At 32.6% G+C, this 492,672-nt stretch overlaps 3 protein-coding genes across 4 annotated transcripts; 1 reads left to right on the plus strand and 2 right to left on the minus strand.

Annotated features, from left to right (window-relative positions):
• Positions 1-44,984: 44,984 nt before the first annotated feature.
• Positions 44,985-89,496, minus strand: LOC118195579 (glyoxylate reductase/hydroxypyruvate reductase-like). Of its 2 annotated transcripts, none has more exons than XM_035366910.2 (10): positions 89,218-89,496; positions 87,291-87,389; positions 85,165-85,295; positions 83,944-84,016; positions 79,321-79,437; positions 69,107-69,201; positions 63,200-63,277; positions 58,736-58,898; positions 51,492-51,622; positions 44,985-49,109 (listed from the first exon to the last, which is right to left on the minus strand). In XM_035366910.2, the coding sequence occupies exons 1-10, from the start codon at positions 89,259-89,261 to the stop codon at positions 48,994-48,996; spliced, it is 1,047 nt and encodes a 348-aa protein (XP_035222801.1). In that variant the 5' UTR covers positions 89,262-89,496; the 3' UTR covers positions 44,985-48,993. The 2 variants fall into 2 exon arrangements, with proteins under 2 accessions (XP_035222801.1, XP_035222803.1); XM_035366912.2 differs by lacking the exon at positions 89,218-89,496 and adding an exon at positions 89,015-89,142.
• Positions 89,497-89,604: 108 nt separating this feature from the next.
• LOC118202627 (uncharacterized) lies at positions 89,605-482,853 on the plus strand. Its single transcript, XM_085818671.1, has 15 exons — positions 89,605-89,735; positions 131,404-131,513; positions 184,786-184,969; positions 266,898-267,035; positions 404,777-406,470; positions 414,526-414,719; positions 416,738-416,796; positions 436,440-436,573; positions 444,693-444,786; positions 459,338-459,419; positions 460,708-460,778; positions 460,870-461,027; positions 463,039-463,183; positions 470,466-470,609; positions 481,025-482,853. The coding sequence occupies exons 5-15, from the start codon at positions 404,957-404,959 to the stop codon at positions 481,262-481,264; spliced, it is 2,835 nt and encodes a 944-aa protein (XP_085674797.1). The 5' UTR covers positions 89,605-89,735; positions 131,404-131,513; positions 184,786-184,969; positions 266,898-267,035; positions 404,777-404,956; the 3' UTR covers positions 481,265-482,853.
• Positions 162,655-173,927, minus strand: LOC146996800 (uncharacterized). Its single transcript, XM_085819672.1, has 3 exons — positions 173,614-173,927; positions 172,715-172,913; positions 162,655-162,746 (listed from the first exon to the last, which is right to left on the minus strand). The coding sequence occupies exons 1-3, from the start codon at positions 173,767-173,769 to the stop codon at positions 162,655-162,657; spliced, it is 447 nt and encodes a 148-aa protein (XP_085675798.1). The 5' UTR covers positions 173,770-173,927.
• Positions 482,854-492,672: the final 9,819 nt, after the last annotated feature.

The following is a 492,672-nucleotide window of genomic DNA, read 5'->3' on the forward strand; positions in this document are numbered from 1 at the left end:
AAGTTCTATGTTTTTCAAGCGAACCGAGCATGGAAATCTCTTTTTCAGCGACCAAAAGTTTCTACTTTTATGCCAAAAATAATTGTTTAAATATAAAATACAAATATACAAAAACGGAAGACTTACAAACGAATCACCATGTATCAAACAAAATGGAAGAAAACACCAGGAAAAGAACAAAACATTAAAATGTGTAAATTTTAATTATTTTGAGAAGAATAAAACTGAAATCAAAATAATTGACTAAACGGAGCAGGTTATGATAAATATGGAACTCTTATCCAAATTTAATTAATTCTTTCTGAAGACCAAAACAACCCAGACGGCCTTCCATTCAAACGACCACAACCGCCCGAAAGGGGCGAAACTGCAATGTTCTTTTCTTCCCTCTCCCTAAAGTATCGAGTAGCATGTGCAGTTTCCCCAAATGCATTGTATCGTTTTACTGCAGCCGACTTGTCCTAAGAGGATTTATTTGTGGTTTCTTATCTTTATTTGTTAGTGATTAGAAATTATGTCCACACCTCTTTGGGCGTTAATGGATAGGGAGAGGAGGAAACTGCTGTGGATCTGGAAAGGCATTTTGGGCGTTTCGATATTTCAAGCACACAGGTTCACGAAGACTTCGAGTTTCAAAGAATTAATTCAAGAAGTTTTGGGATTATTTGAGTAGAACAGAACATAAAGAAATAATAAAGAAAGAAAGTTACAAGCGAAAACATCGCGGATGTAAGCGTCACAGAGAAAACAATGCAAGGTGATAGCATCGTCGTGTAAAATGTCATGGGAGAAAAGAAAGCAAAGAGAAACAATCGCAGTTCTAAAACATCGTCGTCGAAAATAAAGCCGTTTAAAAAGGTCTCGGTTTAGTAACATAGTCGTCAAAAATATTGAGGTAAGAAATAAAGCACCGATAAATCATCAGACTTCGGTAACTTTGCAGATATGCATTTTTCAGACTTTGAAAGTTGGAAATGCATATTCGCATGATGATCTGTGAGTGCAAGAAGGAATGAGGAATATTTTATTTTTAGATTTCATATTTCGGAATTAACTATTAGTTAATTTTTGCTGAAAAAGTAAGAAGGAAACTTAAAGATTCAAAAACTGAAAGTATGAAGAATATTAATTCTACATTTAATACAATTATGTAATACAATTTAAATCCCATACTGAAATATTATGTAGCTGACATGTTTCGTCATAACTAACACACTGACATTCAAACAATTAAATACATGCTGCACATAAAAATGTAAATGACACTTTATAAAGCCAATTAAAATGAAAAATATCAAGATTTAATTTTCAATAAAATAAAATCAGATTAACAAAGGTGAAAAAAATAATTTTGCAATTTGATAATTAAATAAAGAATAATAGAGATAACCTCGTGTAGTTACTTATCTTTCTTTTTCTAATCTTGCATTTGAAATGAATAACATTTCTGAAATTCGTTTATTTATGAGAGGAGACTATGCAACTCAGCATGATTGGGGTAAACCTATAAGATATATCTCCCGCCTTCTTAACATGCCTTTGTAGTGTAGTGGTCTGCACGCTGGGCGCGTATTCCAGAGGTCCATGGTTCGATTCCCGGCGAGGGCGTTGCTCATTTTTCATCGCTTCTACTTCCAATTAACCTAATGTCCCTACAGTGGCGCCCGAACTAAAAGGGTGGTGGATGATGATTCTCCACACCCAAGATTTGGCCATTGGGTCCCCTAAAACCCCAGTCGCTCTTTAAAAGGGGTAGTATATAAGGTATTTCTCCTGCCTTCTTAGCATGCCTTCGTAATGTAGTGGCCTGCACGCTGGGCGCGTATTCCAGAGGTCCGTGGTTCGATTCCCGGCGAGGGCGTTGGTCATTTTCAGAGTCTCCTGCTTCCAAAAAAGTACCTAATGTCTCTACAAACCTTTCAATATAAAAGACAGCAATCGGGTCCAGCCTTGCTCGATTATCTGTCTTGTATCAGATTTCTCAATTTCTTAGGAGATTTTTCTTGCATAGGTAAGCATGAAAACCCCTCTGATCTGCATACAGTAGCAACGAGACCAATTTCGTAACTTTCATCCTCCCGTGTGTATAGTACAAAGCTCTGCTCTATAGTCATAAAAATTGGGTCGATTTGGTCTCTTCTTAACGGAATCGAACAAATGCCTTACGGCGGCACCATTGCTTTTCTTTATAAAGCCATTCATTTGGAGGGAATACAGATAGATACAAAAACAGTTGAGATTTTGAGATTTATATAATGAAAAAAAGTTTTGTTGACACTGAAGCTGATATGAGATTTTGAAATCCTCTGTAATTCTTTGTTCACGTAACTAAGAAAACAAATACCATTGGCTATCAAAGACCATGAGGGAAAAAAATTGCTACCTGCAAAACTGATATCTAATATTAGTAACTTCTAAAAGGTTATCTGCGATATATTAATCTCGTATGTTTTCTGCTGTTTAAAACCTTTATTATTATTAAGTTCCATTCTTTCAGAATGTAAGGAATTTTTCTATAAAATATATGGACATTCCAAACTTTGACGTATATAAAAAAGTTTTGTTCACTTCTTCCATTTCAAGAGTGTAAACAATTTCTTCTCTTATACATAACATTTCCTTTGAAAAAAAAAATTAAAGGTTTCTCTTTTAGTATATAGTTCAATAAATAGACAAAAATCTCTTCACCGCGAATAAAATACAAAAAACAAACTACTTTTTTTTCAAGATAAATAAAATTATGAAAGACAAGTAAAATAGCGTTTTAAGAAACATTCGTCGTATTTTTACGTTTCATTTTGTTACCTGTGTAAGCAAATGCTAGATTTATTTCTAAACTAGATAAATGAGTTGTCAGTAGTTGAATTTTTTTATGTTTTAATGCCTGTAAGTGGTATACATTTGCAAACTACTTATCCATGAGTAACCTAACTAAAAACAAAAATTTAATAAACCTATAAATAGTTCTTCAGGTATGTTTCTGAGATATTTGTTCGATTTTAGCACTAGTTTCATATTTCAGAGGAAATTATTTTATATTTTTACTACAAAATCATGTGCTTAAAACATGTGACTTGCTTTCGTGAAACAATTTACATTACATTACCCGAATTTAGAACATAATATAATGAACAGAAAGTTAACTGAGTATTTTATGATGAACTGGCATAAATAATAGATTACATTTGCCTAAAATTACGATATATTTGAATTGAAATTGAAAAATAATTAACTATCATAAAGCGGAATTTATTTTGTCAATTTTCAGTGCATTAATTTTCATTTCTATAAGCAGCATTTATTATAGACAGTAAAAAAATAAACTCTTAATCGATATTAGCTTTTATACGGGTAACGTAATCAACTATAAACCTGACATGCTCAAGGGAAATCAACTGCAAAATACATATACGTGCGAAAGTGTTAACCTGCAAAGCAAAACTACTGTATTAATGATAGAAAAACAGACAGCATTTTATAATAACAGTGGAAAGACAAATACTACTATAGCGTTCTACTAAATTAAAGTTACTTGACTGCTAGAACCTACTGAAACTGCAAAGCCACTCCTCGCTAAGTTCTACAGTGTCAGTAACAACAACAAAAGAAGGGTTAAAATATCCTTTTATTTTAACTGAAATGGAATTACAGATAGCCCCACGTGGGCATACAAATATCCAGCACTTATGGCTTTAACTTCAAGGTAGAAAAACTTAAAACTAAAGCTAATTTTAAATTGAATAATCAGCCGAAGCTGCACAGATATATTTCATGCGTATTTGGCTCTCTGGCTAATATCACCGATGTAGTAGATTAGCAGGCAATTAATATACACGGACGTAAAATAATAAGCTTTAACTGGTAGCAACAATGGGAGCGACAGGCAGATCACATTCCGTATTTAGTTGCTGAGACTTCAGCTCAAATAGTAGCTTTCTACTCTATTATTTTTAATCATCATGTTTCAGATAATAAATACGTTCTGAGGTATGAGAAGTAAGGTTATCTTAGGGAAGTTTTATATCTACTGATACAGTTAGTGTCTCGTTCCTTAAACCCCAGAATGCATTTTAAAAGCAAATGCACTGAAAAAAATGTTTGAGACACATTAATATGATTTTAGATTATTTGCATTTTATTATTAATTTATATAAATAAGTAATTTCACATTATTGCAAATGTCTGAAATAAATTTTGCAAACTTATAATTCTCTGTTTTACACCATGTAATTTAGTGTAAATTTTAAAATATATATTACAGGATTAAAAAACTTGTGAATTGCAACCATAAACCAAGCTTTTAAACTTTCGCTGCTAAAAGAATTTGTCTTGAACGTAATATCTTTTCGCAACTGCATAATTTTGTCTTTACTTGTACCAGACAGTTCTTTGAAGTAGCATTTCTGTAAGCACCGAACTTAGGTTTCAGATATTCTTGAGGTTAATGAGTGTTGCGTTTTTTATTTGCTCCGCGTTTTGAAAACCAATGAAGTACGATGCTCCACCGCAGAAAGTCAAGAAAAATTTCACGGCCTCAAGGCCAACAAATCTGATGGATGTGAAAGTACTATTCGTGCAAAAAATTCAGAAACAAAGTGTGAACTATCAGCAAATGTATTTGTTTGTAAGAGAATTTTCACAATTTGTTGCTCCGTTGTTCAGGTTCAAGATTAACAACACCATTGGGGTTGAAATTATACCTGCAAAAGATGTTGTTTTCTTGATAATCTTGATAATTTGTTGTCTGTTGCCTAGCATCACATTTCAGAAACTAGAGAAATTTGTTTATTATTAAGTAACTCTGGTTCTGTTGTTCATCATCTTCGATGTATTTTCTGGAAAGCTGAAAGCAATACGAAGATCTTTCAAGCTGTGTTATTCCTATAATAAACATTATTTATTTAAACTTGTTTCAACCATTTTTATATTGATAGTTTATATATGTTGGACATTTACCTTAACATTCACGTATAATAATAATTATATATGTTGGACATTTACCTTAACATTCACGTATAATAATTCACGTATAATGTTCACAAGCTGAGCAAACAATTATTTTTCACACGTCACCAACCGCAATATATAAGAAGGTTATAAAATAACTTTTTTTATGTAAACTAATGTCACTTGCCTTATGTAAACCGCTGGCTGGCTGCGGGCAGCCGTTTAGTTTACTGAAGCGCCACGAAACTCAAAATGCAAAGACTGTAAAAGATGACAAAGTCATGAAAAAGATAACCGACTCTCACGGTTACAGCTTGTGGCAAAGAAATTTCTAAAATGATAATATTATGATGTGAAATTTCCATTTTCACATCATAATATAATCATCGCATTGAAAAAAATAGCTTTCGAGTGGTTCCTATAGCAAGTCAAATGCCAGCACATGGGCACTCACTGGCAACGTAAAGTATAGGGACTGATGAATCAGGGAAGAAGGGTCAAGAGTAATCCGCGCGTTAATACAGCTAGAATGCGAGTAAGGTACAGGAAATCGCAGGCGCAAGTCACGCTAAATGGGTACCATCTTTCGTCAGCCGTCTTGATGTTTGCGCATTTCCTTGGCTGTATATCGCTTTTCTTACACGGTTTGTCTTTCAAACTCGTCTTTTCTGCCCGTGTCTTTGCACTGGTATTTCTTTAGTTACAGGGACCTTTTCAAAACCATGCATGGTTTCTTATTACACTAATGATTTTCATAGCCCGACGTTTTTTATTACATCGTTCTCGAAAGCGTACCTTTCAGTTCTTACATTATGATTCTCATACTGATTCCATTAATAATGCAACTGCTGGGTGCTCCTATGCAGATAAAGTTAATTTTTGATTTCTCTGTATATTACTTAGAATAAAAAAATCTACTAAAAGAACAATTTGCATAACTGGAAAACACAGCATCCGATACTCAGACCAGGAATTACAATCGATCACCTACACAAAAATTTCCTTTTATGCATACAGTTCTCTACTGTTTGAATCATAACACATAATTTTACAGTCTTAGGAAATAAGATCCTTCTTTCAAATTTTTTATTAAAATTCTTTTTCGTCATTCTATAAAATAAAATTTGTATCCAATCATTTACTTTTATTATAATTGCTAACATTTTGCATCCTAGTTTTATTAATTTTATACATATACCTAAAACTATTTCACAAAATTTTGACATTTTTTTTTTCTTTACTACCTATAAATACAACTAAATTTTTACTCATTTATTTTTTAAATACTTTTGTAAATGATGATCAAAACAGGTGATTTTAAAATTATTTTACTTGCAAAAGTAGGTTGAAAGCCTTCTTTTTTAATTTTTAATAATTGTTTTAACTATTTCTATAATCAGGAACGAGGATTAAAAGAACACTTCCTCAAACATATTTTCGCTCAAAGAAAATAATTCATTCTTATTTTGAAATCATGATTCGTGACAAGCCCTCTGGTGAGAAAGATTCCTTTCTTTCACTGTGTGTCCACTTTGATTTAGTCAATTGTGAAAAAGTGAGATTCGTGATCGAATCAAACGAACTGGAGCTTTCAAGAAATATCTTCTTTTCAAGCTGCATGTCATGGCCAGTAAAACACGTTCCATAAGGCTCTTAAGTGGTCGGAAATAAATGTTTGTGAACGAGAAAAAATCCATTTCAGAGAGAAGAAATGCTTTCCTTCGCAATAAGAAGTACGGCAATATTTGATAATGCTCCCATACAAGTGTGGATTTATTTTGATTTATTTTAAGTATCCATTGTTGTGAGCTTTTGTATGTATTTTATTGCATACTAGGTATTATTTATTTCGCATCATTGCATATCTATTTTTATTTATTTATTATTATTTGTTATGTACTTTGTTTTGCAATTTTGTACTTAAAACTAAATTTCGTTTTTTAGTAATGCCGATATAAGAAATTTTTAGATTTAACGAACTTACATTTTTTCCTCAACAAAACTTAAGTAGAAACCACTTAAGTAGAAAGATGTACTGTGTCAACTTAGGTAGAAAGATTAAGTGTAGTCAACTTAAGTAGAAAGATGTGGTGGATATTTTATTTCGCTTTGATGAATTGTAAAAAAAGTCTCATTTTTTCCAATCCTGAAGTCCAATTCCAAAGAACTTTTTCTCAAAGAAGAACCCAATTTATTAATTATAGATGAGCTATATATCATTCATTTTTGCGTTCAATCCCGCAAACGAGGAATTGTTCCTCGAGGTTTGAAACGAGGAATTATCCTCGTTTCCAACACTGAGATAGACCTTTTTTCCCCCCGCGAGACAGTGTATGAATAAATTATAGCCTTTGGGTATGGAAATAATTCAATAATATAAAAAATAGATAAAAAGAAATTCAATTGAATGAATAATGAGAGATTTGGAATCGAAATCTCAAAACTATATTTAAAGACAATGCTCTTGTTGTGACAAATCTTGGACCGATATTCACGGAAGAAAACCATAGTCTGATATTTATTACTAAGTGCTATCGAATACAATCTACCTGTTCACAATTCTGAAGAAGATCTTGCTTAACAGAAAAATAAAATTTAAAGATATATACTAGTTTTCTTTTTATCACACACTTAATTTTCGAGAGCAGTGTACTAACAATAACAGAAGCAATTGAGCTCGTATTAGTAATAATGGCCGACCACAAAAATCATGCATTTTTTCTTGTTTATGACGACCTTAAAAAGAAGTCTGTAGATACGGCAAAACTTTGCAGTATTGAAAAGAATGCTTGCGACTAGAGAAGCACTTTTAAAGATTTTTTTTTAAAGAAAATTTCAATAATTTTCATTCCATCTAGCCCCCATTGCAAAATGTATAAAAATACTCATGTAGTTCGAAAGATAGTCGCTTAAAATCCAGCATAATGTTGATAGCCGCTTAAATCCAGCATAATGTTTAGTTGAAGCATGTAGTATTTTCAGCTTTCAGAGAGCGAATTTGCAGACTTCATATATTTTTTAAGCTTTCGTCGCGTCGCGAGGCTTCAGCTCCCGTTGAACATGGGACCAAAAAAAATAAAAATAAAAATAAAAATAAAAATAAAAAATAAAAACAAAAAAAATAAAAACAAAATCTGAAATGTTTCAGATTTTAAATTACGTCCAAAGGGGCGTTTTTTAACATTTTGTGTGTTACCTTTCTTTACTAAATATCATGTTCCTCGCACTTAAACCATAAGATCCAGTGCAACAGCAATATCGCAAAATAGTTTTAAAACGAGCATATCTTTAGAATTTCCGATACAGAGACTCACGCGCTGGAGATAAAAATGTTTTTTCTGCACAACGTTGCCATTGCTCGCTTTGAAATCCTTGAGTTTGTTAATCAAAAATTCGTCAAAGTTTTAAAAAATAGGAAATCGATCATAAAACAAATTTCAAATTTCAAATTTGGTCTTCCACATGCTCATATTCGTTGGAGGATTACGTTATTCAAAATTCGATGACTCTATGTACCGTTGTTTTATCACAATACGAGAAATATACATACATTTATGCAGATTTTTCATTATTTAATTTCTTCAAATATAATGCAGGACTCTAACATTTTGTGGCAACAGTTTGAAAAGTGAACCGACATTTATGAGACCGACGCAAAATGCCAAAACGAAACTAATAGTCCTTCGGGATTCAAATCCCTTTGGACTAAAAAGTCTGTACCATTTGTTTCTTGCGTTAGGAAGGATTTAATACGAATCCTTTATTGCTGATCGAATTTCTTTATTTGCTTTCCTTTTATTAATTTTTTATTTCTTGAAACTGAAATAGAGGATTTAATTTTACCCATCCATTCGAAGTGTTTATGCAAAAGATAAAAAATATGCAATAAAACATTTAATTTGTTCTTATTGCATGATATCTCACAAGCAATACATAGTTTTTTTTTCAGTTCATGAGCACGATACTTATATATATGAGTATATATATATTTCAGTTCATAAACATTAGTGTTATTTTAAGTTTATGTGCCCTTCACTTGGGCGTTAAAGTTTAAATTTCACACCGAAAAAGAATAACATTATTATCATTTTTACCAATATATTACCGTAGTATTTTTAATTAAAAACGTTGTTTAGTGAAGACAAGAAAGATACCCTTCAGTGTCCTTTTATTAAAATTCTGAAATTATTATTATAATATTAAATATTGCTTTAAACTTTTTAGGATACACTAGAGACTGTATTTTTGTGCATAGGAAGCCTCATTTGGTGTGGGAAAAAAATTCCGTCAAGACAGATATGTTGTGCTTGGAAGTACAGAAAACATTCTTAATTGTCTAGAATACTTGAAGAAGAATTTGAATGCAATAACACCATAACATTTAAAATGCTCTTAGTGATGTGAATATTTTTTAAACATAAAAAAAAAAAAAAAAAAAAATTAAGTAACACAGGAAACTATTTCATCAAAAATGATAAACTATATATTATTATGAAAACAATAGTAATAAAAACCACATACGCAGTTTCACAAATAAAGAGTTTTTGCCTTTCTATATTTAAATGATTATTTTTCTCTCTTTTTTGTGTGTATTTTATCTTGTAAACGTGCTTCATTCATATTGGAAGATTGTTGCAATTTAGCATAATCTAATAAAGACATAGATAAAACCGTACAGACACTAGTACGAACTATTTTCTAACGTTTAATTCTAAACCAAGGAGCGTCTGTAAAAACTATATTTTAAGGCAGTCTCAGAATAGGAATTAGGTCACTCACTTATCACAAAATTTACTTACATGTGTAAGAAATTTTTTTAAATTTTATAACCCGTTATATTAAGTTTATTCCCTTTCCTATCAAGCCTCATTTCTTTTCCATGCCAGAATGCAAATTTCCAGCGCATGAGATTCAATTTAGGTAGAAAGAAGGAAGTACTTAAAGGAAGGTTTTGCAAGGCGAAATCCAAGCGTGTTCTGTCTGCTTGAAGGTCACATTGCTAAATCGGTTTCTTTAGCGATTAGAATTTTAGGAGTTGAGTTATTCTTGCCATTACTTCGGTCAGAACCAGCTTGAGCGCTAATTAAACCATGAAGCCGTTAGGCTATGCCTAATCTTCGTTAATTTTAAGTTTATCAACTGTCTTTGATTTAAGCCAAAAGTGTTGGATTCTGTAAGCACGATTTGGTGCTGACTGTTCAACTTGAGTTTATAAAAGGATCCTTTCCATCGTTCTCCTGTCTCTGTGGTACATACATTATATTACGATAATTCGCATATCGTCTTTTAGAGTTTTGGATCTAGTTTATGTTACCAAAAAAACATCAAATGCTATACATTTACTAATTTAATTGTCAATTATATCTATTGATTAATTCAAATACAGCCCATGCGAGAGAATGTTAAAAAAATTCGCATAGCTGGGTTTTCATTTTTCGTAAGCCAAATACATTTGTAGAGAAATGTAAATAATTGACCTTTATTTTTCGTGTATCACAGTTTATCTCACCAAGCACAATTACACTTTAAGAGTATTTGTATTTCCCTAACATAAAAGGCAACGGCAAATCACGCTTGTTTCGACAAAATTAATTAAAGGAATTTGATCGGAAGATGTAAAACAGGGCTATGTGACAAATGTCAAATTTTATAGGAGCAACAACAAATTCTTCCATTCCTCACAAAAATGTCAAGGGACATATCAAAACCGCTGAGTTACATGGAACCTAGTTACATGGATCTCATATTTTTTATTGTTGACTTCTAACAATAATAATATAATTTGTACAAAGCAAAATACAGAGCCCATTTTTAATCAACGTATCATAGTCCTATCATAAGCTTTTTACAAGACTCGGGCTCAAAAATACGAGTGAGCAAGGCTAGCAAAAGGCTAAAGCCAATTTAAGTAGCTCTAAAAATGGGGTGAAAATAGCATGAAAATCAGCTTTTGATACCAAAAGCTCTTTCTTAATTTTAAGAATTATTTTCTTATATATGCTAACTAATTCAGAAGTCAAACAACAAAAATCAGCGTTAATTCACAAAATTTTCACAGGACTAGTTTCGATGGTTTTACCGAACCATCATCTTCAGCTGCAAAACCGCAAATTTGCAAACCATTCGCGGTTTTGCAGCTGAAGATGATGGTTCGGTAAAACCATCGAAACTAGTCCTGTGAAAATTTTGTGAATTAACGCTGATTTTTGTTGTTTGACTTCTGAATCAGTATTTATTCGGCGTGTTATTGTGTCTTAATTATATGCTAACTAATTTGCAGTCTGGTATTAGCCGATGGAAGTAGAAATAAAAGTAAAGGTAAAAATAATAAGGTTACGGATTAATAAACACAAACCTTTGCAATTCAATTTTGTAATAAATTTATTATTTTAATGAGACGAGTCAAAAATAATCATGTTTTCCTGAAGAAGCGGATTTTTAAGTGGTTCAGTCACGCAATAATTCATTTTGAGGAGATGAATTGCTTCCCATTCTTCATGTCGTTCGATTCAAATTAGAGCTATATCTAGCTTTAATGATTTTTTATTCAAAGATCGGCACCCATTTGAAGATTTCATTATCATCAAGAATGATATTTCTGTCTTATGTTAAACTGTTAACGGTGTTTCCTGTTTTGTCACGGGAAGACATTTTCAACTTCTCCACAAACTCCGATACACCTGATTTCTGAATCGAAGGACAAACAGCGCAACATCACCCAGTTTTTTCAGTCTATTTTTAGAAAAAGGATTATTATTAAAATATAACTCACGAAGTGAACAAAGAACACCAAAATAAAAAATAATAATCTGTTATTTATTTCCCGTTACTGCTTAAAAGTCCTTTTCCAAACATTGCATTTGAATTTATACACCGTATATATTCATCTAAATTTAATAGCTTTTTTTAAAAAAATATGTATATTGCATTGGACTCTTTACCATATGGGCCAATTAAAAATTCAGAACAACTAAGTAAGTTCAGCAATTTTATTTTATTTTATTTGGCGCTGTAAGATGACAAAGAGATCCATTTATCAGAGTCCCGGAACGCTGTTACGAAATACTGCAGTAGCTTCCAAAAGTCAAGTTTCCTTTACTTTCTTGACCTTTTTGCTTAGAGGTATGAATGTTTAATAATCTCTCACATTTTTCTTGTATCTCTTACAGCAGCATAGATGTGTGATATTTTATGAGAACCGTTGTATGACATAAGCCAGATTAATTCAGTCTGCAGCCAGTTTTTATACCACAAGATATTTCTGAGTCATTCGCTTTCTCTCTTGATTATAGTTAAAGAACAGACGTTGTCATTTCGAAATAGAGAAATTCTTTTAGCTAAACCTTCCAGTATCATCATATTTTTACCAAAACAAAAATAAGCAATATGTCATTGCGCAGTATTTCATTCCAATTACGCAATAAAATATGTTATAAATTTCGTGATTAATAACTTGATTTCATCTCTACCGAACACTTAACCGAAATGCCAGAAACGGTTGTTCATTTTTACTTATACCATCGGTCGGTGAGTGGTCTGAGACTCAAACTGCATGGCAGTCGAATGCACGATTTGAAAGTAGTTAATGAGTCAGCAATTTTTTTAATAAAATGTGTATTTTTCGAAAAAACACTTTTCAATAAAAATTCTGAACTGAGGGTATTTTTTGGGGGGGGGAAGTGCGATTGAAAGTTTATGTTATTTATTTTAATCTGTTCTTCAAACCTTCAATAGCTGCCCTTCACATAAATTCCGTCCAGCTCACTAAGACTCTAAACTATGTGTAAGCATCATATTTACAATAAATGCATAATTCAAATATATTCGCTCAAGAGAATACACACTTACATATATTTATGTAAGATATAACAAAATACGTTTAGCGACCTCAAAATTAACAATTCTAGATTTGATGATCTCCCCTAAATTCATCTGTTCTCCCGAATTCGAGATCTTTCTACGTTATGTAACACTACTGAAAAAAGGCCAACTAAAATTAATATTAACTAACCATTGCTTGTCTCTAGATTCGCACCTACTTTGGTATAAATACCTCTGGCGAGCTAATTACGTTATTATTCTGCTAGCTTCTACATTGCTAATATTTTTCCTCTTCGCTTCTTTACTAAATCCTTACGTTATTCTTTTTAAAAAACCAATGTGTATAAGAAATTATCGTAATTGTAGGATTAAAGAGTATGTTGTCTACGAGGAATTTTTCTAGTGTGCCTGAAATCTGGAAATAGATATGATAATTGGCTGAACTTAGGTTTAGTATCAACTTCTTCCTCTCGCCCTACAACTCAGCCATCGCGACTGTGCTTCGAAATCGTTACATATATACTATCTACAACTAGCTTACCTAGACCTAATACTTGGATATCATCACTTTATAACTTGGTGTTAGGCATGGGAAGCGCGAGTGTAGGTTGTTGCGTACAAATTTATAAATATGTTTGGAAATTTTACTTTTAAAATTTAATTTGCCTCAAACATAGCTTAATTGAAAATTTATTTCAGTAATGTTCAACTGTACTTTTTACAAAGTTTTTCTCTGTACTAACTTTTATTTTCTCAAACTTATGTTTCTCTCCTTCACTCCCTAGCTAAAATTACGGGGCTCTTTCTTTCTGTTAAATTTTCTGTTCTGTTTTCTTTAGATGCCACTCACTTACTAAAAATCTATTAAAGCATGCATAAACAATACTAATAATAATAAAGCAAAAGAAAGATTGAAATTTTAATTAATTTTTGATCTAAAATCTGAAGGTTCTTACTTACAAAAATTTTATATTGATTTCATTCAAACGCACTGACAGATAAATATTAAATTTTTAGACTGAGATTTATTTCAAAAAATTTTAATTTATTGAATTAACCAATCAATAATTTATTTGAAATATTTAAATCTTTAATTTACTTAATTAATTAAAAATAAATTAATTATGAAAACTATTCAAATGGCACAAAACTTGAGAATAAATAATGACAACTCTCTCTTATTTAAGAACTTTTCGCCGACACTTACAGACAACAAAATTTGGTTATTTGATTATTCCAAAGCATGCAAAAGTTATCTACCTAAAGATAGGAATGCCTTTGTGAAGGGCTTTCTAAGGGGAACTAGCTCATATACACATTATACATTGAAAAACCACGAAAACCAACCATGCAGCCAGCCTGTTCATGTGGGTCGAAGTACCACATTCAGTAATCTTTTTATCTCTTGCAGCTTGGTGGCGCCGCCATACGGAATTCTATGTGGGCACCACATGACTTCATTTTACGGGTTGTTAAATTGCACATAATTTTTTCTGCACTTAATTTAAACTTATTTTCTTGAATTATTCTAACTTAATTAACCGATCCTTCAAGGCAAGTTGAAAGTGACGTCAAAAATTGCAAATTTTAGAAGTAAATATCCTGGGCAATTTTCGTCGTGCAAGAGTTAAACTTCCCATAATTTTATTTTTGAATAATGAGTATAAAACGTTTTCAAATATAGGTGTAGGATCGCATTAAAAGTTATAGATATATATACGCTTGGTACTGCCGATTACAATAAGAACAGAAGTTGCACAACTAGATGTTAAAGCAGTTCTATATACAAAATTTCAACGTTCTGCAGCTAATCTTTTCTAAGTTATGCCAGGTACAACTGCCTTGAGCACGCACCATGCAGGTAACAATACGACTTCACTCAGTTCCGCGCCCAATTTTGTGGGGACAGGTCCGAGGTTCTCCCACCCCTCTTCCCCTATAACCAACATCTCGAAAGGACCTTCGGCTTGCCCCGCCACAAAGACACTATACATTTACAAACATCTATGCTTTCTCCAGGATTCTAACCCGGAACCTTCGGCACCGCAGTAAGGTACTAAGAGAATTCTCCTCCTCCTTTGAGAATTGTATCTTCGCAGCATAATTTTAATAGCAAATCAAAGTGTTCGGGAGAAGCCTTACAAAAGCGGAGTACATTGAGCTGACAACTCGCAGTTACCGAGCAACATATTAGTGTAGTTGACTCTTGCAGTAATACCCAAGTAATCGAACAGTAACAAAAATACTCCCTTGATTGGTACTACAACTTTAATAGCAGTTGTAACTTTTCCAAGCAATTCAGCAAAGTACCAGAAAACTGAGTCACTTAACTCCCCACTTAATTTAAGCCACATGATATAATACTACAACAACTGAAAATCAACACTGGAAAAATAGCTCACCCCGTAAAATAGTAACAGGACTGTAAGAGCAAAAACTATTGTAATGTAAGCATATTACTATCCATTTTGTATGTACTTGTTAAAAATAATATTGTAAAGCAGTTAAAAATGACATTGAAAATCCAGTCAATGTGAAAATGAATTACAAGTTTACTTTGATTGTCTCAGTAAAAGTATTGTAAATATGAGTTCAGATAAAGTTTAAATGTGCACATAACTGTCATGATTTTATGTAACTTGTACAAGACAATGTTTGTAATTAGCATATCTATGCTTATACACAGACTTTGTATGCCCATGTAATATTTTTATTAATATTTTTATACAGAAGTAGTAATCCCTTCTGCAAGGATGACTCTTAACACTGTAAGACTTTTACAACAAAGTCAGGTCAGTGGTTATCTCAGGGTATACCTGAATCGTGGAAACAGTGATATACCTATAAACAATTCTCTAACGCCATATTAGCATTCCAGAAGAACTTCTACAATTCGTCAATGGGATAAGATATATAACATCTTGTGGTGCTGTCTCATTTTTTTATCTATTGTTTCAATGTCGGAATTTCGACTTATCTCTTCAATTCATTTCTTCTACACTTGTAACACTGTAATGACTTACATCCCATTAAGAGCAATAATGCCACTAACCGAAAATCGTTCATGTAGGCTGATAATTCATGTTTTGTTTTAACCGGTGTAGTTTGCTTATACAATTTGATCGGAAAGGTGTGTTTGCTTGCACCGTTTGGCGTTGGCGATGTATGGTGACTTTATGAGAATGTTCCCGGCTTACTAACGATAAATACAGTATTTGTCTGGCTTCAAATAACCCTGTATTTTGTCACCTCAGAAAACACTACTATGCATTTCTAATAATTTGATACAGGATTACTTTCACAAGTTTCATTCTGCTGGTTTACTCACCCACAGCTTCACTTTTTGAAGCATGAATGTAGATATTATAGCTTCGCAGTTATGACAGTTATTAGTACAGAAAATTGAAGTAGATTAGCTAAAATATACCTGTTCATAAATATTATGAATAGGATATGGATTGGTAGTACTTTGCATTTATATAAAGCAAGAGTTTGGAGATATTAATTTCTTGTCTAATTTTTAATTTAAATGAAATTAATAATGCTAATCGTAACGTGTTGAAAATTGTTACAGAGAAAAATGTTACGAATTTTGTTTAGCTAATGTTAGTAGAATTATGATTAAAATTGTTTTTTCCCCGTGCAGTGCAGCGCGAGACGAGATTTAAGAAATACAGGAGCACGTGCATTAAGCATTGAATAAAAATTTGCATTGGTAATTTAATTTGAATAAATGTAACTACTATATTAGCTGTAAACACAGTTCTACTCGTTTGCTTTTCAGAAATCTTGAGAAGCAGAAATTTACTAGAAATTTCTCGCGACCAATTAAAAGCTATATGAAGCCAGAGAGAGAACATCTCAGCTCAACATAATTTCGGACGGAATGGGGCGGGGACACATTTTGAAATGACTGCCTAGAAGTAGATGAAATTGCACTAAACTAAGATGACACGAAGTTCTGCCCAACGAAATGCAAACTACATTAAAAACTAAAATTTAGTTTTCGACATGTAACTTTATGATTATAAAAATTGACTCATATTATAGTTTCAGAATTTAATATCTTAACGTGGTCATTAAAAATCTTCGTTGTAATTACTTAAATTCTGGTGGGAAAAAAGGAAGGAATCTTATGTTAATTAACTAGTTACTTATAATTTTAGTCTTCACTAGAAATTCTCCTTTCCGTATTCGTCATCAGAATGTAAAGTGGGAGTAAATATTTAAAATGAGATTTTCGGATTTGAGACAGACAGTGCTTCTGGTATCGCGTGCCAGCTACGTTTTTAGTTTCTTACCAACTGTAATAGTTGTAATTATTCGGCTCTGCTATTTCTAGCTGCCAACATTTTAAACTTGAAGCTCCACTAGAATTAGTGAACCAGCTTCTAGTAGCATTTAATGATGTTTTCTTTGACTACCGTTAAACGTTTGAATTAAATGGAACTGTTCTACTTATTTTCCACCAACACGAGTCGTAGTCGTTGCAGCACAAGAGCGTATAGTAATGTTTCTAATTCTGTTTGAACAAAAAGGTTATTTTAACAAGACTAAATCAACATTACCAGATCAAGTGTACCGCTATTAAGTTATCAGTATTAGAGTATTATGTGAAAATCATATAGCATGGATTGATTTGGAAATAACGCAGCTTATAAAGGTTTATTATAAGCTGTTACTGTTTTTAGGACAGAATAGGAAAACAGCCAAATTTAAATGGAGAGTTAATGGTTTATTGCAAATTAAAATTAGAATTTTGATTTATATGCTTTTTTATCTTATATATTCAACCCCTTCACAAAGAAAAAGGCTTAGCGACAGAAAAGTCATTTCAAAGATACGCCGTTTAAGCTTTAGCAAATGAAAAGGAAATATAGGTCATGAAATTTTGAGCCAAAAAAATTTTTTAAATAATTTACAACGGGTCAACTACAAATTTAAAACATTGCTGGGCGGGATATAAGAAACGTTATATCCACCCACACAAAATATTACAATATCAATGACACAACGTATTTGAATAACAATATTAGAATTCAAACGTATTAGAATATCAACACTAGATAATAAACACAAATTATAACAAAACGAACAAAATAACAATCTTAAATAAAATAAATAGGAAATAAAATAATCAATAAAAATGATATAAAAAACAGCAAAAGATAATTATTATATTATAAGAAGTATCTCAAAGAAATTTCAGTGAGAAATCTATTGTTTCTTTGCAATCAATTGATTTATATTAGTAGATATAGACGACATAGCAATTTGAACGCAGCTTTTCCATCGTATATCATTTAGCCTAAATCGATTGTCGCTTTTGATTGTTTTCATTATGGAAAATAATTTGCTCGCAAACATAAGTACTTTCAAAAGTTGTCATAGTTTGCGTTTCATTCGTGATTAACCATGAAAATTTTTCGAAGATCACGCAATTTTGATATAACTTTTGGAAGTCTACATTTTGAAATTTATTTTTCAAATCAGTGCTGTTTTGTAAATCTATCAATTAAATCTGTAACTCATTCGGAACTATTTTCATGCGTATATTAAATAGCAAAAACTAAGAACTGTTTTTTCGGATCTAAATATTTAAATCGCAATTTAAATTCGTTTGTAAGTTTTTGTATTTAATGAGCATATTTTCTTATTCCTAAAGGAGTCCATTTTTCAGTTAGGGAAGATGTGACGTGTTGTTTTTGACAACAGATGCTTGGTCCAGATTTTGGGTTTGCTTTCAAAAGAAAATTTTATTAAACATATTATGTGTAATCTGTGTTGTCCCTTGAAGTTTCATACCTAGGTTATTCAAATTTTTCGATGAGAAAGGTAAAATCACTCATCAGTTCTCTGTCCTTGAATTGGTTAATTGGATATTCTTTCATTTCTATAAACATTTAAATTTTATCTTTTCAGATATACATTTTTAGCATAGCACCTCTACTCAACCATCGTACTTCTATGGTATAAATTACATAACCATATTCATTTTCCAGATCTTTTAAAATTTTCTTCAAATTGGCTCTGATTTAGTGTTCGAGGATTTGAGAAAATTAATAAGTTTTATTATAGGCATGGTAATATTTGGCATGAAAATTAATATGTTTTATTACAAGCATGATGACACTTGTCATATTCAAAGGTTTTGCGCAAAGATTCTGTTGATGAATTATGCAATGATTAACAAATATTTATCTTCTTGCCAAGTTTTTAATATCATTAAATAACATGACCGCGACTTCTACATGCGTGACTGCCGTTGCTTGTGCTCCATCGGTTGATATACCGATATTCCATTGATCTTTCCTAATTTGGCTTTGGATGTTTTAATATTTATGGCGTGTTTCGTCTTATAATGCCCTTTTAATATTACGATATTCTCGTATATTCGTTTAACACGGATACTGAATCCAAGCAAATATGGCAAACAGCTGTGTCTTTTCCTGGAGTGAAAAAATAATCGCATTTCCACTTTTCATTCAAACTTCTAGTTTCATGGATATTTTTTTTTTATTTTCGAGGACAATTTCCAGCTGTAATAACAGAGTTATTGTTTATAAAAATAACTTCAGAAAATTAATTTTAAATCGACGCAGTTACAATGATGAGTTAATCAGCTACAAAAACAATCTACACAAAAATGCTTTACGATTGCGAAAAAGTTTAAATTGAACTTAAAGAATTATCCCAAATAAGCAGTTCTTATGTGTTAATTTATGCATTTATTCAGTCTACGTGCACCGATAATATAACCCTAAATTCTCATTATCATCTGGTGGAGAAAGAACTCACAGCAATTTTTGTAGAAGACTTCTCTTTTCGATGTTATAGAAGATTGTATATTGCAGCGCTTCGACAAATACCTATAAAAGAATTGTGCCATTTTCTTTAATTAGAACTGCAGATAGTTCGAACTTGATAAAGCTAAATCTGATAAACTGATAAATTGATACTGGGTAGTTAAGTTATATCTGTGTAATTTTTTAGATTCAGAAGTTAAAATAATAATAATAAAATATTCACATTCTTATTTTAATTTTTAATAACATATGAAATGATCTATGAACGCATCTGAAAATATATTACGAGTTCCGTGAAAATAGTTTGTACGTAATGTTTAAATAAAGCATAATATCATTAAATTCTTATCATTCCTTAGCATCTTAAAAAAGCTAGTTTTTTACGTTAATAAAGAAGAAATAATACAGAAGAATCTAGTTAATCATATTTAATTGGTTTCGAATTCTTTGGCGGGAAGAAGTATAAATTAATTCCACTTCGATGAAATATGCACAGTTTTGCTTTTTGCATATCTCAGACGCATGACCATGATTAACTAGTAAATTAATTGTGATGCTGTATTTCGTTCTATTTAAATTTTTTTTATTGCCTAGGAAATTACTTGTGCTTGAAGTTTTGTTGCAGGCATATTTCTTTACTATCTTTAATTCCTTCTGATGACTTTTCGTTCGGAATATTTTGTAAGAAATCAACTTGGTGATTTTGAATTGGAAATAATATATCCTATTATCTTCTGAGTGAAAATATTAATTTGATTAAAACAAAACGGAAAAAATTCCGTCTATGGAATATTTGAATAGATATTAGAAATGTATAGTATTTTATTATTATGAAACGAAGGAAATTCTTAGATAATTGTTTTGAATATTTAAAAAGAATTTTAAATTATCAGTAATGCACATGAAATATTTAAAGAGAAAACTATTTTAAAATTAATAGAAATAGCTTTAATGCATAGTTTTACGTTCGACAATAATTATAACGTACTTTCTTTTCTTCTAATTTTCTTATCTATATTATAATTAAATTAAAGGTAATAAAATTGCAACTTCAACTGTGCACTGCTAATATAATGAAAACATGAATTCCATCAACGAATATTGCAGATTTTCTCCTTTGATCATGATTTAGCATTTTTGATTTCTTTTATGTGAGTTGATAACATTATAATTTAATTAAATATCTTTTATATGAGTTTTGTTGACATCTTACATTTATTCACTCGGTATCTTTTATATCGTGCTTTTGTAAAGTTTTAAAATTATTTCTTATAGCTATACTTATTACAAAGTATCATTAGAAAAAAAATAAGTTATCGGTTGGCAAGAATGTAATTTCGGTTTTTTAGTTGGAAGTAGAACGCAGTTTTTCTTATAAAATGTTGTTCAATGACTTTTTGTCTTCTTTCTGGCAAATTAATGTTTCTGCGCTTATAGAACTTCTGATCATCATTAGCAAAAGACTCAACCAAGTGGGACTGGAGGTCATCGTCATTATTGAAATTCGTACCATTTAAGAATTTTGTAAACTTCTAAATAAATGTTGATCCGATGGTGCAAATTCAGGCTATATGCGGAGTACGACATTACTTCCCAACCAAGCTCGGCGGTTCCTTTGCGGTTTGACAATTCTGGCATTTTCTCTTTGATTGCTTCCTCGAATTTTATAAGATGCTGGCAGTAAAAAATCTAAGTTGATCACTTTGTTGCATAGCAGTTCAAATTATACACTGTAATCTCGCCAAATTGAGAGAATCTATTTCTGATGCATTTTAGCTTTCGATATGATTTGCGCTGATTCATCATTCGTAGCTTACGATCTTCTTCTATTAATGTTGTAGAAGATCCATTATTTTATCGCAGTGATAATCCGTTTAAAAAAAAACTGATGTGTACACCACATGACTTCCTTGTACGGAATAGTAAATTATACGCATTTTTTCTTGTATTTCATTTAAACTTATTGGATTGAATTAAATCCACTTCGTCGATAGCGCATAAACCACAATAGAATAAATGCATTCTTTAAAATTCACTATATTTGTTTACCATAGCGACACTCTGGCGCTAGGTTCCCTTAACAGCGTTATATTTAGTTCATATTATAACTCAGAATGCACAAAATTTATATCATTTGAAGAATTCTCTAATCGTTGCCACACGTTCTGTTCAAATACTATAATAAATCTAGAACGATTTATAAAAGAAATTAAGCAAACAAAATAAAAAAGAACCAGTTTTTCACAGACTATTCAGCATTTCTCATTCAATTAATTCAGTTCTCACTTCGCGACAAAACAAAAACACATAAAAACTCAAAATATCTATATTAAAAATTACGAAGTAAATCTTAAACACTTATTTCCTCGAAAAAATTCCAGAAAGGATTAAGCATGATTTAATTCGGAATAATAAATGAAAGCGTTATCTTTGTTGTTGCGAAGCTTGTGTCTCTAGATTGGCAACAAATCTACTATTCTGCTGTTTCAAATGTAAACAAACATGTCCGCCATGTTATTTAAAAATTAGGCTTAACCGCACTTAAACAGCTTTTAAATTGTTGTTAATTTTACAAATATTGCTTGCAGTTTTGAGCCGGGTAACAAAGTGGATATATATATATAAATGTATTTATAGGCGTTTGGTGCGGCCGATTGCAACCAAAATACGAGGTGCACATCTACATGTTATAGCAGTCCTATATACAAATTTTCAACGTTCTGAGGCTACTCGTTTTTGAGTTATGCGAGATGCGGACGTACGCACGTACGTACATACGTACGTACAGGCACCACGAAAATTTCTCTTCAAAATTCATTTTAAAGCAGTTTTATAATTTTTTTGGTAGGAAAAGAGTCTTTTATTCTGTCCTTACGTACAGATATCACTCAAAAACATCGTTAAATTGCATTCGATAGCGGTTAAAATGGATATTTTCGTTGAAATATGCTGACTGAAATTTTTCGCGATTACAATACTTCCTTTTTACTTTATACCAGGAAATAAAAAAGGGTCGATTACGTTATTGCGCTTGAAGTTGTGATGTTGGGAGGCCCCAACTTGTCAGCAACAGTAGTGGTGACTGCTTTGAACTGGAAATTACACAGACTCTTAAGAAGGGTTTAACTCCCTTTTTCTTTCACTTTAGAAATTACAGTTGCGTTCACTTGACGCTCACAAACTACGCCGACCCGGCGGTTAAACAAAAATAGAAAAGTACATCTAAAAATAAATGACAGAATGCATAACTAACGAAGTCACTATCTACGAGGCTCTATAATTGTAACTATCTTAACTGCGTTCTAAGATACAGCTGAGATTCAGCAAACTTTCTGATTAAGAATTTGAAAGATTCAACGAACTGTCGAAATAGGCACACAGGCCGAAACGCGCGGTTCTTAAACTTTCTACCAAGCAACCTTCACGCTCGTGATTCAAGAAGCACACCTACAATCTCGCTTCCCTTCTATTTAAACTCAATTACTTCTGCTACAAATTTGAATACTCTGCGCGTTCTACTATGATTTACATACTCTGGCATTGGCAATTCTAGGGAAAAGTAAAGGCTTGACAGGAAAGATAGCTTAAAATAAATGTTAGTTAAATTAAATATAAACACTACAAAGTTAATATCGCAATATTGATTTAATGTGTTAAGTGAATTTCGTTCAGTTCATAAGGAACACAAATATCGAGCTTTCTTAACGAGTCCGAAACATCTTATGCGATTTTCAATTATTTTTTGTGATATATTTAGCCTTTTTGCAATCTATTGTGCATTTATATGACGATTAGATTCAACTATTGCTTTAATTTTGTCACCATCAACTTCAGAAGGATAGCCAGAATAATGGTCATCTCTAAGAGAAAAATCTTCAAAATGAAATTTTTTAAACCAATTGTAACACATGCCTTCTGTTAAGCAATCAATACCATAAACTTCACGTATATTTTTGCGAGTGTTAGCCGCTTCTGACATTGTAAAAATAAAAAAGTAAAATATTTCTAAGATGCTTATTTTCGCATCCCATGTGAAAACTTACCGTTAACTAACAGATGTGCACAAAAATACATAAAATTTTTTTCTGTAGCAAACTAAAAGTTTGAGCTGCCAAATTGCAAAAGAGAAACTTTTTAAGATTCAGAGAAGCGTAACAAAACGAACATAACGCTGTCTATTTGTGCAAGCGGAAATCACTTTTTTTAACCCAATAACTATGGTTATAATATACAGGAAATAGCAATTAATATCGTCTTAGTTTAAAACAATATTATTTTTCTGTGCATACTAGTTCGTAATAGATTGAATGCACAAGTCCGATGAAAGGTTAATAAAATCAAAAGAAATATACCAAATAATAAATATAAGAAAATAATTATAATATATAAAAATATAAGAAATAATAATAATTTTATCAAAAGCATGCTGGAAATATAACAGAATGCTAGAAATTTCCTCAGAGATATTCGTGCAAGCGTTCCAAATATCAATATAATAAGTAATATAATAAATTGTTATACTTTAAACTACTAAAAAAGTTGGAATACAACGCTATGCAAAGAGAAATCTAATCGGATGTCACGCTGAACTCGCACAAAATAACATCAGCAGCTAACTAAACAACTCAGCTCAGATGTTCTCTCTCTGGCTTTTTATAACTTTTAATCGGTCGTGAGAAATTTCTGGAAAGCAAAAGAGTAGAATTACGGTTACAGCTAACATAGTAGTCAGTTACATGTATTCAAATTAAATATAAATTACCGATATAAACTTTTATTTAATATTAAATGCACGTGCTCCTGTATTTTTGCTTTTCCGACATAGCTTTCTCTTAAAATTCGTCTCGCACTACATTGCACGAGGAAAAAAAACAATTTTAATTATAATTCTACTAACATCAGCTATACAAAATTCGTAACACTGCCTCCATCCCAAGGACTACACGTCTCGCGCAGTACAATCCCTGGACAGGAAGCCATAATTACAACTAAAGCATCAATGGAATAATACACAATTCAATAACAGTGAACATAAACAATAATTTCAATAGGTAATATAAAACAAATCAAATGAGCATCTGGAATGGGGAATATTCTGTAGTCTCGTGGACAACACTGCGGTAAACCGGTAAAAACAGTGGTAACTTCTTGTCTCAGTCCTGTTGGTTTCTGGAAACCACCAACGTGAGGTTATTAAGGATGGTTTGATTAAACCTTTCTATCATGCAGTCTGATTGAGGATGTACAGGTGTCGTTTGGGTTTTGTCAATGACGAGTAGCTTGCAAATTTCTTTAATTACAGCCTAGGTAAAATTCCTTCCTTGATCGGAATGTAACTGACGAGGCACTCCGAACCTGGAAATCCAGTGCTGTATCATCATCTTTTGCTACTGTGACAACCTCTTGATCAGGAATAGGATATGTTTCAGGACACTTAATGAAGTAATGATTACTAGGATGTATTTGTTGCCATCAGCAGTTCGTGGCAGAGGTCCTACGTTGTCAAAGGCGACGCGTTCAAAAGGTGCTTCTATATTGTAACGCTGCAGCTTGGATCGGCTGCGTTTCTTCGGACCTTTCCCACCCGCACAGGTATCGCAAGATCGGCAACACTTTGCACGTCATCCTTTGCGATACTCCAGTAGAAGTGCTCTCGAATTCTCTGTAAGGTGTTCATTATTCCGAAGTGGCCTTTTTTAGAGCTACTATGTAGTTCTTTAAGGAGACCGGAATCCAGGATATTGGAAGTATAAGTTGCCGTAGGAAGTATAAGTCGTGACGTATCAAGTATTTCCATCATCCGATTCGAATTTCCGGTACAAGATGCCGTTGCGATTATAGAATAAGTACCAGAGATCACAATATTGTTTTAATGTAGGACTATACATTGAAATGTCCTGCTAGGTAGGTTTTATTATTTGAAGATTCCGCTAAGTCAATTATGGGTTTAATGTCGCAGTCTTCCACCTGGCCTTTCCTGACTTCTTTGTCACTCCATGGGTCTCGATCAGTCGATGTTGATGTTATAATTTGTTAGAGCACAACGCAATGCGAAAAGAAAGTTATTCCGATCTCACACTGAACTCGCAAAAAAATAAAAACAGCAGGTAACTAAACAACTGAGCTGAGATGACATGACTTGACTTTATTATGCCTCGAGTAGCTAGTGTAATTAGCTAGATCTGTTCTGGCTCAGTCCAAATAAAATTAACATGCAAGTATAAGAAATACATAATTTAAAAATACAAAGTCATAAATATGAGAGAAAGGGACAAAAACATAACTGGCTTAGGATAAAAATCCTTAAAAATGAAAAAAGCTGTGCATTAAAGGTGGCGCCATCAGAGATCTGGTGCAGTTGTTCACAGTCATCCTTCGACATAAGCAGAAGAGAATTAAATATTCAGTTCTTCAATAAGTCCAAGAAACTGCAGGGCAAGCTGTAGGTTTTCATCGTGCGAGTACAAATCTTTACTAATCTTGGAAAATTCTAAAATTTTGCCGAAGAACCCAGCAAATTTACTTAATAAATTAGTCACTTGCGAATCAGTCTTTAAAGTAATGTCTGAAGTCATTAATTTATCATCTGCAGTTTTTGAAGCAGTAGTAACGTCAGGAGTCGATTTTCGAGACTTTTCAGCTTTTTTTTTTTTTTTTTTTTTTTTTTTTAAATTCATTGGGCGGCTCGGGAGCAGTCTTATCATCTTTTCTAGAATTACGAACATTTGGAAAAGATTCACAACCATTATAAGTCGCAAAGCGCGTTTTTTTCCGCCTGACACTGGTGGGTTTTTCTTCTTTTGTCAGCAGAAGAGTAGTTTAGGTGATCAGAACCACACTTCAGATACCTCGGTATGTTGTTGGAGAAAAGTTGTCCGTGGCCAAATCTTTGGCATCAGAAGCAATATCATTGTATTTCTATTCGACCTGAATCGCCGAAAATTAACATGGAGACCCGAGATATTTTTTGTTTTGTAGGATTTCTGCCGGTATCATTTCTTCTGAGAGACGCAAAAAAATACAGGCAGCTTCATTTCCGTTTCATTAGTCTGACAACCGGGAAACCATCATTTATTAGTTCCGTGAGGATATTTTCAATATCTTTGTCTTCAGGTAGTTCGCGAATAACGATCTTAAGAGGTGAATCTTTTTGTGGGGAAAAGTTCTAAATTGAAACGCATTCTTGAGAAAAATTTCGAGAGAGAGATCACGACAGAGTTATCGAAAAGAATGGAAATTCTGTCTTTAGTCAAAGATTCCTGTGTATCCATTTACACCGTGCTTGGTAAATAGGTTTATAATTTCCTTCCAGGAAACCTCCGGTGGAGGACAGACGATTGTGAGTAGGAGTTCTTTGTATTTCTTAGGTGAAGCGGCGACAACATCTGAAATGGCGGCGACGCTAACATCTGGCTGATTTATCTCTGCAGCAGAGGGTAATTTGTTTATATCTATAGAGTTTTCAGGAACAAGACCTATTTCTAAGACCTCGAAACTGTTCTTAGTCGAAATATTTGATGTTATATCCGAGGAAATAACAGTCCTTTCAGCAGTGTTATCCGGCACAGGTATAGCAGGACGGGACGTGTCATTTTGGCAACATTAGGCGGAGTAATCCATTCATTATCATCAGTCTTGGAGCTAGTAATACTATCAGTTTCACTTTCAGCATTCTAGGGCGTAGATTTCCTATTTTTCCTAGGCTTGGAAAAACAGGCTTCATTAGGTGAAGACGCAGTATGAACCAGTCTCTCAGGATCTCTGAAGGGACGGATATTAATTTCAAAAATTTTTAAATAGTCAGTAAAAATTTCTTCCTCACGGTGGAAGCGAATATCAAGTGGGTGACGAGATTCAACTTTACGTTGTAGTCTAGCAATGTTCTTCAATCTTCCGAGAAGATACTCTATAAGGTATTTCTCCGCCTTCTTAACATAGTGTAGTGGTCTGCACGCTGGGCGCGTATTCCAGAGGTCCGTAGTTCGATTCCAGGGAAAGGCGTTGCTCATTTTTCATCACTCCTGCTTCCAAAATATAACCTAATGTCTCAACAGTGGCGCCCGAACTAAAAGGGTGGTGGATGATGATACTCCACATCCAGGATTTGGTCCTCTGAGGTCCCATAAACCTCAGTCGCTTTTCAAAAGGAGGAATATATAAGGTATTTCTCCCGCCTTCTTAGTATTCCTTCGCAGTGTAGTAGTTTGCGCGCTGGGCGCGTATTCTAGAGGTCTGTGGTTCGATTCCTGGCGAGGGCGTTGCTCAATTTTCCCTTTTTCCTGTTTCAAAAATATCCTAATGTCTCTACAATTTTTTCTTAGCATCAGCTAATTGTTGAACAACAGTCCTAGCATGAGGTACATTTATAAGAAAACGTCATGGCATAGCGTATGATAGAGACGTATAAACACCTCTCATCAACTCAAAACAATTCTCAAGTTCAGCCTCAAGTGAACTGAGATTCCAAGTTATGCCGCGATTAGGATGCATATTTGCGTGCTGCGTTCCGTCTATCTTGGATTACATGTTTCATTGAGCGCTTGAAGTAATAAAATACTTGAACTGGGCGGAGCAGGATGGCTGTAATGGAGAAGGGATGTGACCAAGTCACATGAGCAACGAGATGATATCTGATTGCTTGCTGAGTAGAGTAATCTGCTGCTAGATAGCTCGATAGTTTGATACTCAGGGTACCTATGCGTTGTACGGACCGTATTTCCTCGTCTGGGAGACATACAATGTATTAACCTCTTAACAAACATATAATGTTAAGTTTTAATAAGATGATATTTTTTGTAATTGCTTCCGGTAGCAAAAATCGTAGTTTTTATAAATGGTGTCATACATACAGCATCTGTTTTGTTATCTTTCGTTTAATAAATGGCTTTATTTTTAAGTTACGTTTTGTTTCTGAGCCTTTATTTATCCTTAATTTATGTACACTGCCCCCCCCCAAAAAAGACAATTCTATATCTAAATTTTTTTATTTAATACTTCTAAAGATATACGTGAATTTAAATATTGGCGCGTTTTGAAATTTGGCATATTTGGTGAAAGCGATAATAACATCAAATGTGGTTTAGGTACTTTGTTAAAATTATTTGAAAGGAGAACAATGTGACTTTTTTCCGCTCATGCACAGTGTAAAAAGGTAGGAACGAAGTAGCTTTTTTTCCGGTCCTTCACAACGGAAGGGAAAGGAAAATGGGTTGCCATATATTATGAAGTTCGCCAAGCGAATTATTCTTGGCGCAATTTGAAATAAAAATGGCAAGATAAATTTGTGAATTTCGCACCAAATTTTACAAAATTTAATATTTAGGCATAATTTGAATCGTAGAACCGAAATATGGAAAAAAAATAATATGTTATTTCAGAAAAATCCGATTTTGTGTCAAAATACCTATGTTAGAAAAATGCTATATATAAATCTAATACATATCCTAAGTCGCGCTTTCGACACGTGAAAAACACAATTTGAATTTCGTCAATCGGCCCAGTAGAACGGGAGATATAAAGCTGTCCTATTTTTTTCTTTTTTTCGCAGTGTACATGAGTGTATTTGAGTTAATGAACATTGCAATTTATAATAGAATTTTAGAATACCACAATTCCCTCTCTATAAAACTGAATGCAGAGAAAGGTTTGATCGACCCTCACATTTCTCCACAGATCGGAAATGAAAGACTCTTCTTTTCCTCTAGCATCCCTATTTTTCTCCTATCGTGAGTTAGGACTTAACTGTAACTAAGCAATATTCGCTGACATGTGTTTCGAGCAGAAGTCATCACATTTTACATTAAGAGAGTTCTTCTAAACTAATTTGCCCTCCAAAATCCTTCGCGTTTATAATTTTTTTTTGTTTATTTCTTGACATTTATTCGGGTTGGCGTCTTTCGCTATGTCCCAGGATCTGCGAAAGTTTAATTTAATTGAACAAACAGTTATTTATTCGCTTTTTTCTCTTTGTTGCTTAGCTTTTGAACATAAGTAAATATGAAAGTGTAAATTTAAATTCCTAATTTTACAGTCCAGTTGTGATGTTTAGCTTTTATTTTATATTTTTGTAGAAAACGAGCTGCGTTTTCTTTCAACGGTGAGCAAATGTTTTATGTGATATTTGCTTCGAAAATGTTGAAGTAACCTTAGTAAGCTCAAAAGTTATTTATCGTTTTTTGGTGACAATGCAACAGCTTACAAGTCCAAATTACAAAGCAGCCTACGGCACGAATTAAATCAAATCACATCCAGCAAAAGCAAAGAATTTAAGAGACGACGAAAATCAAATTATATAAACATTCGTCTCTTCTTTCTTTTTATTAGAATCAATTTTGGGTTGTGCGAAATAACTGAACATCTTGAAAACTGAAACTCTCTAGAAAGAAAACTGAAAGCGTTCACTCTTATGAAAGTAAATAAATTTTTTTAAATTAGTTAAGCAAATTTAAAAAAACATTGACTCAAATGGAATAATAATGGACAGCAGTGTTTCCTAAAACTTTCTACATCCAGAGGCATCCGACAGGGGGAAAAAAGTTATCGAGGGCAATGATTTATTCAAATTCCTTTTAATTTAACAATTTTAAGTAGCAACACATTTGCAGTTTCTAAAATTCTAAAAGTTTCTAAAATTCCTAAAGCATTCTATTTTAAGGATATATTTTTACTTCCTTGTACGAAGTAAAGAAATTATTGCAATCACAGAAAGTTTTAGGTATCGTGTTTCAACAAAAATATCATCCATTTCGACCGCTGTCAAATACAATTTAACGAAGTGTTTGAGTGACATCAGTAAGAGCAGAATTAAGGACTCTTTTCCCAAAACGTATTATAAAATGGATGCAGAAGAGATTTTTTGAGTGACATCTGTGCATACATATGTATGTATCTCGCATAACTCAAAAACGGAGTAGCCTCAGAACTTTGAAATTTTGTATATAGGACATCTATAACATGTAGCTGTGCACCTTTCGTTTTGGTTCAAATCGGCCGCACCAAAAGTGCATATATATATATATATATGTACTTGTACACACTTTTACTCGGCTCGGTGAGCTCAGTTTCATTGAATTAGGTTGTTCTTATGTTCCGGTTAAGGTTTATATGCCTTTAGTTATTCTGCATGCAAAAGTTGAGAATTATCATTAATTTAAATGTTGTTTAAGTGCGACTAAGCTTAACAGAGGAGTCATATCTGTTATTACATTTGAAACTTAGCAGAACAGTGAGTTAAGTATCTTTCTGCACCTTCAGTATCGTTTTTCCGAGTAGACCAAAAGTAAACTTTCAGTTTTGTGCACCGAAAAATCTCCCTTCCTGCATGTTGGCCAAATTGCTTGTTTTTTTAGCAGAATTTCTTATTTTAATTGCAAAAATTTTTTAACTTTTAAAATTTTATTTGCTATTTTATGTTTTCTATTAAAAATTTAAATTGCAAAATTTTGTTTACTTTTTAAATTTTATTTGGTATTTTATGTTTTCTATTAAAAATTTAAATTTTTAGACCTTCTTTTAAAAATTTTAATTTTTATATTTAACCTTGTTTCAAAAATCTGCCGGCCGAATTGCTTGTTTTTGCGCAGAAACTCTTAATTTTAATTGTAAAAAATTTGTTTAACTTTTTAAATTTTATTTGGTGTTTTACGTTTTCTACTAAAAAATTTAAATTTTTAGATCTCCTAGAGCGAAATTTTTAATGAAGATTTTTGAATTTTTATGTATTTTTCGCGAAGTGAGAACTGAATTAATTGAATGAAAAATATATCTCTAATGAAATTCAGGGGAATAAGTTTAAATGAAATGCAGCAGAAAACGTGTATAATGGGCTGTACGATAGGCTTATTCAGAATTTGATTTTCCATTGGACTATTTTATGATTATTTTGTCTGCAAATTAATACTGATTATAGATTCTTAGGGATTTTTTAATTTTATTTACATTATCGTTATACAGGTTTTTAAAACTAACAATTACAAAAAAAAAAAAAAAAAAAAAAAAAAAAAGAGAGAAGGTTTTTTTAAAACAATCGTCTAATCTGTTTCATAAGCATAGAAAGAAAAGAAATATCTTTCTAAGCTTCTTAAAGTTACTGAATTTGTTTTTTTTTCATGAAATGAAAGAAAAAAAGGAAAAAAAAAAAATCTGAAATGTTTCAGATTTTAAATTACGTCCACAGGGGCGTTTTTTAACATTTTGTGTGTTACCTTTCTTTATTAAATATCATGTTCCTCGCACTTAAACCATAAGATCCAGTGCAACAGCAATATCGCAAAATAGTTTTAAAACGAGCATATCTTTTCCGATACAGAGACTCACGCGCTGGAGATAAAAATGTTTTTTCTGCACAACGTTGCCATTGCTTGCTTTGAAATCCTTGAGTTTGTTAATCAAAAATTCGTCAAAGTTTTAAAAAATAGGAAATCGATCATAAAACAAATTTCAAATTTCAAATTTGATCTTCCACATGCTCATATTCGTTGGAGGATTACGTTATTCAAAATTCGATGACTCTATGTACCGTTGTTTTATCACAATACGAGAAATATACATACATTTATGCAGATTTTTCATTATTTAATTTCTTTAAATATAATGCAGGACTCTAACATTTTGTGGCAACAGTTTGAAAAGTGAACCGACATTTATGAGTCCGACGCAAAATGCCAAAACGAAACTAATAGTCCTTCGGGATTCAAATCCCTTTGGACTTTAAAAAAAAAAAAAAAAAAAAAAAAAAAAAAAAAAAAAAACTTTTAAATGGTATAGCTTTTATGAAATGGAGGGGGGGTGAATCCCTTGCTGTAAACAGTGTAACAAGGGCAAGAACATATCTATAAAAACGATAACATAGGTATAAATAAGCCGGGCTTATGCAATTTAATTTTCTTAGTTTGACCACATCTACTGTTAATGAACTATTACTGTTTTCACTATTATAGGTTAAAGTGAAAAATATGTATATTTTTTAAAAAGCACTTCTAGAACGAATTGGTTAATTTTTCACTTCTCTTTTTTTTTTTTTTTTTTTTTTTTTTAAACTCTTTGTAAATGATCCATAAGCGTTCCTCCCATCACAATTTTTCGCAGGCTACATACTTATGAAATCCTTGCCATATATCACATATGGCATATATGCCTTGATTTAATTACTAAAAGTCGTTGATATATAATATACAATCATTGCTTTCATCAGTTAAAAACTAATAAAAGATTTCTTGTGCGAAGATTTATGTAAATATGAAAAAAATAAAAAAAACATAAAACTTATTTCTGTTTCTTTAACGAATTTAGTAGAATAATTCTTTTATCTAAAGCTTAAATTTTGCTCTTTTGAAAAAATATGTTTGAAACTTGAACTATGTATGAAAGAACTGTTTGAAAATTTAAGAAAAAGAATGAATATCAATATTTTTGTAAGAATTTCAGAAGTATAATGTGGTCTTCCCTATCTGAGTATATGTTTCGTTTTCTAAATTCTTGTATTAATTAGTTTACCACATATACTAAGCTCATTTAATTCCTTAAATTTTGTTTTGAATTTTTAAATATGTTGCAGGGAGGTGGAAACAGCTACGATCTGGAGAGAAGGAAAGGAGAAGAAAATATTCATGATGTTCAATGTATGTAATGGGATATAGTAATCGGGTTTACTGCTTGAGATGGCTGATCCGTTCATGAATTGATTCAAAGGCTCGATTCTCTTTACTTTACTGAGTCAGTGTACGATAGCTTCTTTACAGTTTGTCTTTTAAATTCCTGGTTTTAATTTGGCTACGTCCTCTTCCTGAAATCTAAACTGCGTCACTTGAAAACTAACCCGCATTTTATCATCCGTTACGCCGTATCTTCTCCAATCGCAGTTCAAAGTTTAAACAAAGAATTCCAACTCCTATAAATACTCTTTGCTGAAATGAATCTTTCCTACTCTCTCTTTCCCTGCTACAGGGTGTCTCATTGCTTCACTGTATTGACTATTGTCTCGAAATGTTATAAGTTGTATATAAAATTTCTGGGTTTTAGTCGCACCAGTAGTGATGTGTAAATGAAGAATATATGTCCTAAGAGGTTATTCTTCAACAAATAAAATAATGTGGTGAATATTCAGACTTTTAATCTCCAAATTCCATCCATCTATTCCGCATCCTATCTCCATGCCAGCAACATCTATAACCATATCGGCCATGACTAAAACATAATTGGTTTATTTTATTTATTTAAAATTTTTCACCATATATATACTTGTATTGCACTTTTAGTCCAGCATAAACAAGCTGAATCTATTCAAAAATATATTTGTTAATTATTTTTATACAAACATATGATAACGGTATGCACATCTTTGTATTTACATAAATGTGTATAAATAAAAGTTTTCAGCTACACCAAAATCTTAACATACGAATAGTCGAAAATGTACTTTATTCAGTATATCGTATTCTTGCTATAAACTCTGATACGCAAAAGCTTTTGTATAAGTTTCCTCTTTTACGAAATACTCCATACAGAGTTTCAAAAAACTTTCACAAAATAACGCTATTAGTTGAATTGCGATTTCTTTCTTTCCTCATTCAACTTCAAATGAACTACATTCTAACGTGAAACGTAGAAGTTACTGGCAAAAGAGAAACTGAATTCCTGATAAAGTGAATTGTCATTTTATGTGCTGAACGTTGTTAAACGTGGAGCTGCGACGGAAAGAAAGAAAAATCTGTCCACTTAGATTACCAATTTTATTTGGCAGGAAACCGATCAATATATAAAAAAATAAACCGGAAGGACCTGTTGAATACAGAAGACGAACAGACATAAGTGCTTTCAAACAAATCTTTATATAACGCTGTCCGGACTATTCATTCTTTCATCTGGTAACTTGACCTTGAGTAGAGAGACCCCCGAGTGCAAATGACAAAGAAATCTTTGTCTTTATTTCTGATAAAAGTCTATAAAGTGTCTCCAAATAATAACTGACTATTTGGAATATTATCAGAAAAAACATCTCTCGTTTCAGCATTTAGTTAGATGATAACAAAACTAGACGTTTAGTAAATAAACAGAAAAAAAAAAAAAAAATGCAAGAACGAGAAGAAAGGCAAAACTGTCTATAAATATCGAAAAGTAAAAAGAAGTTACTCGTCTTTTTTTATCGTTTATTGGAAATCTCCAACTTGCTTACATAAACCCGGAATAGAACTTGTTTTTCAGAATAGTTCTAATACAAGTTGATAGAATATTTATCTTTCTCTTACATATAGAGGTGGTAAAATGACCATTTTCAAAGTGTTAGTGAAAAATACTCTAAATCTAATAATCTAATAACAAAAAGGAAGTGCAGTGAATTACAATAAGTGTTAAGAGAAAAGTTATGTTAGTTAATATGTTTCTGCTAATAAATCAATTTATTTTTCAACTAAGTATGTTTTCTGTATTTCCAACTAAGTAATTTTTTCTGTTTTTTCAGCTAAGTAATTTTTTCTGTGTTTTTAAGCCCGTAAAAATTACTAAATATGTAACTGATGGCCACTGAAAATCGATAATTAGTTCAGTTTCCATAGCTTTAACGTAACGACTGAGCGTAATTTTTAGATTATATTCATGTACAAAATAGTCACTTTTTCAGTTTTCATTTATGAAAGAAATATTTTATATAGCGGGTACGGGAGCTGTATATTTTGTAGAATTACTGTATGAATTAAAGTTCTGAAAACTTTCTGAGACAGGAGAGTTATTGTTTTGTCTGTGAGATTAACTAAATTAACTACTTAAATAGAAGACGGTCAAAACAACACTTTTATTAAAAGCTTTAAACTGAACAATTACATGACTTGCGTGTATACCTTAAATCTTGGCAAATTGCGAAATGTAGCTAGCAGAAAGGCGAAATAAAAATTTTAAGTAATTCATTGCTGGAAAACATAAAGCATCCAGCTTAACAAGAGATGGCTCAGATTACTGAGTGTGCAATTAGTCGTATATCGGTACCAAAAGGGCTGGCAGATGTGGGCAAAAGAAAAGTACTATGGCGAAGCTCTTTATCCCAAAACACTCTCAAAAACAGTGAATTAAATACTAATTTTTATTTATATCTTATCCATTGAACGAGAGCGCGTATCTCTTGAAAGCAGCACGGCGACTTGCACAAACATTACACCTGTTGCGACGTTCATTATTGGGCGTCTTACCTGATGATTTGAAATTTCCTCCATTGCAGGTGTTTCAAGAGTGGTTGAGAGACATTGATAGGCAAAATGGATTCGCCAACATTCTTGCAATGATTAAACCAAAACCACTTTTCTTCCAATAACTGCTGATGTTCGATGCACCTAACGTTGACAGGATATGTCAGTTAGCAAAACTTCCGTTATTAATCTAAGGAAGATCCATAACTTTTACATGAAACGCCCCAGACGCGTCCAAAAGCTGTAGAATTGTGTGAAGTTGACATATATGGAATTATTAGTACCTATTTCTTTCAGGATGACGCTGAGCGTGCAGCAACTCTGAATACCAACCGTTACTACAAAATGTTACAGAATTTCCTCATTTCAGAATTGCGTGCAAAAGAATTGCTGAATATTATTTGGTTTCATCAGGACTGTGCAACGGCACACACAGAGAGCCAAAGTTTGACTATAATCCAACAAACGTTTTCAAACCGTCTGATATCCTGCTTTGGGGATGTTACGTGACTATCCTCTTCCTCAGATTTAACATTTCTGGATTACTCACCCTGGGGTTATATGGAAGGAAAAACCTTTGTCAATCGTTCGCAGACATTTAATGAACTTAAGACTGCTATTCGCCGTGAAATAAGCTTCATTAAGGGATGACGTGTTATGGAAGCCTGTTATTTGGAGGAAGTTGTTTTTAAAGTGTAGTGTGGTCTGTCGATGTGTGTTACATACTGTAGTTATTGCTAATTTATATGGTTCTATTTCATAACTGTATTAAAATGCTACTCGCATGCACCATGTTTCTGTCATCATTTGAAGTTGGTAGAAACAATATGCGCTACCCTGTATTTCTGTATTTAGGATTATAGCGTAAATTCTTAGTTTTTTTTTTTTTTTTTTTTTTTTTTTTTTTTTTTTGTGAAACGTCGGCACTGTCTGCTTCAATAACCTTGTGATAAGATTACGTTAGATTTTAGATATTATATTATTATTTAGATTCAGTTATATTAAATACTGAGTGGTATCTTAAAAGCTTATACTTTTTAAGATACCACTCGATGACTGAGAAAAGGAAGCAGTTAGTCAGTACAAATTAGACTAAGTAAAATTTTCCAGTCTACTTTCGGTAGCTTTTGATATGTCATTTCAGCCTATGTGGTCTTGTTTTGTCCTGCTGGTTAGTTTAACTTATTTAATTAGGGCAAAGCACTCAATGGATGTCTGCCTAAGAGGAGGGATGCCTTCGTGGAAGGCTTTTTAAAAGAAACTGACACGTTACACATGGGAAAAACCACGAAAATGGTTATGCAACTAGTTCATTCGCCGGGATTCGAACCCGGACCGATTTACCAGTGTTCAGCAACTTTACCCCTCACTCGCTGGTGGGTTTGTACTACAGTTATCAAATAGCAGAATGGCATCTGACTTTCTTAATGAATTTATATGAAGATTATTAGATGGTGATACTAGTGTTCGGCGGAGTAATTCTTGAAGGATTGCGCAACGTGAATCCTCCAAACACACTACGTTATTTTGTTTTGGTTGAAGTTCTTTCATTCGCTTCGTCAAAGCTCACGTGGATTTCTTAATGATATAAAGGCCCAAATTTTGACTTTTTTTCTCACGATAAAATCGAACCAGGGGTGATAGGTCCAGTATAACAGAGGTAAATGGAACGAAAAGCTTTAGTATGCCATTGGCAGGAAACTAATCATTGATTACTGAAGCCAGCTGATCAGTCAAGTGTGTGGGGGTGAAGCGCGCATTAGCTAACCATATTTTAATCGAATATAATTATTAACACGACCAGAACTAACGTCAACGAAAGGTGATAATGGCAGCTTAGGTGTTTCTCATAAATAGTAACAAAAAAAATTATGATTAGTTTTGAATTATAAATATGCTTTATTTCTATGGAAAGCCAATTATGTTTATCAGACAGGACACCGAAAAATACTGGATCCGGCTGACTACAATAACTCGATTGCAATAAACCTGGATTTGATGCCATACAGGAGAGAGACAGGATTAAAAAACTTGCTTAAAAATCTATCATAATTGCATAATGTAAAGCATATCGTTAAGCTTAAAATGCTTAACTCAGTTTAAAGGTTTAACTTGAATGCACTTTTCCTTACATCACAGCAGAAATTTCAAGAGCATTCTAGAAAAGAAGCATTAGACACAATCCTTAATCTGCCAGAAATTTCTCAGGAATCCACTGGTCATAAGTCAGTAGCATTATTACAGTTAAGTGCTAAAGAATCTGGCTTCGTTCACTTGAATCAAACTTGAAATTAAATTGCTAGTATTCGGTGACTTCCAGGCTGCAGTTCAGCATTATTAATAAATCGTATTATGCAACAGAAAATAAAGATGTTTCAGAGAAAGGATATATTTTATAACAGAGCTGAAGTTACAATATAAAATGCCTTGGAGTTAATATTCGCATATCCCAGAAAAATTTTGCAATTCAAGGGCTTAAATAAGTTTTCATTGAGTTTGCTTTGGATTAGTTTCATCTGACGAATACCCCAAATAGTGACAGATAACGTAAGAGCCTCAACGCAGATGGGGAAGCTGATAACTTTATTATTCTGACTTTTGCCGGGTTTTTATCCAAATAGAGAGCTTATTAATCGACGACAGAGTACATCTTATCTACCCTCTCAGAAATCTAATTCACTTAACATGTTGGCGCTCCCGGTTTCATCAAATAAAACGTTATTCATATTTATATAAGCCAAATGTGGCTGTTTAAGTTGAATTCTTGAATAATGTAAAGATAATCAAAGAATTGCATCGCGAATTTTTAAACAGTGGAGATACATGTTTATGTATTGTACGTGGAAAATAATAAAACAATTTAGCTCTCTTAATGCTGAGGGAAAAAGCGTACCAAAAATAGAAAAATATCTATTGAAATGAGAGATAGTAATACTAATTTTCTTTCTTCTTCGCGATGCTTGCACTTTGTACAATTCATGCAAGATTAGTTATAGCTAAGCCTTTTTTACGTGTTAAGAATTTATGAGTAAGGAAATATGGCAGTTATACAAACATGATTTTGAATTTAACCCTTTGATAGTAGCTCCTATTTTTGTTACGTCCTAAACTTCCTAATTCACAGGGTATTGACCGCATTTCAGTTTTAATACATTTTACTTATCTGAAAATAAGTCCTATGTTTTATTAATTTATGCGTATCACAGTAATAGTTTTCCATGCTGAATTTAATAAATTTAAACATGAAAGTAAGAAACATATAATTGTACATTGCATTAAAGAAATTACGGAAAATAATAATTAAAAATAAACCTTGCATGAAATTTTGGAATTCAAATTATTGCCCGTGTATTAGATTATGTATTTTACGGTGTAAAAGATGCACCCCCTTTTTTATACAAATTTCTGAAGGATAAAACTTTATTACTGATTATTAATGAATTTACAGTATTTTAAATAAAAGTAATACAAATACAAAGTTAAAATCCATTTACATTCAAAAGACTACTCAATTTGCATTTTACATCACAATGCAGACAAGTTTCTAATATCTATCTATTCTGCAGTTGTGCCAAAATTTTCTCAATAGATTCTTTTGGAGAAAGATCATAGTATCACGTTTATACTAAAAATAAAATGTCCTTTAAGTTAAAATTAAATTGAAAAATTTCTTGTTGATTAAAATTTAGCACGTCCTCATTTGAGGCAAAATTCAATATGCATAGCAAATGTTGCACTAAGACATAAAATCAAGTGAATATTTAAAGAAAATAAATTCAATTCTCACTTTTCTCTATTTCTTTTGGAACTAACCCCTCCTTCTTCGCATAAATTCACGCCACGACGTGAAAGTATTCTTTTGATGGATACGTAATTTCCTTTTCGGCCATTGATTTTCTCTCCCGTCAGCTGGTACTCAGTGTTTCTGGATCCTGTCCTTAATTATCCCGGTTTGCTTTCTATGCCGACCGCTTTCTTGTTACTTAATGTATCCTCAAAAACCTCCGCTGGTTTCCCATTCACTCCTGGTCCAACAGATGGATGATGAGCCATTGGCCATTCCCGCTGGTTCGACCATGGAGGTAGGAAGTAAGAAGCAGAAGCCCTAACCGGTTTTCCCCATACATTGCTTTGAAGCACTGAAGATCTCTAACATTCAGTGTCTTACCATTAAGATCAATGGGTTTTGGCACGATCGTATGTAAATATTTTGTAATTACGTCGTAAATATACATATAAATGTATATATTTTCTTTTCTATAATATTTCAGAGTCCTAAGTATGCGAAAAGAGTACATTTTTAAACATCTTTTCACTCTGAACAGAATTAAATACTATACTTTTCACAGAACAGTTTAATTTGAATTAAATATTTTCACAAGTTTTCGGTAATTACATTAGAAAAAAAATTAACGTAATTCAATTATATTCGGTTAAGGATTACAAAAATTAAAATCAAAGTTCATTGCATTATTAATATTAAAATTTACCTCCTCCTTTCTTACCTCCATGAGTCCGACAGATGGATGATGAGCCATTGGTCTGGCTTGATTGACCTTGACTTTTTCCCGTCGTTATAAACCTTTTTCATGGCTGACCTCCCAATAGTAATTGTTAATCACTCGGTTAGTTGCCCTATCTGAGTGGTCTTAGTAGTCTTCTTTGCATTTTGGATAATTTTCTATACTGTCTTCTTGACCCTCCGTTCTCTGTAGCTTTGGTTTTGCAGACTCATCGAACTTGTATTTTTCTTCTCTTTTTCACCATTGCTGGCTTCCTTGCTTTCTCTTTGCTAACCTTTTATTCTAGATGTTAATGGCCGTATTTCTAAATGGCATTCTGCTGTTCACGCTTGGTGATTCCTGCAAAACATCTCTTACCACTGGCATATCAGCGCGCTCATAATAGCGCTTGGTTTGATCTGCGCTAGCTCTGACACTTTCATTTTTTGACCTTTCAGAAATAGTGCAGTTTCCCTTTTTCGCTCAGTATTTCCTTCTGGGGGCGACGAAAGAATGTGTTTAACTTTCAAGACATTAGCTCCCACTTAAAATCAACTTTCCGTCTTTTCTTGTCATAATAAAACTTTTTCGCCCCGACATATCAGAATTTTTGATTGCCTCCTACACTGATTTCTGAATGTCAGCCATATTAAATCCTGCAGACCTCTTTTGAACAGAAAAATTTTATCTAGGCGCCTAATCAACTTTCTGCCAAGAGTAATCCAGCCAGTATCTTCCCGGTAGTATCATGTTTGGTCGTCCTCAAAACAAATGAGATTTCGTTGACAATCCGTTGTTCCGTTGTCTGATATTATTTTAATCCCACTGTTCAATGACAAAGTAAATCCCCCAAATTTTACATAGCTGTGTATAATTTTAACCTTGTTGCTATTTACTAGCTATGCAATGTTCGACGGTGGTCGATAAAGAATCTTCTTAAAATGCTGTATGCCAAGACCTGTACCTATATCCTCAAAACTTTTATTATAGAATGGCTTTCCGTTGTCTGATATTATTTTAAGTGGAGATCCACAATTTAGGATAAATTTATTTAAGAATGAATCTGAAACATCTTAAGTGAATTTTTTATGAATAAAATTATTGCTACCCACTTTGAAAAATGATCAGCATTTACGAGCAAATATCTAGTTTTATTTTTTCACTATGTTGGTAGGGTCCTAATGGGTCAATTCTTATTCATTAATTAAGGAAAGTAGCTTTTATGCTATTATTAATATCGTTAATTGACTGACAAATGTTACAGGACTTGACATTCAGTTGCAAATTTTTGTAGCTATGAAAAATATAGAGCTTCCCTTACTCTCTGGACTGTTTTTCTTATCCTGAGATAGTCTTAAATTAGGCGCATCATGAAATTCTTACAATAGATTTATAACCTTAAACTTCCTTGAACAACAGACTTAATTCATTATTATTATTTGTTAGTTTGGAGTAAAACAAAATATTGTCAATTATTTCATAATGTGCAGCTTTCTTTCCAATACCCATCATACCATGGTGTTCAGAGTGATTGGGATCTTTCAAGTACGCATAAATATTTTTAAGTTCTGTGTCTGTTTATACAGTTCTCCGACAACTGTTTCTCAAGAATCTAAAATTTTATAAATTAACACTGCACATTTCACTTCATTCCCTTTATCATATAATTTAATTCCTGATAGAGCATACGCTACACTTTTTCCGGGAGTTCGTTGAAATATTACGGGTGATAAATTCTCATCGGGATAAAAATGAACGTACAGTCTCTATACACAATACTGCAAGGGCTCATTCCCAGCCAGTACTCCTCCTTAGCAGTGTAAAAAAAAATCTCGATACACATTAGGTGGGACTTCTTAAAGTACACCCGAAATTTCTGTGCCGCCAAAAAGGGCTGTTAAGTTTCTCTCTGGTTAACGGTATAATTTCTTTGTGTTTGGTTAAGTGTCTTTCTGAAATATGTTACTGGCTGTCTGGCTTTTATAAGCAGGACTCCCACCGCAAAATCCTACACATATGCGGATATTCTTAATTTGCCGTCCACTTGAGAAAATTTCAAGACGGGAGCTTGCTACATGAATTCTTTCAAACGCCGTATTTGCTTCTGCCTACCAGAAGAACCTGTTTTTCTTTTCCTTCAAGTTTTATAGCGGTTTTGCTATATCAGGAAAATCTTTGGCGAAAGCCATTTAATAGGAGCACGCCCCCCCCAAAAGGTGGTAGATAAATTTTTATCGCTACAATATCGCTACATTTAAATTTTTATCGCTACATTATCTTCCATTTTAATTCCTCTTTGAAATATCTTATAACCTAGTAAATAAACGCATATTTACAAGTCAGGTCTTAGAATAATACCCATAGCCTTTTAAGCAGTGGCGGGTGCTCCGCATAAGCCAAGAGTCGAGTCATTCTAAGAAAGCGTAAACCTCTGATCTGGTAATGAATTCTGTTTTTGGCACATCCTTTAGTTTTACATTCATATGAAAGTATCAAGATGTAAGGTCTAAAGTCGTCATGTATTTTGTGCATTTAATTTTTCGAATGATTTCCTCAATTATTGGTAATTGGTAAACCGGATATTTTGTTATGCTTTTTGTTTTATACAGTCAATAGCAAAAGGCTATACTTTAAAATCGGGAGGTGCAGATAATTTTCTTTCTAAAATCGGGAGGTGCAGATTATTTTTCTTTCAGTACAGTACTACAGAGTTAGTGCATGGACTACTTATAGGGATTCATTTTATTGTTTAGCGTTTCTGCAATATGGTGTTCTGTTGTTTCCTCTTTTGACCTAATCACAACGGTAGGGTTTTGCAAGGCAAAGGGTTGATTTTCGGTTTTTATTATGTGATTTACCAATTAAGTCAACCCTGAGGCTTCATCTGAAAATTTTCTTAGCAGCAAGTGTTCCACATTTGCTCTGTCGTCCGTATTCAATTCCAAAGCTAGAGGCTGGACTTCCTTTTCTACCAGCTTATTGATATCCGACAACACAAATGCTTCCCGAAAATTAATTTTCGCTTCCGCAGCCTTTAAGAAATCTCTCCACGATATTATATTGGCTTGTAGAATTTTCAGAACAAAGAAAACAACCTTCTGAGGTTCATCTTTTACTTGCATATTTAAGGTTACTTTAAATACGCATTCACACTATTTGTCTTCGACGGCGATCCTGAGACACCAAACACTCTATACTATTTAAAGTTTTTTCCAAGAAACATTTTTCCCCGAAAACTATTTTGCGCCCGATGTTGAATAATTGCATCTGCTGCTAAATTATTTCAAAGATTAAATCATTGGAAGCGACACATTTTTTTTATCAACACCGTATTTAATTGAATTTGAGAGGGATTTCTTTCTCTCCAGGGTGACTGTTTCCCCTGTATTTCAGCACCCATGGCTAGTTTATATTCTTATTATTTTCCTAGTTTGTTCTTTTAGCGATGGCCGTTAGAGGATGAAAATTTTTTCCAGTTTTCAAAACGTCTATTTCCGTCAAATCTTGGGCTTCCTTTCCCGACAGATCTACGAAAATATCCGCTTGACCTCTCTCATAACCCGCTGTGCGTATATTTATTGATACTTGCCTACTTTTGAACTTGACCGCTAGCTCAATTAATTGTTGTAGCGTACTCGAGGTTTGTAATTCAACAACATTCTGAATTTGAGGAAATAACTTAGACAATATTATTTGGATAACCTCTGCATCTTGCCTTTTTCTCATGCTATAAGTTTATTACTTGTATCTCATGCTATAAGTCTATTACTTGTATTTATTACTTGTATACTTGCTATAAGTTTATTATCATGCTATAAGTTTATTACTTGTATTATTGTATTTGTTTATTACTTGTATACTCTTTTCTCAATATAATTTCAGTGAACTCTTCAGTCTTAATTTGATATCTACCAAACACGTCCGCTTCTAATTTGGCAGTCTTTTACCACTGGGATTACTTTCACAGGCACCCAGGTGGTATAGCGGTTAGGAGAGCCTACTGCGGTAACAAAGGGCCCGGGTTCCAATTCCGGAAAAGGCACAGATGTTTGTAAATGTATACTGCCTTTGTGGAATGGAGCACTCTAAATATACGGCGATCCGAAAGTCCTCTCGTGTGGTTTGCTGATAGGGAAGAGGGGTGGGACACCATTGGACCACTCCCTCGGAGTGCTCTTCCTCAAAACTCTGAAGTAAAAGTCCAACTTCCTTGAGCTCTGGCAACCATTTTTCCATGAAATACATGGGCAAGACAAAAACAACAATAACATTACTTTCACAAGGACGGTTTTACATACTTCGAACTTAAAATTCTTACTGCTGGTTCACCAACAAAAATTTACCGATGCCTTTTGTACCAGCTCAGAGCCTGTCCTCGAAGCGCGGCGGTTGCTATCGTGACTTTCTATAATAATCCAGCCGGGAAAAACTGCGTCTCTAAGTTGTTGCAAAAATGTCACTGCTGAATTTCTACCATCCAATATAACAGCAGGTTTGATTGAAGCTTGCATAGTGTCTAGGATGAACCCGAAGCCTTTCACTGGACTTCCTAATACCGCTGAAGCCTATAATCTTGGGTGGAGGAGAGCAAACTAAATATTGCTTTGTGACACTATCAGTAATTTGTTCTTTCCCCACTTATAGGGTTAAACTTGATCTAGTAATGCTATTTCAGTTTAATAACTCTAACAGACATGAAGCGTATTATCTCTATGTCTGAGAACAACAACAAATTCTGACAAGGTTAAAATTTCTTTTTTATTTAAACAGAATGCAGAACATAAGTGCCCTCAATCTCTTGTACTACAATTTTCAAAATTCTTAGTGATGCAAAATAAAACAGAATAGTCTAGATTAAATCAAACGTTTACCACAATTAACTACTACTAGAAGCTGGCTCACTAACTCTATCGGAGAGTTGAATTAAATTGCCAGCAGCAATAGTATGTAAAGCGGAATAATTACAACAAACTATCATTGCATTCTGGTAAGGAATACAGAAAGGAAAAGTAATAGTAAAGACTGAAATTATAAATAACTGGCTAATTAAGATAAGGTTTCCTAGACAGATCTGTGAAATGTCATACATAGCACTTAAGTAGAAAAAAAGCGTTCTGAAGCATTTTTTCTTCCTGATCAAGATTATATTTTTTCGAAAATTTTCACAGATTTGTGGAAAGCTGTGAAAACTATGGCTCCAAGTTAGCTTTAAAAAAAGTCTGAATTATCTTCCAGGGTCCTCTGCTTTCAGATTATTTAAATTTTGGATACTTGTAGGTTTTTTATGTTTTAATTTACCCAACTGTATTATTACTATGTATGTATTATTTTGTCTTTATTTTTATTTATATATTTTCCTCAACTGCCACCAGGATGCAAATTAGTTATTGAATGCATATCAGCACAGAAAGCTTGAGTTTGAGAGTTAGTGAGCACATGCTACCTGTATTTAACACTTTGACTTAAACATTAGTTCCGAATTTCCCACAAGCTACGGAACTTAAGCTCAGATATATTTTTAAATTCTGAATTTTGAAGCTGGTTCACAAAATTAAAACCAGTTTCAATTTGGGGAGAAGCTCTTTTGCTGTTTTTGTTGATTTCCAGAGAGCCTACGACAAAATGTGGAGAAGATTTCTAAACAAACTTCACTTTTGGCAGAAAAATGTACAACTGGTACAAAAATTTTTTATCCCATTGATGGCGAAGGCCAGACAGAACGAGCAGGAATCAAATTATAAAAGAAGTAAATTAGGTATACCTCAAGGAGCAGTTAGCAGCTGCACCCTCTTTAACATTTATATAAATGATTTGATAACCAAGTTAAAAACATTAAAGGTATTAATGTCTGTATGTTTGCAGACGATGTTGTTATTTGGACAGAAGCAGAAAATTCTAGAAAATACGAAGACCAAAGGGAAAAACTTTAAATTATAATAAATAAAGCACTTGAAGTCCTGAAGACCTGGTCCAAAGAGAACAATATGATTATAAATAAAAAACAAAACATTTTACCAATTCTTCTCTCTGAGACAAGTGAATACAGACTTTGAGTTAAAAATAGACAATGGTACTTTTCAAAAAAGCACTCATATCAAGGTGTAAAACTGGACAACAAACTAAGCTATTTTCAAATATGGAAGTGAGGTGTTAATCCCTAAGAGAAAATTGACTCTTTGGAAAGAGCTCAAAGCAAAGCTCTTCGAATTATCACAGGAGCGGTTACAGCTCCTGTGATAATTCGAAATGTGTGATAATTCGAGATGTGAATAATTGTGATGTGAATTCGAGATGTGAATAATTGTGATGTGAATTCGAGATAAATGAATGATAATTCGAGATGTGAAATTCGATGTAAAACTACCCCGATTACAGCTATGCAAAGCTATACTTCCAACCCACCAAGTGCTACTGAAATCAAGAAACAAGCAGTTGGTACATATGTTAAAATGAAAGCATCGCATAGAGCGCAATGGATGAATTTTAGAGGTGAATGAAACCAGTTAATATGAAGTACTATAAAGACCCAATTGTCTCCCTTAGAGGATTGTCATAAATAACTAAAAGAAATAGATGAAAACAAACCAATGAATTGTAACAAGTTCATGGTTAATCCCCTTGAATATAATGATATCAAATACCAGCTAGATATATACGACTTGGGAAAGAAAAACATTCCTGATGCAGTATTAAAATCAAATACATTATGTACATGATATGAGCAATACTCTGAACCTGAATGGACTAGAGTATACACTGATGATTCTAAAATACAAGACAACACTGGGGCTGGTGTATACAATGAACCTTTTTCCCAATGTACTCGTGTGGAACACTTCATGTCGAATTTTGATGCAGAGATCCTTGCAATCTCACTGGCTCTGGAAAACCTAAGATAAAGATTGTTTCTCTAAAGCAGTTATTCTAGTCGATTCAAAAGCAGCCATCCAGGCTGTAGTTATAAATGATGACACCAATATCCAGATTATCTCAGATATAAGATAAACCTTAAACTTTCTTTATAAACACACACACACACAAAAAAAAAAAAAAAAAAAATCGTTTTTCAATGGATCCATTCACATGTAAGTATTGGTGGTAACAAACAGGCAGACTCACCAGCCAAGAGAGAAACACTTGCACCACAAGACAGCAAACCACTTCCTAGTCACTTAAAAAACGTATTTTTGAGAAATTAATGGATACTCTTAAATCTGATCAGGCAGTAAAATCAATCGGCAAACCGTGGGCTAACATTCAAAATACATAGAAAAAGTTTTGTCAAAAACCTCGTAAAAAGGCTGTGGCAAACTTCAGACTGCAAACAGGTCACAATTGCATGGCACATCATCTTAGTAAAATTGGCATCCTTCCATCTAGTATATGTCAAATTTGTAATTCGGGCATCATGAATGCAGAGTATCTTCTTATATGCCCAGAACTAGATTAAGAGTCTCAGAAATGTGGTGAGATAAGTAAACTAATATTGGAATGCCAGAGCTTTCATAAACTCCTTCTAGAGACTACATCTCTTATGTTCCTATCCTTATTGTTTAAATTTTTAAGTTTTTACTTTTGCTCCCGTGTTCATTTATTCTGATTCTTACTTTATAAATGTTTTTTTTTTTTCTTTTTTATTATTGTTCTTGTGTGATACCTGAGCTGTTTTATATGCTTGGATTGCAAAGCCATATAAAACAACAACATATCAGCCTCAATATTTTACTAGACATATTTTTTTTAATTTATAATTTTAAGAAATTTGAAAGTACAATAAACTGTTACTCATGACCAAGGAATACAGTGCAGAAATAAGCTTGAGAACTAGTTAATATGAAATACTAAGTCCTTTTATAATTTCCTTTTTAATACTAAATCCTTTTATGTATGATATTTAATACTAAATCCTTTTATGTGTGATTAAATTTGCTACCATGTACATAACATATTAAAAAAAATGACCATGCAACTGGCCAGATTACCAAGACTAACTCTAACGGAATTACCAGTATTGAGCATCTTATTCAGTTAGCCACCAGTGGATCATTTAAAAGATTTTACTCTAAAAAAAAAAATAATAAAAATAACATTAAAAGAGTCAAGTTTATATGTTGCACGGGGTGAAATATTAGAACTGCTGGAATTTATAACAAACATGCAATGATCAATTTACTACACTATACACTTCAAGCATAAGCTACATTATATGCTATCAGCAGGTATGACTACACTTAGCAGTGTTAATATTATGTGCATATGGGATTTAAAGGATAATATTTATGGTGAGAATGCACTTAAATAGCACTGAAAATACATTTTACCATCATAAAATATTTTGACACATTCTTATTAGCATATATAAAAATGTTTATATTAGGATATGGAATTATTTATTTAAAATTACATTTAATAAGGAAAATGTTTCTGGATAATTTTATTTATAAATTACACCAGGAATGTATAACAATAACATATTTTTTATAATTATATAATGATTTTCAAAATAAAGCGTAAACTGGATCTAATATTTAGTATCTAAGGTATATATTCATATGAAAATATATAGAATTTAACATAAAACATAAGAAAAATATATAGAATTTAACATAAAACATTATTGAACAATAAATTAACTATTAAAATGCAGTTAAAGATAATGCAGTCATTGCTTGTTGTTCAAGGATGTTTCGAATGAATTTAAGTTAACAATATAAATACAGATTTCTGTTATTTACATAATATTTATAGAGGGCATGGCAAAGGTTTTCCTTCAAGTCCAGCAAGAATATTTTTAGCTGTTAAAACTGCCATTGTTGTTCTAGTTTCTACAGTAGCACTTCCAATATGAGGCAGCAAAACTGAGGAAAGAAAATTAATATAAACTATTTTTATATTTATGTTTCAAAAAATAATTATGGAATGGAAATTAGACAATATATGTTTTAAAATTATTTTCTAAATGCAAAAATAGCAGTTAAATGAAGTAAATTTCAGAACTGACTTATAATTTGTTTAAAGTGAATGTTAAGTAACATTTGAAGAAAAACTCAATGAACATATTCACAAGAAATTAAATTTTAAATACTTCAGCTATTGCAATGGCTGGAAAAATAAAGTAAATACAGAACACTGACATGTTGAAATGATAGTGATGCGAATTAATATATTTCATTGTTTACACGTTCATTTAAATACTGTACCTGAATTACAATTGAATATAATTTCTTTCGATTTAATTGCATAACAGCAATTTCAAAGAGTTTTCGAATTTAACTTGGACTGTCTATTAATGGAAAAAAATTTTATTTTCACAAATGCATATAATAATGAATTTAGTATTTACTTGTTCCATAGTTTACACCATTATTCTATTTTCTGAAACCAAACCTTGCAATAACTTCACCATCTGAATTTGCAGATAGTTGCATGCAATACAACTCTCATTTCCCCTTCAGTGAACAGAACAATATACAGATGGAGGACAAAATAATACGAACACCTGAGAAATAATGGAAAATCTTTATTAGTAGGGGGTTGGACCACCCTTTTACTGAAGTACAGATTGAATGTGACGTGGGATAGATGCATAAAGGTCATGAACAATTTTTAAAGGTATTTTAAGACATTCCTCCTGCAGAGCGATCTCTAATTCCGAAAGTCTGGATGGAGGTAGAAATCGGGAACAAAGTTTGGACTCCAATTATGCCCATAAATGTTCAATAATATTCAAGTCCGGGGACTGAGGGGGGCGAAGCGAGATGTTCAATTGCATCGTTGTGCTCTTCGAACCATTCTTGAATACACCTAGCAGTGTGGATAGGGGTGTTGTTGTCTTGAAAAAGCGGTCGCTTCCCAGGAAATACAGTCTGGACATGATCCCCTTGAAAGCTTAGATCAGCTTTCTATTCAACCAAGTTGGATGTGATCCTCCCATGCAGAATAACAAGTGGCCCAAGACCGTGCTAAGATATCGCACCCCAGACTATAATGGCGCCACCCCCTTGCTTCATAGACAGCAAGAGGTAGTCAGGATGAAACGCTTCTTTGGGTCTTCTCCAGACATAAACGCATCCGGTCGTCTGAAATAGGGTGAATGACGATTCATCTGACCATATTACCTGCTGCCACTGCTGTGGGGATCAGCCTTTGTGATCTCTGCACTATTGGCATCGCTTGAAAGCATTAGTTGCTGTCACCAAGGGTTTACAAATTGCCACTCTGTCATTAATGTTTGCAGCATGAAGTTCCCTTTTGACAGGTTTTGTTGAAACAGGGTCCTGGAGATGACTGTTCATTTTGGATGTTATCTGGGATAACGATTGCTTGAGCTTTCAGGCTACTATGCGCTTCAAAACCCGTCTATCCCTAACAACCAGCTTTGACTTTCGGCCGCTGTTGTGCTCTGAAGATGTCGTCTTACCCTCTTTCAGGTATGCTGGCATAACGGCTGATACTGTACTCCTTGCACACCCCACAAGGTTTGCTGTTTCCGTAACTGATGCTCTACTTGAATGCGCTCCAACTATCATTCCTCAATGGAACTCTGACAGGTCTGACATTTCAACTTCTCACAGACAGTTCGATCGAAGCATGCAATGCAGGTGACTGCTGTTGAGAGTCTGATACCTTTCTCTACATACTCAACTAGGTGGCAGATTTCTGTTGCAGGTGGCACGAATGTACTGCAGGTGTGAAATACGTCATACTTTTTCACAGGTGTTCGCATGATTTTGTCCTCCATCTGTATTTTCACCATTTCATCTGTAACAATATTTTTTTTTATAGTCACTAGTTTAAACTAGTCACCATGAGAGTAGCAAGCAAGAAACACATTTATTTTTTTCAGTTTAAATTGTGTTTAAATGTCTGCAAAAGTCTATGTTAATAAAATTTTGTTCTAAACTACAAGAATGAGATAAAAGAATTCACTCAGAGGAATTTCTTAAATAGCTTAAATACCTGAATCTTCAAACAGAATATAATTTGGACCAAAATTAAGTATTTCGTGATTATTTTAAACCAGAAGAACAGTTTTAAAAGCCAGATATAACATTACAAATCATATTACCTTCACATTATTATAACAACATTGAAATCTGTATAACTTAGAATGATCAACATATGTTTATAATTTCAGAGATAAAATATTTCAAAAAGAAATAATAGATACTTTTTTTAAATTTATTTTTAACAAAAATGCAAATAAAAAGACAAACATACAGAAACTTAAATTTACATACCACAGTTATTTAATTTTGTAAGTTTATGATCTGTGGGAAGTGGTTCAGGATCCATAACATCTAAGCCAGCTGCCTTTATTATGCCAGTGGTTAAAGCTTCATACAAATCTTCCTGATTAACTAGTGCACCACTAAATAAGGAAAAAAGAGAAAACTAAATGTGGGAGGAAGGAAAAAAAAAAAAAAAAAAAAAACATCTACATATACTTTACTCCGCCCCTCGGGGGTCGAAGTAGAGAATTCTGTGAAGCTACTGGCTAGGATCTGTATCTAGGCAATCTCGGCCATGGTGGTATACAATTTATGAACTTGGTAGTTCTGAAGGCCCTGGGGAAAGGTCACTCATTGGCCGCCCTCGAGGTCTGGCATGTCCTGAGCAGCATGGCTCTAGTAGGGGGTGAAGCTTTGCTGGGTAATGACCCACCATGACAGGCTCGACCGAGTGACTGGCAGGTAGCAATTGACAACCAGTGCTGCCTGGTGAATTCCAGGTGGCGCGGCAGCTCCTCTGCAGAACCAGAGTGGAGGTTGATCCTGTGTGCCTGGTCCCGAGGGGAAGTTGGATCTTACAGATCACGGAGTCACGTGGAGCAGAGAAGCCATGATTTATCTTATCTTACATATACTTCAGTATTTTGTAACAGTGACTAAAATATTCAACTACAAATTATTAAAATTTCATAATTATTGAAACTGCAATGAATGATGTCATTACGACAGAATTAATTAGATGTTAGAAACCTCTTTTAAAACAGAATACCTTGCAAGAATTCTGAAATATTTAATAAATAATGGTATGCTGCTAAATGTCTGCAGTAAGAATCAAAGGTACTTCTAGAAATATGTTTTGACATTTTTTGAAATTAATACCTTCATGTTACTGTTTTTCATTCAGGGTCAAAAGACTTAAAAACTTTAAAGCAGTTTTAATTTTTTTTAATTAACAAATTTATAGCAATTTATTTTATTCAGTTTATCAAAAGCTAAAAACTAAACTCAGTGGTGCAACAGCCCTAGTGGACCACGGCCTGCAGTGCCCGAAATCCGCTTTCTTGAACCTTAGGCCCCAGAGTGCATCAGCATATGCCCTGAGCAAGGGTGTCCGGCGAAAACATCGCGGAGAAAGCAACGCAAGGTGAAAAACATCGTGATACAAAACATCATGGGAGAACAGGAAGCAAGGAGAAAACATTGCAGTTCTAAAGCATCGTAGAACAAAATATTGTGGTTAAAAATAAAGCGGTTAAAAAACTTCAGTTTAAAAACACCATTGTCGAAAATATCTTGGTAAAAAATAAAGTTCCTACATATCATCGCATGATGATAACATTGCACACATGCGTTTTCAGGTTTTAAAATTTGTGAATGCATGTTCATATTTATGATTTTGGAGCGCAAGAAGGAAAGAGCACAATTGGTGCTCCTTACGTCTGTATTTTCATATTTTTGAATGAACTAAAAATAAGAAAGAAACTTCAGCATTTAAAAATTGAAAATGAGTAGAAAATTAATGCAACTTATAGAATTTAATAAAATTTTAAATTTACATAGTAAATTAACAAAGGTTATTAGTAAATTTACTTTTTTTATAAAGTTTTACAGATAATATTTTTGAGAAATACAGTCTAAAATGCTTAGAATTTCACATTTGTCCATCTGATATTGTTTTAGTGAAAATTATTCAGTGTTTTCTTTCCATTTATTCTTAAAGTATCGTTAACATTTTCATGTATAATGAGCAATCAGTTTTTTGGATGTCAATTTGTTAGTTATGATGAAAGTCAGTTACATAATATGTCAGCATGGGATTTCAAAAACGCATGTGTGTGATGTTATTGTCATGCGATGATTTGTAGGTACTTTATTTTTTATCACGAAGTTTTCGATGACGATTTTTTTAAACTGCAAAGTTTTTTAGCCGCTTTATTTTCGACCACAATATTTTAGAACTGCAATGTTTTCTCTTTGCGATGTTTCCTATCGCGACGTTTTCGCTTTGCTTTGTTTTCTCCGTGACATTTTTGTCACGTTTTCGGTTGTAACACTGGGCAAGAGGGCAGCTTGTCGCAGGACCACTGGTATTTAATCCCCAAGTAAACTTGGTACTCATTTTATTGACCAACTCAAGGGATGAAAGGCTGATCCCAGGACAAACTATCAGTGTTCAACAACTTTAACACTCAGCCACTGGTAGGCCCATTTTATATTTTAAATTTCATTGTGCAAAAATAAGAATACTGATAGAATTTATTAAAATGCAAAAATAATTTAAAATGGAATTATTTCAAGACAATATATCTGCTTTCTCTTCTTCTAGAATACTTTTCACGGACAGATTTTTTTTTTTAGTTAATTTTCTGGCGATTTAAGATATAACAATTGTCCATTAAATTCAATTTGGCTCAATGATACTTAAAATTAATAATATTATAAAATGTACACTGAAAATAATTAAAAAAATTCTTTTAAATACATTCACATACTCAAAATGATTTACAGGATTTTCAGTTAACAGGTAACATTTGGTACATCAGTAACATCTGGTACTAAATGTAAAAGTTGACACAAAATCTAACTTAAGTTAATGGCAATCCTAATATATACAGCCTCATGAAAAAATTGGCTATTTTATTAAATCACACATAAATCCAATGGGCAAAAAAACAAATACATAAATTCAAAAATAAGAATGCGCCTAATTATTCCAACTGACAATGATTACAATTAGTGACTGCAATACTGATACACTGGTATACCAAATACGGATATTTCGTTCTATTTTCGAAATTTACTGAAGCTGGTACTTGTGAAGGTAAAATTCTGGCTAAAATACTTTTTCAGTATTAGCTATAAATAATAATTGTTTGCTGTCTCACTTCCATTTCAATCTTTCTTCGTCTGTGTAATGTCAAGGTTAAGTATTAGGCATGTATAAACCTAACCTCACATCACATGACTCAATTCTGCTACCAATCTTTCAACAGAATGCCCAGACTTCAATTTCCTCGCCAGCACTTCACAGTAACCTTGTAGTTATTGCTGCACAATGATCTTTAAGCTTAGTGCTTTTCCTGAATAATGCTATGCTAAAAGTGACTCCTGCATTTGCTAGGGATAGGACAATACTACCCAAGAGCCCTTTAGAACTGCTTAGTTCAACAACGATCATGTTGAAATTGCGCATAGTGTTTTAAATGTTTACACATTTAGATATTTTTTAAATTGGTGAGTTCCTTTTCCCAGAAACAATACACATTTTATATTATACTTTATTGTTCAAAATATTTATATTTGTAACATATGTGTTTTGAGTTTTATTTATTTATAATGAATAATAATGGGCTAGCAAGATGCAAAACATATTCAAAGACTCTTAAAATTTTTGAATGAAGTGGACTATATACAAATTTAAAAACACAACATTAATTTATTGAAAAGAAAACAATGAGAGATAAATTCTAAATCACCTAAAAATAATTTTGCTAAACCAAAGACATCACAAATTACGGATTTAAAAAAAAAAAAAAAAAAAAAAAAAAAAAAAAGACTATTTCAATGAAGTATTTAGAATGATAGTATTAGATGGTTTGCAGTTCAGAAAGTTTTCTAGTTCAGTTGAGTTGAGAAAGTCATTAATTGTAAGGGTTTCCAGTATATACTATAATATATTAATATTATAGGAGTGCACTAATAAAAGCATTTTCAGTTCTTCAGAAAAAGAATTAATTGAATTAAAATTAAATTATGCAAAATTCAGTCTCACATTCGATAAATGGATAAGCATATGAAATAGATGTTACTTAAATATAAATACTCATTCGGAATATAGACTCACACATCTCAGGAAATATGTCAGCAACAAAATGTGTAGAAGTTGTTAACTACAGATTGGAGGAATGTAGATTATCTCTGAAAGAAGATATTGCCCGAATAACTACTGATGGAGGAACAGTGATGAAAAAAGCTGGGAAGCTGCTTGATGCAAATAAGCAATAATTATGCTATGCTCAAGGAATTCAACTTGGAGTTATCAGTGTGCTATATAAGCCAAATCAAGAGCAGATGACACAAAATAGAAATTTAGACTTCTGATTCTGATTTCGAAGACAGTGATTTGGTTTGATATTGATTACAGCAAAGCACTCGAAGTCTATCTGCTTGAGGGAGGGAGTGATGTCTTTGTGGAGGAACTTCTAATGGAAACTGGCTGATATACATGTTACACACGGAGAAACCATGAAAATTCCCATGTAGCCAGTCTGTTCACCAGGATTCAAACTTCAGACTGAACTAACAGTGTTCAGCAACTTGAATGTTCGGCCACTAGTTATCCCTTCAAAGTGAGGGAAAATGAAGGAAATAATAATATCATTGTTGAAAATGCCTTATTTGGATATTAACATAACTAGGACTGTTTCATATAATTAAGAAAATTCGAAAAGTTTGTAATACATTTAAGCATTTCCTACTAAAAATGCTGTTTTACAAAAATATATACTTACTGAAATGAAAAAAAGAACTTATGCTAATATTAGATTCTAAAGCATGCTGTTACAATTAACTCTTAATGCTGAAATTACTTTTGAGACTAAAAAATCTAATTCAGAAATTAATTTTTCTAATAACGAATTTGATTGATAGTGTGATAGTGAATTAATACCTAAAACTCTTTCAGCTCGCCTTCCAATAAAGCTGGCTGTTAAGGCATTATGTCGAAAGAATTTCAACTTATTGACAGCCAATGCAGCAATAAATTTCATGTTGTAATCGCTTAAGGATCAGAATATGCCACTATCTGAGGAATTACATAACTTCAAAATTAAATTCACATAGAGGAAAGGCATGGTGAACTAGAAAATATTTTAAGGTATTTACATACTTATAATGACTCAATCAAATTAAATTAAGTTCACCATAAATTTCCACAAAAACATTTATGAAAAGCAAACAAACCTATCCAGATGCACTAGCTAAGTTGATATTGATATTGAAAAATAATTGATTATGTTGGAAAACAGTTGAAAAAAATTGCTTTAAACATTAATACAAAGACTAGATCTATCTAAAATCATCAGATGAAACACCGAGTTGTTAGAAGATGAAGGGCTTCAATGCAAATATTTAGAGGAAGTAAAACACTCATTATTAGCAACAACCAACATGGACACAGAAAGAGCATTTTCAACTGCCCATAATTTGTGCACAAAAATACATTTCAGGCTTAATGACAATTCAACACATATTATGTTCTTTAGATCACATTTAAAAATATGCTGTTAAAAAATTATATTTTTTTACTAATAGATATTATATAATAGATTACACAAGATTTTTTAGGTGACATTTATTCTTCTTTATAATAATACTATATGCTTTGCTCCTTTATTGTATAGTAATGCTGTAATGGTTTGCTTTTTATATTTTTTTTAATGTTATAAATTATTATTTTATTGCTCTTATTAGTAATTAATATTTATTTATAACATTTGCTTCTTTTTTTATATTTGTACATAACAAATTGTTTATATTTTTATAGTTTATGCATTTTTTTACATAAAACTAATAAATATGGCAAAGGAAAAACTGTGTTTTTGTATCTTTTTTGAAAAATTTCTTCAAACAACATTTAAAAAAATACCAAATACAAGTAATGAATTTTTTATCTGGTATTGCAATCACTAATTACAATGCTTCACTTCTAGCTGCAGTCAGCAGAATTTTGTCATCAGAAGCTAATAACATCAGAAATTAGCAAATCCATGAAAAGGATTGTGCAAACTTTCAAATCAGCATTCACTTTAAACTTTTAATTTCACAAGATGATTTTTTAAAACTCTGGCATTTCACTGTTCCAGCTAAACAGAATTTTATCTTGTGGTTTTCGAAAAAGTCTTTCAGTACGGCGATAGCTTTTTCTTAAAAGAACAGAATCATTAGCTTTCATCAAATGGAAATGCCAAAAGAAAAGAAAGGAAAGAAAAGAAAAGAAAATCTGTATTTCTGTAAAAAAAGCAATAAAAAATGTCAGCTGGATTGATGCTCATATTTTCTGTTTTTATTACTGATGTCACTACATATTCTTATGAAATAAATAAAACACTACATTTGGCACCTTGGTACATAATCGTGAGTAACGTCATTAACCAAAAAGTACTTAAAATAGGTTTCCATTCAGCTTTCATTTAACTGTGAAATTTTTCTACATTCTTATTTTTTCTATACTTTCTTAAATTCATGATAATTCATTCATTCATTCATTAAAAATATGCAATATTCCAAAATACAGATACCACTTGCAGAATATTCTTTTTATTCATGGTAGCTTTTCTAAAAAAATTGTCTAAAAGGTTGGAATCCCTCCCTCCCCCCAGAATTCACCAACTGCAATCTGACAAAAGAGGAGAATAACTTGTACATTTAATACTGAAGTTATATTCTTGTTCACAACTTATGATCCACTTTCACAAAACTTTTTTTTTCATTTCATATAGAACAATATGCAATATTCATTGTTGCACACTACCAGTTCATGGAGGTCTTCTTATGTAACTAAGCCAACACTTTCCTAATTTCATTCATTCAAAAAAAAAAAAAAAAAAAAAAGAAAAAAAAAAAAGAAAGAAAAAAGAAAAGAAAAGAAAAATACTAAAGTGAAATTCGAAGATTAAAAAATCTTTCGGACTATAAACTACTAAGAGAGGCTTGTGATCACAAAATCATCAAAAATCAAATGTCCCCAAAAGTAGTCATGCAATACCTTTCCATCTATTATTGATATTCTTAAATTTTAGATTGATTTAATCAAAAAATGAGGGAGTACACGCAGTTTTTCTTTTCCTTTGCTAATGAGCCTTAATGATGTGAAACAATCACCAAGCAACGTGAACTAATTACAAGCTCCCATATGAATCGACGTCTCAAGAGTAAAGAGAACACAGTTCCAATTAATATGTTCTTCCACTAAGTATCTGAAGAAGATAAGAGGATGGCTGAAATGTATACAGCAGATAATTCTAGGAGCTTTATTTATTAAAATGTTTTCTGTTTAATTTGCTAACATTTCTGTCAGCAGGGTATGGTGGTAAAACTTCTAAATGCTTTTACGGATTGTTATAATATATGGTTCTAATCTTAATATGCTTTATTAAATATATTATTATACAAAATATGCTTTCATACTGCTTGTTTAAAATAACCACAGAAACAAGAATGAAAAATAATGATTTTAAACATAAATAAATTACCGGCTTGTATTGATAAAAATAGCAGTCCTTTTCATCTTTTTAAAAGCTTCAATATCTAATAAACCTCTTGTCTTTGGTGTGAGAGCACAGCATGCAATGACAAAATCTGATTGCTTCAATAGTTCATCCACAGGAACAAATTTAGCATTCAGCTTTTCCATGGCTGAAAAGAGATTTAAGAATTTTTACACTGATATCTGAATTTATATAAAGCTTACATGATAGTATGTTAATAAGTTATGTTTACAGTTTAATTTAAAAATTTAAGAGCCACAAAATAGCTGCTCTAATGTTTCTACTGTATTTACTTAAATAAAAGAAACTAGTAGCAAAATTGAAAAGTAGTCTAGATTATTGGAAGTGCTAAGGCAACAAGAATCAGTATAATATTCATAAATTTACAGGATTAGTTTGAAAGATTTTCTTCTTCAGTTGCAAAAATTCTAAATTTAAATAAATAAATTTTTAAAAAAATTCTGCAAAATGCCTAAAATGAAGGCATTTCACATTCATAAAAAATCTTTCAGTTGTACTTAAAAACTCCAATTTCAATTCGTCTTTACCCTCAGCATTCAAGGAAATTATTTCACAATTATTTTCTTTTTTCTTCAATAGATGCCATCAGTAGTTTTACTTCCTTTACCTCATTGTTATCACTTGAGCACATTTGCACTTTTGCAGTTGAAGGAGATTCTACATTTAAACCTTCGAAACTAATCTTGCAAATTTATGAATATTATGCTGTTTTTGCCATCTTAGCATCATTAATAATCATTATTTTAACACAAAATTATGTAGCTATATGTACTCGTACAATACATTTAATTCAATATTTTTTATTCATCATATGTACATGTAAAATACTATTAGGTATTCAGGAATTTACATGTTTCATGTATTTCTGCATGAAGTTTTACAATATTTATTACTTGTAAATAATTTAATTTGTATTTAATTATGTTACCTCAAAGTATTTAGTCTTTCATACTTCCTTATAAAATTGTCAATAATATAAGAAATTTAATAAACTAAAGTACATTTGTATAAAGAAAAATTTTAAATGTACATATTTTATTGCTATAATATAATACAGCAGAACCCTACAAACCTGATGTAATTAGTATGGATCAAGAAGATGGCAAATTACTAAAAATGATGAGTTTTATGGATCTGAGGTATGTATCATAGTGTAAAAAATTATAATAAATATATTTAATTGACCTACAATATTTTGCTACAAATTCATTTTTTAAACACTTTTAACCTCTAAAAAGAAAAAGAAAAATAAAAAAATAAAATAAAATACTGAGCTACAAAAGAAAGACATACATACATAATTACATCTTTCATGGTAAAATAACCGGACTCTTTTGAGGAGGGGAAAAAAATGGTTAAAACCTAATTTCCTTTCATGTTCAATCTTTCATGCTGCTTAATTATGTAACCAGCAGAGGAATAATATCCATAGCTTAAATACATTGTTCCTCAAAATAATGCAGAGTTTCTTAATTACCTTCATTGCTTCACTATGCGGCATCATTTTGCATTTACGTTTTCATCAATATTTATTTCATCATACTCTGGAGCTTGAACTTTTTTTTTAATTAATATAATTTTATGACCTTCTTCAATGGCTCGACAGCCCTAGGTGGGACGTGGCCTTCTCCAGAAGTCTTCTCCAGGCATCTCTGCTTTTGAGAACTATTTTCCAGTTTTTAACCTTTAAAATATTAAGATCTTTTCTGACACAATCAGTCCATCTTAGCTGGGGTATGCCCTGGGGTCTATTTCCTATAGGCTTTGACAGAAAGATTTTTCTTGCAGCAACGATCTTCATTCATTCTAGCCAGATAGCCAGCCCATTGAAGTCTCTGTAATTTGACGAATTTTACATTATCAAGTTGTTTGTAAATTTTATAGAGTTCTAAATTAGATCTTCTCCATGATCCAATCACTTCGACCCCAACAAGAATGCGACATAAGATCTTTCGCTTAAAAATTCCCAGATCTTCCTCATCACGTAAAGTCAATGCCCAAGTCTCTGATGCATAAGTCAAGACAGATCTTATCTTTTGTGAAGAAGCAATTTAGTTCTCAATTTAAGAAAGCTGAATTTCAAATAACTCTTCAGAGCACAAAAACATCTATTTGTAGCAAAGATTCTTTTATATATTCTTGGCACTAATGCATATTTATTATTTATCTCCCTTACCAAATAAGTAAAACTGTTAACTTTTTCAAATTTATAATTGCCAATTATAAACTAAGTTGTAAGTCAGACTTTAAGCATGGTAAATATTTAGTTTTATTTTTGTTTCCAAATAAATTAATTCTTTTAGCACTTTGTTTCAATGCCATAAATGGCTGTTTGAGAGCCAGTGCGGTTCAGGCAATAATGCCAATGTCATTAGCATATGCCCGCATTTAGAAAAAAAAAAAAAAAAAAAAAATGAAGTGTGTAAAAATATTTCTCCTAATATTCATCTTTGAGTCTCTAATAACTTTTTCGAGTGCTATATTAAACAGGAGGCATGCTAATGCATCCCCATGTCACACTCCATTTTTTACCTCAAGCTGTTCTGTGTAATCACCCTGTATGCATACTTGAATTACGGTTTCTTTGAGAGTCAAGGCTACAAGTGGAACAAGTTTTCCTGGAATCTTCAATTCATGCATGGCTTTTGTGAGAAGTTCTCTGTTAGTAAAATCGTATACCGTTCTAAAATCGATTACAAACATTTGCGAGTCTCAATTCCAATCATAGATCTGCTTTAAGTTGAAAATTTGCTCAGTTGTGGATCTTCCTTTCCTAAATCTACACTCATAGCTGCCTATCAAGTTATCAATAAACGGCAAAAGTCTGTCGAAAAGAATAGTAGACAGAATTTTATAGGATGTGCAAAGACGACTGATTCCTCTATAATTACTACAGTCTAGCATGTCACCTTTTCTGTGCATCATGCAAATGGTACTACCGTATATGCCCGCATATAAGTCGAGATATTTTGGACAAAAAAAAAAGACTTCAAAGTGGGGGGTCAACTTATACATGGAGCCATAAAAAATTAAAAGAATCGGAAGTTCAAAAATTTCTTTATATAAAGCAGTTGTTTTCTTCCTGCACTCAAATTGGATGACTTATCAAATAAGTCACTTACTTGAAGTACTTTCATGACTTAAATTGTGTGACGAACTAGTCACAGAGTCTCTCTGAAATGATTATAAAATCATTTAAAAAATGTTGTATTAGCAACGAACTAGACGGCATGGAAGATGATGCTGTTTTTGAAAGTGAAAATGACGAGGAAGGCTCTAGTAGTGATTGTAACAATACAGAGTTCAAGACTGAAAATATGTATGACGACGAGCCAATGACGACAGAAGAGTTCTATGAAATGTTTGGCGAATCTGACTATGAATCGGACGTTGAAGGATTTTGATTTTGTTTATTTACCAAGGTATTTTTCATCGTATATTTACTTTTTGTTCTCAGACGATTTTGAATAAATGTAGTACTTAAAAAAATTTTTTCGAAGTTTCTCAATTGATTTTGGAAGTGGGGGGTCGACTTATATGCGGGTTTCTTATTTTCTACGAATTTTTTATGTCAAAGTGGGGGGGGGGGTTGACTTATACGCGAGTATATACGGTATATTTACATTCTGTTGGGGGTGTCTCACTCTCCCAAATATGTTGAATTAATTCCTTTCTAAGCTGTACACAGTAGGTCCCACAGCCTTTAAAAATTCTAATAGTATATTGTCAACTCGGGTATATTTATTGTTTTTTAGTTTTTTAGAGCATTATTCAGTTCTATCAACGAAGATGGATCATATTATATATATATATATATATAAATTTCTGATTGCTGATTCACTAACAATTTCATGATCTTTCCTAGATTATTTTCAACTTGCCTCATGCACCAAACAACTTTATCATCAGTAGTTTCCTTGCTGCTTAAAATCCCCTTTATTAAGTCCATTAGCCTAGAGCTTCCTAAATTTTCTAGGTTCTATTAGGATACATTTCTTAATGGTTTCAAAAATCCAAGTGAAGTGTGATTAGGCAGGGGGGTCAATTATCTAAACCAAAGAAAAAAAAACAATACCATCCTTTCCAAGAACTGAATCATCTTCAAACCAAACAACTCAAACAAGATATTATTCTTAATAAATTAACTAGAGTATCATATTTTTTTATGTTTAGATGTTGAATTTTACATACTGTTGACTTATCAAAAGTCAAATCTGAGAGGTTAGATTGCACTATGAAGAATAAATATGTATGATGGGGTAAAAAAATTAGAATTTAATTAGAAAATATTCTTACAGAACGTATTTTCTAATTGCATTCCATTCTACAGATTTCCTCACATAAAAATAAAGTTATGTTGTTATAATCAAAAAGAAAAAAATATAAAATAAATTACGTATTTTATCAAAGTATACTATTACCACTTACCTTCAATTTTTGCTCTGTTTCCTGTATACAGAATATTTTTTACTTTAAATGCTTTCAATCGTTCAGCTACTCCAAATCCTAAAATTCAAAATTTAATTTACAAGCAAGTCTAGTAGTGTGTGAGCACATATTATACATATATATATAATTTATTTACTAGAGAAATATTAATTATATTATCTCCTAATATAAATTTAGTAGAATGTATCTAAGTATCTAAATGAAGTAATCCAGATGTATGAAAATTTAATCCCAAAAATATTTTTTAAGGAACTTGAACTTAAATCATGAAAAATAAAAATTCAAACTTTTAATATGAAAATTAATAAACCAAGTAATTATCGTCATTGATCGGAAATTGTTGACTTTTTAACAAACCAACCCCATTCAATTAACAATAATTAATAAAAGCGAAGGTGTTTCACCTTTTACTCAAGTAATAATGATGATGCCAAAGTGGCAATTTTAGTTAAGGCCAAAATTGTAGTTGAGTTTTAATTCAAATAGTGAGATTAAAAAGATGAATTAAAATGAAGTAGTTCTGTTAAGTTCATGTTTTTTTAGAAATCTTGAGACATATTAGCCAAATTAAGTACAGTACTATAAAGAATTTATTTTGAATGTAGCATTTCTGTTAATTTAATGGATTTTTTAGAAATCTTGAGTTAATAAATCTAAATTAAGTAGTATGCACTTCAGCATAGTGTTCCCTGACACCCCCACCCCCATGCGCGTCAATTCAAAACCATTTTCACAAATACAATAAACAGTAGTGAATCCCTGCCATATCCACAAAACAAAACTCAAAGTAATCGTAATAAACATAACAAACACAATAAAGAATGCAATCTTTGCAAAATTAATGAAATATGAGTTGAAAAACTGAAATTTATATAAAAAAGGTACAAGGAAATGTACAAAGTTAAATGTACATAACATACAATAAGGCCAGAATATGAATTAATTAACTTATGTTCTTTCTAGCGGGATGACTGTGATGTGTGTGCGTCTGTTTTCTTACTCAGAATAAGAGTGGTATGCTATGCTATCGGATATGCAGGGAGCGGCAGTAGGGATCCTTTGAATTATAACCGTTGGTGAACCTTTGAGAAGCTATGTTTGGTATGTGGAAGGGAAGTGGCTGCAGAGCTATTTTGCGAGTGTAAAGGCGTCTGTTAAAATTTTGATCTGACTAGTGAATGGAAATGAATTAATTTCTGGCTAATTGTCGTGGCATAACGAGAAAGAAAAAAAGAAAGAGTACTTTTCATTACTAACCAGCTATTTAGCAGACTAAAAGTATGAAATAGACTCATTTTTTTTTTTTAGTAACAGCAAAAGGGATAAGAAAAAACCCAGAAAACTATCTTATCCCATAAACATTTTTTAGATTATAACATATCAATTGTAAGCTTATCCCTTAAACATTTTTTAGATTATAACATATCAATTGTAAGCTTATCCCTTAAACATTAAACATTATTTCTTAACAAAACTACTTCATCTCTTTAAGCTCACTATTTGAATTAAAACTCAACTACAATTTTGGCCTTAGCTAAAATTGTCAGTTTGGCATCATCATTATTACCTGAGTAACAGTGGCATAGATAGGGTGGGGCAAGGGGGGACATCTGTCCCCGGGCGCAGCATTCAGAGGGTGCCAAATTGATGTTACGAAATTTTAGAATGAAATGCTTTTCGTTCTTGGCACAGAGAAAGGGGTGCAAAATCTTCAGTTGTCCCCGGGCGCTGAAAACCCTAGCTACGCCTCTGCCGAGTAAAAGACGAAACACTTTCGCATTTATTAATTATTGTTAATTGAATGGGTGTTGGTTTGTCCCCCTTGAAAAATCAACCAATTTTAGAATCAATGATGATAATTATTTGATCAATGATGATAATTATTATATTAAGTATTCATATTAAAAGTTTGAATTTCTATTTTCAAGATTTAAATTCAAGTTTCTTTTGAAATATTTTGGGGATTGAATTTTCATACACCTGGGTTACTTCATTTAGATACATTCTACTGAATTTATATTAGGAGATAATATAATCAATATTTCTTCAGTAAATAAATTATTACTTCACAGCTATTGTGCAAGTATTAGGAAATTTATTTTGATTTCAATGCATTTCAGTTCATTAATTAAATACTATATATATATACACAAATACACACACACATATCTTTATCTTATCTATCTATATATACACACATACATGGATGATGTTAGGATTCAAATGTTCACATTTAGTGCATAATTTCTTACAATGGACAATTTCATGTGTAAAATAATTATCATCTGCTATATCTCTATCAGTTCAGTATTTATATATTAGCTGATACCTGCCAATATGTTATCAATTATGCTGCACTTGATTCTGATTCTTGCCAGCGTTCAGCAGCCCTATAAACTTACCTTAAACCCTTAACCTAATCTGGAGCAGCCCTTAAACCTAATCTGAAATCTTTGAGAGAGCCATCACATTTTAATTTACTTTCATTTCTTTTTATTTATTCAGGGTGATTAATGCCTTTTTCATTTAGAAATGCATTTATTTCATTCAAGCACAAAGCAAAACGTTTCAACAGCTTACCCTTGAAAAGCCATTGCACATTATTGTGAAGAAGGAGGTCGAAATACTGAGTCTCCATTCATTTAAGAATTCTTTAAACTCACGATGGTAGAGTGCTTTTGACAAGATACTGTTAACAATCTTGATTACCAAATTCATGACCTCAACTATTTCGGTCGGAAACGTTTGGGCACAAAGAGCTTCTTGGTGTATTATGCAGTGAAACGCAAGAATTTCGTGGTTTATTGTGCTCTAAAGAATCGTTGTTGCCCCTTTATTTTTTCCTCTCATACTTCTGGCTCCATCAGTTGCTACTGAAACGATTTTATTTTAATCGATCTTATTGTCTTCAAGGCAATTTTGCACGGCATTCGCTATATCTTAACCTCTAGCTTATCCCGAGAGGGGTAGCAATCCTAGAAGTTCTTCTTTTGGAACTTGGGAAAACATACATTTGACAAAAAGGGCAATTTGTGCCGTGCCTTTTATGTCTCAAGACTCATCTATAGCAAGTAATAAGGCAGAAGAAAGTTGAATACCTTCCACCTGCAAATATGTTACATTTGAAGACATTTTAGCTATTCTGTCTTGTACTGTTTTAGTGAATAGCGGCAAATCTTTGATTTTTTTCACAATTTCTGGTTTGTTTTTGAAATCCCAAAATAGTTCTTCAGATGCACGTATGAAGCAATGTTTGACATACTCACCATCTGTGAATGGTTTGCCTGCTTTTGCAATTTCTAGTGATATCGGGAAGCTTGCCAGATTAACATTACTTGTAGATTGCGTCCAGTTACTTAACATGGAACTTGATTGTTGTTTTCGTTTTTGGAGCTCGTCAACAGCTTTTTTTCATTCTTCACCAGCTGTATATTTACTAACAAATCGAGTATGTTTTTTAGTGAAGTGTTTCTCTAAATTTGATTTCTTATTGTGTGTGAGTTTTTTGTGGCAAATGAGACAAGTCGGAAGACCATCCGAGTTGCATATGAAAGCAAACGATTCCGTCCAATCCCGATTGAATTCTCGATGCTCTTCTTCACGTCTTCTCCTTTTTTTTTTTTTTTTTTTTTTTTTTTTTTTTTTTTTTTAGATGCCATGCTTGCGGTGAAGCTGTTATAAAGATAATGCGCTTCTAACTTTTTTACTTGAAACAACAAACTATACGTCACAGCCAAAAGCACTGGTGATAACGGCAAAATGTCTTGCATCGAAAGCGAATTAAAACCTATATAGAAAAATTCGACGATGGCGTCATTCGAGAGCTTCTGACGGATTGACAACAGTGACGATGCATGTCACAGGGGAGGGGTGCGGTGAAGGCTAACTACACTAGCGAGAGCAGTTTGGGTAAGAGCCAAGATGGGTCAGTTTAACTGAAGGGGTTTGGGTGAAAAGCTTGGGTATTTTTCCGTTTCAGAGGTCGAAGAGGTGTGGGTGAAAAGCGTGGATATTTTTTTCCCTCTCGGAGGTCGGAGGTTGTTCAGGGCTTTTTCTTACAATACTGCACTCACCCCTACATCACTGATAGATATGTACACTTCCCCAAACCGGATGTTTACATAAATCTGAAATACATGGTCAGATAGTAAAAGTGGCTGAGAGACAGAATTGGAGCCTAATAATCATTAATCGATTCAAAATGATTAAAATTTTTTTTGATAAAATAAATAATATTTGCGTATAAAACTAAAGAGCCACAGGTTGCCGACCCCTGGCTTAGGATATTTTTCTATGATGAATCACACTCACATATCCATTCAGTATTCAATGACATTTCATATTACAGAGTTATATTTTCATTCTTTCAGAAAAAATACGAAATATTTTTCAAGTTTCAAATTACTGCAATTTATTCAAAAATATAAATTTGCATTATCAACACATAAATGAACCACTTGAATTAAAAAATATTTGAATGGTGCTGCCATCTAGTAGCAGCAATTCCTACATGTGAGGTGGGACATATTTGTATCACCTTTTAATTTCAACCATTCTTAATTAATATATATGAATTCAAATAATAACTTTTATTACACACTTTTTTTAACTTTTACATAAAAATATTCATTCTAGCACCAAAAGTTGTTGTTCAGACGATTTAAACTGCATTAGAAATTAAGAAACAAAAAAAACTGCTTCAAAATTAGACATGCAAAGAATTTTTATTTTACATTATTTTCATGAATGAATACTGGTTATTCATTTAGAGATCTAAAAGGCATAATTGTATGTATTTTAAATGGAATTTTGCAACTTTCATCTGGTAGACAAAAACTGATAAAAAATGGTGGGATGCCCGTCAAAGGGTTAAACCATAAAATTCAGTTCAACAGCAATATCTCAAAATAATTTTAAAATGAGCATATTTTAAGAATTTCCAACACACAGTCTCCTGCACTGGAGATAAATTCACCCCCTAGTCCCGATAGAATCAGTTTTTACCACTTTTCAGATATTGAATGACCAAGTTTTCTTCTTGCTTATTCAGAAAAAAATTATAAGTTAATGAAAAAATATGAAATAAAGTGGTAAAAATATTAATTCTTGTGCTCACAAATCATTCTGCGAAAATTCATTTCAAATTGTTTCAATCAGAAAACATGTATCTATGAAATTATCATCACATTACGATTTGCAAGTGCTTTTTTTAGCCACGATATTTTGTAGGATGATTTGTAGGAAACTACAAAGTTCTGTAACATTTTTGTTTTCGACTACAATGTTTTATAACTGTGATGTTTGTTTTGTTTCCTCTGCAACGTTTTCATCTGTGACGTTTCATATCAACATTTTCATCTGTTTCACCTGTAATCAATTTTTATAGACCTCTTTTCATTTCAGTGATCTCTCAAGAGGTCTTTAGATCAATGAAACTTAAATGACCCTATTTTGCAAAGGCACCACAGTTACAAATAATTATGATTCAAACCGAAGTTCTTCAACATGATAACTTGATTTTTCACAAATCATCATATAGATCATAGTAATCTATATTAAATGACAGGTATGCTTATAAATGAATGATTATTATGATACCAGTTGATCATTGGTCTATGAGTATATAATCATGTGTACTTATTAATGATTATTCTGCAAATAATTATAAATAAAAATTAAATAGGCAAAATATATTATTTAGTTTGAAAACTGCTTTATTTCATTTAAATAATTTTGGGTACCTAGACAAAGTGCACCAGCATTACAGTATAAATTACATTTTTATAACCAAAGCCATTTTCAGAAAATTATTAAATGCATTTTTTTATATTTGATATTATGTACATTATTAAAAAATATAACATGCAAAACATTAAGGCATATTACCAATTCGTCCAAGACCTATAATTCCTACAGTACTTCCAGCAAGTGATGTACCACACATCCATAATGGACCCCAGGCACAATTTGCCCATCCTCCACTAAAATGTATAAAGCATAGCATAAATATAATGATATACTACTATAAATAGTAATTCATTCAAACATATCAACTCCAGGTATAATAAATTATAGAAAATGATGTTTCAGAATTCACAATTATAGAAAAACAAACCTACATACTTGAAAATTATTTACAGCATGGCTTTTCTATTTTAACAGCAAAATAAATTTTGATTTGAGGAAGAGTGTTAGGGGAAGAGATATCAAGCTTCTTTTGCTTTCCTTGCAACTGATATTAATATTCCTACTGATTAAATTTTATACTGTAGCGCTTCCAAGATACTGATCATAAAAGATATTTCGATGTAAAAAGGTTTGGTTAGGTTGAGTATAGGAAAGCACACAAAGGCAACCTGATTAAAGGGAAGGATGCTTTGCGAAGGATTTCCTAAGGGAAAATGGCCTATATTCCTGATATTTGATATTAAGTGAATGGATAAAGAAGGTTGTCAAAAAATTAAGAATATAATTTTAATAATACCTTTTGTACAGCTAAAAGAGATTCTAATCATTATAATAAATAGGATCAGCTTCTGTTCTCATATGATACATGGCTTGTTATTGCAAAATCTGCACACCAAAATTAATATTAAAAATCTAATGTGGCCAGCACATGGCTTCTTGCTGATTCTATGTTTTAAATACCAACAAAAGTAAGTAAAGACAGCTCACTGCTATTTGAAACTTGGAATTGACTGATTGTTTGTAAATCTAATATGTTTAAAAACTTTGTGGCTCAATGTTAGTTAAAACACTATTCATTTTTATTATTCTGTAATCCCACACAGTAGGCAATGATAACTATACATACAAGTATATGCATCTGGTCTCATGCTTTCATTTGAAAACATCATATTGATTATAGTATTTCCTCTACCCATACAGTGTTTGGGATTTACAAATCAATGTCTTGACAATCACAAAAATTTTTAAGCATTTCTTTAGAATTCCTAATAGAGTATTAAGTATTGCCATATACTTTTTTTTTTAGTATTTTTTCAGTTTATGATGCCAATGTTCAGTTTTCTTAATAAGACGGCAACTTTTTTTATTTTTCCTTTAGCTTAATTTATAAACATAACTTTCTTTTTACTTACATTACATAAAATTTAAAAACAAAATTTCATAATCTCTAAAACAAGCATACTTTTATAATTTTAAATACAGTGTTAAGTGTAGTCATAAATTTTTTTCCCAAGATTCACTATACTCTTCATATTTGCTGTTTTATTTCTGTAAAAATAATATATGGTAACAATATTTGGAGGCAACATCCTTTTATTTAAAAAGCGATTTGGCACAGGAGTGAAATGAACACGAATTGAGGATTAAAACTATTACATTATATCATTTCATAACCAAAGCTTATCTTCATAATAAAGTTTTCTCTTTGCATTTGGCAAAATTCCAAAAATACATTTAATGTTTGTAAATGAAGTAGTATGTTGTTCTCAATGGCCTACAGGTTCTAAATGCCAAATCTGCAAAGTTTTCGATAATCCCATATATTTATATAAAGGGTTAATTAGATATAGTATTACATTATTTCATGAAAATCTGTTCACAGCTTCAAGTAAGGTATCAATTTGGTTTATCAATTTTAGCCAAAATCTAATAAGTTGTTTCCATCAATATAAATACTAAAACTAGAAAGTTTTGAATTATACTTTTTATACAGTTTTTCATTAAAAACTGTTATGGGGTTCAAGCAAAATACTACTTCCAGTTGGCCAGGCCATTAAAAATTGTTATGGGCTTCATATAAAGTACCAGTTCTGGTTGTCTAACTATACTCCAAATCTAATCAACTCTTTTTATGAATGCAGAAAGCTTTAAGTAAAGAAAGTGGGCAGTTTTGGAAGTTTCATACAAGGGCAGCTGTGGATGAAAAACTCCTCTTGCACACCATACAGACGGTAGGGTACGAACTGCACCAAATTTGATCAAAAATCCCCGTTCCCCTCTTTTCTAATCCATGAACTGCACAATGTTTTCTGTCCCCCATTTCTTTCCAAGAAGATTGGGTGCTACAAAAAGTCGTTTATCGCCATTAATGGGATACTCTATTGACACTGCAGGCCTTTATTTTCGTTTATCAATATTTTAAAAATTGTGCATGCAAAACAAATATTAATTTAAAGTCTGGCATGTGCTAAAAAATAAATTTCTTTTACACTCATTTTAAAGTTTTATGATACTTAAAGGAATGATGAGCCAGATCTTTTTTATTCTCTGTAAGAATTAAAAACTTTCCAATTTGTAGATTTTAGTCACACGTATCAAATATCAGATTTGTAGCTCACCTTAAATAAGATTCTTGTCTAGATAAATATTAACAAATCTTCTTAGACAGCAGAATGGTTTTATCTAAAATTTACCATTTTAGATAAACAGTTCTAATTTAATTACAAAAATTATCCTTATTAAATCTAAAAATAGGACTTCTTAAGTCGTTCTAAATTCACACTAATATTATTGCAATATATTCCCGTATTAAGCTTTCCATTTTTAATTATTGAAGTTATTTTAAGGTTATTTAACTTTGTTACAAATTCCATATGTTAATACTAGAAACGTTTAAATATTTATTCTGTTTTCCACCTGATGTACTTTGGCATACATTTAATTTATAATACACATTTAATTAATAAATTAATAATTATGAGCGTCAGCAGAATTTTCATAATTAACAAAAATAAATAAATAAAAAAATAAACTCCTTTATATTCATATCCTTGGATTTTCAGTTCCCTTTTAATCCATTGCTTTTTCAGATATTGTTGCACTGTACTCAAGTTTTCATATATGTAAAATTTATATACTTTGTATTGTATTTATGCCAATTTATATTTAAATGATAATTTTTACAAATTCTTGCATCACAACTCTATTTAACAGAAGATGTTTCTAACACCTAGGCACAGCTTAATCTTCAGCATATAGCTTATTTTCCAACCTAGTTTCATGCTGAATTACTTGTAAAATTAATTACTTGAAATTATTTGTTAACAAAGATGGTCGCTAAATCACGCTAATAATATTTCTAACTGTTGTAATTTATAATGCAACGAGTTCATGTGATTTATAATGTAATTCATTTATAATTTTTTCAGCAGTATTGAAATTAATAGCAGATACTCATAATGATATACATTTAGATTACAATGATTTAGATTGCCATTGTCTTCTTCACTCATGCTTTTATGCTATATTCCTAATATTTCATAATGGCATACAGGTAAGTTTAACTCATTCATCAAACATGTAAATCTCTAATTCAGCCCACTTTTGTTCTTACGTGTGCTGCATCTTCTATTTCCTTTAATATATTGTTCAGCCTAATTTCAAAAGGTCTTGTGGAAAAGTCACTAAACATTGGTAGTTCGACCCGAGTTTCTAGTCCCGGTGATCCCCCAGCTCTTTCTTCTTTTGTACTTATTTACTGTATAAAAATGTAGCTTAAAAATTTCAGTTCATGAAGTAAAAATACTCTTTAAATTTATTCTTTAAAAATATTGCAAAAATTTTTACCTTAGCATATCTTTTTACAAATAACTCTAATAAAAAAAATAAGGAAAGAAATTAATTCAGTTTCGGTGATTGATACCGCGGTGCAAATTATATGTAACATTTTTCCAAAAGCATAGAGTTTATATGGATATCAATAAATTAAGGATTATTTCTCCATCTAATTTTCTTAACATGTTTATTCCAGAATTTTCTTTTCACACTGTAGCGCTTAACTTTATGAGTTTTCTATAATCATTCAATGTCTCTAGCCATGGCAACTTTGCATACCTTCTGACAAGTAGTTATATTCTTAACCACTGTATTTTAATTCCTGTTGGCTATCAGTGCTTTATTCCCTTGTTTCACAAGTGCAACTTTTATTTTATATGCAAATCTACGTAAAATAGCATTAAAACTTCACTTATGCGGAGCTCCTGATCGATTGCTTGTTTTAGATTGAATGAAATTAAGCTTAATGTTACTGTTAATTAGGTTGTTATTAATTTAATTATATGTTTCTAACTAATTATATGTTCAGATATTTCCAAGTATATTACACAAACTTTTGCATCCTAATTTTTAGTTTTTGGTTAAAAAAATAAGCTTTTATTTATTGAGAGGCCTGATTGATTATATTAATTTGCAGTACTGTTTATCTAATTCTTTTCTTCTGGATAAATTTCAGAAAAACTTCTTAGCATAATAATTTGAATTTATTTACAATTTATACGTCAGTGATCCAAGCGCATAGTAATGTTGTTATACAGTCAAAAGTCGTTAATCCGGACTCGTCGGGACTTCGGTGATTCCGGATTATCGATTTTTCCGGATTATAAATCATCAGTTTAAATCTCATAAGATGGCATGCAGAAATTCTAAAATTAAAAATATGAAAAAGTAATTTATGAAATAAAGAACAATTATGGTATCAAAATTTACAAAGGGTATCAAAATTTACAAAAAAAAAAAAAGCTTAATATTTATTTGTTTACTTTATTAAACATTTCTTTCAATGCAAGTTGTTTAAGTTGCTTCGTTTTATGTGAAAATACTTTCTCTTTAATTCGATAAACAGACATAATTTTTTGTTCAGTTACAAAGTTCCGCTGTTCAAGTCCCGTAATTGCTGTGCCGAGAATACCGACTAACTTGTCAATCGAAATTTTTTCGTTTTCATTAACCTCTCTGTCACCTTCTTCATGTCTTTATCCATTTTTTGCAGCAATTAAACTTTTTGTTTGATGGACCTTGAAACATACTTTCGCTTTGTAGATCCTTTGGGAGCTCCAGCATCGGAAATTCTATTCTACATAATCGAAAGTTCAATTTTACTTTTATAAAATTGCTCTTACAGTCTGCAAAAAATAATAAGACGGATCCAATTTGAAGATTAAGGAACAACGCAATCATCAACATTAACTGAAATAGATAATTAGATAATTTTAGCTTATACCGTCCGTTATACATAAAACGCGCACGCAAAAACATATTCTGCGCTTGTGCACACGCATATGCGCAGTCGTAAAGGTCTTACGCGCACGCATAAATGCCTAAGCGCATGTGTCAACGTGGTGCATGCGCAGAAAGTTTTTAGCTTTGGGGTCCAGATTATAGATCATTCCGGATTATGGGTGTCCGAATTAACGACTTTTGACTGTAATAGATTACATGCTAAGCTTTTTTTTTAATTTAACTATTAATTTCTGCAAACATTTACACGATTGCTTTAATTAACGAAAAATATTTCTAGCACACTTTGATATGGAATAATTTTTTGCACTCTACTAAATTTTCCAGTCTAGTTCAGACATCTTGACTATTATTGATGTAATTTATTAAAAATATAATTTGTATGCTTTATAATTATTTAATTTATGATATTATTATCATAAATGAAAGATGTTTATAATGCTAATATGTATGTTTACAAATACCTTTTATTTTCTTTGTTAGCTCTCGCATTTATTACTGTTATTCAAGTAATTAGCCTGCTTGTTAGATATTTTTTACTTGTTCTTGTGATATATAACTCTATTTATTTATTTTTATTTTCCTCTTGGCTACAATTGGCTTCGAAAAGTTAAATTGTAACCCTGTAGGCAGCAGGGAGGGGGGAAGAAAATTTTGATTGGCGCAGTTGGACTATAGCTCGACCTGGGGGGGGGATTTTCATTAGCGCAGTTGGAGTACACCCATACAGGCATTATTCTATATACATATATATATATATATATATAATACAAAAATACAAAAAGAAAAAAAAAAAAAATCTAAAAACTTTCAGATTTTGTATTACACCTAAAGGGGCATTTTTTTTTAATGCTTTGTGTGTTACCTTTATTTATTAAATATCATGTTCTTTGCACTTAAACCATAAAATTCAATTCAACAGCAATATCACAAACTATTTAAAAGAATATATCTTTAGAATTTCTGATACATGGTCTCCCACACTGAAGATAAACTTTTCCGTATAGTGTTATGATTACTTGCATGGAAATCGTTGAGTTTTAAATCAAAAACTCATAAATGCTTTAGAAAATATGAAATAGATAATAAAACAAATTATAAAATTGGGCTTCCAGATGCTATATCTATTCGGGCGGAGATGGACGTTATTCAAAATTTTATGGCTCTAGGTTGTTTCATCACAATGCGAGAAACATACATACATTTATGCAGATTCTTCATTATTTAATTTCTTTCAATATAATATTAATATTTGGTAGCAACAATTTAAAAAGTGACTCACCATTTATAGTGAATCAACACAAAATGCCAAAACGAAATTAATAGCTCTTCTGGGCTAACGGCCTTCGGGCTAATAATAAAAAAGTGCTGTGGGCACCCTAATACATGCTTATTCACTTTAAACTCACTATCAATTTTTTTCAGCAGAAAACATTACCTCACTTAAAGGTATTATTATAAATAATACCTTTAAATGAGGTATTATTATAAATACTTTCATTTAATATAATATTTGGTAAAATGCATTCTTTGATAATGACATAAGTTGAAAGAGATGGAGAGGCAAAACCTTGGTCTCACCCACTAGTAGCGGAATTCATAAGATGCATATATATTGCTAGTTATTCTAATTTTCAGTTGCAGATTACTAAATGAGATAGCTACAGTGGGTTTATGCAAACTTCCTTACACGCCTTGTAAATATGAGCCATTTCCTTTAAGAATGTCCTTTACAAAGGTATCTCTTTTAACACCTGAAGTAAGGCCTTCAGTCATGGTGTTATAATAAATGCCTTATTCATATCATCTAACACAAAATTAATAGGAATAAGGGCATCAACTCTTTAATCATCAGTATAACCTTTAACACAGAGGTGAAGGTCTATATGACCGCACCAATATTTTAGAACTACGAAATTGCTTATAAGTTATATAGTTTTTCTTGTCTTTTTCAGTACTTTCAAGTTCACATAAAATATAACTATTCTTAAATTTTTATTAAACTCTAGATATAAGTTTTTTTTAAAAAAATAATTTTATTAATTGGGCCATGGTCATATAGACCTCACCTCAGTGTTTACGTTAATTTTTTTCGGCATGAAGGGGAGATGACTTTACTACTACTTGAGTGTCAAACTTGTACAAGAACATAATTCTAGACGTTTGACATATGTTGGCACTATAAATAAACTATGACAGAAATACCAGGTGAATTTTTTCCAAATAAAATTAAAAGTGAAGGATCTTCTTGTTATGCATTCACCGATAGAATGACTCTCGTTTCATATATATCTCAAAAATTAAAAAGTATTATTCTCATTTCTTCAATGCTTCACTCAAAATCATAAGACCTTGAAGCTAAGAAACCAGAAATAATAACATATCACAATGTGACTAAAGGAGGTGTAGATACACTGGATGAAAAACGTTCTAAAAGTTCTACAAGGCGATGGCCAATGGCCATATTCTTTAGGTTACTTGATGTAAGTGGAATTAATGCACATGTAATACATCAATCGTTAAGACATAGTGCAAAATTGAAAAAAAAAGAAAAAAAAAACTGATTTTTGATGCATTTATCATCAGAATTAGTGAAACCACATATGGAACGGAGGCTTCAAAAGCCAACTGTGAACCGAGAAATAAAAATGTGCATTCAGAGAGTGCTAGGAGTTTCCAGTGGAATCTATTCTAGCCCAGATGTAACTGGTACCCCTGAAAAGCATAAAACATGCTTTTTCCCTCTCCTATACTGTAAAGAAAAACTACATATTTATGTTTCAGCTTCAAGAATCTGATATGTAATGAATGTGCTAAGAGGATTTGCAAAAATTGTGTTGAAAATGCTTAAAATAATGTGCTGCAGTTTTTTTAATATTCTTTACATATTATATTTTTTGTATTATTTTATATAATCCAGACTCTGTAGATGGAACTTATTAAATAGTTTAATTTCTATGCATTTGCAAGTAAGTAGTGCTTATTTTATTTATTTGATTAAGTGTTCCGTGCCTTTCTGTATGTAATTTAAAAATTAATTTTTAATGCGTTAATTACAGAATTTAAAAAAGAATTAATTACTTCATTATAACAAGTAAAGTGTACTAATGCTTATCTATAGTAACAATAATACATTATTTAAAAATTTTTATATTTTTAAAATACAGCACGGTCTGAGAGATCCCTCCTCTGTGTTTACGTAACAGTAAATGAACATCTATACTTAAGGGTTAATAATGGGCATACATCACTCTAAAGTTAATGACACAGTAGCAAGATGACAAAAATGGAACATGAAAATAAAATAAAATGAAAGTTTACATTTTGAATTGAAAACTGCTTTTAGTTTAATAAACAAAAGCTCGTGCAAATTTGCATCTTTATAGTATGAAACAGGTAAAATTGCTGAAAAAATTATTCTTCTCATAATAAGAAATGTAAATTTATTATTCACATGTATGATATGTAATGTGAACTAAAATCCTGAAATGCATTAATTCATAATATAAAATATTTAATTGTATGTAAACTGAAAAACTCAAATTTCTAAGGAGTGAAACTAGTCAAGATATAAACCATTTAACTTGTTAAGAGAACTAAGTTACTAATAATCATGCAATTATTTTGCCTTTCTTAAGAATAACACCCATTGTTACCACTTTAAAAAACCAAATCAATATCTTTAAAGAAATTCAACTTGAAAAACACTCATATCTTAAAAAATGAGTATTGATTAAGGCAAAATAGTATAAATAAAAGATCATAAAATTATTATAGATAAGTGCAATCTGCATAAAACTTGAAAAAAATTAAATATATAGCATTTTACATATATGCTATAGTTAGATTTTATTTTTAATGCAAATAACAGCATACACAAAAAGTATAGTTAAAAATTTTGTAACTGAGATGCATATCATATGTTATCAGAAATTTCTTTTATTAATTATACTAATGGCATAGAAATCAGAGAAACTCATTCTAAAATGCAAGCCAGATGACCTTTTACACTATGAAGGCATACAATGAAGAAGGAGAAAATTCCTTATACATTAGCTTAAAATATTGAAGATTATTTTTTCATTATAAAACTAATTTAAATGTAAAACATACTGCTAATAAAATAAGAAGCAATTAACAGAAATGTCCATAGCACAGGATGTAAAATGATTGCAACATTTATAGTTCTTCACTTCCTTTCTTTAGTTAATTACAACAATGCATTAAATTTTCATAAGTTTACCTCCAAAATTATTTTCTTTCTATTATTAAATTTTCAGTTTTACTCTTAAACATTCTACTTCAGATAATAATTTGCTCAGAATTTAAAGCATTGTTTATAGCAATCACTGATCCTCAAAAATGAATCTAACCATTTCATATTAAGGAATACAACACCTAAACTAATAATTAATTTCTCTTTAAGAATTATTTGTCTCTGCAGCATGCATTTATCTTTTTTTAATTATACAATAGTTGCATTAGCCAGCAAACTGGATAATTTTGAAGTTTTTCACACTCACAAAGCTTTTACATTTTAATGTTTTCAAATACTTAAAATTTTCATAATTAAATAGCCTTTTCCCCATATTTTCTCAATAGGTGATACTGCTTTTTCTACAAGAGATAGTGCTAACACACCAAAGTTTTTATATTTTGATTTCTTGCATCCTCTATTAAATTCTAAAGAAGCTAGAACAGTTTTTCTCTTTCAAGACATAACTTGTTTAACAACCTTTTCTTGGGAATGAACCCCAATATCCACCGTGGGGCCAATGAAAGTGATTAAGAAAGACTCGTTAAAGACAAACCACCTTTGGGAGTGTTCCCATCTTGTTAAAGTAAAAGAAAAGGTGCTTTTGTCTATGAAATGACGAGAGAGTAAGATGTGTTCAACCATCGGGGAAGCTGTTATCTTCACATTCTGTAACAATGTTATAATGTTACTTTTTTAACTAACCACAAAAGCCTATGTTAAGTTTAAATAAATCTAAAAGACAACCCATCTAGTTATTTCTATCCCGGAAGCCCAGCAACATTACACCAGCAACATTTAATTGTATATTACATTAATTTGTTCAAATTTATATTGCAGTTTTTCTCTCTGGGATACATACTTAGTTATTTCTTTTGTAGCTTCCATTAATCTTCTAGATGTGGCAAGTAAAAGAGCAATTGTTAGCTCAGCTGTAGCATCTGTTAACACATCTGGAGTATTTCCTACATGAACACCCCTACATAAAATAAATAAATATTAAAAACATTACACAAATAAGAAAACACAAAATTCATACAAATTTGCAAGCTTAAGCAAAATGTAACATTAATAATATTGTTACGAATTTAGTATTTAAAAAGCTAATGTTAGTTTAATTATAAATTAAATGGTTTTATTTCTCGCGCAGTGCAGCGCGAATTTGAATATTAAAAGAAAGCTAAGCCGGAAAATTGAAAATACAAGAGCGCGTGCATTAAATAAATAAATATCTCTTTTTGATTTCGAAAAAGTGCTGGAAAATTCTAGCGCGTGATTTTAAAATCTTATAAAAGGAGGAAAACATCTCAGTTTGTAGTAGTTGCTTAGTTTGTTGTTGTTTAGAAAACTGCTCTTGTTGATTGTAGCGAATTCGCGGATTAGCGTTCTTTAGCTGTTTTTAATTGCGTTCTATTGGACATTTGAGTAGTTAAAAGATAACTACTGTGAGATATTGTAATACTGCATGATAATTTGAGAAAATTTAAGCATTTTTGTTGTGATAATAATAAATTTTTTTTGTTCATTTTTCATTGGACTTGTGCATTCATTTCATAACGAACCCGTACGCACGCAACAATTTTTGGTGTCAGGAGTGGGGTTTGAATGCCAATAACAAGAGCGATGGAAGAGCAATTAAGGCAGTTAATATCAGCCTTTGCCTCATTTAAAGAAGAAATTAAAGAGGAAATGAAATTGGGCCAGGAATCCGTTAAGGAAGAAATGAAATTGGGCCAGGAATCCGTTAAGGAAGAAATGAAATTGGGCCAGGAATCCGTTAAGGACGAAATGAAAGCCGTTCAAGCTGGTCAAGAAGAAATGAAAAGAGAAATTACTTGCATAATAGAAAATAAATTTGAAGCTATGGAAGGCAGAATTGACGCAGTTGAAAATAAAGTTGGACATATTGAAGAAAAAGTTTCTTCAGTAAAAGATCATATTGAAGAAAGAGTTTCTTCGGTGAAAGAAGAAATAGAAGAAAGAGTTTCTTCTGTAAAAGAACATATAGAAGGGAGAGTTTCTGCTGTGGAGGAACGAATTGAAGGAAGAGTTTGTGCCGTCCAACACCAAATCGAACAACAAATTGATGAGAGAGTTTCTGCAGTTGCCAAAGAAATGGATACTTTAAAGAAATTCGTAACGTCGGCAGGGAGCAGGAGTGATGATTTTAAATTCTTACCAATGCCTGCTCGTCCACCTCTGAAGCTATCCATGTATGATGGGAAGACCTCCTGGCAGGTGTATAAGACACAATTTTCTATCGTGGCGGATGCGAATGGATGGGATTCCCAAGCTAAGGCCTGTCATCTCGCCGCTTCTCTAAGAGCCGACGCAGCGGATATCCTTCAGACTCTTCCCGAAAACAAAAGGTTAGATTTCGAAGCTCTGTCCGGCGCCTTGGAGTTGCGCTTTGGGGAGAAGTGTTTAAAAGACTACAGCAGGCTCCAATTAAAATCTCGCCAACAGAAGCCTACCAAAACACTTCAGGAGCTCGCCGCGGATGTTGAAAGGCTGTCCCATCTCGCCTTTTCGGAATGCCCGACAGAAACAAGGGAAATCCTGTCCTTGCAATACTTTATCGACGGCATCCGAGATACTGAAATACAGAAAGCTCTACGAATGGCGGATGTAAAAGATTTAAAAAGTGCTCTAGTGTACGCCATGAAATTTGAGGCAGCCCAGCAAGCAACTAGTAGAGATCGCTACCCAGTTAGAGCTGTGCGAGTCCATGAGCCAGTGGATCAACTGATGGCTCGTTTAGATGATTTAGCCAGACAAGTCGAAGATTTGATACGGAGTAGCAGTGAGAACAAAGTGGCTGTAAGATGTTGGAGATGTGGTTCTGAAGGTCACCTACCACGGCATTGCAGAACACCCCAGGGCACGGATAATGAAACGGATGAGTTGACAAGACCAGTGAATGCTTTAAGACGGAATAGTGGTGAAACAAAACCGACCCTAAAGTGCTGGAATTGCGGTGTTGAAGGCCACCTACGAAGGAACTGCAGAACTCCCCAGAGCACGGAAAGTAAGGCATACGATTTAAACAGACAATTAAATGCCACGGGAAGGAAAAGGACTGACAAGAAACCAAAGTGCTGGAACTGTGGAGCTGAAGGCTACGTACGAAAGAATTGCAGAACACCCCAGGGTACGAAAATTGAGAAAATTTCTGAGCAACGACGCAGGAAACAAATTAATGACCATATCAAGGAACGGAGGTTGCCAGATAATGAAAAACCCTGTTTTAAAGCGCTTAAGATCTCTATAGTGAGTGGCAACAATAACGGACTGTCCATCAATGGGAATATCGATGGAGTTCCTTGCAATATGATCATTGACACAGGAGCTAATGTTACCATCATTAGGAAAGATTTAGCTGAACAGTTTAAAGATAAACTTATTTGGACGCCATCCTGTGTTACCCTTCAGACTGCATCTGGTGAAAAGATCGACATAGCTGGGAAGTTAAACGTGAAAATCACATTTGGAAGTGCCGCCTACCATCACACGGCATATGTGGCGGATATTACAGATCCATGCATACTCGGATTGGACTTTTTAAGGAAATACAATTTTTCCTTAGACTTGAAAAACAACAAACTGCTTTCAGGATCTGAAGACATGACTATCCATCCTAAGAAGGGATCCTCACCTGGAAATGCCGACGCTTTGTCCGAAAGAACCAGCTCGAGAAACAGCCGAAATCATGCTAGGGTCGAAAAGAAACACCAGACTACCAGCTATTCTCCATTTCAAAAGCTCTTCGGTTGAGACCTTCGTCTGCCTTGTGACCGCCTGTTTAGTCGCCCTACAGATGCGCCTTCATCGCCTGAGGAACACATCCAAGATGCCCAGGCCCGGTTTGAGGGGATGCACCGTTCTGCACGAAAGCGAGTCAACTTGGCGACGGAGAAAATGAAGACCAGATGCGACACAAGAGCTACTAGACAGAGATCCAACAAAGGAGACAAGGTGTGGTTGTGGAACCCAATTCAACGAAAAGGACTGAGTCCTAAATTACAGTCACCTTCGGATGGTCCATATACAGTGCTGAACACGAATGACGTCGTGGTTCGGATCCGTGAGTCTTCGAATACTTACGAAAGGTTAGCTTATTACTATGGCCATAGTACATAATGTAAATAATTGTAAATAGTATAAGATCATGGTCCATTTTGTATTTAGTATTTGATTTGCATTTAGTATTTGATTTGTATTTAGTATTTGTTTTGTATTAAGTATTTGATAGCATTTGATTTGTTTAAGTTAGTTATTGTATTTATTGTTCATGTTGTTTGATATTGTAATGTAATGTTTATGCCACAGTTGTAAGTTTAGCTTCCTGTCCAGGGATTGTACTACCCGGGACGTGCAGTCCTTGGGAAGGGGGCAGTGTTACGAATTTAGTATTTAAAAAGCTAATGTTAGTTTAATTATAAATTAAATGGTTTTATTTCTCGCGCAGTGCAGCGCGAATTTGAATATTAAAAGAAAGCTAAGCCGGAAAATTGAAAATACAAGAGCGCGTGCATTAAATAAATAAATATCTCGAAAAAGTGCTGGAAAATTCTAGCGCGTGATTTTAAAATCTTATAAAAGGAGGAAAACATCTCAGTTTGTAGTAGTTGCTTAGTTTGTTGTTGTTTAGAAAACTGCTCTTGTTGATTGTAGCGAATTCGCGGATTAGCGTTCTTTAGCTGTTTTTAATTGCGTTCTATTGGACATTTGAGTAGTTAAAAGATAACTACTGTGAGATATTGTAATACTGCATGATAATTTGAGAAAATTTAAGCATTTTTGTTGTGATAATAATAAATTTTTTTTGTTCATTTTTCATCGGACTTGTGCATTCATTTCATAACGAACCCGTACGCACGCAACAATATTCATTCAGATAATAATAATTCAGGTACAAATATTATTAATGTAAGAAAAAAAGGAAGGGGGGGAGGGAAAGTAGACATTTAGAATATTTTCAATTATTTTTAATATATACTGAAAATTAACAAGTCAAAAAACTTGACACATCTATGTTTTTTACATTTATTGTTTGGACTGCATCATCAAATATTGAATTTATTTTCTTTCGCTGCTATTATTTATCAATTTTAAATACCTTTTAATAAATGTAACATTTATTATCAACTATTTCCTACAGTTTCCTATTATAAATATAAGAAATTTTATTAATTCCATTCTAATAATTAGTAAAATCTCATTTGAGAGATTAATTAAAAGAAAGGACTTTATATGTCAAAAAAAGATCAGTAATTATTTCTGAAGAATGAAGACCAAGTTATTTGTCATTAAAGACATAAATTCTACTTAAAACTAAGATAAAAGATTAATTTTACCAATCACTTATACATAAAAATAATTAATGCAAATAAAAATAATTCACGTATAAATGTCACATTATAAAAATCTGTTTTTATTGATCATCTTTACCTACTTGCTTTTGGATACAAATGGATACTGTTACCTTCGTTTACATTCTTCCAAGTCAATATGATCATATCCCACAGACATTGTACCAATCGCTTTCAAAGTTGGGCCTAAACCATAAATATGCAAAATATTACTTGAAACAGAATAAGAAATATGATGCAAGGATTAAAATCAAAGTACCAATACTATTAGATGGAATAAACGAGAGTGAGTGTATTTTATCACTCTAGCCACTTTAACAATTATTTATAGACAGACTCATTTTTCAATAATCTACATTTTGTATTTTTTACATCCAAGAAACAAATAATAAATCTGATGCTTAACCATACTTTCATTACTACCATTTACAAATTTAAAAGTAAGCTTTTGTTCATTTTATCATACTTTCATATTTACAAAGTCTATAACTTGACAGATAAAATATAACACTTTGCAGATTCTGCTACAGTAAATCTGTCAAGTTGAAAGGGAAAAAATGCCACAGAAGAGCATATATTTATCATTTTCTCCCACTCAGGAAACCCATTTTTTTTAGTGGTGTATGCGTGGATCAAAAAGCCTAATACAACAGACAGATGTACTTATATGCATTTAGATTATTAGAGAGAGATTAATACTTATAAACACTCATAGAATGATGTAATTATTATTAATTATAAACTATTATAAACTACATATAATCTTTAATGTCTAAAACATGGTTTGAATAAAACATTATTATCAGAAAAAAGTCAGTATTGTTAAACATGTAAGAACAATACTTATATATTATCTTAAAATGTTATGACTTTACTTTTGTTTGCTTTCAAAAACTTATTTTAACTCCCATTCATATATTATAAATGAAAAGTTCTGAAACTATTCATATAATCTTTTTACTTGGAATTTTATTTCAGTTCTAAAAACCTTTACGTAACATGCAAAATCTATTAAATATCGCTACTCAATTACCCACATGAGTTGACTACAGACAAAAAGTAAGGATATCTTAATGGCCAATCATAAAATCAGATAATAAAAAAAAATATTAAACTGAATTTATCACAAAACAAGCATAAATGATCTGCCTCTCTATATGTGAAATAAAATAATAATGAAATCTAAACTGATATTAATAAAATATAAAAGAATTTTTACTGACCTATGAAGGTACAACAAAGGGAGGAAATTTATTAACTTATTCATATTACAAATGTGTTACTATTATTTTATATAGCTAGCACTAATGAACAGAATGTGACTCTAAATTTACCAGCTGCATCCAAAACTTCTGTGTTTATTTTTTCAGTTAACAAACAGTAGATTCCATTCTTCCCTTTGATTCTTTTTAGCAATTCATCTCGAGGAATAGGACTTGGTTTCTGCCATATTTCAACTTCACACCTATAACCAAGTAAGAAAAATAAGTAAGCTGTTGGAAACATCCAGCTTTCAAGAAATACAATATTACAATAATAAACTACAGTTTAAGTTATCATACATTGTACTGCATTTTTTACCACCAACAGCTAATGATATTCTTCTGAATTACAGAACTTGCAGAAATACACATTTTGAGATAACAGCAGAATAGTCTTAGTTAATAGTTTAGTCATTAGAAAGGAATATAATTGAAGGTTTGGATAAATAACCAGCAAAAAAAAAAAAAAAAAAAAAAAAAAAAGTATGTAAATATGACAGCAATATAAAATATATCTACTTTCTACAACAAGCAGGGAGAAATATGTTATTTTCAAACTCTGGAAAGTAAAAAGCTATTCTTTACATACATGATCACATCTTTACTTAAAATACATGGGGGAAAAAAAAAAAAAACTTTGGTAAGTGAAAAAAAATACTTAACATCATATATTTAAAACTATCACATAACATATTTTTAAGAGCATGTTTTTCCTAAATTTGGAATTCGCTAGATTTTCTACAAATAACACAAATATATTATTATAAATAAAAATTAATGAATTTAAATCAAGTGTTACTAAGCATTTTCATAAGTAACACAGTTACAGGAAATAAAGCTAATTTATTTTTTTATATTATGGAAGAACTGTTTTTAAACATTACCCAAGCAAAAAGTTCTTCATTACATTTACAGGCATAGCTTTAATTTAGTTATGGGGCAACAATAAATAAATAAATAAATAAATAATAGCTAATGAATAAATATATTAGACTATTTTATTATGGCAACTAGTAAGTTCCCCATGAAAGCATCACATATTTTTAAGAGCATGTTGTTTCTAAATTTGGAATTTGCTAGATTTTCTACAAATAACACAAATATACTATTATTAATAAAAATTAATGAATTTAAATTAAGTGTTACTAAGCATATTCATAAGTAACACAGTTACAAGAAATTTAAAAGAAGAAATTATTTTGGGTTTATATCACTCATGGATAAGTAACTGAAAAAAAATTCAGCTAATTAATTCATTTACTATAACTATAATTCAGGATAAACTACATCATTCCATAGATTGGCTTTTGAGCTGGTAAAAAGAAAAAGCTACAGTTCAGATTTTTCGCACCTTATGAACAAGTTTCATTCCTGTTCATAATGATGTTCATACGATGAATGTGTAAAATGTAACTAATTGATAAATATAAATTTGTAAAACATAACTAATGATCTGCTATGCATATCTCCTAAAGATGCTCATGAGATAAGAGCTATACTATCAAATAATCAATTAAAATACTAGCAAATTAATCATGCATTTTAATTTTAAATATAGTACATTATTAATAAAATATTATTAAATAAATCAAGAACTACTTTGGATTCAAGGCATGTATGGATGGGGTGAGATTAAGAATAGTAATTCTTCACATGCGTGGAGATGAATCATATCTGTCTTGCCCACTGAATACCCATTAGCAAGCAAAGAGAATATTTCTAATGAGGAAGCTATATGAGAGGCAGAAGGAACTGCCATGTTAAATGGGCCAGTAACAACAATTTCTGGAGTATCGTTTTTAAGAAAATAAAAATCTAAACTTGTATGATTTTCTTTTTAAATTCAATGAATTGATTGCAAGTGAATATAGTTACCTAAAGAACTGTTATGCATATGATTGGCAGAGTTTGGCAACTTCTACTAAGATAGTTGCGATTATACAATAATCATCCAAATATCATTCTTTGAAACAAAAAGTTCGTATCTATGAGGTTTACACAGTGGGGAGCTTCTATATATAATATTTCAAGAGCAGAACTAAAGACCAGTGCTACTTAGAGAGTTAATATGATCTATAATTTAAAATAAACAGACAATACCCAAAGAAGCTTAAATTACCTTTAGTTTTAAATGTAGATGAAATTTTTTATTAAAAATTCAGTAACTTAACATACAGAGCTGAATAATTAATACTAACTTGCTTTGAAGAAGTGTAATAGCATCCTCAGGGATATCTGATCGGGTAATAAAGACTTTAGGCATTGAAGACATTTTCAAAATATTTAGCTTACTTTGGCTGCATAAGAAGAAATATATTTTTAATACACAGACAACATAATATCCTACAATACGACATACATCATATGCATTCAATAATAATACACATACATATATTAATTTCATATTCTGCAGTATAAGTGGGAAAAGAAAATAAAGTATAGGAAGAAAATTACTCCCAGAGCTGAAATGAAAAGCAAAAGAAACTAAATGGAATGAAAAGCACATGAAAATGAAATGAAAAGCATTCACCTTTATTTAAAAGTGATTTTCAGGCTAAGTTTTAAAAAACAAAATATGAAAATTATTTTTAATAAAAGTGAAAATAATGATAGTAGATAGTAAATACTGAATAATAATGTATGACACAGTACAACTAGAATGAAATTCATATTATCATTAGTAAAATGCATAAATAATCACATACCTGTTTAGATTAATAGCATAGAGAAATTTTTATTACATAAATTTAAAATAAAGAAAGGTCCATTTAGAACTTACGTGAGAGATTTCATAAATAAATTTAGCTTATAGCAAAGATATAAATTTTAAACAACTTTACTTGGAAGAGAAAATCTGGTATCTAAATGATGTTTATTGTGCAGTATTTATGAATATTGACAGTGCTAATAAAATGAATTAGTTCTCATTTACCACACAAATCTTCCAATAATATGAGCTATTCTTATTCAATCAGTCATAATGAAGCTAGATCTAATTTTAGAAAGTTTCAAGCTCAGTCCCCAAATCCTAACAAACAAATTCGAAATTATTAAAAAAAAATAATACGAATGAAAAATAATGTAAAAATGAAATCAGCAATAACTGTTAAGAAATAGTGTACAGTATATTTTATTCAACTAGGTTAGTGAGAAATCAAATATCTATATGCCACATATATGCTTAAAAACAGAAGTTTAATGCATAAATATTTAGGAAAGCTTGCATATTGGGATAAATAAAATAATTATTCCATTGTGAAAGACATAAACATATATTTCAAGGACTTAAAGGCAATAAATCTGCCAAAGCATATATACACTAGAGTGATGTTCTTTGAGACTATTTTATAGTGGAATTACCATATAGATAACTTATGATTGCTTTCATGTATCTATCCTATCTCAGTAAGAATTAAATTGCAAATAAATTATTAATGTTCAATAATTTTATTCAAGAAGAGAGGGAGTTTTACATGAAATACATGAGAGTGGAATTTTTACTACACTAATTTTCAATGATATAAATCAAAAGTGTTTCTTACACATATGAGAAAAAAAAATGCACATGCATATTTGGTGGTTGTGTGTGCTTAATATATGAGACACAAAAGCCGACGTCTGAATCGTGTAATTTTATGGATTTGAAATAAACGGATTAATCAATTTCTTACATCAGAAGCACATATTTTTAAAATTAAATTATTACTTAAATCATAATTATAATAATATAGTGTTATGTATTCCACTAAGATTTTAAAACTGAAATTAATTTAATAATCATTTAGCGAAGCAACCAAAAAAACAAACTAATTAATAATTCTGTTATAACGATGACAGACAAATTTGTGTCCTCTTTCCGAAACAAGGAAACGAAAAAAAAGAAAATAATGATTTGAAAGCATTACACAATTTCACCTCTTACCCGTAAACTAATGGATGATTCACGACTCTCAGTAGTTAAGAGTTACGTTTTAATACCTACCATGTGAGTTTTAATTAAATAATTAAACTGAACAACTCTAAGAAAAACGGGAACAAAACAAAACCTATATACATTCTACCTGAACAAAGTACATTAAAAGTTCAAGGCCCAGCATAAGGAACTTAGAACTGCTAATTACTTACGTCAGCTTAGGTTGCAGATGGAAAATAACTCGTTTAAGAAACATATCACAATCAGGACATCTGAATTTATAGCTCTAAAGCGGTTATCGTAAACAGATAAGCAGCCGAATTTTCGCATATATATTCCTGAGAGGTGGAAATGCTGCTTCACAGTGTAATATGTAACTGTTAGCATTTATAAAATAGGAATATCTGTATAAATATTAATGAATATGATGCGTTTATAAATAAATATGATGTACTTATACTCAGCAAAAAAGGTAAATCAATGGAAAATTCTCAAAGATCTCAATCAAAAGTCAGTAAAAACATTAACATCATAGTAAAAATGAGAGTCGATTACGATTGCTACATTGAAATCAAAGAAGCTAAAGTTTGTATACATTGCGCAGGTTTGTTTTGTTATTTGTGTATCCGTTAATGTATCCGAGAGGAAGCTTCCTCGTATTTGAATCACTTATGGAGCCAAAAATTCGTTAGAAAAACAAATGTAGACGTAGTTTAATATTAATTCTTGGGTAAGTAGTAATGATAGTATGTATATGTATTTTAAAAAAGATATAAGTTTAAATGTTTCAGTAAATTCAACTGTTAATATTCAAATAAAATAATTTCATAACCAATTCTCGAGGGAATTACTAAATGAATATTAAAACTTTAAACCAAATCGCTGAATTTCGCGTTCTTTCAAATTAAATTTGCATCATGGCTTGCGAAAATCATCGAGCGATATTTAATTGCATTTCCTATTCTTTTTCATTGTCAATAAAGTGTTTTTGAGTCTTTCGTCCTAATTTTTCATTTTGTGAAAGTTAATTAAAAAGGTTTCTGAAAATGACATCGCTATTTGTTCATTTTTAGTTATTATAATTACTTACAGGATGTACATAATATTACTGATATATTTTTAGCACACGAGCAAAAAATTTTATTTTTCAACAAATAAAATATTTAGAAGTTGTCCACACATGTTCTGAAGGAACCTATAATTTCATGAAAGCATACTGAATCATCTCCTGTATATATAAGAGAGAGAGATGTTAAGTGTTTCTATCTTTTTATGCACCTATAACGAGTAGTAATTTTCATATCTAAATGAATGAGAATTTTACATTAAATTATTATGTTGTATGTAGAATAATTTAGTAAAAAATCTGTAAAAGATAGAAATTTCTAAAATATTTAGAAATAAAAGTTACAATTTTGGGATATATTTTTGAGTTTATGCTTTATTTATTTTATGAGTACTTTTCTATTATCATGACTGGATTTATAAATGTATGTATGTGTGTGTAAATATGTGCTTGTGTGCATACTTACATATGTACATATCTACTTGCATATACTATGTATGTTTTACTAAATCTGGTCCTGATAACAGAAAAGTATCATTTTATGAAATTCACAAGACAAATGAGAAACATTTGTATCCTTTTTTATGTTAGAAATGATATTTTATACAAAAAACAGATATGTAAAAACCTGTGTGTGTTTTATTCATTTCAAAATATAGTCTGATCCCTCTAAGCAAAGATTAAATTTTCCAAATTATTAAAAAGAAACACTGAAATCTTGCTTTTTCGTTTAATTTCTATTCAAGTAGCTATTACAGTAGGAAAGTCTTCAGTATTGATGTTTATAAATTCTTCTTAACAAGAAATTATAAATTCTTCTTAACAAGTCTTCAATATTACATTTTTTTTAAAGTGTCGTGCAAAATAGATATGAATATATTTTTGAGGCTATATATCTTCCATTTTAATTGCTGAATATAGTATTTACAAAGATATGAAGTAGTATAATAACCAATAGTAGTACAACAGGAAATTTACAGAATAATAATTTCACATATCAGTATAATAAGTCATTCATTTTACTGCAGGAAGGATGTTGCATATAAGAATGTTTGATGATCATATGAACTTGTTCAGTTGTTTCTGAAATCTGACTCTCGGGAGTTTTTTTTTTTTTTTTTTTTTTTACAAATTATACTATTGGAATTTCGTATAATTTTTTTTAAATATATAATTTATCAGTATTAAAGAGCTTGAAACTAAAATTCTGTTTTCTGAAGGAAATTTAGTACATTTTTAGCTTTTAATTTATGCAGGAAACACCATATAAATTTTCAGTCTGCCATGTATGGCAAAAATGCATTTTGCACATTATTTATTTAAAAATCTGTATTTTTAGGGTTAATGTGTAACTCAAAACGTGATGAAATGATACAAATTTTATTTAAAAATTTCATCAAATTTCTTTTAAAATATTATTCATTTCAGCTCAGTAAAGTTGTCATAAATTTGGGCAAGCTGTTTTCTTATAGCTGTTTCTGTATACTTAACTTACATTTAAAAAAAATTGTTAAAGAAAGGGTAATATGTTTTATTCCCCTTGCAGAGTATTTTTATTATTTTTTTACGAGTTGTGCACTGTCATAAAATGAATGTAAAGTATTATGCCCGAATTTGAAGTTAACTGAAAATCAATCTTTTGTTTTATTACTTTTATCAAATTGCTTTATTTTATTATTTTTCTTCGGTAAATTTTAATTCATCTTTCAATAAGATTTGTATAAGATACTACTGGCTAACTAAATTTTTTTGTTTGCAGTGATATAAAATTTGAGCTTCTGTTTTTATGATTTTGTGAAAGACAGAGAGTTCTTTTTCTTTTTCTTAGATTTCTTAAAAGCAAGACTTGGAAAATTTGAAATTGGTACTAAAAATTTTCATTGCAAGCATATTCTACTATTTACTCTGCTCGTTTGAACTTCAACCATTTCTGTCATACATAAGTCCAATATAATATATCTAGTGGCTTTAATAAATAATCTATATCTGGATAAATAAAGCCATTGCTATTGTTTATTACTTATTAAGACAGTTGGTAGCTTTTCTATTAGTGATATGTTAATGACATCTTACGAAAATTTCTTGTGTAATGCTCATACTTTTAAAGTCGAAATACAATAACTTTTAATTATTATCCATAATCATGATGGGAAAGCCTATCATGAATATGGATTAGTATTTGAAACTAGGTCTTCAATTATAAGTATCTTAAGAGTTATCAATCCACATATACTATTTTTATGATATACTGGTTTGTTCATTTTTGGCTGGGCAATATTCCGTAGCTTATGAACTGTGAGGAACATTTGTTAACAGTTCCGAATTACTTCCTGCCTTAAAATGGTTTTCAAAGTCGATCATTATCAGTGGAATAGGTAGAAGAGGCGCGCCGTCCCGGGCAACATTTTTCGCCTGAAAAATTATTTGATAGAGGTTAATCATGTAGATCGTCGAGCAAACAAATTAAGAGATTCTGAATTGCCATTCGGAATTATATTGAGAAAGAAAAAGTTTTCGTTGATCTTTACATTATGGTAACTTGGCGTTTTTTTGGGCGAAAATTTGGCGACCAATTCTCCTACAGCAACCCTCTATTTTTTTTTCCCGCCGCCATTTTGTCTTCACGAAGTAAAGACATGTTTCTTTTCTTTTTATCTACTGAACACTTCTTCCAACAATCCTTTATGTCCTCGCCTATTAAAGCCAATAGGCGAGGACATAAAGGATGGACGTTTTTCAGCACTTTTGCTTTGTTTCAGTGCTTAGTTCTTACGATTCACTGATAACTGCTCTTGAAGCGAGAGTGAAAACAGAACGAATCCCAGAATTCATAAAGGAAAATTAACCGATGTATTTAGAAGAGAGCTGAAAATAAGTTATTAGATTCAAAGGCATTCCTCAAGCCTCATTTCAAAACAAAACAAAGAGAGAAAAGTTTTCCTCATACTGTCACAAAAATAATCATTTCAGATTAGTGTTATCTAAAATCGAAAAAAAAAAAATATCCGCCAAAACTCGAAGAAAACATACGCGGATTCTAAAATACGCCAAGCAAAGAATGCGTATAACCTTGTGATTCAAGAAGAAACAAAAAATAAAACATCAGAAATCGAATCCAGAAGATGCGTGCCGACGCTCTGTCGAGTAACAACATCGTGCATCATTCAGCAAGGAGTTTTGTTTTTTGTAGCGATGCAAGTAACCACTTGCTAAGAAATATATCGCGGAGTTTGAACCCATAAATCCTTCAGCCTTCATAATTGCTAATGGACAAAGTCATAATCTACGGGGATAGGATCTGTTTCTTTTATCTGAAGTTTTATAATATCTTCGATTACAAACAAATTTAATTTCAATTTAAGAAAACAACAGAAAAGGGACTTAGTAAAAATCCTTTCCTTATTTCAATATAATATATATTGAACCTTGTAGGAAGAACAAAGCTAAATTTTCAGAATGAACAAAATACTTTTATTTGAATTTTTAAACAGAACCAAGAAATAAATACTGCAGCTCTTAACTATCAAAATTTTAAACTCTTAACTACTACAGTTCAAAACTCTTACAACTATTAAAAAAAACTCAAAATCTTAAACTCTCTAAACAAAAATATATAAAAATCTTCCGAATCCTCTTTTTTTGTTGCCACACCGTAAAATGCAAGTTCTTATCCTATTATTTATATTTCACGTTCTCTTTAAGTCACGATCTTTACAAGTCATGATCTTTACAAGTCGACGGTCTCTATAAGTCATGATCTTTACAAGTCACGATCTTTACAAGTCACGGTCTCTACAAGTCATGATCTTTACAAGTCACGATCTTTACAAGTCATGATCTTTACAAGTCACGATCTTTACAAGTCCCCCCACAAGAAGCACATTCGTCACCGTAGAGACAATGCTGCTCAGAGCTCATTGAGAGAGAAAGAGTTAACAGCTAACCTTGACAAAGCATCAGCATTCCCATGTGAACTTCCTTTGCGGTATGTCACAGTCATGTTATACCGTTGTAACGCTAAGGCCCAACGAGACAATTTAGCACCATGAGGGGCGCTTTGGATCAAGTAGGTGAGGGGATTGTGATCAGGCACAATCTGCACTTTGGCACCGAAAATCCATGTGTCAAATTTTTTCAAGGCTTCGATAACACAAACTGCTTCTCGTTCGAAGGTTGACCATCGTTGTTGACAGGGCGTTACTTTCGTGCTGAAAAATGCTATGGGCATTTCTTTTGTAAATGGCTTATCTTCATTAACATTCTCACCTATAGTAGGCAATCCTAGTAGCTGTTGTTCCTTGTCATCTTTCTTCTCTTCTATCTTTCCAATGGCTTTATCGAGTAGCTCATACCATTCATCAATTGTTTCAGCTTTATCAATTTCTTCAAATATGGGATTTCTGTGCTTCGTGAAAGTCCTATAAAGAAAAAAATATCTCAGCAATTTTTTCTTCTGCTTTTTCTAATAATTCTTCATCAACATTGTAGATCGTCTACCTCGGGCTCGGGCTCTTCTATTAATTCAGCAGTTTGTTCCGTTTCTTTCTCGTCTTCCAGTTTTTCGCTGTCATCTGAATAACTTTCTGTTCAATCTTCCATGTTTTCACCCTTGAACTTGAAAGGTTTCTGTGGTTTTCAGTTTCATTGTGGATGACATTTTCCTTTTCAATTTCAACTTTTGTTGTATAATCCACACTTTCTTTTTCATCTCCCAGTTCAACAGTATCTATGTTGTCCTTATTGTACTTTTTGTTTCTATTATCATCCAGAATTTCTTTTTCAGTAAATTGTAATAGTTCACTGTTATCTGCAAGTTTATTTTCAGTCTCAAGATCTGCAGCTTCTGTGTGATTTAAATTTTCATTTTCAGTTACTAAGTCAGCTTTCACACTTTCCTTATGGATTATTCATTCTTTTTATCATCTACTTTTTCCTTCTCGTTTCCAATTTCAACAATATATTCTTTCTCTTCTATGTTCTCACCATCAAGATTTACTTGAATTTTATTGTCATCTGCAATTATTTCTTTTCAGCTGCAGTTTCAGCATCATCTGTATTTTCTGTTTTGCTTACTGGCTTCACTTGAGTTTCACTTTCATTGACAGTTTCTTTTTCAACTGGGATTTCAGTCTCACCCATAAATTCGTTTTTACTTTCAGGTGGAATAATTTCTACATCTGTTATTTTGCTGTCAATTAACTTTTCCTCTTTGAGTTCATCTTCTGTTTCTACCCTCTTAGTTTCTTCAGTTATAATTTCTTCCTTCTGTGCTTCCTGTTCAACAATTTTATCTTCTATCATTTCTGTTTTCTCTATTTCTGTAAAGGGCAGTTCTTTACAACTTTTACAGAATTTTTTAACATCTTGCTTAATAGTAGGCCAAAAGAACGAGTACTTGATTCGTTGAATCGTCTTTTTCACACCGAGGTGGTGGGCAAGAGGGATTTCATGTGCCATTCTTAGGACTTCCCTTCTTTTTTCTAAAGGTAACACAACTTGCTTAATGTTTTCACCACAGATATATTCGGAATGAAGTAATATGCCGTCGTCGAAAATATATGAATTTTGATTTTTATTTGCCCATTCAAAGCATTTTTTCAGAGTTTCGTCTTGTTCTTGATGTGTCTTGAATTCTAGTCTTACTCTGTTCGTTGTTTTCAGAGAGTCTATGTTTTCTTGGGAAATCTGATTAACAACAGCCAAATTTGTAGTATTGTCTTCAACTGGTTTAGGTATATACTGGAGATAGGGTTTATCATCTATCTCTTTGTACTCTAAAGGGGATGTATCCCAATGAAGATCACAGTTCCACATTTCGATATTTCCACAGAGTGTTTCATAAGCTGAAGAACTCAATAGCAAGTCGGTAACTAGCTTTTTTGAAACAGCACACGTAATGGACACTCTACCGTGAAAATCATCGTCAATATTCATCTGGAAAATCTTTAGTGGAGTAATTTCGTTTTCACCAAAAGCAGAAGATATCTCTATTTTACTTTCTCCTTCGCAAGGTATGTTGTCAACCAATTTCTCACGGACTACTGAAATTTGTGCTCCCGTGTCTACAATTCCATTTAGAATACTATCTCCACATTTAACTTTGACAAGTTTTAATTCATCTATGTTTCTAGACACGTCTACTGATTTTGAGACAGGAATAGAGATCTTGGCAGTTAACACTTCTGGTTTTTCTTTTTCTGCAAGGGGTGCTTGTGTTTGTATTAAGTTGTTTTGTGCTGTTGCAGAAGCACTTCTTGGTATCCGATTTTTGGTACATAACTTAGATGTATGACCTTCTTTTCCACAATTATAGCAAGTTAGTTTGAAACTAGGCTTTTGTGGTTCGTCACTCTTACGGGATGGGTACACTCTTGGCGTGTTTTCAGCGGACAGAGATTTATTTCTGAAAGCTCTTTCTGGAAGTGGAGAACGAGGTTGCCATTTTTTATTAGTTCTGTCTGCTGATGGATTACCACCAGTCCGTTTTGAGATATTACGAACACTGTCATATTCGTCAAGTTTATCAGCTAATTTGGTTGGAGAAACGAACTTCGCCCAGTCGTCAAGCAGATGGTCTCTTACTTCATAGGGTACTCTTTTCTTAATTTGGTCAGTAATAATCAAGTCTTTTAACGCGGCAAAATTTGTGATTTCAAGACCATTGATCCATTCTTCAAAATAACTTGTAATTTCGTAGCAAAAATCTCTCCATGATTTTTCAGCGCTCTTTTGGTGCATCACAATTTTTTTTCTAAAGCTTTCAGGATTTAATTTAAATCTCTTCAATAAAATGGCCTTAATGTACTCATAATCTTCAAAATTTTCTTCAGATTCCCTACCAATTAATTGAATGATTTCAGATGGCATTAAAGTCAATAAACATGAAACCCAATCTTTAGGATCAATCTTTGTCTTTTTAGCTTGTCTTTCAAATAGGGATAAATAAATCACAATATCATCGTGTCTTAAATTGAATTTGGGAATAAGCTTAATTAAATCAAAATTATGATGTCCATTTTCATTTGTTGGTGGAGTTTGTGTTAGTCGAACACGAGATTCAATTTCGAGTTTCCTCAATTCAAACTCCATTTGCTCTCTTTTCTGCTGTGCTTCTAATTCTTCTTTCCTTCGCTGTTCCTCAATCTCTTCTTTCTCCTTTCTTCTCTGTTCCTCAATCTCTTCTTTCTCCTTTCTTCGCTGTTCCTCTTCTTTTCCTCTCTTCAATAATCGTTAAAACACTTCTTTAGCAAATGCTTCATCATATGTATCACTTTGAATTATTTCATTTTTTATCACCACGATTTTCATACTTGGATCTACTTGAATTTCTAATTCAGCAGCTAAAGCCAGCAAATCCTTTTTTTTCCCACGTCCCATAAAAGCCATGTCTCGATTTTATTCAGTCAATAGACTCTTAGTTTTATGAAAAGCAATTTTTTTTCTCTTTTCTTTTTCTATTTAAATATAATTTACAATGAATTTAATTTTATTCGGCATGAAAATCAGTCAGTAGAATCAATACTTAATGTGTTGTTCACCTACTCTGGCGAGTCAAACGAAATTACATTTGAACACTGGCGTATTCATTACTTTGACAAGTAAATAAACTAAGATTCCATGACGGAAACAATAATTAACTTTTCATAATTTTAATTAATTATTTTACGTTTATAAGGTAAATTGAGCTCTCACCTGAGTTATTTTGGTTCCTAATTATATGCGGGGAAACCCCGATCCTGCCGACTGCGCCACTAAAAATCCTTTCCTTATTTCAATATAATATATATTCAACCTTGTAGGAAGAACAAAGCTAAATTTTCAGAATGAACAAAATACTTTTACATGAATTTTTAAACAGAACCAAAAAATAAATACTGCAGCTCTTAACTATCAAAATTTTAAACTCTTAACTACTACAGTTCAAAACTCTTACAACTATTAAAAAAAACTCAAAATCTTAAACTCTCTAAACAAAAATATATAAAAATCTTCCGAATCCTCTTTTTTGTAGCCACACCGTAAAATGCAAGTTCTTATTCTATTATTTATATTTCACGTTCTCTTTAAGTCACGATCTTTACAAGTCACGGTCTCTATAAGTCATGATCTTTACAAGTCACGATCTTTACAAGTCACGGTCTCTACAAGTCATGATCTTTACAAGTCACGATCTTTACAAGTCATGATCTTTACAGACTTTCACTTCTGTTTGAAGGAAATAAATGTATTATCGTGAAAGGAGATCAGATTATTCTAGAATGTCATGCAACTAAAAATCTTTACCAAATTAAACTAATCGACAGGAATAATTAACCATCAGTTCACGTAGCATTTCATTGCAAAAATGAAAACTGTTCAGATCTGGCATAGAAACCTTGGTCACAGAAACGACGACGCAATTAAACAACTTGTAAACAAAGAACTCGTTGAAGGAATCAAGCTGGATAATTGAAAAGATGATACAAAATGCATTCAGTGTATAAAATGTAAACTAGCTGATTTTCCGTATCCCAAAGAATCGAAATTCAGAGCATCTAAATCGCTTGAACTCATTCACACTGATATTTTAGGATCAGTACAATCGAAATCGAGTGAATGGTTAGGCGGCATTTAGTAACCTCTGCTACTTTAACCGTCTCTGTTGGAGATATGCCCTAAGGCGTTGGGAAGAATTAAAAATTAAGGTGATTTACACCGCACCGACAAAGGTGAAGCAGGAACATGTGCTAATGCACGTGAGTTGGTCAAGTAGACTTTGGAGAAGGAGGGTTCAAGCATCTGGCCGCCGTACACGCTGTGATGTATCTTCACTAGTTAAAGAAAGATGATACGTCGAGGCCAGTCACGTGGGTGGTCACCCACCCAAGTACTGACCCAGAGCTCTGCTGCTGTAAACAGGGGAACCTGTGTGTTGAAAAAGCGAAAAGAAATCGTAAACATAGTGAAATTCCCTCAAATGCTTCTAAGCTGGTGATTACTCTTCACTTTCAGCAAATCTCATCAGTGTCATGGCTGCTTTGAACACGGCAGTAAACTTCTCAGCCGTGGTTTTTGCAGCGCGGATCTTCTCAACGTGCTCAACCATAGTGTTCAGAAATTTTTTGATTTTAGGATCTTGGATTCAGTTTATGATATCCTTGTACTCTGTGAGTGGGTTTTCCAATTTTTTCTTTACTCTATCACTGTAGAGAGGTTTCATCTGGGGTCTACTGCTGTCTTCCTCTGTTTCGATGAATTTCGGAAAATCTGCCGGCGTAGGGATCTTAGCTGCTGGCTTCGCCTGCTGCTTCTTTGCTTCATATCGCTTCTTGTACACGGGGCAACCCCTGTATGAACTTACATGCGGTAGTGAGCAGAAGATGCACTTAGGTTTTTCTTCTTGCTTTAGAGGGCATTCTTTACTTCTATGGTGCTGTCCACACTTGCAGCATCGCTCAGGATTTGAGCAAAGATGTTGCGAATGTCCATATTCTTGACATCTATAGCATTGAATTACGCGTTTTTTCGGGGCAAACTTCTCGATCTTGACATTAACACTTAACATATTGTTGAGTCCATGAATTGCACGTCCTTCCTTCGTTTTCTTCAGCTCCAACAGGAAAATCGGAAGTTTCTCAATAGCGTCTCCTCTTCGTCTGGAAAACTGCTTGACTTTACTTATCAGGAATTTCCTTCTCTCCAGATCTGCCTGGATTATTTCTTCCTTCATCGTGGATGGGAGACCTTTAAGAACAACCTTAATAGGTTTTTCGCTGAGTAACTGGAAAGTATGAAATGGTATATTTCTTTTCTGCAAAACCAGAGTTGCTTTTCTGTAATCGTCTACTGACTTTAAATTAACATATAGTAGTTTCATTTTCATATCGGCTTCGAATTTTTCACTGCAGGTATTGATGAGGATTTCATGAATTTTAGGCCAATCCACTTCGCTTTGCTGGAAAACTATTGGGGGTGGAGTTTCCTCTTTTTCGGCTCCTCCTTCTTCTTCCCAGCGGCCGAGCGGTAAAGGCGCTGAACACTGGTAGTTCGGTCTGAGGTTCGAATCCCGCGAACGGGCTGGCTGCATGGGCGTTTTCGTGGTTTTCCCCATGTGTAACGTGTATACGAGCCAGTTTCCCTTAGAAAGTCCTCCACGAAAGGCATCCCTCCCTTTAGGCAGATAGCCCTCGTGTGCTTTGCCATAATTAAATACACCAACACCAACACCTTCTTCTTCCATACCTTCTACTTCACTTAGCTGCTCAAATCGATTTTCCGTCGTAACTTCCATTGGAGCTTCGTTTTCTGATACTTTCGCGGTTTTCTTAGGAGAAATCCATTCTTGTTCCCTGCTGTCTGTTCCTCTTTCAGTTATCTGCCCTGGATAAAATTTTTTAGTGAATATCTCTACATCCATCTCACCCTTAGATCTTTTATGAAAGTAATTGCAAATTACGTCAAATCCAAATTTCGCAATCTGGTCCCGGATTTCTTCTTCAGAACATGACTTGAAATTTGGGATGTCCTCATCATTTCCCATTGATAAATCTTCTGGTGTCTGTTCATCAGTAGCTTCTCCATTCAGTGTTTGAATGTCTCTTTTTTCCTTACCAGGTTTAACATCTTTCTTCTTACTTGGTTGTTCGCTTTCCGTATCTGACATAGTTTTCGCCTTTTTCGCTTTACTTTTCTTTTCTTTGGCCATAAGGATGAAATCCTCTTTCTTCAGTGGATAGGTCTTGTTCGTTTTGGACGAACGCTCGCTTCGGTAGTCCTTTTCATCAGAACTATCGAGTGGTGTCCTATAAAAGGACATTTTTGTTTTTTGGTTTCGCAAATCAATGACTTATTTATAGACACAAAATTTTTAACTACACATCGCAAAGGAAAAAGAATTCGTGTCTCAGATCAATACAAACACCGTCTGTCAGTGGTTACTATTCTTCGTAACTTTTATTGTTGATTACAAGTAGGTTTACAATGATGTACCTAATGAAAAGGAAAAATGAAGTAATTTCTAAACTAAAACAATTTGTCGCTCTTACAAACAATAAATTCGGAAGGAAAGTAAAAACACTAAGAAGTGATAACCGTGGTGAATACAGAAGTAAAGAACTTGAAGAATATCTTATAAAAGTATTAATCACCAGCTCACTGTGCATTGTCCAACATAAAATGGAGTCAGTAAACTCAAAAATAGGTCTTTAATTAGAAATGACAAGAAGTCTTTTGGCCAATTCAGGTTAACCTCGCAGAAGCAGTGCTGACCGCCAATTATCTACAGAATCGTATGCTTGCAAAACCCTTTAGGAAACATCTATGGGTATGGGAAACACCTATAGGCGAAAACACCATAGGAATTATAAGGAGAAACCCAACCTCTCTCATCTGAGGACATGCAGGTGCAAGGCGTTTGCTTACATACATAAATCTAAAAAGGGTAAACTGGATGATACTGCTATAGAAGGAATACTCGTCGGCTACGACAGCAGAAGTAAAGGCTACAGAATTTTAATTCCTTTAGACAAAATCATAATAAATCGATCTGTACGATTCATTGAAGACACTGGAACCAACGAGCCTGTAAGCGTCTCTTTAAACCATGTTAAAGAAAATCCTAAGAAAGGAAGCTCAGAACAGGAAGAAATAAAAATTGAAAAGCCCGAAAAGGAAGAAATATCAGAACCCGAAAAAAAACTTTATAAGGTATTTCTCCCACATACCCTAGCGTGGCTTCGTGGTGTAACAGTAGCACGCTGGGCCGGTATTCCAGAGGTCCGTTAACCTAATGACTCTAAAAGTGGCAGCCGAATTAAAAGGGTTGTAGATGATGATTCTCCGCACCCAGGATTTGGCGACTAGGTCCCCTAAAACCCTAGTCGCCCTTTAAAAAGGGGAGTATATAAGGTATTTTCCCCACTTCCCTAGCGTGCCTTCGTGGTGTAACGGTAGCACGCTGGGCCGGTATTCCAGAGGTCCGTGGTTCGATTCCCAGCGATGGCGGTTGCATATTTTTACTCTTTTCTGCTTTCAATTAACCTAATGACTTTACAAGTTTAGAATTCAAAAGATCGAACAGAATCACAAAAGGTAAACCTCCTGATAGCTACGGATATCATGCGAAATATCCAGTCTGTCCCAAACCCAAAACCTGGAACGAAATTAAAACTTCGGAAGACAGTGAAAAGAGAAAATGGCTGATGGCTGTTCGAGAAGAAATTAATTCACTAGAAGAAAACAGCACTTAGAAATTAGTTGATTTATCAAAAGGAAGAAAACCGTGGTTTTGAAATGGTCAACTTGAAAATGGCCAAACTTGGTTTGGAAATGGTCTTTCAAAACCAAGCTCAATGCAGAAAGGAAAATTGAGAGATGCAAAGCCAGATTAGTCGCAGAAGGATTTAGCGAGAAGTCTGGATCTGATTATGATGATACCTTTGTAATAAAGTACACAACTCAGACATATTGATGTCAAAACAGCTTTCCTTCATGGAGAACCAGAAGAAGAAATTTACATGACTGAACCTGAAGGATACTCAAAAGTTAGAAATGGAAATAAAGTTTTCAAGCTGATGAAATCAATCTAGAGCTTGGAATTTGAAAACTGAAAAAATAAATAAATAAATAAATAAATACTTCTAAACATGTCATTTAAACAAAATAAAGCAGACCCATGCTTATTTTTCAAAAAATCAATGGAAAATTTACATATGTAATATTATATGTAGATGATATAGGAAGAGAAAGAGAAGAAGATGTAATGGAAACAATCCAACAACTAAAAGCTAAACTGGAATTCAAAGACCTTAAGTGCAAGATTTTAGAAAAACGCTGTACGCAAAGAATAATTCTTTTACAGCAAAATAAAATGTCTACTACTAAATATCTTGTTCAGCTAATGAGGTTAAGGCAAATGGCTCTGAGTTCAGTTGAATCAAAAAAAAAAAAAAAAAAAAAAAAGTTTAACTTGATATATCTGTTATGAATATCTATATTATATCCTACTATATCTATTATAGATGAATCTAAAATTTTCTGTACAAGTGGAATCATGAGAAATAGCAAATAAAATTGACAATTTGCAGTTCATTTTATTAACAGTTGAGATAAAATTATTTCGAGAATAAATGCTGGCGATAAATTCTTACAAGAACCTACTATACCAATGACGTTTGCGGAAAATATTTTTGACAATTAATTTAAATACATTACTAAGTTAAGAAATTTGTTTACCAAAATGGAAGCGGAGCATTAAACGCCTAAGAAAGCTTATTCCGATTTTGCAAACATGCTCCATAAAAGGAAAGATTTTCTGACGAAGCTCATCATGATGAGTAAGATATGGGTTCATAGCAGTCAGGATCAAGAAGCCTTTAAATGTAATTGTTTTTTATTGTTGTGATTTGTGAGAAAATATCTTTTAAACGAAAACTACATAGAAAAAGTTACAAAGACATTTACCAAATTTTTCAAGCTATATTTCATACATACTTAAATGACGACGTACGGCTATATAGCGCGTAGAAAAGTAAGTGTGGATGGATGCCAAGTGAAATAAAATAATGCCAGAATACTAGGACTTAACAAAGATAATTTATAATAAATATAATTTATTCTGCTTTGAAATCCAGAAGGCTCTGAGAAGTGTTCAAGGGACGAAATGGCGATTTTGTGCTGAATACCGAAAAGGCAAAAAATGCAGTTATCGTTTCGCAAGTATTCTGGCGGAAGATGTCATTACAGGATTTGTCTACCAAGGATGGAAAACAGGATTTCACGTGTCATGCCGTGCTTTGTATAACATTATCCAGTTGGTGTAATTTATCCCATTCCTTTGTCAGTGCCCGGATGAAGGTGTCTTTGTATATTAGAGGGCACTGCCGACTAGGAAGACTCATCGCCAAAGCATCCCAAACAATATCAGTGGGATTCAGATATGGAGAACGTGCTAGCCATATGAGGCGTTGAATATCTTCCTTCTCTAGACACTCATGGACAGCGACTGTTCGATGGAATTTTGCACTGTCGTCCATAAAAACAAACTGATCACTGACAACACCATGGAACATGCGAACAAGAGGCAGTAGAACATCATTATGTATCGATGGCCAGTCATAGTCATAGTTCGAAGTACATAGAGCGACGTACGGCCGTTGATCAGGATCCTAGCCCATACCATGACACTATATGTAGTTTTCTGTATGTTTGCCCGACTATATGCAGTTCCACTCTCACGCCAGATCAACTGGCATCTATAATTTGATGACAGACTGAACCTACTCTCGTCTGAGAATAGAGCATAAACCCAGTCGTCTTCCCTCCAATTGTGATGCTGACGATACCATTGCAAATGTGCGGAATGATGACGTCTAGACAACAAAATGCGCATAGCAGGACGGCGGACTTCTAGTTCTGCTTTATGCAAAGGTCTGGCTACAGTTTTTCAAGAGATTCACGTGCCAGTAGCAGCAAGTAATTGATTTGCTACCTCAGTAGCTGTGCTGCGCCGGTTCTCTTTTGTCGTTAGCACTGTGAACCTATCTTCTGCAGGCGTCATATTGCTAACACGACCTCCCTCGTGACGTTTGCTATACATTCCATTTGTCTGAAACAATTTCCAAGACCTTCCAACATACAAGGACACCTTCATCCGAGCACTGACAGAGGATTGGGATAAATTACCCCAGCAGCTTCTGAATAATGTTGTGAAGAAAATGATGCTTGAAACAACACTGTGGCTGATGTTGAACTCCCTAGCAACGTCTGTTAGTTTCCGATCTTCATCAATCATGATAATAATAAAACCACAAGTAAAATCATATAAGTGATGTCGGGAAGACATACCGAAAATTGCAAATCCATCGATTCATTCCTTTTAAATTTTACTTTTGAACAACAACGGTCAATAACGCGTCAAATTTTTTAATCTCTTATCAGTCCTATCACGTGACGAACAACTTCGGCAATGCAAAAATTTGCATATGCACAACACGTCTTACTCTATCCCGCACGTATGCTAATTTTCATATTTTCCTGCCTTCCATTTTGTTGTTGCTATCGCTGCTAGTATCATCCATCCTTAGTAATTGTCTACCAGTGTGCAATGGATACATTGATATTAAAGAACTGGACGAAGAACTTTTGAAATTTATGTTAATTGGTAAAAGCCAAAATTTTGACGTTGCCATTTGATATGCTACAATTTATAAAGATCACGAAAATTATCTTACAAAAAAAAAAAAAAAAAAAAAAAAAAAAACTGTGCATTGATATGATAAACTGAGAAAACTTGAAAAAAATAGAAAAGTGTATGCCAACGCTTAACACTTCATCGGAAATTCTAAACACATGTTGCTTTTAAAATTTTCCTAATTTTGCTGTTGAATTATATACGGCGTAAGTGCGAAGAAAATGATGCTTAATGAAGCTGATAAGACAAAAAGAAATGGGTTAGCAGGGGTGAGTGCACAGCAGGCTCGTAGACTGCTTGCTCAGCGACAGCATAGAGAAACCTTAACAAACCGTTTTGGGTGACCGTTGAAATCCGAGTCCTTTTAGTTTTTTATTTATTGTTTTATTTTATGATTTTGGGGGAGTATTTTTTTGTGTGGTCAATTTCTTTTGGAGGGCCTGGCAAGGACAATTTAATCTCGCCTTTCCTTCCCTCCTCCGGACTCAAAATGATGCATTTTCAATTTATCAAATGAAAATTAAGCTATTGCACTCTTCCAAGAAGGGGAATTTTACTCCACCTGAATTTACGAAAACGAGAGTTTATAACATTATATTCCGCCCCGGAAATCGCATAGAGATGTAATACGAAAAATTGCCAGAAAATGAAAGATTTTCGCATCGGCAGTTGTTTCGTTGCCTCAAAAATTGCATTCCATATAGTGCAGGGATGGACAAACCTTTTCGGTCGCGGGTCAAAAATCGAAAAAAAAAAAAAAGTTTGGCAGGCCAAGATAAATTTTTCTAAAGTTTAAAAAACAATATACAAGTATTACAATTCAAATAATGAGATGAATGAAATTGAGATTTCATTTTTAAAAGTTTCTTATATTGAGTTGTGAAGTGAGAAGTACTGATTCTAAAGCACGAGGCTAAATGCTTATCTGCCAGTCTACTTCTGATATAATTCTTTCTAAGGTTCATAGGCCCACCAACGGCTGAGCGGTAAAGTCGCTGAACACTGGTAGTTCGGTCCGAGGTTCGAATCCCGCGAACGGGCTGGCTGCATGGGCGTTTTCGTGGTTTTCCCCATGTGTAACGTGTATACGAGCCAGTTTCCCTTAGAAAGTCCTCCACGAAAGGCATCACTCCCCTTAGGCAGATAGCCCTAGTGTGCTTTGCCATAATTAAATACACCACACCACACCTAAGGTTCATAGTTAAAAACACTTGTTCACATATAGAAGATGAAGCAAACACAGCACTTTTTTCTGGGCGTGAGATATTAAATTTGGGAAACTTACTTTCGATAATGATCTGCAAAACTCTAACTTTGTCATATTTAGAAACAACTGTTTGAGATGATTGTTAGATTGCAACTCAACTAAGCTGCAAATCTGACCTTACTGCTTCACATTTTACGTTGAAAGGCATGGTAGAAATATACAATTCTGTTTGAATGGCACTGCAATCTTGAAATCTGCGTTCGAACTCAAAATGCAGTTTTTTCAAGCCATCTTCATAATTCTTAAACTTCTCATCATTTACTAAGGGTATTGAATTTAACCTGGGGAAATGAGACAAGTCGTTCTTAACTAGCTGCACAGCATAAACTTCTCATCATTTACTAAGGGTATTGAATTTAACCTGGGGAAATGAGACAAGTCGTTCTTAACTAGCTGCACAGCAAACAGATTACGTTTTAGTTTAAAAGCTTTGAGATGGGCCTAGATATCGTCGATAAACTTATTTTTCCCTTACATCTTGACATTCAGGTTGCTGATATGACAAAGAAGATCTGTGAAAAGTCCGAAAGCCATTCTGTATCTTCTAACATTTCGCACTCCGCAGAACCGTGCTTCTCACGGAAGAAGGGACAGTGGCGTCTTTCAGCTGCCACACTCGTTCGAAAAGACATTCTGCACTAAGCCACCTTACTTTCGCACAACACAGTACACCAGAGTATTCAGATTGCAGAGACTGAAGAAAATCTCGAAATTGCCTGTGAGTGCCTCTTTTAACACTTAACAGATTGAAAGTTATCTGTGCTTGCTATTTCCGTCGTTTTATGTTTTGCAGAACAAAAATAGAGAAAGTAAAAAGATCCTCAGTCCTTTGAAAAAAAGGAAAAAGAAATAATATTAAAAAAAAAAGTAGAAAAGGAGATGGATATATAATATCTTAATATATATATTCTCTTTTAATTTGCCTCCAACTAGCAAATTAAAATTCTATCCGAGGGCCGGATAGAATCTTCTGGCGGGCCGTAGTTTGCCCATCCCTGACATAGTGTATTGGCTCCTATTGCTTATTTCTAGCCATATATTATTTTAATGGCACTTAAAACTGATGAAAATTTGTCTTGGCGCTCTGTTTACATATTACATTTGTCTTGGCGCTCTGTTACATACATTAAAAGTCCTGTATGTTATATAGGCATTTTTTTTTATTCATTTATTCTTATAAATTGACTTACCTTTGAAACTTAAAAATAAGAAAACAAAAATGAAATGGATATTATTTATTGATATTAATGCATATCATTTAATTTTCAAATACACATGACTCATTTATAAACAAACTTTCTTTCTTTTCCCCATCGACAGAACAGCTGGCCCTATATGACCAAGAATTTTGTGATACTAAAAAACTCTTAGTTTTTAACGCATTTAAAGAAAATCTTTCCAGTTTAGAATGTTCTTGTATTTAAAGGTTTTTAATGTGTAGGAAGGGGAAAAGTGATAAAGAAAGACAGCCGCTAAATATATAGGAAATTGTTGTCTATAATCATATTATAATGAAGTACATGACATCACCCTACGTTTAAGACATTATATTTCATTCATTTAAATTTATGTTTTACAGTTTTTAAAGTAACTATGCAACATCTGTAGAAAATGAGTTGTGCACTGTGGGCATTAATTAATCATAATGCAAGAACTAACCTATACTCTGAATATTAGGCAAATAACACATGAGAAAGTGCAAATAATAATGAAAAGATCTTGTGCGTTAAGAAGTTGATCTTTTATACCACATTAACAGTAAACAGCACATTAGAAGAGAGACATAGCTATTATCTACATTCTAAAACGTTCCTAAAGTTTAGCGTTGATAAGTGAAATACATCCTTAAACATGGTTGCACATTCTAACAAAGGTGTGCTAAATTAGGAGGTTTTCCATTTGGCTATCAAAATCATCATATATTAGGAAAAGCGAATGTGTGTGTTGTGGACGTAGTCAGCTAATCAAGGGTGAAAGGGATTCTCCTTTTCCCCCTTTCCTCCCTCAACGTGAAAGCATGGACGAATTTTCCCGTAGAAGATGACGAAGGCGTTAAAGCTATGCCACTAAATACACATATTGTTAGCAGAAGAATCTATGAAATGGGTGAGGATATTGAAATACAACTTGTTGAAAAGCTGAAAACAAGAAAATATTCGGCACAAATGGATGAATCAACTTTAAGAGACAGTGAGACTGTACATTGAAAAAAGTGATTTTGCCGAAGAAATGTTATAATGTAAATCATTAGAAAGCACCGCTACTTCGAAAGATATTTATAGTAAGCTAAAAAGTTACTTAAATGTCAAAAATATGCAAATGAAATATACACTACTGTCCATAAATTAAGGATAATTCGGAGTCACGCGGAAATCGAACTCTAAAATAAATATATCACCTGTAAAATCACTACACACATCTTCAAGAATCATATGCAAATTTCAGGAAGTAACCAGATGACACCGATGGTACGTCACAATGACGAGAGTGTAAGAGAGTGATATATAAGGAATACAGGCAAAGAGGTAAAATTGTTCGCAGGCGTTTTATAAGCATTTCAGTGCAATAATCAAATAGTTATTAATCAAAGGACGCATTTGGATGATTTTTTACCTGGTAGAATTATCGGCCGTCTGAAATGTGGGCGTACCCAACTGGAAGCATCAGACGAACTTGGAATTGCCCAGAGTGTCATCTCCAGGCTTTGGCAACGATTCAAGATGATGGTAATGTGAGTAGACGTTACAGCACAGGTCGCCCCAGAGTTACAACGCCGAATGAGGACCGGTATTTGGCAGTTACTGCCAAAAGAATCAGGCGGAGCACAGCCTCAGACCAGTCTCGTCAGCTCTCTTCAGCCACTGGTACGACAATTTCAAGGCAGACCGTGTACAGAAGCTTAGGGCAGATTGGTCTACATGCTCGTACACCTGTCAGATGCGTTCCACTTACTGCAACTCACTGTCGCCTGCGGTTAGCCTGGAGTAGAGAGCATGCATTGTGGACACCGCAACAGTGGGCTTGTGTGATGTTTTCCGACGAGTCCAGGTTTAGCTTGCAGTCTGATTCTCGCCGGACTTTCATATGGAGAGCTCCAGGTACCCTTTACCACCAAGAAAACATCATTGAACGACACCGTTACGGTGGTGCAGGAATGCTCGTTTGGGGTGGAATTATTCTGGGTTCCAGAACTGACCTGCATGTTCAAATTGGAACCATGACAAGCTAAATCTATCAGGTCGTCATTCTCGAACAACATGTACGTTTGCCATGGGCGCAAAATTTGTGTTTATGGATGACAACGCCCGTCCTCACCGTGCAAACATCGTAAGCGTGTAGAGTTGCGCGCCTCCAACCTGCACGCAACCAAGAGGTGACTGTTGAAACTGGAAAATAGACAGAGTCTAGCTAAGGGTTTAAGTCCCTTTTTATTCAACTTAAGAAATTACAATTGCGTGCTCTTGACGCTCACAAACTACGCCGACCCGGCGGTAAAATAAAAATAAGAACCTGAAAAGAAATAATAACAAGACTCTAACTACGAGGCTCTCTAAACGTAACTAACCTCACCGCGTTTTACAATACCGCTGCTAATTCAGCAAACTTTGAATATCACGTTGAACGATTAACAATTCTCCGAGGCAAGCACACAGGCCGAAACGCGGGGTTCTTCAAGCTTCAAGCTCCAAGCTTCAAGCGCAAGTATCTTACTTACTTTAAATAATAAATAATTACTAAAAATAATGTAGAAAAAAACTTTCATTAAAACTATTTCGTGCTTGAATTTCAAAAATTATTTTGTACTTGAATTTCAGTTTTCCTTTATGTGTTTTTAAAGTTTACTTACTCTGTTTGCTAACAAAATTTCCTAGTGATTTCTTCCTAAATCCTATCGCTCAAGTTTCTTTCGTTAACATTTCAATTTTTGATATTAAAAGTTATGTACATGCTAGGGGAAGCATAAGAATTTTAGAGAGGATTAGGTAAGGCATAGCACAAAAAAGGTTGGGAAACACTGCTGTAGCGAGTTTCATGTGTTCTTTCATTCGATTCGTTAGAGAATCAGTGTCTTAATAATTCTGCCTAGTATGACATTTTATTTTGATATTCAATGAAATAACACCTCGGTAATTCCTTATATTAAATAGTGTAAAATAGAGTGAACATCAGAGTTACTAATACTCCAGTCTGAAATATGATTTGCCAAAGTGAAATGCGCAGTTGTATCGTAATATCAAATTAGACGATAGTGTTTCATTGTAATAGCAAAATTAATCTTGGGAGGAACAAATGTTTCTTAAGGAAATGAAATCGTTTTCGTAAAAATGGCTGCGTGGAATGATGCAGGAAACCCTTATGTAAGTCCAATTTACGTCCGTATTCCTATTTAAATAATAAAATAAAATAAATCTCATTTATGTATAATTGGTATAAAAATACGTTACCTTAAAACATCAAGAAAAAAGTATTTATATTTTCTGAGTGAAGAATTTTTTTTTTCACTTACAGAAAGAAAATGGCTGAGAAAAGGAATATAAGACTATGCAGAAATTACACTAAAAAAAATTGGCCGTCCGTCGTATCGAAAACATCTTGGATGATTTTTAATAGATTTGGTAAACTTGAGTCTTGAAAGACAGAAACAACTAATAAATCATCTTTCTAGTAATTATAACATTTGAAATTAAATTGACATAAGGATAGTCTCATATTAAGAACAACTGCTCAAATTAGAACTCTGCTCAAAATCAGTAAAAAGTATACGGCATCGATGGCCGCTTTGTTTCTGAGAATTGATTTGCAAGACTTCAGAAAACACCAGTACTTTGACAGTGTATTTGGTTCCCTGTTCTCAGTTAACATTATCTGAAAACTTGCAAATGGAATATAAAAAATTGCAATCATTTATGCTACGTAAGAAAACGTTTATTCGCATGGACTATTTTAAATTGTACAGATGTAAAGCTATTTTTGAATAATTGTTTTCTTTATTAACTAAGCGCACAAATCTCAGTGTGGCCCAGTTTATGATGAAATGATATCATAACAAAAATTCTGTCTGCCATTTGGCTTCGTCATTTTGGAAATCTCATTTTAAATATTTTATGACCTACGTCGTTTATTTCTAGGGTACTAATTCTTAAACTACCAGCTCTATATTCTATTTTAAAATAGCTTGTAATTCCTTAGCTTAAAATTGTTTTAGAGCTTAAATTGAATGTACGAATGTACTAAAATAAGACTTCAGTTTTGTTCCAATTAATAAATTTTGTTTCAATTTCAATCAATAATATCAGTTTTATGATATTTTGATTTTTCAAATATTTCCTTTTGAACTTTTTGAAATTTTATTAACTTCAGACTCTTCGAGGGATCAGACTGTAATCTGAAGTTTTTGGATTGTAGTTTATGCATTTACTTTCTTAATGAAAGCACCTATATTGCCAGAAAACACTTTTAGCCCCATAAAATCAAAAAATAAATTGCAAGCAAAGCTTTTAGATTCACATGCTAAATAAGGTGTTCGCAGCTGATGCGCAACACGTAATAAAGCAAACATTTTAAATTATGCAAAATGAAAGAGATGTAGATGTAGCTAATGCATGCAAAATGATACAATTTTTAAGCGCCTGACTCTTATAAACGACACACAATACACTGAGCACAGTGTTGCGTTGATTTGGTCCTGGGGTCAGTCTTTCGACCATTCTTCAATGTGATGCTAGGCCGCATAGTGTTCGTGCAATTAGGGGTAGTCTGCTTGGATCTGATGTACAAATGCAAAATAATGCAATTCCAGAGTTGTTTCCCCATTGAGAATATCTGGGATGTCATTGATCGACCGTAGTAGAAGGAAGAGCCATTTGCCAATTTTATTGCTTCAGGGGTACAAATGCTTGCAGTGTAAAAAAACATTTCTCAGGCGAGGCTTTGTCAGCACATATTGTATTTCTGCGCATGGTGGTGGAATTCCATATCTAATAAATTGTGATGATATGAATATTTTGCTTCCCATTTTTGTTCATTTGTTTATGATCAACATATATGTCGAATGTATCAGTTTGAAATTTTTACTCTCTTTCCTTCTTGCAACTGCAGTTTCACTGCTGAGGATTTTAGACCAAAACTGTATTCTTGTAGTCTCTAATAAATATTAAATTCTGTATGTGGCGCATGACAATATTTTGTCGGAAGATAAAACCCATACCACATAACTGTATAATGTAACGAAAAAAAAAATTGAAAAGATATTGTTACATCTAGAAACTAGAGAAAATGCATTTCAAAAGGACAAGTGAAAAGTATTTACCTTTTTTTAAAGTGGAGAACGTGATCTGTAGCTTTACAAAGTGAATGACTGCGGTTATATGCAGAAAGTAACATTAAAGAAATCACACACTGCGCTGTTGAATTGAAAAAAAATATCTCAGACTTATTTATACTTTGTTCTTCAGGAAAGGTTGGAATATCGATCAGAAATAATGATAGGGAAAATAACACTGTTAAAACATAATAATTAACAGATTACGCAAGAAATCCTAGAGGTCAAGGGAAATGAAACAATGCCAATGTCATGTTCATGATGTAACATCTTTGGCGGCAAAATAGAGCTGCCTGAGCTTCGTTATGTTTATTGAGAATGAGAAGCTGTTCATTAAAACTTTTGTCTTCTGAATATCTTTATAAATATATTCTACGTTCATATTCAGAAAATGGTTCGTTTAAAAATTTTTTGAAGCTTAAAAAAATAAGAATCTGCTAAATATAATAAAACAGAGCATATAGTCACATATGTTAATTTCATCAAAAGTTGGTTTTTAATGATAGTTCGAATGATTTTATGATGTGCGAACAGAAATTCAGTAGATACCGTGCTCTGAATTTTGATGTCCGATATGATAGAAACATTTTTCACTGTAATATACAACAGAGTTTCCCAATGCGCGCGGTATGGTCCCCCTTGGGGTCGAGAAAATTTTAAAGGGGGTGACTGATGATCATGGGGTCGAAAACCTAATACGCACGGGCAATTGATCGTAATAAGCTATCACATTCATTCAAATTGAACTTCCATGCAATAAGAATCTGGGATTTTGTTCCTGAAAACCTGTTTATATTTTTAAAATTAAAAATAATAATGATATAAAAATAATAAAACCATTTTTTTCCTGTATTGTGCATATTCCTAATCTAACTGTTATCTTTAAATTGTTTATATGAAATTATGATTTTTCTGTGTGTTGTATGTGACAGAGAAAAAATGTCGGGGAGAGGGTCGATGAAGAAGACCACTATTTTAAAAGGTATCGATGCAATGTAAAAATTGGGAATCTCTGATATGTAGCTACAATGTATTTGTAGTACAATTAATTGCACATAAAGAACATAACAATTAGGCTAAGAATGTGAAAGAAAGTTTTGAAAAAATGGTTTATTAGATTTATGTTTTATTATTTTATCAGTATTGTTTTTAACTTTATAAAAATAAATTCTTAAAAAGAGTTTATAAAAAGAGTTTCAGAAAAAAATCACAGATTCAGATTGCATCAAAGTTCGATTTTTATTAACGCAAGGACTGCGCTTCATGTATTGATGCAATTCTTTTAATATTTGTTGTAAATCTCCTTAACTGAATTTGTTAAATCAACTACATTAAAAAATATTTGAAGGTGAAATAAAAAAAAAATCAAGGTCTCTTGTTTTCTGTAGCAGATTGCAATCTTGATTAAAGCCGGCTTCTACTAGGTAAGAAGAGGGGAAAAAGTCAATAATATTGTACAGTAACAACTTTTATTTTGGGATATTGTTGTCGGATGATTTTTAAACTCCAAAATTCATCGTATCCATGTGTTTTAAATTAGATTTGAGCTTGACATCATCCTTCAATGCAAATAACTCGCATCATATCAAGTACCGAGTGGCAATAATTAAACTGACAGTGCTCACAGTGTTCTGTAGCGCGATCTATTTGCGAGAATGACGCCACATTTTGTAGGAAGATTAAACAAGACGGGGGACGAAGGATTCCGCGAAAAAACAAATTAGTTCCAAAAGTCACCGCTAGAGGAATATTTGGCGCTGTGTAATAGAAAATAGAGTTTTAGCAAATGCAAATCAATACGGAAATTACCTTTCATTTTGCATTCAAATGAGGTTCAATGTGGCTGCCGTTGTTGTGGACCACATATTGCATTCTGTGCACAGTATGCCTAACAACAGAAAGTAACATGTCTGCAGGAATCTCCCGTACACTCCGTGATATATTATCCTTCAACGTAGCCAGGTCCTGGACCACTCCTTGATAGACCTTGAACTTAAGGTAACCCCATAGCCAGAAGTCGCATGGGGTATGATCAGACGACCGAGGTGGCCATGCAGTTAGAAAGCAGCGGCTAATGACTCTTTCTTTTGTGAATTTCTGTCGTAGCATCTGTTGCACCCGTACAGCAACGTGTGGAGGGGTTCCATCTTGCATGAAAATGATTTCCCCCAAGCATTGTCTTTGCTGAAGTGCCGGAATGACAAAGCTGTTCAACATGTGGCGATATTTCTCTCCGGCAACAGAACAGGTTTCCGGTCCTGTCGGGGTAATGTTCTCATAGAAGAATGGACCTACAATAAATTCCGCTGTGAACCCACACACAACAGTTACCTTTGGTGAATGTAAGGGAATTGCTGTGACTGCATGTGGTGGTTTGTCATCCCAAATTCGGCAGTTCTGGGTATTCACAGTTCCATCCAGGTAAAAGTGGGCATCGTCTTCCCATAAGATTTTCCACGGCCAAGCATTATCCACCTCCATTCTGGCAAGAGAGGTGTGAGAGCAAAAGTCAGTCGCTTATCATGGTCGGGGTACAGTAACTCCTGTACACGGCTGATCTTGTACGGACCGTACTGTAAGGCATATCCATATTCCGAGCTACTCCACGAGCGCTAGAGGTGGCAGCAATATTGTCTGGTCCTCTGTCGACAATCGCCGTGGCAACTGCTTCAATTGTATCCTGTGGTACAGGTTTTCGTCCTCTGCCTGACTGAACCTTCAGAGAACCTGTTTTCTCAAACGTCGCAACCATTACTTTTAGCCCATTAACTGACACAGGACCGTTACCTTTACGCATTCTTTTGTGCGTTCTAAAAGCACGAAGAGCGGCTGACGCGTTGCACTGGTTGAGGTAAAAGAATTTGACCAGTAACGCACGCTCGACTAAAGAAGGAGACATTGCACATAAACTTTTAATCCGATTGATTTGAAACGTAACACATTGCCTTTTAAAACTCAAGCAGCTGGCACTGTGCGAATGGATGCAACGTGAAATTTGAATAAAGAACTGCTCAGCGTACGTGATATTACAGATCACGTGACTTTATCGGTGTTTACGTAGATTTTACGCATTTTTAAAAGTGTTGCCATATTGCACTTGAACTAAATCAGAAAATGTGCATAATAAAAGGTAATTTTTTTCCGTATTAATTTGCATTTGTTAACACTCTATTTTCTATTACACAGCGCCAAATATTCCCCTAGCGGTGACTTTTGGAACTAATTTGTTTTTTCGCGGAATCCTTCGTCCCCCATCTTGTTTAATCTTCCTACATAATATGGCGTCATTCTCGCAAATAGATCGCGCTACAGAACACTGTGAGCACTGTCAATTTAATTATGGCCACCCCGGTATATCGCAGTTCAACGATTTTTTTGTGAGCCATGCTGGCAGATTCAAATTTTCAATGCCTAACAAGCGAACATTAAAATCATTTTTGAAACTTTGCAAGGGGCTTGTCTATAATAATACATCTACTGAGGAAGTTTTGCTTTTTTCTTACATTTTTTTTGGGGGGGGCGAAGTAAAGAAAGTATTGCAGTTGAAAATTTTGGTATCACATTTCAACGCAGATATTCATTTTGACCGTTCCCGATTTCATTTGAGCGATGTTTTTCGGGTGACGTCTGTACGTAGAGTAAAATGGATAAAAAAGGGATTTTTTTCGTCACGTCAGCGTACATATCTACGTATATATTATATATATATATTTCTGCCCCCTTACCTGGCTTCAAAGACCTTAACCAGCCATTTCCAGTTATTTAAAGAAAGGAAATATTCATGTTTTGGCAATGCTAAATTAATAATAATAATAATAATTTTCGACAAATAAGGTCATCTAGCTTTTGATGCAGTCTCCTGGTTCCCATACTTATATGTGGGGAAGATTTACACTCGTTATGAAAAAATAATGAGAAGTTTGATTCCCGTACGACAGCAGTTCACCGGGATATTTTAATTTCAAAATTTTCAGTGTTTGATACCATTTTCAACTTTCCTTATGGGATCGGTTGATTAAGTTAGAATAATTCGAGGAAATAAATTTAAATGAAGTGCGGGGGAAAAAATTAATTCATTAGGCCGTACAAGGAAATCATGTGGTGTCCATATCAGCTTTTATTTTTTTTTTGGAGGGTGTTACTGCGTTTTACTCCTTATATTGCATAAAAATTACATATTTTAAAGTACTACTGATTTCCTTATTTTATATTTCTTCCTCAGTATATGATAAAATTTTATATTAATAAATAATTATCAATTTTACGTTATTAATAATTTTTTGTAATCAGTGGTATCTACATTATACTGCCGTGCATATTCGGCTGACGACACCTTGATCATCAACGACTCCCTTAAAAATTTCATCCACTTTTTCAGTGTCTTAAAAGTGATGTTTTCTAGATGGTTTTACCTCTGAGCAACATATTCCGTTTGTTGTCTTTAGGCTAACTTAGGTCGGAAGTTGCTCAGTAGGTCAGTGTAGTGTCTTAAAAATGATTATATTATTATTTTTGCGTGCGTACGCGTTCGTAATAGATTGAATGCACACGGGTCCGATGATAGGTTAATAAAATTTATTTTATTAAAAAAATACTTAGAATTCTAGAACTTTCCACAGAAATGCGTGTACAGGTGTTCACAATATCACAGAGTACAATCAGTAGTTACACATCAAACTCCTAAGATTGTTAAACCCATTGCAAGCAAAGTGCATCTAAAAGGCGAAGCTTTCAATACTCCGAAGTCGCTTTGAAGAAACAACTCACAACAAGAACTGAGGGCAGATGCTCTCTCCTGCCTTATATAGTTTTCGCCGGGCCTAGTATTTTTATAGTAGTAGTACATTTTATAGTGCTAGATATTTTTAGTACTTTTTGCTTCTCGAAATAACTGGAAGGCATATGAGGGCAGAATTACGGTTACAGCTGCATATGAAATCAATTACAGTTATTCAGTTACAGTACCTATTACAGTGATACAGGTACCAGACCAAAATATGGCGACTTTTGGCGATTTTAACCAAATTTGACGACAAAAACTACTTGCCGAAACCGTTGCCAGCTTGGCGATATCTCAGCAAACTTGCGAGATAGCCATTTACTCAATGTTAAGTAGACTTGCCCCTGTATTTATTGTTACGGCAGAACATTCTCCATCCAGATTTTCATGTTGCGTTATATAGAAAAATACAACAGTTTACAACAGTTTCACATATAATTGTGCTAAAATCATCTATAAGAGGCTTTGCTGCGTTTATTATTAGTAGATAGTTATGATTGGTTAATTACACGCTGATCAAAAAGTAATTTTTTAATGCATTAGTTCTAATTTCTTGTTGATTCATATATGTACTGCGTTAAGATGAAATATTTTTGAAGTTATCTTTGAGTTCAATAGCTAAATAAAATTGCATTAGTTTAACTTCTAATGCGAAGTTGTTGTTTCATATAGTATATATTCCGTTAAGATGTAAATTTTTTTGAAGTAACCTTTGAGTTTAATAGATAAATAAAATTGTGATTAATGTTAATTTAAATAGGTTAAAAATGATCTTAATATCATCGTTCAAAGACATTTTCACTCAAAATTCGGTAAAGAACCGCCGCATTGTCACAGCATCGAATGGTGAGGGAAGTAGTTTCAGGATACGGGCTGCCTTGTGTAAGAAAATAACCTAGGACGAATAGCAGTCAAAACCGAAGTGATTGAAAAAAAACTGAAACTTTTTTTACAAACTCCCACAAAATCAGCGCGCTGTGTGAGATTTGAATTCAGTGTACCCTATGTAACGGTGTGGTGTGTGTTACGGAAACGTATACAGTACCGGTCATACATCTTTCAGATGGTGCAGCCGTTAAAGCCTTGCAACAAACCGTTGCGTAAAGCTTTCTGTGAGAATTTGATAATCTGCAGGTAGATGGTTTCGCGAACAGACTTGTGTTTACGGATGAGGCATTTTACACTTTTCTGGTTAGGTTATTTAATTACGGCAAAGCCCCGAGGGCTATCTGCCTAAGTGGAGGACTTTCAAAGGGAAACTGCCTCGTATACACGTTACACATGGGGAAAACCACAAAAACACCCATGCAGCCAGCCCGTTCGCGGAATTTGACGACAAAAACTACTTGCCGAAACCGTTGCCAGCTTGGCGATATCTCAGCAAACTTGCGAGATAGCCATTTACTCAATGTTAAGTAGACTTGCCCCTGTATTTATTGTTACGGCAGAACATTCTCCATCCAGATTCTCCATCCAGATACCATCCAGATACCATCCAGATTCTCCATCTCGCACCGAACTACCAGTGTTCAGCCACTTTACCGCTCGGCCGCTGGTGGGCCCACACACTTTTCTGACAGTTAATCGCCATAATTACGATTTTGGAGCATGGAAAATCCACATGGTGTAATGGAACATGAGCGTGATTCTCCAAATCTGAACGTTTTCTGCGCCATTTCCAACAGTTGTGTTCCTGGTCCTGTTTTCCTCGTGGAAGAATCGATTGACGAGTGTCTTAATCAAGATACGCTAACAGAGTGGTTGTTTCCTCAATTTGAGGAAGAGGTTACCGGCTTCATTCTGCTACAAGACAGTGCTTCACTACATTGGCATAAAAAAGTGCGCCAGTATCAGAACAATAATCTACTCCATCACTAGATTCACTGTGATGAGTCAAATGATATGCCAATTGCTTTGTTGGCCACTGAGATCTCCAGATCTAACCCCTATGAGTTTTCTTATGGGGTTTTGTTAAAGAAAAGTGTTTGTATGTCCATTTCTCCAGGATTTACAGCACCGTACGCAGCAGATAACTGGGAGGATATAGAAATGTTATTTGGAGGGGCACATATAGAACGTGTATTGTATACTATTGTTTGACTGTAATTTTATTTATCAAATTAAACTAATTACAGCGTTCACAAGCTGCCTTCTTTTTGTCCCACTTGATATGAAGTACCCTGTCCAATCCGTAGCTTTACTGTGTATATTCCACTTATTTTGTAGTTCCTCACAAATTACATTCTTAGTGCACTTTTAAATTCATTCTCAAACGTGCTGAGGCAGCTTATCGAAGACTTCAGAAGTATGTTTATTTTTGTGAGAAAAATTTAAATTCCCCGGGTAATAGCACATATAATATTCTGCTGTTTCTTTTGCCCAGCATAAGAAGGTATGCCTTTATTTTATTTTTTCTTTAATGAATACGAACATATCTGCACTTTCAAGAATTTATTTTAAGAATGCTTTGGAATTTATCGTATTATTTTTTCCTTTCATTTTTATTAATGCTGTCAGCTTTTTGGCATGTCCTTAGGGTTGCGTGATTTTATCCAAAATAGAAATGTCATGCATTTCTTGGGAAGAAGAGGGGGGAAGGAAGCTGGGACATTTTATTCTTCTTTCCTTCAGGTTATTCTATTTAAAGTTTCTCCCTTCATCCCAGGCGTTTTGTAATACACTATCTATTGAAAATATGCAAGAATGAATATTTTCTTCCTTTTGTTGCCTTTCTTCTTGCATCGCGCGGACATGGCTATTATTTCGCTATTATGATAACTGCAGATACAGTCGATGTAAAAATAGTATAATAGAATCCACAGTGAATGTTTTTGAATAGCATTTTTCCGAGAGATTATGATAAATATTTTCACTAGTTAAAACTAGAAATAAACAACTGTGCGTGCTCAAAAGAGTATATTTTTTGTTTTGGTATACATAAAAAACTGATTTTGTTAGACTGATTAACAGTAAAGCTCATTGAAGGTTATTTACCTATAAAGAGTAATACCTGCGTGGGAGGTTCGAATCCCGCGAACGGGCTGGCTGCATGGGCCTTTTTCGTGGTTTTCCCCATGTGTAACGTGTATACAAGCCAGTTTCCCTTAGAATGTCCTCCACGAAGGCATCCCTCCCCTTAGGCAGATAGACCTAGTGTGCTTTGCCATAATTAAATAAACCAAACCAAACCAACCAATACCTCCGTGGAGAACTCTCTGTGCAAACTGGATCGAATTCACCTTACACATGGGAAAAAACATGAAAATGCCCATATATTCGGCCTGCTTTCGTTGTGACCATCCAGACCACTGAGAAACAGGAATTAAAGCCTATTTTCAGTGGTCTGATCTGCCTGCTGCTGGTTGGCGTATGTAGGTAATAAATGAAATTTTGTTGAACTTTCACTTCACAGTGCTTATGTGCAGCAATGTCGCGCCACCATCTCATGTACATTTACTTAATTTATTGTGAAAACCTTAATATTTTCATGTTATTAGTAAGTCATGTGTTATTTATATTGGGAATCGCAGTAATACATTTGGTTTGGACATTTTAAAATTATTTTAATGTTTAGTAAAAAGGGAGAATAACTAATTTTTAAAAATTTTCTTTTTCAGTATCCTCTTAAGATGTGAAATGTCAATAAATTCTACTAACCATGATAATTGATTGACATGTAAAGTGTTCTGAATAAAGCCACTTATTAAAAAATTCTGCATAATTTTTTGACTTCAGTTAGCTTTAAATTCATCGAAAAGCATTGTAAAAACGTGGTTTCCTTTTCCAATAGAGCCTTAGTTCTTTTTTTCTTTTTTTTTCTAAACCAAAATCACGGAACCCATATTATTGACAAGTTGATTGGTATTTAACAGTAAAGCAAGTAAAGTTATGTAAATTTTCCCCTAAACTGATAAAATAGTTCACTATTGTGTTAAATTAAACATAGATTCTATGTATAAAAACTTAAAAATATTCACTGAATAAGTATAATTCATTTGTTAAAAACCGCAATATTTCACTTCATTGAAAAGATAAAAGTGTTGTGATTTAGATAAAAGCAGAAATCCAAGTTACTTAGGCCTATCGTGTTATGGCTTTTTTAATGTTTGTTCACTTCTTTAGCTGCTTTTACCTTATTGAGGATATTTTACAATAATTTTGAAGATGCGTGTAAAATTCTTACCAATTCCTTTAGTTTCTTTAATATATTAATTTTATTGATTTTTCTATTTACGTATTCTGTATGTTTACATGGAGCAATGAAACTGCATGTCAATATATTTCTTAAAATTTATAAACTTTGTCGTACTGACAAATTAATTATCGTTGTATTTACATTCATATTTTAGTCTTCCGTTATTATATTGTAGTGATGAAAGAGTAACCGAATAAGGCCAATAAAGTTTTGGAAACTTAAAAAACCTGAACGAACTTGATCTCTGTCGTCTTCAGATTTGTTCCCAGATTTGCTATGTCATTAGAATGTTCTCAGGAGGTGTTTTATATGAAATTAACAAGTATTTCTTGTGATTCGTCCTGAATAATCTATATTTAATTGTCAGTTTGAAAAAATGAATTATGTTCATTCGATATGAAGCAGTAGGTCTCCAAATGAAAGACATAAGTTAGGTAAGGCCAAAGAAACCGAGAAAAGCTTGTTAGGATTTTTGGGGCTTTATCCATATGCAACTTGGATACAAGCCAGTTCTCCTTAGAAAATCCTCCACGAAAGCATTTTTACCCTTACACGCAGATAGCTTTCCCGTAATCAGTAACTGTGAATGGTATTGCTTCCGCCTTCTTAGCATGCCTTCGTGGTGTAGCGGTCAGCAGGCTTGATGCGAATTCGAGAGGTCCGTGGTTAGAGTGCCGGCGAGGGCATTGCTCATTTTTCATCTCTCCTACTTCGAAATAACATAATGTCACTACAGTGGCGCCCGAACTAAAAGTGTGGTGGGTGATGATTCTCTACCCCTAGGATATTGCGATTGGGTTTCCTAAAAACCCAGTCTCCCTTTAAAAGGGGGAGTATATAAGGTATTTCTCCTGCCTTTTTAGCATGCCTTCAGGGTGTAGCGTTCAGCACGCTCAACGTGAATTCGAGAGGTCCGTGGTTCGAGTTCCGGCGAGGGCGTCGCTCATTTTTCATCTCTCCCGCTTCGAACTAATGTCTCTGCAACTTAACAATCGAAAAATAGTAGTGCAACAAAGACCATTTTGATAATTTTACTTCCTCGGTAAAGAGAATTGCGCATCAAATTTTGTAGCGAGTAAAGCCCCCTTTTTTTTTCAAGTGCGTGTGTGTATGTGTTAGTTTAGAGTTGTTGCGAGAAAATATTTGTTACAGAAGACTTCACCTGAACAAGGATAGGATCTGGCTACTGAAATACAGTAACGCTTTAAACTGTAAATGTTATTGTTAAGTTAGAATACAGCGCCACCTATTGGATAAGTAGAGAAACTGGCACTTAGCCATCTGGATTCGGCTAAGCAACATGCCAGAGCATGTATTAGATCTGAATAGTTAATTACTGTAAATAAATTAGTTAGTTCTTTTGCTATACAGTCCACTTATTAGTTTAGAATCATAGTACAGCTATAAAGAAACATTATACCTTCTTCGTGTAACATTTTACTCATAATGTAGACATTTATATTTGTACGTAATTGTACAAAAGTGAGTTACTCTGTAGGGATATATACCAAAGTTTTAAAATAGGATTTGCTATGTCCGGTTTACATTTGATCAATTTAATTATGAAAGTAATATACTATAGTAGTAGCTAATGTATCTTCTTCTTTCGTAAGAATTTCATATGCACATATCTAGAACGTTTAGAAACGTTAGATACGTTTAGAAAGAAATAAGCAATATTGTGTTAATATTCTGGAAAACTGAAGATAATAATAATATAGAAATTTGTTTTTAAATTTGTTTTGCTTGTTCGATTTTTATTATGTATCAGCCTTGTAGTTTAAAAATAGCATCTTAGTAGTTGATGTACTTTCTTGAGTAAGATTTTCATATATCTGAAAATGTTTAATATCCTTTAAAAACAATATTTCAGCATTGTGTAAATATTCTAGTAAACGGAAATCTCTACAAATTGATTTTTATATAATCAGAAAGTTTAGAATTTTTCATTTTGATAATGAAGAACAGTTTTTCTTAACGGATTATTATGTCAATATTAAAAAAATGTGAAGTCTACGAGCTTCTGTTCAATAGGAACCCACGTTTACCGATATGAAGCACCATGAATTCTCAATGTGTGTGATTATAAATCAGCTTTTCTTGTGAATTTTATTTTAGTGAACATTTTGCAACAAAAGATTTGGGCGGGAGGGCAAGTTTTTCTAATTCCTTCGGTTTACAATTTTAAATATTTTTTGTAGAAGACCATTTGCATGAAAAAGATCTTTTTTAATGTTTTTCTTTTATTTTAGTAGCTTCTTGTATCTAATCACAATAAAAGCGCATGTTTTGCTGTAATTTAAATAATGTAGCATCCGCTGTACTGTCTTACAAAACTGGGATAGGGCATTATTGTCAATTAAAGTTCACATGTCTGAGACCGATGCCTTATGGTTCTTCATGGACATGTCTAAAAATGAAAAAAGAGGTAAATAAGATAGGCTTAAATTGTAACTACTTGTTGAATTAAGCAAATCTATAAAACTGATACTTACGCAGTAATCGAACAAATTTATGTACATAGGATGCAAAGAATTATCGCCCGTCCTCATGCGTGCTGTCGTAGTATAACTGGGAATAACTTGATCAAATAACTTGATGTAAAGTAATTCATATACAGTCAAGTCTTTAATCCGGACGTCCATAATCCGGAATGATCTATAACCTCAAAGCTACAAACTTTCTGCGCATGCGTCAACGCATAATGCGTTCACGCATGCGCATAATACATTTACGCATGCGCTTTTATGTATAACGGACGGTATAAGATAGGCTAAAATTATCTAATTATCTATTTCAGTAAATGTTGCAGATTGTGTTGTTCCTTAATCTTCGAATTGGATCCGGCTTATTATTTTTTGCAGACTGTAAGAGCAATTTTATAAAAGTAAGCTTGAACTTTCGATTATGTCAAATAGAATTTCCGATGCTGGATCTCCCAAAGGATCTAGAAAACGAAAGTATGCTTCGATGTCCATCAAACAAAAAACGAATTGCTACAAAAAATGGATAAAGGAATATCCTTTGTTTATCTAACCGTTCCGAAATCTGTTTATCAATTTCACGCTGCTCTGCGCGGGGGGGGGACGTCGGGGCGCGCAATGAACTGGAAGTTGATTTGTCAGCATTATCGTTATCTTCAGGGCAGATGTTTTTATTTTATTCGGCTTATAATTCCTGACTAAATGTAGTATTTAATCTCGATGTACTCCGTCTTTGATATGATTTAAATCAAATTCCTCGTCATTATAAATATCACGAATACAAATCAAATAGTTTTCTGGTTGCAATTTTCTAATTTCGGCTATGCGTAAGGTATGCTTTACGCATGCGCACGTTGAAAGAAATGTTTAATAAAGTAAACAAATAAATATTAAGCTTCTTTTTTTTGTAAATTTTGATACCCTTTAGATCATAATTGCTCATTATTTTATAAATTACGGTTTCATATTTTTAATTTTATAATTTCTGCATGTCATCTTACCAGATTTAAACTGATTATCTATAATCCGGAAAAATCGATAATCCGGAATCGCCGAAGTCCCGACGAGTCCGGATTAAAGACTTTTGACTGTATAATATGAATGAAATATAATACTGTTAAGTGAACCTAGTGCCAGAGTGTCGCTATGTTAAACAAAAAAATTTACAAACATATAAGAGTAAAGAAACTGAGATCACTGTGCCGAGTAACAGAGTGGATATATATAAATATAGTATTTATATAGGTTTGGTGCGGCCGATTGCAACCAAAATACGAGGTGCACATCTACATGTTATAGCAGTCCTATATACAAAATTTCAACGTTCTGAGGCTACTCGTTTTATAGTTATGCGTACACATACGTTCGTACAGACGCCACGAAAAATTCTCTTCAGAATTAATTTTAAAGCAGTTTTATAATTTTTTTGAAGGAAAAGAGTATTTTATTCTGTCCTTACGTACAGATATCACGCAAAAACATCGTTAAATTACATTCGATAGCGGTCAAAATGGATATTTTCTTTGAAATATGTATGCTGCCTGAAACTTTTCGCGATTACAATGCTTCCTTTTTACTTCGTACAAGGAAGTAAAAACATGTTAATTGTTTGAGAATACCAGCATCATCTCTTGAAGTCCGGCTTCTTATTGGGGGGGGGGCATGCAATTTGAAAACTTCAAATTGAAATCGTTAGCTTGCTTCGAAATGTTTTAAAAAGTTAAAAAATATTTTTAAAATTAAAAGCGATAATAAGATAAAAGAAACTGCAATGAAATCCGAAGCAATTATAAGTTAAATAGTTATCATAGGCCCCTTAATTTAAGAACTAGTCCTCTAGAAATTAAAGGTATAGAAGAACAATTTCCACTGTTTTCGTGAAGTCCAGACTGCTGTTCTCTGCTTTTATTCGCTTTATTTATGCATGTAATTTTTAATGTTTATTTATACATTTTACCTTTAATGTTCTAGTTAACGTACTTCTGTAAGCCCCGTGTTGTACATATGTGGTGCACGGGGAGTCTGTATGTTCTCAAAGGAGAAAAAAAGAAAAAAAAGTCTGGACTGATACCCACCGAACTGTGGGTTCAGTAGTCGTGCGTCGTAGTCCCACCAGTAGTGGGTCGCGAGACAGTTTTTAGTGCGTCATGAAATATCCTGAACTTTTTTGTTACAAAATTTTATATACTTTTATTTAAAATGGTTAATTTTCTAGTTTTTATTTATTTGTCAACTAATTATACCGACTTTTTTGTAGTAGTTTATTTTATTTTTTTTTTCCTGTCGCTTCAGTATTTGTCTCTTTTCCTAAGAGAAACGTACGAGTAGTGATAAGTCGCAAACGTACGCAATGTGTGAAACGTACGCGATGAGCAGTGGGTCGCGGTGCAGCAAAGTTTGGGAAACACTGATAGAAAACATAAAATCTTATATTTAAAAACGAGCTATTCGATATGGTAAAATACGGAAATCGTTGATATCATATCGTTTAATTGTATATTACGTCACATGAAAGTTTATGCATTGAATTAATTAAAAAAATACGCAGATTATTACAGATTATTTGCGTGTGATGCGTACCCAACCGATTTGTTTAAATGATTTGAAATACAAATTTGTCACCTGATAACCTATACTACGATAAAAGGAATGAAATATCAATCAAAAATATTATATTGCGCCATACTGATAATAAAAAATATCATAGTCGTATTAAGTCAATAATTAGTGCTCTCTCTCATATTGGAAACTCATTTTTGGTGTTGTTTTTTGAAGGCAGATGTAATTGAAGAGATGCGTGGCATGCAACGCCGAAGTCAGTTTCAGCAAACAGGCGTTTTCGCGAAGGGTTTCGTTTTTGTACTAAGAAAGTTGGCTGAACCTTCCATCTTATCGCAGCTGAAACTCACACACATGTTTCCACTGTGCAAAAGATTGGAGAAAAAGGATTGAAGAAGGGAATGTAAATAATCTCAAATTATACTGATGCATCTAGATGGACGTCAGCACGCTTGTATCAATATATCCAAAGGCAGGCTGCGGTAGGCCCTCGTGACTTTCGACATTATGCTAAATGCCATATTTACTGTGGATGTTTCAATATAAGCAAAAGCAATTTTAGAAGAAAGCGACTTGCTTTGCAAAGGTTGCTATTGACACAAGGTATTGGCGTCATCGATTGCAATGATGGCAGGAGACAGCCTTTTGGACAGTTGATCTGTAGGCGACGTGGAGGCAGATCCTGCCCTGTTGCGACGATTGCATATCATGCTGCTGAACAATGTAGCATCATAGTTTGGGGCACCATTGTCATGGATGGTCATTTGTGTGATTTGTCCCACACTCAATAGGAGCAGCAAGAATTGCGAGGATGGTTGAAAGCGTATGACCATCCATCCCTTAGGATATTATCCGTAAACTGATTTTATCCGTATCTTGGCCTCTTGTAGCCGCAAGAGATGGTCCTACTTCCTATTGATCCCCCTATACATTTGATCATTGCATTCATCTTTTTGAAGTTAAAATCACTTATTCATTTAGGCATTCCTTATTAATTTGTCAGTTTTTTTTATCATATTCACTTCTTTCATGGTGTTACATTTTCTTTGTCAGTACTTACTTAGAAATTAAAGAAATGATGCAGTTGTTTATTACTTTATATATTCGAAATATAAAAGTGGCATTTAGAAACTTGAAAATAAATGTGATTTAAGAAGCTTTTTTTAAATCACTTTTTTCTTGAAGACGTTTCAAGAATTGTTTGGTTAATTTATTAATCGTGACAAAAGACTGGAGAGGAATGCATTGTGACAGTGGTCTCAGACATGCTACCCGTGTATACATTTCAGTTATGTATTTTCAGGAACGTTGCACCAGAATATCCATAAATAGAGTTAATTAATTTACAGTGTTCATATGAATCTTATTCAAAAATTTGAAGATATAGATTTTATTCACTTTATTCGTATTTTTGTCAAAACATATATCAGCTCAGTTACAAATTTTTGCACTGACAATAATTGCTTTGTTTGGGAATGCATTTATATGTGAAAAGCGTTTTTTTCACAGCTGAAAATTAAAAAGAATCGACTGACCACATTTTTTAATTATTTCTCTGCAGGATTACAAACTTTATCAGAAGCAAAACGCCATGATGTGTCAAGTTGTAGTAAGAAATAAAGAAGTTTGTAATTATTTACGTACAAACATACGTCTTTTTACTATGCGTCAAAGAAATATTTAACAAATATGAGAAAGAGATTAGGCTGCCATTGTATATTTTCAAGTTTTTGGACAGTTTTCTTTTGAAATTGTTGCCATCAAATATTATCGCCATGCATTATAGTATTTAAAGAAACTAAGAATTTGTGAATGTAATGCATGTAACGATATTTTTAAATCAATTGATTACATTAAATTCTAATCATATTCCTTAATAATGTGTTAGCGATTCTTTACCTAAATTGCATCCCTGTTCCTAAATTTTGGCGAAAACCTTTCTTTATTATAAATTATATTAACCTGTTGGCGCCCGCCAAATCGCCAAACTCACAAATCTGCCATATTACATAATGTCATTAAGACAACGGTACCTAGATTCATCAAGTTTTGAATAACATAGTCCTCCAATTGAACATGGGCACTTGGAAGCCCGAATTTGGAATTTGTTTTATTGTCTGTATCATATTTTATAAAACCTTAATGAATTTTCGATTAAAAAACTCAACAATTTCAAAGCGAGCTGTGACAATACTGTAGGAAATGAAACATTTTTTTATCTCCAATGCGCGAGATTGTCTATCGGAAATTCTAGAGATATACTGTTTTTAAATATTTTTAGCGCAATGTGGCGTTAGCCCAAACGTTCTCGAAACGTATATGTGTCTGTAAATTAAAAAAAAAAAGAAAGAAAACCTATTTGGGCGTTATATAAAATCTGAAATCTTTCAGATTTTTTTCTTTTGTTTTTTATTTTTAGTTTAAATTAAAATAAATTATTTAATGATTAATTAAACAGGTCAGAACTATTTTAAATGAATTTGAGTCTGAAAATTTAATGTTTAGCGATCAATAATTTTGAATAATGAAAGTGAAACCAACAGAAACGTCTTGCAAGTACCAAACTTTGGGTTAATATTAATTTGGCCTTTTTGTACCCTTTTGTGATATTATTATTTATGTATGTTTTGATAAATTTTTAATAAGCAAAATTTGAAATTTATTATCCCAAAGAGGCAATTTGCCCAGAATCCACTCGAATATGAGCATCTGGAAGCCCAAATTTGGAATTTGTTTTATTACGTATTTCATATTTTGTAAAGTATTTATGAATTTCTAATTAAGATACTCAACGATTTCAAAGCAAGCAATGTCAACACTGTGTGAACAAAAAATATTTTTATCTCCAGCGCGCGAGACTGTGTATCAGAAATTCTAAAGATATGCTCTTTTTAAACTATTTTGTGATATTGCTGTTGAATTGAATTTTATGGTTCAGTGCGAAGAACGGAACCATAAAGTGCGAAGAACTGAACCATAAAGTTAATTGCGAAGAACATGATATTTAATAAATAAAGGTAACACACAAAACATTAAAAAAAAGCCTCTTTGGGCATGATATAAAAATGTGAAAACTTTCAGATTTTTTAAAAAATATTTTTGTTTTGCTAAAGAAATGGAACCCTTCAGATGTTTTCAGATGATGCATTTGGCCTGCACACAATTTGAGACCACTATGAGATACAGCTTCACTGCCAACGTTTTAAGTGAAACTGACTTAAGCCATATCATTTGGGTGTTTTTTTGATGTTATTCGTGATTATTAACGATGTTCTTTCTAATTCCCCCATCCCAAAATAGTGTGTTCATAGGCTGTAAAATGCATAAAAGCAGTGCCATATGATATTTTCGATGTCGAAGACATCTTTATTTAGCCGAGATTTTCCAAATCTATTAACCTGCTATCTTATGTAACATTACGCTGTCATACCATTTATTATCTGTGTGATTCGGAAAATGTTATCATTAATGAAAGATATAAGCTGTTAAGTTTATTTTTCGCGGGCTGGCTGTTAACCAATTTCCAGAATGCTGCCATCGGACATGATGCAAAATCATTAATTTATCTTTAAGGCGAGTAAGACCAAATTAACCTTCCAAATATTGGTTTTTCAGTTTTGATTATCAAAAACATGTAAGCATTGCTGATCGCAATATCAATATATATATATCATATTTAGGTTTAGAGTACCAAACACTTGTAAATTAAGATAGAAAAGATGTATATTAAAAGTTTCTTTTTAAAACAGTTTTCAAGCGATGTTTTTTAAATAGCTTTTAATCGAGATTTCTCACTACTTTTTGTAATTATTACACTGTGCCAACGGTGATTATGCGTAGGCATTCCTTTCCAGAATTACGTCTATTAGCAGCAAAAGTACTTTTCAGAGGTCTGAATTCGAAGAAGCATTTACGTGAGCATATCCTCTAAAAAATCGGTTTGTAACATCTTCGAAAACTGAAGAGGCGAAACAGTTGTATGTTTCAAAGAAGTTATTTTTCGTTGAAATGAATTGCTGACATTTTCAATAGTTAATACACATGTTCACTGATATACGTACAGAGCTTCGAAAAATTGTCAAATTCCATTTTACAAAATTGAAACGGTAATTTATTAAATAACTGAAGAAGCAAGGATCCTTAAATGACAAAATAAAAAGAAACGTAAGTTTTTAAATCTTATTGATAAAAAGATTTTTTTTCTTTTTTTTTCGTGGTTATGAAATGTAACAACTCTTCGTATTGGTTCGCCCATGCCTCCTCCCGACCTGTGTAGAAGCTTGGAATTTTATTATCATGAATGTAACCTGTGTTATGACTTATTATTAAATAGATACGTATCTGACTAAATTTTTTGTTATATGAATTTTTTGATAAAAAATGAATGGATCGCATTAAATTCTTATTTTTCTTTTTTCTAATTATCTGTATTAAAAATTTTGGTGTTGCGTTACATTTGGGCTAATACGGTAATATCATAATTAAGTGTTGTGTACTGTACCTTTGATTTGGAATTACTTTTATGTTAGTAAACTGATGCATTATTATTCAACTTAGGTTTCTTTGTTTGGCCGTGGAGTTGAAGAGAGAATCTTTATTTCTGTGTAAACTCACAGTAATTTACGGTGATTTTCGAGATGAATCTTGCAAGCATAGCTGAACGAACGGTAAGTGTTTTTTTTTACATACTTAAGCGTATTTCATTTTAAATGATTATTATACTTTTTTAATAATACCCTAAATTTCCGATATCTCAAAATATGTACCTCCTTTTTCCTCAAATTTTAAATTAATCACGCGGCAGTTGTCCAGGTGGGAAGCGGCATTGTTTTTCATAGCCACTGCGTGCTTTGACTAAAAAAAATCTGACAGCTTTCAGATTTTACATTACGTCCAAAGGGACTTTTTTTTAACCTTTTGCGTGTTACCTTTATTTATTAAATATCATGTTCTTTGTACTTAAACCATAAAATTCAATTCAACAGCAATATCGCAAAATAATTTTAAAATGAGCATATCTTAAGAATTTCCGATACACAGTCTCGCCCGCTGGAGATAAAAATGTTTTTTCTCGTACAGTTTTGCCATTCCTCGCTTTGAAATCGTTGAGTTTGTTAATCAAAAATACGTTGAAGTGTTACGAAATATGAAATCGATAATAAAACAAATTTCAAATTCCAAATTCGGGCTTCCAGATGTCTATATTTGGTGGAAGATTACATTATTCAAAATTTGATGGCTCTAGGTAATTTGTTTTATCACAATGCGAGAAACATGCATACATTTATGCAGATTCTTCCTTATTTAATTTCTTTAAATATAACGCAGGGCGCTAATATTTGATGGCAACAATTTGAAAAGTGAACCGACATTTAAAGTTTTTAACGCAAAATGCCAAAATAAAATTAATAGCTCTTTGGGCTAAAAACCATTTGATATTGGTTTACATAGTATACAGTAAAAAGCAAGCCCCGGGGAGGGACTGCATATTTCAGTGGAACGTAAATTTTATAAATTATCTCACCGATTTACACATTTTGAAATAACTCTCTTTTAACATAAAATGGCTGTTAGAAACAATAGTGATACGCTACTCACCGATTGACTGGTTATATGCAGTAATAGCATTATCCAAACAAACTATTGTGCAGATGAAATCTATTTGCGAGACAACCTATGTTAAGGTATTTAGTGGTGTATGCTGTCGTTTAATCGGATGATTAAAGTAATTTATTTTCCAGAGGTTCTAGCCATTTGTTATTCAGGATGTGGCCAGGGTACTTTCTCTAAAGCAGTAATTATTCTCTTAAATATTTATGGCCAACTAAGTGCAACTCCTCTGTATTTGATAATTATTTCAGAGATATTGTTAGTTTGAATCTTGCTTGGTAGTTGTAACAGTTGTTTAGATGTTTAGATTTTAATTTTTTAATAAGTTGTAAATTTAAAAAATCTCTCTGAATACCTACGTGAATTACATGTGCATACTTTAAAGAATTAGTTTCTTCAGCTTATCCGAGCGCATCTAACAAGTAATGAACAATGATAGTGAGTGTTGCTGTTGACTCTGATATGGTGGTGGGTAAGGGAGAACGAGGCTTGGTTTGAACACTTGACTGGACATTGATGATTGTGACCATAGTGTTTTGGCAACCCGAAGCCCTTAAAATCTATGAATGTGAAATTCTGTAAAGACACTGATGTCATCTGGTCAGGCAACAGGCATCTGGTCCTCAAATTCTGTTCTCCATATCTTTCGGTCAATATTCGATTAAAGACAAATAAAAGTTGGTCTGTCTGTATTGATTTCCATGTTTGTGGCCAATGGCAAATGCATTTCTGATCAATTCATGAAGCTATTCTGCTGGTTGTAGACGAGGACATACACAAGCAACATATCAATCTTTATCCTTTAAAATATCATCTGTTACATTGAGGAATATAAATGGAATTTTTTTGTTTACTTTTATGCAACTGATGTCGTGATATGTTATAGACTTAACAGTACAAAGTATAAAACGTTTCATCACAAAATACGACTTTTTTCGCAAATGTAAGTAAGTAAGTTCTTGGCTGCCCCTCCTCGTGAACTAAATCACATTACGGGTCTACTCCCCCTTTTGGGCACTTCGTGGAGGTTCGACCTCCACTATTACCCTACCAGGGGAACAGCGCGCCACCTGGATACAACACCAGGCAGCACTGGTCGTCATCTGCTCCTGCCAGTCGCATGAGCGAGCCCGTCGCAGTGGGCCGTTACCCAGCAAACCGGGGGAAACAAGCCCCCCCCGGCTACGGTTCCACACCGCTCAGAACATGCCAGACTCCGAGGCTGGCCAATAAGTGACCTTTCGTAGGGCCTTCAGAACCACCAAGTTCATAAATTTTATACCCCCGTGGCCGAGACTGCCTAGGTACAGATCCTAACCAGTAGCTTCGCAGAGTTCTCTACGTCGACCCCCGGGGGGACGCAAATGTAAGAAAGCATATAACTTGTATAACGGGTGAATATTCTTGATCACTTTCTTACCTGTCTGATTTGCATCTCGCTCGCAATGCGATAGATTTTCTGATCTGCAGGGTGAAATTTCAGTACGCCAGGTCATTTTTCGAGGCTCTGCTTCGTGTTTGAAACTATTTAATCTTATAAATGGCATTAATAAGGTGATTCGTCATAGTAAAAATGATATAAAAAATAACAGAAAAAAAGCAGTAAAGATGGAAACTACGAATTTTTAATTAATTCAAAAAGTGGAATGCACTGGAAATGTAATTTAAAGTTAAATAGTATTCTGCATTATTTTCTGTATGAAAACTGTAAGATCAGAAATCAAATTTACAAATTATAAATATTTCGTAAAGAAAAGTTCGGTAAGTAATAAATTTCACAAATGAAAAGTTTAAAAACCTTTTGCTGCTTTAATCTTGGGATTGTCTCTGTTCACTGCAGCAGGGTTTGCAAAGTTGTACTGTCTTGCCCAGATGATTTTTGCAGGTAAACTTAGAACACTCAGAACATTTTATGCTAGTGTAATTATTCTTCATTCTACCGCACTCAGCGCAGCGTCCTTTGATCTTTTTCGCTGGTGGTTCCTCGTCTCTTTCGGCCGTCTTGTCCGCTTCTGTTGTTATCAACCTTTTAATAATAGCTTTGGAATGCGACGATTCTGAAAATGTGGTTTCATCAAAGATGTAGCTAGATTTTAGCAGTGCAAAAAATATTGCCATTGTCCACCTCTTGGTTTTTCGGGCGACAGTGAAATTACTACAAAGTTGGTCTACGGTATCAACTCCGCCTTTAAATTTGTTATAATCCAGGATTATTTGAGGTTTATTCGTTTCCTGGTCAATTTTGTCATCATCGTGTAAAGTACTGAGCAGTATTACACACTTATTTTTTTTCGTTGCATATGAAACAATTGTCATATCCTTTTAAAAACCAAACAGTGAACTGCCGACTTCTCTTGTTTTTGATGGCTGGAATTCATTTGAATTTCCTTTTTATTTTTGTTCAGCGTGCCCACAAGTGTTATACCTTTGGTAAGAAGATATTGAGCTAGCGGGTAGCTTGTATACCAATTATCGGTCGTCAGGTTACGGTTGGAACCTTCGCACTCACCAATTAGCCTTTTGACAATGTCAATACTTGATTTAGAAGCCTCGTAAAGTCCTGGGGGTGTATTGCCACAGTAAATTTCAAGCTTCAATGTATAAAACGTTCGTGAGTCAACAACTGCAAAAATTTTCAGACCGTACTTTGTGGGCTTGTTGGGGATGAATTGAATAAAAGAGCATCTCCTGCAAAAGAGTTCCAACATCTCATCGATTGTGAGTTCGTCACCTGGTGTATAAAAGTTTTGACAGTTCTGATTGAAAGATTCAAAAAATTCCTTTAGTGCAGCAAGCTTATCAGTTTTTCTTCGCACATACCTTGTGCCTTTATTATCGAAAGTAATAGCAGCACACAGATTTCTGAATCGCTTGAGACCCATGACTCCTTGCAAAATTTCAATTCCAGTACCGTCTTTTGCCCATGCTTCCTCCACATTGAGTTTTGACATTTTTTTTGCACCCTAATAAGAATAAAATTCCTAAAAAGGCCAAAATTTCTGCTCTATTAGTATCATACATGCTTCTCTTTGAGATGTTTTGGAGATCATCTGCAGTACTGTTAAATTTGAGATAAATATTTGTATATTGTACGATAGCATCAATCAATTTGTATTTATGATTTTCTGGAAAGCAGAAAGCTCATCATTTATATCGTCACAAGTTTTGGCACTTGGGCATATATTTTTCATCAATATTTTTTAGGCGTTTTGGGGAATTTGCTCTTGAGGGGAACTTTATTCCACTTATAAGTTTCCTTTTCTTCTTTCAGAAACTTTCCTCCAACTTTCTTCTTTTTGTAAATTATTTTTACAAAAAAGTCCTCATATTTTAAAATCACTCATGTCATACATCACTAAAATCGTCATTTGTTGGGGAAACATCATTTGAGGAAGGAAAATGAGGATGTTTAGAAACATTTCCCTGTAATCTTCAAGGGGTACAATATTCTTTCTGTACATACTTGGAAAAGCGGCGTACTGCGTTCGCCTACGCGACATGTTCACAATAACTGCTTTCGGGAGGAAGACCAGGTGCATTGCACTCATGGAATGTTTCTAGGAGGGTAGAGGAAGGGAGGAAGCTCAGGAAGAGGTTGTTTAAAAATTACAGCCCAAAAGATGGCATTGGCGTACTCTGTACGCTGGCTCCTCCATTGCAGGGGTTTAAGGAGTATGCATTCAAATAAATGTATTGAGGGATTAAAGACTATTTTAGCAAATAACTTGATGAATTCTCAGAATATGTCGGAAGATGGAAGTTAGCAGTATGTAGAATTTAAGCTGAACGCTAAAATAGTGCTTAAGTTAGTTTCATTATTTATTTTATTTTTTTCTTTAATGAATTCAATCGTATAGACAAAATTACACTAATCCCAACTGTACACGCATACTAAATTGCGTGCCTGTCACTAAACTTGCGGGAGCAGTTTCATCTTCACTTATTCGGGTCTTTAGTTCAAGTACCTGCAAGAACCTGGACTTTAAAATGATGCTCTTTACAATGGAACGTTTGGCTTCTGAAGGAACAGTGATCCTCACTTTCATCGTTGTTTGATCGCGTAGTAACTGATTTAATAAAAAGGTCATGGAAAAGAACGTCCATTTTATACAAACCTTGCGTAGTATCTGGAGTCATTAGGTTAGATCAACGCAGGAATGTGAAAAATATGTAATGCTCTCGCCAGTATTCGAACCCCGGACCTCCGAATACGCGTAGAGCGTGCTTCCAGTTATATTATGAACGCACATGGAAAGGATTAGTGGATTATTCACTTATGGCAAAGCACACGAGGAATATCTACCTTAAGGGAGGGATGCCTTCGTGGAGGACTTTCTAAGGAAAAGTGGCTCGCATACACGTTACACATGGGGAAAACACGAAAACGCCCATGCAGCCAGCCCGTTCGCGGGGTTCGAACCTCGGACCGAACTACCAATGTTCAGCGTCTTTACCGCTCGGCCGCTGGTGGGCCCACATGGAAAGGATGGAGAAAGTATTATATATATTTTCCCTTTTAAAGGCGGAATAGGGATTAGAGAACCTAATCAGTAAATTCTGGTGGTGACAAATTATCGTCCACCACCTTTCAGTTCGTGCGGTCATTAGGTTATATCGATGCAGGAGTAAGAAAAATGTGCAGTGCCGTCACCGAGGTTCAAACTTCGGACCTCCTGAATATGCGTCGAGCGTGCTTCCAGTTACACCACGAAAGCATGCGGAAAGGAGGGAGAAAATACCTTATAACTTTATAAGGTATTTCTCCCGCCTTCTTAGCATGTCTTTGTGGTGTGGTGGTATGCATGCTGGGCGCGTATTTCAGAGGTTCGTGGTTCCATTCCCGTCGAAGGGGTTGCTCATTATTCATCACTTATTATTTTCCACTGCTTATTTTTCATCACAGGTTATTTTTAAAGAAGAAATGATGAAAAATGAGCAACGGCAATCCAACCACAGACCCCTGGAATACGGCGTGCAGACCACCACACCACGAAGGCATGCTAAGAAGGCGGGAGAAATACCTTATAACTTATTACTCAAAAATTTATAAGAAACATAAGATGATGAGAAATATCAGAAATTTCTTTTTGGTATTTTTTAAATACGTGCTTAGTTTTCACTCTGCAGACTACGAATCTGTGTTCAGTCATAGGGTTCAGTCTTATTTCATATCCGCTGGAATATAATATTGTAAGGGCGATGGTTGCTGCCGTTGTTTGCCGTAGATGTTGAATCAAATCTCTTTATTATAAGCAAGATTTTAGCGTTTTTGTGAAAAATAAACCACAGGATAAGGAATTACACTCAGATATTACTTTCCGGTGTTTGGTGAAATGGAGGCTTTCTAGAAACACAGATCTCATGTTTTCTCATGTGCAACATGAGGACGAGTCAGTTGCCTTTAGAAAATTCTCCATGAAGGCATCCCTTCCCTTAGGCAGGCAGTGCTTTTTATAATTGATATAACCCCTTTTTATTAACAACTTGAATTCATTAGCTGCTTATACCTAGCAAAATTTACTCTTAAATTAAAAATTAAGCCGTTAAGATGCTTTCAAAATTTCCCTTGAATGTGTGAAACATATTAGCAGTCGATATTAGTGAACTAAAAATGCAGTTTCCTTTGTTATTAACAGTCTTTCTAGCATGTTCCTTCCTCCGACGCTGAGTTGGGAAGACATATCCTATTACAGCTGACATTCTTGTTTATCTTTTTATTATGATATCTCGTACGTGATCATGCTTTGCCCCTAGGTGGTCCCTCCCCAGGGGACTTGTTTATTAGGGCTCCGTTGCGTGTTATATGAGATTTTTTTTTCCTTCCTGTTAGCGCTTTTATGGAAGAATGACTTCTGTTCTTACACAAAGCATAAAATCTGACATACGTTGGTTCCTTTACCCTGCAGCTTGTTGCAGAGCTAGCTCATTTACGTTGATGTTTTGTCTGAAACTTCATTTTTACATAAATAATGTCAGTAGCTCATTTTAATAAACATAATAATTCCTTTTATATCGTCATTTCTGTTTGATTAGACAGTAATACAGGATTGAGAGAGAAAGCTTTAGACGGGGAAAAATAATAAATAAATAAATAAAAATATAGTGAGTTGAATTTAATTAATATATCCATCATTTTCTATCGATTCTGTACATCTGTCAGACCCTTCTTTAATCTCCTTTTACTTAAAAAGAGTTACATTTTTGACCGACCGTTATTCTGGAAGGTTTTTGGCAACAGCAAAATGCTGTATAGTGATCTAAACGAATAGTAACTGGAGGGAGCAGTATATGGAATATTACCCGGAATGGGCAAGAATTTTCCATTGTAAAGCTTTTCTCGAGTCCGTGTTGCTGTATGTCATTTAACATTATTCTGCTGAAGAATCAAGTCGGGTCTGTTGACCAATGCAAGGAGATAGGCGGCAAAAGCAGCTTTTACGTTACCTAATTATAGTAACCTAATTGATTAATATATATGAGGGAAATTAATGGAGCATGACGTTTACTGGATTTAAAGGAGTGTAACCGGTGCGAACGTAGCGGGCCGCAGAATTTTAGAAGCAGCAAAAATTTTAGAATTATGTGAAGCATGGAGCAATAAAAGCTAGGGATAGCAAAATTTTTGGAATTGGAACCTTACAGCATGTACTAATCAGCAGAATTTACGGATGGCTTAAAACTAATGGAAGCACTGGGCAGCAGAATCTAAGACCTGCGAAGATTGCAGCGGTCGACAAAATGCCTGGTCCCAGCCCTGGACTTAAACCATGCTCATACCTCTTTTTCAGCTAACAGTAAGTAAGAAATGAAACTAAATGTAACAAGGTAACTCCTCCTTTTTCTTTTTTACCCCTTTCTTTGGTGTATTACAGCAGGTGTATAATTTTTTGTTAATGTGTATATTATTATTTTTATCATTATCAACAGATAGATGGATGTTTTTAACAATTTTTCGCCAAGTTTCAAAAGAAAATTTAGATTACTGCCTGTACCATTTGCCTTGAATATCCAGCGGCTGGGCCACAAACAGCAATAAAAGCGTACTTACTGAAGAGAACGAGAGAGCAGCAGACTGCGTGCATTACGAAATAACGCCACTTTTCAAATGAGGTATATCAACTTAGATTTTAGGTTGATGTCAGCGTTAATTTTATCACGCTATTAGCAGCACCTCGGGCAACCCCGATTAAGGGACACCACGCATAATTTACCTTAAAGAAATAATATTTTTACTTGGATACTTATTTATAGACAGCTTCAGCGCGAACTTTGCACTATTTCTGGCACCTAATATGTATTGAAGCACTTAGGGCTGATTAAATTTCAGCATAAATTATTTTATGTGGTTTATTTGCCATAGAAAGTAAGGAGAATGTGAAATGAACACATTCTTGTCAAACAACGTCTGAAGTTGATCGTTTAATAAAGTTTATGCTGTGCGTAAGGATGATTAAAAAATAGCTGTCAAAAATGTTACGACAGGTAGACAGACTGAAATATACAGACCTTGTAAAGGAATACGCGCCGAAATGGTGCTATTGAGCAGTAGATTAAAGCATTGCGGATGTAAATTGTTACTTTCTTTGTGGATTTCCAGTGTTATGCATCGCTGCATGCCGATATACATTTCATTTACGAGCCTACGGACGGAAAGGGGCTTAAAAAGGGTACTTGGGTATCTTTTTCTGTACTTTCTTGAAGTTGTTTTCCGTTTTAGCCGCAGCTGCATACATAAAATGTGTACCGCCGAATATCGTAATCGTGTATGAGTATATTCCGCTCGAAATCCGCACGGGAAATGATGATTTTCGCTAGCAAAATACTAATTTACCGCTCTACAATAGGCTTATCTCTCCAAGGCTCTCTTTCAGCACACGCAGTCCATCACAAAATCTGCTTATTTTGGTCTATCTGCTCTTACATTTTTTTCTTGATATGTTTTGATCATTTTGTATATGGGTGTGTGTCTAAGATAAAATTTTAATTTTAGAAGCTTTAATTTTTAGTTTGAAAATTCTTCCCTTTCAAACTGCGTTAAATACCAAGCTGTATTTTATTTCAACTAAAATTTAATGCGTAAACTTGAACTGCTGACTTTTTTTAAGAAAACGCTTTCTTAATTAAAAATGTCTAATTGCAACACACATCTCTCTAACCTACTGCACTTTATTCAAGAAAAAATATGAAAAATAAATTCATAATCATTTAAAACGCGACAAATGTTTCCAATTCCTCATCTGTTAACATAGTTAATAGCCACTTTAAATGTCGGATTAAAATTTTTGTGTACTTTAGAAGTCAATTAAAATCATAAGCAGCTGAAAACAAAATATCAGATCTTTTGATCTGTAAATCCACCGCTATTAAAAATAACGCCTATGGTAAAAATATTGAATAATGTTTTAAAAATTACCAAAATTTGGATAAATTACTTTAAAAATTCCAAAACCTCTTTATTTCAAATATTATTTTCCGATTTATCTAATAATATAAAGGTAAAAATTCTGCGATAGTTAAGGCAAGGATATGAGATAAACACTAAATAATGAAAAAGTTGATAAACACTAAATAATGAAAAAAAACCTGCCTCGGATTTTGAAACATTTCTTTGAAATAGTGTACAGTCATAGTAGCCGTGTGAAAATTTTCAAGAAAGTCCGATTGGCAAAAGAATCAAGAAATGAGATCAGGATTTGATCTAAACAAACAGAGAAGCCAAGTAAAATGTAACTTTGTATAACAAATAATAATAATTCACAAAATGAAATTTAACGTTTTGATATGTTAACTATATGCATATTTTGTACTCTCGCATCTGGAATAACTATTAAGTTTATATGTTTGGATACCCCAGTGATCAAGTAGATAAAAAAAAATTAGATAATTTGACCCGAAGCACGCATGCTATTATGGTTCTGCTCATATATAATGTGAATATGAGCCAGCTCTCTTCACAAAGACATCCAAGAACACATCCCCTCCCATTCCATTTTTTGAAAATCTCATGTGCTTGCTTTATTTACTGTCATCAAATAAATATAAAAATCCAGTCTCTAATAAATGTATGCTTCGTTACATTTTTAATGTAAAAGAGTTTTCTGTGATTTTCTTCAGGAACTTCTCTAGGATGTAATATTTAAATTTGGAGTACTTATATTTTTATTTTCAGTGTTTCAATTTTTTTGCAGCGATCCGGCTGTCTCTGTTTGTTTATGTTTCTATAGCAGTTAATCAGCAACCTAAGCCAGATGGAATACCGGTTTCACATAATCTGACTAATAATAATAGCAGACGTAGCAACATTATTCCTGTGTTAACTTTAATACATTTGTTTTTCCTTTTATGTCAGAATACAAATTGTTGCTCTGAATCTGCCATTATTTTATTCTTATGAAATATTATATTATCATATTCTACTAATTTCCACTTCTGTGCTTAAAATTAATTTAAGATCCCCTCAAATAGAAAAAGCCCTTCGTTCTTCATTAAATTTTCTAAACTTTGCTAAGATCATCGGCGGATTTGAATTTGAATGCTTGCGGAAAGTTTTAATCTATGTATCGTCGAGTTTTTGCATTTCGAATTCTTCAACCATGAGTCTGATATAAATGTGTATCTACATATATATAAAAGATATCTACATATGCATATATATATGTCATATTAAAGCACAAAGGAAAAAACGGAACACTGTAGATGCGTGATTAGATCCATATTGAAGAAGAATTTTGATTGCGCAGTATGCTAGTAATGCTAACTTAGTAACATCTAAAGAACTTGGCAGTCGAGGCAGTTTTAATTCCATTTTTATTTGCAACTGATATTTGAGGCCACAATCACTTGGCACTCTAGTCGTGCCTTTCCACAGAGGATTTACATTTTTGAAATTGCTGAGATAGAAAGCAAGCCAGCGAAATTACATCTTAGCAGAGCACAGAGCAAAAGCTGAAGTGCGTAGTTATGAAAGATGGAAGTACGTGAAGAGAAAAGTTTTGGTTTACAAGGTCAGTTTCAGTTCTTAATTATTACGTCATCAGAGTTGCGCGGGCCATAGAGTGATCTAGAAATGACGCAATGCAGAGAAGTTATTACGATTTTAGAATAAAGAGGAAGAATTAATGTTTTCAGTTATTCTGATTCATATAATTTTATCTTACATATATATGTGTGTATGTGTTGAGTGTTGAAAGCGAGTCCAGGATACAAGAAAGAAAAATTTAAATAGATAGGAAGTCCTAGAGAGATTTAGCACTGGCAGGTTTAAAATTATCGTTTATAAGCTAAATGACGACAAACAGTTTCAGATACCTCATTGCTCCCATTTCCGAACTTCAACAACTGTTTATTCATACATTCAAGATCATTACTTATTTACTGGTTTATTCGATTAATGAAAAGACGAGTTTATTCTGTTAGAGCTATTTGTCTAAGGCAAAAGGATGTTTCCGATAAGAATTTTCTGCCAGAAACTGTCTTGTTGTCATTTTCACGGATATTTACGAAAAATCACGAAAATGCTCATATAGCTTCTCTGTAGTAGCTCTTACAGCTTTTCTGTAGTACATATATATATATACAGACGTCTATATATACCAAATGCATGTACGGAGTGAACAAGCATAATCATTTGATGGATTTATTTCAAGAAAGATTATTTAATTAAAGGAAGCAAAAATTTCTTTACAATAAAATAAAACACACTCTTCTTTTGGACAAAATTAAACAACCGATTTTTTTTTTAAAATTTCAACACGCAGTCCATCTCTACTTCATTTTTTGTGGGGGGGGGACTTTAATTCTTATTTGCGTGGGCTTTAATTTAATGCTCACCAACGAACAGTCAAATTATAAATAGTACATAATTCCTTTTTCATTAGTTAGTCTCTAGATATTGCATGAAATACTCATTCGTCTAAATTAATTTAACTTTTTGTTGAAAATGTCGAAATGCAGCGTTTCTCAATGTATCTTCATCGTCAAGGCTTACTATTCGAGCAATAACAGCCCGATTGCGGCTCAAAGGAAATTTTCAAACGAGTGCAAGCTAAAGAAAACCAGTCCAAGTGTTACAGTAAAAAAAATCTGATTAAAAAGTTCGAGAGAACTGGTAATGTTTGTGATGATAGTGTTGCAATGTTGGTCGTCGAGCAAGCGTGGAAAAAACCTGAAAATATCGAGAAAACATGAATAATTTCACATTCATGTATGACTCAGATTTCGAAAAGGTATGGTTTATGCAAGACGATGTTTTACATTATTTAAATCAGAAGAAAAATTAAAGATAAATAAATGAATTTAAGTATGTAAATAAATTTAAATTCCGACTTTAATTTTCCTTAAGTTTAAAAGAACAAAAAGCAGTCTCGGTAATTGGAGCTCTACTATAGTATATTCTTTCCATTCGACTTAGAGTATTTTTAACTAATGCTTTCTTGAGGAGTACATAACTAGGTTGGTTGTATTTCTTTATATTATTAAAATTGTTGTCTGTTCTTGAAGCCAGATAGCCCACCAGTAACAGAATAGATAAGACCATAAATTCTCGAAGACCCAATGAGATGGTTACATGGAATCTTTCGTGGAGTTCCCTTTAAATGCGAGCAAAGTTCTTGCAAAAAAAAACATGCCACGAAGGCTTCTCTTTTGAAGAAGAAATCTGTAAAAATTTATCCTATTACATAGGCTTATTTTTCAAAATCTACTCTCTGTTTTATTGGAAAGTTTAATAACACTTCGAGATAAACAATAACTTCTAGAAGATTTTGGAAAACGTTTCTATTAAATTGACTATTACCTCTATTAAATTCTATGGATTTGTACATTTACGGTAAAGGATACTTAATCTATTCATTTTTAAACCTGTCGTGATGTCTTACCAAATTGTATTAACTATAACTACGTCGGGTATTGACATAAAATTTCAAAAAAATGATGTTACGCGATCCTGTCTTTGCAGTATCACAATATTTGTAGTTAGAGAAAATTAGTGAAATAATTTATCATGGAATTTTTTTTTTCAGTTTGCCTTTGTCATATTGAACGCTGCATTAATTTTAAATATAAGATTATCATTTTAAATGTAAGGCTCGAATTTTAAATATGAGAATTTTTTGTTCCATATCTTGAATTTCTGAAGGTGCAGCCTTAGTCTATTAGAACTTACCTTAAATTTATTTCAGATATTAAAATCACATCTTCACGACAAAATCAGATTGCAATTTCTTTTTAATGCTTAGTTTTTATAATTTTTAATTTAAAAACTATTTTTAATAATGTTTTTAAACTTACGTTTTAAACTCCTTGAAATATTAGGTTGTAGTCTGAAGTTTCCATACATTGTAGTTGTTATCAATAACTTGTCACCTTGTAAATGATAGTTACCAAAATTGCTAACTGCGGTGCTTGTATCAAAATTTAGGTTGACTGAAGTTTTAGTTGGATTATCGCGTTGTATTACATAAAGATAACTAGTTATGATAAATTGTGTGAATGAATTTTACCTTGGGGGGATGGCCTCATGGGGGATTTTCTAAAAGAAAGTTCATAAACGTTTCTTATGCGAAAAACCACAAAAACTCTGTCAAGTTATTATTTTCGCCATGAAATCAATTCGAGATTAATTACTAATGTTGATTCGTCTTGTCAACTCTCCACTGGTGAATAGTACACAAGATTTTATGTGCTTCAATAAGAGTTCTCTACATGTCACTTTTTTTTAAAGAACTGCCTTGTATTTATTTAGATGCAAATTATGTGGAATAAAATTTCATGCAAAAAAATGCCAGCATTTAGCAGCTTCATCCAGCAAACAACATGCGTTTGTTTATTGATTCTTATTTTAGCGAAAATTCCAACTTTTATTATAATAATTGCTATTTAATATTCCATTATTCTCTTTTAAATCAATTTTAATTTGCCTGCTCACCTCTTTATTTCGAAATCCATATCAGTTGTAAATTACCCGTGGATGGCATTCTCAATACCCCTCTTAGTCTAACTTATTAACGTTTGTCTTCTACTATAACCCATTTGTCTAATTTTGCGCTTTAATTTATGGCTCAAATTTCGAATCTGTGGAAAGGAGAGAGAGATAAATTTTACAGCTGAATTGAAAACTAAGAATTTTAATTAAGATAATAAATCAAATAGTCATATTTTATATATCATTTTGAGCCTTTATAATTCATTATTTTCTTCAGTTTCTCTTGTAACAATTAATAACTATTGTATATGTTAATAAATGACGCTTATGAATTAAGCAGAATTTGTTTGAATTACTTTTAGTTGCTTCTTGCAGTTTGCATATGTCATATAAAAACAGTCTTACAAACGTTTTCATTTGACGTCGCAAGAGTACGAGTATAACTACTCACCAGTAGCCAATCAGGGTACCTAGAATTTATCATTAAGTGATAGAAGAATGGAAGAGTAGATTTTTGAAAGTGTGTTAGCAGAATTAGAAATCCAACTATCAATTCCTTCTTTTAAAGTTCTATTAATTTCGATTTCATTTTAAATTTTTGCAAATTTTTAATTAATTCTAATAGGCAGTGGTACGGATTCCATCCCTGGCGACAATTTCTACGCATCAAAAGGCGGGGGGAAAAGTAGCCATTTATGTCAAATTTGCTAATAATTGCTTTTAACTTTATTTTCTTACCACTGATAAAAGTTCAGAAACTTCAGAATTTTGCATGAATCGAATTGTATGCAAGGGGAAAGTATGTAATCCAGATGCTGCCAAATGCAAAATGAAAAGCTGCTATATTTGAAACTTATCATAACGAACTGTCTATAAGAAAACTAACTCTGAAGGTGACCAGAATATTCGAGTACATAATAATCACCTTCTTAAGAAGTCTATCATGAACTGAGGGATTTAAAATACCTTAACTTCGTAGACTTATTGAGAATGTAATTTTTTTAGAAGCAATGTGATACTAGGTGAATAAGTTAAATAACATAAAGAGTATCGAAAGATTGAACTTGGACGTTGCTTTTCAGCACTTTGTAATAAATTTTCTTAAATAAGTGGTGTGTTTTATTTTGCTAGAAGCAACTTATGATAGACGGAGTATGTGTAATGCAATGCAAGTAACTTAACCTCATTTCCAATAGTTTGCTGACCTGTCAAATTTGGTAGTTAGCATGTGTAATACAGATTATATTTACATTAACATGTATGTATTCGTTAATTTTATCGATTAATTAACTTATGTACTGTCTAGGCATATCAATTGAATAGCACGTGAAATCTTCCAAAAAAGTTTCATTTTCAGTATGCTAACAAATCTCTTTTCTCTTCTAAAAACTTCATATAAACCTGTTCTATGGAGAACGATTTTATGCTCAAGTCATTTAAATTAATTGATGAAAATTACTTTGCTGGGTTCAAGCTGTTCCACAGATCTATTTTTTTTTTTTTTTTTTTTAAGTGGTTAAGGCTAAAACATTAAAATGTACTGTTCCCTATTAACGCAAAGTACTAGGAGCCTTGCAATGCTACCTAGAATTAGTGTAAAAGATAACAAGGCAGGCTAAGTTTTTCATACGAGAATCATGGTCTTCTTTATCTGTTTGGCTAGAAATGTGTGTGCAAATTATGCCTCTAGTGAAAAGATTGAAAGAGGCCGCCCAACTATAGTGGTTAGCGTCGCTAACTGCCCTGCCGAAGGGCTCGGGTTCGAATCCCGGAGAAGGCATATGTTTGTAAGGATAGGCGAAAATCAACGCTGGCATCAACAATGGATATTCGGCGGGTTATGCCGTGAATGTGGCGACCGCTTTTTTTCTTTACATTCGAAATCGGAAAGCAAGCAGACTGTTATCAACGATTGTAGACCACGTATTGGAAGGATCGACAATGTATTCTGATTGCTGGCCAGCCTATAAAACAGACGAGCTTAAAAGTCGGTGCGGTATGGCGGCACTCTAAATATGCGGCGAGCCGAAAGTCCTCTCGTGTGGGTTTTTTTTTTTTTTTTTTTTTTTTGGAAGGGGAGAGGGACGGGAGACCCTCGGACCTGTCCCCCCCGGAGTACTCTTCATCAAAATTTGGGGCGAACTCAGCCAAATCGCTCTGTCACGTGCTAGGTGCTCAAAGCTGTTGCCAACGACGGTCGTAATATAGCGCTGCTTGCCACGAGGAATTTCGTGGGCTTGGACTGACCACGTCAGACAAGTAAGCATAAGCAACAACAATAACAGATTTAAAGAACAGCAGCATCAGAAACCTCTTTCTAAACTGATATTTTATTTTTAGTTCCGTGCGATATATAATTTGTATATGCGATATATAAGTTTTATACAGTTTTTAAATATAATCCCCGACTTTTATACAAAATATCTCGTTAAGTTTTGTGTCGTACAGGAGTCATACGCTTTGTGTTTTACTTTTTATAACGAGTACAAAAATTTCCTAAATATATGTATAGAGACCGAATGGACGAGAGAAAGTTAGATTTTTGTAATTTTTGCAAAATTAATTTCTTCAAATTTAAAAATGCCAAAACACAAATATTTTCGCCATTTAAATCATTTTTGTAATTCGAAGTATATGCCTACACCGACGATTGTGAAAAAAAGGATAGGTTATTTAAATACGGCAAAGCCTCGAGGGCTATCTGCCTAAGGGGAGGGATGCCTCCATGGAGGACGTGCTAAGGGAACCTGTCTCGTATACACGTTACACATGGGGAAAACCAAGAAAATACCCATGCAGCCAGCCCGTTCGCGGGATTTGAACGTCAGACCGAATTACCAGTGTTCAACGACTTTACCGCTCGGCCGCTGGTGGGCGATTGTGAAAAAGTAAAGACCGGATAAGCACTTTTGTGGATGCAGTGTATATTACTGCTGGTGTAATTTGAAAATTTATAACTCTAAATACATTTTAAAATTATTTTTTACATGGAATGCATTTTGTATATAGAATGCATTTTGTATATTTATAACTTTAAAATGTATGACAATAAAAAAATATAAAAAAATTAGTACTTCTATCTATTAATGTTCAAAGGGTATAAATGTATTTGGGACAACTTAGATTTATTGCAGAGAATGCAGTAACATGATTTTATTATCCTCAAAACTTCTATAAAAAGGTCTATGTCTTAACTTAATTTGTTTTAGAAGAAACTTCGAAAGGTTGCCCATTGCATGCTTTGATGTTATTATTCCTTTTCTCTTCATTATCATATCTATCAACAAAAATGCAGCAAAATGTGCACTTAGGTACCCCACCCATCATTTAGCTAATATTTCCGTATTTGATGAGAGCCTTTTTCTAAATTACTTATCTAGGTGTTTTCCCTTAGACTCATAAACTAAGGAAGAGGATTTTCGTAACTGTTGTCTTACTTTCCTCATGTTTTGGGCCTTCATGCCGTACTTACTTTAATTTGTAGCTCTATTATAACTTGCCACCTTAAAGTTGTAGGATTTTCTTATTCAGTTGTAATAAATCTGGAAGTATTTAAGTATTGTATTAAAAGGCTTTACCCTTTTATGTATCTTTTTATTTTATAATTGACTAAATTATGTAATTTTTGCACTGCAGTTTTTTTTTTTTTTTTAAATTTTATGATTTTCTATAATTTCTAAGCTGTTGGAATATTTCTCACGTTAAATCTCCAATTCCCATTGGGATATTTAATTTGAATTATATCATCTTCTGACCACGGTCCCTGCGATAATTCGTTAAATTATGTAACAAAAAAATGGTTGCCAAACGAATGGCAACCATAAACACTTTCACTTTATGAATTTGACAAATAAATGATTAAGAAATATTTAATACAATAATATATTTGAAATAAATCCAACAATAAATACTAAATACAATAACAAGTAGCGGAATAAATTTAATAATATAATCCATATTGACGAGGATTTGTTCGCGTGGCGAAAACCAACGCTGGCATCAACAATGGATATTCGGCGGGTTATGCCGTGAATGTGGCGACCGCTTTTTTCTTTAGATTCGAAATCGGAAAGCAAGCAGACTGTTATCAACGATTGTAGACCACGTATTGGAAGGATCGACAATGTATTCTGATTGCTGGCCAGCCTATAAAACAGACGAACTTAAAAGGCTGGTTACAGCCATTATTAAACTGAGAATCACACATTTAATTTCGTTGATTCAACAACGAGTGCTCGCACCCAAAATGTGGAAAGATTGTGGTGCTCTGTTAAATGGCGAAGAAAAAAAAATCTGTACGCATGACATCATATAGACTTGTACCTTACTGAATTCATATAATGAAAATCCTGTGGGAAAGATAAGCTATTTGATGCCATAATTGAAAGCAATCCGGATAGCTTGTCGGTAATCTTGGCGCTGTTCTGATAATGGTAGCCATGAAAATGAAGCAGCACCGAGAAATATATTTCAATTTTTCAGCTGTGTAGGGTGCAGCTACACAACTGAAAAATTGAAATAAGTATTAAATTTTAAATTATTTTAATTTAGTACATATTTCAATACTTCAGTTTTTAAATTAAAGGAAATTACAATTAATTTACTGTAATTAAAAAACTATTTGATGTATATTGAGATATATATTTCATGCTTCCTTGCTGTAAATTATTTAGTCACTGTATAAGAAAATGCTTAAATAAATATTATAAGTCACTTTTCATATCCAGTTCAATAAGTAAAAAATATTTTACGAACATAATCTATCGGATCGGTGCAAATTAAATCTCATCACTGGTTTTTTAAATTATGCCTGCGATCCCTATCACCTCGAGGCAGGGATCTGAGGTTCTCAAGAACTTTCGACTATTAAATGTTCCTATGTTGCAAAAATACTCGCTGATAAAAGTATATAATATCACTTATAAACAACAGTTATAAGAATCTATGTCTTCTCCAGAATTCTAACTCCAATCTAAGACATGGCAGCCGGTTCCGGAAATACCATACAAACAGAAAAACACCATACGAACATTATGTATTGAATATTAATTCAATACAGAACGGCATGGTTTAAACGTGAAACTATCTTATTTTATTATTCTTTAAAAGTAAAAAAAAATTACAATTTGTTTTATATTTATTAAATATTCGACAACACCATGCCCAGACCATGAACCTGCACATTTTATTGTTTTCATTTATATGCATTTTCTGCGTTACTTTCTGATTATGCTAAAAGAGAGAAAAACGCATGTTCTGTGAGAGAGAAAAACTCGAGTAGTCAAAACTTAGTTCTCGAAATCATACGGGAGTCAAGCCTTTGAATGTGATTTTCTCAAAATAGCGATTTTGCTGATTCGTGGCGCTGGCGTAGGGCCGATGGCATTACACGTATATTTATTACTCTGCGATTTATTACTATATTTAATAAATATAAGTAACAACACTTATCTGTTGGTTTTATACAGTTACATGGGACTTGCATTTAACTTTTTTTCAGCCTTTTAGTTCGTGTGATTTGAATGAAAGCATAGTCGAGCTTTTGCCGTAAGCCTTTATCTCAGTTTCAATCTTGTCTGTGAATCTGTGGTGGAATAATTAGCCTTCGAAATTTCGTCTAGGTCGAAGACCCCATGCTGTAAAATATTATGAAGAAAATTATTTAGCTTTTGCATTAAACTTTTGCTTAGAAATTGGGTAATTTATGATATAATAATTTTATAGTGCATAGCAGTAAGATGTTTTTACTTCTACAAAAGAGAAATCAATGACAGTTTCTCTAAAAATACATATAGTTTTGTATAAAACTATCTGTAACAGTTTCAGACTGATTAGCTACTGTGAACATTTTTATATTTATTAAATTATTGTGAACATTTTTATATTTATTAAAGTTTATATCAGCATTTCGCTCCCTTGTTAGTATTCTGCTTTAGTAATTGGGAATTTCTTATTACAAACTGATAGCTTTTATTTTTCAGAAATAAATTTTGCTAAGGTGTATTACATGCAGAAGAACAGTTCCTGTGTCTTTTATTTTCAAATTTTTATTCTGTTGTTATAGATTATTTTATTATACTGAAATTATGTATTTGTGCTTTAATTTCTGAGATCATGTGTGAATCGGGTTTGTTAATAAGTTTTAAGAGATGTGAATCATATTTTTAAAGGTTATTAAAAACGGTCGAGAAGTAAGAAACGTAAAATTATTTTTTACAAAAACCATTTATAATGCTACGTCTGAAAAGATTCTCGACTAATATGTTATACAAGCACGACGTGGAAGGATCGATCTTGTAAAGAATAAAGATATATTAGGCAAATTTCGTTTTCGGAACCGAGCTATAGACCGGAATGTATTTTAAAAATAAATTCCGTCAACTTGCTCAGAACTCATCTTTAGGTTCTGTGCATTTTTTTCTCTTTCTTTCAAATCAAAGAAATGATATCGATTATTTATGATGTTTCTCCGCCTCAAGCAATCTGAAGTTTTTATATTTCATTCTTTCCGTTGAATTTAACAGCTGAGATTTCTTGCTGTTAAATATTAATTCAATAATACGTTGTAGAAAAGGAAAAAGACATAGATATAAAATTAAATGTTAAATATGTAATAAGGTTAGGAAAATAAGAAATTGTTGGCGATTATAGAATATAGATACAGAATAGAATATTATTTCGTAATGAAACTATGCTTCATAGTGAAATGAAACACTGTATTATTTAAACGTAAACTTGCTTTATATGGAAAACGATACGTGTAAGTTCTAAACTGTGATTATTTATAATAGCGTGTTACTTAAGTCTCTGTCTTCATTGCAAAATTAATGCAATAAACTGGCACATTAATTAAGTTTTGTTCTATCATTAAAATTATTTTCTTGCATTATAAGTATTCTAAATGCTGTAGGATGATCGTGGATTTGCTACCGAAGCACATAGCATAAATCTCCAAATGAATGTTTAATTTCTACTCCTCTGATGAAGCACATAAATTAGTCATACTCAGTTGTACAGTTCTGCATTCTTTTGTATTTATTTATCGCAACCTTGTCGTGTTGTAGTTTTATGACTGTGCTTTTGTATTTTTATGTGTTCTCACGTTTGTAATTTTTTTTTAACTAATTTAAATTCCTTTCTGACCTGGAGGTTTTGGCTTTTACGCCTTTTTATTTATTTGGTTTGCGCATTTTCACTGAAAGATCAATCCTTCATGAATTCATATCATTGCATTTTAATATTTCTTTTTTACTCTCAAATTTTCCGGTACTCCTTATTTAGACTAAAAGCTTTCAGCCTTGTAGGGTTACGTTCATTAAGAAAGGAAACAAAAGAAATTTTATAAGAATGATATTTCATGCTATTAGACTTCATTATAAATGGATATTAATTATGAACTCTGCAGGATATAGAAGAGCAGGGATATTATACAATAAGTTATGGTCAGCAGAATTAGATTTGGTGCATACATTACTAAAATGAACTTCGGAAAATCAGTAACAGTAAACATTTAAAATTATACTCGAACAGAAAAGGCAAAGCATGGAAGACTCAGGTTGAGATGGTTAGAGGACGTTGAAAATGTGGAAAATTGTTATCAATATAAGGAAACGTTTGAAAAAGGTTCACTGTGGGCTACTGCGTCGTCGATAATTATGAAGAGGAGAAAAATTCTATGTTTCCTTTTGTTTTTAAATATTCATTTGAAGCTTTCAGCTTAATGTACAACTTAAGCTGGTTAAATTATGATTAATTTTTAGAATAGAAAAGATATATTTCAGGAGCTTTGATATGCTTCATAAATATATTAGCTCTTCTATTAGAGCTGAATAAGTTTCTAATTAATTTCAGAAAAAAATGCTGTATTTCAGAAGCTTATGACGTTCTTTGCAGTATTCATTGTAAACGAAGTATTTTATTGTAAATGCGTCAATCTGAGGTAATAAAATTATCTTTTCTTCCCAATAAATGATAAAGTGTAAAGATTTTCATCCTAGCAAATGAAAATGTGGATTTTGCACTTAAAAAGATTGTTCTTGTAAGGAAAGTTTGTTAAAATGTTTTCTCACACATTTATTGACTGGTTGCAATCTTTCGCCCGCTGCGCACAATGTTTCCCATTACATGCTTCTAAGCGTTACCAAGCGTATCCCATAACTGTTGTGACGTCTAGCTGATAATTTCAGTAGCTGATGACGTTGCATATGAGATGTTATTAATTTAGCTAGAAGATATTAATTACCACCCTGTAACAAACATACAAATCCATTGTCATAGTATTACGTGTGCTGCTTATTTACCAGATAGTCCTGAATCCCTGAGCTCCTGTTCATTAGATTCGATTTGGATGAGGAGGTTAAATCTATTAAATGCCATCGTATTCAGTTTGACAGTGAAAGTTAAATCCTTGATCTGAAGCTCTTTGCTTGCGAGAAAAGTCTAATACAATTAAATGTAGTTCGATATCGATTTCGTTTTTCTGTAAAAAATTCCTATTTCAAAACACATATTAGGAAGGAATTTATGTAAGATGTTTTATTAATTTTATTTTATCTCAACATTTATTAGTTCATTTGCTTTAAGAATGTTTGGGTAGAATGCAAACACAGAGTTTTTAAAAATGACTGAACAAAATTTTATTTTTACAAATTATGAAAAATACTGGCGCTTTGTAGCTTGATAAGCGTAGCGCTAATCATGTATTCTTTAATCCTTTCACGCGCTTTTCTGTTTTAAATGTGTTTACAGAAACTCATTATCTTTCGAAATTTTTCAAACTTTTGATATTCACAATGAACATAATTTTTTATTTTAAATGTATTTCGTCGAAATGCAGTTAAAAAAAACTTGATGTGGGTTTTCATTCTATTTACTTTCATTTCTTCACAGAAACCTCCTCTTATTTTCATAATTGAATAGACTGATTCATATCAAACGTAACTGAATAGACTGATTTTCAGAAATAATGTCCGCTAGCCATTTAACATGAGTATATCTACCATAAAAAATGAAGTCGAAAAATTAGAAAATTTGAATTCCTATAATCTGAACAATTTGGAAACTGTGCATTATAGTAGAATTTTGATGAAATTCGAGATTTCATTTTTCTTAAGAAAATTCTATATAATGGGTAAAAAATATTACAGTTACTGCCCATTACTATGTAGTATTTCAACATTCGCTGATTTTACTTTTCAGCTTTCAGTGATTTAGATCTAGGAATATATACAAATTAGAAAGCCCATGATTCTCTAACGACTTAAATAAACGAGCGCTTGAAACTCGCTACGGTATGAACTGCATGGCAATGAGAATGGGAGAATTAAAAGGTAGAGAATGAATCCAGCTTTTTAAAACTGCATATACATTTTGAGACTTGGCGATTAGATTAAGCGAAATTATGTAATGAATAAATAATTTTATGTAAAGGTGGATCAATTATTTTATTGTTTTATTTTACAATATAACTTTGCGCAACAACGAGAAGTAAAGTTAACAAAATAAAATTAATCAAAAATTTCGCTGTACGTAATGTTGCAGGTAAAAATGTTATTAAACATTAATGAACATTGATCATCTGACTGCGTTCATAGCCATGCACATATCTTTCCTTTCACCTTTTCTAATAAAAGAAAAATCTCCTATATTTTCTATTAATGAATAGACTGATTGTTCTTTCTTAAAAATGGGGGTCAAACATAATTGAAATCTGTTTATTTAAATTGTAATAATATTGCTTAGGAATAGAATTATTAGGAATAGAGGACGGGTTTGTAAAGCATATCTTTATTTTTCTAAAATACTCATTCCTTTCCAAAAATCCCTTTCAGTCTCATCCATTCCCATCCAAGAAACTATCTGACACGATAGATTTTTAATGTTTTGCAATTACATTCGAATACTGCTTCATATTTTGTGTATTCAGGTACGATTTTCTTAGGAAACGAGATCCAGTACTCGACGGTCTTGACTACAGTATTATGAAGACAGCATTTCTCTCTCACCAGATTTCTTTTGGGCATACTTCAACAAACTTCTAGCATTTCATCACTTTACAAAAGCTTTTAAATCCGTACAAGTTGTCTTTTTCGCAAAGAAAATTAAAGAACCAACAATCCTCACCTCTTTACCGCCCATCTATTTACTTTTTGTACTAGGAAAGACTTAATGAGAGGCTCAATAGATTAAAATACTACATAGAAAACACAATTTACTTAAGTCCATGCTAATTTTGATTCAGAGCTAGGAAATCCAATACCCATGCACTAGCAGAACTTCAAGCGGCAATTCAAAACAAAAGAGCAGAAACCATCTCTACCAACAATGGCATTATTCGACAACCACAAGTTTGAGGCTGCCCTCAAGGTTCATGTGCAGACCCAGTACTCTGGAACGTTACATCCAACCAAGTGATCAGGCATTCCTGGCCGTCGTATTCAAAACTAGTAATGATGCCACCTTTGCAGATGACGTCACCTTTGTCATTCGCGGGAATACTCGAAAAGAAACTGAGCAACGTGGTACGGAAGTATGCAGCATCTTCGCAAATCTGTGTTACAGCATTAAATTAAAAATCTCCGAGACCAAATGCACAGCGCTGCTCATTCCTAAAAAGGAGAAGAATCCAATCAGAAAGCCATGTATTCCTATCAGAGGGAAAAACATAAAATTTCGCAATGAGGTCACTTTGTACAAACATATAACTGGAGGGGGCACCTCGCGGAACATAACAACTTCTTCCAGGCAGATGCCTTAGCCCTGGAGTAAGCAGTCTGCTATGCCATTACACAGAATCTCCGAAATATACAAATAATCTCAAACAGCAATTAATACAAGCGATCCGCAATCCTTCACATTCCTCACAACCAGTAAAGTCCGTACAACAATTATTTCGCAACAACTCGCTTCATTGTACCAAGGCACAGGCAGGATATGCGGGGAATGAGCTTGCTGATTCTCTAGCCAAAGAAGCGGCTTCTAATATAGGGGCAACCCAATGCCACCTCCCGACACCAAGATCCTATCTTAAGCGTCGTATTCTGAACATTTTCCTACAAAAATGGCAAATGGAATGGAACAGTACCGACAAAGGGCGTCGTACGCCCGATTTTCTCCTAAAGGTCTGCATAAATGGACTTTACTCTGCCTCACAGCTTACTAGCTAATCAGTGGACATGGCCCATTCCCTCAGTATTTCTTCGACCGAGCCGTCACGAACACGGGCCATTGCATTTGAAGAGCACAAAGAAGCCTTGACCACTCCGTGACGGAATGTCCATTAACCGAAAAGTTTCATATCAGAATATGCCTTCCACCAAACCAACATCAATCCATTCAGACGGTTTATATTGAGATATCCAGCCCTACGACAGAGGATCTACGACATCATTAACCTGCTAATGTCATCAAGACTGGATATTGTTGCCACGAACTACACGAACTTACACGTCATGGCCGTTTTCCTTTCTATTTTAAAAGGTTTAAATTACAAGAGTCTGACCTCTGTGATATCTGTAAAGAACCGGGGACTGCAGAACATAATGTGGAAACATGTAAATATTTTACTGATATCAGGAATGAGTTTAAAAAAATGATGTTTTTAATATATATGATACTTTAAAAGACTGAAAAAATTTGCCAGGAAAATGATGGAGAAGATTAATCATGATAAGCTTGCAGCAGGGATTTTTAATTTTAATTTTGTTTTTTAGTTAGGCTCTTTATGTCTGTTTGTTGAAGGTGTTGTTTCTAGCTTGCTCTGGCGCAGCCCGCAAAAAGGCCATAGGGCGACGTAAAGTCCGTCAGGAGGGTCGGGCTGTGTCCCTCATGTCAGACTTTTTTTCTGGTCACTGACACATTTTCCTGCCATGAGCTTTCAAAAAAAAATCTTTTTTTAAATTGTTTAAAATAGAGTTTTAAAATGCAAAATATTTTTAACAATTTTAAAATTAGTAAAATTATTTCGATCACAGTATTACAAAAAAGAAAACTGAAAGCTTTCAAATATTATATTTCGCCCAAAGAGGCATTTTTTCTCATGTGCACACACATACAGATTTCGAGAGCTTTTGATCTAACGCCCCTCGGGCTTGAAAACTGTTTGAAAACAGCAAATCTTTAGAATTTCCGATAAACAGTCTCGTTCACTGGAAATGAAAATGTTTTATTTCGTGCAGTGTTGCCACTGCTCGTCTTCGAAACGTTGAGTATTTTAATAAAAAAATTCATTAAAGTTTTACAAAATTTGGAAGGTGCCCATGTTCGCATGGAGGACTACATTATTCAAAATTTCTTAAAATATAATACAGGCGATACTATTTGGTGGCAACAATTTTAAAAATGATTCAACGCTTTTAATGATTCGACGCAAAATACCGTTTCGAGACTAAAAGCCCTTCTACTGTAACGCCCGTTTGGGCTAAAAATTCTTCTGTTGGAAGTATGGATCTAGTGGGAACAATTTAAAGTAAGCCGCGGTCAATGTATCTGAACTAGCTTGCATGCAGAAGTAAATAATTTGAAGAACAGTATTTCCTTTGTACTTTGTGAAAGTCAAGAAGTGTGAGAGTCTTTTATCAAGAATAAATTTGTTTATATAATTTTGTGCAAAGGAAAAATTTAAGTTCTCGTGTCCATATTTTCCAAGTTTTTCTACGGTAGTTGATTATATCACAAGCTTAACATTTAAAACCTGGAATCAGTTCAAGCTGTATTTTTATGCAATGGTGACACGTGGAGCTCTGATTATATTATTCTAGTCTTAAATGGAAATGAAAATGTCAAAATGTCATGGAAGGATTAACATTCCAGTCAAAAATCTTGAAATATCTTTTTGTACTACTTTCTGTTGGCAGCAGAGGTATGTGGCATAAAGCCAATGAAAAAAAAATACACCTGATCTGACGTGAATGTGAAAAATCTGCGTTGGCATCTGCAATGATAGAAACCTTTACTTTCAGTTTAGAAAATTTTTCTGAATTCGGCGGGGGGTGGGAAGAGGCGGGTATAAGGCTGGACCTCCGTTACCATGTCTTATTCGGTTAAGATTTATTATCGAATTAATACTTGCGAATCACGTGATCACGAATTTATATCCTTTTCCGTTCTTTGTCATTTTAAATTGAAATGGTTAAAGAAATTTTTTTGCCATTTTTCGCTCAGTCACGAATGTTTCCCTACACTTAACTTAGAGCTTTAATTCGCATAAGCTGTATTAAAGGATGATCATTCGCATATAGGTAATGTTACACATACTAGGACTAATGAAAATACGAAAATTTTATTTTTTAAAATTTTATTTTGGCTGTTTTCGGAATGAAGGCTACGACATTCATCAAGCATTACGTCCATAAAAATTGTCAGATGAAACGTCTTGTGTGATTGATTAATTGGTTGATTGAAAAAGAATACGAAACCTTCAATTAACAAACGCTAACGCTGGAAAAAAATCGATCAAAATTATGAATATTTTGATTTATATGATGGACACAGTTTTGCTCAACAAACTGTTAGGTGTTCAGAACGCACGTTGTTTCAACAGAAGACCAAACTCCATCCGGTCTAGACCTGTACTGTCAGGTTTATGTCTAATAACAGATGAATTTATCCTATTCGCATTGTTCTTCATAGACTTTTCCGAATGGATACCGGTTTAACTAGAAGGACTTAAATCGTCTTAAACTTTAGTGGGAAAACAGGGTTTATATGTAAAAATCCATACAAATGTATATACAAAGCAACATTGAACTTATTTCATACATCAATCATAGCAGTTATGTCGGTATATAAAAATGTTTCAAGAAATATAAATTACTAATCATTACTTGCATCAAGAAATGCTGCGTATAATGGTTTGAAATCATATGGCTCTTAACTGAGAACTCAGCTGCTTAAATTGATCCATCTTAAAGTCGTTATTTGTTATTTGATTGATGTCGTGTCCAATTTATGGAACAATGGTTGCCGGAGCGTCAAGGAGGTTGGACTTCCTAATTCCGCCCCAGTTTTGAGAGATCCGTCCTGACAGATCCGTCCTTTCTTCACTACCACCAAACCGCACGAGAGGACTTTCGGCTTTCCGTGTGTTTAAAATGGCCACATGCCGAAAAGACACTATAACATTTACAAATATACATACCTTTTCCGGAATTCGAGCCGGGTCCTTCAGTACGGCAGTTAGAGTCACTAACCACTATCCCGCCTGGACGACTGTCTGAAAGCATTGATGAAAGTTAATTAAAGGTTTCCTATGCATGTAGTAAGACTATTTTCTTCAATAACAGTAATAGTTTCTGAAAACAAGAAATGCTTTAAAATATCATCTTTCATTTATTAAAAAAATGCAGTAAAACGGCCCTAAGTCTGTAAGATATTTTCTCCTTTCTTTCCGCATGCCTTCGTGGTGTAACTGCAGGCACACTTGACGTGTGTTTGCGAAGTCTTGAGTTGGAATACCGGCGAAGGCACAAGCACATTTTGGACGTCTTCATCTTAAAAAAAGTCTAATGACTCTACAAGTGGCGCCCGAACTAAAAGGGTGGTGGGCGATAATTCGTCGCCACCAGAACTTGGTGACAGGATTTCCTAATCCCCAGTCGCCTTTGAAAAGGGGGAGTACATAAGGTATTTTTTCCCTTCGTGGTGTAATGGGAAGCATACCCGACGCGTATTCGAGAGATTCAGGGTTCGAGTCCCGGCGTCTCCACAAGATGACCAACTATTGTTTCAGATGTTTTATTCATTTATGGACCTTTATTTAAGTATGTTCTCAGAAAGTAAATTTAAAAATTGGTTGCTTTCAGGAGGTTTCTCCGTAAGAGATATATATCGAATGTTTTAAAGGTAAAATAAAAGTGTAGAATGTAAAACAATGTACGGGGTATTTACTACCTTAATTGCCAGTAAAAATTTCGCTTATCCTTTTAAAATAAATTAAAATTGCTACTTTTTTCAAATACTCACAACAGCAAGAGTACAGTTGCTAAGGATAAATTCAATTTGAGAAATACTAATTTACATTTAAAATTTCCATAATGGAAGTTTAGGCTATTACCTTTATGCTTTTAATATAATATCGGACAGATATCGAGAAAGAAGCATTTTTAAGGACTTTTAAACAAAATTCAACTTTACAAATATTTCGATTTAATGATTTGAAGAAATACAAATTATCGAAACAAGGTAATGCTTATTTTCTTTGTATTTCTCTGGATCATTTCATATACAAACATGCAATATGAATTGCCGAAAATTTCAAATTATGGAAAATTGAGTTATCGAATCTCAGCTATAATGAATGTCTTAATTCCAGCTCATATGCAAGGCTTTAGCTTACAGCTCAGAATGATGCTTGAACTTAGTAAGTAATCTCTGTAGAATGTGAATTTCTCTGCATGCTGCTTTCCTTCTGGTGTAATTTAAGGAGTGTTACTCATCCTTTTAATTCCAATATCTTTGGATTCACTGTTTGAAGCATTTGGGATTTTAACGTTGGTATCAATTCCTGTTATGCCATTTTATTTTGCAAGGAAATGTTTCTTAAAATTACTTTTAAACCGCAAAATGTGACACAGTTTCTTTAAATTTCAAAGAAAATGCAGACTTCAATAGCATTCATGAACACCTTCGTCTTTTTCGCTGAATCTGACACCACACCACGCAGATTCAGTGTGTGTTGAAAAAGAGCAGCTCTTGGTAGATAATTTTGATGGTACCTTCTCGTATAATGTGCCCAAATTTAAGCATTGAAAATATTACATTTGTGTATTTTTGTGATACATTTTTCTGCATGTCCATGAAAAGATACATTGCATGGCTGATGTAATACAATGAACGCTATGCAGAAAATAAATGTTTTCTCTTTGCGTGCCACAGAATGTTAATTCGTTTTCTGTAGCATTCGTATAATTATTAACTAAATAAAGTTTTTGCAAAATAAAAGTAAAATTAAAATAACATTAAAAGAATCAGTAGTAACGATAAAAAAAGAAAAAACAAAAAGGATTTTACTGTTTATGAGATTGACGGGTAGGACTTCGTGATTTTCTCTTAGGCCCCGACAGACTTCGGAAATCGAAATGATTCATGAGTTATGTAGAAAATTTTAGATATCATTATTGTTCTTTTTAACTTATTTCCAGAGAGTTAGATACTAGGCTTTTGCATGTACACGGAGGGGAAAAAAAGAAAAAAAAAAAAACAGTTTTATATCTCTCGTTTTACTGGACCGATTGACAAAATTCACTTGCGTTTTTCATCTCTCGGGAAAGAGACTTAGGATATGTATTAGATTTGTTCTAATATAAGTATTTTGACACGAAATCGGACTTTTCTGAAATAACATACCATTCTGTTTTCCATATTTCCATTCTACAATTCAAATTAAGCCAAACTGCTAAGTTTTGTAAAAAAAATCGCACGTGTAGTTTTTAAAAGATTAGCTATCAAAATTTTAGCTCCTTAATGTTAATTGAATTTGGTATATATTTACTAATCTCTTTTTTTGTATTAAACTTTTCCCCGCTCACATGCACAATGTAAAAAGGTAGTAACAAAGTGCCTTTTTTTCCGCTCTGGCATAATGGAAGGGAAAGGAAAATTAGTTGCTATATATATTACGAAGTGCGCCAAGTGAATTAATTATTCTTGGCGCAAACTGAAAACATTGCGCCAACATAAAGTTTTTAATTTCTGCGTAAATGTCGCACCAAATTATACAAAATTTAATACCTAGGCATAATTTGAGTCGTAGAATCGAAATATGGAAAAAACATTGGTATGTTATTTCAAAGTTCGATTTTGTTTCAAAATACCTGGGTTAGAACAATTTTATATATAAATCTAATATATATCCTAAGTCGCGCTTTCGAGGCATGAAAAACGCAATTTGCATTTTGTCAATCGGCCCGGTAGAACGAGAGATATAAAACTGTCCCCCTCCCCCCTTTTTTTTTCTTTTTCTGCACTGTGTATATTGTAGAGTTTTGATGAAATAGTGATAACGTTCACGTGCTTCTGTTCTTACTTATCTTTATGTAAGTTTATGAATTTGATCGAAACGCAAAAGAAAATTTGTATTTATCGTGTAATCTATGTTCTGTCATCCAGGTCCTTGGTGGAAAGAAATGAAATTAAGAAATTGTCATGCAACAAGCCATACTTTGAAATGACAGTATGTGTAATATTTTTGTATAAAAGGCTAACCATCGTGACGACGACTGACTACTTAAAATCTGGTAGATTGCTTTTTCTTCTAGGTTTTCAGAAGTTATTATTGACTATGCTGTTATTTCTGACAATTTGCGGATATTGCCACTCCATGTAGCGTAAGCTTGCTTGGGGTAAACTGTTAACACGATTTTATTCAAAACTGTTGAAATAAAAATTGTTTATACTATTAGATTATGCTATACTTATGGATTGTTACCCTTGTAGATTATGTTATAATATCATCAATAAGAGACTTTCTAGCGATATGTATTATTCACATATCTGTAGCCGTATTTTTGTTTGGCGCTATGATACAGTTTTTGATATACGTATAATTAAGTACGACCGAAAATTAGAATGGGTGTCATATTTTTATTATTTTAAAGTATTTTCTGTTAAGCAGAAACGGTAGCTTGCTGACCATTTACCTCAAAATGTTTGGAAAGTTACCAAAACTCAAAAGATAGCAATTTATCACTTGCTTTTAGCCCTAGGAAAAATTACCATTTAGCATAAGCATTTGTTATTAGAGTGGCTCATAAAAAAACTGAAAGAAAGGCACTTTTTATGAACCATTAACCGGTAACACTTTTGTAGAACTCATTTTTGTGTTTTTCCCATGATAGACGTCGCCGTTAGTAAATTGAATTAATTCCTCTAAAATGTCAGGTATTTTGAACCTTGCATGATTTATTTTAAGGAAGAAGTTAAGTCACACGCAGTTACAGCTGTCTAGCCTTACTGCAGAGTATGTCTGGAAACTGATTCATGGTTTCTTAGCTATTTTATGTTGTTTAAAGCAAAAGAATAGTAATTGCAAATAGTAAAATTAAGACAAGTATATGCACCAATATATAGTCATGTTTTATTGCAGCTTTCATGCATTTTATTCTCAACCGTCGTATTTGTTGTTCATATGAGACACTGATTTAAAATGAGTCCTGTATAAATTCAATTATCTAATATATATTTATTATACTTTTTTCAAGAATCCAAATCTGTCTAGGGAATAACAGTCTAAACGTAAAAAAAAAAAAAAAAAAAAAAAATATTTACGCAACTGCAGTTACTACAATCATTGCGACGAAATGTAATTCTTGTGCCGCTGTTTACAATTGTTTCAAGGCGATTTTATTTGCATGCATGTATAAATCAGTGAAGTGGTAATAACACTATGTCACCCACTTTGTACAATCAAGGACATAAGTAATGTAATTTCGTAAAAGATGTGATATGAATGATTTGTTTAACGCCAGATTAGGAACATATCAAATGGAAATCATAATATTATATAAAAAGGTTAATTTAGTGCAATATTCAATTATTATATTGACCTCTTGGGTCCAGCAGAAAAATAACGTTCTAATGACTGATCCCTATAGCGAATTGGATTTAGAATATTCTCATCAGTTGAAAATTATTTTATACTGGTCATTATAAAGGCATTATTGCTATAACTATCGGTCATGGTAACGAACGTCGTCTGGTTTAGTTATGATAAACATTCGAAGACTATCTATCTAAGGAGGTGAGTGCTTTCTCGAAGCACATTTAAATGGAAACTGATTCATACTTAAGTTACGCGTAATGAAAAATAATGAAACCCCTTTTAAGAAACACTTTCGCTCTCTAGGAACCCGAGAGTGTAAATTATTACTGTTCTCCGATTTGAATCATTAGGCCACATCCATCTGTGATACCACAGATTTTCGCCAGGGGCCGAGCGATAAAGTCGCCGAACACTGGTAGTTTGACTTGTATTGAAATTTCGCTGAAACGCTTGGCTGCATGGGAGATTTGCGGTTTTTTACTGTTTAACATGGACTAGAGCCAGTTTCTTTTAAGAAGTCTTCTACGAAGGGCACATCTCCCCATAGGTAGTAGCCCTCGAGTTGTTTTGCTTCAATCACATAACCTAACCTAACCTATACTAGCACACAACATAATCATAATGTTGCTATCACTAGCGAGAAATGGCGCTTTTAGCAAGCAAATGTTTTCTGCAATAGGGTTCGTTTTTGAAAGCGATATTTTGAACGGACATTGAAGGAGACACTGCAAACATATTTGAAGAAGTTTCAGCCATTTTAGCTAAATCATCTGTAATTTAATTAAGTTATTATTCAGAGAAGTACAGATATTTTCCTGAGTAATAATTTAATTATATAATTTTCTGCTCATTATATATATATGTATGTATAGGGAATAAAAAGGTTGTTTTTCTTTCAAATGGTTTTGTTAAATTACAGAGAGTTTTTGTTTATGATGTCTTTGTTTAAATATTAGGCAGTTAGAACTTTAAACGGTAATTTTGAAAAGATAGAAACTACCGTACTGCTGTGCTATGTTCTTTATCGCATTCACAGTGACTTAATACCAGCTCATATAACACTTCCGGTATTGCAGTTATGAACGTGATACGTCTGAAGTCGAGTACATAAGGAAGACGGTATACTAGGTAGTACTAAGTAGACGGTGTAATTGAGTATTAAGTGATCCATATTTGTCTACGGTTATGTAGTTCACTTTTGAATGTGCTGGTTTCTGGATATAAACAAGATTGATACTTCGGCTTGCATTAATCCTCTGTAAGCCTATTTTTATATTGCTTAAAAAATATACGATTTAAGTTTTGCAAACTTTAAAGTTCTGATGTGAACTTATTATTATTAATGCACACTTTAAAAATATTTGAGTGTTAGTAAACGGTTTGTAAATTTGAAGTTACAATAAAGTGCACACATACGTATATGCAACATAGTTTCCAATAGTTTCATTCGAACTTCTAAGTTATAAGGCATTTTCTTCCTCCTTTCCATTCGCCTTCGTGCTGTAGCAACACCTCCTTATAGAAGGAAGCCGGGACACTGGATTGTGACGTCACGCGTAGTCGTCTATGTCGAAACCCCGAGAGAGCAACGAAACAAAACAGGCTGCGCGCTAGTGCCGTACTTAACGTTGATTTCACTATTTGATATAGATACTTGGGTGGGATTTTATTCAGAGATTCAATTATATATAATGAATAATTTAATTACTTCAAAATTTAACACAATAAAATTTGACATAAATTTAAGAATTTTTTGTTTCTTATTTCTTGACTTTAATGAATTATACTTCCTTGTAGGTTTCACAGCAGCATTTAAAAAGTTAAAAATCAGCCATACTAACTCAAAAAAGGAATTTCTGACTTTTCCCTCATAATTTAATATTGCTTTATATTTTTCTAATATTTATGAAAAAAACCCAAATTATCTGCATACAAACTATTACTTATCATTTCATTTTTCTTCCAATCAGTAATTTGTCTTTAAAAGAAAATGGTATAAAAATGCACTAAATTTTGTCTATAATATGCTATGTGTCTTGCAAGTTTCAAATAAATTAGTATATCAGAGGTTTGCTTAGCAAATAATTCAATGTGCAATTTAAAATTATTGCTTAAATCTGTAGAACCAATAATATTAGTTATATATGTACTTAACTGTATTGTGTCAGTTATATAGCTGAACTTGAAAATAAAGATTCACAAGTGAAAAATAAAAAAAATTTATTTACAATTTTATGCAAGCAGTCAGCATAACAACACAACACCTAAGTTATAACATACAAATAAGTTAAAACCAGCTGATCTCTTTTTATCAATAAATTATTCAAACTTTCTTGTAAAAATTGAAGCAGAAATCTCATTAAGCATATTGCCATACTAAGAAATCTCATCAATTCTTATTTATTAACAGGTGTGAAAATTTCAAAACTGCTTCTATATTAATTGGGTCTCATCAGAAACAATAAGATGAGACTATGTGACCTTAATATTTAAATTTTGATACTGCAAGTTCAAGTTTCTATTCGTTAAATTTCAACCCATTTTGTCTGGCAATTACAAACACCGTTATTAACTTTTTACAACAGCCAATTAATAGTTTCAAAATGTATTACGATACTGCCATAATATGGATAAATATCGGGGAAACACTTGAGAAGACCGTCCATTACCATTTAAAACACTTCAGGTGCACAAATGATATTAAATTTTATACGATGGCTATTATTATTTATGAAGCATATAAAGATACATTCAACAGCAAATGGATGTCAGCATCACCAGTATATGTAAAAACATTTATTGATGTTGTGTAAAGGAAGTGATTATCAGTTAATGTTTCAAATATAGAAAATAATAAAAATGTTTTACCTATGCACCAGTATCCAATTTGAAAGTATCTGGTCACTACATGCAACACAATTTTGTTGTAATTTTTCCAAGCTAAAATCGTGATCTTCTAAGTTACTCGCTATCAGGCTTGTTTAATTTAAGCAAAGAATATATCAAAATGATTTGTCCAGAAAGCCACCAGTCTTAATTATGGGACACCGGTAATTTCAAAATGCACATGAAAATCACAGGTTTGTGAAATGAGTGCTCCTAATCAGAGACACCCTTTATTCAGCCAATTCCCAGAATAATAGTAGGAGTTATTACAAACCTGTTATTTTGTCGCCATGCTGAAACACATAACTGTTATCTTGATAAAGTAATTTATCATATGGTAACATGAAAATTATACTCAAATGATATAAGTAATGGCCACTTAAAGACACAACATAGACCCTTTTTTACACAACAACAAATTAAAGACAAGGAAATGAATTTTTCAATATTTTTAAGTGTAAAACAGTCAGTACATGCCCATATAAAAAATATAAATTATAATGACCCATTCTCAGTATAAAAGCAGCAGTTACCATAAACTTGCCATCTTGTAAGCATGCTGAAACACAACTTTTATCATGAGAAAGCATTTTACAGTATGTTAACACCAAATGATAACCACTTACTAAACATTAAGTGGTAGCCATTTAAATACAACCCAGATACCATTTTATGCAGCAAACACTCAACAGCACGAAAATGAATTTTTCAATATTATCATCTTTCAAGTGCTCTGAATATAAAACAGTCAGTGCATGTCCATATGAACAAAATTATAATGACCCATTCCCAGTATAATAGCAGCAGCTATTATAAACATACAATTTTCTAATCATGCTGGAAACATATAACTGTTACCTCGATAAAACATTTTACCATATGTTAACACAAAAATTATATCAAAATGATAAGAGTAGTGGCCACTTAAAACATAACCCACACACATTTTTATGCGATGACAAATTAAAGGCAAGGAAATTCCTTCTTCAATATTTCAAGTCATAGAGTGGATATATATATAAATATATTTATATACGTTTGGTGTGGCCGATTGCAACCAAAATACGAGGTGCACATATACATGTTATAGCAGTCCTATATACAAAATTTCAACGTTCTGAGGCTACTCGTTTTTGAGTTATGTGAGATATGTACGTACGCACGAACGTACGTACATACGTTCGTACAGAAGCCACGAAAAATTCTCTTCAGAATTAATTTTAGTTTAAGTTTTTTTAAGCAGTTTTATAATTTTTTTGAAGGAAAAGAGTATTTTATTCTGTCCTTACGTACAGATATGGTGCAAAAACATCGTTAAATTGCATTCGATAGCGGTCAAAATGGATATTTTCGGTGAAATATGCTGCCTGAAACTTTTCGCGATTACAATACTTCCTTTTTACTTCGTACAAGGAAGTAAAAAGGACATGCCTTCTTCAATATTTCAAGTCATCTAAATATAAAACAGTCAGTATCTGTCCATATCAACAAAAGTATAATGACCCATTACCAGTATAACAGTGGCAGTTATTATATACATATCATTTTGTACCCATGCTGAAACATATCACTTTTATCAGGAGAAAGCATTTTACCATATGTCAACACCAAACTTATACCCAAATGATAAAAGTAGTGGCCGCACTAAAACACAAACCGAGATACTTTTTTACGCGATGACAAATTAAAAAAAGAACATGCCTTCTTCAATATTTCAAGTCATCTAAATATAAAACAGTCAGTATATGTTCATATCAACAAAATTATAATGACCCATTACCAGTATAACAGTGGCAGTTATTATATACATATCATTCGGTAAGCATGCTGAAACATATCACTTTTATCAGGAGAAAGCATTTTACCATATGTCAACACCAAACTTATACCCAAATGATAAAAGTAGTGGCCGCACTAAAACACAAACCGAGATACTTTTTTACGCGATGACAAATTAAAAAAAGAACATGCCTTCTTCAATATTTCAAGTCATCTAAATATAAAACAGTCAGTATATGTTCATATCAACAAAATTATAATGACCCATTACCAGTATAACAGTGGCAGTTATTATATACATATCATTCGGTAAGCATGCTGAAACATAACTTTTATCAGGAGAAAGCATTTTACCATATGTCAACAGCAAACTTATACCCAAATGATAAAAGTAGTGGCTGCGCTAAAACACAAACCGAGACACCTTTTTACGCAATGACAATTTAAAGGCAAGGAAATGCCTTCTTCAATATTTCAAGTCATCTGAATGTTAAACAGTCAGTATCTGTCCATATTAACAAAAGTATAATGACCCATTACCAGTATAACAGTGGCAGTTATTATATACATATCATTTTTTACCCATGCTGAAACATATCACTTTTATCAGGAGAAAGCATTTTACCATATGTCAACACCAAACTTATACCCAAATGATAAAAGTAGTGGCCGCACTAAAACACAAACCGAGATACTTTTTTACGCGATGACAAATTAAAAAAAGAACATGCCTTCTTCAATATTTCAAGTCATCTAAATATAAAACAGTCAGTATATGTTCATATCAACAAAATTATAATGACCCATTACCAGTATAACAGTGGCAGTTATTATATACATATCATTCGGTAAGCATGCTGAAACATAACTTTTATCAGGAGAAAGCATTTTACCATATGTCAACAGCAAACTTATACCCAAATGATAAAAGTAGTGGCTGCGCTAAAACACAAACCGAGACACCTTTTTACGCAATGACAATTTAAAGGCAAGGAAATGCCTTCTTCAATATTTCAAGTCATCTGAATGTAAAACAGTCAATATCTGTCCATATCAACAAAAGTATAATGACCCATTACCAGTATAACAGTGGCTTTGATAAAGTATTTTATCATGTTAACACCAAAATTATACCCAAATGATAAAAGTAGTGGCCACATAAAAACATAACGCAGACACTTTTTTACACAACAAATTAAGGGCAAGGAAATGAATTTTTCAATATTTCAAGTCAATTATAATGATAAAGAATCTTACCATATGTTAACACTAATTTGATATCCACATTAATAATAAGGACCACTTAAAATACAACCCAGACACTTATTTACATAGATGCATAGAAATGAATTTTTCGTTACTATTACTTTTCAAGTGTTCTCAAGGTTAAACAGACAGCATACATGAGTAGAAAAAAAAAATAATAAGGAATTCACAATAATGTGTAACAGTAACTGTTAGATGCGAAAATATTTTTTCAACAGAAATAAATCTGAACTAACATCACTAGGCTTTGCAATTAATTTTTTGTGTCTTGTTACATGCATTAAAGTTACTAAACTTACTAGTCTATGAAATACAGCATCATTTGAATTAAAACCTACATTTTTTAAATGTTTAATTGCTAAACACCCATTATATTTTTATTTATGCTTTAAAGTTTTCAATTTGCGCTCTTTTGCAATGCTTTTCTGGTTTAGTGTATCATTCTTTAATTTGCAATAATTATTTAAAAATGTGTTCGTTGAAGACCAAAGAATCTGCTTTAACACTTTCTGTGACTCATGAGCTTTAGGGCAATCATCTAGATTTAAAAAAATGTCATTTTCTATCAGTATGTCTAGAGTTAAGTTACATGCTATATCCCTCTGATTTGCAGAAAATAAAAATTCATTCTCAAATTCTTCAGATACAAGTTTTTGAATAACAACATAATTATATATTACTGAATTTAGTACATCAGGATGAGGATATAGAAGTCCTATATCAAATCTTTTTATCCAAGACTGTCCTTCATTTTCTACAATTAATTCTTTATCAATAGTTGGATTGCCTTTACAAATATCACAGCTTAATAGTTTCACAACTTTATAACTACAGTAACCAGCTATATACATTAAAATTGGTATGTCATTTTGAACATTTTGTATATCTTCATTTGTAATAATTATTCTTCCTGAGAAAGTGCATCCAATATTTTCCTTCTCCAGAGATTCAATACACAGGTTTTTACAATTTAGATAAATAGGAATTCCTCCATACTTTGATGATTTAATAACAGTTGGCAGAAGACTTTGTAATCTTAATTTTGCTTCAGTTTCATATACTTGCCTTATAGAAATATTATGTTGTGAACCAGCCAGCTGTCTATATTTTCCGAATCTATTCTCTAGGAGATCTGTCTGAACTTTTCCTGGTAAAAAGTAAGTAAATTTTAGCTCTTCAATGCAATACCTTGCCATTTCGAGCAACGAATAGCTAGTATGTGTTAATGCAAAATGTGTTTCCTTAGTTAGTCCACCACTAGAACAGCCTAAAAGTTTCCACTGATCTAACCACTCAAGTAACTTATTTAAATAAATATATCTAACATCATCATTTTGCACAGTTAACGGCTTTTGATACTCATTCATCTTATGGTGTCCTTTAAAGATACTTTTGACATTGACTATTGACCACCATGTAGATATAATTTTAATAAATTCAGCTGTTGTTTCGTAATTTAAAATACTATTTTCTTTACCAATAACCATTATTGCCTCTGCAAGACGACTGTCAAATATTTGTAATGCTAGCTTGACATTTTGTCTTTCCAAATTGGTTGGATACAGAGCTTTCAGAGTCAAACCATAACTATATTTTACAATTCTGCCTGCCTCTAATGAATGGAGACTTTTTATGCATGCAAATGCCGCTGTTTCGACCTTGGAAAAATTTTCAAAATTTGGATAAAATAAACATTGCCCAGAAGTTTTTTGATTTATCCAGTTGTTCCTGACACACTTCAAGATGTGCACTGAGTCAATAACAAAAAATAGTGGCCGAGATAAGTCTGCAGGGTTTTTATACACAATACTAATTTTTGGAGGCATACAAAATAATGACATGGCTTTTTTATTTATTGAATTATTGTCAGAGACAACTGCCACAATTCTATAACCTATATTTTCTAAACCAATTATAATTTTCTTAAGATATTGATACAGATCCTCAGCATTTAATGATTGCTGTTGTTACTGGTAATATATGTGCCACATCCTTGAAAGGTGATAATAAGCTATGTATCATAAAAACATAAGCACTTGTAGCAGCTTTTTCACAGTTGTAGGCCATGCCACACAAATTTCCTCCTTTAAAATCGAAACATGAATTTAAATGCACTTCATCCATCATAATAATTACAGTTTTATCATTTTCTTCTAAATCCTTGCATCTTTGTTTAACATATCCTAAAAAGTCATCATTAAATTGCTCAGTAATAGGATTAAGAGAAAACATTGAACAAATTCTACGAATAGTACGTGGATGGGGAATAGAAATGTAACCTGAATGTCGTAAAAACTTGTATGCATGCGGTGAGATCGAGTTTAACAAACTGCAAAAAATAAGTAAATCTGGAGTATATCGATACTTCTCTTTCTTTACATTTAGTTTATTTACTTGCTCTGAAAGGAAGTTCAGTTCAGTTTCTTTTTCAGGTAACACTCTTTTCAATTCTGAAAGCATATCATCCACAATTTGTATAGAATTCTTAATATATTCTTCATTTTGTAAGTTATGAGACAGACTTTCAACTTCCTTTAGTACTTCTAGAAACATATTTACATTACTAATTTTTAGAGGGAAAACAAATTTACCAATAGATTTTATAGCGATGTTTTTAATATAAACACATACTGTTAAATCCTCATTTATTACTACCGATTTCTGAATTTCTGGAGCTGGGTCACTTAAAATATCAAGTAACATAGTTGAATTTTCAGTATGTACAGTTGTCCAAAATGTTTCTAAAATCTGATGTTCTAGGCAATTATTGAATTCAATTAAACTTTCAAATGATCGTTCATTATCATACCGTTCTTTCATTTTCAAACTTTCTTCTATCGCTTTCTCCAGGTATTTCTCTTCTAAACGAGCTTTCTTCTTTTCTGGTGACATTCTCGATACAGAATTTGATGACATGTAGGATGGGCCATCAGGGAACTGAGAAGGTATGCATCCTTTTTTCAAACGTGGCCTAGAAATTGGGGCTTTAATTAACTTCGCTGATTTCTCATCATACATTTCGATTTCTCGTATTATATCATTTGATCGAAAATGTAATTCACATACCTATAAAAGAAAATATTCAAAAATCAACTTCTTGTGAGTACAAAAGTTAGATGCATGTTAATATTTAGTAACAGAAGTCAATAAGCTCTATGATTTAAATAAATAATTTGATACACAAATACGAATTAAAAAACCAGTAATATCATTTCAATTACGTGTATAATTTAAGTAATTTGTAAAATCTGGAATGCTCATCATAATGATTACAGCTTTATTTACATTTAAAGAAAATTATATATTTGAGATAATTGTTTACAACAAACACTGGTTACCAAATACAAATAATTACCTTGAATACATCATACCAAACTTTCATATATCATTACAAAAATTTTAAAATGAAACCTATTATGATTACTTAGTAGTTCCTTGTCATATAAATTATGATAAATTTGGAATAACTACAGAATCTGCCTGCACAGTATACTAGAAAGCATTTACAAATTATTGGCATTTATGTAACTACTAAATTTAGAATTATTCCTGTTATATGGAACTTTATTTCATTCATAAAACTTTGAAGGAAAATATTTTTTTGAAATGATTAAAACAGGCAAGATTAAAATCTTTCAAACATAAAACTTCTTACCCACAGATCAAAATCTAATATCGTAAGCATAAACATCACATACCTATCAATAAAAGTAATAAAAAAATGTAAAGATACAAAACATAAAAAATGCAGTAAAATTGAACTTACTCTGGTATGTTTAGTAGGTTGAAAGCCATCTTTACTTCGTAGACTCCTTATCCATTTCATCCGGAGTTCAGTCTCATTTGGAAACTTGAATACAGCCACTTTTGGTCCGTTTTTATAATTACCACGACATGTGGCTACAGCACATTTATGAGGCATCGTATGAAATTATAAAAGCACGAGACAATATATAAAAAAAAGCACGAGACAATATAAAAACTCTGTCGCTAACGCAAATAACCGCTCCACGTTCGTCGCTCTTGGCTCAACTACGGGGCTTTGATTTTGTTTGAAGGAGCGAGGTGAGTCAGAGACGACTACCTGTGACGTCAGAGCTTCCCCTCGCTTCAGTGTCCCGGCTTCCTTCTATAAGGAGGTGTTGGCTGTAGCTGTAGCTGTAGCACACTCGCCGCGTATTCGAGAGGTTCAAATTCGAGTCTTAGCGAGGGCGTTGCTCATTTTTCCCGTCTCCTCCTTCAAAATAACCTAATGACTTTACACTAGCCCCCGAACTAAAATGTGGTGGACAATACTCCGTCACCACCAGGAGTTGACGATTGGTCTCCTAATCCCCAGTCGCCCTTTAAAGGTGAGAGTGTATACGATATTTTCTGCCTCCTTCCAGCATCTCTTCATGGTGTGACGGTAGCACACTCGGCGTTTATTCGAGAGATCTGAGTTCGAGTTTGGCGAGAGCATTGCACATCTTTCACGTATTCTTCTTCAAAATAGCCCAATGACTACAATATCTTAAGAATTTTTTACTTCCTTTTCTAAATCATATTATTAGAATTCAGTTATCTAATACCAACCAGATTTTGGCGGTTGGGTCCCCTAATCTCCAGTCGTCCTTTAAAAGGGGGGTATATAAGGAATTATCTCCTCCTTTCCATGCGTTCGTGATGTAATGGTAGCGCGTTCTAGAGGTCGAGATCCGAGTCACGGGTGGGCATTTCTCATTTTTTATGCCTCCTCCTTGAAAATAGCCTAATCACTCTACAAAGTAGATGAATGTTACATTTGAAAGATTTATTTTATGAGGACCATAACGACCTGCCACTGTGCAACGCGTCTTTCCTTATCTGAAGCGATAAATTTTCAAAGGTTTATTTATAGTAGTATTATATTATATTAATATGCAAAATAGGTTTATTTTTCGATTTCACTTTTCGTACGTACTCTTTTACTTCGTTTGAGTATTTCGTGATTCTTTGATAGGAAATTTCTTTTAATGCATTTGTACGAATTGGATGCCATATATAGGTAATTCTTCATCATTTTCAGGCAAACCATATAATGAAAAACTGAGTAATGGTTTTAATCCTTTTAATGTTCGGCACGCGTTTGAATCTGAAAATAAGTTCTTCTGTCCCCTTGAAAAATATGTTTCTATTTAATTTATTTAGAAAATTATGTTTATTGTAAGCTAATATATTTATGAAAAATAAACAAGTGCATACATTTATATATTCACACATAAAACAATATATAATTTTTAATGTCTATGTTGTTATTGTTTTTTAAAAATAATATTTTTGAAAAGATGCTCCTTCTTGATATTTCTTCTTTTTTGAAAAGATGCTTCTTGAAAAAGCAACGCATAAGTCATCACGTAAATTTAAGCGATTTCTGGCTTTTATTCTTATGTGCAATAGTGATTAGAATCCCGTTTCTCACACGTAAGTGGTGACAAATGATAAAAGTATGTGATGCACTGCTGATTTTACCAGTTGAGATAAAGTTCTGTGTACACCAGTATTATTCGGATTCCAGTTGAGCACTTGCATTAACATATTTCAATAAGGTCGTCTTGTATTAAAATGTTGTCTCCCATCGAATTAGAGCCAAATAGAAATGATTGTCCCTGGTATGGTCTTTAGTCATTGATTAGTGTTATTAAATTAAAGAAAGTGAGAACTTTTTTCTGCGTCAACTCACCTCGTCAACGTTCGTTCTCAGAGTATGCGATGTGAACGTTTGTTTCTATTATTTTCTTATCATACTGCATGCAAGTGCGATGCACTGACTCAAATGATGAGAGAGCAAGGGAATAGTCTCAAACCAAAATTTATATAACGAAAAAGACAACAAGAATAAAATGGGATTGCTTTTTCTAAAGAACGGGTGGCTGCTTTACATTGCGCAGAGTAAAAAGATTCGAATGATTGCAATTTTCCTAAATCAGAATTCACTAACCAGGAACAAAAATTAATTTCGCAGCTACAAAGGAATATGAAGGGAAAAAATTCAGTTTTTGTAAAGGAACGAGAAAAAATATCGCAAACTAAATATAAATGAGCGGCTCTCCATTCGTAGCACATTGTTATTAAAATAGCATAGGATTTGAAGTGACGGAAAAATTGCTAATATATTGTATTCGTCTCATCGGTTTTTGCCACTGAAAGAGAGAAGGACAAAACTTAGCAAGGATAAGCCCTGCCTTAAGAATCAGCCCTAAGAAGGAGAGAAAAACAGAATGCGTGTTTTGTTTTAAACGTGGGTTTTACACAATTTTGGTTTAAAGTGTCACGTTTCATGTTTCGCCTATTGTGAATATTTTTAAGTGCCTTTTTGCTAATCTGCTATTTTAAACTTCTTCCTACTCTTACTTCAGGGTCCAATTGGAGACGCTTGGAAAGCTTTTCTATGCCCCAATTTATTATAAATAAGTTTTCAGACGATAACGTCGCTAGTTTTTTGCAGGCTAAGCGATAGTTTCAATTGCACATTTAAGTGGCAATACAATAATATAGGGTTTTCTGTTTCCCATACGCAATAGGTTTTAATGAAGTTTCATAGTGAAATAAGAACTTTTCAGATTTTTGATAAAGTAATACTGAATATTATTTCAGGTTTTATTCGCAACTAATTATACTTTATATTTCGTAGAAACCAAACAGGAGTTTTATGATTATATATAACATACCGGATTCCATACAAGGCATAATCTCATAACACACGTAGTGTTATCATATACAATGTACGTAATTCTATACAATCTGTAGCCCACCAGCGGCCGAGCGGTATAGTCGCTGAACACTGGTAGTTCGGTCCGAGGTTCGAATCCCGCGAACGGACTGGCTGCATGGTCGTTTTCGTGGTTTCCCCATGTGTAACGTGTATACGAGCCAGTTTCCCTTAGAAAGTCCTCCACGAAGGCATTCCTCCCCTTAGGCAGATAGCTCTCGAGGCTTTGCCATAATCACTCACACACAAAACACGTTATACAATATGTGTTATATATTGTACTAGAAATACGTTTTATTAATTGCAGTATTCTATTTTATTTTGTATAAATCAGTTATATTATCAAAAATAAAATAAAAGTTTTCAACTAGAGAAATACGTTTATTGCCTTCATATCACTCACTCTATTAAGGAAAAAACGTAAACTAATTATTTTACGTTTTACCGAATGGCAACATTCTGCGAAGTAGTTATGCGCGGAGCACATTATGATCCTTTTCATATGTGTATGTATATATATATATATAGAGAGAGAGAGATTAGTAGTATTGAGGGTTAGAGAAAGAAGGAACAGTAATCGATGTTTTGTTATCTTTACGAACGATTTCTTAAGTTGCAACAGCTTTATCATATTAATTATTATTACAATAAGGATATGTTTATCTACTGATATTATTAACAGTACTTAGGGAGCCATCTCTTTTATAATTCACTATGTATAGACAAAGGGCGTAGCCGCTGCTCATTCATTGAAAGGGTTACGCCTCAACTACCAATTTAATAAATTTCCTGTTTCGATAAAGCGTAGCCACAGTACACTCTTAATACTATTAGTATAGCTTCCTGCTGGTATGCGCACATCTTATACATATGTTTTAGCTGTGTATGGAGTATACAAAGGCTTCTTAAATTGGACTCTTTCAGTTTCTGAAGTACATAGTTTGTGATGAAAAAGTGTTTTTCTGTCTGGCGTTTAGTGCTTGCGTTTGAAAATTCTTTTTAAACAAATATAAATTTCGAGGTTTATATTCAGGAACGCGATCCAGAAACCATGAATAGAAAGACAGGAAAAGCTGTTGGTGCAATTTGAAAACCTCTCCTTCGGTTGCGATTTATATGGGTATTTATGAAATATGCTTTCGGAATGCGGTATGAAAAGAACTTTTAAAAATTTTATCTTATACATAACGAAGCAGATTTTTTGCTTATATGATTTTTAATTTACCTTGAGTTCCAATAAATTTTATATACAATAGAACCTCATTTTTCCAAAGTAATGAGGGACCGATGCCGAAAATGTGCATGAACGAGATAATAGTGTTGTTTCTAGATTAAAAATTATAGAAGCAAAAAAAAAAATTAAGTATAGATGAAGACTTAAAAATTCAGATCTCATTCATTATCTCAAAGTCTGGTCCGCACTCAGTGGAGTAATCAGCTGCAAAATATAAAAGTCAGTTTTTTTTTTTAATATTGAAATGAAAAAATTGTGTTCGAAATAAATATATAATTTTTCTTAGAATATTAGAAATATATTCATCTTTCAAATTTATTTATTTTATACAAGAAATTGGCACATGAAGAATTTATTTAAAGTAACGATTATGTTTAAAACTTTAATATTTTAATACTATCCTATGTATAGTAAACTAGAAAATTTTATTGCTTTAGGTCCTTATATTACGAATATCTATTTTGGAAATAATGTTAATATTTAACTATTTCAAAATAAATAAGTATTCTGAGATTTCAAAAACAATCATTTCAGCATTTTTATTTATGTAGCACCATATTTATTTGAAGTGAGAAATTCACTAATATTGTATTGACTAGGTACTAATATTGTGGCGTATATTCATGCACGTAAGAGATAAAAATACTCGCGACGATTTTAAATGCAGAAAATGAAGTGCACGTTTCAAAGCACAAAATAATCGTTTTTTGAAAAAAAAAAAAAAAAATACTGAGAAATACAAGTAGTAGTCGATTTTTGTCATATTGAGCTTTTCTTTTATGACATACATGATAAAACACTGTATTGCAATAGACTGAAATTCCTGTTATTCGAATTCCCTTTGACCTCATATCCATAGTTATTTTTCGTTATTTGTAGTGATCCCGTAAGTGTAAAGCACTTTTTTTCTTATAATCCATATAAATGTGTTGCCCTGAATACCGTAGCGAGAGCGGTAATTTTTCATTTTTTCTTCTGCGCTTATTCCATCCATGATAATGAAAATATAATGATAAATAACCTAAATGTCATTCATATTATAATCAGCATAGTACATTTGAATATCGAACAACAAGGAGACCCTTTATCAGCCGCGTTTAATGATGTGCTGTAAGTGTGTTTAGGCCTCCTCCCCCGAAAAAATATAGAGAAATTATTATGAGGAAAAGTAAAATGGAAAATCCTCTAAAGCAATACTTTATAAAACGTTTAAAGAATTCGAAGACTGTTTTAAATATTAGGAATGTTTTACCGAAACCATAAATATTAGCTTCCAAGATACATTTGTTTCATTGTTCATTATTAAGTAAAATTAGAAATCAAATTATAGTTTCAATAATTCTTCGGAATTTGTGATTATTAACTCCAGTGGATTTGAAGTATTCGCCATCACAGTTTAAGACACGTTGCTATAAAATATATTTGAAGGAGCACTGAAAGCCAAAACACGTATTGAAAAACGATTTATCTGTTAAATTTTTTCATTACTTTCAATGCGAAACAAAGCCATTTGTAAAAGATGGCAACTGCAGTGTAGCTTCGATAACAATTCTTGTCTGTTACGGAGGTTAGGGAAATTAAATACCGATGATATTTCGATACCATTAATTTCATTATGTTTTTAGACGATATTTATCACTTTCAGAGGTGACCATTGTAGAGTTACACTTGATCTGGTATGCTCATAACAGATGGGAAGCGAATTATGTCTATGACTGAAACAACGATAAAGTCGAGATAAAGTTAAAAATAAACTTTTTATTTGAATATAATTTAGAACACAACGCCTCTCTCTTGTGCTACAACATAACCACAGTTCAAGGTGATGCAACTAAATATAGAACAATCAAATTTTAAATAAACATGGAACAAAGACTACACAGTTAATTTCTATACTAGAAGCTAGCTCATTACTCTACTGAAACGTCAGAATTAAAAGGTCGGCAACGAGGACATTCCAAACCTGATAATTACACTTTTAGATCTTGCAGAAAATTGACGCATAGCGTGCACGCGATGCCAGAACACGTTCTGTCTTAAAATTCCAAACCTCAGTTTAAATAGAAGCTACTCATTTGCATTTTGATGACGAATACGGAAAGGAGACGTTATAGTAAATGCTGAAATTATAAGTAAATGGTTAATTAACATGAAATTCCCTACATCATCTTCGGGAAGTTATCGCTGTGTTTCACTGAGTTCATCTGAGGATTTAGAAGTAATGCATTTTAAATTAGCATTTTAGTAAAATATTTTGATTTCTTATTGTGAGTTTAGTGGTGCTTCTAAAATACATACCATTCATCTTACTAATTCCGCACAAGGGATTTCATTGGATTGGATTATTCAATTACGGCAAAGCACACAAGGGCTATCTGCCTAAAGGGAGGGATGCCTTCGTGGAGGACTTTCTAAGGAAAACTGGCTCGTATACACGTTACACACGTGGAAAACCACGAAAACGCCCATGCAGCCAGCCCGTTTGCGGGATTCGAACCTCGGATCGAACTACCAGTGTTCAGCGTCTTTACCGCTCGGCCGCTGGTGGGACCGCCCAAGGGAAAAACATTATATAAAATGTGTACCAGAGATTTCAGACAATAAATAGTTTGCTGAAGTATCTTTTTTTCCTTTTGAATAGCTTTAAAACGCTTTGTTTGATATCTATGTAGGTTACAAAAATAGCCTAAATCTATTATAAATCTTCTGTGAGTGTTTTTTATAACAGTATAGGATGTAAAACAATTCGCTGATAGTTTAAGTCGTAAGGCTTAAATGTGTCAGTTATATTTTATCTAATATTTGTAATGGGGGTGAAGAAAATTATGTTGCATAACAGCGTAGGATTTTTGCTTACGATTTAGATTTTAGAATATCGGATTTGTCTGATAACATATCGTGACTGTAATGGAGCTTAGAATATAGATATCTGATAAATAAATTGGAATTCTGGGAATAGGTGTAACATTAGTTAAATAAATTCCTGGAGAAATATCGAACTAGAATTTCTAACGAATCTTTTTGAATATCATCAAAAGCAAATGATTCAGATTGTTATATTTTGAATATAGGGCCATTAATTGTGTAATTTCTAACACACGCTATGAATTATACTGTTTTGTATATATTTTGTTACATAAGCGAAAGTACCTTATCTTTACTATTTTGGTGATGCTGAACATGAAAACGTAACGATATTGAAACTTTGGCTTTCTTTTCGGTGTAACAGAAGAGGAGGTATTCATCTAGCACAGTCTGATTGTGTTAGGAAATACAATGGCGAGAAAAATGAAAGAAGTACTATGAAAGTATTTTATGTTAATTCGATTAAATGAACTGCAGTAAAAGGTAGTTGTTTTGTCGCTTAAAGTCAACGTTAACTCTAGTCTGGTCGGTTAACCTTCACTACACAAAAATATGCAGCATCAACATAAACTACAACATGATCATCCTGTGTAAACAAGGACTTATTAAAGGGAGCTATGATTGAAAACGCACGTTATGCAGCTTTTAGGAACTACTAGACAGACTAAATATCCGAAAGGGTGTAGGGTATGATCATTTGAAGAAGATTAGATACGTAAGCTGCTTGGATTTATGGAAATCCTATACTCTAAAAGAATAGAATCTGCTTGGTCTAGTTTCGGCATGTGATTCTCTGCTGAAAAGGAATAATGAAACTCCTTTTTGATACGTCTGATCACTGGAGATAGAAGCGAGTGCTATACAACGATGTTGCAGGAAAAATATCAGAACCATCTTCAGTAACAACTAGAGGTTGCTCCATCCCCCAAAAGTAATTCTTTGTTTGTGGTTGGATTATGAAGGAACTGTGCAAAATGAATTGTAGTAAACAAATCACATAATGTGTACAGAAAAATACTCTTCCCAAATGGAAGATTTAAAAGCAGAAAGCAAAGTGCTCCAAATTGCCTAATAGACTTGTAGAGGAATTAGGTTATTCTGAAGTAGGGATTAGGGATTATTCAATTATGGCAAAGCACACGAGGGCTATCTGCCTAAAGGGAGGATCTGCCTAAAGGAGGACACGTTACACATGGGGAAAACCACGAAAACGCCCATGCAGGCAGCCCGTTCGTGGGATTCGAACTTCGGACCGAACTACTAGTGTTCAGCGTTTTTACCGCTCGGCCTCTGGTGAGCATATTCTGAAGTAGGAGATTCTGAAGTAGGATTCTGAAGTGAAAAACGTGCAATGCCCTCGCCAGAACTCGAACCTGGACCTCTCGAATACGCGCCGAGTGTTTTACCGTTATACAACGAAGGCATGATAGAAGGAGGAAGAAAATACTTTATAGTCTTCCGTCTTAACAATGTTCGGCCCTGCATTTCGATGAATGTCAGAAAAGACTTATTATGGGTGATTTGTTTCGTGTCGCCCCTCCCATATTAACTGGACTTGCCCTCTCAGATTTTCATCTTTTCTGATCACCTCAGAAGAATGGCCTGATGTTTACTTTTGGAGAATGTGAAACAGCATCTCGATAATTTCTTTACGAGAAACCTAATGTCTTTTTAAAAAGGGAATTTGTGCCGGTGAGATTGCAAACAATCATGGAACAGAACCATACTTATGTTATCCTGAAATTCCCCCCCCCGTTTTTGTGTTTGTACTGCTTCATTGGGATTTATCTTCAAAAAAATGGCAGAACTTTCAGGATGACCGAATACTTGAATAAAGACAGATATGGTTTTTATCTAATTCTTCCTCGAACCTTCTGAATAGACTATGTAGAAAAGTGTGAGCGGAAGTAAACGGCTAAGAAAACAGTTTCTAGTCAAATCCGTTTATAACAAATATAGTTGTTTCTCATTGATTATTTGTTTGAATGCATATTTGCTTACGTCGTGAATAATGACTAGTAAGTTAAGAAAAGAAATTGTAATTTAAATAACCAAGAAAAGATGTTTTAATTGAACTCACTTATAACAAGCACAAATATGCGACACAGAAGTATTAATCCCTTCAAAAGAAAAAAATCTTTATGACTTTAATTTTTGCCTATTCTTATACATCTGTAGTGTATACATGAGTAACAGTTATAACTATGTAATTTTTAATTTTGGAAGGCTGTTTGCAAGTGACTTTATATATATCAGCTTTCGAAAGACGACATTTTCTATGAAGTAATTGCTTGTTAGATAATTAGATTCTGAAAATAACAGCTATCGATTGATTACAAATACCGCAACAGTCTTAACCCACTCTTCTAGAATTTTGCACATAATGCTTCTTTCCTAGCCAATAGCTACAGTAAAGTTCCGTATGTATATCAGAAGGGTTGTGATAGTTAGTTATATGGAATAGGAACTTATTTTCTTCATTATGTTTTTAATTGATCGTATGAAATATGGTCTTTTAAAATCACCTTTTCTTACGTGAGAACTAATAGTGAAAGCAGAGATTATTAGGAACCTGGTAAATATTGATAATTATAATATCTTTTTTCTCATTATTTACTTTATCTGTTTCAGTATATCGTCAGATTTATGCCACGAATCTAAAGCCAGAAATTACAATTTTCAAGCTATTAATATTTCGAAGAAAATGTTACTGGTCTCATTGGTTGGTTCTGTTGAGATATAAATCTTTGATTCTTCACTTTCGATTAATATAAGTTGCAAGCCTCATGGACAAGCAGTTAAAAACAAAATTGAATTGTTACACATTAATGCCCACCTACGTATTGAACAATTCTTTCCTCTATTGAATAAGCGTCCACATTCCATTAACTTAATGCTAAGCTAATAAATTATTCCCCCTTTTTCCCCTATATCTATTTTCTATTTTATATGTGTGTATATATATGTATTTATTGAATTTTGAAATATTTTTAAAGTCAAAGAATGATTTGTTTAAACATTAATCTGAAGTTCTGGGATTGCAATTTTTTCCTTCTATTTTACAGCATGTCAGAGACTAATGACGCCGATATTGATATTATCATATTTTCATATTACTGCTTATTTCTTTGTCCTCGCACTACCACGTGGTATCGTTAGTGTCATTGTTTATTTGTTGCAGTTATCGGAAGACAATCAGTGTTGTGTAGTTATACTTCGAACGTCTTGAGCACTAGTGGCGATGTCTCAGATCCATCCTCATTTTAATCGAGATCTTTCCTGGACTTGAGATTTAAGAATCTTTTACCACTTCTTCTACTATTTTCCTTTTGAGAGAATTCTTAAACGAATGCATTTTAAATTGTGTAACTTTGTAAGTACAAAACAAACATAAATTTTTAGGTAACTTACGAGGGTTTCGAATCTGGACCATCGGTGCTAAAGCATTTTTCGTTGACCATACTCTTTTAAACGGCTAGAATTATTATTATTCAGAACTTGATTCTTCTAAAACTATCACACCTTAAAATGAATTTTACCTAACAGCCGATTTATGTTTTTAGCACTGTGCCAACTGTATGCTTTGACCAGAGCGTCAGAAACTAGAATTTAATCAAATGAGGAAATCCACATTTAATTATTAAAACTGGTTTAGTACATATCTTAAAGTTGCAGTGTTAAGTTAAATTTTCTTTATGTCCTATATTTATTCTAAAAGAATAATTTTGTCTCTTATATCAAATCTCAAAACTGTACTGACTATGATTAAATTCAGAGATTTTTTAAAATTCTTATCTCGGAAAATTATGTGTGCATAATTTTTATTATGTGCGTAAAATGTATCTTAAATGTATTCCTTGCGAAGGAGGATAGCGATAGATGGCGCTTGTGTCCCGCATTCGAATCGCGATGCCTCAAAGCGAAAATGCTATCATCCGTCTACGGATGTTCATCAATCTCTCGCTTTTCTAGCCACTTTAATTTGTTCTCCCGTCTCGCTGCTACTCCTTCGTACTTTTCACTCTCACTGTTCCATTCGAATAGAACGTGAGTCACAGATATAGGCTCTTAAACAAGAGTGTTTTTCGTAATTTGATCGTATTTTTCAGATATTTCCAAAAGTGAGAGTGTGGATCTCTCTTCGCCGTGAGTGTCGAAGCGCCTGTGATGTTGTTTCCCGAACTCTGACACAGTGAATGTAAAGAAGTTGCATGTACAACAGAGTATCTCCACGTGATGGTGGAGAATGATATTGACACTGGTGATGCCGGAAAGCTAGGATTGGAATGGACTGTAAGTATTATTAGTTTTAGTGTTGTTGTGCGTTATAATCTAAGAAGAGATGGTGATGACCTATTTACGAGACTGACATTGTGAATGTCATGTGGCAGAAGGAGGGGAATTAAAACCATGTAAACGGTTAAACAGAATATTAAAAAAAGTAAATTATGTTTAAATCTAAGATAATAGTACTATTATTTGAATACTTTGGTCATGAATTTTAGATTCGTTCGAAAGAATTCGTATTTATTATCGTTATAAAGAGGTCTGAATATAATTGAAGTGTTCTGAGACTAAATTTAAGAGAAACAATATTCTAAAAAGCTTGATAAATGTGATAAATTGTGAAATAATGACTGGTATTAAAATTCATTAGAGTAAATCATTATTTTAGTTAATTAAATGCACATTCAGTAATTTATGCTGTTTATATGAAAGTAAATGGTATGTAAAACGCAATTTCTCTTTAAAAAGTTTTAAAGTTATATTTAAATGTTAACTATGTAATAAGTATTTAACTATACAATAAGCATTAAATGTTAACTATGCAATAAGCATGCGGCTGTTTTAATTAAAATGTTGACTGAGTTATTTCAATATGGAAATTAATCTACGTCAAATAACAGAACTTTCGAGGAGAAAAACTTGCTTAACAGAAGATAGACAATGTTTCATTGCAACTTTAAAAATGTCACGTAATTTAGAGTTCCTTTAAATGGGCTCATTATCATCCGATAATGTTATTTATAAGTAATAGCATGTTAACGTGTGCTTCTCATCGATTTAAATTATTTAGAATGTACGTAATTATTTTTCATAAATACATGAAATGTGTAAGACGGTTCTTTGCGAAGTTCTTATATAGCCATACATTAACAATACATTTCTTATGTTTTTTTCGTTTAAATAAACGTAAAGTAAATAGGTATCTGAAAGCTGTGGTATAAATAGGTTAAATCATCATTTTATGCGAGGCTATGTTTTTTTAAATAAATTATAAAGAATTTTTACTAATGATAAATCATCGAGAGATATTTTGACAATGACATTATCTTTTGTGAATACATATCTTATGATTTCTCTAGCACTTCGGAATTTTCTTATAAAATGTAGTTAAAACTGCAAAATATTTATATTACTTGTTATGTACTTGTTGATAAATTATTATTTCAGGAATTTTTGTTATGATTTGAATAAGAGTCATAAAGTACTAGAGACGTGTGGGATTCCATTTCATTCACCTTCTGTAAAAATTTTTTATCTCCCCTGCTGCTTGAGAATTAAAATAAATTACCTTTTTAAAAATATTTAGTTGAAAGTCCTAGAAAGTATTTCGTATGATACATTTATCCTCTATCATTAAAAGTAAGGCTAGTGACGACATTAATGAGGCATCTATGTATATATGTACGCATGTGTGCCATTGTTATTAATAATAATAGTAATAATAACAATAACAATAACAGAGACGAAATATTTGATATTTCACTTTTAAATAATAATATACTATACCGCCGTATTTAGATAAGGGATGTATGAAATTATAATTTGCGACTAAAACTATTTTCACTGTCAGCATTCTGACTTCTGTGTTGTTAAAAGATATTATTGGGAATTCTTCAAAAAAGAAAGTTCATTTTTTAATAAAAAAATGCTGTATTTTTCTCTGAAACTTGTAGAAACTATTTCCCCTTATTCTAGTAACAAATGCGAGAATGTCTCCCGTGAAACTTCGATTTTTTTATGATATTGATTTATTTTTCATTGCTTAATTTTATATAGTAATTTGGAGTTTTGAATGTAATCAGTAGGAATATAAACATAAGAAATTAGGATGAAGATACTGCAGATATAATTATGTTACTAATTTTATCTGCAGTATCTTCGTCCTAATTTCCTTTTGCTTCTCAGCCATTTTTAAGAATGAAGCATTTATCATACCTACGCGTGTATGTGCAACCCACACATGCTCCTTTTATGTGCGCTGGTAGTGACGTAATTATTCCATCACTACCGTATTATTATTATTATTATCATTACTGAGGAGTTCTCTTTTCATTCATCAACAGTATGAGAAAGGGAATAAAATTAGTTTAAGTTTTCAAAATTCTGTCAGTTGTTAACAGTTATATTATTCATTTAACTACATCTAATTATTAGCGATGGTTCAAATTTGGAATGTAATATTTTCCGTGAAGAACAAGGAGAGGGATGCCTTCATGGAAAGGCTTTCCAAGGGTAACTATTACGTAAGCCTATTAAACAAAGTGTGCTACAGCAGGGTCGTAATACAGTGGCGGCTGTTTTCAATTCTAATGAAAATTACAACGATGGAGGAAATTAAACTATATAATTAACAATAACTCAGAGGTTGCAACTGCAGTAGTAGTTTTATTCTAGGATCCATTTTAGACTTGCATTTATTAGATTATGCGGGGCGTACTGGAGACGCCTGAACAAAGGGAGGAATGCTTTCATGAAATGGCTTTCAAAGGGTAACTATTACGCATTCATATTACACTTAGAGAAAAACATAAAAACGCTCACGTAGCCAGCCCGTTCGCTGGGATTTCAACGCGGTTAAATTACCTATGTTCAGCGTACTGATCCACTCAACTATTGCTTGATATATCTGTGTTGAAAATTATTATCATCTTTTTTAAAGTGCAAACGCTCTAGTTGGAAAACTGATCGATTTTGGAACTTTAATAACATTTTGGCAAATGAAGATTAGAGGAGGAGGAATACGTCGAAGATCTCAATTGAAAAGTGGAGAGTTAGGTTGCGCCTTTTTAAAGTTATATCTATTACATACTGTTTCTTTTGTAGTTTTAAAGTATTTTATTATTGTAGTCTTAGCTATATTTGCCGTAAGGCCTAATTATTTATCAGTGTTGTAATCGTAGCTGTATTTGCAGTAAGACGAAATTTTTTATCAGTATCCTAGCTGTATTTGTTGTAATTATAATGATAATTAATAATGGAATGGAAATCTCTCTGTTGCAGATGACATTTTAATTGACGTGTAAAAAGGCTGTTAGGGTTTGTCAAATTTTCGTAAATTTGTAAGCCCTCAATTGCCGCAATTTCTATAATTCTTGTAAGCGAATTATCGCTGCGTCTAATGTAGTATGAAAAATACTTGCAAAGGTTTTAAATAACCTTTTGGTTTAATCTGAACTTAAGAAAAGGCACCATTTTTGCTACAGACAAAAGCCACTACTTGTGGCAATATAAATTAAACATTTACAGTCAAATAAATTTAGCCGTTGGTAAAGTAGTCAAAGACTACACATTCAATAATATATGCTATAGGCTGGCTCAATTTCTTTTGCCGGCGCGTAAGCTTTAAATGTCGGCTGCGAAGAATACAAAATCCGGGATAATCATTTATAGATAGACTGCGGAAAGTGAAGTCAAACTTCATATCTTATGTAGCTAAAGGAAGTCACATCAAATGCTAGTAAATAAAACTTAGATAAGATTTTCTTATATTCCATGTATTTCTTGTCATTATGTGTTTGTATGGTTCAAAAATGATCTTTTAAGTTATCAGTTTGGTTAATAAAATTGAATATTTTTGAATTTACATAACGCGCGACCATATATTTATTGCTGTGAATCGATATTAATTTCCATAGTTTGACATATTATGGAAATGCATATCCCATTCCTCAGAATAAATAGCACTTTTTTAAGGGTCGCTGATGCTAATGAATTGTGAAAAAGAAAGGAGAACTTAAAACCACTCTAGGTTTTGAAATCTAGAGTGATTTGATACTAGATTCACTCTAGATCTTGAAATGTAGTGTAATTTGATTCAAGATTCACTCTAGATCTTGAAGTCTAGAGTGATTCAATCTTTATTTGTAAGTGCTCTGTTAACTTAAATAAACCTCCATTTTTAAGCATTTATTTTGAATTTTATGAATGAAAGCTCTCTCCAACTCTGCACCTTATTTTACAAAATCAAAATAAAAAATAGAAACTGAAGTAAGGATTAGAATATATGTAATTGGATATGATTCTTTCTGTCGAGTATATCTGATTTATAGAAAATATTTTCAGCTCTTGCATAAACAGGAATTACCTTTTTCTCTGAATTTTTTAGACGCACTGAACTTCAGATGCTTTTCAGGAAACAGCTTCGAAGTAAATTGGTAGATTTTTCTGCTAAAACTTGTTTTATTGAATAAAGAAAGAATTTTTTTAACATAATGTTACTGATAAGTTGTTCCACAGCATAGTTCAATCTAAATTGCAGAATATCGGGTACTTTATTCTTTAGCTGAAACTTTGTATTTTGTTGACACGTACTAAAAAATAACGCCTACATTTTATATTTGTATTTTTTTCTTTTTTTTAACTCAGAGGAGTCTTTTTTCGTAATAAAATATTATCTTTAGAAAATAGTATGTACGTGGTCCGAGGCAAATAATAAATTCTAATTAGAACATTATACGTAAATATATATAATATCTATAAAAACAAACTCCTATTTAAAAGCACAATTGTTTTCTCCATTATTATTATTATTCTGTCAGATTTATGCATACTGTCTGACTAGTACATTTTGTCCTCTATTAGTTTTGTTTTGTTCAAATTTTATTATCTGTTGTATTACTTTTCTTAGCCACATAACAGCAAAATACCTTTTGGTGTACTGAACTTCGGTATTGCGTCAAAAACAATTTCTTTCTTTTTTCTTTTTCTTTTTCTTTTTTCTTTTTTTTTGTTTTTTTTTTTTTGCACTACAGGCTGTATTTCTTCCAGTTTTCGCGTACTTTTTACGCTATGTTCAATGGTGAAAATGCATCTATTTGAGTTTGCATATCAAATAGTAATTTTGTCATCATTCGAAAAGTCCGAAATCGAATTTTCTTAATGAAATTACTCAAATTTTTGAATATTTAAATGCTTTTTTCTGAAACTATGACACTGTATATTCGTATTTTGGACATTGTATTATCTTTGAAAAACAAAATGATGAAAAATACATGTTGGGGAGTATTTTGGTATTTTTTAGATTCCATATATTTAAATATTTGATATTTTTATTAAATTTTTTGGTGTTTTTATTATGTACGTATTAGTTAAAGTTTTAAATGGCTATATGTAAAGAAAAAAGTGTATCCATATTTTGGGAACGCATTTTTTTCCGAATGTGCAAAAATTATCTAGCACTAAACATCTATGAGTTTTCTCTAGATTGCGTATGTTAGATACCAAATAAGCAACCGATAGATACCAAAATATTTTGAATAAATACGATTTTTTTCCTTTTTTCTTTAGCAGCATGTATTTTCATATCATTTTCATCAGGATATGCTTAGAAAAATTCAGCTGAAACTCAGAACCGTTTTAATGAAATTCAGTGATTATCTATATTTGAATACTATTTAATGTTTCTAAGTGGCAGTTGTTGCTTATATTTTTGTAAAATAATTTTAAACCGTCAGCTGAAAAACATGTAAAAAGATCAGAGAAATTCATTTACTATACTTGTGTCCAGTAGGAATTATACATTTGCTATGCTTATATGCATTTGTCCATAATTCTGCGTTTAAGAATATAAATAAACGTTTTGAAGATCTCTTCAGTAATAAAAGAGATTGGTTTTTATGAAATGTTGGCTGTACATACATTTGTACATAAAAAATTTGGCCCACCAGTAGGTGAGTGAATAAGTCCGTTGAACATTTGTAGTTCAATTCGGGTTCGAATGCGGACAACAAAGTCGACTACCTTGTTGGTATTTTGTTGTTTCCTCTTTATTTAACACAAATACGAGCCAGTTTTTGTTAGAAAATCCTAATAAATGTATCTCTACCTTTAAGCAAATAGCCCTTGCATGCTTTTCTTGTTTCAAAATGGTATGAAATTTATTTTGAAATCTTTGTCCTACTGCAGAAGTAAACGCACGCCGAATACAACGACATTAATAAAAATATTTGAAGAAATAATGGTATGCATATGTACCCAACCGCAAAATATGACAACCTGTGATCAGTTCAGATCATTAATAATGTCCATTTCAAAATTAGATTAATATTGATATTTTTTACTGTAACGGTTGCTTCTCCGAGTGAAGTGCAATTGTTTTATGGCTCATTTCCAATTCTACTTGTCCCGCATGTATCAACATCAGTAGCGCCCTTCTCAAAGCCTTTGTCTGCCAGGATTACTCTTTATAGCTGAGCTTATGCTTGGACCGAACTGTCTCGTAACGATTGGTCTCTTTCCTCCTCTCAGTTAATTATGGCTGAGCAAACATCTGAATAGATTGTGATTGTAATACTAACAACAGAAGAATCGTTCTGTGCAACATCCGAAGACATTAAAAACTTTTGTTCGCAATTAGTATACTGGTGTTATGCTTTGTTTGTTTAATTAACCTTAAATGAGAAAGATGTAATAAAATAAAACATTTAAAGATGTTCATGCAATGAAGAAAATTAGACACGTAGGACTACTTATACATATATAATTGTTTAAACGTGTCAGTATACTTGATTATGTTTTTTTCTCGTTACAATTTAGCTGCCAGTGTTTACAGTAGAATTTATTTAAATTAATTATTTTTGAAATTTTACATGAAAATTCGTTCAATTACTGTTTCAGGTAAAAGAGTTTTAAAATGTTTTTCTTCGGTTTTAGAAATATGTTACAATTTATTACTATATATTACCATTTTTGAATATTTCTCATTTCTTTTGAATCGCTAAATACATAAAGCACATAATTAAAAGCATTACTTAGGAATTGCTTAATGTCATTCTATTTATTGCATTTATAAATATGAAGAACAAATTAATTCGTTAACGAATGAATATGCACGAAGTACATAGATGGGAGTTAGTACTTACCTAATAGTGAACTTATTTGACACTAATTAGCACATGTTAACAGAATAGAAAAATAATTAGTAAAGTTAGTACTTACCTAATAGTGAACTAATTTGACACTAATTAGTACATGTTAACGGAATACAAAAATAATTAATAAAATTCTAACTTCAGTTAAATTCGGCATTGAAATTCTAACTGTAAATGAATTCGGTGGGTTATACATTTCTGAAAGGTATAATCATCTTATATTCGTAATCTAATGTTTAAAAAACATTTATAAAGCTAATTTATTCCTTTTGATTTAAAATGAAACATATTTATTCACTTTATCTCATAATATAACGTTTAAACCAATTAACTATTCTTCTCGGAGATCACCTTATATACATCAACGTTACATACGTGATACCATCATATGCGCAAAAGCTTTTTTTCCTCTGTAAAACATCTTAAAAAATTCTTGCTTACTTTCTTTATGAGATATTTATGTATCGAGAACTGTATAGTAATCTCAATGAAGATATCTTAGGTGTGGATGGTACTGTCTTAAAATTTTTACTTTTTAGGGCAATCTGTCAATGTATATTTGGGATGGGCAAAAACTTACTTCCATTATTAATGCGATTAACAAAAACTATTACATTCACTGTGCAATATCTTAACCTACGATTCTGAATTTCTGTAATATTAAATTAATGGGATAATTAAAGATAGTTTGACCGTAGTTTGGAAGCAAATATTAGTGTTTGGATGGGAATAAAATACAGAAAAAGTAGATAGTAAATTTTAATTTAAAATATTTATGCAACTATGATTGCGGTTAAAAAGTTGACTAATGAATTAGAGTATCAAAAAGAATTTATGTGCTCAGGAATAATAGTCTAACTTTTTATTAAAGATAGATTGTTATTCATTAACTTAGTGATACTAATAAACTTCTTATATAAGAGATCAGAAGACATAATTTCTTTACGGAAAAGTGTGAATAGTGGATAAAAAAGCATTTCTTTTCTATAAAGACTTTTCAGAGACCACCAGCGGCCGAGCGGTAAAGTCGCTGAATACTGGTAGTTCGGTCCTAGGTTCGAATCCCGCGAATGGGCTGGCTGCATGGGCGTTTTCGTGGTTTACCCAACGTGTATACGAGCCAATTCTCCTTAGAAAGTCCTCCACGAAGGCATCCCTCCCCTTAGGTAGATAGCCCTTGAGGCTGTGCCATAATCACACACACTGTATAAAGACTTTTCAAGAAATGGCCTTTCTTTTCTAGATTTTGTTCTAGAAAGCATTTCTTTTCTAGACGTCTAAAGCAACATAAAGCAAAAACATTTGCAAATATAGAATAGAATTTTCTCAATCGAATATTTTTGCCGAAAAATGCTAAATTTGCTTTTAGACATGCTTATGAAGCATTTGAAATAAAAAGTAATATTATCAAAAAGTACATAATGCTTAAAAAAGGACTTCGCCGCATTTTCAAGCAAAATTATGCTTTGAAACGTGTTCTCGGTATATTTACACTGATGTGCAAAACTTAACATCTTTTCTGATTTCGGCCGTAATCTGTCAGTTAAGTTTGTCAGACTGAAATGACTGTCACAGGTAAAGGAGGAATGACTCCATTGATGAGGTGCCCGTTCTGTAAACGTTACAGCCACCAAAATTTACAGTGATGTTTTCTACATCACTGTAGACCGTGCCGCCGATGGGTTGTTGTCGTTCAGCAGGTGTGGCAGTGTTCACTGGTATGCAGCGTTCAGTCCTCGGTGAACTATGCGTCGAGCTATAGGGCGCACCCGGGTAAAACCCTATCCTAGTAGAATACTTTTTTTATTTTTCGAATGTTAGCTAGCATATTAAGGAGATAAATGTAGAAGTCCTTAAAATAGCATAATTTAGTAGAGGTTCAATAGGTGTAGCAGCGCCAATCGTATATGAAGTCGTCTGGCCACAGTAAACCGAGACACCTGTCATACGGTTATCGAGCGCAGCTGCTGAGCAGTGTTACCTGCTGTCTGATTTTGATTTCTTTTCCCCAGCAGAGTGATGTATCGGTCATCAGCCGCCATTGTTTTCTTGGCTCAGAACCACCAACGTTTCTTACTTTGTACCTGTTGTTTAGAAGGCTTTTAAAGATCTGAAATCAACACTTTTATCAGTTCCAAATACTTGAGCCACAGACGTCAAACTACACCCCTCTTTAAGATTGTTTATCATTATAGTAAGTGTAAACGTGTTCTGATGGTTTCTTGTAGCCATACTACACGTACTTTTACTTCTTTAGTTGCGAAAGTATGACTGGAAATGCATCTTCCTTATTACTAAGTTACCTTGCACTGCGCATGCGCTCTCCTCGCGTTTTGCGTGCTCAAACGTACCCTCTGATGTCATGGTGCTCATCTTTACAAATGTATCACATACCTATTGAGTTTTATTGTACTGATCACAAACGTCCTTTTAAAAAAATCGTGGTTATATGTAGAAAAATGAATTAGTTGCTTAACTTTTGTACATTAGCGTACAAGTCTTAAGTATGCGCAATATTCAAGCGAAATTATGTTTTAAAACACATTCCGTGTATATTAATGAAACTTTGGTATTTTATTTCTAAATATAAAATAAATAAAATGCCGATTTAACTCAATTACGTATGTGTTCAACTGTTTCGCATATTACTGTTCAGAAAATCTATCTATGATTGCATTGAAATACTCTAGGAATAATACTCTCTGTTAATTTTAACGGAGGTGTAATCTTATGTCAAATTAGTAAATAAAGTTGATTCATATGGCTGTCGGTGCTTTTGTGTTATTAGTATAAAGATATTTTTAAAAATAAATTTTCTTTCGCAGTAATCTTTTCAATGGTTTTGAATGTGGGAAAATACATAAAAGAAAAGACAGTAATGTTTGCATAGTAATTTCAAAAATTAGGCTAGTGGTATTATCAATTGGTCCAATCAAAATAAAAACAATGCTCAAAGCTTACTCTGTTTTCATTTTTATACTGAGAAATTACATGTCTTATTTCTCAATCGCTTCAGTAGCTGGAATAATTTCAGAATTTTATGCTGAAAATTTTAGCCTTGCTTCTGGAACTACGTTCACCAGAGAGCCACTTTTTTTCAAAATTTTTAAACAATAAACATTGTACTTTTATTTTCGTCACAACTCAAAGAACTTCCAAATTGTTCTTACTGTAAGCCCCAATGGGGAGACTTAAGAGTTGTTGCACCTGTTCTACTTAATTTAAAGGCAGGAATTTAATTACTTACCTAAAGAGAAAATACATTTTCCTCCACAGCAAAATTAATGCATCAGTCTGCACAAAAGAAACAAGAAATAAATAATGTTTATATTCTCCGCTTGTGTCATCAATTTATTTTCTTTTCCTTGAGAACAGCAGAAAGAATGTAAACGATCACACTTCGCGATTTGCATCTGAAGAAGCTGAAGAGAACGAATTTTTTATTAGAAAAAAATATTAGTATTCAATCGGTTAAGCTTATCGTTTGCTTAGAAATTATTAGTATTTATGTAATGATAGATTTTCTGATATAATAAACAGTAAATTTTCTTATAAATTAATGCTCTGCTGCTAATTTTTCACTAAACTTTGATAATTCTTATAATTTTTTAAAATAAAGCTTCACCTGCCATAATATATGAGTCTTAAAATGAATAATTCATGGTTATAAATATTTATCGAACCTTTATTATAATTCTAAGTAATAAATTTGTTGTAGTGGTATGTATCAACAGCATTTTTAACTTTGAGCGATGATGTTTTTGAATGATGATGTTTTCAATAATGATATCATCCTTCAAAATTTGGAATTATTTCAAGTTTTATTTTCAACCTCTTTAATCCTCTCAAATTTTAATTTGACCTTAATTTTGACACATTATGGATTAAATTTATTATTTTTTATTAATTAAGTGTATATGCATATACTGAAGGAATATATAACTATAAAGAAACATACTGCAGAAAGAACTAAATAAATATATCACTAAAATATTTAGTAAATAATATATGTAGTTAATAGGTATTAAAGAAATATAATAATGTATATTGAATAATTAATATATCCTTTTGATATATATATATGTTTAAGGCATGAAGAATGTATATTAAACCTTTTTTCCTTAATACATATTAAAGACCACTGATCCCGGATTCAGAGATTTTTTTCTTGATGTCTGTATACGTATGTATACTTATTTGTAACTCAAAAACGAGGAGTCTCAAAACGTTGAAATTTTGTGTGTGTGACTGCTATAAAAGTAGTTGTGTACCTCCTTTTTTGGTTGCAATCGACCGCACGAAACATTAATACATATTCATATCTATCTATCTATCTATCTATATATATATATATATATATATTCGAACTTGCAGCAATTGCGCAGATCGTCTCTTAGTTTTTAAGCTTTGTTTTAGGAAACTTTAAAGAAAACTCTGTCTATTTTCTTTTGAGTTTTTTAATATATGTGTACATCCACTTTGTCACCCACCTTCCTGAGCTAAGTTCCTTTTTATTCTTATATGTTGGTAAATTGTGCATTTCTTGCTTTAGAAAGTGTTTGAATTATGTTGTTCTTATTTTCTGGATAAGGTTTTTATGCCCTTAGTTAATCTGCATGCAATAATTGTAGACTTATGAGCAAAATGTTCAAGTGTTATTAAGAGTAACGAGGCCGTCGTTTGTTTACATTTGAAACTCTTAGTAGAGTAACGAATTAAGTAGGCTTGTGCACCAACTTGAGTGTCTGTTTGAAGAGTGGAACCAAAAGTAAACATTCAGTTTTGTGCACCAAAAAATCTGTCTTCCTGCCCGCTAGCCGAATTGCTAGTTGCGCAGAAACACTAATTTTAATTGCAATTTTTCTAAACTGTTTTTGACTGTATTTGGTTTTTATGTTTTCCTGTATTTTACAATTTTTAATGAAGTTGCTTTGAGTGTTTATGTATGTTTGCCTTGCTGCAAAGTGAGAGCTGAATAAATGAATGAGAAATATATCTCTAATGAAATTTGAGGAAATACGTTTAAATGAAATGCAACAAAAATGTGCATAATTCAATAGGCCGTACACGTAAAATATATTATATCATGGATCCATGAGCGAATATATATTTCATTTGTTTGCTTACATGAATACAGCAAAGCTACTTTAAGGAAAACAATGCTTTCTTGGAAGATTTCCTGAGGTAAATTCGCTTGTATTGACGTCATGATAAATTTGCTTCGACTTCCCTTGAACTATCCTACCAAAAGAAAACATCATAATTTTAAAGCGACATATGTATGTAGTTAGCTAAATTAACATTATATTCCATTCTTAGTATCAGAAAAAAACATATTATGATGTGTCAGAAACATGTGTTGTTAATGCTGATGGAAATGTTTAAGAAAGTTGTTCGTTCCAGAGATCGTAACAAGATTGGCTGTTGCTCCTATTTTGTAAAATTAAATTTATTAATCATTCTTAAATGTTAGAATTATATATTAGCGAATTAAAGCAATAAACAAATTTCACTTGCTGTTGGCTGGCAAATTCGAGAAATTTCCTAAAACAATATATACCTTAGAATCGAATAACTTTTTATTTTAATCTCTTGTATGAAATTTTGTATCTTATGTTTAGTTTATGAAAGTCTTATATTAAAAAAATATATTACTTCATGCTGTATATGTATGTTTTATATATAAAAAATATCTTGCTTCATACAATATCTCAAAAATTTTTACTTCATACTGTCAGTTAAAGCATAGGTGAAACTTAGCAATATTTCTCTATAAAAAAAATCGGGATTCTAAAATAAAATAAGTTTTTAAGGAAGCGGTATAATTATTTTGAAAATGAAGACGTCGTATATTTTCAAGGAAGCGGACTAAAAGTTTAAAACCCGTGTGACGTTTGCTTAGGAAATTGTAAGTGAGTTATAAAAAGTTTTTAACGTTTGATTAAAAACTTTCCTCGAAAGAGCAGGGAAAGGAGGATGTAGTATAAAAAGTACGTATGACACTCCGTTTTATGTGTTCAAAATTTAAACATACGTTCTCTTCTCTCTTCTGTTTCGCAGAATCCATCTTTAAACATAATGTTTTTTTCAGTTGTTTTTATTTCTTTTGTAATATGTCAAATTTCCATAAATTATTGTGGAAGCTATTCAGAGAAAATAGCAAAGCCGAAAGAAAAGTCAATTATTTCAAGCTGGAGAAAAAATATCCAATTGTGAAGCGAAATTGGTTTTAAAACACTTTCAGTTTATGTAAGAAATCTTGTCGTTATAATTATTAAAATGGGTCAAGTTATCGGATTACTTCGATATAGTTAAATATTGTTTATTTAAATCTGTTTTAAACTGTATTATTTGCAGTGCTATATTGTAAAAAGATTTCAAGCTTTTAGAATGTTTTACAGAAAAATTAAATTTGCGTTTTAATATGCGTTTTGTATATCTTTCAAGTTCCAGATAGGAAATGAGATATCTTTTAGTACCTTCCTTATTAGTAATGTGCCAGTTATTATTATAAATTTTGCAAAAAGAACATAAACGAGGTGCTTAGCATCATGTAAACTTTTTACTTTTAATGTCTGTTTGTGGCTTTCTAATTTGGAAATGTTTTCTTTATATCACATTAATATTGTCATCTCCCTTAGTTTCTCGTTATTTTTACTTAATATACTTGTAATTAATTATTCGATCAAATCCATTGCAGAAAAAATGACTGTCTAAATGCAAGTGCCTGCATTGACTTCTTACAGTTCTGCATAGGATATAACTTTGCTACTTGAATTTGAACTATTGTGCTTTATTGGATAGTCTTTTAAACTCTATATCATTCTCGATATCATGATAAACATCAAATGAACGCTCGCGAAACTGAAGTATACTATATTTTTTGATTTCGTTATTATTTTTTCAAATGTTTTATGCTTTGTTCTCGGTTATTAAAAAGAGTTCGAGATATTGCAGCAAAAAAGGTTCAGCCAAATGTCTCACTTGATTTCTGATATCCGAAAATAACATCCAATTTGTTAGATCTCCCAGTATTTGAATTAAGTATGATTACTGCCTCACAAATTGTGTGTAAAATAGCGGTAAATGTGTTGTCTAATTTTTGGATGCTAATTACATATTTACTAAGTAAAAAAGTTTAATTATTTTTACTGTATTTCATTCAATGGGGATTATAATATTTAAAAAGTAAAATAATTTTTTGAAATATTGACACAGTTGAACAATGAAGTTATTTTTTAAATTTATTTAAATATGCAATTCATTTCAATTTCAACAAGTAATGGGATTAATTTTCATTTCTGTTTGAAAACTAAACGTATAAACTTGTTTTCATTTTTACTTTGCGAAAACTTATACGCCGAACATTGTAGGCCTATCTGCATGTCATGTATATTCATCTAAATTTGTCTTTCTTGAAGATATGTATAATTTACTGTCATACGTTTTTATATTTTTTCAGTCGACACAAAAAATTTAGTAATTAAGGCAATGGGAGTTCCAGATATCTGAGTTTGTAATAATTCAGTTTATATTGTAAAATTCGTGTAATTATATTTTAGCCTTAAAGATCTTGGTTGTGTTTAAATTGAAAGATCTGTAGACTTACTTTGCTGACTAATTGTACTGTATTAATATGTACTTCATACTGCAACTAAATGAATCATGATAATTTCGAGAAAATGCGTTAGAACTGGTTCTTTATTATTGGCATTGTAACACAAATTCTGAAAACAAAAATATGCAAATTCCAGAATACTAATCGTATCAACGCCATTTTAAATATTTAGGTTATTATTTATGAACTTTATTTTAGTAGGCGTGCTTATGCCGAAATACTTAAAACCAAGGAAGGATATAAGAAACTATCACATTTGCTCGTGCGGTGCTCTCATTAGCACAGATGCCTGCGTGGTTTAAATCCCGACGAAAGTACAGTTGAATTTCTATGTTTCTAGCTTTGGAAAACCTGAAAAGCTCCATAATAATGTCTAAAATTTAATGCAGTCGGCGATAGCTTGTTACCATGTGGATTTATTCGACTAGGTCTCGTAGGTTTCCCCGCCCAGCCTTTAAATGGGAGAGAATATAAAGAATATGTAGTTTCCCGTGCCTGCTGTTGTGGTACAATATCTTGTAGTAAGCACCACAAGGCTACTTTTTTATATAAGTGACATCTTACACTATAAGATTCCACGTATACCAAAAAATAGAGTGTTAGTGTGCCCAGATAGCAAATTGGCATACCCATGATTTTAACCCTGGCTAGTACACAGTTAGGATTTCGTGTTTCTGCCCAAGGTATCGACAATAAATAATTCGCGTTATAATCCTAAATAAAAAAAAAGAACCGTGATAGTCTCGGCAATAAATTATTTGTACCGATTTCATTTCTTGGTGACTAAATGCACTGGTTGCATGAATTTTCATGTTTTCATTTAAATTCAATGTAAATATTAACCTTTTCAATTAGTAAATCGACCACGAAGGTATCTATTCTTAACCCAAAGGAAGGCATCTTTTTTCTTTTTGCAATGTTTTGACGTCATTAACCAACCAATCCAAAATACTTTTTTGATTTTGTAAAATTATAATTTAGTGTTAAATTTAATTCGTCAAAGAAATTTGAAAATGCTTTCAAACCCTAGCTCGATTTAAGTAACAATAGTGATTCGAATTTTATGTTTCGATCACCATTAGGTCATTGCAAGAGAAATTCCAAAAGAAAACGCGTTTACCTGAACAGAGCATTTCCCTGAGTAATTTCACTGTGTGAAACTATTTGATCACATTCGAGAACTCTGCTATTGAATTTTTATCTTTGAAGGAAACTATTTCAATAGTAAAAATTGTCCTAAGAGAGCGCTTTCTTACAAATTTAGTTTTCCAGATGAAAGCTGGAAAGTAGAAAATGATTGCGGTTGAAAAGTTAGAGAAGTGTTCTTTTTTTAAATTTTTCTTTCATGTCGAAAGTGAATAAGAGCATCTTAAAATTGAATTTGGAATCTTGTATGAAGGATTTTTTTTTCCTTCTGCGTCTTGGGATGTTTGGTATGTTGTAGCTTTTTGTTTTATGCCGTGTTTATTATTTTTCGTCGTTTTTGCAAAAGCATATTCTTTAAGTAATTTTTTTCGGCTATTCAATTATTAAATTTTATAGTTTGCTTTAATTTTAAAACTTTGAGCATTTTATAAAATTTAACAGTTAAAAAGAAAAATGTATTTCTTCAGTCCTTTATTTAGCAATGAAACGAGTTATCAAAAGGACAGTATTTCAGCAAAAATTTCTAAATATTTCCTCGCTTTTCCGTTTAGCATTTTATAAAATTTAACAGTTAAAAAGAAAAAATATATTTCTTCAGTCCTTTATTTAACAATGAAACGAGTTATCAAAAGGAGAGTATTTCAGCTAAAATTTTTAAATGTTTTCTCGCTTATCCTGTTTAAAGTAATAATAAATGAAAAATGCGGTTTTTTCTCCCAAATCTTAGTTATAAGCCTATCCGAGTAGTATCTTATATTGCACAAAATAAGTTTTTCTCTTTTGAAAATGTTCCCGAGTTGTGCTATTTTTTCTTTTCGGGCATTTTAAATATTTTGAAGATGGTAATCCTTATCTCCTGTGTCTGCATGAGTTTGGTGGTTATTATTCATTAAAAGTATTGGCCCACCAACGGCCGACTGGTAAAGTTGCTGAACGCTGGTATAGTTCGATTCGGGACTCGAGTGCTGGCGGACGGACTGACATGGGCATTTTCGGAGTTTTCTTCATATGTAACGTGTATACGAGCCAAATTTCTTTAGAAAGTCCTCTACGAAGGTATCCCTTCCTTTAGGCGGATAGCCTTCGAGTGTTTTGCCATAATCAAATAAATCGGTCAGTCTCAAATTTGTGATTAGTTTTGTTACTTTTGTAGTGTTCAGGGCTTTCAGAATTCATATTTTAAGTAAATGCATAGATTTTTCTGTTGATTTCAAAGGTTACTTTTGAAGTTTTCTTAATGGAACTAAAATAAAAACTGCTTTCTATCCTGTCACATCTAATAGTCAAAATATGGATTTATTTTCTTTTTTCATAATTATTATTATGCATAAAGGTATCTCTATTTATTTGATGTTTAAAATGCATAATAAGATAAGATAATTTTTATACTAAGTATCAAATATAAAGCTAATATCCTAAATGTAAATGTTAATGTAAAATATCTCTAAATAGCGTATATTATAAAATTCAAGTGTTTTCTTAACTGATGTAATAATAAAAACCATTATTAGCACCAGAGGTGCTATTAGTCTCGAAACTCACTTTTTGTCCTTATGACTTTTGTGTCGGAATCACTTTTTAAATTGTTGCCATCAAATGTGATCGCGATGTATTATTTAAAAAATAAACAATGAAGAAACTGTATGTATGTATGTGTGTTCCTCTCATTCAAAGAAAACGATAGCACCTGAGGTATCGGAATATTAGAACACATAGGTCTCCACTCAAAGATGGGCGCATCGAAGCCCGAATTTCGAATTTCATTTTGATTTAAAGCCAATGATTTGCCACTGCCTCAAACAGAAAATTTAGTATATCCATGCACCAGCGTGTGCCATTCAGAAAAGTGTAACATATTTAAATTTAAAATTTAACCTTTCTGTTGCTGAGTGTCAAACCGAGTGATTTAAAAGCAATAATCGCAGCTCTTAAAAGTATTTTTCTGCATTTTAATTTGATTGATTTAAGTAAAATGTCATTTAAAACACGAGATGTCTAGTTAGAAATATTACATATTTTTACGAAATGATACTAGCTGGGCACATAAAAATATTATGTACATTTTTCTTTCTTATGATTACTCATTTTGACGGCAGACCGCACGAGCAGATCCTTTTCAAAGAAATAATATAACGAGTATAAAAAATTATGTGGGAATTCCTAGCATTCTATCGGGAATTCTAAAGATATGCTGTTTTTAAATATTTTGTAACTTTGCTTTTGTAATTTTGCTTTTGGGTGGTGTAAGTGGATAAAAAACGACAAAAAACAAAAACAAAAAGCAAACCAAAAAAATACGTAATACGTTTTAATCTACTATGTAAAGATCAGCAAGAGCATAAAAAACTTAACAAATCCTCTAGTGCAACATTAACTTTTGAATGTTTTCAGTTTTTTTTTTTTTTTTTCTTGTTTCAATTTTGATTTACATTAAATGTCCTTCCTGTTAGAAAATTTCCACTTTTATTGATTTAATTATTTCAGATATGTTTTGATTTGATATAATGAATCCAGTAAATAAATTATAATTGAAACTTATTGAGATTATTTTTTAACTTTTTTGCTGTTTTAATGTAAGTTCTCTAATAATCTTTTAAGTAAGTTATTATTAGGTGGTTCGGGATGCGCATCTTGATAATCTAAGTCATATGACAGGAACTTAAAAAAAAATAAGTTTAATATATAAGGTGTTTCTCCCGCCTTCTTAGCATGCCTTCGTGGTGTAGTGGTCAGCATTCTTGGCGCGTATTCGAGATGTCCGTGGTTCGAGTCCCGGCGAGGGCGTTGCTCGTTTTTCACATCTCCTGCTCAAAAAATACCTAATGTCTCTACAGTGGCCCCCGAACTAAAAAAGGGGTGGATGATGATTCTCCACCGCCAGGATTTAGCGATTTGGTTCCCTAATCCCCAGTCGCCCTTTAAAAGGGGAAGTATATAAGGTGTTTCTCCCGCCTTCTTAGCATGCCTTCATGGCGTAATGGTCAGCACGCTCGGCGCGTATTAGAGAGGTCCGAGTCGAGTCGAGGCGAGGGCATTCTTGATTTGTTACGTCTCTCAGCATCAAAAATCCTAATGTCTCTAGAACTTTTGTAAAATAAAATGTACATTTATTAATTCTGCTCTCCTTATTTCGTAATAATTGGTTATCCCACTTAATGTCAATATATTTAAGTGTTTTAGCATATTTAAAAGTTACTGCAGTTGCCGAGACGTATAATCTCATCAGTTCATCTTAAGAGAGAGTAAAGTTAGCCTTGAATATGATAATTCTTTTGTTAGTTGAGTCTCTCCTCTATTAACAGTGCTGCAGTAAAATTGGCAGATTCCGGCCTTTTCTGTTTACAGTAATGGTTATTCTTTTCTTGCAAAGATTCTACATAAGTTTGATCTAGATCTGTTTAATGCATCATACAGTGATCATATGTCTGGGACATTTCTTTAGGATTTGTTTGGAATCTTAATGAGAAAGTAACCATCAGCCTTCAAGTTTTTAATTAGATAGACACAATCGCATTTGTTCGAAGCTGAAGAATTAACCAATTAACTCTTTGTACACCCTAACTTTTTTCAGGGTGTGCCCTTAAAATGAGACATTTTTGTCTCAAGATTTTTAGTGGTGATTTGAAATATATCCTTAAACATACCTTCGTTTCTGTAGAATGCAATTCATCATAGATGATAACTAGAAGTTATAAGGCACACTGATAATGTCTTTCCGAGGATAATTTTGAGATGGATTAAACTTGTGTTTATGTTGCCGTAGGTGCACAAGCGGAGTTTTGGTTTGTAATAGTTATACCACCGTAGCATTATTACCATGCTATCAATATAATAGCAGTAATGGAAGGGTACACGAGGCCTGCTAAAGCGGGAAAGAGACGTTCTCGCAAAGTATTTTCTAATTAAAGCTAGCTCATATTTTCAATACAGGCGAGAAAACTGCAATAAGATTCTTATCAAAGATTAGTTAGTTTATTTATTTTTCGCTAAACATTCAGGATGTCTGTTTGGATGAGCAAGCGGCCCTTTCTAAAGGAATTTTGAAAGGAAATGGGTTCGTATTTACGTTACAGACTGCATAAACAACGAGTATGCTTATGCATTGAGAATGATATTTGAGATTCGTCTCTGTATTTCTTGTGTTTATGTAGAAGTTGTTTCTATTTTTATTATCTTCTTGCATAATGTAAATAAAAATAAATTTAAATCGTAACATTTGTTGCATACAAAAGATTTAAAATCTGTGTAGTTTATTTATTCCTTTCTACATTCGGATGCATTTTACAGATCTCGATTTTTTTTAAATGCAACTGAACCTAAATATTGAGAGGAATTACGCATTTTTTAGTCTTGTTAATGTTATAAACTCATATAAAAGTCTCATGTAAAACCCTATAGCAGAAAAGATCCAGACTTTTCCTAAAAGCTGGAAGCGTCAGACGGGCGCCATCGCGGATACTCTCTCAGTAAAAATGAATTTTGCTTTTCCGCTCGTGTCAGCATAAGAGAAAATGCAAATTTTTTTCATCTTTGGTATGTATATATGATGGTATAATGTGCGGCAGTACTCATTTAAAGAAAGTCTAGGCCCTTTTTTTATTCCACTTTTGTATGTATGTATGATGGTATAATATGATTCAGTTTGTTCAAAGAACGTCAAAATTGTTCTTTCGTTTTCTGTTCTCTGTCTGAAGTATTATGAAAAACTTCATTTAAATTTTTCTTTAAAACTTTTATGAAAATATTTTGCAGATGGTTTTACTTCTAATAAGTTTTAGCCTTCTTAAGTTTCTTCAGCAACAAACTGTTTACTTCATGAGTTTCTATGTACACTGCTCAAAAGGACAGTGCTATATCTCCCGTTCTACTGGGGCGATTCACGAAATTCAAATTGCGTTCTTTATGTCTCGAAAGCGCGACTTAGGATATATATTAGATTTATATATAGCACTATTCTAACATAGGTATTTTGACACAAAATCGGACTTTTTCTGAAATAACATACCAATTTTTTTACATATTTCGATTCTACGACTCAAATTATGCCAGAATACCAAGTTTTGTAAAAATCGTACGAGTAGTTTTTAAAATATTAGCTCTCAAAATTTTAGCTCCTCAATGTTAATTGAATTTGGCAAATATTTATTTATATCTCTTTTTTTATTAAACTTTTTTTATTTTTTCTCTCACATTTCGAAATTTAGGCTTTTTTTTTTTTTTTTTTTAATAAGAGTAAATTTTTGTAAGAGTAAATTTTTACCATCGGCGCTTTATCGTCTGCTGCTTTACTTCGTTTAAATCGAATTGTCTAAAACTGAGAATTTTCGTTTGATGTTTATTTGAATTTTATGACATTAACTGCACAATTTATTTCTAAACAAACTGATGCTTTTGAAATGGCTGAAAGAGCGGCTGGTACTATCATCCATATTTTTAAAGCACAGTATATTTTTATAGAAACATAAGATTTAGAATAATCATTTTTATAAAAGTCAAATTATGATATAAACATACAAACCTCTAGAGACTGAATTAATGGAAGTTCAATAGTTATGTAGAAATGATCTGCAGCTACTTAATTGCTGGATAAGTCAGCAGATTCTGTGGACAATTAAGAATAATTATATAAACGACACCCAACATTCTGAATTCAATTAAGAACGAGGCTACGATGTTTATTAAATGAATTCAAGAAGTTTTAAAACATAAAAAATCAACTCATTTTTTATCCTAAAATGTATTTTTGTACGTAGCGTATTTTCATTATTCTAATTTAAAATTCTAATAATTCTTAAAATTCTAATTTAGAATGTAATTGTCAAGAACTGAATCCTAATCATCAGTAATATAATAAGTAATTATTACGGTTATTAATAAATCCTTCTTATAAAGTAATTGCAAATATTTCAAAAAACTTTCTGTCTGAATGCAAATATTTTTCTGTGCAAATATTTTAAATTTTATATTAATCAAGATTGCACACGATATTATTTATTTGCACTTCAATTCTTAACGTCAGTTCTAGTAGAAGTTACAAATCAATTATATTTAATTAAAGATTGGATTGGATTGGATTGGATTATTTAGTTATGGCAAAGCACAAGAGGACTATCTACCTAAAGGAAGGGATGCCTTCATGGAGGACTATCTAAGGGAAACTGGCTCGTATACACGTTACACATCGGGAAAACCACGAAAACGCCCATGCAACCAGCCCGTTCGCGGAATTCGAACCTCGGACCGAACTACCAGTGATCAGCGTCTTTACCGCTCGGCCGCTGGTGGGCTATTTAATTAAGGAATGACCATCTGAGTTTAGAAACAGCGTACCGTAACAGCAATTCAATTATTGACGCCGTATCTTTCATGTTACTCCCGATTGCATATTTCACAAGTGCACATCAGCGTAGCCACTGAGGGAGGGGTTTCGAAAATGGACCAATGAGCTAATATTGCTCTTGTGACGCTAAATCTTCGTGCATGTGGGCGTATGTTGTTTGCGTTTTAATTTGCATTTCTTTCGCAGTTATAAATATATGGCGTAATAGTAGAAAATCTCGTACTGCTTTCGTTTTCTGAGTTTGATCAATCGCTGACATTTTACTTTCGCGATTTTTATCTCTCATTAATATCAGGATTGATGTTCACGGCATATTATGTGGATTAAGAGAATTCAAGTGTATATTTTTTTTAATTGAGCTGAGAATGACTAAAAGTGTTACAATGAATAGTGTTTTCTTATTTCAGTGCTTGCATTCTTTTGATTTTTAAAGTGTAAGATTCAGAACACATATCTGATTATATCCATTGTTAACATTAAAAATTATAAAATAAAATGAATATACTCATTGTGAATACGATAAATTCACTCTGTTTGATGAGTATTTCTTGTGTAGACAGTACATTTCAGAGTGAGCATTTATTAAATGTGAAATTTAACGTACTAAATGTATACGAATGCAAATTAGTAAAGTTCACTTCGAATAAAATTCCGCATTGGTTATTATTATAGAACATCTTTTTCGTATAGACAGCAATAAAAAGTGCTGACTTCTATTTACATATATAATTGGTGTAAATATTTTTCTCATACGCATAGCTTTATGTAAAGATTGCATTTGGGTTCAGATGTTTATCACATATTTCTTTCTTCATCTTACGTACCACTTATTAAGTGATATTTCACCTCGATATTTTTGCGAATAATCCAACATGTGTTTGTATTTATTTCAACCAGGTAGTGAAATCTTCATAATTTCCTATATTTGATCTAACTTCGCAATGAAAAGTTTCAAAAGCAATCGACGATGCTTTAATTATTTTGTACAGAAAATTGCGTGGCAGAATATTTTCATCCATCTTGCTTAAATCTTAAAGCACGCGAGAGGTCATGTGACATGACAGATATATTACTGTATGCTCATTGGTCCATCCTAGAAGCCACTCCCTCGGTGGCTACACAGATGTGCACTTGTGAAATATGCCTCCCGATTGGCAAGTTACATGATTTTTAATGAGTATTCGGGTTTTGCTAGTAACTTCACTTGGAAATCGCGCTTAAACTAGGTTAGTTGGTTATTTGAACATAGAAAGAACATGGGAGCTATTTGATTAAGATGCTTTCATAGAGAACCTTTGTAAAGAGAACCTAGGAAACTACGAAAACCAACCATGCAAGCCTGGGTTCGCAACAAAGAATTAATATTTAATAATCTTCAAATGCTAGGCAACTGGTGAGGCTCCAATTAAATCTGCAATTTAATATTTTATTTGTAAATATTTAAAATATTGTTGTATTCTTAGACACAAAAAGGAGAATTTAAGTTTTGTTAACTCGTTAGTAAACTACCAAGCCGTAGTGCAAATGAATATTCAATTTCTTTTGCAATAATTGTATTCACTTAATATTCTTGGAATATGAGGTAAAGAAGGAACGTTCTCGGAAGATTAAAGAAATGTTTAAATCCAGCGATATTAGGTTTGTCTTACAAGCTCAGGATCAAAACGATTCTGCAATTGCCCGAGTAGTTGACTTGTAAATGGCTGTGAATTAAGCAGATGACTTTTAATCTTACGTTTTCAGTCAGAAAACGTATTCCCCCCCCAAAAAAAAAAAACAAAGTACTTTGTATTTCACGGCAATGCATCTTTTCATTATTCAATAACCAGTCGGAGAGCCGCTTGTGTTCCGAAAATAAGTATGTGTACTCAATCGTCCTGCATGTTCTTTAAATTTGTCTTCTTGTGATTTTTTTCTCTTTCCCAAAAACTAAAGTTGCCCCTCAAAGGAAAGTTTTTTGACATTAAAGAGACAAAAGGAGTATGACATCTACTTTTAGAGGCATGTCAAAAACAGATTTCTACAAGCCTTCTCTTCCATTACATGTTGTGCAGTCAGACAAAAAGTTGCATCAGCGTACATTCTATAATCTATTTTTATTACACTCTGATTACTTTATTAACATACAGTGAATATATACTAAATCTTTCACTTTAGCTTAAGTAATTCGGAGTTTTTGACGGAATTGTTGTCGAAACTAGGACTTAGAAGATAAGTCAAATTAAATATTTCGATAACCCAATGAATTCAAGGTCGAAGTTTCAATATTTTATTTTCAGAGGGACGGGAAATTTTTTCAATTTTGGTCCATTATCCTAAGTATATTTGCTTCGATTCTTTATTTTCCATAAAAGCGAAAAATTTACGCTTGGTATACATATAACGCATAGCTTCAAATTAAAATTTAATAATATACAGAGTGGTTGTAATTAAAGTTCCACATTGAAACGGTCATAAAAGGAAAACTACTGGATCAAATGTTATCAAACTTGGTAATGATGTAAAGGAGGCCATGGGAATTTATTTTCCGCGAAAAAAAGGAAGTTCGAAACCTCACCACCAGGGGGAAAATGGCGCTGTATGCAATATTGTTAAATGAAATATGGGTCGGAATCTAACTTAACCTTTTGTTACACGGGTTTAATATGTTGCATACCCTTAAGAAACTTTGAAGTAGGCAAATTACCATTTAAAAGCGTTAAATTCGATAAAAGTCGAGTGCGCCATCCGTGTAAGTGAGAAATTCCTCCTTGAAAACCACGAATTAGCGATTAGAAAGTGTGAGATCGCAAATCACTCGCACAAGTGCGTACAATCTGGAAATCGTTTTCTTACAGATCGCTAATTTGTAATTTTTAAAGCCTGAATTCGGCCCTAAAACATGAAGATTCAAAACGCTTTTAATCGATTTGTGACAAAGAAATCCCTCATGTTATCTACCTAGTTCCATTGCATTCTCCTACTGCATTCGTTTGCATAGCAGTCATTCCACACCGTCTGGTTTCATAACAGAACCATTTTTCTCTGAAAAGAAGTCGACAGCTGGATCACTGTGATTGCACCTCGCTTAGAGTCAATGTTAAAATGTTTCGTGATACACGGAATGCACTAACGTGGCATTTTAGATACTAGGATTTTTATGCAGGGCTGGGCCCCGCCTCACATGTATCGCACAGTTACTTAGGCAACATTTCACGAATGAACGTGTTATAGGCCTTTTTCCTCTTCCCACCAGACCTCATCCTCTGTGACTTTTGGCTATGGGGTTATCTCAAAAGCACTGTTTATGATGATAATCTAAACCATTTGGCAGAAATGAAAAATGTGATACACTGACATGTCCGTAACATTCCTTCTGATATGCTAAGAGCTGCTGTTGAGAATGCAGTAACAGAATTAACTTGCTTTCGGAAAATGCTGGACGCTACATTGAACATGCTTCGTAACACGTTTCGGAAAATATTAAACACATTTTAAACAGATGTTTTCGTGTCTTATTTCATTTAACAATATTGTATACAGCGCCATTTTTCCCCTGGTGGTGAGTTTTTGAACTCTTTTTTTTTTTTTTTTTTTTTTCCCGCGGAAAATAAATTCCCATAACCTCCTTTACACGATTCCCAAGTTTGATAACATTTGGTCCGGTAGTTTTTCTTTTATGACCATTTCAAATTGAAACTTTAATTATAACCACCATGTAAAAAAGCTTTAAAAGATTGAAGATTTTAAAGCTTTAAATGATTGACAGTTTGGTTCAAGTCCCAGCTTTAAAAATATATATATATAAATATAATCTTTTATATTAATCCTCTTAGAAAGAATGTTTTAAGAAGCTAATTTTTCTCTCGAAAAGCTAATTTTTCTTTCTTATAGATTGTATAAAAAAACATGATCCTTAATATGATTTAGATTGTTTAAGCCGATATAAGAATCGGGTTACTCGGTGATAGAGAATAAACCCTGCTGGACTGTTTTATTTCTTTGTCATTTAGCAGAAATCTTTTAATTAAAATATTTATCCTTTGGACTTCGCTTTAAACTTTATTTATAGTTAAAATGACTAGAAAATGAAAAGCTGTCTTTAGCTGAAACGCAATTCATATAATTGATATTTTAAAAAATTGACAAGAATGCAAAATTTATGGAAGTCTAGCAGTCGAAAAATCTTACTTTTCTCCCTAATTTTCTTCTTTCCTTCTACAGTTATTTTCAATGCTCACACAAGAAAATTAAGCAAAAATTTGCAGGGAAATTTGGCTGTCAGACATACCAAGATGTTTCAAAAAGTTGGACGCTTTCGAATATACTTTCAGGATACTTCAAAGAATTTAGGTGTTCAAAGAGAAAACACTTGGACGTGTACACCAGCAAATACCATCAATTGAGCTTGTGTTAACAGAAAAGACAAAAACGATATCATTGCAGATTAAAGTGAAGAGCGACCGGTTTTAGACTATATGGTTGTGCAAATTACGTTATAGAACATCATATGGTATCATAAATGGAAAATCCCATGATTTTCTCAGTCGAATTATTTGAAGATTCAGGAGGTTATCCAGTGATGTATGTGGATGTCACCTAAAGATGTTTTTTTCCCCTCCTGATGAAACAGCGGCCGAGCGGTAAAGTCGCTGAACACTGGTAGTTCGGCCAGAGGTTCGAATCCCGCGAACGGGCTGGCTGCATGGGCGTTTTCTTGGTTTTTTTCATGTGTGACGTGTATGAGAGCCAGTTTCCCTTAGAAGTCCTCCACGAAGGCATCCTCCCTTTAGGCAGATAGCCGTAGTGTGCTTTGTCATAATTAAATAAACCAAAACCTTTTGATGAAACCAGTCTTTCCTTTCATCTCATACCTTGAAAATGTTTAGCCTCTAAAGACTGATAAAGGCTCTGAGGAAATACTTCGTGAAAAACTTTCTAAGGGAAACCAGCTATCATACGCGGTACACATGAGAAAATCCACGAAAACGCCCATGCAACCAGCCCGTTTACCGGGGTTCGAACCCCGGAGTGAACTACCAGTGTTCAGCAACTTTACCGCTCGGCCGTTTGTGGGCCTTTATGAAATGGAAGGCGATAACTTTATTTAAAAGGATTGTCAGAAATACCAAAATGTTTCGAAAAGTTGGATACTTTTCAATATACTTTCAGAATGCTTAAAGAAAAAGAGAAGAAAAATAAATTTTTGCGTAAAATTTAGTATTCGGATTTTTTTAAATTAAAAAATTTTCAATCCTATGATATTTGATTCTTGCGATTTCAAAAATAAAATATTTGACTAAAATATGAATAACATTTTAAGAAACCAAATGTAGGATAAAATTGTGTAAAGCAATGGGCACAATGATAAAACTGTTTAAAGCAGTGTATGCAAGTCATCCTAAGTTAAAATGTCGGTTATACATCTCTCTTATTTATATATATCTTTTCTGAATGGAACATTGAAAGGCGTGTAAAACTGTGCTTTACTGTATTTTCTCTTTTAATATAGTATGTAGTTTTCAAACGCATCGTAGTCTGGGTTACAAAGTATTCTTCCGAAAGAAACGCAGTTCGATTAGGTAAATAGAAATTTTTAAAACAGTTATTCGAAAAAAACCCATGCAACTTAAACAATTAAAATGAAATTCGAAAAAGAAAAATTTACTTAAAATAATAAGTTATAATTAAAAATATAATATAAAGAATATTATTTGGAAAAAAGGAATGATGGTGACTTTTTTTCCTCTCACAGAAAAGGAAACTAGGTTGCCATATATTAAGAAGTTCGCCAAGTGAAGTATTCTTGGCGCAAACTGACAAAAAAGTGCCAACATAAATTTGTGAATTTCTCCGTAAATTTAGCTCCAAATTTTACAAAATTTCAAATTTAGGCGTAATTTGAGTCGTAAACAAATTGGTATGTTATTTCAGTAAAAGTCCGATTTTGTGTCAAAATACCTATGTTAGAATAGTGCTATATATAAATCTAATATATATCCTAAGTCGCGCTTTCGAGACATGAAGAACGCAATTTGAATTTTGTCAATCGGCGGGGGTGTACTCCAACTGCGCTGATGAAAATCCCCCCCTCGTCCTGAGATATTCCAACTGCGCCGATCAAAATTTCTTTCCCCCGTTGGCCACAGGGTTACAATTTTATTTTTCGAAGTCAACTGTAGCCAAGAGGAAAATAAAATTAAAGAAATATATTTTTTATAAATCAATAGTGGATTTGTTGCCAATCTAGAGAAACTAAGCTTCGGCAACAACAAAGATAACGCCTTCTTTTATTATTATTGCGAATTAAGTCATGCTTAATCCTTTCTGGAATTTATTCCAAGAAATAAGTGTTTAAGATTTGTAGAGTAAATTTCTTAGGGGTTGAAATTAAAAAAAATACAGCAGAAATGAGAAGAGAATTTAGATCTCTTTCATATCATAAGTTTATTAAGCATTATAAATCCTACACGGAGCACGCATTTCTTGAAACTGAAATACGGATATAGCGGCACAGAAAAATATTTTTTGAAAAGAACTATGTAGTAATGCATAAATGAAAGAAATTAAATAAAAACTATCAAAGAAAATATATAATAATTATTACATCAAACACTCTCTTGACCGCAAGTGATAGAATTTTGTTTTCTCGTTTATCTTTCAGCAAAGCTTATACAATTAAATAATCACTTTCATTCGCGTAAAATTATAAACGTAAATTATAAATGTAAATTATTATAGAAAACGCATAAAGTTAAACACTACAGTGTGAAAGGGAAATTCTGGAATAAATATGTTAAAATTAGATGAGAAATAATCCATAATTTATTGATATCCATATAAACTCTATGCTTTTGGAAAAAGTTACACATAATTTGCACTGAGGTATCAATCACCGAAACCAAGTTAATTTCTTTCCTTATTTTTTCTCATCAGAGGGATTTGTAAAAAGACACGCTAAGGTGAAAAATTTTGCAATATTTTTAAAGAATAAATTTTAAAAGTATTTTTACTTCATGAACTGAAATTTTTACTATACAATTTTACACAGTAAATAAGTACAAAAAAAGAAAGAGTTAGGGGATCACTGGGACTAGAAACTCGGGTCGAACTACCAATGTTTAGTGACTTTTCCGCTTGATCATAAGACCTTTTGAAATTAGGCTGAACAGTATATTAAAGAAAATAGAAGATACAGCGCACGTAAGAACAAAAGTGGGCTGAATTAGAGATTTACATATTTAATGAATAAGTTAAACTTACCTGTATGCCATTATGAAATATTAGGAAGTAGCATAAAAGCATGAGTGAAGAAGGCAATGGCAACTAAATCATTCTAATCTAAATGTATAACATATCAGTATCTGCTATTAATTTCAATACTGCTGAAAAAATTATAAATGAATTATATTATAAATCGTATGAACTCGTTGCATTATAAATTACAACAGTTAGAAATATTATTAGCGTGATTTAGCGACCATCTTTGTTAACAAATAATTTCAAGTAACTAATTTTACAAATAAGTCAGCCTGAAACTAGATTAGAAAATAAGCTACATGCTGAAGATTAAGCTTTGCCAAGGTGTTAGAAACATCTTCTGTTAACCAGAGTTATGAAGCAAGAATTTGTAAAAATTATCATTTATATATAAATTGGCATAAATACAATACAAATTATATAAATTTTACATACATGAAAACTTGAGTACAGTGCAACAATATGTGAAAAAGGAATGGATTAAAAGGGAGACTGAAAATCCCAGGATATGAATATAAGGGAGTTTGAATTTTTTTTTTTTTTTTTTTTGTTAATTATAAAAATTCTGATGACGCTCATAATTATCAATTTATTAATTAAATGTGTATTAGAAATTAAGTATATGCCAAAGTACATCAGGTGGAAAACAGAATAAATATTTTCTACTATTAGAATATGGAATTTGTTAAAAGTTCGTTTCTAGTATTAAATATATTAAAGTTAAATATAATAAAGTTCGTTTCTAGTATTAAAATATGGAATTCGTAACAAAGTTAAATAACCTTAAAATAACTTCAATGATTAAAAATGGAAAGCTTAATACGGGAATATATTGCAATAATATTAGTGTGAATTTAGAACGACTTAAGAAGTCCAATTTTTAGATTTAATAAAGATAATTTTTATAATTAAATTAGAACTGTTTACCTAAAATGGTAAATTTGAAAGTGAAAACCATTCTGCTGTCTAAGAAGATTTGTTAATATTTATCTAGACAAGAATCTTATTTAAGGTGAGCTACAAATCCGATATTTGATACGTTGATTATGTATCAGTTTTGTGTATGTCATTAATCTATCAATTTTACTATTCAAAACTGATATATATATATCAGCGACTAAAATCTACAATTTGGAAAGTTTTTATTTCTTACAGAGAATAAAAAAGATCTGGCTCATCATTCCTTTAAGCATCATAAAACTTCAAAATGAGTGTAAAAGAAATTTATTTTTTAGCACACGCCAGACTTTAAATTAATATTTGTTTTACATGCACAATTTTTACAATATTGATAAACAAAAATAAAGGCTTGCAGTCTCAACAGAATGTCCCATTAATGGCGATAAACGACTTCTTGTAGCACCCAATCTTCTTGGAAAGAAATGGGGGACAGGAAACGTCGCGCAGTTCGTGGATTAAAAAAGAGGGGGACGGGGATTTTCGATCAAATTTGGCGCAGTTCGTACCCTACTAGATCAGGAGATATAGGACTGTCCCCCCCTTTTTTTTAGCAGTGTACATACAACATATATATAGATATAAAGTGTTTCTGGAATTTTGATGGGATACTGCAAGTGTTTGTTACGACTTTTTAAAAAATTCCTTTCTTATATATATGTGCGCGCTTCTTATATATATATATATATATTTGGAATTTATAAAAAATAACGTTATCCTTGTTAATTTTACATTCTGAGCAAGCAATATATTGCGTTAAATTTAACATTTATCTAGGGAATCTAAAATAGGAAAGTAATGAGTTTGAAAGCAAAATAGTTATCTTAGAAATTTGAAAATATACTGTAAATATTTAGGTTAATTTCTTAAAAATTTAATTAATTTCTTTTATATTTTTCGGTTGTTTTTGTTATTGTTATTATCCATGAGTGCCTGACTAATGTAAATTCTTTTCATCAACTTTTATATCTGATTAATTTTATACCATTTAATTTATCTTTTACTGGAAAAGAGATGTCTCATTATATCAGGTAAATGATAAGTGCTTGGAATTAATTGTTGTTATAAGTAGATATGAGAATGGATGTATACTTATTATAAATACTATTCAGTGTCCGAAAATGGACAGTGTGTTTAAATCTCTACTGTTTCATTTCGAAGAATATTTGATTTTACTCACCAAATTTAATTAAGAGCTGTAGTATAGAAACTTTTGGATAAAAAACTCAAAATTAGAATTATTACATTAATGTGTAGCTTCAGAAGTAGTAAAAAATATTTAAGAGTTCGCCTAGTAGTAAAACAAACTGAGTTACTGGTCGAAATAAAAATAATGGAAGTATAAGTATAAAGCATTCTGACACCAATTATAGACCTCGGAATGTTCATTAAAAACGTGTGTGATACGAAGTGATAATGTGCATAATAAAATTAATGGTATTAGTAATTAGGTATTACCATTGAAAGAATTAAATATGTAGATAGAATTTCTTTTAAGAACTATTAACTAACAATTAAACAATTCAGACAAAACGTATTACCTGATATTCTGTAATTGGAAACTGCAAAAAATGACCGTCTAATCGGTGATGCCAGTTTACATCAAATTGTTTCGCTTTGTGAGTTTCACAGTTAACTGAAGTTAGAATATTAAATAAAACTGAATCTGTTACTATTGAAGCAGAGGTATTAGCATTTCAAAATTGATGTTTTTAAAGTGTTGTAAGGAAAATAAATATTATTTGTTATGTTATTGTAAAAGCAATTCTCTCTTTTTGATTCTATTACGAAGCGATTAACGATACGAATGCGTAGTTCGAAAGGCGAGTAATAACTTGACGATTCTTGTTCGAACGCTAATTTTGTTTCGACGAGTTTGCATCAGTGGTAAATTTGATCTTGATTTGGATACAAAATAACATGACGATATCTTTCATTTATATTTAATGAAAACACCAAAATATATCACAGTAATACAGATACATCGTAACGGTGAACCACAGTTACATAATGTAAAAACACAGAAGAATTCTTTTGGCGCAACAGCGCCCTCTATACTATGAAAAATTTTAACACACCCCACCTGTGCTCTGTTAAGAGCACACTAAATTTACACATCAATAATATATGTAGATATAATCACTAATCAATATGGACGAATCAATACTAAAAACTACATTGCAAATTAATACATGACACAAACAAATATATAACTTTAAACTTCAAAAGGATAGATCAATTGGACGGGTCTTCGATAAAGTCCTTGAGAAGTACGAATCAAACATGAACGCACATACCCATCCCTACCTTTATAAACTTCTTCTATAATTCCAATAGGCCATAAAAATTTTGATTTCGTCGACCCCTCCAGCAATACAACCTCACCATTTTTAAGATTCCTTTCAGGAGATGGATTTAGAAAAGTATGCGCAGACCGTAATTCGAGGAGATAGTTCTCCTTCCACTTTTTCCAAATTTGTTTCAAAAGATTAGTTTGATACAGTTTTCTCCTAGTCAAAGTCTGCCTGTTCAATGGTTCATTCCTGAAGAGGTCGGCGAAATGTACAGGATAAGAAACATTTTCTTGCCCTGGAAACAATAAATGGGCAGGTGTAAGAGCTTGTGGCTCTTTTATTTCATTGTGGACATAAATAAGAGGTTTATGATTTAGAACTAACTCAATTTCTGATAGAATAGTCATTATTTCCTCAAAGTTAAGAAGAGCCCTTCCGAGAACCTTTCTCAAAGGATCTTTAATACTTTTCATAAGCCTTTCATAAAAACCACCCCACCAAGGCGCGTGAGGCGCAATATATTGCCAAGTTATGCCGTTTATTGATATGAAATCTTTCAATTTTGAATTTATTATAATTTTTGCTAATTCTTTAAGAATTTCATTAGTGGCTCTAAAGCTCTTAGCATTGTCGGAAATGATAACTTTAGAATGTCCTCTCCTAGCTAAAAATCTCCTTAACGACAAAATAAATTTTTTGTTGACATATTTGTGATTAATTCCATGTGCACAGCTCTAGTCACACTGCACGTAAATAATGTTATGTAAGCCTTTTGAGGCGTATCCTTTCCTGATTTTATTAAAACTGGTCCAGTGAAATCTATGCCAGTTACAGTAAAAGGAGGGTTTTCAGTAATTCTACTTTTAGGTAGTTGACTAGTTATTAGTTTAGCTGGTTTCAACTTATACTTTCGACAAATAAGGCAGTTACTTAATACTCTTTTTATAATTTGTCTACCTCATGGAATCCAAAATCTAGACCTAATTTTGGCTAGCGTAAATGTAACTCCACCATGAAATATTTTATTATGTTCTCGAATAATAATTAACTCTGTAAATTTAGACTGCTTAGGAAGAAGCATAGGATGAGCTTCATCCTTTGTAAACGCTCCTTCTTCTAATCTTCCTTTTATGCGCAATACACCACAACTGTCGAGAAATGGGGCTAAATTTGAAAGTGGTGAGTTTTTAGTAATCGACTTACCATTTTTAAGGTTCTGTAATTTTAAGTTGAACTCTATGTTTTGCTCATGTTTTATCCAGTCTATTTCAGCATTTTGAAGTTCTTCTGCTGTGAGGGGACCTGCAATCGTTTGTCTTTTTTGAAGTTTATTAACAAACCTTTTAACTAGTGCAGTTACTCTTAGTACTTTTAACAAACAACTATATTTCCTTAAATCTAAAATAAATTTCGAATTTTCTACCAAACAGTTATTTTGCACTGTACTTTCAAATTCTTTTTTTAGCTCTAAGTCTACGTCTGTAGATTTTAAGTTCTCTCTTTCAGTAGGCCAGTATTCAGGTGATTGGCTTAGCCACGGTGGACCGTGCCACCAAAGATGGTTTGTAGCTAAATTTGCTGCAGAAATTCCTCTGGACAAGATATCTGCAGGGTTGATATCTGACCAGGGCAATGAGCCCAATTATTGGTATCTGATAAAGATTGAATTTCTTCTATTCTATTTTTTACGAAAGTTTTGTATTTACTAGCTTGTCCCTTAATCCAACATAACGTAATCATCGAGTCGGTCCCAAAATAATTAGAAGTATTAAACTTAAGACATTTACTTATTTGATGAACTAATCTTGCGGACAATAAAGCTCCCATTAATTTCAGTCTTGGTAATGTAAGACCTTTCAGAGGAGCTACACGACTTTTAGAACAAATAAAAGTAATACTTATCCTTCCATCTTCAGATATAGCTCTTAAATACAACACAGTTCCATAGGCTAAAAGAGATGAATCTGAAAAAGAATGAATTTCAAATGAAATAAATTTACAGTTCAAATTTGAAAAATAACATCTAGGAATTTGGAGATCTAAGTGTTCGACTTCACTGCACCACAATTGCCACTTGTGATCCAGTGACGATGGAAGTTTGTCATCCCAGTCCATGTCATGACTCCACAGTTCTTGTAGAATGCACTTCAGCTTTATGATGAAAGGTCCAAGAAATCCGATAGGATCATAAATATGACCCACTACTCGAAGAATAAACCTTTTCGAAGCAGTTCCGTTCTTGACAAACTTTGATAATTATTTTACGTTGAAAGATATACCTTCCGCATCTGGATCCCAAACTAGACCCAACACCTTGGATGGTGAGTCAAGTCCCGTACTTGAGCTCTTTTCCTCATCGATGTCGAACTCAGCATCTTTCCACAGTTTACGCAGTTCCATGGAATTGGTTTTCCATTTTCTTAATATCATGCCACATTTTTGAGAATTTCTACACTTTCAGTCGTAATTTTCAAAGCCGCTTGCAAGTCTTCTTCGCCTCCAATCAAATCGCCGACATAAAGCCATTCTGATAGTAATTTGCAAGTATCAGGAAATTCTTGTTTACATTTATCAAAATGATATTTCAGAGTTGCAGCTAATAAATATGGGCTTGGTTTTAGTCCAAATAAAACTCTACTAAAGTTCATTTCTTGATATGAATTAGAACCGATATCATCAGTCCAGAAGAATCTAGTAAATTTTCTATCACTAGGATCGATCAAAATTTGTAGATACGCTTGCTTTATACCCGCTGTGAAGGCGATTGTATTTTGTCGAAACTTCAGAAACAAAATCATTTCAAATAGATTTGGATACAAGTTTAGTCCTTTAAATAAACAGTCATTAATTGAAAGTTGTCCTTCTTCATGAGAAGAACCACCAAACACGATTCGAAGTCGACTAGTAGATTTGTCCTCGCGAATGACAGCGTGGTGGGGTAAGTAGAATGACTGCTCAGACAGCGTGGTGGGGTAAGTAGAATGACTGCTCAGAATATGACACTTCAATAACTGACGACGAATATCAATGATGCCTTCCTTACGATAATCATCAATTACCTTTTTGTAATCCTCATAAAAAGCTGTATCATTTCTAAATCTCCTAACCAGACCATCGAAACGTTTCCGAACTACTTCTCTATTATTTGCTAATTTCTCCTGCATACCTGGTTTCCACGGCAACTTTACACAATACCTTCCATCTACGAACCCAACAGAATTATTAAATTCATCAAGTATCTCCTGTTCCACTAAAGTCAAACACTCCGCTTCCTTGTTTTCAATACCTAAACTTTCCAGTTCCCAGAAAGCCTGAGTTCAGCTGATACAGTGCTTTGATCACCTAAAACTAAGTTTACAGCAGCCGTTTTATTTATATCACCACAATTTCTCTGCAAGGACCATCCAAGTTCTGTGTTTACAGCTACCAAAGACGTATTTAACCTTTCAAAACCTTTTGTCAAATTCCAATAAAATCTATACCTATTAACAAGGAAATTTCATTATCATCTGACGCTTGATTATAACCCCACGTTAAAGTTAAATCCCTTGGCTTCCATTTCAGCTCTTGTACTCTCATTCGGCAAATTAATCGCCGCCCTCGAAATTTAACAAGGAAATTTCATTATCATCTGACGCTTGATTATAACCCCACGTTAAAGTTAAATCCCTTGGCTTCCATTTCAGCTCTTGTACTCTCATTCGGCAAATTAATCGCCGCCCTCGAAATTTCATCTGTTTCCAACGCCTGTATTACGACTTCTTTTCCATCTAAAATATTTCGCAATCTCACTTCAACTCTGCGACATATTTGCAACCTAGGATCCTTTGCTCCAAATGAATAAATCTTTAATGTTTCTGACCCTAGACATTTTAATCCCAACTGCATAGATACATTTCTTTTAATAAAACTTCTCTCACTACCGTTATCAAACACTGCAATAACTGTACCTGACGATTTACGACCAACAATTTCTGTCCTAACACACTGCAATAAAATCACATTCCTATCATTTACAACTGAATTCGAAATAGTAGGCTGAATTTCCATTTCCTTTGGTTTTTCTTCGTCCGGTTTTGAATTAGATTTACACTTGCTAGAATTTTCAAATTTAAAACAAATAGCTTTGGCGTGTCTACCAAAGCAGAATGAACACTGTTTAGCATTACATTTTTTCACAAAACAGTTTGTGTTACAACATAACAGACATCTCCTTTCCTTAGTTAATTTATCCCTTTTTTGTTGTACAGTCATGTTTTCACATTCAGTCTTACAGTGACCTTGACCGCAGAATAAACAAACTTGGGAAGTTTTCGCCATAAATTCTGTTACTGACGCGTGTTGATTATTGCGACTCGGAGGGAAGTTTCGTTTCTGATTTCGAAAATTGTTTTGTTTGGTTTGTTAGAATGAAAATTATTATATGAAGATACATTATTAGAATTAATACGGAATGCTTTTTCTCTTGCACTAATAGCATTGTGTGAAAACTTCATCAATTCCTGTAAATCATGACAATTATTTATATTTTGCTTCGAAAATTCAAGAGTCAATTCTCCTGGCAGATTTTTTAGTATTATGTTAGTCAGTATTGTTGTGTATGTTTCCGATTTGACATTTAATTCCTCTAAACATCTAATTTGAGTTTGGACTTCAAAATAAAGGTTACGAAAAGCCTGGATGTTGGAAGCATTTTTTACAGGTGCCAGATTTAATAAATTTGATAAGTGAGCATTTATTAAAATGTCTTTTTGGCCAAATGTTTCAGAAATTAATTTAACAGCCTGTTTATAATTCTCTGGAGTAACTGAGATTCCTTTAATGCTAGCTAAGGCTTTACCACCTAATAACGACTTTAAATAGCAAAATTTTTCAACCTCAGTTAAATTAGAATTATTATGCACAAAATTCTCAAACTGATTCCAAAAATCTAAATATTCTGGTATCGAGGTAGCGAAAGTTTAGGAAGTTTAGTTCTGTTCTCTAAATGCAAAGTTTTATTTTCTACGTGAACATTTTCTGGATTTACTGTTTGTTCACCTGACTGATATGGAACCTTTCCAATTGATTTAATTTTGTTTTGCAACTTTACTTTAACTGGTATTATTTTTTCGTTGTATTCATCTACTGTGTTAATTTCATCCTTAATTTCTTGTTCTTCTTTCAACAATTCATCAATGTCACTATTTAGTATGTTAATAATTTCAATTTTACTATTCAACTGTTCTAAATATGAATCACATACATCTATGTCAATATCTGATTCATTCAAATTTTTTCTACTAACTTTAAATTTAGTAGAAACGCTTAGTTCGAAGCTTTAACAATTTAGCCATTTTCACAGTTTCTAGCAACAAGTTTTACTCCTCAAATACTTTAACAATAAATTCTAATTCTAGAATTCTAAGAAAACAAACTGTAATTTTCAACAACAAATCGCACTTCAAAAGCATTAACAACAAATTCTAATTCTAAGAAAACACAACATTTTCTTACTTGCAAATACATTCGAATTTCCAAATATCACTGCAAACATTCAGTAAATACGAAAACGAAAGTTGTAAATTTTTACCAAACAAGATCACCAACATCAAACAACTTTACTACTTCAACAATTACAAAATATTCTATTCAAACAAATTTTCAACAAAACTATTTACTCACCCCACCATTACGATAATTCCCGGCGACAGCACCACATATTACGAAGCGATTAACGATACGAATGCGTAGTTCGAAAGGCGAGTAATAACTTGACGATTCTTGTTCGAACGCTAATTTTGTTTCGACGAGTTTGCATCAGTGGTAAATTTGATCTTGATTTGGATACAAAATAACATGACGATATCTTTCATTTATATTTAATTAAAACACCAAAATATATCACAGTAATACAGATACATCGCAACGGCGAACCACAGTTACATAATGTAAAAACACAGAAGAATTCTTTTGGCGCAACAGCGTCCTCTATGCTATGAAAAGTTCCAACAGATCCATAAGGGAATTTTTGGAAAATTTAATTTGCCATTCGTTAATAATTGAATAACGAGATGTCTTTATTTAAAAAATTTAGAATATAAAACATGTAACTCTAATAAACAAGCGAAATTTTCAACATTTTTAAATATAAAATTAGCTTTTTTGTAATGCAACTGCAAAAGTTTATTCATAACCTTAATTTAAATTTAAAGACATTTTTAAAAATAATTTTTAAAAATCAAAAATGTTTGCTTTCTTGTTTAGTAAAATAAATATTCAAGTTAGGAAAAAAATTACTATTTGCATCAGTCAGGAAATGTTCGATTTATGGATCCCCAGAGTGGTGGAGCGCCGTCTTGTTTGAAAGATAATTCGAAGCTAACGGCGTTCGAATTGAGGTAAAGTATAGTACTTTAGCATGCCCAAACACTTGTCACTGACTGTTCGATGAAGAAAAATGGTCCGAAGATTTCATCTGCCGCCAATGCGCACCAAACATTCATTTTCGGGATACTGTGTGCTTTTTCTCCTATTGCACGAAGAGATTCAGTTCCCTAGATTGAACATTTAAAACGGTTAACATAACCAGAAACAAGAAAAGTAAAATTGTTGTTTAAAACTGTTTTAAATTATCTTTCCAAGAAAACAATGAACGTATATGTAGCTCATTTTGCTTTTGTTCAAACATGAAATGTGTTCATTAATTTTGTACCACCCGGTATTTTAAGCATGCATCTTTACCTGTCCGAGAAAAAGTTGAGTCAATTGAAAATGGGTTCTTCACATAAGGCAGCATTCGAAAATAAATCCCGCATCTCATTTTGGACTGACCTTGAAAGAATAATTCAACAAAGCAATCATTCATTCTGTTATTGTTCTGTTACTTATACACAAACACATTATTAGTCCTACACTTACTTAAAAAGTAAGTACAGTAGCTATTTTCTCTCTCCTTATCACATGCTTTTGTGCTGTAATTGATGAGTGGAAGCACATCCGGCTGGCAATTGGGAGGTCCAGATATCGAATCCCTTCGAGGCCACTGCTCATTTTTGATGTTTCCTCCTTCGACACCCTAACTAAGATAGATGCGTTAGACGATAATTCATCCCTCCAGGAGTTTTCAATTAGGTCTCCTCATCGCTCGCCTTTCAAGTGGGGAAGAATGGCATTTTAAGAAAGTGGGAGTATTTAAATTATTTTCCCTCTTTTTACCGCGTGCCATCCTGGGGTAACTGGAACCATGTTCGACTGGTAATCGGGAGGCAGGAGTTCGAATCCCGCCAAAGACTCTGCACATTTTTAGGTTTCCTGCTTCGGCAAGCCTAATGACTCTACAAACAATTTTAATTTATTTCTATTTTACTTTTTAGTTTTAACGTTATAAATGTCTAACGTCAAAAACTGGAAATGTCTAGTTTAATCCTTGCAGATTTTTCTCTCCGTTACTAGACTGCCCTGAAATGCTTTCGCCTTATTGCATTAATATTCCACGTGGCGTGGCAAATTGCTAGTTCGAAGAGTTGTTGCCAATGCACACAGTTTAAGATTATCGATCATAGTAGCATACTATTTATTAGTGTAACAGAAGTATCTATTTAAAAGAAAGTAAGGAAGTCATTATGTCTTTCTCCTATTTTAGCAGCATGAAATGTATTTTAGTATTATTAAATCCAAGGATTTTATTCATTTTGTTTTTAGATTTAATCCATATTATTAATACTGTCGCATTAAAATTGGGAGCCTTAAGTTTTTTATCTTCGACGATCGAATCTGGACTAAAGTAGAAATATAAGGACACTGAATGCCTTTAATATATAATATGAATTTATTTTTTACTTATGTACACTTGTATATCATTTAAATTGTCACTAAATCAGTGCTCTATTTTATTCACGGTATGTTTATTCTCTAGGCACAGACTCTAAGGCCCAGATACATGAATAATTGAAACGTATGAATGGAAAAATTGTGGCTAATAAATAATACAGAGGATATCATCTTCCTTGACATCGTAATTCAGATACTTGAATAATAAATAAACAATAAGCACTTTTGTAGTGATTTTTCAGATAAAGTTGATTTTAGCATTTAATTCTTCCCCATGAGAATTTTACGACCACTTAGCGTTAATATTTTTGATTTATTACTATGTATTTCAGATGAAATGTGCTATAGGTAAACTGATGAGGCTGAACTCCTATTTTCGCTGTAAACATGATCTATCGACAGCGAGAATCGTATATATATACCGCTTATGTGTTTGTCGCCGATAGTTTATTGGTTGCTTGCGTAATTGTAAATTGTTTTATTCCACGTGCAGTGCAACGCGTGACGAATATTATGAGAAGGCTAAGCTGGAAAAATTAAAAATACAAGAGCATGTTCTTTAACGTTTAATAAATAAATTTAACCTCTATAAATAATATAATTCGGAAATGTACAACCGGCAAAAGCCGGCAACGATGAAAAAACAAATAAAATGAAATAAATAAATATCTTTATTATATCCGACTTAAGTATCTGTTTGTCGCCGATAGTTTATTGGTTGCTTGCGTAACTGTACAATCAATGGGATAAAGTTGCCCCGGCACAGCGTTGCCGTTTTAATTGAGACGTAGACAATGTCTTGTAAAACTTGCCTTTGCTATGATAATCAATAAGCCTCAGAGCCAAACTCTTAAGCGTGTTGGCATTTTTTTACCTGAGCCAACATTTGGACACGGTCAACTTTATGTTGCCTGTTTAAGAGTTCGTGAAAGAACGGACGTAAAATTAAAAATAATGGAAGGTTCTCTGCAAGGTGAGCTTAAAAATGATGGGAAGATCTACACAAGAAATGTTGTGTACAAAGAGACCTTTGACATGTGAATTAACATTTTATTATTTCAATCTCCTTTATTTATTGAACTAGCGGTGGCTCTTAAGAAATGTACCGCAAGTGGTTTCCTTCATTGCACTCTACTTTAAGCAATTAAGCAAGTAGAAGGGGGCAGTAAGCAAACCTCGCCGCCTACCCTGGGTAATTCAGTTTGAATTAGCAGACACTTTTGCACAAATCATTTTAATTACAATTTATAATATCTAGAACAGCGGTCATTTCGTGCGACCACCGGGCTTTCTAGTATTTTTATATATGCACTGGATAGCTTGTATAACATTTATCTATTATTGACTATAAGGGAAACAAAAAAAAAAAAAAAAAAAACATAATGGGCCCCTTTTGAACAAATTATTCATTCGAAAACATAAAAGATGTTTCCCAATTTTCTTGCAAAAGTATTTCTACCACCATATCTAAGTTTTGTTATATTTGTAACTGTTGTTTCTGACCAAATAATGAACTACATTACCAAATTGTCTATCTAAGACCCGCATTTGCAAACTTTGAATTTTAATGAAATAAAGTCCAGTTTCTGAAAACTAGGAATCTTTATAGATTTTTTAATAGCGAAATAACTTTTTTTATTAGCTTAATACCTTTTTTATTATTAAGTATTAAAATGCGACATTTTAAGACCAAATCTTATTGTGAAGTTGAAAATGAAATGGTTTACATAAAGTGGGAAGAATTTACTTCATTTTCTTCCTAACTTTATGCATGCCATTATTTAAAATTTAACGTATTGGTCAAATGCTTCCAAAAAATTTATGAACCTCTAAACATTCTTTTGATCTTTTTTATTCCCAGCTACAATTGTCTGTTCGTAATTTGAATTTTCGTGCAATGAACATATCGCTCACAATTTTGTGAACAAAAAACCTTTAAACAACACTTGTTTAAAGGAACATGTCTTTTCAAAACTGATTTTCCAAGTTATCGGATTGTATATTCCCGGTTTGTAAAAAATCTTTTCTTTTACGTGTATTTAGTTACTTATTAGGAGCTTCCTAATTTCTGTGCTTATTTTTTGTAAAAATTAGACATTCAGAAATATTCTGACTTTGAAAGTATGTAAATTGTAGGGAAAACTATCGTCTTAAGTATTATAAGGAAGAAATAAGCTAGTTAGAGTAGTTAAATTCATAGGTTTGTATTATGACAGTTGAAAATGACACAAAGTTTAAAATACTAGTTCACAACTGAGTGAATGTTAGTGTGACTACTCCCAAAAATTTCCTCTAAAAGAAATTTTGAAGATTTATTTGTTGTTTCGCAATTTTGAATTTGTTGCAAATCATAATTAGCTTTGGGACAATTTCTGTTTTCTAGACGCATGTTTGTAATCGCATTTTGCATGTTCACCTTCAGACTGAGATAAAATAGCCAATAATATCTAGTTGAGCTATTATTAGTCAAAAACGTGGATTTAATACTCTACTTTATCAATTTTCACAGTCGCATTTAAATAAAATACGCAAAAATATTAGAAAACTTCATGCTGTTATACACTTACTGTAGTGTGCATTTGTTACTACTTCCCAGAACTAATCATTCACTGAAATGTGAAACAAATTTTCCTTTAAAGTCAAGCTTGCGCATGATTTGGTGGGCATGATTTTGGTTGCACTTAGTGTGCAAGAGCTCTGCTTTGATGTATGGCTCTCCCGCTGTCTAAAATGTACAAATTATTTGTAATTTATATATATAAAAAATACAGTAACTTATTTTACGAAACATCACTTAAATTTTAGGTCCTTATATGTATTTTTTGAATTTAAAAAATGTAATTTTTTTTAACATCTAATTATTTTACAGTATTGAATGTGGGACTGTATGGGCATCGACACATTAGTGGCATATTTTATGATTTGCGGCAGTACGTTACTGATCTTTGTCATAGCTTTTAGGTTTTTACTTTTCAGTTTTTATGTCGTACAGCAAAGCTAGAGAATATAAATGCAGTTATTAGTGCAGCCCCGTGAGAAAAACACTAGCTAAACATCGGGCAGCGACAGAATGAAAGTCCGAATAATTTCAACTAGCAGAGCCGGCAGGAAACTAATAAACGTAACGCGCTTTGTCCTAACTTCAGATCTACCTGTTGTTTAGTATTTGTCTCGTAAAGTAAGATGTAAAAAATTAACTTCTTTTCCTTTTAGGTGATGTGGATTTGATTGCGGGCTGTCCTCCTGTATCTTTAATGAATTGTTGAAAGTGCTGTTTTCTTTTATAAATTGCATTAAAAATCCCAGTTCTGAATGAATATTTAAGTAATTAATCCTACTTATAACATGTATTATAGGTAGGATTAATTACTTGAAAAATTCATAAACCTATATCTATGTGAGTTAAAAGTTCGTTCACAGGATTTCTGACACAATTTTCGAAACGTAATGATAACTATTTATACAGTTTGCCCCATATATATTGGCGCACTGTGTATGGTTTAGTTATTAGATGTATAGTGCGGCTGACAGTACATTTTGAAAGGTAAAAAAAAATGAACAGTTCATAACTTATAGAATGGAAGCCAAGCGATAAGGGGCCAATTTGGTAATGAAATACAGTAGCTCAAATTAAGCGGGATCTTTTTCTAAGAAGTAATACTGGCTATGAATTCAAACAAGCTAGCGTAATTTGAGTCTGTGCTGCATTGCTAATATACAATGCTTTGATGGGAAAGTAATTTTTTATTAATCGGTGAATGCCATACATCGTATTACACAATACAGTTGCAGATTTTTAATTACCCCATAATCTCTTGAGGATTATGTTGAAATGTCAGAACCTTTATTTTTGCTGCTTATGAATGAAAGACAGTTAAATTGCGTTGTAAATATATTGTAGCATGCAATACATTTTACTATTACTTTATTTAATGCTAGTAATGTTTTTATGTGCCTAATTTATATAAACTAAATACTGTGTATATATATATTTGTTACACGAATATTGTGTTATACAGAGAGTCTGCTTATCCAAACTCTGTATATAACACGATATTTGTTTAACAAACACGAATATGCAGATAGTAGAGAGAAATTTGTTTATTTTTAATTCATACCGAAGGGCATCCTTTAAAAAGAAATAGGCTAACTCTCCATGATGCCCTTATCTTTCTATCGATTATGCATATACACCAACCTTCTTATACGAAGAGCCTAAATATAGCAAATATGTCTTCCATTTTCCTTTATCTTCCACCTACTGTTATGGAAGCAATTTTTGTAATTGTTTCCCTTCCTCCTAATCATCATTTAGATATTTTGTTGCTCTTGCATGCCTTTCAGAAGAATTACCATTAAAACTGCAGCTTCAGAATGGTTGCTTACATTAATACCTTCTTTAATGGAGAAATCCAAAGTATTAATACCTCATAGGTTTAGAATTTAAATAGTGCAATTGTTCGTTTCGCAGTCAAAATCATTTTATATTCATTTAAACAACTCGTTTCGTTCCAACTGTGTGAGGTATATTAATGTCATTAATTGCCTTTTAAAGGAAAAATATTAGTGATACTAGTTGTAATTTTCATACTTTCAGTTTTATACTCTGCATGATCTTACATGGCGTTACGTAGTAATGATCCTGCTAGATGAATATTATCTTTGTTTTATGTCACTGTTTCTCTTAAACCTTTATCAAAGATGCATTTCTCTTTTATTGTCATTTAAATGGCATGTATCATTTTCACTTATGGCATTTATGTTCTCGGAAGAAAAAAGCATTGTCATATTATTCGCTTCGAAGAATTATTGTTTGTACTTTTCAGGAATTTTGCTCTAAAATATACCATTAAAACCATACCAGGAAAATATACAATTTATAAGAAAACAGAAATTCAAACACGTCAGAAAACGTATCGCATTTATCATTTGTTATAAATCGTTAACTCAAGTCTTCAAATTTGATCAATTTTTACGTAGCTTATTAGATGGAACTGGGAATGAAATTTTATTGACATATAAAGTATGAAATACGAGAGCTTTATAGCAATTGTTATTTATTTTAAGTTATAACTAGCATGTTGAACGTAGAAGTGACACTTTTTTTCATAATGAGCTAATAATGCCATTTAAAAATCGTATTGATTATCTGCATAAAATTGTATTATCTGTACGAAATATTTTAATATTTAATTGTCGTGAAAGAAATTTTAATTTAAAATATATTTTCAAAACACGCACAGGAAGAGTAAGAATTTTATGTTATTTTCTAATCTTTATCCATATATATGTAAATACGCTATTCGAATTTGCCTAATAATAATTTCGCTCCATGGGCGAAGACAGTGTTTATTCATAAAACTGATGTTAATTTCTTGCATTGTAAAAAACGTGCTTCGAAAAATTAGGAATGCATATTTAAGGTTTAAAATTTGTGTGCATGCCTCACAGACGGTATAGTGGTTAGGGGAGGTAAATCGCTGAGTTGGCTTCCGACCCAGGTATAGATATATCCATGCAGAATTGGTTACCAACTCGGCGGGGAGTGAACCACTAGCTACCAGGCCGCAGCCCTGGGCAGCCCCGGCTGAGCAGACGACATTTATAAAATGCAAAAAAGAGATATACATGTGCATACAAGGCACTTGAAGAAGAGTACAATAATGTACAAAGATATATATACATGTGCATACAAGGCACTTGAAGAAGAGTACAATCAAAATACATGTATATACATATAAATACAAACTCATATACAGATATATACACACTTACATACATAAATATTCCGAAACAAGTAAAAGTATACATACTCTCACTCATATACATCCATACATATACGTTATCATGATAGTTAAATTTTACAAGAAGCATGCCATTGAGGTACGCGGTGATCCTTAGTATAAATTAGGTACCGTAAATAAAAGATATAAACATTTGCAGATACATTACAGCATTCATATATAGTGAGAATTTTATGTATGAGAACCTGGCACAGCATAAATACAAAATTACACATTGAACATACATATCACATACTCTGTTGCTGACATATTGAACATGCTGACTACTATCTTCCAGCGTCAGAAGAGTAATTGCTATTACAGTACTCAATTATTGTTTTCAGTATCCGCTGGGTAACTCTGTTACTTTGTAGATTCTGGAACCAATTTGGCCAGAATCTGGCTCCTGGTTGCTTGAGGCTGTTAAGTGCTGTGTGTGGGCAGGAGAACACAAAATAGTCTAGATGACCCTCCTCCCCACATTCCCAGTTACCATTTTTTCTCAAGCCAAAGCGGCAGAGGTATGAAGGGAAGGGCCCATGACCAGTGAGGAAATACGTCATGTAATTACTATTAGTTTGGATTGTTGTCTTGACCTTGGGAATGAGATTGTAAACACGTCTCCCTGTGGAGGCTTGATCCCAACGTTCTTGCCATATTCTTAGGAGCTGGTGAAATGTTCGACTCTTTAAGTCCTAGACTGGCCTAAGGGTCTGGACTTCTCGCAAAGTGGATGAATCCGCTGCTTCCTTTGCGACAACATCTGCTCTCTCATTACCTTCTATCCCCTTTCCTGTCTTGGACCCGTTCTTTGGAACATAGTTGCTAACTCAGTTTTTTCAGTCTTTGAAAACAAAGACGGAGTAAGGATTTTAACATACACAGACGACTTTTTACTCATTGTAGCAGGCCGAAGCGACCTTGAAGCGCGTATTCAGGATAGCTTTAATTTATTTTCTGACTGGGTGAGAAAGCATAAGTGGTTAAAGGAGCCTGACTGCGATACCGAAGGACCCGGGTTCGAATCCCAGAGAAGGCATGGATGTAAATTGTCTGTCCCTTCATAGAAGGCAAAGGTGGCCTACCTATTAAGTGCGTCCATAAAAAAGAAACCACCGCGTCTGGCCTTAGGAGTAGCCAATGCCGGCCTAGACAAGCGCCCGTCATTGGGGGGGGGATTATTATGTACAGTTTGAGTGTTACTTTATATCAATTGTAATTATTAGATCATTCTTAGTTGTTATGTTTTAGAGTTTATAGCTTTTGTGTCCGCTATTGAATCGGAAAAATTGCAGTGCTTATTACTATGATTTTGTATCCAACAACTGATTTAAAAAGCAAAAAAAAAAAAAAAAAAAAAAAAAAAAAATTATGTGATCTTTTTTTCTAAAGAACCTTTCTTTTCTGCTGAAATTGGAGCACAGAAATCGCGATATAAATTATGAGAAGGATTGTAGCGATTGTGTTTCCTTTCTGGTAATGGAAGCATCTCCTGCAAGATTTTTTTAATCTCTTTTTTTTGGGGGAGGGGGGAGGGTGGCAGATTTCCTTAAAAATCTTTCCTTAAAAAACAAAACTAACTAGAGCTTCCTATCGAAAATGGCAGATACTAATTGAATTTTGGTTTGCAATGAGAGCACTTCTGTCAGTCATTTTTAGCCTCTCATTCTTTACTGAAATAAATTTCATTTTATGAAGGCTTTCTTTAAGTCCAGAAGTAATTCTGGAATTATAGAATTCCTACCGCTTTTATCCCACCGCATACAATTAAACTGCTGACATTGTTAACATTTCCACTGCATGCAGTTAAGCTGCCAACATGCCTTTTTAACATTTCATATTTCGGTTTTCGATGGTGATGGACCGGTCGTCTTTCCGATCTCATATTTTGTATAAACAAGTCGTTGATTGGCCTTATATGGATTTCGGATTTCATATTCTTTAGACTTTTGATAGTGATACATATAGGGCAAATATGAAATCTTTAGTTTTGATTAATATGCTTGATTTTTTAATTATTTGATTTATTACATTTTAGATTTTGCCTTTGAAATTTGATCCATATGTAGATTATTCTTTAATTTATTAGACTTCAGCTTATTACCGAAATATCAAACCTATGAATTTATTATCTCTTTTTATCTCTCTTTTATAAAATATTATATATATTATCTCTCTTTTATAAAAATTTTCACTCTTCATTTTATTTCGTAAGTATTAAAAGGCCGGAATATTACTTTCTATTTTTGTTATAATCGTCTTGCTGCAACAATACTCTGTAATCCAATTTTAATATTTTAACTGAAAGTAGCGAAGCCTTTCTTTTTGTTAATCTGACACTAGAAGATATTTATTATAAATTACACTTTTTAGTTTTTTATTTGTTAAATGTATAAAGAAATTTAATTTTTGCTTTATTTTATACATTTTATTCGAGAATTTTGAAGAGTTTTACCTGTTTATATGTTGTCTTTATGAAAACACAAGTACACTAGACCTTCTAATAAGCGGTCCACCATCCATCAAAGTCTGTATTAACCGAGCCGGAAATCAGTTTAAAGAAATCATTAGAATAGTTATATTAGAAAGATTCGTGAATGAACATTAGAAACATTCGTGAATGGCCGCGAGGTTTTGGAAGTAGAGTAACAGTACTATTACAGAACAGATAGTAGATTTAAAATAAAAATCGCATTAAAAAGACATGTAAGAAGTTTGAGAAAACTACAATTTACATACATTTTGATGGAATTTATCTATTCCTGTTTTTTAATGAATATTTTTATCACAAAATAAAATCTTATAAGGATTATTCTTAAACTGAACAAAACAATTTTTTTATCCATAAATAAAGGAATTATTTAAAACGATCATTTTAGTAGTTAAGTATTTATTTCTAAAATTTCAAGTAAACAATTTTAGGAAAGTTTGTCGAAAATAAAATGAACATGATTTCAGATTTAATCTCTACTAACCGAGTTTTCGATTATTCAAAGTGGTTACCAATAAGCTCGGATAATTAAGGTTCTATTGCACATGCCTTTTTCCGTAGGGATGCATCTAGGATCATGTCTGTTCAGATTAAAAAGGGGAGTGATGCGATCAACTTTATTCCTCTTGCCGTCTGTCGCTCATATAGATTTCTTAGACACGCCATTAGTATTTCGAAACTAATCCCGTACCTAATTACCCCAGCCCAGTCACTCTGATCCAAATGCCCCTAACCATGCTTGTGGGGCTTTTAATGGATTCTGGGTGTGCGTAGTTAGTTCTGATGATTAAAACTTAGAATTTTCACATCACGACCTAATGGGAAGTCGTTTAAAGCGCGTTCCTTACCTGAAATTAATCTGACCTACCTCGTTAAGTCCTGATTGTTATTTTTCTTTGCGATTTATGTCTAGTGAGGCGTCTGCTTGTCAGTTTATTTCATCTTTATAAACAAGAGGTCTGTCCGGACTCTTTTGCACATTCAGACTGCAAAGGCCCTAAGAGGAAAATAAAAGGGAACTGCCTGCATGTCGTCCGGAACCGGTTGCTAAGTTTGATATCAGCTGATAATGCATAAGTATAATATTAGATGCTGCATCACCAATTCCATTATGCTTATTTTCGTTGGGGAACGGTTCAGCAAGGATAAAGTGTCGTATTTGTTTTTCTCTGAAGACATTATCCTATCCTTTTTTTGCTTCTGCAGGTATTCACAAATCTTTCGAGAATGCTTTGGTGGTAAGGATATATCCATATATATTGGATCCATAAACTTCTGAAATATTTCTAAAGCTCTTTTATAAGATGGTGAGGTATAAAAATTTTGCAGTATATATAGATAACTATATAACAATGTGGAAACTAATTTTAATATTTAAAATATGTTTGTAATAAATACATATTTTATTAAGTTATTTTATTTAAATTATTTTTAACCTGAATTCTAGTTTGAAACTTAACTACGCGTACACAAATATGTAAGCGTACACATGTGTGTAGGCGAAGCCAGCAGAAAAACAGGCTTTTTAAGCGCGTGGAAGGTAAGACGGATTGCGTCCGCTAGCAGACCTCGGCGAATTTCTTGGTGTTATTTTGCAGCAATCAATTAAATTCACATCGGAACAGTAAAAATGAGTAACCACCAACTTTTAGATGATGGAATGAGGGTCGAATTGTGGGGAGGCTAGAGGCAGGCCAATCGCAAGCCCAGATATGCAGAGAATTTAATTTAATGCCCAGCGTCGTGTGTAACCTATGGAAACAGTTGCAGGATGCTGAGTCCATCGAGAGCAAGCCTGGTCAAGGTTGTCCAAGAGCCACGACGGCGAGAGAAGATCGCTATTTGTCCATTGTAGCGAGGCGTAACAGAGGGGCTACTGCTTCTCAGCTCTCTCAGGACCTGTAAGCAGATACAGGAACCCGTGTAACAAGAGTGACTTGTTCCAAAAGCCTGAATGAAAGAGGATTGTTTACTAGAAAGCTGGCTGTTTGCGTCCCGCTGACGTCTACAGAGAGGAAAATCCGATCAGCATGGTGCAGGGTGAATAGTGATTGGAGTATGGAGCAATGAGTGACCGTTCTGTTCACCGACGAGTCCCGTTTTAGCCTAAACACCGATTTTCGCCGTAGTTTCATATGGAGAGAGAGCCAGGAATCCCCTACCTACCCTCCAATGTCCGCGAAATCAACAATTATGGCGGTGGCGGTGTAATGGTCTCGGCAGGCATCGTGTTGGATAGCCGCACACCTCCCACGACTGTGACAGAGGCTCTGTGACTGTTGTGAGGTATAGGATGAGATGTTGGAGCCCTATGTTCGCCTTTTCCGGGCTGCAGTGGAAACCGAGTTCATCTTACAGGTCGATAACGCAAGGCCACATAGAGCTCTTCTGGTTCGACGAATTTCTCGAGAGTGAGGATATTCGCCGGATGTATTGGCCAGCCAGGTCTCCAGACCTCAACCCTATAGAGCATGTCTGGGACGCTCTGGCGAGGGCAATTGCAACTTGCAACCCTCCTCCGAGAACCCTCCAGGAACTGAAAACAGCGTTGCTGAATGAGTGGGATCAATTGCCACAGGAACTGATAAACTGCCTTATTTCCAGTGTGACATCACGCTGTGAGGCCTGTATGTCTGTAAGACGGGACCATACCCCCTATTAATCCATTTATTTTGTGTCTTCTGCAACCGCTGTTTCAAACCTTCACACTCCCATGAGTGTTACACACGAACATGTGTGTCTATTATAACTGTTGAATGTTTATTTTGTTTGTATTATATTATATCAACCTATGTTCACACCAAATTTTATTAAAATCTGTCCAGTAGTTCTGGAGATCATAGATCAAATATGAAAATCTTAATTTATTTCACCAGTGTATAATCTTTGTTCAAATGCATTCGATAAATGGAAGTATAAAATCGTAGCTCATACTCGTATATTACTGTAAGTTTGTATATGACGGCTCTCGGACAATACTATTATTCGGATAAATTGTGATCCTTGTTTAATCAGAGTACTATTTTACTAAATTTACAATTTATCAGTAACTTTTAATTGCTTATTGGAAGAAGTGTTATATTTTTCAAACGCCATTGTTTTTGTTAGCTAAAAATTTGAGGAATGTGGACGATAAGTTAATATTCGGATAAGCATCCGCTAATATGGTTTTTTTCTCTACTGTGGAGGAACATTTGAAGCGGCGGTCTACGTAAGCACCGCAATCAATCAGTAGTGGCTATTGTTTGAATAAGTGTGTGTTCTTGAAAACACCTATTTCTGCACTTTCTGCCTTTCCATTGCGTCAGCCATAAAATTTCTCCTTTTTCATTTTGATCGTGTGAGTTTTTTCTTTCAATACACACTCAACAACATCCTTCTGACCGTCTACAGGTGTATTGGAAATCGAATAGTCTTTTATTTACTTTTAGGAAATGGTGAAATATGATTATAGTATTGGGAGTTCTTGCTTCTTCCATTACAGAAGCAGTGGTGTTGAAAAAGTGCTTCTGGGAGACGAAAATTTGAAGTTGGTAGAAGAGTGATTTTAGCTGCATTCGACGGCAATTTCTTTGAATTTATTATTTGAAGTAAAATACTAGACAGAATTGTTCAATGAGAAGTTTTTTATTTGGAAAGAGGATTGTATTATATAAAAGACACGCACCATGCATTCTGAATCATTTTGAGATGTTATTAATACATAAAACAAAGATATAGAGCTTAAGAAAAACATGTATATTGTCATTAAATAGCTCAGTTAAGCACTAATCAATTTAAAGTTAAAATATTCAAAAATTTTTTGTCACATCGAATGGCAGCGTCTTTTCCAAAGCCACATGCAATGCTAAATGTCTAATTAATGTTATGGAAGGTAATGGTAAATTGCAAAGACTAAGCTAGTTATTTCTAAGCTAAAGAATTAGGAATTAGAGTTCAAATTTAGGTTCGATAATTATATTCATAGTTTAACTGACGTATAAATATTTTTAGATAAATAGTTACCTCGTATTCAAAATAGAACTCTAATCGAATATAGAAATTTATTTGAATTTATTTGAAAAAAATTGAAACTCTAAATAGCACGTGAATCAGTGATCTTTTTAGTTATTTAGGTTGCCAGAAACGTTTTTATAATTTTTTTAAATTTATTTTATTTAATTATTTATTTATTTATTTTTTTTTAGAATGATGGCTCTGTTTTTAGTTCAATAGGCGTCAAGTGTTTTACGTATTAAAATTATTTATATAAAACAGATACAGTTTTTTTGTTTCCTCAACAAAGTATTTTTTGCTTGATTGCATTTCGAAATATTCCAAAATGATGCACTTCTAGTTTTGCAACTCTTCAACAATAAACAAATTATTTTGTTAATTACAACCCCACCAATGGCTAAGACTGCTCAACACTGTAGCTTGATCTTGGTTCGAATCTCGGCGAACAGGTTGACTTCATGAGTGTTTTCATGGTTTTCCCGATGATTACGAGGCTAAAATTTCTCCGCAAAATCGTCTTTTCCTTCAGATAGTCTGCGCACCAGCGGCCGAGCGGTAACGTCGCTCAACACTGTTAGTTCGGTGCGAGGTTCGAATCCCGCGAACGGGCTGGCTGCATGGGTGTTTTCGTGGTTTTCCCCAAGTGTAACGTGTATCCGAGCCAGTTTCCCTTAAAAAGTTCTCCACGAAGGCATCCCTCCCTTAATACAGATAGCCCTCGAGTGCTTTGCCGTAATCTAATAAACCTAAACCTTCAGATAGCCCTTGTGTGTTTTATCACATTGGAATAAAAATTTTTTTTAACAAACTTTGTTATAAGTTTGTTTAATTCTTTATCATAAAATACGCAAGGGCTTAAGCAAAGATAGCAAGATCAAAATGCAAAATTTAATTGCATTCCATTTCTAAAGTATGCGGCTGTAATTCATAATCCTCAAATCGATTGTGATGATAGTGTGTATTTCGTGAAACAAGTAATATTTTTATTCTACATATCAGTCCCCCCCCCGTAGAGTGTTGCCATTGCTGGCTTTTAAATCGTTGAGTTTGTTACTCAGAAATTCATTAAGTTTTACAAGATATGAAACCGATAATAAAATAAATTCAAAATTTCAAATTTGGGCTTCCACATGCCCATATTCGTAAGCGGATTACGTCATTCAAAATTCGATGGCTTTATGTACCGTTATTTTATCACAATGCGAGAAATATGCTTACATTAATGCAGATTTTTCATTATTTAATTTCTTCAAATATAATGCAGGTCTTTAACATTTGGTGGCAACTGTTTGAAAAGTGAAACGGACATTTATAGTGATTCAACGCCAAATAGCGAAACGAAAACAATTGTCCTTCAGGGACAAAGGCCCTTTGGACTAAAAATGGGTTGCTATAAATAAAGAGAGTCGAAAAGTAAATTATTCTTTGCAAAAACTGAAAAAAATACGCCAAAATAAATTTTTGAATTTGAATTTATCCGTAAATTCCCAACCATATTTTACAGAATTTAATATTTAGGCATAATTTGAGTCGTAGAATTGAAATATGGAAAAAAAAATTTGCATGCCATTTCAGAAAAAGTTCGATTTTGTGTCAAAATACCTGTGTTAGAAAGATGTTATATATAAATCTGATATATATCTGAAGCCGCGCTTTCGAGACATGAAAAACGTACATGAAGGCTACCTTAGGGAATATACAGCCAGACATATAGGCAGTAGCCTGACAGGAAAAAGCAAGAATGTTGCCAAGATGTGAACCCGTGCCAAATTACTAGCATTGAACAATGTTATGCCTTTGGCCAATTAATGGGCTGTAGTATCTTTGGAAACGCTCGAATACTTTGTATTTGAAAGTGTTCGTGCAACATTGCGAAAACAATCACAATAATTTCTTAAATGTGGAGTTTTCGTGTTGTTATATTATTAAAACTATAATACTGAAATCTATTTTCGGATTTTTTTATGACTATAGTTATAAAATAAAAGTAAGCAAAATTTTGATTCTTCAAACCCGAGATGAAATTTAATCATGTTACAGCAATGAGAAAGATGTGGCTGAGTGTCAAGTAAGCGGCACTCATTATGATGTCATTTGTGATTCTGTCTAATCCAATTATTAGCAAAGGAGATTCATTTTTCGAGCCTTTGCCATAACTGGACATCAGCGACTTGTTTCTGACATGTTAAGTGGTGAATAACTTCTCCCAAAACGTAGCTGCAAAGCCGTTTCAGCTTGTACGCACCCACGAGAATACATAATTGAAAGTGCTATTCTCACGCATACGGTGTTCTATTTAGTGGGTTTCAGAGTTGGACACTTCAAACAACATACGTGATGAGCATTGATGTTTTCAGAGGTCCACCTTCCTGTCAGAGATTTTGTGGAAATTGAGAGTAAAATTACAATTGAAACACGTGATACGTGACATGCAGCTAAATGACCTAAGTGGTGTGACGCATATATTTTAAAAAAGTAATTCTGTTATAAATTAATCCATGCTCGAAGTGTCGCCTAGTTTAAAAAGCTACTTTTAACATGTGTTTTTGAAACTGCTGAAACTTTCAGCAATATAAATTAGTAAATCCGAATGTATATTTCTGTTAAGTAGATTTTTTAATTTCAAATATCTTTACCTGTAAAAGCTATTACTTCTTGAAGTTGTTAAAATATTTTTGGCTATATCTTTGCTCCTCTGGCATGCTTATTCTTTAAGTTTATACCAACTGTTAATACTCAAAAATAATAATTCAGCATTTGAAAACTCTAGAAAATATCATGATGTTTAATGCAATTATTCTTTGTTTTGAAGCTGAGGATGGCAACGATTTGGAAAGCGATTTAAAATGGAGTCTTAAGCTTTTTATACTTTTAATTTAGAAAGCAGGCAAGATGCTATTTTTTATTTATTTAAAACTGTGAGTTTTAAGAATACAATAATGCAATCAATGTAGCAGTATAAGCCTTCTCTTTATAATATAATGTTATTACAAACTATTTTGATGTTAGTTTTAAGATATTGTAAGATCATTGAGATTTAAGGCATGAATTGCCTAATTCAATTGTTATTGATTGTTACCTTAATTATTATTTCTAGCGTTATCATTGGCATTAGCATCTTAGTTAATATGAATCAGATAGTTGAAGGGGAAAAGATAGCGAGGGGGAAAAAAAAAAAAAAAGGTGAAGAGAAAGAACGTGCGTGGCGTGGATGAATTCAACTGATCAGTTTACCTTTACGAGTTTTTAAAAATCGCAGTAATCAAAAAGTTTGAGAGAGAGCACTGAGGAGTTAATTTTAGTTCTGTCCGCTCACTTGATGAGTTAACATCAATATTGAGCAGTAAAAAATGTTTGATTCCCTCAGTGCACTCGACAAGAGTTATTATCAACATTAACAGATCAAAACGTTTTCGTGACAGATCATTGGAGACTGAAAGCTAGGGTTGAACGTTGGATAGGACACAGGTACGTTGGTTGGTAATTTTAATTTAAAGCATACATGAACAAGCATAGGCATTCGTTCCTATTCGGCCCACAAGCAGCCGAGCGCTGAACACTGGTAATTCGGTCCAGGATTCGAATCCCGGCAAACTGCTGCCTCCATGGGCGTTTTCGTTTAGCCCTGAACGTGTACACGATCCAGTTTCTCTTAAAGAGTCCTTGACGAAGGCATCCCTTTCCTTAGGTAGAAAGCCCTCGAGTGCTTTGCCATAATTAAATAAGCCAAACCAAACCATTCATTCCTGTGCTTCCTATTCATTCACATTGCATTAAATGTTATGTTCCTATTCATTCCCTACGTTTACACATTCCAAAGGTATGGGTCTAAATTGTGGAATTTGATTCGAAACAAAATCTTACATATCTAGATTTTACTTAGCCCTGATGTTAATAACTAGGGTGTGGAAAATGAGTTGAGCAAAAATTTTATTTTAATTATGCCCAAAATTCGTAATTATGGTCGGTAAAGTGATTTGATACATAAAGTCTCAAAATGTACACGCAGCTTTAAAGTCAGATTTATTCTCTATTTTTTAATTCTTCCATTCTTATGCAATTCATATCACAGCAAGTTTCACGCCTTCGCTAATTCGGTTCATTAGAAAAATCGTTTTTAGTGTTTTACTAAAATATGGCAATGACTGTTTTGTACTGTTCTTTTCATTAAATGCTTCATGGAGAATTAGAGAACGCACTACAGTTACTCAGATTCTAAGGATCTAGAGCTTCTATAATTATCTGGTTCGTTTGACTATAATATATTTAACTGTTTCAAATTAATTCAAGCAAAATAAGATAATGCAGTTTTAGCAAACTTGTGACTAGTCAAACCAGTCATTGACATATTTTAGTAAAACACTAAAAACGACTTTTCTAATCAACCGAATTAGCGAAGGCGTGAAACTTGCTGTGATATGAATTGCATGAGAATGGAAGAATTAAAAAAATAGAGAATAAATCTGACTTTAAAGCTGCGTGTACATTTTGAGACTTTATGTATCGAATCACTTTACCGACCATAATTACGAATTTTTGGCATAATTAAATTACAATTTTTGCTCAACTCATTTTTTTTATTATTGAGAAATATAGATTAATGGTTTTTTCCGTAAATGCGAAATATCAGGTTATGTTTTATTAAAAATGAAAAATAATTGTTTTCTGTAATTTTGGTAAAATATAAACAGAAACTAGGTTTATACGTTTAGTTTAATAAGGGGCTTGAATTCAACTGTCTTATCTTAGTTGAAATAGAAATTGATTGTATATTTAGGCAAATAAGAAAACATCTTTATTGCTTAGTTTTATTTTTCGAAAATGTATGTTTCAGATTTTACTTTATGAAAATAGTTATTTTTATTGTAGTCTTTGTTCAGATACAATAGGGTAAAAATACATTACGATTAAGGAAAAAAATTCCTTTCTTGCACTCGTATTGTAGTAAAAATGTATTTGGCCTACAAAAAGCAGACAGCCCATTTCTTCAGATTTTTCGAATATCTGGGCATGATTCCTTACAATTCAATTAGTGGAAGCTCTGTTTTATTTATGTACGTTTTCTGGTTTCAGCGTAAGGAAACGCGGTTTCTAATGTAGTCATAGCATATTGTGTTTTATAGTACGTAACGTAATAATTAGTGCATTCTACAACTGATCGTAATTTGAAATTCCTTACGAAAGTTTTAAATGCTAGTACTTTTACATATATCTGAGATAGACATGTACTGCGATATACATATAAAATTTATTTATAAAGTTTATTTGCGTTTAGGATTGGAGATTTCAATATCAACATCGCTACCATTTTAGTACTTTCTTTCTCTGCTTATTTGGAAAGTCGTAATTCGAAAAAGATCTCGCGTCTAAATCAGTGACCGACTAAGACACTGTTAACTTGACCTAGCTTCAAATATTAGTAAATGGGCTAGTAGTCGTTTTTAAGTGTAATGGGAAAGTTAATTTAGACTATAGGATTTACTCTGATCAGTTAACCAACCAGTCGAAATATTTAATGCGTAAAACGTACGAAGATAAACTTTAATACAGAATTTGCTATGTATTTCTAATGTGTCTACTTATAAAATTACTAACTTCTAAAATGACATAACCATTTTTTAAGTAAATTATATTATTTTTACCATAGCTATATAAGTTACCTTCAGTTATTTTAATTTGGTATTTAATTAACGGATTTGTTTTGACGTAGCTAAATACAAACATAAAATATAAGAGAAATATATAATAAAATCTACAAATAATCATATCAGAATTAAATGCGTACATTTAAAGTAGTAATTATACACTGCTCGACATTGAAAATGCAATACCAAGAAGGAGTGGTCAGAAATTTATGCAAATTTTAGAGTAGACGCACGTCACTGAGTTATGCGAATGATGTGAAATGCGCAGCTCTCCGATGCACGTGAAGTAAGATTTAAGGGGAGGAATGTGCAGAATAGGCAATATTCGTGTCGTTATTTCTGCCAGACAAATTATCGAAGAAAGTTGGTTTTTGTCCCGGAGGATACGTGTAAATGGAGAGAATGCCACGCCGCGGTCATCAAAGGCACTTCCAGCAGATAGACGATTTTACGAGGGGTATGGTGATCGGACTGACAAGGGCGGGTTGGTCCTTACGTCAAATCACAGCTGATACCCACATGGATGCGAGCACATTGCATCGGCTATGGTGAACATGGTTGGAAGAAGGAAATGTAAGAAGAAGGAGGGTTGCAGGGGCAGCCAGAGTGACGTCAGCATGCGTGGCTCGACGCATCAGCCGACAAGCTGTGTCGGTCCCGCAAGTCACTTTTACCGCAATTCTGCAGCATGTGCAAGATACCCGGGATGTTCTCATGTTGACCAGAACCATTTCCCGTCGATTGGTTGACGTGGCCTGCACTCACGGCGTCCGTTAAGAAGACTACCATTGACCCCACAGCATAGACGTCAACGTTTAAAATGGTGCCGGACTGCAGCGATGTGGATGACAGAATGGCGAAACGTCGTGTTCTGAGATGAGTCACGCTTCTGTTTATCCAGTGACAGTCGCCGCATACGTGTGTGGCGTCGATGTGGAGACAGATCTAATCCGGCAGTAATTGTGGAACACCCCACCGCGCGACAACTTGGCATAATGGTTTGGGGCGCTATTGCCTACGATGACAGGTCACCTCTAGTTCGTATTCAGGGCACTATGACGGCCCAACGATACTTGGATAATGTACTGCGGCCGGTGGCAATCCCCTACCTTCAAGGGCTGACTAATGCAATTTTTTAGCAGGATAACGCTCGACCACGCAGTGCTCGCATCTGCCAACATGCTCTGCAAGGTATACAGATGCTTCCCTTGCCACCGTACTCTCCTGACCTGTCACCAATCGAACATGTGTGGGATGTGATTGGACGCCGTTTGCAGACTCTGTCCCTGCCTCGTTCAGAAGACAAACTGTGGCAAATGGTTAAAAGGGAATGGAGAGTCATTCCTCAGGACACCATCCGCACTTTTATTGACTCTATGCCTAGACGTGTTTCTTCGTGCATCGTTGACCGCGGCGGTCCTACATCCTACTGACCCGACGCCGTTCTCGCTCTGTATCCTGACTATCATTTTGAAATATTGCTCTCTCTGTCTTTTTTACAAATTTCATCACTTTCTGACCACTCCTTCTTGGTGTTACATTTTCAATGTCGAGCAGTGTATGTATTAATGTAATATTTTTTGAATTTTCGGTCTAAAATTTTTCACTTTCACATTTTATTTTTCGAAAAATTAGAAAGCAAAATTAACCCTCTGTTGCTTTTAAACCAACGAAAACTGGATACAAAAGTAGCATCAGAAACAAAAGTGGAATGGGTAGTTCAAAGTGAAATTTGCAAATGTTTTTGTTGCAGATTTTTAATGTCATTGCTGCGTGATAAACTAAGTAGAAATCTAAAATAATGCTTCGTTTATCAATAATGCTAATATTTTGGTAATATACCTCACCGTTTTGAAGATATATGTATTTTTAATTCTTATGCTTCGTTTCCATTAATTTAATTCATTGAATTATATTTTAAAGCTAGTGGAAGTACCCGTTGTCAATTAAGTTATATTGAGAGTAATGTATCTAACAACAGAGAGAACTATACTTGTAATCCTTCTCTAATAACGGTGCAAAAAGTACGAATCATAGTTATACATTTTTCGTCTGATGAGATATGGAACCCATATAAAAATAAACTAATTATCTCTCATTATATCAGCAAAAATGTAACGCAGTTTTTAATTTTCGTCTTTTCGTCTTTCGAATCAAAGGGTCGTAAAAGCTCAAGTTCCTTCTAATATTTCACCTATATTCAATTTTAGTCGATTAAATGTGGCAAAACATCGATCAGAAATGATCAGAAATCAGTAACGTGAACAAACAAACATGCATTCTTCTTTATATAAATATAGATTTCGTAAAACTTACAAATTTTTTATTAACAGACTACGATTTGAAAGCCAGCATTAGCAACACTTTTCGAAATAAAACATTTTTATCTCCAACGCGCGAGACTGTTGCCACTCGAGAAAATATATACGAAAATTAGCGTTTTCAAAGTTTTTAATTAATATCTCGGCTGGTTAAAATCGTGCAAAGACGGGAACAGTCGAAATGTCTTCGCACGAATCTTTGGTATCGAAAAAATGTATTAATGCTATTTTTATTTCACTGTAAAACATATAAATTTTTTATTAACAAACTCTACGACTTGAAAGCGAGCATTGGAATCATTTCTCAAAATAAAGCAGATTTTTATCTCCAGCGTGCGAGACTGACCACCCGGAAGAATGAGGGCGAAAATTAGCGAATTAGCGATTTCAGAGTTTTTAATTAATATCTCTGATTTTAGCTACTTTTTTAAAGTGGACGTCGACCTTTTCCAGGACTCAGAAAAGAATGGTAGAAAGTTTGGTGACGATAGCTATAATAGTGAGTTAATCGCAATTAAACACACAAACATACATTCTTCTTTATATAGAGAGATACTGTATACGAGCGCACTATTCTTACACTTTATTTTTATACTTGCGCTTACATACTGTTTTCAATTATCCACAGGCTTCGGATGAGGGAAGTTCATATTATTAAATAATTATTTTTTTGCCTTTTAAAAGCAAACTTAAACCAATCTCTTTCTCTCTCTCTCTGTATCTATATTTATTTCTATATCTATATCTATATATATATATTACATTCACTTCATGTACATTCACTTTTCTTATTATATATTTTTAAAAAATTTTATTTTTAAATTTTTGATGTGTTTTTACAAAAATTGCATTATTTTTCTTATATTTTGTAATTTGCTAATGTTTATTTCAACTACTTTGAATTTTATTTCATAATGGCAATTTCCAATGTTTAATTTTTACAAATAATATTGAACTAAAATGAATAAACACGAGGGTGTCGGGGGACAGTTACTCGAGCGATATCAATTTTACTGCAGAAATTGCTTTTCACTCAAAATTGAATTAGCTAAAATGCTTAATCGGAATGAGTTCTTTGGTTCTTAATCCCTTCTATTCACGGAAATGTTTGACTTAGCATGAACTGCCGGTTTGGCATCGCCTTATTGCTTGAGTAAAGGACGAAACATCTTAGTATTTATTTCTTAATTATTGTTCATTGAACGGGATTAGGTTTGTTCCGCTTGACAACTCAACTAATTTCCGATCAATGACAATAATTACTTGCATTTAATTACTGGCTTTTAATTTATTTCTTTTTACAATTCAAATTTTATTATTCATTATTTAATTCAAGTCCCCGTTAAACAATTTTAACAATTTACATTCAAGTTACTTCAAAACATCTTTCGAAATAGAACTTACTAAGTATGGATTCACTCTTTTAAGATAATTCTACTAAAATTAATCTTAGGAGATAATATAATCAATATTATTTAGTAAATAAATTATTATTAACTTACTTTGCAGCAATTGCGCAAGTAGTAGAATAACTCAATTTCGCATTAAGTGAATTTAAGATCATATATATATATAATGTTGCATGATCTTAAATTATATAGGATCTTAATATATCAAATTATATAGGAAATAATAGTTAATATTTTGTCAGATCTATGTATAAGATTATTACTTTTACATTAAATATTGTACGTGATATTTACACGCCCATCCATCCGTCCGTCCGTTCGGAGGGATGGATGAATGGATACTTGTGTGTGTCTGTGTGTATACGTGTATGATATTTAAGGTAAAAGTAATGTTTACATATATGGTCCCAATGGTGTCCCATGCGGTGTCCATTTCTGTAGTATACGAAGATACCTGCCTATGTATTAATGCTACATTTTGCTGCAAGATCGCTAAAGAGTACGATTGCTTTGAATCTATCCTTAAAGCGATCATCACGAAATTTCCATCAGAAAAACAACAAGAATCAAGCACAAAAGGAACAGGGAAGAGGGGGCGCTTTGTAAAGTAAGTTTATTTATTGATTATCAGAATAAGAACTTAGTTAAAATGTAAAATATGTGTGTAATAGTTAATTTTTTGAAATTTTAACTCGTCGTTCTTTTTCTTCTGTAAAAATTCGTCTAACATGTGCCGAGGTTGTATATGTATTAAATGTGCACTAATTTAGTTTTGCTTAGAAGAAAGAAGCCAATAATGAAATGGTAAAGTGTCCTTAAAATGTTTTATCACACAGATAACTATTTAAGCAATGACCTAAAACAGTTTTAATCTTTTTAAATGCCAAAAATCGTTGTTACAGATTATTTAGTAAACTTAAGTTTCTCTTTAGTTTCTCCTGTGAAACTGGTTTACAGAATTATTTTGTGTATTTTTCTGTTTGATAAAGAATTAGCATTAGTAATTTTGCAAATGTGTACAGTTTTATTACAGATTACGTCTTCTATATCTCTCTTATAGCTCTTAATCTCCTATATGCTTCTTATCCCGAACAATAAGGGGTTAACAATCTGTTATACCTTACCACTGTGTTAAGATAAAGGGTTTTTCTTTACATCTATGCAAAAAATAAAGTTTAATACTTTTCGAGATATTTTTTCTGATATATGACTTTTATTTGACATCCTATATATCATCATCTTTGCTATAGTAGTGCATTTATCATTCTTGGAAAACGTTACATTTGTTGTTGAAAAAATGACCAATACATATAAAAAAGTGAAAGTTACTTCAGAGATGCATTTATTTCAAAGTGTCGAATCAAAAGTTTTGTACTTCTGTTATTTCGTTTTCGGTACATAGGCTAAGGAAAAAAGGAACAAATAAAAACTGATATAGATATGCGTACGTCTTTCAGTTACGTTTTTCGGGTAACAGAAGTTTGCCTGCTCCGCTTCTCATGCAGAAAACAGAATTATTTGTACCGCGATATTTAAAAATGTAACTGCAAGTGTAAAGATTTAATATGCATTATATTATTCTATGTGATCAGAAAAATAATATCTTAGTTAAACAGAAATATGTTGTGGACTTTTATTTATTCAAATAATATGGAAAGCTGTATTAATTATACTACACTGAAATTATATTATAACAATCAAATCGGATACAATGATTATGCCTTTAATATTGATTGAGTAAATAAAACTTTAATTCTTTAATAATGGTTTTATTTTAATTATAATAATATTTTAATTATAATTCTTTAATAATGGTTTTATTAACTTTAATAATGGTTTTATTTTAGTTGAAATATAAATTAATTATTTGTATGTTTCATCAAAATGCCGGCAGTGATTGGTCTAATGATAAGCTATGCTAGCCGCCCTATCATTGTGCTGGCTCTACGACACGGAGGCACTTAGATTAATGGCCAGTCTAAAATTTTCTTGAGAAATTTGGAAATAGAGGAAGAGGTGTGGCAGATCCCTGCTCCATTCGCGTGATATTCTTGAGATGGAACTCCCCCTTGCTTATTGATATAATTCAACCAGTGTGTTGCACTTTGATTAAAGTTTCTCGCTGATGAGCTGGCTAAATGACCGATGGGTGCTGACCTTTTCAGACGAATACCGAATTTCCGAAGTTGCAAGTGTCCGAACATTTGGGACAACAAAATGATTAATCCAATAAAATAATATGTTTTGCTTTTTCAAACGGAAGATCTTTTGTATTTTTCTTGAGAAATGAAAATATTTTATTATAATTCCATTTTTTCCATTCCATTTCCATCCAAATCCATTGCGTGTTGAAATAATAGAATTCACCCCCTTTAACTGGGGCACTGCATTAAATACGGTATATTTGCTCTATAAAACAATATGCAATTTCTAAAAGAAGGAGAAAATAAATATAAGCATTCTGTTTATACAGATGTGAATGTTGTTCCAAGTAGTCCGGATATTCAGAATTCTACTGTGCGTATTTATTTGATTAAATCTTGCATATCCAGACATTAAACAAAAGATAAATGGCAGAATTCTTTGTTTCCATCATAAATTTATAATAGAAAATCGATATTGTTTGTTTAGTCGAAAATGACAGATATCTGCCGAACAAAATAATATCTTGATGGAGTGTCTTTCAAAGAATTTGCTTAATATTTATTAGGATATTAGTACCGTAATTATATTAGACCAAAAGAGTGTTATTAGTTAATTAGTTTACATAAATCTTCACTCTTTGGGTAAAAATGTTTCATTTTGGCTAACCGCGGCTGCGTTTTGTGAATTATAACTAATCGTAATTCTTTCTGACTTTTTCATTTTAAAATAATAAAACATTTAACATTGCCAGCACCTCCGCATATGTATACTCGTCACAGCCTAACGATTTTAATTAAACCAATGTCGAATCAAACGCTGAAAACTTCTCTTCAAAAAATTAGCTAAACTTCTAATATTTACCTCTCGTTGAAGGAAAATAAGAATCATGCCGCCCAATCGGGACGATGGTTAGCGAAGCTGACTGCCGTACCGGAAGCTCCGTGTTCGAATCCACGGAGGCGCAATGGCAAATCGCACATTCAGTTGATCAATGTTAAACGATTTTCGCTTACTGCGCATGCCCAGAAGAGAATTTGGCGCAGTTACGACTTTTAAAACGCGCAATTTTAAAAGAAGATAAATAAGGTGTATGGTTGAGATATTGTGTTATCTTTGGCGTAAACAGTTCTGGGTTTTAAAACGTAAGTTGCTTCATTACTTGGAGTATAAATATCGATTGTAAACATCGATTGTAAACTACACAAATTTTCGGTTAAGGAGGATTACAAAACAGGAAAAATTACAAGATATATTAGCTGATTATACTTCTGAGGAATAAAAGCAATTGAATATTTACCATACGTTCCTTTAATATATACTTTAACAATCTAAGGATTAAATTTAGTTTAAATTACTGAATTAAAGTCAAAGAAATTATTGTAAAAAACTGATATTAAATGTACCGTTTATGAGCACAATAAATCAAAATGAAATGAAATAGAAGCAAATGCAATAAACACAAATTTCCGCAGTATTTGCAATTGTAAATGACATCGAGCTTATTCGAACAGGCTTGTGTAGGGTTGCTTATGCTTTGTCGCCAGTATTTTCTCCCATGCCAACGGTACACCATTGAGCATGCGCAGTATGCGAAATTCTTTAGCATTGATCAACTCAATGTGCGGTTTGCCAGTAAACATCCCGGAGAAGGCATGGATGTTTGTAGATGTGCAATGTCTGTGCGGCATGGGGGGCACTCTAGATATGCGGCGAGAGGTCGGCGATAGGAAAAGAGGGATTGAAGACTCTCGAGTGCTGTCTATCAAAATTGGGAGCGGAACTGAGCGAAGTCGCCTGTATGGTGCTATTGCCAACGACAGGCGCAATCTTGCACTCTTTGCTCCGATGAACTTCGTAGGCTTGTTCTGATGTTACTGTCAGACGAATGAGGTAAGTCAAGACAACAACAACACATAAGCATCATAATTTTATAGTATCCAATTATTTATTGATTTCATTACTTAAAATATGTTGTCATTTAAATAAAGTAAAAACTTCTTTTTTATCATAAAACTAAAAGAAAATGTCTTTTGCTTAACTGCACCTCTGTTTGCGTACTCAATAAAAAAGTTTGCTTCTTTGGTTATGTCTTTCGTACCTCAGTCTAAAGGATCTGATAGATTTCGGATTCGGCTGCATGCATATTTAAAAAAGCAATTTAAATGTAGAAGCGTAAGTCGAATATTTGATTTCTTTAACTTTCTCTCTGTTTATTTTACATAAAATACTACTGGAGAGAAATTCTTTTAACAGCAAGTACGTCTTCGATATTAACATATGTATCCTGCTGCTGTGATTTTGGCAGCAAATGGTTATAGGTAGGTTTAGATCAAATTATAACTCCGGAAACTGAGTCTCTTGTAATTGTAGCTTTTTCTTTCCAGGCACAATGTCCTGTGAATTCAGTGCTCGAAATCTTTTACCGATCATTCAACTATTTCTGCTATTTTCGTTCTAGTTTCTTTAAAATCTTTGTATAAAGTATATGGAGCTTTGGAACTGTGGACGTGTTTCGCTAAATATACTAGGTGATGGTTCTGTAAAAGATGACGCGTACGAGCTTTATCTGCAATTTTATGTCTTTATTACTTACATTTTATGTCTTTGTTACTTTTATCCATTTTTCGACCTTTTTGATTTATTACATGAAACACCGCAATCGATGTGATGTATGCTTTCCCCTTATTTCTTCAAATATTTATTGCATACTTAAATTTGAGCTTTTTGGTTCATTTTACTGCAATTTACATAAATATGGTCTGCTTATAATATGCTTGCAGACCTTTTCCCTATATCTTGCTGCTGGGCATATATGCATAATAAAGGTTCTTAAAATAAAAATTTTAAGAAAACTTCGTACGGTAGAACTGTGTGGTAAATGGTCTTAGTGATGCTGCTAAGGAGATATTTATGAAGTAAATTTTTATACTTTATAGCATATGTAGAATATAAATTCTAATTAAAGCATTTGCTTTCCTTTAATTAGTTTCTAGCGGAAAGCTGTATTGCTTTAAAGTGCAAAATTCACTGAAATTGTTAAGAACGAATTTTATGATATAGGGGAATTTCCAGTCCTAAGTTGTATCCAAGATTTATGAGAAAAAATTAAGCTCCTTTGTCACACCATAAAACTGACTGTTTAAGCAACTGATGGAAAGGCTTTGGATAAAAGGGTTTCGCAATTAAATCTATAGCTGGCCCATTTCTTATTACAGATTGTTCATCAAGCGTGTACCTTTGTAAATTTTGCACATAACGTAAGACATCTTTGTGTTTTTAAATAACTAAAGACAATCAGTATTAAATAATTACAGAACTGCGTGGTCATTTTTAGTAGTTTATTTGATTGGTTTATGTATTAAAGGAAACGAACGCTATCTGGCTAAGTGCCATCTTATTTTTATTTTCCCGTAACCCTCCCAAGTTATGGAATCCGAAGTTCTGGTACTCTATAAATACTTTGTTAGACCACTTTGTCATCGAAAAGTTTTAAATACTCCCATTCTGCAAAAAACATTTCATTCCCATATATCAGGGTGTTGCTTCAAACACAAAATGGAGCCCTACTGTATGAAAATCAATGGGTATTTTCTAACCACTACACTGGAGTCATATGTATAATATATTATTTATATAAATCGCTGATGATTTTCTCTGTTAACTAAGTTGCATTTGCATACTAAAAATGGTGGGGTATAATTCGCCGTTTTTTTATCATTCCACGCTTGTTATCTTCCTTAATGATTGCGAGAAATTGCTTTCCTCTCATTTTCTTTGATAAAAGAAAGATTATTTTACAGATACGACTTATATATCAGCTTCTTCAGATGAACTAAAGCTTTTGAATCAGGGTCAAAGAATAAATGAGATAATTTACTGATAATGAAGGATTGGTAGCGAAAGACATTGAAGAAATTTTTTTGGCAACAAGATAATTTAAAAAAAAATCTAAATTAAAAAAATCTGTATTGTACTGCCACAGTACTCAATACGTGGTTAATGGCCGCAGTAATTTTTAATTCTGCTTAATTTCGTTAAATAAAAATTATCGCACTATGACAGTGAAATGCAATTTTTTCGCTCATTCGGATTAAAAAAGTTTTAAGTCTTCATTGGCATAAAAGTATCTTCAACGTCTTTCACTGCCAGATACACTAGGCGACAATGAAAATGCAACACCAAGAAGGAGTGGTCCGAAAATTATGCAAATTTCAGAGTTGACGGGCGTCATTGAGTTATGCGAATGTGAAATGCGCAGCTCTCCAGCGCGCGTTGAAGAACATACGAGAGAAGGAACTTGCAGAATGTTCAGTTTTCGTTCCGTTATTTCTGCTAAGGAAGTCATCGTATAAAATCTGTTCTTGTCTCAGAGGACGCCTGTAATAGCAAAGAATGCCAGGCCATCGTCAACCGAGGCAGTTCCAGCAGTTAGGCGATTTGACGAGGGGCATGATGATGAGACTGAGAAGAGTAGGTTGATCCAGACGAAAAATCTCAGCTGACACACACGTGGGCATGTCCACAGTGCATCGGCTGTAGCGATGATAGTTGGAACAAGGAAATGTGGCAAGTTCGACGGGTGCCGGTTCAGTCAGAGGGACGTCAGTACCCGTGGATCGACGGATCCACCAACAAATGGTGGTACACCCGAAAGCGACTTCTACCTCCATTTTAAAGCATGTTCAAGACACCCTTGGATGTTCCCATATCAACCAGAACCATTTACCATCGATTAGTGACTAGCCTTCACTCGTGGCGTCCGTTAAGGTGACTGCCATTGACCCCACATCAGCACGTCTGTAATGGTGCGGGGCTTGAGCGATGTGGACGACGGAATGCCACAGGGTAATGTTCTCCGATGAGTCACCCTTCTGTTTCTCCAATGATAGTCGTCACGTACGAGTGTGGCGTCGATGTGGGAATAGGTCCAATCCGGCAACAATTGTGAAATGACCCACCGCGCAATCATAGTTTAGTGCGCAATTGCGTAAGATTCCAGGTCACCTCTAGTTCGTATTCATTGCACTATGTCGGCCCAACAATACGGGGATCATGTGCTGTGGCTGGTGACATTTCCCTACCTTCAGGGAGTGTCCAGTGCCCTTTATCAGCAGGATAACGCCACACCACACACTGCTGGCATCAGCCAACGTGCTCTGCAAGGTATACAGATGCTTCCCTGTCCACCGTTCTCTCCTGATCTCCAATCAATCGAACACATTTGGGATGTGATTGGACGTCATTTGCAGACTTTGCCATTATCGCATTCAAAAGATGAATTGGGGCAAGTGGTTGACAAGGAATGGCGAGTCATTTCGGAGGACACAATCTGTAGTCTCATTGACTGTGTTGCTTCGTGTATCGCCGGTCAAGGTGGTCCTACAACCTACTGATCCGATGCTGTTCTCTCTCTGTATTATGCATATCATTTCGAAATTAAGATCACTTATTGTTCGTTGCTGTCTCTCTCTGTTTGTCGCCTTTCATCATTTTCTGGCTACTCCTTCTTGGTGTTGCATTTTCAGTGTTGGGTCCTGTGCCATTGTCACTCTTTCAGTATCAATAAAATAACATAAGTATTCTTTTATCCAAGTGTTAATGTTCGTTTCTTTGGAAGACGCTTATATAGGAGTCGTATCCATAAATTTGTAAAACAGTTCTTCATTATTGAACAAAATGAAAAATATGCTTTCTAAGTAAAATTTCCTAAACTAAATCTAGATCCCTTCCCCCATTTCAAACAAGAGTAAAGTTATGATATTTAAATGCATTGGCTTTGTGGAAGGTTAGCAGTTGTAATTAGCTATAAAAATTGATGTTACTTATGGATGTGTCCAGGTTAACTTTCATGAAATATAATGTATCGGTATTAACATCAGGCTGTGTATGCAGTGTTATAATAATGCACTTGGGCAAGAAACTGCATTTTGTAGCCATGGAGAATGTTTCATTTTTAAAGAATAAGTTATTAGATTTTGAAATTTTCCATTTTTCGACGTCAGCTTGTTCTAATAACAGCTAAAAGTAGGTGTTGTTAATTTTATTAAGTGAAATATTTACATCCGATATTATATAAAAAAGTCACGTCTTGGCAAAATAGCAAGTTTTTATCATTTCATTTGCTTGAGATCCTTTATTTCTTTTCTACATTTGCAGTCTACGAAACCTAAGAATTATGCAACGTAATTAGGGGGGAAATGTATTTCTGTTACAAAGAGCATATAAATATATAAAATTATATACTTTAATCCCTTTCGATGGCAACGATTTTCTTTTTGTTCTTTGTTTTGTCCTTCAGCCAAGTGATCTTTTTTTTTTTTTTTTTTTTTTTTTCCTCTGTGTGTGTGTGTGTGTACTGATTCTTTTTACTCCGTAGCTCTGAATTCTGTTGTTTTTTGGTTTTTTCTTTAAAAAAATTACGTAGTGAAGGGCTTAAATACCTTGCAAATTTTCGTTTTCTTCTAGATAAAAATAATCTCTTCCAGGTATTAAACTGGAATATGTATACAGACTATATTGCAAGTTTTTATGTGTTATTGTAACATTTTATTAATTTTTATATGTTATTTGTCAATATATGGAGGGAGAAATTTGTAAATAAAACGTATATAATGATCTAGATTGGTGTTGATGTGATTACGGCAAAGCCTCGAGGGCTCTCCGCGTAAGGGACGTCCCTCCCCTTCTAAGAGAAACTGGTTCGTTCGTATACACGTTACACATGGGGAAAATCACGAAAACGCCTATGCACTCAGCCCGTTTGCGGGATTCGACCCTCGAACCGAACGATCTGTACTTATCAAAAAAGTTGCTATTCGATAATGTAATTTGAAGCAATGTTTTGACAACAAATTTGATAATAGATATTATTGTAGAGCAAAATTAAACTTTGTTCAAACTCGTTAAAGAAAATATGAAATTTGCTATCTCTTTCTATCGTTACATTATTATTTTCTGTCATTATTTATTACTCAGTAAAGGAAAAGAAGTTTTTAAAACCTTTATTTAGTGAGACATATCCCCGAGATTTATTAACTCAGAATACATTTCAATTAATCGTCTTCCCACTTAAAACATTTTATTTCCTGTCTCTGTTAAGGTGTAAATGATGTCTTCTGAAGACGAGAAAGGGTTTTATCTTCTCCTGAACAAAAAATGTGCCTTCCATTATTTTAACAGCTACTAAGAGGAGTGGTTTAAATCTACTTCCGTGGTTATTTTCGAACGAAATATCATTAGTGTCAGAACTCTTTGACTTTCAGTTTAATTTGTTGAGAAATTTTAAATTTATTTGTCTTAAAAAAATTCCTGCTTCATCCATTTTCAGCAACAATATTTTTTTTTTTTTTTTTTTTTTTTCAGTCGTAAAGAGGTCGAATTTATTCCATTTGCGAACTGAAAATAAGCTCTTTACAAAACATTTTCTGCGAAAAGCGTGTATTTACGTAGGTGGGGAAAGAGCATCTAATGTTCCACTCGGTAGAATTCCATAATGCATCCTAGTGTATCTATAATCTTTTTAAAAAATCGAAGGAAAGGTAGACTAACAGCTTACTTAAAATATTTCTGACGCGTAAGAATTTTGAAATAAATAAAATTCATTTATCTTTTTTCAATTGCAAATACAAAAAATTAAGTCCTAAAATTTACGCTTAAGTTCTCATAGCAAAACCGAAACAAAAGATAGTTAATTGTGGCTTTGTCTTTTACTAGTGAGACCAGGGACGTAGAGACATCTTCTAAGAGGGGTTTCTTCCTGGAGTAAAATGCAAACGTTGAACGCATTGTTCTTTTAATATGTCAAAGCACTGTAATTTCTGAAGAAGGGGAATGGACTAAGTTAATCACGATTGGTAGTTATGTCAAATGAAGCAAGTTTCTAATGGTTATTAAACAGCTGATATGACAGTAAATTTTAAGTATAAATTAAGGATATCAACAGTTTTAAACATGCGAAAATGTGAAGACATATCGCATTCCTGTCATGCGTGTCCTAATGTTGCAATGGTTATCTCATCCACTCAGAAGTTCGAACATCTGTGATTCGATTATTGCAAGAGAGTAGATTTTTTTTACATTTCCCTTCCCGGAAAGGAGGGGAATAAATAGTATATACAACTGCACCCGAATTGAAATTCCGTCACTCTTATAGCTGTGGTCGTGGTTGGCTACACAATTCGAATAACTCTTCAATGGTGCCCAAAATCTGGTGGATATTAATTCGTTAACACCTGGGTTTTGACTCAATTATTTGGACGTTAATGATTGTTAATGGCCGTCAAGGCACATATTGGTGTTATCGGGAATGAAAGGGCGGATATGCTAGCTAAAGAGGCTGCCCTGGAAGAGGATGATATTTATGAGGCTATTAATGATTCCAGAAGAATTACTTTGAGAAAAAAGAAAGCAAGTATAATTGAGAAAGGGGCTCGGGAATGGAATGGTTCAAATAAAAATAAGGGTTACTTGAAAATTTTGATCATAAAAAGAAAATTGATGTATTTAATAATATAGAACCTATTTAAGTTATCACGGATCACGGTAGATTCATGGCCTGTTTAAAACGTTTTAATCTCCAGAGCAATGATCAATGCTTGGCTTGTGAGAAGTACGGAAATGCTGCTCATTCTATGGAAGAATGTAAACTGACCGCGAGTGTGAAGACGAGATTTGGAAAAATACATGAACAGAATGTAATTGAAAGAAGAAAATTCTTGAATAGCTGTGCAACAGAAGTTATGAGAATTGTGAATGAAAACAAGACTATCATAGGAATAGGACGTTAAATATTTTAGTTTTTCTTTTGTTTACGAGTTTATGTGTTGGGTGAGTGAGTTATGTGTCGTCTTACTATTTTTTGTTTTCTAACCGATTATGCTTATGGTTTTTCTTATTTTGTATTGTGTGAGAGTATTTTTAAAGATACACAATCTGTGTTAATCTGTATTTTAATCTTTTGTTGTTATCTTTTAACTGTATTTTTGTTTGGCTCCGTCGGGTGTGCTGCATTAACCATAAAGCCGATTATTATCGGCCAGAAGGCTTGCAGCATACTCGTAAACTAAACCGCCTGGGTTTTTCTTCCTTTCCCCGTCGCCCTTTAAGTAGAGAAAGGTGGAAGGAATCTTCACCTTCCCCATTGCCTGATGTTGTTGTGTACCTGGCAGCACGTCTTGCATAGGAAGATTCATCGTTTGAATGTTGCTGAAAGCATTGCTGATATCTTGTGTTTCCTGCTCAATAATGAAAACAGATCTTGAATATTTCTATTGTAAACGTTTGCCAATATAATTTAAGTATAAATGTGATAACTATTCAAATTTAATATTTTTGATTTTGTTACCTTTATGTAGTACAGATCGTTTCACAAAATTGCACTTTATTATATAGTTGCTAAAAGCAACGAAAGCAGGTAAGAAAAGTATTTGAATTTCTCCAGCGTTTCGCTGGAATACTTTTCTTAACCTGCTTTCGTCTCCTTTTCCGATTTTTCGAAAGATGTAAGCACTTTTAAGAATCTTCGTGGTGTATTTTTCATTTGCAAAGTAAGGCTATAAAGAAGCGAAAATTTTTGCACCATGAAGTGGAAAAACAAAATTTATTTTAGCTTTCATCGTCGGCGAAACGTCTTTTACAGGAGCAAAGAAATTTGTTTCTCTGGGGAATGCGTGTCGTATCCCCGCAGAAACTTTACATCAGAAAATAAGTTTTCATAATTTAAATTTTTCCTAGATGTGAGAACTGTATTTCATTCTTTTTCATATCGATTAGCCTAGAAAGGTTATTTCTTATTTTTGTATATATATATATATATATATATATATATATATATATATTTTAAACTTACCTTAACATTTGGATTTCCGAGATGTAGGTAATGTACTTATGTGTTACTTCAAGCATATGATAAATATAAGCTTAGACTTTAGATTTAGGTTGCTGTATAATTTGATGTAGTGTGTATCTACATCGTAATCTGCTAATTAGAATGCAAGTTTGAAACATTTATATGCGTAATTGGTACATCATTGTTATATATAAATTACACATCAGAATGTAACTTTTCGAAATGCCTTTTCTTAGTAAAAAGTAATTGTCACAATATAAATAAAATTATTGATACAGTAATAGCTCATTTTTATCCTAACAACAAAATTACAGCGAAGCTATTTCGAACGTTTTCATATGACTGGGTCGCTGTTTCCTGCACCGAAAGGTAAAAATAAGCCATACTAAATGCTAATATCATTTTACGCAAAAGTGTGCATTACTATATGTTTAAATATCTGTATTATTTAAAACAATGAATAATCTTTTTATGACTTTCGTAGTTCTATTTTGCAATTATAATTTTCGACGGTCTTCAAAAACAATTGCTGAAAATTATAGTAAATTATTAGCAAATACATAAACAGTATTTTCTAGAATAGTTGCAAAATTGCTATTTGGTCGTTTGTAATGCACAAATATCAAATATCATAAAGAATGAGCTTGCATGGAACGGCGTATAATACAAATTATCAAATTTCACATAATTTTTTGTCCAAAATTCGCTTAATGTATGCAATAATCTTTTTTGGATCCTTCATCATTTTTACCATGATTGTGGAATATTCTGTTTTGTTTGACTATCTAGTAGCAGCATTATATCTGATGGATAAATAAGGGAATATCTAGTATGTCTGTTCGTTATGTATGTGCTTTTAGTTTTTAGTTACCTGGAAGTTAGGAGTAAATAGGTCGGATTACAAAATACACTTTGTAACCAACTGCTGATTTTCATATCTGTGTAATGCTTAAGAAGATTTTCCTAATGCGGCTTTTTAATTCCCAGTAAAATGTACAGTTTTGTTCAACAAATAATAATTAAATCTTCCACGTATACATATTTCATTTTCAGTTTTAATAATTTTAAATCTTTGACTTATAAAGGTATTTTGCCGTTTTATGTATATTTTGCCATTTGTCTGTGTTTTGACCTATAAAGGTATTTTGCTTATACGTATTTTACCTATAAAGCGTTTTCTGTGTTCTGTGCTGTTTTGCATGACAAGTGGAGGCGAGCAGAACTGTCCTTTACTTCAGGTATTAGTGATGCGTTTAAACGCGCCCAAAATTTCACTTACTCAGCTTCAAAGGTGTCCAACAAGCGTCATGATATTTACTTGTATTTACTAGAATGTTCTTAAAAAGGTTTAAAAGGTTTTCGAAAAGTCCTACCTGTGTTTGACAGATTTTTACATGGTCTCCACAAGATGAAATCTCGTGAAGTTTTAAAGATCCATGCTTTAAAATATCCCCATGAGCTGGCGCAGCTAGAGGAAAACAGATCCACGTCTGTAGCTCAGTAACATGCAAGAAAAGGACAACGGGGGACCATGTTTGCCTCATATTGTTTAAGAACTTGAGAATGTGACAATAAAAAGCAATAGAGGTAACTCGCCACGTTCATAAAATCTTTTAATAGATTAACCTTAAACCGAAATCTATGCGGTTATCGAAGAAGATAGAACTCATTTAAATTCAGTATATCGAAAATCAGTCTGCTTAGTTTTTATGCTAAAAATAATGAAAACATTTTCAAGTTTTTACTATACTGATCTTCAGCGGCGTGACTTTGATAGCAACGAAACGTTTCGCGGTAAAAATGACACCGCCATATTTAACTAGGTGGTTCAAATGAGGATAGCAATTGTAAAACAAAAAGAGCAGTGAGTTTTGTGGAGCACTGAACCAAATCCTATTACGGCTGTTTAACGCATTTGCGTTAAACTCATGAAACCCAAGCAACTTTTGAAAAATGACCATTTATTACCATAAGTACCGCACCATTATTAAGAACAATAACGCTTTGATGATACCTAGAGAGTTCATACTGAAACTGTTTAATTATATTATAAATAAATGGAATTTTCATGGTTATTTTGGAGCAAAAATTGCCAGGCTGCCTCGAATACGTTTTTCAAATAAAGTTATTTGAAATCTGATTAATTTTTTACAACTATCTCAGTACTGAATACGCTTAAAAATGGTTTTGGAAGATAAACAAGATGACTTCTTATTTCTTAAAAATTGCTGCGTTAGGTTTTGCGTTATTCCTTGCTTTAAAATTGTCCTTGTAAGGCACGTATAGATTAACACGATACTATGGAACCCTCCTCGATTAAACACTATAAATACTTTAGACAGATTTATATTTCTTGACGTTTTTGTCCTTAGGCTTTATGCTGTTTCATTATATACCCTCTCTTTCGGCGAGAATTAAACATCGGAGTTTCACTTACATTTTGAAATACAAATTGAGCACTTGAAAAAATGCAGTTCCGAAATTTGAAACTTAAAGCCTAAACAGCAGATGTGAGCTTGTGTGTTACTATACGGAACAGGTAGTTTCGAAGCTAGATAGAAATTCAGCTTTTAAGCTTCTTTTTTGTTCATGTCGGTATATCTCCGCAGAAGCTCGAAGCTCGTTTATATAAAATAACGCAAGAGTATGCTTATGATGTGTTTTCGCCCTAGAATATTATTCTTCGCTGTATTACAATTTGTGAATTTTTTACCGTAAAATGCAATTATTACGCAAACTGCTCGAAAATAATCAATTGGTAGCATATAAATTTAGAATCGTTTATAATAATGGTGTAAAACAATTGCATGTTGACCACCTGATAATTAAATACACTAATATTTTTTTTTCTTTTCAAAAGTATTAAAGCTTTATTTTTGCATAAAATTGTTAATTTTTTTAAATTACTTTTAGTTTATGCTTACAGGATGACGACGCGTGAAATTTATCAACAAATTCTATATTTATCTATAATAGAATACAATTCATACTCCGGTATCTTCAAGGTACTTTTTATGTGCATATATGAAGGTACTCCCAGATTTTAAAAATTCCTTTTTTTAATTTCTTGCTCCAAATATTTCAGATAAGGGATACTCGGCCTGTAATTTGTTTTAGTTTAATAGAAAAAGGAAGAAAGAATAAGTGGTACGAAACAGTAGGCACGCTACTTATGTATTTCTGGGAGAGCGTACTTACCTGTATACTCTATTTATTAACCCTACTCTATTTATTAAATTTGCAGTTTAAGACTTATGTGGAGAAATGAAAATTTTTATAAATTATTAATTTGCAGTTGCTTTTCCGTAAATCAAAAGAAAGTAATCTTACTTGCAGGTAACAAGATTTTATATTTTTATTTATGTATTTTACTCTCTAAAAATAAAGTAGCAGAATCTTTATTTATTATTTAAACATTTTATCCTTATGTTTATTTATTTCATTTAGAATAAAGTAGCAACCTGGGGCTTTACTTCAGTTTCTGATTAAAGTCTGCTATAAATGGAAATTGCTGCCTTTTTCTTATGATTGCTATAACCACAAGCGCACAGTGAATGCTCATCAGGTTTCCAGTCTTAAAACTTCTGATCGATCTTCCACTATCCTGCATCTGCCTTCACTAACATTATGGCTTAGTCGGCTTTTTTATACCTACCGTAAAGTAAGTCAACCTACCGTGCATTGGCCACTGACTTGTAAAAGAGAGCCGCTAGTAGTACTACTACTTTCTGGGGTTCCCGTTGCCTAGCAACGCATCGTCTGGCTCTCGGACTGATGTATTTGTGTCTGATCAGCATTGTATATCGGCTGTTGATATTTTTGACTGCTTCCTTGCTTCTTCTTTTTTTTATGTTGCTATCTGCTTGCACATTTATGCTACAGTATGAGATTCAGTACTGTGTATTAGATCCTGTTGTCTCCTTCTCTGCTCGACTCTTTTCTTTTCTCTCCCACCACTTTTTTATTATCTTTGTGAACTATCCTCTTTGCATTGCGGTTCACACGTGTAATTTCTTTTATTAAATTTATTTTCCATGTGATTCGGCGTTCAGCCTATTACTGGAATGTTTAATTTATTTTATCTTCTTTAATTTATATTTGAAAGTCATAATCTTACTGCTTAAAATGATGAACGATTTATAAGCAATAAAGTTTAAGTACTTTGCTATTTTCTCTATGTATCTAATTAATGTTGCCAAACTATATTTAATTTATTAATAAATCTAATTGACGTTTTTTTAAATGTTTGCATTACTATTGCTATCAAATAAAATTATTTTAATGTTATATTATGTACTTCAATGCTGTACGTTTTCTAATAAATCTGAAATAAGGAAACAATTGCAGAATTTCAGACATTATAATCACTGCAGCTGTTGTTACATCATTCAGAAGATGTAACTAACATTCATTATTAAAGCGAATGTTCGTATATAAATGAGTTTAACTTCTTCCTAAGTGGATTCATAATTTACAAGCTGGTTCAGGGTACATCAAAATGTCGACCTGTATTTTTGACACTGTAAATAAACTAAATTTCTTTTATTATTACTATTCTTTGATGAATTTTTCTCTAATACTAATTTTTAAAGTGGGCGACGATTTCTAAAAGTTTCTTGAATCTTTCGAGTCTCGCTTTTCTGCATAAATAAAAATAATGGAAAAGAAAGCTAAAATGTAACTTAAGATCATAACTTTTAATGCGGAAACAAAGTGCGTCCCGCTCAATTTCAATGTATAATTGAAATTCAGCAAATGCCCAGACACTATAATTGTTAGGGAAGCCTACTGCTATACCGAAGAACCAGGTTCGAATCCCGGAGAAGGCATTGATGTTTTATGTTTATAAATGTATAGTGTCTGTGCGGCATGGAGGCACTCTAAATATGAAATGAGCCGAAAGTCCTCTCGAGAAACTGGTTGTAGGAGAAAAGGTGTAGGGGACCCTTGGACCCGTCCCCCTCCGGCGTTCTCTTCTTCAAAATTGGGGGTGGAATTGAACTAAGTAGTACTGTCACCTGTGTGGTGCTCAAGGCTTTTTCCAACGACAAACGCAATCTTGCTGTTCTTGCCACGGTGAATTTCGTGGGATTGTTCTCACGTCATGCAAGTGATATAAGTCATAACTACAACATAAATGATGATAATAATAACGGAGAAATGTCTGAAAGAGTTCAGATTTTAAAGATCACTCAAAAGGGCATTTTTAAAGTTTAATATGGTTTATCAGTAGAGAGTATCCATAGAATTGGCCCAGGTGGAGTAGAAAAGTATTTTATTGGATATTAGACGAATGTGCACTTAGATTAACATGGGAACGTTAAATATCTTCTGTATTTAAAAAAAAAGTGAAAATAATTGTAATGTAAATCTTTAAAAATATGTAATGGTTTTAATTTGATATGTCGTGAATTAAATGAATTTTTATTTAAACTAATCGGATTAAAAAGCACTAAAATAATATTCTTAAGAACTAATTCTGTTGCTTTTAAATAGCTTAGTTTGTTGATTAATGACAGACAGATTAAATATTAAAGAATAATATTTTACGTTTTCCCAAATGACAACAGATTCGAATGAAAACTGAAGACTTCGAGACTAATAATCTGGGTTAATATATTTCTATAATCGTTTAGTTTATTTCTTCAACATGATTTGAAACACAAAATATTTTTAAAAAAATAAGTAACAGTTCAAATTCTCTCATTTTTTTCTGTTGAAATCAAAGCGTGCGTATCAGTAGTTCTGAACATTTTTTGCCCCATGCAAACCGGTCATAATTTTTAATGATCATTTCCGCTTCCTAAATTCCCGTTCCCCAAATTCGAAAGTTATATGTATATTTCAAATTTAGGTTATTTTTTATGTGTTTTTTAAATAAAGCAACAAAATTACAGAAAATGTTGATAAATACAAAAACTTGAATAAAAGTTTTTTAATACTCATAAAACGAGCAAGTAAACCTTGGTTATACAGGTATACCCTTAAGAACCCCTGGTTATAGAAGAAAGAAAAATTATTTCAAGAATTAGCTCAAACACTAAATACCAAACGCTTAATTCTCTCTAGAAAATTATAAAAAATCGGAAGCTTATATTTTTTAAGAATTAACAAAAATGTGCTAGTAATATGACATTTACTATCTCTGTGAGGTGATATTGGTGATCTGAGCACCGCTGGAATTACAGCATTCGCCTTTTTTTTTATGCTAGTATTGGATTTCAATAAACATATCTTTGCGAAATTTTATATTAAAAGGTTTTAGATTAAGATCCGAAAATTTAGATTTACGAAAAGTATAGATCCCACTTTTCCAATCTTGAATTTTCAAAATCTATTGGTTTCGGAGATTGAAATTCTTGTCCCTACTAATTTTTGTTGTTCAGGCCCATCAGATGTAGTGCGTTAAAGTTGCTGAACGCTGGTAGTTCCGACCTGGGTTCGATTCCAGGTGAACGAGCTGGCTTCATGTGCGTTTTCGTGGTTTTCCCCATGTGTAACACGTATACAAGCTAGTTTCTTTTGAAAAGTCATCCATGAAGGCGTCCGTTCCTTTATTCAGATAGCCCTAATGCGCTTTGCCGTAATGTCGATAAACCAAACTATAGTTGTTTAACTATACCGCTGAAGATTGGTAGTTTGATCCGGGTATAAATCCCTTGCTTGCATCTTGGTTTTTTGTATGTGCGATATAAATGCAGTCCGGTCATTTAGAAAATCCTCTACGAAGTCATCCCTCTCTATAGAATAATGTGTCAAAATTACGTAAATCGAAAGGTCTAGGATTTAATCAAATTCTGATTGTAGAAGATATTATGGCACTAGTCGACTGTATTAAGGTTGAAGCTGCGAAATCTGTATAAAGTTAATTTAAAGCTGAATTGTTAGTACAGCTGGGATTCTACTTATAAACCATTGCTGAAGTTCTGGTGTCCAGCTCACTTGTTCCTGTCCTATCTTGTCTTAAAGGCAGTTATTATACGTTGATATAAAGCGTGTTTTACAGCATTATCTTGAAATATCATTGCGCTTTCACTCATTGGTCATTATATCAGTGGTCCCTTTGCCAAGATACATTACTTGGCAAAGGGACCACTGATATAATATATCCTATTAAAACTATTTGACTAATTAAATATGTGGATTTTGATTATTGTATGTTACATATATAATTTTTTATGGTTTTGTTAATAAACAATATATTGCTGTTTAAATATATGAGTCGTAAATGTCTGAGTGTCTCTCTTTGGTGAAGTTTCTACAGCATAGTTTGCCTTTTCTGAATTCGAAAACAGATTTACTGCTCAGTTCCCCCCCCCCTGGGAGAGTAATGTAGATAAGTTATCGATTTTTAGTAAAAAAATAGCAATAGCCCCCCTCCCAGAGATAATTACACCAACACCTCTGAGATAAGACCACCCTACATGCAACCACCGAGAGATGGTGTTGCCTGTACGGACTTTAAAATAAGGTTGTTCAACTTGCCCTTTTTTTATGCAATATATTTCTTTCTGTGAAACTTAAGGATTGAAAAACTCATTGACATTTCACACAAAGTGCAGATGGTAATATCTGGACCTAATCTTAAATGAATTTGTATATCATCATCGTTTCCGGATGAACTTATTCCGTACATTGCTTCTCTTTGTTAACAACTATCAATCTGTCAGTGCAATACAATTTGCATGTTTTTTAAAAGTACCAAGCCTTCCAAATTTGGAATAAGTTTTGCATTTGAGCACATTTGTACATACATTAGACATATCCACGTATGTATTAGTTTATGAATTCTGCCACAAACATTCTTGGTCGAATATGCAAGCAAATATTTATGTTATATTTCTCTGTACACTCCATGCACTGTATAAATCTATTTTCGATATAAAAATGCCCGCATTTTGCATATTATTGTTCTTCATTTGTCATATGTCCTGTCTTGGCTTATATTTGTGAATAGGTAAGCAACATTATATTAGCATATGTTCTTACAAATCTAAAGTTATGAATTCTTTTAAATTTCAGATCTCTTATTTTCGTTGCATGCCTAATGCAAAACTGGTTTTCCGCCGTAGAGAAAAAATGTGTGATTTTTAATGGATCGCTATGGAAATTCCAGTGAAGAAATTCACAAGCTGTTTTCCCAAGAGATTTTTAATTTAAGTAAGTAGCATTCAAAATCTATTTTTAAGTTTTTGTGAGTGATTTTGAGTGTGAATATGATGATCATATTGAAAATCATACTTAATGTCCGAAATTTGAAGTTCTAGCTTTTCTCTATTGATTTTTAAACTTTTCGAGTTGTCCTTGCACTCTAGAAAAGTTCCCAGTAAATATTGTAAACCATAAATCATGTATCAATATGAAATATCTTTTGATTTATGGACACGTAGTTGCAGTTTTCTTTTGCTCCAGGGATTATCTTCAATGGAGCATTTTTTTGAGTTTAGGAAAATGGAATGCTTTTGAAGAAGAGCGCTTTACTTTAAGCAACCTATCATTTGTATATATATATATCACATGTTTAGCAGCTTTGGGAAGGAATACGTTGTGGTTTAGTTAGATTAGTATTTGATGCATACTTTTAAGAAGAAAGTTTGCGCGCAGGAAATCTGTGGTTTGATTGGGATTTTTAACTTCAACCCTAGTAATTTTTTTTTTTTCGAAATTTGGGGTGGCGAGGGGATATAATTCTGAAATTTGATTGGTTTTATTAGATTGTGGCAAAGCACTCGAGGGCTATCTGCCTTAAGGGAGGGATGCCTTCGTGGAGGACTTTCTAAGGGAAACTGGCTCGTATACACGTTACACATGGGGAAAACCACGAAAACGCCCATGCAGCCAGCCCGTTCGCGGGATTCGAACCTCGGACCGAACTACCAGTGTTCAGCGACGTTACCGCTCGGCCGCTGGTGGGCTCTGAAATTTGAATGAGAGGGGAATGATACCTTTGAAATGATTTACATTTTTTTTAATCTTCTAACTTTGGTTTAGCCGGCTTTACAATGTGAAGTTTGTTGTCAATGCTAACACCGTATGTAACTGAAATAAATTAAAAATATTTAGTTAAATTGTAATGAAATTTCATGAATATATTTTTTTTTTTTACATTTTTACCGTGAATATTTTGAGTGTGTGGCCGATTAAGGGTATTTTTAGACATTCATGCATCAAAATAAAAATTTCTTCCAGAAATGTCAGTACATAAGATATAACTTTATCTTTTATAATTATGTCAAGATTTGGCAAACATATACTTAGTTTTTAGATTAAACTTGCGTGCTAAAAATCTAAGTTTGCTGATTTATTGCGTACTTCATGTGGTGGTATAAAAATATTTCATGCTGACTAATTTACCGTGTTTCAAAGTGTAGAATATCAAATATAATACTGTTTTTTAATTGTTAAGAAACTAGAAATCAATGTATACTAATTTTAATTTTAAAATAATCAGGATCTAACTTTATATTTGAATATTGTTTTATTTTTATATTTACCTGAACTGAAATATTTTACCTTTTAAAAAAGTTCCTTAATTGTATCTCGTTAAATAATTCTTTCTCAAAAGCACTTCTGATAAAATTTAATGCAATCTGTACATTTGGTCTTTTCGTCATGAGGGATTTTATACTAATTTATTTTTTCCTAGAACCATTCGGTTATCTACAGCTCTGCCGTTAATGTTCCAAAGGCTCTGTTTCGGAGATGCGAGGGGATTTGTTTATCAGGCATTTTAGCATTTTTTAAATTTCATTTGCCTGGTGCTTTAAATGCATGAACATTTGTTGATGCATTCGCTAAAAAAATTTGTTGTTTTTCCTTTATTAAATTTCTTTTTTTTTCTTTTATGTGTTGTTACTGAATAAATTTATTACATTTTTTCTTTGTTTAACTTTCCTTCAATCTGTAGTCCGCAGTGCTTCTATAAACAAATCTGATTTTCAGAATGTATGGTGAACTGAACTACCCATGAATTAAATGGAATTATCATATTAAAGTCAGCATGCTTTTAGAGTATTAAAAGGAAACTGCATTCATTATTTACCTTTGAAAATGTGAATTTTGAAGCGTAAGTGTTCATCGACTTGATGGTTTTTCAAATTAATGCAATAATGAATACTTTTGTATTTAATACACCTGTTCTTTAGATTATTTTGGTAGTTCTTTCAGTTGTTCGAAGAAGTAATCCAAAAGAATGTGAATGTTTTCCATAAATGCCATCATCACTGAAATGCCTTAAGGTTATTGAACCTTAATGATCAATTAGATCCGTAATAATTAGTCTGATGTAGAGATGAGGAAAACCGCTCCTTTAAGGAATCAGATCGGAACCGTTCACTCAATAAAGTGAATCAGTTCCTTTTAACGTTTCACCGCTCACTAACAATGTCCTTGATGAATGCGCTCGGAACAGGCGTGGATCAGGAGCGGTGATCAAAGATGGGTGAAAAGCAGAAAGAATCGAACAAGGAGTGGGATCAGCGGAATAAACTCAATCAAACCGCTCCCTCTCCGTGGACTGATTTCTTTCAGCTGTAATTTTGAGATTCCCTAAAAGCACCTTCCTGCATAGAACGACGAAAAAGAAAAAAAAATATAAATGTCTGGAATAAAAAAAATTGTTAAAATTTTAAAAATGATGAAAACTAAACACCCTTTTGTTAAAGATTACATTATTTTATTGATATTTTGTGCTATTACAAAGCAGAATGTAAAAATAAATTTTTAGATTGGAGGGAGATCCCAAAAGAATAGGAAATTGTCTTCTGCTGACAATACCGGCGCTTTTTTTTTTTTTTTTTTTTTTTTTTTTTTTTTTTTTTTTTTAAAATCTAATATGACAAAATAACACCAAATATCGCTCGAGTTTCTTCTATGCGGTAGGCTCCACATTTTGTACTGCAACATTGAAAAAATACATTAGATGGAAAATTTTGTCTTTATATATGCAAACTAAATCTAAAAAAGATTTTAAACAGAAATTCACAGCTCTTGACCTCAAGACGTTAGTAAAATAAGTAAATAAATAAAAATATAATTTATCACTTTCCTAAATGCTACAATAATATTGTATAAAAAAGGTAATACCTAATAAACATAGTTATAATCTCAGAGAATATTCAAGGAATCGAAATGTAACTCCGTAGGATCCAGATCTGCGACTAAACGAGCAGCGTCGAAGTTAATCAGCGTACTTTATACAGACCCTTACACTGCGAGATTGGGGAAAACTCCATTCATTTTCTAGCGGGGGTGGTCAGTTTAATTGAGATGCGTCGGTTGATTTAATATTTTGTTTTTTAAATACTAGATGGAACATAAGCAAAACAAAAGCACACATATAGCATAACACACACATACACACATAAAAATGGTCAGAGACGTTTTCCGGTGAATAATAAAGAAAAGAATAAAGAAGGTGTTTATATAAGAGAATTCAAATTTTTGGCACGCTTCTGAGCAAAAGCTGTCCGTGAACTGCCAAAGAACTACCGCTCCGTTTTCACAGATTTGGAAATCACTCGGTCAGTAAACTGAACCGGTTCTTTGAATCAGTTCCGAAGCGGGTCGTCCATCTCTCATCTGATGAGGCAGGCTACAAGATAATTTCTGAGTCAGGTCTTAAAAACAAATTTTTTTCCGAAAAGGAGCAAAAAATAATAAATAGTAATAATCCCATGTAAATAAGGTAACTCTCTTGTTGTTATTTCAAAATAAGATATTGCAATCTTAGCAGATTATTAATATTCTTGAGGAAGGTTTGTTTCGTGAGAGAAATTATTCAGGTTCGTTTCTTCCATCATCCGATATTTTGTCTCTTTTTCTCATTTAGAAAAATGTTTTACTTTTGAGTTAACCTGTAATAAAAGTCTAATTTTTCTTTTTTAAAAATTTGATGTGTACACCACATGACTTCCTTGTACGGAATATTAAATTATACGCATTTTTTCTTGCATTTCATTTAAACTTGGATTGAATTAAATCTACTTCGCCGACAGCGCATAAACCACAATAGAATAAATGCATTTTTTTAAATTCACTATAGTATTTGTTTACCATAGCGACACTCTGGGGCTAGATTCACTTAACAGTATTATATTTCATTCATATTATAACTCATAATGCACAACATTTATATCATATAAAGAACAGAATTATCTAATCGTTGCCACATATTCTATTCAAATACTATAATAAAGGTAGAACGATGTATAAAAAAATTAAGCAAACAAAACAAATAGGAAACAGTTTTTCACAGATGATTGAGTATTTCTCATTCAATTAATTCAGTTCTCACTTCGCGAAAGGGCAAAAATGCATAAAAACTCAAAATATCTATATTAAAAATTACGAAGTAAATCCTAAACACTTATTTCCTCGAAACAATTCCAGAAAGGATTAAGCATGATTTAATTGGCAATAATAAATTAAGGCGTTATCTTTGTTGTTGCGAAGCTAAGTTTCTCTAGATTGGCAACAAATCCACTAGTCTGCTGTTTCAAATGTAAACAATCAATGGCCGCTATAAAAAAAAAGGCAGCTGATTAAGCAAGAATTAAGCATGATTAGAAAGGATTAAGCATGATTTAATTGGCAATAATAAATTAAGGCGTTATCTTTGTTGTTGCGAAGCTAAGTTTCTCTAGATTGGCAACAAATCCACTAGTCTGCTGTTTCAAATGTAAACAATCAATGGCCGCTATAAAAAAAAAAGGCTTAGCGGCACTTAAACAACTTTAAAATTGTTGATAATTCTAAAAATATTGCATACAGATTTACTAAAGGCATAAAAACCTTAACCGGAAGATAAAAACAACATAATTCAATCATTTTTAAAGCAAAAAATGTACAATATACAAACATATAAGAGTAAAGAAACTGAGATCACTGAGCCGGGTAACAGAGTGGATATATATATAAATATATTTATATACGTTTGGCGCGGCCGATTGCAACCAAAATACGAGGTGCACATCTACATGTTATAGCTGTCCTATATACAAAATTTCAACGTTCTGAGGCTACTCGTTTTTGAGTTATGCGAGATACGTACGTACGTACGCACGTACAGACGCCACGAAAAATCCTCTTCAGAATTCATTTTAAAGCAGTTTTATAATTTTTTTTGGAGGAAACGAGTCTTTTATTCTGTCCTTACGTACAGCAAAAACATCGTTAAATTGCACGCAAAAACATCGTTAAATTGCATTCGATAGCGGTCAAAATGAATATTTTCGTTGAAGTATGCTGCTTGAAACTTTTCGCGATTACAATACTTCCTTTTTACTTCGTACAAGGAAGTAAAAAGAGTTCCTCTGTGAATGAATTTCATTCAGTTTTAATAAGATACGATGTTAGCTTTGATAGATTTCAAATTCCAAGACGTACTGAAGCCGTGCAATGATAATCCAAAACAAAATAAAAAAATGCAAGTAAAAATTTTATAAAGCCCTTACTAACTATTCTCCTTTGTGATTCAGCTATTTTCATTTTATTCTCACTCACAGTAAACTCTTTTAACTCCATTACCAAATCTTTTTTTTTTCTCTCTTTCTGTTCAAAGAAAATAATTTTGTCCCAACTTAAAAGAAATCGAAAAAGCGCGAAAAGAAATAAAATAGGTTCATGCAGACTGTGCCATTGATATGGTCATAAAGATCACCTATTTTGCTGTCGGGTGTGTTAAAAAATAATAAATGAATAAATAAAAATGTGATTGATCTATAGCTGCCGTGCTTTGTAGCACACTTTTGAGAGAGCCATAAAAATACCAATATTGCTGCATAAAGGCATCGTAAGTGAGGTCGTATTTTATTCCACTCGACCCGAGAATCGATTTTTCTTTTCAAAAACCTTGGCATCTGCAGTTACATTGATTGTAGAAATACTGAATGGAGTGCAGATAGTCTGAGAGATGCAGCTTCCTGAGAACATTTTTGGACATCAACCAAGAGGTGAAAGAAGCTATAAATAAAATTTCAACAAGTAAGAGTTTTCCATTGAGACTACTAAGGGTATGGGACTTAATAAGATCAGAACTACTGATATCCGCAAGGGCAGCAGGACAAACTCTCTAGGCATTGACTGAGAAATTTACCAGATGGCATTTATAAAGAAAATTTGAAGGAAATGGAATATATAGGAAAATACATATTTGAAATGCAATATATCTATTTACAACATCGTATTTTTGATTTGTTGATCTGCATATAACGTGTACAGCTTTCTGATCTACATTGCTTTATTAACAGTTATTGATCACCTCCTTTTTTTCCCTCTTTCGAATTGTTTTCATTCATGGCTTTTGTATTACATTTTTTTCACCATTAACCTGAATTAACAATTTGATTGTTGTTATCCACATTGCTAATATTGAAACGTAGCTGTTTTTGTGAAACATTTGCAAACTTTTATGTTCATGTATACGTTATTTAAAAAAAAAAAAAAAAAGATTTTCATAATAATCGTCTTTTCTTATCCTCATACAGCGAAATTTTTATGAGAACTAGGAATTTGAAATGTGACAGCTCATTAGCAAGATTAAATTATTACATGAAATTTCCCTAATTTTTGTACAGAGCTTCTATGAATTTGGCTTCAGAGATTTGCTGAACATTTTTCAAAAATATCCAAGTGTAGGCAGGTTGGAGTTTATTGTCGCTGAGTTCTCAAAGGCTACCTGCCTATTAAAAGATGGTTTCTTAGGAAGAAAAGTGTAAAAAAAGCTCCTCCAAGCACTCCATATTAAGCCCTAAGACTCACAATTGGAGCAAATCACCTGTGTTAAGAGAAAATGATTATAGCGTGTCAAAATGTGAAAATAATATGAAATATAACTTTTAAAATTTAAAAGATATAACCTTTCCTTTTCAGAGTCATGAATTGCAGTATACATTTACAGACAGTATATGCGGACGTATGAATCTTGAGGAGTTAATTAATTATTTTCACGTATATCTTATCGAATTAAGAAGTTGAAAAATATTTGGAATTATAAATTTAGATTACAATTGTAAAATCGGATATTTTTAGATAGTAAATCTCGCATGTTTCGGCATATTATATTATGGTATACCTTTTTTTAAAATTACTTTTAGCATTATTAGTGCTAAGACTGAATAGCTGTCCCACTTATTATGCAACCTTGAATTTAACCAGCGGATAAAACCATCCTGCCAAAACATAGCTGGGGGCTTAAAAGGCACATCAGAGGGCATTTTCGAATTATAGCAAGTGCTAAAAGTAGACTTAAAATAATTAGTCGTATCATTAAATAAATATACAAGGTACGATAGTAAAATTCGGTGAATGACGTCATAATGTTCACTCCATAGACCTTATAAGATATAGACTAAACCAGTGAGCGGGGCGCGCGTCACCGACATGGTGACAAGAAAGAGTAGGGACGATCTGGTTTACTTTAACACTGAAACCTATGGCGTTTGTATCACATAACTGTTTTTAATTATTAAATTTGATACGTTGTATAGTGATGAGATTATGAAAGCTAGAGTTTTTTCAAATAGAATTTAATATATCTCATTAAAGCACTTTTTACTGCATTTCGCGCATTTTTACTGCATTTCGCGTAATTCTTGTACAAACATCTTTACTTTAGTAAAACGGTAAAAACTCTAGGCACAAAATTCATGGACTTAATTTTGCGTACAAATAACGTAAAATTAAATAAAAATGACAGTACATGATGCTTTGAAATAAATAAGGTAAAATTAAACAAGATCTGATAACTTTTTTTTTATTTATTTAATGACCATTTTCAGGAAGTGATTTTCAAAACTATAATAACATTACAAAACAATCATTTATTTGACTATATCATCATTAACTTATTAACATTAAAGTGGAATATTTATTTTAGTAATTTATAAAATTCGGAGCATAAAATTTTCTGAGTTTCCCTTCCTTACGAAGGGGGGAAAAAGGGTAAAATAAAATACAGAAGCTCTCAGATTTTATATTATGCCCAAAAGGAACCTTTTTTTAAGGTTTTGTGTGTTACTTATATTTACTGAATATCATGTTCTTCGCCCGTAAACCACATACATTTGAAAATAGCATATCTTTAGAATTTCCGCACTGGAGATAAAACTGTTATTTTCTGTACAGTGCTCGCTCTGAACTCGTTGAGTTTGTTAATCAAACATTGGTTAAAGTTTTAGAAAATATGAAAAAGATTAAAACAAATTTGAAATTCAGCCTTCCAGATGCCCATGTTCGGGTGGAGGATTACATTATTCAAAATTTGATGGCTGTAGATACTGTCGTTTTTGTCACAGTGCGAGAAACATACATGTATTCCTGCAGATTCTTCATTATTTAATTTCTTTAAATATAATACAGGGCGATAATATTTGGTAACAATAATTTGCAAGGAGACACGGACATTTATAGTAAAACAGGGCAAAATGCCGCTTCGATACTAACAGCCTTTCTAGGCTACCGCCCCTTTGGGCTAATAAATTAAATTAACAGTAAAAAAAAATCTTATGCAGAACTAAAAATAAATTTAAAAAAAATAATCACTATAAAATACAAGCAAAATTAATTATTACAGTTAAATACAATTTTAATATTAGAATTAAATGTATAAAAATAATTAAGAAGTCAAAATGTTTATCACTATGATGTATTATGAAATATAATTGAAATAAAATTCCTTTATAGAAATTGTGCTATAATATTCATATATAATTTTAAAAAAGCAGCACAATTTAGAATTTTAAACAAAACTTTCAAAAATTTGTTTTTAAATAATTTAGTATTTTTTACTTATTTACACCAATAAAAAGCATAAAAATTGCAAGAGAAAATTGCTTGTTTGAAATTTTCTATTAGTTCAGATTTAAAATATTATTTTCTAAAAGAAGTAGTTGCAAATTTCCTTACAGCATAGGAAAAGCTAAAAAAAATAATCCAGCCCTGAAAGCATGCAATAGCTTTATAATTATTTGGAACATTAATTATACTTGATATATATGCTAAATTTTTAAAAATCAATCTCAATTTGAAAAATAAAAATATGGAGAAATTCTAATTTGTGAAATGAGGCGCTACAACCAGCTTTTTCTTGACAATTATACACGCTGCAATAGGCAACCACTGTTAAATTTCTGCAAGTCGTCCCTACTCCTCCGGACGTGATCAAGGTGACAGCCAGAAACACCTCAGACGGGGGAGAAAACCCATTTGGGTTAGTCTATTTCTTATAAGTCGTGGGCGAATGACAAAGTGCGGAAACGATACTCCGTAGCTTGTTTGAAATGTGTAAGCGCAGTATAAGTTTTATAAAACATAAATGCATTCCTGATGCATTAACATGGCATATGAACAATAGTATATTTTAATGTATATATTTGAAAAATATACATATTTAAAAAATTTGAGTGAACTCGAGTTAAAATTGTCTAGTATTTTTATATCTACTTACATACCACGGCAAATAGAGGAGCTATTTTCAAGTTATCAGCACAACATAATATGTTATACGGTTGTAGTAGTAAGTTCAGTCTTTAAGTGAAGCCATAATTATTATAGCTGAACTGTAAGCATTATAATGCGTTAAACAATTATATAATATGCATTAACATGATATTCGCGCATAATATTAACCAGTATGTTACGTAATATATGAAATTTAATATGCTTCACCATAAACTGGGGACTATGTTATAGAGGAGGCTGGAAATAAGCGAAAATAAACATAGTAAAAATACAGGTAGGTTTGACAGGCTAAAAAGAGTGAAATATGCTAGACGGAGAAATGACGTATTGGACTTCAAGTCATTGTAATATGTAAACATTGCAAACAGTAAAATAAGGCGTAAAGTTATTAAACAGATTACATTGATAGTTATAGGAATAATTTAAGATTAAGATAAATATAAAATATTTACCTCTTAGAATATAAGAACTGGACACTACCTGGTATTAAGGGATGAGTAGTGCAGCTCTTACGGACTTGTATGCTGTATTTAAAGATGCTGTATTTAATGCTGTATTTAAAAATTCGTAATATCAAGATATTACGAATCTTAACCCTTTGACTACGAATTTAAAATAAATTACCCCGTTTCTATCCAAGTGAGCAACATATATCATAAATAAGCTAAATACACAAATGAAAATAGGGAAAATAATTTAGCATTTGAGATTTTTTTGACAAAGTGTTTTCAAGCCAAAGGCAGGGACATATACGTATGTCCCAGCCGTAGTTAATGGTAGATACATACGTAGTGATCGACTTACTGTAAGCATACCCCCCTATTGTTCTGGAAAACTTTACTTTATGAAAGAGATTTTATATCGTATGGTAGAGGGTAAAGCATTCTTTGCATAACCCAACATTACACATTGGGCAACTCATAATTGTTCTTTTCTCTATTTTTATTTGTGTACAACGACGACAGCGGCCTCTTGATTTTCCAGCTATTGGAAGATGATCCACAACATTCAGGAGATTCTTAAGTACTTTTTAACCCAGCAGTATTTTTTAAGACTTTTAGTAGTCAAATGGTTAAATTTGTTATTTTTCAACTTATTATCAATGTGTTAACCCTTGTTCTCAGAAGATAGTTTCGTCGATTGGAAATCTTCAGTGTCATGTTCGGAAAAATAATGCTGAAAATCATTCACCCTACGTAAAATGCACATGTCACTACCCTTGAGACCGTCGTACAGTTTTTGAAAATGTTTTGCTGTCAAAAATCGAACAGGTGCGATGGTAATGGTAATACTGAATCTAGTTCATTCATTTCCTTTTCTATTCAAACTCCTAAAGGAATCCACGCGGGACCCATTACATTTTCTTTTCTCTTTATCATTGAACTGGGAGATATTCCGAGTAATCCAAAGTGTCATCGTATAAATTTTGTGACTTATCTCCGCAGCTCGTCCTGTTTTCGGGTATCGCTTTCAAATTCAGTAACCCTGCAAATCCGACTTCTGCCATTTACATTCAAACTTTAAAGAATATGGCAGTTTGCATCGTGCTTGTATTTTGTTTCTTTCATAGCTTTTATTTTGTTATAAAATCGATTTCGTATGAAATCTTTTGTTGCGTAAAGTAATGCAAGACTGCATGGTGCTAGTTTCTTACGGTGTTGCCGCATAGAGTTGCTATTCTTAAAAGAATATTATTTATTTAAAAGAATTATTTTTTGCCACCGTCAGGGAATATTTTTCAAAAATGCTGTATTTAAAAATACTACTGTAGAATTGTTGGAGAAGTTAAACAACAAGAATCAGCATAATGTTTGTAAATTTTTTGCAGGACTAGTTGCGATTAGTTAAATACAGAGCCACCTTCTTCAGCTGCTTAAGTGCTAACAGCAAATTCCATTTGCACTTAGGTAACTGAAGAAGTTGGTTCTGTATTTAAATCATCGCAACTAGTCCTGGAAAATTTACAAACATTAAGCTGATTCTTGTTGTTTAACTTCTTTCTCCAATACTCGTTATTCGACATGTTATTTTTAACCTAAATTACTGCTGTAGGATTTAATGATCTTAGCTGTAATCGTTAGAATACAGTAATGCTTATGAATACAATAACCTGAAGTACATCTTATGTTTAAAAGAAATGTGTACTAACGGCCTCTAAAATTGTTTGATTATTAAAGGCTAATTATAGATGAAACAATCAAATAATTAAAAATCTACGATTCTTGGAAAATATACGAGTTTCGAAAATTCGAATCTTTTCGCATTACTCATCCTTCAAATCTTTCGAAACCTAACCTAGAAGGCCGTTAAACGTTTTAACCCCCCTTTTCTTATGTTCGTGCGATGGATTTTTCACTAAAATAAATAAAATGAAGAGGTGGCAAAAGAAAAAAACGCGATGATTGTTTCACTACCGGTGGATCGTAGATAACAAATATCCCCCTGTCCACCTGAGTACCACACTTTTCATTAACAGAAGAAAATTTTGTTTTCGAAATGTTACATTTTGGAATAAACATCTTGCTCTCTACGTTTGTTGATTTAAAAAACATTCTTAAAACATTTGAACTGTTACTCAAGTAAAGATTACATCAAGAAAAGGAACCTCAGGATTCAAGAATGTTATTCATTGTTTGAAAACTCAAAATTTCAGTTATTTTTATCTGTTGTTAGTTTGCTCAAACAGTTTTATTTCTTTACTTGGGGGAGGGAAGGGAAGATAATCTTAGGTCTGTCATTTTTCTGAACTTTATTTTCATAGTCTTCAGTAATTTTATTCATTTAATGCTCCCAGATCCAAGGTTTTAAGTAATTTTTTATATTATCAGTCTACTTAAAAAGGGACGAACCTGAAGAAACTAAAAGTAATTGTGGTTATCTGAGCTATCATTTTATAAGCTGTCTATTCTTACTTTTGCATTTTGCTTTACTTAAAATTTAGTTTACTTTTTTTACTTCTCATATATGTGATACATATTCTTATGCTACTGTGCTCTCTGTAATAAGCAAATGCAATCCAATTATTTTTCTCAAAACTTACCTCGAATTCCAGCTTTGAATTTTGCTATCTCGGTGATGAATAGACGAAGGCATGTTGTTGCCTGAACACATTTAATTTTTATAACAGTAGTAAGATCTTACGTGCGCTGCGAAATATCATAGACATCAACACTCAAGGCAGGAAAATGCCGTTTCGAATAGTTACAAGAAATCACTCTCTATTGCTTAATAATACCGGCAAGCAATTTTTAGACCGTATGATCCTTTTTCAGTGAAGAAAATCCGTATACGTGCAACGTAGTGTACAAGAACATCGTCCGACTGAATGATAATCCTAATCTAAACTAACGTAATAATCTAAAATATATATTAGGATTTGATTTGTTTTTAAATGTAAATTTTATTTAAAATTTATATGATATATTAATTATATTTTGTTGCGTACTAGTTATTTGTTTTATTCTTCGAAATGTTAGTGTCAATTCGTGATCGTAAAATTGTTACCGTAAATCCCAGACTATGAAAATATCGAAATTCCATTACTTATCCACCAACCGCTCCGCGAAAGTTGTCTTTTTCGCCGCTGTAAAATTTCTTCAGTAAACGCTGGTAGTGATTCCTTCTTGTCTCGACAACTTGCGAAAGGATTGATTTCAGCACTGAGCTTTCTTGAATGGGGAAACTTGTATCCAAGTAATTTGGAGTGATGAAAAATTTTCATAAAAAGATTTGAAATTAACTGAGAAATGTCTACAAAATTCCCTCTCTTACGCGAGCTGTTTTTATCCCTGTTATCCCAGATGGACTGCTAGTCTCGAAAGTGTTTTTTGCGTCGAATCACTAAAAGCGTTGAATTACTTTGAAATTTGTTTCCATCAAATATTATCGCTCTGCTTTATGTTTACAGAAATTAAATAATGAAGAATTTGCATGAATGTATGTATGCTTCTCGCACTCTGAAAAACAACGGTACCCAGAGCCATCCAATTTTGAATAAGGTAGTCCTCCACCCAAATATGGGCACCTGGAAGCCCCAGTTTTGGATTTCGAAGTTATTTTATTATCTATTTCATATTTTATAAAACTTTAACGAATTTTTCAATAAAACGCTCAACGATTTCAAAGCGAGCAGTGGCAACAAACTGGGCGAAATAAAATATTTTTATCTCCAGCGCGCGAGGTTGCCTATCGCAAATTCTAAAGCTATGTTTTTTTTAAATATTTTTAGCCGAAATGCTCTCGAATGGTGTGAGGGAATTTAAATGAAAAAAATGCTCCTTTGGGCGTAATATAAAATCTGAAAGCTTTCAGGTTTTTGTTAATCTTTTGTGTTCCATTTTTTCTTTTAATAAGTTAAATTTTATTGACCAGCGTTAATGTAAACTTTTCTTGAGTTTGTGCAAGCTTTCATAGAAATAGCTTCTTTTTCTACATTGGGCGGGGTGTGAGGGAGAAATCCCGCAAACATATGTTAATGGTATTAATTTTTAAAAATACATGAGAGCGATGTTTAAAAAAATGAAAAAAAAATTCTTTTATTCTAAAATTTTGATAAAGATATTTTATTGGCCCTTCTGCTTTAGATTATTCGTTATTTTATTGATGAACTTATTTAGAATTAAAAGCTTTGCTTTTGAAAATCTTTACTGAAGTAGTTGTTTGCTTTTTTGTTGTTACGTTCGTTTTATCTCTGGTGCAATTTTACATTTTCATCTTAATTTGCGAAAAGGAATGTTCCTCTATATCCTGTTTCTAACAGCGTTTTCATCTGAGAATATTTTCTATTGTTTCTCATCAAGGACAAAATGTTATGAAAATTGTCATTAGGAAATATTTGCTTTAATGAGGAAGCGATTCTCATTCTGCGGATGCACATTTGGCTTTCCAATTTGTTTTTTGGTCAGTTAGCACGTGATGTCTACAGTTTTTATTTCTGCTGCAATAAGCGGATAATTAAAATTTAATACGCAGTTTCAGTAGTAAATTTGATTTTTATTTGAGTTTTTAAAATTAGGTTGATGTGATGATTTAAAGTACACTTTTTAACCTAATTCGCTTTATTCAGGAATTCTTTTTTTTTTTTTTTTTTTCCTTATAAAGTTTTGTTTCATTTGTCGCGCTCGAAATTTTAAAATGAAAATGCATTTTTTATGAATTTTCAAGATGTTAATGAACAATAGGTTAGCGCTTTGAAAATTTCGTAAACTTGGAAAAAATAATAATTAAAATTATTAAAATTATTATTTCACTTATCATGCAGAAGATGACCCTCGCGAAAGAAATTGGGATGTTTTCTGTATCGGAAATAAATTGACAAAAGAAATGGAAAAAAATTTAGGAGCAAACCTTGGCGTATGCTGCCACTGCATGAAGCATAAACACTTTATTTTGATCGCTCCCTTTTATATTAGTTAAAATATGTTATATATATTATATAATATTAAAATATATCCAACTAATAATATCTATGAACATTTGCAGCTTTGTTATAATTAATAAACAGTTGTTTCAATTGCATTGTATTTCGTAGCTGTTAAAATTCTTTGTTGTTGTTTTCGTTTTTGGTGACGTTTTATATGTTTTAAATTTTTTTAATTATTTTAAAAATTGTATGCAAAATTCAAGGTTTTAGAGTGTAAGTCTTCCAATTACTTTTTTCTTCTTTACTTTGGATGAGTCTTATTCGGCGGAAGTGTATCCCATTCCTGTTTTGATTTTTTTTTGTAGAAAAATGTTATTATTAGAAAAACGTTACGCTGCTAATTTCAAGATCACTTCTCCCGTGGTCGAACATACTACGGTTGAGTTATAAAAACGTGTACTCGTCTGTTCATTATTTGATTACTAGAATTGATCTTTTAAGCGCAGTGCCTTTTGTTGAATATCTTTATTATCAATAAGGCACTTTCAACCGGAAATCTTTAATTTTCTAAAAAAAATGGTATTCTTCTTGGGCAGTGTTTGGAGTACAAGCCGTGTGGTTTCCATACTTCCACGGAAATCCGCTTACATGGCAACTGCTGAAGTAGCTTATACGTCTGCATTACCACCGAAGCAACTGTTGGGTGGATGTGATGATTTCGTGGAGAATGATAAATGTTTTTAGGGAAAATGCTTTGCTGATTACGAAAATTCCAGAAAATGCTGCAGCACTTCTCAGACTGGAGACAAAACCGTATAGCTATAAGATTGCACAAATGGCTCTCCTAATTCGATAAATCCTTTAGTGCCAAAGGTGCATGTCTCCCAGATATATATTTTCAGATTAAAAACAAAAGATTTTATTAAATTAATTTCCTTTTTTCGATTTCCAGTTAGGTCCTAATTGTATTTATTTTGGGCTGCAGAAGGAGAAATTTTTAAATGGAAAATATATGAATGCTTTATTATGCATTTTTCTTACATATATTATAGTTTCAAAACTGGTCGCAAACACATTTATTTTAGCTGTTGCAAATAGCATTCTAGTCTTACCCCTTCTCTCCTTATAAACTGTGCAGTATGAAGCTGGTTTTCTGGTACAAACACTCCCTCTATCCTTGGTTATTAAACAGAAGAGCTTGTATTTGATAATTATGACATAACTGTTCTTTTTATCCTTGGTGTAATATGATAGACCTGCTTGTGGTACACCTTGGTTAACACTATAAAGTTACCATTTCTCTCTGTTTGTGAATATTTGAATTTATGATTTTATTCAGAATAACGAAAAATTTTTTTTTATAGTCGTTCAGTGAAGTGTCAGTAGTCTTTTCTAAGCTAAACGATTTTCTGGCAAAAGGAAAACCTTTAGAAAACCAAAAACTTAAACAACTTTCATTCTGCTAAGAAACTGATAAATATGGAATTTGGCAAGGTTCCTGACTCAAGCTTCTTTATACAAATTGTGGAAAAGGCTTATTTGTAAGGACGAGGAATATCCCTAATAACCTGTGCAGTATCTCAGTGCTTGGTCTCGAGGACCAAATCCCATCTAAAATTTGAAACACTCCACTTCAAAACAGATGAACAAGTCCGAAAGATGTTCCCGACAAGGGATATGTTATTCCAGATTCTTCTCTTTCTATAGCTGTGATTCCGTCTTTTAAGAGGCATGCTTATCTGTATCTGTTTTGTCTTAATGCTTATCCTCTTTTACGTTAAATTCAAAAATTCTCCAATGTGTTTGTTCTCTTTGTGACTTTGAACAACCCATGGATAAAGAGAATTTAAATATATGAGTTTAAACATCTGAAACTTGGTGCTTTTTAATTCTTTGAACCAGAAATATTAAGAAGGAAGATGGACTGATGGCTTTTGTGCAAAAGGCCAGACATTTCTAAACAATAAAAAATTATAAACATATATCCTTAGAATTTTGATCTGCTCCAGAGCGTTTGTTTTTAAATGTTTCAAATATTTCTGCGCCTCTTGTTTCAACATTTTCTCTATCGTGTATCCGTAGTTTTAGAATTTTTTCTTCCAACATTGTTTTTGATTTTTCTTCGAGTTGCGGAAGGTTGCTCTTTAGCTTTCTTTTTTTACGATTTGGATCCAACATCTGGTGCTTCCTTCCCTTCTATTCCTATGTGATTCTGCTTGAAAGGAATTGCTCTTCCTTAATTTGATTTTAATGTTGCTTAATAATTTATATCCTCGTAAGTTTAAAGATTTAATGGCTGAAACACTAGGATGGTTTGTTGTATATTTGGAGCTCTGTGCTGCGAAAACTCTATTCTTTTTTTAACTTAATGTATTCCAAAAACCTTTCCTTGGCCTCTACAAACATTTTACTTAGACAGTATCACATAAAATATTACTTTCTGAATAGATATAGTGTTAATCATAGTTAATAGGTATGTACTTAAATGTTAAAGAGCATTTTAGTGTTTTTTGTCGTGTAATTTTTATATTTTCCTCTAAAAATTTTTTTAAATATTTTTCCGCTGTAATTTTTACATTTTTGCCGCTATATATACAAAGAAATATTTTTATAAGTTTATAATTTAAACGTCTTTTATATTGAAAGGTTGAATCACCTTCGTCTGAATTCACTCGTAATGCCGATGTTAACTATAAAATGTTTCGTGTACGATGCATAATTTGTGTTATATGTCTTTCTTTGCTAATTTACTCATCGGTGTTAGTTTAGTTTCGCCCTTTTGAGCAATACATTTTAAATATAAGATATCTTCAGTTTCTGGATTCTGTAGATAGTTCTGAAACTAATATGTCTGTCATAACTTCTTAATTAAAAACTGTTTTAAGGTGTTTAACTGAAATCGGTGTGCTAAGAGACTTCATCAGTAATTCTATTTCACACATACTGAAATTTAGGAGTTAATCTGTCACTAAAATTCCTTTGAGTCAAGCCCATTTTGTTTTCCAAAATTATTATACTAGCCCAAAATTGATGGACTAGCTGTGGTAAACTTCCTAAGTCCAGTATTTGCTGACATTTATATCTATTATTTTGAGGTCAAATTATTTTTAAAAAATCTTTGCGCTTTTTCACAGTAATGAAGAGATTTAACTGAGATTTAAGATTTGATTTACTTTTGAAAATGAATTTGATAACTCCTTTCCTTTCCTTGATATTCTAATTATTCTTAATAAATTTGCTTTCTGCAAAACTATTTATCATAAACCATTTTCTGTCTATTTGCCTCTCCACGCTAAATCATGCCACCCTGCTAAACATAAAACGGCTTTTTTTTTTTAAACTATTATCTATGCTATGTTCTCAAAGTTTGTTCTCCAGATATTTTGCTCTCTCGTTTCCTCAATTATTCGAAATGAATTGCTATCGACGAAGAATTTTTTTATTCCAGTCATTGATAAAGATATTAAAACTTTCGTCTTGCTGTCAAAATGAAATTCCTCTGTTTGAATAACCATAATTACCTTGATTTTTTTTTATCTCATCTTTTTATCTATTACGAAACCACTCCTATTTTCTAGAAGTTCAGTTTTCAAGTCATTTTCTCATCTATCATTAAAATTCGTTTTTCGATTCTTAAAGATCGAATCTCAAATTTTAATTCTTTGGTAGTAGCATACCTTGTCAGCTGGGCTTTTCATACATTGGCCAAGCTAAAAAAGCATTAAAATTTTGCATCAAGGGACACGAATCTGTTGACTTTGGCTTTGCAAAAATTACTCATAAGGCTCCTTTAATTATTGAACTGGAATTCCTTGAAGCTTTTCGCGTCCTAAAATATTTATCTTTTTTTAATGGCATTAATTTTAATCCAGCCATTCCTAAAGTTTTTAGAATTATCGTATCTTATAGCTTTTACAGTTTTATTAATATTTTCCTTAGTAGATCGCTCTTAGTCGTGGTAACGTTGCTCAACCCCTCGCTTTCTGAATAAAAACGGTCGTACCCTGTCCATCTTGCATTTTTTTTTTTTTTTTTCTTTTTTCCCTGCTGCTGTTGAAGAAGAGGGACCTGTTTTCTGATTCCCTTCGAAATCGATAAAATCTGTATAAAACTGCGCAAGGCTGCTTTTTTCCTTAGTTGTAATGCTCTTATATTGATTTAAATTTTATGTATCTTAAATTTTTAAATATTTCTTTTTACTTTTTCAAAATTTTCTTGTCAGTTTCTTCTAAGTTTTAGAATGCAATATGGAATTTTGAGATAATTTTTAGTTTTATTTTTTAAATGTTGTTATGTTAAAATTAAATAAAAATTTAATAATTTAAAACAAATATATTTATTAATTAATAATATTAATTTAAAATAAAAATATTAATATATAATCAAAAATCTTAATTTAATGTAATAATATTGATTTAAAACAAAACATTTTTAAATGCTGTTATGTTTAAATGTTACAAAATGCTTTTCAAAACTTGGTAAAAATTTTCTTTTTAATGTTAAATTAAACACTTCATTGGAGATTCGATCTTTTGGTAGTTCTCCTTCTCTCGAGAAAAGTATCAAAAAAAAATTTTCCAGTGGAAAACCCTTCTCAGCAGTGTTTAATACAGTGCTTCTGTGCAAAATGATAATATATTTGCTTATAATTATCTTACATACACACACACACACACACATATGCAAAACAAAAACAAAAAATAAATAAATAAATAAATAAAGAGGAAGATAGAGAGACAGAGAGAGATTCTTTTGAGGGCACAACTCTTATTTCGCATGTTGGAACAATGTAGGGGTAAACACATTTTTGATAAAATATCTTTTTTCGTCACTCTTGGTTGGGCTGGTACGCATTTACTTTTAATGCCCTTTCGATATCGATTTTCTTTGGCGAATTGCCTGCTTCGATTTTAAGCAATCAATAACCTGCTTCTGTTCTGTTACATAATAAAACTAGCCTTCCTGCGAGAGGTTCTAACCTAGACATCTCACACACCATAATCTTAGGTTTAGTATTTCCCGTTTATTTTGAATTATTCATTTCTGGCGTGGATTATGTGATTAGCGGCTTTGCTTCAGCAGCTGCCATCCGGAGATATTCATGCTATAAAAATCCGGCCACGTACATGTGATGATTATGTGATTGTCCGGCAACAGAAAGTTTATTTTGTTAGTGTCTGGAAATTAAATAGAACTTTTTAATAATGCATAGTTTTTAAATGTCATTTGACTTTAAACGTGTTGCGAATATTTCGGCTAAATATTATTCCAGTGCTTCGAAATGGAAGAACAGAGTTCTGTAATATTATACGTTGATTATTGACAACTAACACTTATATATATATTTAATATTAAATGACTGAAATATATTTACTGTTTTGTCCGTATAATGCTAACCAGCGAAATTATGATACTTTGTTAAATAATATTATGCAATTCTCTGCTTTCTAGTTTGTGTTAATATGTGTTGCTGGAATCATATGGTAGCTGCTATTACTGCTGGTAACATGAGATGATTTTAGAAGCAGGTATGGGTGGATCGAATTTAGCAACTCCCAAAATCCACTTCATTTTCTGTTGCTGGTTGTAGACCTTGTGTACAAGTGGTAGCAGCGTGACTCTTGTAAAATTCCGTTCGAATTTTGATAGAGAATATCCTCAAATGTGCCTTATACCTTATCATTACGTATCATTTTCTCGAGAGTGTTTTCGGCCTGAGAGATTTTGCACTTTAACTGATACTTTTAGATTGACATAAGTTCATGAAAATTTTTATGGACAATATTATAATTGCGTGAATTCACAGTTTTTAGCCCAAAGGGGTAATTTTCCTTGAAGGACTATTAATTTCGTTTTAGCATTTTGCGTTGATTACGTCTAAACGGCGAAAAACTTCTTAAACTGTTGCCACGAAAGAGTCTATTATATTTAAAGAAATTAAATAATGAAGAATCTGCATCTATTCCTCGCATTGTGATAAAACAACGGTACCTAGAGCGATCAAAATTTGAATAACGTACGTCTCCACCTGAATATGGGCATCTGGAAGCTCAAATTTGGAATTTGAAATTTGTTTTATTATCTATTTCATATTTTGTAAAGTATTTATAAGTTTTTGGTTAAGAAACTCAACGATTTCAAAGCGAGCAATGGCAACACTTAACGGGGAAAAAAAATTGTCTCCAGCGCGCGAGACGGAAATTCTAAAGATGTCCTCGTTTGAATATTTTGTGATATTGCTGTTGAATTGAATTATATGGTTTAAGTGCGAAGAACATGATATTTAATAAATAAAGGTAGCGCACAAACAAAAAAAAAAAAAAAAACCCGCCCCTTTGGCCGTAATATAAATTCTGAAAGCTTTCGGATTAAAAAAATAATAATAATAATATTTCGCGTAAATTTGTTAATGGGGTCGTAATTTTTAAATTCCGTGTCGGCGCTAATGTGACATAAACTGAAGTCATCTACCTTATTGATTACGATTAATGTTATGTTTATCGTTATGTTTTATAAACTGATAATAATTTTCTATCGTATTTCTGTAAATTCTTTTTTCCATTAACTTTTAAAAGCATTTGAAAGCGTCTATTAATGATGATGATATGCATTCAATACATCCAATACAGCGTTGGTAGAAAAAGAGGAAAATTGTGAGTTTTTAAAGTAAAGTTGACCATCTCAGATATTGTATGCATAAGATTTATCTATTTTAAAATTCATGAAAATGTTTATTTTAGTGTCTCTTAATTAGTTTTAAAAAAATTCACTTGCACATCCTAATTGTTTTTTTAACTTAAATTCTAACAAATGCAATAAAATAATTAATTCAGTGTTAAATATTCGCTTCAAATGTTATAAATAGAGTATACTCTGAGAATTTATATACAATAATTTTATAACTGTTATTTTAATTTCAATGTGGTTTCCTATCGATTCTTGTTCCAGCTTAGAATTAATTCCCTACCAGAATGGGTTTTTAGTATCGCGTTGAATGCAAAGCGTTAGAAGGAGTATTTAAGGAAAGTTCAACTTACTTTTCGCGAGAGAGAGTTAGGAATCCTGAGTAGTGCGCTAAATCTCTCTTAAAGCTGTTACCCTCGGCCGTATATTACATGCCTGTTGATGTTTGCTGGCTCGTTTAAATTAAGGGCCAGCTACGTTAGATTTGTGTGAGCTTCGGCTAAAATCTCTCCTAATTAGTTCTAATTTAGTTCTTATTTATATTTATATAATTTTCAAGCCTGAGTGGAGGCTTTGTTGTAAGCTCGAGAAAGGGGCCCACTGCGTATCTTATTTTCAGTGAAATAAAACCTGTTAAGCCTTCTTCGTGCAAAGCTCACTATAAACCTCCATTCTGCAAAGGTAGTGCAATCAAAAATATCTAAGCCGTTTTTGAGCTCTTAGTCTCGACTCACAGAATGTATAACTATCTATGACTTCAGAATGAAATATATGAAACCAAAACTATTGCTATTCATCTTCGACAATAGTCTATTCAATTCTCATTAAAACAGTGGACATTTTAGTGCGAAAATTCCTTTCTGTAACTTTAAATTTTAAAATGTTCATTATATGTCAAAACCTTCGTCCATTTTTTAATGAATTCTGCATTCATTTTTCTCTTACTTCATGTACATGTACGGAATCTAAAATTCCGTACACATTCAAAAAGAAAAGTTCTCGTTTAAATCAGTCTGCTAGAAGTAATGAAGCTAGCGCAGAAATGCACTAAATAAAGTTTTGGTAAGTATTACATTATTATCAATTCAATATGAGTTGCCCTGAAACATCAAGTTCTTGCCAAGTGATATTTTTCTGCTACATGTTGGATACGATTCGCTGTAACTGAACGAGCTAGATAAATCGATGTTTTTCTCAGGTGTGACCTAAATGAGAAAAATACTTCACGAAGACATCCAATATTAATTTTCGAAGACGCTTAAAGGAAGGTGCTGGACAAAAGTATGGAAACATCGTGTAGAGTCATTAGGTTATTTAGAATCAGGAGTACATGAAAAATGAGCAATGCCCTCTCTGCGACTCGAACTTGTACCTCTAGAATATGCGCCGAGTGTGCTAACCGTTAGACCACAAAGGCATGCTGTAAGTAGGGAGAAATATATACTTCCCCTTTTAAAGGGCGACTGAGGATTAGGGCACCCAATCGCCAAATCCTGGTTGTGAAGTATCACCGCTTTTTAGTTTGGCCGCCACTGTAAAGTCATTAGTTTATTTTGAAGCTGGAGTACGGGAAATATGAGCTGTGCCCTCGCTGGGACTCGAACCTGGACCTCTCGAATACGCGCCGAGTATGCTAACCGTTACACTACGAAGGCATGCTATAAGGAAGTAGAAAATACCTTATAACCGAAATAAAAATAAATTGATGTGACTAATACGGTGTAAGAAAACCGTTAGCATTCAAAAGCTTGCAGTATTCTCAGAATGGATAAATAGAGGTCTTGTATGCTTTTCAAGTGAATCTTGTATCATTCTTCATGTGAAACGTTGGCAAGTTCAGTTAACGATGATGGCGGTGGATAGCGCTCATTCAGATAGTCCACAAAGGCTCAATAATATAGATATCTGGTGACTATGGTGGCCATAGTAGATGTGAACGTTTAACCTCATGCTCTGAAAACCTGTCCTGGGTGATGTGATCTGAGTGAACAGAAGCTCTGTCGTCTTAGAATACGGCATCAACAATGAACAAAATTTGTATCATGGGGTGGACATGATCAGGCAAAATGGTCACATAATCACTGATCCTACATACCACGATATGGGTGCGCAAACCATGACCGAATTCCCGCTATGTTTCCCTCTCGGCAGCAAACAGTCTCTATCATACGCTTGTGACGGCGTTCTCCAGACGTAAACTTGTCGAGAAGTGGTTGCGAGTGCGTCATTCTATTTGTCACTTTTGCAGCTGTAGTCCTTTTAATTTTTATCACAGTCCTCTTCAATGATCGTCTGTCATGATCATTAACCACATTTTCGTCCTCGCTGTGATTTAGCGGATGCTTTTTTTTTCCCCTGTATGAGTTCAAAACCTGACCCTTAAAACACCAAAAACTTCAGTTACCTTAGTTACGGAAGAACCCACAATACGAGCCCCAAGAATTTGCCCAAGTTCGAATTCATTAATCTCCGGAAATGATGCACTCACAACTGCACAGAACACTGCCTCGATATTAATGACATTTTCAACGTTTTGAGGATTTTAGACAGATGGCATTAGCATAGCAAACACATCAGCGCCACCAACAGTTTTTGCAAGAATAAATATTTCAGTTTAAATATGCATTTTACGAGGTGTTTCCATATTTTTGTCCAATCTCTGTAGCTCTAGAGAAATCCTCGGAAAGACAGCTCTCGTGTTCTTTGCCATAGTTAATTAATAAATTCAAACAGGAATCGACCATTATTTGGCATTTATTTTGAGAGAGTTAATTCCTTTGAAATTCTTTGTATGTCTTTAAAATTAAAATCAATACCCTGGAACCAAAGTGAAATAAATAATGGGCACAGTTATTATTGTTAATATACTAAAATAATACAAGAAACTTTAGATTTCATTACTCATTTACTTGGTAAAAGTTTGAAACCAGTTTTAATGTAACTTTGTTTAACTGTAATTGATTATTTAGTGAAGCAAATAAGAATTACTTGTCTCAGATTTCCTTTAAAGGATCTAGTTTTGAAAGGAACATTACGGCTGATACTCAATTTCTGATTTAAATCCAGAAATAGTGTCAAATAACTGCTAACCATTCATGACCGTAGAGAGATTTCGTACTGTATCTCTGTCATTAAATATGTATTTTGTTTCAGCATCACGATCCTGCACGCAAAACGCATTTGCTTCAGATTTTCAGAGCGATAACGCTTGCTAAAATGTCAGATACATAATGTCGATGGCTGAATTTAATAGACATGAGCATACTAACTGCTCCCATTAGACATTTTTCGATGTGCTAGTCCTAACTTTGTTTCCAAAGCCATTTATTTCTATCCTAAAATCGTAGAAGGCTTTTTCTGTTCCTATTTAACTTTAATTTAAGTAAAAAGTCATTACATGATTTTACAAACTTTTTTATCCCAAACAGACATTAGTCCAAAAGGGCTATTAGTCTTGAAACGGCATTTTGCGTCGAATCACTAATAGTGTTAAATCACTTTTTAAATTGCTGCCACCAAATATTAGCGCTCTGTATTATAGTGTTACGAATTTTGTACATATACCGATAATGTTAGTGAAATTATATGTGAAATTGTTATATTTTTCTGTATCATGTAACATGAAAATCTAGAGGAAGGATGTTGTACCGGAAAAATAAGAATACAGAGCCAAGTCTATCTATTTAACACTGAGTAAACGGCTATCTCTCTATATTCCCGAGATATCGCCAAGCTGGCATAGTGCTTCGAATTCTGTACATATCCGTGTAATTTTAGTGAAATTATACGCGTATGGTACAAATCCGTAACAGTATTTAAAGGAAATAAATAATGAAGAATCTGCATGAATGTATACATATTTCTCGCATTGTGAAAAAACAACGGTACCTAGAGCCATAACATTTTGAATAACATAGGCATCCACCTGAATATGGACTCCTGGAAGAACGAATTTAAAATTTCAGATTTGTTTTTATTACCTATTTTGTATTATTATCTCAGTTGTTGTTGCGAGTTCCGAGTAGATTGTGTTTCACGTGAGTTCCGAGTACTGAGATACGAGGGCATTTCGAAAAGTAAAAATACACCCTACGCCAGAGGAAAAGAAAAGTTTTGGTGAGCAAGTTGGCAACACAGGTGTTAACCTTGAACCATTAGCTTTCTCCTTGCGGTCGTTCGGCATTTCAATGTTGATTCTGGTTGGAGTAGGCCGTGTTTAAAATGGCTGCGCCTATTCAAAATCCCGCCAAATGCGAAGTGCGCTCCGTCATACATTTTCTTCATGCAAAATGTCAGCGACCAGCGGATATTCACAAAGAGATTGTTTCTGTTTATGGGAACGTTATGAATCGACAAAATGTAACGAAATGATGTCGTCATTTCTCTGAAGGTAGGACCGATGTTCATGACGAACAAAGAAGAGGTCGGCCATCTGTGACCTCTGATGCCCTTCTTCAGAGAACAGAGGAAGGAATTCGGGCAAATAGACGTCTCAAATTGAAAGAATTGCATCAGACCATACCGGAAGTGTCAGTGACAACTCTTTATGAAGTTGTGACTGTCAAGTTAGGGTACAGGAAATTATGTGCGCACTGGGTTCCAACAGGCGGCAGCCTTCTATGACTGTGGGATACAAAAGCTTGTGCACCGACTTAACAAATGTTTATATAACGGGGTTATGTCGAAAAATAATGAATAATCCAGTTAATAAGATGTAACTAACGTTTTATAAGTAATTTTTTTTTTAATTTTTTTATCTTCTAAGGAATGCGGGCAGTTGTATCTTTACTTTTCGAAATACCCTCGTATATCCAGGATACCTTTCTCTCTAAATGTGCTTTGCATTACGCTGTGATCAACGTTCAGTTAGTAGCTCGAAGTGTAATTACTGATTCTACTCTGTGATACTGTGAACATCTGCACGAGTCTTTCTATAGAGAATTTCAGAACTCTGTAATTTTATTTTAATAAAGTATTTTTTTCAACCTATCATCCGACCTGTGCGCGTGTGTGAACCGTTGCACAGAATAAAGCATTTTTTATATCCAGCGAGTGAGTCTGTCTATCGGAAATTCTAAATATATGTTGTTTTTAAATATTTTTAGCCCAAAAGGCGTTATCCCAAATTCTTTCGAACCGGCTGTAGTAACGTATATTTGTGTGCAAAGGGAAAAAAATTCCCTCTTATCGTAATATGAAATTTGAAAACTTCTAAAGTTTTATTTTTTAATGTTAAATTTGCTAGTTTTAGATTTTTAAATTTTACTTCAAATTTTAAGTCTGCTTTTGAATTTAAAGTTATAAAACGTAATTAAGGAATTATGTTAGTAGAGTTCAATTTGTCTTGTATTATAATAAATTATATTCATAATAAAATTAAATTAATAAAATAAATTTGCCTAATAGAATTGGTACAAAGTTCTTTGAATGCCTAAATCTTGGAATACGATTTCTTTAGAAAATTATAAACTGGACGTGATTATAAAAAGGAATTTATGTATCAAAAACGTGTATGTATGTATGCGTTTAAAGAGAAAAGATTCATAAAGCTTTCTTAGGTAAAATGTAGTAAATTTCGGAAAATCGAAATTTTGATGTTAACAGCAGTGACAGTTAAAAAAGATTTTTAATTACCAATGAGTCATGAAGTCCAGAATTTGATCACTTGACTGAAGTGGAAATATTTTCAAAGAAAGCTTCATAGAAATTTAACTCATTAATTAAAAAATTGTGCAGACAATCTTTAAGTACTTGTAAAGAAGACGTCAAGAGTGATTAATGATGCATGAGTTATACATTTCTGACGAAATTTTGCGTTGTTGGGAGATTAAGGTGTTTTTAATTTGATTGGTATAATGAACTGTACTGGCAAAAAAAGACATTAAAAATTCTACAGTAATTAAGTATTCAAGATGTTTTTAGGATTAATGAAGTAATTTTTATGAACTGCCAAACTTAAAAACTGATTTTAGATAGATAATGCTACGGTTTTATAACTGATGATAAGAAGGAGAAAAAATTAAATGTAGTTGATAATAATCATCTATAATGAATAATTATCATTTTTAAAGAAAACAGAAGTTTTAAATTAAACGCTATGAAATCCCTGTCGAAATCATGATACTGAAATTAAGCAAAATTCAATCTGAGATAAAGCTAAAGCTGTAGAATAAAATTTGATTTCAATTCGTTGTGACTAAATGAACTACTTGCCCAACATTTTCGTAGTTTATATGATACATAACGAAGGCTTGTGCTATAGAAGGAATTCACGTACAGTCTTCAATTTTTTAGAGCATTTGCGATAGAAGGCAGGGAATGGCATGTTATAGCTCAGAGAAGTATAAGAAGAGTGAGTAAATGAAGTTATGGCTCCATTTTATTTCGGTTGGTTGGTTACAAAGTTTTAGTTGGCAAATTTTTCACTAACTAGCGCTATATAAGAATCATATCATAGGGTTTAATTTTGGAATGATGCTATTCAGAAAGATTTATACTAAGCATATTATTTTTACGCTAGGTTGAGAGGAAGAAATTAAAAAGGAGGCTGGAGGGGCTATTGCAACACGTACGCACTATATGTATAAAAAATCATTAACCGGCTTTCTGTAGCCGGCTAAACCGGCGAAGAATTTGTATATGGTTGGCTGCATCTATTTTCATGCTACCTCATATGTGTGAGTTACGTAAATGCATTAGTTCTTCTCTGGAAGTTTCTCCAAGAGTGTTAGGTTAGATGTTTAATTCTTGCAAACAACTAGAGAACTGTCAGTCTCGTTTTGAATGAAGGACTACAGAAAAAGAATTCTCGCATGATTTGTGGTTATTGACTACTCGATAAGCTGAACTTCCGTACAAAACTCTACAGCACTGAGTTCTGGCTGCATATAGTTTTCTGGTCTTTTCCATTGCATAATCCAAGTTGATTAGAAAACCTTGGACAGTTATCACTAACTTTTTAACAATTTTGATTCAATACACTCTTCTTAAGATTTCTTTAAGTTTGAATGTAAATATTTTGATCTGCATCTGTAAAAATGTCACCAATTACTTCTAAACTTTTCTAAACTTCGACTTTATTTTGTTAACTTATTTATAACCGTATTTTTTACAATCTCTTGAATACTGAAAAAATATGATGCATAATTATCTCTAGAATTAATTAACATAAATGAAAAATATCTGATGTGGACACCGCACGACTTCCTTGCGCGGCCTATTAAATTAAACGCGTCTTTTGTTGCATTTCATTTAACTGATCGACTTTCATTACAGATATATTTCTCATTCAGCTAATTCAGTTCTCACTTAGGGTTCAGACAAAAATACGTAAAACCTCAAAGCATCTTCATCAAAATTTGTACAATGCAGAACATAAAACACCAAATACATTTAAAAAAAGCAATTTTTTTTTCAATTAAAATTAGAGTTTCTACGTAAAAACAGCAATTCGGCTAGCGAGTAGGAACACAAGTTTTTCGGGAAAGAAACTGATTCTTACTTAAACTGAACTTAATTCACTATTCTGCTAAGAGTTTTAAATGTGAACAAATGCCCGCCTCGTTAGGCTTAGCACCACTTAAGCAACTTTTATATTGTTGATAATTCTATAAGTATTGCATGCAGATTAACTGAAGCCATAAAAACCTTAACCAGAACATAAAAATAACACAATTCAATCAATTTTAAAGCAAAAAATGCACAATTTACCAACATATAAGAATGAAAAACCGAGCCGAATAACAGAGTGGATATATATCTATCTATATATATAGAAGCGGCTTAAATGTTTGTCGCCGATAGTTTATTGGTTGCTTGCGTATGTTTTATTCCCCGTGCAGTGCAGCGCGTGAAGAATATTATGAGAAAGCTAAGCCGGAAAAATTAAACATACAAGAGCACGTGCATTTAACATTTAATAAATAAATTTAACATCTATATATGATAGTATTCGGAAATATGCAACCCGCAAAAACCGGCAACGATGAAAAAACAAATAAAACGAAATAAATAAATATCGTTATTATATGCAGCTTAAGTGTATGTTTGTCGCCGATAGTATATTGGTTGCTTGCGTAACTGTACTAGCCAATGGGGTGAAGTTGCCACGGCACAGGGTTGCCGTTTCAATTGTGACGTAGACAATTTCCTGTAAAACTTGCCTTTGCTATGACCATCATTACCTGAGCCTACATTTGGACACGGTCAACTTTATGTTGCTTGTTCAAGAGTTCGGGAAAGAACGGACGTAAAATTAAAAATAATGGATGGTCCTCTGCAAGGCGAGCTTAACAATGATGAAATGATCTACAAAAGAAATGTTATGTACAAAGAGATCTTTGACATGTGAATTAACATTTTATTATTTAAATCACCTTTATTTACTGAGCTGTGGCTCTTAAGACATGTACCGCCAGTGGTTTCCTTCATTGCACTCTACTGTAAGCAATTAAGCAAGTAGAAGTGGGAAACCCCGTGGGGCAGTAAGCAAATGGACATCCTCGCCGCCTGCCCTGGGTAATTCAGTTTGAAGTAGCAGACACCTTTGCACAAATCATTTTAATTACAATTTATAATATCTAGAACAGCGGTCATTTCGTATGACCGCCGGGCTTTCTAGTATATATATATAACGTTTGATGCAGCTAATTCTAACCAAATAAGGAGGTACGCTACTGCGTGTTACAGCAGCCCCATATTAAAAATTTCAACGTTCTCAGTCGACTCATTTTTGAATGTCAGATGCATACATACGGACAGACGTCTCAAATCTGTTCTGAATCCATATGAAATCCGTTTTACAATCTGTTTTAAAAAGAGAGTCCTTTATTATGTCCGTCCGTACAGATAACACACAGAGAAACCGTTTAAATGAATTCAAGAGCGGTCAAAATGTATATTTTCGTCGAAATAGGATACGCGAAATTTTTTGCTATTGTAATTTTTCCTTTACTTCGTACAAGGAAGTAAAAAATTAGACACTTCGTCGAAGATTGGGAAGGATGAATTATGTCATTTCTTTTTTTTTTCCTAGGCTTTATTAATTTATTGTCTGTTTGATTAATCGTATATGTAAAATTTGATAAATATTTTTTTTTCAAAGTTTAGGTTTTCAAGTTTCAGGTTTTTATTCAAAGTACTACTAATGTGATTTTTTAGGTCTTTTTAATTTTTCTCGAGCAAATAATATTTAATGCAGGAACTCATTGCGAGCAAAAGAACTCATTGCGAGAAAGAAATTTTCTTGACTGGAGAAGATTAAGTTATCCGTTATTTATTGCAGAATAATCATCAGTCGTTTTTTATTTTGTAAAAAGTTCCGACCGATGTAATCGGCCGGTCTTCATATTGATTGCGATTTCCTTCTTGCAATTAAAGTTGCGTCATTATTTTTAGCAACTTCATATTTCGACTTTTTGCTAATAAAGCACTGTGGATTCCAGAATAACTTTCATCTTGTAGAAGGGGTAATATGAGTGATGATTTGTTAATTTTATTTTGAGAACAGGGTTTCGTTTGCATCTTGATATCGGTTATTATCACTTCTGTTACTAGTTAGTGTTTCTAGACGAAAAATTTTATTTCTTCCCATTAAAACAGAATTTTAAATAGAATTTTAATATATTTATTAAAATGTTTATATATGCTATACTTCCGAAAATTCTAGAAAAGAATAGGTTTTAGCAAAATATTCTGGCAAGCATATATAAAACGTAATTTTTTATTTAATGTAAGATGATTTTAAAACATCTGAGGTCTAAACGACGTTTATAAAAAAAAAGAAAATTTTTATTTTCATTTTAGATAGAAAGGAGCATATACGATGATTTTATATACACCTTTTATGAAGGTAGTAGAGATAAAATTATTAATTCAAAAAAATTTATAATTATAAAATTATAGATTACGCAATCAAAGAGTGTATAATTTTTTTAACGATTTTGTCGAAAGAATTTTAATTATTGGAAACTGCCTCAGAGTTAAGCGAACAATATAACTCACACTGCATTAACTCAGAAGTTGTATCCTGAACTAATAATAACTAAATTAATTAAGTTAATTTAATTAAATTTTTAATTAATGTGCATGGAAGATTTACTTATATTCTAAAATCACGTCTGTTATGACATAGTAATACATGTACATAACTATATTTAACTAGTATGAAAAAAGCGTGTATAATTGTTATATGATAGTAATCTGCGGATCTGGCGGAATAACTTTTGCGAATAGTAATCAAATTCATAGAAATGATGAATAATATTATTTTAAAATAAAGTACCTGTAACTCGTTAGAGTGCTGTTGACGGAAATACTAAGATATGCATAATAATCTCCAGATATGCATAACAATCTAATCTTATTGGAACTCGGCGCACACTTTATTTCTGCTAGAATATCTTAGTATCCCATTACTCAAAAATATGATAATAATTTATAAAAAAAATATTATATCTTATGTTATATTACTCATGACAGCATTCGAAACAACCTACATGTTTGGCAAGGGGTAGGGTCCTTGACCCAGGCACCCTGGTGTTACACCGCTCTTAAGTGCGACCGACCAACAAGAAATTCACTACGTAAAATTGATGCTTGCATGCGTGGAACCAATTAAATATTACTGAAGTCTTGTTTAAAAGCTTTCAGGTTTTTTGCATGAACATCGGACGTTTCTTCGTGGGAAATAATTTGTAGGCTTGAAATAGTAATCCAGGGAGATAAAACAGTTATTTCGTAAACTCTGTACCTATTTTTCTCTATGCCAGAATGCCACTATTTAAAGGCATTAAATATGGTGTAGTTTTGAAACCTGCTATACGTTTTCCACGATTTGTAAAGGTCTTAATGTATTTTTAAGTTGTTTTATGTAGTCAGTTTTTAACTTGATTTTATAATACACATAGCATTTTATTATAGCATAAGCATTTTGCGTATTCTAGGATAATCTTTATTATTTCTACCATAATATGATTTATTCACACTGGAGCTTTATTCTATCAAGTTTTGCTCTTAGTTTTTTTTTTTTTTTTTTTTTTTTTTTTTAAACCCAAAAAAGGTTATTAGAAAATAAATAAAATTAGCCTAGCGTAATAGCCACAAAGGTTAAAATAGCCTAGCCTGATAGCCAAAAAGGCTGTATTTTGTGTTGATTCAGTTTTCATTCGAGTGTATTGCATTCGGACAAGCGTAAAATATTATTCTTTCATTAATAAATTAAACTACATGTTTGACATCTATCTAAAAAAAATGGGTCTATTTCTTAAAAATATCATATTTTTTACTTTCGAATCTGATGGATTTAAATAAAAATGCATTTAATTCATGATATATCTAATAGAAAACATTAGAAATTGTTACAGAATTACATTACATATTTTTTGCAATTTTTAAATATACAGAAGGTATATGGCATTTCCATGTTACTCTATGCATATTTTCATCTAATATCCTATAAAATGTTTCGCTATTCCACTTGGGCCATCTCTGTCTATAATGTGTACTGACAAACTATATTAAACTTTATAATAGCATTTTTAGGCGCAGGCCTTTTTAACATTTAATTGTTTCCCTGAGATGACGGTACATGTGAAGCCACATAATTCCAATCTTTCTTAGGAGAAAAAAAAAAAAAAAAAAAAAAAAAAAAAGATCTTTTTTAAAAGGAAAAAAAACGTTCGAGGCAGTTACTACACATTATTACTGTATGGCTTCTTAACGACTAAAAGCAAAATTTTTATTCCGGAATAGAAAGATTTTAATTAGAAGCTTCCTCGAGGCTGAGGAAAGAAGTTTCAAATAGTAGGTAGTATATATTTTTATTAATGGGGCTAGATATCTGATTCCTTAGGATACTTTAACTTGAAAAGAAGTGTACGGAAATTGGATTGTAATGCTTTAAATGTAGTGGTATATTTTGAAGTTGTATGTTTTCGCAGAAATTGACGACATATAATTATTGTTAGACATTTAGCAAGAGAAGCAATATTTGATGCTGCAAATTTAACTTTCTTAAAAATAAATATATTGATTACATTATTTCCCTATTATTTTGAACAATAAGCCTATTGTTAAACGTAGTAAAGATAATTTGTTTTCACACTTAATGTGTTCGTAGAGGATACCAGTGAGCAAACTCTGTGCAATGAAAAGACATGATGACTTAGAACTTATACAATTATACAGATGTAATAATGTAGATAAAGATCTATTATATAATGGATATAAAGCACAACTATATTCAGCCTGACAGAATTACCGTAAAATGGTGTGGTATTTGTATGTAATGTTTGCATAAAATCTGCAAGTTCTAATAACGTTGTTCCTCGAAGTGGATATAAAATTACTCCAGCAACATAATCATTGTATCTGACGGTGGACAAGGCACTGCATACGCAAAGCAAAAAATGCACAATTTACCAACATATAAGAATGAAAAAGCTGAGCTGACCGAGCCGAATAACAGAGTGGATATATATCTATCTATATATATATAAGCGGCTTAAGTGTTTGTAGCCGATAGTTTATTGGTTGCTTGCATAACTGTGAATTGTTTTATTCCCCGTGCAGTGCAGCGCGTGACGAATATTATGAGAAAGCTAAGCCGGAAAAATTAAAAATACAAGAGCACGTGCATTTAACATTTAATAAATAAATTTAACATCTATATATATGATAGAATTCGGAAATATGCAACCGGCAAAAACCGGCAACGATGAAAAACAAATAAAATTAAATAAATAAATATCGTTATTATATGCGGCTTAAGTGTATGTTTGTCGCCGATAGTATATTGGTTGCTTGCGTAATTGTACTAGCCAATGGGGTGAAGTTGCCACGGCACAGGTTTGCCATTTCAATTGGACGTAGACAATTTCCTGTAAAACTTGCCTTTGCTATGACCATCACTACCTGAGCCTACATTTGGACATGGTCAACTTTTTGTTGCCTGTTCAAGAGTTCGTGCACTGTAAAAAAAAACCTCGAAGTTTACAGACAAAAGTCTTGTATAGTTACAGAAATGCGAACAATTACGAAGGAAATACCTGTAACGAACACAGAACCAAACGAAACTGTAAACTCTACAGGAGTTTTTCAAGAAGTTTTGCTTGGATTTTGTCCGTAGCGTGTGATCACGTGGCTTAAAACGGCTGAGAGAGAAGAACCAATCAGGAAGAAGGTGGAAAAACAGCGTCTTAGCGGGAGAGTTCAACGATAGTCGCCATGTTAGCCATCATTTTTGCTATGGTCGAGGTAAGTTCGAAATAGTGTTTGACGTGTATTTTACTAATTTTATGTAATGTATTTGTTATGTTCTTTACACTATCTATAATTAAATTCTTTTAATGTTTAGCTTATAATTCTAATGCTCCTAAATAAACCTGTGTTGAATTATTGTTAGAGTTCAAATCACAGAGCTTGTGTTCCATTTAATAAAATAACAACTTTTATTCGTTACATCTGCAGGTGTCTGCAGTTAAACTGCTCATATTTATAAACAGAAACAAATTTGTTAATATGTTAGTTTAAAAACAAATAAGCTTAATATTAATGTTCTATCTATAGTCTAATAATTTCTCATGTTAAATATTTATGTATCTTTTAAAACATATCGCGTTAGAATATTCATATTTTTCATTTTGTTGACAGATGTAACATTATTATTCCATACATGTTATCATTAATCCCAGCGTGAACTGCTTTAGAATATTTTTCAGAGCATTATTACACTATGTATGTTATTATTAATCTCAACGAAAAAGAAAAAAATAAATGTAATATATTTAAAAAATTCGACAAAATAACTTAACATACATTAAAAATGGAATATCATTTCATTATACATTAAAAATGGAATATCATTTCATTAATACATGCGATAAGTTCGCCTTAAAAGATTATATAGTCGGATAGCAATTACATATTTGTAAAAGTATTCAATGTATATTATTTTTTGTGTTAAAGATAGTTTTAATCCAGGACAGTCTTTACCAACTTATAAAGCATCTATTAAGTTACATTATAACCAACATTTACAAAAGGCAATCGAAATGCCGTGACTTTGACATATTTTTAACTATGATGTAACATACTAGGAACATTAAAGAAAAAAAATTCTATTTTTTCCTTTATGCTTGTTGAAAAGTAAAATATTAATAAAATGGTACAACATTCATTCTAGTACTTACAATGTAAATTTACACATAACTTTACTATAAATTTTGGTGCAAAGTTCATTATAAAATGCATTTTCTAATATTTAATAGTTATAGCATTCAATATCAAATCATGGAAATATTAGTAATGATACGTCAGTTGCATATATTAATTTCAATACTCAGCTCAATGCCAAATTTCTTCTATATCTGAGATAACATGTATTTTTTGAAAATAATTATTTTGTGTCATCTTTTCATTTAAAAATCTCTTCAGATATATTTTAATGTGAATTATTTTCAAAATTATCCTCATTAGAATGAATGTTGTTCTCTTTATTATGTTTGAAACTGCTGTTACGCTAACAAATTAATTAATTGTTGATAACTATATTATTGGCCTTATATATATATATACTTGCATTTCAAAATTTTGTATATTTTGCCAGTGAGCTAAGTATTAAATGCTGTTACGTATAAGTTCATATTATGTGGAAAAGTAGTTTTTGATCTAACACTTTCTGAGAATTTTTTAATGTTGATCATCAAGCTTAAAGCATATGGCTGAAATTACCAGTATTAACCATAATTTAATTATTCTCCTGTTTCAGCATTTCTCAAACTTTTTTCGAATAGAGATTATGTAAATTATCATAATTTGTGAATCACCTTGCTGCTGTTCCCTTCGAAAGCAATTTTTTTAGCATATATTACTACTAGTACACTTATATTTTAATATATAATTAAAATCCGTTATATTTCATAATTAAGTCCATTGAAGAAAAGTTATATTTCTAATATTTCAAGATTATTAATGAGAAGGATGATTTGTAATTCTTGCATGGCTCTTCTATATTTGGATATATGATGGTAAGACCACAGTCTTAGTGGATATATGATAGTATATTTCGATATATGGTGGTAAGTACCACAGTTATAGTGCTTTAAATCCATCTTTTACTGCTAAGACTGAGTGGGAAGTCTGTAAGTAGGGTAACCAATAATAAATTTCATAAAATGTCTATCTTACGAGAAAAGGTGATAGATGATTGTCATATGTAACTTTTTAAACTCTGAGATTTTTCAACTAAATTTTTTTGTCTCCTTTGGAAACTTCCGAGGACCATGAGGGCAAGCTGTATGATCCACAGATTGAGAAGTGCTACCTTAATACATTTCAATTTCTAGAGAAATTAATCTTAAAAAAAATCTGATCATTATTAAAACTACTTTACAGATTTATTTTATATTACAAATAAATATAGTAAATATCTAATAAACCTCAAATTATTTTCTGCAAAATGAATTATTTAAATTTGTACTGTTTTTGCTTCAAAAATGGATGATACATGCAATTTATGATTTCATGAAAGGACCAAAAGGAATCTTGTTTGCAATTTAATTATTTAATTTAAAAAAAGATTTAAATCATTTGGAATATGTGCAAGTGCATGCAATTATTATGAAGAGATTCTAAATTAAAATGTCACATAACAAATTTAGAATATGTTATGTACTTCTAACGAATGTGATTTTTTCTTTATTTAGGAGCCATGCTTTGAATCCTAAGAAGAAGAGGACTGCACCTTCACAACTAGTTAATTAAAAATAACAATAATATAAATTTTACCTATTTTTTATTTTATTTTCCTTTTGGATAGTTTTCAAATAAAAATAAACCTATTTTTGTTTCTATATTCTGTGTATTGGAATAAAGAGTCGAAATCCATTGCAATATCCAATATTTTCAAAATATGATATTTTTTGAAATAAAATATATGATTATGGAATATTACGTTAAAATGAAATGGTTTCTTATGTAACCTGTATGTTACACTAAAAGGCTTCATCGAATACTTGTAAAGTAATGAGCAAATACTAAGTTAATATCTTGTGTGAATGAATATTATCTTACAGAATTTTTTATTCCATAAAAATCTATCTAAAAATATAATTTTGTTGAATGAAGATTTAAACATTTTTCCCGAAGATTTAAAAAGTCGTTTGAAATAATGATAACAAAAACATTAATCTGAACCATTTAATAAATGAATAGAAAATTTTGAGAACAATTAAATCATCCACAGGAATTTTGAAATAATCATCGTATTTTTGACATCAGTTAAAGAAAGAAAATCTGAGTCATTTTGATTATAGTGATAAATTAGTTCCATTAATAGTAGGATAGAAAATTAAAATTTTAAGGAGCCATTATGCATTATCAATTTTTCATTAAAAAATTTTTATTTTATTACTACTATCATATCAATTATTAATGCTGAATTCTTTATCTTCAGTTTTTACATTCTTTTCTTAATTTTCTAGGCATAGCAGAGAAAAATATAATTATAGGATCAAGGCATTTCCAAATACATTATATTTTCTTCCTTAAATTTTTAAGATCATTCTATATTCATCATGTATTATAGACACAGTATCAGGGGATTCTGTTCAATTTTTCAGTTAGAATTTGGGACGAAGTTGTGAAGTCATACCTACATTAAATGCTTGAATTGATTATTTGAAATATGACAAAGCAAAAGAGGGCCATCTGTCCAAGGAAAGGAATATTTTAAGGAAAACTTCATGTTACACAAACATTTACTCAGGCAGCCCATTCTCTAGGATTTAAATCTAGAGCCAAATGCTAGTGTTCAGCCTACTGTCTGGCTGCCTGTAGGCAATAAATGTTTTAGTAGAAGGAATACTTGAAAAATTTAGGACTAACTAATTCTTCAATTTTGTATTCAATGAGAAGAATGTAATTTATTAATAAAGTTTTAAATCTGGGAAAATACCTCTACAACTGTCCGATTAATTAATCTATTATTTCAATTAATGGTCAGTAGCAGAAGAGATTAAAAAGCATTTATGCCTAAAAGAATTATATGTTGTAATTAAAATGAATAATGCAATTAAGCATGAAAATAATTTTGGATAACTTGTGATAATTGAATTTAAGTTCATTGATGAGTTACATAAGTAATTTTTTTTAGAATTTGAAAAAATATTTAGAATTGTTTATTGAAACAATTTCATTAAAATATTTTTTTACTGTAATCATATCCAATTGCAGTCTCTTTAGATTACACTGTTGGGTATAAGGAGAATGATTTGGTTTAGTTTACTTAAGTATGGCAAAGCACACTAGGACTATCTGCCTAAGTGGAGAAATGCCTTTGTGGAGGACTTTCGAAGGGAAACTGACTTATATACATGTTACACATGGAGAAAACCATGAAAATACCCATACAACCAGCCCATTCGCGGGATTTGAACCTCGGACCGAACTACCAGTGTTCAGCGGAGGAATTCTAGAACATTACTAATTTATTGCCAAAAAACCATTAAGTCTAATACACAAGTTTTTTTTCAAGCTATTTCGTGATGCATATGTAACTTTGAGATGTCTTAAAATTCAATAAAGGAAAGTAATGCAGATGTAAGAAAAACATAAAATTTGAGCTTCTTTTTAACATTGGAAATATTTTGAAAGAAAATGTTGTATATCTTTTAGAAAATCTAAGGTATTTTTCCTTAAAAAAAAAAAACTTAATATTTAAAGTTACATAACTTCCCTTTCCCCACAAATAAATAAATGCAGCATATTTTGTTACAAGCAGTAGCTGTAGACATTTCACATAAAACATATGTTCTACATGTGTAATTATTTATAGTAATACTACAATCAAAATATTTAATATTTAGGAATACATCATTTTTGTATTTTGTATAAGACAAATATGTTCTATATGCATAATTATTTGGAAGAACTTTTAAGTAAATTATCTGCAACTTTTACATATATATCCTTTAAAATTTCACATGAAAATACATGTTCTTACATAATTACTTGCAATAACATTACAAGCAGAACACTAGTAATCTACAAATATTCCCTTTAGTAATTCACATTCAAAAATTACGATCTACTTACACTATTATTTCCTGTAATCTTTACAGATGTTTACATTGGTAAATCACATATGAAAAACATGTTATACTTACACGATAATTTCCTGTAACATTACAGATTAAAGATCTGTAACCTTTACAGGCATATGCTTCGGTAATCAACATACAAAAACTTTGTTATGCCTACAGAATAACTTCTTGTAACATTACATGTCAAACATCTGTAACCATTACAGGTATAATCTCTGTAAAGTTACTAAGAAAATTCCTGTTTTGATTACTCAAATAATCCATGGCATCCCAGTTTCCACGACTTTTCTTAGTAACTTTACAGATTTTTTTTTACAGTGTGAAAGAACGGACGTAAAATTAAAAATAATGGAAGGTTCTCTGCAAGATGAGCTAAAAAATGATGGAAAGGTCTACAAAAGAAATGTTGTGTACAAAGAGATCTTTGGCATGTGATTTAACATTTTATTATTTCAATCACCTTTATTGATTGAGCTAGCGTGGCTCTTAAGAAATGTACCGCCAGTGGTTTCCTTCATTGCACTCTACTGTAAGCAACTAAGCAAGTAAAAGGGGGAAATCCTGTGGGCAGTAAGCAAAGGGGCGACCTCGCCGCTTGCCCTGGGTAATTCAGTTTGAATTAACAGACACTTTTGCACAAATCATTAATTACAATTTATAGTATCTAGAATAGCGGTCATTTCGTATGACCGTCGGGCTTTCTAGTTTGTTATATTCAAATCTAAACAAACAAACAAAAACAAAAAAACAAAAAAAAAAAAAAAACAAAATTATTTTGTGAATCAAAAGGGGGGAAAATATTGGTCTCATAAACATAAAATTTGTTTTTAACAAAAATGCGTTAATCTGATTTGGGGAGAAAATTTTTCAGATTATTTTTTAAAGTTTAGCTTTTATTATTTATTTTACCTGAAAAAAACAAATTGTAAAAATGTACGCAGTTAATGAGATATATTTTAATGTTAAAAGAAACCTTACGAATTACTACAACTGTAACTACTTCTATGTTTGAAAATATTTGCTAATTTCCTAATGTCGTATTTTTTCTTAAATTTCAGTCAAGGCTTTTTACATGTGCAATTATACGTTCTTAGTTTTTGAAAGCAAAATACTGTTATTTTTTTAGTACACTCATGGTGTTCATCGCTATGGTTTAATTTGCTTGATTATGAGAAAACACTCGAGGGCAATCTGCTTAAGAGGAGGGAAGTCTTCGTGGGGGACTTTCTAAAAGAAACTGGGTCATATGCACGTTACACATGGGGAAAATCAGAAACCACGAAAACGGCCATGCAGCGAGCCCGTTCGTCTTGGATCGAATCTAGATCGAACTACCACTGTTCAGCGAATTTACTGCTCGGCCGATGGTGGGCTTTTGCTGCTATTGGTCAAAAGTTTGTCTTGATTTTTAAACTACTTTTTATTAAACCATTGAATCGAATTAAAATTTTGTGCTCCCATTGTTTCTGGATGAAAATAATGTATTACAACGTATATGTTTCTCCTCGATTTAGATTTTTTTTTTTTTTTTTTTTTTTTTTTTTTTTTGAAAAAGATTTAGATTTTTTTTTCTTTGAAAGAACTTTTCGCAGGTATCTTCATTTAATTAACAAATTTGAAATCTACTCTATGCGCTATGGGATAAAGAAAAAAAAAATTAAATTAAATTTTTTAAGTAATTTTTTTTTTTTTTCTTATTTTTGAAAATCACACTAGTTTTTCAAGTGTCCATAATTTTTAAACTTCCGCGTCTACAAATATATCGCTTGCAAATTTTTGAAATTTTTCGCAGATTATAAAACAAAGTCGTCGCCGTTTTTTAAAATAAAAATGATAAAAAGATTTTATTGGTCGATTTTCTATATTATTTTAATAGTTATGCTATAATATGAAACAGAAGATGAAGTATTGGTTCCTCGGTTACAAGTTTATGATATCATTACGGCAAATTACAGTGGGCGCCACTTAATGTACTCGTAGTTAATATTATCATACGCAATAATATTATGTTCTTTTATGAAATTTTGAAATTCTAAAATCTAAAAATGTATCTGTTATTATATAGATTTGAAAGTTTCGAAAGTTGTAAAACAAAATCTTCGTCTTCTTTTAAAACAAATATGACGAACAATACTAATTGTCTTTCTAGAATTTTTTAAAACTAATCGCGTTTTTATCAATTTCTAACCCGCAGTATTTGAAATTTTGTCATCTACTTTTAAACTATTTTCTGATAAGCTATGGAGCTCAAATTTTGCACATATATTCATTATGGATGACAATACAATGTGATGTAGCGAAATGATAATATTCAAATGTGCAGGTGCCCAACAACGACCGAGTGGTAAAGTCGCTGAACGCTGGCAGTTCGCATCGTATTTCGACGAACAGGCTGTCTGCAGGGACGATCTTGTTTTTCCTCATGTGTAACGTATATGGTATGAGCGAGTTTACCTCAAAACGTCTTCCACGAAGCCATCCTTCCACTTAGGCAGATAGCCCTCGAGTGCTTTTCCGTAACCAAAGAAACCAAACAAATGTCGATGACAGTACAGTGTGGTGCAAAATTTAATTTAGAGATTTTAAAATTTAATGTTGAAGCGATTTTTCGAATATATCTTTGTTTAATAAACAAATTAAAATTCTCATAATTTAACTATTTTATTATTTGCACCGGACAAAAACAGGAATTCTGATTGTTTGGCAGAATCGGTGGATTTTTCCTACCATTTGATGTAACAGAATGCATGGAAATAAAAGAGTGTTTATTCATTTTAGAAAAGTGATTTTTAAATGGAAAACTTTATTTGATAACGCTTATTTGAAACTAAATAGATAAAAAAATTTTTGTAATCTTTTTGTAAATAAGCTTTTATTGAATTTGTCCATGATTATGCCCTACCAATATTTTCGCCAGTTCTACCAAGAGGCCTAATAGTTAAAACCTCTGGATGCTGGGAGTTGGAAATAGGTTCGATCCGAGGAGAACGGACTGACCGCATAGTTGGTTTTCGTGTTTCTCCTCCTGTGAATTGTGAATGCGAGCAAGTTTCCATCAGCAAGTCATTCATGACAGGATCCCTTCTACAACGCAGATAACCCTCGTGTACTTTGCCGCATGCAAGAAACCTGACTTACACAGTCTGTAACTGCTTAGATAACTATATGTTTTAAAGACAACAAAAAATGTAGGTTTTTTTTTAATTTTAGTACATAAAGTTCTAGTTAATTTACTCCTTGGCTACTCTCTAATTACTCTTTTATTCACTCACAGGAATGGTAACTATCGGCCCTTCTCGGCCTTACAGGAAAGCCTCCACTTGGGCTCAATGACTTAAGATGGAAAAATAAGAAATTAAACTAATTCTAACTAGCTAAACTTTAGCCGAAGCTGTACAAAGATTATTAAGCCGAGTTGACTTGTAAGTAAGCTTCACCCCGAATGCTAATAAGCATGTAAGGCCCACAAATGACCGAGTGGTAAAGTCCTCGAACACTGGTAGTTCGGTCGAATCCCACAAAAGGCCTGGCTGCATGGGCGCTTTCGTGTTTTTCACTATGCGTAACGGGCCAATACGAGCCAGTTTCCCTTAGAAAGTCCTCCACGAAGGCATTCCTCCCTTCCGTATAGTGCCTTAATGGCAGAACACGTAAATAATAAAAATAATAATAACAGGCACCTAAGACTACGGCCGTTCGTAGTCAGATAAGCTTAAACTAACGAGGTAGCCCAAATGCAGAACCCGCTGTACTAAGAAATTTTGAGCTCTCCTACTAAAGTTGTAGAGACGTTAAGTTATTTTTAAAGCAGGCGTAATGTAAAATTTGCAACGCCTTCGCCGAAAATCGAACCACGGACCACTGGATTACGCGCTCAGCGTGCCGACAACCACACCACGAAGGCATGCGAAGAAGGCGGGAGAAATACCTTAGACACTTCCCCTTTTAAAGGGAGATTGGGGTTTCTAGGGGACCCAAACGCCAAATTCTGGGTGTGGAGATTTATCATCCACCACCTTTTTTTTTAATTCGGGCGCCACTGTAGACAATAGGTATTTCTGGAAGCAGGTAAGATGAAAATTGGCAACGCGTTCGCCGGGAATCGAACCGCGGACTTCTGGAATACGCGCCCATTATGCAGACCACCACACCACGAAAGCATGCCAAAAAGGCGGGAGTGATAAAGTGAGTGAAATTCCCCATTTAATTACTGGCTCTACTTCATGTACATTTAAACGGGATACTGAAATCTCATTCTGACAGGGAGTTAAAATCAGAAAAGTGGAAAACAATAATTTAAAGGAAACGGTTTGAAAATTAAAATTAATTATTAGAAAATTAAAATAATCCGTACAAGTAATTTAATTAATTAATGCAACTTTTTGCGTATTCAATGAAAACCCAACTGATAATTTCTTTGAACATTTAATTATTTTAGTAAATGATGTTGCTTAATCCAAATATTATGTATTTTGTGAAAAATTGTTTTGTTTGGTTTTATCATACAAATTACTTTTCTAAATTCTTTTCTAAATCTTTAATGCAGAAAATAATTAGTTTTTAACTTTCAGCACTTTTGGTTATGCCTTTTTAAAGGAAGGAGAGTAGTACTTCATTTCAATTCGTATATTTTTTATTATGAAAAAAAAAAAAAAAAAAAAAAAAAAATAGCTACAGCTAAGCTCATTCTTCTCATTTTGTGCTTGCCTGTCAGGTTTCACTGTAAGATAACTTTACATAGTCTGTCTGCATTCGAGACAAAACACATGGAATACCCTTTATTATTTTCAGTTCGATTATTTCTGCACTATGCGCATGACGGATCATTACTGAAAAAAAGTCTAAATGTTTCCTGAAAACATAAAAATGAATCTAAAAGCAATGAAACTTTTTTTCTAATTAATGACCTCAAAGATAATGTACTAGAAGCGTATCATATTTCTTAGAAAAAAAATTCCTTTCATGAAATGTTTCGCTAGACAGAGCTGCAGAGAAGCTGTAAAGAAATTGTCTGCCTATTTTAGTTTGTGGCAGCATATTGGCATTATAGTATGCCATTTTTTTTAGTCTCCGATAATTGATTTTATAAATATGTGAATTCAATTTAATTTTAAATAAGAAATTAAACTCGAGTTGCAAACGAAGAGTATTTATTACTGTTTTGCACAGGCACTACACTATAATTCAATAAACTCAGGAACAATGGACTGTATTATATCTCACTTTAATTCTCATTAATTTACATAGTTCATGGCCACTCGAAGCCACGAATTCTCTCATACGCTCTTAGCTCACAATCTCATGTCACAAACTCTAAGAGCTCAAGGAGCATGCGCCGACGCTAGTAATGAAATGCGCGCGCAGACGCAACATACCGCCCGCCTTGACATGACGTAATCATTCAAAATTAGATCTTACAATAAAAAATTACACAGAGTGACAATATGAAATACAGGTAAATAATTGTAAACATCAAATAATAACATCAACAAATCAAACTACTATAATAAGAAAATACAATAATTAATTACAAACATACTTTTTGTTTAATTTGGCATAGGTAAAAGACAAATTTTATTAATTGATCTTTTAAAAATACCTCTTTTCGTTTTCACTGAAACTACTCTAACCTTATTGTCTTTACCTAAGAATATCTCTACGATTCTGCCAAGAGGCCAGTTACATACAGGAACATTATCAGTCTTTAAAATAACCATAGTTCCAACCTTGACATTGTCTTTTTCAAAGAACCATTTAGTTCTTCCTTGCATTGCACTCAAATAGTTATTTCTCCAATACTTCCAAATTGTTTGTACTATTTTAGTCAATTTTTGCCAGCTCTTTAATTTATTATCGTTAACGTTTAAAATATTAGGTTCTGCAATAGCCGTGATAGGTCTGCCTATCAAGAAGTGGCCTGGTGTCAAGATATCAAAATCCTCTGGTTCACATGATAAAGGTTGCAAGGGCCTAGAATTCAAAATGCCTTCAATTTGAGCAATTACTGTAAGAAACTCCTCATAGGTTAGTTTCAAATTGCCTACTACGCGTTTCAAATGAAACTTAACAGATTTGACACCTGCCTCCCAAAGACCTCCATGATTTGGAGCTCTAGGGGGAATGAACGACCAATCAATACTCTCACTCGATAAATAATTACCTAATTCATCATCTGGTTTGCTGACTAGCCTATTCAATTTCTTTAATTCTGCGTTACTACCAACAAAATTGGTTGCGTTATCTGAAAATATGCGTGCACACTTGCCTCTCCTGCTGAAAAAACGCTTTAAGGTTGCAATAAATGCTTGACTAGACAGGTCTGTTACCAACTCAAGATGACAAGCTTTGGTAACAAAACAAACGAAAATGCACACATACACCTTGTTAAGGCGACCTTTTCTCTGATGTGGGTATTTTATAAAATAAGGACCAAAAAAATCAACTCCAACACAATTGAATGGAAAATTCGCGCTGACTCTTTCTTGAGGGAGTTGACCCATAAGTTGTTGACAGGGCACTGGTTTTGCTTTGAAACATACGACACACTCATGTACTATTTTTCTACAAGTGTTGCGCCCGTTTAAGGGCCAAAACCCTTGTCTAACAATAGACAGTAAGCCTTGTGGACCAATATGCATGTATTTCTTATGAAACATCACAATAATTAGATTTGTCAACTTATGATTCTTTGGTAAGATTATAGGAAATTTTCTATCAAAATTCAACTTACAATTAGCTAATCTGCCTCCAACTCTTAAAATTCCATATTGATCTAAAAATGGAAAAACACTTCTTACCTTGCTATCTAGAGGTACCTTACCCTCCTTTTCAAGGCTTGAGATTTCTTTTTTAAATTCACTATCTTGAATTAGCTTAATCAGTTTAAGTTCAGCTAATTTTAATTCTGAGCTCTGAAGAGGACCTGAAACCTTGTCCTTCTCCTTGCAGTTGTTTACAAACCTAAAAATAAAACTTAAAACACGAATAATTTTAGTGTAATTGTTACTTAAATTTAAGAAATCCTCAATGAAAGGGTTAGCTTTCACATTAAGAAAAATATTAGAGTCACTAAGGATTTTAAGTTCGTCTGGAAAGTCTTTCACAATGACTTCCACCGGAATCTCTCTATTTGGGTAGTCGTCGTATCTCAGGAACAGAGGGCCTTTCCACCACATATCATTTTGTAGAAGTTTACTGGGATCCAAACCTCGGGATATAAGGTCACTCGGATTCTCCTTTGATGACACATGACGCCATTGATGACCATTAGTCAACTCTTGAATTGTTGCCACTCGATTTGCAACAAATGTCTTCAACTGGTAAGGCTCCTTTTGTATCCATGAAAGCACGATCATGGAGTCACTCCACAGATAAACGTTGTTCACAGAAATCTCTAATGCAGATATTACTCTAACCATCAACCTTGCAAGTAGGACTGCTGCACAAAGCTCCAGTCTCGGAATAGTAACTCGTTTAATAGGCGAGACTCTGGATTTACTCGTCACTAGCCTTGTCTTCACTTCTCCATCTCTTGAACGGCACTTGCAATATATGGTTGCTCCGTATGCTACCTCAGAGGCATCTGCAAATCCATGAAGTTCCACATAGTCTACTTCTGCAATAAGAATAAACCTTTCAATTTCTATTTTACTTAAAACTTCCAGTTCAGTAGAGAACTTCTTCCACTCATCAGCTTCCTTTTTTGGTAGTGATTCATCCCAATTCAGCTTTAACAACCACAACCGTTGGAGGAATATTTTGGCTTTACTTACGATTGGCCCTAGTAAACCAATCGGGTCAAACAATCTTGCAATTGTGGACAATATTTGTCGTTTGGTAACAACTATGTCATTATCGAGTTTCACTCTAAAACAGAAACAGTGTCTTCTAGACCTCCAAGACACTCCAAGTGTTGTAGATTCTGCTTCATTAGGAAAGGAATAGGAGTGATCTTCTTCCGCAAGTTCAGCATGATTACTGCACCACTTGTGCAGTGTCATTCCTGCACTCTTCAGTATTGCAGTTAACTGAGATTTAAGCTCCTTAGCTGTACTCAAAGATTCCGCTCCACTAAGCACATCATCCATATAAAAGTTTTTAAGTAAGACTGGCGCAGCTAATGGAAATTTTGGACCTTCATCAATCGACAATTGTTTAAGAGTTCTCATAGCTAAGTATGGCGCACTAACTGTACCGTAAGTCACGGTATTAAGCTCGTAGATTTTCACAGGTGCATCATTTTCCTTTTTCCACAGGATTCGCTGTAAGCATCTCTGTTCAGGGTTAATTTTAATCATTCTATACATTCTTCTAATATCCGCCGTAAATGCGAATGGGTACTTTCTAAATCTAAGCATGATTGAAAAGAGATCATCTTGAATAACCCCTCCATTACGTTGTAAAGAATTTAGCGAAATTCCATTTGATGTTAAACATGATGCATTAAACACTGTTCTCAATTTAGTTGTTGTTTTTTGAGGTCGGTATATCCCATGATGTGGCATATAGTACACTACCCTAGGCTCATTTTTCTCTTCAACCTCAGTCATATGCCCTAGCTCTTCATATTCCTTTAAAAAATCCTGATACAGACTCAAATATTCAGGGTCTTTAACTAATCTTTTCCATAGGGAATTTAATCTCTCAAGGGCAACATCTTTTGAATTTCCTAAGCAAATAGGATCTTCCTTTAATGGCATTGTTACAATGTATCTCCCTTCTTCATTCCGCTTATGAGTTTGCACATAATGTTCTTCACATATTGCTGTTTCTTTATTTTTTGGAATGGCTATTTCAACATTCTCTATTTCCCAAAATTTTCTCATTGTTTGTTCTAAGTCATTAGATGTTTTCATTAACCTACAATGTACGCGGCTCTGTTCTTCTGATGTAACGCTTCCCGACACTATAAACCCGAACACGCTGTTTTGTAAAATAAGACTCGAGTTTTCATATCGAATTTGTTCAGATTTTAATATCTCAAAGAAAACCTCTGCTCCTAAAAGCATCTCTATACGTTCTGGAACATTAAAATTCTCATCAGCTAATTTTATGTTACAAAAATCCTGCATTTTAATATCAATTTTCCTTGAAGGAATCAAGTCTTGCGTGATTTTTGGTACTACTAATAAGTCTAAATGTCTCACGTAACTTTTATCTTTATTGCTAATGCATGCCGAAACTTTTTTCCGAATTGTAAACAAGGAATCATTTAATCCGGAAATCGCAATGTTTACCTTCTCATAATCAAAGTTGAATTTATTCGCACAGTCTCTGCTTATAAACGATGAAGTACTGCCGCCATCAAGTAATGTTTTGACTGGATGTAGCTTACCCATACTATCACTAATAAAGCAAATAGCCGTGCTCAGAAGAACACTTTTTCTGGATCTGTTTACACTAGTCGCTGTAAGTAGAGTATTACCGCTGTTAGGCAGAAAGTCTGGCGCTAGGGGGGAAAGCACACTGGAACTACTCGCTGTTTCGTTTTTATTTTTTTCCTTCTCTTTCGATGATTTATTTTCTACTGGAAAATGCAATGTCATGTGGTGTCTTTTCCCACAAACAGAACACGAAAACTTTGATTTGCAGTTTTTGACGGAATGGTTTAATGCTAGGCAATTAAAGCATAATTTATGACTTTTGATGATTTCAACCCGATCATTCACCGGTTGTCTCAAGAAATTTGGGCATTTTGCCAAAAAATGATTTTCCTCACAAAGAACACACTTTAATCCTTTTACATCGGCAAGGAGTACCTTTGAAACATTTTTCGACGTTTTGCAATTGCTACGAGATTTTTGAAAACTGTGCACACTTGCGGCAAGGGACTTTCCGCGAGATGTGAAAAATAAATCTGCTTCCTTTGCCATTTGTTGAGGCGGAAACCAACTTTCAGCTTGCCTTATAGAAATATGGGCTGACGTTTCTCGATCTAATGTTTCAAACAATTTGTCTGATATTATTAACTGCTTCAGAGTTTCAAAATCAGACACTTTCCTCAATTTTAAGTAATATTCGAAATTTGTGGTTAATCGCGATACGAACTGCACATGGGACTCATTTAGGCGTTGAGCCTTTTTAAAATTTTCTAAAACAATTTGTGGTGTAGGTTCGAATTCTTTTAAAGTAATAGCTTTTACTTTTTCATAGTCACTGAGCTCCTCATCTCTAATATACACGATAATGTTCGAAGCCCGTTCCCCTAACAAGTTTAACAATATTTCCGCTTTAGATTTCTCAGACACATTTTTTGTCGCGAAAGCTCTTTCTAAAGACGAGAAAAAATAACTCCAGTTTTCAGGTTTACTCGGAACCTTCAATGTTAGTGTTCTTATACTTTTAATAAGAGAATCTAAGGAATCGGAACTTTCTCCTTTATTTTCGTTTTGATCATTATTAACACTTTTTGTTTCAGCTCGCAATCGAGCAATTTCCAGTTCTGTTTTACATCTCTCTAATTTAATTTGTTCTAACTGTAATACTTTAGCTTCTTCAGATTTACGATGCTCTACTATGGAATTACCCAACTCTATTACCGAATTTGGATCGGATTTAAAAGCTTCACTACTTTTAATCGCTAAATTTAAATCTGTAACAGTTATCTTTTCACTTAATTCTATATTCAGTTCTAAAGCCAATAGCTTTAAATCCTCTTTATGTGCACCTTTTATCAACATTATACTCTTAATGAAATAACACAAGATAATAAGTAATTCTTCTCAATTACTTAAACACAGTAACTCAAAATAACAAAATGGCACTTTATTCTTAAATCGAAACTGCTGACTTACTTGTTACTTGTATGTAACTCATAATCCATAGATCTCTGGCCTATGACGGACCACGATGTTTTGCACAGGCACTACACTGTAATTCAATAAACTCAGGAACAATGGACTGTATTATATCTCACTTTAATTCTCATTAATTTACATAGTTCATGGCCACTCGAAGCCACGAATTCTCTCATACGCTCTTAGCTCACAATCTCATGTCACAAACTCTAAGAGCTCAAGGAGCATGCGCCGACGCTAGTAATGAAATGCGCGCGCAGGCGCAACAATTACTGTCAAAACAATTCGTAATATGTTATGGATAATGAAGTGTACTGTATATGCTTCTGTTAAAGAATTTTTCAAATACATGATGAAATTTTCTAGGAGAATGTAACTTTTCTTCAACTTTGAGTTGTAGGGTATTTCATGCTACTATTTTGGTTAGGAAGAAATACGTGGAGTATTGGGATAATATTCTTGAAAACATTTGCAGGAGTACTATTTGAAGAAAATCCCTAAGTTATTTCCCTAAGCATGCTTTAGTATTTCTGCCTGCTTTGTTTCTCTCTTGCCTGACGATTTTACTCTAGTTTCACGCAACAGCAATAAGAATAAGTTCTAACTTTTGAAGAGAAAAAATGGTGTGAAGAATGGGACTTTCTACATTTTATCTCACCTCTTTTCTTTATTACGGGCATGTGTTCAATATTTCTTTTCGAATCCTTTCGAACACAGGCAGGTAAAAAATGCAGACAGATGATTTTATGCCTCCCCGCCGTCGTTTATCTCCAGAGTTGGATTTCAGCTTTCTTGTTCTTTTCTTCTTACATGTAAAAGTGTTTTTAAACAAAGTACTAAAGTTCTGAAACTCAGAAATATCTGTTGATAACCATGCGGACTCTCTATATGAGTTGACCCATACACATAGACATGCTTCTTCTAGAACGTATTTCCTGAATTTCGCTGTATTTTCCAAATGCATTATTTTCTGAGGAAAATATGAGCAGGTGTAGGCCGCAAGTTCGGTCTCAGAGGCAACAGCGAAGCAAATGTTATGAAATTGTAGTTTCGTTTGTATAAAAATATATTCGCTGTACATACTGCAGTGTGTTGAACGAATAAAAGTTTTAGATTGTTCAAATATATTATATCTGAGAATGTTTCATAAAATAAGTCAGCGATAAAGGACTGTTATGGAGTATGTTTAATAGAATTTTTTCTCATCGAACTTCTTATAAAAGTTTTGTTGATTCGCTCAGTTCTTGTCACTGCTAAGTCATTGGACAGTCAAATATTACCATTGCTTTTGAATGATATGTAACAGCTTTAATTATTGCTATTAAAATCTTGTAATTTTAAATAAATAATTTAAATAGATGAACATTAAGGTGTATGTTAATGGCAACGTTTGAAACGCAGGCTCGAGTGCCACGTGTGGCTCTTGCACGAAGAATGTATTTATTTTACTTTTAAATGTTAGAATATGTTTTCTCTTCTTGTTTGTATGTCGCCATTTTGAGTGTTAAATAAAAGTTATTGCTGTGTTTCATCAATGGAGTTTGCTTCAAATTGCGAAAAAAGTATCACAGTCTTAATTATTTTGGAGGCACCGGCCGAAATCGAATAATCGTGCGTAGTTTTATTTTATTAGTTCATCACTGAACGTAATATTAATGTTATCAGGTTATTACTTCCAGTTAATATTGAATTGTCTTATTTTATTACCGTATTGGATATTCTTTTTAATATTCATTTTAGTTGTCCAACAGTAGACATATATATTGCTCTATGTTGTTATTTTTATTTTAGTCACAATTAATGGGGGTAGAGAGTATGAACTTCATATAATTTAAATATTTCATTTCTGAGGTTTGCGTATTTAACAGAGTGATTGAAGCAATTTGAAGCAAACTGCATTGATGGAACACAGCAATAACTTTTATTTAACGCTCAAAATGGCGACATACAAACAAGAAGAGAAAACGATTTAAAGATTCTGTTCTGTGTACTTTAAGTTGCAAATGAATGTGAAGAATCTTAAGAACTAGTAAGCGAATAATCGCTTGAGTTCATGAGACAGTAAATAAACTTGAAAGACTTAAAAGACCCTTTATTATTCAAATAAGATTTTACAGAACTCCGACTTAGAGTTGTACAATAAAGCCGACACTCGGGCTTGAACTTAAGAGACTAAGAATGAAACTAAACTAATCTTAACTAAAGAGATATAGCCGAAGCTATCAAACTTCAAACGGAGTTGGCCCCTTTATAACGCTAATTGACTACAAAGGCCTAAAGTACGGCCGAGCGATAATAATAGCTTACGAGAGAGTAGCTTAAAATGGCGGACGCGTGCTACCCAGAATCTCTGATTCTGTCTGACTAAGACAGTAGAACTCCGCGGTTAAATAGCACTCTTCCTCAATTTATATTCAGACGTGATTCTAAAACTACGTTCTGGCCGGAAGTGATAAGCTGAAATTAAGAAGCGTTGGGAATGGAAGTTTAACTCAAAATTTAAATGTTAGTAAAATTAACATAATTCTTACAACGTATTCTAGCATTTAAAAATAAAATAAATACATTCTTCGTGCAAGAGCCACACGTGGCACTCGAACCTGCGTTTTAAAACATTGCCATTAACATATACTCGTACTTTAATATTCATCTATTTAAATTATTTATTATAAATTACAAGATTTTAATAACAATATTTAAAGCTGTTACGAGAAATCTTATATATTGATTCAATCAGCAATCTTCGTATATGATTGATTCTCAGCCTTTTTTGGCTTACATCTTCGATACATGCTAGACTGATACTTTAGACAAGCATCAACATTAGATATCTGAGAAGTTATCTAAACATTATTTCCTATCTTGTTCATTTGCGGTTTTGCAGCTGAAGATGATGGTTCGGTAAAACCATCGAAACTAGTCCTGTGAAAATTTTGTGAATTAACGCTGATTTTTGTTGTTTGACTTCTGAATCATCTGAGAAGTATTTAAGACCAAAAGTCTGCCATATTTTCACAAGTGATATTTTTGTATATAATATGAAGAGCTATTAGGTGTTTTGGAGCTGAAAACATACAAAACCAATTATTCTGTGGTTGATATTCTGACTTTGAATCTTCCAACTGCTCGCCGGACGTACTACCAGTTACAGCATAATAAGAGCACGCACTGTGGAAGGTGGGCTCTTATCATATCTCGTGCATGTAGCCTTATGCTGTTATGCGTATGATTGTCAGCATATATTTCCATGATTGGTCTATATCTACATTTTTGAAACAGTCATGTTCTGTTTGGATTAATTCCATTCTTCATAGTTAACTTTCACTGACTGCGAAATATAGCTTGATTACCTGCTGAAATTTCTTTGCCATATTAATAAGTACAAAAAAAAATCGTTAAAATTTTTTTGCTTAAATTGAACAGACTATTTAATCGGAAAATAAAGGCAGGCTTTCTAACCCTACACTTCGAAAGAATACAACCTTTCTAATACAACCCAGTTAACTTAATTAAGATACTGTTTCATGATCTTAACACACTACAAGACTGACACACTACAAGATTCTACACTTCAAAACTCACTTCAGGATCCGACACTTACACACTACACTACAGAACCTACACTGCACTACACTACGCTTGGATAATGCAGTTATGTAATTTAAATGCTTCTTCTAAATTTTACATACTAAATGCTTCTGATAATTCTTAAAAATATATTCAGGAAATGCTATTTCTAAATGTATACTACAAGGCTACCTAGAAAATTACGTTATTCAGTTCAAGAAATAAACTAAGAAAATTACTTACAGTGTTTTGTTTAAAAAAAATATTTAATTTATGCTTCTTTTGATACCGGCTTTTTACTTTCTACAGTTTTTCCACGTTTTCTCACAATTCTAGACCATTTGTTGCCTATTTTTTCGTAAGAAATGAAATTTTTTTCCATAATGTTTATTGCAGTTATAGCATTGTAGGGCTTCCCTTAGTTCACTATCCAGTTATTTTTATTTTGTTTACTTTTCTGAATTCTCTATTCCCCCCTCGCATTTCCCCGGTAGGATGCAAATTAAGCGGGCAAAAGAGAGTATTTAACGGGTGAAACGAATAGTTTAGACAGAGCGTGGTTTCTCACCTGTATAGCGCACGTTTTCCATTTTGGCCTCCAGCTGTTAACAGCGGCTACGCATTAGTTAGTCTATCGCCGGTGTAGGTTGCTGAGTCAGCCTCTAATGTAAAATTAAACCGTGAAGTCTAGCACTACGCCAACATGGCGGATTGTGATGGTGACGAGTTCTATGCAGCTCTGGACAATGAGCTTCAAAAGGTGGAATCAGCCATCGTATCGAAATGCAATATGAATCCGCATATTCGTCATGATGCGAAGAAGGCTTTGGGTGAGATTAAAAGTTTGATTACTAGGTATGTTGAGCATGTTAAATCTGTAAATTTTCGTGAAGCTTGTAAAGAAAGCTTATTGAATTCAGTCATGCAAACGAAATCGTATGCTAATGCTGTGGCGCCATCTGTTGGGACAAATCAGACTGATTCAGATTGCCGTGTTTTTGTGAGTGCCCAAAACTGTACATCTGATGAAGTTAAAAAGCTCCTTAAAGCTGAAATCAACCCTCGGAAACATAAAATTGGAATTAGCAATATTCGAACAGTTCATAACAATAAAGTAATGGTGAAATGTGCTTCGGGATATGATAAAGAAAAACTGTTTACTGCTTTGCAGGAAGACTCATCTATTTTGAATCCCTCTATTCCAAGACGAAAATATCCTACAGTTTTACTTAAAAATGTGCCAAACAGCATTAGTAATGATGAACTGTTAAAAATTATTGAAGAACAAAATCCTGAAATTACCGTGAGTGAAGAGACTTGGAAAGACGTTAAAGTTCGCTTTACTTTAAAAAAGTTTCAATGTGAGAGAAGCGTGGTTATTGAGGTGCATCCTTCTGTGCGCAAGCGTATTTTAAATTTTGGGCGTATTAAAGTGATGTGGAATATGTGTAAAGCTGAAGATTTTGTTGTTTTAAATAGATGTTTTAAATGTTTAGACTACCACAGAAGTCTTGATTGCAGAAATCCCTTGGCTTGTTAATTGCTGCTCTGGTGAGCATAAGAGTTCAGAATGTGATAAAAAAGAAGTGCAAGTGTGTATTAATTGCATAAGATTTAATAAAAGACGAAAAATGCAACTAAGAAAGTTGATGTAAATCATAAGCCATTTTCTGGAACTTGCCCCAGCCATACATTTATGATGAATCTTGCAGCTTCAAAAATTTATTATGGGTAATCAATCAATTTTATGCTCCCCTCCTGCGAACTTAATGCAACTAGGGATGACATCCGCAATCAACCTCCGTATCAGGCGGAAGGGCCGGACATGTCCTGCACGTTCCCCTTAAAGAGATTAAACTAGACTTTTGCTACACAGGGGTGCCTCAAATCCCTGGCAGACTTTTATAAGAACTCTCTCTCAATCCTCCGGGGCTGAACCGGGCCACCGGATGCTTACACACCACGGGTCTCGGAGACCACCCCGGAGGGAGGACCTCTACAGACCTATGTCAATTTGGCGATCTGACCGGTCGTGGATGCGCCCCGCCAGTACTACGCGGCTGCCCGTCACCGAAGGTCATTACCCGGAATACGCAGTCTGTCTGCGCTACCAGATCCTCCGGTTCTGGGACTTACGCAATCCCCTTCGGTCCGGCCGTACAAACGACCTTCCCTCAGGTTCTGGAACCGGCAAGCTCAAAATCTTTTCCCCCAGAGTACTCTGTCAGGATATAGGATCCAGCCAGTTGCACCCCAGGGGGTATTATTATGGGTAAGTCCGACAATTTGTCTGTTTCTTTTGTACAAATAAATTTGCACAAATCAAAACTTGCTACTCAGCAACTTATTTTATATATGGAGGCAAATGACACTGATGTCGCACTGATTCAAGAGCCGCACTTTTATAAAGGTGTTCTTCCTGGCTTTCCAATAAAATATAAAGTTTACTATGATTCCGAAGCAAAAGTTGTCAAGTCTGCTGTTATTGTTCGCAACCAGAATCTTTCTCCTTTTTTGGACTTAAATCATACAGTTTATAATACTGTTGTTTTAGATATAAAAATCAATGGATCTGACTTGACTATTTGTTCCGCTTATTTCGAGCCCCAAACTAATATTGACATAGAACTATTAAAAATTTCACAAATTTTAACGATGAAGAAACCATGCAATTTTTTATGTGGTTGGATTCGAATAGCAAATCAGCGATTTGGCATAGTCCTATTACTGATGCTAGAGGAACGAAACTTGATTTTATTAGTGCGAATCATTTGTTTCTACTTAATGAAAATCGCGGACCTACTTTCTGTTCCACGCAAGGCTCGAGTTATATTGACCTTACGCTTTGTAGCTTAGAACTGCTGCCATGCGTTCAAGGTTGGGATATCTCTGAGGAAGATTCTCTTTCTGACCATAAAATGATTATCTTTGAACTTGTTTTATGCCGTCCGATTATATCTTCTAATTTGTGTACTTTTAATTTAAAAAGAGCGAACTGGTTTTTATTTACTGAACTTTGTAAGAGAGAATTGTGTAACTTGAATATCCTTCTTAACAGTTGCTCTGATTGTATTGCATTAGAAAATGTTGTAAACAGACTTTCTACAGTTGTTTTTAATTGTGCTTTACTTTCAATTCCGATGAAGAAAAGTAAGAAGAATGGGGTCCCTTGGGGGGTCTAAGGAAATTGATTGTTATAGAAATCATGTAAATGCTGCTAGGCGTAGATTCCAGAGAGAAAGAAACTGTCTTCTTAAAAATATTTATAAAATTAAATATTTCGAATTGCGGCATAAGTACAAGGCTAAATTAGCTAATGCTAAGTTTGAGTCGTGGAGAAATTTTCTCTCAACTATTACTGTTCACAATGTCTGGAAATCTATATATAAGTATGGGGTTAAGACCAATTTTGCGAAAAGGATTGAGATTTCGGGAATTAAACTCCCGGATGGCAGTGTTACTTCGAGTTTGAGTGATACAATTGTTGCTATAATGACAAAGAATTTCCCAAGAGATAATGCGCGTGATGATAGAAATTCTCATAGAACTATGCGCACTGAGTCTGATGGACCTTATATTCCTTTTATGGACTGTCCGTTCTCTACTTCAGAAGTTAACAGTGTTATTAAAAATCTCAAGAAGAACAAATCACCTGGGCTTGACTCTCTTTCTAATGAAATGGTACAGCACTTTCATGCGGTGGATAGCACCTTTCTACACAGACTTTTCAACCTTTATTTACAATTAGCAGTTTTTCCAGCACAATGGAAGAGAGCTCGGGTTGTTTTGGTTCCTAAAACGTTAGATACAAGAACCCCTTATCTTAATAATATTAGATGCATTAGTCTTTTGCCTACTTTGGGAAAATGACTTGAAACTCTCTTCATTAACAGAATAAATTGGTATTTGAGACAAAAATGCTTTTATAATAATTCTCAGTTCGAATTTACTCCTCGGAAGTCCGCTGAAGACGCCATTATTCGCCTTTGTAATATCTTGCAGTGTGCAAAGAAAATGAAGTATACTACACTTCTAATTTTCCTGGATTTCAAAGGAGCTTTTGATAATGCTTAGTGGCCATCCATCCTTAAAATTTTAAAAGATGCGGGTATACCACATAATATCTATAACCTTCTTAAAAGCTTCTTGAACGAGAGGACTACTGAGCTTCAGCTTGGGAACGAAGCTAAGGTTTATTCTCTAGAAAAAGGCTGTCCTCAAGGCTCTGTATCCGGACCTACTCTTTGGAACATAATCATAAATGATCTTTTAAGTCATCTCGACGGTTGTTTAAAAATTGCGTTTGGAGACGACTTACTATTAATTTTCCAAGGAAGGATTTTGAATAACATTCTTTTGAGAGCACAAGAAGTTCTAGATTTTGTCTCCAGTTTGGTGATTTCTCATAAACTCCCTTTCAATCCTTCAAAAAGTAAAGCTATGCTTGTTCCCAATACGTTTGATGAACAAAATATTGCTTCTTTGATGCTCGATAATTCTCCGTTGGAATTTGTAGAAAATGTTAAATATCTTGGTGTCATTCTTGACCAAAAATTAACATGGAAAAAGCACATTGAATTCCTTTCTGCTAAATGTGAAAAATTTATTAATGGCTTTCACTGAATTGCCAAAAATACTTTTGGAGTAAGCTACGATGTTAAGAAACTCATGTATAAGCAGTGCATTGTACCTTTCATTTCGTACGGCTGTCGTGCTTGGGGACATGTTCTTGCAAAGAAGGTTAACAAAAGAAATTTAAGAAAGATTCAACGGAGAATTCTTCTTCGTATTATTAGTGGTTATAGAACCTTAAGCTATGAGGCTACTTTTGTTCTTGCAGGAGTTCCGCCTATTGATTTTGAAATTGCATATAAGAATAATATTTTTGAGTCATTGGCAACTCATGCTTCGGAAGACTGTATTAATGGAATTGTCCCCTTCACTGATCTTCCTCATCCCGCTTCTTTAGAACCCATAAATTTCTGCGATTATAAAGAGACTGCTGAAATAAGTTTTCATATGGTTTTCTTTACAGATGGCAGCAAGATGAATAACAAAATTGGCCTTGCATTTGTTCTTTTTGAAGGCCATTCCGAGATTTGTTTTCTTAGACACCGTATACGGAATGAATGTAGTTTTTCAAGCAGAACTTCTGTGCATTTATCTTGCCGTCAAATGGATCCAGGATCATGGGACAACATCCTCAAAGTACCTTATTTGTTCTGATTCTCTTTCTTCTCTTCAACTTTTGAACAGTATTACCAGATGCGATAAATTAGTTATCGAAACCCTAGTAACTGTTAGTTCACTTAGAATTAGAGGTATTGATATCTGCTTTGCTTATGTGCGTGCTCATCATGGTTTCTACGGAAATGAAAGAGCTGATTTCTTAGCTAAAGATGCCTTAAATTTACCCATTGTTATCAACATTAGCATTCCAAAGAGTTATTGGAAGTCCTTTCATTATAAAAAGCTTTTAGCTATGTGGAATGAGGAATACATTTCATCTTGCAATGCTGAAGTCACCAAAAAGTTCCTTCCTTCTATTTACCATAGACTGAATTCCGAGTCTTTCCTCTCGTTAAATTTTAAAGTGTCTCAGTTTTTATCTGGTCACGTAAATTTGCAAGTTATCTGTTTCGTTTTAATCTACGATCAAACAATTTATGTGAATGTTCAAAAAGAGTTCCTCAGGATGTGGAACATTTGATTTTCTCGTGCCTTACATTTGATGGCCCTAGATTATGCTTACAGAACGATTTGAAAATGTTCGGAGTGACTTGGCCAGTGTGAACTTATCTGTTTTCGTGAAGTCCAGACTGCTGTTCTCTGCTTTTGTTCGCTTTATTTATGCATGTAATTTTTAATGTTTATTTATACATGTAACCTTTAATGTTCTAGTTAACTTAATTCTGTAAGCCCCGTGTTGTACATATGTGGTGCACGGGGAGTCTGTATGTTCTCAAAGGGGGGGGATAAAGTCTAGCACTACTTCTTACTTTTCGAAATGATTGTTAAAATTACATTTAAGTGCTTACCCCAAGTAATCGATGTTTCTGTAAGCACGAAGTTCGTGCCTTTCCTGTTAAAGAGTTATGATAAATAAAAGGACTATTTTCACCCTTTCTCTGTTGTATTCATTTTCACGCTTGTGCTAGAAGGCGCCAGGTCGCACTCTAAGATATAGACACTTTGTATGATAGCAAAAAAGGTTGGATCTTATAGCATCTTTATACATCGGCACTTTTTCCAGTTTACCATCACTTTCATCAGTGAGAACAGTTTAAATTTTTATTTCGGAAACAATATTCGGTACTGAAATTTACTGTCCACAAAGGTATTCATTCGAATCAAATTGTAAATTACGTTTATTTAGTTATTGGCCTAAGGCCGATAGATGGACATTATCTTCACTGTCACTCTCTTTTACATTAGTCCATCACGCCGATTGATGTACATTATTTTCACTTCACCTTTCACTCAGTCTCTTAGAGATTGACTTTTAAAGAACTTATTTTGAAACCTGCGTGTCTGAAGCAACTGGCAATAGATTTTGTAGAAATCGTGCTGCAGATTTTCTCTAAATCGCATCAAGTAGTGTAATGAAAAGAGAATTTGTCGTCAAGAGCAGTTATAAAATCCTTCATGAGAAGTTTCGTATAGTTTAATGTAAAATTTTTCCTAATACCTTGATCAATAGGTTGCAATACAATAGTCACATTTAATAGTACACAGACCATTTTATGTCTCTTGACTTGCTTACTTTGCTGTGAGCTGTGCAATTGTCAATAACGAAAGTAATATTTTTTAATTTCTGCAAATATTTTGTGTCTAAATTCTTGATTCTTTTTCCCATAGCTCTGAAGTCTCCAAGCTCAGGAGCTAGCATCATAGCTCCGTGACAAATTTTTTGCATCCGCAGAAAAACGGATGATGTTTGGATTTTCGTGTGGCAACAGGTTTTAACTTCTCTGGGCCATCTAATTATCATGTAAAGAATTCATTAAACTAGGGATATTTTTCAGTTTTATTAATGCAAAGAATATTATGAATATGCTATGCGTCAGTTCTGAAACCTGCCACTATTTTTACTTCCTTGTAGGAAATAAAGGAAGTATTGTAATCGCGGAACGTTGTCTGTGTAAAAAGTTAATTTTCCTTCTTTTTAAAAAATTCAAGATTCATTTTTTTTAAATTTAAAACTGCCGTAACGGCGATGTTTTCTTATTTAAAGCGTTTTTATAACTAAACATGTACATTTGCGACCAATGGCTGCATAAATAAAATTCAGATAAGGTATCTAGTAGACACAGAGTGTATAATGTGGCAAATATAAAGTATGCAAGAAACACATATTTTGTATTTGAAGCATGTTTTTTAATTATTACAAATCCTTCCCCGTTATTTTAATTTTGCAGTTCAGTCACATATTTAATATTTTGCTCCTCCTCCTCCTCCATTTTCCCCTGATGGTGATGTATCTTCTTTCTGTTACAAACTGCTGCAGTTAGGTGAAAAATATAACTATTAAGATTGGAAAACATATACTTTTTGACCTTGTTTGACCTTTTTAAAGACCTTGTTTTGTAGTAATCAATTATTTTTATTTTAAGAAACTTTCCTTTCCCTTCGGATTTCTAAAAATTTAAATGACGTATATGCAAAATCTCAGTGAGTTCGGAAATTGTATTTAAATAGCAGAATTTAAGAGTTCGCAGTAAAAGAGTTAGGTACGTACAGAGCAGATTACACCGAGAACTAGTTTATGCCGCGGTGTTTTCAAGTACCTTTTGCAGCTGAATATTTGTGCCAGCCATTTACTTTAAATTATATTGATATTTTAGACTCAGCTTTGTTATGTGCAGCCGATAAATCTGATTTAGATTAAAGTAGGAGCCAGTCGTGTAGTTGAAATTTGCTTTATTCTGATTGTATATGTAATTGTGTGTTTCAGTTACTTAGCCACAAGTGTTAGTTAGTTTGTGAGCACCGAGTGTTTGCATGTTCTGTTCAGCTTAGTTAAAATAAAAAGGCTGTTCTAACCCTCGTCGGCAGTCATCTGTTTTTCAGGACTTAGCGAGAATTTGCTATCTCTTCTTCAATAGGGTCTACATTTTATGCTTCCAAGAAGAACAAGAAACTACTGTCTCATTTTAAAACCCCACATCGAGATGACGAATTTTTTTCACTCATGCATTTATTTTTATTTCGGATTTACAAACAATCTCTAAAATTTCATAAAATAATTAACGAGTAATTTTATTCTGAGTTTTTAATTTTTGAGAAATCTGCTTTGAGAAATATTAAAGGAATCTCAAGATTTAAGAAAGCTAATTTATTAAATATTAAAATTATTTTCAAACTTTTTTTTTTCAAAAACCAGTTCCATTTAAGCAATAATTGAAACTTTTCAAATAACTGTTTCCATTTGGAAAATCAGCAGGTAAACATTTAATAATCCACAGCATATACGCTAGATCATCAAAATAAAATAACTAGTAAATCAATAAAATATGACTTCAGATTATTTTCATATATGCTTTCAAAATAGTAGCTTATTATCTTAATGTCTTATTTTGCATAAATAATTACACCCACATACAGCATTTTTAACCATTAGCAATGCAATTAAAGTTATTAACTTTTCATATCTTTGAATTGAACTTAATGATATTTAGGATAATTTATTTGTCTTGATTTCTCATACGAAGAATTCTTAATTCATTTATTTTAGTACTTTTTGATCAAGTAATTAAGATTTCAGGTATTATCATACTCTTATTATTTTCTTCTCACATTATGCGATACATCTCTCAATTTAACGCAGTTAATTATATTCTGGCCTTGTTAGTCAGCAAAGGCCAGATTCTTCGAAGTCAAAACTTCGACATATAATCACCGTTGCGTGAATGTCTGCTATGTGATTTACGACTGGCTGGTTAATTATTTAGCATGCTCAAATTGCTGATTCACATTGTTGAGTAAAAGTAGTATGGAACGAGCCAAAGCTATTAGTTCATTTTTATTTCGGACTTTTTTTTTGCCGTAAATTTTCCTCTGAGCAGAACTATTATTACTTTCTATGATTGCCTTCCTGAAATACAAAGGAAAAAATATCCAGCTGATTAGAAACGAATTGATTTTGACATTTTTATTAAGTTTGCTAATGAATTAATATTTGATGCTGAGAAATATTATTATGTAACCATCATACGTATAATTCGTAATAAATATTGTGTATTTTCGTACGAAATAAATATTATAATACGTAATAAATACGTAAAACCCATATGCGTAATAAATACGTAAAAATATTATATGTAATAAATAAGTAAATATGTAATAAATGCATAAATATATTATAATAGCTTCTTGCGCAATAAATATTATGTTTAAAATGTATTTAATTTATTAGTATGATCCCTCTTTGTTTAGCTGTAAGAAATGAGGTCTTCTACATGTGCTATATAACATGCACATAACGAATCATTAAAAGTATAGAAACCTTTAGGATTTTCGATTCCTGGAAGCATGAAAACTGACTATGCCGTCTCCGGTATTTGAAGCACGTCGATCTAGCATTTTTCGTACTACACAATTACACCAAGACAGCAAGCTGGGGAAATGTGATAAACTTTTATAACCTTCCCGCCTTAAAGGGCGCCTGGGAGATGCACAAGACCCAGTCGACCAAATACAGGTGATAAATGTTTCTCGTCCTCTGCTTATTAGCTCAGGCACCACACTAGAGACTAAGACTTTTGAATCCAGAAAACAGGAAAAATCTGTTATGTTCTATCCAGGATTCAACCATGGTGGACCTTCCATTACTGATGGAATGGGCTAAAATTATCACAAGAGAACGCTAGGGATTGGAACACGATAATTCTTTAGAAAACTATTGTACGAATTCGATCGGCTTTACGATACAATTAAGCATATTTTATTATGTTTATGTGATAAGTATTTATTCTATATTCTAGTTTATTAACTCCAGAAAAGTATTACTATTTTAACATTTACAGAAAGTCATGTCTGTTTCTTAGAAAATTGGAGGCCCACCAATGGCAGAGCGGTAAAATTGCTGAACACTGGTAGTTCAAACCCGTTTCAGATCCAGGCAGATGGGCTAGCTGCATAGGAGTCTTCTTGATTTTCCCCAAATGCAATATGGATTCCAACCAGTTTCCGCTAAATTTTTTTCCACGAAAACATCCCTTCACTTATGCAAACAGCCCTCAAATGCTTTGCCATAATATAAATAATCCTGATGAATTGAATAAGTTGCCAATACTTAAACCAAGATATTTTAAAGCTAAAAGAAATATATATTGGCCTTGTAACGATATAGATTCAGAATTTATATGCTCCTGGGTTTTCCTCTTGTAAAATCTTTTCTAAAAATAAACGAATAAAAACATTTTTTAAAAGTCTGAAAGGGTTCAGATGTTAGCGCTCGCCCGAAAGGGCTTTTTTGAACTTTAATATGATTTTTATCAGCAGAGATTATCGCTAGAGACGGTCCAGGTAAAATAGCAAAACATGTTACAGGATGCTAGATGACTATACATTTAGACTAACGTAGGAACGACATATGTCTTTTATAGATTTGGAAACGGGAGAAACACAGTAATTATGTAAAAATATTTAATGTTTTTAATTAGATATATCAGGAATTAAATGCATTTTAACTGAATCAGATTCAAATCTTAAAAAAAAAAAAAAAAAAAAAAAAAATGCTGTTCCTAAGAACTACATCTATTGCTTTGAAATAGCATAGTTTGTTCATCAACAGCAGACAGATTAAATTTGATAGATAAATATCTTACATTTTGCTGAATGGCAACAGACCTGAATAAAAGTGAACAACGTATTAAAGGGAACAGTGCAAATTGACATTTCGAGTCTAGTACCCTTTTGAGCTAGTAAGTGGATAAAAACAATACTAACTGTAACATATTGCTGTTTTTATTTCCCGATCAGTAGAATATGTAGTACTAATTCAGAAGTCAAACAACAAAAATCAGCGTTATACCTACAAAATTTTCACAGGACTAGTTTCGATGCTTTTACCGAACCATCATCTTCAGCTGCAAAACCGCAAATGAACAAGATAGGAAATAATGATTAGATAAGATAAGAAAGCCAGGACAAGGATAAGCAAGTGGCGCCATCTGTTGGCGAAACCAGAACTAAAACATAATTTCTCTAAAAGCCGAAGGCAAATTTGGATTGGAATTAGGATCGTTAACTAGAACAGAAAGATTTTTATGAATGTGAAATGCCTCTAGAAAATCCAGTTCTCCAATGGAAGATGTTTTTTGAATAATTTTGGCAGCAGAAAAATTGAAAGTGTGATTTTCGGCCCAACAATGTTGAGCAACAGAAGACTTCTGTGTTTCCTTTTTTCTAACATATGCCTCATGTTCTTTGACGCGAAATTTTAAGGCTCTCTTAGTTTGGCCAATGTAAATTAAACCACACTGGCAAGGAATCCTATAAATACCCCAGGAATTCATATCCGGAATGGGGTCCTTGAGTATAAAAGTTGGAATTTTATTGATGGGAGAATAAACAACCCGAAAGTTAAATTTCTGCAAAATATGTGCAACTTTATAGCTAATTGATGGAAAGAAAGGAATGACAACAGAATTTTTATAATCTCCTAAAATAAGAGTGTGGCTTTTAGTGTGTTGAGATGAGAATTTTTTAACTGCTTGATTAATAATGTTGGGTGAAAAGCCCCTGTCAATAGCTATTGCTTTTAAATAATTTAGTTCTTCATCAAGGGCTAGTTTGGAGGAGCAAACTTGAAGAGCACGGAAAACATAGGAATAAAATGAAGCTAACTTTTGTTTAGTCGGATGACATGATTTAAAGTGTGGTGGAAGGCAAACCGATGAAGGTTTACGGTAAACTGTAGTACTGAAGTTGGATGTGTTACGTGTGACCAGAATGTCGAGAAACGGAAGAGAATTGCAAGTCTCAAGTTCAAAAGTGAACTGAATAGCAGGATCAATAGAATTCATTGTTGAAAGAACTTTATTTAAATCATCTTTATTACCTTCAAACAGGGTAAAAGTATCGTCTACGTAGCGGAACCATGCTGGGAAGTTTAAGGTTTCAAACAATTTTGATTCATAATAATGCATGTAGATATCAGCCAGGATGGGACTGAGGGGGCTTCCCATGGCTAATCCCTCAGTTTGTTTGTAATATTTATTTTGGAAAACAAAATGTGTTTGTTTCAAACAGAGTTGAGTGAGAGAAATTAGCTCCTCAATTTCGATGCAAGAGAAATGAAATTCGCGAAGTCTGGTTTCTAGACATCTTAATGCACCCTTCACTGGGACATTGGTGAATAATGATTTTACATCAAAAGAAACCATGAGTAAATTACTAGGAGAAATGTTTTTAACCTTTTTTACAAACTCTATTGAATTTTTTATGGTGTAAATGTTATTGTCTAATAGAATGGAAAATCTAGAAACTAAATATTTAGCTAAAGGATACGAGGCAGTACCTAAATTTGATACAATAGGGCGGAAAGGAATACCACTTTTATGAATTTTGGGAAGAGCATATAATCTGGCACAATTCGCAACAGATGGGATAAGCGAATGTTTTAAGTTGCTTGAAATGATTTGCGAAGATTTGATCGCAGTTTTTATTTTGGATAAGTCCGATTTTTGTTGTTTGACTTCTGAATTAGTATTTATTCGGCGTGTTATTGTGTCTTAATTAAAGAATATGTAGTAGTTAATTAACTTATTTATCGTTTTAAAGTTGTACCTAATTTTGGGCTTTAACCCATTTTTCTAATATAAAATAAGTTTTCTTTTTGTTTTGTAAATCAATCAAATTAATTCTTCATTAATTAAGTGATCTGGCAATCAAACACGAAACATTCTCTCAGACTATATTAGTTAGGACTACTATGCAAAAGGAAAGTATAAACTATAGTAAGTTTGCATGCATTTTCTTTTTTGAAATAAGCCAGAATCTTCAGGAACAGCTTGCAAAGAAGTATTTTTATTATTTTATAAGCTCCATTTATTCTTTTCAGGTACTATGCCAAGTTTTTCCGCGCAGGCTTGACCTAACATTCGTTGTGTCACACGCTTTGTCAGAAAACTTTTACCTTACAGCGCAATATGTATTTCAAATAAAATTTCATGCACATAATGATCTGTTATGTTCTATGTAATGGCTTAATGGAATAGAAGGTTTTAATCATTAATTATTTTAGAAATACTGTTAAGTTTTAACCCTAGAGTAAGGTGAAATTATGTACTATAATTTTTATGATTGACAGAAGGCACCCTTCAAGTTCTGTGACTAAATTTTTTTTTTTAAATTTTTTATTTCGATAATATTTTTGTAATCGAATTTTAAAATGTGATCTCAAGAATGGAAGTCACTCATGTACTCATAAATTCAAGAGATAATTTTAGGTTTGAAGGTCAATGATAAAATTTTGGAGAAAATGTTATTATTTACTTTGTTTTCTTATTGTATTAATGTTAACATTTCCGAAATTTGGGAACGGCGCGAGATATAGATTCCATTGCAATGTTTAATTAGCTGTCCGTGTCAGAAAAATATCAATTAATCAAGAACTGTGCGACTAATTGTTACGCTTGTCTTTCAATTATACGAAGTTGTGCTGGTAGTTTCATTTTCATCTTTGCACACGCAATTAAATTCTGCCTACTGGAATCGAGAGTAACCATCAGAATTTTTCAGGTCGATTAAAAATATTGTTTCTACTTTAGAAAATATCTTTAGAAAGTGATCATAAAAGGTATGAAACCCAGAGAATTCCTGAGATTAATAAGTAAGATTTTTTGATTTCGAAAATATTCGATTTTTATTTGAATGAAATGGATGATGCCCTAGCTAAGAATGAATGAAATGGATGATGCCCTAGCTAAGAATGAATGAAATGGATGATGCCCTAGCTAAGAAAGGTAATTTAATGACTCCTACCACTGGCACCCTGACCTTTAGCGGAGATCTGCTCGAGAATCTCGAGTTGAATCTACTTTTGTCTCTTCCTGGCATTTTCCTCCTCTCGAATGGTATTTTGGCAGCCGGCCGGAACGTACTATTGCGTTTGGGGGTAATTGTGCTCAACAGACTGGTTTGAGAAGGCTTTTAAATGGGCACCTGAAATTCCTTAAATTTGACTGGGAAAGTAAGATCTACCTCATCTGTGAGAAATGTAATACTGATCAGTTCACTTCTGAACATCTTTTCATGTGTTTGGGACCCGTAAGAGGACCTGTTGAAAAGACCTTGGACTATTCGCTTTGGATGGTTCTTGGACTTAACGATCTGGTCTATCCTAGGCTAGCCAGTTGGGCTCAGGAACAACAACAATGATTTTATGTATTTTTGCGTTGATTGTATTACTGTGATTTGCAAATTCACTGGAATGCAAGCTTTTTAAATATTTACACTTTCATACCGACTCTATTTAAAGTAAAAATACGAAAGATATTTTTTTAAATAATGATTTTTTGCATGTGTTTTTAAATACATTAAAAGCAATTGAGAAGATATTCTTACTTTTACTATATAGAGATTTGTATATAATTGTACTGGTCATAGGCAATTTAAAATAATTATTACAGAACTTTTCTCGCTATAAATCTCTCAATATATGAACTCTAGCTGAATTTATGTCTAGTGGAAATGGAAAACATATTTCAGTCGTGTTCCTAAACTGTTTAACTTATTTCCTCAATTCCAGATATTCTTATTAAAATTCCGAGCAAGTTATATCTGCTTTTAGGTACTCACTGTGGTAATATTAATCTCAGCGTTACGTAATAAAGTGAAAACTTTATGAGATCAACGGTATTGATCGCGGCAGTAACAAAATCACTGCACAAATGGGAGAAATGGGTTGCTTTTGAGTGCGCGAGCATTCTCCTTCCTGGTGACGAAATCAAATAATTTTCTCGTTAGCGTTAAAATGTTTTACATTCCTGACGAAATTGCTTTGGTTGCTGAGAACTGTTTCTCGTCATTAGATTTGGAGAAGATGAATGCTCAAATTATCTCAGTGAAAAATTGCCGTTATTTTTTTATCTGTTGTAACAGAATCATTGCATACGAGATGATAGAAGTTTGCTTAATTTTATTTATCGAAGCACGCATCGATTTTAATATATTGATTATTTAATTTAAGGTTAAATTTTAGATTCTGTTTTTTACCACATATGAGTCATGAAGGAGGAAAAAACTTTTAATTTTTTCCACAGCAAAAGGGTTTAATAAAATCTTTTTATCATCTTAACTCGTAAAAGGGAAGCAGTTTCTTTTATCGGTTTTAAAACATCTACGTTTCCAAAATTTTTATAGTAATTTATTTACAGTTTTAGTTCTATGTACACTTATTTTGTTTCTTTATTTATTTATTTACCTATTTAGTTCATTTTACAACGATTTGCTGGCTGTTTATTTTAAATTATGTTTAATTTCGGATCTCATTATGTTCGTGTGTGTTTACGTGTTATTTTAATTTTGAACTGTAAAATTACTTTAAGCAGAACAAGAGATTTGAGCAAGAACTCCTCAATCAAGCCTTGGCCGACCTGGTGACTTCTCATAACTCGATGACTTCCTGCAAGCTTCCAGAAAACAAATTTTATAATCGAAGAGCCGATTATTCTAGGAACTTCCAAATGTGCCTACCTTCCCTCTTGAACAAGGTCGTAAACGGCTGTGAGCCAACTGAGTTAGAATTGTAATCTGTTTTGCTACTAAGCTTTATTTCTGGAGATTCTTGACACTTTACTCTGTCAGCAATTTTGGGGTGTCGTTATTTAGACTTACGCTGTTTATAGCTTATTAAAGAACTCATATGAACTGTTATTCATCTGAAGCTGATTTCTGTTCTCCTGGCAGAATTATTTAAGAATATTTCTGCGAATCCTCGCCACGTAGAAGTGTTTACCCATTGCTAAAGAGTACAGGAATGCCAAACTTTGCAAACATATGCATAGCTGAAAACATTTTTCACAGATTCATGTACGATATTTTTGAGGCTAACTTGTTTTTTTATAATTGAAGAAATGAATTATGATGTACAACATTTTATATCCAATATATATGCGAAGTTAATGTAAAGGTTATTGACAGATTTGAAGACAAAGCGCATAGAGATGTTGAAGTGCAGCTACTTGCGAAGTATGTAACCGTTGTTTTCGAAGCAACTCCAATTCATTGAGAGCCTGTAACTGTGAGGTATTGCCGTGTGACATCTGCGGTGCTGAGACAGGGCAGAAATTTACTTTGTGAAGAGGCACTGAATTAGTGACAATTTAATTTTTTTCATAGAATCCGTTTATTTTCACAGTTCTTTTCCCATTTAAGGGTTTCCATGTCTCAGGATTACTTCGGATATCACGTTGCCTTTTTTTAAAGTAACTATATTTGACTGTCTTCTATTTTTTATGTGTGTCCGCAAGCTTTAGGCTAATTTTGTTTTGCAAACATTTTCGAGCGTGCCATGTTTAATAATGCTAGAATTATACGCAAAATATTACGTTTTTTCCTTAACAAACATTTTTTAAGTTCAATATTTTTTTTAAATTTTCATTAAGGATATAACGTTGGGCGCCTCTAACTAGCACGCAACCTAGAGGTGACTGTGAAAGCTTGTATAAACCACAGAGTCTTATAAAGGGTTTAAGTCCCTTTTTATTCAACGTACTAAATTACAATTGCGTCCTCTTGACGCTTACAACTGTGCCAACTAGGCAGTCAAATAAAAATAAAAACCTGAAAAGAAAGTAAAGACAATATTCTAACTACGAGGCTCTCTAAAATAACTAACTCACCGCGTTTTACAATACGGCTGCTAATTCAGCAGACTTGAAGCTCACTGGAACAATTGCAACTACTTCCCGCCAAGCACATAGGCCGCAACGCGGGGTTCTTCAATTCTCGATTTCTACCTCCGCGCTCGCTAAGTAAGAATAACTCTCTCACCGAACTTGTTTCCTTCTATTTAAATCATACTACTTCCGCTGATAATTTGAATGCTTGGGCGTTCTACTCAAATTTACATATTCTGGCATTGGCAGTTCCAGGGGAAAGTAAGGATTGACAGGAAAGATAGTTTAAACTTAAAATAAATGTTAGTTAAAGTAAATATAAACCCTACAAGGAAACAAATTTTCTTGAACAATTTCAAAGCGTCATATTGTCAAAAGGTTTCGGACGTTGAATAAATGTTGTATTGTTGTGTGCGGTTTCGTAATAGATTGAATGCACAAGTCTGATGAAAAGATAATAAACTTTATTCTTATCACAAGAGAAAAAGCAAAATGCTGAAATTTTTCCTCACAGATATTCGTATAAAATCACACAGTAGTTATATTTTAAACTACTAAAACGTTAATCAGAACGCAATTTAAACAGCAGAGAAAGCTAATCCGATCTCAAAATTACAACAGCTAAGTAATCGACAACAACTTAGTAAACAACTGAACTGAGATGTTTCTCTCCGGCTTTTTAATAATGCACGAGAACATTCTGGTAATTTTTATTTTCTCCGGGTTTCCGGAAAGCAAAAGAGTAGAATTACAGTTACATCTAACACACAATGAGATACATTCCGTAAGAGAAGGAGAGGAAAAATGACTTTGCTTGTTAGCATTAGTTGTGCATAAGTCACGTAATCTCTGAGGTTATCTGCATTGTTTGTTTACAAAAGATGTACAGAAGTCACGTGATCAATGAGGTCATCGGAATGTATCTCATTGCATTTCTTCATTTTAATATAAATATCTCATTATCATCGAAATATCTCATCATTAAATATTAAATGCGCGTGCTACTGTATTTTTACTTTTCCAACGTAGCTTTCTCTTAAAATAAGTTTCGTGTTGCATTGCACGGGGATATAAAACAATTTTAATTCTACTAAAAAATAGCCAACTAAATACAAAAACCGTAATAATATTATTGCCATGTAACAGTGCAATCTACGAACAAAAGCAAATGCTTGTAAAATTCAAATGGCTGATACTTTCTTTCTGCTGTACACTGTTCTCTACATTTCGGAAAGCAAAAGAGGAAAACCTTTCTATGGTTGAATTAAATACATATATGTAACACAATCCTAATTTAAAAGCTAAAGGAGTTTTTTTATTTAACTTCATAAAAAAAAGAAATGAATTCTTAATTAGAAAGCAATACATCTAGGAAGCAGTGCATGGACTATTAAAAATGTTTTTAGAAACAAAAGTAATAAGTAATATATTATCCGGACTTCACTACTTGAAAAATACACATAGGTAGCAAACGGTTTTGTTTTATGTGAGGTGGAAGCAAAAAATTTCATATATTTTCCGAATAAAAAAATTTTGATTTTTCAGTAAGGTCTATGGTCGACCGATTTTTCGATTTCTTTTTAGATACCGATAAATTAATATCAGAAGTATTTTAGCAGCAAATTTAAAAATTACAAAATATCATTTTTTTCCTAAATGTCTTTTTGTAAAAGGAGTCGGAAGGGTTAAAATCTAACGTGTCCAAAAATTAGAGGAAAATAAACAGTACATTGTTTAAAAGCAGCTTTAAAAAAAAAAAAAAAAAAAAAAAAAAAAAAAAAAAAAAAAAATCGCTTCAAGGTGCACTGGCTCTTATCTAGATGCACCCAAGTATTAAATTTCGTAGCCCCGGGTCTATTAGCTTACTTGCAGCACGAATGAAAGACATACACAGTTACAGTAACAAGTATATGGGGCACCACAACATCTCATTGACAAAAATGGTATAGCCCGCATATACTAACTAGAGAACTGCACCCCCGATGGGCATACCAGTGTCAAGCGTTGGACCTTTATTGGGTACTATTAAAAGGTTGCATTTTGCAGAATGGAACAGTAGGTACATAAGGTTACATGACATTCGTGGGCTCATAGTACTTGTGCACAGAAAGATAATTTGACAGCGTACAGGGAATTGGTAGACAGACAATTCCCTGTACGCTGTCATTTTTAATGATAATTTAATGATAATTTTAAAGTCTTCCTTTTATTATATGCAAAGATTAAGTGAGTATTATTAAATTTTCAATATTTAGTGCAACGTGCATTGTCGCTTCCAAATTATGACTTTCACACACAGTTCATTTTAAACGTTAGTTCTTCAAATTTAAATTTAATTAAAATTTCTATGATGTGTACTGCAACTCTGCGCCCAGTGTCAGTATGACTACGTCATTACTTTTCACTTCCTGTTTCAGGAGGAAAAGCTCTATGGGCTAGTCCTTCTCTAAGTCCTGGGAGATCTGAAAGATGTGAAATGGCCTCGCTGGGTCTCGAACCCTGGACCTCTCGAGTACGTGCCGAGTGTAATGCCATGCGCATGGCATCACACTCTAGAAGGAGGGAGAAAATATACTAGAAGTCTGCAATCAAATTCATTTACAATGAGAGTTTTCTCCCATAGTATGTAAACGAAGATAGAAAGTGTAAATATTCCGAATTCTGCATAGAATAACGGGAGATCATGCTAATATTTTATTTCTATTCTTAATTAAAAATAATACGCAATGTTGTTCTTTTTCGTTATTAAATAAAATAAAATTAAGCTTCAAAAGTATGTGTCAACCAACCAGTGCTCGTTTCAGTAAATGATTAGCGGCCTAGAGCCACAAATGCATTTTTGATTCGGAAGTGGAATATTGGATTTCTAACCCACAGACCGTGATTCAGTCCCCAGAGATCACCGACATAGCTGCAAAAAATTGCGGGCACAACAATAGGTCTAGAAACAGGCACTTTGCCTTTTGCCTTCAATTAATATCCTCGCAACGAGATGGAAGTATGAGACTGAACACTAGAATGATCTTAGTCGGATTTAGCATAAGTATTTCTGTTTTTTTTTTTTTTTTTTTTTTTTTTTTTATAAATTTTTATCTTTACCGTTAGGTGATATCCTGCAGGCAACCGATCATGTGCACAGAAAGTAGAATTTAAAAGTTCTTTAATAGAGGTGCATATCAAAAGATGTAAGAGCGTCTTTTCATAATTATATTAGGCCCACCAGCGACCGAGCGGTAATGTCGCTGAACACTGGTAGTTCGGTCCGAGGTTCGAATCCCTCGAACGGGCTGGCTGCATGGGCGTTTTAGTGGTTTTCCCCATGTGTAACGTGTATACGAGCCAGTTTCCCTTAAAATGTCCTCCACGAAGGCATTCCTCCCTTAAGGCAGATAGCCCTCGAGTGCTTTTCCATAATCTAATAAACCATAATTATATTATTCGTGTAAGTGCTGTTATTGATAAGAAGTACTTATTGGTTTAAATGAACCACCTTGTTACCTACTTTTATATTATGAACAATATTATACCTCACAATGATTTTCGAGTATTTTTCCAGGGCAATTATATTTATCTTTCCCGTTGAAAAATAAAAATAATAATAATAAATTTAAAAAACCTGATTTACGGCACAAAAGTGCTGATTTTTGTTGAGATATAGTTTGGCTAGCAAATGGCAACATGCATAAAAATTACTTTGACTGTACTTTGACTTAAGTATTAGAATATTTCTCTGTCTAGTGTGAAAATACAGTTAGTATGTTACACAATGATTGCAACACTGTTATTGTGTTCATTGTTATACTAAAACAATTCATTGTCGGTACTATCGTATGTGTTTTCTTTTTCGAAAAAATCTGATGTGTACACCACATGACTTCCTTGTACGGAATATTAAATTATACGCATTTTTTCTTGCATTTCATTTTAACTTATTGGATTGAATTAAATCTACTTCGTCGACAGCGCATAAACCACAATAGAATAAATGCATTCTTTAAAATTCACTCTAGTATTTGTTTACATAGCGACACTCTGGGGCAAGATTCACTTAACAGTATTAATAATTATATAACAGTTAACTTATATAATAATTCTATAACGAAAACTAAGTTAAGTGTTATATAATCCAATAATTATATAACAGTTAACTTATATATTTCGTTCATATTATAACTCATAATGCACAAAATTTATATCATTTAAAGAATAGAATTATCTAATCGTTGCCACATGTTCTATTCAAATACTATAATAAAGCTAGAACGATGTATAAAAGAAATTAAGCAAACAAAACAAAAAAGAAACAGTTTTTCACAGATGATTGAAAATTTCTCATTTAATTAATTCAGTTCTCACTTCGCGAGAGGGCAAAAAGGCATAAAAACTCAAAATGTCCATATTAAAAATTACGAAGTAAATTTTAAACACTTATTTCCTCGAAAAAATTCCAGAAAGAATTAAGCATGATTTAATTGGCAATAATAAATGAATGCGTTATCTTTGTTGTTGCGAAGCTAAGATTCTCTAGATTGGCAACAAATCCACTAGTCTCCTGTTTCAAATGTAAACATCAATGGCCGCCATAAAAAAAGGCTTAGCGGCACTTAGACAACTTTAAAATTGTTGATAATTCTAAAAATATTGCATACAGATTTACTAAAGGCATAAAAACCTTAACCGGAAGATAAAAACAACATAATTCAATTATTTTTAAAGCAAAAAAATGTACAATATACAAACATATAAGAGTAAAGAAACTGAGATCACTGAGCCGGGTAACAGAGTGGATATATATATAAATATATTTATATACGTTTGGCGCGGCCGATTGCAACCAAAATACGAGGTGCACATCTACATGTTATAGCTGTCGTATATACAAAATTTCAACGTTCTGAGGCTACTCGTTTTTGAGTTATGCGAGATACGTACGTACATACGTTCGTACAGACACCACGAAAAATTCTCTTCAGAATTCATTTTAAAGCAGTTTTATAATTTTTTTGAAGGAAAAGAGTCTTTTATTCTGTCCTTACGTACATATATCACGCAAAAACATCGTTAAATTGCTTTCGATATCGGTCAAAATGGATATTTTCTTTAAAGTATGCTGCCTGAAACTTTTCGCTATTACAATACTTCTTTTTTACTTCGTACGAGGAAGTGAAAACGGTCCCTACAAAAGGCATTTAATTGAAAAATTATCAAACCAGAATTTATATGTAAAATAGATACCTTTTGTTTTAGCAGTATAGAATTTTAATGATAATTTTAAATAGTTCCATGCGACTGTTTCTGAAATACTGCCTTTACATCATAACATTAACCTGGAATATTAAATATTGCCTAGTCATCAGAATTGTAATTTTTGCTCTAAACAATCAAAACGTAAGGGGGAAAGGTACTGATTATTGCTAGAAACACGATCTCATAGGTTTGTATTTTTTCAAGCAGGTTTTGCAATAACCTACACCATTCAAACGGTTCAAGCCAATCTTCATGCCTGCTTTCGCGAACTTAAAAATGTAGAATTTGGCAGAAAGTCAACAGGCATTTCAATAACGCAAAGTGTAATGTTCATTCATATATATATATATATATGAATGATATAAGAACCGTTGAGAATCGTAAAACCACTGATGTAAAAATATTCATAATAAAAATGCTATAAAATAGCTCTATGCCTTCAATGTAAAAGCACTTCCTTATATATATATGTTATGCAATATGAAAAACCGTAAAAATCTTAAATTTTTGCATGTTTGTGTATGTATCGTTATTGTCAAATATGCATAAGCTTTTTGTCATATCAAAGCTAAAGATAATTTTTATATTGGCAAGGAATTTTTATGATCAGAAAAACATAAAATATTTTCTTTCGCTGCTGCCCAGAACTTCGCGTTTTATGTTGCATGGATTATTTTATTTTCAACTCGTAAAGTGCTATGAAGGTTTAAAATCTGTATATATCTTTGATAATGGTGGGAGTTTACGACTGAATGTTTGCAGCTCCCAAGCATATCTTAACGCAAGAAGTTTCAGTTTTGACTAATGAGCATTATAACAACATCATTTTTAGTGTCGTAAAATAGTAAATTTGTTAGTATGCTTGCAAAAGTTATCATTGGTTTCACATGAAAACCAGCATCACATCCTTTCCTATTTTTTTACACTTCTGCATTTCTATGACTTTCACACAGTTGCATTTTCTATGATACTTTCTGTTGTTTCACATTATGCTAACAGAGGGAAATTCATATATAAGAATTATTACATAGATGTCATAATTCAGTTTTTTTAATACATGCATATGACAATACAAAACGTTAAACCTATTTCCTGAAAACAAGGACGTTATACTTACGGATAATTGTACTATTGCATGATTAGGTTCTAGATAAACTCACATCATGGGAGACCCAGATTACGTAAGAAAAAGTAAGTTTACTTTAAAAAAAAACGTGCTTTTAAGTAAATTATCGCCTTGGTAATGAGCTCAGTCAGTAAGTCATAGACCGAAGAAAGTGCTTATCTAAGAAAATTTCATTTAAAATAATATATGAACTATAAATATAGATTTAGTCAAATTATTAAAATTCAGGAATTTACACACATCCTTTAATTGCGTATAGATTACCATGTAAAGAGAAAATTGGTTTTCCATTGCAAATAAAAGACAAACATCAAAGAATTCCCATTCAGGTTCTTTAGATTAATGTTTTAGCTTATTGATTGAAAAATACACAATCTACAACTTTTTGCGCAAGAGAGGAAGAAATTCGTGCGTGCTTCTTTCAGTGATGAAGCCGGCAGAAAAATTTTTTCAGATTTTTTTTTCACTTAGTTCAATGTAGTACACCTGCCATTAGACACACTGTTTAAAGGTAATTAGTGTATAAAACTTGCTGAGAAAAAATAAGAATTTTTACATTAATAATAATCTCAAATATCAATGCGTATATATATCATCTACATGATAGCAATACATATCGAAATGTGAAATTGCAATATTTTAGTAGCAAGACCAAGGATGAAGACTATCCTTAGGTTTGATTATTTGAGTATGGCAAAGCACATGAGGGCTATCTGTCTAAGGGAGAATGCTTTCGTGGAAGATTTTCGAAGGAAAGCGATTCGTGTTCAGTTTACGTATGGGACGGCCGACTTCAAATTCTAGGCAAATTGCCGATATCCAGCTGTCTTTAACTAGTACGCCGCTTTTGGAGCTGAAGACTTGGTTAGGCGATAGTTTGAAAGTTTTCTGAAAAGATCTCGATCGCCCAGTCAAAGAACGGAAACGGAAATTTCCGTTCATGATCACTGGCTCAGCTGATCCAGAAGATCGTTAGAGTAAAATTAAATCGTCAGAGTAAATTCCAGAAAGAAACATGAAACTAATATTTTTTTTAATAAATAAAAGGAAAACATGGATAGAAAAGACCGTATATTAGCTTTGCTGTTCCTTCATGAAATTATAACTTGTTAGAAAGAAATATTTATCGAGATATGTGAGTAATTATGCCTTTATCAGTTTGTAGGGTTTATATTTATTTTAACTAACATTTATTTTAAGTTATCTTTCCTATCAAGCCTTTACTTTTCCCTAGAATTGCCAATGCTAGAGTATGTAAATTGTAGTAGAGCGCGCAGTATATTCAAATTTAGCGGAAGTAGAGTTTAAATAGGAAGGAAACGAGATTGTAAGTGTGCTTCTTGAATCGCGAACGGGAAGGTTGCTAGGTAGAAATTTTAGAACCGCGCGTGTCGGCCTGTATGCCTTTCTCGGCAGATTTTGTTGGATCTCTCAACTGTTTAATTAGTAAGCTCGCTGAATCTCAACGGTATTGTAGAACGCGGTTAGATTAGTTTAAGATCGCAGAGCCTCCTGGATAGTGATCTCGTTATTTATTCATCTAGTCATAATTTTTCAGTTTTACATTATGTTTCAGTTAAACCGCCGGGTCGGCGTAGCGTGTGAGCGTCAAGTGGACGCAGCTGTTGTTTTAAAAGTTGAATAAAAAGGGCTTTAAACCCTTCTTACGTGTCTGTGTAAATTCAAACTTCGTAGCAGTCACTACCACAATTGCTGACAAGTTGGGGCCACACGATATTACAAGTTGCTTATTAATTTCTGCAATTAACAACTCATATTAATTGAATTAAAGTAATAAACTAGTAAATGTTTCGATTTTGCAAAGAATTCTGCATGTATGAGATCTCAAGAAAGAAATATATGCGTTTTGTATTTATATTTTTATTCGGCATGCTTGTTTCATTGCAGCTGCAAATATTTTTGAATCTGAAGGTAAGAACATTATCGAAAGACACTTTAGCAATTGTAGAGTAATTATGGGTTATGGGCCCGTGGAAAAGCAACTAAATGAAGTAGTTTAACGGTTAATGGTGCGTTATAATCCGCACGAATGGTGGGAAAGTAATAGTTCGGTAGAAATGTGTTGGTACTGCCCAAATTAAAATGTGTTATCGTTTAACAAAGTGTAGAGTATTTAATTTTTCACTCATTGACACGCAAACATTAAATATGCGTGTTATTGTATCACACGCACTTTCTTTGCTTTCTGAAAGTGAATTTGCAATTGTCGTCCCAAAGTATTAATTTCGCTGTGTAATGAATTGTGCGAAAGGAAAAGGCGTCACGACCATCAAAAACAAACGAGCAACGAAAAGCAAGACTGGAAAACGGTGGAGCATGCACTGATGAATCCGGTTCGTCTGAAACAGACGAGCAACGGGAAGCAAGACTGGGAAACGTTCGAGTACCCCACTGCTCAATCCCGTTTGTCTGAAACAGATGAATAACAGGAAGCAAGACTAGAAAGCATTCGATTACGGACTGCTGAAGCCCGTTCGTCTGAAATAGATGAGTAGCGGGAAGCAGAACTGGAAAACGTTCGGATGCGCACTGCTCGATCCAGACGATTTATTCGTGTACGCACCAGATGGAAAAACGAAAAATATTGTGTATTCGAAAGCACTTCAATAAAGAGAATTAAAACACAAGTACTTTCTTTCCTTTAAGTAGCACCGCAATTCGTGTCGAGTAACACTATAATAATATGAATTAAAATAAAAGCAATTAGATGTTGCTCTGAAATATTTTCTCCTTAATTTATAAAAAATTTTGCTCTGAAATATTTTCTCCTTAATTTATAAAAATTACGCGATATCAGTTTTATTAATTGTTCAAGAATATATTTTACCATCATCACCGACTAAATGTATTGTTTGTTGTATGTACCATTTTTTAAAATAATGTAATTCGTGCAATTATGGTTATAAAAAGCATATGGAGCAAGTAGTATTCGAAAAGCGGATAATTACTGGCCAAGTGATAAAACGAGTGAAACTAGTAGTTCGATCAAGGTTAAGATCCCAGCAATACGCGATGAGTATACATGTGTTTTCGCATATTTCGAGAAATTTAACAGGAGTACAAACCTGTATCCCTTCACAAGTTTTCAGCAAAATAAAGCTACTTCTCTTTTCTTTCACCTGCGTTTACTTTAATCAGCCAGTTACTATTTGAATAGATTTTTCAATTAAATTAATGAATGAATTCAATTTTTTTTTTCATGTGTTAATTAAAAGCGATATTTTTATGAGAGAGTTATCAGTCATCGAAATAACATTTTATATTTGTTTACCGCATTAACTGAATGTAAAGTGTTTTTGTTTAATTGATCCCTTTTATTTCCTCGTACGAAGTAAAGGAAGTATTGCAACGGTTAATATCAAATTTCAGCGAAAATATCCATTTTGATTGCTCTCGAATCCATTTGAACGATGTTTTTTCGTGACATCTTCATTTTCGTGACATACAGACAGAACAATAGACTCTTTTTTACAAAACTAATTGTAAGAGGGATTTAAAATGTATTCAGAACAGTTTTTTTTCCATGACGTCTGTACTTACATATGTATTATATCTTATAATTCAAAAACGAGTAGCCTCCGAAAGTTGAAATTTTGTATATGGGACTGTTATAACAACGATTCAACCAAGAAAACAGCTGTCCACCTTTTTTCTTGGTTGCAATCGGCCATACCAAACACACACACATATATATATAATTAAAAAGTCTATGTATATAAAACCTTCTAAAACTAGTTATGTTAACAAATAAAACGACAAAATTGTCAACTGTCGAAGTACAAGCCACAAAACAGGGCAGGCTCTTTTTCCACAAAAAGAACAACTCTGTAAAACTGCTAAAGAGTAAAACTGATTAAAAACGAAATGCTGAAACAAACATTGTCTAAGGAAAGAAAACTTACCGGTACCACAAGATTCTTCAAAATCGAAGAAAAATCAAATGGCTGAAAAAGCAGTTAGAAATAACGCTTGCAAAAAAGGTTGCAACAATATTGCCAACCCCAGCTTGTGGGTGTACAAGAAAGTGAGAAAAATGGTTCCAACCGAAATGAATAAAAAACAATAAAAAAAGCCCACGCTTTCTAGGCGTATGACTTTTGGTTGAAATTTGGATGGGGGTGTATGGTGTAGAGTTGAACGAGAAAATGTCGTCTTATTGTCAGGGTCAAGTTTGAATACAACTAATGATGCTATGATGTCACACTATACAATAATCTTAAGTGTAAATTCTGGCCAAAAGTTCAGGAAAACGAAAATAGTGTTAAAAAAAGGCAAAAGTCTTCACGTTAAGCTGCAAAATGTTGAGAAACCGAAAAAGTCCTTTTTTTTTATTAATTAAAGAAAAGCAATGCCAGAATTTAATTAAATGTGTAAAGACATTAGGTATTTTTTGGAAGCAGACAAGATGAAAAATTATCAACGCCTTCGTCGGGAATCAAACCGCGGATCTCTGGCATACGCACCCAGCGTGCAGACCACCATACCACGAAGGCGGGCAAAATACCTTATATACTCCTCTTGCTAAAGGGCGACTGGAGTTTTTAGGGGACCCAATCGCCAAATCCTGGGTGTGGAGAATCATCTTCCATCACCTTTTAGCTCGGGCGCGAAGCAGGCAAGATGAAAAATTAGCAACGCCTTCGCCGGGAATCTAACCGCGGACCTCTGGAATACGCGCCCAGCCTGCAGACCACCACACCACGAAGGCATGCAAAGAAGGTAGGAGAAATACCTTATAAATGTAAAAAAAGAGAGTACTACGTTTATTAAAGCCTAGCGTTTTTCCTTAGAGAAATTAGAAGTCTCTTATTTACATATTCACATTAATTCGTGTATAACAGCCATCCAACTATTGCCTTCTTTTCAGGCTTGGTTAATAATTATCATATCACTGTAAACAAGTAATTTAAAATATTAAATTAATGCCAGCTTTTTTTTATGTATATGAAGTTTTGCATTTGATTATTTGATTTTCTAAGAGAAGATTTATAAAGTTTTGTAATTCTTCTTGAAGATAATTTATTTCGTTGTTAACTATTTTTATTCTAAGAATTTGTGAATAAATAGTTGCACTACAAATGCATTTAATATTATTTTTAAAATCGACGATTGTGCGTACGAAGTCAATTAATATTTTGTAACTGTTGTCTTAAAGTCTAATATTTTGTAAGTGGCCTATAATAGTCTTACAATTATTAAATCCACTGATAGTTAAGAAGGTAGGATCGGAGAACCCTAGTTCTTTGTTCTGGTACTTTCGGCGGGGTTTTTATGATTTTCTCTTACGTAGCATGAATACTTTTTGTTTTCAGTTTTCCATGAATGCATCCTTCTTGTAAGTCAAATAATTAAATTTTACGTTATAAGGTGTTTTCTCCGTCTGCATGCTTTCTTGGTATAATTGGAAGCATATTCGACGCGTATTCGAGAGGTCCAGGGTTCGAGTCTTGGCGAGGGCATTGCACATTTTTCACGTGTCCTGCTTCTAATGCTCTACAGTGGTGCCCGAACTAAATGGTGGTTGACGACAATTCGTCACCAGCAGGATTTGGTCCCGTCCCCCATAACACAAGACATCCTCAGGATATCCTATTTAAGTCGCAGTCTCCCGGGAAGCAGTTAGGATATCCTGAGGATGTTGATTCTCAGATATCCTGAGGACTTCTTAAGTCAACATCCTGAGGATATCCTATTCAAGTCTCAATGTCCCGGGATATATGAAGATCTCCTCAGGATGTTGATTTTCAGATATCCTGAGGACATCGTAAATCAACCTCTTAAGGATGTCCTGTTCAAGTCGTAATGTCCCGGGATATATGAAGATTTCCTGAGAATGTTTTTTCTCAGATATCTTCAGTACTTACTTTTTATGGAAGCTCATATCTGAAAATATTAAAGTAACCTTGTACCACACGCAAGTCATGTTATAAGAATCGAAATCTTACTCTATGGATTACCTATTCTGCATATGAAAATTTAATTGTTATGCTTACACTGCATTTCGTCTTGTATATGTTGGCTGTAAATATTAAGTAATAATATTTTCAAATTTTTCTTGTCGTTTCACAGTTGATCAGAGATCTTTCTTACAAGTTATAGGCACGTGTTTTCATCCGTTTTTGAGTTTCATATTGAAAATGTGTTTACGATTAAATTCTAATTGCTACATAATATATTTTGTAAACATTATTTTAGATACTTTTCTAATATCTTTGAACACAAATATTATGTACGTTACAGGTTAACTCAGAAAATCTTTTACGAAGACATTTATCCTATGAACAGATGGGCATGATGTGCATCCATGCCTTATATGGCATTCGAACTTGAGCCCTTCTGTACGGCAATCGGTCAATATAATCACTTACCCGTCTCTGAGGCACTAATCAGAAATATCAAGTTATAAAAGTATTCTATTAAATTCATCGATAGTTCTTAGCATAAAAATAACTATACTTTGAAACTGCAAAAGAAAAATAATACTTTTTGATCTATTACACTATTATATTAGTAATGAATGATGTTTAGTGCTGTGCAGTAATAAGTAACAATATTTTTTTTTTAAAACAAACGAAATTTTAGTTTACAAACGCAGTTAAAAACTAGTCTGTACGAGGTTTAACTTGCTTTAATTTGAATTTATAAACAGAAGAATAATTTTATTGGGCTAAAAAATTCATTGCAGTTTCTTCGTTCATTTTCTGGTAAGTTCTTTAATAATGAGAATTAGTTTTTCAAAGCGACTGAGGTAAGAAGTAACTTGTTTTTTACCTCTCTGTAATAGGAAAATAAGGTTTGAGAATGGGAAGAACTAACATTAAGTTCTTACTCTCCTCAAACCTCACTTTGCTACCTCTTTAACCATACAAATATTCGGTCTCTGCTAAACAAAGCGCGAAAAAAACATATCCAGCGCTCTGCAGTCTTATACGTTATGCCGACAATGCTACATGACTCCTCATAATTTAACAATAATTGCTGCTTTATTAATTTATTTGTAACATCCAGAAAATGCAGTAAACACGTTTCTTCAAGGTATATAACGCAAAATTAAATGTTGTTATGAAAACTCAAAATTAGATAACGGATTAAATAGATGTTCAAACTTTAATTTAAAATGATTTAATTTTTAAATTAAACGCGTTCTTTAAACTCAGCAGTTTTATTACTTTATTTTATACTATAAATAACAATTGAAGTTGAAAATCTTAAAGTTTTGATCATCATTATCATTGGTCGTAAAACTGCTTCTCAAATTTTCTTTGCTTTTGAGAAACCGAGCTCCGCTCAGAATGTAACACCCCTGAGCACTTTTTCTGTAGCCGATGCCCCAAGAAGATTTCTCTTTTGTTAACGTGGCAGATTTATGTGTCAGACCTTCCCTTCTTTTGTATCCCCCTACAAGGAAAACATCCCTTCCCCCTTCACAACAAAGTCGCAAAACGCCCCCAACGGTTTTAATTGTTCCGTAATAGTGATATCCTTGAAGAACCCCACAAAGTGGAAAGTACACGTACTTACCTTCTGATTTCCAGAATTCAGCTATTCTGCTAAACGTTAATAGCCGTCGTTCCAAATTCTCTTTCAGTTACGAAATGACTTGCTGACGCTTGCAAGCGTTACATTGACAGAGTGTGAAAAGTAAGTTTCTAAATGTTTCCTTTATTCTACAAAAATGATCAGAACTAAAAAAAATTATCTCAGATATCTAAAAGACGATTTACAGCAGAATAAATCAGCGTATATTATCGGATTCGTCAGAAGATGAAGTAGTATTTAATTATGAAAAAGGACTGTGTCGAATTTTCGCTCTAGCAAATATTCTTTAAGTTCCATTTCAAACTGTGATTCGAAATATGAACTTTTATGTCTCAAGAAGAACTGACTGATGACGATTACCAAAACGATTATCCCATTTTAAGGAATATTCCAAATATAGGACTAATAAATATTCCGTTAGACTTTATGTCCCTTGCGTGCTTAGGAGTAGTACAAAAAATGATTACTATTAGGATAGGCGGAGGCACCTTACAAGCACGATTACCACATAAAAAATGTTGAACTATTTTTTTTTTTTTTTTTTTTTTTTTTTTTTAAATGACCAGTTTTTAAAGCCTTATGTACCAATTGAATTTGCAAGAAAACCAAGGAACTTACTCTAAAAGAATTGAAACACTGGAAAGCTACAGAATACCGTCAATTTTTACTGTACACTAGCCCACTTATTTTTTTATTTATTTATTTATTTTTAAATTTAACAAAAAGCTACATGATCATTTTTTACTACTTCATATTTCGATTAGACTCTTATGTAAAATACAGAATGAGACGGCAATTGATGAATACGCACAGTCTCTATTAAAACTCTTCGCAGTAAATTTTGGGCTTTATTATGAAAAACAGTATATTGCTCATAATGTTCACGGCCTACTGCATATTTGCGAAGATGTAAAAATGTTTGAGCCGTTAGATAATTACAGTGCATTTAAATTTGAAAGCTATATATCTTCTATTAAAAAATTGATTAGAAAATCTTCCGCTCCATTACAGCAAATAGCAAGACGAACTCATGAACTGTTTAATCATATTGTAGCCATGAATAATGATTCAATCAACATAACCAACTTAAGTTCAGAATTTCAAAATTTACACACATGGTCCGCTACTTAAAGGTTATTAAATGCTTAATTTTATTATTGAATTCTGAATACAAATTAACTGAAGTCAGAACTGAATTTGTAGAATAATTTAATTATGAATATATCGAAGAATTCAGTTTTGTGCTATTGAATGGTTAAAAATGATCGAAAGATTTTTAATACTTTAAAGCAAAATTTTCTCTTATAATATTTTGTATTAATAATTCATTTCAAGTCTCTTGCTCAGTTTTAGATATATTTACAAATTATTAAATAAATTGAAATTCAAATTAGAAAATAAATTGTATAAATATTCTTAACATTTCTTATTTTTCCATAGTAACCACAGATGGAGGACCTGAGACTGTCTGTGGAAAATAAGCAAGTTTCAGGTTATCACAACACCTTCACACACTTTCACTGGAATATAAAGAAGATTTCTGGGGATATACTGGGATGTAACATTAAGCAGTTGAGAGTATGTATTTAAGAGGTTAAAGGGATATTGTAACTAGTATTTCAAATCCTGATAACATCCCATACGCTGTCGGTGGGACCTAGATAGGATGTCCTAAGGATATACTGGGATGTGACATTAAGCACTAGGGAGGATGAGTTTAGGAGGAAACTGGGTTATTACGGGATGTCCTGAGGATGTAGTAAGTAGGACTTTAAATCCTAATAAGATCCCATACGCTGTCGATGGGACATAGATAGGATGTTTTTAGGATATAATGGGATGTGTTTAGGAGGTTAGTGGGATATCCCGGGATGTCCTGAGGATGTAGTATGTAGGAGTTCATATCCTAATAACATCCCGCACGCTGTCAATGGGACTTAGTCAGGATGTCCTGAGGATATCCCGGGATGTGACATTAAGCACTCGGGAGGAGGTGTTTAGGAGGTTCGCGGGATATTCCGGGATGTCCTGAGGATGTGCGCATATCCCGCGAGCAACATCCTCGGGATATCCCAAGGATGTTTTTGTGCTATGTGGGGTAATCCTCAGTTTTCTCCCTTTTTTCCGCATGTCTTCGTGATGTAACTGGGAGCATACGTGACACATATTCGAAAGATCCAGGGTTCGAGTACCGGCGAGGGCATAACAAATTTTTCACGTCTTCTGCTTCCAGAAATTCTAATGACTTTACAACCTTTTCTTCTGCTTCCAAACTTTCCATTTAGACACGTCACTGTTATAGAAGGCAAATTACTGTATATTTACGATGTAAATAATTAAATATGAAAAAAAAGTGTAATAATAATACTATGATAATAGAAAAAGAGAATAAAAGGAAGAAAAAGAAGTGGACCAACGCAACTACTAAATTGCTCTGCTAAATGAATTGGCGGTTGGTAATTTCATTTTGTCTTTTAAATAAGGTACGAAATGCTTAATTGTTAATTGGGGTACGTTACATTTGGAAAAACGAAATGAAAACAAAATGCATGAAGCACCGTAAGCCTTTAATATTTCTTTGAGGTATTTGGAAAGGAAGGCAAATAAAAAAGGTCTAATGTTTTCTTTTCATCCACACATTTTGTTAGCACCTAGAGGAATTTTTGCATTCGTCTCCCAGGTTGCATTTTCCAGCGCAGAAATGAATTCATTCCAAAGTCTAGGATTCGATCTTCTTAGCGATTTTCTTTTAGAACTTTTGAAAGCTTTTGAAAATAAGATGCGCTGAAAAATATCTTGCTAGTCTTTTAATCTCGAGTCAAGAGCCTAGGGTAAACATGAGAACGAACAGCATCCCATGAAAGGCTTAGTAAAAGAATGCACTCAACCATTTGGGAAATCACTTCAAAATGTTATGCGCGTGATGTAGCCAGAAAGCCGCATCATATATTTGACTTCTTGTTTTGCTTCGTCGTTGTTTTAGACAGCGTATATATATTTTGACGCGTTTAGAAAATTTTTTAGGATTTAGTATTTATTTATTTATTTATATTTTTTATTTTTATTTATTTATTTATTTATTTATTTTGCTTTGTTTCTGATTGATACAGCATGACTATGTTTTGATGCCCTTCACAAATTACTTTTTGCATTATTTTTAGAATAAATCGAAATTTGTTTCAAAAGGAAATCATCAGGATATCAACCTTAACTAAAGACAAAAATCCATATTTAAAGTATCAAAAATTACCTGTAAGGGCCAAAACTGAACCAAGATAAGATCAGAAATAAATTAAGTAAGCAATATGTAAAATATATAAAATCCTGAAGAGTTGACCATTAATGTGTAAGTTATTTTCTCGTTACTCCCACCATGCCATCTTGGTGTAACGGTAACAGATTCGGTGCTTATTCGAGAGGTTTAAGTTTGAGTACCGTCTTGAGCATTGCCATTTTTCATGTACTCCTGCTTCAAAATAACCTAATGACTCTATAAATGTTTCAAAAAATTTAGTGGTATAAAAGTCATAAGACTGGAGAGGAATTGAAATCTGATTTTTGAGTTCAGGACTCAGTTTAATGTCTGAAACAATTGTATTGCAAGCCATTTTATCGTAGCCATTTTAATTTAAAAATGAATCCCTTAGAAATTAAAAACATGCAACGCAGATCTTATTTTTAAAATGATGTATTCCTAGCAAAACTAGTGGCTGGAAAAAAGCCTTGTCGTGGTATTTCATTGTAAACTGATGCTACGAGAGAGTATCGAGAGACTTACGGTCATCTTCCAGAAGATCTACTTCTTGGCAAAACTTGGCAAAGAACTAGATCTTCTGGCACTTGACAAAGACTTTGCTCTAGGTACAGACGTGTCTGCTGCTAGATTTATTCTATAGTCAACTAGATTTTACATTTAGGCCTCCCAGGGGAGGGAGTGGATAGTGGTATTTATTTATTTATTGCTTTGATTCTGATTGATACAGCATGACTATGTTTTGATGCTCTTTGTTGTGTAGATAATTGTCTGATCGCGTTATAAAAACTAGGTGAATGATTTTCTGATTTAAGAAAATTTTAATTTTATTTGATTCTGAATTATTTATTTTAATGATTTAATTTGGGGGAAAAACAGATGCTTCTGAGAATATTATTTAGTTTCAAAGAATATTATTTATTTTCCTTTTATTTGCAATTTTTGTCCAAGCTTTGATTCATTGTGAAAAGAAGCAGGAAAAGGAGGCGATTTTGCTAAGTCATGATTTCGCGCGTTTTGTCCTTTAGAATGTTCTAGAAGAAATTTCTTTGTGCAATTAACCTTAGGACAGGAAGTACGTGACAGAAGGGTCAGAGGTTGCCACTTAACCTTCGATGTAAGTCATTCAGGTTTGGCGATCGGGGGGTCCGGTTGTTGGCTTACTGAAGAAGGGCGCGCATGCGCGATCTCCCTTATTTCCTCATTCAGGGGTTGAAACGCAAATTTTGTCCAGATTAAGGGGGCGATAAATGAAGCCATTGTGGGAGCCCTTGTTTGTGAAGGAGAGGAAGAAAATTCGAGTTTGAATCACTTACTGTTTGAACTTACTCTTTGGACGTTACTTTTGAAACTTGCTCTTAGGTTGAGCGATAGAAAAGGAGATTAATTTTCGTCGTGAGATGTGTTTCCGGCGGGGAGCGGCAAATATGCTCCCCGGCCGCGTTTAGGCTAAGAGGCGAGATTGAAGATGTGCGAGTTTTACTGAAATATTTAAAGAAACTTTTGCCCCGACTTTCGAAGGTGAGGTGTGAGAGTTAAGTTTCTGGTGATGAATAAAGGAGGATAGTTATTCACCCAGTTGTGCCTACGACAGTGAACGGCAGTTATGCTATCCGGCCGCTGATTTGCTTTATGCCATTTTCTGAAAACCGAGGACAAGGTCTTTTGGTCTTGTATAAAAAATACCTCGCTTTATAGTCTATGATGTCCTGTTGGAGCGGTAAGTCCAGGCAGACAGCCGTGCGGGGCAGCAGTTCTCTCGCCTTCCCGAGTGAAAATTCTTCGTCGTTAGAAAAACCAGTTACCGGCCGTGTGTTTCGCCAATAGTGCCAGAACAGGACGATGACCTCTGAAACTTCGATTTGTAACCGAGGCCCAGTGCCGTTCCTCGACAGCTTGATATTAGGATAGGAGTTCTCCACTTCAAGATGTCTACCCAAGATAATTTTTTTTTTGTGTGTTTGACGTATGCCTGAATTTTTAGTAAGGTTCAGAAACTTCCTTGGAATTTAAAACCAACTTTGAATCTTTAAATTAAATCTAAAGGACTAAATTGCTTCCCTTTTCCCCTTCTTAATTTACCGAGACAAACCTGAAAATCTTCATATGAAATAGGATGTAAAAATATAAGTTGTTTGTGTAATCATACTTAGAACAGATGTTGAATTGCAGATAATATGTTTCTTTTAACCTCTTAGATACTGCAGTGGTTCATGTTAAATTAAAAGAGTCATATAAAGGATTTGCAAATCATTGATTTAAATGTAACAAAAAAAAAAAAAAAAAAAAAAAAAAAATGATAAATTGAAGAATTCACCTGTGTCTAAAATAAGAAAATTGAACTGTAACTTAATAAGAAACCTGTAACTAAAATAAGAAAATTGAGTCTCTGATTAGGATAAGGTTAATTTTAATTGTTGAGGAATTTGAATAAACTTGTATTTTAATCTGGAAACCTATTACTTATGTTTTCTTTATATCTTTTATGTGTTTTTCTTATATATATATTGATTTTACATCTTGTTTATTCGATCCTCTCACGGTACGGTCCCGGATGCATCTTCACAACGCAATGCACTGAAATTTCACTTATACGATCACTAAAAATGTGGAAATTTAGGTAACTCTTAATTGTTTAGTTCTCAGTTGATATTTAGTTAGTTACGGTTTCACTTGTCTGTTTCTGCATTAGTTTCCTCCCTAAGAGGAAGTAGTAACACAGCATTGGTGCCCTGATAATCACGGCGCGGTATAAAAACAGAACATTGGTGTCGTGACTTTAACACCTTCACAATTACTTTTTTGCATTATTTTTAGAATAAATCGAAACTTGTTTCGAAAGGAAATAATTAGGATGTCAACCTTAACTAAACACAAAAATCCATATTTAAAGTATCAAAAATTACCTGTAAGAGCCAAAACTGAATCAAGATAAGATCAGAAATAAGTTAAGTAAGCAATATGTAAAATATATAAAATCCTGAAGAGTTTACCATTAATGTGTAAGGTATTTTCTCCTTACTCCCACCATGCCATCTTGGTGTAACGGTAACAGATTCGGTGCTTATTCGAGAGGTTTAAGTTTGAGTACCGTCGTGAGCATTGCCATTTTTCATGTTCAAAATAACCTAATGACTCTATAAATTTTTCAAAAAATTTAGTGGTACAAAAGTCATAAGACTGGAGAGGAATTGAAATCTGATTTTTGAGTTCAGAACTCAGTTTAATGTCTGAAACAATTGTATTGCAAGCCATTTTATCGTAGCCATTTTAATTTTAAAATGAATCCCTTAGAAATTAAAAACATGCAACACAGATCTTATTTTTAAAATGATGTATTCCTAGCAAAACTAGTGGCTGGAAAAAAGCCTTGTCGTGGTATTTCATTGTAAACTGATGCTACGAGAGAGTATCGAGAGACCTACGGTCATCTTCCAGAAGATCTACTTCATTGCCAAGTTTTAAAGAACTTGGCAAAGAACTAGATCTTCTGGCACTTGACAAAGACTTTGATCTTGGTAGAGATGTGTCTGCTGCTGGATTTATTCTATAGTCAACTAGATTTTACATTTAGGCCTCTTGGTGTAACGGTAACAGATTCGGTGCTTATTCGAGAGGTTTAAGTTTAAGTACCGTCGTGAGCATTGCCATTTTTCATGTTCAAAATAACCTAATGACTCTATAAATTTTTCAAAAAATTTAGTGGTACAAAAGTCATAAGACTGGAGAGGAATTGAAATCTGATTTTTGAGTTCAGAACTCAGTTTAATGTCTGAAACAATTGTATTGCAAGCCATTTTATCGTAGCCATTTTAATTTTAAAATGAATCCCTTAGAAATTAAAAGCATGCAACACAGATCTTATTTTTAAAATGATGTATTCCTAGCAAAACTAGTGGCTGGAAAAAAGCCTTGTCGTGGTATTTCATTGTAAACTGATGCTACGAGAGAGTATCGAGAGACCTACGGTCATCTTCCAGAAGATCTACTTCTTGGCAAAACTTGGCAAAGAACTAGATCTTCTGGCACTTGACAAAGACTTTGATCTTGTTAGAGATGTGTCTGCTGCTGGATTTATTCTATAGTCAACTAGATTTTATATTTAGGCCTCCCAGGGGAGGGAGTGGTTAGTGACTCTGACAGCCGTACCGAAGGGCCCGGATTCGAATCCCCGATACGGCATGGTTATAAATTTTCTGTTCCTTCATAAGAAACAACGGTGGCCCACCTAATAGGTGCATCCGTAATAAAGTGACCACCTCTTCATTCCTTAGTAGTGGCCAACCCTATAATGGCTAGTGCCCGTCATTAGAAATTTAAAAAATAAATAAATAAAAATGGAGTTTTTCTATTTTACGTATAACTGAAAATTTGTTACGTTCTTAACACCTCAAGAATAATATTCGCAATATTGAAACATCGCTCGCTTATATCTTTAAGCTATTGTGTGCTAATCTTTGTTTATTCCTTAGGTGTGGTCTATCAGAAATTTGAGAGGATAAAACAACTAAGCACTAGCGTTTTATTCCATCCGCTGTTTCTCGCAGCATGCATGAGATTTTTGCATTTTTTCCATAGCATTAATTATCTACGAAAGCATCCCTTCCTTTAGGGAAAAAATCCTCGAGTTCAGTCTGTGTTAAACTAACACCCGCCTTGTTTCTGCATCCACATATAGATGAAGAAACTCGAATCCATTTGTAAAAAAAGATTGCCAGTTTCACCGAAATGGTTTATTTCATACTTTTGGTAAGACTTTGCTGCAGTTGCTAGTTTTTTAAATTGTATAATTACACATAAGCAATCAAAAATAGAGGGAAGGTGGCTAGAACCTTTTCAGTTAATAATAAAGGCAAAAAGTTTGCGTGGGAAGGAAAAATGTTAGAAACATTCTTTCTTCTTCAAAATGAGAATCAAAATTTCTGTCACAGTTCCAACAAAAGTTCTACTATCGGTGGGTGAATTACGTTTTGTCATAACAAACAACATAGCCTTCATAACAGGTATGCTACTGGAGTAGTCATTTCGAAATTTTACATAACCAATTTTTGTATCGTTTCACGTAAATCTATGCAATGTCGTTTTAAATACCTGAGAATGTTTAAGCATAATTATTTTCGTCTCCCAATTTTTGTTATTGTGTTTCACAGCCATATTTCATCTATCACCACTATCTGTATTCTTGAATAATGAAGTTCTTATTGGTTGTAGTATTTTTGAAAAGTATTGTAATTTCGTAGAAATAATAATACATTTTGTAACAATTAACAAGAATGAAAGCTAATCTTTATTTTTAATGCTTTTTTAAACGATGTCGCATGACAACTAAAATTACTGTTTTGGGCATGGCATTCAGTTATTTAAAATCAACAAACTGACTCTGAATTTTTTATTAGCAGCTATATTATAATATTTGTGTGCTTTGTGATCATTTAATTTTAATAGTGATTATATGATGAACTATCAACGAAGGCCTGAGAAACAGGCAAAAGTAATATCAAAATTGCTTTGTTGCTCTCTGACCTTCAAACCCGAAAATTATTTCTTCAGCACTGAGTTTGCTGGCATTAGATGTGGGATCTGGACCACACACTTTCTGCGATAAACCCTATATTCAACAGAATAAAAAATTCTAATTAAAATTTTATTTTATTGTATCTGCAATCATTTGGACATAATTTTTTAATTAATAAAATAATTAATATTATTGAGCACATGCATTGTAGAGACATTAGGTATATTTGGAAGCAAGCAAGATGAAAAATGAGCAACGTCTTCGCCGGGAATCGAACCACGGACCTCTGGAATACGCGCCCAGCATGCAGACCACTACACGACGAAGGCACGCTAAGAAGGCGAGAGAAATACCTTATATAACCCCCCTTTAAAAAGGCGACAGGAGTTTTAGGGGATCCAATCGCCAAATGGTGGGTGAGGAGAATGATCATCCACCCTTTTTTATTTCGGGCTCCTTTGTAGAGACATTAGGTATTTTTGGAAGCAAGCAAGATGAAAAATGAGCAGCGCCTTCGCCGGGAATCGAACCACGGACCTTTGGAATACGCGCCCAGCGTGCAAACCACCACATCATGAAGGCATGCGAAGAAGGCAATAGAAATACCTTATAACATAATCGCCGGAATTAAATTCCGTCACCATTACTAAGCAGATCAAATGCCTGGAAAGCTGAAACGCTAAGCCTGGAAAGCAATCTCCCCAAAATAATAAATAAATAAATGCTACAGAGGATCTTTGCGCATTTTTAGAACGATTTCGATAAAGAATTTAAAGAAAAAAATCTTGTGGAATAAAATTTTCTGGCAGCATCTTATTATTTGAAATTATAAATATCGTTTTCTGCTTTAAAATTTATTCTGCTTTCAAAATGTCGCATGTTTACATGCATGAAAACATGCAACGTGCTTTTGAGCTTTCCGAAGAAAAATAATATAATAATATTCCGTAGTTCAAAAACGTTGTGAAATTCATCTTATTAAAATGTGTAAAAATAAACAACATTTTTAATCTGAAAGCGAAGCACTGTCAGTCCATACTTCTACGTGGAAAGAAGACTCCGAACACATACCCGGAAAAGGTACGTACTGTTTCTAAGTTAAATTGTTGGTAACAAGAGAAAATCTTCCGACGCAGAAATCAGTTACAAAGTCTTTAAATGCACATTTGTAGCAACATAAATAAAATAATAAACCAATATTTACAAATTAGAAAAGCTAAAAAAACATAATGTTCACCAGCTTTTGCCAGGCAGCTCAACGAGGTACAATTTTTAGAACTTTTTGTGTGCAAACTGTTTAACAGAAGATAAATGGAAATACATTGTGAATCTGGAAGAAACATGGTTTTACCTGAATGACTACAAGAAATATATATCTATATCTATATCTACATATCTAAAACGAAGATAAAGAAATGTAAAAATCTGATTCTATCAATCCAAAGAAAGTTTCAGTCAAAGGTTTTATGATTGTCGCAAGATTATCTTATAATGGAAATTAAAAATAAGATGGGTAGGAAACAGTTTTAAAATTAACTTAACGTACTATCTAGAGAAAGTTTTACGTCCGATATTTAGAGACGAAATTCCATTTCTTTATCTCAGTGACTTTCAAAAAGTGAAACTTCATCAAGAGAAAGAACAAGTCAAACTTCGAAATTTACTAATTTTTTTTTCCTTTGAAAAATGAAGATTGATACAGGTATTAAACATATATTCTTTCAACGTATTCCTGCGAAGTTCTCTGGCGTTTCAGTTACGGATTGTTGTGCCTTTGGTCTCATGGAATGATCGTTTGCTAAATACAAACCCACCACGACTGATGGACTCTGGAAAGGAGATGAATAGAAATGGAAAACCACACCCCTGGAAATTTTACGAAAATCTCTTCTGTCCCGTTGCATTTAAAAAAAATACTCTTTACATTATAAACATTAATTACACGGCCCCGTAATCGATCTGAAATTCATATTAACACCCACTGCAGTAGTTTGTTTCGAGTAAGTCAACCAGAAATGCGCTGGCTTACTGCTTAGAGATTTCGAGATTCTATTTATCTACACGTGAACACCAGTTTTTATTCTTTAGGAAGTACTCCACAAAGGACTTCCTTCCAAAGCAAGGAACCCTTGCGTACTTTGTTCTAATCAATATACCGACCAACCATCCGATTAAGGCTTTCGCAAATATGTAACTTAAAAATCTGTATTGCGTTTTTGTTATAATATTTATTAGTATTATTATATTCTGTCGTTTAAGCGTCCAAGCATTCAATCCATGAATTCATTGTGCATACTGAAATGATTGTACCTGAATAATGCCTAACATTCATTACGAATCATAGATCCGTTTTTGTGTGTACAAAGAGATGTTTTAGATGTCATGGATGGGTTCTCATATACGACTTTATTGTATTTAGGGAGTATTTTTCAACTTCAACTTTTGATAGTGTTGGTTGCTTAATTTTGAGCTCTGTATTTTGTGCTTTTTAAAAGTGGAATTAATTACAACTGGTGGTTTTCAAGTCGAAAAATGTATTGATAAAGTGCTTCTGAACAAGTGGATACAAATTTTGTGAAATTTGAGCAGAAATTTCCAAAGTTATAGCGATTTTCATAAAGATCATATTACAATGCATAGTGAGTGAACTCATCAAAGAGACTTATCCAAGGGTCTTAACGGTGATTCATCTTATTTGTACAAGCATTTTGTAGATTTTTCTGGACTCCTAAGACTGCAAGCTTTGTAAAGATATATTTTTTCTATAGTGGATCATCAGTGTAATTGGTATTGTAATGTTTCAAAAGTTTGTTTACATCGTCTTAGTATTAATTATTGACTTAATGTTGCGCCATAATTTGTATATTTTTAGTTTTATTTATTTTTATTATATAGTATTATTTAGTATTAATTGTTGTATTTACTGTATTTAATATATTATATTTATTGTATTTAATATATTCAGTATTATTTATTAGTATTTAGCAAAGTGACGTTATCTTGAGCCGCTTTTCCTCTAAATTCCTTTTTCTATTAATTTTTAAAATACCTATTGTTGTTGCCATTCCTCAATAAATTTTCTTTTCTCTTGAATAGCTTTCAAACATAGTGCTTTAAGTTTTAAAATACTTTAGGTTCTTGTTTTGCAGAAAGGTTTTATCTATAATGTAATACTCAACAGAATTTGTTCTTTTTAGCGTAACTTTGCTTTAATTGGTTGATTTATTAATAATTAATTATTAAATTAAGTTTTTGTTAAACTGATTACTGTGTGGGAATTGCCAACTACTTTTCTGTCATATGCACTTATTAATTGTTAATTATATTAATTAGTTAATATTTCCATATTAAAATGCCATAGAACTGTCTCTCTTCTGTATAACAATTGCAACCTCTTGGATTAGTGTGTTTTATATTACTTAATCCTTGCTTAACTATTTTGCGTTTGACATTTATAAAATACTACTTCACAAACGGGATGGTAAAACGATTCTGCCACATACTGTCATTTTATGCAGGAAAGCCCAAATTACGACTTATTTGTTAATTTAATTTTCATTTGAGAGTTTCCTAACTTCTCTTTGCAATGGCAGAAACAGATTCTTCGACTTCTAAACCGATTCTTCTAATGAGTTTTCTGAGTTGTATTTCTTTCTTGCGAAACTCGGAAAATGTAAGGACCTTGTGATGATTCAAAAGCCTGAGGTTAAGAAATTGTATGCTATTTTGAAGTCATGTAAAAAGAAATAAATCTTTATCAAATCTCAACAGGATTCTATTTTAGAACAACATAAATAAATTGAATGTTTGAGAAAATTGGTGGAAACATTGAAATAACAGGTTAATGAATATAAGGCACATGAAACCTCAGTTGCAACCTTGAGAGCATTAGCTGATCATGCTGAAGAGCGCTTTGCAATTATTCCTGAGACTCAAGGTACTCAAGGTAGAATACCGGCTAGACAGGTATCTCTGTTTCTAATAACAGTGTGCAAACTTCAAGTCTTTCAACAGATGGTTTTTCCGCAGCAGATGTACTGGTAAGGAGGCCTGAGGTTCTATTGAATGAAGATAAAAGTGTTGATTGCATTATTAAATTTAATGATGCCTTTGTGAACACAGAGGTTTATGAACGTTTGCAAGCAAATTTTGAACATTTAGAAGAAATAGCTTTTTTTAGGGATAAAATACATAAAAGTAAACAGTTGAACTTAAATAAACACGACACAGCCAAACTCCGTTTTCTATTAGTTCATCTTCAGTCATTGGCTTTTTTCCCCATAAAGATATTTTGAAAGACTATAAATTATTATTGAAACAAAGTTTGAACTTATCTTCCGTTTATACTCCAAAGGAACAGTCTTTGGAGACCTCTCAAGACATGAGACTAATTCTTCAAAAGCGTCTTTGGTTGCTGCAATGTTAGACATTGGTCTTCAAACATATTGACTAACCAATTCTTCTTTTCCAACAAATACAGTGATTTGTTTGGGGGATAAGAATATGAAAACTGGCATAACTAGTAAAAAGGATAAACATGTACAGACTACTCCTGATTCTGTTTCATTTACATCCTCTGTTAATCTTGCAGACTTCAATAAAGGAAAAAAAGCCTTGTAAATTTGAACATCAAAATACAAGTAATGTTTTATTAATTTCTCCACAGATAAAAATGCTTCTTCTAAATTATTATGTAAAAAATTGGAAACATTGGCAGAACCTAAAAAAATGTAATTCAGATTACTTCACTGCATTCTACCAAATTACATGAATTGGTAATATCATGTTCTACTTTGAAACTAAAAGATAAGTTACAAAGCGTACTGCAACAGTCAACTGAAAATTTAAAGATTAAGGGTACCACTTGGGAATACTGATAGAATAATTGTGTTTGGAGTGTCTTTGGATGCATCAGAAGATGACTTGAAACATGCCTTTCGGGTTTTATTGCCAGCACAGAAGGATCCTCAGTTGTCTTTTGTTTCCAAGTTGAAGGGTAAAGATAATACTGATAATTAAATTTTAAGAATAGACAAAAATGTTCTAGGGAAAATTGGTTTCTAAGAAAGAATATATATAGGTTTTTTGACATGTTTCTTTAGAAAATATGTTACAGTCTTGAGATGTTTTCATTGCCAAGCATTTGGACATTTTTCGCGTGAATGTACAAATCAGTATTTTTGTAGACATTATGCACAAAATCATGAACAACCAAAACCTAACTGTAAAGAAGGACCCTCCTGCATAAATTGCTTCCGATTAAATTTGGATGTTAGAACGCAAAATAAATTGGATCATCACAGTAGATCAGCCATGTCCAGCTTATAAAGCAAATTTGAAAAAACTCTTGGAACAAACTCGTATTTAATATTGACCTTATAGTTATGTTATTCACTTATAATTATTATAATTCTATTCATGTTTTTCATAAGGGTAAAATTGGAATTGTTGTCATGTAGATTAAAAATATTTTAAATGCATGTGTAATCTTTCATAATGGGAAAATGGCTGATATAAAGATATGTGAAAGTTTCACAAGGATATTGATTAATAATCCTGATATGGAAATGTTATTATTTTGAATAAATTTATTTGTTAATGAGCAATAGAGTTTTTTTAAAGCGATAGTGACGCTTTCAGAATAAATATTCAGTTTTTCTTCTCTTTAAGAATATTAACAGTACTTTGGAGAACTAAACCAACTTTTCAATGAGTCTCCAGGAATACAGGAGTCACTTTTATTGTACTATTTTGTTTTATTTTTATTATTTTATTTATTTATATTTATTGTATATTTTATTGTATTTTAAAATAACACTTTACTGTACTGCAATAATAACGTATAACTGTAACAATAAAATATAAGCGTATTTGTATCACTGTACTTGTATCATTGTACTTGTATCACTGTACTTGTCACTGCACTGTACTGTTAACAACTTAACGTAATATTAAGAAGTTGAAGCTTCAAAGAAATTTATTTTACATTTGACACAGTTTTCTACTAGGACTATTTAATAGACACTTGTCAGAAAATTGTACACTGTAAAACTCATTGTAACTATCAGGCCTTGTTTGCCAATGTATTTATTTTATCTGGCACTAAATAAATCTGGAGGTAAGGGCATTTTCCATGTAGGTGAACTATTCGTTTACCAGGTAATGGAGCCCTTGTTTTCTGGCACTTCTGTATTTAGGGAGTTTTATATACGTTGTTAGCGCTTCTTAACGCTACTACCGCACCATCTACTTAATTGTAATCAGAAAAGGTGAGGTAAAAAAAAATGCACCTGCATTGTGTCCTTGTGTGTAAGCCTTGACGGCAGTATGTGGGAAGCGAAGAAAGATCGCTCTCCAATTACTGAAGTAATTTTTATTATACAGTCCATTAAATCGTAAGATTATTTATCAGTTCATTCATGTTGTGGATGTGCCATAACATAAGTAAAAATATCAAAGGTTTAATAATTTAAACTTTTAAGTCTGTTATCTTTTTTTTTTTTTTTTTTTGTTACGCAGAAAGCGTAAACATTTTAAATTTACAAATAAGATAATACTTTGGAAGGTTAAAAAAAAGTTTATGGTCTCTTTATTTTGCATACACCATTTCAAGCAGCTGTGAAACAGAAGCCAATAAATCTGTGGAAGAATTTAAAAACATGGAAGGATCGCTTGTCTAAGTTTTGTAATGCTCCCCGCGATAAATTACAAGGAATCTGACTGCCGATTTACATTGAACAGTGTCCTGTGCGTTTATTTTTCACTGCATTCCGGCTCTAGCAAATGTACTACATCGTGAGCATAATCTGAAGTGGAATTTTACGAGTGGATGGATTTGGTGATGGAAAATTCTTTTTCCGGTTGTCATATTTCAGATGGAAGGGAATGGAATATCCTAGTAAAAATGCATCGTCAATTTTCATTCAGGAAAAAATGCGTTTTCATTTTTTATTCAGAGGTTATCGTTCATCTGCAGGGAGCAGAGCGCAGTTGATTAGTGAAGTTGCATTCTTCTGCAGTCTCCGAGTTTTGTAACTTTTTCTAGCAACGTGAATGCCTCAAGAAAAACGTTCTGATTATTTCTATGTACAGATTTGTAGCTATATTTCTTTTTCTTTAATCGGAAAAATGTTCTTGCGGCATTGGTAGCAGACTGAAAATCTGTTAACAAAGTATTAAAAATAAGTAAAGAGTACAAAAATAGTAAAAAGTGGTTGGAAATAATTCTAAAACTTCTATAAAGAAAAATTAACTTTTAAATCCATTTTGATGCTTAAATAAGAATGCAGATTAGGTTCAGTTAGGTTTCTTGAATATAATAAAGCACATGAATGCTCTATGTCTAAAAGGAGGGGTGCCTGTCTGGAGGATTCTTTCAGGTAAACTAGCCCACATTCAAGTTACGTATGAAAAAAATCACGAAAATGAACCATGAAACCAATGCATTCTTCTGCGATCGAACCCAAGTCGGAATTCCAGTATTCAACGGTCTGAGTATAGATTAGGTTACGAAACGATAAGAGCATTCGAAAGAATATATAATTAATGTAACATATAGTTTTCATTTTCAGCGCAATCAAAATGTAACATACATGCATTTATCAGTGGCAACTGATTCATGATAAATAGAAACATGAAATGGCAGATTTCTGTTCTATTTATTATCGCTCGCTATTATTCATATCTTCACAGCCAATATTCATATCTTCACAGGAGAACAGAAGAACCAAAACATTTAAAATAAAACTTGAAAGTGTTCATATTTTAACGGTCTCCCAAAAGGATTAAGGTTTGCCCCCACACACGCTGCCGCTGAGCTCACAGTCTACCTTGTTTTCTTTATAGCTCTATTAAGCATATTTTCTTCGTACTTCCGCCATCTACAGTTCATTAGCAAAACTACAAAAAGCCCAGACCTTGCTGCCAGTATTCACCTACTTTACCACTCAGCTGCTGCACTGTATTGGCAATTTTTAAAATAAATTACTTTTAAATCTTTTGTGATTTTTTTTGTTGAATTTGATATGGCGTAAGTGCGAAGGAAGTGATGCTGAATAAATAAAGTAAAGTATGCGTAAAATGGGGGGGGGGGAAAAAAAAAAAAAAAAAAAACTTGGTTCTCTTGTTAAAAAAGATAACATTGATATTATAAATTGAGAAAAGACTGAAAAACGTTTATTCAAATACTTAACAGATCTGGAATTCTAAAGATATGCTGCTTTAAAAAATGTTATGATTGTTACGTTATTGATTTGTGAATTAGAAACACTATATGATTAAAGGATATACTACGATCAATGCGTTATTTTCAAAGCATGAAAACTAATGTGTTCATGAGAGCATGTAGTTATGTATGGGAAAATAGAATAATAAAAAATAAAAGTGAATAAGGTTGAGTCCGACAGCAAATTGATGAACTGTGAGGTCGGAGAAACTACATTCAACCTTAAAATAAAAACGTTCTTCTGTGCGATGTTAAAATCGATATTTTCTGATTTTTTTTTTTTTTTCTTTTAACTGTTTAAATTTTAGTCATAAGTTTTACTTATATCCTCTATTCCCCTTTGTCAAAAGAACGATCATTTCATCTAAAAGCACTATACACTTGCATTTTTTAAAATTTTAAATCATGCTTGAAGCGATGGTCATGTGTTTCGAATATGACTAGTTGCCTCCGATCGAATGTCGAATGGAAACCAGTCACAACACAGGCACAATGTGATGAATCTGTCTGCCAAGCTTTTATTATAGTGATTCCGTATTTTCCCACGAAAATCTGTTTCGAGTAAAGTGCTACTTCCAGGTTATCATACATAGTTAAAATCTAATATGCCATTCTCAGTTATTACGAGATTTAAATACCAAATTTGAAGAATCTTTAATCATATCATAATATAGAACAGAAGAGAAACACGCCAATGTGACAATTAAAATAATATATAATCGCAATAACAACCTTGTATTTAGCGTACATATATTAAAACAATCGATTTAGAGGGCAGCTAAAGGTCCCTCCTCATCAGGAGAACGAAATTACTAGTAAAGGGAAAAAGAAGAAAGATAAAGCATTGGCAAAGGAATCTCAGAAACACGTGGTCGTTATCAGCACACACATGGTCGTAACCGTATGTTTTTACTACACTGATTTGTTTAAGACACAATAACACGCCGAATAAATACTAATTCAGAAGTCAAACAACAAAAATCAGCGTTAATTTACAAAATTTTTTCACAGGACTAGTTTCGATGGTTTTACCGAACCATCATCTTCAGCTGCAAAACCGCAAATGAACAAGATAGGAAACTGATTTGAACTGATTTGTTTGCTTTTAAGTCTATGTTTTATATGTTTGATCAGATAGCTTAGCTCAGTAAAATTAGGCGGCGAGTGTAAATCTGATTCAAAATCCGGTTACGGCCACGTGTGTGCTGATAACGTCCACGTGTTTCTGAAATTCCTTTGCCAAAGCTTTATTTTTCTTCTTTTTCCCTTTTCTAGTAACTTCGTTCTCCTGACCTTTAGCTGCCCTCGAAATCGATTGACTGTTTTAATATATGTACGCTAAATACAAGTTGTTATTGCGATTTTAATTATATCATAATATATTTTTTTCACGAAAATCTGTTCAGAGTTTCCAAAAAAAAATCACAACCGATTTATGTTTTAACCCAAATCTAAGACGTTGTTCCCACTGATATAAAAATTTTAAGTACTAAAATTGAAAAGTTTTGGATTATATTTTAATATAATTTTTTATGAAAAACTGTTATATCTGTCGCACACAGACAATATTGTAAAAAGAGTAAAAATATGATGTGATAATTCTAATTCGTGCTTATTCATTGAAAATGTGCTATCGAATTTTTGAACCGAAAATATTACCTTCCTTACCTATGTACATAAGTTGGCGGAAGGTAATACAGTTTGTTCATATTAAAACAGGTACGGTATAAAACCCTTATGAGGTCTTCTATTATTTCTATTATTTGATCTTGTTGTTCAGTTGTGTCCTTTATTACAGTTGTTTAAGGGGGAGAGTAAAGAGTATCTAAAACAACTGTAACTAAAATTTGAACTAAACAATAAAGTCGAATAACAGAAATACAAGATCCAAATAATGATTTTGTTCCATATTTGTTTTAAAATTAATGAATTGTATCGTGAATCCGACGAGAACAACATTATATCTGAATATTTATCATTGAATTTTGTTCAAAACATTTATCAAAATATATGCTAAGAGGCACTCATGTCCAAAATTATCTTTGCGTGCATGAAATCACGGATTTCTCCGAAACTGTGAACTATAATATTTTATGAATTTGTGTGGAGTAATGCATAACATCATAACATATAAACAAAGAAGAAATAATTAAAGAGCATTGCATATGATATAAAACTGTATCATGAAACAGTAAAAATTGTAATACTATGTTATGAGGAGAATACAAAAAACTTTTTTGGAAATTGATCTTCCATGACTTGTACGCACATATCATAACGTGTTTTCTTGATGGCAATAACTTTGTTAACCACAGTTTGAGAAATTAAATTCTACTTCTTCAGCAATGCACTCTTCAAGGCATTTACATCTCTTGGAAAAAAATGCCTCCCTGCATCTGCTTTTCGAAGGTAGTCGCGTAAATTCTCTGTCTTTTTAACATCAGAATTTGCTGGAAACTGTATTTAGCAGTGTTTTCACTTTCAAGGAATTCGTCAACGCGATTTATTTGATGTGAACGAGTTTAAATAAAACTTCATATACATATGCATCCCTGGAAAATCTTAAATAAGTTTTTTAAGACCTTATCTTGATAAATCTGGCCGGTCATTGATTATGCTGTTGAAAACAGGGCGTATGTCCGTCGATTATTACTGCTTCCCATCACATGTACATTATGGAAACGATCAAGTCCCATAATGTTTGAAGAAAGATTTCACGTTCCTGACTCTCTCCAGATGTAAAGACATTTAAATTCGGACATTAAACTAAACCTCATTTCATAAGTAAAGCGATCATGTAACTTTTGGTGTTCGTTCAAGTTTTTCACACTAATTAAAGCGATCCCTGTTTTGTTGTGAAAACAGTAAAGCACATACTCTTGGTTTTCTCGTAAAAAAGGCCTTTTTCATTAAGCCTTCTGTATACAGTTTGCCGCGATCCAACAATTCCACTGACGGCTGTAAGCTCTCAATTCAATTGGCGAACAGTTTAAGACGGACAGTTGTTGCCAGATATCGATCTTGAGAAGCAATTGCTATTCGTTTACGACCTAGCACAGACCTCTTTAAACAGTGCTAGAAATTCTGAAATTGTTTCTGTAGCGTAGACACTGTCTGTCTTGAAATATTCATTCATCTTACTGCTTCCATGATTGTCTGTTGTGCTTCTAAATGGCCAATGATTCACCTCTTTTCAAATCTTGCAATTGATACTTCGAAGCCATAACAAACCGTTTTGACACCTTACATGATGAAATTAAACGGTGTATTGCAGCAATTCACTCATATATACAATATGCGCGAAGCGCTTGTTTCACCATCACATGATGTAATGCTTTGATTTGTAAATCAGAAACCATCTAATCACTTTTAATGGGATAAAGCTAATTAGAGACTTGTCGTTCACACAATCCCTGCAAAATCGGATTACGTATTTCATGAAATATCATTATTTTGGGATACGGGAAATTAATTTTGGACATGAGTATAAATTATGGATTTGCAAATATGATTCATCCTTTTTTAATAGATATCGTTAGAAGTAGTACTTGCGTAAGTCGACTTGGTATCTTTTTCCTGTTTAAAAGGTTTGAAAACGAATTTTTGAATTTGAAAACGAATTGTGTTCCATCTGTTTAAAGTATAAGCAATAATTACCTTTATGTCGTTAAAAATATCGAGTTTTTGACAGAGGTTGGAAAAAAAAAAAAAAAAAAAGCATTTTCGGGAAATTTTAGTTTGTTGATTTATTGCAAAGAAAACTACAGCAGAAAGTTTCCGTCTGCAGTATGAGATTTGCGGTGAATATTCTGCACGGAGTATAACTTGGAAAGAATAATTTTGGCGGTATTTCAATAATGAATGTTCGGAATGGAGCCGTTCAGCCGGTATGGTGGTTAGTGACCTTAATTGCCATAGCGATGGGCCCGGGTTTGAATCCCGGAGAAGGCATGGCTGTAACTATTCGTCCATTCATAGGAGGCAACGGTAGCCACCGTGCTTGTATAATGAAATGAACACTACTTCCGGCACTTGTAATGACGCAAGGCAAATAGCTATTAAATAAAGCGCCCAACCATTTTTTAAATAATGTCCAAAATCAAATGGTGCCTCTTTTGATACGTATATTGATAAATGATGATGCATATGTTTTTGTTTCTTATTTATCTGATGTACAATTTTAGAAGTTTGAGAAACCTTGCTCTAGAAGCATTTCGTTAAATGTGTTGCCCCTTCCGTCCTTTCGCTTTACCCCTCCTGCACTAAATGTCTTTCCTTGAGATTACTATTTGTTTCGATTTATGCAGAACTGTCTTTCTGAAGAGCGGTTTAACACTAGAACAGCCGAATTTCAGACTAACCGAAAACCACCATTGGGGGGTCAATTTGACCCTCATAAGAAATGTAAGTAGAAACACAGTAAATGATTGAAATAATGTTGAAATGACCACATAAAAGAGTTTTTAGATGTTTTTATTTATTTTTTATACTTTAGAATTTTTTTCGTGCAATTAGTGCAAATTAGCACACACTATCTTTCAATGTAAGATGACAAAAAAAAAAAAAAAAAAAAAAAAAAAAAAAAAAAAAAAAAAACCTATGAAAAACAAACAAAAGATACAAATGCAAAAAAATTACAAAAAAACATAAATTGGGAATAAACACACAATGTTTCCCAAAGTTTGTTATACATTACCGCAGGTGATACAATATGAACGCTTGACAGTGACAGCAACACATTTACCACAAATTGGTTTCTGGCATCCCTCACAGCTGACAACAGTCTTGTTTTGTACCTTGCAACTTTGAAATGCACATTTCTTTCATTTAAATGTCTGTATTTGAGCAATAGGGGGCATCTGTTGCGTAGTGCACCGACTCGTAGTTCTTCCACGAATGCAAGAATAATTTCTCGACGGGAAATAAAGGCGCCCAAGGATTCTTTGAATATAATCCAAGCATTGAGTGCAGCTATGTCAAGGACGTTGTAAAAAACATGTACAGGCCATCTGCGACTTCTACTACTTGTACTATATTTCTTCAGCATCTGATCTGCGACATCAACGCCACATTTTGTACTGTTGTAGTAAGTGACAGTGTTCGGTTTTTTCTTTATGCTGTCGTCAACAAACACATTACTGTGCATCGTCCTCAGAATCACGACATTCGTTTTGCTCTTGCACCTATATATTGTGAGTATTTTGTCTCCATTTTTCAGATGAATATCGTGCCGAAGAAGTGTCACGAGCAATATGGGATAATTCTCGCTTATTCAGATGCATCGTCCCGACAATTGTGGTTTTTTTCGCAGAAAGTTCATCTGCAAGTTTCACAGAATAAAAAATTGTCAGTTGTGACATTGAGTCCGGAGTTTAGATGTGGTTGCAGTAATTTGAGAACTACAATTTCCCCAAGTTGTAAATTAGTTGGTCGTTCTTCATCCTTGCCCAGATAAGGATGGATAACCATTCAAAACATATTTGGATTTTACATCAGTTGCTAGCCAGAATTTGATGCCAAACTTGTTCCGGTTTATTCCCCATGTATTGGATAAATCTAAATCTTGATTTACAAGGCAACAATTGTTCATCAACGGTTATTTCTGGTCCAGGATTTTAGCATAAATAATAGTTTTCCGTTAGTTTGTACCAGGTTTCAGAAGCGAGAGCAAATTTGTTAGTGGCTAGACGATCAGCTCTGGTGCTTCGGACATCGATTCTGAGATACCGCATTATTTCACGGAACCGATTGCGTGACATTGTTTCTTTGAACACAGGTGGTCCCCAATTCTTATTCCGCAAAACATATAAAAATATGTCGTTTTTCTTATGAGGGTCAAAATGACCCCAGTTGGCTGTTTTAGGTATATCTGAGATTATTTATTTAAATACGAGGGCTATCCAGAAAGTAGATTACGTTTTGGAATAAAAAAATAAACAAAGTATAGGAAACAAATTTTATTATATACAGATGAAAGCCACACTCAAATACTACTTTTCTACATAGTCACCATACAAATTAAGGCATTTATCGTAGCGATGTACGAGCTTGGAAATTCCTTCGTCGAAAAATTCGGCCGCCTGCGCCTTCAACCACTTCGTTACCTCTTCTTGCCTTCCATCTTGCACAAAACTTGTGGTAACCAAGCTTTTCGCTGATGATTTCGTGCAACAAACTTCGCGAAATTTGTGGAAAACTCAAAGAAAGTTCCGTTATTGTGAAATTTCGATTTTCAAGGACTTTAGCATCGACTTTTTCGAGAAGTTCGGCGGTCACTATGCTGGGTCTCCCACTTCGATCTTCGTCGTGAACATTGGTTCGGCCATTTTGAAATCTTATGACCCACTGACGCACTCCACCTTCAGTGATAATGTTGTCCCCATACACTTCACGAAGCTGCCGATAGATTTCTATCGGTTTACAGTTTTTTGCAGTCAGAAACCTTATTACTGAGCGCACCTCGCAGCTCGCGGGATTTTCAATTAACGCAGACATTTCAAACCGTCACAGTATCTGAACGGAGCACAGCACGAACCTCTCACTAGCACGGCTAGATGCAGACTGAGCTGCGCAACGCTCTGACCCCAAGATAGCCGCGCTAGCCCCGCCCCTAGCGGACACAGACGGAAACGTAATCTACTTCCTGGATGGCCCTCGTAATTAACGTAGAAATATGAAAAATTGGCATAGTATACTTGGAAACATTTTAGAAAAAGTAAAAAAAATATCAGCTTCGAAGCTCAGCTGTATGTTTAAAAAAAAAAAAAAAAAAAAAAAAAAAAACGCGGAAAGTTGGAAAAAAAAGGTCAAAATGACCCCAACGGCGCTTCTAGTGTTAACCCCGATGAGGTTATCAAAAATTGTTTGATGACTGGATTGTTTCAAAAGTAGACCTTCATGAGATCCATTTGCAAGCTGACATATAGGTGAATGCTGTAACATTTAGCGGAAAATAATTAAATAAACTTTTCTTTCATTTTTAAATTAAATAAATTTAATAAATTAAATAAATTTTAATTTATTAAATTATAAATAAAATTAAATAAATTTTAAAATTTAAATAAATAATTTTACCAAATATTATTTATTTGCAGAGAAAAAGCCGAGTCATATTTATATGCCCAAAATAAATATATTTAAATTAAAGATATGATTTTTTTAGCTTATATGTAATACTAGAATAACGTAAATATAAAAAAAGTAGCCGCTAGCCTTCGTTTGATTCCATGCACGCAAAGATAATTTTGGACATGAGTGCCTCTTATCATATATTTTGATAAATGTTTTGAAAAAATTCAATGATAAATATTCAGATATAATGTTGCTCTCGTCGGATTCATGATACATTAATTTTAAAACAATTAAGGAACAAAATCATTATTTGGCTCTTGTATTTCTGTTATTCGACTTTATTGTTTAGTTCTAATTTTAGTTACAGTAGTTTTAGATACTCTTTATTCAGGTATAATGTTGTTCTCGTCGGATTCATGATACAATTCATTAATTTTAGAACAATTAAAGAACAAAATCATTATTTAGCTCTTGTATTTCTGTTATTCGACTTTGTAGTTTAGTTCAAATTTTAGTTACAGTAGTTTTAGATACTCTTTACTCTTCCCTTTAAACAACTGTAATAAAGGACAGAACTGAACAACAAGATCAAATATTAGAAATAACAGAAAACGCTCAATAAGAGTTTTATACCGTACCTGTTTTAATATGAACAAACTGTATTACCTTCCGCCAACCTATATACATAGGTAAGAAAGGTAATATTTTCGGTTAAAAAATGTACCGGAAAAATGCCTAAAGGGAACACCAAACATTAAATTTAAAAACTGCACAGTTTTGCTCTGCAGAACAACTTTAATATATAAATATAAAAAATTCAATAAAAATGTATTATTTGTATAAAAAAATTACAATGAGATAAGCAATAGGGCTTAATACAAATATTAATTATCCTAATATATAAATTAACCAACTTCCCGTTGCAAAATCTTAAGAATTCAAGTGGTATAAAGGAAGTTAAAAAATTTGTTTCCTAAAAAAGCCATGCAAACATTTCAATATCTTAAAAACTGTGAAATAAGCAATAAACAACATGAAAGAAACACACACACAAAAAAAAAAAAAAAAAAAAAAAAAAAAAAATTCTGAAAAGGAAAGTCTAATTAATAATATTTTGTCTCATATTTTCAAGAGAAAACAGTCAGCAGTCCAGTATATACAAAGCATAGCGAGAACGTCAGTGTATTTGTTCGCTAATAACTCAGTCAATACTACAGCTATCGTCATCAAATGTTCTACAATTCTTTTTTGGTTCCTGGAAAAGGTGACGTCCACTTTTTCCAAAACAAAATAGCTAAAATCAGAGATATTAATTAAAAACTCTGGAAACGCTAATTTTCGCCCTTATTTTTCCTAAGTGGCAACAGTGCTGATATCAGCAACAACTTAGCAGTGATATATCAGCAACAATGGCTGCGTGCCATTGTTGCTGTAACCCATTATGTCTCAAAAAGGTGCAATTTCATCAAGAAACATAAAATTAAAAAAACCTCATTCGAATTTTGAAAAAACTCGCTTCGAGGTACACTGGCTCTTCTCTAGATGCACATATGTACCAAATTTCGTAGCCCAGGGTTTATTAGCTTATCCCCAGCGCGAACGAAAGACACACAGACAGACAGGCAGACTCTTCCTTTTGTTATATATAGAGATGACTACGCAAGAAGCAATTTCAGATTAGCTTAGACCAGCGGTCTTTAAATTTTATAGTCTTGGGTGTTAAGTCATTAAGACTATTTAACTGTAAGATTACGTCATTTTTTCTCTTCTTGGCGCCTTGCATGGCGCAGATGTTCATTACAGCAACCCTGTAAACGCTTACTCAGTTTTATTTTTTATTGCTGTTGTTGTTAGTAGTAAGTCATCGCTTGAAAGATGGCACGCATTTGATTAAAGTTGTCGAATAAAATATTTAGTACAGTCCACTTCTAGTTAATTTGAAATTGTTGTATAACAACGCACGCATCGCATGAACACTTTATGGCCCGTCGAGCCACAGGTAAAAGACATTGTTGCTAAAATTAACTTTTTAGAACATTTAGAATACTTTCGTTTGGTTGTATTACGCATAACTTCATATAGAGTGTTTGGGATGCTTTCGTTTTCGTGTGGATTACGCAATTAAGATTGGATACTGTGTCATCGTTCATTTCCGGTGTTGCTGTCGAGAAATCTGCAATCACGGTAAGTGATAAATTATTTATTTGTTCATGATGAGTGAATTGAAAGCAATTAAAGCTAACAAAAAGAGTTTAAAATGCAGTATCAGAAAGTTTGAAAATAAGGTAAATTCTACAGTGGATGAAGCAGATATTTCCTTATTGGAGTTATACGAATCAAAAATATTAGAATTTAAAAAGGAATTAAGTAACATTTTCGATTCTTTATTTGCACATTGTGAAGAAAAGGACACTGACGAATTCATTAAGGAAAAGGAAAATGTAGTAGATAATCTCGACGAAATTCATTTAAAAATTAAAAGAAAAATTTCTGAGATCAGTTCTCAAAGGAATAGCTGTTCAAATGAAAACGGTTCGAGTAAAGACATAATTGTTTCGGATATAAAATTGCCTAAATTGTCTCTTCCAATATTTAGTGGGAAAATCGAAGAATGGATTGAATTTGAGGATTTATTTTCCGCAGCTGTGCATAAAAATAGCAAATTAACTAATGCGCAAAAATTGCAATATTTAAAGAGTTCGTGTAAGGCAGACGCGTTAAATATTATTCAGTCCATTCCAATTTCAGATTCGAATTATGACATAGCATGGAATCTGTTGGTTGAGCGCTATAGCAACAAAAAAGATTTGATCAATTCTATCATAAAGAAATTAATTTCTATACCTCAAACGAGTGATTCTACTTCGTCGCTTTTAAAATTTATCGATAAGGTGCATGAATGTTTACGATCCTTGGAAGCATTGGAGCAAAAGGTGGAAGAATTTTCAGACACGTTAATTGTTTATTTATTAGTTGAAAAGTTGGATAGAAATACTCGGTGTTGGTGGGAAAGGTCACTTAAAAAAGACGAGATAGGAACGGTTAAACAACTGACATGTTTTTTGAAGGAACACGCTCGCACCCTATCACATTACAAACCTCCGCATGGGGAATCGAAACGTTCATTTAATACCAAGGCTCTTACATCACTTTCTGAAAATTCAAAAAATTGTCCTTATTGTAAAGCTGATCATTTATTGTTGAAATGTGCGCAATTCTTAAATCTAACAGTCAAGAAACGATTGGAATTTGTAAAGACAAAAAAACTATGTTTCAATTGTTTATCTTCGATCCACACAATCAAGGACTGTAAAAGTTCTAATACATGCAGAAAATGTCAGAAATTTCACAATTCGCTCTTACATTTTGATCGAAATGAAGAAAATTTCGATAGAGCAAACGGCACATCGAATCAAATCACAAACAAGACTAATAAATTTAGCAGTAATCTTTCTCCAAATGCTGATACATTTACTCCAATGGCAAGCAGCCAAAAGGTTAGTGACACTAATGAAACCAACCAAGCAAAGTCCATTAACGGTACTGCGCTGAATATTTCCAGTTCTTTTAATAAACAAGTTCTACTTTCAACTGCAATTATTTTCGTTAAGGGTAATGATGGAAAATTTATCTCGTTGAGAGCCTTGCTGGATTCCGGTTCTCAAAATAATTTCATTACTAAAGAAGGTGCTGAGTTATTGAATTTGAAGAAAAGAAAAATAAACGCTTCTATTTCAGGTATCAATGGTACAGTTATGGGTGTTAAGGAAAAAGCTATAGCAACCATCGCTAACGCTACTAGAGATTTTATTCGTACCTTACAATTTTTTGTTGTTCCAAAAATAACTCGCGTAACGCCTGCTAGATATATAAACATTTCTGATGTTAAGCAGTTGCAACTCATTGGTTTAGCTGATCCAGAGTTTTATAAACCTGGTCAAATACATGTTTTATTATCTAACGAAATATTTTTTGATTTACTGGGAACAAATAGAATAAATATGCAAGACCTGATTCTCCATCAGTCAGTTTTTGGATACATTGTTAGCGGGTCAGTACGCATGCCGCAGCAAGGCAGTGTTGATAATTTTTGTGGGTTTGTGGAAAATGGGGATAATTTATCTGACAACATGAGAAGGTTTTGGGAGATTGAAGGTATTAATGAAGCAAAAAAAGTGAAAAGTCAGGAAGAGGAATTTTGTGAACAGCACTTTCTTCGTACACACGCGAGGCAAGATGATGGCAGATATGTAGTGGAAATGCCAATTAAGGAAGAAGGACTTAGCCTTTTAGGGGAATCGAGAGAAAACGCTAGCAAAAGACTGAATTATCTACTTAAACGCTTCACTCGCAATCCCGCAATGAAACACTTATACGAAGATTTCATTAAGGAATATAATAAATTAGGCCATTCCGAAGAAATTGATGAAGGGGATAGCTCTAGTTTCTCATATTATCTTCCTCACCATGGGGTTTTCAGACCCGAGAAACCTAGCACTAAACTTAGGGTAGTGTTCGATGCCACTGCTCCTACGACTACTGGAATTTCGTTAAACGATATTCTGCTGAATGGAGGGTTAGTTCAAGACGAACTATTTGATATTATTTGCAGATTTCGAACGCATAAAATTGCCTTCACAGCAGACATTGTAAAAATGTATCGTCAGGTTTTGATTAAAGAACATCAAAGAGATTTATTACGCATCTTATGGAAGAGTAGTGAAGAAGAACCAGTTAAGGTCTATAGACTGAAGACTATAACTTACGGTACTTCCAACGCACCATATCTAGCAACACGCACACTTAATCAATTAGCAGAAGACGAGAAAAATAATTTTTCGTTAGCAGCGCCAATAGTACAAAGGGATTTTTATGTCGATGACGTACTCACAGGAGCCCATACTATAATAGAGGCTAAAGAATTACAGTCGCAATTGATTAACCTATTATCACGTGGAGGAATGCGTCTGCACAGATGGTGTGCTAATCATCCTGATCTTTTGCAGTTTCCGGATGGACAAGAGGAATATTCTTTCAGTAATTTCGATGACGATCAGAGCATCAAAACTTTAGGATTATTATGGAATCCAAAGATAGATTGTTTTTCGTACAAATCAACCATCAAGAAACCAAATACTTACACAAAGAGAACAGTGTTGTCTGATATTGCTCGCATTTATGATCCATTAGGACTGCTTGGTCCAGGGATAACAAAAGCAAAAATCTTCATCCAAAGACTTTGGTTATTGAAGCTTGATTGGAACGATCCGCTACCCGAAAGGATAATTAAGGATTGGCAACTTTTTATTGATTCAATGCAATATATCAACAATTTGAAAGTCAGTAGATATGTTTTACAGGATAGTTTTTCTGATATACAAATTCATGGATTTTCAGATGCATCAGAACACGCATACGGAGTAGCCATCTATTTACGCTGTAGAAGTGACAATAATTTATCTTCACATTTGCTTTGCAGCAAGTCCAGAGTAGCTCCACTAAAACCGCTGACAGTACCTCGACTGGAACTCTGCGCAGCTGTACTGCTAGCACAGCTTTTTGCAAAGGTGGTGCCTTTATTGAAATTGGACATCAGTAAAATATGTCTGTGGTGTGACTCAACCATAGTGTTAGCATGGCTTCAGAATCCTCCGCATGTACTAAAAACTTTTGTTGCTAATCGAGTGTTGCAGATCCAAGAGCTAACACATACACGCCAGTGGAATTATGTGCGTTCAGAGGAGAACCCAGCAGACCTTATTTCCCGAGGACTGAATTTTGACAAGCTGCATGATGCTGATCTGTGGTGGAAAGGTCCTCCATTCTTGAGTGAAGGTGTCATACCTAACAAGAACATTGACTTTGAACAATTAGAAAAAACAGAGACATTTTCTAATGAACTGAGAAAAAGAACTGACATTGCTTGTTTATGCACTTTGCCTTCAAAATTTATTGATAATGTCCTAGATATCACTAACAATTATTTAAAATTATTACGTATTGTTAGTTATATTTTCAGGTTCATTTGGAACTCTAGGTGTGCAAAACAGAAAGGAGCACAGAGAAGAACAGGAGGAGTAAGTTCAAAGGAGTTAAATGAGGCAGAATCCTTTTTAGTAAGAGAGGTTCAAAAATGTAGTTTTTATTCAGATTACAACTCCCTCGCACAAGGTAAACCCATTAATAATAAAAGTAATTTACTTTCTTTGAACCCTTTTTTGGATGCAAATAATGTAATGAGAGTAGGAGGCCGATTACAAGGGGCCAATGTAATGTTTTCACAAAAACATCAAATAATTTTGCCTGTTAAAGGCAAACTAACTAAGCTGATTGCTGAGCATTATCATCAGAAATATTTACACGTAGGTTCGCAAGCATTATTGTGTTTTATGAGACAGAAATTTTGGCCATTACAAGGTAGGAATTTAACTAGAAAGATTACCCATGAATGTATAATTTGTAGTAAAAATAAACCAGTCACTATCGAACAAATTATGGGGTCATTACCTGCAGAACGCGTAAATCCAAGCTCACCCTTTAATCATGTCGGCACCGATTTTTGCGGTCCATTTTTTATTAGGTACAAGGGACAGAGGAAAGGAACTCTTCATAAGGTATATTTAGCTCTTTTCATTTGCCTTATAACAAAGGCAGTGCATCTCGAACTAGTGAGTGATCTCACCACTGACGCATTTATTGCCACCTTAAAGAGATTTATTGCTAGGCGCGGAAAATGCTCAATCATTTTCTCAGACAATGCAAAGAACTTCGTTGGCGCAAATGCCGAATTGCAAAGAATTAACAATTTAATTAGAAATCCTGACAAAAAATTAGCAGATTATTTAGGTGAAGAAGGAATAGTATGGAAGTTTATTCCCCCACGGACACCTAATTTTGGTGGACTATGGGAATCTGGAATAAAATCTGTGAAATATCACTTAAAGCGGATTGTAGGTAATGCAAGGTTGACTTTCGAGGAGTTATTAACTGTAGTAACTCAGATAGAGTCTGTTTTAAATTCTCGCCCTATTACTACCTTATCTTCCGATGTAAATGATTTAGAGGCATTAACACCAGGCCATTTTCTCATTGGAAGACCCTTGAATGCTATAGTAGAACCCGAATTAATTGATATACCTGAAAACAGACTCTCAAGATGGAAACGAACTACCAGATTTGTCCAGTTGATATGGAATCGTTGGCATAGGGACTATTTAAACACACTACAACAGCGTTCAAAATGGAAGGTAGAACAAACGAATATTAAAATAGGTATGCTAGTACTAGTTAAGGAGGATGAGCTTCCTGTCTGTAGATGGGTGTTAGGGCGCATTACAAGAATTTTTCCTGGAGTTGACGGTAAGGTTAGAGTAGTAGAAATACAGACAGCAAAGGGCATCATTAAGCGTGGAATTACAAAAATTGCAATTTTACCCCAAGAAGAAGCTTCCTAAGTTAGTTAAGTGTTAGCTTATTATTATAAAACTTGTATTGTAAATTGTATTGTGTATAAAATTTTGTATTGAAAATTGAATATTATTATATTGAATTAAGAGATATTATTCGTATTGCTTTATTGTATAAGGTAGTAATTGTACAATTTTGTAGGTTATTATGAGTATTATCGTACGAAATTATTGAAGTAACCCTTCAATGCCGGGGGGTATGTTAAGTCATTAAGACTATTTAACTGTAAGATTACGTCATTTTTTCTCTTCTTGGCGCCTTGCATGGCGCAGATGTTCATTACAGCAACCCTGTAAACGCTTACTCAGTTTTATTTTTTATTGCTGTTGTTGTTAGTAGTAAGTCATCGCTTGAAAGATGGCACGCATTTGATTAAAGTTGTCGAATAAAATATTTAGTACAGTCCACTTCTAGTTAATTTGAAATTGTTGTATAACAACGCACGCATCGCATGAACATTGGGAAATCTTAGTACTGTAAGGTTGTTGGGGGAAGGAACACCATCCCACTCTTAGAAAAATATATCTTAAAATAATATTTAAAATAGATCAATGTGATACAGATACTTCATGTAAATACAATTAAAGAAGAGGATAGCGTTTCTATTTTAAAATTTTAAAATAAATTTAATGTAATTTAGTCACTAACAGCATTAACTCGTGCTTTAAATGTCATATACCCTATATTTAGTGACAGGGCGTGTGTGAGACTCATCATATTTTGGGTTCATTGCGTGATAAACATAGACGTGAGGCATTTCTATAAATCATAAATACGTAGCACAGGACAGCACTTTATTTTCAGTACGAGCAAATAAACAGATGCAATTTACACAAATTTAATAACGTAATGTTTCTTTCGGCTTGCAACTTTGCATACATAAGCCTTATTCACGACGTCCTCTTCTTGATGTCTATTCCGACTCAATGTCTAATGGGAGGGAAACGAAAGCGCGCGCCGGTTAGGCTAAAGTGCGCATGCGTGGCGTTCACCAGATCATGACATCTCCCTCCTAAAAGATTTGATTGCATTCAAATCCATTCTTGAGGGGTGAAAAAAACTAATATTTATGAGATTTTCGAGCTTAATTAGCGATTTCTTCCTAATTTCAATTAAAATATTTTCGTCATAAATTTAATAATCTTAATCATTAAAAGATGTAACATTCAATTAACTTTTCCTTAAACATAAATCTTTAAAATTAACTTAAGCATATGAACACAATCATTAGCAATTACACTTATCACTTTTTTCAAAATAAGTCCAATTTTTTTAAAATCTAAACAATAATCATAACACTTTAAAATTAGAAAAATTTTAAAGTCTAGCATTTTACTGTTAAAAACTAATAATGAAATTGTCAAGACGTTCATAATGTTTTCAAAAGTAAATAACTTTCAGTCATATTTCAATCACTGGAAAACACGTTCATGAAATCAAATTATGCCATCACTATAAGAATCAGCAGTCTTTATGTTTGCGAGAAATTTGTTTAGTGTCCTTTGGAAAGTGTCGGCTGCGTTTCTTAATCCAAAGTATCAAACTACAAAATGGAATGTCACAAATGAAGTCAAGTGTTGGCATTCAGGGTTGAGTCCTATTTACCAGTGTCCTTCAAAAGATCATTCAAAGTGATATATAATTCGACTTGGATACGATGTAAATTAGGTCTGTGGTATTTTTTATTGGAAAGACATCCAGTTTGTGAGTTCATGTAATTGTAGTCCACACATAATCTTAGAGCTCCGTCCTTCTTCGAGACACAAGCTATTGGATACGCATACGCTTCCTAATTAAACACTTCCCAGCTGTAATAACTCATCTGATTATCGATCAACTTCATATTTTAGAACTTCGGTTATCCACTCAAGTTTCTATTTCTTTGGGACGCTTTCAGGCTTGAGATTGATGTTATATTCTGCAGTATTGGTGATCTTCGGAGGACCAGATCTGAGACTGGCATACTTTCTTAAAATTTCCACTAGTTCTTTTCTTTTAAATGTTTCGAGATGTTCAAATTTTTCATCAGGATAGTATTCTTATGCTTTCAATGGAACCATTTCGTCGGATGTTTTCAACTTCTCTAAAATTAGTTCCCTCATCGTATATCATACCGATATTATTTGCAGCAGTCTTAACTTCTCGTAACTTGTTTGCGCAAACATTCTTCAAAAGCTTGTCAGACATTTGCAGTAAGTAACTATATTTAGTATACTTTTTAATGATCGTAGCAAGTCCAGCCCATCTTGCATAAAATTTGTAGTTACTATCAGGTACTATAACTCTGTCGCTTTAATTTCTTTATGACTAATCTTCTGGGCATGCTAGAATGCATAAGCTTGTTACTTGTCCAACAGCCTGTAAGTCCCGCGTATTCAGCAGCTTTCTCTAATTTCATCTTCAAATCATTGAAGTAATCAGCAATAATCTAAGTTGTCCAAAAAGACAACGGTTTCATCAGTCCAAGACCCATAGGGTTTCATCAGTCCATGACCGTCGGTCCATCAGTCCCGCGAAAGCGGGCGTCGATTTTGGTAAAAAGCACATGTTTGGCATTTACCAGATCATGAGAGTGTACTTTCAATTCCCCCCTCCCCACACACACACAAACTGGCGAAGTATAGCTCTGTTGGTCTTTGATGGTATTTGCAGTCGCATTTCGTATTCTGCATTTAATTTGATTCTATATTTTTAATTTGTCGCTACATAGGTTGAGAAAGATTTTTCACAAGTGCACGTTACACTCACACACACACAAAAAAAGGGGGAGTTCTATATCTTCTGTTCTGCTGGGCTGATTAACGAAATTGAACTTGCGTTTTTCATGTTTCGAAAGTGCGACTTAGGATATGTATCAGATTTATATATAGCATTATTCTAACATAGGTATTCTGATACAAAATGCAACGTTTTCTGAAATGACATACTTATTTTTTACATATTTTGACTCTACGACTCAAATTATGGCTAAATATTAAATTTTGTAAAATTTGATGAGGAACTTACCAAGAAATTCAAAAATTTATCTTGGCGCATTCGTTTCAATTTGTGCCAAGAAAAATTCACTTGTCGAAATTCTTTATTTTTAGTAACCAATTTTCCTTTCCCGTTTCATTGTGCATGACCGGAATAAAAGATGTATCATTCATTCTTTCAAATAACTTTACCAAGGTGCATAAACCATATTTGACCTTATTATTGCTTATAACAATTATGCCAAATTTCAAAACACGCCAACATATAAATTCTTGTATGTCTGCAAATTTTAAATATATCTGTATATCTGCAAATTTTCTCATAATGCAAATTTTTAAAAAAAGCAGAAAATAGTTACAAATTTTATTTGGATTGAACCTAAATATCGAATTGTGAAAGAAGGAATCAAGTAAGTGTATAAGGATTATGTTAATTTTATTAACAGTTAAATTTTAAGTTAAAGTTCCTTTCCTGTCAAATTCTTAACTTCAACTTACTACTTCCGGCCAGAACGTAGTTTTGGAATCTTGCTGAATATTTAATGAGGAGGAGCGGTATTTAAACCACGAAGTTACTTACTGAGTTAGAGAGAATCAGAGTTTCTCATTTACGCGCGTCTGCCTTTTTGGCCACTCTCTCTCTCAAAGCCGTTATTACGCTCGACCGTACTCAGGCCCTTGCTAAGCTTCGTAGTCAAATAAGTTAAGGAGCCAACTCGATTTGAATCTTGATAGCTTCGGCTATATTTCTTTAGTTAATCTTAGTTTTAGTTTAATTCGTAGTCTTTTAAGTTCAAGCCCAAGTGCAGGTTTTGTTTGTACACTCCCAGGCGGAGTTTTGTTAAATCTTATTGAAATAATAAAGGGTTAGTTACCCTTCTAACTTGTTGTTTCTTGTTACCAAACTTAAGCGATTATTCGCTTATCAGTTCTTAGATTCTTCACTTCCAACATTAGCTTAGAATTACAAAGTGAGGAACTCTACAAGTTTAATAAAAAAGAAGAACTATTAATCAATATATGCTAATTTCAGTTAACACTGAGGAGCTACAATTTTGAGAGCTATTCTTTTTAAAATTTACTTGCGCGATTTTTACAAAACTTGGCACTTTGGCATAATTTGAGTTGTAGAATCGAAATATGGAAAGAAATCAGTATGTTATTTCAGAAAAGCCCAAATCTTCTAACATACGTATGTCAAAATACGTATGTTAGAAGAATTACATACAAAGTATATATGTTTCCTAATGCCATTAAAATGTTTATAATTGTGTGAGAAACTTCCAGTTATTCTGCATGAATCTACAACCGAAACTTTAAAGAGCTGCTCTTTATTGAATTTAGACATTAACTTCGAATCTGTTTATATGTCGATAAGCTGTTCATTTTCCTTCATATGCAAGCCATTTGACTTATTAAAATACTCAAACATGCTTTTTATACAACCATACTTATTTTTTCTCCTGGGAAATATTCTTTAATAGTTTTCTTGAATTTGCAAAGCAACGAATGTCATTCTTTTTGGCAATTATATGATTGCCATATTAAAACGAATCTGTAACTAAATGTATCCATATTTACTTTTAATTAATAGACATAATTAAACAGACATAATTATCCTTATTTTAAAATGTCGCATTTTAAAGATGTAAAGGTTTTTGTGTTTCTTTAAGGAATGTTATACCACATTGTTATGCATACGTAAAGGTGATTTGCCAAGAATGGAAATATTATATAATAAAAAATACCAGCATTTCTATTTTCGTTGCTAATATTTACACAACTTTTTTTTATTTGTTAGGATTTAAAATACTCGCATTTTTCTAATCTGTTAATTTTGTTATAAAGCTGAAACCTTATTGTGCTAGGTATAATGAGGTCTGTTTGCTGTTAATTTTATTAGATAACCAATTACCTAAGTTCTAGAATCCTTATTCTGAAAACAAATGCAAGTGTATAAATAAACGCAGTAAGTCTACTAGGCTTAATTTATTTGCAACATGTGAGTAAACCAATTCCTTCCATAAATGTATTTGAATTTTTTGTAGTTAGATTTGCATTCTATGTCATGCATTTATTTACGCACTTAAATATTAATTCATCTTATCATATCAATTTATTTCTGTTTTGGTATTTTAATGCCTCTGCTTTTAGTTCTATGAGTGCGAAATAAAAACTTATTTACTACAAATTTCTAGTTCATTTTCTTCGCTTTTCATGAAGTTTTAATGGCAGTATAATTCATTTTAGTAAAAATCCCTTTTAATAAAAGGATGCGGATTAGGCTTTGAATACCATTTACATGTTTGTTGTTTTATATCTATGTATTAGCATACGTCAATATGTATTGGAAATCTTCAATTGAACTTACGTTAAGTTCATTTGATAGAAAGTTCTGAAGTTTCACAAGAATATTTTCATGAGTAAACAGCGGTCTAATTAGTTTACTATCATAACAGAGGTTCTAATTTTATCAAATTTATCCTTGTTAAAAGGAGACAGGAATTCGTTCAATATCAATTTAATTACCCCACCGCTAGTAGTGAAAATAGAAGTGAGGCTTTCTCTCAGTTATAATATTACCTTCATTAAGTTATTACTTAATGAGATTTCACTTTATAAATGCGAAGTTGTGTTATTTATTATATTGGACTTCTAAGTACTTCAAACGGCAGTCTTCCGCACTAACGCGATTCTGAAACCGGACTTTACTCTGTAAACATTTTGTTTCCAAGCACATGGAAAACGTGTACAGCAAAACTTTATTTGGGTATTATAATTCAGTGCTTTGCTAGTACTGTTTAATTTCAGTTAAAATTATGGAAACGATTCTTATCTTTGTGGAAAAAAAAAAAAAAAAAAAAAAAAAAAAAGAAGAAGAAGAAGAAGAAAGAAAGAAACGAAAGAAGTCAGCTGTATTATGTTTTTTGCATGCGTATTCTTTGCATTCCTGTCATGTTTTCGTATTAAACTGTAATAATGTGGCATTCATCTTAAACATAGAAACTAGAACTGTTAATAATTTCTATGCTTTCGTTTTGCATTACTAATGTTACTCAAAGATCAACTTAAATGTATTTAACGTTAGTTAAAAAGCTTGTGAAAGTGTTTTACGTAATTTAAAATCGCTCTGAAAGCATGTATAAACATTTATTTATTATTTTATTAAAGAATTAAGGACTTTTTTTAATAAAAGAAATTTAGTTTGGAAAATAATTGGGCTTTCTGAAATAATTTTGATGTTTGAAAAGCTAAGTTAAGTTGCTTGTTTGCAGTTCAGATCGTGTGAATTGATTTAAGTCGATTTTTATAGAAAGCAATATTTTCTTCCTAACCTCTTAAATTTTAAGTAAACATGTAAGGTTTTCTTATTTTGCATAACATTTTTTTTTTTTTTTTTTTTTTTAAAGTTTGATACCTAATCTAGACTTCTCAACTTCCCCTCACATTCTTTCGCCAGGATGTAAATTTAAAGTTAAGTGAAGTGCTTATTTAAAAGGGTGAATATCGAGTTTTTCAGAGCGTGTTTCGCTAGCCAAGCGCACGTTTCGTTGTTATTTCGTGGCAAATTAGTATCACGCCGGTTAGATTCCTGTGAGTCTACCTCTTAGGCGTAACTTAAGTGCAATCTTGCATTATTTATTTCAGGTTTGGCTTATATTATATTCTATGTTTTATTTTCCATCGCAAGTTGACGGTGTCTTTGTAGAAGTCCGTGCCTTTCTGTTAACTAGTTTGAATTAATAAAAGGTTATTTTTACCTTTCGTCTGAGTCAGTAGTTTTATTCACGCCTGTGCAAGAATTCGCCAGGTCATTCATTATAAGGTCTATTCTAGTTTATGTGGAGCAAAACAGACAGACTCTATAAACAGAATTATAAACATTTTGCAAATTCTATTAACTGAAAATGTCTAATGTGCAAATCAACTGATATTCTCATCTTAAAATAAATTGTATATATTGTATGTAGTTCTTTAAGAACACCATATGTTTACCTTCAGATCAGAAAGTATGTCGAATTTATAAAAGTATAGCACTTGCTTCTGTTTTATATATACATCTCGGAAAGTGAAGGTTTAAAAGTATGATATTAATCATAAAATATACATTATCGTTGGGAATAAATTTTTTTAATGCTGCATATGTCCATTGCAAACCATATACAGTACAAAGTCTTTAATACGGACCCGTCGGAACTTCGGCAATTCCGGATTATAGATCATCAATTTAAATCTGGTAAGACATTAACTGAAATAGATAATTAGATGATTTTAGCCTAGCTTATACCATCCGTTATACATTAAACGCACATGCGTAAACGCTACGCATGTTGCAGATTGCGTTGTTCCTTAATCTTTTAATTGGATCCTGCTTATTATTTTTTGCAGACTGGTAGAGCAATTCTATAAAACGTAAGCTTGAACTTTCGATTATATCAAAAAGAGTTTGGGATTCTGGAGCTGCCAAAGGATCTACAAAGCGAAGCATGTTTCGATGTCCATCAAACAAAAAGTGAAATTGCTGCTAAAAATGGATAAAGTTTGTAGCTTTAAGGGCCGGATTATAGATCATTCAGAATTATGGACGTCCGGATTAAAGACTTTGTACTGTATTACTACTGAATTTGATCTTAATTATTTCATTTTATATTCTGTATTGTCAGTTGTGTACACAAGTAAATTTCTGCAGGAAAACTACATATTATGTGGCATTTGTTTTGTCGTTTGTCAATTTATTACTGAAGTAACGTTAATAACATTTGTTTCAAAATACAATAAAAAGTTGCGTGTGTGTAAGAATCTAAGCAGGTCCCTTATCTTGAGGTGATCCTCAACAAAACTCTTACATGGGCCTCACACATTACATCTATTATCCAAAAGTTTCGAGTTCGTAAAGCTGAACTATACCCTTTAGTTGCTCGAAACATTGTTTTATCAATTAACAAGTTACTCATTTATAAGTCCGTTCTTCGTTTATTACTGTGTTATGCTAGTCTAGTTTGGGCCTATAGCAAAAAATGTAATAGGAAAAAATTACAGACGTGCCAAAATTCTGTTCTTAAGCAAATAGTTAAAGCGAAGTGGTATATCCGCAACAACAGAATTCATGAAATACTGAGTATGAAGCAACTACGCTCACATTATTATAAATTTCCTAAACGCTTTCATGAAAGACAAAGATCAATTAACAAGCCGGCCATTAAGATCTGCAATTATGACTACAATGACCTATATGGATAGGCTATGGACCAACTCAGTGCATATATTATGTAATATTTATTATAATGCCTTTTACGGTTTATATTAAACTTCTCTGCTATGTATTCCTTTTAGTCTTACGTTCATAGTATTTATGTCTTACATATCGGATTCAAATTGCCAGTGTTCGCCTAACGTTGCCTTTATCCACACGCTTATCAGCTCGACGACTTCTGGCCTGCATTCATTTGACATTAGTTAACACTTTAATTAGCATTTCCTAACTTCTGGCTTAAATATGAATTCTAAATTATTAATTATTCACTTTAAAAACTATTATAAAAACAAATTATTTTAGATATCTTTTAGGTTGTTTCATCATACCATTCGCAATTCGCAAAGTGTTCTAAAGGGGTAGAGTCTTGTCGCTCAGGTACCCTGGTGTACCAAACACCGTTCAACGGAAGAGAGAATCTAAGCCTGATGAGGGTAGCACTGATAATATTTAACTAAACCCCCCCTTTGTAAAAAACGTAATTGAAAGATTTTATGCCTCGATCAATTAAGAATTACTTTTTACTTTTTTCTTGGTGCAGGGATAAGGTGGATGCATTAGATTATGGCAAATCCTCTTACAGCTAGTAGCTAGGGGAAGGAACGCCTTTGCGGAAGAGTTTTTAAGGGAAATTGTCTTATAATCGCTTTACACTTCGCGAAAACTATGAAAACACTCATGTGCCAGACCATTCACCGGGATTTGATCAAGCTGAACTACTAGTATACTAGTATGCATCTCGTAAGCTCGGCCGCTCTTAGGCTTCGCGTAGTGAAAATAATATACCTGATTTCAGATGTTTAAAATTAATGTCTCACATATTTTACTATGAGATGTATTTGCAGAAGAAAAAAATATATGAATTGTATTTATATTTGCTACGGAAAATAAAGACTTTAATTCTGAAAGAATGCTAAATATATTATGTATAACTTCCAGCTGAACAAATGTTTTGAAAACTTAAGAAAATGTGTTCATTACATCATTCAAGTGCAAAGAGGGGGAGAAAAAAAAGAAAAAGGGAAAAAAATTTAATTCTATCTTTCCTCCTCCCCTTTACCTCCATTTCTTAAATGAAGTTCGAAACAAAATCGTTTTGATGTTGGTAGCTTACGCAGTCATTAGGTTTGCTGAACATAAAAAAGAAACAGAAAACAAAAAAAGATAGCCATGTTTCGAACCACGGACCATTCGACTGGCAGCCGTACATTCTTCCCCAGAGGAGAGAGGACATTCTTCCCCACTTAACACGTTGAGCGCGGCGCCGAATTTGCTGTCCTTTCCGTTCAGCAGGCAGCGAGCTGGGCCGTAAAGCTAAGCCTTATTTTTGTTTAGAATGTTTCCATACATTTCATTAAAACTAAGTTTGATCACATTTCATTGAGACTATATTTATTTTTCAACTTTAATACTGTCGGTCCCGACGCCAGCCAAACGAAAATTCCAGTGCCGGTCCCCAGGGACCGACGCCGGCCACACGGAAAGTTCACTGCCACGCTTAGCGTATTAAAGAAAGGCTAGTTGGACGGAACCTATTCACCAAATCCTCGTGGGAACGAACTGTCGCTGACCACACTTTAGTTCATGTGCCACCGTAGATCTATTTAGCTAGCTATTTTTGAAGTCAAGAAACATGAAAATTGAGCAGTATTCCTGTCTGCGTTTTGCCTGATTGATTTCGAATGTTTCCAACATTTTATTCTTTTTCTTTCACCATACTAGCAAGCCTAATTTTAAATTTTAATAATGTGACATTTTAATAGTTGCAATAAAATGCTGTATTGTAATTAGAAGTGATAGTTAACGGTCATTCACACTGGCGAGTTTTTAATTAAAACGACAGTTGGTGCTATAAATATTTTATATATCTTAAGGTAGGAAAAGTCTTTAAAATATATATATAACGGTCTTGTTAAGGGGACAGTTTTCAAGAGGAACTTTAGTCCGGTACAATTCATGACCGTAAAAGATATATGCATTATTTATAGCAAAACTTATAGCACCAAATCCACTTAGAATAAATGCTATTGTTTAACAAGCTATCTTGTGTATACTAAATAATTTTATGGGGAATAAAGATAGCAAAGCCTAAATGAATGTGCAGACACGTTTTTAATTTCATTTTGCTGTTTTTTTGCCCGATTAAAACATTTCTGATATTTCCAAAAAAAAACTCTTCTTTTAATTGCTGACTGAATTCATTTTTAAACAATATTTACTTTATATAGGCCAGGTTTTGTTTTCTTCCCTAAGCTATTGATGTTCTGCAGATTGAAATTGCTAATGTGTCCTATCCAATGTCTGCAAAATACCATAACGATTCTACCCCGTAACCTTCTCCTTCATTAAACTGCAGTTTCTGTCTTAACTCTAGCTGTAAATTAAAGTACGAATATTACCATCTTTTCAATCGGTGTGTCTGCGTTTGTAATTGAAAACTAAATAATGCATCTTTTCGCTTAGTTTCGCTTTCGGCATTTCCGTGTTTTCATCGACTAGTCTTCAGCAGTTAACGTTGTCTTTGTGCAAGAGGAAACGTTTCATTATGTGAACCGGAAAGCTAATGGACGAAAGAGAAAGGAAAAACCATTGATAGGAAGTGTGAGTAATATTGGAAGTTTCCATTTAATAACGCATGGAATTTTGATTTTCATTATAAACCTTTGCCTAACAAAGAGGATACCAGAAAACGTGAGTACATTTATTTTAAATCTTTTTTCCACATATTTGAAATTACGGGAATATTTTAAGGAGGATTTAAACAATCTGGTGGATAAATAAACGTAATGGAATCCTATCTTCCAAGTTATTTTATAATTACTGTATTATTTCTGGACTATCGAGTTGCATGGTTAGTCTATGATATCAGTTTTATGACTTTTTATCTTTTTCTTTTTAGACCAAATATTTAATTTGAATTTCACTGTAAAACATCAATCTGGAAACTTTTTATATATTTTTCTTAATATTCTATTCTGTTTTTCATACCTTGTTAACCTTCTAACGCATCATCTAACGCGTAATCTTCTAACGCGTTTATTACGCCGAATGGCGTTAACCAAGGAGAGCGGTTAGTCTGAAAACGGGATTTTTCATTGAAACCCTATAAAAGTCTGAATCACTTTTCAAATGGTTGCTTGCTCAAATATGCTGCTGACGTCCATTAAGACGCCTACCACTGACCCTATAACATAGGCAATGCCGATTGAATTTTTGCCGAACTCGGGCAAGATAGAGTGTGACCAACTGGAGGCTTGTGATCTTCAGCGATTAATCCCGATTCAGTCTCAATGCTGATCACTAACGCACACGCGTGTGGAAGTGGCCAAGGCAGCGGTCCGATCCGGTATTTTTTGTCGAGCGGCATACGGCGATTACACAAGGTGTGACAGTTTGGGGAGCAACTGTTGGAATAAGGGATCACCTCTAGTCGTTCTTCAGGGTTATTATAACAGCCCTCAATTACGTAGATGACATTTTAACGCCGATTGTACTGCATATGCTATCAAGTCGCTCGACTCTCCCAGCAGTGTCTTCAAGGATATGACGCACTCCCGTGGCCTACCAGGTCACCAGACCTCTCGCCAATAGAGCACATTTGGGACATGCTTGGAAGGCTACATGCGCATCCTGTGTTTAATGCACAGCCAGTGCAAAACAACATTATTACAATCTGATGATAACGTATATGTTACCAGTATACGGCATATTAGGAAAGAAAATGAATGTAATAAGTATTTCCGAAGTTAATGTAATGTTAAGGTAAGGCGTTATTTCGTCTTGTCAATCTGATGTGTAGAATATAATGTAATGTGTAAACCATATATCGCAATACATAATGTAATATGTAGTACTGATAAACATATGTATGTACTGATAAACATATGTATGTATCACATGTTGTATCTCAACACACTAAAAGGCACACTCTTGTTTTAGGAGATTATAAAAATTCTGTTGTCATTTCCTTCTTTCCATCAATTAGCCATAAAGTTGCACATATTTTGCAGAAATTTAACTTTCGGGTTGTTTATTCTCCCATCAATAAAATTCCGAGTTCCGTACTCAAGGACCCCATTCCGGATATGAATTCCTGGGGTATTTATAGGATTCCTTGACAGTGTGGTTTAATTTACATTGGCCAAACTAAGAGAGCCTTAAAATTTCGCGTCAAGGAACATAAGGCATATGTTAGAAAAAAGGAAATACAGAAGTCTTCTGTTGCTCAACATTGTTGGTCCGAAAATCACACTTTCAATTTTTCTGCTGCCAAAATTATTCAAAAAACATCTTCCATTGGAGAACTGGATTTTCTAGAGGCATTTCACATTTATAAAAATCTTTCTGTTCTAGTTAACGATCCTAATTCCAATCCAACTTTGCCTTCGGCCTTTAAAGAAATTATGTTTTAGTTCTGGTTTCACCAACAGATGGTGCCACTTGCTTATTCTTGTCCAGGCTTTCTTATCTTATCTAATCATTATTTCCTATCTTGTTGATTTGCGGTTTTGCAGCTGAGGATGCTGGTTCGGTAAAACCATCGAAACTAGTCCTGTGAAAATTTTGTAAATATAACGCTGATTTTTGTTGTTTGACTTCTGAATTAATATGTATATACTGATAAACGAAATATGCACTATCTTGTTAATTTGATATGTAATACATAATCTAATGCATAAGCCAAGTATCGTAATATATAATATGTAATGTAGTCGTAATAGTGACATATATCATAATATATAATTTAATATGTAGCGTAATCGTAGTAGTGTCGTATGTATCATAATATATAATGTAATATGTAGTGTAATTGTAATAGTGTCATTTGTATCATAATATATAATGTAATAAATAATGTAGCATGTACTGACTAATCAGCAACATGACACACAATGCAAAGCCCAACTGAAACAATGTGAATGCAAACTGTAAAATAGTATTATGTATAACGATGTAGGCAGTGTATCGAGTAACGGGACAATTGGCATGGTGCTGAGGACAACTCAATATGCATGCAGTATATAAAACTTATCATGTGTATAAACTTACCATGTGTATATTCATCCTGTATAATGCAATACCTGTGTATAACTAATTTCCTGTGAATAATTTAACTCTTATCGAGCTTATAAACCCCTATTGCGTATAATGTTCCTATGTATCATTAATTTGCCCATGTATAATGTAATGCGTACCCAGTGTATAATGATAATATAATGCGTATCCTGTGTAAAATAATCCTTTTATAATCTACCAATATAGGGTTTATTAAGAAAATTTTAATGTAATAAGTTGAATTGAAGTTAATGCAATGTTAGGGTAAGATATTAATTTGATATGTAGTATATAATGCAATGTGTGTGTTATGGCAAAATCTCTCAAGGGCTATCTGCCTAAGAGGAGGACTTTCTAAGGGAAACTGGCTCGTATACACGTTACGGATGGGGAAAACCACGAAAACGCCCATGCAGCCAGCCCGTTCGCGGGATTCGAACCTCGGACCGAACTACCAGTGTTCAGCGACTTTACCGCTCGGCCACTGGTGGGCTATAATGCAATGTGTAAATCATGTATCGTAATATATACTGTAATATGAAATGTAAGATAAAGGTGGACGTGGTGCTGTACTGATTAACCCAAGTGTTAAAGGGACAGTGGCCACGTCCTCTGTCGCTTATCGCTTTCTTTCTTGTTTTTTATTCCCTTTTTTAGCACCATGTGTGTGTGTAATATAAAAAATATGTAAATGTAATATGTAAATCTGAAAATTATAATTTAAACTAGCAATAGGCCTTAATTTCCTCTGTCTATTCTAAAATCAGTAATAATTTTTCTATACTGCGTGATTTCTAGATCAGTCTATTTCATATGGCTTGCGTGACGCTGATGACGTAGTTAATTCGGAACGTGAACTCAATTTTTCGAGTACTAAAACTTTTTCTTAACAAGCAACCCAAACCCAAACCTTCTTTTGGTGGGCCTCCATATTGGATAAGTGCGCACTTTTTAGTGTTTACCCCTCTGCCTGTTAAAACGCTGTTTCGCTCTGCTCTCTTCCTACCGCAGCAGTTATTTGAACGAAAACGTAAACGTTCTTGAATAGGCACGATTAGAATGCCAAATAAATTGTGGCTGCGAATGTTAATTGAAATAGAGCTGAATCTTTAATCTTAGTCGGCTGCTAAATTTCATTTTTTAAAAACCAATGGCGGGCCGTCAGCGGACTTCGGCTTGGCCACTACTAAGACCAGAATTGGTGGTTGGTTTATTATGGAGGCACCTAATACGTGGACCACCTTTGCCTCCTATGAAGGGATGCACACAGCTAAATTTTCTTTCAATGTGGATCTGCGTTTTACACCATTACATTGCTACGTCTTTTTCATCACGTATTATTGGTTAAGATTAAAGATTACACATTTATTAATGATAAAAATGTTTAACCCGCTTCATCAACAAATGAAATGTCTAAAAATTACGCTTAATTAACCATGTATACGAGTTTCTGAAATGGCAAAATTCTGTGATCGTCAATATATATGTTGAAATTCATCCATCTATAAATAAATCGATTCTAATATTATCATATTTTAATTTTTTAATACTTTTTTATTTGAACGATAACTTAGACACACGCTGTATATTATTAGCGGGAAATGCATATATTGTAATGCTAGAAATGAAAAAGCTTCGTTCGAGATTGTGAGCAAAGGAAATTGAAAAAATATGTATTTTAGTTCCAACAATGTATTGGAATATTCAAAGTGTGTAGAAAATGTGTTCTTTTCCTGCTATAAATTAAACTAAATCTTTTATCCCATTTAGAATAATATTATATTTTTGATACTATTGGCTAAAAAATTTAAAATTTCACGTGCATTTAAGTGACTTTTTTTTCGGATCATATGGTTCCGTTAAATTGCTTCAAGTTTAAACAGTGCAATTAAAGCAGCCTGAGTTTCTAGTAAGCGATACAATCAATTTAAATTTCAAGCAGTAATATTTTTCCTCTTCGTACTGTTTAAAAAGTGATTCGCAACCCCATTTTTTTTTGGTATTTTTACATATTGCTTAACATTCTGTTGAATATCAAATTGATAATATTTTGCAGTAGTTTTTTTGTGTGCGTGTGTAAAATATTTACATTGTTTTTCATCGAAATTCATTTAACATACTCCTCTCGAACGAGTTTGTTTCATGCCGATTTTTGAAGTCAGATCAATTTCACTTTATAAAATTTCCACTATGTAAGATTTTATGAATTATTTTTATATACTTCGCATTAAATAAAATGCGAGAAAGCATATTTTCCCCTCATTTCTCCTTTTTAAGAAAAGAACATTATATGATATGCATAGTTGCTTTACTTGATGTTTTAATTGCTAAAATAAAAATATATATTTTAGTGATATAACTACGAAAAACTTTTAAATGCACCGAAAAGTTTCAATTGTGACCTAAACGCTGGAACCTAATAAATTAATAGCTTAAATAATATTACCTTAAAATATTAATTTGAAGACGAGAAATATACTGCTCAATATTAGGGAATGTATCTAAAAGTGCTTGATTTATATTTCATTTCCGCAACACTATTTTCTCACAAAAGACTAGGTACAATATTTTTATAAACATAGCATATGTATCAAGGATTAATGCATCTAATCATTTTTAGAAAAATTATCAGTAGCACAACCTGAGGAATGCAAAATTCGAAAACCATCTTTATAATGCATTATTTATAACATGTGCGCAAATAATAAACACATAAAAGAGGAACTTAAATCCTAAGACTGCTGAATAGTGGTAGTTTAAATAGTAACAATATACTGTCTCTTTTTCTAAAATATTTTTTAAAAAAGCGATTTTCATTTAACTCACATAATTGCAAATGCCTATTTGAATTATAATAAATATATTTATTTATTCACTTGAGGTTAAATTAAAACAGTCGAGTCAAAATATCGCCCGTCAGTAAAAGCTATGACAGCTAGAACTAGGAAAAGATTCAAACATTTACATTGCGTTTGTATGTCTTTATATTCAAGCGTGTTCTATCGACACCAGCATCTGGAGAAACAAGTGGCGGCGTTTCCGGAATTTCCCAATTGCTTTCGTTCAACTCTGAATGAAAACTATTCTGTCTTTTTGTATATCAGATCCTTCTAAGGAATGTGATAAAAACTTTACTGTCTGCATTGGGCTGTTGCCATTTCGGCTGTGCTTTCGCACAGTATCTCTTTGCTGATATGTCATTCTTGGATCAGACTGGAAGATTTTTTTATTTTATTTTTTTTTTTAAATTTTGATTTTTCATAAAGTAACCCCTGAAGGGAAGAGTATGACTATGAATGAAACTATGAATATTTTTTGTCTTAGATGCAAGGATATAATTCAATAACTAAAGCATTAAATTTATTATAATTTTACATTCTTTTATTCTTTACGCAGGAAAGATTCTATTTTATCACATTCGTGTATTTGGTGTAGTGCTATTTAAAAATAATATATTTTGTTCGTATGTATTTACATAACCAGCGATATTTGGTACTAATTAAGCTTTCATTTAATCTTATTTAATTCCGAAAATGATCTATCTGGTTCTAATTTTTTTGCCTAGTCAGATGTAATCCTTCCCTTCCATCCTGTATGGGCCTTAGGGTATTTCCTTGCCTTATCTTAACTGTGCCATCCATAACTTTTTTCCTGTAATCTTTTACCGTTCTCCTTTAAATCAGTGTTGTTTAAGGACCTCCTTCCTTCAGGGACATGAATTTAACTATAAATGAACTTATAAATTTCAAACAGCAAATAAAGAACGTTTACAAATTGAAGTGCAATTTACTGTTCACATTTATTTTGTTATACATTCTTTTAAGCGGTAAATTTAGCTAATAATTATACACAGTCATTGAGTACTCTTTGAATATTAAAGTTTTTATTAATAATTGCAAAATGTACTTTCGCTGGTAAATGTAATGCTAGTAAAATTATCTCTTTAATTTTTTTTTCTTTAGAAACTTACAAAATCTTTAATACATTCCCACCGGTATTTAGATATTTTAACAACTTTTGCTTAATTAGAAATCAATTACATGCCATACTGCTAATTGCGGAGAGATTAATGCACTTATAAATTCTTCTCTATTTATGTATTTTTATGTTTATTTATCACTTGACTTCAAAATTTAAGTTTTTTTAAAATTAGTGTGTGATTTTTACGTAAAATGATCCGTACTTCAAGTATAAAATCTTTTTATGAAACCAGTTTTTTTAATATATGAAGATTTTTGATAAAATTTTTTAAAAATGCTGACTTTAGATAAAAGTTTAGAATTTTTTATGTGTTTAAAGGAATATAGTGTTCCTTTATAGCTTTAATTTTGAAACTGATGATGAATATTAAAAATAAAAATAATTTTGTCAGAGATTGTAATATTATTGGATTAAATTTTTAAATAAAAGGGAAAACAGAGAGTTAAAAGATAAATGGTTTTATTACTGGAATTTCAAAGCAAATTTAAGTAAGCCTCCTCTGTATGCCCCATGCAATGAAAATGAAACCATAAAACATCACGGTATGACGTCACGACTTAACATAGCCGCTGCCGTAGGCGAACTTCTGGCAGGTTTTGTTTTCATTTTGATCGTTTTTGTTAGCTTTCATCATTGAATGTTTTTAAGTCTTCCGTTCAAATTTTACTGCTTTTACATAAATTATTATCTATTTAGTGCACAGAAAAATCACTAGGATTGCAAATAACTGTTTCAAATTCATTAAACTCTAAGTACATGAAAATGTGTAAATGGTAACTATACGACATGATAAAACCTAGAATACCAGGGAAACTTTCGATGTATTTTACGTAAATTATGCCTAAAGACACTTTTCTGAGCATCTGGACGTTTTCTCTCAAAGACAGTGTAACTTTATATAGCAGTATGTTTCGTAATCTCATTCGTACACTGTACGGCGCCCTTGGTAAGTCGTGACGTCAAGTTGTTGACATCATGGACCTTATAAGAGTCTTATATGGTCCTTATAAGTTCCATGGTTGACATATCCTTGGTTCTTTCTTGTGACAGGATTACTCCATCTATTCTATCTCCGTCTTCTTGGTTCGGGACACGGTATTTTCAATATAGTGTTTGTTCTAAAAATATTAAGTGTACCAGAAACTTAAAAATTTTTATTTTTTATGAATAAGCAGACTAGATTTTTTTATGCATGTAATTATTATTATATGCTTTTTATGGTTCTTACATGATGTAAAATATCTCAAGATTTATATTTTTTAATTATTTTTCTTTTTAAGGGCGTGTAATTTGTATATAAAAAATTTAAGGTGTTTCTTAGCTCTTTAATAAATAATTTTTAAAAAATATGATAAATATATTGCAATTTACGTCTTTACGCAAATATGATAGTCAGAGAAAATTCTTATATGATAAAAAGGGATCGAACATGAAAATGATTTGAGCATGTGGCCACTTAATTAATTAATTTATTTTATTTAATACTTTTTAAACTTCAGCCAGCATTTTTTTTATTATGTAAATGAAGCGCTAACATGTGAATTAAGAACGTATGTTCAAATTGGGTTTAAGCATACGTTCTTAATTTACAGAATAAAGCCGAAGTTTAGTGAAAATTCTTTTCAAAGAAATAAAACCATTAGTATGTTGCGAATAGTTAATGGAACTTCCTTTTCTGTTGACTGCTTCAGTGTTCATGAACTCCAAACCTAGGTACAATTCCTAGGCTTAGCCGCACTATAATAGGTTTCTTGGAGTAAATTAGTGCCAGTGCTAATTGTGGACTAGCTGATGCCATTTCCGGTTTCTGCTTAGTATTTTCGAGGATAATTATGGACTCGTAATTATAATAAAGAAATTTTTTCTCCTTATAGCCCTTTGATGCTTCTAATGACCAGTAATTAATTCTGAAGAATGCTCTCTAAATGTTCAGTAATGTATTTGAGAAATTTCTTTTAGTTGACTTTAGAAATTAAGTCTCTTTTAAATGAAAAAAAAAAATTATATTCACTATCTATTCCTATTTTTTAACTGTAGTCTATATGAAAATTTTGAAAGAAAATTCTAATTTAGAGCAAAAATTTTTATTTTCTCTGAAAAAATTCAGTAGTTTGCTCTAAGTTCGAAGTCTTTCAGAAAAGAAAACCCAAGAGAGTTTGTAATTGTGTGGTTTGAATAAGTTACTTAATAATATTAATTTAAAACACTTACGGAACTATTATCACATTCACTATCGATTTTATATGTCCCGTGTGATTTGCACCAATCTATCTTATTTCATAAATAAATAAATTCGATTGATGCATGTGCGTTTTTGCTTATGGTCACGTCTGTCGAGGTCAGATTGTAAGTGCAGTTCCCAAGTGGACTTGCTGTTCTATCGGCAGTGTAAAATATCAGCGTTGCTCATTCTAAATATTGGGAATATTATTTTATAGTTACTAATATTCTTTCTTAACTCAGAATCATGATTCTTGGAAATTCTATTATAACTTTTTGTATTTCTAAGAATTATGTTATCTGTATAGTTACTATAAATCATTGTGTATGAAAGAATTCCGAAGAAACACTGAGAATGATGCACAATGTTGTGTTTTTCATCTGCTGTTTGTATGTTTTGCTTGCAGATATCTACATCGAAACAGCATGCAAACATAATTTTTTCCATAGATGGAAGATGCGGATGTCGTTTTATCTCTGTTTTGAAACTTGATATACGTTCTATTATTGAGTATAAACTCGTCGAAATTTTATACGCATTATTTCTGGCTTAGCGCATATATATGCATATATATGCATGTAAAGGGGTATTTTAATGTAAGAATGGGAAAAAAAGCCAATAACATTATTACACAAAATAAGCTAGAAACGAAGAAAATGGAAAATACAGATTCATATAACTTTATGTAGAATTGTGTGATTTACTGCTCATAGTAAATTCTAATTCTATAGCTGCCCTATTGTCTGGCAACGTTCATGCTAAAATATTTCCAATATTGTGAAAAATACTAAAAACATAATGTTTTAAAATAATAGTGTTGTATCCCGCTCACGTACTTTACGTAATTAAGGTCTGTGAAACAACTGAACTGGTGAGTAATGTTTTTTATGAAAGCAAAACGGTTGCGAAATGGGCATTTTTGCTATAAAAAATTCTTTAATTTTGTGTTTGATACCTATTAATTAAATTGTGCAATATTTTTTTCTTTAACAATACGAAAAAATAAATAAAAAAGACATTTTTAATACCTGAAACGTATTGTACTTCTGTTTATGCATATTTTAGCTGTTCAAGTATGAGAACTCTCAGCTGTTCACTTTCACATACGATAGTTGTATGAAAATAGGCAATTAAATAGATAGTGGTCACGTTCTCCAATCTTCTCATATATGCAAAGATCACTTTCCTTGAAACCCAACCCATTAAGGTAGCTGTCGGTGTTATATTGAATCAACAGCTTACATGGAAGCCTCAGATTACTCACTTAATTTCCAAGTTCGAAAGAATAAACGTCTCTACTTCGCTTTATGCGCCGGAACTTTGTTCTTTATTTAGGCGACAGGTTACTCATTTACAAGGTCATATTAGGCCCCATTATTGCCTACGTATATCTCGTCTAAGGTTTTGCATGTCCCTTTAACATAACGAAGTCAAAGCATAATATTGCGCCTAATCTCCTGATCATTAGTTCATTAAGAACAGCGCGGTACACAAGGAATTGGGTATAAAACCCATTAACGTCTTTATGGAAAAGAGCGCCAAAAATTCTTTAAAAACTAGTTATTTAAGTTATTGAAATTAATCATTATTTTACGAATGCCATTAGTAAACGACGTCTAGATGCTATCCTTAGAATACTTAATTTATCATTTTATTTGCTAAACTCCCTTCTTGCCGTTTCGGCCTGATAAATTGTATGTTTCTTAGAAAGTTTTCTCCACGCCCCTATAAAGCTTGCTAAATCTAGTGATTTTTCTGTCGACCTATGGCGAAGCTGCAAGCTCTTCTCAAAACAGTAATTGCCTTCACATGGTTTCTCTGACTAGTCTGCTTTACTGTTGCATTGATTGTCATTGTTTAACTCTTTCGAACGAACTCTGATCATAGAATTACGATATTTTCAGGCATCATTTCGCTACTCAGAAATAAAATATTGCCCGCGAGTAGGTTCTCCGTGACCTGCAGCCACCTATGAAATCAAGAAAAGGGATGTGATAGCCCTTAAAATTGTTATTATTGAAATTTAGTTTTATTCTAATTGTAATCTTTTTATTATAACATATTTAAATATTTTTGTATGAAATTTGGGTGTTTAGTGACCGTAATCTACATTATTTTTCTTTTTCTATTTTTAGCTCTTGGTTTCACGTGTATTTGAAAATGAGCGCAAAGGATCCAGAAACATATATTTGTTGTCAAATGTCGACGATATCGGTTGATTTATTTGTATCCAGTTTATGCACTGTTATTCTACAGTCATATGTAGAACCCACTAGGTGTTCTCGGATTTCCGTTTGATTTGAAGCTAGCAGGTCATGGAACGATATGACAGCAGTGTTATGGTAAAAGATAGTCATCTAAAACCATCTTTAGTCGGCATAAAAAACATTGAAAATGAAAAAAGTGCGAATTCGTCTACAGTTCCTTCTGTGCCAACCGGTGATAATCTCTCGTACCACAGCATTGAATGTGGTGATAATATTTTCTGCGCAAAGAAAACATTCCCAAATAAGAAGCCTTTCATGATGCCTAATGAACTGTACATCAGTCTTAACTCCGATTCCTCTCAGGCCTCTAAAATGTGTTCCAAGAACGAAAAATTAGATTTCTTTTCTTTCGGTTACCATTCCACACCCGCAAGTCCAGAGGAAACTGAGAAGTTACGGGGAAGACAATTAAAAAACGTTGTATCCTCCTTCCATAGTCCCATCATTGAGAAAAAAATGCCTTTTAGTTACTCCACTAGTTTTGTTAGAACTTCGAGGAGCGAAGACCACCTTCAGAAATCTTCTTTAGCTACTGTAAATATTGATATAGAAGACGAATTAGCTTCATCACTAGATACTTTGCTAGACACTAAAGCAGACGAGGTGTACAATGAAATTGGAAATGATGAGTATTTTGGCAGTTCATGTCCGGGTGTTTGTTCCAGATCTAGAAGTCCTGATGAAATCCAAAACTCGTCCAAAAGTGACTTATCACAAAGTTCTAGTGAAACAGCTTCGCCTTTAAAAATTAGTGTTAAACTGACGGATGCCCAAGATACGAAGCCTTCTCATTCAGATCCTCTTAGTGAATCTTCCGGTTCTGAAATCATTCCTTCAGACTCTTCAACCACCATTCGAAGAGACAGCGAAGGTAGTGGAGATTTTGAATGCACTAGCGAACAAATTTCTGCCATTAGCAGCCTTGATGATGCTACTGATTTGTCCAGAGGCACAGACTCGGACCTGGGCTCTCCTGATGGCAGTTTTTCTCCTGGTTCCGAAATAAATTTAGATGATGACTGGATGATGGACTTAGATAAGAAAGAGAATGTCACAGATATTTTCCAAGATATAACCAATAAAAGTAAGATTCTGAATAAGACTATTAAACAAGTGCCACCTAACATCGAACTGAATTTTGAACCTTGCGTGCCCGATACTTATAAACCACAGATTACCTTACAAACTTTGACCGCTGATAAATCACCTACTTCTCGCAGCAGCTCTCTATCTGTGCCGAAACCAGTTGAAGATAAGGTAGATTTAAGTGCAGAAAGTCCTACATCACAGTGTTCTGAAGATACTTTTGCTGATGTGTCTTATCACGAGCTAACAGAAAGTTATGATGAAGAATCAGCGGCTACAGAATCAGAAGAAATAGAGACACCACCACAGAGAAGCGAGTCACCGCCGACAGATGATGAATCTGATATAGAAAGTTTACATAGTTTTCGATACAGTCCAAAAGCGGTGGATATGCCTTCTGCCATCCGTTTGGCAAAGCGGCTTTATACTTTAGATGGTTTTAAAAAGACCGACGTGTCCAGGCATTTATCTAAGAAGTAAGTATTTTTTCCCTGTCATTTCTTTTGCGTATGTTTCACAGGGTGTATTAAATGTAATATATTTAATTCACTAGTGCACACATTCTTTTAACCTAGGAATGGAAACTATTTTGCAGTATTTTTCATTGCATAAAAAAAGCAATATATCTTATGAACATTGGAATATTTATTCCTTACAGTGAAAAATATTTTGTACTGAGCTAATATTTTAAGTCAAATATCATCTTTATTAAAAGTATTAAAAGGGTTTTTTATCCAGTTTTTATGCTTCTGATATTTCCAGCTACTCATTTCCTTCCATTCTCTAAAATTCGATTAAATATTTTAAATACGAGTTTTGACATTATTAACGGCTTGTTTTGTACAATATAACAGACAATGTTAAAATTCATGTATATAATACTTTTGAGATAGTTACGTTGCTGACCATAAAATTGCAATATCTCGAAAGAAGCAGCATATCGATGTGAAATTTACATTATACCTAGAACAGAGCGAGATATTAAAATAATTAGCAATCAGCTCTTATGCAAATAACTGTAACGCACATAAAATCAGTACAAAGGAGCAAGAAAAAAGGACGGATTATCCATACCGGAATCGCATTTCATTTTCATTTGTTTGATTGAAAGTAGGGTATGCCTTGTGAAAAAGGTAGAACGTACAGCAACGGGAGCTCGAATTTGGTCGTGAAAAAAATAACAGCGCACCTTGACTGCTAGTTGCAAAGAAATTGCTGCTTGGGGTGGCTGAAATCGTATCATTGTCATGCGGCTATAGACGCGATATTTCGAGGAAGAATGGATGGAGCGAAACTTAATCAGCATTTCGATACACCTGTGACCGAGAGAACAGGCATCCTGTGCGAATGGCCCATATGGATGATGCAGCGTTATCATGCATTCTAACATAGGGAATAAATTGTGTGACAAAACAAAAGTGTTCCTGCACGTACACTGAGGTGTCATTTTGAGGGCCACAGGCTATTTTCACAACAGTCATTGCTTTGCCTTACGTTAACGCTACAGCTTAAGTGTATGTAGCTGCAGTGGTGCATTGAACAACGCACATGGATGCATGAAGGGCGTAAGCTCATATTACTGACACGAATCCCGCTTTTGCATGCGCATATGGCAGTTGTTGAAATCTTGCTTTATGCATCCCAACATCGAGAATTACACTGTGGGTTGCTGTTGAATAAGAGCTCCTCTCTCTCGTCTGGCACATGTGTCTTCTAAAGTAAGCATCTCATTCAGATTAATTGTGTTCTTATTGACTAACTTTAATTTTAAGATTATTTGCTGTTTTGTTTTACAAGATTCTTTTTGGCTTAAAGGGACTAATGTCTTTATTTGGATTAAGTATTTATGTGACTTATGGTTTGAATCTAGCAAATAATTTGATGCTTACATGGAAGTAAGATGAAACACTCTCTTAATTTAGCTATTGTTAATTGATGATAGATTGGTTTATCCACTTGATAAGTCGATTAATCTGCGATCAATGACAATGGCTACTTTTTCAATATTTAAAATTTATTTTTGCGATTAAAAAGTTTTCTTAGCAGATTTAAACAAAATGTTAAAATTTAAAATACTAATTTATATTCTAATAAATTTTTTCATTGATGGTTTTAAATTTCTGTTCCTTGGAGAAGTTATATGGAAAATTTTCTTATAAATTATTGGTTTATTACTTTGCAGCTTTAGCGCAAGTCATAGGCTTTTTAATTTAATTTTAATTAGTTTATGTTAGAACAATGTTATATATAAATCTAGATCCTAAGTCGCGCTTTCGAGACATGAAAAACGAAATTTGAATTTCGTCAATAGGCCCAGTAGAACGGGAGATATAGAACTGTCCCATTTATTTTTTTGCGCAGTGTGCGTTAGTTTTAATAAGCACGATATTTTATTTTTGCTACATATTTAGGGGTCGTATACAAATTGAAGAACAAACATTTTGCTTTTCAACTTCTGTACGGCTTCTGAATATGATCTACGATTTTTATATGAAATAGCTTGGTCAATTTTTGTCGTACGGGAGTCTCGCTTTCTGTGTTTTGTTAATGAGGAGTATAACATTTTCCTGAATAGGGAATGTAAGAATGTATAAAAAGTGAGATTTTGTATTTATTACAAAACTTATTTCTTTAATTTTAAAAATGACAAATATAAATCTTTGCGTCATTAATTTTTTTTTTAAGTAGAAGTATATGTCTGCGACCAATTGTTGCGAAAACAAAGGCCGGATAAGGACTTTTATGGGCACGGTCTGTAATAAAATCAATTTTCGTGACGTCTAAGACCTGTTTCAGTTATGTGATTTTTAAGCCTTTCATAATTATTTCTCATACTTTAAATATGTGTATGAATGATACGAAGTTTTTATCAGTTTTATTTAAATCTGTTCTACGATGGATCTTACATTTTATGCATAATCGCAATTTTTTGCATTAATTTATTTCTTTTGCAGAACCTAAGCGTTTTTTTTTTTTTTTTTTTTTTTTTTTTTTTTTTTTTTTTTGTTATTCACTTAACCACAGTAAAAGCTCATTTCTTACTTCAATGCACAAAGTTCTTCCAGCTTAGTTTTAATTCATTGCTGTACATAATGGAACTTGAAGGCTCAATAAAAGGCTCAAGTACAATGAGGCAGAAGAAGTAGAATGATCTGGAATGGTGTATGTCGGTCTACTGCTGTAATGGTTCTGATTAATGTGGGACCAAATGAAAAAGAAAGAAATTCGATACCCAGTTGATCGAATTGCTACACATTGATTGGATCTGGGGAGGTAGAGTGGAAGAAACTTCAGTACCATACAGAAATAGAGAGGGGTGATAGGAAAAGGGAAGAAAAATCGATGACAGTCCTAAAACCTACAGAAAAGCAATTACTCCAATGTTGAAGAAAATCGTTTGATCTATTCAACTTAATCCAGCTTTACTTTTATTACGTAATATAAACACAGATTTTTTATTTTTTATCTCTTAAACTGAAGTCGTGGAAGGTGCTCATCATCTGGTATTTTGTGGACATTTTATATAAAATGCATGTCGAATATTGTCCACGTCGTTTGATATAATCATTTCTTTGATGTGAGATTATCCTATAATAAGTTGTACTTGGTTTCCTTGTCTGTGATTTTTGAATTACTTTATTTTCTAATAACGAATACCACTTTTGCAGTAGGCTGTGTTGGGTATTGTTCTTCCCCCTCCTCCCAATTAAAAATAACTTACGGATTGTCTTTTAGGTAGTAAATTCACTTGAAGTCAAAATGATGTCTTTTTCATTGCTCTAAAATTCATTATGTCATCAAAATAGGTACATTTTATATCGAAATAATAACACATTAAACATATGTAATCCATTTATTCATATATACGATTAGTGAAAATCGTGCTTCTGAATGATAATATCTCTAAACATCTTAATATCGCTAAGTATGTTTGCACAATTTTCATGGGCTTTACGTGTATCGAATGAGTAAGTAATTCTCGTTTATTACATTTTTCTGATGAAAGATCAGACTTGTAAGTCGGAAAGAGTATGTGCTTGCTAAAAGTAATCAATTCTTCCCAATAAAAAGTGCCTACATGTTATGCATTAGTTGATAATGTCATTTCATTTAGCGCTAAATACTTTCTAAATACTGTATTCCAAATAGAATTTATTTTTGTATTTGTTTGTTTTATTCCTTCGTCTTTCAGGTGATTTAGAATGAATTTAAAAGTAATCCTTACGCAAATTAAATCTTAAATTTTGGTTGTATTGCAAAACGTGAGTGAATTTCTCTTTCTTGACTTGGATCAAACAGCTAATTTCGCATGCCATTTAAAACGGTTGCATTCAAAATACATTTTTAACTACGTATATTTAAAATGTATATAAAAGGTGCAGGAATATTCACTTTATGTACACATTTTAAATATAATTTGATACAAATTTTAAATATAGTACACATTTTAAATATAATTTGATACAAATTTTAAATATAGTACACATTTTAAATATAATTTGATACAAATTTTAAATATAGTACACATTTTAAATATAGTATGTTTTCATTCTAAATCTCTTCCTTCCCAACAACATATCAAAAGCCGTGGTATAAACGAATTGGTTATTTTCCATAAACTAGGTGTCAGTATCTTCTTGGAATAGACACAAACTGATATTTTGTGCTTCTACAGGTAATTTTGTCTTCTGCCTTAGGTTTTGTTATTTTCAATTTATAAAGACCTTCCTCTTGTTTTTTTTTTTTTTTTTCCAAGGAAGCTGTGTCAGCTCTGAGCTCCAAATTGGTTTGAAAAAACAAAGCTGATTCTATACGTTCAAAACAAACAGTATCTGTTAAAATTAGCTCCCAGTCCATATAGATTTTAAAACATATTTTTAAATGTGAGGATTCTTATCATCAAAAGTGGATTTGCAGTCAAAATTTAGCAGAAAATCACAAAATAGTGCTACATCACCAAATATAATTAAATTTATATATTTTAAACCGTCAATTTACATTGACCTGCAAATAAATGTTTTTAATGCAGGGATTCAACACCGGAGCATGATTTCATAATTTCAGGGAAGGGAATGCGGTCAGTCTTTTATTTACTTGTTGATTATTTACTTTTAGTTTATGAAAATAAAACTACTTTTCAAATTTTCTTATTTATCAACATTTTCCACATTTTTCTTGTTTGATTTATTAACAATGATCATACGATTAAAAGATTCTATTCGTATTAAAAGATAATCTAAATTTAAATGAGTATATATGTATTTTTCGAGTTTTAGAAAGGAGGGGGAGGAGTTGATCGTCTAGCAATGGTAGAAGGAGTGCATAGTACAGAAATGATGGAAAACTATTTTTTTAATGGATTTTCAGATAGGTATCTAACATATCAAGCGAAGTTAAGACACACTGAGCTTTTGTGAAATTTGTGAGAAAACTTTGGGAGTTTGCTTCTATTTATTTCAATATATGTATTATGTAATTTATATACGTTATGAGGTTTGTTATGTTTTATGAAATTATGTATATCCTTGTAGTTTTAATTGATTATTGAAAGTTCTTATTGTACTAAAATATAGCATATTACAAAATTCAAGTTCGTTATATAAAAGAAAGGCATATTAAGATTCTGAACTGCCAAAAAAGTACAGTTTTGTGGCAAAACTGATAATCTCTCAGCCTCCCGTGAAAAATGCGAAAGACACAGTTAGATGCAGAATAGATAATTAGAGACTATTTGAGGCAAAAATGTTTTATTTCATTCGTCTATCAAAATGTCTTATAACTTAATAGTTGTAAGATATTTTGATAGACGAATGAAATAAAATGATGGAGGAGGCGAGTATCTCCATCTCTTAGCTCGCATTCTAGGAATTTCCGTAATTATTCCCGCACAATTCCAATTCCATTCCGTTTCAGAATTATTTAAGGTTAGGTGACCAAGGAAGCTGTTTACGAGAGTAAACCAAATCTCGGATGGCGAATTATGTCACGAGTGTCAATGCAGACAAACAACGTTCACCAGCACTCGAGAGCAAAAGTTTTCTTTGTTAGAATTCAGTTCAGATTTCGTGCTGAATTACTTTATTACTTTGTGTGAGCAGTATTTATTGCCAAGCTAAGTTAGATTTACTTGCTTCGGCTCTAAACGCATTAATTTCCTATTTACTTGAGTTTAATGATACCAAATACAAAGTTCTTCTTACATATTGTTAAATACGTAAATGGACTGAATGCACACAGAACCGATGATAGCGTGATAAAATCTATTTTAACAAAAGGAACACTGTAGAATTCTGAAATTTTTCTCGAAATCACTCGTAGCACTTCTCAGTATGACAGAACACAATCAATAGTTACCTCTTCAAACTTTAAACACAACACAATGAACGTTAAACACAACACAATGAAAATCATGTCTAAAGAGCGAAGCTTGATCGGACATCTCTCCATACTTCGAAAATAAGAACTGATGCTCACTTCGGTAGTTTTCACCCGGCCAACGAAAATTTTCCAGACCTTCGATTTCTCGAAATTGCTGGAAGGCATATGCAGTTACAGTTACATAAAGGGTGCGCCGAATACAGTTACGTTACATTTATGAATCAGAGTTTGGACACTTTTGGCGATTTCTAGCCAAACTTAGCAACAAAATTTAGTCGCCAAAACCTTCGACATCTTGGCGCTATCATGCATATTTAGCGAGATAGCCATTTACCTCAGTGTTAAATGGACTTGCCCATGAAACATTATTTCGCATTTTTGGACCTTCGCATTTTTGAAGCATATTATGCTAGACTGACTACACAAGAGATACTACAGTTTTACATATAGTTTCACTAAAAGTATTTGTATATATATAAAATTCGTAACAATTTTTTCAGTTCAAAATTGCTTTTAAAAGCAGAATAGTTTTCGTTGTATTACTTTAAGCTCATTAGTTAAAGCGAACAGTGGTGGTAATATACCCCCATAACAAAAATTAGGTAAAAAAACACTAACTTTTCCTTACTTATTCGTCCTATTTAATTAACGAGATATATAAAAATGATTTAATGATAAATTTTTAATAAAATTTTTTATTATTATTACTACTGGATTACATGTAAGTTTTTTTTTTTTTTTTTAACTTGCATTTCCTTCCTTGACAATACATTATGTAACGTATAGCAACACATACGATTAAGCGTTTTAATAACTGAACGGATAAATAACATATTTTTTATTTCCTTTAAAGAGAGATATACGTCTTCGCAAACAACTTTCGTGTTTAGGATATGCTGGTCTTAAAATATTCGTCATTTCTGCTTTAAAGGAATTTTATGTAGGGAATAATATTATCTATCAAAACCCAGGAACGCATTCTCTTTACCGCCATAAACGTAAAATATAATGTCTGCATTTATATTATGTAGTTATAATTAGTGCTGACTGACACTATAAATTAAAATGTTAATTTCTAAATTAAATCGCCAAGAAAGAATATTCGGCAAGGATACAACAGACGCATTTTTTAATCAAGCTGGTAAGACAGTACAATTCATTGTGGGAAGCAGAAAATATGGGTTCACAGTGTATTTCAGAGAAAATTTTGGTTTCCCGTTTGCTGAAAAAAATATGTTGCTTTCTTTCATATAATTAATTATTGTTTCTTTGAATAAAACGTTGCTCGAAATGAAATTTTGTGATTGAGGAAACGAAGGCGGCTTTTAGAGTTCAGGCTTTCTGTGTTATAAAAGAACATGCCAAAGAATTAAATTTGTAAGAAACCAGTAATGAGCCAAATAAATTGGCATAATTTACGACACTACAGTTTCGAAGGCAAAATAAAGTTATATTTTTCAGGCACAAGAAGGAAAATGACCCCCCCCCCCGAAAAAAAAACTTCTTTACGTGAGAACTAATGTTCTAGTTCAGTGGTACTGAAACTCAGGGTCGTGACCCCATTTGGAGTAGCGAAATTTACTAGTGGGGTCGCAAGGTAGCTAAAGTTTCTAAAAAACCTAAATTTATGGTATATCACTAAGAGTTGATGCTCTAACTGGGTCACGGAATCGTTTTTGGAATCATTTGCATTTTTACGGGGTCGCACTGCCAGAAAATTTAAATACCGATGTTCTATCTAGATAATGAAAAGTGATTGAAAACGAAATGCTTAGTGCTGTCTGTTGATCGAAAGGTGAATGAACGACAACTAAAAATCATATTTTATAAAAGCAAACGGTAAAGAAGGATGAAAGTTAGGATCAGAACCAAGATATTTTTATAGATATGAACCGTTTCGAGAAAATCTGATTTGCTACCATTGAGTTTACTAATTTTTAAAACGTTAATAGTTTGTAAATAGAAAGCTTATTTAGCCGATATAATTCTTATGCAGCATAAGAAGTTTATTTATTTTTTTGTGAAACTTTTTTTATTAATATACGTTTTTGCTTTCTAATTAATTTTTATTGACAGACATCCGTTATTATCTCTCAAAAAACTTCTTAAAACCATTTATTATGAATATTTATTGCATTTTTATCTTTTCCCAGCAATGAATTTAGCAGAGCAGTAGCTGAAGAATATTTAAAATTCTTCGATTTTACTGGAGATAGTTTAGATGTTGCCCTTAGGAAATTTTTGAGCCAGTTCTGCCTTGTAGGAGAAACGCAAGAAAGAGAAAGAGTTTTAGTGCATTTCTCTAAGCGTTACCTTGATTCCAATCCAAATATATTTAAGTCTCAAGGTACGTTATTTATTTATTATGCAAATTCTTTTATTTGTGTGATATTGATTGCTATTTAGAGCTTGTATTTTATGTGGATTTGTTAACGTAATTTTCACTTAATGATTGATAATATAGTCAGTATGATGAATTATGTATTTTAGTTTTAGGATAGACATAGTTATTTTGTTATTAGGAACATCTTTAGCTATGTCTTTCCAAAATTTTGGACAGTCAACTTACGTTAAGTTATGCTACCATGTATCGTCCACTGTTCTTGAGAGATATTGCCACTATGCGAAATATATCTTCCACGCATAACCAGTTCTAATTGTGTGGACACTCGGCAAAATATAGGATTTTTTATTTACCTTGTAAATTTAATCTTTCTGTAACTAAATAAATAACTGAGTGATTTAAAAGCATTAAAGTACTTTTTAATAGTTTAAAATTTTATTTAATTTTTTAAGAATATCTAATTCATACGATACAGTAAGTCATAATTTTTATGGAAATTTACAGAACTCTTTAATTAAAAAAATGTTTCTAACACTTCTAGATCTTATAAAATTCTGAATAAAAACTGTGAGTTTGCAGGTGTGCCTAGAAATACATCTAATTTAGACGATGGTAAAAACGTATAGGTTATAAATACAATTTTTTTTCGAAAAATTTATAAAAAATATATAAAAATAAATCATAAAAAAATGTGCGAATTATATTTGGATTAAGCCTAAACTTCGAATTCTGGAAGAAGGAATAAAGTAAGTTTAATAATAATAATAAAAAAAAGAGAGAGAGATACTAATAAATAGATATCAAATTCAATTAACATCGAGGAGCTAAAATTTGAAAGCTAATTTTTTTAAAAAACTATTCTTACAATTTTTACAAAATTTGGCAGTTTGGCATAATTTGAATCGTAGCATCGAAATATGAAAAAAAAAAAAAAAAAAAAAAAAAAAATTGACATGCCATTTCAGAAAAAGCCCTATTTTGTGTCAAAATACCTATATTAGAGTAATGATATATATAAATCTAATATATATCCTAAGTCGCGCTTTCGAGACATGAAAAACGCAAGTTGAATTTCGTCAATCGGCCCAATAGAACGGGAGATATATAAAACTGTTTTTTTTTCGCAGTGTACATGTAACATGTGTTTTATTTTATATTACAGAGTTTGTAATTAAGCGTTATTTGTCGGAGTGGCTGGTAGATATTACCAGTCTTTAGAGAAGAAGTTTAGGTCTGTAGTAGTTAAACTTTCCCTCCCCCCCCCCCCGAAAAAAGCAATATAGTTGCTGATCAGCTGTCTGTGGGCCTAGATGGCTCCGTTTTAGTATTTAATGTCCCGTTTATAGCTTTACTAAGCCCTGCTAAGCCCCTAACGGTGGTATAGGTAATTTTAATCTATCATACTTTTTGGACCTTGTATCTTGCTGGCACAACGAACCTGTAACGCACTGAGTCTATTTACTGTTATGTTTGGAAATACCGCCGAAGGCCATAGGTATTTTAAAAGTGAAGCGCAAGACGCGACGATTGGAGAGCTGAGGCAGTACCTCCTACATACATTAATGTATGTAATACATTACACATTACTGGCTGAGGCTGAGTGAGTGTAGATATTCACTGAAAGAAACTTAAAAAGAACAAGGCAGAAGGAAGTGTTCCTGAAAGAGAAATCTCGTGTCAACTTCTTTTTTTTTTTTTTTTTCAAAGTATTTTATCTGGGTAAACGTATTGCTAAACTTTGACAGTTACTAGTATTTTATTACAAGGCTATTAAATTGTTTGCAGAAAGATTTCAGATCACTAATTTACCTTTCAAAGATTTCCTATCCTTTTTAAAAAGAATTTTGATTGAAGATTAAAAATATTATTTTTCTTGATTTGTTCATGGTTTCTGTTGAAATTTTTGTCCCTATGAAACAGTAATGTATTGTGATTAATGCTGCAACTTTAAAAGGTTTGACTTTTATTTTGCTGTTTTGTTTTAACTGTGTAAACCTTCAATTCTTCTGTTTCTGTTTCAGATGCTGTTCATACACTAACCTGTGCCCTTATGCTTTTAAATTCAGATTTGCATGGAGAGGTAAACATTTATTAACAAATGCTGCAGCTTGCATTAGCAATATTAGCTTGTTGCAACTAATTAATATGTTCATTATTTGCTTACATAAGTATTCAATTTACAGAAGTTTCCCTCTCTCATTTACATTTACCTTTCATGTGCTTATTTATGAAACTTGCTTGCTACTACCTTTACTAATTTTTTTGCATTATGTTATCAATTTTATAATGGATATGTATATATATATATACATATATAAAATCAGTTTCAATTAATTTGATTTGTATGCTTGCTTAAGTTTTTTTATTTATAGTTTATAGACTTTGATGCGATTTTCTGACATCACATAAAATGGCACAAAATTATAAAAGGCATAAATAATGGGAAATTTTATTGCCCTTTTTAAATTGAGTAAATGCTTTAAGTCTCATAATGCAAATTTTATAACTCCTTTATGTTTTATTTTTTTTTATTTAAATATTTCCTCATTTTTTTAAAAAAGTTTCTTGTTTATCGAAATAAAAAATAACGTAGTGAAGGAATAATCCGATACCACCTTTTTCTAGATCGGTTTTTCATCTTTTCCGAAACGTTGGGGCATTTTCGTGCAAGATGAAATAATTCACCTTTAGCTCCTCACACACAGCAGAGATACACTTCCAGTTTGCTATTATTTTGTTTTACGAGTTTGTATACACTGAATCCTTCGAATAGCACTGTGCTTTTTCAGGATAGTTTTTGAAAAATTAAGCCTTTTATTTTCTGGAGTTTCGATTCACGTATTGCTGATATCGGCTAAGGAGTTTCGTCTGAGCGAATAAAATAAATCACACTTTCTTCCCGATGGATTTAGTAGGAACAAATTTTGGCCTTCCCAAATGCCATTATGTTTGCTTGTTTTAGAATCAAGCGTTTCATACAACTTATCTGATACAATGAAGTCACATAATTTTTTTAATTCATCTATCTCTCTTAACCTGCAATAATAATCGAAAGTTGCACTGAGTCGAGACACGAACTGAACACGCGACTCAGATCAGTATCACTGCCCATTTTTAAAATCATTCAAACATTCACCCGATGTCGGCTGAAATTCCTTCAAGATCAATGCTTTTATTTTATCATAATCCGCCATTTCTTGTTCGGAAGTATACGTTAAAACATGATTGCATTTATTACCAAAAATTAATCAACATTTCTGATCTTGACTCAACTTGTACGCTTTCGGTAGTAAATGCTTTTCAAGTGATTGAAAAACAAATGCAGAGCTTCCGATCTCTGAGGAATAGCTATAATCAGGGTTTTAACGCTTTTGATGATATTTTCTCTCCGCGATGCTGGTTCAGAATTTGTAATCAACAGCGTGATCAGAATTTTCACCAGCCATTTACTTCGGAGCTCGATTTCATTTTCAAGCTGAGCTAACTTAATTTTTTCAGCCTCTAATTTTGACTGCTCTTCAGTTGCTTAGTACTTTGGTCCTCCGCAACCGTTTTAATAATTCAACGAAAAAATTCAAGGTCAGTTTTTTAAATATTAGCATTCTCAATTAATGTTTTGACTTCGATAACTTTCGCTTCACCTGGCACTGTTAGACCTAACTCTGCCTTGATTATTTTCAAATCTTGTTATTTAGTATTTTTCTGCATACTCATAATTAAAATAGTAATTTAGCATAAGACAGTATTTTACCTTTCATGTTTCTTTATCGTATCCCGGACAGGCTCCCCAGTTTTCTGTGAGTTGTTTTCTGGGTCCTGGAAAAGGTGAGCGTCCACTTTTTCTAAAATAAAAAAAAATAAAAAATAAAAAAAAAGAAGCTAAAATGAGAACTATTAATTAAAAACTCGGAAAAAAGATAATTTTCGCTCTCATTTTTCCGGGTGTCAGTAGTTTCGCAAGCTGGAGATGAAAATCTGTTTTATTTCGAAAGTTGTTGCCACTGCTCGCTTTCGAATCCTAGAGTTTGTTAATAATAAATTTCTAAATTTTACGATGAAATAATAAAAATAGAACCGCCAATGATTAGATGCATAATTCCCGATTCCAAAAATTTATGGGAAGCCATTTTGACTATTCCCATCTTCGTACGACTTTAATCAGGTGACGTATTAATTAAAAACTCCGAAAACATTAATTTTCGCAGTCATTTTTCCGAGAGGCAACAGTCTCACGTGTTGGGGATAAAAATGCTTTATTTCGAAATTGTGTTGCTTCTATTCACTTTCAAATCGTAGAGTTTGTTAGTCAAAAATTTGTAAGTTTTGAAAAATCTATACATATAAAAGAACAATGTGTGTTTGTTTGTTTGTTCGTGTTATTGATGATTTCTGATCAATCATAATATTTTTTTTTGCCAGATTTAATCCATTTTAATATAGGTGAAATATTGGATGGAACTTGAGCTTTTACGACCATTTGATGAAAAAGACGAAAATCGTTAAAAACTGTGTGCCATTGTTGCTGATATAATGAGACAGAATTAGCTTATTGTTCTATCGAAATTTTTATGTGGATTCGATATCGCATCAGACTGAAAAATGTATGACTATGAATCGTATTTTTTTCCATCATTATTAGAGAAGGATTACAGCGGTATCGTTCTCCTTGTTGTTAAGTGCATTACTCTCAATCTGACTTAACTGGCATCGGATACTTCCGCTAGTAGTAAATAAATATCTCATATTATTATTTTAATTTAGATGAAAGGTTAATTTCATATAATACATTTTTTATTACTATAATTTATAAAAAAAAGGCTAAACATGCCGAGTGGAAGCATAATAGTAAATAACTGTCTAAAATTATTAAATTAATTCGATGAAAGGTTAAATTTACATAATGCATTTTTTATCATTTTAATTTATAAAAAACGGCTAAGCATAAGTGAAATTAAACGAGAGGCATATCCTTTTTTTTTGGGGGGGGAGGGTGTTCTAACATTGCAGAGGAGACTTCTTTTTTTTTTTTTTTTTTTTTTTTAAACATCTGTACATGAATTCTGACTCGAAATGCTGTCGAGCAGTGCCCCGATGGCGTTTATTACCCATTTAGCATGGCCCTACAGCGGCTCTACTGTTTTGTGTGTATGACACCCACTTTCGGGGTCCACAAAATTGTAGTTGTAGTTACAGTAAAATGTTCAAAACCGGCATCTTGTATTTCATCTAACTTGTATGATTTCTAGCAGTCAGTATAACTAATGCTTCCTTTAGCGATGTTTTGCTTTATAACGTTCAGTAAGGTTTTGGTCGATCGATCTGGAACAGCGACTGAGAAACATTCATTTGATTCTCTACGTAATCTGCCGAAAACCCATTTTAGTGGAAGATCACATCCAACATTATTCTTTCTTCTACTGAAAAGGCTTTAAGTTAACTTCAATATTTTTGCCACGTCCGCCGATTTTCAACTTAGACCGAGCAATTAAAGCTGCGGCACACACCTCACGCATTTAACTGCTCTAGTCTACAAATGTATTGTGTTTCAGCTTCAGCTAGAGTTCAAAAATTCAATAGATGTGATCTCCTGACACCCAAAACAGATGAACCTAACGGCTGTAAGAAAGGAGATTTTCGGTCCTTCGAACCAGTTTTGACTTCTTTAATCCTTTCTTCTCATTACAAGTTTCCTTCCTGTACTACCATTTCGCTACTGAGTTACCGGTACAGCATAATTTCATCTCGTGGTTGTTCGAACGTAATTTTCTATCATGAATTATGCCTTTTCTTTGAAAAAATTCTATTGCAGACGTCACTAGCCTTTTTCCAAATTGTTAAATCCATAGCGTTATCAAAAAGAATTAAAAAACTAAACTAGTATTTAAATGGCCTCTTACAAATATAGAACTATCTAAATTTAAACACTTTGAAATTGGTGCGTTCGCTAGATTTGACGCGTGGTTAAATGGGCGAGTTTACTAGATTTGGGGCTTTTGCGCAAATATTTTCGCAGCAATTTTTTACGGTCCCTTAAACGGAATTGTACCGATTAGAAAAGTAAAACAATTATTTAGAAACTTCTCGCGCTAATTAAACACAAAGAAATTTTGCATCACTTGGCATTTAATTACCATCACTTGTCGACCTCTCGCGCTCACGGAATTAGAAGTCAATAGTTGCCACCTTCACATGGTCTGCCCATTGGGCAGTGCCCAGTCTGTGTCATAGTCGACGTCGCTTTCTCTCAGGAACGCATACCATGTTTTTCGTTCCGTGTAGGACCCTCTACTGAAAGCAAAACTTATTTCTCCCACATGAATAAATTTCGGTAATTTGGTAAGCAGCCTCTGCGTTCAGTTGCCCAAATAGTCTAAATTAATTGTTTTTTTAATTGTGCAAATTTATGATGTAGTCAAAAGTTTGGCGGCCGGCCGTTTTCACTAGGTGTATCATCATTTGCAGAAAGTGACCAGATTAATCTCGCAAATTCCTAATGCTTCCAATTATGATGGCCGTTTACAAAGTGGAATTTAAGTTTTAATGTCAAAAGATGTAATTGAGTAATAACACTAATGTGGTAATAACTGTATTAGTCATTACGTTTTTGCTAAAATACTGATTATATTATCTCCTAATATAAATTTAGAAGTATCAAAAAGTAGTTCAAAATTAAACTTCCTAACATATGGGTTCCCTCTTTTTTGATACTTCTGCTAAATTTATATTAGGAGATAATATAATCAATATTTCTTTAGTAGAAGTTACTTTGAGTTCTATTTCATAATTCCAATTTTATAAATTTTACTATATAAATTGCTTTTCACTCAAATCCCATCACTTCACGGAACTACAATTTTGGCCTAACTTAATTTGCCAGTTTGGCATCATCATTCTTACTTGAGTAAAAGACGAAACACCTTCGCGTTTATTAATTATTGCTCATTGAACGGGAGTTGCTTTTTTCCCCTTGAAAAGTCAACTAATTTCCGATCAATAGCGATAATTACTTGTTTTTAATTTCTTTTTCAAAGTTTGAAATTTTGTTCTTCATGATTTAAATTCAAGTCCCCGTAAAATATTTTTTTCATAATTGACTAAATAATTTTCATAATTAATTTTCATAATTGAAGTTACTTCTAAACACAATTTTCAGAATTAAACTTCCTACATATGGGTTCCCTCTTTTTTGATACTTCTACTAAATTTATATTAGGAGATAATATAATCAATATTTCATTAGTAAATAAATTATTATTATCTTACTTTGCAGCGATTGCGCAAGTATTAGAAAAACTTGTTCTCGAACTAAGTGAATCATTCATCATTACTTTTTACCCTGTGACTTTATTTCTAAAAAATTCAAAATGAATTGTCAAAATAACTACGTTTATTACTTTTTTAGCTCTCGTAATTTCTGTTCTTGCTCTTTGATTATTTTTTTATCTTAATCATTTTTTATGTTACTTTGAAACCAGGAAATTTTTCTGTAAATGTTTAAAAAATGAATTAACCGTCCTTCTTTTCTGAACAACATATTAATTTATTTGAAATTGGTAATTTTTTCTTGAACTAATGATAATACTGCAACATTATTTGTATATCAAGCATGAGTTTATCATAATAACTGCATAATGAGATAAAGGGCCAAGTTCGGGAGAAACAACGTTCGGTGCAGTCGATGTCACTGACAAAACAGTTGAGATCTAAACGGGTGGCAAAATCCTTTAATCATAGCTGTAGGAATGTACAACGTTCTTCAGTTCATTTAAAAAACAATTTATTACTTTCTCTTTATTGGATTTCTAACTTGGCAAGTTTTAAATGCCAATAAATGACGTTAAAAAAATTTTGACTTCTCCAATTAGAAATTAACTTGCCAAGTTAGAAATCCGATATCAATAAAAGTAATAAATTGTTTTTTAATGAATTGAAGAACGTTGTACATTAATGTAGCAATGATTAAAGGAAACTGCTATGGAACTTGTCATTCATTAGATCTCAACTCTTTTGTAGGTAACACCGACTACATCGACCGTCGTTTCTCTCGAACTTGGTCTCTTTTTCACATTTATGTTGTTATGATATCATTAATTTTGAAAAGCTAAATTAAAGTTTATGTTTAAGTTACTGAAAGTTGTTTATAATCTTTTCGCAATATCGCTGTAGTTAGGTCAGAACCCACTACCAAAATGAACAAAGGGTCGATCCTGCACTCTACCTCTCTGCTGTCATGTCAATGCTTAAATGCTTAAATGGGAATTGCTTATGCTTATGTATCCTTGCGGTTTTTATAAGCTCTGTTCTTTTAACCCCTAGGGAACATCACAGTGTAAACTATCAACTAAATCCCAGCCAGGAAACGGATCAAGGTAGGAAAGGGGGCTCGTTGGAGCTTCGCGGCCAACGAGCCCCCTTTCCTTACTAAGCATTTTAGTGAAGCGCCATAAAGCATCACAATCCATCTCAAGCTCAGCGATTTTGTCATTCCAGTTTTCTTGCCTGAAATCCTGTATTTCCTTCCTGAGCCTTTCACTTATTCTATTAAGCTCGGCTTTCGTGTTCGGGTCCCAGGTAATGTTGTAGCTAATTAGTCAAGCTAAGATAATCGTTACATAACTACCAGTTATCAAAGAGGTGATGAGAAATATTCGTAATTAAAATATACATGTGCAAATGTGGCAATATCAAGTTGCAGAAAAATGAACAAATAAAGTGTAAATGAATGATATTTACAATGAGAAATGCAGCAAAGTGTGTGCTTAAGTGACGAAATTGTGGTCCTGCATTCTGTGAGCAGTAAATGGCCTTAGTGTGATATCTTCTGGGACACATATGTAGTTTAAAGAAGCATTAAAATTGCCCGCCGTGCACTTTAAACCCTTATCATAAAATTTACTGTTTAATCTATGGAGGTACTCATCAATGTATTCTGCCTTCAAGTCATCATGCAGTAGTTTGTTCCTAATATAGAAATGTGCGTCTGTAATGGTGCGCAAGATTTTATTTTGTACAACTTGCAATTTGTGCAGGTCATTGCTCTTCGCCTTACCCCAAACTGGCGAGGCGTAACACATGATAGGTCGCAAAATGGAAAGATAAATTTGTCGCTTCCTGCGTAGGTCCAATCTAGAACACCTACCAAGTAGAAGATTCAGTTGCTGCGCAACACCTTTAGTTTTGTTAGCCACATAGTTGATATGGGTATTCCACGTGAGCCTTTGATTGAGATAAACGCCTAGATATTTGGCCTTGTCAACTGTGGGTACCCGCTGGCCGAATAGGTACAGTGGCTGGATAGCAACTTTTAATTTCTTCCTGCGTACGATAAGCAGTTGAGACTTATCAGCATTAATAGAAATTCTTCAGTTGGAGCACTATTCTTCAATATCAAGTACATTATCTTGCAATACGTTAATTTCTCTGTTAGGATTTATTGATTTAACTGCTACCGCCGCATCATCCGCATAGCAGGCGAGTAGCATGTTCCTATTTAATTTGTCCCTTGGAAAATCCGCCGCATAGAATAAATAAAGAATTGGCCCCAAACAGGACCCCTGTGGGACCCTGCTGAGATCATCTTATAGCCAGAATGATTCTCTCTGCAGCTCACAGTGAAGAATCTGCTTCTAATGTAAGAATGTGTCAGTAGAATAAGCTCTCTGGGAAGATTAAACTTGATTAATTTGTAGATTAAGTCCTCATGCCAGACGCGGTCAAATGTTTTGGCCACGTCTAGCATGAGCAGTACTGTGCAGCTTTTATGATGGAATGCGGATCCTATGAACTCAAGTCTAATTAGTTGTTTCGCAGTAGACAGGTCGCTCCTAAAGCCGTACTGTTCATCAGGCAGGAATTGCAAGTAGTGCTGAAATTTTTGTAAGATAATCCTTTCAAATATCTTGGCAAGATTGGATAAAAGACTAATTGGCCTGTAATTTTCTGCTTTAGTGATGTCTTTAGCGGCTTTGGGAAGCAAAACTATTTTCGCATATTTCCAGCTTTCTGGGAAGTAGCAACACGTGATACAAGCGTTAAAGATGCCTGTGAGTCTTGTAATGCCACTTTTAGGCAAGTTCCTGATCATGAGATTCGTGATCCCGTCAATGCCTGGGGGCCTTCTTTAGATTAAGTGTAGAGACTATCTTCGTAACCTCCTTAGGAGTAGTGAGCCCGCTAGCATTAAGTGCAGTAGGCATCTTCAGCCATTCATTTACTTCATTTTCAACTTGCTGTGCAAACGAATTATTGCATGGTGATATGTTAGGACTAAATTGCTCCTTTAAGTGATTTGCGAAAATCATTTGCTATTACAGGCCTGTCGCATTGGTGCTTGCGCTTAAGCATTTTAGTGAAGCGCCAGAAAGCATCACAATCCTTCTCAAGCTCAGCGATTTTGTCATTCCAGTTTTCTAGCCTGAAATCCTGTATTTCCTTCCTGAGCCTTTCACTTATTCTATTAAGCTCGGCTTTCGTGTTCGGGTCCCCGGTAGTGTTGTAGCTTCTACGTAACCGGTTTCTTTCAGTCTTGAATGCCTTAATAAATTTAGGGAACATTGTAAGCTTATCTGTCTTCTGAGTGATTTTGGCCGCTTTAGGGAGCCGCTTCTTAACAACGTTATGAAACATCGTCCAATCTGTGTAGGTTTTAGTAGTGGGGTAGCTTATACTTGCAACCCCCATTGTCGCTACTACCGGCAGTGGTCTGAGCTAAGATCATCATGTACTTCCAGAATCATATTAATTTTAGTGTTCGACAATATAATGTTAAGATATCTGGAATGTGCCCTGTAATATGTGGCCTGAACGTAGGCACATTGGGTGCATTCCCACAGGATGATTACTTATGAACTCCTTAAGAACTTTGCCGTTATGGTTGGTACCGCGGCATCTCCAGTTCATGTGTTTGCTATTTAAGTCTCCTCCTACTATAATGTTCGTGGAGTCTGGGATAATGCACTTGAAAAGCTCTTCTGAAAGCTTGTTTGTCGGCGGGTTGTAAATGGCGGTGAACAAAGTGTCCCCAAATTTGGGTAGTTGTATGGAAGTGACCACAATTTCGTAACCTTTGCTTCTATCCGTGGAGATGAGACATGAAGAATATTTACAGTGCACATATATGGCCACGCCTCCACCTCTGTGATGAAATCTGTCACCTCGGTAAGACCTGAAAATACGAATATTGAGCCTATCTGCCGGTTTGGCATGTTTCTCAGAAATAAGGCATATCTCTATGTCATTATCGTAAATGAAATCTTCGAGTTCATCCTTCTTATCCTTAAGATTGTTAGCATTCCAAACTAGCATTTTAATTGTCCTGCTACTGTTGATGTTACTATCCATGATTTGGTAGGGACTTAGTTTGCGCGTTGGAACTGCTAGTGTCAGTACTAGAAGTTAAATTTAATTGTAGTATTCCCGATGCTTCAATGGCTTCGACAAGATTTTTAAGGCCTTCGAAAATTGTCCTTGCTTCATTCAGTATCTTACTGTTGAAACGATGACCGCTAGCAACAGCCGCAAAAGTTTTGTTTGTGATAACCCTGTCGTTAAACGTTTTAGTGGGTGGGTTTTCCGAATCTGTTTTAGGAAAGTTCGGGCAACCCCTGTACTGTAGTTGTTCGTATGCTCTAACTAGCAATTAATGCATCCCAGTGGAGCGGTGTCATGGTACACCAGGGTACCTGGGCCGAAGGCCCTACCCCATGTAGAACATCTAAGTTGTTTCGAATGACGCCAGGAAATAACTGTGAAAAAAGAAAAAGTATAATTATACAAGATAATAGTACTTAATCAAGGAGAAAAAGCTGCGAAGTCCGCCGAGGCAGGTAGAAAGACGCCGTGCCGGTACGAAAAACTTCTTCGAATCATCGAAAGGCATGGTACTGAGCGTGCTAAACACCTGATTCGCCGGAGCCAGTCACGTGAGAGGTCACCCTCCCAGGAGCTGACCTCGGCGATGCTGCTTGAGAATTCCCGAGATGGGATGTAGAAAGATAATCGAAACCTAAGTTTCGAGTCGACACTGGAATCCAATTCTTTAGAACTCATCTTCAGCAATCTTCAGAAGATACACTGCAGCTGTAAAACATATGGACAGTTTTTCCGCAGTGGTTTTCGCTTGTCTAATGCTCTTGAGCGACTGCATGATTTTTTCAATAAACATGGGAATTTTATCTTCCTCATTTTTCCGTGTTCTCTGGGTGGGTCTCCCTTTCAAGACATCCTGTAGAGGGTATCACTGTCTGGTGGTGCTCTTCCTTCCGTAACTTCGGAGAGGCGCGGGAAATTTTCTTCATTCATCGTCATGGTAGCTTTCCTCCGAAATTAGCAATTAATGCACTTGGGTTTCTCCTCACGTGGTTTGGGGCAATCTCTCAATAAATGATCGCCAGTACATTTCATGCATACATCCTGCCTGAGCATGATGAAATGCCTGACACCGAAAGCACTGCATTGGCCCTATCCTACCTTTGTAAGCTTAAACCTTAACATTGAGACCACATAACTTCGCTATGTTGTGAATTCCTCTTGCCTTTTCGTTTCTGCTGAGGATTACTAAGAATAAAGGCAGATTGTATTTTTCACCATTTCTGCGTCTGACAAATTGTGTAGCTTTTTTCTACCGGAAAGCCTCTGTCAACTAACTCTTCCGCGATCTCCGTGAGTGGAGTATCGATTGGTAGGCTGCGTACTACAACCTTAACTTTCTTATTCTCAGGCAGAATAAATGAATGATATTTTACTCCCTTGGAGTTTAGTAACGCCGTCAAATTTTTGTGCGTTTGTATGTCATCTATTTTTAATTCGTAGTGATCCTGCGCTTTCATATTACCAGATTTGAGCGTAATACCTGATTCCCTTATCATTTCCCTGTATTTGGACCATGAATACTTGCCATCTTGAATAATGATAGGCGGAGCTTTGGTACTTAGTTTCTTAGAATATGTAAATTTACCTAAGTCCTCCTCAACTGGTTCTATGTCTACATTGGGTATACTTTGTGCGGAGGCGTGGCCTACTGTTAGTGAACTATTCTCATTGGTGCCAGCTTCATAACCATGAGCATCACCTATTAGCCCAGCCGGCCACGTGACCTTATCTGCAGTATCGATAGGCCGCACCATGCTTTCCGTCTGAGACGTAACTTGCAGCCGGCTTCTCGGGGATCTCACTAGATGGCGCCACATTAGTGTGGCTACTGGCCGCTACTTTTGATGGGGCCTGAGATTTCTGAGGCCCAAACGAGAATACATCCTTAGCAATTGCAGTGGATTTCTTCTTTTTGGAGGCTTCAGCCGCGATTCCTTCTTTATTTGATTTAATGGGGTTTTCCTCAGCATTTTCCGTGGAGGGATCAGCATCCACAGGAAAGGCAGCAAATCTGTTGTTACATTCCGTAATCGGAAAGGCAGCTCACTTGTTGCTTCGTCACATCGTCGCTTGTTGCTAACTGGTTGGAAACCTTCGAAATCCATTTCCTTGGGGTTCTCATCTGGAACTGTTGAAACAGCAGCAGTGGTAGGATTAAGAGCTAATTCAGGGAACATAACACTGAAGTTAGGCAAATCCCTCACTAGAAGCTTAACAAACTTCTCGGTCAGCTCATATAGGAAGGTATCATCTGAATCCAGGGTGCCATTTTCCTTATGATTCCTGAGTTCCTGGTAATCGATTGCGAGTTGTTTTAAGAATGCCATAGTTCGTAAGCCAGTCAGTCGTTTTGCGGGGAAAAAAATCAGAGTGAAGAAAGTGCAGTCACACAGAAGAATAGCAGATACATTTTAAAAGCGCATCGCACACAGGGCACAAGGCCGTTTTACAGTACCCAGAACGCAAGGTTCAACGGGACCAACCTTCTATTAGCGCCAACAAATGCAGAAAATTAACACAGTATTAATCTGAAGTAAGAGCTGTGTTGTATTTTATATATGTTGGGTATGTGCTCAGTGATGATTACAAGATGTACACAAACATCGTTTATTCTACATTGCTCATCTACTATTCTATATTACAGTTATGATTAAAGATAATAATAGATACAGTTACAGTTACATATATAACATCTCCCTTTTTTATAAAAAATAATAATAGTAGTAAAATTATAAACATATTCTTTTAAATAATAAGGTTTCTTAACAGTCCTACCAGATCGAGTAACGTAGTTATGTCCATTTGAAAAATTTGATGATACTATACCTCTTTCACTATTTGGTGACACAACACTTCTGTTAGGTTTACAGGCACATTAAATTTGTAGTGCTCCTACTATTTTCATGTATCTCGGGTTCATCTATAACTTCATTCTCATAGTTGTTTTGTATTGCAAACTCTTTCAGATTAGTTCCTTTAAGAAGGTCTCTTCTGTTCCTTTCTACAATTCTTCCATCTGTTCTTATAATCCTATATGAACGTGGTCTTTCTGCTTCTTCTATAATTTTCGCTCTTTCATTTAGTTTTCTCCCTTTCTCTTTTATGTAAACATGATCTCCTGTTTTCAGTGGTTTTAACGGTCTTGCATTCCTATCATAATAACTTTTTTGTAAGGTTTGTCTCTTCAGTAAATGTTGTTTATGGTCTTCATATCGTTTAGCTTGGACGAAATTCTCTATTATAGGCATCAATCCATTTACTTTTCTTCCAAACATCAATTCTGAAGGTGACTTCATCTGAAATAGGAGAGTTACGATATTCCAGTAATACTAAATATGGATCCTTGTTGTCAACTACAGCTTTTTCTAACATTCGCTTGACAGTATGAATATGTCTTTCAATCATTCCATTAGACTGTAGGTAATTTGGACTTGAAGTTCTGGTTTCAAAATCCCATCTTCTTGCAAAATCTTTAAATTTTCTACAATTATATTGTGGACCATTATCCGAATATACTATTTTCGGAATACCATGTCTTGCAAAAATTGATTTCAATTGCTTTATCACTGCTACACTTGACAAATCTTCCAAATGTCCAATTTCAACATATTTGCTAAAATAATCTATAACCATTAGATAATCCTTTCCTTGAAAGTAAAAGAGATCTGTTCCCAATACTTCCCATGGACCATTAGGTATTTCTTTAGATATCATTGGTTCTTTAGTATTAGCTTTTTGTAAACTTAAACATGTTTGACAATTCAGTACCAAATCTTCAATTTCTTTCGACATTCCTGGCCAATATAATATTTCTATTGCTTTGATCTTGCATTTTACTACTCCTAAATAACCATAACGAATTCTGCTTAACATATCTTTTCGTAAACTTCTTGGTACTACAACACAGGAATTTTTAAATTTTAATCCATTTGTTTCTGATAGTTCTTCTCTGAAGTTAAAATATGGTTTTGCCAATTCTGGAACCATACATTTTTCATCTGGCCATCCAGTTTTAATTAATTTTTTTTAAACTTGTAGTTCTTCATCTTTTTCTGTTTCCAGTTGAAAAACTTCCATTTTACCATTAGACATTGGTATACATTCTACAACCAATTCAACATGAGCTTCTATATCTCCTTTAAAGAAATCAGATCCTTCATCAGTGAATGATCTTGATAATGCATCCGCTGTAAAAAGTTCTTTTCCTGGTTTATATTTTATCTCAAACTGATATGGCTGTAATCTTATACGCATTCTTTGTAGTCTTACAGGGCATTTATTTAATGGCTTTTTGAAAATTGATTCCAGTGGTTTATGGTCACTTTCCACAGTAATATTTTTTCCAAATATATACTGGTGAAATTTCTCACACGCAAATACAATAGCTAAAGTTTCCTTTTCAATTTGAGCATAATTCTTCTGTGTATCTGTTAATACCTTAGATGCATATGCCACTGGTAAATTATTCTGCAGTAAGACTGCTCCTAGTCCTTCTTGAGATGCATCTACAGATAAAGCTACTGGCACTTTTATACCATAATACTGTAAAACTGGTTTATTTACTAAGACATCTTTTAGTCTTCTAAATGCTTTTTCATGTGTTGCATTCCAGGTCCAGATAATTTGTTTTTTCAACAAATCTCTTAAACATGATGTCAATTCTGATACATTAGGTATAAATCTAGAAACATATGTAATCATTCCTAGGAAAGTTTCTAATTCTTTTACATTTTTTGGTGGTTTTATATCTAGAATAGCCTTAATTTTGTCTTCATCTGGTTTTAAACCATCTTTAGAAAATATATGTCTCATATATTTCACTTCATTCAGCCCAAATTTACATTTATTTAAATTAAATTTAACATTCTTTTCTCTGGCTCTGTCCAACAACTTCTTTAATCCTTAATCATGTTCTTTTTTATCTTTACCCCAAACTAATAAGTCATCTATGTATATTTGAACTCCTTCTAAATCACTAAGAATTTCAGAAAAACTTCTGTGGAAAACTTCTGGTGATGAACTCAGTCCATATGGCAACCTCAAAAAAACAATATCTACCAAATGGAGTGTTAAATGTAGTAAATTCACAACTTCAATCTGACAGTTTAATTTGCCAAAATGCTTTGTTTGCATCTAAAATACTAAAGACCTTTGCATTTGTCATTTGAGATGAAATTTTTTCAAAGGTTGGTATGTGATAATGTTCTCTCAGTATATTTTGGTTAAGGTGCTGAGGATCTAAACACACTTTTAAATTACCATCCTTTTTCCTTATTACCACTAATGAATTCACGAATTCTGTTGGTTGGTTAACTTTCCTTATAATACCAGCTTTTTCCATTCTTGCTAATTCCTTTTTTAATGGATTTAATAAGCTAAGTGGAATTTTCCTACAGGGTTCTATTTTACCAACAGCTCCTGGTTTTAATTTAATATGATATGTATATCCAGTTAAATTCCCAGTTCCTTTAAACAAATCTTGATATCCTTTTAAAGATTCTGGTAACTTTTGATTGGAATCAGGATTTACTGTACAAATCCTTTGTATTAGGTTTAATTTTTGCAATGTAGGTAAACCTAAAATAGCTGGAACAGTTTTATCACATGCTACAACTTGAAATTCTACTTCATCGTTGTCTCCTTTCGATGTTTCACATAATAATTTACATTTTCTGACTACATCAATTGTAGTACCATTGTAATTATTTAAAGTGACTTTTGATTTAGTCAAACATTTATCTCTTAAATTTAATTGTTTAAATATAGGCAATGGTAGCACATTACACTGAGCTCCAGTATCCAACTTAACAAATAAATATTTAGATATGTTTACTTTTAGTTTTTCAAACCATTCGGTTTTATTTTTAGAAAATGGATTTGTATCTTCTACTGACCCAAAAATATATTCATTACCATTATTATATAACTCATGCTCTAAATTATTCTGTACAACATTAACATTTTTATAAGTGCACATTTTAAAAAAGTGATTTTTCTTTTTTACAGTACAAGCAAATCTTATTATAAGCAGGACAATTGTATAACTTATGAAAAGTTCCACATTTTCTACATGGTTTTGGTTTATTGTACTTATTTCCTTGATAGTTTGAAGAAGATTTAGTACTTTGTTGCTTTTGTTTTACATGAACATGATAGTCTTTCTTACAAGGCTGACTTTTTTCTTCTCAAGGTCGAAATTTATTACGTTTGATAGCTTCTATTTTATTTTCTTCAGTTAAAGATTTCAGCTGAAATTCTGTTTATTCAGAAGCTTTACACATTTTAATACATTTCTCCAATGTTAACTGATTTTCCCTTAATAATCTATCTTTGAGATTTTTATTTAGAATTCCACTTACTATTCTATCTCTTATTAAACTATCTTTTAATTCTGCAAATCCACAGTTGCTACTTAATTTCTTTAAATCGGTTAAGAAATCATCAAACGATTCACCTACATGTTGTGTTCGACAGAAAAATATATGTCTATCAACACTTTCATTTGCTTTCGGTATGAAAAATTTTCGAAAGCTTCAATTACTTTGTCAACATCCTTCTTATCTTCTTCACTTAAATTAAAAGTATTAAATTTATCAAGTGCTTCTTCACCAATAATATGCAATAAAATAGCTACTTTCATTTCAGGTGATTTAGTAATACCACCAGACGCTAACATATAAATTTGGAATTTTTGTTTCCATTTCTTCCAATTTTCGCTTAAATTTCCTTCGAAACTCAGATTACTTGGAGGCTTTAATCCATCCATATTTAATTTAGGACTTTAAATAGTGTATATATACGTATTTTTAGCCAGTTCCAATAAAAGTAAACAACGCACTTACCAGCTCGATTTCACTGTAAACAGCTTTCCATCATGTTTTTGTTTAGAATATCTTTACACTGCATGGTTCTTCAAAAAAGAATTTTTTTTTTTTTTTTTTTTTTTTTTTTTAATCTACGGTGGGCTGCGTCATGTGTTGTATTTTATGTATGTTGGGTATGTGCTCAGTGATGATTACAAGATGTACACAAACATCGTTTATTCTACATTGCTCATCTACTATTCTATATTACAGTTATGATTAAAGATAATAATAGATGCAGTTACAGTTACATATATAACAAGAGCGAGGGGAAAGCGCACCTTCATGCTCGAAAGCTAACAGTCGAAATCGAATACTTAGTTGTCATATACTGGGTTTTTACTGCACTGCGGCAGTACTTTCCAGTAGCATAAGAGATATCCCGAAGGAACATAGCTTTGAAGGAAAATCAGTTAGGTCCTGCAGCAGGAAAAATCATAAAACGAAAAGAGAAGAGTGATACAAAGTCCTTGCATAGGGGCTATCATGTCATTTATTATAAACAGGTTTTTATTCTTCATTTTCGGAAATTGATAAGCATCTGAGTGGCACGGAAACCGACGATCGGTGCAACGCCATCTATTGGTGACGTTGTCAAATGCTCGTTATGATTATTAATTGGTTTAACCTCGATAATAATGGAGTTTTTAAGTTTTAGGTTTTTTCCTTTGTAAAGCCTTGATGCCAAATTTCAAGTATCTAAGTGGTTTAGAAGTGGTCTAGGTTTTTGATGAGTCAGTCAGTGAGTGATAAAATGACACATTTCAGACCATAATACAGTCAAAAGTCGTTAATTCGGACACCCATAATCCGGAATGATCTATAATCCGGACCTCAAAGTTACAAACTTTCTGCGCATGCGTTGCGTTCACGCATGCGCACAGGCGTTTACGAGTGCGCGTAAGACCTTTACGGCTGCGAATATGTTTGTGCGCATGCGCGTGTAATGTGTAACGGAGGTAAGCTAAAATTATCTAATTCAGTTAATGTTGCAGATTGCGTTGTTCCTTAATCTTCGAATTGGATCCGGCTTATTATTTTTTGCAGACTGTTAGAGCAATTTCATAACAGTAAGCTTGAACTTTCGATTATGTCAAATAGAATTTCCGATATATATTTACTAATATGTAATTTGTATCTACAAACCGAAAGTATGTTTTGAAATCCGAAATCTGTTTATCAATTTCACACCACGGATTGGAAGTTGATCTGTCAGCACTATCCTTATCTTCAGGGCAGATGTTTTTATTTTATTTGGCTTATAATTCCTTACTAAGTGTAGTATTTCATCTCGATGTACTCCGTCTTTGATATGATTTAAATCAAGTTCCTCGTCATTATAATTGGCTTCCGATAGTGAAGAAAGTGACCCAGAGGTTATTGAAAATGAAAACATTTCGATTCACAAATTAGTCGGTATTCTCAACACAGCAATTATAGGACTTGAACAGCGGAACTTTGTAACTAAACAAGAAATTATGTCTGTTTATAGAATTAAAGAGAAAGTATTAGCACATAAAATGAAACAACTTACATTGAAAGAAATGTTTAATAAAGTAAACAAATAAATATTATGCTTTTTCTTTTTGTAAATTTTGATACCCTTTAGATCATAATTGTTCTTTATTTCATAAATTAAGGTTTTATATTTTTAATTTTGTAATTTCTGCATGCCATCTTACCAGATTTAAACTGATGATCTATAATCCGGAAAAATCGATAATCCGGAATCACCGAAGTACCGACGAGTCCAGATTAACAACTTTTGACTGTAATTCCATAACTATAAGAGGTAAATTAATGAAATTTGGAATTCTAAGTGTTAAAGGGAGCTCTATTAGACATTCAAAATTGCATGTTTGTAGGTCTGATAGTTTTTTAGTAATGCGGAGATCGAAAGTAGCTTGAAATGGTTCGTGTAAGATACGCATGGCCGGTGTCTCGCTGTTTTCTTTTCCGTCTGTTCTGAACTGGTCTGATGCACTGTCGTGTGTCTAAATTCTCATAGTTTAATAGTTTTGAAGTAGTTCACCATATTCTAAAAAACTGGTAAAGTATTTTACATATTAATAATTTTAATATATTACTTGTAATAAATTGAGGAAAATTCTATTAGTAGTATAGTTAATTTTCTTTCATAGACTAGTAATTTTCCAGTTTGTTTCATGTGTATGCTTAACATAGTTAATAACCATAAATCTTTATATATTCATCTAGCCAACAGATAAAAATATTAAATTTTAAAGAGGCAATGTATTATTCTAATAACAGTAGAATAATTATACTCTCTTAAAAATCATTAGTTAGAGATTATATTTAATGTAAATTTGGAATTTAACACTAAAGCAATGCTATATTTTAATCTATCCAGTTTATCGATTTATAGACATAGGCTAAAGCAAATCTTTATTTCATATTTATAATAAATTTAATTCAAGGATTAAGGAAAACATTTTCAAGCAACATTTTCTTTTTGTCTCTAAGCTAAAAGCTAAACTAAGTGGCATAACAGCCCCAGTGGCCTGCAGTGCCCCGAAATCTGCTTTCTTGACCCTGGGCCCTGGAGTGCATCAGCATATGTTTTGGACAAGTGGTGTTTCGTCCTCAAGCAAGCTTGATACTCATTTTATCGACCCACTTAAGGGATGAAAATCTGAGTCAACCTTACCCAGCCCGGGGTTCAAACCACGGACCTGTGATGCAGCTGCACGGCGCGCTAGCCACTTCGCCATCGAGCGGTCTAATGTTTATGTAGGGTTATTTATTTAAAATCAAGTTAAATCTTTACTTAGGATTAATGTTTGCTTGCATGAGATCCATGTCAACATTTTGAATAAGTTACTCAACGTCATCAACTGAAACAGTTTTAAAAACATTTTTATGCTATAATAGAAACTAAAGTAACTTATTAATACTAATTATATGTAATTGTATTTCTCTAATGAGAATTGTAAAATACTTATTACCTGAATTATATTAATATTAATAATTAAAAATACAGTGTCAATAATTAAATTTAAAATTCTTTCTCCAAATTCAAAGGTAATGTATTTAATATTCCTTATCAGATGTTTTTGAGAATTTTTTTTATGTATGGTTGTAAGGGTTGTAAGTACCAATTCAGAATTGGGTAATTATTTAACTTCTTTTTTTTTTTTTTTTTTTTTTTTTTTTTACAAGGACAAATAAATAAAATGACAATAAAAATATTCTCTACATCTTTTAAAAATTGCCTCTGTAATAAGCTCTTGCTGATGCTTAAAAGTTGCATGATCAAATTTGATAACTAAAAATTTGCCAATTTTGATAACTAACTGCAGTGGCTAATGCAATAAAGAAATACCAGTTATTTTCTTTGAATATTGATTTTGAATTTTATTTTTTATTTTATTTTATTTTATTTTATTTATTTATTTATTTATTTATTTTGAGAAAGTGAAATGTTTCCATGAAGAAAACATTTATTCATTCTTATTCTCTTTATTTTTAGAATTTGAGGCGTAAAATGGTATGTGGTGAATTCATTGAAAATTTGGCTGAACTAAATGATGGTGAGAATTTTCCAAGAGATGTTTTAAAAGCTTTATACCATTCTATTAAATCTCATCCTCTTGAATGGGCTAGGTAAGTAAACATCTACAAATTTATAAACACAATTTTTCAGGTATTTAACAAAATTGTAACCAATGTAATAAAGTGCAGAGATCCCCAAGTAAAATGTTTGATTCATATAAAGAACCTGTAAAGTATATGTACTTTTATTATCTGCTCAAAATAATAAATGCTTTATTTATTTGAAAAGTATGTTTCTGTGTTACTCTAAAATAATAATAATAAATTCCTTTTGTTATATATTCCAGTATATTTGCATTTAATTGTCTCGCATGTAAGAGAATTGATTAAGTTTAAATAGTATATTCTAACCAGCTAACTGTTATGGTTCGAAATTTCTATTTATTATTCAGCATTGCCATATGCTGTAGTATAGTACATGCCAAGTGTGACCATAATTCATGTTAATGGGAGTATTATATTGTTCAAAATCTATAATTATCCCCCTGCAAGAGCTGCAATTAAATATTTCTGTCTTTTGAAAGTATGAAAATTCTTTTTTAACAGAAGAAAAATGTTTGAATAAACTAATAAGGATTTTGTATTTGCAACTAATGCAGTTATTTATAAACAAAATAATTGAGTCTTGTGTTATTGCTGTATATTTTAACTGTTGTACATGTTTAAAGCAATTTTTCATTTGGATTTCATTTTTGTCTGGTTTACAGTTTTACTGTTTGTAATTGTTGATTAGTTTCAAAGAAAGTAAACTGAAGTCAAAAGACTGTGTAAGGGTCTTAATAATAATGCAGAAACTTGTCAAAGAGAATCAACACTTTTAATTCACCTTAATCCATAAGCCATCCGTGAATGAAGTCAGTAAAATTAAAATTTATAATAAAAACAAGTGTGAACAGAAGAGGAAACAGAAGCAGTCAAGATACAAAAATTAAGCTCTCACTTAACAAGGTCCTTAAGTTTAAAAAAAAAAATTATATAAATTTTCACACATAAATTATGTGAGGTTCAACACTTATAGATCCTTAAAGCTTTAAATTATTTAATGATTTTATATGATCTGGGTCATCTTATACATATGTATATAACAATTTAACATATTCCATCATTTCGTAAGGCTCCAAGTAGATCATTGGTGAAATGCGTTGTTAATGTCATTTCTGCTGTACTTGTATCTGCTACACAATAATTTGTTTTTCTTGAACTTTCTCTCTCATGAAAAAGTGCTGCTATTTGTGTAAATACACATTTCACTTTGATCTAATTATCTTTAGATGGACTTTCAAGATGACATGAAAGAATCTCGATACAGTAAGCCAAATTTAGTCTTGTACCTAACATAAGATACATTAAAGCTCCTGCTGCTTCTCTATGGGGAAAATTTCTGTGTTTGGCTTATCTTCACTTTTTCTTTTCTGTTAAACTTTCCTTCAGGATAGGAAATTGACACTGGTTTGCAATCTTCCATCCCAAATCTTTGAACAATTTTTTATGCATAAGGTTGCTGACAAATTCTAATACTTCCATCTTCAAGATGATTAATTTCAAGTCCAAGGAAGTATACTCCTGGTTTAGTTATTACTTGTAATCTTGACTTCAGTTATCAAAAATTTTTCATTTTTCAGATTCTTGTAGATCTGTTGATGCTACCAAACTATTGTCTATATATAAGCATACGATTAGCTTCTTGCCATTTTTGTTTCTTATATATAAGCATGGATCTGCTTCACTCATCTTGAAGCCAAGTTGTGACACAAAGTATCCAAAATATTTATTCCAACACTATAAACATATAAACTATGTTTCAGCTTACAGACTTTGTCAGAACCATCACTATGTCCTTCTGGTTACTGCATATATATGGATTTTTTAAGTACAGTCAAAAGTCGTTAATCCAGACTCGTCGGGACTTCGGCGATTCTGGATTAAAGATTTTTCCGGATTATAGATCATCAGTTTAAATTTGGTAAGATGGCATGCAGAAATTATAAAATTAAAAATATGAAACCATAATTTATGAAATAAAGAACAATTATGATCTAAAGGATATCGAAATTTACAAAAAAAAAAGCATAATATTTATTTGTTTACTTTATTAAACATTTCTTTCAATGTAAGTTGTTTCGTTTTATGTGATAATACTTTCTCTTTAATTCTATAAACAGACATAATTTCTTGTTCAGTTACAAAGTTCCGCTGTTCAAGTCCTATAATTGCTGTGTCGAGAATACCGACTAATTTGTCAATCGAAATTTTTTCATTTTCGATAGCATCTGTGTCACTTTCATCACTATCAGAAGCAAATTATAATGACGAGGAATTTGATTTAAATCATATCAAAGACGGAATACATCGAGATAAAATACTACATTTAGTAAGAATTATAAGCCAAATAAAATAAAAACATCTGCCCTGAAGATAAGGATAGTGCTGACAGATCAACTTCCATTTCATTGCGCGCTGCGGCGCCCCCCCCCCCCCCACGCAGAGCAGCGTGAAATTGATAAACAGATTTTGGAATGGTTAGGTCATTTTTTGCAGCAATTCCACTTTTGTGTAATGGACTTCAAAACATACTTTCACTTTGTAGATCCTTTCTTTACATATTAGTAAATATATATCGGAAATTCTATTTGACATAATCGAAAGTTCAAGCTTGCTGTTATAAAAATGCTCTAACTGTCTGCAAAAAATAATAAGCCGGATCCAATCCGAAGATTAAGGAACAACACAATCTGCAACATTAACCGAATTAGATAATTTTAGCTTAGCTTATACTGTCCGTTATACATTATACGCGCATGCTTAAACGTATTTTGCGCATGCACACACGCATATTCGCAGCCGTAAAGGTCTGCGTCAATGCGACGCATGCGCAGAAAGTTTGTAGCTTTGAGGTCCGGATTATAGATCATTCCGGATTATGGGTGTCCGAGTTAACGACTTTTGACTGTATTTCATATAAGAATGCTGATAATAGACATCAAACTGAGAAAAATGCATATGCTCATTTGCTGCAGTACTAAGAATTGAACGAGTTGAACAAAGTTTAGTCCAGTTCCTAACTTTGTAACTGGACTAAACATTTAATCATAATCAATTCCACAGCTCTGACTAAATCCTTTGGCAACGAGTCTAGCTTTGAATTTATCAGTAGATCCATCAGGGTTCTTTTTGATGTTATAAACACACTTGCATGCTGTAGCTTTAGCATCCTTTGTTAATTTTTCTAAAGTCCATGTTTCATTTTCATCAGTGATGAATCTTCATTCGAATGTACACTTTATTTACAGTTACTTCTTCATAAGAACCAGGCTGTTTGGAATCAGCAAAAAAAATTTCACCTACCATTATGTAATCTTCAAAATGCTTTCGCTTTCTCCGTTCAGCTCTATTTCTTAGGTATCTTGACTGTGTATTATTTTGCAAATTAATATTTTCACATTCTTTTTCTTCAAAATCTTCTTCTAATCTTTTTCCAGCTATTTCTTCACTGTGTTCTTTTTCTGAATCTTTTTCACTAAAAAACTTTTCTTGCTTATCTTTTTCTGAATCTTGTTGATGCTCAGAGCCAGAAATTAGTCTTTCTTGATTTTGAATAGGCAACTGCACATTCTGTGAGCTCCTCATTGAATATAACATCGTGTGAACAGATAACACTTTTGTCTTCTTTGATCCATAGGTGGTATCTTCGTCTCCAACATATCCAATTAAATGAAAACATTTATAGCTTTTGTAGCTATCCATTTTCTTTCTTCTTTGCTCTCGAATATGAGCATAACAAACAGATTCTATTACGTGTAGATGTTTTAATCAAGGTTTCTTTTTAATCCGTAGCTCATAATGACTCAAGCCTTCTTTTGATGATTTGCCAGTTCTGTTTAGTACGTATATGGCAGTGTTGACTAGTTCAGCCCACATTGCTGCAGGAAAATAAGCTTCAGAATTTCAGTACTTAAATGTTCTTGCCATGTCAATAGTGTACGCATATTTTGTTCACTTGAGCCATTTTGCTCGGAAGTATAAGGTGCTGTTAGTCTTTGAGTTATTCTTTCAGAATGCAAAATTGCATGCATTTTGTCATTGTCCAATTCATCTCCGTTGTCACAAAAATTTTCTGACTGAATGTCCCAAAGTTTTTGCATGTGCAAGTATATGCTTTAACACATCTACAACTTCAGACTTTTCTTTGATAAAATAACCATATCAAAACTTTGTATAGCTGGCTTTAAACACATCTAAGTATCTTTTCTTCTGGAAATAGTCATCAAAATTTCCACAAACATTAACTAAAATTAATTCACTGGGCTTGCTGGCTTTCTTTCTAATGCCAAATGATAAACAGTGTGCTTTGCCAAAAATATGTGGTTCACACAATTTTCTTTTAAATGGCACTTTAATGCCTAATTCTTTCACAGGCATGTTCTTGATATGATGTTTATCTTGATGCCTCTATCTTTGATGATATAGCTGCACCAAAGAATTGTCTACTTCGGCAGTATGCACTTTTATAATTTTCTCTTGCATAATTAGTTCAATAGCTGCCTTATATAAGGTGTTGTAAACTCTGCGAGTTCCAAACAGTACTTTTTTTACTTGACCATTAACTTAAACCAGCCTTCTGTAGCTGTTACAATAAATTTACCATTCTGATTTCTGTCTTGAGCAGCAAATAAAGAAAATAAATTTCTTCTTATCTCAGGAACATACCAAACATCTTTTAGGTAGATTCTTTGGATTTTATTGCTGATAGTTGTGTTGACGCACATTGTGCCTTTCTCAAGAGCACCTAAGGTTTCTTTTCCAGCAGCCTTCAGCTACAGGAACTATGAAACTTCACAAAATCAATAAAATATGTGGTACAGTTCATGACATGTTTTGTAGCTCCACTATCAATCCAAAATGATATTAGATCAATCTTAGCTGCACAGGACCAACGACTTTACAAAAGCCCCATAAATATATGACAGTTGTGTCAGGATTAGCACCCGCATGTAGACATTTAGCAAGTCCAGAAATCCACGGCAGTTAATTTTTCAGGCAGAGTTCTCCTATCTTTATCTAACACAAGTTTCTGTCTATTCTAACAGCGATTCTTAACAGTCTTTTGATTGCTTCTTTGCTTAATTTTAAGTAGTTTCTAACAGGATACTCTTTTTCCGTACAACAACATCCAAGCTTACATGTAGACTTTATGAGGCTCTTAGCCCTCTATTCGGCTGCGTTCCCGGAGCAGGGTGGAGCAGAGAGTAGATGGTTTCTGCCAGGAAGATATCACACTGTGAGGCTAAGGCCAGGTCAGTGGTCTTCCTTGGTGGCACTCACTTACTCACTCTTTTACCCAGTCTCCTTTCTGCTTGCAATAATTGAAAATGTATTCTTTTCACGATTTTCTTCTGAATTTTCCTTTTGTATACTGCTTTTGTTTTTCAGATTTTGGCATTACTAATACCACTTGTTCACTTGCCTTTCTCATGATTTCTCAGTTCTCTTTCATGAGAGGAAAGCTGTGCTATTAATTCAACAACTGTTTGTTTTCTTCACCCAGTATTAACCAACTTGATTTAAAAGAATGGTATTGTTTGGGTAAAATATATAATATCTTGTAATTGAGTAGCATGTCAGGTAACTTATTTTAATTTTTCTTTTCAAGTCCTGAATTCAACTCATTCCATAATACTGCTATATTATCACTCTCATTTCACTTGAATAGAAAAAACTGCATGCATATGTTATACAGTTGATTTTCCAATGATGCTTCATATAACTTACGTAATTCCAACCACACTACTCTAGCAGTCTGAAATCTCATAATCTTCTGAAGAGTTTCTTTTGTCACAGAATTAGTTAAAACCATCATAACGCTTATATTTGCATTTTTGAAAGCTCTTAACAGCTTCATTATATTTCTCTTGAGAAACTGAAACATGTACTGGAAGATTTTCTGATTTAACTAAAGTTCCTTCTACAATTTCTAAAGCACCAGGATGATGGTTTAAAATAAAATTATATCCTATATTCCCATACAAGCCAGTTGCATTCACCAGCTAAAGAATTTACTTAGATCTTAGATAATTCCATCCTTTGATTTTTAAACCACTTTTGATCTTTAAGATGAAAAGGAAACATTTACCAAATTAGGCTTGAGGAAGTTCGTTTTATTCTTGTCAGTTCAAAACACTTGATGCAATATGAGAGTTTGCTGTACCCATAACCTGAAAAAGTGTTTCTAGAACTAGAAAAAAAAACTAATAGTAAAACAAAAATATAAAGTTTCAATTGAAATTACTAACTATAAGTTGAATTAGGTCTTTAGAACAACAGCATCACAAAGCCTAATCTTCTAATGACAAGAACACTTACCATTGCCAGAATTTATTAACTAAATTATACAATATTATTATTTGCTTTTTTTAACATACTTTAATGTTACTTTCACACCTTATATATATTTAAGACAAAAAAATATGAAACTCAAAATTATTCATTTTAATTTAGGTGCTTCTCTGCTTTGTTCTAAAAATACTAACAACTTTTTCTAAAGAATGTTGCTGAAAAAACCTGCATTACTCTAAGCCAATCGCTGTTCAAAACTTAGAGAAAGGATTTTGATGTTATGTGTAGGCCCTGCTGAAATGTGCTTTTAATTTTCCCATGAATCCTTGTCCTGCTAGCAGGTGTCATTGCTTCACAGTGTCATCTGATGTCTAAAAATCTGTATAAATTTGTGGGGTGCTTATCACGTTCATACTGATGTCAAAAGAAGAAACTGTGACATAAGAAATTATTGATCAAGGAATGAAATTATGTTTCTTGTTATATACAAAGTATTCAATGTCTCCAAGTTTCTTCTTTGATTGCACAATTATGCCAGCAGCATCTATAACCTTCAGCTATCATTATAGTTATTTGATCTTCTTTCCCACATTCTAAATCAATGCATAATATTAAAAGAAATGAACTTGCAAATTTCATACCTGCATAGCAATCACATAGTGGTATGTTTGCTTGGTGCTGCTTAGTATGTAGTTGCTTGCTCATGTCAGCATCCATCAGAGCCAATGAGAAGTGCATTAGTGCATGAGTTTCGCATGCCCTTGAAGAGAACAATAATTTGGGGATTCAATCCTGGGTCTGTTATGCGGCAGTCGAATATAAGAAGATTTGTTAAATTTATAAATATATATATATATATATATATATATAGGTATATGTATCATTAGGACAATTGTTACAAAGTCTAGTAATCAAAGATCGTGGGTTTAGAAGCCCCTGAATAATTCAGGAATTTATGGCAAAAAAGCAGGCACTGTTCTGAAATCTCAGACATCTTTACCATTAATTTAAGTTACTCCTGAATTTCTTTAAATAAGAGATTTATTTTCCCTTATTCATATTTAAAATATAAGTTCATACTATGTGATGCCCAAAATTGCTATTATTCAGTGTTATGATTTAGAGAATTTGCAACAGTTCAGCAGAATATCTTTCAAAAATATTTTAATTAAGTATATGAGTTGTTAAACTTAAATTGTAATACACTTTCAGCTCATCAAAATGACTCCATCTTATAAAAAAGGACATTGTAATGAATAGCCACACTGGTGATTGTCATCAATCAATCACTTTCTACACTGACCATTATAATGGAACATTCACCGTAATCAGCATTGCATATACTTATTTTTAGGCACTTTATTGCTCTTTAATTTTACACTTAATTACTCACCATTTTTGCTTAATTATCCAATAACTGAATTGTTTGAATCAGACTATTGCTGTTAGAATTTATAACCACAGACTGTTCTTGACTCCCAAGATTTGAATTGTAAAATTATTAGGGAAGGTCAAAAATATAAATTCTCTCATTCTCCAGCAGACTGGATTATATAACTTTAGTAAATATATTTAAAATTATGTTCAGAAGAGATTCAGATCATCTTTTGAATTAAATCCCTTTATTCTTTAAATCAAATGGTTCCAATGATTTTTATATTATCTTTTATATGACCAGTTCTTTGCACAGTTGCTTACACATTTTATTTAACTTAATATAAAAATGAAATTGTCACTGTTATAAAAGGAAAAATAATTGAATATTTTAAGTGTCATTTTATTAACTACTATGTGATATTTTTTTCCCTTTTAAACTTTTTTTTTTTTTTTTTTTTAGAGATCAAGAAGAAGAGAAAAAGAATGCATCTAAAGAAAAGAATTCTTCCAATGATTACAGACAGAGCTTTATTGGCCATAATCCATTTTTAGAGGTAAAATATTACTGTAAAGCACTTACAAATTCCATGATCTTTCAACTGCTAATTTTTGTACTTTTAAGCACAAATAAGGTTTTAATTTCTACATAAACAAAAGATTCTCATCTTTTGAGCAAATATCAGTCGTGCATGGAAAATTTAACATTAAAATTTACAATGATTATATTTTCTGGATGCTTAAGAAATGGTACATTCACAAATCCTGATATTATGTAATGATTTTTCTAACTGATAGACATTATTGCTGTGCTTATCAGGTTGCCAATGATTTATATTTCACATAAATTTAATTTTAACACATATTCTAGTTTTGACTAAACACTACGTTATGTACAGAAATATTTATATAAGTTTAAAGAATATAATTGAAATGACAGGTTTAATCATCTTTAAAATCAAGTGTTCTTCACACCTTACCAAAATTATAACAATCTCACCAGCTAAAAACCAAACTCAAATGCAACCACCTTACCAAAATTCTCCAGACAACTCAACCTTTCATCTGCAGGTCTGTCTCTCCTACTGGGTTTTCACCGCAATGAGGAGAAAGTTGTTTCACTGACCGCTGAAAGATACATGATACACCCCCGATAGGATTGTTCTATTCCAAACCTAAGCACAATCTGACAAATTAACCAGCAAGTGAGCTTACAAACTTAAATAGTAATACATCATAAGTATAATACAGTACAAAGTCCGAAATCCGGACCTCAAAACCGCCAACAACAACGTTTTCTCATAGGCTTTACGCATTAGCATTTAATTCCCTCCTCCGCACATAATAAAATATCTGGAGAGTTCCAATTCTTAATTTCAAGTCCACACTAAATAAAATACCTTGTTATTGAAGAAACAATCATTTTAGCATAAATTTGTACGATCAGTAATTTGACTCCATTGCTGCGTATCTGCTTGGCACACATCACAAACTGAAACATTCGGCATAGATACGTCGTTGATCTGATGGCAACCTGGCGAATCATTATTTATTATACTTTCCTTCATCACCGCATGTTTATTAAAACATGACAACTTTAGTAATGATTCATGTAGTGATGCCTAAACAGTTTTTTATGTTAGTAATTGAATAATAAAGGAGTATGGTAATCTTTTATGCTGATATTACACTTGGCAATGATTACAGATTTAAGTTAAATGTGCTTAAAATGTTGACGAGGAAAAATTTACCAAAAATTTCTTTCCCAAATGCTAAATATAGATTTTGATTATGATACTCATCGATTATATTTAGAGCTATTTGAATTCAGAATAACTGATTTGTTATTCACGTAAAGCCAGCACCAGGACTCATATGACCGCACCGAGTCGCAGAATTTATGACTTGGAGAGACTGCATCAAGTGGTAAGATATCTAGTGCTGGCCCTCAATAAGGCTTAGGTATATGTGAGAATTTTTTTTATTCAGAACTCTGATAAGCCTTAAGCATGTGCAAGAAATAGTCATAAGTATAATAAATAACTAAACTAATACAATTCATGGTTAATTATTTCAGTTCGTGATAGAAGCAAGATAAAATTTAACGGAACAATTTGTCGTTAGTCGCCAAGGTCATGATGCAAGCATAGCCAAATATGTATAGTAAAGGATAGCCAAATTTGATGATGATAGCCACTAATTTTAAAGTTTTTTTTTGGATATCACGAAACAAATGTGAAATTTTCCAATTAACTGATTTTGTAAAGAAATGTGGAGAAGCAGTAATAAATGAAGATGATATAAAAGGTTTTCATTGTGATGACAATGCTTCTCAATCATCAATCAATTAATGAATGGCTAATCTGTAGTATTGTTCTTGATCCAGAAAACACCACTACCGATAGTGAAGAAAGTGACAGAGAAGTTACTGAAAACGAGAACATTTAGACTGACAAGTTAGTTGGAATTCTCGAAACAGCAGTTACAAGACTTCAGCAATGTACCGTAATTTCGCACGTATAGTCCGCACGCAAGATTTTATATAAAAAAAAATTTTAAAAATCGTCAGATAGTCCGCACCACTGGATAGTCCGTGGACTATACGTCCGAAATTACGTTTTTTTAATACGGCAATATTCCCAAGCTTTTTAAACACATCCTTTGTTTGCGCCAATTTCTCACCGCTTTCTCGTCCACTTCAAAATAACGGGGTAAAATCCTAGTATACGGTGACTTTGAAAATTATCGCCAACACCAAAAATGATCCAAAGAACGTCTATATATATACTATGCACTATATACTATGTGTGTATATACATAGTATATATACTATATATGTAGTATATACTATGTTAAACTATATATTTTTTTTAAATGACCCGTTAACTACTCATCGTATATGTCCCGTTTTTACTGCTCATCATAAAATCGCCAAAACTAGCCAAATCCCGTGTGCACCGAATACTAGGATTAAACCAATAACGACCCGCTTCTCTATTTCCATCTTTTTCCCGGCGATGTTTCATCAACGTTATCGAAGATGAAAGACAAAATACTGTGCAACGTGCTATACTCGTCATAAGTGGTAATGAAATTTGACCTTCGACCCACTCACTCGGTGTTGCCAAACCACCGAGTAAACGAATCACGCTTTTTTTTTTTTTTTTTTTTTTTTAACTCCAGGTACTTGCTACTATGGCTCCTAAAAACCGAGCTGACGCATCAGTTACTTTTCCCCCTCCCGGCAGTTGCGCTAAAGCAGTGCGAAGGATACTGGGATACAAGACTCTGGTTGCGCTAAATGAGTGCTCATACAAGACTTTCTTTGGCTCATATCCCGGCATCGCTTGATGCGCCAGCCTGGGTTTTAGGAGCTCTACTTGCTACTACTCATTCGTTCTGCACTATGCTCTGTGGTTTAGTATCGATACGATACATACGAATGTTTTCTTGGAATCTCGCGCTTTTTTTATATTTGATCATCGGCAGTTCACGACAGCGTGTTTTTTAAATTTCAACGATTTTAACCGTGAACAACCAGCGTATTATCCGCATTGGTGGATAGTCCGCAGCTTCAAAAATTCGCATTTTAAACACAGATAGTCCGCGAACTATACGCGCGAAATTACGGTAACTAAACAAGAGATTATATCTGTCTTTAGAATCAAAGAGAAAGTATTAGCACAAAAAAACGAAGCAACTTAAACAACTTACATTGAAAGAAATGTTTAATAAAATAAACAAATATATATCAAGCTTTTTTTTGTAAATTTTGATACCCTTTAGATCATAAATGCTTCATTATTTCATAAATCACAATTTCATATTTCTTATTTTATAATTTCTATGTGCCATCTTACTAGATTTAAACTGATGATCTAATATCTGGAAAAATCCCAAATCCAGAATCGCTGAAGTCCCGATGAATCCGGATTTCGGACTTTGTACTGTATTTATTAATTAATATACAATACTCAAATTTTCTCATACTGAAATAAACAAAAGAAGTACTTTGATACATGAATACTCCTCCAAATATTATTTGTCTAATATCTTATTACTACTTTTTTAAAGCTAATCAAAATCAAAATATATGAGATATATATATAATGCATAACATACTTTTGAAATATGTGCAATAAACATTCATTTGACAACAGATGAATAGACAATACAGATTCCTGTTAATAAAACATATATATGCAACAATATTCAAAAAACACAATATCATAAAAAAAAATTTAAAGGGAAAAAACTAAGTTTTTCAAAACAGTCAGAAAATAGTCTCATACAATTTCAGAGCAAAAGAAAAATATTTAATACAAAGTTTTAAGTATATTGGTTCATACTTAATTCACATACATTTTATTCACCAAATAGGCTTGAAAGACTATCAACACTTTTTAATTGTGCACCAGGACAATACGAAGTATGAATATTGTAACATTGAAGTGCCATTGTCCATCTCTGTAATTTGGCAGAATGAAATGCAGACTTTTGAACAAATAATGATGGTTTTTGGTCTGTAATCAACCTGATATTTGATTCAAACATCCAACATTCAAAATTTTTTTAATGACTACACAACAGCATAAGCCTTGCATTCAATAATGGACCAGTTCTGTTGAGCTATTGAAAGTTTTTGACTGGCAAAACTGATGAGATGCAAATTGCCTTTGCTGTCTCTTTGTGATAAACATGCACCAACTCCATAAGAATAGCGTCACACTGGATAGTGTACGGTTTCTTTGGGTCTAGGATGTAAAGTTTCGGTGCTTCACACAATCAATGTTTGAGATCTTGAAATACTGTTTCCTCAATATCAGTCCATGGAATTATCTCCGGAATCTTCTATTTATCAGCAGGTGAGCTATTTCTGAATAATTCTTTATATAATTACGATAATAGTTAAACAGGCCTAATGCATCCTTTAGAGCAGTCTTAGTTTTAGTGCTTCATATAATTTTGATAGCTTGTAACTTTTCAGGATTAGGCTGAGATCTTCCAGCATATATCCTGAATGTTTTATGTCTGAATGCTCAAAAACGCATTTCCTTATGTTCACTGTAAATTTGAGATCACTTTATATAATTAGCATGGTGTCTAAATCTTTGAGATGTGAATTCTAGTCTGGTGGAAAGACCTCTTGGTTGTCTTCTGTACATCAAATGAAAGGGTGAGATTTCAGTCACACAGTTTGGTACTTTAAATTAAGTTTAGAGTAAGTACGAGATATGTTTATCTCAATTTGAAGGGTTACTACTGATGACATGATGTAGCATTTGCCTGAGAGACTCTTTCCATCAATGCATATGGATCACTGTAAGCAGGTGTAGAGAATATATTATCAATGCAGGTGTCTAAATCTTTGAGATGTGATTATAGTGTGGTGGAAGACCTCTTGGTTGTCTTCTGTGCATTAGATGAAAGGGTGAGATTTCAGTCACCTTGCTGAAATGCCTTATGTCAGCATTTGCCTTCTCTCTTTTCTCCTCTTTGGTTTTCTCATCCAAAATTATTGGCAGGGGCGATCCTACTTTCACTTTTGTTTACGTTTTGGTGAACAGGCTCAGCAAATTTTCTCCTTCAGAAGGAATTCTTTCTAAAATGTTCTTCTCCTGCAAGATTAATCAACAGTTTCTATATTTCTGGAGTTATTAAACAACACACATTTAGCTTATAAATCACTACAATTAATATATCATCTACAAAACTAAATAAATTATTTCCATAATTCTTATAGTAAATAAGTACCGTATATACCCACGTATAAGTCGAGATATTTTGGGCAAAAAAAAGACTTCAAAGTGGGGGTGTCGACTTATACGCGGGGCCATAAAAAATTAAAAGAATTGGAAGTTAAAAAATTTCTTTGTATAATGCAGTTGTTTTCTTCCCGCACTCGAATTGGACGACTTATCAAATAAGTCACTTACTTGAAGTAATTTCCATGACTTAAATTATGTGACGAACTACAGTGGTGGCCAAAATTGTGAACACTTTTGGAAATTTTTATGTTTTTGCCCCTGAAAAATGCGAATGCCTGCGAAATACCCTCTGAATGATTATAAAATCATTTAAAAAAATGTTGTATTAGCAACAAACTAGACGGCACGGAAGATGATGCTGTTTTTGAAAGTGAAAATGACGACAAAGGCTGTAGTAGTGATTGTAACAATACAGAGTTCGAGACTGAAAATATGTATGATGACGAGCCAATGACGACAGAAGAGTTCTATGAAATGTTTGGCAAATCTGACAATGAATCAGATGTTGAAGGATTTTGATTTTGTTTATTTACCAAGGTATTTTTTATCATATATTTACTTTTTTTCTCAGATGATTTTGAATAAATGTAGTACTTAAAAAATTTTTTTCGAAGTTTCTCGATCAATTTCGGAAGTGGGGGATCAAATTATACGCGGGTTTCTTATTTTCTACGAATTTTTTATGTCAAAGTGGGGTAGGTCGACTTATACGCGAGTATATACGGTATGTAGGCAATCAGCAAGAGGTGCAACAACATCTCTCCTGTTGCATTACAACTTCTGTCTCACCTCACAGCCTCTTTTCAGCCAGCGCCGTTTGAGTGAAAGGATCACTACACAAGGCTTCCGGTGCAAGTCTCATTCTGTGTATATAATAATATATATTTTTTTGTAAATGCTGTTGCATTCAATTATGGAGTCAGATCAACTGATACCACTTGTCAGTGGTAATCATCCTTCAAATACACTACAAGCTTTTGCTTCAACCAGTTGGCTGACTGCGAAGAGATACATGACAGGCAGGACTTAGAAAAGAAGGGCTAGTTCACAGAGCCTCCCCCCCTAAACAGAAAGTGAGGGGTATTGACATAGTCATGTTGACACTGACTACAAAGATGCAATTCGCAGCAAAGAAATAAATGTTTTAAATTTGAAAAAACAGCCTTAAAAAACTGTGCATGAAAAAATAGCTTTAATTTAGAACAGAAGGTGTTATTAATGTATGCACTTATAGCATTTAAAAAGTTGATGATACTTATTTATTAATTTTAAAATAGCAGATAAAATGCGCTATGTTTTCTTAAAAGTTGCTGGTTTTTTCCCCTGTGCATATATTTTTAAATCATGAAGAAAAAAACGATGGTCTGCATTATCTTTTCTTTATCTGCATACTAAGTGGGAAAATCCTATTACTGTTTCTATGATAATATAAAACAGTCAAAAGTCGTTAATTCGAACACCCATAATCCAGAATGATCTATAATCCAGAAGCTTCAACAATCAATAGAAGAAGCAATCAACTGTAAATAAAGTGTACATTCGAACGAAGATTCATCACTGATGAAAATGAAACATGGACTTTAGAAAAATTAACAAAGGATGCAAAAGCTACAGCATGCAAGTGTGTTTATAACATCAAAAAGAACACTGATGGATCTACTGATAAATTCAAAGCTAGACTCGTTGCTAAAGGATTTAGTCAGAGCTGTGGAATCGATTATGATTAAATGTTTAGTCCAGTTACAAAATTAGGAACTGGACTAAACGTTGTTCAACTCGTTTAATTCTTAGTACTGCAGCTAATGAGCATATGCATCTTTCTCAGTTTGATGTCTATTATCAGCATTCTTATATGGAATACAGTCAAAAGTCGTTAACTCGGACACCCATAATCCGGAATGATCTATAATCCGGACCTCAAAGCTACAAACTTTCTGCGCTTGCGTCGCATTGACGCATAGGCATTTACGCATGTGCGTAAGACCTTTACATCTGTGCATATGCGTGTACGCATGCACGTTTAATGTATAACAGACGGTATAAGCTAAAATGTTCTAATTATCTATTTCATGCAGATTGCGTTGTTCCTTAATCTTCGAATTGGATCCGGCTTATTATTTTTTGCAGACTGTTAGAGCAATTTTATAAAAGTAAGCTTGAACTTTCGATTATGTCAAATAGAATTTCTGATGCTGAAGCTCCCAAAGAATCTACAAAGTAAAAGTATGTTTCGATGTCCATCAAACAAAAAGTGGAATTGCTGCAAAAAATGGATAAAGGCATATCCTTTGTTTCTCTAACCATTCCGAAATGTGTTTATCAATTTCACGCTGCTTTGCGGGGGGGGACGCGGTGGTGCGCAATGAATTGGAAGTTCATCTGTCAGCACTATCCTTATCTTAAGGGCAGATGTTTTTATTTTATTTGGCTTATAATTCCTTACTAAATGTAGTTATTTCATCTCGATGTACTCTGTCTTTGATATAATTTAAATCAAATTCCTCGTCATTATAATTCGCTTCCGATTGTGAAGAAAGTGACGTAGAGGTTTTTGAAAACGAAAAAATTTCGATTGACAAATTAGTCGGTATTCTCGACACAGCAATTATAGGACTTGAACAGCGGAGCTTTGTAATTGAACAAGAAATTATGTCTGTTTGTAGAATTAAAGAGAAAGTGTTATCGCATAAAACGAAGCAAATTAACAGCTTACATTGAAAGAAATGCTTAATAAAGTAAAAAATAAATATTAATCTTTTTTTTGTAAATTTTGATATCCTTTAGATCATAATTGTTCTTTATTTCATAAATTATGGTTTCATATTTTTAATTTTATAATTTCTGCATGCCATCTTACCAGATTTAAACTGATGATCTATAATCCGGAATCGCGAAGTCCCGACGAGTCCGGATTAACGACTTTTGACTGTAACAACTTTTTAAAGTAGACTCCCACCTACCCTGAAAAAAACCTTAGTTTAGCATAGTTTTGAATACATATGTCAATTTTTTTCTTTTCTTTTTTTTTTTTTTTTTACAGTTTAAGAAAAGTAACTTATGTTTGACTGACCTTGAAATCAATAGTTTTATTCAAAATTTAATTTAATCTAAGATAGCTTTTTAGATCTAATTATAAATTTTACATTGGCATGTTTCCGTTCTGATTTCATATAATAACAGATATTTTTTAAATAATTGTCTCACTTATTTGTATCTCAACGCATACGTTATGCTAAAATAAATACAGTCAAAAGTCGTTAATTCGGACACCCATAATTCGGAATGATCTATAATCCGGACCTCAAAACTAAAAACTTTCTGCGCATGCGCCGCGTTGACGCGTGCGCGTAAGACCTTTTACGACTGCGCATATGAGTGTGCGCAAGTGCAGAATACGTTTTCGCGTGCGCGTTTTATGTATAATGGACGTATAAGCTAAAATTATCTAATTATCTATTTCAGTTAATGTTGATGATTGCGTGGTTCCTTAATTTTCGAATTGGATCCGTGTTATTATTTTTTGCAGACTGTAAGAGCAATTTTATAAAAGTAAGCTTAAACTTTCGATTATATCAAATAGAATTTCCGATATATATTTGTTAATATATAAAGGATCTAAAGCGAAAGTATGTTTTGAAATCCGAAATCTGTTTATCAATTTCACGCTGCTCGGTGGGGGGATCGCCGCGGCGGACGCGTAATGAATTGGAAGTTGATCTGTCAACACTATCCTTATCTTCAGCGCAGATGTTTTTATTTTATTTGGCTTATAATTCCTTACCAAATGTAGTATTTCATCTCGATATGCTCCGTCTTTGATATGATTTAAAACAAGTTCCTCGTCATTAAAATTCGCTTTCGATAGCGAAGAAAGTGACAGAGGTTATTGAAAACGAAAAAATTTCGATTGACAAATTAATCGGTGTTCTAGACACAGCAGTTATAGGACTTGAATAGCGGAACTTTGTAACTGAACAAGAAATTATGTCTGTGAAACGAAGCAAAACTTAAACAACTTACATTGAAAGAAATGTTTAATAAAGTAAACAAATAAATATTAAGCTTTTTCTTTTTGCAAATTTTGATACCCTTTAGATCATAATTGTTCTTTATTTCATAAATTACGTTTCATATTTTTAATTTTAGAATTTCTGCATGCCATCTTACGAGATTTAAACTGATGATCTATAATCCGGAATCGCCGAAGTCCCGACGAGTCCGGATTAACGACTTTTGACTGTATAATATTGTTTTCTTAAGTTTGACTAAACAACTTTGCTCACAGTATCTAAAGAGAATTACTTAATCTTTTAAAAGAGAGGCAAAAGAGGAAGGTCCTTTTTATACGAAATTACTTCAACGTTTTTTACAATTATAAATTATCTGAAATGCTGAGCTAGCTTTGTTTTGTACAAATTACCATTGTATTCTTGTTTATTTTTACAGTTAAGGCATTCAACAATATTTGCATCATCCTTTGTGAGTTCTATTTTAAAATCATTTGTATCTGGTGTTGTATAGTAAAATCATTCATATTCTGATTTATTATTCTAGCATCATTTTTGTAATTGTCCTCAGAATTTTCTTCAAACTAATTCGTGTAGTCTTGCAAAAGCACTCTGCGTTATTATTATTATTATTATTATTATTATTATTTGTGTCAAACCAAACAAGCAATTTTTCATGTCATCTTCATAATCACTACATATAAAATGTTTGCTGCAAATTCTTGCATTCTTCATATTAATAGAAGCCTGTCTTCGACACATGTATCCATTTTCTTCTCCAAAAGCAAATTATCTGTTAGAAAAATATGAAATACAATATCCCTATTTTTCCCATTTTCATGAATTTTATGGCACTTTGCTACAATGCAAGAGAAGACATGTTACATAAATGATACTTTACAGAAGTGCTTTCAAACTTACATTGCACACAGACCAATGCACAAGTTGAAAGTAACTTATGGACAGCATTAAAAAAAGGGAGTGGACATGATTTTTTTTAAATTTTGTTAATTAATTAAAAACTATTTACTAGATATTTGTTAGAACATACAAATAAAAATATGAAATTTATGCTTATATTTTGCCTGACATCTAAATGTTGCCTGCAAGAAATTTCTGTTGGTCACAATTTAGAATTCAGACAGACAGCTAAATATTAAAATTTTTCATACTATTTTCAGAAATTTTCAACTAATTGTTATATATTGAACTACTAAGCAACTTATTTTTAATTTAAATATATGAAAAAGGAAAATATGAAAAGGAAATATATAAGCTTCCCAGAAGAACAAAAACTTGAGAATGAGTAATGGCAACCTATTCTATTTCTTTTATTTACTAGATTTTTCTCTAATGTAAAACAGAAAAAATAAAATTTTTATGTAAATTATTGTAAACATCTTTGTTTTTTACTACACCTTTGAGCTACAACACCTCATGGCGTTTCGATTTTCATGAAATTTGTGATCTTGGAAATTACTGAAAATATTGTCACAATATGTAAATACTCATTAGCAGTCTGGTTGTTTTCATAGACTTCTTAATTTTCTACTACCCCCCCAAAAAAAAACAGTTCTCATGTAAATGTACTAAAAAGAAATCTTGTATTCTTATTGCAAAATTGTTAACTTATGATATTTATCTTTTGACTAGTACTAATAAAAGTTAATGAAATTAGTATCTTAAAGTCTCTGAACAAGATTTATATCACAATGTAAATTAATTAGCTCTAGTTCTAGATTTTCTGAAGAGTTACATTCCTTTTTGGTAATCAAAATAACGTAAGACTGGACACTAATAAATCTTAAACTTTTTCTTCAGATTCTTGTCATAACAATGCTAATTACTTTACAAGAAGTGTATTCCCAGGCAGTATAAAATTACTTTGAGGGTCACATACGGTCCATGGGCCACCACTTTAACACTGCATTACTAGAGAGCAATATGTGTGATTACAATTAATTTAGGATATCCACATTGCTAAAGCATCGCTTCATAGCGGAATGAAACTACAGTTTTTAACAGGTGAAATCAGATGCAGCATAGTCACATCAGATTAGTTCCTTTTAATTCCCTACGAGGATCGCATCGACGAAGATTCAGACAAAGGAATGAACTAGCCCCTGCATAACAACTACTTCAGTGAATAAGCATGAACTAGGGTCCCCAGAACATGTTTTTACTGTATTTAAAATAAAATCTGTATGTAAAATTATGTACATATTATGTTCTTTCTGTCTGTATGTATGTCTGTATTTGCATGAAGATTTTTTTATCCATGAACGTTTCATCTAACATGAAATTTCTGAAAATTTTTATTTTCCATATTTAAGCTTTCTTCATTCATAGGAAGAGTTGATTAGATTAGGGATGAAACTGGACACCCGCTCAGCTGGTGGGCTTGCCCGCTAGTTTTTAATGAAAACTGTTTTAAAATATAATCCAAAACTTTCCACTTTTATTTTTTAAGGTTTTTATATCAGTGGGAACATCATATTAGATATTGGCTAAAATTATTAATGGAAAATTATTCTTTACTTGAAGCTCTGAGCTGATTTTAATGAAAAAATATGTTAGGACATAATTCATAACTTCTGAAATTTAAAATTTTTTCTGTGTGATTTAATAGAATATATTATAATTATGAGCATTAGATGTATTCTTAAAATTATGCTAATTGTAAGAAGAAGAAATTCATTTTGAAGATGAGCTTTTCATTAAGAAGCAATTAAATGTGTTTTCCTCAATCCTTGATTTTTTGTTTGTTTCACTTTTGTGTCTAATCACTTTTCAATAAAAAAAATGTTGCTATGGAATTTTATCACTATATATTGTTTGTATACAAATAATACAGCAAATATATATAATGTAGTCAATATGAAAAAAAAAAAAGTGTATAACAACAATGAACAGTCTGTTTGGAACTCTAAAGATATGCTGGTTTTAAAGATTTTGGAATTTTGTTGTCATTTTATGTGACATAAGTGCAAAGAAAGTGATATTTTATAAATAAAGCTAAAATGATGAATGAAAAAGTTGGTCATCTCTACATATAATAAAGCAAAGAGTCTGTGTGTGTGTGTCTTTCGTTCGCGCTGTGCATAAGATAATAGACCCACAGCTACGAAATTTGGTACATAGGTGCATCTAGACAAGAGCCAGTGCACCTCGAAGCGAATTCCCACTAAATTGGCAATCAAAATGTTTTATTTTTCAGCAGCCTGTTTTCTAATTTCTCCATTATCAATATTTTCTTGATTTAAAACTAGGATACACGATTGGTAGTTGGGACATTATCATCACAGTAGAGAACTCTGTTATTTCTTCTTTGCATTTCTTCATAAATTCCATAAATTTGAAAACTTCACTATTTGTTTGTGATATTGAAAACCTATTAATTTGTGGCTATCATCATCACCATGAATTATGCTAACTGGCCATAAATTATATTAAGCATTTTAAAAATAGCTGCAGACACATCCTTCTGTGAACTTGCAACGTACCTTTTATGTTAAAATGTTTAATTCTTGAATGATTCTTCCACTGTGAAACAAAAATTTAGCAATGATTTAAAAAAGGCTGCATTGTATCTATATTTCAGCATGTGTTGCACTCCAGCATCCATTGGCTGAATGATAAGTGTACAGTTTGGAGAAAAGTGTAAGATTTAGATGTTATCTTTTACTCAAAACTTTAAGTGAAGTATGAGCTAAACAGTTCTTCATAATCAGTACAATTTTTTGCATCATGCCATAAACAAGCCAAGCCTTGGGTATGAAATGATTTTAAAAATCAAATATCCATTAATGATTCTTTCATCCATACTCATATGTTTGAATGATAGATAACAGAGAAAATATTTACGCCTTTAAATGATTAAGGTTCTACTACATTTTTTTCTAATTATGAAAAGCTAGCATTTGTGCCTTTCTGCAGCATTTGCACATGTCCAAAATCATTAGTCTTGCTTTGGAGTGTTTGTCTTCATTTGGTGCCATTCTGCAGAATTTTCCAATACACTTGGGTTGCATATTGCCAGAAAGGTCAGCATTATAAATTCTGTCTGGGGATAGCATTTTACTATTAATGAATTTTGATGAATTTATCAGCAAATTGTTCAGTTGCTTCAGTATAAGCTATTTTGCCTGATATTTTTAACTGCCTTATGCCATGGCAGTTTTCTAAATTTGGTTAACCTAGCTGCTGAATATGTGCACTCCGATTTAAGTCAATCTTCGTGAAATATTTTGGCTTCAGCTATTAGCATTGAAGCAATCAGTAGTTTACCCCTTATTGACATACCCTCACTATGACATTCTCTCATCCATTGAATCTTCACTTTGCATGATCCTCACTTTTAGCGTAAGGAATGATTTTTCTGTTACTCATTGCTAGTTATGTATCAGAATCTACAAAAAATTCAAGAAGTTCTTTTTTTAGATTTATTATGTCATATACTGTTGACTTTTCTATGTCATACTACTACTCACATAATTTTGAGAACTTTATCCCTTTTTTCCAGCAGTTCCACATTTTGCTTGCTTGGCACTGAAACATGCTTTGCACATCCTGCTGCAGCTCCAGAATTAAAAATTATTTCAGTGTAATTGAAAATTCTAACTTTAATTTTGATAACTTGCTTACACTAATAATGGCCTAAAAAATAATAAGCTTGATCAAATCAGAAAGTTAAGGAAGAGCAAAATTTGCAATGTTGACTTTCTTAAGAATCTTTCTCCACTGCTGTGCCCCCCCCAAAAAAAAACGAAAGAAAAAAAAACCGGTATAAGCAGCATTCTACTCTAAAGAAATATGTCTTAGGGTTTCACTTATTGTTCATCTCAGATTAACAAATGCTAACTTCCCCATAACAAGTCAAGATTTGAAAGTGTTGTGATCATGGCCAAGGTGTGATTCTCTGACCAGAAGGTGTTTGAAAGTGATATGCAGGAATTTCAGTTGGCCAAAGAAAACATTGCTTTTATATAATACCTGCTTTTCTTGAGTATTATATTCTCCATTCTTCTAATTTATTTATTTATTTATTTATTTATTTTTAATTCTGAATAAAAGTTTGCTGGTGGTCTGGATATTGGAAGTCTGGATTTTGAGCTTTGCATATATAGATGTATGTGTGGTTAATTATATCATGAATAATTAATATCACATTAGATATTTATGTATGGTTAATTGCATCCTGCATGTTGAAGTATTTTAAATCATTCAATTAGCTTAATAAAATTTACCATAAAGCTAAACTTGCTAGTAATGATAAATAATGAAATATAATAAAGCATTTGTTACCTAATCATATTTTAATATCTTTTTTTAAGGTTCCTAACCCTAATTGTGCTACAGAGTATAAAAAGGGGTATGTTATGCGTAAATGTTGTGTGGATCCAAGTGGGAAGAAGAGTAAGTAATATACTAATTATAGGTAATTTTTCCTTCAGTTGAGAGAAATAAGAGATTGACTTTTATGTTACTATGTGCAACTAAAATCTGAAATGTTATTTGGTAATGAAGTAAATGAGTTAAAGCTAAGCGGTATCTGATTAGCAATAATCATGAATACCAGTGCTGTGAAAAACAACATATGATATTAATTTAGAAGTCAAACAACAAAAATCAGCATTATATTTTAAAATTTTCACAGGACTAGTTTCCATGGTTTTACCGAACCATCATCCTTAGCTGCAAAAGCGCAAATGAATGAGATAAGGTATAATAATTAGATAAGATAAGAAAGCATAGACAGGAGATAAGCCTTTGGTGCCATCTGTTGATGAAACCAAAATTAAAACATAATTTCTTTAAAGGCTGAAGGCAAAGATGGATTGGAATTAGGGTCCTTAACTAGAACAGAAAGATTTATACATTAATTAAATTAATACATTAGTATAAAAAATAAAGAAGTCTGTTAAAAATTAGAATTGCTAGCACTGATATCTGCAACTATTTATATCATCAGAATTTTGAATTATATTTCAGTTTTATAGAAAAGAAATATTACTCTTAAGATTCATCACTCATAAATATTTTTAAATGTTTACAGCTAAATTTAGACAAAAATTTCTGTTGGATATTCATCTACATTAAGATTGCTCTGAGAAAGTTGGTAGTAAAGTAGAGCAGTTAGTGCAACTGAAAATGCTTTCTGATGTCAGGTAGTTTCATACAATTCAAGTTTTAATGCCTAATAATCTTAAATTATGTGAGTGTGTGATCTTTCTTTAAAAAAATACCTTCATAAAAATTGACCTCTTTGATAATACAGCAGCCTTACTTCTTTGAAGTGTTAGAATTTTATGCTGAGCAATAATTTTTGCATTTATTTCTTATAGTAGGTTTTCATTAAATGTAAATTGTTTTTATATGTCTGTGTATAAATTAAGTATTTTTGTCTTTCTGGTATCACTTTCAATATTTAGAAGTTTCTCTAATTTAGGGGTTAAGAAATCTTGTCTTAATTAGATTAGTAAATAAAAATTATGAAAACTTTGCTGTTATTGTAATTCAACACACAGTATGATTCTGATTTTCTTGTAAAACTAAATTTTGCTGTTTAGACTAGATAGGTAATGATGTTCTATGTTTTATGCCATTCTTATTTCTTATTATCTAAAATTATACACAATTTTACATATGATATATATTTTTGATTAAAAGTGTATCAGATGTTCATAATATGTAATTTAATTAGCACCTCTGGGTCGCAGAAGTTGGAAAATGCTGTATGCAACATTGCGAGATTTAGTGTTATATCTACACAAGGTAAGAAAATATATTTTTCTCGTGTGTTAATATGCTTTTTATATATATTTAGGGCATAAATGTGAAAATATTCTCTCTTATTTCTTCCTAGGATGAACATGGATTTAAGAAAAATCAACTGTATGATAGTTTGCATAATTCTATTAGAATTCATCATGCTTTTGCTGAAAAGGCAACTGATTACACAAAGAAGCAGTATGTTTTTAGGTTACATACTGCAGACCATGCAGTGTATTTATTTCAAACAAGGTACTTTACCTAGCTCTTAAGTCATAGTTTTCCATGCTTAAACTAACTAAATGCAATTTTTTTTAGCCTCTTTATGAAGGAAATACTAATAAATTATTCAATATAGTAGTTTGGGGTTCCTCTTCATTCAATTCTATGTATTGTTTGCTTCTATTTAGTTAATGGCACTATATTGTTGTACAGTAGAGTCCCACAAACTCAACATAACGTGGACTGAGAGACTTGAGTTTTACGAAGTAAGGGGCGGGTTTTTCAGAACTCTTAATATGTAACTATAAATCATTTTAGACACTTGTATCACAATATCAGGCATGGGAAAGTACAGCATACAATTAAATTAATTTTGATTTCTTTTATGTTAAGTTGTAGCACAATAGAAATCATAAAAAGATGAAATACCAAAAGATAATTGAGTAAAAAAATACATATAAAAATGAACAAAAATTATTAGTAGTAGTTCTCTGTAAAAAATATCATGTGATGGTAGATTATCTCTCACACTTATTTCGTTATCATTAAGCTTCATCCTATAGGCAGTGGAGGAACTAAATGTCCATACCAGATGCACCTTGCTCCTCCATATAACAAAATATTCCTTCAGGGCCTTCAGTCCTTCACTATGGGCCATCACTTTAGCTTTCTCGTTTTCTTCAATCTCTTCATTTTCTGATTCATCTTAATTTTTATCCACACTGCCTTTCACCTGTGCAACTATTTCTGCATGTCCTAAAATTTTACAATTTTCTCTTGTCCCATACATTTTTCAACATCACCATCACTAACTTCTTTGCAGCATTGAATTTTCTTAAATAAATCAACTATTTCACAATTTTCTGGCTCTTCTCTGCAAACGGCAAAAATTACAGAAAAAGAACACTCACTTCTTTAAACAGAACAGGAAACACATTCACATAAATATTAATTATATGTACTGTATGCAATATTTGCTTTGTTTGGCTTAAAAAAGTTCTTAAATCTTATCTTAAAAAGATAAAAAGATATCTTAAAAAGATAAAAAGATATTAAAGAGATATAATATTCTCTCTTATTTCTTCCTAGGATGAACATGGATTTAAGAAAAATCAACTGTATGATAGTTTGCATAATTCTATTAGAATTCATCATGCTTTTGCTGAAAAGGCAACTGATTACACAAAGAAGCAGTATGTTTTTAGGTTACATACTGCAGACCATGCAGTGTATTTATATAATCTATCTTAAAAAAGTTCCCAAATGTTGTTGAATTGTATGCAACATCAAGATATTGGTAGTCAAGTATGCGGGACTCTACTGTACTTTGTTTACTTCTTTATTGACTTTGCAATAGTTACATTTTTATTACTTGTATGTAATTACTCAGTATTCTATTTGCTACTTGTCTAAATTATTTTATTTTTTCCTTGTAAATTGTTTATAACTGAAGATGTAACTGTTTGAAAATTATCAATTATGTGTTTTAATTTTAATTTGGTACATTATTTTGAGGAGTGGTACTATATAACATTTATTATGGGAATTCATAAAAATTATAGAGTCATCAAATATTTACATTGGAACTGCAAAATTTTTCAGTTTAAATATTTAACAGGGTATCTATTTTCTAAAATGTTTACTGAGTATTCTTATTTTTGGCTTTATTTTAGTCACAGTTTGTTTCTTAATAATGTGTATATATACCATATATATATAGAGAGAGAGAAAGAAGTAAGAAATTAATCTTCTCTTTCCCCTGTTGTGCCCCTTTTTAAAAGATGTCTAATAGGAAGTGCATGATATATAAGCATGATAAATAATTGTGTAATCTACAAATACACCAACTTTCATCCTTAAACTTTATACCAACTTTCATCCTTAAACTTTATTCTTCTACTAAATACCATTTTACTGTGCCTCTTTGTTAGAAAAACCAATGTCTGGCTTTTCATTTTTTATAATTTTTTATCACCTAAATTAGTTTGAAAGAGACAATTTTCAGTTTTTTTTTTTTTTTTTTTTTTTTTCTAATTTTTAGTGATTCAAAGGAACTGGAAAGCTGGGTGGACACTATAAATCTTGTGGCAGCTAGTTTATCATCCCCTCCTTTGCCAAGTGGAGTGGGATGCCAGCGAAAATTCCAGAGGCCTTTATTACCTGTCAGCCATACAAAACTGAACTTGGTATCAAACTTTATTTCAAATTATATTTATTTTCTTTTATTATCAAAATTTAGTTTCTAATAATGTATTTATTCTGTATGTATTCTCATTCTATTGACATATTTTTTATTACGTAAATAATGCAACCTAATGGTGTAGATTTTGATTCAAGTCAATCAAATTTGAGGGCAATTAATTAAAGTTCTCTCTGCCTCAGCAACAAAAAAAGTATATTGAAATTAGATATTCTTCACAATTTATGCCAAATTAAGGATTTCTTTTGGGGGGGGTCTAATTTTAAATTTTACATTGGTGTTCCCCCCCACACACACTTTGAGGTTTTCTTTATATATATATATATATATATATATATCTTATTTATATTATCTTTTAAATTTGTATTATATTTTTTCCTTCATGCACATTTATTTTGTTTTCTGCATTTATATTTTGCATTTTGCCCAGAAATTGTATATAGACAGACAGATACCATGTCCAATAAAGTACTTCCTGACATTTATTTTCCAACCCTTGTTTGTAGACATATATTTCCAGTTACCCGAATGTTTTAAATGAAACAAATTTGCACGTTTTGGCAAATTTCAATTTAAAGAAATCAATTTTTATAAAAATTGTGAAATCTAAACTTTTATACATTATTCTTAATACATTACACGTAATTATTATTATTATTATTATACATTATACTTTATTTTTTATAGTGAATAAAATTTTTTACTCACTATAAGAAAAAATTAAGAACAAACATTGTGACTCATGTAGGAGAAAAGCTGACCAAGGTATTTATTTTAAACTTTCAGGTAACTTTTCTTGAAAATCCAGGAGTCATATTAAAATAGCAGAGAGCAATATTTAAATTAGTATCCAAATAAAAATATAATATTCTCTTAAAAAGGCATTGTCAGAAATAGATTCAGAGATGAGCATTAATATGCAAGCCATCATGAAAAGTTTTCCCCAATGCAAAATTTTTAAAGAGGTTTCATTTTTTATCACCTTTAAAACATTTTGATTATTTTAATTTTAGTTAAATTATCTTATCTGGGATTTCTTTTTCAATATTTATCCTAAAATATTTCCATTATTCGTAATCACAAGTTATAATTCAGAAATATGGCTCTGTTGAAAATTCTTCTTCTTAAAACTGACTGCTTCTTAAAAAAGACCAAGGAATTTTCAACATTATGTTTTATATATTTTATATCAATTTTATTAATTTTAGTGAATTATTTTATGTATTGTATATCAGATCTAATTGAATATTTTTTGTTTCTCCTTTAAAGTTGTTGCATATGTAGATCCATATTGAAGAGGAAGAATTCTGATTGCGTAATATGCTAATATGTTGACTTGGTAATATCTAAAGAACTTGGCAGTTGAGGCGGTTTTAATTCCGTTTTTATTTTCCAGTTGACACTTGTGGTCACAATCACTTGGCACTCTAGTCGTGCCTTTTTACAGAACATTTACATTTTTGATATTATTGCAACACCAAGCAAGACATTGAAGTTACATCCTAGCAGGATAGAGAGCGAAACTGAAGTGTGTAGCTATGCAAGATAGAAGCACATGAAGAGAAAGGTTTCGGTTTGAGTTAAAAGTTTCAGTTCACAATCATCAGCTTTATGTCATCAGTGCTGCACAGGCCATGCAAAAAGGAAAGATCTAGAAATGATGCAATCGAGAGATGTTATTACGATTTTTATAACAGAGAGAGAAAATTAAAGAGTTACCATTAGATTAAATTATAATTTTGATTCATAATTTTTTTATCTTACATGTATATATATATATATATTATAAAGACTTAAAGCAAGAAATTGGTAGCATTGAAGTTGATTGAATTCCTCTTCTGTTTTTGTTCATTTTTCTTTAAATTTCATTAATTTTTTAAATGGGACTTGTTTGTGTCAAATAGTTTTGGTTTTGATATTTTTTAAATTGTTTGTTGCATTTATAAGATTATTTGAAATTTATTAATTATGAACTTCAATTTTTGGTTTTTGAAAAATTAGTTCTAAATTTCTTACTTTGTGTCTTTAATGATAATTTTTCCGCAGCTTAATGTGTGAAAATACTAGGCATGTTTATATTTTGTTTTTGAAAGAATTATTTTGTTATTATATATATATATAATATTTATGTATTGGTCTCAATAATAAAATAATATACATTAGTGTTAATAATAAGTTTATAATTAAATACTAGTACAGTACAAAGTCCGAAATCCGGACTCGTCGGGACTTCGGCGAGACCGCATTTGGGATTTTTCCGGATATTAGATCATCAGTTTAAATCTAGGAAGATGGCATGTAGAAATTATAAAATAAAAAATATGAAATCGTGATTTATGAAATAATGAAGTATTTATGATCTAAAGGGCATCAAAATTTACAAAAAAATGCTTGATATTTATTTATTTACCTTATTAAACATTTCTTTCAATGTAAGTTCTTTAAGTTGCTTTGTTTTTTATGCTAATACTTTCTCTTTAATTCTGAAGACAGATATAATCTCTTGTTTAGTTACATTATTGAAGTCCTGTAACTGCTATTTCGAGAATTCCGACTAACTTGTCCTCGTTTTCAGTAACTTCTCTGTTACTTTCTTCGCTATCAGTAGTGGTATTTTCTGGATCTAGAACTATACTACAGATTTGGCCATTCATTGCTTGATTGATGATTCAGAAGCATTATCATCACAATGGAAAACTTCTTTTATATCATCTTCATTTATTACACTTCTCCACATTTCTTTACAAAATCCGTTAATTGGAAAATTTGGTCTTTGTTTTGTGATATACGAAAAACCTTTAAAATTAGCCGCTATCATCATCAAATTTAGGTATCCTTAACTGTACATATTTGGCTATGCATCATGGCTTGGCGACTAAGGACAAAATGTTCCGTTAAATTTTATCTTGCTTCTATCGCACACTGAGACAATTAAGCCTGAATTGTATTAGTTTAGTTATTTTTTATACTTATACCTATTTCTTGCACATGCTTAAGGCTTATCAAAGTTCTGAATAAATAAATTCTCACATATACTTAAGCCTTAATGAGGGCGGGCACTAGATATCTTACTGCTTGATGCAGTCTCTCTGAGTCATAAATTCTGCGACTCCGAGCGGCCATACGAGCCCTCGCGCTGGGTTTATGTGAATAACAAAACAGTTATTCTGAATTCAAATAGCTCTAAATGTAATTGATGAGTATCATAATCAAAATCTATATTTAGCATTTGGGAAAGAAATTTTTGGTAAATTTTTCCTCGTTTTTAGCACATTTAACTTAAATCTGTAATCATTGCCAAGTGTAATATCAACATAAAAGATTACCATACTCCTTTATTATTCAATTACTAACTTAAAAACTGTTTAGGCATCACTACATGAATCATTACTAAAGTTGTCATGTTTTAATAAACATGCGGTGATGAAGGAAAGTATAATAAATAAGGATTCGCCAGTTTACCATCAGATCAACGATGTAGCAATGCATCAGATTAGCTTTAGTGTAAATTATGGTAAAGCCGAAGGTTTTGGTTTGCGATGTGTGCCAAGTAGATACGCAACAACAGAGCCAAATTACTGATCGTACAAATTTATATTTAAATTATTGTTTCTTCAATAACAAGGTATTGTATTTAGTGTTGCATTGAAATTAAGAATCGGGACTGTCCTGATGTTTTATTATGCTTGGAGGAGGAAATCAAATGCGTGCATGCGTAAAGCCTATGAGAAAACGTTGTTGGTGGTTTTGAGGTCTGGATTTTAGATCATTCTGGATAATGGATGTCCGGATTTCAGACTTTGTACTGTTTTATTTATTTATTAGTATATAGTTTCTAAATTAAATATCATAATATTTGACTAATGACCCTTTGTTATGCAGAAGAAATAAAAGATTAAATAAAGTTAGATTTTGCTACATCTAAAGTAATAAAAAGATAACAAAATAGTCTTAAGTCTGTAAATTATATGCCAACGTATATCAAATCTATTATCAAAACTGAATCAAGAAATACATAATAAACCTTTTAATCAAATATCGTTGAAAGAAACTCAAGTGCAGCATCAGTAAGACAATGCAAAACACAAGCATTTAATAAAAACACTAATGTTGAATACAAGAGATTCTAGGATGGCATCTAGTATTTTGACTGGAAACTTTTGATAAGCACAATTGTCCATTCAGTTATCTGATAAATTTTCATGAACAATAATTCAGTAAATTACATATATTACATTGGTAAATGAATCAGAATTAGAATAAATTTAGCTAAATATCAATAATAATATATGTTAGATAATACTTGTCTTCAACTGCATGTAATTTTTCCTATATTTTTGCTTAAATTTACTGCAACTTATTTTAAGTTATTTAGCAGTCCATTTCTACATAATTTATTTACTTGTTAATAATGGCTAGTTGAAAGTTGCTGTCCTAATTGGTTAGATTATTGATTCATCTCTAAACTTAATATAATAACCTAATGTATGTCCATTTGTCACTCATCTGTTACTTAATTTTAATTATTTTTTGGTTTGTTTCTTGCTTTTGTTAGTTTTGGTTGCAATATTCTACTTATCTACTTTGCCTTAGAGGTATCTGACTTCTCTCCTTTTATATATTGCTGGTTTTAATTTTGCTATTATGTTTAGTGTATACTGGCATGTAACTTCTTTTGTTGGTTAATTTTGTTTAGCATTTTTGATCAGCTCGCTCAACTTAAAACTTTAAATTTATTTCATTTCTCTTTGCTTCATGACAGAAGATTATTATTTTGAATTTTGTTACTCTGCTTACATATCTTACTTATATTCACTACTTCCTATAAACAGTATGTAAAGGTGCTAAACCATCTAGAGGTATTAAAGGGAAAGGAGAATTTTCAATTTTTATTATTATTTTATTTTTCTCACATTAGTTACCTTATTTATATATATTCACCCAACTCTTTGAAAGGTTTTCTAGTTCCAAATGTGAAACAAAAAATTCAAGAAATATGAAAAGTTAATTCTTCTTACTGTTTATTTTCTTAGTTCCTGGAAATGTTTGGAAGCAATAAGTATAATATTAAGATATCATTTATCAGATTTTCATGAACAACATAACTCAATGTTAAATGGAAATTAAAATTTAGCATTTAAACCTTTTTTTAAATTGCATTAATTTGCAGTAGGGATTAAAAAGGTATACTGAGCTAAAAAAAAAAAAAAAAAAGGGGGTACAGTTCAATATCTCCTGTTCTACTGGGTGGATTGACGAAATTCAAATTTTGTTTTTCATGTCTCGAAAGTGCGACTTAAGATATATGTTAGATTTATATATAACATTCTAATATAGATATTTTAACATAAAATGGGACCTTTTCTGAAATGACATGCCACCTTTTTTCACATTTCGATTCTACGACTCAAACTGTGCCTTAATATTAAATTTTGTAAACTTTGGTGTGAAATTTACGGAGAAATTCAAAAATTTATCTTTGCAAATTTTTCCAGTTTGCGCCAAGAATAATTCATTTGGCAAACTTCTCAATTTATTGCAACATATTTTTCTTTATTTTTTTTTTTTTAATTTTAAAGGAGCAGGGAAAAAGTCATCATTTATTATTTCTAATAATTTCAACAACGTGCTTAAACTATGTTTGGCGTTATTATCACTTATAACAAATATGCCAAATTTCAAAATGCGCCAATATGTAAATTTACGTATATCCTTGGAAATTGTGAATGAAAACTAATTTTTTGCAGGTGTACTTAGAAATAGATCTACTTTAAGATGATGTTAAAAATTTTTTAGGTTATAATTGAAAATTTTTTTCGGAAATTTATAAAATGTATTTAAAATACAAATTTTAAAATAAATCATAAAATATGGCCGAATTTTATTTGAAATAAACCTAAATTTCGAATTCTGGAAGAAAGAATCAAGTAAGTTTAATAGAAAAAGAGATATTAATAAATATTTATATTCAATTAACACTGAGCAGCTAAAATTTTGAGAGCTAATTTTTTAAAAACTACTCATGTTATTTTTACGAAACTTGGCAGTTTGGCATAATTTGAGTTGTATTTAGAATCGAAATATGGAAAAAAAAAGTGGCATGTCATTTCAGAGAAAGTTCAATTTTACGTAAAAATACCAATATTAGAGCAATGCTATATATATGTCTAATACATATCCTAAGTCGCACTTTCGAAACATGAAAAACACAAGTGGAATTTCGTTAATCAGCCCAGTAGAATGGGAGATATAAAGCTGTCTCTCTCTCTCTCTTTTTTTTTTTTTTTTTTTCTTTCTTTCTTTTTCTTTTTTCTTCCTTCCCTGCCCTTACAGTGTACATAATGATAAGATTTCTCTGAATTAAAAGAAAATGAAAATATTTAGTAATGGTTTTTCTTCATTAATCTTCTAATCTATTTGAGCAGACACTAAAATAAGTAAATAAATAAAGTTTACTATGAACTTAAAAGGGGAAAAATACAGTTTCGAAACATTTAAATCAAAAGGGCAAAAGTGTGTATGCGTGTGTCAAAATAAATCAGATATTCCTTGCAATGTAAGCTTTTATATTTCTTCATTGGATGCTTTTATATTGTTAGCTATTAATATAGCAATATGAAAAAGGACAAATGTTAATGCAACTAAGTTTGTTTTACACATTAAAAAAAAAAAAAAAAAAAAAAAAAAAAAAAAAAAAAATCGGAAGTCGCTGAAAGGTCAGTGCAGAGTTGGCTATTTTTCACAAGCATGTGCAAAAAGTAGTTTTATGATCAAAATGTCATAAATCTAAGCATTTTTAGTTTCTTAAATATTTTATTCTCCTCCTTTAAAACTATATCATTACTCTCAAGCTATGTGTGTTTCTATCATAGTAAAATACTTCATTGCTAAAATGCATTCACATTATAAAAAGAATTACCAATCACATAAAAGCCTAAAGCCAGTGATAAAATGTCCAGATAATTTCTTCCTATTGTTGACACTTATCCTTTATTGTATCTTCTCTTCAACACCTTTTAAAATGTTGGTTATGGTTACATATTTTGTCAACAATATGTAATGATAAACATAATATGTTCACAACTAATATATTCTTTTAAACTTTGTCTTACAATTGTCTTTTCCTATTTTCTGAAATCTGTCTTGCTGTGACTGTGTGCTTGAACATTGGGTTACATTTTATAGATTATAATAAATAATAAATAATAGAATAAAGCATAGTTTCAAAAGTTTAAAAATTTATTTTTTCTCTTTTTCTCTGTTTGTAGAGAGAACAGCTTCAAGATCATGAAACAAGAATTGTTTGGTTGGAAAAAGAATATGAAGAATTGTTAACGAAAACACCAGAAAAAGGTTCCAAATCTCGATATGCACAAGAGTATGCTGAAAAAGAAGCACATCTTCAAAATGAAGTTAGTTTTATTTTTATGTACTAATTATAATTCATTTGATAAGTTATTGTCATTTAGATTATATCAATGTTTAAAATTTCAGCAAGATTTTTTTTCCTTCTTCCCCCTCCTTTTTTTTGTTTTTTTGTTTGTATTTGATTTTTTGAATTCTTTATTACTGAATATGATGTCTATTTATCTACTCAAATATATATATATATATATATATATTTAAATTTTTATATGTCACATAGAATATTTTTCATAGCTTCATAGTGTGAAAAGGTAATTTATTAGTTAATAACTGCCATGGTAATCAGTAAAGAAATTTTTAAATAAAAAAAATTATTTCTTACAGGCAGCTTCAACAGCTGCTAATTACGTCTGCTTTCATGTTCTGTATTATGTTCATGTTTTTAACTCTTTGGTGCTTTTTATTCTATTAGTTTAAATAGGCAACATGTTAAAGTAAACCCTATATCTATTGTGTTAATTTACATGTTATTTTAATTATATATAATAATACAAAGTAAGTGCCTCTCTTAAGAGTCACAGCCTGGTAATAACTGATTTGTGAAAGTGACATGTTTACAGTATATTCGAATCTTACTGTACAGTTAACATTTTAAAAATGAGATATAACATAAATATTTTAGCTACAGTGATATTGGATGTCAGAAATATGGCATGGTGTCTTTTAGTCGGAATAGCTCTTGCTGAATTGAAATGCATCACATGTTGTGATTATTATACTGCATTTTTCAGTTATAATTAAAATGATTAATGCTGTTCAAATTATATTTGATTATATTTTCCTCCTGTAAGACAAGACAGAAGCCAAATGGTAAAGTCACTGAACACTGGCAGTTCGTTCCAAGGTTCGAATCCCGTAAATGACCTGGCTGCATGGCCATTTTTGTGGTTTTCCCCAAGTGTACATATATGGGAACCAGTTTCTCTTAGAAAGTCCTACACAAAAGCATCTTTCTGCTTAGGCAGATAGCTCAGGTGCTTTGCTATAATCACATAAACCAAAATAAACCTTCTGTAAGACAGTAAATATGCAAACTTTCTAAACCAACTCTTTTTAACCCTTCTTTGATTTTGTTCTTGCATGTCAGTTGAATAAAAATGTTCTTAATCTTATCTTCTTACAGCGTTTTAATGATTAATTTTAGCATGTTAGTCTCCATTAATTTCAACTCGTATATGATGGTGAGTACTAGTCTGTTTTTTGTCAATATTATTTGGCTGCTTTGATTTAATGTTTTTAATGAACACCTGTATATGCAGTTGTGTGAAAGACCTTTTTGTGCCACAAAAATTCTAATCTATAAAATGTTGAATGACATATAAAGAAATAACTACAATGTTTGTGTTAAATTTTTTAATAAAATTTTAATTCCAGCATTTAAACTGTTATTTTGCTTGTTTATCTGTTAGCAGCATCGTCAGTGACAAAAAGTATTGTGTCATACTCCACTTGTTCTTCTCTATTCAGCAAAGTATTTGTTACTTACAAGACACTCACTCTTAGGTTTTTCTTAACCAAATTATATATAGAAAAACTCCTTTCACAATAAATAATTGTGAGGAAAATTCAAAATAATATTTGGAATTTCATCAAGGAGACTCTATGTTGGAATAAATTGTAAAAGCTCAAAGCAACTGTCCTTCCATCTCTCAGTTTCATATTCCCAAGCAGTAATAAAATAAATTCTGGAATATTTCTCTTTCACTAAGGAACTCTTCCTTATTTATGTCAGTGCGATCATAATAAGTACCATTTCTATTTTCCATTCAAATTTTTTGATGGTGTGTAAAAAGGTATGGCAAGAAAGTGTATCTATAAGTCTCGTTGTACTTTCTTTCATCATTCTACCCGGCATAAAAACAAGTCTCTCCTCAATTTTATATCACAATATGGAATCTCACGATTCTTACCTCACCAGTGACTGATTGGATAAGATGGCTGAATACTGGTTGTCCAACTTGGGGTCAAATCTCAAACCACAGGCTGGCTTGCCTTATTTGGTAACCTTCTGTGTAGCATCAGATATGTAACATTATATTCATGCATACATGATGTAAATATGAGCCAGCTGTAATTTTTTTAAGCTCTTTGTGGAGAAGTTTTTACATCCATGGAGATATCTTGCCCGTTAGATAAGCAATCGTAGTGAACTTTGCTACGATCCAGTAAATCTCAATTTGTCTTTCTGCTCTGAATCTCCATATGACTGACTGTTATAGTATATTTCAGATGAACATTAACTGCCACCTCTAAAAATATGCCACTTGAGGAGGAGAGCCCTATAGCTATATCACTGTGTGTGTGTTACATAAAAAGTGGCCAGTGCTCCCTGTGTACAAACCATGTTTTCATAAAATTTTATCATACTCTTATTGCCTTTTATATTAACATTCAAGAATTACCCATTACATAAGTCAGAAATGGAAAAAATAATTTCTTCTTGGAACTGTTTTTTTTTAGTAGATATCAAACTAGTCTTTTGACATCCTCATTGGCTATATATAATCATAGTAAAAATAAAATTGATATGTGACCATGTGTCATTGTGTGACATGCATCATCATGCTTTGCACAATGTTATTAAGATGAAATAATACTAAAATACTACTTTTTGTGAATACAGATTTTTACTGTTTTTTTACTTGTGCAATCTGTGGAATATAATTCTGTTGATTGCTGTACTGAAAAGCACTTTCTCAAAGACATGCAAAACATATTGATCTATTAAATGCACAGTGCATGTACAAAGGATTTACTTTTTGGACTAACTTGTTTCAACTAACCATTACTAGAACATATTAACTTGCTTCCATTAAAATAATGCTCATTTATGGAAAGAAATTTGAATGTAATTATATTTGATTTTAAGCAGCTCATACCTGTCATTACAAACTTAGTTTCTGAAAGAGAAAAAGAAGTTTTTATTTATTTATTTACAATGCAATTATTGACAACTAACTCATTGCAAACAAAGTACTCACCATGCACCTTCTGTTTTCTGAAGTGAAATTTTACCTTAAAAGTATTATGTAATTTTAATCTTAATAATGACAAGCTATAATTATAACCATGGTTCTACAACTTCCATTTCTTATGTAATCCTGCATGCATGTTGCTGCTACTATATATTCGCTTGTTTTTATACTTAATAATATGCTACAGAAGTAACCTTTTTTTAATAATTAAGCAATTAAGCATCTAGTAGCCTAATCTTAATCTAACTTTTATCCTTAAGCATCTAGTCTCATATTTTAAGCATCTAGCCTGACTTTTGTTTGCTTCAATAATGCTGGTTTAACAATATATATAGCATGGTGTCAGAATGAAATGACAAGCTTTTTCAATTTGTTAATCGCTGAATCGTAACTTTGGCAATTTTGTAAATGTGAGCAATGGTACAAAATATGCTATAAATTGAACCATTTTCTCCTGGTGATAACTCAATAGAGGCAGGTTCAGAATGGTGATGGAGTTATGAACTTTATGAATATAGATGACAGATTCTTAAACAGCTGTGAAATATTACAAGGAGGAGGATGAAACATGTGTTGTGTTACTTCTGAGCATTCTAATTGATGCTGTTAGTAACAAGAGAGGTATAAACGGCCTGACTAACAACTTTCTAAGAAATAGAGCCAGGGCCATACTTAAATAGCAAAACCAAAGCCATTCTTATTCGCAGTGCATTCAAAGACCTTGTTTGCATTGTGGTTGAAAACATCAACAAAAAGCCCATTGCTTGGTGCAAGGAAACGTGTAATAAATATGCAATGCTGAATCATTTTTCAAGTATTTTCAGGCAACCCAAAAAACAACTAGCATTGAGAAAGCACCATTAAGCTTTCTGAATTATCTCATCCAGTTATTGCTTATATTCTTTCTACAATTAGTGTAATTGGTTGGTTACCACAAATTAGTGTTAATGTATTCCCAATTGCTTTCAAATTAGATACCGGTGCGCAGGTAAATGTTTTACCTTATTTTATATTTCAAAAACTAAATGATAACCGTTACCTCACCCAACTTCAATAAAAGTTTGTACGTATGCTGGTGATGCTTTGCCATTTGTTGATGAATGTATTCTTGAGTGTGTTAATAAGCATCTTTTAAAATTTATTATTGTAAGTCTTGGATGTTCAACCAGTATTGAGTGCAGCAACATGCATTAATTAAAATTTTATTTTGATGGTTTAATCATTCCATACCAACCAAATATTCTAGAAATATACTGGATACTAACTCATCAAAACTATAACTGTGGTACTTCAATTTCCATGTCTTATTTTTGCTGCTGCTTGTTTACAAATTTTTTGACTTAGTAATATTTTACTGAATAATTAACTTATCCTTAAAACATGTATTTCTTTTTTTTTTTTTTCAACTATGTTAGTGGAACAACATATGCATATAGTAAAAAAGATGACATTTTAGGAGCATTTCATAAATTCAGAAAACTCTAATGGCTGAACAGAAGAGCATTATCATTAAGAATAAGAGTATCCTGCTCCTAAACAGTAATACTGAAACTTTAAGAGTAAATGTGATAAATTTGTATATATGGTGAAGCTTTATGTTCATGAAGAAATGGAATGAAATTATGATTTAGTGATTTTTTATGCTATGTGTCAAGTATGGAGTTAAAGAAAACAGTAAACGAATATATAATTTACACTTTCAAAATCAAACGAATTTAAGCACTGAAATAAGAAAACATTAGATTCATTGTAACACTTCCAGTCCTTCTCAGCTCAATAATAATAATATAATAAAAAAAACTATACACATGAATGCTTTTAATCCACATTTGTTAGTAAATGCATAACATTTGAGGCTAATTGTAGCTTGAGTCATTTTTCTCGATGTAAAGAGCAATAATATGCCGTGAACATCAATGCTCCTAAAATGTCATCTTTTTTACTATATGCATATGTTGTTCCACTAACATAGTTGAAAAAAAAAAAAAAAAAGAAATACATGTTTTAAGGATAAGTTAATTATTCAGTAAAATATTACTAAGTCAAAAAATTTGTAAACAAGCAGCAGCAAAAATAAGACATGGAAATTGAAGTACCACAGTTATAGTTTTGATGAGTTAGTATCCAGTATATTTCTAGAATATTTGGTTGGTATGGAATGATTAAACCATCAAAATAAAATTTTAAATCAATCCAAATATCAATGCGTGATAAAAATCGCAAACGTGAAATGTCAGCCATTAATCAAACTCACAAAACGAAAGCACTACGAGATTTTCTACTTTTATGCCATACATTTATAACTGTGAAACAAACGCAAATTAAAACGTAAACAATATACGCTCACATGCAGGAAGAATTAATGTCACAAGAGCAATAGAAGCTCATTCGTCCATTTTCGAAACCCCTCCCTCAGTGGCTACGCTGATGTACACTTGTGAAATATGCACTCGGTTACATGCGTAAAGTAGTAGCAAAACCGAAACTTGGATTTAGGGGATTCCTGGAAAACTGCAAAAGGTAGGAAAGTTATTTGATTTTTATTTTGAAAGTATGGAGAAGTTAATTGAAGAATTAATAAAGCAAAATGAAGCTTTAATGGTCGCATTGCAAGAGAAATCGGAACATAAACAAGACAAAATTTTTGTTTCTTTTCATAAGTTTGATGAAACGGTAGAAAATTTTGATTCGTTCGTAGAATGATTTAACCCTTTGCGGCATGGTGGGTCAATATATGTCCCACCTAATTAATATTTATTTTCTCACTTAGCAATTTCCGTTAGAAATTTTCTAATCTTTTAAAAATAATCTATTTTAGTTATTATTTTTCTCAGTAGATGTTACTACTATACCAGGGCTTAAGTTGATAAGTAAAAAATATTCAAAATAGGATCACAAGAGTGATATCCATGTATCTCCCATTTTTCAATATTTTAAAAATTTTGGTATACAATTTATGATATGTATGATTCTTTTTAATATTCAAAGGTATTTTATTTTCAAAAATCTTTATTGGATTCAATATTTGATAACATTAATTTTGCAGTTGAAATAAGTGGGTTAAAATTTGTCCCACCACACACTTGAATTTCCGCTCAATAGATGGCAGCACTCACGATTATTTTTTCTTTTCTTTTTTGCATCTACTTTTTTCGTGATTTCGCGCGCTTTTACATAAGTTGTATGCTCTGATGTGCTAAAATGTCTAGAAAAAAGTTAACAACTCAGGAAGCTTTGGATCTTTTTGCTGAATTGCCATCCAATTGGGACTCAAATGCTTCAGATGTCAGTTCTGATTCAGATGAAATTGAAATCCAGGAGAGAATAACTGAGGTTGAAGTTATTGCTGAAGAAGAAAGGGAAGTAGTTATAATTTGTTTCGCTTTTTAAAGACACAGACCTATCTATATGTGGCACTGTAAATATGAATCGGAAGTATCTAACCAAAAATTTAAAAGACAAATTTATGTCAAGGGAATATATAGACTTTTCAGTTAGCCATGATTCAATTTATTGCATAAAATGGAAGGATAAAAGATCCGTTTCTATCCTGTCTTGCTTGGAAAAGGCAACTGAAATGAAAGAAATTAATAGAAAAGAACGAGATGGAAAGACAAAAAAGTACTGTGCTCAAACAGCATTATTTCATACAATAAGAATATGGGATATGTCGACTAATTGATCAACTGAAAGGACTATATGAAATACACCGCAAAAGCAAGAAATGGTGGCACATGATTTTTTTTTTTTTGACTTTTTTTTTTTTTGACTTTTTAGATGTGAGTATAGTAAACGCATTTATTCTATTTAAGTTTGTTCGCGAACCCGATCATGATGTAAAAACAATGAAAGATTTTCTTCTCTAAGTTATAGAAGATCTAATGGCACTTGCAGGCAAGAAACAGCTGAAAAGAAAACTGAAATCCCCAGTTCAAATAAAAAATGAAAAACCCGTTCGTACAACCAGAAAAGAGACTAAAACATGTATGTCACACGCCAAAGAGAACGAGCAGAAGAAGATGTGCATATTGCAGCACATTGAAAGAAGAATGATGAACATTTTGGATGTGTGAAACATGTTAAGTGCCTCTATGCTTACAAAAGAATGAAACAACATGTTTTTCAAAGTTTCATGAAAATGACTTTTTTTCAATTTTAATCATATATAAATGTTTTTGAATCAAGTGTCAATTTTAATATTTTATTTAGTATATCTAAGTTTCAAATTTTAATCTTAAAATAATATTCAAGAAAATATTTTTTGTTCCTAAAATTTAAAAATATGAAATATATATATGCAAAATGTGCATTTTGCAAAATTTTTCAAGTCATGCATATATGCAATAAGTACAAAATGCATTTTAGTGTGTTTATTATGAATATTTTAGAATGCACGCTTTATTTTGTTTATTCATTCCACATACGATTTTTTTTCCTGCTATACACCAATATGCTATAAGACATGTGCTAGTTGCATGGTGGGACAAACGGTATTCCACCTTCCCCCGTAAAAAATAAAAGCGCAGAATTTTTTCCAAGCCTTAAAGGCACTTAAGTAAGTCCATCTGACTTATTCTAAGGCATTTTTTTAAAGATTAAAATATATTTTAAATATGTGTGTCGCAAAGGGTTAAGGCTTTTTTGGACATTCAAAATGTTCCAGAGGCAAAAGTGGGAAAGTTCTGATCTCAAGCTTGAATGCGAAATTGTATAATTTCACGTAGATTTTGCAGTCCCGATTTTTGAACGAATGTTCTTGATTATCATTGATGCACATTCTAAATGTCTAGAAGTGTATACCTTAAAGTCAATAAATTCCTTTCAGACAATTGAATGTTTGAGAGACTGTTTTGCAAGATACGGACTGCATTTAGTAGTAGTGAGTGACAATGGTCCTCAGTTCACATCGGGGGAATTTGAAACTTTTATGAGGAATAATGGAATTAAACACAAAACGTATGCTCCATTTAAATCAGCAAGTAACGGGCAAGCAGAGCGGTACGTTTACATCGTTAAACAAGCATTACATGCAATGCAAGGTTATCCAGGAAATATTAAGCAAAAACTTGCCATATTCCTCATGAATTATAGAAATGCACCGAACTTGACAACTTTGTTAAGTCCAGCAATGTTATTCTTAAAAAGGGAAATTAGAACTCGAATTGATTTAGTTGTTCCAAATCTTAGACGAAAAGGGAAGAACACATCCGAAGGAATACTTATGATTTCAAAGACAGAAATTTTGAGATCGGAGAAAAGGTTGCCATTCGGGATTATAGATTGGCAAATTCCCGATGGAAAATTCGCAGAGTGACAAATAAGGATGGAGCGCTGCATTATACCATTGACGTTCAAGGAACTTTACTGCACCTGCACGTCGATCAGATCAGATCGGTAGGGAGCGAGGTTCCATCTGCACCGGTAATCTATGAACCTCGTATGGCTGCTACTTCAGATGGCAACGTGAAGCCACAGGCTCCGGACAAGGGCATCGAACAAAGAAGTGAAGCTGTGCAAACTTCAGCCGGACTTGAAACATCGTCAGTTCCAAGGAAAACTGAGCCAGTCATTCCAGTGAATACTGATAAAGAGTTGCAGCAACCCCAGCGAGGACTTAGACAATCTTTTCGCATCCGCAAAGCTCCTCAGAGATTAAATCTCTAAATAAGTGGGGAGGGATGTAGCATCTGTTTTCGAGAGTATCAGTACTCTTATACCTGAGAACCTCTGTGAACGAGAGTAGAGGAGAATATAACAAGGAGGTTAACCTCCTTTAAATATAATGTAACTGCGTAAATAGCGCATCGCTGCTGTATTATGAGTTAGTTAGAAATAAATGTTTGTGCCGTGAACTAGTCTGTTTTGGTTGCGTCATGCACTTCACTAACCCACATTGCTAGACACAACAGATTCTATTTGTAATAATTAAAAAAAAAAAGGTCAAAATTGTGGATATTGAAGAAGTTCGGGAAGCACTTCCGCAGAGAACCCAGTAAATGTAAACATTGCCAACTTTAGCGATAATAGTTCAAACCTGGTAAGCCATCGGATTTACCCTATTCTCTTGTTCGAAGTTTGCAACCATTCCTCTTGCGTTTATTTTGTTGAATTTTCACTGTCGTTGTTCGCATTTGCAGATTTATATTATTATTCTCTTATTTATTATTATTTTTTCTGAATTTTTTAACAACGAATAGATAGAAATATTTTCGTAGATAGATGTGGGTTCTCGGTTCAGGATGAAAGGAGGGATGAATGCTAATTTGTAACACAGCTGTTCACGTTGTGTTCTTAATTATTAACAGCTCTAAAAACCATGAGGTTTCCAACGTCTAAAATAATTTTTTTCCGTAGACTGCAAAAATGTGCATGTGCATTTTAAATAATTAAGTAATGCTTTTATTTTTATTATTGGTAATTGTCATCTAAAATTATGAGAATAAATCAATTTTTATGGCGTAAAATTTTAACAAGATAATATATTGTTAATGCTTTTCTAACAATAACCTTTCAGAGGATGGCAGGTGTGACATAAATAGATGATTAAATTGAAATAAAATATATTAATGATTATCTAAGATGACAGAATAGTTTGATGCATCACCATGGTCATCAAAATTAGCAAACCTTTGCTGGTGTCAGGAATATATTGTTTTCTGTGTTAACTGGAATTTAAGACAATTTTTTTTCGTATATCACGTTTAACCGGTTAATTTCAGTATATTAATACTAATTTATATTTTTTAAATGAATTTTTATTTCCGTTATAAATGCTTATATATTGTCTTATGCTTAATAATATATTCTTTTCTGTGCTAACTTGAATTTAATACAAATTTATTTTCGTATAGCACGTTTAACCGGTTAGTTTTACATCTACATGCTTAATTAAGACACAATAACACGCCGAATAAATACTAATTCAGAAGTCAAACAACAAAAATCAGCGTTATATTCACAAAATTTTCACAGTGAAAATTTTGTGAATATAACGCTGATTTTTGTTGTTTGACTTCTGAATTAGTATCTACATGCTTATTATCTGTGAATTTTTACTACCATATGTTTAATATATTGTTTTTGTGTGCTAACTTGAATTTACATGCACTAAAAATCACATTTACGGCCCTACTCATCGTAGATGAACCACGAGCTTGGCTAGTAAAAATGCAACGGCGCCATTGGGTTCTCTGCGGATGAAAACCCGAAGTTAGATAAGTATGAAATGTGTAATGTGTACTCAAAATGTTACATATATATATATATATAAGCAAACTGTTATGTTCTTGATGCTAATTTTTTCTGTCAAAATTCGAGCATATCCTGAATTTTTTTCCAAATAATTTATGAATGTAATTTCTGAATGAATCGTTTTTTACTTTTTTAAGCAGTTCTTTGTGTATAACTAAATATTTGTCTTATTGCAGTTAACAAGGTATCGTACCTATGCATATTTATTACGGACTCGAATGGCACAGTATCCAGAACTTGAAACTCCATTGGTTCAGACAAGCATAGGTGAATTAGAAGAACCTGTTGAGAAAGCCAAAACAGAAAACAGTCCTGGGAATTCTCCAGCTAAGAAAAGTGTAAATGCTACAAAGTCTGCAGAATGTGGTACTTTACAAAATAAAACTAGCCCGAAAATTTTAAAAAGCTGTGATTGATTGATGAAGTACAATTATTACTGTCTAAGATGTTACTGTTTTCTAGAAATAATTTCTTGATGGCAGCATTTTATGTGCCTAACAATGAAATGCTAAACTATGATTTTGGAGCAGCATTTGTATATTTTCTATTTCATTGTAAATCAGAACCATTGACTATATCCTTAGCTGCTTTGGTCTTATTCTGAAACTTGGTGCTCAATGATGATAGCTTATCATTGTACAGATTTTATCATAAAGACTATCGAATCTCATAGATTTTAAGGTGCCAACATTCTGCGCAGTAAACGCAGTTTCTGATGTTCCATCATTTCCTATATTAGGTAAAGTGGCATGTCACTAGGTTTATCTGTAATGTATGCTTTAATTCTGTAAGATAAAATGTAATTATCAATATTTTTGCATTCGACTTCACTTATCAGTGTTAGGCCGATTTATTCTTGCAATATTTTTCTCATGTTCACTGCCTTCTTTTTATTTTGAAACTAATGTTCACATTATTTCTTAGATTCTTTTTTTATATGATTTTGCTACCTTGATTTAAAATAAAAATTTTCCCAGAAAAAATCTGCCATCTATATTAAAAAAAGAAATAGATATTTTATAACCCAAGTTGGAGTTTAATTTGTATGTTTTAATTCATTAGGTAATAAAGCCAATTTATTTCCATGAAAATATCCAAAAAAAGACTGAAATTTTGTGAAATTTTTTAATCGTTATTTGTTACATGTTAGAAGACATTTCAGAAATTTATAAAATTCTTCATCTATTCACATCCTATTCTAAGCTCCAAATATTAAATTATATTAAAGTTTGTGGCACATTTGTTTAATAAAATTCATATGTTAAATGGAAATATCTTACGATACTTGTGATGCATTCAATATATTATAAATCATGCATCAGTCTAAATGAAGTGCCTAGTCATGCCTCAAATGGTAATCATTCTTACACAGTCACCACTCTTATTTCTATTCAGAAAGTATTTTGTAATAATTTCATAAGACTCTTTATGAGTTTTATTGATTAATTATAAAACTGTAATTTTATTTTTGTGTAGAAATTTCTTTTTTTAAAATCGTTATAAATTTATTAATTTATGAATTAAGGTCTGTAGAAGCCTTTTGTGAACATCCTCTGTTGGTTTACTTGTGACTATCATTTATATCATTTTTTCATTTTGTAAAATATCAGCAACATAATTATAAATGGGATTAGATTTGTTAGATAGATTTTATGTTAACTTCTCAAAGGAAATTCCTGCATGAAAATATATTTTCAAAACTCTTAAGAAAAGTTGAATCTTGAGTAAAAGATGCAATAAAATTCGTCAGCAAATGAATATGCCTTAGTTTTTGAAAAGGGAAAAAGATTTGATGGTAAAGATAAAGATTTGATTTAAAGTACATAAAATTGGGACATTTATATGTAATGGTAGTTTTTGATGCTAACTTTCTTTCACTATTTTTTTTTAAACTTTGATGTTCATTTTAATCTAACTAAAAATTATTAATTGGCATATCTTTCTCGAGCAGGTTTTAATTTATTATCAAAAAAAAAAAAAAAAAAAAAAAAAAACTAAGGAAAAGCTATTTATTTTGATTATATGTTATTTAACAAAAATGCCTTGTTTTTATACACTTTTGCCATCTTTTGCTAGCATGGAAAATGTTTTAAAATTTGGTACTTTCCCATAAATCTTATTTTGCTTGAAAGGCAGTGGTAACAAGTAGTTTGTTATGAATGCCAACTTTGACGTCCAAAGAGGAAACAAGGTTAAAATAGAGTAAAAATGTGATGGATTTGTATAAATATGTTTATTTTTGAAAAGCGATATTTGAATTTATTACTACACATTTAGAATTAAAATTATTTATTCTATTTATAATTTCATTTTTGTATTTCAAATTGTGTGAAGACCTTAATTCATAGTTTGAAAGTACATGTAATAAGAATATTTTCATTATTTTCCTGAGCTTTTAATGTGCCATATTTGTTTTTATTTGTGAAAATGTTGGAAGCATTTTCTTAATTTTCGATACCATTTGATAAAAAAAAAAGAAGATGTGAACTTAGACTAGTAAGAGCTTATAGTTAAAATACTTCTTTTTTATTAATGATACATTGAAACTTGATTGTTTGTCTGTATCTTTAATAAATTAAAAAATAATATTTTATATATATATTGGATGCTGTTAAAATGTGTCTATAAAAATCTGTTAAATTTATACGGAAAACCTGAATACAATATTTGTTTTTAAACCTCTATGTTTTTAGTTGTATAAATAAAAATACTACTTAAAGTTCTAATGCATTGCACTTTACTTGATGCAATTGATGCTTATTTTTTATTATCACATACATTAGCAGTTTTAATTTCTTTTTGTTTTCATTTTATTTACCATAAAAATTAAACATAAATATTTATCTTATTTTGTAGTAAAGCATTCAAATATGACACAGATTGGATCTTTTGTGTGTGATTCCCAAAGCATGAGGGATGGCTTTAGAAATTCTGATGGTGGCTGCACCAAGCAGCAAATGTTTTAGAATTTACGATTCACAAAGATTGTCCTGGGCCACAAAAATTTAACAATCTTAATTACAATCACCATGTGTTAAATGCAGTGCTGGAGTTTGACCTTTTCATCTGTATGTGATTTGATAGTAGTATTATATTATATAAGCCGGAAGTGTCTCAGTACATGGAAAAAAAAGATTAAGTTTTTTTGGTAAGGAAAGAGTTTTCAAGGTTTTAAATTTTGGTCAGGTTTTTAAGACAATGTGAAAAACTGTGTTTATCACATATAGGCTGGTGGCACATATTGATATTCCAATTATAAAATATGTCTATAGTTCAGATTTTAGCTCTTCCAATGTCAGTGCATCGTAACAGTATTCGAAAGTAGATACATTCTCAGACCTGAATACTTTCTTTAAAGAGAGGATAAAACAACTTTGAGAAAACTGGGTAATATGGGTTGCAGCACAAAGTGACTGTTTAGTAATGACATGCCTTGAAAATGTGTAAATATTCTATAATTTCATTTCTCCAGTCATCTGAGTCACATTTGAATGCCGCGTTTCTTTTCTGTTTCTTTTTTTCTTTTTTTTTTTTTTTTTGGATTTACAGTACAAAGTCCGTAATCCGGACTCATCGGGATTTCGGCGATTCCGGATTAGGGGTTTTTCCGGATTATAGATCATCAATTTAAATCTGGTAAGATGGCATGCAGAAATTATACAATTAAAAATATGAAACCGTAATTTATGAAATAAAGAATAGTTATGATCTAAAGGGTATCAAAATTTACAAAAAAAAATAGCTTAATATTTATTTGTTTACTTTATTAACCATTTCTTTCAATGTAAGTTGTTTAAGTTGCTTCATTTTTTGTGCTAATATTTTCTCTTTAATCCTATAAGACATAATTTCTTGTTCAGTTACAAAGTTCCACTGTTCAAGTCCTGTAATTGCTGTGTCCAGAATACGGACTAACTTGTCAATCGAAATTTTTTCGTTTTCAATAACCTCTCTGTCATTTTCTTCACTATCGGAAGCGCGCATTAAACGCGCATGCATAAAGCATACAAAAAAAAAAAAAAAAGTTTGTGGCTTTGAGGTTCGGATTATAGATCTTTCCAGATAATGGACGTCCGGATTACGGACTTTGTACTGTATTATAGTTTTATGAAAATTTTCTGATTATTAATAATATCTGCATAGTCTATAATTGAAAATATAATAATAATTTTTCATTCTGCCAATGTGAAACATATGTGAAATTTAATAAATAAAATTTTATTATGATGGTTACTCTGAAATAACAAAAAGGCTAATATATTTAGCTGTCTTTCACTATATAATTTGCTAGTATTTTAGTTGACATAGGTCTTGAGTGTCTTAAAATGCACTGGACAAACTCAGTTATTCTTAATAAAGTAAAAATTTCTTGAAGTGTGTTTTATGACTGAAGCACGCTGTTTATTACTTTGGTGAAAAAGGTTTTATTACGATGATTACTCTGAAATAATGAAAAGAATAACATATTTAACTCTCTTCTAATGTACTCTCTTTTAATGTCTCTTTTAATTTGCATTTGTTTTAGTTGACATGGGTTTTGCATATCTTAAATTGCACTGGACTAACTCAGTTATTCTTAATAAATTAAAAACTTCTTGAAATGTTTTTATAACTGTAGCACACTGTTTATTAATTTGATCCCCATTCTTAAAAATATTTTTGCTTAAATTTAAAGCTGATTTTTATTCATGAACCGAACAAAAGAAAAGTGCCTCATTATAACTGTCACAACAATTTTATCTGCATAAATATATACTTAGTTTTGTATTTTCATGTTATAATTACATCTTCTAAGTATATTTGTTACAGGTTTTATGAAAATATGATTGAATTTTTTTATTAATTTATTCTGTCCAATACGTATAATTTTTCACCAAAAGTTTTTTAATTATTTACAAAAATACATCTTTGATTTTTCATAAAATAACAATTTATTAAATCTCAAATGATGTAATTTCCAATATTTGATATCTAGGTTTAAATTATATGTATTAATAATAAGTTATTAGGAAATGTAAGAACTTAATTTTTGTTTAAAACTATAGATATGCTACATGGCAGCTTTGGGATAATATGTATTTCTTTTCCTTGACTTCCTAGTCTGCATGCTTAACCTTATTCTATTAGCCTTATGCAGAGCTGTAAGCACCTTGTCAAGACTTTGTGTAGCTGAACATTTTTCTGTGACTATAATAGCTAAAAATGTCAGTTTGCAGCCAAATCTAATTTATCAGAATAACCCCTGGAAATATTGATTTAATAGAAGATTAAAGTTGAATCTTTTTTAATCAAAAATGTATTACTTTTATATGAAAAAATCAAATAGATGTTCTAGCTCCATATGTGTGATAATTATGTATTCAGTTAATATTTACAATATTCTTTTAAACTGAAATATTAATATATGTTATGCACATTATTTTATAACATATTTATAAAATGGGGTGACTTTGTTTGAGATCTAAAATTTATACTAAAAATCTTTTTTTCTAAAATGAATGCAGGTAATATATATTAAATGCTGATGCATAAATTGCTATAATGAGTTCCATATTTTAATGTGAAAATTAAATATTAAAAATTTTTTAGTCTGAAATTTTATTACAGGCTTTTATGTTTGAAGCTGTATATCTGTTATTTATGTAATGCTGTAATATGTTCTGCAGATTTATCATGAACAAAGTATTACATGAGAAAGCTGAAGGTTTACATTACCTGTCATTTCTTTGTTTAATACTTGAATTTTTTGTTTTGTCATAGAATATTTTTAAATAACCTAATACTGTTATGAAAAGCTTTGCTACTAGTATTTTGATTTTTGGAGGGAAATACGTAGACTAATATGAACTGATTGTGGCAAAAACTACATTAGTGGGAATAATTTATTAAAAGATGAAAAATATTTTCATACTTGACCCAAATATTGGATTTGTCAAGTATCTGAATAGGTCAATATATTTAATTATTTTGGATCGGCTGAATTTATATAGTCATTTTTCACAGCACATATCTTACCTTTCTGCTAAGTGTTTTAGATTTAGTAATAGTATTTAAATACTTTTAGTGTTTTTCCAGAAGGATATTTAACTGTGATAGTATATATTTCATGTGTTATTTTTTAAGTCTGTCTAATAAAATTATTAGGCTGTAACCCTTTGAGTTAATTTTGTTCAAACATATGAAAGGTATGCATAAGGAACTCACTCCTTTTTGGATTTACGTATTATGTTGCACATTTAAATTTTCATATGTGTATACATTCATTCCATTTATATATGCATATTATGTATGTATGTACGTATCATTAATAGTTAATTGTTATAGTTGCTGGATTTTTATTAAGAAAAAAGCATTGACTTTAAAGTTCCACTTCCAAAAGTCTTCTTTGCTCTTCATTTATTCAGTTTTTCAGTATAAAACTTAAAATTATGCAATGCTATAGTTTTGCATTTGTGCTGGATATAGCTTCTGCTTTAGGAATGTTAATCATAAAATACACTAAGTAGAATATATGATGCCCTACGTTTTAGTTCTATAAAAGGATCTTGTTATTGATTCTGCTTATTATTTGCGAGATAAATGAGATGTCAATATCATCATTTGTAAGTTTTTTAGTATGAATTAATAAAAAGACAATTTAGCATGCTTAAGGGAAACTGAAAGCCTAAACTTATGAGAAGTTATTTGATAGCGAATCATAAAAATGTGATAGAATATTTCCATTGAGTTGTATTTTCATACAAATGTGTTATGGAAATGAGAATTTTTAAAAGTGCAAACAGCAAATGCAGAATGAAAATTAGTGTTAAAGTTAATATAGTAATGTTCTGGAAGAGAAACTAAATTGGAGTGCTGTCTTTTATTCCAAAGTGTACATGCAAATATCAAGTATCTGTAATATTGCATTTCAAATCATAATCATCCCAAAATTATCAAAAGCTTAGGTGAAAGAAAATATGGCAACTTAAGAGCCAAACAGTAAAGAATTCCAATGTGCAAATATTTTGAATAGAACACATAATTTATTATTCCCTTTTGTTCAAAATAAATGAGGTTAAATTAATAACTAAAATTAATAAAGATAATACATTTTAATTGCTTGAATATTCATCCAGATACTGATATTTTATGGTGTTTTGACAGTTTTGGGGATTTTTGAAACAAAATGACTTTCCATTTCAAGTTTAATTTGAAGTTCAGAGTAAAATCTCATTTATTATTTTTATCCTACTGTAGTTCTACCAAATTACAATAAGCCTAATATGAAAACATTTCTTTTGAAATAAATACATATCACTTTAATGAACTAAATCAAACAGTGGCTTGCCATGGTTTTTACTGAGGGGGACTAGGTATGAAAAAAATTTATTATAAAAAAACATTTTTAAGATTAAACTTAAAAAATTTTTTAAAAAATTAAACTTAAAAAAGCCTTTTTAAGATGACTGAGCATGGATAAGTTTGTTGTCACGTTAGAGAGAGGAAATTCAGTACTAGCATTTATTTATGTTTACAGAAATACTCATCGCTTCCACTAGTGGTCATCATAAGGAGGTATTCAATATGCTAGGATTTACTGATATTTGAATATAAAGATGAAGGATATAATTTGAAAACTAATGAGTGAAACTGCTGCAATGAATTTATGAAAACTGGATAAAGAGGGAAAGTCAAAATGATCATACCATATAAATAAATATTTTTTTTTATATCTGATTGATGTTAAATAATTAGTTAAAAACATCTTCTCTCAAAAAGAGCACTAGGTCAGCAAAATATATTATTTGTTATTTTGTATACAATTAATCATTTTGAAATTACATAATATTCCACATCTGAGCAATGGATATAATGTTTCATACTTGTACAGATGGAGAACATGTGGAGTAAATCTGTCATTTGTCATTATTTTTCTGACTTTTGAAAATAAATATAAAACAGCATTAGAGATTGCTTGTGCATGCTCTATAATGATATCTTTTCATACCACTTTTCTTTCCATGAATTGCTGTATCATTGCATAACTTGGACTTAATGCACCAGTATATTTTTTACTTTGCATTATTTCATTTACCATAAGGATGCTTTCATGAAGATGAATTAAAATGTGGCACTAAAATTTGTTTTTCTTATAAGAGCCACAAGAAAATTAAAATTTCTTCTGGCCAGTAGCTAACAGTATATCTAAGGTATTTAGGGGAACATATGAAAGCCAGTGAGTTCTTCCTTGCACAGAGCCAGTGTGACCCATATTCTTTTCATTTCCGCAAAAACCAACTGCACTTGAATAGCGCTCTGTTTCAAAAGAAGTAAAATGATATTCTTTCTAATGCTGTTGAATGCTTGGTAAAAATGTACTTGAAAATATTACTAAATAAAATGCTAGGGGACTAACCTAGTGCCATTAGTTCATTGTTGGTGCACTACTTTAACCAAAACAGAGTAACACTTCTTATGATGATCATTTTTTGTAGATGACCAGCTTTAAAATTGACCAGTACTGAATGTTACATCAGAAAGTCTGCAAACACTGGTGTTGTCATGGGCAGATTTCACTGAATTGTATAAAGCAGAAAATGACGTAAATAAAATCGTATTAATAGTATAATTTTTCTCTAAAGGAATTTTTAATTAATTTGGAGGTATTTTTTTTTATAAAATTATATTATATATAAAATTATTTTATATATTATTTATAGTATGTTGTTTGCAGTTATTTATTCAATATGTATACATACATGTATATATTTGATACAGTATTATTGTTGTCATGAGATTATAAAAGCCATCACAGTTTATTGTTAAGAAATAATATTTCTTGAAAACGTTAATGATAATTTTTTCACATGTAATCTAAAAGCAAATGGAGTTGTTGATGCAATAATATTATCTATACACCACATTCTTATCAAGTTTGTACAAAGAATTTCAGCACTAAAACTAGGAGATTAGTAAATTAAAAATTAATGATTTTTAAAGCAGTATGGCATGATACATTTGATATGTTATGATACATTTGATATGTCCATTCATCTTTTGGAAAGATGTAAGGGGGGAGCCATTGAGGTAAATTTTACTAGTATTTATATTTTTTTAAATATTGATACTGTTGCAGATATTGGCAGTTTAATTAAAGCATATAATAGAAAAAATTTATTCTATTGCAGATGGGCTCAGATTTTCAAGGTTGTTAACTTCATATTGGGGGGGGGGAGAAGGTCTAATAAAACATATCCTACAGATACTGTTGTATAAGCAAATGTTTAATTTTTTCATTCAGATTCACACTAAAAAAGAGCATTTACTTTCTCTACATGTATTATGAGTAGAAAAATTATTATGTTTATAATTCTTCATTTCATTAAGATTAACAGAACATTTCATTGAATCAATAAATGTAATATAGGATTTTCTTTTAACACCCCTTTCAAATAACTTGATGTAAAGTAATTCATATACAGTCAAGTCTTTAATCCGGACGTCCATAATCCAGAATGATCTATAACCTCAAAGCTACAAACTTTCTGCACATGCGTCAATGCATAATGCGTTCACACATGTGCATATATGTCTACGCATGCGCATAATACGTTTACGCATGTGCTTTTATGTATAACGGACGGTATAAGCTAGGCTAAAATTATCTAATTATCCATTTCAGTAAATGTTGCAGATTGCGTTGTTCCTTAATCTTCTAATTGGATCCGGCTTATTATTTTTTGCAGACTGTTAGAGCAATTTTATAAAAGTAAGCTTGAACTTTCGATTATGTCAAAAAGAATTTCCGATTCTGGAGCTACCAAAGGATCTACAAAACGAAAGCATGTTTCGATGTCCATCAAACAAAAAGTGGAATTGCTGCAAAAAATGGATAAAGGCATATCCTTTCATTCTTTAACCGTTCCGAAATATGTTTATGAATTTCACGCAGCTCTTCGGGGGGGGGGGGGACGCGGCACGCAGTGAACTGGATCGCCGCGTGCAGTGAACTATCCTTATCTTCAGGGCAGATGTTTTTATTTTATTCGGCATATAATTCCTCACTAAATATAGTATTTCATCTCGATGTACTTTGTCTTTGATATGATTTAAATCAAATTCCTCATCATTATAAATATCACGAATACACATCAAATAGTTTTCTGGTTGCAATTTTCTAATTTTGACTATGCGTAATGTATGCTTTACGCATGCCCGCGTTAAAAGAAATGTTTAATAAAGTAAACAAATAAATATTATGCTTGCTTTTTGTAAATTTTGATACCCTTTAGATTATAATTGCTCTTTATTTTATAAATTACGGTTTCATATTTTTAATTGTATAATTTATGCATGCCATCTTACCAGATTTAAACTGATGATCTATAATCTGGAAAAACCGATAATCCGGATTCGCCGAAGTCCTGACGAGTCCGGATTAAAGACTTTTGACTGTAATACACACAAACATAAAATTTTAAAAGAAATGCATATCATCAGTATTATCTTTAAAACATATTTTAAAATTTAGTAACATTCTGGATGCATTTTATCAGATATGAAGTTAAACTTTTTCCCTCAGGGAAAAAAAAAAAAAAAACTGATGATGTATCTTGATGATTTTGGCTTCTTAATTGGTATATTATGTGGCGAAACATCTTTGCCTCGTATCATATTTCGATAAGCATAGCAGCTATCACTGCATTATCTTGTTTTTATTGATGTTAAATTCAGAAACGGTTCACAATCTAGCATTGGTTGTAATCCGTTTTGCAAATACTCACAAGATCACGATTTTAATAATTTTTAATTATTTGCTGGATTTCAATGTAATTTAATTAAATTCAGTGTTTTCACAAATATGACATTAGTTCATATTTCTGATTCCACATTAATTTTATTCAACGGCTAAATATTTTTTGAGTAAACGAGTACATTTAATTCAATGTATTTTAGTTGAAAATGAAATTTGTATTAAATATCTATATAAAGGATTTCCAGAAATATATAAGTGTCTTATAAATTGTCACTACATTATTGCAAAGCAAAAAGTATTGATAGTATAAAAATCTCTCTTTTATATTTGGTTTTCAGTGTATTTAAATTGCTTAAGTATGAAATTATGGTGAATAAGAAATTTCTGTTTAATATAAAAGTTTTGATTCAAAAAATTGAAGTTTCATTTTGCAAACCTACATGGAACAATTATCACTGCATATAACTTTTATGTGAAATATATATATATATATATATATATATATATAAATTGTAGAAAGCTCACCTAAAAGTTACCAAGAGCTGCTGCTCCAAAAGGTTTAAAACGTTTTCAAAAATTAATACACATGAAAAGCAAATCATTAGACATGTAAAACATAAATAAAATTAAAAAACTGAAAAAGTTAAAAAGTAAGCGGAAAATGGTAAATTAGCCAAATTCGACTTCCAAACAGGCTTTTCAAGGAAAATTTCATTTATTTGAACGTCGAATCAAGCTAACCCCATTACGCGTTTCGCCGAAACAGACAATTGAAACTTTTTCGCTAAAAAAATTTTTTGACAAAGTGTCTTGGAAATTTTAAACAGAGAATTGAGACTATTAAAATTTCCAAGACACTTTGTCAAAAAAATTTTTTAGCGAAAAAGTTTCAATTGTCTGTTTCGGCGAAACGCGTAATGGGGTTAGCTTGATTCGACGTTCAAATAAATGAAATTTCCCTTGAAAAGCCTGTTTGGAAGTCGAATTTGGCTAATTTACCATTTTCCGCTTACTTTTTAACTTTTTCAGTTTTTTAATTTTATTTATGTTTTACATGTCTAATGATTTGCTTTTCATGTGTATTAATTT

This window comes from Stegodyphus dumicola, chromosome 6, assembly GCF_044657685.1.
Source record: "Stegodyphus dumicola isolate Sdum_Otavi_A_Nest chromosome 6, ASM4465768v1".
Taxonomy (NCBI): Eukaryota; Metazoa; Arthropoda; class Arachnida; order Araneae; family Eresidae; genus Stegodyphus; species Stegodyphus dumicola.

Bases quoted from the DNA above. Each gene is read 5' to 3' on its own strand.
- LOC118195579 (XM_035366910.2), bottom strand. From the start codon at position 89,261: ATGTTTCTTAAACGAGTTATTTTCCATCTGCAACCTAAGCTGAC. The intron at 63,278-69,106 runs GTAATATGCCTT...TTTGAATTTTAG, and splicing joins TATAGGTCTTGGACGAATTG to GATTTGGAGTAGCTGAACGA. The intron at 51,623-58,735 runs GTAATTTATTTA...TTCCTTATTTAG, and splicing joins ATTTTTATCAATACAAGCCG to TGGTGCACTAGTTAATCAGG.
- LOC146996800 (XM_085819672.1), bottom strand. From the start codon at position 173,769: ATGCCTCATAAATGTGCTGTAGCCACATGTCGTGGTAATTATAAAAAC. The intron at 172,914-173,613 runs GTAAGTTCAATT...TTTCTTTTATAG, and splicing joins AACCTACTAAACATACCAGA to GTATGTGAATTACATTTTCG. The intron at 162,747-172,714 runs GTTTAGAAGAGA...TTATTTCAACAG, and splicing joins ACCAGAAAAGAAGAAAGCTC to TTTTGAATAAAATCGTGTTA.
- LOC118202627 (XM_085818671.1), top strand. From the start codon at position 404,957: ATGGAACGATATGACAGCAGTGTTATGGTAAAAGATAGTCATCTAAAA. The intron at 436,574-444,692 runs GTAAGTAAACAT...TTTTTTTTTTAG, and splicing joins CATCCTCTTGAATGGGCTAG to AGATCAAGAAGAAGAGAAAA. The intron at 470,610-481,024 runs GTTAGTTTTATT...GTCTTATTGCAG, and splicing joins AAGCACATCTTCAAAATGAA to TTAACAAGGTATCGTACCTA.